The sequence below is a fragment of the Wyeomyia smithii genome, chromosome 3 (assembly GCF_029784165.1).
Source record: "Wyeomyia smithii strain HCP4-BCI-WySm-NY-G18 chromosome 3, ASM2978416v1, whole genome shotgun sequence".
In the NCBI taxonomy this organism is placed as follows: Eukaryota; Metazoa; Arthropoda; class Insecta; order Diptera; family Culicidae; genus Wyeomyia; species Wyeomyia smithii.
The window spans coordinates 118,489,537-119,022,747 of record NC_073696.1 but is presented as its reverse complement, the minus strand read 5'-3'; the positions used below and the strand labels follow the sequence as shown (position 1 = coordinate 119,022,747).

Here is a 533,211-nt window from a genome sequence, read left to right as displayed (position 1 = left end):
TTTCAGCATCTAAACGGTTTGTTTGATCGGTATAGTGTCTTCACCAAAGTTATAGAGAAGGATATACACAGTAGAAGAATTGAATAAAAAACTGTTTTTTGATAAACTTGATTTTCTTATTTATTATTTTTCCAAGCTCACATAAAGTATTTTGGTTAGTTTGTAATGCGTAGTTTTTGTTGAAAAAAAAAAATCAGATTCATGAGAAGTGAATTTTTAGAGACATTTTACCTCTGATCATTTTTTGTGTTTTTCTTTTTAAAAAATTCTTATTGTCTCACTACACCGTGAGAATTTTTTCTGGAAGGACAAATTTAATGTTATTAACTTTGCTGAAGACGTTAAACCAATCAAACCAAACGTTCTGGCTTATTTTTTCCCTTTTTATTCAACATTTTTAAAGTTTTGACTTTTTTGTTTTTCATTTCTCCAGGATGGGAGAGCCAAAAAAATTAGCATCTTAAAGCCTAAAAAATTTTGTTTAGAGCGTATACTTTTTTCAGAAAGCCAAAATTATTATCTGCAACTTCACAGAAGATATCACACCGATATAACAAACCGTTTTCGCTCTAAAAGTATTTGTAAACATCACCTTTTTTACATAGGTACCATTCCTACATATCTTTTCAAAAATAAATGGCGAATCAAAAAAAAAAAAATAGCCAATAGCACAAAACGTCATCTTTTGCCCTTAGAAACATCTATACAAAGTCTCAGCCCAATTAAAAATGACGGTTGCAAAAAATATTAGAACTGGTGACATTTTTTGTGGAATAAGGCAATTCACGGGTCATTGCTTCTACGTTGTTTTCCAAGTTGCAAAACCAAAACACAGCCTTTTAGAGTTGGAAAATAAATTTAAAGTGGTATTCTATTATTGTTCAAAGGATTGCCCCACGTATTACTAGAGCAACCGATCGGACAACTTTTGTTTTTCACGCTTTTCGATCCGGATTGCATCCAAGTTGCGACCGTTCGTACAAACCTGAAGCTGTCAAAAGTTTAAAACAAACTGAAATCAGCTGATCGCAACTGTATCGTGGATTGCCTTATTGCTCGAAGGATCTGCTTGATTGTTTGGAATTGGCGAGTCTTAGTGAAAACTAATTTTTAGTATTTTCACTGAAATCGCTATTTATTACAACACTAAGTCATTTTTCAACATTTGATAGAACAGGACATGTTGAATAACAAATATAATAGAAACATTTTTTTTTGGATACACATTTTCGCTCAACTATTTTACAGTAAACATAACTTCAATGTCATTAAAACAGTGGTTCATCAGGAAAAATAATTTGTGATATAGTCAAAACTCTGTTGCTAGAATTAAGACGCAGCCATTTGAAATCTAGCTTACGAAGGTACTCCCCGAACATGTTCTCCATTGGATTAACTTAACTAGTACCATACGTTTCCGTTTCAAAAAGACCGAAATGGGGGTTACGCTTGAAGCGAGGGGTTAACGTACATAAACTTCTTTTCACAGCACGTGAACAGGCGCGATATGCATTCTTCACAACGGATTCAGTTGTTGCCCCAGCCTGCACATGTAGGTTTTCTCACTTGATAACATAGGCCCTGCAGAAGAACTAAGCATTCGTTTGCAGCTCTGGCTCCTGCAGCTCCACAGTCCTCACTGGATTGGTATGGATCGTCAATTCTCCTGCTTGCATGCATCATGTTTGTGCACAGTGCCTATATGATGATTATGCGGATAATAATGATGCCTCTCTGACTCGCCCGAGCTTTGCTGATGGGGCTCGGAAGAACTAGTGCAACTGGAGAGTAATTAATCGCCTCCGGCGGCACTCTTAGCCTTCAGGCAAAACTCAGTGCGCATCCATTCGAGGCATAGGCGCGTGCTTTATGAGCGGAAAGCAAAACGGGCATAAACGAAAAATTATTAATTATTCTCTCTATTGCATTTCAAATATTTAAAATTTTAGAGCAACTCATAAAGCCCTTTTCACTGCAGTCTGGATGATCATTCGGTATCGCGGGTGGCAGGATAGAGGAAGGGTAGGAATTGCAACTATATCTAGTGTTAATGATGCACCTGCTGCCAGCAAAGATAAACATACATAAGCAGATAGAGGTTGTTTAATACCGTTCGCTAACCACGATGGCGTGCAGAATTTTTAATTCTGACTCTCTAATCACCGGTTCCAAGCATTAAACCCAACCGGGGCAATGATTATCTAAAAGCTCGCGGAAAATAATAATTCATCAATTAGTGCTGTGGCGCACGAACAGCTAAGGATCAAGATCGATCAAGCATTACTGACATTTTCCTACCGACTTCACTGAGAAGAGGCTTTTCAAGTCCATTTTTTACTATAAATTAAATTTCAAATTTTGGTAGTAATTGATTTGAAATGAATGTTTTTAGAAATTTGACAAATCGTACCGTCAACGTTATGAAAAAATAAAATCGTACCGTCAATTCACTTTGCCTGGACCGACTTGTAAAGTGTCCATGACTCCATGTAGACTGATAAAAACTAGGAAAATCGGTATATCAGAAATGACAACGAAGTAATAAAAGTTTGAAAAACAAATATTTAAAGTCTAAATAATATACACTAAAGTCGCTTTTTACTTCACGCTCCGGAATCCGCGTAAAAAAACCACGTAAACTACGGAATGCGCGTAAAAAAACGCGTAAATTCCGGAATCCGCGTGAATTCCGCAATCCGAGTAAAAAAATTACGGAATCCGCGTAAGGAAAAAAAAGCGTAACATCTGGAATCCGCGTAAAAATGAAACCCGCGTTAAAAGCGACCTTAGTGTATATTATTTTGACTTTAAATATTTGTTTTTCAAACTTTCATTAGTTAACAGGTTTTTGGGGGAGGCAGACCGTTCACACTTCTTTTCTGTCCACAGCTCTTGCTTACACTATTAGTTTGATGCCAACTTCTCTAGATTGTCTGTCGCTCTATTATGATTTGAGATAGTGCACTGTTGATGGCATTCCAATAGTTCTCGTCTTCACACATTTGTGCTACTATGCTTAGCACTTCAAATCGTGGGCATTAAAAAAACCCTAATTAATTCACCTAGCGGTTAGACCCAGCCTTTCTCATTCAAACTTATTATATATTAAAATAGATTTACTCAATTTAAGAGAAAAAATACTCCATGAAAATTTCTGCTGGTTTTATTTTTCACTCTAAATATGGAATTTCTGATAGCCAACAGCATAACTATACCGAACATTCAAAACCTAACAACACACATACGAGCATACATTAAAACATTTATATGCAAATACCATGAAATAAATATGTTTCAAAACATCACGCGAAAAATCCAGATGACTACTTCTGGTTGTCGGAATTCATCCTAAAATGGCCAAATTTTGCCTAATCCGGGTGTTTCGATGGCGAAGATGCCGACTTTCAGTTTCTGGAAAACAACTTAAGATGACCAAACATCATCCGTTATGAGTATTGCGGAAGCGTTACACCCAAAGGCCAGAAATCAACTTAGGACGTTATTTTAAATTTCTAGATACATAGTAGCTTCCGATTTCTGGAAAACAACCTTAAAGGGACAAAGATTTCCCGGTGTTTTTCAAGAAGATTATCCAGGGCTCGCAAGCCAGAAGTAAATGCCATATTTCACTTTGAAACCAGATTTTGCAAATCAAATACAATACAATGAAGGTATATCCACTCTTTGGGTACTAGAATATTGATGTTATATATAAAGTAATAATTTGTGATGTTTGACGTAATACTTGTACTAAAGAAAAGTGTGAAAAGTTCAACTTCAATCCCGAGCAAGGCCGCAAAAATTGAAATAGTACAATATCAAATTTAAATGATGTTGAGGCAACATATTTTGATCGTAGTTATAGTTGTAAACAGTCTCCGGGTTACGTTTCTTTCTATAATTTTCAAACCACATGTTTAAACATTATGAAATTCATTGTTCAAGGGTTTAAAAGCCCATCAACTATGTTCATAGCTTCTGATATATAAGAGCGATTTTCACATTTTGACGCAGCGCCAAAACTAAAAGTTTGCTAAAATGAAATTCAATAGTAACCTAAGCGGCAAATAAAAGGTGCACATACACACGTACACACCCACACACACACATATATATACACCTATACATACATACATGCAGGAAATGCTCGATTCGTCGAACTGAGTCGAGTAGTATATGACATTTGGCCATTTGGATCACTTTTCTAACTTTTAATTAGCCAGTGATCGTTAGGAGAAAGTCAATATGTTTATTTTCATTATGTGATTTCACATTTTTATGAACAACGGACAAAGTTACAATCCGATTACAATGAAATTCAAAAGCAACCTATGGAGCAACTAGACCTTTCATTTGACACTAATTTTGTGAAAATCGGTTCAGCCATCTCTGAGAAAAATGAGTAAGTTTAAAAAACCTCAGGATAACTTTTCTTCACATAACTTTTGAACCATATGTTCAATCATAACGAAATTTGAAAGTTAAGGGTTCTGGAGACAGCCCGATCATTTGAAATCAGTTTTATTGAAATCGGTTATGTGGTTTCTGAGATATTGATGTTTCGTGATTTTTACATTTTGATACATAACCTCTAAACTAAAAATCCGATTACAGTGAAATTCAATAGCAACCTATGGCGCAACTAGACCTTTCATTTGCAATCAATTTCATGAAAATCGGTCGAGCCATCTCTGAGAAAAGTGAGGTGTGAAAAAAAACTTGCGCATACACACACACACATACACACACACATACACACAAACATACATACATACAGAAAATGCTCAGTTCGTCGAAAGGGGTCGAGTGGTATATGACATTCGGCCATTGGGACCACTTTTATACCTTTGGTTTTTCCAGTGATTGCGATACCTTTCTAGGAGAAAGGCAAAACATAATGCACGAAAGAGCATCCTCGCATGCCCAATAGGGTGGGACAAAAAATAAATGTTAGCTCCCATGCACTTTTCGTGTAGTATTCCTCATGGGTCCCGTAACAACTGTGTAACTTTTCAGATCGATCGGTGGAACTATATTTTTGCGCCCGATTTTTAAAGTTTCCATACGTTTTTGCCTTACTCCTAGAAAGGTATAGCAAGCACTGGAAAAACCAAAGGTATAAAAGTGCTCCGAAGGGTCGAATCTCGTATATCAATCGACTTAGTTTGACGAGCTGAGCATTTTCTGTATGTGTGTGTGTATGTGTGTGTGTGTAACGCTCTCCCAATCTCTCTCGATTTTCTCAGAGATGGCTGGACCGATCTTCATGAAATTGATTGCAAATGAGAGGTCTAGTTGCCCCATAAGACCCTATTGAATTTCATTGCAATCGGATCTTTAGTTTATAGGTTATGTTTAAAAATGTGAAAATCACGAAACCTCATTATCTCAGGAACTGCTCAACCGATTTTAACAAAATTGGTTTTATGTGAACGAACTACTTAAAAAACCTTTAACTTTTGAGTTTCATGAAGATTGAACGTGTGCTTCAGAAGTTATTTAAAGAAACGCGTTCTGGAGAGTGTTTAATCTCACTCATGTTTCTCAGAGATGGCTGAACCGATTTCCAAAAAATCAGTGTCATTTGGAAGGTCTAATTACCCCATAAGACCTTATTGATTTTTTTTTGCAATCGGTCTATTATTTTGCCTGTTATGTTTAAAAATGTGAAATCCAGCTTTGAAAAGAAACATATTCCGAAGACTACTTAAGCTTACTCACTTTTCTCAGAGATGGCTGAACCGATTTCCACGAAATCAGTGTCAAATGAAAGGTCTAGCTGCCTCATAACACCCTATTGAATTTCAATGTAATCAGTCTGTTACTTTGTCTGTAATGTATCAAAATATGAAAATCATGAAACTTCATTATCTCAGAAAGTACACAACCGATTTGAACAATATTGGTATCAAATGAACGGGCTAGTTAAAGGTTAATTGTTGAATTTTATAGTGATTAAACACGTGGTTTAAAAATTGTGAAAAGAAACATGTTCCGGTGACTTTTCAAATTCACGCGTTTTCCCCAAATTGGCTGGACTAAATTCAACAATCTTAGTGTAATGAAAAGTTTGGCTTTCCTATAGGTTCCCATTTCATTTCACTATAATCGTATTTTTATTCCAACCGTTATGTATTAAATTATAAAAACAACGAAAGTCTATTATCTCAAAGATCACACGACTTATTTGAACATATCTAGTGTCATTTGAACGGGTTGTCTCTCAAACTCTCAAGTAAGAAATTTCATAGCAATTTGATAGGGTATCGAACGTCTTCGTCAGTGGTTTTCTTCGGCCCCCTTCTGCATAAGATTGCTGCAGAAAAACTGCCGAAGAAAACCACTCACGAAGACGTTCGATACCCTATGTGGTTCAAAAGTTATGAAAAGAAACGAAATTCAAAGACTATTTAAAACTGTAACTGCTTTGATCAAAACATATGGCCTTAACAAAATTTAAATTTGGTATTGTGCTATTCGTACGTTCCCGGTATTGCTCGTGATTGAAGTATACGAAATTCAAAGTCATTTCTTTTATTTCGCTATTTCTTCAGCACGAATATTTTACTCCGAATTAATAATTTTTTTAACTTTTTGCATTTCTCCTAGAAAGGTATAGCAATCACTAAAAAAACCGAAGATATGAAAGTGCTCCAAAGGGCCGAATGGCATATATCACTCGACGAGCTGAGCATTTTCTGTATGTATGTATGTGTGTGTGTGTGTGTGTGTGCGGATTTTTATTTTCACTCACTTTTCTCAAAGATGACTGATAATTGCAAATGAAAGTTCTAGTTGCCCCATAAGACCCTATTAAATTTCATTGTAATTGGATTTTTATTCCAGAGGTTATGTTTAAAAATGTAAAAATCACGAAACATCAATATCACAGAAACCACACAACCGATTTCAATAAAATTGGTATCAAATGAACTGGCTATCTTAAAAACCCTCAACTTTTGAATTTTATATGGATTGAACATGTTTTTTAGTTTCAAAATAGTTTATTTGACACGGCACGATACAATTTATGTTTAACTGAGCCAAGTACATTTTTTTTAAATTCTAAATTAGCAGGGAAAAGAGGGAGGCACATTTTTTATATCTCGCGGCCGACTACGAGCTAGTGGGGATTTAAGGTGAGAGGAGGGGAGTTACAATTTTCATTTTAACTATATTAAGTTATAAAATTTATTTATTTGTAGATGGCTAGCAGTGATGTTTTATTCGAGCAGTTTTGTCTGAGGTGTCTGCGTGAACATAAAGATGCCGAGTCTTCGTCTTAGTTTCTCCAGCATGGTGTGTCATTTTCTTTCAGTTTGTGACGGGAATTGTAATCTAACAAATAGATAAAAAATTCAAATTTTAATGTCAGCATTTTTTATAAACCCTTATAGCTGTGTCATGTACTGGAGATCACCGGTTCCCAGAATGTCTCTAACGGGTACGTTCGGTTGTTTTCCTCGGGCCCGAAGGGAATCTATAAGCTCGGACCTAACATCACAGAATTCGGCACACGACCAAACAACATGCTCGATGTCTTGGTAGCCATCGCCACAAACGCAGTGATTACTGTCTACAAGCCCTATACGAAAGAGATGCGTGTTTAACGTGTAGTGATTGGACATAAGTCTGGACATCACGCGAATGAAGTCCCGACCTACATCCAACCCCTTGAACCATGCTTTCGTCGATACCTTAGGAAAAATGGAATGTAGCCACCGTCCCAGTTCATCTGAATTCCATGATGATTGCCAACTATTGAGTGTTCTCTGACGAAAAATGCTATAAAATTCATCATAAGCAATTGGTCTATTATAAATATCGCCATCAATAGCACCAGTAGTCACCAGCATGTGTGCAATAGACGTCGGGCTGGTTGATGGAAATCCACTGAATGTTCAATGGCTACAAACCGCTGAGACAATCAAAATACTCGGCGTATTTTTCACCAATTCGATTCGGGAAATGGTTAAAACTAACTGGGACGTGCTCGTGTCAAAATTTGCCCAGCATTTGTGGCTGCTTTCGCTGAGGAGCCTAAACCTTCAGCAGAAGGTAATACTGCTGAATACTTTTGCGACGTCCAAGATTTGGTATGTGGCATCAATTCTTCCACCGTACTGCGTCCACACGTCAAGAATAATTGCATCCATGGGGTCCTTCTTGTGGTGTGGACTACCGGCGCGCGTTCCAATGGAGCAGCTTGCGCGTGACATAGAATCCGGAGGGTTGAAGCTCCAACTACCTTCTATAAAATGCAAAGCGCTGCTGTTAAATCGGCACATGCAGGCGAGTGGCTCCCTCCCCTTCTATCAATCCCTACTGAACCAGAACATCCCTCCCCCCACAGACCTCCCATGCCTCAAGTTTATTTCACAGCAAATTCCCCTTCTTCCCCCACTTGTTCGAGCAAATCCCTCGAGCGAACAGATACACCGTCTGTTCCTCGAACGGACTGAAACGCCCCGTGTTGAGCGAAAATATCCAGGTGAAAATTGGAGACGAATATGGACCAACATAGCGAACAAACGAATGTCGTCAAACCTGCGTAGCAACCTTTACCTGTTCGTAAATGAGAAGACGGGGCACAGACGGTTGATGCGAATCATCCAACGAGCTGACGGTGAGAACTGTCTTCACTGTAATGCGACGGTTGAATCGCTGGAGCATAAATTCAGTGCCTGCGCTCGTGTAGCACACGCATGGGCGTGGGTGCAACAACAGATATCCTCTATACTTGGTGGGTGGCGGCGACTCTCATTCGACGATCTTATGCGGCCTGCCTTGGTAAATGTACGCCTAATAAAACATAGACAGTTATTGAAACTCTTCATAATATACATCACCTACGTTAATGAAGTTAACGGTAGGATCGATGTTGGCGAGCTTGAGTTTTACATAAGATGTGCATTTAGGGCGGTTCGATTTGTAGGGGATCAAAAAATCGCTTAGGCACATATGATTTTCGGATTCTAGGGATCAAAATAAGATACTTTGCTCAAAAAACCATACCTCTAAAATGAATTCTGATGTCCCTTGTACTAACGTGTAGGTACCCAAAAGGTAAAATTTCAAAAAATCCTGTTTTGACCCATTTAGAGTGCCCCAATCAAGTCCAAATGTATGACCGACCCCCACTAACTTTGGAGGGCCGACCCACCCATGCTAGTGTTACCCCCCTGGGACCCCCCTAGGGGGTCTCCCATACAAAAATATCAAAAAATATAAAAAAATCACCATTTTTGGCACTTTATATGACAAAAATCAGTGAAATGGCTATTATTTTTCCGTACAAATGAAGTTTCTAGGAAAAAAATGTTTTTTTTTTGTTTTTGGATTTTTGTTTTCTCCTGCTTCGCATGGGATTCGGTCCTGAGTCTTCAGCGCATACATACACAATTACACATATTTCTGAGCCATTCTCATTGCAGATGGCGTTTGCAGTTGGCGTCCTTTTGAACATAAAATCGTATATCACTCTGTTACATCATATGTAATATTTTTATTTCGACCAGTCAGGCGAGCACCGCTGGTATGCTACCACAACGGCTACCACGCACGGACGCTCCGTTTCCACTGTTCCCACGCACACTGTAGAACCAGAGTGAATAAATAGAGTGACGCAGAGTCTGAAACCAGAAAAACCAAACGAACACTGCAAAGTCGGGTGTTTTCGTCAATGAAATAGTCTGCTGGGAGGCAACAAAAATCCATCCACTGTTTCCTCACAATCGGATTCTTCGGGAACCGAAAAAAACTCACATTCCTTACTGTTTTTTGTTATTACACAAAACGCACTTCATTTTATCTATCTCTATCAAACTTTATCAAACGAACTTGTTTTAAATTTAAATACAATAACTATCTTTTCACTCTGACAATAACAACACTCCGTTGAAGTCAACTGGAACTTGAGCGAAAGGGGCTGCCAGAAAAATATTTTGGTGGATACATAAAAAAACCGTGTTGCTGTTTTGACTGAATTTCTCTCTGCGTCACTCTATCTATTCACTCTGTGTAGAACTAGTGTAGGTTTCGTATAGTATAGAAACGTCAACATAAATCATTCTACATCGTCCGCCAAAGAGTCAACACCTAAAATAAAAACCTGAAAGTGAAAGTGAAAATTGTTAAAGTCAAAATATATTTTTTTTAGTTTACAATGAACCCGCAAGATGAAATAGCAACAACATCATCAGCTATCGAAAACCCAATGAGTCATATACCCAAGCCTGATGTTGCTGTTTTTGGTGTGTCTTCTGATTTGAATGATATTAATTTACCAACCGATCTGGATATCTTGAGATATTATTTTTACTTAAGCGAACGTGCAAAAACAGAACAAAAAAAGTTTTCTTATAAACAATTCTCTAATCACGTAACAGATAGGTTGGTTGGAATTTGGGAAAAACTTGGTATGGAAATAATTTCAAAAAAATATGTTGCTGTTAAATTGAATAGATTGGTTGACAAATACCAAGCCGAAATTAAGAAGACGAATAGAGACCTTCTAGTGTTTACCGGTACTCTGAACGAAATTTTTTATATTGGAGCATGTAAATGCGATTTCACGGCAGCTCAATGTAACTGCGGTTTGGTTCCAGAACGCCTCAAAGAGTTTATGCACGATCAACATAAACAGAGAAGACTAACAATTGATGCATTTCTGATGGAAATTGAAGAGCAAGGGACATCGTCATCAATGCCAACAATGCCAACATACGAAGATCCCGATGATACAACATACGTAGACGTACCGATGACGGTTGATGAAGATGTTATGAATAGAAGCACAAGTTCGCAATACACAGAAAGATACGATTGTTTTAACTTTGCCTTGATGTGTGACAGATTTGGTGTGTCTGATAGAGTAGCGTCAGCATTGGCAACCAGTCTTTTCAAAGATTTTGAAATGAAAGATCAGCATGGCGAACCTCTCATCATGGATAAATTGAAAGTTCGTAGAGAAAGAGAGAAATGCAGACGAATAGTGCTCCGCAAAAGGTTTGATGATTCCAGTTTAATAGCGTTTTCATTCGACGGCAGAAAAGATGATACTTATACGAGAGAAAAAATTGATGGTAAGTATCATAGTAGGATGGTAAAAGAACCTCACCTTGTTATTTTGAGAGAACCGAATTCTCGATTGATTGGTTACGCAAGACTGGTAGAGGAAAGTGCTGAATACAAAACAACAAAATTGAATGAATTTTTCAACGATAAAAACATATCTCTGGATGCATTGATTGGCATATGCACTGACGGTGAGCCAACAAATACTGGCACACACGGTGGAATTATACGAAGATTCGAATTGCTGCTAAAAAGACCATTGCATTGGTTTGTTTGCCTTCTACACTTCAACGAACTTCCGTTTCGACATTTGTTTGGGGTTTTGGATAAATCATCCACCACTGGACCAACATCAACAACCGGGAAACTAAGCAAGCAAATTGAAAATTCTGAAGCTCTTCCGGTAAGTCATTGCTATCACTCATTTATTATAATTTTCTAACATTTTGAATGGTGAAATCATAATAAATTTATTTAATTATTATATATTTTTAGGTGGTGAGCGACTTTCAGAGAATTGCGTTGGAAAATATGCCTCCTGTTGCAGAACAGCACGAATATTCCACCGATTCGCAGTACTTATACGACATGGCACATGCAATTTATAATGGCGTGGTTTCTGTGGATCTGGCTAACATAAAACCAGGGAAAATTGTACATTCTCGCTGGCTCACCAAGGCTGCTAGATTATTACGATTATATGTGACAATGAAAAAACCACTTAAAAATTTAAGAATTCTGGTTGAATTTATAATTAAGGTTTATGTGCCAATGTATTTTAATATCAAGTATTACAGCTCTGTCGTGTACGGTAGTGTATTATTTTTCAAGTACATTACTTGGGCACAATTTCTGGAGCCAAATTTACGCACTGTTGTCAATCATGTAATTAAAAATAATCCATATTTTGCACATTCGGAAAATATCTTGCTATCAATGTTGTTTGATGATAGGAAAGAGGTGCGCGACTCTGCTATCAAGAAAATTTTACGATATCGAGACAATGTTGAAGACCCATCGGAACTTAGAGAATATAAAAAACCAGATATAAACTTCCATTGCTTCGATTACACGACAATGATCGATTTGACTGATAAAAATAACGTATTTGAACCACCATTCACGCGAATCATTCCGTATGAAACATTGATAGCATATTTAAATTAAGATGATTCACCATTTACTGATCCGCATATTCCATTACATATACAAGGAACGGAACAACACGTCCAACTGCTAGCTAGCGTTTCCAAACGAGTAATATCGGAAAATGTAGAGGCTGTTATGGAGGCGACATTAGAGAGCCGTGCGAAATTGCCCAGAAAAGACTTCAAACAATATGTTTTCAGTTTCTTTCCTATGTTCTGATCGAATAAATTTTTAAAGAGAAAACAAAAATCCAAAAACAAAAAAAAAACATTTTTTTTCCTAGAAACTTCAATTGTGCGGAAAAATAATAGCCATTTCACAGATTTTTGTCATATAAAGTGCCAAAAACGGTGATTTTTTGATATTTTTTTATATTTTTGTATGGGAGACCCCCTAGGGGGGTTCCAGGGGGGTAACACTAGCATGGGTGGGTCGGCCCTCCAAAGTTAGTGGGGGTCGGTCATACATTTGGACTCGATTGGGTCACTCTAAATGGGTCAAAACAGGATTTTTTGAAATTTGACCTTTTGGGTACCTACACGTTAGTACAAGGGACATCAGAATTCATTTTAGAGGTATGGTTTTTTGAGAAAAGTATCTTATTTTGATCCCTAAAATCCGAAAATCATATGTGCCTAAGCGATTTTTAAATCGACCCACCCTAATGTGCATTTGAATAATATGTAAATATTTTTTTTGAAACAATAAACAATACTTTTTTACACAAAAAAAAAAAAAATAGCACCAACTTTAGCTAAAGCGTCAGCCTTTTCATTGCCCGGAATGGAACAATGAGAAGGGACCCACGCTAAGGTAACCCGGTAATTTTTATCTGTTAAAGCACTTAAAAACCGCCGTAATTTCCCCAGGAAATACGGAGTGTGCTTCACAGTCTTCATTGATCGCAGAGCCTCAATGGCACTGAGACTGTCTGTGAAGATGAAGTAGTGTTCTATGGGTAGGGTTTCGATGATCCCAAGGGAGTACTGAATAGCAGCTAGTTCTGCGACGTACACGGAAGCAGGAGCATCGAGTTTGTAGGAGGCGGTAAAATTTTCGTGAAAAACACCGAAGACAGTGGACTCATCTAGATTAGATCCGTCAGTGTAAAACATTTTATCACAACTAACATGTTTGAACTTATTGGAAAAAATCTTAGGGATCTCTTGCGGTCGCAATTGATCCGGGATACCAATAATATCTTCTTTCATGGTGGTGTCGAAGAATATAGCATTATTAGAGGTATCTAAAAGTGCGACATTGGAGGAATCGTATGAAGAAGGATTAATATCTTGAGCCATATAGTCAAAATATAAAGTCATAAATTTGGATTGAGATTGAAGGTCGACCAACCTCTCGAAATTTTCAATTACTAATGGGTTCATAACTGTGCATCGAATCAGCAATCGGTAAGAGAGATTCCAAAAGCGATGTTTCAACAGAAGAATGCCCGCTAGCACTTCAAGACTCGTATGGGTCGACTGCATGCAGCCCGAGGCGTATGGGTCGACTGCATGCAGCAAGAAGCAATACGCAAACAACGATATTGTATTCTCTCTAGTTTCATAATGTGCGTGTTCGCGGCGGAGCGAAAGCAGAAACAGCCGTACTCAAGAACTGACAATATCGTTGTTTGGTATAACGTTCGAAGGTCTCCTGGGTGGGCACCCCACCAGGTTCCGGTAATCGTACGAAGAAAATTAATCCTCTGTTGGCATTTTTGTGTCAGATACCTAATATGACAAGCCCAGGTGCATTTAGAGTCGAACCAGACCCCGAGATATTTAGCGACTAAAACCTGAGTGATCGTTTTACCCGTTAGTGGGAGCTGCAGCTGAGCTGGGTTATGCTTTCTAGAAAAAAACGACAAGCTCAGTTTTCTCCGGAGAGAATTCGATACCCAGCTTACGAGCCCATTCAGACAAATTGTCTAAGGTATCTTGCAATGGTCCTTGCAGATCGTAAGCCTCGCTTCCAGTAATGGATACAACGCTATCGTCTGCAAGTTGCCGTAGCGTGCATGAATTTGCAAGACATTCACCGATGTCATTGACGTAAAAATTATATAAGAGAGGGCTTAAACATGAGCCCTGGGAAGCCCCATGTAACTAATTCGGGATGTTGTCCAATCACCATGTGAGAAATACATATGCTTTTCTGACAACAAATTGAGCAAAAAATTATTCAAATTTGGTGAAAGTCCCTGCGAATGAAGTTTCGCGCTTAAAACTTCTACAGAGACAGAGTCAAAAGCCCGCTTAATATCCAAGAACGCAGAAGCCATTTGCTCTTTTCGAGCAAATGCGTGTTGAATTTCAGTAGAAAGCAACGCTAGGCAATCGTTCGTTCCTTTGCCCCGGCGGAAGCCAAATTGAGTATCTGAAAGTAAACCATTTGTTTCGACCCATTTGTCTAACCGTGAGAGGATCATTTTCTCCATTAATTTCCGGAGACAAGAGAGCATAGCTATAAGAATTGTGATCAGAGGCAGGTTTTCCGGGTTTTCGAATAGCAATGACTTTTACCTCCCTCCAGTCGTGCGGAACAATGTTTTGCTCAAGAAACTTGTTGAACAAATTCAACAAGCGTCTTTCTGCAGAGTCGGGTAGATTCTTCAACTAGTTGAATTTAATTCTTTCCAACCCTGGAGCTTTATTGTTGCACGAGAGGAGAGCCATTGAAAATTCCAACATCGAAAATGGAGGCTCTTCTGTAGCTACTAAAAACGCGTCGCGAAAGGTCTTCTGTTCGGGGACAGAGTCCGGGCAGACCTTTTTGGCGAAATCGAGTATCCAGCGATCTGAATACTCCTCGGACTCATTCGAAACGTTACGATTCCGCATGCGTCTGGAGGTATCCCAAAGAGTGCTCATCGGTGTTTCCCTCGACAACGCGTTCACAAACCGCCGCCAGTATCCGCGTTTTTTTGCTTTTATCAAGCTCTTCATTTGTCTATCCAGTACATCGTACTTTCGGAGCAAATCGATAATGCCTTGTTCTCGGAAGGCCAAATACACCGAGGACCTCCGCGCGTACAGGTCTGAGGACTCTTTGTCCCACCACTTGGAGGGAGGGCGCCGTCTAATCGTTACCCCGGGTATCGGTTTCGTCTAAGCTTGAGTCGCGGCGTAGATGATCAAGCCAGAAAGGAACGCGTATTCTTCCTTCGGAGGAAGTTCCACGTCGGACTCGATTCTTTGCGATATTATGGTCTCATAAGACTTCCAATCAATGTTACGTGTGGGGTCATACGCAATATTGATTGGATCCGTTGGAGTTGACCCATTAGCAATTGAGATAACGATTGGTAGGTGATCACTACCGTGGGGATCATTGATTACTTTCCACTGGCAATCTAACGCTAGTGATGTCGAGCAAAGGGATAGGTCAAGCACGCTTTCACGTGCTGGAGGATTAGGTACACGTGTCGCTTCCCCAGTATTCAAAAGTGTCATATTGAAGTCGTCGATTAAGTTACAGATTAAAGAAGATCGGTTGTCGTCGTACAGCGACCCCCATTGCGAACAGTGAGAGTTAAAATCTCCCATTATCAAAAACGGTGCGGGAAGCAACTCTGCTATATCAGTGAGATGCCTCTGTTCAATCCGCGCGGATGGAGGTATATATAATGAAACAAGGCAAAGATCTTTTCCATTCATATTGGTTTGAATGGCAACGACTTCAATACTCGAGATCGAGGGGAGGTTGATTCTGAAGAAGGAATAGCACTTTTTGATCCCTAAAAGTACCCCTCCACCTGTGAGTCTCGATCTCGACGAATAATGTTAAAATCGTGGAAATTGAGTTGATCGTTTGAATTGAGAAAGGTTTCACAAAGCGCAAATGCGTCACAACTGTATGTATTTATCCCAAGTGGGGCCAAGTTGCTGCTAGTTGCTTCAAAAATGTTTTCACTGCAAGAAGAAGGGCAAGAAGAATATTTTGTAGGGGATCTGGTATGTTGAATGTTTTAAATATCCAGTCCACAATATCAGAAAATTTTATGAACCCTGTTTCTTTTTTATCTTCTGATCGAGAAACGGGTGCACGAGGGGTTTTTGGTGCCCCAGGAAGCGGTGGGTACTCCTGGTTTGATTTAAAATTAAAACCGGGAGGTACTTGCTTCGGTTTTTCTTCACCGCTTCCTTTTTGTGTTGGCTTATTGGTCATTCCGCTAAGGGTTATCTTGCGGCCTTTGCGAGAAAGATTAGGAGAGTTGATCATTCTCCTCTTCCTAGATACTTCTGGCATGGCATAAGAACACCCTTCGACGGGATCGTCAGAGGTACCCTCATCGGTTGGCAAAAAGGAAAAATGTTTCCTGTCGAGGGTGGCTCAGCCCTCTTAAGCATTTCTGCAAAAGAGCGCTTTGATCGTTCCTTGAGGGAACGCTTAATTTTTTCCTCGCGCTGTTTGTACGCGGGACACGCCGAAAGGTCATGCCGAGTTCTCTCGCGGTAAAGACACTTTTCAGTATCCTCACTGCAAGCGGTTTCAGCATGATTGCCTCCGCACTTGCTGCAGCGTGCCTTGTTGCAGCAGTAGGTGGCTGTATGACCTAACTGCTTGCAGTTTTGGCAATGCATGACCCGCGGTACGAACAGGCGTACAGGCAGACGAACCCTGTCCAAAGAGATGTAGTTCGGCAGTGCAGATCCGGCGAATGTTACACGGAAGGAATTTCTTCTTCCCTTCTTCGATGGTTACTGAATGCAATTGCTTGACATCCAGTATCTTTACATCTTGAATCAGCCAACCCCGTGACGCAAAATGTCATCGACCGTGAGGCTTCCTTCGGTAACCACACCGTCGATCTCCACGTCCTTGGCAGGGATGTACACGCGGTACTCTCTCGTGAAGAGCTCGTAGCTGGCAATTGCGTTTGCTTGCTTCAAGCTACTCACGACAACTCGCAGTTTGTTCGGTCTAACCTTTGTAATTTCGGTTACGTCCGAAAACTGTTTTGCCAGGTCCTTGCCTATTTGTATAATAATAAGAGGCTTCTTTATGGGCCTAAAAAAACTATGAACGGACCTTTCGAAGCATCTGGGTAAGCTTTCACCCATGTTGCCGGTACCCTTGGTACGGGGCTAGGTAGCGGGGAATTGATGGGGGAGATCTCAATCTCTTCCCCATTTGTTTCCACATCCAGGAATAGTTGCACCTGCATGTCGTCCATTTTGCGGGAGCGTTACGCTCTACCGCACACAAACGATAAATATTCGAATGTGGGGGGGGTCAAGTAGTTGCTATTAAATTATAAAAACAATTTTTCAAACTACAATGGATCAAAATAAAAAAAAAAGACAGTAATACTAATACTAATAACAATAGTAATAATAGTAATAATAATAATAATAATAATAATAATAATAATAATAATAATAATAATTATAATAATAATAACAATAATAATAATAATAATAATAATAATAATAATAATAATAATAATAATAATAATAATAATAATAATAATAATAATAATAATAATAATAATAATAATAATAATAATAATAATAATAATAATAATAATAATAATAATAATAATAATAATAATAATAATAATAATAATAATAATAATAATAATAATAATAATAATAATAATAATAATAATAATAATAATAATAATAATAATAATAATAATAATAATAATAATAATAATAATAATAATAATAATAATAATAATAATAATAATAATAATAATAATAATAATAATAATAATAATAATAATAATAATAATAATAATAATAATAATAATAATAATAATAATAATAATAATAATAATAATAATAATAATAATAATAATAATAATAATAATAATAATAATAATAATAATAATAATAATAATAATAATAAAAATAATAATAATAATAATAATAATAATAATAATAATAATAATAATAATAATAATAACAATAATAATAATAATAATAATAATAATAATATTGATAATAATAATATTAATAATAATGATAAAAATTCTAAAGTGAATACTTCACCGAACGTCTATGTCACGACCTCACGGCTGATAGTAGGATCAATCGAGTGTCTCCGCAGATCAAACAATGCCGATCCAGCTTCGTGTTGTGACACAGTGGCCGTATCTTACACGCGACCTTGTAGATGCCACTTGTAGTTGACTTCCACTCGCTCGATCGTATGGTAGTCCGTGCTGCTAGCGGGGTAACAGCGGTGCGGGAGAATTATTCTTGCTGATATATCAGCTGCGTATCAGATCACTGGCGGGGTAGCCTTTTGTTTTTTTTTTTTTTTTAAAGGTGGCGGGGAAATCTGCAAACAGACACCTGAGAAGAGAACTCAGGGTGTGGGGATGAGACTAGGGGAGAGATGCTGGGGTTGTTACACTCGCCCAGACACCTACTGATCCCTGTCCCGACCCACTAAAACCCCTCCAGTCTCCAGCCCTGGTCTTCCCGGAACGACGGTTAAGTATTACGTCGGGGAGTGGCTTTTGTGCGTGATGCACCCTCTTTACTCTTATAACCTCCTAGCTAACTACCTGGAGACTGGTAATTAGCTACCACTGGCGTGTTGGTGGTTGACCCGCCACACACGTTGCAGCTCCAGAACAATCTGAGAGGCAGCCGCACAGACCGCGTTCCAGATGTCCGGGTCGTCGCACATCCTCCGGACTAGATTGTCCGGAGTAGTGCCAGGCCCGCTCACAGCCATCATGTTGCTCCTCGGTCTTGCGAAACGGGGGCATACGAAGAAGACATGTTCAGCAGTCTCCTCCTCCTCCACGCACTCGGGACACATGGGGGACACCGCGTGTCCGAACCTGTGCAGATATTGCCTGAAACAACCATGGCCTGACAGGATTTGTGTCAGGTGGAAGTTCATTTCACCATGTCGTCTCCCGACCCAGCCGGATATCTCCGGTATGAGTCGGTGCGTCCATCTGCCCTTTGTGGAGTTGGACCATTCCCGCTGCCAGCGGAGCATCGAGAATGACCTTCTGGTACCTCGTATGCCCCTTGTGTCACGTTGGTCGAAACACTCTCTGTCCTCCTTGATGGCGATGCTGATAGGCATCATGCCGGACAAGACACAGATTGCATCGTATGACACCGTACGATACGCACTCGCAACTCTCAGGCACATGAGCCTGTAGGTACTTTCCAGTTTACCACGGTAACTGTTAGTACCTAGCGCTCTGGACCACACTGGCCCACCATACCTAAGTATGGACGAAACCACGCTGGCAAGAAGTCTTCGCTTGCCGCCATAAACCGCTGAGCTATTGGACATCATACGAGATAGTGCTGCAATAGCCGATGAGGCCCTCTTACAGGCATAGTCGACGTGACTCCCGAACGTGAGCTTGTCGTCCACCATAACCCCCAAGAGCTTCAGGGATCGCTTCGAGGTGATGGTGCAGTCTCCGACTCTGACCACCGCCTGTTGCTCCGATTTACGGTTGTTCACAACCGTGACCTCCGTCTTATGATGCGCGAGCTCCAGTTTCCTGGAGCGCATCCAGTCCTCGACCTTGCGTATACAGTGCGCGGCCGTCAACTCGACCTCCTCGATAGACTCGCCGTAAACCTCCAGCGTTATGTCGTCTGCAAAGCCGACGATCACAACCCCTACAGGGAACTTGAGTTTCAACACTCCGTCATACATGACATTCCACAACACCGGGCCCAGGATAGAACCTTGCGGAACCCCTGCGGTAATTGGGACGCACTTCTGACCCTCCTCCGTGTCGTAAACAAGTACTCGATTCTGGAAATAATTTTCCAGAATCTTGTACAGCGACACCGGTACATGGATGCTCCTGAGCGCGAGCGCTATGGAGTCCCAACTGGCACTATTGAACGCATTCTTCACGTCGAGCGTGACGATTGCGCAGTAGCGTATTCCCCTTCTCTTGCGCTGGATTGCTACCTTCGCCGTCTTGATGACGGAAGAGATTGCGTCCAGCGTGGACCTGCCCTTCCGGAAGCCGAACTGGTTACTTGCCAGACCGTGTACACCCTCCGTGTACCTCACCAGTCTGTTGAGGATGATCCTCTCAAGCACCTTGCCCGCGGTGTCCAGCAGGCAGATAGGCCTATATGCCGATGGGTCCCCTGGCGGTTTCCCAGCCTTCGGCAATAAGACCAGTCTCTGCCGCTTCCACCTGTCCGGAAAGAGACAGTCATCCAGGCACCTCTGCATGACTGCCCTGAACAGCCCGGGGGCCGTTTTTATCGCCAGCCTGATTTCCAGGTTAGGGATACCATCCGGTCCCGGTGCCTTGCTCACCTTTAGGGATTTGGCGATCACGATGAGTTCCTCATTCGTAACCCTTGCCTCCTCCCCTGCCTCGACACGGCTGTCGTCGCTCACGGATTGGATGCTCGGCAGGTTGGCCGACCATCTCTGGTCTATGTCTGAGATACTGGAACGTCGGACGTGAGACTCGACTGCCGGAGGCCAAGGACTTGGCTCGTGGCGTGGAAAGAGTCCCTCGATGATACGCTCCAGCATCGCTGGTGATCGCTCTGCAGGCGCCAGCGCGCCTTTAGTCTTGGCCATTACGATCCTGTAGGCGTCACCCCACGGATTTGTATTGGCACTCGCACATAGCCTATCGAAGCAGGCCCTCTTGCTGGCCTTTATCGCACTCTTTAGCATCGATCTTGCCGAACTGAATGCTGCGCGGCGCTCTGTCCTCTCTTCTTCGTTTCGCGCACGCTGCATCCTCCGTCTTGCACGGAGGCACGCACTGCGAAGGTCGGCAATCGCGTCCGTCCACCAGTAAACCGGTGGCTTTCCATTCCTAGGTTGCCGAGTCCTAGGCATGGTGGCGTCGCACGCCTGCGATAGCATAGCAACTAGTTGGTCAGCAGTCGGGCGGATCCAACTGCCCCCCTCGCGCTCCCTTCTCATTGCCTCTTCGAATACCTCGGCATCAAAGTGCGATGTCTTCCACCCGCGAACGGTCGGAGTGTTGGCTCTACCCGTCGCTTGCCGCCTCTCGTTGTTGTCTACATTATAACAGACCGCCTGGTGGTCGCTATTAGTGTAGCCATCGTCTACCCTCCAGTTCTTGATCAGTCCTGGGCTGGAGAACGTCACGTCGATGATCGACTCCGCACCATTTCTGCTAAATGTACTTTTGTTCCCAACGTTGGCCAGATCTAGGTTGAGCTTTGCAAAAGCCCCCAACAGGATCTGGCCCCTCTGGTTCGTGAAGCGACTTCCCCACTCAACAGCCCAAGCGTTGAAGTCGCCCGCCACCACCAACGGCGTTAGGCCCGTTAGCTCCATGGATAGGAGGTCGACCATCTGGGTGAACCTTTCGGTAGACCAACGTGGCGGAGCATAGCAACTGCAGTAGAACACTCCGTTTACCTTAGCAACTACGTACCCTTCTTCTGAGGTTGAGACAACCTCCTGAACCGGGAACTTGCTCGTCGTACATATGGCCGCCAAACTGGACTTATCCGCAACCCAGTTACCATTTCCGGGAGGGATGCGGTAGGGATCCGATATGACGGCGATGTCCGACAACGACTCAGTGGCTGCTTGGTGTAGCAGCTGCTGAGCCGCGAAGCAATGGTTCAGGTTCAGTTGCGTCACCCTTACGCCCGTGGTTTCGCAGCCGGCTTACCGGCTGGGCACCTGGGGCCTCCCATAAAGTGTTTGGCGTCCCGTTTCGCGGAACATACCATGCACTTGGGAGACTCCACACAGTCCTTTGCTTTATGGCCTGCACCTCCACATCGCCTGCACAGCTGGCTCCTATCGGGCCCCTTGCAGGTCCAGGACTTATGTCCGCCCTCAAAGCACCGAAAGCAAATGTCTGGTTGCTGTAGTATGCCCAGAGGACATACAGACCAGCCGACCTTCAACTTGCCCTCTTTCAGGGCCAGGTTAGCGTCCGCCGACGGTAGTCGGAAGGTAGCTATCTGGGTCCCCGCCGGACCTTTGCGGAGGCGGATTGACTCCTTAGCCACCTCCACCCCGCACTTCGCTTTTAGGGCTTGTGCAATGTCGCACCCCTCAGTGATTTCGTCCAGGTTTTTAAGCTGGAGAGTCACTTCTGAGGTGAGTGCCCGCACTTGCACCTCCTTCCCTAGGACCTTTTCAGCTACCGTTTTGTAGGTAGCCCCCTTGTTCTTGGCGTCCTTCCGGAGCTCAAGTATCATCTCGCCAGTGCGAGATCGGCGGATACTCCGCACATCCGCCCCCAGATCCTTGAGCTAGGTTTCCCCCCTCATCTTCTTCAAGACTTCTGAGTACTTCGACCCATCCGTCTTGAGTATGAGGGCATCACCCCTACTCCGCGCCTTTTTGACCTTTTTTGGTCCTCTGGCCGCTCCGCCATCATGTCGCGTCGCAGCTTCCCGACGCTTTCTACCCTCTACGGTAGTCCAAGGGTTGCCCGTAGCCTCCACCTGTGCCTTTTCCGCGGTGGACCTTGAACCAGTTGGCGTGTGTTCCCGTGGGAGTAGCACGACCAATCGTTTCTTGGTGTTCCCGGGGGCCGTTTCCCCCGGGGACTGCCTCGTTCGCTTAGCGACCTGCCCCGTGGAGCAGACCGACGCGAACGAGGGGGCGTCTGTCTGCACCTCTTTAGATGCAGTCGCCCTCCCGGTCCTGGCCGCTTTCTCGGCCGCCTTCACCCGAGCTACGAGTTCTTCGTGCTCCTTTCTGGCTTCATCAATGGTGCTCCGAAGCAGGAGGAGGCTCTGCTTCAGGTCGCCAGCGATGTTTCGCCTGTTCGCCAAGAACTTGATTATGGCATCGAGTTGTTCAGACAGCGCCGCCACTCTTGGCCGCGTGTCCATACACCTTTCGACGGCCTTGACTAGCAAGGGACCGTCTACCGAGATGTCTGTGGACACCGACGGACTCGCCGTTTTTCCACCTCCAGACTTCGCCGCATCCGTCTCCGCCTTCTTCTGCGGAGACCGCTGGATGCCACCTCGTGCGAAGGGATTTGGTAACCCCTCCGCACCCGTCTCTTTTGTTTTTGAGTTCAACATTTTTGTTTATTGGGTCCCCCTACCAGCCGTTCCTTATCCATAATGGAGTAGTCGCCTAAATGGTCCCAAGGTAGTCTATGCCGGAGCAGTGAGGCCATGGCTAGGGGCGGCTGCCATAGCGCCTTATGGGCAACTATGACACCCCCGACCGGCGCAAGTCAGGAAAAGACATCTGATCCTACTCCTGCCGGGTTCCCACCCTGCAATGGACTCGGAACGTACTGGAAGGCCTGCCAGGTTTTACGAGACGGAGACCCCTGCACTGGTTGTAATCTCGCCGTTTCAAGCCGTTATCACACGACATTACTAAGGGAGCTCGGCGCAGGTGCCAGCCCAAAATCATGGTACGAAAACGAAATCCGACTCTTATCCTATAGTGATGCGACCAGTTGCCGTAATTGGGAACATTACTGGCATCAGTCCCAATGGGCGGTATAGTGCATTTGGGTGGTGGGAGCGGCACTACTCGCTCCGTCGGAGCTGCTTCCGGCCAGTGTGGCTTTTGCGAGAATTCAGCGGCCCAGTGCCTGAATCTCGCCACGACCTAGGCTAGCTCCCTGGCGGGGTAGCCTGCCCCTACCAGTGTGCAGTAGATGTTTCTGCTGATAAACTGCAGGCTATTGTTATCGCACAGCACAAGAACTAATCGAAAAAAAAACACCCGTACGATAACTCGTGTATTGTTATTTTGCGATCCAAACGGAGATAAACAATTTGCGTCTAATCGAGACGAAAGCAAAACAACGAATCATATTGAACATGTGGTTCAAAAGTCATGAAAAGAAACGTCTTCTGAAGACTGTTTAATTTCACTCATGTTTCTCAGAGATGGCTGGACCGATTTCCACAAAATCAGTGTCATATGAAAGGTCTAGTTACCCCATAAGACTCTATTGATTTTTTTGCAATCGGACTATCACTTTGCCTGTTATGTTTAAAAATGTGAAATCTAGCTATGAAAAGAAACATATTTCGAAGAATACATAAACTCACTCACTTTTCTCAGAGATGGCTGAACCGATTTTCACGAAATCAGTGTCAACTGAAAGGTCTAGCTGACTCATAACACCCTATTGAATTTTACTTTAATCGAACTGTAACTTCGTCTGTAATGTACCGAATTGTAAAAATCACGAAACTTCATTATATCAGAAAGTACACAACCAATTTGATCAATAGTATTATCAGATGAACGGGCTAGCTAAGGGTTTACTGATGAATTATGATTAAACACGTGGTTTCAAAGTTTGGCTGCCCTATACGTTCCCATTGCATTTGATTATAATCGAACTAAGCAACCGTTATGTATTTAATTGTTAATAAAACAACGAAAGTTTATTATCTCAAAGATCACACGACTTATTTGAACATAACTAGTGTCATACGAACGAGTCATCTCTCAAACTTACATATAACAAACTTCATAACAATTTGATATGTGGTTCAAAAGTTATGGAAAGAAAAGAAATTCAAAGGCTATTTAAAACTATTCCTGCTTTGATCAATATATGTGGCCTCAATATAATAGAAATGTGGTATCGTACCATTTGAATGTTCCCGGTATCGCTCGTGATTGAATTGTTCAAAATTAAGAGTCTCTTTTATTTCGCTATTTCTTGAGCATTTACATTACGTCAAATTTCATATTTTATACTTCAATTACAATATGATTATTTTAGAACCCAAGAAGTGAATACACATTTATTGGATTGAAGCGTTCATGTAAATCTATTTTTACAAAAAATAAGTTTGAATGAGAAAGGCTGGGTCTGACCGCTAGGTGGATTAATTTAGGTTTATATGAGAAAATCAACTTTTTCAAAACATATTCTCTAGAGATGTCTAGTTTCTTATCACATGGTTGAATTTGCAACAGCAGTATGCTACAGCAGTATTGCTAGAGAAATTCAATTGTGAGCCGTTCGTCAGATATTCAATCAGTCTGAGGTGATTAACTTTTTTCACAAGTATCGTAGCGCCTTGTGGTCTCCAGAAGAGTTTTTTTCTAGGAAAATTTCCTACAAGTATCATGTATCGATATGTTTTCAGGAATCAACTGGACATCTCTAGAGAATTAGTTTTGAAAAAGTGGATTTTACCATATAAAATCGTATGGAAACTTTAAAAATGGGGCGCAAACATATAGTTCCACCGATCGATCTAAAAATTTACACAGTTGTAGAAACCATAAGGAACACGAAAAGTGCATGGAAACGAAAAAATAACACCATCGCTTTTTCCCATATAACCGTGTCTGCGTTTGCGGCAATTTGACAGTTAGCCCATACATTTTCTGTCAAATTAACGTCAACCCAACGCAAACGTATCCATTGTGCTTGGGCCTTAATGCAGGTAATGCCGGAAGCAACCGTGACCGGACAGAAACTGTGTCAGGTAAAAGATCGCCTCACTATGCTTTCTACTAATCCAGATTGAATGATCTGGAATGCGTCGCATACCAATCTCATTGTCATTTGGACTCTGGTCTTATCATCTTCCGAACTCCTTTGGTGTTTCTATGATGGAAACACTCACTGTTCTCGGTCAGGGCAATATCAATTGGTATCATCGTACCTATGACACGTACTGATGAGATTGTTTGGTACGCACTCACAGCTCGTATGGCCATTTACCTGGACGCAATGCTCAGTTTTACCTGATTCTTTTTTCTTTTCTTTTTTTTTAATATTTATTCAGAATTTTTAGTGTGTGTTCTGTCACAAACGGTGACATATCAACACTATTACATATATTTTGAGCTTTATTTCATTAAAGGATTGTAATAGCTTCCGCAGTTAAGTGTACCTGATTCTTATTAGTCTTCAATTCTCCAAGTCAGTGGCGTACCGTGACCGGGTGACACCCGGGGCGGAAAATTTGAGTGTCACTCCTTTTCCCCTGAGTGTCACTCCCATCAGGTAGCAATGAAATCATTTTGTTATTAAAAATTGTGAGAGTTATTGCACTTAATCTACCCATTTTTGAAAAAATGGTTAAGATTATACTCTTAGGAGCAACTTCATATAATTTTCGAGGGTTTCACCGCGACTTTTGCCTAATTGATAGTTAATCTCACATACAAATGAACATGCAAATGAAAATTTATGAAAAAACCGCCCCCACCACGCTACGCCAGTACTCCAAGTCTATACAACGACTCGGCGATGGGCTCCCAGCTAGCACTGTTCCGCTTCTGCTTGGGCGACTTCTATAGTTTATACGACTAAAAACAGAAGGCTACGGTGAGCTGGACATGTCGCAAGGATGTTGGACGAATGTACCGTTATAATGGTTCTGGATAACTACCCAAGAGCGTCGTGACGTGCAACGCGCAGTAGATCGACCAAGTGTAAGGAGATCCTTTTTGAACAAAATACGCAATCCAACGAATCTGCCTCAATCGAAGATTTCTTTGGGGCTTTGAGTTCCTTGGTGTATAAAAATAACTAGAGAGCAACGAACTGCAAACAGATAGAACCAAGAGATGTCTTCGAAAAGTCTACGTGAAGGCCAAGCACTGCTCGTTGGAAATCCGATTATGGACTTTTCTCAAATGTTCATTGATTTTTTTTATTAATAAGGGATGTATCTTCATGAGAAAAAAATCAGTTTTTCTTTAAGTTTCCCTTTTTTGACAGCAGTAGACGAAATGGTGGAGCAAAGAGTAGAGAAAAAAAGTAGTACCCGTTGTCATCCGTTATTTAAAAAATGCAAGCGTTAGAATAAGTTGTCAAGAGATAGCTTTTAGGAATTTGTTTGAATTTTTATTTGAAAAAAATATTGAAAACCTAAATTTGAGATTCTGTGGATGTACATTAAACAGTGTACATTTTATGAAATAATTGCTAGCCTGATGCCGCAGTTTTAAGAAGACGCATGGTCGTTTGGAAGCAAATACGGTTATAATTGTTGGACATGGTAAAGTTTTTGTTAGAGAAAGTTTTATTTCTTAAAAGTGATCATTTTGCAATGTTCAAACGTGTTTTGGGCAACTAAAATAACTTTCTGACAAGTAGTACAAGTTGTACTAATCTCTATTGAAGTTGTGGCAGTGACATCCAACATCGTGTCTAGAGTTTAAAAAGGTCAAACACACTAATACTATACGATAATATAAATGGTAAAAGCTAGAGCATTCCGTTGTACACTGATACAGTTAGTAGCTTAGATAAAATCCACTGTATGAATTTTCAGGTCTAAGCAAGGATGTTGAACGGCTGGAATAACTACACAAGTTTGTCTGGACTTGATTGTTAAACATAATATAGCGGTATATTCGAGCATTACGGGTGAGATGCCTTCGATCACAGACTTACAAAGGTTTGTCCATCCTATTTTACCTGTTCTAAGGAATAACTTGTTGCGATACTGATCGAAGCTTATGGTAAACGATGCGAGTAATAACCTTTTCCTCCGCATGTTTCCTCACAATCTGAATTGTCTATCTGGGGCATTTCCTACAACCCTAATTCGACTTCCCAACGGCGGCACCGCCCGTCCGGCCCGGTCGGTTGCAGTGTAAAATGGGTAGCCAAGCAGAAATGCAGTTATCAGTGCACGGGTGCACGTCGGCTTAGCAAAACACCTCCCCCATCGGTGCAAATAAGTAGGATACATACATACCTATGCTCAATTTTTTGTCTGCACGAAAACATATCATACCGGAGCCCGATACCCGCATAAGAGTAGGTTAGAAGCGAAAAATTAACATAAAAAATCATAAGCCACGCCACGATGCGCTTCCATATGGCTCTAGCGCACACGAGCCGCAAGCACTTCGAGTGAATGCGCGCGCGCGGATCAATGGAAAAGTGCACCAAGCGCTACGCTAGCGGCCTTCCAGATCAGTGTTTTATCGCGCTGAACATCATCGGAGTAAAGCCTTCGAAACATAACGCCCATCATTGCAGTCTAATTAATAGAAGAGGAAAAGCAGTAAACGTAATTTTCATGTTATAAAAATAATAAGCGAAACGGATTCAGTTGACCTGCGAAAAGATCAGTGCGTTTTTCCTTCTTCGTGGTGGCATTAGGCCGAAGGAAAAATGCACATTTACCGATATTCCTGCAAACTAAGCGTTGACTTAGCTGGTTGTACTCTGGCCTCGAACGTTAGGTGAATTGTTTCTGTTCAGATAACATGCTTAGAGTGCTATTGATTACTTCTATCAACTCCTTGTTGTAATATTTTTTCCCTGGACAAATATTTCATGAATATTAATGAAAAACAAATAATAATGATATAAATTTTACTAAAAAAGGAATCGTTTGAAAATCCATTCTGTCCAAAATTTTATCTGAATTAGTCAGCAATTCAATCTGCGAGGCATGAAAAATTATTTCAGATTTTTTAAATGAAGAGCTATTGAAGAGCAATTTTTCGAGCCTCAGTTTTATAGATGGACAATTAAGTCACCTCAAACTCTTTTCTGGTCATTATTTAACTTCTTATAACGTCTACAGGGCGCACGTGAGTTAACAAGCAAAAAAAGTGTGATTATTTGTGGTCATAAAAAAGTTCTTGTTAGTATTTTTTTTTTCTTTAAGAGTGACCATTTTGGAACGTTCAAAAGAGATTTAGGTAGGTAATAGATTTGTCTTTTATTCGAAGAAAACGGAGATGACCGTTTTTCCTAAAGTCACATTGCGTTTCTACCATCATCTTTTTACAGTGTAGGATATCGAATTCAATTTTTCAAATATGTCTGACTAATATTCCTAAGAGTTAATCCTTGTCGACTTTTCTCTATTTCATTTCCTTATTCAGATATATCTATTCATGATAAAATGCTCAAAAACACCAGATCTCTACAAATGTCAGTCTAGATAAGTTTTCGAAAAAATGCAGGCAAAGTTGCTTAATTTAGTTAGGCCTACACATCCAGAATGTTTCATTGAATTATACTTAGTCGAGTTGGTGCCGTCTACATAATTTGTTCACAAAACTCTTTTTAATTACGTTGTATTATTTTTCGATTGAAAATATGTTTAAGGTTCTTTATTATATTATTTCAGAATCAAAAATTGCTACATAAATTTGAGCGATAAAGCATCACTGTGTGTACTCTCTAAACGAATAGGTACAGTTTATTATTTAAAAAAATTCCATTTTCAAAACATACTGATTTTTTTAGTATTCAGTATACAACTTTCAACATCCAACATCCAATATGCTATACATATTACCCAAATCAAACTTTCTCAGAACATTGAATCTTTATTCAGCTGATTTCAGTAGCTCAAATCAGTAAATACAGTGAATTTTGAAACATATCTGGAAAATATAAGAAGCGCTGTCAATCTAATGCAATATTTTGGAGATTCAAAAACCCAAATTAATCCACTTAGCGGTGAAACCCAGCCTTTCTCATTCGAACATATTATTTGTTAAAATAGATTTAGACGAACACTTCAATCCAATAAAGGTATATTCACTTTCTCTTCACACACACACACACACACACACACACACACACACACACACACACACACACACACACACACACACATTTAAAAATTATATTCAAAACTAAGTAAAACTCAAAAAAAATTAAAATAATAAAAGTATATAAAAAAAAAATTGAAGAAAAAATAGTTTATGTCTAAAGTTTAAAATAAACAAATTATTACACTGATAAAAAAAAATTGTTTTGCGTTTGACTGCATTTACATAAAAAATAACTACACGACATAGTTACATTTTTTGGAAGAAAATGTGGCGACATTCTGTTTCTGAACAACAGCCTGAAGTGGCCAAATGTCATCAAATATCAGTATTTGTGAAACCGTATGATACCCAGAGGCCAGTAATCAACAATACCCAATACCCAATTTGAATTATGTTAATGTCAGATATTTTGAACATAATCTTTTTCGTTTCTTTGCTTAGCTTTAAACCACATATCAAACTATAATGAAATTTATTACTTGTAAGTAACAGTCCGTAGTTATGTTCAAATATGTCGTGTAATCTTTGAGATAATAGACTTACGTTGTTTCTACAATTTAATAAATAACGGTTGAAATAAAAGTCCGATTATAATCAAATGAAATGGGAACCTTTAGGACAGCCATGAAAGGTTTGGCAATAAGATTGTTGAAATTGGTTCAGCCGTCTTTGAGAAAACGAGTGAATTTGAAAAATCATCGGAACGCGTTTCTTTCCAAAACTTTTGAACCACGTGCTCAATCAGTTAACTCTCAACTAGCCCGTTCATTTGATATCATTATTGTTCAAATTGGTTGTGTAGTTTCTGAGATAATGAAGTTTCGTGATTTTCACATTTTGATACGTTACAGACAAAGTTACTGACCGATTACAATAAAATTCAATAGGGTGTTATGAGGCAGCTAGACACTAATTTGACACTAATTTTGTGAAAATCGGTTCAGCCATCTCTGAGAAAAGTGAGTGAGAGAAGGTAGTCTTCAAAATGTGTTTCTTTTCATAGCTGGATTTCACATTTTTAAACATAACAGGCAAAGTAATAATCCGTTTGCAAGAAAAATCAATAGGGTGTTATGGGGCAACAAGACCTTCCATTTGAGACTGATTTTATGAAAATCGATCCAGCCATTTCTGAGAAACATGAGTGAGATTAAACAGTCTCCAGAACACATTTCTTTGCATAACTTTTGAACCACACATTTAATCTTCGAAAATTCAAAAGTTTAAGGGTTTTTAGGCAGCCCGTTTATTTGAAATTTATTAATTATTTAATTTAAAATTAATTGTTCAATTTTTTGAACTGAATTTCTATTTTTAACAACGGCTTTTTCCCGTCAACACGCAAGTTCATTAAGCAGACAGTATGTGAAGTAGAGAAAGAACGAAAAATAAGCGAACTGGAAATATGATATAGATTTGGAAAAATATTGGGATTGGGAGAGCGTTACACACACACACACACACATACACACACACAAACATACAGAAAATGCTCAGCTCGTCGAACTGAGTCGAGTGATATACGACATTCGGCCCTTTGGAGCACTTTTATACCATTAGTTTTTTCAGTGATTGCTATACCTTTCTAGGAGAAAGGCAAAAATACTGTAATAAAACTTTTTTATAATGCTTTCATCAAAGCCTTGCATTGTTTTAACCGTTGTGTGTTCGACGAAAAAATAGAAGGTTATATCTGACGCACGGCCGCATTATTGACGTAGCACAACGCCGAGCTATTGTCTATAACACAGTGGGCAGGAGGATAGAAAAATAAATTTACCACATCTTGGATTTTTACTTACTAAAGTCATTGATTTCAATTTTTTCACCGCTTTATTTTCATTAGGTCTCATTGCAACGACTTATCAAGCACATGACTTCCCCCAACCCCTACCCCGCGAACGATAATACTAACTCGATCTTGTCTCGTTATGTCATTCAACTCTCCATTGAAAAAAGTGGTGGCGCTGAAAGGGACCGGTTAACTTTATGATCTGGCTCTGAAAAGGGCTATTTGAGTTTTCAAGTAGCTGAAAAAAAAATTAGGTAGGTAGAAATATAGTTGAGTAGAAGTTTAGTAGTTTCTATTGGTTTCTTACACTCACACCTGTAACCTGCGCCTGCACCTGCGACATCGCGATCAATAAACACGCTCACGCACTATGGAAGCTAAATTAGGAATAAATGAGTTTGCTGCTATTGCAAGTGATTTACATTACAAGTGATATTTTCGGATGCGGAAGCTTACGCAACCAGGCTTCGGAAAAAGACTGCGGTGTGACACTATACTGACGAAAAACATTCTATTTCTACTCTAACAGCCTCATGAATAGCTCAGGCATTGCGTGTATGTGCTGTCCTTCGTCGCTGTCGGACTGTTTACCGAACGTATAGGGAGCAGGGAAAGCTGTGCAATACATTGAGAGCCGAATTAGTTTAAAATTTGCTGTCACGCAAATACAGTCAAGTTCGGAAACCTGTATACAACGAAGTGAATGGAATAAATAACAAACAGGGCGGAACTTCTCAATACGGAAACGTCACAGCATTGCTGTCCGCTGCACAGTGGTCTGGAACTGCATAAAGTCGGAAAAAAGTCAATTTTTCAGCCTAATGCATCGAGCAAGCCCTATTCGGGAATCACTTCTTCAGAGTTTAAGCTAGTGAAAAATCATCAGAATGTTGGATTATTGATGTTGTCATACATTTAACTTAGTTAAGAAAGTTGGCTTCTTGTGCACTCACGACTTGTCTATTTTTACGTTGTTTACTCAGGTGACTCAGGTGGACTCTCCCAGCTGGTCCCGAGGTACGATGCTGGCTTAACAAGCCAGTTGTCGTATGTTCGAGTCTCGGCTCGGGAGAGACTGTTAGTGTCAGTAGGATCGTAGCGCTAGCCCCGCAATTGTCCTGTACACTCAACAGTTGGCTGCGAAGTCTGTGTATAATAAACAGAAGGTCTAGTTCCGATACGGAATGTAGCACCAAGGCTTTGCTTTGCTTACTCAGGTGATTTATTACAGAATGCAGAAGTAGTAATGAATGTTACAATAGTGTCAAATTGATTATATGGCCTTACTCTAGCATTCTTACAACTTCAGTTATCTTTTTTTAGAGTTGTTTCATGGGAATAAGCTCTCCACAAAATAAGTATAAAATAATACTTGGCACTCCAACTTTGTGTAGAGTTTCAAATGGTATCCCCGCCGATACCCGCACTCATTCAAAGACTATAATGTTAGGGATACCATCTAATCGAAGTTAGAAATCAGGATACCTTTTTTTCTGTACAAATTTGAGCTAAGCTGTTCTTCGAAGTTTAAAATAATTTACCACGTTAAATGTGATTTGCACCTCAAAAACACCAAAATACTTCTTTACTTGTTCAACATAATTCTCAAACGATCCAATATTATTACGCAGCTTTGTATTTATAGGCAGATGTTCAGCACATTTAAACTGTTTCAAATGAAAATGGTAGTGTGTAGAAGCCACCACGTGGTCGGCTACGATTTTTCAGTGCCACTAGACTCGGGAAAAGTTAATGCGTTATCTACGAAAACACTTTCTGATGTTTTCGTCGCCATAACACAATGATGATATGTTTTCACAAGTGACGTATTAGCTATTACTGAGTGGTAAGCATTTGAAAATTCGAAGTTGACCACGTGGTGGCTCGAAGTCGGCCATTTATGGGTTCAACACACTTCCACCTTAAACTAACCGTTTAGAGGGGACTAACTAGAAAGTCTAAACAAAAAAATATTTTTCTGGATGTTTAGGGTAAAGTGAGGTGTTTGGGTATTTTGATTATTGACTAAGGTATGTTTGAAGATGTATTTTGTGTGTCATAGGTGCAAATATAGTGAGTATTACGCTATTGGCCGCGTTTTTCGCGAAACCATGGTTTTTTAACTTGTGGTAAGTTCTCTTTCATGTAAAAATGGATTATCTTACTTTTGGCCGTTTAGGATTAGCCGTTTTTTAATATTTGATTTTTTATGATTAATGATTTTTTTAAGTGTTTTTTTTATGAAAAAAGCTAATTTTTTACTAAAATGGCGCCATTTTGTCAATTTTTTGAAATTTTAAAAACGGCTATGTAACAAGTTAGATAACCCATTCTTACATGCTTTTTCGAAAACGTAAATACAAAGTTCATAAGTTTATTAACCTCCAATTTATGCCACACAAATTTTACAATACAATACAATCATCTCTTAGAGTTTTGTTCTTCGAATTTGCAATGTAAATGGAAGGTGCTTTTATGAAGTACATATGTAAACGAAGGCAAAAGCGAGTTTTTCCAAGGACACATTGATCATTGTAATCTATCATGTGGTTACACAAGTATCACCGTTTAAAATCTTTCATTCCTACGTCACACTTTGCTTTAACGTAGTGCTACGTCAATAAATTCAATTCAAAATTTATAAATAATTTTTTTCTTAAAATGAAATTGACAAAAACTTATATTTAGTTTCGAGTTCGTTGAAATTATCGAACTGCTCTAGAATATATTTCTTATTATGTATTACCGAGAATACCTTTCGAATGAGTTAAATAGCATTTGGTAGTCATACACAGAGAGAGAGAGAGAGAGAGAGAGAGAGAGCGAGAGAGAAAGAGAGAGTGAGAGAGAGAGAGAGCCTCTTGATTGCGGAGCGTCAATAATGCCTAGTAAGTTGAATGTTGTAGTAGTGTATGGTTATCAATTAGGCCGTTACAAATTTTATTTTCATTTTATGTCACCCCCCCCTCCCCTTCGAAAATCTTGAATATTGGAAGGGGAAGAAAAAAAAGCTCAAACCGTTTTGTTCATTTCATTGGTCTTCCGACAGCATAAATGCTTAATTTAGCAACAAGCACGTCAGGTGACAGCGAGAGTGTCGTCGAAAGGCAAGCGAAATAAATAATAATAATTAACGTGTTATTTTTCAACGTGTTTTTGAGTGCAAGTTACAAACGTCATAACTTGCACACAAACTTTGATCAAAGATATTTCTTTTTTTTCGTCTCGGTGCTATTTATTTTTTGCCACCCCCTCTGCTAACTTTGATAACCTTGGACATAAAAAGAATTCGAAATTTGTATCAGCCTTAATAACTAAAATAAGAATAAGAAATAGGAAGAGAAAAAAAGGTTCGAAAAATAAAATACAAAGAATTAGTAAGAGAAAAAGAGAGAAAGAGGGAAAGAGAGAAAGAAAGGAGGAGTGAAAGAAAGGAGGAGAGAAAGAAAGGAAGAGAGAAAGAGAGAAAGAGAGAAAGAAAGAAAGAGAGAAAGAGGGAAAGAGAGAAAGAAAAGAGGAGAGAAAGAGAGAAAGAGAGAAGAAGAAAAGGAGAGGAAGAGAGAAAGTGAGGAAGAGAAAAAGAGAAAGAGAGAGTGAGTGAGTGAGTGTGTAAGTGTGTGTCTGTGAGGGAGAGAGAGAGAGATTCGAAGGTGTTACGAAATTTCAAGCGATTTCCAACATATTTTTCAGGGAGCTTCGTAGCCGCAAGCTCACAGAGTCCTCTTTGATTAGCGAGTGCACAGTGGTCCAATAAGGCAAAAAATGGAACATAATTCCATAGCGCCTTTCACCTTCATTCTAGCTTGAAAGTGTCTTCGGAACAATTATTTGCATGAATGACCCGCATAATCGCAAATTGTCAAAAAAAAAAGAAAAGTTTACTATGTATACTAAAAATAAAAAAAATTAACTTTTTTGTGTTAAGAGATAAAAGAATAGTTTATTCAGCAAAATTGTAAACTCAAAAATATGAAACTTTGTTGAACAAATGAAAGTCCTATCTTTTTTCGGTATAAAGTTATAAAGTATATTACATGGAACTTACTTAAAAGTTAGTTTTTTGTACTTAACTTTTGTTAGTTGCATTTTACACGAAAGTGTTGTTCGGAGGAATTGTTAGGACCCACAAAACACGTATTTTTGCCAAAGACCATAAATCTCCAGGACTTTTCCTTACAAAGTTATATCATATTTTGGCTTATTTTTTCGATAATTTCAACAACGTATAGGTTAAAAAGGGGCAAGTGGAATCATGATGTCAATACTTTTGCTTGAAGTTAAGCTGAAGTACTATAAACTCCTTTAGGTTCCATTTGTCCCAATTCACCCATATAAGAGTACGGCGAGCATATGTTACAGTAGGTTTTCATATATCAAAAATACTAACTTTTTTGTGTTAAGAGATAGAGGAATAATTTATTCGGCAAAGTTTTAGAACGTGAAACAATATGAAACTTTGCTGAACAAATGAAAATCCTATCTTTTTTCAGTACAGAGGTACAGAGTATTTTCTGTAAAAGTTACTTAAGAGTTAATTTTTTGCACTTAACTTTTATTGGTTACATTTTACAAGAAAATGTTTTTCTAGAGAAGCATTTGGAGATATAAAACACACCTTTTTGTTAAGGGGCCACACATCTCCAGGACTTTTCCTTACAAAGTTATAGCATGTTTTAGCTTATTTTTTCGATATCTTTAAGAACGTATAAAGTAAAAGGGGCTATCAGAATCATGATGTCAATACTTTTTCTCGAAGTTTAGCTTGAGTGCTCAAAACTGTTATAAGTTCCATCCGTCCTAATCCACCTAATCTTTATTCTTACGTTGTTAAAGCTATCGAAAAAATATGCTGAAATGTGCTACAACTTTGTGAGGATAAGTTCTGGAGATGTGTGGCCCTCGACAAAAACGTGTGTTTTGTATTCCAAATGCTTCTCTAGAATAACGTTTTCTTGTAAAATGCAACTAACAAAAGTTGAGTGCAAAAAATCAACTTTCAAGTAACTTTTATAGAATATATTCTGTAACTCTGTACTGAAAAAAGATAGGATTATCATTTGTTCAGCAAAGTTTCATATTGTGAATTGGGACAAAAGGAACCTAAAGGAGTTTATAGTACTTCAGTTTAACTTTAAGGAAAAGTATTGACAACATTATTCGACTTGCCCCTTTTTAACCTATACGTTGTTGAAATTATCGAAAAAATAAGCTTTGTAAGGAAAAGTCCTGGAGATTTATGGTCTTTGGCAGAAATACGTGTTTTGTGGGTCCTAACAATTCCTCCGAACAACACTTTCGTGTAAAATGCAACTAACAAAAGTTAAGTACAAAAAACTAAGTTTTAAGTAAGTTCAATGTAATACATTTTATAACTTTGTACCGAAAAAAGATAGGATTTTCATTTGTTCAACAAAGTTTCATATTTTTGAATTTTCTACAACTTTTCTGAACAAATTATTCTTCTATCTCTCAACACAAAAAAGTTAATTTTTTTATTTTTAGTATAGTAACTTTTTAAAACTTTTTGACAATTTGCGATTATGCGGGTCATTCATACAAATAATTGTGTTGAAGACACTTTTAAGCTAGGATGAAGGTAAAAGGCGCTATGGAATTAAGTTCCACTTTTTGTCTTTTTTTTTGTTCACACAACATTTATTTGACACGGCACAATACAAATTAATGTTTTACGGAGCCAATCAAATCTAATGCCTTATGTTCTAAAATATCTTATAAGCTAAAGGCAAATTCTTTACCCTCGCTGCCGACTACGAGCTGAAACTAAATCTAATACTAAAACTAACATGGTTTTTTTTTAGAAGACTTTTTGCCTTATTGGACCACTGTGGAGTGGTCGTGGGTTCGAATATTAGTAGAATCAGGCCATTAGGTTGTCAAAGGACTTCAACATGGGTTCATTCTCAGGCTCTCCACAACATACCCTTCCTTCAAGCTAAATTCTATAGTACCCCTGCTAACTTTCATTCTAACAAAAAAAGTCCCTCTTATAATAAAACTGTTCTGAGTAACGTATAATAGTTCTCTTCAGGGAATTGTAATTATGGCGCGGTCTTGGCTGGAGCAACGAGGCTTCGATAAGACTTCTTCCTCTTGACAAAATATAAGTCCTACTTATAATAAAACTGACCAGAGGTGAAGCATTGAGCGCCTCTTCAGGGAACTGTGATTGTGACGCGGTGTTGGTAGGAGGAACGAGGTTTCGATAAGACTCCTTCCTCTTGACATAATAAATCCCTCTTAGAATTAACCTGGCCAGAGAGGAACGTTTGGTGTAGCCTTAGTTCAGGGAATTGTAATTTGGCGATATTGGTAGGATAGAAAGAGACTCGGTATAGTAGAGCATTAAGCTTGAAAACAAAAAGGTAAATTCCCACACACAAGCACGGATATAAATGAAAAGCGTATCATTCACTTCAACAGTGATACTGCCAATTTGAGCTAAAGATGTAATTATGTGCTATTATTGATATTTGTTATTAGTAATAATTTTTGAGAAGGGTTTATGTAAAATGATATAGATAACTATTTAATATTTTCAGAATCAGAACGGTTCGTTTGATCGGTGTGACGTCGTCGGCAAAGTTGTGGATAGTAGTTTTGTCCTTTCAAAAAAAGAAAAATAAGCGCAAGAGATTTGGTTTTAAAACAAACCGAATAAAAAAGGCAGTTTTAATTTGTTTAATTTTTCAAAAATTGTAACTTTTCTCCAATTTATCCATACTTTTACAACTAATAATGCTTTAGTTTTCACAAAAATATGATTTTCAAAAAATAAGTTTTAATAAAGCCTACCTAATGATTTTCAATTTTTAAAATTTTTTGCTTACAAAACTCAAAATAATTGTTGTTTTGCCGCTGATCAAACAAGCCGTTCTGGCTCTAAAAATTATTGTAATCATAAATACTATTTTTATATAAGCCTTTCTCAAAAATTAGTTGTGATTCAAGAAAAATATATTAATAGCACAACATGAAATGATTAGCCCTTAGGAACAATGTTTCATCCAGCTCAAAATAGTCGATTAAAAAGGTTATTTCGTTTTACATAGATTTGCACTAAATTGGAAAGAAATAGTGTTAACAAAGCAACGCCCAAGATGTGTGTCTCAAAATAAACTGCTGCGATTGAACGGCATTATCCAAGAGCCAATCGTTTGCACATCCCCAGCACTGTCTGGCGGGGATCGGGCGAACGTTCAAAGATCGGAATTCGACCTCTCGACTTTTGGCCGCTGTTAGTGTGATAGTGTGCTATTTTTCGCTCTGTCAGCGCAAGCAACCACACGATCGAGAATCGGTAGCGCAATACGGATTCGAAACGCCGCCTCTTGTGCACTACTGGTTGGTCGGGTGTGCGCAAATGTAGGCATCAAACCTGATCCACTTATGGTAGAACCTGCTTAATCATTTGATTGAGCTGAATCACCTTTCGGGTAGGCCACACGAGCCGCGTTGCGGGTCCATGGGAGCATATTTGGAAATATCGCTTCGAATTGGGTCGATTCTGGTTTGAGTATGGTTTGCGAAAAGAACTCAGATTGACACGGTACGTTCTGGATATGTGGCCGAAAAAGATTGTACAGCGATTAAACAGACCTTTCGAAACTGGTCCTGAATGAGAACATTCTAATTAAAAGGTCAGAGTCGCGAATAACTCGATTTCCTGGTTTCTGTGTCGTGCGATTCTGTTGAAATATTGGATTGGTAACGCCATTTATATATTTATGGGTACAACGACAAAAAAGTTCTGTTACTATACATCACGTGAATGAAAACAATGATGAAAATGTTGGGGATTTTGATTGGTATGATTTGCACCTGAACTAGTTATTAAAAACCCAATCGTTGGTAATTAATCACTAACTTTCAAAATGGCACTAACGAATAACGACTTTCAATAATGACGTGGATGTCGACCATTTTTGATTTGAACTTGCATACTATTTGACTTAGCAAGCTGAATATTTTTTGCGATTGGAAAATTTTCAATACTCAAGAGTAATTTTCTAAAAGGGTGTAAGCATGTTGGCACAGGCTTGATTGTAGCTCAGAAACCTTCGGTTGTGCAGAAAAACTTATAATCATTAACTAAATGAATCTATTTTCAAATTGTAGAAAAACCACTGAATTTTATATTTATACAAAAAACAGTTGAATTTTCCCTTGAATATGTTTTTTGTTGAAACCCGATATCACGGTGTTACAAATACCTTAATTATAAAATAAAATACGCAACATGTTTTTCATTCGATTCTGCTCCTGTTTCTAAAACGAAGTTCGTGCATTGTTCGAAAAAACATTGCTATTTCCCAAATATATCCACGAATATACATAACAAATAATATTGATAGATTTACCACAGACGAACAGATATATCTCTCCGAAAAAAACCTTGAGAATCCTCGTCCTCGTTCGCAACGTTATACTAATGCTCCACCATGTGAGCTTACCGCCTACTGAGAAATTTTCGTAAAAACGGATTGGACAAAGAAATTATTTTTGAGTGACACGTCTGTTTATCTGTGGATTCACTATAGACCTTTTTAAGAACTGACAGGTGTCACCGAACCTGCTGATGTTGATGTTGCTTTTAGGTGCGGTACGTAGCTTTGAAATTTCAGTAAACTTACGATCAACCGTCATTTCATTCCGCGTCGAACACTCGACAGAAACGGACGTGCAAAGTGGTCGTTCTATTACAATCCGGTCCGTGTGTACGAATAGCCAAACAAAAGAGTGTATTATTCGCGCTAAAGGCCAACTAGATTGTGAGTTGTGTCGATACGTTCTGTACCCGGCTCACAACTTTGGCTGTATTGGTGCAAAATACCAGCTGCAGTTTTGATCTGTGCACCGTGAATAGATCTTTTTAATCCAAGCCCATCAGTTGACAGTCGAGTCCGTGTCGCTGTGCTGAGTGATCTCACACCCGGCTCACTGCTGGTGGCTGTATTGGTGCTGCTGTACTGGTGCTGCTGGCTGCTTTGGGTGCAGCTTCGAACGATCGGACAACCACTGCTGGAAGGAAGAAGTAAAGAGGTACGTGTTCTTGTCGGCGCTAGTGCGCTAGTGCGCTACATTTAGCGCAATGGATATAGATCCCTCGCCTCCCGTGCCACCATCCCCGAACCCCCCTGACCCTGACCCTTCTGTTACCCCCTCCCCTGTTCATTCTCCAGTCCCCCCTCGCCCCAGGCTTTACCCGGACGGATCTCAACAGGGCAGCTATACTGTTTATTTTCGTCCAAAGGCAGGAGTGAATTCAAAGCGTTTAAACATACTGCAAATAGCTAAGGACCTGACGAAGGGGTACAAGGCCGTGACCGAAATTTCCAAGGTCCGACCTAACAAGCTCCGTGTCGTGGTCAGTGATCTGGCACAGGCCAATGCTATCGCTTGCTCTGAGCTCTTCACACGCGAGTATCGCGTCTACATACCCGCACGAGACGTGGAGATCGACGGTGTCATAACCGATTCGAGTCTGTCTGTCGAGTGTATCCTAAAAAGCGCAACCGGTTGCTTCAAAAATACCGAAACACAGGCGAAGATTTTGGATTGTAAGCAATTGCGGTCCATGTCTCTCGTCGGCGGTAAAAAAGTTTACACTCCGTCAGACTCGTTTCGCGTTACGTTTGCCGGATCTGCACTCCCTAGCCACGTCTCGATCGACCGGGTTCGTCTGCCTGTGCGATTGTATGTACCCCGTGTTATGAATTGCACCAATTGCAAGCAGTTAGGCCACACAGCCGCCTACTGCTGCAATAAGGCACGATGTAGCAAGTGTGGGGAGACTCATGCGGAAGATTCTTGCAGTGTTAATGCTGAAAAATGTATTCACTGTGGGGAAAACCAGCATGAGCTCTCCACATGCCCGGTGTACATGCAGCGCAGAGATAAAATCAAGCGGTCACTTAAGGAGCGTTCAAAGCGTTCTTACGCTGAGATGCTGAAGAAGACCGTGACCACTTCTACCATAACATCGAACCCCTTTGATCTGTTGTCCTCTGATGAAACCGATTCTGACGATTTATCAGCGGGAACATCTTATGCCAATCCTGGGGAGTCTGGGAAGAGGAAAAATGTTTCTTCTCCTAAACTTCCCCGTAAAGGTCCTGAGATTTCCCAAAGTGTAATGAAAAGTACGAACAAACCAAACAGTGCTGCGGAAAAACCGAAGCAAACTCCTCCTGGGCTTGCAAATTTAAAGTCCCAGAAGGAGTTCCCAGCACTGCCAGGAACATCTAAAACCCCAGTTGTTCCTTTTGCACATCCAGTTGATGAAACAAACTCTGGATTAGTGAAATTTTCTGACATTGTGGACTGGATTTTTGAAAATTTCAATGTACCCGATCCAATTAAAATTTTTCTTACAGCATTCCTCCCAACAGTTAGATCATTTTTGAAGCAATTGACTGCCCAATGGCCCCTCCTTGCAGCTATTGTATCCTTCGATGCCTAATTCAACTGCGTATATGAAGGATTCTATCTCTGTCTTACAGTGGAATTGTAGAAGTATTTTACCAAAAATTGATTCGTTTAAAGTTTTGATAAATAAAAACAAATGCGATGCATTTTCCCTTTGTGAAACTTGGCTTACTTCAAATATTGATTGATCTCAACTTCCATGATTTTAATATTATTCGCCTTGATCGAGACACCCCATATGGAGGAGTACTTTTAGGGATTAAAAAGTGCTATTCTTTCTATCGTATTAACCTCCCCTCGATTCCAGGCATCGAAGTTGTCGCATGTCAAATGACAATACAAGGTAAAGAGCTTTGTATTGCCTCAATATATATTCCTCCCAGAGCACAGGTTGGGCAACGGCTGCTCTTTGATTTAATAGAACTTCTTCCCTCGCCACGTTTGATTTTGGGAGACTTCAACTCTCATGGCGTGGCTTGGGGTTCCCCATACAATGATAACCGCTCCTCTTTAATCTATAACCTTTGCGATGACTTCGACATGACTATTTTAAACAACGATGAAATGACACGTATCCCGAAACCTCCAGCGCGCCCAAGCGCTTTGGATCTATCCTTATGTTCGACGTCGCTACGGTTGGATTGCACATGGAAGGTAATCCTTGATCCTCACGGTAGCGACCATTTGCCTATTCTTATTTCAATTAATAACGGGTCAACTCGCATGCGACCAATTGACATTCCGTATGACCTCACACGGAATGTCGATTGGAAGTTATACGAGGAAATGATTTCAAAAGCGGTCGAGTCGATTCAACATCATCCACCACTTGAAGAATACAACCTCCTCGCGGGCTAGATTCTCGACGCCGCGTTGCAAGCCCAAACAAAGAAATATCCCGGCGTAACGATCAAAGAACGGCCTCCCACTCCGTGGTGGGACCAAGAGTGCTCCGATGTCTACACGCAAAGATCCGACGCGTATCTGACCTTCCGGGATACAGACGATGCCGACGACTTTAAACGTTATTCGGAGCTTGATACCAAGTTTAAAAGCTTGACTAAGGCAAAGAAACGCGGATATTGGCGTCGGTTCGTAAACGAGACGTCGAGGGAGACATCAATGAGCACTCTTTGGAACACAGCCCGAAGAATGCGGAATCGCGTAACGGTCAACGAAAGCGAGGAGTCTTCAAGTAGGTGGATATTTGATTTTGCCAGGAAAGTATGTCCGGACTCTGTTCCTGAGCAAAACATTGTTCGCGATGCGTCTCCGGGCCACGACGCGATTGAATCACCTTTTACGATGGCAGAATTTTCAGTTGCCCTCCTGTCCTGTAACAATAACGCGCCTGGGTTAGATAGAATCAAATTCAACTTGTTGAAGAATCTACCCGGCAATGCCAAGAGGCGCTTGTTGAACTTGTTCAATAAGTTCCTGGAGCAAAATATTGTACCGCAGGATTGGAGGCAAGTGAAGGTGATCGCCATCCAAAAACCAGGGAAACCAGCTTCTGATCACAACTCTTATAGGCCGATTGCAATGCTATCCTGTATCCGGAAATTGATGGAAAAAATGATACTCCGTCGTTTAGACCATTGGGTCGAATCAAATGGTCTACTATCAGATACTCAATTTGGCTTCCGCCGTGCCAAAGGGACGAATGATTGTCTTGCGTTGCTTTCAACAGATATTCAGCTGGCGTATGCTCGCAAAGAACAAATGGCGTCTGCGTTCTTGGACATTAAGGGGGCTTTTGATTCCGTTTCTATTGACATTCTTTCGGGTAAACTTCACCGACAAGGATTTTCTCCAATTTTGAACAATTTTTTGCAAAATTTGTTGTCCGAAAAGCACATGCATTTTACGCACGGCGATTTGGCAACTTTTCGCATTAGCTACATGGGTCTTCCCCAGGGCTCATGTTTAAGCCCCCTTCTTTACAACTTTTATGTAAATGACATCGACGAATGTCTGGCAAACTCATGCACGATAAGACAACTTGCAGACGACAGTGTAATCTCTGTTACAGGAGCCAAAGCTGCCGATTTGCAAGGACCATGGCAAGATACCTTGGACAATTTGTCTGCTTGGGCTTTACAGCTAGGTATCGAATTCTCTCCGGAGAAGACTGAGATAGTAGTTTTTTCTAGGAAGCATGAACCTGCTCAGCTTCAAACACAATTAATGGGTAAAACGATTTCTCAGGTTTTGGTACACAAATATCTTGGTGTCTGGTTCGACTCTAAAGGCACCTGGGGTTGTCACGTGAGGTATCTGATGAAAAAATGTCAACAAAGAGTGAATTTTCTTCGTACAATAACCGGACAATAGTGGGGAGCCCACCCAGGAGACCTTATAAGGCTTTACCAAACAACGATACTGTCTGTTATTGAGTACGGGTGTTTCTGCTTCCGCTCCGCAGCAAACACACATTTGATCAAACTGGAGCGAATACAATATCGTTGTTTGCGTATCGCCTTGGGTTGCATGCAATCGACCCATACGATGAGTTTGGAGATCTTAGCTGGAGTATTACCATTGAAAAACCGCTTTTGGAGCCTGTCTTCTCGTATTCTTATCAAATGTGAGGTCTTGAACCGTCCCGTGATTGAAAATTTTGAAAGGTTAATCGAACTTAATTCTCAAACCCGTTTTATGACATTGTATTTCAATCACATGTCCCAAAATATTAACCCTTCTTCGAATATTCCAAATCGTGTCGACTTATCAAATACTTCTGATTCCACTGTGTTTTTCGACACATCCATGATAGAAGAAACTCGTGGAATCCCGGATCATTTACGCGTGCAGCAGATCCCTAAAATTTTTTCCAATAAATATCGAAACATCAACTGCAACAATATGTTCTACACTGACGGATCACTTCTTGATGGGTCCACTGGCTTCGGTATCTTCAATAACAATTTAACCGTCTCCCATAAGCTCGATAATCCTGCTTCTGTTTACGTCGCAGAATTAGCTGCAATTCAGTACACCCTAGGGATTATCGAAAAAATGCCCACGGACCATTATTTCATCTTTATGGACAGTCTCAGTTCCATTGAGGCTCTCCGATCGATGAAAGATGTTAAGCACTCTCCGTATTTCCTGGGGAAGATACGGGAACATCTGAGTGCTTTATCCGAAAAATCTACTCAGATTACCTTAGCGTGGGTCCCTTCTCACTGCTCGATACCGGGTAATGAGAAAGCGGACTTTTTGGCTAAGGTGGGCGCAACAAACGGTGATATTTATGAAAGACCAATTGCCTTTAATGAATTTTTCGCATTTGTACGTCAGAATACGATCATCAGTTGGCAAAATTCTTGGACCAAGGGGGAACTGGGAAGGTGGTTACATTCCATAATCCCCAAGGTATCGACGAACCCGTGGTTCAAGGGGTTGGATGTAGGTCGGGATTTCATTTGCGTGATGTCCCGGCTTATGTCCAATCACTATAGATTTGACGCGCATCTCCGTCGTGTTGGGCTCGGGGAGAGTGGTATCTGTGCCTGTGGTGAAGGTTATCACGACATAGAGCACGTGGTTTGGTCATGCCCTGTACACCGTGACGCCAGGTCTAGATTAATAGCTTCCCTGCAGGCCGAAGGTAGGCAGCCGGCTGTTCCTGTCCGTGATGTCTTGGCGAGCCGTGACCTATCCTACATGTCCCTTATATACGTTTTCCTGAAATCCATCCACGCCCCAGTTTAGTCCTATCCCCTTCCGCCTACATCCAACCAAACGACAAGAACACGTTAAGACCCCGGATCCGGAAACAGCAACTAGACCCGCACGATACTCTCAGGCCCCGAGGGAACAACCCAATATGCCAGTCCGTAATATCTTGGCCCAGCAGCGGAACATATTCAATATGCTGCTTACCTATGGCGATGGAAAACCATCAAACAACTATTCAGTGCTTTTCATGCAAAACATTCTAGCTTAAGTTAGATTTAGTTTCAGCTCGTAGTCGGCAGCGAGGATAAAAAATTTGCTTTTAGTTATTAAGATACTTTAGAAAGTAAGCTACCAGATATAATTGGCGCCGTTAAACATTGAATTGTATTTGTGCCGTGTCAAATAAACTATAGATGAGGAAAAAAAACCGTCATTTCAAATAACGTGCAGTATTCAACCAAACGTTGGCTTTTTTCTAACATTTAGTGCGAAATTTTGAAAATGTGTGGCCATTCTCCCGAGCAAAGAAAGCGAATTGTGCACAAATGGGGCACCGTGAGTGGTCTTTCTATAAGAAAATTAGCTAGAGAAGAAGGTATAAGTGTCGGAGCAGTTCAAACTGCATTGCGGAAGTATTGTGAAGAATGCACATTTACTGATGCTCCAAGACGTGGTAGAAAACCCGGGCCTGTTGATCCCACAATGGACAAAAAGGTTAAGGATTATTACAAGCGGCATCCTTCAGTATCAGTACGAGATGTGGCGAGAAAGCTTGGAACCTCGGCGAGTAACGTTATACGTGCCAAAGGGAAGAATGGGTCTGCAGACCCGTCGGAAGCAGAAGCAGCCAAAATGAAATCCAAAACAAGCTGAATCTGTGAAACCGAGAGCTCGGAAGCTTTATGACAAACTTCTGACCAAAAAAATGGGGTGTGTTATCATGGATGACGAAACCTACATAAAACTGGACTATAAGACTCTGCCAGGACCGCAATTTTATACATCACCGAAGGGAAAGGATGTCCCTGGACCAGTGAAAGCCATTTTCACCGAAAAATTCGGCAAGAAGGTAGTGGTTTGGCTGGCCATTTGTGAATGTGGGAAAATATCTCGTCCATTCATTACGAATGACACAATGAATGGTAAAATTTACGTGAAAGAGTGTTTGCAGAAAAGGTTGTTACCCATGGTTAAGCAGCATAACAATCCTCCAATCTTTTGGCCCGATCTTTCTTCCTGCCATTACTCTAAGGATGCACTAGGGTGGTATAAAACAAATAATGTCACATGTGTGCCAAAGGAGATGAATCCTCCAAACTGCTTTGGAATTCGCCCTATTGAAACTTTTTGGGCTTTGACCAAGGCAAAGCTGAGGAAATATGTCAAACCAGCGGACAATGTTGAAAAATTTAAAAAAGATTGGCTTAAAGTGGTAAAAATGGTCGAGAGATCACACTGTGCAAAAGCTTATGAGTAGGTTTAAGAGAAAAGTTAGAGAACTCGCGTCCCGTCGGGATGCGGTATATTTTTCCAAATCTGTATCATATTTCCAGTTCGCTTATTTTTCGTTCTTTCTCTACTCACATACTGTCTGCTTAATGAACTCGCGTATCCTACGAAAAATAATCCCAACTTGAATTGAAACTGGAAAGAAAACACTTTTTATCTATATTTCAGAATAAAATGACCCGAAAAAACCTGTATTTTTTGTTTTATTCAAGAAAGAAGATGTATTTATAATTTTCGGAACAGTCTATAAAGATTTAAAAGGGCTTAACTCAAAAATTAGTCCAACGATGATTTTCAAATTTGGTTCAGAGGTGCAGGGCAGTGCTACAAACCAACTGACATTAACAGTTTCGATGGCGTATTTAATTTTATAATAACGGTTTTTGGAACACCGTGGATATCATTCCAAAATTTTCACTCAGCCCGGCAGGCCCGGATTTAAGGGCCGGCAAGGGCGGTAAATACCCCGAGCCTTCCGACACGAGGGCCTCCCTAGTCCTGGGTGAGACGTGACACGACAGAGTGGAGACCTTTTTTTGCTCGTAATCTTCCAACTAAGCGTTGAATCAATTCAAAATTTGAAGAAACTTTTAAGAAAAGAGGGCTCCACGAAAATATCTGCCCCTGGGTCCCAGCACCTTAATCCGGCCCTGCTCTTGAGTCTGAAAAATTCCTCCACATGTAAAAGAGTACTTGCTTCATTAAAATCGAAAATGTCCATCACTTAACACCTGAGACGAACGAACAATTAAAACAATTCAGTTTATTCTGAATAGCAATATATAACACCATCTCAAGAAAACGGAAACAAATCTATTCGCTGGATAAATCATGGCATCGTTTTTTCGGGATGAATGTGCGAGACGTTAAGTCAGTAATGTCGTTCACAAGTACTTAACTAAACTGTTAAATGGAAAAAGCTCGACTGTTTTCAAAAGTTAGCCTGGATTGATTCGAGATTTGATCAAAATTTCACGAATATAATATAAAAATATTAATATTAATAGTAAATTGTAGCAAATATTTGATCCCCCTCATCCGACAATTCATACCAAGCAAATTCTGATTTGGATTCTCGATCTCGTGAGTGTCGCAATCGAAATGTCGTGGTCGTGTTGTGTTGTGGCGTGGATCGACGGCCAAGTGACGGCGACGGTAACGCTGACGACGTCAACCGCGATCGCGTATGTGTATTTGGATATCGGTGCTCCACCGCCGCAGAACCCTGCTGCTGCTGAGAGTGCAGATTGTAGAACACGTCGGACTGAGAAGGAAATGGAAAGAGGAAGAGAGCAAAAGTCACAACAACCTGAACTATGTACGAGATTTCGCAAGAAGTGGGCAAGATAGCGACAGAGTAAGCAGAAGAATTTTTCCTTCCTTCCTGCCTTTTATCCTATGCTCGGTTATTTGCGCACACCCCACAGAGAAGCGGTGTTTGGGTGTTCATGTAAATTTGCAGAATAAAGTGGCTCCTGTACAGCCTAACATCATGACTTGATCATGTAAGTGGCATCGTTGACTTGATCAGCGTCAACGGCGATCGATGAAACGTGCAATTTACATGTATGTACAGGAAACCAGTTACCTAATTTTTCGTTGTGATTGAATCATTTGCAAGCAAAATGTTGATCGAAGGTAGAAGTGAAGGTCCCAAGAGTTCCTGCCCACGTTGATTCTTGTGGTCACGATCTCTTAGCGGATCAGTTGACATTTGACGGTGGAGATCGATTGCGCTCTCTACTTCTCGTAGTCAAATCTCGATTCTCGGACGCAACTTACTCTCAGCTTCGCGTTAGCGGAGAGTGAGAGTAAGTGGGTGGCAAGAAAAAGAGACGATGTTTTTATTTTGCTCTGGAGGGTGATCATCGATACTCCATTCCTTCGGTGTCGGTATTGGTTGAGGGGGGTTCACAACCTACTGATAGCAGCCGCATAACATCACCAGCTCACATCACCATTAGTTCACCGGGTTCGAACCAGTGCAAAGGCCAGTCTGGGCCGCGCTACTTGTAGCAGTAGAAGCGAGATAGACTGCTTTGGGGATTGGGACTTGCGATGGGCAAATAATAAATAAACACGAAAACGTGACGCGCACACACTGGTATTTTGTTTGTTAGAATTAAATTCAGAGTTTCAGTGGGCAAGTGTTGACTTCTCTGTAATCTATAATCTTTAATGAAAATATCTAAAATTATTGACTAATTGATCGTTCAGTGTACATTTTTCGAATGAAACCAGAACAACACTTTGACAAAAACTTGACTTGTAGAGAAATATCCTACTTGAAACCGGGAAAAGAGGGTACCCGTAAGAACGCGATTGAGCCGATAGATGAATTGATCTAAGCGTTCTAAGTTTGCGTCGTATTGTGGCACTGCTGTGATACCTTGCGGTACGCGGTCGCGACCTGGCCCCAGTGGAGTCACCACCATCACACAGCGAGTTACCAACTTACCAGTCGCGTAGGACTAAAGAGAGAAGAGGAGAGTGAGAGTGATGGAGCAAATTGTGCTGACTGGAAGCGCGTAACCAAAAGAGCGCAAACTACCGGTTGATTGTGTGAGAGAGGGCGATAAAGAACTCGATGAGAGTCGGAGTGCCTCTGCAGGTATAGACGGCTGACGGGAAAACATTGTTGTTTTAGCATTTTCACCGAATCAAGTGAATCAGTCAGCTTTCAAAGTTGGTGGTGTGCGCTACATCGTTTTGGGATATTCGTCGGGCGCAGCAGCAATCGTGATGACAATTGCCGCCGGCAGCCGGTATCAGTCAGGTTTGACATTGCGCGCAAACAGCTGAGTTTTTGGATAGGAAGTGTGTCTCCCGTCGGACGGACGATAGTGATTAATCATTTTTGTTTTTGTTCCGTGAACATCGGGCGGATAAGCGAATGTGGGTGGTCAGCAGGCGTTCCGGGCACCTACACAGAAATTCACAATTAAACTTCTCACTGGATGGATTATGGCTCCCGGTGGCACTCGTGTCAATATAGTAGTGAAGAAGACTGTTGCGCTGTGACCTTTTCGTGAATCACACGTGTTCTGTGCGCGTCTGAGAACGAACCAAGCAGGAAGGCGGAGCGAGTGAGTGTCTCTGCGCACGCCGGAGAGTGAAGTGACGCTGCGCGGCGGTGTTATATTTACGAGTTGAAATATTTATAATGACAATTATTACTGCCCGTAACGAATATGGATTAAGTTGTGTTCTGGCCGACAAGTTCAGAATTCACAGCGGTGGAGTGTTTGTGTATTTCAAACGTACATAGGAAGGAGGAAAAAAGCTTCGAATGAAGAAGAAAACAAATAGTGAACAACTGAGCGAGTTTTGTGAATGTTTGTGCCAGTGTGTCTATTTACTCGCGAGTTGTGTGATGGAAGAGTAAAAAAAAACAGCACGGTGACATTTTGACTTCAGTCACTTGAAATGTCAAACCATTTATAAGTTTAAATGTTACATCGTTTGGCTTTCGTTGAATTAGCTGAGTGGCCTACTGCGGTTGGTAGTGTGTTGTGTGCTGTGTTGTGTTTTATACCAACCCAGACAACAGTGATGACGGTGATGATGATGGCACTTCAAGTGTCAGGTACTCTGAGCTAATGAGAACAGTGCACTACTTGGAGGAAACGCGACGGTTGGAGGTTGAAATTAATATCTGTAGATCTTTGATTGAATGATCGACCGACACGAAAAAGTACGGGAGCTGACGCACCACCAGTGACATATCCGACGTTGAAGGGCAGTACCAAATAACAACAGAACACCAGCAATCAGTAGAACAAATTCTAGTGGCTTAGTGATAAAATTGTTAATTGCTTTCCATAATCAATCTGGACTGCTGTATAATTGAGCCGGTGCAATTGGAAAATGTTATATTTCTTCAATGTACAGTTCGTGACAGGACAATTTTTAAGGTGAGGCAGAGTATATCAACTAAAGTTTGCGATAGACGTTGAAACTCGAATTTGCGTTTACATTGTTATACGGTTTGCAAGCTTGAAAATCGCAACGGTGATTACTATTTATAACATGTTAGAGTCCATTATCATACAGCTTTTATTTATGAGTTACATCCTATAGTCTGTGCTTTATGACTTGTGATAAAGCAAACCTGAAGGTCTTGAAACGAACAATATTATTAAAAATATTTTAATCATCTGTGGTTTTTCCACAATTTATCATTTTGCTTTTGAAAATTTATGGCTGAGAAAAGTCATGTTTTAAAAACTTGTTTTTCGAATATAAAAAAAGCTTATACAACAAAAAATTAGACTGAACTGGAGAAAATAAAAAAAAAACAAATTAAAGATATAGTAGAATGTAATACAGTGCTTATTCGATTTTATCACGGTAAAAAACAGCATCGAGAATTTTTCGAAACCGTGGTGTGATAAAACTTGTTTATTTTTGTGATGTATTCAATTGAAATTTATGATATTCTGAGTAAAGTGATGCACTTTCTTGGTTCAATGAAATATGAGGTGAAGATACAAATGAATTGAAAATAAAAGTTAGTTCATAATATTTTTCTCCATACCATTTTTGCAAACTTTCTCACGGGATTATAATGCAATATCTGTATGATTTCTACTGCCCATTCTTTAGCATAGCTAGAAGAGTCTAATGCTTGTTCATGTGAAATTGTGGAACCGCTATATTTTATAATTTTTAAATCCACGCTATATGAACTACAAACTGTAAAGCTATTTGAACTGTTGACAGATCTCCTTTCTCAACTGCTCGAATAATACGTAAGTTTTGCTTCAAAGGCGATGAAATACGCATTTCACAGTTCATTTTTCCCAAAGTTATGATACAAAAAAAATTGTAACAGTTGTGACAGTTCGTTGCCCCAGAAAATTGATCAAATAAATTAGGATCATGAAACTATACACATGCAAGGAGACAAGACACAAGTGAAAATGATGTTTCAAACACACTTTCTACAACTGGAAGTACATAATACTGAGTGTGATGAAATCGAAAAAAAGCGTGAATTTGGCGAGTAGTGATAAAAACGACTGTTGGTAAAATCGAAAAAGCACTATACAACAGAAAATCGGGGTAAAAATATGAAAAACAAAAATTTTATTATTTGATTTGAATTGTTTTTGAATACATATTTCTGAAATTCGCCTTTTAAGTTATGTTTTGAAATGATCAACATATTTATATCAAACAAATTCAACTTGATAGGGTGAGACCACCTCAAACTCCAACATTTCAAATAAATAAAATTTTTTGGAGACGCGATGATTCTGTCTCGTAGCCTAAGCGAGATTTTTATATTTTGACCGGTCCTTGCCAGGAATGCAACCTTCTCCCCGAAAAGGGGAAGGATCATAATAATTTTGTTGTTATTGTATCTCTGAGTATCGCTTACACTCTTCATATTACATTAAACAGATTTCAAATAAGTTAATCCTACGCCGAGATAACCCAATTTCAGTATTGTAGGGGGATTGGGACAAACTTAACATGTTTCTGACATTGTACGAGGATTAGATACCAGCCAATCGGTTTTGGAAACTGTTCTACTCAATATAAGACATAATTTGACTGCCACATTTAGATATTAGCGGATCCATTAATGCTCTACATATAATTAGCTGAGACTGGACGGTGGGTTTTTTCAATAGGGCTTGAATTGCCACTCTATGCATAGGTCAGCGGTGCAAACAATCGATCAAAATTTCACACACGTAATTTTAATGATTTTCGAGAAAAAATGAAATGAAAAAACACACACACATACCGAAAATGCTCAGCTCGTCGAACTGAGTCGAGTGGTATATGCCATTCGGCCCTTTTGAGCATTTTTATACCTTCGGTTTTTGCCAGTGATTGCTGATTGCAGTGATGGAGAAAGGCAAAAATCGTATGGAAACCAAAAAAATCGGGTGCGAAAATATATTTCCTCCGTCGGTCTGAAAAGTTACACAGTTATTATAGAACTCTTAAGGAACAAGAAAATTCCTCCCCAGTTGGTCTCGAGGTATGATGCTGGCCTGACAAGCCAGTCGTCGTAGGTTCGAGTCTCAACTCGGGAGAGACTGCTAGTGTTAGTAGGATCGTAGCGCCAGCCCCCAATTGTCCTGTAGACTTAACGGTTGGCTGCGTAGTTTGTGTATAGTAAACGGAAGGTCAAGTTCCGAATCGGAATGTAGCACCAAGGCTTTGCTTTGCTTTTTAAGGAACAAGAAAAATGCATGGGAGCTAACATTATATTTTGTCCCACCCTAATGTGTATGTAAGCTCTCTCTCCTTTTTATGCCAATATTTTTTGTTTTGTTCATGCATGCCCGGTTCTGTTCAAAATGGCGTTGAAACAAGGAACATTCCACATGTTTATTGTACAGATCGTTATGAACTGCACAGCAATTTTGGTTAAAGTTCACGGCAAAACATTTTGAAAGCGAAAATCTTCCGGTTTTGACTATTTATACAATTCGCCAGGAAAGTAGTGGAAGACCGGCCAGAGTATTGGACAAAAAAGGTTTTTTTCTTTTTTGTCTAAATCATGGTTCAAGCTTAGCGGTATTTAATTCTTCGATATCGTTTTTGTGAAAAATTACTTGCATATTGATTCATTTTTTCCTCAAATTATTTTCGTGGCGCCTGTTAGCCTGTACTTTCCATTCACTTTGAACCTGTTTGAGTCTATTATGTACATAACTGGTGGTAACTAAAAATTTTAAATCAACAACAAATACGCTCAGAGAGGAATGAGAGAATATAGATGTTAGCTCTCTCTCTCTCTTTTCTTTATGGCAGTATTTTTGTTTTGTTAATGTAAACTGTTCTGTTCAAAATGGCATCGAGACAAGAAGCATTGCGCAAACACACTGCACAGTTCTATATACAGCACAAAAATCGACTTAATGTTTACGGTGAACCATTTTGAAAGCGAAAATCTTCCGGTTTCGACCGTGTCTAATATTAAGCACACCTTATCTATAATTCGCAAAAAAGGTTGCGGAAGATTTTCTTTTTATCGCGACTCAAACTACAAGAATTCAATGTGCCAACGTATTACTGCTGTTCGAATTCAAGTGTATCCAACTGTACATCGGAAATACGTTGAAAAGTATTGGGATGAATCACCGAAAGCAGTCAAGGGCACAGGAAAACTCTAAAGACGACTTTTGTGCGCAGAGCAGAACACAGCCTACGTTCGAACCCGCAAAGCTTCTAAAGGATCCCTAATTCGAATTCCTTAGAGGATGGATTACCTTCTAGTTTGTTTTTGTCAAATAGTGAAGCGTCCACGAATAGCAGTAAATGCGTCCTGTTTGCCAAGTATTTTGCAGATGTTTTCAATATTGAGTGCGCATTTTCGGACGAGATTGCTGCAGCTATGGCTCCTGTTCCGGGTGATGCATTTAGCGCTTATATCTTTACAATTTCAAACGATGAAGCCATTTGCAACCTGAAACAATCTTTCTCTCCAGGACCCGATGTTTTTTTTTTATTCTTGCTGATTTTTCGTCCGTCTAGTTTCGCCACTGTTGTTTGTGCTAATCACCGACGCCCGGGAAGGCAACTCCACCCAGGACTCTGTAGCCGTAGTATTTATTAAAAATTTCGAAGTCAACATAAGTACTGGCGCCAATCGTCAACTTGGTTTAATATTTAAAATTGGAAAAAAGCTTCATGATCCTGGCATTTTGCACACACTCTACTGCTCTCTGATACGCTCAGTTTTAAAAACTGCCTGCGTTGTTTGGGATCCGTACTACGATTTTTGGATACAGCAAATCGAACCCAATCAAAAGCTCTTCATCCTAAGGATTTGTCGCAGATTGTCATGGAGGAACCCTGATCATTTGCTAACATACGAAAGCCTTCACCTGCTGGTTGGGATAAAACTCCTTGAAGAGCGTCATAAGCACATACCAGCCAAAACAGTTCACAAAATCCTCACTGGTCAAGGTGGCTTTTCCCAGCCCATATATACTTACTTATTCATTAAGACTGCTAGTCGGGTGGATTCCATTTAATAACTAAATAGGTTAATGAATAAATAATTTCAACGCAATAAAATATGGATAGAACCTTTATTTATCTTTAAAAATTTTGTCAGAACTTTTTAGAACGTTTTTCATGAGGTTTCTCCACTGAAAACTTGTCAATTATAATATCAACACTCAATTCCTTCAGTATTCGCATCATCACAATGAAATTTTTTTTTTTATTTTCTAGAAATGTTGACAAACTTTTTTTTAATCAGTTCATCTTCGAAAAAGACAGTTTCCCCAGTTGCGTTCAAAAGTATTAGGCCTCTGCCATGGTGAACGCGAACGCGAGCGATGGGGCGAGCAAATTGCCGTAGGCAAATGAACAGCCGTAAAGAGAGTTGCTTATTTACCTACGGCAAGTTTCTCGCCCAATCGCTCGCGTTCGCGTTCACCATGGCAGAGGCCTTAGACTTAAATAAATACGCTATAAAATTTTAATGTTTAGAATATATTTTGCATATTGTTGATCAAAATCAAACTGTAAAAATGCAATTCAAAGGAAAACTTCTCTAAACTCTGAAACTGTTTAGCAAGCGAGTTTTCTTATTGGGTATGAAAGACTTCTGATTTTTTTCCCGAATAACTGATTTTTTCTTGATTTGTGGGGCCCTTAAAATGTGGGGGGCCGGGTCACATGCTGTCAGTGTTGCACGAAGCCGGCGATATCAATATACTGCAAACGATAAATTCTAAAGGTGATTTTTTAAGATGCGTTCGGATTAGCTAGTTTATGTTAATATCCAGAAAGTCTTTATTTGTAGTGTACTAGTTGAAAAAAAAAATGTCGAAGATGTCATCTCTCATCTATCTCAATCTATAGATAATGATACTTGATTTATACTTTTCTTTGATTTGTCTGATGTCATTGATTTCCCCAAAACATGTGTTTGCAGTGCTGGAGATAACATTTGACGTTCAAAGATCGTTGTATTCAAGCTCAACACCAAACAAAATATGCAATGAATGAAACATGACAGCGTGTGAGTGTTTGGCTACATTTTTTTTTATCAGCGGAATATCAATCCGAAGAAGGTCCGGTAATGAGCGTTTGAGAAATCAACCTCTTCTCAGTAACAAATAAATCGTTTGAATGATATTAAACAAGTAATTCGAAATAAGCGAATATATAATTAAACGGTAGTATTATGAAAAAGCAGACTGAACGAAATGATTAATTGACAAAAACTTATTTACATGTTTCTGAAGCTAGTTTTTGCTCTCAATTAAGGCGATTGTGATATCCCATTCACAATAAAAGTATGTTTCTATATTGAAAATTAGTAGTATATTCCGAATAGAAGCAACTACTAATATTCACCCCTTATAAAAATCGATTCTACAAATTTTCTGTTAATAATCATAGATTTTAATCAAATGTGACAATTTTAAATAAAGTATAGAAGAACAAAAAAAATGGTCACATCCGGTATTACGCGTTCGATCGAACACGGCGGCCAACAAAGAGCTGCGCGATTCGTCTGAGAGCACATGACATTCTGCTGGCTCCCGGCCTATCGCTGTGTAGAGGCGTACCTACACAGAGCGAGCCCGATTCAACCCGATTCACCTCTGCGCCCTATCAGGTGACATTAGAGTGCAAATAATTGTAACAATACAGATGCCTGCTTTTTCTTCACGCTCACTCATATTACCGATGTTCATTGCCTATCTGACCGATCCGGTTCGAAGCAGCACACGAGCGGCACTGGTAGATTACCTGGAGGTACACAATAAGTCAGAATGTTGCTAAGAAAAAAAAAAGTAAAAATGAAAAAACAGCACCCGCCGACAATTGCGCCGCGACACGGGGTTGGCAGTAGCGCGAGATATCACGAGGTAGAGCAATCCAGCCAACATTTGAGCACTAGTAGAACCCATCATCCATAGATTCCATCGTTGCGGCTAGCCAATGCGCAGTTCGTCGCAAGTCTTTGTTAGTTCCGAGAATCTTCGAGTCGCCGACCGGCCACCAAATCGCACTGCACAGGCCACGGCGGGTTCAATTTTGTTGACTCATGAACTTTGTGCTGTATTCTCTTTTCCACACAGGATGGATGGTGTACACATGGTGCATGCCTTTCGAAGTCTCTGCTGTCATATTGTAATAATAACAATAACAACAGTGACTGATGAGAGACCTCTGTCTTGAGAGGTTCTGCTGCTGCTTTCCCGGTCACACACATCCGGTCAGTGGTGTCAATTCACTGCCGTCGCCTGCTCATGCGGCACACACCCATTCTTCAACCCGCATCCTATCCACCCAACTCCTCCCATGACACTGCTTTATTGTGTACCACCACCCAACTTGGAGCATGGTACGCTTCGATGTTTGGGAGGCGAACGTTTTTCGTCAGAAATTAATTTTTGTATTTACCGCGCGAGTCGGTGTAATTGAACTCTACCGATGCGCGATGGCTGAATCTTCTATCGAACGCACTAAACCACATGCACCCATACTGAGGGAACAGGCAGGCCAGCAAGCACATACACTTACTAGTCCGTTAGCGGTGTGTCGCGAGGATCGAAAATATCGCGTATTTCTTTTCCATTTATTGTGTATAATGGGATGTTGATAAATAAGGAATCGCTGCGATCGCGGGACCAGTAATGGAACGCGTGCGAGTAACGTCATCCAGTCTTGCTACCGAAGATGTGATGTGGCCATCATTGACGCCTTTTGACAGTTTTACTTGATGTGTCACTTTAAAAGTCGTTTTGAGGTTTGGGTTTTTAATTTCACTTGTTCTTGCAGCTGCGATCCGACGAGGGTCATCGTCTCACCGCAGCCGCCATCGTGTCAGGTGGTGATGGTAGTAAGCCGGCATAAAGTGCATCACCGTACGACGATAATTGTTATAGTCGACACTTAACGTCGCCAAGTGGCAGCACGGCAGTTATTTGGGCACGCAGGGTGACGAAGATTTACGGAAAATGTGATTATTTAAAAATAAAACAAAATTCCATGGATCAAGCCGGAACAGCTCCACGAAAGAAATGTGTTTGGATGGCGAAAGAGGACACGAGATGATCGAAAGTGATAAGCAGTATTTGGACGGTGCATCGTTTTAGTGAGCCGCAATGAGCAATTTACACAGAAGTGTTGGCTCGTTTGGTATCTTGGATATTAAAATATCGATGAATTCGTTTTGATGAACAATTCAGATATTTTACACTACGACGTTGCAATCATTACTTTTTCCTTTTCCTCAATTACTGGATTGTTGAACAAATCGCATAGTAAAATTGCGTGTCATTTTAGTAAATAACAAACATTTCTTTCCATGCTCATACTTACATAATCTTATGTTTTTAAACATAACGCTATTAAATAGTTTTGGAAAATGTCTTCACAAAAACTAGAAGAAAACACCATGATAAAAATCATAAAATGTAATTTTTCTAGAACAATGTCGCTGACATTCCGTCTTTCTCATGAAAGCTCGATTTATTTACTGAAATCCAGTAAAATGTTATTTAAGGAAAATTCTTTTTGCTTGAATTTTATTTCATTTTTAAGTGGAATAACTCCAAAATCAAATCCAACATGGCATTTGTTGCGAATTCATGATATATTGTATCGACAATTATTTTCAAAAATGTTCCTTTAATGATCAGCATAGAAAATAAATTCATGGATATGGAGGCTTTACGAATGCATTAAATTTGCTTCAAGGAGGAATACCACCTTAGAAGGCTTCTTGTTAGAGTTTTTTACAGTTTTATTAATCATAAACACATAATACACAAAATCTATGTAATTAGAATATTACTTTAAATTGACTTTAAATTGACATCCCTGTTGGGTATATTAAGGAAAAAGTTGGTTTCTTTAAAATGTAGAGTTAAACGGCGTGTAACATAGCTTTGCCCTTGAGCATTTTCTGTGAGCATTTTCTGTGTGTGTGTGTGTGTGTGTGTGTGTGTGTGTGTGTGTATGTGTGCGTGTGTGTATGTGTGTGTGTGTTCGTGTGTGTGTGTGTGTGTGTGTGTGTGTGTGTGTGTCTTTGTGTGTGTGTGTCTGTGTGTGTATGTGTGTGTGTGTGTGTGTGTGTGTGTGTGTGTGTCTGCAACTTTTCTTGTTGCCCCGTAGAACCCTTTTAAATTTTATTGTAATCGGATTTTAAGTTTTTAAGTTAGGCTGATACAAATTTCGAATTCTTTTTATGTCCAAGGTTATCAAAGTTAGCAAAGGGGGTGGCAAAAAATAAATAACACCGAGACGAGAAAAAAAAAGAAATATCTTTGATCAAAGTTTGTGTGCAAGTTATGACGTTTGTAACTTGCACTCAAAATTTATTTGAGTTGAGTTGAAAAATAACACTTTATTATTATTATTATTTATTTCGCTTGCCTTTTGACGACCCTCTCGCTGTCACTGGACTTGGTTGTTGCTAAATAAAGCATTTATGCGGTCGGCTTTTTTTTCTTCCCCTTTCAATATTCAAGATTTTCGAAGGGGGGGGGGGGGGGGGGTTTTGACATAAAATGAAAAAAAAAATTGTAACGGCCTTATTTATCGAAAACTTAAAGTTTGATATATCGCAAGCAATGTTTCGCTACCGTTTTTAATCTAACCTGTGTCTCTGGAAGGGTACTTACACCAAGGTTCCCCTCGATAAATCCCAAACAACGGAAAATTTCGAAATGTTCTCTACTGTGCCAAAAACTATGATAAATTTGTGATCTTTTGAAAAAGGCTCGATCAAAATCGGTTCAGATCTTGCGGAATGGCAGCTGAAGAATTTTCATTTTTTTTGACTCCGGAGGGGTCGGGTACGCAAGTGTTAACGCATGACATAAATAGTAAGGTGCCAATGGAAATGGTTTTTCCGAATTTTGTTTCCCCCTTGGCTACACCACTGGTCCCTGGTAATTATATTGCGCATTACTAACAGTTAGAACTGTTTGATACCCTTGACAGCAAACGGCAAAAAATATTTCGTTGTTTTTTTTATGCGTGTTTGAGACATCTGTCGTAAAGAAAAATGTTTGTTTGTCTAAGTTGGTGATTATCTCGTAATAGATTTTGTTTGATGGTGACATTAGTACATATAATGGAATCATTGAAAATCTTAACACAAGATGGGGTCTATTTCTGAATCATGTTGAGGAAAAAACAATGTTGTTTACTCAAAATGAAGGTCGGTTATTGAACTATAGAGGAATAATATTGAAAAAAATATTCCAATTTGGTATCGATTATATTTCGAACTTTTCTCCGAAAACCATTCATCATATTTTGGGCTCTCTGTTGGCTAACCTGAGCGACCATTTTATACCACCTTCTCCGCGTTACGGAGACAGATCAAAAACATCTTCGGATTTTCAATTTTATTATTAGTTACGATGAACGACACGGTTTGCCCCTCAAAATCATGAAGTGTTTTTTTTAATAACGTTCGCATTTAAAAAGGACTTTTTTCGGATGGTGATAATAAACTAAGACAGATTGAGTTTGATAAATTTCCCATTGGAGGTAATTATATTAGCTTACTTGCAAAAAAATTCTACGCCCTTGCGAGCGGCAGTTAACCTGAACATTCGCCATGACGAACAGAAACATGTGTGTCGGCATGTTTTTGAGTTCTTTTTTCGTTTTATTTATCAATATTTATCAATCAATTTCGCGACAAGATTGTTGGAGTAGATCTTACTTTTTGGGTTTGCCCAGAAATTCCCGATGGAACACAGCTGGGTACCACATCGATATTCAGCCGAACCATTTCCTCCAGCGATCGCTTCGAAAAGTGGGCCTACACCATATCCGGCCAGAACACCACGTCTTTGCCCTTATGGTATTTCTTGATGAACGACGCAAGTACTTCGTACTGTAAATTTTCCTGTTCACGGCCAGTCTAGAGCAAGAGGAGATCTCCTTCTCGCTGATGGTCAGCTGGTCAGCTACAGCAGCACCTTCTTGGGAAACTTGGTGTGTGAAAAGAGCTTTCCCTTCGTGGAGGAAGTAGAATACGAAGCGCCCTGCCAGTCATTGCCATACAGGATGAAATAAGTCTCGTCGTCCATTACCACCGCCACGTCGCGATACGCCAGGAAAATTGACTTGACCATCTTATTCAGCTGTTGGGGTTTTAACGCGCACACTCCAGAATGGAGTAGCTTCACTGTTAGAGTTCGACTAATAGAGTTGTCAAATTTTGCCTGCTGACTCATGGGTTACTAATATTGATGCTGCATAAAGCTATGTCCGTTTAGAACCCGGAATATCAAAATCATCTGTATCTCGTTAACGGTTTGACGTGCAGGAGGTTGACACTTCAAAATAAACTGTACTTTACGAAATAAATATTAATACAAATTCTAATTTATTACTCTCATCAAATGCTGCACACCTCCGGAGACAACTTCCTCGACACATTTGTTCCACATTCTGGTCATCTGAGTCGCGTTCCGAGTCGTTTTTCCACTTTTCTAAAGCTTCCGTTTCTTTATTGCCGAAATCTCTCGATGAGCTGGAGCTGCGGACAGTTGAGTGGATTTATGTTTTTATCGATGAAATCTATGTTATTACTGCGGTACCGCTGGATGACTTCCCGGCTGAAGTGGCAACTCGCCAAATCTAGCCAAAACTTGATGGGACCTTCATGGGCTTTAATGAAGAGTAGTACGCGATTTTTGAGACATCCTTCCTTGTGCAGCTTCGAGTCCATTGTCTCATTCGACACAAACACTTTGGTCTTTGCTCTGGCAAATTTGACCTTCGCAGGAACATCTCCTCGTACCGTCGCCATGTAGAATTTTTGGCCAGTAAGCTGTACGAATTCCATTTTGACGTAGGTTACATTGTCGATGAGCAGGCATTCTTGGTACTTCGTCAAGTTTTCATTATCTGATAGTCCAGGGTTTGCTCTGATGGTTCTTAACACCTTTTAGTTCAGCTTGCGGTCATATGTTCCGCTACGACGCTTACCTTGAGGCACTCGATCCATGCTCTTTCGCTCCCTGAAACATGTGAGCACATCATACATGGTTGATTTGGTGATTTTCTCCGTTTATGTGATTTTTATTGCGGATTATAGACTGTTCTGAAAATTATAAATACATCTTCTTTCTTGAATAAAACAAAAAATACAGGATTTTTCGGGCCATTTTATTCTGAAATATAGATAATTAAGTGTTTTCTTTCCAGTTTCAATTCAAGTTGGGATTATTTTTCGTAGGATATGCGAGTTCTCTAACTTTTCTCTTAACACTACTCATAAGCTTTTGCACAGTGTGTTCTCCGACCATTTTTACCACTTTGAGCCAACCTTTTTTAAATTTTTCAACATTGTCCGCTGGTTTGACATATTTCTTCAGCTCTGCCTCGGTCAAAGCCCAAAAAGTTTCAATAGGGCGAATTTCAGGGCAGTTTGGAGAATTCATCTCCTTTGGGACACATGTGACATTATTTGTTTTATACCACCCTAGTGCATCCTTAGAGTAATGGCAGGAAGCAAGATCGGGCCAAAAGATTGGAGGATTGTTATGCTGCTTAACCATGGGTAACAACCTTTTCTGCAAACACTCTTTCACGTAACTTTTACCATTCATTGTGTCATTCGTAATGAATGGACGAGATATTTTCCCACATTCACAAATGGCCTGCCAAACCATTACCTTCTTGCCGATTTTTTCGGTGTAAATGGCTTTCACTGGTCCAGGGACATCCTTTCACTTCGGTGATGTATAAAATTGCGGTCCTGACAGAGTCTTATAGTCCAGTTTTATGTAGGTTTCGTCATCCATGATAACACACCCCACACCCCACGGTTTCACAGATTCAGCTTGTTTTGGATTTCGTTTTGGCTGCTTCTGCTTCCGACGGGTCTGCAGACCCATTCTTCCCTTGGCACGCATTACGTTACTCACCGAGGTTCCAAGCTTTCTCGCCACATCTCGTACTGATACTGAGGGATGTCGCTTGTAGTATTCCTTAACCTTTTTGTCCATTGTGGGATCAACAGGCCCGGGTTTTCTACCACGTCTTGGGGCACCAGTAAATGTGCACTCTTCACAATACTTCCGCAATGCGGTTTGAACTGCTCCGACACTTATACCTTCTTCTCTGGCTAATTTTCTTATAGAAAGACCACTCACGATGCCCCATTTGTGCACAATTCGCTTTCTTTGCTCGGGAGAAAGGCCACGCTTTTTCAAAATTTCGCACTAAATGTTAGAAAAAATGACAGCATCTGTTTCTTTTGGATGTAAACAACAGGACGCAGCCAACGTTTGGTTGAATACTGCACGTTATTTGAAATGACGGTTGATCGTAAGTGTATTTATAATTATCGGAACGGTCTATACGTTGGATTATTATCAACGTTGGTGTGCAGAGTTTTTTCTCTTCTCTCGGCTTACATCTGGAATAACTTTTGACTCACTGCACGAAACACCGTGAATTTTATACCACAGAAAGCGGGCGCCTAGGTCTCAACAAACCACTGTAAAAGAATTCTTGCAGCGGTCAATTTCACAATATCCTCACACAATAAGTGATTCCGGATTCTAACTGGACAGTACTTTATGTAGTTTCTCCAATCCGTTTGAAGGTAAGCACATGAAAAATCGGCAATTTTTGTCCATTTTATAATGCAAATGTTATCAACAAGGGCCACTCATATATTACGTAGACAGATTTTTGACGATGTTTTACCCCTTTTCCTCCGTGGACAACCGCATACATTATTTTTTGAAATTTTACATGGGCCGTGGGCATTTAATCCTTCTCCACCCCCTCACCTCAAAGCTGTCCACGTGACTCCTAGCTGTGAGTTTGTATCTATCCGTCGTAGCAAACATCCACAGACTACAACAGTAGGACTTTCAATACCATATTTTTGTGCAGTTTTAATTTAAATTTGTTTAGTTTAAATTTGTTAGTTTAATTTATTTTTTGGCTTCAAAACTTGCTGGGAGTTACCTGTTCTTAGGCAATTTTATGGAAATCATCTACATTTAACATAAACATCAACAAACTCTATCTGATCCTAATGATTATGTCTGCGTGATTAAATACTCCAAGTCCTAGTGCGAGAAAGATGGCAGTCGAGACTAGTAGATAAACTTTTGAAAGCACGTCCGAGGGAGCTCCGTTTGTCCCTGAGTTTGTGGGACGGAAAGGGATTCGCAGAAAGGAATTGTTTTGAACGACTCGGGAATGTACATTACAGGTAATTATCTGCATAGTTTCAACAGATTACTTCTTCGTGCTTATTTATTTTGATAGGTTTTACAAAATCGAGTTTTCTACAATGCACAAAGTCGTTATAAATTTGAAAATATTACTTTGAAGTTGTGGTAAACTGTTGCAAAATAACAAAAAAAGTAATGACCCGTACGAGTGAGGCGAGATTGAATTTTAAAATGTGTAATTATTAAGATCATTAATATTTATTACATTTCATTGGTTAGATTGTTGATCAAGTTGTAGTTGTCAGCCGTTGTGTTTGGGGTGAAACGGATTCGCCTTTGAGGAAAATCGGCTCAGAATATTCTAGATTCAAGATTTGCTGTGAGCAATCGAAAACTCGGAATGACAACTGGTAATACTCAATTAGTATCAGCTCTTCTTTGTTGCAAGAGTCAACTGCTGACCTCCCGCTTACCGACCTGCTCGCTGCTGTTGATGATGATAATGTTCTCTCAAAAGGCAAGCCAGCCGCCGGAGTTCGTTCGATTCGTTCAGTTATAAATAGAACTGTTCTGGCCAAGCCAACGAACCGAGCAACGTGGACGATGACGGCAGTGAGTTGACCTCTGATCGTTCACCCTCCGGATGCTGCCGATGCGCAGCTGCGATGCCCCATTGATCCCACTAACCTTTCCCGGTGCATTGAAATGTGCAGTGCCTCAGCGTACAGCGCTGAGCTCGAGTAGTGCAAGAGCCGTTTCGTCGGTTCTCCGGCTACTGATGCTTAGCCAGCAGATCTCAGTGAGTTCACCCGTGGCCAGCAAAATGAAAAAAATAACCGTTCTGATATTTTCACACACTACCATGCATGCCCTCAGTTGCTCTCGGCATGCGCAGGAGCGAAATCTGCATGCTCCTCTCTGTCGATCTTGACCATGTGTTCCGGTTCTGTTTTGTTTGGTTTGATATTTTTCGTAGTTATACCTGCCACGACGATAGTCGCGACGCGCTTTGCTGACATTTCGTAAATAAAAGAGCAAACAGATCAACCTTTCCTCTTATAAACCGAACGGGTTTCGAATCTTATGGGTCGGTACAAATAGCTGTATAGCTATTAACAAGCTATGTGAGTATGTGTGCCTAAAGATTACTGGTGATGCTTTCGAATTGAAAAGTCGTCGAAACCTTCCTATGCTTTGACGTTATGGCGTTAAAACGCTGTTTGGTTTTTTTCACATGTTGAACTCGGGGACTGTCTGATGGTTCGAATTTCAAGATAACAAGTTTAATTACTGTAGTGGGAGAGCTACTCACACTGCTAGGATTAACAAAATATCAGCTTAGATCTAAGCGATTAAGTTCTGATTTTCACTATTAAATAGAAGTGGTAAATCCAACGCAACCTTTAAGTGCAGCCACGAGCGTCCAGCCCTTGTACTCAAGCGCAACCGTCGACTCGCTTGTCGACTCCGAGCTGCGAATGGGCTTTACTACACATGACACAGGCGACCGCGCCGCCGCAATGACGGCGGTAATGGCCATGTGATAAGAGACATAGTGCACTGTATTTGGTTAGTGTGTGGGGCTACAGTGCACGAGTCATATATGAGGTAACGAGGTCACTTTATCTCTCCGCGGCGTACACGAGCAAGCTCATCGCGCACGTACGGTATTCCAGGCGGCAAAACAAGAAGAGGCAGAAGAAGAAGATTCCCTTTATGTCCCTCTCTGACCCGTTGGAAAACAGTTCATTTGTCATTCATCATTGACTGAGTATCGTCGTCATGATCAGCGGCTAGCTTAGATTATTTGATGTTTATTATCTGCAGTGTCGAAAGCGGATATTTCTTGTGCTAGAAAAAGTAGGTGAGAACCGTCATCGACAGGTCTAGTTTATATTTCATTGGTACAATACAACATTTTTTATGCATGTAGGACGCTACCCAGCTTTTCAATAATGTTAATGGTGTATAGTGGACGCAGCCCATTTTGACGTTTAATGAACGTCAGGTAATTATCACTCGCAGTAACAGAGTGATAAATATACCTAAAACCGTAACATGCCATTATCACCCAAAAGTTTGATAATCTGTGTAATGTCCACGGTCCATACAAAATTTTTAGAATTTATAAAGCGACCCCATTAAAAACAGACTGTGGTTCACCCTACAACAACCTGAATAAAAGCAGGGAGAATTTACCGCGTATTTTTGATCACCCGTTAAAATACAAACATCATCTAAATAAGATTGACTTCTGCTTGGTAGTCAACATGATGAACAGTTTCTTTTAAATGCTGTATCTACGGTAATAACAACGGTTGATAGTTGTGAAAATCATCACTTTGCCTTAATTCTTACAGCAGATCGCGCTTTCTGTGCTGTACAAAAAAAGGTGCAATCTGCTGGAAGCTAACCTTTGCTCCAATTGATGATCCTCTGATGATCTCCGAGTTTTGAAAACAAGACACGTTTTTCCTCTCGTTATGTAAATGATGCGCTCGCTTTAACTCATTCGATCCACACTTTAAATGCATACTTTGTCTCCATCTTTCTTTTCAGAATTCACGCGATTCCAGTGCTAACACGTACTGCCTCCGAAACTAGGAAAATCTTTGCCTGCGTGTGAACTGAATGAACTACGACGATAAATGTGTGTCTATTCAAATACTGATAAGAGTTTCACCTTCTCGGTGTCACAAGCTTACTTCTGCTATCGAATAGGGCTCCGTGTAAGTTCGTTAGTGTGCCCTCGGATGCTAACGCTGTTCCTGTCGTTCTACTGGAACAAGTAGCGACATCCGTAAACTATTCCGCAGTGGAAGCCCGAAGTCACGTACCTGTTTAGTGGCAACCATCGATTTCAGTGTAGAACCTTGCCGTGTGTGTATATGTTAGTGAAAGGGTACAAGGTCCTTATCACGTTGGTACAATCGGTTATCACTTCTGCTTCTGGTACTTATTAAGTGAGGGGAAATTTGCACGTTTGAAGCCTGCGAACCCACAAGGAAGGAACACAAAGAAAGAGAGACTTTACGGATGACCGCCGCTGTCGGTAGGCCGATTCGCGAACAGTTCCGATGAGATCATGAGGGAAGTGAACTCATCGGAAACGTCGGTAGTATGGCCAGCTTGGTGTTATTCAGGTGAGTGAATGTTTATGACGAGATTCGGGAAACCGCCGATTGTAGAAGAAAGTCGCGTTCCCTTTTGCAAGGTGTAGGATAAAGAACTGAGTAAAAAAACATGGATAACAGCATGGCTTATTCACATCTTGTTGTTATTTGGTTAGACAAATCCGTTCTCTTTATTGGTGCCATAAATAAGCTAACTTGATGTTTTATGGCTGTCGGGTCTTAGCTAATAAGGCTAATGGCTCTTAGTTAATTTGTTTTGGGTGAACCAATCTTGACTAGGGTGATTCATCTGTTTTCCATTAGGCATGATCATTTAACATATTTTGACATTGAAACAGAAAAGAAAAATGAAAGCATAAATATGAATCAAAGAAGCTGTAACATGAAAACAATTTTTATGTAAGACTAGCTGACTCGGCAAACTTCGTTCTGCCCATTTTTTTTCTTTATTTAATTAATTTTAAATATTCAAATTGATTACACATACTTTCGAAGATTGACCTTGCGGTTTATTTATAGTCTATAAATGCATGATGAATCGGATATTGGATACGTTCAAACTCAAAAGACAAAGCGAGAACAAATAGCTCAAATAATCGCATATTGCTGACAATTGAATTATTTATTCAAAGGAGGAATGCCACCTACAAAGACTATCTAAAAGAATGTTTTCTGGTTGTTTCTCTAATTCAAAAACAAACAATTTCTTGTTGTTAATAAGTATAATCGTAGGGTCAGAAAGGGTTGTGTATATAGACGCAAGTTTGACGTAGAGTTAAATAAGACTGTTTGTTACATCGAACGTACTGTAGCATTCGAGAATTATCTGAAATCATTAGTTCGAAACTAACTTCACCTTTTTAATAATTCTTTGCAATCTATTTGACACTAATAAAATAACTCTCTGAAACATCTGGGCTTAATTTTTTATTTCTGTCCATCATCCCTATTACGGAAATAGTCATATTTGGTGGTATTCGGCAATTTCAGGTTGTTTTCCAGAAATCCGAAGTCGTTAATTTGGTGCATAATCCTTATTACGGAAATATCCGTGTTTAGTATTATTGTACTGTTTTCCAGAGAGCGGATGTCGCCATCTTAGAATTCAAAATGGAATGTGAGGCCAATTTTTGGCATCTAGGTATTATTATAATCCTGGGAATACAGATACTGAATGGTATTCAGTAATTCTGAGCTGTTTTTCAGAAACCGGAAGTCGTCACCTTGGCTTTCAAAATGGCATGTGGAGTCAATTTCTGAGTCTGAGTCAAGTTGTGCCTTCTGTGCATCATCTCATTGTGCATTATTTTGAGCTGTATTCCGAAAAAAAAAACCGGTTGAAAAGCACTCCGCTTTATCTTCAGCAAACTGAAAGTAGTGAATACTCCAGGATCTTCACCAGCGATGATTCAGCGAACTTAAGCAAAGTTTTACAGAAGGGAATTACATTATTTAGGCCGAACGATATAAAAACCCTGAAATCTACTCTTCTGCTAACATTTGAGACAAAAATCGATCATGAATTTCTAGTATGAACTTGAATAAGTTTTGTTTTTTAGCTCGTTTTTCATGCGAATTAATAATGAAAATGGGAACGATTGTTTGATACCTTTCATTAATAAAATTTATTCAAAATCTCATTTTTGCTTAGGTTTTCTTACCATTCCCGGTTCCCGGGAATTCCCGGGAAATGAGATTTTTTATTCCCGTTTCCCGGGAAATCAATTTCCGGGAATATTGCAAACCCTACTTCTACAGGACGTGGGGATATCAAACTACCATAGAAACATGGGCTTCCGTAAACCATCACACGCCAAGTTTGGTTCAATTTGCTTGATTAATTCTCGAGTTATACAGATATTTGTGTTTCGTTTGTATGCGAGTCCTTCCTTCTAAAACAGGAAGGGAGTCAAATTGTCATTGAAATATTTTTTGCTTCCAAATACCTCCACATGCAATAATTAGTTCTTGAGTTATGCAGAAATTAGTATAGACCTTTTGCTCCCCTTCCAGAGTAGGGAGGGGTTTCATATCATCATGGACACATATCTTGTTCCCAAAAACAGCCACATGTCAAATTTGGTTCCATTTACTTGATTAGTTCTCTAGTTATGCAAAAATTCGTGTTACATTTGTATGGGAACCCTCCCTTCTACAGTAGGGAGGAGTATCAATTTACCAAAGAAATGTTTCTTGCTCCCATAAACCATTATACGCCAAACTTGGTTCAATTTGCTTGATTAAGTCTCGAGTTATACAGATATTTGTGTTTCGTCTTATGGAAGCTCTCCCTTCTAGAGCAGGGAGGGGTGTCAAACTGCCATGGAAATATTTATTGCTTCTGAAAACATTCACATACCAAATTTGGTTCCATTTGCTTGATCAATTCTCGAGTTAGGCAGAAATTCGTGTTTCATCTGTATGGGAGCCCTCCCTTTCAGAGAAGGGAGGGATCTTGAACTATCATAAGAACCTTCCCCTGTCTCAAGAACTGCTATATACAAATTTTCACGCCGATCGGTTCAGTCATTTCTAAGTCTATATGGACAGACAGACAGACAGAACTTCATTTTTATGTATATAGTTGAAGTAGTGTTGGTCAGAGGCGTCAGAGTCTTACGAAGACATTTTCAATTAACAATCGTGATAATGACTGTCAACAGTTGCTTTCAATTGAAAAACATATTTGTTCAATTTTCGAGCACTCTCTGAAATACATGAAAACTGCTCGAATGCTCTTGCATTGAGTTTGACAGAAGAAGTGCTTTTCAATTGAAAGGAGGGATACTAGATGTGCAGACTTGTCTGCAAAACGCAGATTTTAGAGTCCGTGTGCAGATTCTTATTGATTCGCAGATATTTGCAGGTTTACCATAGCTTTCTTCAGATATCAAGCAGATTGTTCCGGTTTTCCGAGCAGTTGCAGATATTTTTCAAAAACATCTGGCATTTCGAATGGGAAGCGAAAGTAAACTGCGTTACTATTTTTTGACGATTGTCAATTAAAAACGTTTTCGAGCGCTGACGAGAACGGAGGCTTCCATAAAATACTTCACACATATAGAGGAAAGAGGAACTAAAGAAAATCGAGATATTACGTGCCGTAGGAAGGAAGTGGAGAGGGGTGTTGTAAAATTGTGCAACATCACATGAAATATGCAAGATACAAAAAAAATCATTGGAAAAATTGTATTTTGTTTAATCCCTTTCTGCGAAAGAGATTTTTGCCAATGCCAATAACAGTGTTGGCTACGGGGCGCCAGTGATCAACAGCAAAAATAACAAAAATATTTTCCAAAATATTGATCAGAACCTGAATGACGTACCTAATGGATTTCCACTGACATGCTGAAAGAAAGGGTAGGACCATAATTTGCGTCAGGCTCTCTGTCAGTTGAAACAGTCATCAGTTTCATTTGAAAGGAACCAATGGACGCCTGACGGGAAGGAAAAAAACATGAGTTTAAAGAAATTTGACAAGATAGTTCTTGCAAATCAAACTATATTTTGTAAAATTAAATTCTTTTCAGTGTATATTTTCAAATGAAAATTCATTTGATAACGTTATTTTGCTCTAGTCATTATTAGGATACAGTCTCCCGGATGGTCTTGAGGTTTTGAGGTCGAGTTCCGAATCGAAATGTAGCACCAATACTTTGCTTTTTTTATTAGTAAGATACAAAGCACAATGGTCCAGAAACCAAATTTAGGGGGAAAGCTCTCTAGCAATTTTTAAGAGAAAAACTTTCTTTTACAAAGTTGCTACAAATGATAAAACGCTTATTGAAAAATTCTCAAAAATTAAGGTGACTCAAATTTTCGAGAGAATCAAGTATCTACTTTTTTAGTTTTGTAGATAGAAGAAAAATTTATTCTACAATGTTAAAGCTCTTTTAATTTTAAGCCTAACTTTGTCAAAAAGTTCTTTTCAATCATTGCAAATAACCGATTTATATCAATAAACACATTTTTAGCTCTAACTTGTTTATTTCAATATTCACCTCTAAACTGTCTTTGAACAACTTTCAGGACTTTTCAGTAGAAACAATTTGCAATACTTACATCGTGAGTATCTCAATTCTACTCAAAGTTAATAATGTTTTTCATAAAAAAATATGCGTTTTTCATTTGTTTGCCATTCTTGTTGGGGCAAACAAAAAAATATATCTCTAAGTCTTAATTTAAAGGGCACATTTGACTCTATATTTGAAGACATCTTTAAAAATATGTTATTATTTATATTTGAGCAAACTCAATTTAAAAACACGACAAAAATTCAATTATTTTTATATTATACATGTAAATGCACACAGATTCAGTTTTTGGTATTTTTTCTTGAAACTAGAAGTATTCATTTTGATTCACAAAGATCGACAATCGATTAACTGATTCAAAAGTAATTAATTTTTGAAAATTGAAAGCCCTTTTTTATGGTCACCCCATTTTGGAATTAGTAACGAGTCAACGCAAAAACACGGGGTTGTTGTTGTTTTTTTTTTTTTTAAACAAAGATCCATCTCTGCAATTTTGAGCACAGTTGAAGCACTTTCGTGACTAATTCCGAAATAGGGTGACCATAAAAACGACTTTTTTCGATATATTTTATTTTAGAAAATTCATAACTTTTAAACCAGTTGATCGATATCCGGTCTTTTTGAATAAATTTAAAGGTAATTATTTCCAGTTTCAAGGAAAAATGAGAATGAAAATATGGATGAGAAAATATATAGTTGAGTTGGTTTTAAGCTATATTCGACTGCTCTGTAATTTGATTCTCAAAAGAACACATTTCGCAAATCAAGCTCAACAAAGAGTATCGCGAGGCTTTGTTTGCATTTATTCATTATCTTGTTGGCTCATTTTACGTTTTTAGCAGTTTTTGGTGAGATGTAATCCACTTACCCCTTTTCATGAATTTGAGACTATGCGAAACATTGCTTTATTATATAGATAAACAAACTCTGAAAGTTTCAGTGCGATCGGAGATCCTTGATACAACCTCTCTTGTAAAGATGATTGCTGTTCTTGCGAACTTGCTCTTGAAGTGTATTCGAACCTATTGATCTCTCTGTAACTACGAAAATTGCTATGTCCTCCCTTGTGGAAAGTTATGAAATAGGTATTTTGATAAAGATTTTACTGTACGTGATAAAAACAAGAAATTCCGACGAAGCTGTTATGACTTTTATTTTCAAAAAAAAAAAAACCTAAATTAATCCACCTAGCGGTCAGACCCAGCCTTTCTCATTCAAACTTTTATTTGTAAAAATAGATTTACATGAACGCTTCAATCCAATAAATGTTCGTATATTCACTTTAAAAAAATATTGATGTTGTAATCTATACATATAAAAATGCAATCCGGTCTGTCTGTCTGTCTGATCCATATAGGCTCGAAAATTACCGAACCGATCGGCGTGAAAATTTGTATGTAGGGGTTTTTGGTGCCGATAAGGTTCCCATGATCCCATACAAATGAAACATAAATTTCTGCACAACTCAAGAACAAACCAAGCAAATGAAACCGAATTGGACATGTAGATATTTTAAGGGGTTAAAAATATGTCCATAATGTTTTGACACCTCTCCTTCTTTTGGAAGGGAGGGATGCCATTCAAATGAAACACAAATTTCTGCACATCTCGAGAGCTAACCAACTAAATGGAACCAAATTTGGCAGGTGAATGTTTTAGTGGTAAAAAATATGTTCCATAATCGACCTTAGGCAACATTTTGGATTGTAAGATAGCAACTTCCGGTTCCTGGAAATCAGCCTAAAATGGACGATTCCCATTAAATATGAGTATTTCCGGAAACAGAAAGATGCACAGAAGCTAAAAATTGATCACAGACACAATACGTGATAAAAACAAGAAATTCCGACGAAGCTGTTATGACTTTTATTTTCAAAAAAAAAAAACCTAAATTAATCCACCTAGCGGTCAGACCCAGCCTTTCTCGTTCAAACTTTTATTTGTAAAAATAGATTTACATGAACGCTTCAATCCAATAAATGTAGGTATATTCACTCTTAAAAAATATTGATGTTGTAATCTATACATATAAAAATGCAATCCGGTCTGTCTGTCTGTCTGATCCATATAGGCTCGAAAATTACCGAACCGATCGGCGTGAAAATTTGTATGTAGGGGTTTTTGGTGCCGATAAAGGTTCCCATGGTCCCATACAAATGAAACATAAATTTCTGCACAACTCAAGAACAAACCAAGGAAATGAAACCGAATTGGACATGTAGATATTTTAAGGGGTTAAAAATATGTCCATAATGTTTTGACACCCCTCCTTCTTTTGGAAGGGAGGGATGCCATTCAAATGAAACACAAATTTCTGCACATCTCGAGAGCTAACCAACTAAATGGAACCAAATTTGGCAGGTGAATGTTTTAGTGGTAAACAAATATGTTCCATAATCGACCTTAGGCAACATTTTGGATTGTAAGATAGCAACTTCCGGTTCCTGGAAATCAGCCTAAAATGGACGATTCCCATTAAATATGAGTATTTCCGGAAACAGAAAGATGCACAGAAGCTAAAAATTGATCACAGACACAATCTTGAATTTTAAGATGGTGACTTCCGGTGTCTGGCAAACAGCCGGAAATGACCAAATACCATTCAATATGAATGTTTTCGGAACCAGAGTTACGCCCAGATGACAGAAATTGATTTCACAGCAATTTCAAAGTTCAAAATGACGACTTTTGGTTTCTGAAAAACAGCCCAAAGTGACCAAATACCACCCATTATGAGTATCTCCGGAGCCAGAATGTTGCAAGAACACCACCATGAATTGTAGGATGGCAACTTCTGGTTCCTGGAAAACAGCCAAAAATGGCCGATTTCCGTCTGACATGAGTATCTCCGGATCTAGAATGATACACAGCAGCTGAAATCGACCACACATCCCTTTTTGGATTCTAGGTTGGCGACTTCCGGTTCCTGGGAAACAGCCGAAAATGATCGAATAACACCCAATATGGGTGTTTCTTCAACCAGAATGACACTTAGAGGCTAGAAATCATCTCAAATACTATTTTGAAATCCAGAAGCCAGAAGTCGAGGATATTGTCATTTCGCTAAACCCAATCATTTCAAACGATTTGTTATTTGACTTTGATCTTATCCTATAGCCGATTCGTCGTGCATTTGCAGACTTTTAACACATCGCAAGGAATCAATTAAATTGGAACGTTCAAATAGTACGATACCACATTTAAATTATGTTGAGGCCACATATATCGATCAAAGCAGGTATAGTTTTAAATAGTCTTTGAATTTCTTCGCTTTCCATAACTTTTGAGCCACATATCAAATTGTTATGAAGTTTGTTATTTGTAAGTTCGAGAGATGACTCGTTCGTATGACACTAGTTATGTTCAAATAAGTCATGTAATCTTTAAGATAATAGACTTCCGTTGTTTTATTAACAATTTAATACATAACGGTTGCTTAAGTTCGATTATAATTAAGTGAAATGGGAACGTATAGGGCAGCCAAACTTTTAAACCACGTATTCAATCATAATTCATCAGTTACCCCTTAACTAGCTCGTTCATTTCATATCGATATTGTTCAAATCGGTTGTGTGGTTTCTGAGATAATGAAGTTTCGTGATTTTCACATTTCGATACATTACAGACGAAGTTACAGTCCGATTACAGTAAAATTCAATAGGGTGTTATGAGGCAGCTATACATTTCATTTGACACTAATTTTGTGGAAATCGGGTCAGCCATCTTTGAGAAAAGTGAGTGAGTCCAAGTAGTCTTCGGAATATGTTCCTTTTCATAGCCTGATTTCACATTTTTAAACATAACAGGCAAAGTAATAGTCCGATTGCAAAACAAATCAATAGGGTCTTATGAGGCAACTAGACCTTCCATTTGACACTGATTTTATGAAAATCGGTCCAGCCATCTCTGAGAAACATGAGTGAGATTAAACAGTCTTAAGAACACGTTTCTTTTCATAACTTTGCAACCACAAGTTCAATATTTATGAAATTCAAAACTTAAGGGTTTTCTAGATAGCCCGTTCTTTTGAGACCAATTTTATTGAAATCGGTTGTGTAGTTTCTGAGATATTGATGTTTCATGATTTTCACATTTTTAAACATAACCTCTAAACTAAAAATCCGATTACAATAAAATTCAATAGGGTTTTATAGGGCAACAAGACCTTTCATTTGCAATTAATTTCATGAAAATCGGTCCAGCTATCTCTGAGAAAAGTGAGTGAGAATAAAAATCTGCACATACACACACACATACACACACACACACACACACACACACACATACAGAAAATGCTCAGCTCGTCGAGCTGAGTCGAGTGATATATGCCATTCGGCCCTTTGGAGCACTTTTATACTTTCGGTTTTGCAAGTGATTGCTATACCTTTCTAGGAGAAAGGCAAAAAGATTATTCTGAATCTCAAAATAAAAATTAAGCTTGTCCAGGCTGCCTATTTTGTCTGTTTGCCCTGTTTGTCTTTTCTGACTGTTTGTCCACTCCAGTTGGTTTTCAAGTCGAACAAAACTTTAACCAAGTAGAAAAATTCATTGTCTGCTCTGAATTGAACTTCTAGGGCAAAACTAATGGCGTTTGAGGCAATCAGTTATTCTGTTGAAGATTGCTGCAGAAAACTCCTCTTGATTGGGTTAGTTCTGTTTCGTAGTGAAACTGTGAACTGTGAAACGACTATATTTCATCGATCGTTAAATTTTCCTGACTTGCCACTTTCTACTCATCTACCACAATCCACAATGGTAACAAATTGGCTTGATAATTATCGGAAAAGCAATGGTAATGCTCTAAAGCTGACAGCAACACCTTTTCAATCGACACTTAGTTTTACTGTTTGATTCAACATTGATGGTTTTTTGCTTAGTTGTAAGACACTAATTTCAGTTGAACAAAATGTAAAATAGAGTTGACGGGATAATGAAAGAAGTAATTATGTTTTTGAATGTTTTTTTTTCTGTTCGCTTGTTACCTTTACCAAGTTTGTAGGTGTTGCCATAAATGAGTGCACGATGGTAAAACGAAGAAAAGTAGAGCAATTCATATACATAGACATAAATAGAAATATCAATTGATGAATCGAAAAATAAAGCGAAATAAGAGGTATGCTCTGTTAAAACAAAGCTAGAAGCTGTATTGATATCAACAAGTTTTATAGATAACTAAATAGCAAACAGCTTCAAACTGAATTTCGTAAGAGGCTTCCCGAGCGTACACGATCCGCCAATCTCATAACTTTGAATAAATTCTCGGAAATTTACTTCTGCGTGGCGATGACATCGGCTACACAACACAGACCAATCACAACAGCAATCAACGCTGAAAAAATAAAATTCACAACATTCCGACGACCCCGCGGTTCAACAGATGCCAAAGGTTAACTCACACCCTACTGGCGAACCGATCGTGCCGCAGACGCTCTGCTGTCAGTCGTTCTGCTGTCTGTCGTTGCGTTGCGTGAAGTGCGATTCTTCACTATCACATAGGAGAAGAGAGACACTGCTAGAGTCAGCGACAGCGGTGGTAAAACGCAAATCATTCACCTATTCCTCTACACGACCTACGTGTTAAATATTAATAGAATCAAGCCCGGTTGAACCGGCAGGGAGAAACATGACCTCTTCTCTAATTAGACATGTCTTGGACTAAACCTTTCGTGATGTCTGGCAATATTTAGTACACATTTTGAATTGGCCATGTACAGCAAATTAAACTGTGAGAGATTTTGAGAGTAAGTTTCTTAGTAAGAACGGTATTTAGCTGAATAGCTAAATTTCGGTGTTAATCGGTTGGATGGTAGAGTACACAACTTGAATACCACAGGAACAACAGAGAGTTTATCAATGGAAGTTATTAAAATTTAACCCTCTAGTGAGCAAGATTGCCTTTAGACGGGCTTCAGTAGAATCCTTATTAATCTTTAATAAATACTTCAACAATGTTGAAATAGACTTATTATAATAAACCTACCGAAGCCCGTCTAAAGGCGGGCTTGGGCACTAGAGAGCTAAATATTATTGGTAACAAATCTCAAACGGTCTAAAACAAACTTCAAGGACTTCAAACTTACTGTGATATTATTTTTATTTTTATAATATCGCACTGAAAATAATTAAATTTTAGTTGGACAACAACAGTTGAAAAATAGCTTGATGTGTTTCTATTTCTTGAGCAAAATAAATTGCACCTGATGAAGCGTCAAAAGTTTCTATTTCTAAGACATTCCGGCTCCAAAAATTAGAAATTAATAGTATGCTTACACTTATAAATTTTCGGATTTCATTTTACATTCTTTTTCGGAAATCTGTGGACCATACACTTTTTCCGTTGGAATTACTGAACAAATTTGGCAATTCTCTTGGCTAAAGCAAATCAAGTTCCCATCGATATCGAGTGCGCTAGCTTGATGCCATCTCTTTGTCCCATCGTAATCATCGTGGCCCAATAATAGCCACGAAACGTTATACCACCACCACCACCACCGGTTCGTGGATATCTCTAACGCTAGAAGCTTACCGACGATGATGGGCATCAACATCCGAATACGAACCTCCGGTTCCTCACTCAATCGCGCTTCGATCCCAGTGGCAATCGGAACCAGAAGCATACAGCGCCTAGAAGAGCGAATTACCTCCGCACAACAAAAGAAATCGCATCTGTGCGCGCTTCTAGAAACAGAAAACAGAAAAAATAAACGGTCTACCGGCGGTGGTGCTACGCGAAGAGGCAGAAGGAACCACCAGAAGAGGGTAAAAATTACACCTGTTTACCGCGGGAATTCGCGCAACAACTGATCGCTCGGTCGGTCGGTAGACAATCGACCTGTTAGCCAACGATTGGAGCTTTTGGGATTCGGTAGGACCGGCAAGGAGAGCGGGGCGGGGAGGATTAGCTAAAGATGCGGGGAAAGCAACGAAAATCGGCAAACAAACTTAACGCGCGGGTAAAACAAATTGAATAAATCGAAGAAATTGAGCGCGCAATTCAAAAATCGAGAGGGCTCGAACATCGAGAGTCGAGAGTCGAGCAGCTTTCCATAGGCTGATGCGTAATAGCGATGGAAGGGCTATTGTTGGATTGGTATAGAGACTCGAAGAGTGAAATATAAAATTCATTTTATAATTAAATTGTTCAGCTCTCGCATTAGGGTATTAAGTATTCCGATACGGTTCGATATAACTGTTTTCGGTTTCCTCGTGGTCTCCCTTTCGTGGCGTTACCTTGCGTCTGCGATTGGCGATCGTCGTTTCGATACGATGGTGAAAAGTGATGGCTTAAATGCTGCGGCGCGGAAAGAGAGGAAAAGAAATTGATCGCTTACCCGGCTGCCGACCCCGAAAATATGGTCAGGTGTTTTGGAAAGATTACCGCCGGGCCCGTGCAGCGCTCCTCGCCTTGTGGCTTATTGGTATTCTACCGGTTGAGCGTTGGAGCTGGAATTTCGGTTTCTGTGCGAAATTTTTTCACGATGTAGTCAGTGCGTTGACTGGGAAAACAACGGACCCGGCTGCCGGCCTTTACCTGTGCTGGCTAGGGCGAGGCAGCTCACCCCGAGTGAACAATAAAGTTTATCTCGGCTAATTGTGCGTCAATACGATTTATTTGGCGTTTCAAGAGCAGTAAGTGCAAAGTAATATTTTCTTTCAAAATAGCTTCATTAATTGATTGTTAGCATTCTTTAGAATTATTTATATTATTTAATTCTTATAAAAAAAAATAAAAACTTTCCCGAGTATTAAAAAAAACATAACAGCCGCTTCAAAAATGCTTCACACTGTTCATGATTGATCTAGGGTAGGAAACATATTCTAAGCAGCTTTAGGAACCGCCTGTGTATCGAGACGAAATACTCGAAATGTGTTGGTTGAAATTCAAACAGAAGTATATCAATCTGTTCTCTAACTTTTTCTCTGTCAGAACTTGTTTTCAGATTGTAAAACTAAGTTAGCAACCTTTAACAATAATCAATTAATGTTACCAATCGAGGGACACTATTCCAACCACCCCAAACCTATTTTTAGCAGTTTCCATCTGTTTTGCAGGCGTTTTTTTGCAGCACCCGAAGTGGCTCCTGAATGGCTGCAATATAGGTCGATTTTTTTCGAATAGTGATTGTTCACAGATTTTTTTGTGATTAACGGTATTTCTTATTTTCGTAAGACAGCTAGACAATCAACGTTTTCGTTTCCATCATTGAAATTGTCGATATTGATCAAAATTCAGGAGTTAAGGCCTGCTTTCTTCGACTGATTTAAATAGGCGCCACTGCTTAAGCCGTTCCCTACCCTACTTAATCAACTAAAAATCGAACATTCTTTAATGCTTTTAGCATTCATCGTTTTGATGGTATCTTTTTTCATGATAACGGTCTGTGGGAGCACCGTGACTTCATTTCACTTGTATGGCGATAGGTCGTTGATGACCCACTATCCAATGCGTACCCACGTCACTCGATCTTGGTCTAGTCTCCTACAATCGGTCCTCATACTCGCTGATCGGGTTTCCTTCATCCAATCTACACATTCAATGAGTCATCTCAATACCACAGAGTCATCGAACTCTGTCGGTCTCTCTGCTGAATATTATCTTCGCTGGTCGCTCCTCCTCCGACATTCGTGTCACGTGGACAGCCTACTGTAGCATTTCATAATTAATAGCTGGATGATATTCACATGTTGATATGTTTGGTATAGCTCGTAGTTCATACGCCTACAACACACCCAACAGAACACTTGAGAAAAACCTAGTTGCTAAAGATTTTAAAGAAGTACAAAGAATGCTTGCTAATGGGCGAGAAATTGGAACGAACTAGCCGCTGAGGTAAACCCGGTGAGTATGCAGAAAATAATGGCGGAAATTCCAAAGAAAATTCGCGATGTCATCCGACTCAACAAATTTCCTAAGGCAACCCAACTCCGAGATAGAGATAATTCATTTGTTCCGAATTTTAAATGAAGTAAGCTTCATTGTACAAAAGACCTTATTTTATCGAAGATTACAACAAAAATTGTCATGAATTCATTTGCAATAATATTTTTTTTCGCTGTAGATGAGTTGAGTGTTATGAACTAATACCTCGTTCGTTTTCCACGTAAATAGCTTACCCGGCAAACTTCGTCCCGCCCATATTTTTTCTTTCTTTAATTATTTTTTAATATTCAATTTTGTAATCAACAGACTTTCAAAGATTGATCTTGCAGGTAATTAATAGCGTGTATATGCATGACGGACCGGATATTGGATACCTTCAAACTTAAAAGACAAAGCAAAATCAAAAAGCTCAAATAATCACATATCCCTGACTATTGAATTATTTATTCAAAGAGGGAATACCGCCTTTAAAGAATATCTAAAAAAGAGTTTTCTGGTTGTTTCTCTATTTCAAAACAAACAATTGTTGTTGTTTATGAGTATAAATCGTATGATCAGAAAGGGTTGTGTACAAAGCCAGACCGCAAAGGCGTAGAACTACATAAAACTGTTAGTTACATCAAACGCATTGCTGCATTCGAGCGTGATCTCGAGTCAGTCGGGACCCGGAAGTCGTCATCTCGGGTTTCGAAGTGGCATGTGGAATCAATGACCTCTGGGTATCATTCAGGTTCCGGAAATACCTAATTAGGACATTTTAAGTTGTTTTCCAGAAACCAGAATTATAAACAAGCGTCCGGAGTCGATTTTTGGTCGATTTCTGTGCATCATCCCGTACATTTTAAGCTGTATTCCGAAAAAAAAAACAAAACGGTTGAAATATGTGTTTCATTTGTGTGGGATCACCCCCCCTCCTGAGTCGAAAGGGGTTTCGAACCATCACTGAAATGTATCCCCCCTAGAAATGCAATTTTATTCCATTTGTCTGATTAATTCTCGAGTTATGCAAAAATTTGTGTTTCATTTGTACAGAAACCCTCCATTACAGAGAAGGAAGGGGTGTCAAACCACCATTGAAGTATTTTTTGCTTCCAAAAACCTCCACATGCCAAATTTTGTTCCATTTGATTGATTACTTCTTAAGATATGCAAAAATTTTATATTTCATTTGTATGGGAACCCTACCTTCTACAGAAGGAAGGGGTATAAATGTACCATAGAAATTATTCTGATTCCCGTAAACCACTGCACGCCAAATTGGGTTCCATTCTCTTGATTAAATTTCAGATTATACAGATATTTGTGCTTCGTTTGGGAGCCCTTCTGGGAGCACTCCTTTCTAGAGCAAGGAAGGATGTCAAACTGCCATAGAAATATTTATTGCTTCTTAGAATATTCACATACCAAATTTGGTTCATTTTGCTTGATTAGTTTTAGAGTTATGCAGTTATGCAATTCGTGTCCCATTTGTATGGGAGCTCTCCCTTCCAGAGGAGGGAGAGGTCTCAAACTATTATAAAAACCTTCCCCGGTGCCAAAATCCCCTACATACAAATTTTCACGCCGATCGTTTCAGTCATTTACAAGTCTATTAGGATCAGACAGACAGACAGACAGACAGGCAGAACTCCATTTTTAAATGTATAGATTTTACAACTCGAGTAAATTACGAAAAGCAAGTCGCCTAGAAGTATGCAAATACTTTCGGGTGTATTGTAGCCGATATAATGATTATTCGTATAGAAAATTTAATTGCCTAAAACTGTTCTTAACATTCCAAAATGAGCAGGGGTAAAAAAATTTTCTAACAAAAACTTCTTCATGATGGGTACCTACGTGAAGTCCATCTTTGTATCGAGCACAAGTAAAGTTAAGCAGTAAAGTCTCAGAAGTAAGCCGATCAGGATGCAAAACAGGTCTGCGCATTCCACCAATAATTTCAACTTTAAAGCATATAATATTTCGCACAAGAAGTGTTCCTGCATGCAATTTAGATGTTCTAAAAGAATTGTACTAGAAAAAAAATTTGCTCGGAAACCGATCATGTTCTAGAACTTTTTTACTAATAGTATTAATAAAAAAATCTCAATGGAACATTTCGAACACCATCAGGAGAAGTTGTTTGATGATACCGGTAAATATTTGAAATGACTTTTTGTTGAAGTCGCAGATGATAAATTGTTCCAATCATTTCATGCCTTGTGCAGCGCACAATGTTTTGTCTACTGGCTATAAAAAAAAGTAAACTATTTTTTAAACGTGAGCCAATCTATGTTGGATAATTGCTCGCCGGGTTCGTCATTTCTACGTTTGCTTACGGGAAAACTTCAATTGGGCCCCAAAGTTTTACACCGTCTTCTGATTTTCATATATCAGCTGAATGAGCGCAATTTACTGGGCAAAACGTGATTTTGAAAATATGTTTATCGCTGTCATTTTATCCCATATACTGTACATGGGCGAACTGTCATGTTAGAGATTTCGAGCAGTTTTCATTCTTCATCTGCAAGTCGAAGGAAAACGATAAACATTATTTAAAAATCACGTTTTTCTCAGTCCCCTATTAAAAAAAACTTTTTTCTCAGAAAACGCGGCTTTTGAAATGATATTTAAAAACTGGTATAGTTTCAGGACCCAATTAAGTCTCTGTGAACTTCGCGCTCTTCCGAGCAGGCTTAAGACACCAAAATTCACAGGAACGGCTAAAAAGCTATAATTTTTCCTTTTTTTTTCAGTTTGAGCTCTAGGTCAAACTAACACAATGGTCGACACAAGCAAAATAAAATCTTCTGAACTCAAACTGGAATTTTATGCAAGATTATAAAGTTTTACCTTTTTCCGTGAATTTTGGTACTCCCAGCCAAGTCGAAAGTGCGTATAGTCTCCAAAGACTTAATTGATTTTTACCTGTTGGACCTGCAACACTAACTAGGGGTTTGTAAAATGAACCAGACCAACCAAAACCATAATTATTGTATGTTTTAAACTTAATAGCTAATCATTTTTGAGCTTTGAGCATATTTTCACAGTCTAGGATTTGCCATTTTTCCTATAATGTTCAAAGTTTTTTTCAATTTTGCTGAGTTGAGTCGAGCCTAATTTGATAAAATTTTGATAGTTGGAATTCACTTTGAGTCCTTAGTAAGTTTTTTGTAGCAAAAAGTTATTCAAACAGTCTTCATCCACATTTGAATCGCAATTAGTTGTAATAGACTGGTGTAACACATTTGAAGAAACAGACCGCGACCGCGAATATTCCTCGTATTTTCCTGAATATTCGAATTCTTTATCTGTCAATCAAATATCTGAATTCGAAATTCAGAACGCACTTAAAAATTTAGACGCTACGAAAGGTTCTGGACCTGACAGAATAGCTTCAATTTTTCTCAAAAACTTGGCAGAAGAACTATCTACACCTTTACTACACCTCTTTAATATGTCTCTGAAGAATGGAATTTATCCAGAACTCTGGAAAACCTCGTATTTAGTGCCAATTTTCAAATCTGGCGCTAAATCTGACATTCGTAATTATCGTGGGATTGCCATTATTTCATGCATTCCAAAATTATTTGAATCAATAATTAATGAAAAAATCTTTCAGCAAGTAAAAATCCAAATTACAACTCAACAACACGGCTTTTATAAAGGCCGATCAACTACCACAAATCTTTTGGAATTCATAACTTTCACTTTGACTGCAATGGATAACGGCAACCACGTAGAAGCTCTTTATACGGACTTTAGCAAGTTATTTGACAGAATCGACATACCTTTATTGCTCTTCAAGCTCGAAAAATACGGAATGGAAACAAAATTTTTGGAATGGCTGCAGTCATACTTAACAAAACGAACACAAATAGTCCGCTTTCAAATCTTTTTTTCAAACCCAATAGAAGTAACTTCTGGGGTTCCTCAAGGTTCTAATCTGGGCCCTCTTCTTTTTTTATTATACGTGAATGACATTTTCTTTCTTCTTAAATCAATACATGTGCTTGTATATGCTGTCGACATGAAGCTCTTTATAGAAATAATCAATGCAGAAGACTTCGAAATATTCCAGAGTGAAATTAAGGTACTCTACACTTGGTGCAACAAAAGTCTATTGCAACTCAACATTAAGAAATGTAACTCAATAGCCTTCAGCAGAAAAACAACACCAACAGACATTTTCTTAGGAAACCAACCAGTAGAAAAATGCAAAATCGTAAGGGACCTAGGCGTAGTCTTAGACTCCAAACTTACATTCATAGAACATTATAACACAATAATCAACAAAGCAAATAGTATGCTGGGCTTTATAAAACGCTTCGGCCATAATTTTCAAGACCCATATACAATCAAACTATTATATATTACATACGTCCGACCAATTCTGGAATACGGTAGCATTGTATAGAATGCTTATATTGTAACACATGAAGAACGCATTGAATCTGTCCAAAAACAATTTCTTTTGTACGCGCTTCGTAAGCTAAATTGGACAGCATTTCCCTTACCATCATATGAAGCACGCTGCATGCTCATAGACATACAAGCACTTAAAGAACGCCGCGAACTTTCAATGCTTTACTTTATCAATGACATTATTTCTCAAAGCCTGCAATCTTCTAAATTATTATCGCAACTAAATTTCTATGCACCCAGTCGTCAATTAAGAAATCGTAAAATATTTTCGGAAAACTCTCACAGAACTAACTACTCAAAAAATGGCCCAATAAATCGCATGATGCGTCACTATAATCAGCACTGTGAAAATATCGACATCACTATGGGCAGAAATCAAATCAAAAAACGACTAACTACTGGAAATAATGTATAGAATATAAGAAAACATTGTATTATTATAACTGTAGTCTACATTTGCTTGACGAAATAAATAAGTAAATAAATGAATATTTAGAAGATTGATGAGTGATATAATTTTCTTGTAACTTTGCTTGCTGATTTACAAAAACCTATTATTACAAAACATGTGTAAACTTAATAAACTTTGTTATATGCGTTATTAATTAAAGTCGCCATACATTATAGCATTAAAATTATAAAAAGTACTTCAAAAGCAATGAGTTTTGTTTTATGCCGTTGCTGTTTTACTTTCAAAACAACCAAATATTCAAATCAGATGATCACATCAACGGAAGTAGTCGGAAATAGCTCGTCTACATAACGTGAACTAATATATGTGAGCAACTTCTCGACGCAACATTCTTCTGCGAGAATTCTCCAAGCCACTTCTCCGATTCAAGCTGCAAAATCGAGCATGATTTTGTATAGAAACCTAGTAGACTAGGTATAACTATATCATCACCGAAAAGATTGGCAATCGACTTCCGAATACCGTACAATATCTTGTCGACCGTTAAATCTAAAATTATCGCAGATGATATCGGTTATAACATGATTATTTCGAATTGATACTTTGATTGCAAACTAGCAGGAGAGAAACAAGAAAAAAACGCCGATCATACCTATTCCCGCTCGCAGACAGAAGCATCGACATACCCACTGGATTAGCCGGATAAACTGCGGTATTTACGATTATTAATAACAGCGAACGGCACCGGAGCAAAATAAGAAAACAAAAATCAATTCAATCGTCCCTGTCGACTGCGTACCTGCAAATGTGTCTGCCGCTGTGTGTGTGTGTGCCTGTGCTCGTATGAATGATCATCGAAATGGAAATGAACGATCTAGTGGTACCGATCATCAACCGACCGATCATCAGGAGAGGAGATCGTTGAACACGCAAGCGCGCTTCGGATGGGATATTGAACGGATAAGTGCGTATCGAGAAGACTTCTGGACGAACAACGGAAGAGCTACGAGAGCAATTTTTCAGAGACCAAAGACCGTCAAGTGGAACATTCAACGGATACCGTCGTTGGTCCGTTCGCACCATTAGGGTCCGATGGGGTGATCCAATATTTCCAATCGATTTTCTTCAGACCTGAACGATCATCATCATGCCTCGCGCAAACCGTCGTCTATTAGTACCAACACTTCCCCAATGATCGCACTTATTCACAGCTCCATGCGCACCATCCAAAAGCAGAAAAACTCGAAATTGATAAATCTTGACGTTTGTTTTGATTGTCTATTTATCGATTGTTTGGCTTCCACTTGCTACTGCGCAAGCTGCTAGAGGGGCGGAAAAGCTCCACCTGCTTTGGCTGGCCAGATACACTTCGCTTTCAAACTCTGACGATCCGCAAGCATCATTATCATCGTGGCTGGCGCTTTCAAATTAGAGCTCTTATGCCTTTGTCCAGCACACAGCTTGCGCTTCCGCGGAACAACGCACGACATGTGCGAAGATTAGGCTTTAGAATAATGCGTAACCGCTCTGATTTCACTTACTAACGGCTTAGCGAACGGGGATTCTGTGTTCGCGTTTCAAAATCTTGAGTAATGTAATGTAATGCTCGTTGAATTCAAAGTTAGGAAAATAAGGTTTATACTCTGGACAGTTTTCAAGAAAGTAAGGTTAGCTAAAGCTTTCGCATCAACTAACATCATCATCAGCATTTAGTAGCAATAATGGTCGCTCGTCATTCTAAACTGCTCACACGTTATGAACATGGCAGACAAAAGCAAAAAAAAACCCAACGACCCTTCATAACACCTTAACAATTTTACAGCTTAATGTGAATGACCAAGATAGGTGATTAAAAATCTACAATGTTAGTGCACAGCAGTATATATCGTTCAACTTTTCATGAAATGTCGTAAAACTAAGAACTTCATGGTTCTATTTATCGATTTTAGCTGTAGCAAATTGCCACGCTGAATCGCAGTTGTTGAGTGTTTTTGTTACTACAATAGAATCTATCGATTATCCTTAGTGTCCTAATAAACCAACGTTTCGAGACTGATCATGACTGAGTTTTTTTACAGATCCCATTCAAAAAAAGGTGCTGCTGAATAAATTTTAAGATACTAGAAAAATGGTTATCTTGATTGATGTCTTCGGTAATATTGTAAATAAAAATGAAGTGGATTAGCAAAAAGTACAGACACTGAGAAAAAAAGAATGACACTGAAAAAAATGTCTTAACAAGCCTTAATAGTTGAATATCTCGTAAAGTGCTTTTCACTGCTTTTTTTCGTTTAACCACATTATAAAAAATGCTTATAACGTTTTCATTTTTAATGCAACCAGCATCATATAAACAGATGGTGTGTCTGCAAAATTTGTTGTTTATACTGTAGTGTCAAAAATTAAAATATTTAAAAGCGCATATTTTAGGATATTGAATATTTTTGCATTTTTGGATTTTTTCATCAGCGTAAAGCTCTTTTTTCAGTTTCGCTACATTTTTATAACCTTGCCATAGACACCATTTTTAACAAATAAACCGTTTTTCCAATATTTCAGGTTAATTTTCAGGTAGGACTTTTTAAAAATGCAGATGTTATTTTTATTATAAACAACGAATATCATTGAACGACATCTTGGAGTAAAATAAACATCCTGTGCAAACGGTCTAGGTTGATTTGCGAATATGCGTGGAATGTATCAATTCAATTTTTTAGCGACGAACTCGGTATCTTTCAAATTCAGTATGTATCTTTTATGTGTTCTGATTTTTCCACTTTTAATTGTTACTATTGCTGTACAGTATATTGTCTTTGAACTACAACAGGTCTGCAATATGAATTCTCGATTTTTCTGAAAATTTATTGCTTGTGTAATTTTAATGCAATCTAAGCTTGATTTTTTCTTGTTTACTGTTGGAGCAAAAACAATAATTTATATTTATTGTCATATATTCATCGGCCTCAAAGCGTCTTAATGAATTGTTAAGGTTAGTTATGTAGGTAAAACTTGATTAGCAGAAGCAATATGTTGGCGGTACACATAGGATGACGGATCATCGAAGCTAAAAGCGAGTTTGCAGCATATAAACTCTCGTGAGTATATAGGATCCAATCTGCGACAGACGATCTGGTGCATCATACTAGTTGGTCAGCAATTTGAAAATAAAAAGGATGAAAAGGACCAGTTTGCGTTGCACGCTTTCGAGCCTATTTGTTCATATTACCTCATGGGGACACCAAACAACACTTGCAAATCTCAGTAGCAAGCAAAAAGCAAAGCTTAGCGCTATATTCCGTATCGGAACTCGACCTTCTGTCTATTATACACAGACTTCGCAGTCAACTATCTAATGTACAGGACAATTTCGGGGCTAGTGCTACGATCCTATTGACACTAACAGTCTCTCCCGAGCCAGGACTCGAACCTACGACGACTGGATTGTTAGGCCAGCATCGTACCTCCAGAACAGCTGGAGGAGAATTTCAGAAGCACACAGTGCTTTAAAGCAGAGAGAGTCGGTGAACTAACTTGCTATCTTGAAAATGAATCCCAGATTTTGATTTGCTTTATTGATTGTAGTCGAAATGTGACACTTCAGAGTTAGCTTCTCGTCAAGTATAATTCCTAAATCTTTTATTTGGTTACGATTTCCAGTTTTATTCGAGGAATTTCGTATTTGAAGCGGATCACATCTCTGGTTCGATAGTTGCTGATGACACAGCTCATACACTCAGAAACAATTTTTTTTTCATACACCAGCTACCAAACAAATTTAGAAAATGCTGTAATTCTCTGCATTTCTTAATACATCTAATCACAAAGTAGAATTTAAAGTCATCCGCAAAAAACTGTCTTCCACCTGGATTGAGTAGTATCGCTGCGTTTACATACAAACTGATTAGCAATGGTCCGAGATTACTTCTCTGAGAATAGTTATTTACAAATTGGCTAGAACGGCAGTTACCAAGCTGTACGGATAATTTCCTGTCCACAAGGTATGTCTCCAACCATTAATTAAATTGCGTGGTAAAACCGAACTTGTCCAACCTTTTCAATAGAATAGTTGACTGACAGAATCATAAGCTGCTCTCAGATCCGTTAATATTGTATCGACTTGAGCTTTTTCACCCATTTTTGTCGTGTAAAAAGATACGAAATCTACCAAGTTAGTTTCTACGGAACGCGTCGGGAAAAACGTAAATAATTCATACCTGATAATTGTCTCGAACACTTTAGACTTGGCACACAAGGAGGTTATGCCTCTATAATGCGCTACGTTGAACTTATCACCTTTTTCAAAAACTAGAAACATCGCTTCTTGAAGCTGGGTTTCAGTGAACGCAGTATTACTAAAAACGTTAGAAAAATAATTCGCAATTAAATTACAATTTTCTCTTTTGCATAGATCTCATTGAGAAAGACTAATGACGGAAGCCCGGTCTCTTTCCACTTCGTATTGACAAACGGCTAAAACTGTTTAGGGTCCTGCAGGAGCCGATGAACGTAATGGTTGTACAATTGAACTCCATAAATCTCGATCTAGACCTGCTTCTTTCCAGACGTCCCTTAAACCCGCAGTTCGGGCACACATCCAACGCGTGCGGGGTCTGCACGAAAATTTCCCCCTCTCTCCGGGTTTCTATTGATTACTATAATTACTGGTCGCTCATCCGTCATACGTGTTACGTGGCAGTCCACTGTAACCTGCCATGTTTCACCAGCTTGACAATATTAGCGGGTTTATATACTTTGTACAGCTCGTGATTTATGCGCCTGTACTACATCCCATTTTCTTGTTTGCCACTGAGTGTTGATCGCAGGATTCTACGTTCGACGACCCCAAGCGTTTGACGATCGGCCTGCTTCCACGTCCACGATTCATATCCGTAGAGCGCCAGCGGAAGAATCAGCCCCGGAAGAGCACAAATTTCGTGCGAATCTGTAGGCTGTGAGACCTAAGCTGGCTATGTTTGCTACCGTTACCCTTGCGAGCTCACCTAATTGTCACACGTTACAAGTGTACTAAAATGAACAAAGTCATCAACCACTTCGAAAGTATCCCCATCCCCACTGAAATACCAACGCCCGTAGGACTACCACGCTCTCTGCCAGCTACCATGAACTTTGTTTCGGCAGTGTATATGGTGAGTCCAGTGCAGCCTTCTGAGAGCCTAGTTCGCAAAGCCTAGAAGCATGTGAATCTTGATGATGATGGTGCCACTCCTATACACACCTGCTCTCCATACAGCACAGCCCAAGGCTATGTTGAACAGCAAGTTCGAGAGCCCGTTTCTTTGCCTAGAATCTTCCTACGTCACATACGCATCTAAAATTTTATACGCTGTCCTGACGCTTGTTGGGAAGCCGCTAACAGTATCAACTTAATAAGTTTTGTTGGGAAACCATCTTCAAGCAATATATATTACAATTTGTTGCGTTTCACTTAATCGTACGCCGCCTCTCTAAGTCTACAAACAGATGATGTATCTGCAAGTTATGTTTTCAAAACTTTTCGAGGATTTGTCTTAAGGTGCACATCTGGTCTGTTGATCATCCCGCTCGAAAACCACCGTGAAAGTGATATACTGTATTTACGGCATAGAAGTAAAACACATGAATATTTTTTTTCTATTATTCTTTTTTATTCATTCATTCTTTTATTTATTCATTAATTCATTTATTTAACATCAACTGACATAGTATTAATGAAGTAACTAATGGGAAAAGCCGACTTGAGTGGATAAAATCATAACCATTCTCAAATCGGCATAAAACCCATTTTTGAGCTCGGTATTAGCGGCGGTTAGCTTTCGAACTAATGCTTGAGTAATGATTCTTAAAGGGAAGCTTAGAACCCAGTACCACTCCCAGATCTTTAACCACATCAACTCTTTCGAGAGGAGTATCTTCGATTTCATAGCTATACATGATTGGAGTTGTACGTCAAGTGAGGCTTCTAATTGAGCATTTGGAAACATTTATGGTCAGGTTATTCAGACGGCACCATTCTGCAAACCGGTTGATAAGGGTCTGTAGTTTCTTGCAGGCTTCTTGACACCGTACTACAAGGAATATTTTTAGATCGTCCACATATAGTAGTTTATATACATGTGGAATTACGAAACAACCATCATTAGAAACAATTAGAAAAAGCGATGGACCTAGATGCTTCCCTGTGGGACATACTCCAAGATGCTGCGAACCAAAGAACAGTAGAGTGTTTTCAGGGCGTAGATGTCTTCGAAATCCGAGGTGTTCCTTCGAATGATACCAAGTATGGCGTATGCTTAAGACGAAACGGTGGTGATATGCTCGTCGAATCGTAGCTTACTGTCAATCGAGACTCCAAGATCTTTTATAGAGTCACATCGATTCATTTTTTTTCGTTTATTCTGTACGTAAAATGTTGTGGGATACGAAGCCTGCTAAACGAAATGATGTAACATTTGACCGTGTTCACTTCCATGCCGTTCACAAGGCACCAATGCAATATGCTGTCTACATCACGCTGCAGGGCATTGTCGTCAAAAACAGATGCTGTAGTGCTAGAGATTTTAAGATCATCGGCATACAATATTTTTTCGGAGGCGATGGAGTCGAAGATGCCATTCGCAAAGAGTACGAAGATAAGCGGTCCCAATATGCTACCTTGGGGTACTCCAGAAGGTATGAGAAAACAGTAGGAATGGCTCCCTAGGACATGAACGGAGGCTGTTCGACCCGTAACCCTATATTTTTCCAAGATTTTGGGAATTTATTTTTAAGACCCGCTTTGGTGTCGTCTTCGCTGAAGTTAATTGAGTCTAGCTCAAATACATTTTTGGGTACATTACACATGGCACCATCATTTGCGAATCAGAAACTATGGTAGAACTAAAAACACTTGCAAAATGCCCCACTAACAGGTCCCTGGTAGTTTGTAGTGCTGGGACTTTTAACCGGATATATTCGTGATCCGGTTATCCGAAGCTCGGATCACGGATGTGTAAACGAATATTATTCGGATGTCCGGATATCCGGATACGGACAATCGAATAGTCGGATATCCGGATATACTATCCGGATATCCGGTTTTTTTCTGTCTTTTAGGCTCGTTCGAATAAAATGTAACGCGAAAAATGGCTTTTTCCACAATCTCCCATCCCCTCGTAAGTAATTACTTACATAATTCTCTTCAAACTATGTCCGGATACAATATCCGGATATCCGGATATCCGACTATCCAAAAATCCGGATATCCTGTCAGATAATATCCGGAAATCCGGTTGATCCGGATTTTGGATATTTGTCGGATATCCGAGACAACAGTTCCTCCAGAAATATATTGGATGGCAGTTCACTTTGATAACGCTCCTCGTTGACGAATGACTAAAACCAGCATGGTAGAGTAGTAAAGTTTTAGTAGGATTAGTTCAGTTGAAATCTTTCGCTTTTGCATTTGATGACGGCCTACAAAAGCTTTGTAGAATTATCACAAGCCGCATGCATGGTTTCGATCGGTATTTCAAGCAAGATCTTCACCAAACGGTTTTTAAAAGTGTCCAAAGCCATATGTTTTACTTCACACGGCTTGCCTAGCATGTATCCCCAAACGGTGAGGTCCAATGCATTCAAATCGGGAGAGGGGCCATTCAGAGGTGTTGATAAAATACGTTTAGTTTTCCTTGCACCACTTCCGAACAAGCAACGACGTCTGCGTCTTCAGTAGCAATCGAGATCTGGCAACCCTGTTGGCAATATTTCGAAGAGGTAATCCGTGACTCTTTTGTTTCATTAGAGTCCATTTTTTTATGATTTTATGCATAGTGTTATAACTCATGTTCATTTCACAAGCCATTTTTCTCTCCGACCAGTTCGCATACTCCGTTTTTTACCCGGTTTTTTCTTGGGGACAATCGTACCAGTTTCATTGAATCGTTTGATGCTCCTGTACACTAATTATCTGTTTGAATTTAGATGTGAAAGCTTCATTCTGATTTGTATGTTGTACTAGAAAAATTGAAAAACCGAGAAAATTTCCAAAACGAAAACAAAACAATTCACTAACCTTAGTGTGCGTTTGATAAACATTAATAATATCAGTTGTTTTTTTTTTCTTTTACGTTGAAACGCCGCTGGATTAATGCTACATCTAAAGGCTCAAAATGTATAAAAATGAAATTTTAGCATAAGATTATTTCTGTATGGAATCATCACTGCGAGCAAAAACATTGATCTTTTGATATCACATGGCGTTTGCTTTTTTCCGCACTTCTATAATTAGCTGTTGAGAGTAAGTGACATGATTATAATTCTTGCTTCTGTGTATGCTTTTCCACCTTTTTTGAATGCTTACTACTCCAAACTTCGTTACCTACTGCCAAGATTAGCGCCAATCACAATTCTCTGGCAAGTTTTATCGCTAGAGGGACTTATTTTTGTCCACAGGTAAGGTCGACGGATTTGAACCCACGGCCACCCACTTGTCTAGGCGTACTATGTAACCTTGTTACTACGAAGCCATAACTCGAGAACTAATAAAGTAAATTGAACTATATTATTCTTGACGAGGTTTTGGGGGTCCAGAAATGTTTCCATGGTACTTTGAAACCTCTCACCTTCTGCATAAAAATAAAAAAAAAAATTCTGCATAACTCTAGAACTCATCCAACACAAAAATTGGTATGTGAACTTTTGTTTGGTGTGAGAAGTATTTCTTTGATGGGTTGATCTACTTCACTACTCGAAAACACGTGGTTCTCATACAAACAAAAACACAAATGTATGCATAACTCGAGAGTGAATAGAGCAAATGGCCCCATAATTCCTCTTTTGGAAGGAGGAGGAGGCCTTCCCTCATAGAAATGAAATACATTTTTCAGCCAGCTTTCGCTGGATTGAGATGCTGCGAAGAAGCCAAAAATCGATCCCAGACGCCATTTTTAAGGTGGCAAATTCTGACGTCCTGGAAACAGCAAAAAATGGCCGCATACAGCTCAATATGAGCTCTTCAGAACCAGAATGATGCCCATAAGTCGAAAATTGACTCCACGCCTTTTAAAACCCTAGATTGCGAATTCCGGTTTCTAGAAAATTATATAAAATGACCAAGCACTACTCAATATGAATATTTCCACAACTAGGATGATGCACAGAAACCAACAATCGACTCAAAATTTAAAAAATTGAATGTAACCCAATATGGGTGTTTCCGTAATTGGAATGAAGCACAGAAACTAAAAATTTACCCTAAACACTATCTATCAGTGGTAAATGAAAGTTATAGACATAAACACTTTGATATAACATAGGAATGGTTAAAAAGCTATCATCTCTTATTTTCTCCAGTTTAGGCTTTAGGGAAAAACTTTTGTTTACCAGTGCAATTCAAAGAATTCTCGAAGAGGAGGTGTTTGCTTCGAACTCACCATTTGCGACCATTCTCGAATGTAACAAATCCATTTATTATAACAAAGAGCCTTATGCAGCTTTAAGTCATCCTTGGGGCCGTGGCTTTGCCCACTGATCCTTTTTTGGTAATAACTATAGAAATTTCCCTAAACAATTGTTAGCGATTGGCAAGGGAGAAGTACCCGAAATATTTTTGCCGCCTAATATAAACGAAAGAGAAACTAATTACGAATTTGTTTCCGAATACCGTCCAGAATCCAATGTAGTATCCGGAACTGTGTGTTCAAAATGTGTACAAAAAAAAAATAGTTGGGATGAAGTGTGACGAGTCAGATGGTGTTTTGTAGGAATGTAATTTATATGAAATTAATTTCTATTTTCTATGAATTTTACCATAACAGAAATAATGTATGTTGAATTATAATACTACGCCATGATGGAAAAACTGTATAACAGATTATGTTCATATTTGGTCAATATCCTTCATTAGATATTCAACCATACTGTATAAAGTCTATACTTTAGGTTTTCGAATTATGCCTGCTCTGGATTTTAATCCAATTAGTACAATCTGAGAGCCTGTTTTCAACCAAACGGAACTAGAATTGTCTTTCTCCTCCATTTTCGAACACAAAAAAATACTGTTAACTCAAACTAGTATACCGCTTAACCCCTTTTCACTCTCGAAGATTGTTTTTCTGTCAGGCACGTCAATAAAACCATAACTTCAATAATTTATAAGTCATCTCAATGTGGTCCCATGCTATCTATACTGACTAGGGCATACACAGCCAGAATGAATACAGTCTTAATTACCAGCCTGCACGCAGGTTGCGGAGATTAAACGTCGCAAACCAGTCCAGTCAGTCGCGCGTAATCCCGTTCGGTCGTAAATATTTAGTCCGGGTACGGGTAGCAATCGCAACCGACACTCACGGACATTCTTTCGCGCCCGGATCCGCATCGACGGGAGTGAAAGGGCAGTTACAAACTAAAGCAACCTGTAATCAGTCCGAGCCACATGTGCCGCTTGTACTTTGGTTTGGATTCCGGAGAGAAAAAAAAAAAGAAAACACCCCTCGTCATTTTTCGAATAACACTTTTAAAAGTCGGCATAATCATTTGTGAACAACTGTGAAAATTTCCAAACGAGATCAAAACCTCATCAGAAATAATAAGAGATATCGTAAAATTCAGTTTTATCACAATCTGTCGACGGGAGTCTCTTGTCGATCGCAGGTTGCCGGATGCCGTGGGAAAGAGGGGAAACGACGGACAAACATTTTGAACTACAAGAAAATTGAAATGAACTGCCCGACACGCCAATCCCGCGACCGAACGGAATCGGATTGATTCGTGGGGCCGAACACAAAAAAGCTCTCGCGAATGGGCCCGGGTGTGGCGGTCGGAGTTCAGCAATCCTGCGCGGTAGTGTATCAATAAAACGCAACAGTCTTGACAACGATAGCGTTAAGAATTCGAATTGAGATTTCCAGCTTTTTTATGTTTTCATTTTGTCGTCCGAAGGCGTTTATGACCTGGCACGGTTCGGTGTTTTCGTTGTTGCCTTCTTTTCAGCGTTCTTTTGCAGAACTGAATAACCAGTCGTGTTTAAGATCAGGAGCACTCGCGACTAGAACTCCAAGTGAGGACTTTATTTCGGTTAGAGTTTGATGGTTTCCCCCCCTTCGGTTTTGATTCTCGACAGTGTTGCCGGATTTAAATCGTGACCGTCGAAGATTGTGTCAACGATCTCGATGTTGTGCGTGCTGTGGGTACCTTTGATCCGTTGTACGTTGTATTTGACCGTGAACTTTCATAACCGTTCGAGTTTACACCGCCTCTCCTTCCATCAGTCTTCCAGCGCCGTCACAACTTCCACTAATTGATATTGAACTTGTTTCCGTGCTCCGCGATTCACGACCAGGGGTCGCAGGCGGCAGAAGTTTTGAAGATTGGTTTCATTTTACGGCTGAATTTGAATATGAAACAGATTTTATGACTCTGGGCCAACGTTTTGGAGCTGGTTTGGGATTGTTCTCAAATGTATCGTTGGGGTGCCTTAATTTCGTCGAACGACGATCACCTGCTTTGCATACTCTTTGAGCTTCCTATTGAGCAGTGTCGGTAAGCATTTTACGATTGTCCTTATTGGCTACGGATCGATTTGATACAATCTAAATGTTCCTAACGGACACGCACTATTGGACTATACCGATATGCTTCGAGCATAACCGCGGGGGTGCGTTTGGGGTTCAAGAAGAGGCGAAAGACGAAAAACGCTGCTGATGAGAGAGTTGAGAAAACACTAAACTGGAGTTAATTAAATTATACGCGCCAATGTCACGACATGCAAAACTTATAAAAGCACCTACAGGTGAAAATTAATTTAACGCAGTTTTCAAAAATTGTAGAAATAGTGATGTACTGAGAAAAATAAAAAAGTTGCTTGGTTTGAAAGTAACGTGCTAATATCCTCGAACTCATCAGCGAGATTGAATTTTTATTGTAAGAATTTTAAAATTCATTTTACAAAAAGCTCACTTTTCTATTATTCTGAAACTCTGAATTACTCTTTAAAGTTTAAATTATTTAATCGAGATGCTTAAAGAACAATCTTTTTAAATGGGTTTGCAGTGCGCTGAAAGCAGTCGTTATTTTTTCTGGATCGAAGATGTGTTGAAGTTCACACTTCTTATTTGGTTTGCTCGGACAAAACCTGAGTTTCTGAAATTCGTAGCCTATGAAATTTTCTGGAAAGAATGAGGAAAAATAGAGACGAATCATTCTAAATTGGGACGATGATAAAATATGTTCTGATTGGAGGAAACGATACCTGGAGGACGCTAACAAATAATAAAATATTTTCTTGAATGGATACGAAAACTCGATAAAAATACAGGTTTTTGGTATATCCCCCTCCCTCAACAAAACAATGCGTCCGGCTGGGGGAAACATTTGCTTCTGAGCTCTCGGAATACGTTGAAAAAGTAGAAGTATCAAAAAGCTTGACGCCTGTCTAGCACGCATGAAAAACTCGCAATTCGAGAATAAGACAATTCACTTAACACTATTTCGGAATGTGACCTTTGCACGCATCGGTGAAACTCAAGCGGGTTTTGAAGCTAGATTAGTCCTAAAACCTTTTTCTTTTTAGTTTGCCGCTTTTACTTAAACATACGTATATAGCAATATATCCATCCTGTGGAACAAGGAAGTTTCTTCCTGCCCCCAAACACGCATCCAACTTTCACTAACGCCGCAACATTTATATTAACTAGCTTCCTTTACTTTCCTAGCAAAGTGTTTTGGATTATTCGTGGAACCATGTGGAATTCACGGAAAGATCAATAAATAACGCAGCGCCTGATGATATCCGATATTCGGCGGGTGAATAGTGCATTAGTTCTGCTCGAATTACAGTGAAACAGATAACGTTGTATGGTTGTATGTCACAATCGGTACACCGAAACAAAACGCGCTTCCGGTTATTACCGTTCGGTGCTATCGTCTCGTGAAACTAAGATCGAGAATTGGCACTCGCAGTACGTCAGTCGGTATATAATTATTCGACACATTTCTGTGTCGCTTCCCGAAACTAGAGTACGCTATCCAATCATCCGTGATTACCGCTGACACACTGAAGCCCGCTATGAGCCATCTGACAATGCGTGCTCTCCTTATCCTGCGTGCCTCACGCGGCCACCATGGAAAAAACGGTCTCTTCAATCAGTTTCCCCTAAATTGAAAAATTTAAATCACAGGTGCGATCTAGCCCAATTACCAATTGAGCCAGCTTCCAATTGACACCTGCCCCTTGCATTGGTGCGCCCCTTTCGAAAACAATCGGAAAAAAGCAGCATGTACGGGTTTGGGTACTCTGTTCAAAGAAAACAAAAACGAAACACTGATTGTGCTGTTGGATTTTTGTACATTACCGAAATTTGTGGCGGCCTCGCAAATGCACTCATTTAGTCAACGGATTATAATTGTGCTGAGGCCACACATATATGCATTGCGTTATCAACCAGATCAGGCCAATGCGCATGAGGTGAACAAACGCCGAACAAGAGTGCGGGGGAAAATCATCCGGCGGGGTTTTTCACTCTTCCGAACAGCGTCACTGCCGCGGAACGGTCCAGTCCAGTCAGTGCCGGAGCTCTCGGTCCACGAAATCGTGACTTCGATTGATTTGTTAATTGTTTTTCAGCAGATTTGGATTTTCTTTTTAGCACTTTGCCCCATGCCTACGTGAGTGCTGTTGCTGCTTGGTACTGTTTTTGTTGTTGTTTGCCATTAAATCGAACCTATATAGGCATTTGCGCACCATCGGATAATTTGCTAACTAGCTAACAACATTTAGTAAACACTTTCGTTCAGGGCCGCGCGGCCAGCAGCATCAAAATGAATATTCGCGTTTTTTTTCTGCATTAAATGACCAAAAACGCGAAATCATAGCTGCATTTATGAAATCAAATCATTCGCATCGGCGTGTATTCTTTCACTCGAAAGGTGATGGAGAGGGGGGGCATAACAACCGCAACGCAACACGGGTTATGGAACAATGGTGCGATGCTGGGCAAAACGGTATTTTGGGGATGGTTGAAGGCGGAAGGTGTTTGCACGTAGAAATGCTCTTGAAATGTTTTCTTTCCAGTAAATCAAGCCATTCTGTTCCAGTGAAGTACTAAAAATCTCAATGATATTTATTGGTAATTTAGTACGAATAGCTTTTTGGGAGTTGTTTGCGATCATAGTTATTCGAAATGTTCGATTATTAAAAATTTCCAAAGTTTGTCTAACATTTAAGAGTTAATTTGAAACATACATTCGGTTAACCCAACACTTACGTAAGCGCAAAATAATTGCTTTCAATCGATCCTTTTAGGTACGAATTTGCAATTTGCAATGAAAAACCTGACAGGAGTTCTCACGATCGTAAAGAACGTTAATTTGCAAATTTTGAGCATTCTTGCTCTGTAATTAATGGGAAAAACGCTGAACAGCTGATCGAAAGACAGTAATTGTTTTCCACTGATTGGTTATTATTTCAGGCTTTTGGCATTGGAAATCCAGAAGTGGTGATTGCTAGTATCGAAATCGTCATGAAAGTGCGGATGATGGGAAATCTTTCTATCTGTTTATGATATTTTGTTTTTAGTGTCTCAAAATGTCTCAAACCGAAATGACATCTCTAGTTTCAATTCACTTTGTTGAGGCACGCGGAAAAAAAGGTGTCAGGATTTTACTCATATATACTTCAAACGGCGATGTAATGGAGTACGTTTCCTTGCAAATAATACCAAAAAATTAGACTACTACTTTATTACTTCTGACGACCTTATATGCCCTAGAAACTGTGAAATTAATTTCTACAATTGACTTTAGAAGCTCTGTTTTTCTTTTCGCATGTTTTCTTTATGAAAAAATTAGATGCATAACGTTTTACCTTTATTCTGTCCAGGGCGTCGATTCACTACGCCAAACTTACTCTGCAATAGTTTTCCAATATGAATGGAATTGTTCGTGGAAAAAGATATCAACCCATCAGGCTGTAGTTTCAAGAAGAAAGGTACAGTTTTAAGAAGTAAGATACAATAATCCGAGACAGGCAGAGGCAGAGTTCAAAAAGAAATGGTCTACTGCGTCCATGAAATGCATATACCACTGTACAGAATTTGATGGAAGGCGTCGCATCTAAGATGCGAGCTTACATTCAATATCTAAATATATTTTATCGGAAGTAGTTTTCATAGTGAACATCTACAGAAGATGTTTTGGAATAGCCTCTCTCTTAGTTAGCTTCACCAACTTCCATAACACCAACAGCACATGGATTGGGTGGAACGACCAAAAAGTGCTAAGACAAAATAACGTTTAGAGTATGTTTATTCTCAATTTAAATATTCATGTTTTTTTCCTTTTTCAAGTTCATACCTTACACTGATAAAAGAAACTTGGTTAGTTCTGCGGCGAAAAAACGAACGCTCGGGCATTTTTTTTTTCACATGCTGTATCAGATTTTGTACAGTCGATTTGCCGACCATCTCAACTGCTACATGCAAGTTCGCCTTGTATTGCTGCTCGCTCCCGACGACTTTTTTTGTCTTCCGTAAGTTCCGCTTTACGATGGCTTAGTATTGTTCGATCGGGCGAAGCTCTGAAGTGTTGAACGAGTTCTGCTGCAGGAATGGCAGGAGTCGTTTTTGGAGCCACTCGTTGTCGTTAGCTTCCTGGTTGATGGTGCCCGTTGTTACAAAAATACTTGTTTTTTCTCTACACGAGCATATCGCCTGCCAAAATCCTCGTTTTGGCCGATTTGTTTTACTTTTCGTCGCGGTTTGGGGTTTTTACCTTTTTGTAAGTTGATAGCCCAGCTCTTTTCTTGGCACGTTGTACCGTGGTGTGGGATACTCCGACTTTATCCCAACATCCCGGATCGATAAATTTGTATCTTCGTGTATGTCCTCTTCACCGCTTTGGATGTCTGTTCGACCGTCGGGATGTGGTGTCCTTCACTTCAAGGCTTCCGAGTTGTGGTCAACCTCTCCACAAATACTCTAATAACTTTAGACTCCGTCGTTTGAGGCAAATTGAGTTTTTTCGCTTACTGATTATGCGAAAAAAGAGGAAATTCTTGGTGCGCGTGCAGAATTTTTTAACGTCATTCCTCTTGCGTGGAGGCCATTTTGACAACTGAAGAGTGTGCGCCGAAAACAAAGTAAGCACATCATTTTACAAACCTGTTCCAACAAAAATGGGGATTTATAATTACCAATTATGGAATTGATGCTTTGTTGAAGTTAAGCACTTTTTGGTCGTTCCACCCTAAGTATTCCATCATAGACTTTTGTGGATAACCAGATAAAAAATCCATTGGGTTCGGATCTGGGAGCTTGGTGGCCGTTCATTTGTAACCGAAAAAATCCGTCAAATTGTCCCTACACTAGCCTTGTACCAAGTTTTCGCAGAGTACGCTGGTGCACCGTCTTGTTGGAAAACATAGTAGGGGAACTGCTCCATTATTCATCTCAGCCCATATATTCATCTCATACAACATAAAAACACAATTGAAAATAGGAAAAAAAACGCATATTTTCTTCTTAAACCAATCTGCTAATCCATGGATTGGATTCTTCTTAGTTTACTTTAGATTTCTCATGAAGTAGAATCCTCAAAAACTCACCTAAATTTTTAAATTTGATATTATAGTCGGGCATCTGCACTCGAAAACTCATTTAATTCAATCACCTACCTCAGAAAACAAAATCCGCGCAGTTTCTTATACGGCTAAAACGAGACTCGTTCAGCAACCAACCAATGCTTTTTTCATCACTAGTGGATCATTTGTTATTTTAATCACTGAACAAAATCACTCACTACAGTAAGAATTCCTTAATCTTTGAATTGTTCACCTCAAATTTCCAAGAACAAGCTTGAATTAGCAGAAATATATGAGATAAATATATACAATTCCTAAATTTCAACTGTATGTATTTTCATCTATTTTCACTGCATTGAAGAAAATCAAAAGTTGCCAAATCAGTTTCTGTTAATACGAAAGAATCATACTGAAAATGTTAAATTATTCCAACATAATTGACATAAATCTACAGCACTGCAGTGGTTACCTAGGTTACCAATTTTGCACGTAAACAACTACAGCGGATATCTTAATAACCTACTGCGACGGGCTGCAGCTACGTTCATTCATGATAATGTGATTCATTCATGATTAACGGTGTGCTGAATATGGGGGCGTCGTGAGATGAATAATTGCAGTGATTCAAGTTTTGAGATGGATATGGAAGCATTGTGGAAAATGTTTTGTTTTACAAAATTCAGGATAAATCTAGCTCAGTTCACTAAATATACAATGCTGAACGATTCTATAAGAGCACGTGAGCGTATTTTGTTTTTTTGTTCAATGATTTCGTGAAAATTTGGTGTTAATCCGTGCATTCTTCGTGAATATCGGCTTAATGAGATGAATAATGGAGCAGTTCCCCTATTCACCTCCGGAGAGTGTTCGAACACTTGGGAAACATTTTACTCCAAAACATTCGTTTTATAATGAACAGCATAGGCGTCAATTTGTTGGTGAAAACCAGTGGAAGCTTTGCTCGCTTGTAAACTGTCCCCCAAATCTTCACTAAAGCTGCACTCTGGAACACTTCTTTGGGACTCCGGAATATTGTCTCTTGCTGCTGCCCGATCGATCATAGTGTGGCTGTTCGATCATAGTGTGGCTGTTCCAGAAGCGTGGGGCTTATTTTGAAACCTAAATTAATCCACCTAGCGGTCAGACTAAGCCTTTCTAATTCAAACTTATTATTTGTAAAAATAAATTTACATGAATGCTTGAATCCAATAAAGGTACAGTTGAATCGCTTTATAGCGACATCGCAAGGGATCGTCGTTATAGAGAAATGTCGCAATAAAACGAATATTTTTTATGAATATTGAGCAGAAGGGATCATTGAGAATGTCGCTATAGAGAGATTTGTCGCTATATAAATTGTCGTAATAGAGGGATTCGACTGTATATTCACTCTTCGGGTTCTAAAATATTGATGTTGTAATTGAAGTATGAAATATGAAATTCGACGTAATGTTAGTGCTTGAGAAATAGCGAAATAAAAGAAATGACTCTAAATTTCGATCAATTTAATCACGAGCGATACCAGGAACGTTCAAATAGTACGATACCACATTTAAATCATGTTGAGACCATATATATTGATCAAAGCAGGTATAGTTTTGAATAGTCTTTGAATTTCATTTCTTTCCAAAACTTTTGAATCACATATCAAATTGTTATGAAGTTTGATATTTGTAAGTTTGAGAGATGACTCGTTTGTATGACACTACATAGTTATGTTCAAATAAGTCGTGTAATACTTGAGATAGTAGACTTTCGTTGTTTCAACAATTTAATATATAACGGTGGTTTAAGTTCGATTATAATCAAAAGAAAGGGAAGTGAACACGTAGTTTCGGCTGCCCTATACTACGCGTTCAATTATAATTCATCAGTTAACCCTTATCTAGCCCGCTCAACTGATATCAATATTGTTCAAATCGGTTGTGTAGTTTCTAAGATAATGAAGTTTCGTGATTTTCATATTTCGATACATTACAGACGAAGTTACAGTCCGATTACAGCGAAATTCAATAGGGTGTTATGAGGCAGCTAGACCTTTCATTTGAAACTAATTTTGTGGAAATCGGTTCAACCATCTCTGAGTCGCAATATGTTTCTCATCATAACTGGATTTCACATTTTTAAACATAACAGGCGAAGTAATAATCCGTTTGCAAGAAAAAAAAAGGGTCTTATGGGGCAACAAGACCTTCCATATGACACTGATTTTATGAAAATCGGTCCAGCCATCTCTGAGAAACATGAGTGAGATTAAAAAAATAAATCGGTTGAGTAGTTTCTGAGAATTCAATGTTTCGTGATTTTTACATTTTGATACATAACTAGAAATCTGATTACAATAAAATTCAATAGGGTCTTATGGGGCAACTAGACCTTTCATTATTTTTTTTTCAATTAATTTTATTTAAATCGGTTCAGCCATCTCTGAGAAAATCGAGTGAGATTGGGAGAGCGTTACACACACATACACACACACATACAAAAAATGCTCAGCTCGTCGAACTGTGTCGAGTGATATACGACAGTCGGCCCTTTTGAGCACTTTTATACCTTTAGTTTTTGCAGTGATTGCTATACCTTTCTAGGAGAAAAGCAAAAAGTGAAATGATAGAAATGACTTTTAATTTCAACTTCAATCCAGAGCAAGGCCGCAAACATTGAAATAGTACAATATCAAATTTAAATGATGTTGAGGCCACATATTTTGATCGTAGCTATAGATTGAAACAGTCTGCGGGTTACGTTTCTTTCTATAACTTTTTGAAATTCATTGTTTAAGGGTTTAAAAGCCCAATAATTTGAATTCAACTATGTTCATAGCTTCAGAGATATAAGAGTGATTTTTACATTCTGACGCAGCGCGGCAAAACTAAAAGTTTGATTACAATGAAATTCAATAGCAACCTAAGCGGCAAATAGACCCTTCATTTGACACCAAGATAGAAAGAATCGGTCAGACCATCTCTGAGAAAAGTGAGTGCGAAAAAAAAGGTGCACATACACACGTACACACCCCAGAGGAGGGTCAGAAGTGCGTTCCAATCACCGAGGAGGTTCCGCAAGGTTCCATCCTGGGTCCGGTGTTGTGGAACGTCATGTATGACGGGGTGTTGAAACTAAAGTTTCCTGTAGGGGTTGTGATCGTCGGCTTTGCAGACGACATAACACTAGAGGTTTACGGCGAGTCGATCGAAGAGGTCGAGTTGACGGCTGCGCATTGCATAAGGGAGGTCGAGGACTGGATGCGCTCCAGGAAACTGTAGCTCGCGCACCATAAGACGGAGGTCACGGTTGTGAACAACAGGCGGTGGTCAGAGTCGGAGACTGCACCATCACCTCAAAGCGATCGTTGAAGCTCTAGGGGGTTATGGTCGACGACAAGCTCACGTTCGGGAGCCACGTCGACTATGCCTGTAAGAGGGCCTCATCGGCTATTGCAGCACTATCTCGTATGATGTCCAATAGCTAAACGGTCTATGGCAGCAAGCGAAGACTTCTTGCCAGCGTGGTTTCGTCCATTCTTAGGTATGGTGGGCCAGTATGGTCTAGGTACTAACAGTTACCGCGGTAAACTGGAAATTACCTACAGGCTCATGTGCCTGAGAGTTGTGCGTGCGTATCGTATGGTGTCATACGATGCAATCTGTGTCTTGTCCGGCATGATGCCTATCAGCACCCCATCAAGGAGGACAGAGAGTGTTTCGACCAACGTGACACAAGGGGCATACGAGGCACCAGAAGGTCATTCTCGATGCTCCGTTGGCAGAGGGAATGGTCTAGTTCCACAAAGGGCAGGTGGACCCACCGACTTATACCGGAGATATCCGGCTGGGTCGGGAGGCGACATGGCGAGGTGAACTTCCACCTGACACAGATCCTGTCAGGCCATGGTTGCTTCAGGCAATATCTGCACAGGTTCGGGCACGCGGGGTCCCCCATGTGTCCCGAGTGCGTGGAAGAGGAGGAGACTGCAGAGCATGTCTTCTTCGTATGCCCCCGTTTCGTAAGAGCGAGGAGCAACATGATGGCTGTGAGCGGGCCTGGCACTACTCCGGACAATCTTGTCCGGAGGATGTGCGACGACCCGGACATCTGGAACGCGGCCTGTGAGGCCGCCTCCCAGATTGTCCTGGAGCTACAACGTGTGTGGCGGGTCAATCACCAACACGCCAGTGGTAGATAACTACCAGTCTCCAGGTAGTTAGCTAGGAGGTTATACGAGTAGAGAGGGTGCATCACGCATAAAAGCTACTTCCCGACGTAATACTTAACCATCGTTCCGGGAAGACCAGGGCTGGAGACTGGAGGGGTTTTAGTTGGTCGGGACAGGGATCAGTAGGTGTCTGGGGGAGTGTAACTACCCCAGCATCTCTCCCCTAGTCTTATCCCCACACCCTGAGTTCTCTTCTCAGGTGTCTGTTTGCAGATTTCCCCGCCACCTTAAAAAAAACACACACACACACAAACATATACACCTATACATGCATATATATGCAGAAAATGCTCGATTCGTCGAACTGAGTCGAGTAGTATATGACATTCGGCCATTTGGATCACTTTTCTACCTTTTAATTGGCCAGTGATCGTTAGGAGAAAGTTAATATGTTTACTTTCATTATGTGATTTCACATTTTTATGAACAACGGACAATCCCATTACAATGAAGTTAAACAGCAACCTATGGGGCAACTAAACCTTTCATTTGACACTAATTTTGTGAAAATTGGTTCAGCCATATCTGAGAAAAATGAGTGAGTTTGAACAACCTCAGAATAACTTTTCTTCACATAACTTTTGAACCACATGTTTAATCATAACGAAATTTAAAAGCTAAGGGTTTTGGAGGCAGCCCGATCATTTGAAACCAGCTGTATTGAAATCGGTTATGTGGTTTCTGAAATATTGATGTTTCGTGATTTTTACATTTTGATACATAACCTTCAAACTAAAAATCCGATTAAAATGAAATTCAATAGCAACCTGTGGCGCAACTAGACCTTGCATTTGCAATTAATTTTATGAAAGTCGGTCCAGCCATCTCTGAGAAAAGTGAGTGAGAATAAAAAGTTGCACATACACACACACACACACATACATACATACATACATACATACATAGAGAAAATGCTCAGTACGTCGAAGGGGGTCGAGTGGTATATGACATTCAGCCATTGGGACCACTTTGATTCCTTTGGTTTTTCCAGTGATTGCTATAACTCTCTAGGAGAAAGGCAAAAATGTCCACGGGACCTGTTCTCTCAGGCAAAAAGTCCAAAGGGCCTCAAGATCAAATTTAAAACGAAAACAAATTTGAAACAAAACTTATGCCTATACAACTAAACACGTGATTTTGTCCGTTTTGCGTTAAATTCAACCGTTTTTGAGATATTCGCAATTTCAGTGTACACTCTTGCAATGTCGAAGTATGTGATTATAAGGAAATGCACAAGGTGCCTGTAGAAGTGAACACGCTATGCCCTCTAATTTTTTTTTACAATAGACGTTATTGTTCCTCCGAAAAGAAACTAAGACACGTCAAATTCTTGAAATGTACTAGCTTCCTAAGATTAAATACAAGCAATACAATTTTTAAAAAATCTAGAAAATTGAACATCAAATCTGCCTATTTGGATATATGTTCAAAAATATGGATGATCTAGATAATACCTGGCTACCTGGCAATGCTTGTAGAGTACACAGGTATAAAACACGGTATCAATCTACCGGGTCAAAACGCCTCAATATAGAAGACCAATGGCAAAGATGAGATAACAAGATACACAAGTGTCAGATCTTCTCATATACTTTGCGAACTTCAAGTAATGTGGCGCCTCCGAACGACTCCCAGAAACATTAGTGATGAATGTGTTTGTGTAATTTGCATAAACTATCAAATGCGAGCTTGACAAAAACAACTATTGAAATATCTTGTCAAGCGTGACAAACCGATAACACGCATACAGACACAGTTGATGTTTCTAGGACGCGATGAGGGCGTTTTGACCTTGTTTACAGTCACATGCAAGAAGCTGTGCGTCTTGTTATTGCTCGTCTTAGCTAATGGGGAGCTTCGTAGCCGCAAAGTTACAGAGTCCGCTTTGACAAGCGGGTGGTCATGCGTTCAAATCTCAGTAGAATCAGGCTATTCGCTAACAAAGGACCTTAGCATGGGTTTATTCCTAGGCCATACGAAATCTTCTCTCCAGATTGAAAAATTTCTATCTAAATCTTTGGAAATTTATCTGAGTTATTATACCTTCCAATAGTTTGCTTTGCGCGATGTCGATAAAGAAGAAATAAGAATAGTAAGTCTGGGGGATTGACCGGGGATGATCGATAAAGAAGAAATAAGATTAGTAAGTCTGGGGAATGGCTCCCGGGCCCCTACATTTTGGGGCCCTTCACTAAATTTCACTTCCAACAAAAAAATTAGTGGCACTTAAAAAAAATTTAATCCAGACGAGACTAACACAATCCTTCTATAACTTTTCCTTAACTTTTATATTTGTATGAATAGAAACATATAACATAACATATTACTTGGCCCCCGGGCCCCCAAGACTCTTAATCCGGGCCTGTTGATAGGTGTTCCCAGGATCCTGACTCCTGATAGGCGTTCCAGGGAGTTTTATTTTGGTAAAACGCAGTCACACTTAATTTGCCATTGGAAATTTTAGTAGGAAATCTTGCGTTACTTTTTCTCTAGTGTATTTGTGTTTGAGCTTCCAGTTTTTTCATTTAAAAACTGTCTTAAATGGTGTGGAATGTGAAGTTTTTCTTCTCACAAATTCGTTTATTTCCACATTGCGTAAATAATTTTAATATAATTTTGTAAGTAGAGAAGCTTTTAAAACGCTCGACTTGTTGAACTGTTGCGAAAACCCCGATCAGAACAATGACAGCTGTGTTGCCACAAAAATTGTTAAGAGTTAGGTTGAGAGAGTTTGCCTCCAGTCAACAGATTATGAGAGCCATGTCCAGGTATTTAATATGCCTTCGATCTGCTTAAAAACTCAATGAGATGTTTAATCGTCGTCTAATACTTTTAATTCGCTGTTTCAACAATAGAAATATTTTCAACTTGAAGGGTTAAAATTCAAGCAAACACAAAAATAGTTCCCAAAGCTCAGGTTTCCATCCGTATATCGTCGAATTTACAGGGTGTAAAAAGAAACAATTAAAGTTGATTTTGCCATTATTGATGTATTCTTTATCACCTTTATATCCAAATGCCCGTAAGTTGGCCCTAAGGTAAGGCGTCGTACACAAATTACGTAACGCTAAAAACCTAGATTTCAGACCCTCTCCCCCCTATGTAAAGATAAGTAACGTTAGATATGACTACACCCCCCCCTCCCCCTAAATCTCGGTTCACCTAACTGAAATTTCGGCACAAAATATCCGAAATCTCGGTAGTGATAGCTCGGTAATATTACCAACTGGCTAGTTCGCTCATGTGCGCTATATATCATTCTACGAATTTCGAGCAGTTGTTTATGCTCATGAAGCACAAAAAATGTCCCAGTTTTAAGACCCCCTTTTGGCGGGCTTCAGTCGAAGTTCTGAAAAGCTTCAATAAATATTTAAAAAGTGTTTATAACGGTTCATAGTGATTTTACCGAAGCCCGTCTAGAAATTAACTTCGGCTCTAGAGGGTTAGTATTTTTTTTAAATTGTCATTTTTGATTTGGCTGAAACTTTGCATATATGTTTCTGTAGGCAAGGGATGCCATTTTGTGCTATTTGTTTGATTTTCTGGAACACGGCTCATTTTTGAAAAGCTATAGGAAAATGCTATTTTGGGAAGGTATTGAATATTTTTAGGGCTAAAACTGTTTGTTTGATCATTATGACATGTTCGGCAAAGTTGTAGATAATAATTTTGTCTTTCTGAAAAAATTATATACGCTAAAAAAATTTATGTTTTTTGTGAAAAAAAGTTAAAATAAAAATTAAAAATTAATTAATTAAAAACTCTTTTTTCTAAAAATCTAATGTTTTTAAATAAAAACTACAAAAGATTACCTAAACAATGCAACCGGTCGAATCATGGGGAAATCAAGGGAAAAAGGTTATAAATTTTTGAAAAAACTTTTGATTTTTTTTCACAGAGTATATTTTTCACAGAAGGACAAAATTATTATCTACAACTTTGTCAAAGACATTATGCCAATCAAACAAACCGTTTTGGCTGTAAAAATATTTTTAATTCCCCTATAGGAAATTGAAAATATTTTTACTTTTCTTCTATAGGAAATTGAAAATATTTTTACAGCCAAAACGGTTTGTTTGATTGACATAGTGTCTTTGGCAAAATTGTAGATAACAAGAAAAAGAGATTAAAAAAAATATTTTCTTACAAAAGAGTATAACTTTTTTTTTCTTAATTTCATCATGATCGGACTGGTTGCATTGTTTGGGTAATCTTTTGAAGTTTTCATATAAACCCAACCCAATTACAATTCTCTGGCCAGAATTCTTATAGAAGTGATTTATCTCATGAAACGAAGTGTATTGCAGAATCCAGTGTCAAGAAAGAGCGTCGGGTTAGTCGTCTTCAAGTGGTGTTTTTAAAGTTATACATTTTTTCTGATATTTAGATATTTATAACAACATTTTTATAACAACATTTTCAACTCGATTTTATATGGAAAAATGAGTGAAAGGTCGTAATTCTAAGTAGTTACCATTGATAAACATAGTAAATAATGGTTAAATTGTTTGTGTATTTCTAGCCAAAAATCAACGAAGGCCCTTTCGATTACCGAATAACACAGTTTTCATACAAACAAATTCGCAGTTTGAACTTTTTTTGGTTTTGTTATGATATTATTTATCATGAATCAATCTCGATTCGGTGCAAACTTAGATAAAATAGAGATAGTTTTGAATGAATTTACTAAAGAAAGGCGGGATCTCGAACAATTCGTTCCAATCATTTCAACACTTACGGATCCCGATTGCAACGAAACGATCCCCTCTCAAAACATCCCGCACCTAATTGAAGTTCCAACCTGTTACGGATTATACCGCAGATTATTAAGTGATAAAATTGGGAGACAAAATCATTACCAATGGGGCAAGCGAAACGTAAAGCGCACACGTACACGTCGGTATGCACATCGGCGGGTTTAAGCGCATATATTACGATCCCAAAATCCACCAAATCCAGCAGCGCACTGCGTGTCAACAAGAGTTGACAACCAATTAAGTGTTCGATTGGCGGCGGCGGCGATGCAGATTCTGTTGCTACAGTCGATCCGCGATGGTCACACTAATAATGGCAGGCGCGCGAATCAGCAATGAATGGTTGCTTTCATGTGTCCGGATCGGTACGCGATCGTGGATGGCCAAACGATGGCGTCCACCACCGTCCTGCATATTCTCAGGTATTGGACATTCTCCGTCGTTGATGCGCTTCTCGCTCCCGTGCCTGATTCTGCATTCAACCTGTTTGTGTTGCCTTTCTTCGGAGGCATGCATGGATCGGTCTTTCGCTATAGCATCTCGTAGCAGAAAGTCGTAAAATTCACAATTTATTGTCTTTCGAGTCAGCTTTGTTACGGTTTCAATTCTCCGTTCGTCGCCAGGGCCTTACTCCTTTCTACTTCTGTAACTCTTCGCAAGTCGAACCTGCTGATAAACAGTTTATTATAAGAGGTAATCATTGACATCAAGAAACTGTCGCTGCAGTCGAAGTGGTGAGGTGTGTAGCCTTGGTGGAGGTGCTTTTAGCAAATAGAGGGATCGAAATGGGCCGGTGAGGCGGTCCCGGGAGGTCATAATAAGAAAGTGATCGTTGTTCGGGTCTGTTACAGTTACTTTCGGAATCCGGAGAGCCTTTCACATCTGGAGTAGCTGCTGGTTACCACTGGCCTGGGTTATTCGGGGCCAAACTGTAACAGGGCGCGAATGTTGTTTTTGTTTCACTTCTCTCTCTCTCATGGCGATCGCGATATTATTTGTTTCTTTGGCCCTCCGCGTACTCAGAACTGGAGCTCGGTGATTGGTGATGGTACACGGCTTCTTTGCACTGCGCCGAAACCTAACATTCACTTTTGCCCTTCGTAATTACGCGCGTCAGGTTGAAAAGTAAAAGGCGTCTTCAGCAGCGGTACAGGGACTCGTAAAAAATCAAAGGGTAAGCAAGTGCAGAAGGGAGAGGTCCTGATTTCGTCAATTAAAACAAATTTAATCCGCTCGAATTGTATCAGCGGCAGTGCTGAACTGCAGGTGAACACCTTTCATAAACTTTAAGAAAGGTTCCTTTCCAAAATGACGCAACGTGCGTCCTGTCGCTTTCTGCTTTTGCGTGCGAAATTTTGACAGCAAAATTGCACTGTCAATCAAGAAGATTTTCACATATTGACTGATCGATTTGGGAGGTCAATTTGGGATGAAGACTTACAAATGTTACCTTAGCTTTCAAGTTTTGTAACAAGTAGTGAACATGTTTTCTTTACTGCGGTTGACTATAGTACAGACTTGCTCGATACGATTGACATTTCGAACGCTTATTGATGGCCCTTCCAGTTAACCTCCGGTGGCCATGAATTCCGCTCGCCATAGGTCACGATTTGCAAAGCAATTACAATTACTCGCCACCTTTTTCTTTCTGTGCTGTACCGCGAAACCGACCGAAGCGACGCGACGCGACGAAAGGAAGGTGGCAACTTCCACAGCGACACACTCGTCGCGTCGATAGATCGGCCTGCATCGGCGTTGTGCCCTTTTGCTTCTCTGCCCCATTCAATTGTCGGCGATGTTTGCGGTGTATCACTTTGTTGAGTTCTGGAACCCGTTGCTACCGGAGTTGATGAATCATTTGTCTTTCTTTCTAAGTAATTTTTATGTGATTATTTGTGGAGAGGATGCAATCGATGCAATTGGTTTTTTATTCGTTAACAATGCATCAGGCCAAATTGGGTGGTCGAACATTTTTCAATAACATTCACTATTATGTTTGAACCGTAATCAGAATTTTATGACGATTTTCAACCTGGGTTTAGTGTATTTTACCCTGATTAAAAATTCTATTTCTTCGAAAAGCAGATTTTGTTTTAAAGTTAGTGTTTTTGGTGACCTATAATCATAAAAATCAATAAGCGGCCCGAAAGAGGAACTGGAAACAGAATAAATGTATAATTTAACATCAATTTTATGCTATACCAGATTTCTTCAAACAGAATCGGTCTAGTATTGAATAGCAAAAAACTATGATATGAGAATAGATTAACAAGTTTACACTCGATTAATTATTTTTTTCCTATTACTCAAGGCGTGCCCATCCCATGTATGCTTTTTGGTAGAAAAACTTCCGCGGCGAAAAGCAATACGGATTCTTGGTTAAGTTATGTTCTTCGTCGGCAAAAAAAGTATGGGCGATCAAAATGACTGTTCGACTGACAGCTGGCGCTGCAGTAAAAATGATGATGATGATTTGTAGGCAGCATTTTCACCTATCAAGATTCCATTTGCAGTGAGTTTTCACAAGTTTACGTAGCGGGAAACTTGAAAAATTTAGATTTTATTAACTAAATGGTAGATTTAAACTCAGAAAATACAATTCCAACACGCTGTGTACCTGCCAATTCCTGTAAAAACATAATCTCAAATTAGGAACCAAGCCGAATCTCATATATTTGCAATTTCATATGTATTTTCTTGACAGTAAGCAGTCTATTAGATGCTGCTGGAAGTTTCTAACCAGCTGTATTCATCTTGACGCCAAGAACATCCATTTTACGCAAATACCATACGAAAAACAGTCTCCTGTGTATATCATCCTTGGCGAAAAATTTAATCTATCATCAATTTCCTAGTTCTGAAGTCCAAATCCAGAACTCGCACGGTCATTTTTAGTTATGCGTTGAATCGCCAATAGTTAATGTACAATTTGATTTCAGATAATGGACTACTGTCGAAAACAACTGGTGACTGTCAACTTATGAGAACATGACATACGGTACGGTAGTTCGTGTTGCTCCCATATGCCAGCGGATGTCTTTCACAATTAACATATCAGAACTAAAGCCATTTTTGTAAAAGTATATTAAGAGGTTCCTATAGTTCGAAATGAAAATTTTGTTCAACTGGATCCAGCTCTTCTTAGTCCCAGGGCTCAGTTAGCTTGGTGCTTTCGCCCGAACGCTAGCACTTCGTTACCTCGTGAACCCCATGTCGTGCCATCCGCTACGCTTCCGACTGCGCAAAAGTTCGATTATTTTCTTTTTCCATGACCGGTGGGGATCGGCCGATCTTGGCCGACCCGGGCCGGGGTGTGCTGCGGTTCATGTGCCACCGGCTCGCGGATGAGGCGGAATTAATTGAAAATTTGATTAAAATATTATCCGTCATCTTCACGTGAGGTGAGCGGCGGTGTAACAACTACAACTGTAGCGTACCGATTTGATGCCGCGCCTGCTGCTCGGTACGCTATGGGAAAACAGTGAGCTGAATTTGATCGGAAGCTCCCACCAAAGTCCGGAGGAAATGATTTGCTACGGTTTTTTTGGCTTGCGGCTCTCCCAACTAGAAGGGAAATCGAATTAACTGTTATTTGTGGGTATAATTTCGGAAAGTTCAACCGCGGAAATTGGATGGCTCATTAGACGGGATGCTGAAATTTATCCGATTTTTCCTAACAGATTAACCCTTATTTCGTCCGACTAAGCACCGATCACCGTTGGTGAGGCAAAAAGATGAACCTATTAGAGTGCCGTGCTTAGGCGAAATTTCAATTATTTATTTAATATGCGCAATTGGCCTTGATTCCCATAGAACGCTCCTCTCCAAAACATGAACGGTCGAGTAATTTTTCTTCATAACCGAACTGAACGGAACCACATTTAGATATTTATCTATTTTTTTTTCGAACGTAAGTACATTTTTGGTTTTGTAGTCGAAAGCTTATGTCAAAACTTTTTAACGGATTGTCACATAGTTTAACTATATTCTACCCTTGCGTTCGTAACATGAGACGGGCTGATATTTGAGCTAAGCACGCAGGCATGCTACTTCTGCACCTTTGCGCATAAATCTCTTCAGCCTTCCTCTCGAACCCGACTTTACCCGCAAACTCGCCCTTCAGCAGAAAGCATGCACTGAGAATGATAACAAGCCTCTCGAAAGGTCAATAATTCCACCTTTCCCTACCGTATTTATCGTTAATTGCGTTTTGCTGAATCAGCAATTAATCAAAATTATTTCAATTCAAGCCACCGGTCGTCCATTCTGACGTTAGGTTTCCTTCCTTCGCGAGTGAAGAAGATAACCACCGATGAAGGTACGGCACAGCTCAGCTTAGCTTGGCGAAGTAGCCTTGGCAATAGGTTTAAACGCGGCCATGTGCTCGAACACGCCCACCCGCTCGTCCGATTCGCATTGCTGGAAAGCGAGGGTAAAGGTGCAGCATGATCAAAAGATCAACTGCCTGTTGCCTTCTGCTTTTCAGCTGACCCTTCCGTTGGCGGTGGCCGGTTCCGTTCGGTAAGGTGTCATAAATTGTGAGCTCTACTTGAGAGTTGCCACGAATTCCAGACATGACAGAATTGTTTTACTGCACCTAGCAGCAGTAAAAGAAGACATATCCTTTGTCGGGTGGATCGCTATGGGTGACAAAGTTAGATCTTTGATCAATGTTTCCACTGTTTTTTTTTTCATTCTAGAGGCCTTAAATCGTGTAAGATATCATTGGGATCACGCTCAGTACCATGGTCATGAGGTTATTCACTGATAATTTCATGCTTGGGCTGTTAGTTCAAAATAAAAAGTTAAAGAGGTTGTGTATAAGACACGACCGAAAGTTAACGTAGAAATAATTATGTCAATGTATTTATTACAATAGGTTAGGGAATACACTCGATTGGGTTTAATCGATTCGATGGTCTGAAGCGGTATATTTCAGTAATATTTTTTTTTCATTTTCCTTTTTTTTCAATGACGTAAACATGGCATATATCGAGATTGACTTATATTACCTCGCGGTAATAGTTGTTCCTTATGTGAAAATTTCCAAGAAACACGATGAAATTATCAAATTTAAAATCAAAATGGCTGCATTTGCTGAAAAATGTAAATTTAGTTTTAAAATACAAAAATAATTTACCTGGCATTACTTCCTGCTGAAAATTATATTTTTTCTGGATTCCATGGGTCATTTACTTTGAAAATCATCTCTCACTATTTTTCGGACCCTCTAAGCTGGTGTCGAGGTACGATGCTGACCTAACAAACCAGTCCTCATACGTTCGATTCCCGGCTCGGTAGAGATTGTTAGTGTCAGTAGGATCGTATCGCAAGCCTCGAAATTGTTCTGTACACTTAACAGTTGGCTGCGAAATCTGTGTATAATAAACAGAACGTTGAGTTCTGAATCGAAATGTAGCACCAAGGCTCTGCTTTTTATCTTTATTTTCGGACATCTTACGTCTATGAATTGTACGAAAAAGAAAAAAAATATTTTACCAAAAAATGCATTATTTCTTAACAAAGAGGTAGATCCCACAGAGCAGGGGGTACTCCAATCGACACCAAAATAGAGATTTTTCCAAAATGAATGAATTACCCATATACTTCCAGAAGAATATTTATTTAAAATAATATATCATGATTGGAACAATTTACACTATTTTCATGGTACATAGATTTTCATGTCACATTTGCACCATTAATATCACATGAAATCATAAATAAATTACGTTAATAAAAACAATATATCTGTCCAGTTTACAGAAACAATAATTTATAGCCAATCCGACAAGAATTAAATCATATATATCGTTTTATCTGATTATAGAATTTGTATCATGATTGGAACAAAAAATGTATCATAAACGGACCATCCATTTCATTACAATTTCATTTGAAGTTAAGTGGATATTTTCAAATAGACATTTTAATTGCCTAAAACTATTTTTAACATTTCAAAATAGGCACTTTCCAAAAAAAAATTCTCAAACAAAAACTTTTCCATTACTTGGGTCCTAAAGCTATACCAGTTTTTATATATCATTTGAAAAAGCCGCGTTTTCTGAGCAAAACGTGATTTAAAAAAAATGTTTATCGTTTTCCTTGGATTTTCAAATGAAGAATAAAAAAACTGCTCGAAAGGTCTTAGATGGCGTTTTGCCCATGTACAGCCATTTAAGGCATTTCGAGCAGTTTTTTGTTTTTTATTTAGAAATCGAAAGAAAACGATAAACATATTTTAAAAATCACGTTTTGCTCAGAGAACTGCACTCTTTCAGTTGATATAATAAAATCAGAAAACCTTGGAAAACTTTAGGCGACATCCATAAATGACGTAACACAAAAACCCAATTTTTGAACCCCCGCATCCCCATGTGTAACGAAACGTATCGCCAACACCTACCCCTCCCCCCATTAAAATTACGTAACAATGTAGAAGAATTCGCTGGATAAAAATGCTCGTTTTTGGAGAGTCTCCAGAGATTTTTTGTTACGTGACGCTGCTCTTAGGGGGAGCCCTCTCCCCTATGTAACAAATCGTAACGCTCAAGGATACTCCCTCTCCCCCCTATGAGCGTTACGTAAATTATGGATGCTGCCTTAGGACCCAATTGTACCTGCATGGAATTCATCATTATATCAAGCACAGACAAATTGAAGCGGTGAAGTCTCAGAAGTAAGCTGTTCGAATGATTTAATATTGTTCCCTTTATGATACAAGACAGGGTTTCGCATTTCCAACTTGAAAGCAAATTTTTCACTCGGGAAGCGTTCCTTCATGAAATTTAGATATTATAGAAGCATTTTACTGAAAAACATACTGGATTTTCCAAATATTCGATGTCATTATCACTGCTTAATATAAATTACTAATATTAGTGCTCAAAAGTAGTAGTGTAGTAGTAGTGCTTAATATTAATTATTAATATTAGTGCTCAAAAGTCTCAATTAAACTTTTTGAACATCATCAGGAGAAGTTGTATGGAGATACCAGTAAATATTTTAAATAGGTACATTTTCGTTAAATAATGGAGCATATGAAAAAATGTTCCAATCATGATACAACACCCTATGTGGTTTCATTCAGTTCCACTTGAAGTTTGCAGTCAAAACAAAGTAAACACAGTTCGAGAAAGTTCAATTTTCCAACTATAATTATGTGTTACTACAAGACCAACAATTTATCTTTATCCATACTGCCGGTACTCGCATAACTGTCCCATACTGATTTTGGTCACTTTTGAGTTATCATCGGGAATCGACTTAATTGTTATTATATTTTTTGGAAAGAAATTAAAATTGATACTTTTGTATGGAAAAACATGTAAAAAATACCAAGTTGTACAGTCCCACTGCATACTGGTACAAACTGCAAACATGTAATTTTGCTACAGATTAGTATACATCGGATTATTTAGACAAATAGAAGTATGTCATTTAATTAACTAGACTAATGTTGTTTTTCTGTAGTACAATCTACGTTGCCAATGATACTGCTGGTTGCTGTTTGAATTTATATGTGATGTGACGAAATATGCGAGTACTTTTGAAATGTACCCGCATATTTTGTCCCATTTCGTCTCTTTTTTCAGGTTATATAACGTAAAACCAATTCCATCCATGGTTTTTTGTTCTCAAGGATAAACTTGTGGTGCCATGAAATTGTTATGGTCATTGGTTCTGGATGTAATTGCTGGAAATCCGAAAATTCATGGATAATATTAAATCGCCGTTTTCTCAACATGTTGTTTTTCATTATGGGACAGTTATCCGGGTACCGGCAGCATAGCACTAAAAAAGGATATTTTTTCTTCACATGTAATTGAATTTTATTATAATCTACTTATTTCATGGTTAATCTTTCACTTATCTTCTAAAGTTTTAATGTATAGTAAACCCAAGTAGGTGCAATGAAAATGGAAAGATTAAATTTTTCGTGAAAATGGAAATGCGTTCAAGCCTCATAAAACTTTCTTCTGTTCATAGCAAAAATGTTTGTTATTGATAGAATTGAGATTCTTAGTAAAAAATAACGATAATTAACGACGGTTCTCAAAAGGACGGTTGATTCAAGTTTTTACGTTGCTGTGAATTAATCGAGTTATTTCTTAGTTCTTGCTTTCTACGGGAGCAAAACAGCTTGAATTTTCGTCACAACACTTCCCTATAGGCAATAGTTATACCGGATTAAAGCTTGTTCAATTCCTAGTCATGGCGAATTGCCGCGAGATAATTCTCGTTTCATTTTTTTTATAGCATCCAATTCCGACACTGCTGCAGCAAGATACTCTATGACAGCTGCCAGATCGACCGGTACTCCAGCACCAACGCGCGTAGTTTTCATTATGCAGCAGACAATGCATCTTGTGCTAGGTTTAAATTTGTCCTATCGCGAATTAAAACCCAGCACAAGATTACCGGGAATTTGTCATCTCCTATACTTTGCTACGACCAGACAATGTAACTTGCAAATTCCATGACGATGAGACGATGAACTAAATTGCTAACTGGTTGATAGAAAACCCGCGTAACTGTCTTAAACACCTACGAAGAGTAGTAACGCAACAAGCGTTAGTTGTTTGTAGATTTCTACCTAAGACAAGACGTGACAGCTGGTCACCGTTACATTCAACCAATTTGAACCGACTGCTGATTGGCTGAATTCGATTACGCAATCGTCACGTAGAAAATACAACGGGGTTACTTTTCACTGTAAAGCAGTGATGCTGGAGAGTCATAATTTAGCTATTATAATTGTTCATAAATAATGATGCAAAAGTATGCAAGGTACATGATATTACCGAGTAATGTATTTCACTGTTATAACTTTAAAAATGCATTGATTAATCGTTTATTACTATTTCGGTTGAAGTCCAAGAAACTAAGAAAGAAAAAATTTGGGTACCAAGAAACTTAGGAAGAAAAAATTTGATAATAGAAGTATGCTTCATTGAACATAAAATAATAAATAAGAATTGAGCATTATTCGCCTATATATTGCAATTTTAATTTGTTTTATTTTCATTGACCTGCAGCAGTTGTTAAAAATAATCATTCTGGCATCAACGGTATGGAACGTTCAAAAATATTTCGACGGGAATGACGGCCGTTACGGAAAGAAAAATAAGAAGCCAGCTGTCGTGTCTTGTCTTAGATTTCTACAAACAATGTGCAGCGCAGGCCATCTTATTTTCGGAGTCCTTCATTCTATCTACGCCGCGCCACCTGCTTGTTGCGTTGTGCGTGAAAGTACATTAGTTTATCATCAACTGTATCCAGCTTCTACGCACCATAATGGCGAACGCCGTAATACCAATTTCGTAATAATTTATTCACCTATTTGACAACTCTACTCACGTCAGTTTGAAGTCTTCATATATTTTATCAAAATGAATATAAATTGTTCAGAAATCCAAAACCTAACGCAGAGAGGTTAACGCATTACGAACACCCATAATAGTGGCCGCCATTATGGTGCATGAAAAGCTGTATCAGTGCTGATAAAAGTCATTTTCCCCAGCAAAATTCTTCGAAAATTACAGCCAATTATTTTCAATTTTCACTTCCAATTATCGCAGCACTCTCTCAGATACACTTGATTTTCGTCCTAGTAACGTGCTGTTATACTCAGATGAAATAGATCGCACGCATTTTTCATGGTTACGGAATAAAATTTGACGACAAATCCAAACAAATGATCTTCATTTCAAAGCGAAAAAGAAAAACAAACAGTCCACTCAACCAAAATAAATCTCACCGAAACACGGGACATCGGAAATAACTCGAAATCGTGCAGTTACCGGTGAGTTGTGTGATTAAACGGTACTACGAAACTGTGAGCATCGAACGGAAGGAGAAATGCGGTCAGAATGGAGTTTCAATTAGTGATCATGATCAAAAGCGTGTTGTAAGCAGAGCCTGACAAAGTCATTTTCAACTGATAATTATCAGGTTGTAATGACGCTTTGACCCGTCGTCTTCAATTGAAAAGCATTTGTATCTTTTTCGAGCACCTCGTGAGTCACATGACACCCAGTCGAAAGCTCTTGCTGTGATCCTGACAACTGAGAGCTTGAAATTGATACAAATGCTTCGCAATTGAAAGCGAAGATTATCACCATCACTCTCACATGACGATTCTCAATTGAAAATAACTATGAGCGCTGACGGAGACATAAGGCTTCCATACAGTACTTCACGCATATATATAGAGGAAATATTGATCGGAACTTGCGTAACGTATTTATTGCGCTGCTTCTCTTGCTTCGATGCCATTTTAAAATTAGGAGTGTTCAGATTTTTTTTGATACACGATAAAAATAATACGGCAAATTGAAGACGACCAATTTTCGAACGTAAAACCCTTTATAAGCGATTCCCGTTAAAACTGGTCCACTATTTACGTGATGGTGTTAAAAACTATACAAGTTATGTTTGTTTAAAATTCTATGCTGAATATGTAATGAAATTTCATTTGGTTGATTAAATGGATGAACCGTTAACTGGAACACTTCTTCTAGACCCTTCGTCTTTCGTCAAAACTTTGCTCACCAAAATTGCTCTAGATCTTGAATATCTCCATATTTTTACTTAAACTAGCATATCATTAGAAAGAAGAAAGATAGGGCCTGCTTTTGGAAACCCTAAAGTTGATGGTCGCCATATTGAAATTGGAATTTTGTATAAACAACTTATGTCGGTTTTTGTATTATGCATACCAGTCCAGCGGGAGGCGCCGTAATAAACTCATTATTTGCCTATTTTGAATAGAGTTGAAAAAGAATTGCGAAGCTCAATGAGGTGAGATAGCTCGATCAGGAGAGTATAACTAAAAGAATACAAAATTCTATCAAATAACATATTTTGATACGATTTTGTATTTCCCCATTTGCTTTTGATAACAAAATTGAATCTGAATGAGTTAGATTAACAAATCCTGAAACGAAGTTGTTCTGAAACAAATCTAACAAATTTTTCGTCTCTATCATAACCTGTTGTTTATAACAATGGTTGTTATTATACTGTTCTATGTGCTATCTAATTTTGTCAGAAAGCTGATACGTTAGTAACAAAGTTTGATATGGGTTTGATATTAGTAGAATATTTTTTGTTATGATTTCTGTTATTTTAACACCTAACGAGGTCAAAATTAAAACACAACCTGAAAGGTTTTTCACATAACAAACTAACAGCCTTTGTTACATTTTTGTTTTGTCTTTCTGATCGGGAGGTGACGTGCAACAGGAAGCATTTTTTGCGGCGATTCATGACAATAAACGAAACATAAATAGATCCAGAACACTCCTGAGTCAAATTAGCAGCCAACAGAGTGACCTTTGCCTGGTAAAAATCGGCTAAAGCGCTCGAAAACGCAACAATAAGGCGATAAAGTATCCAGTATTTTTTTTTGGAATTCTCAAGGCATAATATTCATTGACCTTCAAGGTGGTGGTAAAACAATCAACAAACGATATTATTGTATATTATTAGATTGATTGGACGTTAAAATCGAGTCGAAACAGCCGCATATGGCGAAGAAAAAAGTGCTCTGTCACCAAGACAACGCTCCTACCCAATCAGCTTGCGATACGACCGATAAATTGAAAGAATTGCGCTACAAACTGATTTCCCATATCCTGTAATTGCCAGATTTGACCCCGAGAGCCTATTTGTTGTTTCCTTGGTTGAAGATGTGGCTTTCTGGCAACTTTACTCGAGTGAAGAGTTAGAGTAGGAAACAAACGGCTCTTTTGAATAACTTCTGTATGTATTCGTAATTTTCAATTGATAAGCTTCGTAATAGAAATCATATCCATTTAGTTCTACTATTTGATTCATATGTGAAAAGTAAACGGAAAACTGTCACTCCTCTTTCTCTTGTGCAGGAAAATAGACTATCTAAAGAATATGTCGTTTCATTATTGATAAAAATATGATTGAAATTAGTTTCTTTTACAATCGATATCGATGTGTGCTTTAGTCCCGCTAGAGACACCAGAGTTGTTGGAAACTGTCTTCCATCACACCGTATCATATACTTACACTGTTTCCTTTTGGACATACAATATCACATTACACCCCAGCCAGATGAGCCATAAAGTTGCTTCGTTCATAACCCGCGGCAAACGAACGTAGGGAAAGGAAGAGCTCTAATATTTTCCATTCATAATCACGCGAACGGTCGGCTCTGAACGACTCGCAGTTTGCACCATTACGTTGACTGCGGGCGGTGGCTCTGGCCGGTCGGTGGGTGGCTCCCTAGAATTTTTCATCTGCGCTTCGGTTTCACGTCACGCCTTTCTGCGCAATGACGCGCACCACGGCCGTATGCTGATAGTGAGTCCACGCGGCCAGTAAGCGTCGGATTTTGGGGGCGTGTTCATTGGTTCAGTGCTCCACCAGAAGCCACCTGGGGTGTGTTGAGGTACCACACCACATGGCATAGCAAAGTGATATACAACAGCATACTGACAACTGGCTACCGTTTGCACTATTCTGTGTGTTAATGTCATAGAATAAAATATCTTTGTTTGTTTTCACTGTGCAATGCCAGAAGGTAATCTCACCGATACGCGTTATTGTCGTAGCGCACCAACCTTTCTGAGATGAACAATGGAACCTTGCGGGGATTGGCTTTTATCTGAAAGATGTTAGGTCATAACGGAGGCCAATATTCAGCATTGCAATAACTGCGAGAGGAGGCGTCTTAATTCGCTGCGTCTTGTTTTATATGTATAGAGCTTCGTAAGACCGCACCGACCAGTAGTGATTGGTGATTGCTTCCAGTTTCCAGTAGAAGGGCGGGGAATTCATACCCCGACACTGGTTGATGATAGATGAATAATAGATGAATAGAGTCGTTGTCCAGCAGCGGTTGATGAGGTGAAAAAGCCGTAGTTCTACTGACGAACGGTAGTAGTGATTGTGTCGAATATACTCCGCCTCCCGTTGTTGGCCAAAGGTCATTGTAGTTCAGAGCCTGGGGATGAAGTTTTATTGCCTTTAATATAGATAGCAAATCAGTCAGTAATCATAAGATTTGACAGTGTCGACCTTCTTGAGGATAATCATAATTCAAAATACGTATCATTGGCTGAAAAACATGAAATAATGCAACTAGTTTTAAGCAAACTAGAGACCAAACGAGACATGTTTTATCTATGTGATTAACTTCAATCTGATTACGGGGTAAACCGATGTAACCTATCTCTCTCGTGCCATCGTAAAATTTTACAGCTTGAACTAAAGGCTAGTCATAAAAGATAATCCAGCGTCTCAGAGGGGACCACCTGATTCTGACGGCCAGGTCACAGTCGCTGTCTAGCTAGCAGAGCTTTCCGAAGCACTCGACGCTGGCATCTTTCTCGCGAGTCATCACATCGCTTCTGTCCTACCGATGGTGAATCAAGAGAAAGAGCGAGAAAGATTGAGCGAAGTAAAAAGCATCCGAAAAAAAAATCCGCTAACGTGTTTCGGAAGGAGCTATAAATGTATAAGCGTACATAAATGGTCGAATAAGATGATGAATAGGGGCTGTGCCGCAAAGTGAAGCAGCTAGCAGCAGCAGCAGAGTGGGGAATCGTCGAAGGGTGAGATGGAGAAAATCAGATGAAAACAAACAAATTGGGCTGCTCGGTTTCAGCTCCGCGTATCGAGCTTTGGACAGGCGCATAATGTATGTGTTGACCAGATGATTATATGATGAATATGAATATATCGCATTAATTTCCAGATCAATTTCTTAGCGGTTTCTGCCTTAATCATACATTTCCTGTTGGTTTGTTTGGGTTTATTTCATGAAATTACGGCATGATTTGTATGTATCACGAACAGTATCAAATGCCAATATCCTATCACCATTATAAGATTACGCACATCTTCATTCGTCTTTCTATCAGCTGGAGTGAATTTATTAGGCTGTTGATCGTCATCTCTGAGACTCTTGCACCAGTGTTGCTAACATGCGGAGAGTAAGTTAGCCATATCATGAACAAAATTCATTTTTCATAACGGCTTCGAAAACCCATTGCATGTTGTGAATTAATACTAGAATACGTCGCTGCGGCACAAAATGATGCTTTACGCGATGTTTTATGTCGTCTGTATGCAAATAACTCGGATACTGATAGCCTTGAGAAGTCCCACAATCTTAAGCTTAAGCTCTATGTTATTTCTTAAGCTAATACTTCTGCTTTCAGCAATTCAGGTTGCAGCTATATACCCAATATACCCAGACGCTGAATTCGGATGTGCGAATTTTCGTCGAAGCCAATTTCTCTACATGTCGCGTGTAAAATTAGCATAATCATCCTCGAGTGTTTCCGAATATAGTTCACGAGGAATATTTGAATGTCCAGAAATAGGTTAACTATTTATAAGCACACCTATTGCAAAAACCGGTTATCTCGAGTTGGATGCAGTACACCGAGGAACACACAAGTAGTAAAAGCTTTAAATCGACATCATTGATAGGATATCGACGCAATCAAAACTTATCGGAGGACTGTAAAATAGCAATAATCCCAGATTACTCGAGAAACTTCACTGGTTTTGATTTCTGAACTTTGCTTTGAGTAATAATATCAAAACAACGATGTTCAGATGTTTTGTAGTATTTCAGTTTTGATGCAACGCACTGTTTCAATTAACGGTAGCACAAAGTAATTCTTGATTCTTTATTCGACTTGACTGGTTCATTTGCATTCGGGATTACTGACATTCACAAATAAAATGATGCAACGATTTGACATTTTAGTCAACATCAACATCAAAATTTGTTGCCAGACGGAATTGTGTTTTAATTGCAGCTGAAAGTGAAGTTGGTCGCGCTGCAAGCAATCTGAACCAAGCGCCACAATAATTGTTTTGAGTAATTGGCATACAAAGTTCAACCACTTCGTGTATTTTCTGCAACCTTTCTTCCCACGTTCACTGGTGCTATTGATGGCTCCTGTTTCGGTTTAGTTTCATCCTGATAATTAAAACTAAAACTCGGAGTAGCTTTCGCATGAAAACACTGTTTTTGCACATGTTATAATAAAAGCGTATACATTTAATTTGAATTAAAATATACAAAATCAATGATTTTTTTGAATCTGATTGCAAACAGCCTGAATAAGACACGTTTTATCTGAAAAAAAAAATTAGCTTTTTTTAGATGGCGATTTCAGTTTAACAAAAGAAGTAAGAAACCAAGCTTAATTACTAAAAACATTAATAATCAAATTGTTATTTTTCTTGACAATTGGATCCATTCGAAATAATTTTAAATATTATAAAATAATACTTGCAATGATTAGCAGTGTGCTGGTTAAAATAAGATCTTAATATTTAAGAGATAACCGTTTCTGTTTTCAAATATTAATATACAATTATTTTCTAATAATTTATTTTTTATTTTCAGGTACTGACAACATGGATAAATTTAAAAGTTTATAAGTAGGTACTTTATTTATATTTCAATTTTATTTTTTTATTCAAATTTCTAGTATATTGCTTAACCTCAGTGGCAAAGCCAAGAAAGGGGGGTTGCGGTTCACCTCTCCCCACAAAACCTTTGATCTTCAATATTTTTTTTTAATATTGGGGTTCTGCATTACTGTTCATAAGGGAGCCAATGGAATGTATGAGAAAAATTTGACCTTCGAATTTCGTTTAGCGGTATGGCACCAAAGCTTTTTCTAATCGAATAAAATTTAGTTTCACAAAATTTTGTCTTGGATTTTCTTTTTGCGCGATTGATGCGTGCGCGCAAAAAAAAAAAAGAATCGCGTAAAAAATCGCGCAATTTGGAACAAATCGTGTAAATCTTTCGCTATGTGGTAAGTGTGTGTGTGTGTGTGTGTTTGTGTGTGTGTGTGTTTGTGTGTGTTTGTGTGTGTGTGGATGTATGCGTGTATTTGTGTATCCGTGTGTGTATGCGTGTGTGTATGTGTGCATATGTTTGCTTATGTGTATGTGTGTATGTATGTGAGTATGTATGTGTGTGTTATATGTTGGTTCATATACAAATGTTTATCATGTCACAAATGGCGTAATTTCAAATAGTAGGAGGGTGGTATTCAAGACACGACCGCATGACGTTGACGTTGACGTCTTATATTCCATTAAAACAAATAGTAGAGGGAATTGCAACGCTTCTTTTACAAAACTTCGAGGCACCAAAAGGTGCCAGTTGCCGATTATTCTCGTTTACTGGTTAGTCCGTCCAGAATTCCAGCCATTTTAGTATTTTGCAGTAGCCATGTACTACTAACAGCCACCAGCATTACGGGTGAAACCGGCACGAGATGACCAGTACTATTTTGTCTTTCCTCCTTTCAGCTGCTAAGCTGCTGCTTAGTCAACGTCAAAAAATCGCGTAATTACGAGAAAATCGCGTAAAAAATCGTGTAAAATGAAATCTCGTAAAAAATAGTCGCATAAAATAGAACGTAGATTTTTCAAAAAGAATTTACTCATTACCATCGCTCAAAAACGCGAAACTTTAACCGCTTCCGGAAGCCCGATTACAAAGGCTGAGCCAATTTTTTAGACCTTTGCCAGGGCCTGTAATACACAATTCCTTGTATAAGAGGAGAAAATGACGATCGCCGGAAATCAATTCTATCGATATATTGATTCTATGAAACAAATTCTACTTAAACCCAATCTACTGAAACATCGGAGAGAAATAACTCTCTTCTCTGATTTTTCTCGTTGTCCTTTCCTCGCTTTCCGATTTTTGTCCCGGTCACCAATAGTTACCAAAAAAAGAAAACTTTATGGCTACTCTTTTTTTGTTACCTACATATTACGCAGTCATGTGGCCGTCGTTGTTTCTTTCACGGGAAACAAGGTGTCTAGTATCAGCTCTTTATTTCGGTGACGGAATATAGGGAAAATAAACTATTTCACAATATGCAACGGAAGATTGCATCGAATGGCTCTCTGGTTGCAAGAATGAATTTTTTTTACTACACCTGAAACTGGGAAGAGGCTGCTACACTTCTGCATGGAGACTTTTCTCGAGAAGATAAAATTTTTGAGCCAAACCGCTGAACGAAATTAAAAAAGTCTATTTCCATTGGCATCCTACTATTTACGTTGTGCGATAAACAACAACTCGAGTATTGTTCTCGACTTGAACATTGAATGAACTACGCAACGGTTCATTCAAACAGCACGTGCGTTGCACGGTAAACGGTATCGCTAATGGTAGCAGGAAAACATGTCATCTCTTAGGGACGATCCATTAATGATGTCACGCATAATTTGGAAAAAATTAACTCCCTCCCCTCCCCCTTGTCACAAATTGTCACAACTTCCTTGACCCCCCCCTTAATTACGTCACGTTTTTATATCCCCCTCCCCCTTCTTTGGTGATAATTGATTGAAAATCGAGAAATTTGTTAGAAATGTATTTTTTCTTAATAAGAACGATTTTACTGAAAGAAAAACTGAAACTAAAAGAGAAAAAAGATTATAGAAGATAACTAGAAAAGGCGTTTAGTTCATAGTCCAAGGATGCTGCTGATGGAGTCGCATATCGACGACATAGAAAGCCGAGACATTAACTGCAGCATCATTGCTGATTTTTGAAAAACCAACAATATTTAGTTCCTCTTCTTCAATCAATTCGCAATCCAGATCTTCTCCACATGTTACAATTACCAAAAATTTTTATTCACGTTTTGTCACAATTTTTGTATTGATTGGATTGATAGACACTAAAAACTAATGGAATTGCGCTGTCATTCATAAATGAACATGCACGGTAAAACAGAATTAAAGAACATTATGCTTTTTTAGCGAAAAAAAAATTGTCATTTATAATCTTAAGCAAAAAAAGGGATCGTAGAACTATAAATGAATAATGCCAATATTATAAATAGTTCTGAGTTGATCTCTGTGGTTAGGTATATGACTTTTTTATTAATTTTTTTTTAGTTGAAATGTGATGTCACACTCAAGCTAACCCCCCCTCCCCCATATGTCACAAAATGTCACAATAATTGAAACCCCCTCCCCCCCAAAATGATTGACATCATTAATGAATGGTCCCTTACGTGATTCTCTCCTATTCTATCTTTGTAATATTCTGCGGCACTGTGAAACCTATGGTTATAATCAAATTGAAATATCTCAAAAACATAAAACACATAATAAAACATAAAACACATAATAATACATAAAACACATAATGAAACATAAAACACAAACACATCATCAAAATTTCAGAAAATAAAGATTTTTCGATGGACATTTTGTAGAACAAATAATGGTTTGCTAATACTTACTAACCGATGAGATTAATTCACAAAATTGTGTACCTTTTAAAAGTTTGTATCATTTTCTCACTTAAGTACTTAAAATACTTCTGTACTCGGAAGAAAACGACGTAATTATTCCACATATCGAGAAAAAATTGTAAGAAATTAATTTGAGCGAACTCATAAATTTATCACAACAAAACGTGTAATTCAGACAAATTTTATAAAATCTCGTTAATCTTTAAAACTTGGAGGGATAGAAATTTGAAATATTCTGTAAAAGTTCATAGAATTAAGAGATTTACAACTTTGTTGAAAACCGCAAAGCTCCAGCGTATAAGGAAAAGAAGTTGGCATCGCAACGCCATCCTCGCGGTGAAATTCCGAACTAATTCAAACATCCAGATTGAAGCCTCCAACTATACCAAGCCATTGGTCGACGAAGGCGAAAAAGTTCTGCTTTGAAGTTCAGAATAGTTACCCTAGATAGATTATAGGTTTTCAACTATTCTTGTGAAATTTGGTGCCTCTAGCCAGAGTAGAAACTTACGCCAAAGTGTCGCACAGTAATTGCTCCTCGGGTTCGTCGCTTCAATGTTATGTTCACGAGAAAACTCTTTCAAGTCCCTGAAAAACTGTTGGTGGCAAGGGGCGTCAAAATTCACAGAAATGGTTAAAAACTATAATCTTCCATTTTTTCCAGTTTCAGATTTAAGGCCACACCTGTGTGGCTCGGATTATCATTGATTTAGGATAGTCTTTCTCAACCTGCTTCTCTTTTCAATATTCTCAAAATTTTTATTAAAAAGAAGGAACCTTCACACTGCATGAGTTGTTTTCAAACTCAATCACAATAGTTGTTGTTATAGTCATTGTCGTCTTCGGAACCATTTGCATCAAATTTGGAATCAATTTTTGCTTCTGTTCGGTTGGTGCGCTTCTCGCAGACTAACGTAAGCGCCAAAGTGGTCGATTTGTGTTATTTGCGATTAAACGATAGAACACACCAAATTAAACCTATAGGCGCCGGATTAAACCTATAAGCGCAGCACAGCTCACCTTTTATTTACTTTCTTTTGTATTACCGTGTGCGTGGCCCCGCCCACTTGTCACGTTAGTCCTCTTCCAAGGTATTTAAGACAATCGCACGAGTTTATTTCATCACATCATCATTTATTCGACCACTGACGGTTCCAGTTCACATTTATTCTGTGAGTTTCTCGTGATCACGTGGGTGGTAAACATAGAAAAAGGCGCATAGCCAGCCCTAAGGCTGCTAACGCAACGAACAGTACCCGTAAATTATGCTCTGGAAGTGCTGGAACTTGTCGGGAAACGCTGCTATTGATTGCTAGAATAAGAATTATCCTGCAAGTGGCAATTCGCAATGACGGAAACTGGTCGAGCTTCTATCCGGCGTCACTAATTGCCCAGGGAAATGTTCTTCCAAATATCATTATTTATTCGATTGCCTCCCAGCTTCGTAGAAAATTAACCGAACCGTCCTTTTAGGGGTAATCACTTGCCTTCAATTAAAGAAGTTAATGAGTTTTTCTATTCTACGTCAGTTATGCGGTTATATGTATCTTGGATACAACCTCCTACTATTTTAGATTTTGGTTACTATTTAAATTTTTGGTTAGTTTCAACTGCATTTGAAATCATTTTCTTTGTTGGCCTCTGAAAGCATTCTTACTTTTTTCGAGTAAATTTGATTCATCTTTCGGCCGTCTTTTCTCTTCTTCGTTTTTTTTTCTGACGTCTGGAACAATTTTAAACTGAACTTGTTTTGTTTTTTATTTTGTTTTTCTGTCTTCTGTCTATAAGCGTAAATATTTCCAGCTTTTATTCAGACTACCTCTTTTTTGGTTGGTTTGGATTTTAAAAGTAATTTCAATTTATTTAGACTTTATTTAATTTTTCTTTGCTTTTTAAAGTGTTTTCATGCTTTCAAAGCCTGAGAAAAATAAGTCCATTTCCTTCTGATTTGTTGTGGCCTTTGGGAACATTTAAGCATTTTGGATTTAACTGGATGCAGGTGGAATTTATTTCGTCCATGTTATTGTTATCTGTGCTCGGGAAGCAAGCCAATAACGAGGGAAAGATATGGGAAAGCTTGACCTTGGAACTTTTCACCTTTTTCCACCATTAAGCAGTGAAGCAACAATGTTGAACATTATATCAAACAATTGTTACACATTTTATCTATCCACCGACATATAAATGACTGAGATCATTAAGTCGTTCGCTCGCTATAATCGTTTGAAATCTGACGCAACATTTGCCAGTTTTATTTTCAATTTCACAAAGTATAATCTAGTATAGAAAACAAAGACGTAGTCCTACGTCAAAAAAAAATTTACTAAAAGATCTGAGTGTACCATTCGATTTGTTATGATGTCCTGAATATTTGGTCAAGATTTCAAAATCGTCGTACGGTACATTTTCAAGGAAAGCCCTATTTAGAGTTCCAAGCGAAGTGAAATTCTCATACAAAATGTTCATTTTTTCACGCGCGTAAAAAATGCAACCTGCGAAAAATTCACTCCGCTAGGAGCTGTAAACAAATTGGATATAGCAAAATCGAACGATAAGGATCATATCTTTTTCACTTGGGCTTACTTTCTTCACGCTTGCACACACTTGTGAAAAAATAAGTGGCTAGCGAAAGCTTGACGTTCTGTCAGTTTCGGCCAATTTTTACTTAGCTTAGAGTGTAAACTCGTGAATTTCGCTTCGCTTGAACTGTAAGCTGCAGGCTGGTTAAATACCTGTGTCTTCTACAACCGAGTTTTCACGATAGAGATTTACGCTGTTTTACACTTCACTTGGAACTGTAAACTATGATTAATGCCTTTTTGAAGGTTGTAAAGTACAAAAAAGTGATGTAAAAACGAAGAAATACTTATCGGAAAGCACGTTTTTTAATCACCATTTCATGAAATAACTCCCAAAATGTTTTCTACACATCCCAAGTATTATATTTCATAATATTTAGAATTGATGAAAAGATTTATCTGAAAATCTCATAGTGCACAGTGGTGGTCTAAACTCAAAAAATCGGGATCGTTTTAGATTTGACTGCGAAAAACTGAATCTATGTACACAGTGTCTTCAGCAAGATTGTTTCATACAACAAAACCATGCTTTTGTCGTCTTTGGTTTTTCGATCAATCCCTCTAACAGTTAGATATACAATTTTTTCTAATTCTCAATATACTTGATTGCTTTCTTCAGCAAAGTTGTAGAAAAATTTAATGGAAAAAAATAACTGAATACTGTGGTCTTCTATCTGTACGTTGGACACAACATAATAGAGCTTTTCGTGGAACATTCTTCCTTTAAATTTTTTTTTTATTTGTGTATAACTTTTTCTGTGATTGTAAAAACAATATAATTTACAAAATTGCGAGAGAGGCTTAGCTGAATGAATAAAATATTAGCTCATTTTAAATTATTTTGATCATCACAGAAAAAAATAAAGACAAAAAAACTGGTTTTGGGGAAAAACTCCACGAAAAACTCTATTTTGGGTATTCAACTTACAGGTAGAGGATCGCAGTATTCAGTTTTTTCCTTTTCTAAGTTTTGTTTCAACTTTGCAGAAGAAATTTGGTATATTTGGTAGTATATCTCATTGTAGGATTGATTAAAAAATTTAAGACGTCGAAAGTAAGGTTTTGTTTTATAAAACAATCTTGATGAAAACACTTGGTACATAAAATTATTTTTTTACAATCTAATCAAAAACGATCACGGTTCTAGCTTAGACCACTGTGCACTGTGAGCCGAGAATAGGCCGAAAATACCAGTACGCCGAAATAACCCCCTCCTACCCTAATAATTGAGATGTAAGAAAACATTTTGGAAATGATTTCATGAAATGGCGGTTGAAAACCTCGTTTATTTCGTTGTTTTTATATCACTTTTTGTACTTACGACCTTCAAAGGGATTTTACTCAAAAATGTATCGTACGCCGATTTTGAAATTCGGTAAGAAATTTGGGGCGGCATTAAGAATCGTATGGTGTACACAGATCTTTTGGTGCTTTTTTTTCTAATAATGATCTATGGGTGCACCGTGTAAGTATAACATATGTTCGAAATTGGATCTAAACTTTACGGCGGGATACGCGAGCTTAACAATTTAAAAACATTCTGGTAAAAGCACCGAATCCAAAAAACTTATTTTCGACAAACCGCTTGAATGGGAATCGAAATTGGAAATTTTCAGAATTTTAGTTCACTTGTCTTGTTAACACATATTTTTAATGTGAAAACTTCACCTTAGCGTAGCTTAGCTTAGGTAGACTGCTCTCGGTTGCACTCCGTGATTGGTCGAACCAACAAAATTGCATAATGAACCAGACTAGCGTTACATTCTCATTGTGCAATTTACATTGTTTACATATTTTTGGAGTGAACACTTGATCTTTCGCTAGAAATTCATTTTGACCAGGTTGTTCCAGCACCAGTTTGCGAAATAATTAGCAGTTATGTATGGTCCTATTTCGGAAAGTCATAAATGATTTTCTCCAGAAGAGTAGCATGTCTGAAATGCTTCCCCTGGAAAGTGAGCTAGCCAATAATTCGCCTACCCGTGCTATCCGGGTGTTTGCACTGCCTCTGGAATCAATAGTTCCCACCGATTAACGTTGCTCCGAAACTTCCTCCAGCGGAGCTATGCTATCTGCACATAATAACAAATTTATCATAATTATCGCACCGGTGCGTACGTGCGTCTGTGTGACGGTGTTGATATCGGTATTCGCGGGAAGCATAGGAAGTCATTACAGAAGCCATCCCTCAAGAGTTCAACGTTCACCCAGCGGCGGCGAACCCAGCGAACAGCTGATGGTATTTATTTGTTTCTGCCATACCGTGAAGCGGGATAAAATCTTCGGATCGCGCGCCTTCTTTAGCGCTCGACTACCGACTACTCCCTTCCTAGCTATACTGAGAGCTGATGCTGTGCTGTGGCTGCCTGAGGCAGATGGGGAGCGCACCGTGGCTTCAAGAGAAAACCTATCGAAATGGTTCGTTTTCGCTTGTTTTTCCACCCCGTTGCGATCGTATGCTGCGCTTGGCTTCGTAAAGGGTATGGTGGAAAAGTGGGTGGTACAGCATTGGCCACTCGGTACCGTTCCGAGGTACTCGATTGCTGGTGGTTGTAGACACCACTTAGACAATCGAAAATTCCACAAATTGTATTTGGCAAATCTTAGTTGCTCTCGGTGTGCTGCATTGTCCATGGGCGAGAGGGATGGGGGCGTGTGGTGGCTGAGATAAGGAGGCAAACAGTGTCCAGCGCTTTTGTGCTCCCTTTCTAACTCATACCCACATGGATGCTTGAAATTCCCGAAAAACTCTCCGCAATAAGTGACTTTCGAATGGCTGGTCAAGCTGCAATGTGAATGCTTGGAATAGTTTCTTCCGCACTGGAGAGGAATAGTTTCATAGTGGATTTTGCGGTGATTGATGGAAGAGGGACGTGGCAAAGTGAGAGGATACTGGTTGGCAGCCCAAACATGTGCTCTTAGCGCTACGTTTTTAATGGGCTGTTATGTTTCTTGAGTTTGCTGGTGGGGCCAAACATATAGGCAAACACCTGTCAAGTTTTCAAACATTCGTTGGTTGTAGAGGAAAAAAAAAGTTGTGACGGGTGCTTTGGCCGCCCAGAAGACCTATCGGCACAGCAAATTATTCTTCTTCCCGTCTGGCCCCAGCTGAGTGCAGAACAGAACACGCCGAGTGTAAGAAATTTCTTCTTCCGGGAGTATTTATGCGCAAACTGCAATACGGTTTTACTTCTAGCCAGTTTCAAAGTGCTTTGCGGTGGCTTCTTCGTTTAGGAATTCCAGTTGTTTGGGGAATGTATCGAACGTGTACGACTGTAATGTGCCGCCCTAGGTGCGAAAATTTCTTCTGCAAAGTCGACGAACTGGCTTTTTTTCGAGTCGAGCGTGGGAACTATAAACTGCCGGAAATCTCCGTTCGCTCGACTAAACCAAACTTTTCCCAACAATCAATTATTTCGAGCAACTGTTGTCCAGCTGCGACAGCATAAGTGGAACTTTTTCAAATATTTTTCCACTTCTGCAAATATGGATTCAACAAACCAATAGCGTTAATTTATGTGCCATGAGCCATAAGCCACCATGACAAGCGATCATCTTCGCAGGTAGCAGCTTACGGTAATGACGTATTCCTGTTTGGATATGTTGAACGTTTTATTTTGTTTCTTTCACAAAAGCAAACCAATCGGCATCGTACGCCACTATTGTCGTGTATCCAATATGTCATGCCACACCGCCGAGAATCAGTCGGTCAAATAGGTCACACTGTGGGCTGCGCGGTGTCTAGAGTTGATAGTTTTTGTTCAATTTTTTGAAATTTGTTTCTAAAATGCCCTCAACAGTCAACATTTTAACGATTCAGTAGACGACGACTGGTGTATTAATATTAATTATTCCAGAATTCACGAGGTCACTCAGCACATTCCTGATTTTTGACGCTGCATTTTTTATCAATATTGAGCAATATGATGTAATCGCCATCCTTAGTTGTGTGAGACTTACTTTACAGGAATAATGTTATTATAATAACAAAAACCAGTGAAATTCGCGATTGGTTTTATTATTTTGTTGAAGTTTGCGTCTGCATCGAAATGGTTGTTTCCGGCGGTTTGAAGTATGTATTACAGTTTGTCATAGCAGTACGCGTATTTGCCACTAGGAGTCGCGAACGCATAATTTGAATGTTTATTTTGGGTGTTTTGTTGATTTAATGCAATTCAAATTCAAGTTTCTCATGTTTGTTTATTGATGTTGTTTGTTAAGATTGAACTATTTTGTAATAGTGTGTTTTAAGCCTAGATTTTGATTACTAATAATCTTTAAATGTTAGGTCGGTTTCTACTGAATTTCTTCACCATGTTCTATTTATTTATAAAAAATCGCAATCATTTTTTTTGTGTGTAATGAAGTAGGAACAAAATCTATTGAGCATATTCTTCTGTAAATCACGTATATTCGATTAGTCATCGATTGAACTTTCGACAAAAGTTCCTAGATAAGCCTTATTCGTAAACGATTTTCACAAAAGATCACTATCGATCAAAAATATCTCGCAACTCGAACATCGCGACGTCTGTCACCAAACCCTGCTCACCCCGTCGCTGAACCACCTTCCCGATTGACTCCACCATATGCTCCTGGTCGTGCCCTGCAAAGGCGATAGGTTAATAATTTATTCTAAAATTGATCGGTCATTCAGGCGGGTACGTGACGCTATGCGGTTCGCTTGTGTACGACGTTCGCTAGCCGTACTTTGCGACGAATGCGGTCATAGCAGTTCCTGGCATTTTCAACCGTTTGCGCGAGCGTTTCATGAGTATACACAATCGCGAGACCTTTTCAGACTGATTCACACATTCAAGATCGTGGAGGGCCCTGCGTCTTAGTATGAAATTTAGATGGTTAGGTACCTATAAGATAAGTGTATTGAGATTCTGTCATTTGTTCCATTTGCAGCTCAATACAGATTAATTTTTATTTTCGTAATTCGAAGGGCGAGAAAAGGTTCAGTTCTACTATTATTCGAGTTGCTAATGCGCACCGACACTTTTTGACCTTCTCAGTTATTTAGTATTTATGTTATTATTATTATTATTATGTATTTATGTTTATGTAGGCACAGATTCTCCAATCGTAAGGTGATAATGATATTTGTCAACTTATTAATAATGTACAGGGAAAAACGGAATAACATCTACACTCTTAACTCAGTTGGTTTGTTTCCATGAAATATTGCTTGAATTGATCTGCTTTTCCGAGTGCCTCGCGCGAAAAAAGAGCATGAATCACTGTACAAAGATTTCCAAAATATTTTCAGCTCTCGTTTCTTAGTCGCGTTGCTCAGCTCAGCTCAAGTTCGGGTTCTTAAGCGATAATCACCGGGCGAGCAGTAATGTCAAATAACGACAGGTCGATTGCCAGCTCAGCCTGCTCTGACGTGAGTTTAAAGTTAATGGACGCGTATAAACTCAGCATTCGATACACGTCGCAAACAGTTGAAGCGGCCCTGTGACGATGTTTTGTGACTTCGCTTCACTGCGGCTATAGCTGTGGTAAAACATTTGGTTTAGCTGTGACCCGATGAATGGTGGTTTCCAATTGTAAACAATTCAGTGATCCAATGAAGTATTAACTTCCGGTTTCTCATAAAACGAATTACATAAATCAATTACCGGTCTTGGTAATTGTTCGATTTCCGTATAAGAAAAATTAATCCTGATTTTTACTATGGAATAAAAACTTTACAAGTTTTTAATATCATTGCTTTGAATAAATAAAATTTCTTGAAATACTGTTCAACCTGCTACTAGTTCAATATGTTAACTGTGAAATTTTTTGTGTCTAACTCTTCGCACAATTTGTGTGAAAAATAAGATCAAATTATTTGTTTAATTCAAAGGACACAATAGTTGATCAGGATTTTAAAATTTGCGTGTATAAATAAAAAACTAAGAAGTGGGTTTTATACAACTATATGTCGAGAAAATGTAGAAATTTTCGCAGTATGTTTGAAGCTATCAAATCATTTATTCAGAGTGTCAGTACAATTATTATAATTCAACTCCAGAATGTTCATTAAATTTATCTAACTTTTTTATTACTTTCGAACGTGTTTAGCAGACATGGCTACAAACTATTTAACACTTGTTTTCTATGCAGAATTCATGATTGACGCGGTTTTTACGTGGACTTCGGAATCTACGTGTTCTTACGCGCAACGTATCTCCGCGTACAAAGTGACTAGACTTCAAATAATAATCCAGGTAGAGCTCTCCGTAACTTTCGTATTAATGTAATGACTTGCGATAAATTTAATCTTTTTGGTTAATTTTGTGTGAAACATTTTTATGCTCGAAGACTCCAGACGCCATAGAGCACCGCCGGGAGAATCAGCGTCTTGGAGAGTGCAAATATGGTGCGGATAGGTAGGCTGTGAGACCTAAGATGGCGACGCAAACCGTAATAAGCCCCGTTCGCTCCGTCTTCACTTCGCGGTTCATCTCGTTATCACACGTTATAAGTGTACCAAGGTAAACCAATTCATCAGCGGTGGTACGCTTTTTGATGCGATATGTGCAGACATTAAAGCTGGTTTTGACATGAACCATGAAGTATAGGATGCCAAATTTCGACGTCTCGGCTTTTTGGGTAGACTTTGTAATTGGCTGAAATTTTACTTGACAAACCGAAAGCTATACGTAAAGATAGGGTCGGCTAAATCGGCAGCATTCAGTCCGCAGTGTGAGGTCCCAAGAAAGTAATTTAGGACCCATTTTATTCGCTCTTTTTTCAACGATGTCTGTTCGATTCTACCAAACGGGCTGATTTATTTGGATGATTTGAAAACTTACCTCGTCACCCGCAAGTTAGACGATTGTTACCATTTAAAAGATATGCTCGACAACTTCACCAAATGGTGTCAATTTCATCATCTTGTGGTTTGTATAGCGATGTGATCATACCAGCGTTTGATGATTCCTGTTCTGTTCAAATATTACATTGACGAAATTGTTTTGAATCGAGTCGACTGGATTGAGGATTTGGGTGTTCTGTTAGATTACCAACTGACTTTCAAAATGCACTATTCATCTATCGTGGAGAAGGCCAATCGCCAACTTCGCTTAATTTCAAAAGTTGCTGCTGACTTCTTCGATCAACTTTGCTTATGCGCTTTTACTATGCTTTAGTAAGAAATGGCAGTGTTTATGATGAGTCCAATTCTTGCAGCTGCTCTTCCGGGAGCCGTAGAAGCCAGTATCACGATTAACACCGACCTTAGGTGAATGAATCCTGACCCCCTTTGAATATTGTCACACTTCATTCTCACATGTTCAGTCATGTTCAAAATGGCGTCGAAACAAGAGAAACTGCGCACCCCCGTTGTAAAATTCTTCCAAGCAAACAAAGATCGTGGAAAAAAGTACACAGTGGGCCAGAGTGAAAATGTACCGGTATCGACAGTATACCGTATCCTGGCTCTCTTCCTGACGGAAGAGAGGTAGTAGCCGTTCAACGAAAACTTGAAGTCTTGAAGAAGAGAATAGTGTGTAAAAAGAAAGTCAGACCCTCAGTGTACACTGACGATCAAATCTAAACCGTGAGACCCCAATGCCGCTGTATGACTCGAAAGTCTTTCATTCTGAATGATAAAAGCTTCTTTCGTCTTGCGAAGTTTTAAATGCCCGGAAACGACTAGAGACAAATCTTCAAAAGTGACGTTTATGGTGAGTCCGATGCTAGCAGCTTCCTTTCTAAGAGCAGTAAAGGCCTCCTCCCAAGTTTTGAGATTAACACGAGTGATTTTGATGTCGCCCGTAGAGTCTAAAAGCATGTGTGACTTCATTATATGGTGCCGCTCCTCTGCACACATACCCTTCATATGTCACCTTCCAAGACTTTGTTGAACTGCAAGTTTGACAGCCCGTCCCCTTACTTTAGACTATTACTCGTTGTCCTGATGCTTGATGTGAAACCAAGAGTCGCACTTTTCAGCTAACTCAGTTTTGTTGGGAAACCATTGAGCATAAACTGCCATAACTCATTGTGTTCCACTGAATCGTACGCAGTCTTAACTATTATATGGTTCACTATTGATCATCCTGTTCGAAGGATGCGGAAGAGATTTTGATATGCGGAATTGAGGAAGGTTATGCCTCGATAGTTGCTACAGTCGAGTCTATGTCCCTTTTTATAGTCGCTCGCTCCCAAATTCGAAAAGTTCGGCCGCTAAATCATTCAGCTCCCTGCAAGCTTTTTTGACCTTGTCCAAGGTTGGTGGATCCACAGATTGACCATCCTCCACAATTTTTATCCTGTTTCCCTCGACGATATTTCCTTCATAGTGTACCCCAAGATAGTGATCTGAATCGGTGATTGGTCCCCCCGAATTGGACACCTGAAAAGTGCCCGCATGTGCATGTGTTCGATCTGGGACCAGACCTCTTCATTGGGGTGTCTCCAGGTGCACTTTCGAATACTCAGACGTGAAAATTGGTACTACAGATGGCCATTCCTATGACCGTGATGAAGTTAACCAGCCTCAAGATATTCTCATTGGGGGTAGATTGAAGACTCTTCTCACATCTAACTCGTGCGTCCATATCTCCGATGACGATCTTTATACCGTGTTGTGGGCACTCTGCATATATTTTCTCAAGGAACTATTAAAAATCTTCATCTACGTTGTCGGTTTTATCGTTTTTTGGTGCGTACACGTTGATAATGCTGTATTCGAAGAATCTGTCCTTTATCCTCCATATGCATAAACCTTATTAATAGGCCTCTACTAGCGTTGCCATGCCGGATTCGTCGATATCTGGAAAAACCGAAAAAATGGCAGTTTGCTCGTATCACAGCCGGTACCACGTGGAGGTAGGGACAGAAATTGCTGGGCAATATACTGCCAATATTTGCTTCTCGGTTTTGCGGACGATATCGACATCATTGGTATCAACCGTAGAGCTGCGGAAGAGACCTTCGGACCTCTCAGGAGGGAAGCTACGAGAATAGGGCTTGTCATAAACTCTGCCAAAACGAAATACATTGTGGCTGTCAGAGTGCGTGGTAGTCCGTTGGAGGTTGGTGCTGCGGTGGTGCTAGATGGGGAAACATTTAAAGTAGTCGACGAATTTATTTACCTGGGAACATTAGTGACATGTGACAACGAGGTTAGCCGTGAGATAAAGAGGCGGATAGCAGCCGCAAACAGGGCTTTTTACGAAATACGTAACCAGCTAAGGTCCCGCAGTCTGCAAATTCGTACTAAACTTGCACTCTATAAAACACTGATTCTTCCGGTGGCTCTCTACGGCCATGAATCATGGACGCTGAAAGAGGCTGATCGGCGAGCTCTTGGTGTTTTTGAGCGTAGGATTTTGCGTTCAATTCTTGGCGGCAAACTTGAAAATGGTGTTTGGCGCAGACGCATGAACCATGAAGTGTACCAGGCATACAAATTGGCGGATATAGCAAAGCGGATAAAACACGGCAGGTTTCAGTGGGCTGGGCATGTAGCGATAATGCCGGATGAGCGTCAAGCGAAGGCTATATTTAGCAGGAATCCCGATAGAGGTCGTCGACTTCAGGGTAGACCCCGCACTCGCTGGATGTGTGTTGTCGACAAGGATGCACGCGAAATAGGTGTTAGGGGCGATTGGAGGATAGCAGCCCAAGACCGAGGGACATGGCGACGTATTCTGGATTCGTCACTGGTTCGATAATCGGTCTGTCGCCTTAAAAGTAAAGTAAAGTAAAGTAACTGGATGGAATCCCTAACTTGGCTATCAGGGTGGCAATAAAAGCGCCCCTTAGGCTGTTCCGGGCAGCCATGCAGAAGTGCCTGGATGACTACCTCTTCCGGGATAGGTGGAAGCGATAGATATTGGCCTAATCGTTGAAGGCTGGGAAGCCGTCAGGGCATATAGGTCTATCTGTCTGCTGGATCATCCTCAACACACTGGTGAAGTACACGGAGGATGTAAACGGTCTAGCAAGCAACCGGTTCGGTTACCTGAAGAGTAGATTCACTCTGGATGCTATTATTTCCGTCACCATGACGGCTGAGGTAGCACCCCAGCATAAGAGAAGGGGCATCCGCTATTGGGCAATCACCTCATGTTAAAGGCCCATGCGATGCAATTGGTGGCATATTAAAACGAATGGCAGGAAATGCAAGTTTAGTTAAAGAACATGAACATCCCATTACAAGCGCAAAAGAATTGTATGATTGGTCTAATCAGAAAAGTGATAAAAATTAATCAAAAATGTCATTTAGTTGGGTATATGAAGAATATGAACAAGGAGTAACAGAATGGAGCAATATTTTCAAAAATCTATAATAATAGCTGCCACCCAAAAGTATTACTCTTTTGTTCCGATTTCAGAAAATAAGATACAAACGAAGCTGTTTTCAAAAGATGACGAATCATTTACTTATGATGTATATAAAATATAAGGTGAAACTAGTTCTGTAAAGTATCTATGTCATAAAAAATATGTTCCTAAGAGAATAAAACTCGAAAATAAAAATTTGATTCTTATATATATTTATATCACTTAGAACATTTTGTTGTCAAAGAAAGAATTGTATATTTTTGATCAAGCATTCCAATGAATGTATGGTTTTTGCTGGAGAACCATGGACAAATTATGAAAAACGTGTATTTTCCTAAATAATTATAATTTTTCGAGCTGAAATAACTCGAAAACCAATGCCTTTAGAATGTTTACTACTAAGAGCTTTTTGATTCAAAATGACTCTCTGCATCTTTTAAAATTATCAGAATAAAAATATTTTGAAAAATGTTTGAATTAGAATTTTTATAAAAAAAATAATCGACCATAAAAAAATTATTTTTCATTTCTCCATCCTGGACTTTTTTTTAAAAGTTGCGTATTAACGTAGTTTCTTTGAAAAAAAAAATTAAAAAAAATTCAACTCTGTTTTTTTAAATTGAAATTTAATGTATATTTTTAATTTTTTTTGGTCAAAAAAAAATTTTTTTTGTACAGTGTATATTTTTTATGATGCATTTTTAATTCCCTTCAACTCATTCTCAAACAGTTTTTCTTTACAACCAACGGTTTCTGGGCTACAATGCTCCGAATAAAACCTGTGCCAAAAGGCATACGCCCTTTTAGAATGTAATTCATGGGTGTAAAAAATCTCTCCACCTGTGAAAAATGCTCAGTTTGCTAAGCCAAATACGTGTGCAAAGTTTCATTCAAATAAAAAATGGTCGATTAAATTTTCGCGTATTTCCAGGCGATTTGAAATGATTTTGCTCTTAAGTTGTTTCGGGAAGGTAAGGGCTGTAGACTAGAGGAATTTTAGACCTCACTCCCTAGCTACCCGGACGAACACATACGATTCGCATAGATTCTCTAGGATTCCTCACATTGGATTCCTGAGCGTCCTTGAAAAGAATACCTGAAAAAGAATCCTCAGGAATGCCCTGTATATGGCTTTAGGATTCTTGAAATAAGAATCGTGAGTGGGAATCCTCCGGATCGTGTTTGCGATTCCTTTCACGATTCCGTCACCGAGTTATAGGTATCCTGGGGATGGATTCTCTGCGTGTTAGTAAGGGTATCTTCTCAGGTGTTTGTAAGCAGATTTCCCAGTTGTATCGCACAAGAAATGCTTACTAGGGTCTATTTTATGCCAACAAATACGGATTGTACTGCTGGTATGCACTGCCAAGCACGTTGATAAATATTTTGTTGATTTTTAGCAAAATGTCCATGATGTTTTTGCTGTTTCTAATAAAAATAGTTGTTCTTTTAAGATTTGTTTTAATTAAGTTTGTAATTTTTATGGTGATATTTTATGACTTATCGGTGGTGCTGCTGGGGATTAACAACTCCTAAAATTCAAAATGCTTGCTTAGCAACAAGCTCATTTACATGACATTTACATCAATTAACAATGTCTTACTGCATGACATACATAAGAATTGTAAGATAGCCAATAGCGAATATTGCAGACCGATTTCCTAGAACCCGAAGTCGCCATCTTGGATTTTCAAACAGCATTTGGGGTTAATTTTTGAACTTCGAAACCTTGGCTCGGAAAATACTTATACTGCTCGGATTTTGACCATTCTGTACTGTTTTTCAAGAAGCAGAATTCAAAATGGCGCCTGATGTAGAATTCTGGTTTTTAGGTGTCGGCAATACTCATATTGGGCAGTGTTTGGCCTCGATAAGTTTGAAAAAAAAAAACCGTCTGAACGAGCGAATTTTTTTCTAAATCTCGATAAGTTTATTTATAGAAACCGGAGGACTTTACCTTGGAGTTAAAAATGGCATCTGAAGTTGGGGACATCATTCGGTTTCGGAATTAAACATATTGGATCGTATTTGGCAATTTCTGGCTGTTTGGTTGACTGATAATCGTCAATTAGCATTAATATACTTGTTGTGTCGTTGAACTTATTATTAGAATCGCAATGTCTAACTATACTTGCAAAAGTTGAATGGTACGAAATCACACCAATGTAGAGTGTAATTTGCGCAGGTTTTGATTAGGTTTGAAACCTGGATAACGATAATGTGATTTTTTATTAATTCGAATATTTTCGAAGAAAAACTTTACATACATACATGCAGACTTCAATCCACTGGTACAGCCAGGTCAGTAAGCGCCCTTTACCCAGTCTGTTGTGGATTTCGTGGTTAGCTATGTACAGTTTGTTTACTCTGCTGTGTGGCCCATGATTGCCACAGACAGGTAAATACATGTGTTCTGCTTATGGGTTTCCTATGTTTGCCATCGGCTGACCACGCAGATGCGATCGTTGCCGGAATCAGATCGGCGAATTGCCGAGACTGCGGTGAGGAATAGTGAAACGAGCGATCCGGTACGCCGTGGTGCAGTTGTAAACTATTTTGCATTCTTTTTCAGTTCACAACGAGAGATTATCAGGTCGTAAAATACACCACCTCGGAGGTGCTCGAATGCAAGTTCCGGATTTTTTTTTGTCGGTAGCCTTACGGTGTCGTAGTAAAAAGCGAGAAACCTGGCCTCTAAAATAGTCAACAATTGGGCATGCAATTATGGTCGGAGTAAAACCGTCATGTTCAGCCAAGCAGACATCAGCGCGAAGCATATGGATCCGCCAAGATCAATCTCCGGAACTAGGGCTTACAGATCGACACGAAACATCACCTCCACTTTGCTGGTAGGCCATCATCAGGTGTCGATTTTCTTTGGATCTCAGCAGGTTTAGCTGCTGATTACACCTGAAACACGACGGGAGAACCCAAAACAGTTACTTCCCCCTCAAATTCCACATCATCATCATCATCAACATCGCCATCATTTGACATTCAGCGGTATAGTGTTCTTTCAGTCTGGGGAAAATTCCTATTTAATCTTCAACCAAATCCCGCGCAGGGATTACCAGATCACCTTCCACCAATTTCCGCGAGCCCGATTAGCCCAGAAGAGTCCGGCGGTAGGCGCAGAATCGGCAGAGCAAAAAGAGAGAAATAACGTGTACTTAAATCTCTTCATTATCACCCATGAATAAATTGGATCTTTATCGAAAATTAAAAGGTGTGAGAAAGTAATTTCCTGCTCCGATGCTGCAACGAAACAACCGTAAATCACAAAATTGCCTGCCCGGGCAGCTTGGCGTTCGGGACCCTACCGAAAGACCACATCGGAGAAATAACAAACCAAGATGCAACAAAAAAAGCGCGATTTCGGAAGCAATCTCAATTTCATTTAATATTCCATAACCATATACTTTTTTTTCCTATTTACACACGGCCTGTCTTTTCCATCATACGTTAGTTTGAGAGACGGGACAGACGCTAGTGGTGGCAGCTGCGTTTAAGCAGCGGAATTACTACGGATCGAACCTCTGGTTTCCCCATAAAGAGGTAGATTCGGCAAGTCATTTCACGTCATAATGGGCATTTTTTCCCCGCATTGGAAGCGCTACGCTGGCTGTCATGTAGCGTCTGGTCCGGGCCAAGTATGAAATTCGAACAATTTCAGGCAGCCGTGAAGTTCCGCCTTCATTGGGAGAAATATTCATCAGAACTTCAACTATTTTAAGCTGGTTCTCGAGAACCACGTGAACTATTGAACCTTTTTCGCTGCGCTGGTGGGTTAATGCGTTGGATGGAAGCCCACAGAGCTTTCGGAAGATGTGCCGATTCACCCGGAGGCAACAGCCCAGCCGGCAATAATTACTTGCTGTTGTTGCACAAAATCTGGCCATTATATGTAAATAGTTTTGTTTGCTTCTATTATGTTTTTTTTTGGTTTATGTTGTGATGCGTCAATGTGCAGAATATTGGTATCGTTAATCGCTGAAATGCATTCGGAAGCACAAAACCATTATGTGAACTAAAAATCCAGATAATAGAAATGACACGATCACAAAACACTGTTACAAAATAAAAAAATTGTATGTTTTAATGACATACAAGGACGCAATCAATTGAAGCTTTGTTGTAACTAGAATGTGTCCTTCTTGTATTCTAATTTTAAAATGTTTGGCGAAATTCACTTCACAATAACATGTGCATTATTTTCAGTGTACCCATTAGGGGAATATCATTTTAGGAAGTTCTTCATTTTTACATGTCCGGTAGACGAAACCAGAAGGGGTGCTTCAAGCGGTAGAAATGGTTACTGCCAATACCAGTGTGTCTTACACGCAAGTGAGCTATATTGGTTTTAAAAGGTATTTGCTAAAAGGGAGTATGCATTTTGGCATTTCTCTTCTAATAAAAATAAGTTGCTGGCCGTATGTCACGATTTAATTCCAGAACTGATCAGCGGATCGACGTGAAAATTTATATGTAGATGTTTCTGAGACTAAGGAAGGTTGATATTATGGTTTGAGACCCCTCTCTCCTCTGAAAGGGAGGGCTCCCATACAAATAAAACCCGAATTATGCATAACTTGACAAATTCTGCCTAACTACCGCGCTGGATCGAAACCCGTACAGTATCGAAATCCGTACACCTTGATGTTTTTCTTCAGTTTTAAGCATTATATGAGTGAAAATTCATATGATAGTTACATGTACATATCCGTTGAGTTGTTGGCCTTCTGTTAAATTAAACTATGCGCCAGTAGGCCATGAAATAAAAATATTAAAAATGAAAAATCAATCGTGTTTCGGTTTCAGTTGTCATTTCGTTGTATCGTTAGAGAATTTACTAAGGAAACGTTCTTCAGATAAAAACGATTTTCAAGTGGGATATAAGTGTTTTACTCTGTGAAGCTTTTTAAAATTGATGGAAAAGGTAAGTCTTTGTCATTTTCGAGCTGTATATTGTCTAATAAATAGAGTAAGTTGTATTTATTCAACAAAAACTCTGCCGTATGGATTTTGATTCTTTTTATTTGCTTGAATCGAAATCCGTACAGCGTGTGTATCATGCATATATTGTTGAACTTTCTTCTTGTTTTCAGCATATAATGGAAGAAAACAAGTATAAATCTACGGCAAACAATTTTAAACGAGCTGTGACTGAGGTGCGCAAGGGAAAGTCGTAACGGGAAGCTTCGAGAGGTTCCGGCGTTCCGGTTACTACGAAACGCTACGAAAATTGCACTTTTTCAGCTGATATCAAAAATTAGAAAACCGTGTGAAACTTTATGTGCCAGTTGATCCTCAAAATATACTTATTCGGTAATTTAAAGATAAATTATAAATAAAAGATGTTCATTTTTGTACTTCTTCATCTATACGGAGCTTGATTTATTGTTGTATGGACTTTGATCCAGTCTATATCGCGTGTGTGCGGATTTCGATTCAAAAGTGTACGGGTTTTGATTCATACAAAAAACTGTGTACGGATTTCGATTCAAAACATGTTCTATTTAAACATGATTTTTTCGAGTTTCGGAGTGATTTCAATCATTTTGCTGGAAAATAGTGGTAAGATATAAGTAGACCTATAACTAAACATGTCAGTTTAAAGCAATATGTGATTTCTTGATTTTATATTGACCGTCGAAGAATCTCATGTGCTTAGGTGTACGGATTTCGATCCAGCACGGTATACAAGCAAATGAAACCAAATTTGGCATGTGGCGGTTTACAAATATTTCCATGGTGATTCGACACCCTTCCGTGGTTTGTAAGGAAAGGCTCCCATATGGATGAAACACAAATTTTTTGCATAACTCGAGAGCTAATTGAGCAAATTAACGTTAGGAAGTTTTTGGGGGCAAGACATGTTTATATGGTGGATTGATACCCCTCTCTCTTTTGAAGGGGGGGGGGGGGCTTCCATACAAAAAAAACACAACTGTTTGGATGATTCGAGAACTAATCAAGCAAATGGAACCTAATTTGTAAAGCGAGAATTTAAAAGTACAAGAAATATTTTTATGACGGTTTGACCCCCCCTCCCTCCTAAGCCAGAAGAAGGGAGGAGAGTATTGCGGGGTCAGCTAGTTCTAAATAAACATTTAATTTTAATTTGATGTTCCTAATTTTCATATTCCAATGAGCTTAAATAATTTTAGGAGTGTTTTCCATCAAAAATCGTATGCTAATTAACGAAATATTTCCAAGAACGTTTTCCGTTAGTGTCTGATTTTTAAATTTTCTGACACTTTTATCACAAGGGCATATCTAACAGTTAGGCAGATATTGGCAGCTGCTTTCAGTTTCATTGTGTTCGGTTATTCATTTTCTCCACAAGTATATATTTACCATTCTGGAATAGAAGAGGGATTTTTAATATTTTTTCGAAAATTTTATGCCAATTAACATTGGTTTCAACTTTGTAGAACATTTGAATAATGATAAAATTGAAATATAAAAGTAATCGCGTAAAAATACATTTTAACGGTGTTCTTTACTTCGCTTAACGCTGAAATCATGCGTATCTTCACAAACACCGAGGTCCCACTATATTTGATTTCGTCACACTGTGCGCCGCTGAAGCTCATTCCACAATTAGGCCGTTACAAATTTTATTTTAATTTGATGTGTCTCTCCAATCCCTTTAGAAATGTTAAAAACTAGAAGGGAATGAGAAAACATTCAATTCGTTTTGTTGATAAAAGGAGTTGCGGTCGAAAATTGTTTGTCGTATTATTTTTATCGTGTATTGGAAAAACATGAACACCTCTCATTTCAAAGATGGATGTGATTTTGACATTTGCTTTTCAGTTGGGAAAATGGCTCGCGCATTGCGAAAATCCGAACTACTCGCACGCTAAGTTGGCAAAATTGTTGAATGTGGACAAATCAACTGTCACGAATGTAATGAAAGTGCTTGGAGAACGTTGGTCGACTGCAGGAAAACTGAAAACTTCTTTCTCCACTGGTCCCGATGGAATTTCGGCTGTACTTTAATGCCATTGTGCAGAGACTCTGGCTACACCAGTTTGCTGCATATTCAATCAATCGTGGTGCAAGGAAACTTTCTAAGATTTGGAAACACTCCTATATGTTTGGGGCCATCCACATATCACGTGGACGACTTGGGGAAGGGGGGGGGGGGTTGTGTGATGTCCACGGTCCTTACATAAAAACATAAAAAAAAGAATTTATATGGGCATTTGTCCACGGAGGGGGGAGGGGGGGGGTTGGAAATCGTTAAAAATCTGTCCACGTGGTATGTGGATGGCCCCTTTCCAGTCTTCAAGAATGGTGATAGGCGAAATATAAAAATTTACCGTGGAATTGCTAATTTGTGTGCGGTATCTCAGTTGTTCGAAATTATTGTGGGCACTGTTACCCCGAGCTGCACGAAAAATTACATTTACTCCGGTTAGCATGGATTTATACCTAGCCGTTCCATAGCAGCTTTTGATCGCATCGACCATCGTAATGCTCAAGAAATTATCGCGATTAGAAACTTTGTGACGTTTCGTCACATGGTTGAAATCATTCCTGTGTGAATGAACGATGCTGGTTAAGGTCGACTGTACTGTCTCTACTTCCTTCACGAACAAATCTGGTGTACCACAAGGCAGTAATCTTGGGCCACTATTTTTCATAATCTTTTTCAACGAGGCGGCTAGTGCTCTAGGAATCGGTTGAAGACTTGTTTATGCCGATGATTTGAAAATTTATTTGACGATTAGTTGTATCGGAGATTGTTACCGTTTACAGTCCCTTCTGAACTGCTTTTTGACGTGGTGTAAACTAAATGTCTTGACACTGAACACAGCAAAATGCAGAGTGATTACATTTCACCGGATTCAATCACAGAAAACTTTTATGTACGCCATTGGCGGAATGGTGCTAAACAGAGTCGATCACGTAAACGATCTTGGCATTATCCTGGATTTAAAGCCAACAGTCAGCTTGGTTTCATCGAAAAAAACTGGACGTGCTTTCAAGGATCTCCATTGCTTGGAAGCGTTGTTTTGCTCTTTGGTGCACCTCATACTGGGAAAAGCAAGCGTGGTTTGGACCCCGCATCAGCTGTCCTGGAATTTGAGATTAGAACGTGTGCAGAGATTTGCCCGTTTGGCTGTGAGGGACTTACCGTGACGTGATCTAGTCAATCTCTTACCGTATCCGGATCGCTGTCGTTTGTGGGGGCTCGATACGCTTGAGTGTCGCCGCAAGATACATTACGCATTATTCGTTGCAAAGATATTAAATGGCGAAATAGACTCACCGAAATTATTATCCACGATGAATTTTCAAACATCACAACGCATGTTGAGATCTTGTTCGATGCTATAAAGTACATTCCACTGCAAGAACTCCGGTTACTACGAGCCTGCAGCATACATGATTAGAATTTTCGCAAATGTTGAACACCTTTTCAACTATGGTGAATCTGCGCATATTTTTAAACAGAAAATTGATATACTACAGTTTTTTAACTGTCAATTCATTGAGTCAACTGTCAGATGATGCTATAAACAAATGAACAGAAAACTTACATCAAGCCAGACTTTAAAAAGCTTCCTGGACAGGAATATTTAACGGCAATTGGAAGAGGAAAGTCGGCAGAGATTTTCAAACACATTATGCTGTCGAAGTTTGCAAAGAAATTTCTCGTGTGGCAGGTCATCAGTTCCTGTGGTTTGAAGAGCAATATTTTCATCGCGAAAGGTTCCATCAACCAAGAAATTTATGTGCAGGATTGCCTGCAAAAACTTCTGTTGCTTTTCTTCAAGAAACACAGTTGTTCCGTTCTGTTTTGACCGGATTTGGCATTTTGCAATACGGAAAATGGGCCATAAAGTGGTAGGCCGTGAACAATGTTCAAGTGGTGCCAAAGGACATGAACGCTCCCAACACACCAAGGCTTAGCCCTACAGAAAAATAAAGGGTTATCGTATAACAGGGGGCACCTTGTACACACTCAAATTTGCCCGGAGGGCGACCAACTACCTCTACTGACTAGAACACATAAATGGAAAACAAACAAAATAAACAAAACTTATCCGCGTTTATTTCGTTTTCCTCCAGCTGTGGGTTGTGGTGACAGCACTCCTGGGGTGGTTGTTGTTCAAGCTACTCCGGCAGGTCACGGCAGCGGCAGTATCCAACCACTTCTGCTTCAACGGTCCTTGGGGGGGCTGTGTTCCGCTGCTCCTTGTTAATTAGCCGGGGACAGCCATTAGCTCTACTAACCCAATCCGGCGAGCGAACACAAACGATAGCTCTCGATCCATGGGAGAAACCTTCGTTGGACATACACAAAAAGCGGAACAAACTACGTTTTCACACGACACAACCGAGGTTGAGGCTAAAGTCTCGCGATGGCTGCCTCCGCTGCCGACCAAAATAAAACCGCCGCGACCGAGTTCAGCACCACTTTTTCACAGCTAGAGGATAATTCCGGCGAAATTGAACGAAAATAAACAATTTTTTGTGAACGATATTCAGCGTAAGTGGGGAGACTTGTCATGTTGGGTACACGCTCTTACGGGACTATCCAAATGCGGGTAGTTTTTACATATACACTCTCTCGCAGAAGTACCCAAAATTAGGGAAATTTCTACTCGATGCTAAAATTACAACCGCACAGGTTACAATCGTCAAGCGGAACCTCAAGAAGACACAAAAGACAGTTGTCAACGTGATGCAGCTCAAGGCTAACAGTTCTGCTGCCAGCAAAGTGACCAAGAAGGCTGATCAAAACTTGATGGAAGGAGCCAAGAGAAAGATCCGGCAATTCGCATTTGCTAAGAAGAAAGCTTGTGGCTTTATTTTCCTTTATTCTGTACTAATTGAACTTGACAATGAATCATGATTTGATTTTTGAATAAAAAATGGCCGATTTACACACATTTGTGGTTGACCAATTTTTTGTTCCTTTACTGTTTGTTTTCTGGTAAGATGTAATAAAAATAATTTTATTTTTCAGCATTCATTTGCATGCAAAGTATGTACAAACACAGAAAAAAGTTCTCCTCGGTGTTATTTATAAATAAGTTTTGGATTAAATCGAGACTCGACTGGACACTCTTAAAATTTGTTAGGCTGTAGTGTGCTGTAATTTATTGTAAATTGGGTTTTGTTACACCACGCAAAACTTTTTTGAGTCAATTCGTGATGAGGTTAATAAAATGCGGATAGATTAAAACGCGTGGTTTTGTATGAGACGATTGATTAGCGATTGTTAGAGGTTCAGAATTAATTATTTACAGTTAGGTTTTGAAGTAGAATACTTCTCTCAGGAAGTTCGGCTACATAGGGATGTGAAATGAAAATCTAAAACCGAAAAAAGTGAGAGATATGTCCAATTTCAAATGCTAATAAATCAGTTTGTATTCGATGGATTTCCTTCGTTCTTGCAGAGATAGTTTGGAAAATCTTCTAAGATTCTTCCAAAAAGAAGATAATTGTAATTTTATTATTCACACTATTGTACTATTGAAAATAGTCAAGCCTTGTCAAAACGAAAAATTCGACCTCTGATTGGTTGTTATATGATTGCTGTTTATGCCGAAGCCGCTCATAATAGTTCTAGGCAGCTACAACAGCAGTCGTCCTCCCTTAGCAGCAGCACTAGCAGTGCAGTGGATACCAGCGATGGCGGAAAGCGGCCACAGCTGTGGCGTAGCAATGGATAGCGCACTAGTTGCAGCGGATTCCAGCAACGATAGCAGCTGGGCCAGCAGGGACAGTGGATACCAATGGCAGCGTATAGCGGCCACAACTTAGTTATAAAATTTACTTCATTTCCGTGTCTCAAAACGTACTGAATTATCTTTTCCTTCAGCCATGAGCACGACATCCGAAAAAATTTCATCTCAAAATTTAAAAATTGTCAAACCCCAACCATGACAAGCAACTTACTATATTATTGAAAATGGTCAATCCTTGTTGAAGCGCGAAATACGATTGATCTGATTAGTCAACGTTTATTTATTAGAAAAAATGACTGACACGCAAGCAGCCGGGTTATCTTTCTTGTAAAAGTATTCTACTTCAACCTTGCGGTTGTGGCTTTGCACACAACCCTCCTGTTATTTTTTGTATAAAATTGCGAAAAAGACTAAATTGAGTTGAAAAAATGACGTAGAAAACTATCCTAAAACGCTTGAACTTTGGTTCAATATAAAAAACTTTTGTCCTAAAACGGAAAACGTGATTGGAATGAGGTCAATATCTCGTACTATAACTCAAAAACGGAGTTATTGCAGAAAGCAACCCGCGTTAAAAGAAACCTGACTCTATTTCGATTTCCTTGCAAACCGGTAATGTGATTGTGGCACGTTTTCAAATTTAATGTCTCCCGGTGGCTGGTTACCCAGAGACCGCGAAGTAGCTGGATCCAAATCAGTACCATTCTACAGACACTAGCCCCTTCTTTCGATACTTGTGGATGAAACTAGCATTCCTAGAATCTCCTTCTCAATTGGGCGTGACCAGCTACGTTATTGATCATTTAAAAGAGCGGTTCACTGCATCCAGGTTCTTTGTGCAATTTCAGCTTATTATGAGCAATCGCGGGTAAACACTCGTGTGATCAAATATGGTATGGTTATGGTATGCTACCGCACACCACGTTTATGAATCAATGTGCTTAGAAAATGCATAAAATATGGATGTAAGATGATCTACACGCTCATTATTTGTTACTCTAAAGTGAGTTAGATATGACCCATTTTTGAAAAAAGTGGAGGTACCCTAATTTGAGTACTTTTACTGTTACTCACTTCTGAGTAAGGGCGTCATACGTCAAAAACTGATTAGAATTTACTCTGTTTATGCAAACCAGGAATTAACGAAAATGAGTACAAGTTACCCAGTTTGCCTAAATTTGGAAATTTGATGATTTCTGGTTTTTGTAAATCTTACTCAATAAATAGAATAAATTCAGAACAATCAAAATCATAGATTTATTTTTCATCGAAACATTATAAAAGTTTTAAATCATTCACGTGTCTTTATATAATGCGGCAACCAACCGGTTCACAGTTGCCCGTGAACTGTGGCTCATGTTTTTGTACAGTACGCACACCAGAAAATCCGTCATCATCCGTCACCAAACACTGCGAAGGATTTAAATTGTATCGATTGCATGTATTGGGCACTGTACATCGATACAAATGTTCCCGTTCATTATCACGAATAAAAGCCCGACTTAAAACGGCATCGCAGGACACACAACATGCGGTTAATCATTTTGAAGAGATGTTTTTTATGTTTTCAAATCCTCTGCAATAATGATGTTGGGCTGAAATTGTTATGGAATATTGTTACATGTTGTTTGTAACGCAATTGACTAGGAAATTATTGATTTGATGAAAGATCAAATACTTACTGCTAGCAAACGAATAAAAAGCGACACCAATTGTTCTTCGGAAACAGATAATATCGCTTTTAAAACTTTTAATAAATACATATACTCAGGGGTGAGTAAACATCATGGATAATAACTCAAAACTGAGTAAACATGGTAATTATGAAAATTTGGGTAAATGTTACTCAATTATCCAGTTCCCGATAACTCACTTTTTGACATTTTGCATAAGAATACCAAACTGAGTAGATCCTAATCAAATTAGAGTTAAAATAAAGCAGCGTGTATTGTGTAAATAAAGAACCCAAAGTTAGATAAGAAAAAACACAATTATCTTTTGAGAGGAACAAATAAACAATAAAAATCCTCATGATCACGCCTAACAGATTCCCCCATTTCTGATTCATCGATAATTAAAATATTGTGTTAAGAATCATGTACAGTCATATTTGCTTGAGCTTTTGTTCATGTGTGTCCTCTCCTGTTGGCTTTACTTCAAAAATTAAATTGGTGTAAAGTATTACTTCATGTTTAGTGTAATGCAAATGCTCTAAACCGCGAAATCTACTCCCATTCTTAACCCTTAAAGGCACACGACGTTAGAAAATCATCTTCTAAAAATATAAAATCTTTGTTTAACAGGTTCACTGCTCTAAAACTAACCATTATGCATAAAAAAATTGAAAGATTTACTTTTTAATGTGAAAATATTACCATGTTGTTTTTAAACAACACTGTGACTTTATCGCAGAATAAAGTCTAAACAATTACTTTTGTTAACAGTAACTTTAAAATTGACCTTTTGTTAGTATAATTACTGATAATTCAGACATTTTCACTAACCACTTACCTTATTTTAAAATTTATTTCCAAAGACTGTCAGTACCAGTCAGGAACCTCGCCATGTTTTTTTTTCGTTTCCGAGATTTTGACAGCAAAAATAAAAAAAAAATTTAAATACAGTTCTTCCAGCTGTTATGTTTTCTTCGTTCGAGTCTAGAGAGCTGTTCTAATGAATTATAGTTCTAAAAAATACTAAAATACGTATATTTTAAAACGTTTTAGTAGTGTTGTTTTAAAACAACATTGAGCATTTAAGGGTTAATTACCGAATCCTAGCAACCTATTTACAATAGTCACACGGTGCGAACTGTTTACATATCAGAGCGCCCCAAAGAAGCCAATTAAGTGGTTAAACTCCTTCTTCGCCGGCTTGCCAGCCATCAACAAACGAATAAACGCTATGATTGACATTTTCAAATTCAATAAAAGTTCATCGCGTGTTGCCGCCTTATATCATATTCAAAATTGGCTACGTTTGTTTTCCTCGGAGCCAGGCAGCCACCGCCGCTGACGGACGTGGCTTGCCAGTGCGAGGGCAGCCTAGAAGAGCCCCAAGATTATTACTATGTAAACACTGCTGGTAGGTTGCTTCTTTTGTGGTGAGAAGAAGAGTATGGTGAGTAACGAGCGAGCGGGAGAAAGAGCACCCAAGTCGCTACCGATGAAAACCGGCGCGATCGCTCATGCTGTTGCTGCTATCGGGTCCCTCTGCCGAAGCACCACCACCGAGCCGACATCGAGCGAGGTGAGAATGACAGACTTGCGGTACGCGCTAAAGGCTCGACGGAAACAAAAAACATAACCGCGCAAAATAGAATCATCCGATGATGTTGTGTGTGCACACAGACTATTAGATATCTGATGATATTATTTGACCTTTTGGAATGCAGACTCGCGGTCGTCGGAGCAGGGCTGAGGCATCCTTTCCGATGAAGGGTTCAGGTTGGTAAAGCTATCTGTGGTGGAGCAGGATTGTGCACAAAAAGACCTTTACGAAGGGGGATGTGAGGGGACATACGGTTTGTCGCCGTTGTTGGTTAAGTGACTGCTTGAAATTGTGCAGTGCTGTGGTTAGGATAAACAAGAAAGAAGAAATCGAGTAAACTAGAGCGAAGCTGGAAAAATTTGTGCAGTTTTTGTTTAGCTTTGCATTCTACTCGTTTCGGTATTAACCAACATCGGTTAATAAAACCTGAGCACACCCGTGGTGAAAGTGAAGAACTGTGACCGGAGCACGACCCGTTCCACTAGTTGATGCTGTTTTGGTCCACCAACCTGCTAAGTGGACAGGAAAAGAGCAGATGCGACGCGATCCCAATGAACGAAGCTAACATAATAAACAGCACATTAACAGAGAGTGACTTTTCTGTATCACCCGGCGGATCCCAACGGTCTCTCGCAGGGGTCCCAGGGGTCAAGTTTGAGGAGCTCTATCTGGTTGTCCGCCGACTTTTATTTCTACTTCAATTCTTCCAGTTATTCTGAGAGTGACTTTTTTATTCCAGTTCATAGTTTCGTATATTATCTATCTCGTTTCTGCGCCTTTACCCGTCGATGCCTAGGTGATTCCGTCCAATCGGTTTCCCACGCGCATTTCTGGGTTCATTTGGGGCTTTGTGGTTTCTGCTTTATTATATATATTTATACAGACACATAAGATGGTGAGGACAAGATTCTTGTATCGTCGCTGGACGGTGGACCTCTTCCCGTCATTGGAAACGAGAGATAATTCCGTTCTGTTCCATTTCTAGACCGGCCATGTTGCGGTCAAGATCGGTGCGAAAATGTCGCGACTTGATCCGGTCATTGCCAGCAAAGTCGAACCGGAAAGCGTGTGACCATGTGCTGCTGCTTTCTCCTGGTCGCGGGGCAATCATTAGAGCAATCAAACATCAAAGATAGCATAACCAAATAAAAACATACACGGTGCGCGATTACGGTGCAGCACAAATTTACAGCTCTATTCCAATGCACGTGCGCTCAGTCTGCTGCAATTTACATACAGATTGCAGCAACTACAACTCAATACGACACTGCCTTAATCCACACGCGAGCGGGATGCGTTGCCGAGCCATTTTGCGGTTCTATTTTGCATACATATGGATGAGATGGTGGAATCTAGCGTGGTGGAATAAAATACAGAAGGTTAGAAAGGCCAAAACCCGCCACTAACGATGCACCAATGTACACTGTCAGCTCTTAGTCGAGATTAAATTTCACGATAATGCTAATTCCAGTCGCCCGATTCTTTTCTTTCGTGCCGCTGCTGCTGCTGTATTGTGTAACCGCGGATTGCATTGGTTCAAATTATATTAGAAGTAAGCTGTATTCCCTCGATTATAATTTCATTGATTTTTGCATCGAATATTTACAAAAAATAGATAATTATTTTAACTTTAAATTTGGAGTAAATTATGGGTTTCAGGTGTTTAAAATTGTTAGAACTTCAGATTATAGTATTTCTAGTTTTATGGATAGAAGTTTTGGATCGTTTTTGGGTTTTGGGCCTTCAGGTTTTAGAGTTTTATATTTTAGGTCGAACCATTAAAGTTTCAAGTTTCGAAATGAAACATCTAATTAATATGCTAATTGATACTACTTTGATGTTAGTTTAATTTTTCAGATAATATAGAAGTTATAAGCCCAAAAAAAAAATTAATATATTTCTAACTTTCTCGAATCATTGGATCCAGGTGTTAACATAAACTGCAGTAAACCGCGCGAAAAATACATCCAAATCGACATTGTTTTTGATAACATCTGTATGACAAATGATCGGGGATACACATCCGAGAGACGGACGAATCGTAAATACTTTTTGTGCCTACTAACAATTTACTCGTTTTATTTATTCTAATTCAATCATTTTCATAACATCGAAAAAAAAACGGAATTTAATGATCCCATCACAAACTGGATCCTGACACTTGGTTGAACTTTCCGCACCAACTGGTTTCGAACCAGTTTCATTACGAAGGAGCTGCAAAAAATAAGTGTCTCAAGATTAGAGTGGCATAATATTATAATCTATTTTTTACAGCGAAAAAGTTTGAAGCTTCGGGCTACCCGCACAACGGGAATAGAGACAAATCGTGACCCCCAAACTCGAGAAGCGGTCAATATATTGGTGCATAAATTAAATTAGTTATGCGTTCATTATGTATTAAGCTGATCAGAGCATCTTTGAAACTAGTCCCATTTTTTTCTGTCAAAAATTTCTGCTAGTCGAAATCGTCGAGGTGCGAATTAGCGGTCGTGGCGAAAATTACTTAAACTGCCGAAACCGCAAAGAAAAATCATTGATTTTTAAAGTCGCGCGGCTGAAAATAGTAGAAGTCACAACATCGACCTTGTTCTTCGCAAACGCGATTAGTGAATATTCAACTCTCTCGGTGGCTTGCGTAGGAACACAGGTTCTGCTCCAAAAATTCATTTAATCCTCACATTGCTTTTAACTCGTATATTTTTAACTTCGAATTTTTTGTTATAATATAAGACAACTAAAATTCCCGACGTGACAAACTCAAAGTCGGAAACCAGACACCAGTACTATCATAAGTCAAGTCAACCCACACGAAGTTAGCCACAACTTACAGCGTGGCCCACTCCCCACCTTGATCGATTGATGAGGGAAATCCCATTTCCACTAGAGGTATTTTTCCGCTGACTTCACTTTGCAACCACCAGAAAAGTCAGTGTCCCCCGGCACTCTCGCCGTGGTGTGTCACTTTTTCCACACATTCGTTTATCTGTTCCACAATAACCACTTTAGAAAGACACATAAAAACATAAATCGATCTAATTTGGAATTTTTCTTTTCTCTTTCTCGCAGGAGAAACGGTTAATGAAGATTTACCACAAGCAACCTCCGTGGCAGCACGATCGCCTTCATTGGCTTTACCTCAACAGCAGCAGCAGCAGCAGCAGCAGCAACAACAGCAGCAACGGTTTCAACTCCAGCAGCAATCGTCATCAAATCAATCACAGTCATCATCGGCGTCCTCGTCGCCATCGTCAGCACATTCGACCCAAGGTGCTGCTGGTAAGACGCTGCTCTCTGCAAATCGTGGCAAAAGAAAATCAATCACTTCAACCTCTGCCGGGACACCGTCGTCGTCGCCATCGCAATCAGCTCTGACGGCCGCATTGGGTGCAAGTTCAGTGGCAGCGCTGGCGACGGCAGCGGCAGCAGCCGCGGCGGCGGCTTTTCAAGCCTCGCCAAGAAGATCCACTCCTCCCACCGGTGGATCCCTGCAGCTGGCTCTGCCGGAAAACGGAAACGGCTGCCGAAGTTCGCCGTCGCATCACGCTTCCCTCCATGGCGATGATGGTCATTATTCGGCGCTAAATAACAACAACAACAACAATAATAATAATAACAGCAGTAGTAGTAACTTCAACAGCCAAGTGGCGGCTTTGCAATCGTTTGACAAAATGTTGAGCGAGCGAATCTACGATCGAAAAAAGTATCTCAACTCTCCGACGGGGAGTGCTGCGGCGGCGGCAGCAGCAGCAGCAGCGGCTGCAAGTTCATTCTACGAAAAGTTCCGAAACGGAGCGGCTGCTGCAGTGGCCGCCTCTGCCGGTGAGGTGCAATTAAACCTAATCAAGAACGGCCAATCGCCGCTGGCCGCCAGTGATCTTAGTGCAATCAGTGGCAGTACTAACGGTAGTGGGTTAGTGGCCGCCAATGGCGAAATCGGCGGTAGTGTGGGGGGCTCTGTGCTCGATGGCAGTGGCAATAGTTTGAGTAATAGTACCAACCAAATCAGTAATAGTAATATAAATAATAATAATCATAATAACAGTAGCATCATCAACACGAGCAGTAGCAGCAGCACCGGCAGCACCAACAATAGCAATAACAATAGTATTAAGAGCGAGCGGTTCAGCCCGAACAACAACGACGTGCAATCGACAGCTTCCAGGTGAGAATGTTTACCGCTGCGTTGACAGCTGAGCATTTAGTGTTGTGAAATAAGTTGCACAAAAAAAAACATTTCTATTTACGCACTAAACCAGTTGTGTGATAATACTAATTGAACCGATATCACAAGTATATGACGTAACTTTTTCATGCGAGATTGAAATAAAATGAGCAATCAGAAACTCCATTGAGTTTTGACCGGATACCGAATTTCTTGTTATGAATAATATTTTCTTATTGGGCGAAAAAACTACTTTGGAGTTAAAAAAATTTACTATATCTCATTTCACCTTGGAAATACATAAAGCTTTTTCTAAGAATTGTGTAAATATAGTGTTAACCACATTTCACCAATGTTGCAATTGTTAACAAAATTATTAAGGAATTTCGGAATTTTTTCCAAGAAAGAGCAATTTCATAAAAATATCCCGAGCTGAAACTTTGCACAAATGTTACTATGGGCTAAAATGTCATTTTGTCCTATAATAATAATAGGAAAAAAAATTCAATATTCGACAATAGGTTCTTTAGCGTGGAAACGCTCAACACTATTTTTACGTAAACCTTTTTCAAAAATTAGTAGTGATTCAAAAAAAAAATACTAATAGCACAAAATGGCATCTTTAACCCCAAAGGAAAGTTGCATATCAAGTTTGGGGTGGCATTTCAATTCATTTGGCCGCGTGCCGATAGCTCGCTCCACAAGTACAGTTTTGTAACATGCTGTACGATAAACTTGCAGTCCTTAAGTGATCCCCCAAGTTTGTTGAAGAAAGCAATGCTCTAACTCTTAGGCCTGAAGTGTGAGTGCCCATATGCAGTGGGATATTCAGCCAATTTTCGCGGTGAATATTATAATATGGGATCTCACGCTTTCGCCATAAGAATTAGAGCATTGCACTGTTCGACAAAGTTATAGTAGGTACTACTTAGAGACTACAAGTTTGTCATACATCGTTTCTCTAAATTGCACTGGTGGAGCGAGCTACCGGCACGCGGTGAAAAAGCACCCTAAAATTGAGTATGCAATCTTGCCCATTAGAACATCTGTGCAAAGTTTCAATAATAGTCGACAGATGTTTCTATGGGCTAAAGGTATGATTTTGTGCTATTATTTTTTTTTGAATTATGACTAATTTTTGAAAAAGTTTTATGTAAAAATTGTGTTGAGGGTTTGCATGCTAAATGACCTATTGTAGAACATTGATTTTTTTTTATTTGAATAGCATGAATTTGCAAATTTAGTACTTCCCACGGGTGGACAAATTTTTCAAACTCAAGAGTATTTTTCTAGAATGGCTTAAGGACTTTGGCCTAGGGTTGTCTATGATTGTACAATAGCAATATGTCTATGATTGTACAAAAAAAATAATCTAAAAATGAATTGTGAGGAACCAATACTTAAAAAAATAAACACCGGGAAAAATGGAGTTTTTTTCTGCCTAATCCATATTTCTTCTGCCTAATCCATATAGACCTGGAAATGATTGAACCGATCGATGTGAAAATTTGTATGTAGGGGTTTTAAGGGCGGAAGGGAAAAAGTTACGTAATAGTTTTTTTTTTTTTTTTAAGGGGGGATTTGTTAGTAGCTTAAGTATTTATGATAAATATTAGTAAATAATGAGTATGTGTGTCCAATCACAAATGGTGACTTCTCAACACTGTTAGAAATTTGTAATTTTAATTGTTAGGATTTGTTTGCTTTCGCAATTAGGACTTATCATTCGTAGGGATTTAAACCTACTTGTCAGAAAAGGGGAAGTAAACTTACAACTAACTTAATTGCTAACTTATTGGCTATAAAGAGAGCTTATCGTAGCAATTGAGGATTGCAACGATTTTTGTCGAAAATTGTTAATAATTTTATTTGACATAGCTTCTAATGGTTCAACACCAGTAAGTCTATGTAATTCGAGTGTACCAAACCAAGGAGGACGCTTCAAAATCATTTTCAGAATTTTATTCTGAATCCTTTGGAGCGTTTTCTTCCTTGTTGAACAGCAACTTGACCAGATCGGTACAGCATAAAGCATTGCTGGTCTAAAAATTTGTTTGTAAATCAAAAGTTTGTTCTTTAAACAAAGTTTAGAATTCCTGTTAATGAGAGGATATAAACATCTCGTATATTTGATGCACTTGGCTTGTATACTCTCAATGTGCTCTTTGAAAATAAGTTTTTTATCATAAATTAGTCCCAAGTACTTAACCTTGTCGGACCAACTTAAAATAACCCCATTCATCTTGACAACGTGATTATTGTTTGGCTTGAGGAAAGAAGCCCTAGGCTTATGCGGAAAAATTATCATTTGAGTTTTAGAAGCATTGGGAGAGATTTTCCACTTTTGCAAGTAGGAAGAAAAAATATCTAAACTTTTCTGCAATCGACTGCATATGACACGAAGACTTTTTCCTTTTACGGAAATGCTTGTGTCATCGCAGAACAATGACTTTGTGCATCCTGGAGGCAAATCAGGAAGATCTGAAGTGAATATGTTGTACAGGACTGGACCCAAGACTGAACCTTGAGGTACACCTGCTCTGACAGGAAATCTATCAGATTTTGAATTCTGATAGACAACCTGCAGAGTTCGATCAGTAAGATAATTTTTTAAAATTTTGATTAGGAAAATTGGAAAATTAAAAGTTTGCAATTTCGCAATCAAACCTTTATGCCAAACACTGTCGAATGCTTTTTCTATGTCTAAAAGAGCAGCTCCAGTGGAATAACCTTCAGATTTGTTAGCTCGTATCATATTAGTAACTCTGAGCAATTGATGAGTTGTGGAATGCCCATGGCGAAATCCAAACTGTTCATTTGCAAAAATTGAATTTTCGTTGATGTGTGACATCATTCTGTTAAGAATAATTCTCTCAAACAGTTTACTTATTGAAGAAAGCAAACTGATTGGTCGATAACTGGAAACTTCAGCTGGGTTCTTATCCGGTTTTAAAATTGGAGTAATTTTTGCATTTTTCCATAATTTGGGAAAATATGCAATTTTGAAGCAGCAATTGAAAATTTTCACTAAAAATTCCATTGTGCTCTCAGGGAGATGTTTGATTAGTATATTAAAGATTCCATCGTCACCAGGTGCTTTCATATTTTTGAAATTTTTAATAATTGATTTAATCTCATTCAAGTTAGTTTCAATTATTTCTGCAGGTAAAAAATTCTGGGAAGAAATTAAATCAAATTGACGTGTGACTTCATTTTCAATTGGACTCACAAAATTCGAATTTGAGTTATGAACACTCTCAAACTGCTGAGCAAGTCTTTGAGCCTTTTGTTCATTGGATACAAGAAAATGTTCACCATCTTTTAAAACTGGAATAGGCTTTGAAGGTTTCTTAAGAATCTTCGACAGCTTCCAAAATGGTTTTGAATATGGTTTCAATTTTCAACTTTAGTCTCAAAATTTTGATTTCTCAGAAGAGTAAATCTATGTTTAATCTCTTTCTGTAAATCTTTATAAATAGTTTTAAAAACAGGGTCACGAGAACGTTGATATTGACGTCTGCGGACATTTTTCAAACGAATTAGAAGTTGAAGATTTTCGTCAATTATTGGTGAATCAAATTTCACTTGAGCCTTTGGAACAGAATAATTCCTGGCATCAACAATTGCACATTTTAATGCGTCCAAAGCGGAATCAATATTCACTTCGTTTTGCAAATCAAGCTCATTATTGAAATTTCTCTCAATATGAGTTTTGTATCTTTCCCAATTAGCCTTGTTATAATTAAAAACAGAGCTCATAGGGTTGAAAACTGCTTCATGTGATAAAGAAAAAGTTATTGGAAGATGGTCAGAATCAAAGTCAGCATGTGTGATCAAATCACTACATACATGACTTTGATCTGTCAGCACCAAATCAATTGTTGAAGGGTTTCTTACAGAAGAAAAGCATGTAGGACTATTCGGAGACAAAATAGAATAGTATCCTGAAGAACAATCGTTGAATAAAATTTTGCCATTGGAATTACTTTGAGAATTATTCCATGAACGATGTTTAGCGTTAAAATCGCCGATTATGAAAAATTTCGAACGATTTCTGGTGAGTTTTTGTAAATCACCTTTAAAATAATTTTTGAGCTCGCGTGTGCATTGAAATGGTAAATATGCTGCGGCAATAAAAAAAATACCAAGTTCAGTTTGAACTTCAATTCCCAAAGTTTCAATAACTTTCGTCTCAAGATGGGGAAGAGCACGATGTTTGATTCGGCGATGAATAACAATTGCAACTCCACCGCCGGAACCCTGAATCCTATCATATCTATGAACCACGTAATTGGGATCATATTTTAACTTTATGTTAGGTTTCAAAAATGTTTCAGTAATAATTGCAATATGCACATTATTTACTGTTAAAAAATTAAAAAGCTCATTCTCATTGGCCTTCAATGAGCGAGCATTCCAATTTAATATTTTAATTGCTTTATTTGAAATCATTGCTAAATTTTAAATTAGAAACAATTTTAATTGTAAAATTTGTGCTTATTTGAATGGCTTCAAACATTGATTTTGCCTGCAACATGGCGTTCATAAGATCGAACATTGCCTGTTGCAAAAAAGAAAGTTTACCTGCCGTAATAGGCCCCAGGCAGTCGACATTAGAAAAAATATTTTCGGCAGCAAAATTAGCTGGAGTAATAGGTGTACAATTATTTTCTAGCGTGTTTTGCTTACCCATATTAATGGTCATTTTCGAACTACCAACACTAGGCGGTATAATGTTCGAACTACCTGTAACCTGTGCATAAGTTAAACGGGTATGCAAAGGAGTAGGTAAACTATGCGTCACTGGTACGCTTGGAGAATTTTGTTTTGAAGTTGGTTTTAATTGAGAAATTGAATTTTGTTTACCTTGCCTTGCCTTAACAATTGCTAAACGGACTGGGCATTGATAAAAATTTGACATATGGTTGCCGTTACAATTCGCACAGCGAAAATTTTTACTCTCTTTCACAGGACATGTGTCCTTTTTGTGAGAAGAGTCTCCACAATTAAGACATTTTTGGTCCATGTTACAGAATTTGGAACCATGGCCATAACGTTGGCAAGTACGGCATTGGGTGATATGCTTTTCACCTCCGCCATACTTCCTATAAATTTCCCACTTTACACGCACATTATACAGAGCATGTGCTTTTTCAAAAAAATTTTAAGTTGTTAACCTCATTGCGGTTAAAATGAATTAAATAATTAACAAGGGAAATTCCAGTTCTTTGACTGTTTTCGCCTCGTGATTTTTGTTTCATTAGAATTACTTGGGTAGGGGCTATGCCAAGCAATTCTGTTAAAGTAAGTTTGATCTCATCAACGGTTTGATCGTTGGTGAGACCTTTCAAGACAACCTTGAACGGCTTGGTGTTCTTGGTGTCATATGTAAAAAATTTGTACATCTTGTCAGTTAAATACTGAACAAGACGATCACGACCCTTTACTGAGTCGGCTAATAAGCGGCATTCACCTCTACGGCCAATTTGATAGGTAACTTTAACGTCAGAAACAAACGTTGAAAGTTCCTTTTTGAATATATTAAATTCAGAAGAAATAGTTACCACAATAGGTGGAACTTTCTCCTTTTTTAAAAAATTTATATTTTGTATAGTTTCATTATTAATAACTTCCATTTCACCAGCTTCTTGCTCAGGCAAAATATCAAAAGGATTGTCACTACAGACACTCGATGTGTCAGAAAGAGATGCCTCTCTTTTCCTCCCCGCAGCGATGCGAGGTTTCTTTTTCCGTCCAGCCATTTCAGGTGATACGAAAAAAGTTAAAACAAATGTTAAATTCAAAAGTAGGTAGTCTTGAGAAAGACTGATGGGAAATAACTTTCAGGTAATCTTTAAAAGACACACTGACAAAACACAAACTTTGAAGCTATAGGCAGTCAAAGACCAGTCCACAAGCAACCGAAAAAACGTCTGATCTGTAGGACAGTTCAAGACGCACTGAAGTTACGTAATAGTTTTTCTGAGAAAGGGAGGGCTCCTACAAAATGAAACACAAATTTCTGCATAAGTCGGGAACTAATCAAGTAATTGGAACCAATTTTGGCATGTGGCGGTTTTTGGGAGCAATGAATGTTTCTACGATGATATGACATTATGGAAGGGAGGGGGTCCATAATTTTTTTTGAATAACTCGATAATTGATCAAGCAAGTGGAATCAAATTTGGAAAGTGAGTATTATAGACTACAAGAAACGTTTCTCCGATGGTTTGCCACGCCTCTCGACTTAGGAGAAAGGCGGAGGTGGTCCCACACAACTGAAACAGATATTTCAACCAACTTTCCCGGAGAACAGCCGAAAATGGCCTAATACCACCCAGTATCGATATTTTCGGAACCATAATGATGAACCATAATAATGAGTCAGAAATTCTTCATTCCATTTTGAATTCTAAAATGGTAACGTCCAACATCTCTCTGGAAATAGTACAAAACGACCGAATACGATGCACAGAAGCCTAAAATGGACTCCGGAAACAATTTTGGTTTCTATGATGGCGGTTTCTTCCGGTAACATTACCTAATATCACCTAATATGGGTATTTCCAGAATAAGAAGAGGCTAGAATTTTAATCGTGGAATTACTGTGAAATTTGGTGCCCCCTGCTACTATTTTTTTTTTCAGAGACCCGGCAATGAACCCGGCGAGCAATTACTATGCGAAGTCTCACGTAAGTTGACGCGTTTTGGTAATGGGTAGGAGCATCAAAATTCATAGGAATGGTTAAAAAGCTATAATATCTCTAGGGCAGCTATTTCGAGCTTCAGGGCAGCACTTTTTTCGGTTTTGTCGACCAGTGTTATTAACCTCCCAGAATTTGTTTGAAAGATATTTTGAACTTAAGTCTAAAGAGTTAGAAAATAACACTTCGTTATGAATACAAAAAAAGAGTTGAATTTTTCCTTGAAATTTACTGTTTGTAGAAACTTGGTATCAGTCTAGAACTTTCGGTAAAGAGTTCAAGATGGAGAACTGTAAGTAGAAGTTTGAAGATTTTTTTCAATTTAAAATTGTAGAAGAAAAATGAAATTCCAATTATGCAATACTATTCTAACAGTAATTTCAAAACATGGAGCTATATCTCAAAAATGGATGCATTTACATCTAACTTCCTAAATGCATCCGTTTTTGAGATATTTCAAAATTAAGTTTGGAAATTAAACTTTTTATGAAAATACGCCTTTTTCGTTAGTTATTCGTGGTTTTTCAGCAAAAATCATAGGTTCACTAAAATGTATGAGTTTTGTAACACAATTTATTCTCTGACAGCAAAGTGATTGGGTGAGTAATTTTGAAGTTATATCCGGCCTTGCAATTACACTGGTCGACAAAAGCTAAAAAAATTGCCGTAAAACTCAAACTGGAAAAAATTAAGGATTATAGTTAATCAACCATTCCTGTGAATTTTGGTGTAATCAGCATATGCAGAAGTGCGTCGAAAGTATTCGTCGCTTCTACGTTTGCTTACGGCGAAACTCATTCAAGTCTCTGAAGAAGCTAGAGGTACCAATATCCACAAATTGATTTTAATTTTTCCTTGTTTATTTTATCATCAAAAAACAAAGTATTGGTGCTAAATTCCGAATTGGAACTCGACTGTCTGTTTCATACACAAACTTCGCGGTCAACTGTTTAATGTACGAGACAATTATGAGACTAGCGCCACAATCCTACTGACACCAGCAGTTTCTTCCTAGCCGAGACTCGAACCTACGAATGCTGGCTTGTGAGGTCAGCATCGAGACCAGCTGGAAGGTCAAAATTGGGTGTTCAATATTTAACAGAAATTATTACAAATTATTATATTTCACCATATTACACCTATCATAGGAACGATTCACTCCTCTGCTTTAGTTTCGTTAGAACCAGGTTTGTCGTTTCTTTTCAGAGAATCACTAGTGTAGGAAAATATCTTTCACTGCGGAAACCACTGCTATCACACACTGGTGAGAAAAGCTACGCACTATGCACGTGTATCTGAAAATCTTGCAAAAAATCATCCCGGTGAAGTCTGAAATATTTCTATAGAGAGATAATAAACTGGTGTGAGCTTTCTTACAGAAGTTACGCTCAATAACTACACAACAGAGCTCACTAAAGTGCTTTTACTGTGTATCTCTTAAGCATATTTAAAATGCGGGGAGCAACTAGGTAGGAAAGCAGATTGCGTTGTTTGCTTTGCATCTCGAAATTAAAATAAATAAATCAAGCCGCCCGTCACGCATGGTTGCTATTCGAATGCAATCGATTTTATCTCAGCAGGGCACACCGTCGCATACTTCTGTGTTTTCACACTAGAGTGTGTTTCACTCAGCTGTGGTGTAGTTTTTCTGTGAGCAACAGAAACACAGCACAAAAGTGAAAGTGTAGTGCAAAAAATTACTACACGCAGCGCTCATGCTGGACAAAAAGTAAAGAATTAGTATTCACCCTGCTCTTGTCGCATATTGAGGAGAATACCAAGCCTAGCTAGAGTAATGATCTAAATTTTTTCAAGAAATCTATCAAGTCTAACTTGAGTTTATGCAGTTTAGTGATTTCTTCCAAAAATGTTTACTCCAAATTGTGTGTCTCCTGAAAAGGCAGACAGTCATCGTAAGATAGAGTGATTATCAAAATTTTCAACAAAATCCATTAAGTCTAGTCGGAAGTATTGTGGTTTTAGTGATTTTGACGGTTTCTGAAAAAAAAACGGCGCATTTGGCATACACACGAAATTGAGGCTCTTGCGTTACTCTAAAGTACGCGCTATTCAGATTTTTTTTCTAGCGATGTTAAGAAGAGTTGGAAGAACCTGAAAATTGACGATTTTTAAAATGAAAATGAGTTTTTGTCTTCATGTTATCTCTTTGTCATATACAGCGACCGTGAGTTTTGAAGTTGTATCAGTGTAGAATAATAATATAATTTTTTAGAAAAACCCATCATGTCTAGCAAGAGATATTGTACTTTTCGTGATGTGGACGTTTTCGGACATTTTTTCTTTAAGGGTCGTTTTACCCCACTTAACTCCAATGAAAAAAATTAAAATTTTGCAAAAACTGCCTGCCTTGACAACAATAAAATGAATATTCGCTTTTAATATCTGATTTCGGATACTATTTTTTATATTATATTTGTTTTGTTTAAGCACTTTCACATATATTTTTAAGTATATTTTTCTTCAGAAAAATATTTATCAGTGTCATTTTTGAAAAAAGAATGGCCTCCATCGCTGATGATAGAAAATTCCATAATATTTCACGAAAATTTAAATAATATTGCACAGAATTTTTCAAACAAAATCGTGGTTTACGTCAGAAGCAACTAGAATTTGAATAAGAAAATATTTTACGTGACATGTAAAATTCAGAATTCTTCGCTGTGTACAAGTTTATTAGAGTTTCACAAGCTTCCTTTTCCTTAAAATATTAAATTTCACAATCATTAGAACTACCTGATGTGTGTGAAATCTTGATAAACCTGTTCCAATTTTTATTAACCATCTATCTGAAATGCATCATTATTTAATTGAATTCTTCTATTCGGAGAGTTAAAGTCCAACCAATATCTCACTGAACTCAGTGCTACTCTGTGGCAGTTCAGTTCTGAACTTGGAGCCAAAAACTAATAGGTGGTAATGCAGCTGTGTGAGTTGTAAAGACAGTCACCTAGTGGAATTTAAGTTAAGTGATCACATCAAAAATGTTGAGGAAAAACCACAGAATAACTTTGGATAATCGTCGAGACAGCATTGCATATTGATTCAAATTTTGGACCAATTGTCGTACAGATTCATGGCCATCGCCGAATATTTAGTTCACCACTTTACGCTCTAAACGAAAGAAAAATCGAAACAATGGACTGAACTGGGATAATTGCTTCAGAAAAAGATTGTTTCACTCACTGGAAAGGCTATGGCATCGGTTTTCTGGAATGTGCGCGAGATAATTTTCATCTATTATCAGAACTGTCAACTACAAGTACAATGTGAACTTACTGAAATATTAAAATCATAAAACACTTTTTTTACTACTATCATACTCAGAATCGCTATAGCTGTTTTATTATCGAAAAATCCGTTTGTTTTGTTTGGCCTTTGAGGTGATATTTATTGTCACAGGGTTGCCAAAAGTTCGGGTTTTTTTTTTCAAAAACTTCAAATCTTAAAACCGTTTTTTGTCGTTTTGAGAGATTTGAAACTCTATCGTATGATATTTTATTTTCGGATTCCTCAGAAAAATTTTGCATAAAATATGAAATATTGAGGGGGTCGTATTTTTGCATTTTTTAAGATAGAATCTTTCAATCTATAATGTCCATTATAACCACCATGCGTCTCCATTAAAAAAATTACTATTGCAATGCAAAAATATAGAGCAGGGAACCTATTTTAAGCAGTAATGCAGCCTACTGTGTATTGAGATGAAAGAGTTGAAATGTGTAGAATGAAATTAGAGACGTATGTACCAAACTGCAACAAATTTGAGCACTTAACAACTATGATGTAACTTCTTGCACTAAAAAATCAACGGAAAATGAACTTTCTCGTCGATCTTAATGGTATAGCATATAGTTGTTTTATTTTCTTAATTTTTGTTGCAATTAAGTGCTATTTTTTTGCATGTTTTGTATATGAAAACACCGAGAATTCAAAATTCGTCTTTGATTCAAATTCCGAACACTTGAACGTAATCGCCAAGAGATAGATAGGCAGACTGACTGTCACTTTTTTTAACGCCTGCTGATTCCCTGGAAGTGGGCCTACAGTAAAGAGTTATTATTCATTGGGTAAAGGACATTCCAAGGAACGAAATGGTATATGATACCTAATCATATTTTTTATTACACTAGCTATAATTATCCGATGTTTATTCCGAAGTGTTCGTAGTTTGAGACTGTTTGAAGTTTGAATCAAAACGGTATATCAACTTGTTCACTATCTTTTGCTTAATCAGGACTTGTTTTCAGATTTCAAAACTGATAAAGCAAACTTTAATAATAACCAATTGAAATTCTCAATCGAAGGACACTATTTCAATTACCCTGAACCTAGTTGGACAGTTTTCATCTGTTTTGCAGAAGATTTTTTTTCAGCATCTTAATTGCGCCTGAATGTTGACAATTTAGGTTCAACTTTTTCGATTGATATTTATTCACAGATTTCTCTGTGATTAGTGGGATTTTATGTATTCGTGAGTCATTTAGATAATTTTCTAATCAACGTTTTCGTTTCCGTTTTTGAAATTAACGATATTGACCAAAATTTTAGAATTTGAGGCCCGTTTTCTTCGCCTGATTAGAAGAAGCGCCCTTTAATCTGTTCCTCACTAATAAGTAAAATTTAAAATTTTGAAGTTGCACCTATTCATTTGAATTGAAAAAAAATTATTGAAACAAATCCATTTAATAACCGAGCTTTCGTCACTGATTTCACTTCTTCACCTTGGGCAACGGGGCGCTCAGATAATAGTTCCTTAGACGAATATATAATTGGTCTTATTGGTTTATAAAATTGCTAATATTTTAACGAAAAAATGCCATTTTCTGTTCTTTTTTTACAAATTTATTTTTAGTCAAAATATCAGTTATGGACTGAAGTTGAAGCACGTTGATACGTATGAAAATAAAAAGGATACAATTCAGTGGTTGCGGATTGCGTACAACAAATGGATCTTATGAAAGTATTCAGTCTCAAACTCATTGCTCAAAGTAATTTCGTCGCTTAATTTTCTCTCCATAAGCCTACTTTCCGCTTGATTCGTAACACAGTTAAATTCCAGAAACAAATTACCCTGGTCTGGGAATGGCGCATTGGCAAGTGTCATTGTAAATCCCATCTATCTCCATTTTCACTTAACTTTCATTCATGAATTCCCATTTTAAAAAACCCGAAGCTAATGGCCCAGGAAATGGCGAGCAAACGTGTCATCAATCTTTCGTAGGACTCCATTCGTAACTTGCTCGCGATCTGTCGCACTTGCGTATGGAAGCTCGAGCGACGACACTGCAGCTCCGGTACCTACCTGTTGCTTGCGCGTCGAAAAGCCATTCGACCGTTTCCTAACGATCTACGGCCGACCGTGTAGGTACCGCGGACACTTTGAACCCTGGTTCATTTCCATCAGTCGGTCCTAATTAGGCTATGCAACGGAAAGATAAATCAAATAATACAAAACTTAAAGACAGCACTGCGACGGCGGACGCGCGCGTGTGTGTGTGTATGAGTATGCGCGAGAGTGTGGAAAAGACCACAACATCACCATCGAATCTCGTCATCATTTACAGTCATCAAACCTGGCTGCCATAGTAGACCTGGCTCCGCTTCCAAATGGTTCAAGTCGAAATGACGCGAACAACTTAAACCGGGAAGTCGCTAAAGACTAAGCGGGCGGAAGACAGACGCGGACGGGTCGGGGTTGTTTCACGCATGTCCGTGTCAAACTTGTAAATCAAATTAGTCGTAAATTTAACACAGTCAGCAGAGCAGTGTATAGTTATACCCTCTATTATAATGCTGCTGCTGACTTGGTACCTACTCTGGATATGATCCAAAGCTCAGTTTATTGCTGCTGGCTAAGGCTCTCGCGTCTAACTTCAACGGTGGCGTTAGTAGGGTCCGGCTGAGGTCAATCCAACAGTAATTACAATTCAGGTATTATTATTTTCACAATTCGTCTTTTTAATGTACGCTATAAAATCGAACAAACAAAAGCAACCACAATTTAAAAGACAGGAGCTGGAACTGGAACTGGAAAAACTGGTGGCGGCCCGACAACAACTTGATTCGCAAAGCTCTCCACCGTAGGGACGACGTGAGCATTCCAAGCTTTGATTAGTAGGGGTCGGACCACTTTCTTAAGTTTCAGCGTGATTAGGAAGGGAGCACCGGCGGCCATGCTCAACAGCGCCAGCGTGAGTAGAATAATCGCGAAGAGCTGTGCGAGTAGAAATTATTGTTTCAGGTAATGACTGCGAATAAAATGTTTTAGAAAAATCGAAGTTGCTATTTACCTTCATTGCGTGTCACTTTAGTATTGGGTAACAATACGTTGTTAATAGAAGATGACTGCAGGTGAACTGTTAGAAGATATTGCTTGGACGAACTTTATATAGGTTGCTCAATTTCAGTGCCATGCTATGTATATCATGCCTTCAGGGTTTGAACGTTTATTTGCTTATTTCACTTTGCGCCACCTGCGACAAACCTGTTGAAGCATTTGCTATAGGCAATTTTCCTAACACTCTATAGTCAAGGTTGCACAATTTTAGATTTATGATTACAATTTGCAATGTCAGTGTGTGCAAGTAGAAGATGGACAGACTAGATCAATGTTCTAAAATGCATGCATTCTGCACAACCAAAAATGTTGATTGAATAACAAAACTATCGTATACAATTGACCACCATGCAGAGGAATGCTTAATAATGTTCAATTACTAAAAAGGTTCCGTATATATATATAGCGGTCATATAATGATTGTGTAAATTAAAAACTTTTATTTTATGATTTTGCGATGCAGATAAAATACAGAAGGAATAAAATGCTACTGGAGCTAAGAGTATACTCATTACTCATGTAAGAACACACTATTTTTAAACAACAGTCACGTTCTTGAAGTAAGAATAAGAAATGTAAACTTTCTCGAATGATTTTGATCTATTCTCTACCATTCTAAACAGTCGTTTTTATTTAAATTGTTATCTTTTTTTTTTATTTTCGCTTATTTTCCGTCGGTCTAGTTCCGCCACTGTTGTGGCCAATCACCGACGCCCAGGGAGACGACTCCACACCCAGGACCCTAACTCACGACCCGTTTATTAACGGACCGGCGCCAACGGCTTTACTTCCTCATGCGATGGAAGGCGTGATCCCAGAGATTATTCGCCTCAGAAAATCTCCCGGTGTCGGCTAGGATTGAATCTAGACCAGTTGGGTTGGTTGTGAGTGGATCACGCCACCTCACAACCATCGACACCTATGTCGGCGGTGGGATTCGAACCCAGGCGTCGAGCGTGGTTGGCGGAGACGTTACCAACCACACTAGGCCCCCGCTAAATTGTTATCTTCTTTTAGTAAAAAGTCGCTTATTTTTGTTGCATTATTTCTGCCATTTTTTCCTACTGTCAATTAAATCCGTGCGCGGCCGAATTTATTTTCACGCCGATAGTACCTAATTGTGCATGCTGGATTCTTTCCTAATCCCAGAATTATCAGGAATCTTAACCGAGCTTTATCAATTTTTGAATATTTGATTCAGTATTTGACATCATGAGTCAAAATTTAAAACAAACAATTAAGATGTTGTATTCTTATTTTCTTAAAGTTATTCGCAATTTAAAAATCTTCCGGAAACAATTGAAACATGAAGATTAAAATAATTGTCCTCTGTAAAATGCTTTTAAAGAATGGTGAAAATTTTAGTTCTCTTGCATAAAAAAATTGAATATTCAGAATAGGTAATATCTCCATTTGATTCTACTAGTTGAATGGAAACATTGCCTATTCTTAATATCTTATTTCATTTTATTAAGACGCTCAATAAGAAATTTATTCAAAATAGAATGGATTTTTTTTTGCAAAGATCATATCATATGTCCGGTAATATTGTGCTGAAACAGAAAATTTTAATTAAAGTGCTATTGGCCCTTCTTTCTGCCGAACTAAATTTTATGCTTATCAAAACAATCAAAACGGTTTTCAAGTAATATTTTTTTTTCAACAATAAGCAAATTAGTTTTGGAAATACGCCGTATTTTCAAAAGATCTACATGGGCCAAGCCTTGGCATAGAGATGTCACTACCAAGCAAAAATCTTTAGGAATGTCCGATTACATTTTGAGGTCACCAATCATAACAACAATGCTAGGATATTATTGACTCGTTCTTAATATTACTTTCAAATGTAAATAACACAGGCACAATCCAGTATTGGCTCGCTTGGCCGAAAAATATAAAAAAAAGTAAAATCGTCCTAAGTGACCGTAAACTCAAGTTGTGCGAGCTAATTGAGACCACATCAATTTTAAAGAAATGCGTTGTTTATACATGACGTGAAGAAGCTGTGGATCGTTTCTTAACAAACGGTCAAAAAGACTAACGTGTCAAACTTTCGATTACATGTCGCATAAGGTTTTTTTTGCGGCGATTAGAAACAATGGACAAAACATTGATTCACCACTATACTCCTGAATCTTATATGCAGTTAGTAGAGTACCTGGTGAGAATCGTCCGAAGTGCCCAAAAACATTACTAGTATTTTTAAGGATTTGGAAGGCATAATATACGCCGATAAGAAATGTAAAATAATTAATAAACAATAAACAATATTATTGTACATTTTTGGCTCGATTTTATGTTAAAATCAAGGCAAAATGGCCGCAAATAGTGAAGAAAAAGCCGCTCTTCCAGCAAGATGACGCTCTCGCTCATTTTACTCGCAATACAACTGCTAATTAGAAGTAATTGCGTTACGAGCTGGTTTCCCACTCTCCATGTTTACTAGATTTAGCCCAGAGCCTTTTTTCTGATTCTCCATTTGATAATCTTGCTCTCTGACGAGCGATTCAACTTGAACACAGAGGTAGATTTGGGAACAAAAGACTATTTTAAAGAACTTGACGCGCAGTACTACAAAACTGGCATCGAAATGTTAAAGGACTCTAATATTTTTTTTAAAAAGAAGTACACAACAATCTAGGTTAATTACCCGACGTTTCGGCCGTTTTGGCCCGTGAAAAGGGCCACCAAAACTGCCGAAACTTCGGGCAATTAACCTATATTGTCGTGTTTTTCCTTTTAAAAAAAGTCTGAGAAAGCCAAAATAAAAAACATCCGCATAACTACCAGCAGTCGTTAAAATTAAAATATATTTTATTATTTATTTATGCTAACTTTCACGTAAATGAAAAAACTTTTCGGTCCTCTATAATATCTGCTCAACATCTCCCCAATTTCAATTCTAGGGTAAATTAACATATAGTGAACCACCCGTCAAAGTACCTCAATTTCTCTCAACATTAATCGGAATTTTTAACTGTTTGTGATGCAGATTGGATGAATGAGATGTATTCCGATGAAAGTATCCTGAAAATCCCTTTTTTTGAATTTTTTGCATATATTCAGTTAATCTGGCGGGTGGTCCACCATAGGTTATTTTACTCTATATCATCATTATATACGACTAATAATATGCCGCGCCACAATTTATCTTCTCATCAATACACTAAGGCCGCTTTTTACGCGGTTTTTTTACACGGGTTTTTTTTTATGCGGATTCCGGAATTTACGCGGTTTTTTCACGCGGATTTCGGAATTTACGCGGTTTTTTTACGTGGATTCTGGAATTAACGCGGTTTTGTTTTACGCGGTTTCCGGAACTTACGCGGTTTCCGGAATTCACGCGGTTTTTTTTTACGCGAATTCCGGAATTTACGCGGTTTTTTACGCGGATTCCGGAATTTACGCGGTTTTTTTTACGCGGCACGTATCCCCCGCGTGAAAAACGACTTGAATGTATTATTTTTCTGTCAATGAGAAAGGAAAAAAATTCTAATAAAAATATACTTGTTCCCCACCACAGTTTCTATTCTCATCAATATTTATCAATATCTAATGAAACTATACTTCATCAAAGGCAAATCAACCTATAGTGGACTCTTTTATTTTACTAACACATCATGGACAACCCGTCCAGATTAACTCCATTTCTCTCAACATAAATCAATCGAAACACGAATATGCGAATAAAAATGTTGACCGGGCTTAGCGTCTATCATTCAAAAAATTATTGTAACTAAAGGAGAAATTTGCTTCGAACTTATCACTTGCGTTCACTCTGGAACAAAACAATGCAAGTATTGTACCAAAGAGTTGTATGTAGTTGTACGTCAAATTTGCGGTCGTAGCTTTGCAAACAACCCTTGTAATTTTTGGTTTTTCTGAAAAATAGATCAACGATACTCAAATGGCAAAATGCTTAACTTATTACCTACTTTTACATAAGATTGACTGAAATACCGAAAAATTTAAATTTTTTTTTGATTTCGGCAAATTTTGATTTAAAATGGGGGTGGTGTTTTTGCACTCATCAGTGTTTGTTTGCACGAATAGTACCTAATAAAAAAATCGAATTTTGCGATTCACCGATAAAATGAAGTTTTCATATCCTTTATATAATACTACGAAAAACTCATGCGAGCCACAATTGGATAGTTTAATCGCGAATTTGTATTATTTTTTGACAATAATGAACAAAATGTTTTTTAGTTGGTCAAAACAGTATAATGCGATTTAACTGATGAGTATAGCGAATCAAATCATTCGAATCCGTGCAAAAGAATGTCTTGTTTGGTACTGATTGAATACTACTCGCAGCATCATGAAGCTACACGTTCAAAAAAATTACTGGAACAGATAAAATGTATAACTGCGATCTGTGTCGCAAAAACAATTGAAAATTTTTACTATGCATTAGTTTGAAGTTCAAAATAACTTCTTAAAATTTAATATTACACTCTTGTCAAGTAATGTAATGTTTACAGAACTGATTTACTAAGTCCTCCTGATTTCTGACACTCGCTACTACACCATACCGCATCGATAGCCACGCTGATGAAACACCAGAAGAGAAGCACAAGTGAGATGTGGCGAAGCCGATATCTCTCCGCTCCGAAGCCAAACTGCTTACCCACTACCAGGGCTAGTTCGTGTTCGTCACCGGCGGAAAGCCGAAGCCAATCCCGAGCTTCTAACAACGGAGCGGAGCAATCACTGATCTATCCATGCTGCCTTCCGTGACTGCTCTGCTTTATGTGCGCTGGTGGTGTTGCGATGATGATCGGAGTTCCTCGCTTGGCGCTTTCTGGTCGGCGGGTTACCTTCCATTTACGAATGTGAGGTGCGCGTCTTCGCTTCGCCTTGGCCTGCCTCACTTTGGTACAATTGGCTATTAAAGTGAACTGACATATTGCAACCGGTAGCTATACGGACAGATGAAAGTTTTAGGGCCACTTGTTGTCAACTTGAAGGAGTCTTTATGCTTGGTAATGATGGACGACGGAAAATGATAGCGTGATGATTACTTGCAAAATCGTTTGTATGCTAATCATCGAATAAAAGCTTTATTTGGTTAAAAAAATGATTGTTGGGAAAATAAAACATATTCGGCCTTGAAAAAAATAAACAGTTTTGAAACTATAGAACAATATATCGAATATAAAATTAATGTGCTTGTGCACAGGCTTTCTTGCGTAACATAAAACTCTAACTAAACTAAATGTTCGCCAACCAGAACAGTAGTAAATCAGCTTGATCGAAAGCTCTCAACCCGGAAGATCAACCAGGCTAGATGACCGCCGCAGCGACCGGGGTGGTGGATCGCAGTGATGTGACGGTGCAATCGGTAGCGTCAACCGTAGCATGTTAATGAACTTTACGCGGCAGGAGAGAAAGAGAGAGAGAGAGAGACACGCAGAGATAGAGAGGTCTGTCACTGTACCGCTGTACCTGTCATCCACATACTCAACCGAAACTTGCCCTCGCGGGGTGGTGACAATGACGGCGGCGGCTCGAGCTTCGCCTTGGCTCGAATAAACTTGGACCGCACGCTCCGCTCGAACTGTTTGTTTTCTTTCGCTTGTGCTGGTGACTACGGTGACTGCCTACAATAGGAGCAAATTGTCCCCCAAAGGCTATGGTCGATGGTCGTGTTACCACCGCGTTTAGACTTCTTCCTTCCCGTGCTATCAGTTGAGCCGTGAGCGCAGCTGTTTGTCCAACGCCGCTGCCGCCGTGGAGGAATTTCTGATGATGACCATAACAGCAACGCTCGCCAGTTGCCGCTAGCTAATTAAGGCCCTTTTGTCAAGTTTAGAGAGATGCTAAATCAGTCAAAAATAAAAGCTGACCGATCGATTCAGTAAGCATCATCGCTAACTTTATTACGGTCCAACCAAGCGGCGACGAACTGGCGTTGGCCTTTGCACGGGACTATTCGGCCCGGGTGACCATTTTCACTTCCCGCTGGCTATGCTTGGCGGTGGTCTATTTAAAGTGGATCAAGCCACCGGTCGATCATTTCACACCAAACGGTTCTCTGCGTCCTGTCTCACTTGACCACATCACAATAGAACCGGAACGGGTTTTCGGTTATTGAACCGTCTGCTAAGCTTCATTTGTTTTGGAGCTGCGGCTATGAAGTGGTGCTGTACCAGTTGGAACCGTCGAACACGTTTGTTTGATCAAATGAAAATATGCTGCATGTGGGTATTGGAAATGGTTTGTGTTGTTTTTTGGGCACCCCGGTGTTTACTTAAGAAAAAACTGTTAGATTTATTGTAATACATTTTCAACCTTATTATTCAATTTGAAAATTTAGTAAAAACCTAATTATTTTCAAAATATTGCGGACTTTAGGTCAGGAGTTACTTGGCGATCCAGTTAAATGGGGTCCATCATCGATTTAAAGACTAGTGTTTTTTTCTCCTACAGATAGAAACCGAAGAACAATTCTTTGCAAAATGGTTTGTTTTACAAAACAGTTATGGTTAACCATGAGTATCTCAAATGGTTACATAATTTTAAAAGATTGCCTATGTACCATATTGTGCAATATTGCATAGTAAAAAAAATTCTCGTTATCTATAAATTTTTTATTAAAAAAAAATATCAAAATTAGTTAAATACTAAATTACATGTCTTGATATTTTTCTAAAAAAGGCAATACGCTGCTAATCTGATAAAAAGGCAATACGCTGCTAATCTGAATAAATGGTGGCAGAGTAATATTCAAAAACGAAATTCCCAGCTTAGAGAGAGAGCCGAAATAGCTAAATTCTCATGTAGGAAGCATGCCACCTTAAAGGGCTATTTGTAACAGATTTTTGAGAGATTTGTTTCTTTATCAAAAACAAATAGTAGGTACACTATTTTTGGTAGTTTATGAAAGACGAACCGAACTATTTCGGCAACAGTTTCCTTTGGAATGTTTTCTACAGCAGTCTGATGCAAAAACTTTTTCGCTACCGAACTAATAAAGTTCTTGATGGGATCTTACGTACATGTGTTTAGTATATAAAAATAATGCTTGATTGGAAAAATATTGTGTCGAAAAACACGTATCGAACGGTTTTGGAGTACCTACCTATATAGTAAAATGAAGCGATTTATAAAGAACCAGCAAAAAGAACATAAATAGAGTGCCAATCAGTTGTACGGGAAAAAGTGACCAGAAAATTTAAATACTACAAGGCATACAGACTTAGGGGTTATATGAAATGCTGACGTAGAACTAAACACTGTCACTAGAGGGATTTTTCCTAACAAAGTTTACAGAGTCCGCAGTATTTTTATTCTCAGAAAAAAGGCTGAATAAAATCTTTTTTTGAAATATATTTAAAAACACTCGAAAAAATTTCTTTTACATCTGGCGATATTGTGCCTGTTTTCGGTCAAACAACATTTATTTGATACGGCACAAGCGTATCGTTGTTATCGAACCAATTATTACTCTTAAAGCGCCTGAACCAGAATTAATTCTATTTCTTCAAAAACCAAATCCAACCAAATTTCTTAAATCCAACAATACTTACGTTATCATAATGAATGGTTTTGTCTTATTGAGCTCTGATTGAATCGAAAATAATTATATGAATCTTACTACGAAAATAATTTTGAAGCCATACATAGGCTCACTAATAAGGGAACATTGGAAGATATGTCAAATAAAATAATCAACAAGTACCAGCAAAAAATTGTAGCAATCAACAATTACAACGAAGTTGAGGTTCAAAATGATTTTTTTTTGTTTGTTTGTTTGACAAGTTTTTTTTTCATTTGCCAACAAATAATTTCACTGTAATACGAATACAGCTAATATACGTATATCAGAGGGGTGGGTTTAGGGTTAGGATGAAAAATTACTTTCTGTCTTCCAGTTCGAAAACCTATACATGCTGATTCGACGATCCATCCATTTCTAAGACATTCGGCATAAGCAACTTATTCGAAATCAAAAATTTAAGGCTTTTTATCAGCCAAATAGGTAAAGCTTTTCCCGCTTTGGGGCACGGCTTCCGGAAGTCCGATTGCGAAGGCTGAGTAAATTTTTGTTCGCGTACCCCCTGAAGGCTTTCGAGTTCCCCCAGAGGTATGCAATATAGCATTCTTCGTACGTGCGGAGAAAATGAAGACCACCCGGATTCATGTCTACTGCTAGATTGATTTTATTGAACAATTTATACTCTAACCACCGAGAGAAACAATTTTCTTTTTGAAATTTTCCGCATTTCTTTTTCTAGGCCTTTTTTGGCTTTAAAAACTTTATCGCTAATTTTTGTTGTTGCCTACTCATTGTTTCTCCCGTGGAAAACAAGGTGTCTAACATCAGCACTCTTTCCTGGCGGAGAAATGTCGGTAAAATATACTATTTTACAGAAGGTTACATCAAATGTATGTACGTGGGAATTGAATTATGTGACTGTACCTCTGGGAAAGAGGGAGCTGCACAATTGAGTTGGAATCATGCATGTGGAATTTTTCCGAGAAGACAAAATTTCTGAAACCAACTGCTAAACGAAATTCCAAAAACTGTTTTGGAATTGATCGTTAACTGAACTACGCAACGGTTACTTTCAAACAGCACGTGCGTTGCACGGTAAGAGGCATCGCTTATGATAGCAGAAAAACACTTCATTTCCTAAGTTGTTCTCTTATATTATCTCTCTTCAATATTCTCTCGCAGTCTTTTCTCTATTGCAACGCGAACCGTATTGAAAGTGAGTGATGTGAGCGTGCCAAACCACTGTTTTTCTAATGCCGTTTTGTAGTTTGAAGGTAATTGATTTAGGTAACTCCCTAGCATAGCATAGCATATAGCATAGCATATTTGATCGCCCGTGTGTTGCCCGCGATTGACCAGAATCAGCTGAAATTGCACAAAGAACCGTCAAAATGGTGCTTAGGAGTAGCAAGCCATTTTCAGTGTAAAATTCCTGGTGATCTTTCTTTTCACTGATCAATAACGTGGCTGGCCTCGCCCAATGCAGATCAATCGAGGAAGGGATATCGGGAATGTTAGTTTAATACTTGTTGCTACTAGAGACCGAGGAAGCCTCTGCATCATCCACAAGTATCAAAGGAAGGAATTAGTGTTAGTGGAAAGGAATTGATCTGGATCCATCGAGGTTGATGGTGCGATCTTTCCTACACAAATTCGCGCACGATATGGTTATTTCTCGGTCTCTGGGCAACCGGCCACCAGGAGACGATATAAATAGAACCACGCCACGATCGCTGCATCGGCATACAGGAGAATTGAAGTTTCTAGTTATCTTCGGCAACCTACCAATCGTTAACAGTTTGTATCACACTAAACTTCGCGTTTCATCCTGTGAGCTTTTTAAATTTACCTTGAAACGAATGGATTTCGTAAAACGCAACAACCGCACGCCAAACGCAAACTAAGCAAACTACTGGTACCAGTGAAAAATATCATACCGCGTTGTTTCGTGACATGATGGATAAGCGCTCAAATAACCGATAAAGCGAGTAAGGGGGAAAAGTCTCTGACCAAAGAGCCAATACGAGGCACACCCGAGCGTTGTACGATGTAAGATCATTGATGCGTGGTTATTGGACTTCGAAACCGATGTATGAGGATAGTCACACTGAGCGCGGTCAAAATACCGCGCGCAAATCCTAATGTAAAACTAGGTTACTCATGCACCATTCTTGTCTTGAGTAATAATGCGGTTCGGGGAAGAAAACCGACCAGGGTTACCGGCTAAGAATATTTGCCTAAAAACGTGGACTTCGCGGAAAATTTTATATAAACTATAATACCTACTGAGTATAAAAACTGGCAGAGTTGCATGCCTTCAAAGCAAGAAAACTTAGAAAAATGCCAATATGCATATCAAACAAAACAGAGTTAGAAGTTCATTTACAAAATGCCAAAACAATCGCTATCAACATTCAGTCGCATGGTATGATGTTATATCGACCAACGAGATTTTCAAAATAGATTTAAAAAATGTTGTTCAGGTTTTGCAACATTCGTCCAAAAGCTAGTTAAATCATAAAATTGGAGCGTACCATCGAATAAAATACCCGTAAAGACTTGGAATGGATCAGATAGCTTGAATTTGAGCTTGATCTACTGAGCTTGAGCTACTGATCAGAATCAGTCGCAATTGTACATCAGATAATAATTTATTCGCGCCTGCATGCTAATCAATACTGACACCTGGCGGTCAAATAAAGGAAGCAAATGTTAGATCAATGCTAGTTACTACTAGTTACTACAAGTTTATAAAAAGGCAAATATGGATACGAAACAAAGTAGAGTTTTAAGTTTATTTGCAAAATACCAAACTGATCACAATTGAAATGCGGTTATCATGGACGGCGTGTTGTATGTTTCCAACTTAACTATTCAAAAAAGTGTATATGTACAAATATTTTTTGACCGAACTAAGCAAAGCTTTTTGACAAAATGTTAAATTAATAACGATTAGTTGGTGTGGTCAGTGTGGACTCATGTTGGCCCGACTCACACGAATTGAACATAATCATCCAAGAGTACACTATTCGTTCAAAAGCTACGAAATCATAAATTGAATTTTAGTTTCAGGTTCATGAAAAATGAAAATAATGAGCAATCCTACTGCGCACGCATGCCGAGCAAATTGTTGAAAACACGGCAACACTTCGCATCGACTTCATCATGTTTCGACACACACACACACACACACACACACACAAGCAAACTTCAATTCAAGCAACCATCATCTCTCTTCACGCCTCACACGCAGCCAACACAAATGTACACGAATGCACTAATCACCACGCAGCACAAAAGGCAGAAAAAAACAAATTCTCTCTCGCTATGCTGTTCAAATCGAATGGAAGAAAAGTTGTGTGCGTTAACATAGGTAGTCAGGCCTGAAACACGTCGAACGCCAAAGCGAGCGATCGGGCGAGACTCCCGCCGCAGCTCAATAAAGGGCTATTCCCACTGCTTCCGTTCCGGGACCGGGCTCGTCCGGGACTTTTCATGCATTCACACTGCGCCGTGCTTGAACCGTGCCTGCGCTGCGCTCTGGCTGAGAAATGTTGATGTGTGTATGTGAAAGAACGTCTTTCTCTTTTTTTCATACCGCAGCTCACTCCGCGCGAAATATGTCACTACAACATACACGCATCCACCCGAGTGCCTTCCGTGCCTTCTCCGGCCAACACAAAGTATCGTCGGCAACGATAGTTTTTCCCTCGCACTGCGGCAGCACGACGGCAACTCAACGTTGTCCCGGCTTGGGCACGGCGCGTTGGTGTGAATGCGTTCATAAGAACGCATGCAATCAATCTCAAACGAGCTCGGACGACACGCGGAACAGCCACGGCCCGGTCCCGGCCCGGTCCCGGAGCGGAAGCAGTGGGAATACCCCTTAAACAGCCGTAAGTAGATCTGTTCACCAACCTACGGCAAGAATCCTACCGGACCGCCCGCGCCGGCGTCCAACATGTTTCAGGCCTCACAGTTTCACTGTAAATGTAAAATATTATCAACACCAATACTTAGCTTCTGATTCCTGTCTCTCCAGTTGCATTTTACGAGCCAGCTGAAGCAAAAAGGTTTGCTCTTTGCTGCGTGCAATAGTGATGGGAAACTTATCGATACTTATCGATAATATCGATAAGTGCTTGACATCGATATTATCGTTAATTTTTTGACGTTAACGATAATTATCGATATTATAAGGGTGAGCACAAGTCAGTGCGGCTGGTTACTGGAGGAGACCCAAAAGAAGGAGACCTCACCTACCCTTCCCCAGGAGTTGCTTTTGCCGCTGGGTATTTGTTGCTATTCGACAAGATTTAGCATTGTTTGGAGTGGTGTAAAGGTTCCCCCCGGATGTCACTGAGTTTCTGAGAAATAATGGTAACTAAAAAGGTATTTATAGTTTTTAGTTTCCTATGAACAGATGAATTCGACAACTCAGTACTGGAGAACTTTAAAAAAATATCCAATCTTTTCGCACCAGCTCATAAAAAGCAATGACACGAAATTGTAATAAAATGCATTTTCTTTGGCTTGCCAACTCTTATAATATGATGGACATGCATAGCGGCAGTCTATTGGTAATTCTCTGGTAATTGTTTAGTTTAACTTGGAACTGTTTAAGTTTAAAGTATCTGTTACCCAATAAACAATTTTTAGTTCAACTAAAAATCCAAATCAACGAAATTGTTGCGGCAAAAAAAGTATCCTGATTTATACAGGGGGTGGAAAAAATAATTGAGATAAAAAAAATTCTCTCGAATTTTAAATGGCCAGAACTTTACGAAAAATGAATCAATTTTGATAACCAGTTTCATTCCACTGGCAAACAGTATTATATTAGTATTACTTGGGAACTTGGTGTGACCATCCTACACCGAAAATGTGTCGGATTTCAAGGGTGTGTGTCAAAGTGTACATTTTTGCAACGCATAGAACGTTTTAGGCAACTAAATTGTCTATCTAAAATACTTCATTTAAAGAAATCTGAGATCACCGATATTTTCTAAAATCATTTTTTGTTTTTAAAATTATATTTTTTTCAGAGTAGGATCTTAAACTCATTTTTTTATATTTTTGAAGTAGGCTGACCAGATTTTCTCGGGATAAAAACGGGACAAACGGGTTCAAAAAACGGTACACATGTTAACATTTATTCTTGAAATTTTTTTCCAACCAAAGCATGCAAACAATTGGGACTGCTTCGATGAACTTACCCCATCCTGAAGAGTGCAATTTTCAGCAATGAGTTCCTGAAATTTGTCACATGATGATCGAAATTTGACTAACAATTATCATGGTCTCAACTTTCAATCTGACCTTTTCAAATGTTAATCCAGATAAATTTTCAAACGCAAGTTTGCAAAGTTGCTTGGTTTAATAAGACCTACACACCCACAATGTTCGATTGAATTCTGCTAGAGTGCTGCAAGCTCAAAGAAAATTAGTACCCAACAGGGAAAAAACCGCCAAAATCAACACCCATACTTAATAAATTCATACCTCGATGATTCCTTGGCGAATTTTCAATCTTTGGCTACCAATGAACCTGAAATAAATTCTGATCGATGTGGTACCGAAGTCGGTGAATCCGCCCAATGTCCCCCTCCTGCTTCCCATCGAGAATTTCTGGGCAAACTTGAAGCGCAAGATCTATTCCAACAATTTTGTCGCGAAAACGGAGGAGGAAAATAAAAAAAAAACGAAGAAAGGGCTTAAAAACATGGCTACACGCATGTTTTCGTCCGCCATGGCAAATGTTACGGTTAACTGCCGGAAGGCCGCACGCAAGGACGTAATATTTTTTTGCGAGGAAGCTAACATGATAACCTTGCATGGGAAATTCATCCAACTCAATTATCTGTCATAGTTTCTTTTTCATCACCATCTGAAATAGTTTTTTTTTTCATCATCTGAAAAAAATTTTTTTTACCGCAAACGTTAGCTGTCAAATTATCGATACTTATCGATAATATCGATAAAACCCCCGGAATTATCGATTGTTATCGATGTACGTTTTGGGCGATATTTCCCATCACTAGCGTGCAAAGCTCAATGGGGGATAAAAAGAAATAAACAAACACAATCCTATAATCGATGTCAGGAGAGGACGTATGATAGAGCCCATTTCTTCACAATTTACGGCTTCCACTTCACTCTCAATTCACTAACACTACCGTTCACTTGGTAGAAATGAAAGCGTACACGAATGGCGAGCGAACTATATCTTCTGTGCCAATTTATACTGCATAATCAATTCCATTTTTGATCTTCTAATTTTCACTCCACTATAATTAATTTGTATCTTACACACGCCACACTCCATAAACTTGAGATTTTTCAACTTTTTATAACTTCCAGAGCGAAAATAAAAGTGAATTTTATGAAAAATTTACGGACCGATTTAATGTGCGTTTGTTTTGTTAGCCATGTTGCCAGTCTCCTCATCCTGCCTTTCTCTTCAATACTCTAAATTCAATTTTTCATTTTTTTCTTCAATATTCACACATTCACACATAAGCAGAATCTCACTGGTCAACCTCAAATGTCTTATTAGAAAAATCACTGTTTCGTTCTCCACGGTCGACCTGAAAATGAAAAATAACCAGAGTTGCCAGAGATGCGTATATAGAATTTCTAGATGGGTACGAGTTGTGTATCATCGAACAGATCTGAATGCGTTTCCATGAAGCGATGATTGTGTGTTTTCAACATAGCTTGCATCCGCTAGCTAGCAAGTAAATTCTTGTGTTTTCCTCAAACGTAGTTTCCAGAACGTGGTATGATTTTAAGACACACATGAAGCCTTTGAAATCATCAGCGTTTGCTTACTGTATGACGGAGCAAAAATGGTACTTGGCAGCTTTTGTCATATTTTTTTCTTTCTCCGTATGCGTATGACGAATTAACTAATACACGAACACCAGATGAGTTGGAGATGGAAGAAACTAGCAACGTGTGCAAAATATGCGATAGTATGTGTTGTTACTTGACTGGAGAAGAATGTTATTACTCTTTACGTAACAAATCTATTACAAAAGGGAGATCTTTTAGTTATTGCTTTTAAAGTGACAAGGAGAAATTTCGCATGCACGAAGCTGCTGATATTTGTTTGTTTAATTTTAAAAATCGATATAAGAGATTATGTAAGTGGGAACAGTTTTTAAAGTCTCTTTAGGCGTCATCTCTTAATCCTCTAGTGCCCAAAGTAATTTTCAGAAGGGCTTCGAAAAAATCAATACGAATCTTTATAAACATTTTTAAGTATTGATTGAAGATTTTAAAGAGGTTTAACAGAAGACCATCTGTAGGCGACACTGGGCACTAGAGGGTTTAATTGGAACTAATGACTTTTTTCGAAATTCTCAATTCCGCTTCCCCCATAATAAAGCTTAGTAAGATTTTGCATCACCCCCTCTCTCCCACAAACCTCATGTCAGATTTTCTTTTTAAGGAAAAATTAGTTTTTGAAACAAAAATAAACAAAATAAATTAACCAATTCAATTAGCAGCACGTTAAATTAATTAAAACTGAAAACTAAGTAAACGAAGTGAAATACATAATCATTCAGCTAAGGGGAATTACTTGCTTTGATTCAACTAGTGTTTTTTTAGTTTGAGTTTCGAGCTGAGCATTCGTAAAAAATCTGGATCCCCCCTACCGCTAAACCCTTACGTAATTTGTGGATGACGACCCCTTGAAGTTTGTAGTCGTGAAAAACTGCACAACAGGGTTCACTGCAGTACTTTTACAGTAAGTCTGTTTTTTTAAATGAGGGGAGCATTTAGGTGGGAGAGTAAATTGCGTTTTTTGTGCGGTGTGGTTACAAACGATTTATATTTGGAAGTACACTCCACATATTTTTGGAAACAAATCATTCATAATAAATTACACCAAATATTTCGAGTAAATTAAATATATTTCAAATTGGAAATCTAAAAAGTATCACCAGGGTGGCGAAAAAATTTCCAAGATGAAATTCCCTGATTTTTCCTGATATTCCCTGAAAATTAATTTCCCTGATATATTTCAGCATTCCGCACAAAAAAGTGCAACGTGCATCGCGGTGTATTTCTCTGTATTCCCATTAGAGTGATATATTATTTTTGATTCACTCAGCTTTGGTGTGAGCAGTAAGTGTGTTTTATTTTTTTTGCGAGCGGCAAAAGCACAGCATGCAGCAGAAGGAAAAAGTTGGATCAGGGATAATCAGGGTAATTTACTCCGAAAAAAATGTAGTGATGACCTTTTTTTGTTCTCACCTTTTGCGAGATGACGCGGATAAAATCTGGCTCTTTCTAAAATATTTGAAAGATTCTGTTCTTCGTTTATTTGTCTGATGCGCAACCAAAAATCTATCAAAAAAGCACTCATGCTGGACAAAAAAAGCGCGGTGAATTTTAACTACGCTCTTTCCACATAATAACTAGCCTGCGAGTACTCTTCAACAAATTTAGTACCGTCAGCCGGAGTGAGATTGTGCCAGTGGGGGTGTGGTTGTGCCTTTCAATTCGTGACTTATCAGCCAACTCTTCAGGGTCAGAAGATTAGTCTTTCTTGATCAAGTATTCGAAGAAACTTATTCAAGACAGGCTTCGGAAAAAGACTGTGGTGTGTCACTCATACTGACGACTGTTCTCTCTTCCTACTCTAACAGTCTCATGCTATAAGTTATTCATGAGTGCTCGCGTACAGCTAAAGCTTACAGAGGCAACGAAGCTGTCTTGTGTTGCACACGACAGCTCAATCTTGCGCATGTATTTTGTTAGTTCAGACATGACAGCCTAGTTTTGTTCATTTTGAGGATGTCCTATACTGCCTATAATCGCATATCAGTCCTATCTGGAAAATCATCGAATTGAGAAAACAGCGCTTAAAGATATTTTTCTTGTTTTGCGTATTTCACCTGTTTGAGGTGGGTTATTCTAATTTTTTCGTTATAATGTAATGGAATAGACCTCAATCATAACTTCTTTATTAAAAAAACTGCCTTTATCGCGAAAATTATAATGAAAAATAAGGAAGAGACTGGTATGCGATTATTTAGGCCATCGAGTAGCAAAATAATCCCATACCAGTCTCACTTTCAACCGCTCGGTGTAGGAGTAGTCATATTTTTCTCAAGTTTTTTTGAATATGGGCAGACGTTTATGGCCGCAGACAGCTTCTGAATATGCTGCATGGAGAATGGCAGAGACGTCCACCCATTACTTACCCCGACTTTAAGGTCTACGTTGAAAAGCAAAATATAAGGTTGAAGTTTTGGATATGCTACTGAATAAATTCCTATCTTACGTCTTCAGTGTTTCACAATACGTGCTGAATAAAATTATTCCGCATTAGGCCGTGCATTTAGCATATTGGAAAAGTGGTATTGAGAAAGGGAAGTTTCCGATTTCATTACAACAGTGACGGAACAGTGACTTGACGGAAGACGACTGAGATGAAAAGAGGTACAAACTGTTTTTAGCTAAGCAACTAAAAACGATTTCTTCTGAGTTCTGAAAGTTTCAACTTGAATGATCATTAGAAGTGAGCAGAACCTCCACAGGAAATTACCCGTTACATAAAGCAGCTTTGCTCAAGGCTATTATCCCTCTGATTGACAAAATCAATAACCTTTCGGGGACGAACTTTCAAAAAAAGCTGTAGTTTCAGTGCCTGTTTAAAATTTACTTGAGTGTGGAATTTTTTGAAATAACCTTGGATTTATTAATTATTTGAAGATTTTTTAAAAGCAAAAACCCTGAAAAATAGCACAAAGTATTGATTACACAAAAAATATGGCCATACTCAGGAAAAACATTTGGTGGGACTGATTTGGTTTAAAGTTAGTTTATTTGACACGGCACGATACATTTTCTGTTTTACTGAGCCAAGTACAATTCGTATTAATTCTACGTTAGCAAGGAAAAGAGGGAGGCCTTTTTTTCATTCTCGCGACCGACTACGAGCTAGTGGGGATTTAGGGTGAGAGGAGGGGAGATACAATTTTGACTTAAAACTATTTTGGAACTTTGTTTTTCAACTGGTAGAGCAATTGTATTCTTGTTTGTTGTGGGTTCAAAATATTTGTGTAAGCATAGATGCGGGCTCTTCGTTTCCGTGTCTTCAGCATAGCATATTTGTATCCTTAGTCTGACAAATAGACAAAGAAAATTTTAAATTTTAATGTCAGCGTTTTTCAGAAAGCAGTATAGCTGTGTCATGTACTGGAGATCACCGCTTCCCAGAATGTCTCTAACGGGTACGTTCGGTTGTTTTCCTCGGGCCCGAAGGGAATCTTTAAGCTCGGACCTAACACCACAGTATTCGGTACACGACCAAACAACATGCTCGATGTCATGGTAGCCATCGCCACAAACGCAGTGATTACTGTCTACAAGCTTTATACGAAAGAGATGCGTGTTTAACGTGTAGTGATTGGACATAAGTCTGGACATCACGCGAATGAAGTCCCGACCGACATCCAACCCCTTGAACCATGCTTTCGTCGATACCTTAGGAAAAATGGAATGTAGCCACAGTCCCAGTTCATCTGAGTTCCATGATGATTGCCAACTGTTGAGTGTTCTCTGACGCAAAATGCTATAAAATTCATCATAAGCAATTGGTCTTTCATAAATATCGCCATCAATAGCACCCACCTTAGCTAAAGAGTCAGCCTTTTCATTACCCGGAATCGAGCGATGAGAAGGGACCCACGCTAAGGTAACCCGGTAATTTTTATCTGTTAAAGCACTTAAAAACCGTCGTATTTTCCCTAGGAAATACGGGGTGTGCTTCACAGGCTTCATCGATCGCAGAGCCTCAATGGCAATGAGACTATCTGTGAAGATGAAGTAGTGGTCTATGGGTAGGGTTTCGATGATTCCAAGAGAGTACTGAATAGCAGCAAGTTCTGCGACGTACACGGAAGCAGAAGCATCGAGTTTGTAGGAGGCGGTAAAATTTTCGTGGAAAACACCGAAGCCAGTGGACTCATCTAGATTAGATCCGTCAGTGTAAAACCTTTTATCATAACTAACATGTTTAAACTTATTGGAAAAAATCTTAGGGATCTCTTGGGGTCGCAATTGATCCGGGATACCAGAAATGTCTTGTTTCATGGTGGTGTCGAAGAATATAGCATTATTAGAAGTATCTAAAAGTGCGACATTGGAGGAATCGTATGAAGAAGGATTAATATCTTGAGCCATAAAGTCAAAATATAAAGGCATAAATCTGGATTGAGATTGAAGGTCGACCAACCTCTCGAAATTTTCAATTACTAATGGGTTCATAACTGTGCATCGAATTAGCAACCGGTAAGAGAGATTCCAAAAACGATGTTTCAACGGAAGAATACCCGCTAACACTTCAAGACTCATCGTATGGGTCGACTGCATGCAACACAAGGCAATACGCAAACAACGATATTGTATTCTCTTTAATTTTATAATGTGCGTGTTCGCGGCGGAGCGAAAGCAGAAACAGCCGTACTCAAGAACTGACAATATCGTTGTTTGGTAAAGCCTTAGAAGGTCTCCTGGGTGGGCTCCCCACCAGGTTCCGGTAATCGTACGAAGAAAATTAATCCTCTGTTGGCATTTTTGTGTCAGATACCTAATATGACAAGCCCAGGTGCATTTAGAGTCGAACCAGACCCCGAGATATTTAGCGACTAAAACCTGAGAGATCGTTTTACCCGTTAGTAGGAGCTGCAGCTGAGCTGGGTTATGCTTCCTAGAAAAAACTACCTACTCAGTTTTCTCCGGAGAGAATTCGATACCCAGCTTAAGAGCCCATTCAGACAAGTTGTCTAAGGTACCTTGCAATGGTCCTTGCAGATCGCTAGTCTCGCTACCAGTAATGGATACAACGCTATCGTCTGCAAGCTGCCATAGCGTGCATGAATTTGCAAGACATTCATCGATGTCATTGACGTAAAAATTATATAAAGAGGACTTAAACATGAGCCCTGGGGAAGGCCCATGTAACTAATTCGGGAAGTTGTCGAATCGCCATGTGAGAAATACATATGCTTTTCTGACAACAAATTGAGCAAAAAGCTATTCAAATTTTGTGAAAGTCCCTGCAAATGAAGTTTCGCGCTTAAAACTTCTACAGAGACAGAGTCAAAAGCCCCCTTAATATCCAAGAACGCAGAAGCCATTTGCTCTTTTCGAGCAAATGCGTGTTGAATTTCAGTAGAAAGCAACGCTAGGCAATCGTTCGTCCCTTTGCCCCGGCGAAAGCCAAATTGAGTATCTGAAAGTAAACCGTTTGTTTCGACCCGCTTGTCTAACCGTAAGAGGATCATTTTTTCCATTAATTTCCGGAGGCAAGAGAGCATCGCAATCGGCCTATACGAATTGTGATCAGAGGCAGGTTTCCCGGGTTTCCTAATAGCAATGACTTTTACCTCCCTCCAGTCATGCGGAACAATATTTAGCTCAAGAAACTTGTTGAACAAATTCAACCAGCGTCTTTTTGCAGAGTCGGGTAGATTCTTCAACAGGTTGAATTTTATTCTATCTAACCCTGGAGCCTTATTGTTGCACGACAGGAGAGCCATTGAAAATTCCAACATCGAAAAAGGAGGCTCTTCCGTAGTTACTAAAAACGCGTCGCGAAAGGTTTTCTGTTCCGGTACAGAGTCCGGACAGACCTTTTTGGCAAAATCGAGTATCCAGCGATCTGAATACTCCTCACTTTCATTTGAAACGTCACGGTTCCGCATGCGCCTGGCGGTATCCCAAAGAGTGCTCATCGCTGTTTTCCTCGACAATGCGTTTACGAACCGCCGCCAGTACCCGCGTTTTTTCGCCTTTACTAAGCTTTTCGTCTGCCTGCCCAGTGCCTCGTACTTTCGAAGCAGGTTGACAGTGCCGTGCTCCCGGTAGTCCTTATACGCCGCGGACCTTCGCGCGTACAGCTCAGAGCACTCTTTGTCCCACCATTTGTTGGGAGGGCGCTGTCTAATCGTTACCCCGGGTATCGGTTTCGTCTGAGCTTGAGTCGCGGCGTCGATTATCAAGCCAGCTAAGAACGCGTATTCTTCCTCCGGAGGAAGTTCCTCGTGAGTCTTGATAGATTCCGCTATAAAAGACTCATAACGCTTCCAATCAATATTACGTGTAAGGTCGTAGGAAATATTGATTGGGTTCGGGGGAGTTGAACCATTAGCAATTGATATAACGATTGGAAGATGATCGCTACCGTGGGGATCGTTGATTACTTTCCACTGGCAATCTAACGCTAGTGATGTCGAGCAGAGGGATAGGTCAAGCACGCTTTCACGTGCTGGGGGATTAGGTACACGTGTCGCTTCCCGTTGAAGTCGTCGATCAAGTTACAAATTGAAGAAGATCGGTCACCGTCGTACAGCGACCCCCATAGCGAACAGTGAGAGTTAAAATCTCCCAAAATCAAAAAAGGTGCGGGAAGCAATTCTGCTATATCAAGGAGTTGCTTCTGTTCAATCCGCGCGGATGGGGGAATATATAACGAAACAAGGCAAAGGTCTTTTCCATTCATATTCGTTTGAATGGCAACAACTTCAATATTCGAGATCGAGGGGAGGTCGATTCTGAAAAAAGAATAGCACTCTTTGATCCCTAAAAGTACCCCTCCACCGTGTGAGTCGCGATCTCGTCGAATGATGTTAAAATCGTGGAAATCGAGTTGGTCATTTGAATTGAGAAAAGTTTCACAGAGCGCGAACGCATCACAATTGTATGTGTTTATCAAATGTGAAAATAAATCAAATTTGGGGATGTTACTTCTGCAGTTCCACTGTAACACAGTGACAAAATTCCCAACCTCTTTCGACGTATTAGTCATCGTAAGATACGATAGCTGAAATGAGGGGCCAAGTTGCTGTGAGTTGCTTCAAAAAGGTTTTCACTGTAGGGAGAAGGGCAAGAAGAATGTTTTGAAGGGGATCTGGTATGTTGAATGTTTTAAATATCCAGTCCACAATATCAGAGAATTTTATGAACCCTGTTTCTTTTATGTCTTCTGATCGAGGAATGGGTGCACGAGGGGTTTTTGGTGCCCCAGGAAGCGGTGGGTACTCCTGGTTTGATTTGAAATTAAAACCGGGGGGTACTTGCTTCGGTTTTTCTTCACCACTTCCTTTTTGTGTTGTCTTATTGGTCATTCTGCTAGGGGTTATCTTACGACCTTTGCGAGAAAGATTAGGAGAGTTGAGCATTCTCCTCTTCCTAGATCCCTCTGGCAAGGCATAGGAACACCCTTCGACGGGATCGTCAGATGTACCCTCATCAGTTGGCAGGAAGGAAAAGATGTTTCCTGTCGAGGGTGGCTCAGCCCTCTTAAGCATTTCTGCAAAAGAGCGCTTTGATCGTTCCTTAAGGGAACGCTCAATTTTTTCCTCGCGCTGTTTGTACGCGGGACATGCCGGAAGCTCATGCCGAGTTCCCTCGCAATAACGACACTTTTCAGTATCCCCACTGCAAGCGTTCTCAGCATGATTGCCTCCGCACTTGCTACAGCGTGCCTTGTTGCAGCAGTAGGTGGCTGTGTGACCTAACTGCTTATAGTTTTGGCAATGCATGACCCGCGGTACGAACAGGCGTATAGGTAGACGAACCCTGTCCAAGCGGACGTAGTTCGGCAGCGCGGATCCGGCGAATGTTACTTGGAAGGAATCCGAAAGGAGGAATTTCTTCTTCCCTTCTTCGATGGATACTGAATGCAATTGCTTGCAATTCAGTATCTTTACACTTTGCATCATGGGGTTTTTAAAACAGCCAACTCCATGACGCAAAATGTCATCGACATTGAGATTCCCCTCGGTAACCACACCGTCGATTTCTACATCCTTGGCAGGGATGTACACGCGTTACTCTCTCGTGAAGAGCTCGTAGCCAGCAATTTCGTTTGCTTGCTTCAAGCTACTCACGACAACTCGCAGTTTGTTCGGCCTCACCTTCGTAATCTCGGTTACGGCCGAAAAATGTTTTGCCAGGTCTTTGCTAATTTGAATAATATTCAATGGCTTCTTTATGGGCCGAAAAAAAACAACGTAGGGACCGCCAGCGGCATCTGGGTAAGCATTTACCCGTACTTCCGGTACTCTTGGTACATGACTTGGCAAAGGGGAGGGCACAGGGGAAGGTAGGGGTGAGCTGATGGGAGAAATTTCAATTTCTTCCCCGTTTGTTTCCACATCCAGGAAAAGTTGCACCTGCATGTCGTCCATTTTGCGGGAGCGTTACGCTCTACCGCACACAAACGATAAATATTCGAATATGGGAGGGGAGGGGGGATCAAGTAGTTGATATTAAATTATAAAAACAATTTTTCAATCTACAATGGATCAAATAAAAAAAAGACAGTAATACTAATACTTATAACAATAGTAATAATAATAATAATAATAATATTTATAGTAATAATAATAATAACAACAATAATAATAATATCAATAATAATATTAATAATAATATTATAACATAGTAATAATATTGATAATAATAGTAAAAATTCTAAAAATTCTTCACCGAACGCCTAAGTCACGACCTCACGGCTGCTAGTAGGATCAATCTGGAAGAGTGTCTCCGCAGAACAAACAATGACGATCCAGCTTCGTGTTGTGACACAGTGGCCGTATCTTACACGCGACCTTGTAGATGCCACTTGTAGTTGACTTCCACTCGCTCGATCGTATGGTGGTCCGTGCTGCTAGCGGGGTAACAGCGGTGCGGGAGAATTATTCTTGCTGATATATCAGCTGCGTATCGAATCACTGGCTGGGTAGCCTGCCCCTACCAGTGTGCAGATGTTTCTGCCGATATACAGCAGGCTATTGTTATCGCGCAGCACAAGAACTAATCGACAAAAAACACCCGTACGATAACTCGTGTATTGTTATTTTGCGAACTCATACGGAGATAAACAATTTGCGTCTAATCGAGACGAAAGCAAAACAACGAATGGGTGGTGTGACTGATATGCGATTTTTTTTAAGATGGTACAATTTGACTTCTCATTTTTTCTGACTTTTTCAAACAAAACATACTTTTTTATTTCCTTAATCGATAGTAGAGCAAGAAATAGATAGAATCTGATATTTAACTCAAAAACAATGAAAATCCGTATGGGACTGGTATGCGATTATAGGCAGTATAGATGTGACCGGCGCTGTTGATAGCCTGCTGATCGGTTGCGGCTGTCATCGATGATATTGGACTCGCACTCCTTCGTTTCTCCCTTTTCTTAGGCCAACACGAAGCAAACTGTTTTATATATATTCCTATTTTTGATATTATTCCTCACCCAAGGAAAAATGTGTTACGCACTATCTCGCTTGCATTATAGTATCGGCATTACTCTCGTGAATCACCTGACCTGACAGCCCGCTCGGATTTGTGCCGAAGGATTTCGCGCTGTATGACAGCGACAGCTTAGAAGAACCAACAGACATAAGGAGATGAAAAATAACAGAATGAGATAAAAAATAACAAAAGGAGCTGTGCAATACAATGAGAGCCGAAACAGTTCAAAACTTGGTGTCACTGTCTTATAGCAATTTTCAGAAGCCTAACTGTAACACGTGTCAAATACGTACCAACCGTGGTCCCAAGCCGTGATGTGGTCTTTGCTGTACGTAAGAGTCGTCTTCATTCCACTCAGTCCATGCCTGCAATTCGCCAGCTCTGTAGTCTCCGTAGGGTCCGTAGGTCGTCTACCGCCTGATCGATCCACCTTGCCCGTTGCGCAGCTCTCAGTCTCGTCACTGGCGGGTTGGTTTCAAGAACCATCTTTACCATTCTCACGACATACCCAGCCCAGATGGCTTCCCAAGCAGCTCCTGCAGTTCGTTGTTCATTCGTCTTCTCCACGTTTCGTTCTCCATCTGCAGTTCACCGAAGATGGTACGCAGCACCTTCCGCCCGAAGACCGGTTACCCACAAGTATAGTCCATGGCTCATGGTCGTAGAGGACTACCAGTCTGATCAGAGCACTTCAGATGGTCTACTTTGTGCGGTGTCGAATTTTACCTCGGACCATCCTCCAGAGACCAAAGTATGCGTGATTACTTGTCATAATGCGACGAATTTCAAGAAAGTTTGATCTTGTGATCGCCATAAGATGACTGACAATGGGTTTGTATGGCACAATCTCACCCCCACTGCACTGGCACAACCTCATGGTATCAATAAGCCTTATACATTATTTTGAGACAATATATTGGAAAACATTGATTAATTTCGCTTCATAAATTTTATTTCAACAGCATTAAAATATTTCAAGTAGCGGGGGCCTAGTGTGGTTGGTAGCGTCTCCGCCAACCACGCTCGACGCCTGGGTTCAAATCCCACCGCCGACATAGGTGTCGATGGTTGTGAGGTGGCGTGATCCACTCACAACCAACCCAACTGGTCTAGATTCAATCCTAGGCGACACCGGGAGATTTTCTGAGGCGAAAAATCTCTGGGATCACGCCTTCCATCGCATGAGGAAGTAAAGCCGTTGGCGCCGGTCCGTTAATAAAACGGGTCGTGAGTTAGGGACCTGGGTGTGGAGTCGCCTCCCTGGGCGTCAGTAATTGGCCACAACAGTGGCGGAAATAGACCGACGGAAAAAAAGCGAGAATAAAAAAAAAAATTCAAGTATTGCTTCAAAGTCTAATAAATAAATAATATTACAGAAATTTATATATGTACGTCTTTTGAGTATGGAAATTAGCAGCAGATCATTATCGTTGTAATCTTATTGATATATTATTTTCATAAGTATTTAGCCTAAATAGTTTTTAGTTATAAATCAACATTATTCTTTTCTGAAGCTCTAAAAACCTGACTGTCATAGAATTCTACAGAAATGTAAAAGTTTCGATTCAAACCGGTTATACATTTTTTTTTCTTTTCATGATACAAAATTTTGTTTATGTTTAACAATGTAAAACTAACTTTTGTTTGATATTATTTTTATTTTATTTTTAAACTTTTGTACGATATTATACTCTCACATGCAAAGGCAAATATCGTAGTTTGATGTTTTTTTTGTATGTTTTTTGACTCTAACTTCAAAAAGTTCGAAAGAATCTTTGTATTTTTAATATATTATGCTTTTCTTTAAGCATTCGAAATTTCATAATTGAAGAAATGAAAGACTGTAATAACAATCTCTTTTGTTGATATCCATACATTCAAAAGTTGATTTTTATCATGTTATTTAACAATTAGTTAGTTCCAGTACCAACACAGTTTAACCGATTGTCGCCTATACTCAATTCACAGATCGCGAAGTGTGACACCTTCGTCGTTTTCCGGTACCCCGCCGCAGACAATGCACGGCACCGATGTTGCCTTTCCTAGCAGTATTCCGACCAGTGGATTGCTACCGTCCCCCAACTCGGCGATGTCCGTTGCGGGCGGTGGCCGACCTGAATTTCAGGCCCGCAACTATTCCGATTTCATGCGCAGTCTGGCCGCCAAGTACAATAACAATAATAACAACATTAGCGGCAGTGGCAGCGGCGAGTAAGTTAACGGTGAAACGTTGGTCCGACGGAGTCAATCTAATTAATTCTCTCATAATTGCAGCCAATCGAGTGTAAAAAATCCCTTTCTAGAGCCAAAAATGCGAATAAATCAACCAAAATCGTTCATAGAAAATTCCCTAGTATGCAATAAGAAAAGCAGTCCAATTACCTCCGCTCAAGTGAGTTTTTACAAGTTAGAGAATTCACAACCGTAAACATTAATTGGATTAATCTTTATCCCCTTATGACAGGTACCTAATGCAAGTATTATGTCTTCGCTGTTTCCGGGCCTTCCATTTCAGTCGGCGGTGTTTCCTCCGCTGATTGACATGAGCAGCACTCAGGCACTGGTCGCACTGGTAAGTGAAATGCGACCAATTTAGGCAATTGCTTTACTTTACAACGTTTTTCCTGTTCATCGCCAGGCTCGCGCCGCCAAAGAATCGGGCATCCAAAATCTCCTCAAGCCGGAAGACGGTGGGCTGAAAAAGCTGTCGGCTGCTTCGCGAGGTTCGTCGCCACCGCCACGTTCCTCAATGACAAGCCAATTCCCATCGCCTTTCCCACCAAGATACCTACCGGGTCTATTGCCAAATCATTTGGCTGCCAGCTATCCAGCTCAACCACCTGCGGCGCCAGTTCCTGCGATCTCACCTCTGAAGTCTCCCACTAGGCCAACCGAGGGTCTTTCTACATTCCCGCTGGACCTTAGTTCGGCACCGTCGACAGCAAAAAGAATAAAACTGTCACCAACACCCAGTCGGAATCGGGAAACATCACCTGCCCCCAGCTCGACAAATAGCCAGCCCTCGGATTCTCCGTTGGGTTTGGTTGCTCCGCGAAAATGTCACGCTCGTATCGAAGAAATCAGCTCCTGGACGGTGGATCATGTGTGCGACTTTGTCGGCAGTATCGACATCTGCGCGGAGTACGTACAGGTAAGTCAAGTAATCATTTTGTTCTGCTCATTATCTGGATGATGAAGCCATAAACGTGCGATGTAGTTCGATACCTTGCAACACACATTGTGAGATTAGACGGATACACGAAACGGTTAATGACATCGCTCAACTGAAGAGCATTTTATGGTGGAGATTTTACGCTTTTCTCTCTTTATCTCTCTCGATGGAAGGGTTATAAACCGACGAGCATCTCTCATGGCATGTACCATGATGACGAGCATCGATTGGTACAAATGTGACCTCTTCTGTCTGATGGCTGCTAGCTTTGGTGTCCCGCGTGGTCAGTCAGTAACTTCCAAATTGAACGTGTAAATAAAAACGTTTTGACCGGTTCGCTGCTCGGATAGGTGCTAAAAGGTTGATGATGATAATATTATTTGGTGCGTTGCGATGATGGCGGCGGATTTATGATCTAGCTTGAAACCGATTTCGGAATGTTAATATTCTACGTTATTTCGTTTTTCTTATGTTTACTATCTTTTGTGTGCTACAACATTCACTGTTTCGTGGAAAATTGAGTTAGATTACATTCTTGCTTGTCACAACTTTGTGCGATAATTCATCTTATAAATTGTTAGTTACAGTACCGCAGCATACAGTACACTAGTCGTAGAACCCTTATTGTAAAGTGTTGCATCTAGAAAAACACCTACACACACGCTTCGCTAGTTCGCTAATGGCATCGCACGAATCTGGGCCACCTTGGGCCACAAATCTCTGTTTACACTTCGATCGCCCAGCTAACTCCCAGAGGCCGGCTGTCGTCGGAGTGGTGCGGGAGTAATTGCCGCATCTTCAATGGGACAGGGAAATCGTGATTCAAACAGCATAAAAAATAGCGCTTTTCAGTCGTTGTTTTTTCAATATACATCCTCCGGTGCTAGTGCCAGCGTGTCTGTTGTTGACTCAAATTTACCAAGAACGCAACTTTGCTTAGTCAGCATGATCAATTTCGTCGTTTGAATAGATGTTATTTGCCGGTGACGTGAAAAAGGCAATCAAATACCAACTATAGGCAGTAAAGAAATTACAAATGAGCAGGCAATATTTCCCCAAATCTAAACAATTTTTTTAACATAAACTGGCGAACATGGATTAGTGCATCTATAAAATCTATTGATTCTATAAAATCTATAAAATCTATAAAATCTATGATATCTATAAAATCTATAAAATCTATGAAATCTATAAAATATATAAAATCTATAAAATCTATAAAATCTATAAAATCTATTAAATCTATAAAATCTATAAAATCTATAAAATCTATAATATCTATAAAATCTATAAAATCTATAAAATCTATAAAATCTATAAAATCTATAAAATCTATAAAATCTATAGAATCTATAAAATCTATAAAACCTATAAAACCTATAAAATCTATAAAATCTATAAAATCTATAAAATCTATAAAATCTATAAAATCTATAAAATCTATAAAATCTATGATATCTATAAAATCTATAAAATCTATGAAATCTATAAAATCTATAGAATCTATTAAATCTATGAATTCTATAAAATCTATAAAATCTATAAAATCTATAAAATCTATAAAATCTATTAAATCTATGAAATCTATAAAATCTATAAAATCTATAAAATCTGTAAAATCTATGAAATCTATAAAATCTATAAAATCAATAAAATCTATAAAATCTATAAAATCTATAAAATCTATACAATCTATAAAATCTATAAAGTCTATAAAATCTATAAAGTCTATAAAATCTATAAAATCTATAAAATCTATAAAATCTATAAAATCTATAAAATCTATAAAATCTATAAAATCTATAAAATCTATAAAATCTATAAAATCTATAAAATCTATAAAATCTATAAAATCTATAATATCTATAAAATCTATAAAATCTATAAAATCTATAAAATCTATAAAATCTATAAAATCTATAAAATCTATAAAATCTATAAAATCTATAAAATCTATAAAATCTATAAAATCTATAAAATCTATAAAATCTATAGAATCTATAAAATCCATAAAATCTATAAAATCCATAAAATCTATAAAATCTATAAAATCTATAAAATCTATAAAATCTATAAAATCTATAAAATCCATAAAATCTATGAAATCTATAAAATCTATAAAATCAATGAAATCTATGAAATCGAGCGTGTTAAATTGGCTCCGTAAAACATTAATTTGTATTGTGCCGTGTCAAATAAATGTTGTGAAAAAAAATCTATGAAATCTATAAAATCTATAAAATCTATAAAATAAATTACTGTAGGGGTATCGCTGCGGTTTTGGCAGGTCCCATGACTCCACTAGAATGTCGAGTGGGACTAGCGTTTGCGGCGTCTCTTTAGCTGTTGTTTTTTGAGGCCTTGGCCCAGAGCCAGAGATCTCTAGAGTTGTAGCCGATTTCTTTACCTCCCTGCTTGCGGTTGTACTGGCCGTCTTGCTTGGAGTGATCTGCTTTGTGAAATGCAGTTGACAATCTGAGCAGACCGAGCAAAGTTCGTATAGTTTTTCCAAGCATTATTTCGGCAGGCGATTTCTCTTCGGAAGCGTTTCAGCAGGACGTAGAGCGGTAGCATATCAGGAGCATGTAGAGTTCGCTTAAAAGTGTCAACAAACCTTTCTGCTAGTCCATCGGATTGTAGGTGAAAATGTGGCGTCTTCAAATGTAACATTCCGTGTAGAGCCCTTCGAACTGCCCACTGATGATCTGGCGTCCGTAGTCAGGGAAGATGCCTTCTAGAATTTCTATGGCTGTAGGCGATGTCGTTTGACGAATGCGGACTACCTCCGGCCATTTCAAGTATCCATCAACCAGGATGAGGTAGTACCAATGGTCCTTGCACAACAACTTCTTCTTCTGACCTTCTTCTGGTACTTCGACGGAATGACCAGCCGCTCACCGTAGGCAAAGCAGTTGGAAATGACCGACAGTCCGTCTTCGCGAAGGTAGAATAGCTGACATGAGTCGATGACGTCGGTCTTTTGGGTCGGCCAGCCTTGCTTGTCGTGTTAGAAGACCTTCTTGAAGACCAGGATACGCTCTGGTTTCTACCTGAATCGACTTACATGTGAGTGGTTAAACTTCCAGCGATTGAAGGACGACATCCTAGAATGTAGTGTTCAGCTCGATCGATGCTCATTAGGCCGAATTTGGATGTTAATTAGCCTCGACAGAAGATCTACGTAGCCAAAACTATCAGTCGAATGGAGAAGTCTTATAGGAGAAAAGCCTAATGCTGCAACCTGTTGGTGGAATAAGCGTTGATTCCTCTTTTAGATCCGGATATGGCCAACAACGGTTTGTTATCTGTCTCCAACCTGAAGTGTCTTCCGAATAGCATTCGATGAGAGCGAGTTACACCGAAAATAAGGTCAACCCCTTCTTTTCGATCTGGCTGTAACTAGTTTCGGCCGGGGTAAGGCTTTTCGAGGAGTGACAGATAGCTTTTACGGTACCGTCGGGGAACCGTTGCCAGACACCTCGATGTCGAGCAGGGGTTAGTAGTGGGTCAAGCGAAAACATAAGCAGTTCCCTAAAGTGATTGAAGAAGTTTTGACACACCATGTTCCATTCCCACTTGGTTCCGGCTTCTAAGAGTTGATTCATGGGATACTGCGGCTTCCGCCTTTCAGGAACGTACTTGCCATAGTACACAATGACAAAAAAGTTCGGTCACACTTTTTTGGGGTCGCCTGTAGCCTACACGTTGCATCTCTCTGGTGCCATCTATATGTCAAATGAAAGGGTTAACTTTGCTGCCCAAAGTGGCAGAGTTTCGTTTCTGTGCAGTTTGTTTACATTGAGTTGTGAGCCATGGCAGAGTTAAGAGCAGCTGTTATCGCTGAATATGTGAAAGGGTACAAACCATGACACATATTCAAACACCTAAAACCACTCGGAATCAACCGGAAATTCGTGTACCGGACCATATATCGGTACCCAAAGACCGGAGGCACCGAGGACAAGGAACGATCTTGACGACCAGGGTCTGTGAGAACTCCAAGGCTGAAAAAGATAATACGAGACCGGATTCGCCGGAATCCCGCCCAATCTGCACGGAAGCTGGCCAGGAACCTTAAAATGAACCGAGAATCAATCCGCCTGCTTCTGCGCAAGGATTTAAAACTTATACCGTACAAAAAACAGGTGGTTCATGGGGTTACCAAAGCTACAAAGGACAAGAGGTACCAACGGTTGCGGGAGTTGCTCGGTTGGCACGCAGATGACGAGATTATTTTTTCGGACGAGAAGCTGTTCGTTTTGGAGCAAACAGCCAATCGCCAAAATGATCGAGTTTGGAGTGTGAGCCTCCAGCAAGCTCCTGCGGACAAGCTGAACGTTTCTCGGTTCCAAAATAAGACGTCAGTGATGGTTTGGGGAGCCATTTGCAAGAGAGGTAAACTGCCTTTTATTTTTATCGATAAAGGGGTCAAAATCAACGCAGCGTGCTACCTGGACACGGTTTTGAATAAAAATGTTCTGCCTCAAGCTGAACTATTGTTTGAAGACGATTACTACTGCTTCCAGCAAGATGGCGCCCCATCCCACACCGCAAAGGTTGTTTAGGCGTGGCGCGAGGAAAACTTGACCGATTTCATTTCGAAGAATGAATGGCCTCCGTCGTCTCCGGATCTGAATCCACTGGATTATTTCGTGTGGGGATACATGATGTCGAAGCTGAACGACTATAAAATAACAAATTTGGAGCAATTCAAGCGAGTTATCACGAAAATCTGGGACGAGAAGCCGATGAAGCACGTGCGCGCCGCTTGCGACGACTTTCCGAGACGTCTGAAGCTGGTTCGATCAGAGAAAGGTGGTGTAATTCCGAGATATCGTCTGTGAAGTATCTTTAGGAGTTACTGAATAAAGCTATGAAAGCCAGATTCAGATTTTCTTCTTATTCTTTGAAATATTGAGATTTTCCTGTGTGACCGGACTTTTTTGTCACCCTGTAGTTTACGGCTCCTAAATACGATCAGAATAATGGCAGATCAGCTGGTGGTGGCAATGGATCCGGTCGGATGCCTTGACTATCCAGGATTTCTAGATTCGTACGGTGAATCCATACTACGATTGCTCTTGTCCACCCACCAAGAATTCGTCTAGGTAATCACTGATCCTTTTGAGTCCAGCATTGCGTCTACCTGTTGCTGATGTCATTGCAGATGGCTGAAGCACAGACACCCTAACATCTTTGCGAAAATATCTTCAGGCGGCGGATAATGGTTCGGCCAGAGTACGTCGTTCAAATATGTAGAGAAATCCGCCAAGATGCGGATCCGCCCGTTTGGCCTCCGGACGACCACTATTGACGCCACCCAGTCGGAGTGATCGACCTGTTTGAGCACTCCACGTTGACGCAGACGTTGGAGTTCCTCTGCGACGGCTCCCTTCATGTTGTAGGACTCGGAACGTTTCGGAATATCGGCCAAGGATGGTGAAGACATCAGTAAACATCGATTGTATCGCCCCTGCGGTTACTTGTGAGTGATTTGGATGCATAACGAGTTTATTGGATCGTCCCGCAGGCCGAATATGTCCATCCAATCGGCACCTAGAACTGACAGAGAATTCTCGGAACCATGATATGACACAAACCTCATTTAGAGACACCGTTTATTGATACGTCACACTAAAACTCGGATGCGATGTTGAGTGGTTCTCTGGATGCTGTCACCGTGTGGCATGAAGGCAGAACTGTTTCTAGTTCTCCTGACTTCTTCCACATTTCGGTGGTGATTATGCTGATGTCCGATGCTGAATCAACTTGCAGGCGGACCGGAACATGGTTTATCCGCAAATTTCCTTCCACGGTTGACTGTGTTTACGGAGACCACTTTGGATGATTTCTGGCTCCATGTATTACTCTTCGTGCTACTGGATGATGATTTTCCGGTGAAGCAGATGCAGTAACCCTCTTTGTGCATATTCTTTCCGCACTCTCGACATTGATGATCCTGCAACAATATTTCGAAAAGTGCATTTCTCTATACGATAATCACGGAGAACACAGTTGATCTGCTCTGCTTCCACTCTCCGCAGCAACCGATGAAAGATGTAATAGGTTTTTTGGTGATGTGCCTCACAGCTCAGACGGTTTCTACCAGCACGGTGTCGTTCTTGAGGTTTTTCAGAGCTCTGAAGTCCTCCACGATCTTCACCAACGTTATCTCCGATCGCTTCGCGATTAGTCACATTCGAATGTCGAAGTCCTTCGTGGACTTGAGGCTACAGACAAAAATTGAGCACTTTAATTGCAGGAGTATGACACGATGTCCTCAGTATCATCTTCGATGGCCTGCAAGTATCAATACTACTGATGAAAGATCGAGACGCTAGATTCGAAAAGCCATTTCATTTTCTCGGTAGTTTTGGCGAAGCTAAACTTCTGAACAGCTTTGGGAGAATGAAGCTTGTGTACCGCTCGTGTGCCGCTGGGTCGAGTTCCTCATAAGGAGTTGTACATTGACGGAGTTGTCTAGATTACTGGCGTCCGCATCGAATAGCCCTTCATAACGTGAATATTATGAATCAAACTTGCATCCTTTGTCCGGGGCGTATCGAAGTTCGATGATGTTGCCTTATGCATTGTTGGGTTGCTGACATTTCTTGGGACAGATGACCGACCAGCTACTGTTATCGAGGGTTTTTGGCTTGGCGGTCGTTTAATTTGGAACAAATTATTTGTTTCTGTCCAACGTTTCAACACCAGTTGGTGTCTTCGTCAGAAAAACTATATTGTTTTAAAAGAGTTAGATTTTTTACAATTTTCCTTTTTTTTACAGACATTATCTGCTTACGAATGCCACTATTGTTCCTCATCTTATGGCTTTTTAAAGCTTATAACTGTGTGTTTGGTGTAGTTATGTGGTGTTGAAATTGATGGTTTTTGGCTGTAATCATCATTAAAATTTAAATATAATATCTAATTATTTTTTATAAAATAGGAGATAGCAGTGGAGTTTATTCAAGTGAAAAAATTACCTCTCCCAGCTGGTCTCGAGAAACGCTGGTGGTCTAACAAGCCAGTTGTCGTAGGTTCGAGTCTCGACTCGGGAGAGACTGTTAGTGACAGTAGGATCGTAGTGCTAGCCCCGCAATTGTCCTGTACACTTAGGAGTTGGCTGCGAAGTCTGTGTATAATAAACAGAAGGTCAAGTTCCCAATCGGAATGTAGCACCAAGGCTTTGCTTTTGAGTGAAAACATTATTCTAGATTTTCCAAAGTTTTATACGGACAAAAAGGTTTGAAGCTACTCCGGACTTAGATTAGAGTTCAAAAATTATAAGTTGTTACTAAAAAAATGTGCGCACAAGTTCGATGAATTTTCGATTTTCGATTTCGAGAAATCACACGCCCTCACTAGTGACAGTAGGTATTCTGCTGAAAACTGTGAGAAAAATCAAAATTATATGTTGTTGTTGCAAAATGTTGGAGTGTACATCATGACGAAAGTTGAGTAATCAAGATGAGCTCTTCAAAACTTTATAGCCTAATACACATCGTAATGAGAATGAAGTGATGATGTTCGATTTCATTGTCGCCCTCGGTTGTCCCGCGAGAAAGCGATCCGTAAGGGAGCTCTTGCATAAATAACTAATCATCAGATTTGCCCGACCGATGATGAGCAGTAGAAAAGCATGGAGCTGGTTTCGAACCGACCACGACTGACTGAGCCGAGGGCAGAGCTTGCATTTAATGTAGTTTATTGGCCCCCGAGCCGTTGGATGCTTCTCTTTCCCACCCGTCTTCCTTCCTAACAGAATCATTCGAAATGACTTTGAGTAAACATTTTACGACCTTATTATTGTGCTATTATTTCCCACTTGCCATTTGATGAGCCGTGTAAAGCAATATTTCCAATAACCAGCACAGTAACGGCCGGTAGAACCCGTTCTGCCTCGCCCGCTGAACCCGGGACACAATTAGAGGCGCTGCGCTTCAATCTCTCAATTTAATTCGTATTTTATTGTAATTTTCTGCTTCATATTAAAATGGAATCGATTATTGGACGCATTCAGTTTACAGTGGAAGCGGTCGCCGCGGAAGGGAGCAAGGGGGGTTTGATGTTTTGTTTTTTAAGCTTCATTCTCGTCAGCATCATCTGATCGGAATAGGGCTATGGGAAAATTTTCCCACTGCTTACGCTACCAATCAGAGTAACTTCTTCATTTCGATCTTACCAGGTTGAAGTGGTTTGCTAATTGCTGGCATCAGGTGTTTTCTATTTTATTGTTGTATGTGAGCAAACTCGAACCAAACCACAATTGTTCATTATGTCTTGCTATGTAATAATTTTTAGTATTTCTGAACTTGTTGTTAAGTCCTAGAGTTCTTCAGTTCCATTGTTAAGAAGAAGAGGCAAATCAATACGTCTGTACCTGTACAGTTGAAATCAGTGTTAAATCATAAAACGACACCTCCTAGCGTATACCAATTTGTTACTACAAGTGTTTAACCGGCCATCAACAAGGTAATAAACTCATCCAATAGAAGAAGCTTCTCCTCGGTATCCGGCAAGCGGCAAACCGGCGACGGCTTTTGGCAACACAATGGGTCTCGCTGTCAGAGTGGTATTAATGCAAATTTGCCGTGAACGGCGTGTCTTAGCAGTAGTAAAGGGAATTAAATTATTTTCTTTTAATTTTCCGGACATTAATTCTATTTTGCGCACTTTTTGCGTCAAGAACTTCCCTTCTGCACGGTTCTACTGGTGATGATTTGTACTCTGTTTAAGAACCTTCTTCATGGACTTGCGTGATGTAAACCGTTTTATTTCGTTCTCTTGACGTAGAACTACGTTTTACTTTAGCATATCACACAGGGATGCAAACTGAAAAACTGGGCCGAAATTTGTCCCTTTTCAAATGCTTATAGGTCGGTTGGTTTTCAACCGCTTTACTTCATTCTTGCAGCAATCGATTGGAAAATTATACACGCACCTGCCCAAATGCAGAAAAATGTTGTTTGAATCTACGAACTATTGCACTATTGAAAATTGTCAAGCCTTTTTGAAATAAAAATAACGTCTTCTGATTGGTCGCTTGCTTGCTGTGTGTGTATGATGTGTGTATGATATGGTGTGATGTGTGTATGTGTGTATGATATGGTATGATGTGTGTATGATATGATGATATGGTATGATGTGTGTATGATATGATGATATGGTATGATGTGTGTGTGTGTGTATGATATGATATGATGTGTGTGTGTGTGTCTGTATGATATGGTATGATGTGTGTGTGTCTATGATATGGTATGATTTGTGTGTGTGCTGTGTATGGTTTTTAACTCGGCACGTTCTGCTTACTGCTGAATCCGGTTCACGAAATTCACAACCCTTCATTAGTAGACATTATAACTCATTACCCAAGTAAAAATATTATCAAAGTTTTATAGCGCTCAATACAGCCAAAAAAGCGCTATGAAACTTTGATAAAACCAGTTGTGTTACTAGGGTAATGAAACACTCAATGCATTTGTTAATAGTGTACGTAGTTCTACGTCATTTATGCGGTCGTGTCTTGGATACAACCTCCTACTTTTTTTTTGCTGTACACGTGTTTGAGAGAGGTGTGCACGCGACTCTGCCGGAGCAAACAGGAAATTGGAATGCTAAAGAAACAAACTCTACATTTCTGCCAGGATTACGTTCTGCGCATTGCATTGCATGCCGTCCATGACACGAGCGTAGTCTCACTTCTGATGGTATAATTGTTCTTTAACGAATGCTTATTTGGATAGTGAAATAAGAAAAAATGATATATCATTATTTTCATGAGGCAACAAAAGAGTGTTCTACTAAGTGAAATTAAAGTACTTTAAATCACATCCTGGATGTATTTAAAAATATTTAAATATTCTAAATGATTCTAAAAAACAGGAGAGCATTATAAAAACATAAATCATCCGAGTGCTAATGAGCGGCCCTCAGATAGAGGCATCCTGTGAAAAACATTAGTACTGACACGCATGGATAATCTTATGAATTTCAATGCCACTTCTCGCTTATGAAATGATCGGTCAGAATAGTCGACGAGACACCAGAACTGGTTTCCGCTTCGGTTTGCAATTGCAGTAGCAACAACTTTGCACGATTCTGTGCATACCTTCGCGCACAGGATAAACTGGCGGTTGGTTGTTGGTCCCGCTGTCCGTTTCGAATGTCATTTGCAAGAAGCTGGCGGTCGGAGCGTTAATTTCCTGTTGCCACTGTGGTTGTTAGGTACACTCGCTAGACGATAGGCAAGCTTATGTGTCGATCTACAAACGGTGAACATGCTCCCATACAAGCCGATCAGCGCTGCAATTAGTGTAAGTAACTAGTGAAAGACGCTTGGCGCAAGTGAATTTGTTTCTCTGTGTGGGACAATATGCGCAAAATAGTGAATTAAAAAGATACTTAATGATCGAACGTTGAAACCATTGCGAAATCTCTATTAATTAATAATAATGACAGTTTCCATAATGTTGACAATGACATTCATTAATAGGGTCATTTTTTCAGATTCCTTCACATTCCGCGAAAAATCGTCTTTACGAGCCTTTTTCGACCCTAAATGGTTGGTTCAGAGAGGCCGAAGGCTGGAAAAATAACCGGTAAACTGTCAAGCAAAAAAAAAAATCATAATCACAATTCACTAGAGATACTCAAAAAGAGAGAGATAAGCGATGAAAAAACCGCCGATTTGGCAACTAGGTTTCACATGTCAGAGTAGCCAGATCTCTTTTCAAAGCGCAATGTTGACTAACTTTTTCATTCGACTCGTACAACTGATGATGACGGTGGAAGTCCTGGGAAATTATAAAATGCATCACAACAACCGTGAAGGTGTTAAGTTTGATGTTTATGTTTAATTTTATATACTTTCGCCATAATTGATCATAATTTTGTTGACTACACAAAAGGTTTGTGAGCCACCAGATAAAAATCACTGTTGTAAAGCTTTTTTGAAGCATCGTCAATTTATTGTTTAGCAATAGAACATGAAATACGAGCGAAAATAAATATATTCTTTATTGTACCTGATTGCAATACCACTCAACGTAATGTTACCTTTCTTGTTCGTTTGGCTCACAACATTCTCTCCGCATATCTCTCCCTCTGAGTATTGCTATAGTCTTCACCACAGGTTAAATGTCCTAGTGTCTTTGAATTGAAGTCATGTCTTCCAATTTGGTATGGCTTCACTGATTCTGACATTTGTCCTGATTTTCATGACATTTAGTTTTGTTGAATAATTTATTATCGTGTTATTTCGTTATTGAGGTCGATTTTTCTCATAGTTGTTTGAAATTTTGCGAGCGTGTAAAAATGACAGTTTTATCAGTTTTCGTTTCGCTTGCGCTGGTGTTTGTTTTGTCTTGAAATTTTAAGCCGATTTATTTTTTAATAAGGCCGTTACAAATTTTATTTTCATTTTATGTCAACCCCCCCCCCCCCCCTTAAAAAATCTTAAACCGTTTTGTTTATTTCATTGGTTTTCCGACAGCATAAATGCTTAATTTAGCAACAAACAAGTCAGGTGACAGCGAGAGTGTCGTCGAAAGGCAAGCGAAATAAATAATAATAATAATAATAATAAAGTGTTATTTTTCAACGTGTTGAGTGCAAGTTACAAACGTCGTAACTTGCACACAAACTTTGATCAAAGATATTTCTTTTTTTTCGTTTCGGTGTTATTTAATTTTTGCACCCCCTCTGCTAACTTCTATAACCTTGGACATAAAAAGAATTCGAAATTTATATCAGCCTAAATAAAACGGAGGTGTCATTTTAGAATTGAATTTCTCTGACAGTACTGTTGTTTTTCAGAAGAACGTAATGATTGTTAGGCAAAATTCTGTATATGTGATTCATACGTGTCGGAGGCTAATAGCCCTATTTATGTTGCCTGATTTGAAATTGCAGTTTGAAGTACACCACGAAATATTACAGGAAAAACTGATTTGGAAAAACATTCCAAAACGGAATGTATGTTCGCTTTTACTCCCAAACCCAAGTGTGAAATTTTGATCCTTATTATCGTTCAATGGGTACTGCAAATGTTTGACTCAAATCTATAACAGTCTCAAATTTCGAACACTTCGGAATAAAAATCACATTGTTATTAGAGTAATCAAAGGTATGATTATTTTTTTTTAACCTTTATTTCATATATAAATTAGCCATCGTTCCATTAGATACAATTAGGCCGATCGTCAACTGTTACAATAATTCAAATATGTCGGCATCCTTAACCTAACCTTATTCTACGGTTAGCGTGGGGTACCAATTACCCGCGGTATTCTCGGGGTTAATCAATTCCAACCACACTCCCATTTATACTCCCGCACGCTCATCCACTCATTCTCACTTTTACGCTTTTATAATAGACACAATAGAATAAGGAAAAGGGGGCTTGCACTAACTTAAATCAGAAGTTAGTAGACGAAACCGAATATCCGCGGTTTTCTCGGGGTTATATACATGTATAATAATTATTTAAATTTGTTATCGTCTTGTTTTAAAGCTGCATTCCAATGAGTAGCGTTGCAATAGTGCTCGATCTCATCAGCAATTGGATATTTATGGTATCTGGGATCAGTATGATTATTATATATCATTTCGTTCCATGGAATGTCCTTTACCCAGTGATGTATAGCTCTTCACTGTAGGACCACTTCCAGAGAACCAGCAGGCGTTGACAAAAGTGACAGTCAGTGTTGAGACGGTTTGCCTATCTATTTCTTGGTGATTACATTGAAGTGTTCGGAATTTGAATCAAAGCCGAGTTCTAAATTCTCGTTTATTTCATAAACAAAACATGTTTGAATCTATATAAATAGCACTTAATGGCAACAAAAATAAAATAACCAACATGTTAAACCTTTAAGATCGACGGTAAAATTCATTTTTCGTTGATTTTCTAGTGCATGACGTTACATCAAAGCTTAAGTGTTTGAAATTTGATGCAGTACGGTACCTTGCGTTAAAATCATACACTCTGAAAAAAATGCACGTAAAATTTACCGGGAAAAGTGACTGATTCTCATCCACCTTCTTTTCACGTAACTTTTGGCGTTTTCTCGAAAGCCGTTCATGTGTTAGTGTGTTAGTGTCAACTTCAGTGTCAATCGTCTACGTGTTGGTCAGGTAATTATAACCTGAAACCTGAATGATGTAAATCTTATACATGCTTTTACTCAATGATGGTCTTTTGACAAAAGGTCAACATTGAGTAGTTTGAATCCAATATTGGATGAAAAATCAAACTGGTTGAATATTCATAATCCGCGTGATGAAATTAATTTCGCGAAAGTGGCAGAGATTTCATTGATATTGGTAGTTTTGGTTTTAAATGTGTGATTTTAAGTGACGAACGTGCTCTTGTGCTTCTGTTTTTAAATAAGAGCCGCCAATTAGGAAGAAGATTAAAATTGCATTGTGAGAATAGAGCTACATGCAAAAGTTGGAGTCTTGTACAATCATTGTGTCTTCCCAATTCGCACAAATGTTGCACAGAAATAGCACAATAAATGTGTGAAACGCATAACGCAACAGTTGTACTGCGAATACATTGACATAGAATGAAATCAGAATATGTATCATATACCTACACTTTATTTCTCACGTCGAGTGTATTAGTGACTGCTCCTTCTCTCTTGCTCGTAGATTTTCCATGTACGTGCGACGAGACTAGATACGTCACATATAATTTGCAGGTTGCTCTTTCGCTTCTTTTTCGGTTCGGATTGCGACGCGCAAGATGATGTCTCGTCGCTTTACGAAATGAGCGAGACACCCGTGCTGTACATACTTGATGCCAGTGTTGTTAGTCACTCATACTGTCGGTGCGTGCTTGCTGCTACTCAGGGGAAAGCATGTGTGCAAAAGACTTGGGAAGCGTAGCATATGTCTCGTTCTCAAGCAGAAAGGAGGAGAAACGTTTTGCTTCTCGCTCGCTTTGCAATGCTGCTTGATACCAGCTGAAACTGTTTAGGTGTAGTAGTTTGGAGCTGACAAATACGTTGAAAAAGCATTAATTGCGTTATGCCCAACACGCAATCATTGTACTGGTTACAAACCACATCAATAATTGCGCTAAAAACGCACAATTTTGTTCTGGTTTCGCACCATCCAACTTTTGCGTGTAGAAACGGAGGCACTTAAAGGGGAAATTATTGAAGCCAGTTACACCAAATTAGAAGGTACGTGAGTAGTTTTTGAGATAGATTTTATAGATTTTTTTTTCAATGATCCGCTTTTTTCAACTAATAATAATTCAATCGAATGAAATTAACTGAAATCTACCCAAGGCATAGTTTAAAAGATTGAACTAAACTTTGGGTATTTTTGACTTATTATTTCTCTTAGTGCTATATACCTTCTATTGAATTAATCTACAACCACTCAAAATTGGCTTCCTGCTTGGAACGACGCCGTTGAGTGAAATCGAGATGAAAATGGGTACTTTTCGTTTTCCAATATAGAATAAGCTGGAGCAGCTCAGGAGGTCTTTGTACGCCATATTGTCTTTTTTTGCATACTAAAAATTCACGTAAATTCCGTTGTCGGAAACGTCACACCACAGTCGCACTAACACTAACAAAATCAAAACACACAAATACCAATGCGCTTAAACTATTAACATTATAATTTGACCGATTTACGTGAATTGACAGTGAATCGTGCGTGAAATTTAGGTGAAAGTTACTAATGTCACGTAAAGTGGCAGATTTTTTGAAGGTCAGTCACTTACGTGATTTTTCAGGGGGATTTTACGTACCTATTTTTAGAGTGTATTTTCTGTCCAAGGCCAGCCGCCTAATTCACACTTTCTGCAACGATCAATTCGCGCTGACGGAGTTACGGTGCTGCCACCTTTAATTTGTTTACTCTATGAGTGCAGAGAATAGGAATTTTTTCAAGGGTGGATGTGATAGCAACCGCATACGGGCATAAAATTCGCATACGGGCAGTTCAATGTGTGTGAAAGAGATGATTTAATTCCATCATGGTGAATTGAGTGAGTGTAACCTGGTATTTACGTTTTCTCTAATGTCATGTCGCTATTCCGCGAAAAGTTTGAATTTATTGAGAGGGAGGACAACACCGCAGTAGAGGTACTAGAAAAATTTGATGAAGTGCGTGATTCTCTTAGTGAAAGAATCAGTACCTACCTACTAAGTTTCTACCTCTAACAATCAACCGGTCAAGTTTCAGAATGAAGCCAAAGAACGAAAATACTTGCTGAAACAGGCAGAACCTCTGGGATTGACCCAAAAAAATGAACATTTGTTGTAATTGCTCACAAGTATTTCAATGATCTGATTCCAAAACTGCGTCGATTTATTTAGGCGAAAACAACCAAGAATGTTGTCAATTGTAGCATCGCGCTAAAACTTTACAGTAGTTTCATTCTTTCTCGCGTTACATTATTACTTTCCGCGGTTTTAATTCCTCTGCAGTTCTTCGCTCCTGAACTGTGCAACCCATGTGCTTTCTTGTTGGCTTCTGCATCTTTTTGCTGCGGTTCAATTTGGATGCGACTTGGGCAGTACAGCCTGGGGCACCCGGCGAAGTGGCATCCACAGGAAGCAATCTTCCCCGTAATATCAAATGAAGGCGATTTACCCTCCATAAACATTGGCTTAGTATCCCTTCCTCTCCAAGCTAGACCACGCCGAAGTCAATTGTAATGAGCCTTAATGCTGAGGCCAATCGCTCGTTAATTTTTCCCCGACGACCATCGCAGGCTCCGCAACAAAATTTGCACACTCGCACAATGGTTGCGCGCGGCGCAAAAATAGCCAAGATCGATTGATATGGGCCAGCAGCCCAGGTCGAGCGCGCGCCTTTTTCCGGTGGGTCTCACTCGGTTGCACTCAGCTGAATAGCACACCGCACCGCCATGATAACAAATCAATACATATTTTAGCGGCAAGCGAAATGTTGCAACCGACCTCCGCTCGAGCGGCATAAAAACGTTTTACTGGTACTATTTTACTTTGAAACAAAACCTGATTCCGTGGATTGAACCTGGCAAGTAGGCACCTGGCCAAGCAGCAGGGCGAGAAGCTTCCTAACGGGAGCACAATCATCGGTAGCTAGGTCGGAGCAATCCTGCCCCCACAAGATCTGCCCCGATCAGCCGTGGTCGTGTCCGGCCGGTTGAGCACGCGGTATAGAGACGTTGCGTTGCAGCGGTTCTGCCAGTTCAACAGACAGCCATTGCTACACTCGTCCTATCCGGAGGGTGTCAGTCAATATCGAATCGCTACAATCTTCATATATTTATTACACGACCCTAATCATCTAGTTAGAGTCCGGCGGCGAACAATATATAAAAGTGCCGAGTGGGCGAAGCTAAACTTGGTTGGGTGGAACACGCACTCTGTGCCGTACTAGATTTATGAAATTATGATTGCGTAAAAAATCTTGTAAGGATGCAAATTTTATTACTTGCTGCAAATCCTGATGCTCTAGTACAGAGCTCTGTAAAAATGGTGTAATCAAGCATTGATCGTCCAGGCGTTAGTCACAGTGTGCTGACAGGAGCGAGCAACACATAAATCTGGGGCTGCTTACCTTTCTCATCGAAAGTTATTAACAATCAATGTGGAATATTTCGGTATTTCAGAAAAGGTATAAAATTTCGTTTTAACGTTTTTTACAACTGTTATTTTTGAAGTAGAATACTTCTCTCAGGAAGTTCGGCTACATAGGGATGTGAAATGAAAATCTAAAACCGAAAAAAGTGAAAAGTATGTCCAATTTCAAATGCTAATAAATCGGTTAGTATTCGATGGATTTTCTTCGTTCTTGTAGCAATAGATTGGAAAATCTTCTAACATTCTTCCCAAAATAAGATAATTGTAATTTTATTATTCACACTATTGTACTATTGAAAATAGTCAAGCCTTGTCAAAACGAAATATTGGACCTCTGATTGGTCGTTATATGCTTGCTTCGCAAGAACGGTCGACAGGATCATATTCCTTGCAATTGAAAACATGCTATTTGGCCTATATAAGAGCCTGTTTCAGTCGGAGCCGCTCATAATAGTTCTAGACAGCGACAACAGCAGTCGTCCTTCCTTAGCAGCAGCACTAGCCCTGTGGCTGGTCACCACGTTTCAGGAGCAGCGCGGTTTTTCTCAGCGTGTGTCGCCAGACAGCCATTACTTTCCCCGTATGGGGCAGCATGAAGATTACCATCAGGAAATCCAATTTTGAACATCAAAATGCCTTTTCCAAGGCAAATAAACAAGTCATTGAAAGTTAATGATTTTTGTCAACGCAAGCAAGCATTCTGTGTTGCATCCTAGCAATTTAAATTTGTCGCACCTGTCTAATTTACTGAATGTGAAATAGCTTCCACAGTGCATGTTGTCCGTGTATCTTAATTCCCCCAATGTTAGGACAGCTCAAAGGTTGCGATCAACATAACCGACATTGAATAATAAACTGCCCTGTTAGAACGCATTCACAAAAGCAGTTAGTTCGACTATGCAGAGCAAATATGAAGTCGATTCAATCAATCAGCATAAACAGAATTTCGTCGTCTCCCAGCTGCCAAGTTGCAACATGATGCAACACGCAACAGCGAGCAAACGAAATCGCTTGATGTTACAAACCGCAATAAGTTACGGGTTAAAAGCGTTGCGTGTGTGAGAGCACCATCGGTGTTTATTCGCTGGATACAAAAATCAAATGCGAATTGTGGAATAATTTGTCTTAAGAACATTAGGGAATGGAACAACTGAACTGATAGGGCGTGGCCTATATACGCTATAAAAGAGTGTTTCTGGGAAAACTAGCTACATTCATTAGTCGGAAGGTGAGCTGGATGGACCGTCCACAACGTTGACAGCAGCAGCAGCAGATATCAGCACTCAGCGGTAACAGAATATATCAGCGGGTTGCGCCTATGGCTGCCTTCAAATTAAACAAATCACTTGCCCTGTGGTTGGTCATCACGTCTCAGGCCTCTGCCTGAGAACGAACACCAACGCGAGCGATCGGGCGAGATTTTTGCCGTACATCAGCCGGCACTTCCTCTAATGGAAAAGTTGGATCATTTTGTTCAGAAGAATATTACTGTCAGTTAAATTACAGAGCTGCGATTGCATTATAGCCGATATGGAATTGAACAATTGTTCTTTTGAGGACAAATAAAACACTTAATTTGAAGAGATAATAGTTTTGGGTACCAGTAGCAGTATGGTAACAGCCTCAGCGGTAGGTGCAGCCGGTACTTCCATGAGGCGGATGTTATAAGGAAGTAAATGGAAGCGGCATGGCGAAACAGTTCGGGTGTGCTTAGACGCGCGTCATTTTTCGTTGTTGATATTATTCCCCACATGAAACGAAGCGCTTTCGTGCGATAGCGGCGGTATTAGCGGTAGATGCATTTGCCAACACTTACTCCAGTGAAGCCGTGTCTAATTTTCGATGTGAAAACACCTTTCTATTGTGTTGGCCGTGCACATTAGGCCTCTGCCAGGCTAAACGCGAAAAGCGGCGTGAACCGTTTCGCCCGGCCGTAGGTTAATGTGCAGCCATAAGTAGAGCTGTGTAAAAGTATTCTACTTCAACCTCGCGGTCGTGGCTTTGCACACAACCCTCCTGTGATTTTTTGTTGGACAAAACGTTGCTTCAAGTAAAATACTTGCGGGTTGATTCCACTCTTTTTTTTTTCATTTTATGCACTTAAGGAAATTCGGTGACAGAGTATAAAAAACGAATAAATTGTATAAAAATCAATATTTCATGATTTTATGGTAAAATGAATAATTCAAAATATATTAAAAAATAATTATGACGTGGATTGAAATCCATTAAATATTTAAAAAAAATTATACACATTTCAATGACGAAAAACAAAAATGTTATATTTTATGAAAAAAAAGAACAATCATTATTTTTTGTTTCGGAGAAATTCTCTCACTTCACCATTGATACCTCTGATCAATTGGCGCACACTTTCTTCTGTCACAGTTTTGGCAAGCCGGTTCCACCAATTCTTCATCTGCAGAACATCGTACCATTCATTTTTAGTTTTCGCTTCATTGCATTGCCCAAACTTCTCTATTTGGAGGAATTGGGGACAGTTGGAAGGATCTCACTCATTTGGAATGAATAAAACGGGGGGATGAAGCAAAATCCGCGTCATAAACCCCTTATAAAAAACTGGTTTTCTAATAGGAATCTTGACGAATAAACGTGAGGTGATCGTAAGCTGGAAGCAACACTACAATGAACACCTCAATGGCGCAGAGCCAGAGAGCCAAGACAGCAGGAGGAACGACTCCAACATCCGCCAACCACTCAGGTAGCCTGGGTTCGAAACCCAACGCCAACACAGGTGTCGATGGTTGTGGAGTAGATTTAATCATAGCTGACACCAAGAGATTTTATGAGGTGAAAAATCTCTGGGATCACGTCTTTCATCGCATGAAGAAGATAAACCGTTGGCACCGGACCGTTAATCAATGGGTCGTAAGTGAGGGTCCTGAATGGAGTCGCCTCCTCGGTGATTGGCACAACAATACTGGCGGATGGTGTACACTGCTGTGTGAAGATTTCGGGGAGTTATCAAACGCGTTTGAAACAAACACGCAAGGGACTTACAAAAGGCGACGGTCTTTTCTGAAAGTGTTATGAAACGTGTGGCCTACAACATGCGGGGCACGATCTCTCATTTAATCCAGTCAGTTCATCTGCTTCGCCAACGACGTGGGCCTTGTCGGAAGAACGTTTCAGGCGGTCGCTGACACGAAGTCGAAAAGGTTTGATTGAAGGTGAATACGTCGAATACCAAGTGTCTGCTGGCAAGGAAAGCGCAGTCGATCCATCGCACCAGCTGTGCACCTCTCTGCCTCGTCCCTGAAGGATTGGTTTCAAAAACTATCTTTATCGGGCTGTCGTTAGTAACCCTGACACCCAGCCCACCGTAAACCTCTAATTATAGTGGCGTAGACGATAGATGGCTCCCCAAGCAGATCGTAGTTCATTCACCTTCTCCATCATCCGTTCTCCATCTGCAGTCCATCGAAGAGAGTACGCAACACCTACCGCTCGGCGACCGCAGGGGCGCGTTGGTCCTTCAGAAGCATCGTTTATGTCTCATCACCGTAGAGGACTATCGGTCTGATCAGTTTCCTGTAGATGGTCAACTTAATGCGACGGCGAGTTCTTCTCGATCGGAGCATCCTTCGGTGATAAAAGTATTTCGCGATTTCCTGCAATATTGTACCGTTGAATGTCTCTACTGGTATCGTTTTCGGCAGGAGCCCAGGTATACTAATTCGTCAATCACCTCGATATCATCACCACCAACTTGAACTCGAGGTCGGCAGTTAGCCCAATCTTTTCTTGAACTGCTTCTTTCACTTTTCTGTACTACTTCGTCTTCGATGACCAATTCAATACGTTCTGCTTCGGTCTTCCGATGTCCGATGTACGTATCCACCATCTTTACAAAGGTCCGAGCAACGATGTTGAGTCGTCTGCGAAACCAAACAGTTGAAACGACTTTTGGAATATCGTGCCACTCGTGGAATCCCCACTCTTCTAATCACAGGTTCCAGAGCAATATTAATGGGTAGGCACAAGAGACCATCACATTGCCATAAACCCTTTCAAGTTTCGAATCGACTCGAGAGTGATCCTAATACTCGAACTACACATGTCACTCGATCTATCGTCGCTTTGACCAGTTCGTCAGTAAATCCGTTGTTGTTCATAATCTATCATAGCTGTCCTCAGCTACAGCCTACTTACTTATTTAAATGGCCGTACGTCCCAAGACATGGCCTGCATAACGTAGTTCCGACAATTTAATCGGTCCTGCCTCCAATTCCGTGGGCATTCGGAACTCTGCAGATAGTATTCTAGCTACATGCCCTACCCAGCGTATCCTTTCAGCTTTAGCCGCTTTCTGAATAATGGGTTCGCCGCCTCTTCGGCAAGCTTGTGGTTCATCCTATACCTACAGTCTCCGTTCTCCTGCACACCGCCAAAGATGGTTCTTAGCACCAGACGTTCTAAAACTCTGAGCGCTCGCAAGTCCTCTCCGAGCATCGTCCATGTCTCATGCCCGTGGATCGGGCTTTTGTACAGAATACACTTGGTGTGAAGACTAGGACCGACTTCCTCCGATAATACGCCTCCTAATCTCCCGGCTGGTATTGTTGTTCTCAGTTACCAGAGAGCCGAGGTACACAAACTACCTCAAACTTATCCCCGTCGATTGTTACTGTATTGTTATTGTACTGCAAGGTCGTGTCCTGTCTTGAATTTTCTACCGACAATATCCACGTCATCCGCAAAGCAGATAAATAGGCCTGATCTATTGAAAATCGAGCCCCGCGTGTTAAACCCCGCCCATCTCCTAACACCCTCCAGCGAGACGTTAAATATTAGACAGCCCCCTGTAGAACTCGAAGAAGTCCGACGTTCCACCCGAATTCTTCACACAACACTTCACATTCTTCATCGTAGCCTTAAGGGTCCGTTCCTAAACCACGTGGTCATATTTTGATCACTTTTTCGTGGTCTCTTTCGTGGTCTTTTGGACAGCACACCCCCCCCCCCTTGCGACCAAGTGTTTTTTTATTTGTCAAGTGCCAGAAATTCGCTTGAAATATTTAAATTTTTATTATTAAACTTTCTATATTTCTAAACACATACATTCTATATTTCTAAAAGGCAAAAGCTTCATTATTGACTTGGTGACAACAATAAATAATAAAAAAAAAGACTACGTGGTAATTTCGTTAACCCCCCAACCCCCGTGCGTGGTCTCTCTTGGTCTTCTGACAAACCCCCCGTCGTTTAGGAACGGCTCCTAATCAGTCTTGTTAGCTACCCCGGAGACAAAACCCCGTTCTCGTCAAGGATTTAACAGACTTCTTTTTGGTTTATTGTGTCGTATGCGTATGCGTATGGTGTGTTGGGACTCTAAACTCGCGACATTTTTAGACGATCTGCCGCAGTGTAAAGATTTGGTCAGTCGTAGACCGTTTTTCCATGAAGCCGGCCTGCTAACTTCCTACAGATATGCTGGCTAATGGTGACAGGTGTTGTAAAATGACCTGAGAGAACGCTTCGTAGGCGGCATTTAGGACTGTGATCGCTAGATAGTTCTCGCAATCTAGTTTGTCGCCCTTCTTGTAGATGGGACAACTAACCTCTTCTTTCCACTTCTCTGGTAGCTGTTCAGTCTCCCAGATCTCGACGATCAACCGATGCTCATGTTTATAAGTCGGCTTGGATGCCGTCCTTTCCGGCTGATTTGTTATACTGAAGCTGCCGGATCGCATCCTTAACTTCACTTATTGTTGGGGGTGGCACATCTTCGTTGTTTATTACACCAACCTCGTCTTGCTCCTTCGTCTTTCGTTGCACCAACCACGTCTCGTTCCTCCGCTCTTGTTGGGGTCTCCTGTTTGCGCGCCGTTCCGGTGTTCATCGTAATACTGCTTTCACCTTCCGATCCCCTCACGATCATCTGTCAATATTCCTCCTACCCTATTCCTACACAATTCGGTTCGTGGGACGTGGACATTCCGTAGAGGGGATGCGTTGAGTTTTTGGTAGAACCATTGTGCTTCGTGTGTTCGGTGTAGATTCGCATTCCTCCTAGCAGCCTTTCCTGGAAGAGTTGGACTTACTGCCTCCGTTTCAGTTTCAGTTCCACATTCTGACGGGTGGCTCTACGAAACATTGTTGCTCACGCTGCGTTCTTTTCGTCTAATATCTGCCGGCATTCTTCGTCAAACCACTCGTTACGTTTTAACGGCGTTCCAACTCTTTTCTGGCAGTTCAGGTTCAAGCGATGACGCGTACTGTGCTGCAACGTCGGGTTGCTTCAGTTGCGCGAGATTGTACTGTGGCGGTCCACGGATATGCCATTTACAACGGATAGTTTTTGGTGTGTCTTAACCATCACTAGGTAGTGGTCCGAATCTATGTTAGCGCCTCGATGTGCTCTGACGTCGATAATGTCCAAGAAGTTCCGACCATCTATCAAAATGTGGTTGATTTGTGTTTCTGTTCTATTTGGTGATCTCCAGGTTAATCTATAGGGGAGGCTATGCTGGAAGAAGGTGCTATGTATGGCCATGTTCTTGGAGGAGGCAAAGTCGATCAGTTTAAGGTCATTTGCATTCGTCAGTTGGTGTGCACTGAAACGTCATTACATTATTGCGTTCGTTTCTGTTGTTCTTCAACGGTGCGAGCTTGCAAGGCCAGCGACCAAATCCACTATGTCGCAGGAGGAACATCGTAGTGCCATTGTTTAAACCCCTGGGTGCTATCAGGACTTGGGATGAGCACTGCGTTACTTAAAACGGTACTGTCGGTGTCGATCCGAGGAAAGAAGTTCTGCCCCCTCTCAGCATTTGACCAGCAGTCCCACCGGGGTTGCTTACTCCGTCTTTCCAAGTTACTCACACTTATCATTTGGTACCGCGAGGAGGGCTCGGTAGTAGGAAGGCTGAGGTTCAGTAGTTGAAACTGTTTTGCGGTTTTGGCCCAGTCATTTACCATCAGCTAACAAATATATCTTCATGAAGCTAACTGCAAAACAATCAACTGCTTGAGATTCTTGATGTTTGCTCTCATACGATACAGAAATTTTCAGTTTCGAATCGAAATGAAATAGAGTTAAAAATATTATTAAATAACGGCAAAATCAGAAAAAATATGAAACCTGAAACTGTTCACTTTCGTAATTCTAAAGACAACAGAACATGACATAACGGGAGGAGCATAGCTTCATAAACGCATATGACTCAAATAATTGGTGTTCTTTATTAAAAGATTAAAATGCTGAAAATTACATCAGAAGTGCAAAACCCACGTTTAAGACAGACGACGCTTATCAAGCTTGCATGCAATCTTATATGAAAGTAGAGATGTTCAGGTTGGTTGATTAATCATTGCTGTAGAAATGTTGGAAGAGTATACATTTTCATTTGGGTTGCACATGATATTATTCACAAAGAATTGTTACTAAATCAGGTTACGCCGCCAAATTGGATTGTTGTGCATCTTAGTAATATAGCTTCCTCAGGAGTACGCATAAATTCTTTTGTGGCCCTGTCGTCATCTGCTCGTGGTTGAAAATGGGTGACAACTAAAAATTTATAATTTTTCTAAGGTTCTCTTACTCCACACCAAACAATCTCGGAGAGAAATGATGTAGTATGTATATGTAAGTTTTTTCTCTTGATGTTAGTTTTTTTTGTGCATGCTCAGTTGCGTTCATAATGGCGTCGAATCAAGAAGCATTACGCAAGCGCTTTAAATAGTTTTCTGAACTGCACAAACATCACGGAAAATGTTCACGGTAACCAACTCCAGAAGCGAAATGACAATGAGCGCTGACGGAGACAGGGGTCTTCCATACAGTACTTCACGCAGAGCCTGACAAAGTCATTTTCAATTGACAATTATCAGGTTATAGTGACGCTTTGACCCGTCGCTTTCAATTGAAAACCTTTTGTATCATCTTCGAGCACTTCGTGAGCCACATGACACCCAGTCGAAAGCTCTCGCTGTGATTCTGAAAACTGAAGGGCTTGAAATTGATACAAACGCTTTTCAATTGAAAGCGATGATTATCACCATCACTCTCACATGACGATACTCAATTGAAAATGACAATAAGCGCTGACGGAGACCGAAGGCTTCCATACAGTACTTCACGCATATATATGGTCGGCGTGCGACCAGACCGAACCAAGCGCCATTTTTTTTTTAAAATGAGTTTTTAATACTAGGTGATGTTGAAATTGATAATCTATCTTTTATGAAAAAACGAAATCATTAGAACAGTTTATAATGGTATTACAACAAAATTTCCCTGCAGCAGCTTGCAGGAAACATACGGAGTGGTAAAACTTTGATCACCGATTACTCGAAATAATATTTTTGGCGCTTGGTTCGGTCTGGTCGCACGTCGACCATATATAGGAAAGAAGAAGGAAATATTGATCGGAACTTGCATAGCGTATTTATTGGATGCCATTGCACAGTGGTAGAATAAAGCAAAAAGTGGAGCTTAATTACTTCCGGTTCCTACTATCTAAAATACACTCAAAAACCTCAAAAACAATTCGCAAGGAAGGCCTACGTTCTCAAGCGTATCGAAAAAATAAGCTAAAACATGCTATAACTTTATAAGGAAAAGTCCTGGAGATGTGTGGTCTTCAACAAAAACGTGTGTTTTGTATGCCCAAAAGCTTCTTTAGCACAACGTTTTCTTGTAAAATGTAACTAACAAAAGTTATGTGCAAAAAATTAACTTTTAAGTAACTTTTACAGAAAATACTCTATAACTCTATACCCATTGAAGATACGAATTTGGTTTGTTCATCAAACATTCATATTTTTGCACGTTCTAAAACTTTGCCGAATAAACCATTCCTCCATCTCTTAACACAAAAAAGTTAGTATTTTGGATATATGAAAACCTACTGTAACATATGCTCGCCGTACTCTAATATAGGTGGATTGGGACAAATGAGACCTAAAGGAGTTTATAGTACTTCAGCTTAACTTCAAGGAAAAGTATTGCCATCATGATTCCACTTGCCCCTTTTAAACCTATACGTTCTTGAAGTTTTCGAAAAACTAAGCTAAAATATGATATAACTTCGTAAGGAAAAGTCCTGGAGATATATGACCTTTGGCAAAAATGTGTGTTTTGTGTACCCTAACAATTCCTCCGAACAATACTTTCATGTAAAATGCAACTAACGAAAGTTTAGTACAAAAACTAACTTTTAAGTAAGTTCCATGTCATATACTTTATAACTTTGTAACGAAAGAAGATAGGATTTTCATTTGTTCAACAAAGTTTCATATTTTTAAATCTTCTACAATTTTGCTGAACAAACTATTCTTCTATTTCTTAATACAAAAAAGTTTATATTTTTTTTAGTATAGTAAACTTTCGATACTTTTTGACAATTTGCGATTATGCGGGTCATTCATACAAACAATTGTTCCGAAGACACTTTTAAGCTAGGATGAAAGTAAGAGGCGCTATGGAATTTAGTTCCACTTTTTGCCTTATTACCACTGTGCATTGCCGTTCTAACTACGGCTTGCGGTATTAGAAAACTACCATCAAACGACGCGATGCGGTGCTGATTTCAATAGAGACGCTGAAGGAAAGGAAAGAGTCTCTCTTTCCGTCACTTTCTCCGTCGATTGAAATATAGACTGTTCCGAAAATTTTAAATACATCTTCTTTCTTGAATAAATAAAAAAATACAGGATTTTTCTGGTCATTTTATTCTGAAATATAGATAATAAGTGTTTTCTTTCCAGTTTCAATTCAAGTTGGGATTATTTTTCGTAGGATACGCGAGCTCTCTAACTTTTCTCTTAGCACTACTCATAAATTTTTGCACAGTGTGTTCTCCGACCATTTTTACCACTTTAAGCCAATCTTTTTTAAATTTTTCAACATTGTCCGCTGGTTCAACATATTTCCTCAGCTTTGCCTTGGTCAAAGCCCAAAAAGTTTCAATAGGGCGAATTTCAGGGCAGTTTAGAGGATTCATCTCCTTTGGGACACATGTGACATTATTTGTTTTATACCACCTCAGTGCATCCTTTGAGTAATGGCAGGAAGCAAGATCGGGCCAAAAGATTGGAGGATTGTTATGCTGCTTAACCATGGGTAACAACCTTTCTGCAAACACTCTTTCACATAAAATTGACCATTCAATGTGTCATTCGTTATGAATGGACGAGATATTTTCCCATATTTACAAATGGCCTGCCAAACCATTACCTTCTTGCCGAATTTTTCGGTGTAAATGGCTTTCACTGGTCCAGGGACATCCTTTCCCTTCGGTGATACTTAAAATTGTGGTCCTGGCAGAGTCTTATAGTCCAGTTTTATCTAGGTTTCGTCATCCATGATAACACACCCCATTTTTTCGGTCAGAAGTTTGTCATAAAGCTTCCGAGCTCTTGGTTTCACAGATTCAGCTTGTTTTGGATTTCGTTTTGGCTGCTTCTGCTTCCGACGGGTCTGCAGACCCATTCTTCCCCTGGCACGCATAACTTTACTCGCCGAGGTTCCAAGCTTTCTCGCCACATCTCGTACTAATACTGAAGGATGCCGCTTGTAGTATTCCTTAACCTTTTTGTCCATTGTGGGATCAACAGGCCCGGGTTTTCTACCACGTCTTGGGGCATCAGTAAATGTGCACTCTTCACAATACTTCCGCAATGCGGTTTGAACTGCTCCGACACTTATACCTTCTTCTCTGGCTAATTTTCTTATAGAAAGACCACTCACGTTGCCCCATTTGTGCACAATTCGTTTTCTTTGCTCGGGAGGAAGGCCACGCATTTTCAAAATTTCGCACTAAATGTTAGAAAAAATGACAGCACCTGTTTCTTTTGGATGTAAACAACAGGACGCAGCCAACGTTTGGTTGAATACTGCACGTGATTTGAAATGACGGTTGATCGTAAGTGTATTTATAATTATCGGAACAGTCTATAGTCATTATTTTCATTTGAGATGATCCGGAAAAGGAAAGAGGAAAAGAGAGAAAGAAGTGATTCGTTGACAGTAGCCGAAAGGAATCAAGTGAAAATGAAACTGTTCGTATCGAAATGACAGCGCGAGTATATCTCTTTCATTGTCTTGTTTCGAAAATGTAGAGCCCTGACTTCACGTGTATATTAGGAAGACGGAGAAAAAAAGGTGACGCTACAAAACGGAGAACGCTAACACTAGTTTCACAACCCGAAATGGCAACGGGACGCTAGTGATCAACAGCAAAATATCTCCAAAATATTGATGGGAACTTTCGTGATGTATTTATTGGATGCCATTGTTTGCAGGGAATTATGATTCCATATAATTTTTTTGTTCATTTTATTTGTCATTAGTTAAATAATTTTACATTTATAATGGAAATATCTTCATGATAAATCAAGCAGTTTTTCTTTAAGTCCTTTTTTCTTTTATTGACAGCAGAAGAAACAAATTCTAAATGTTTAGTTGTCACCCGTTACGTGATTATGAATAATACCTACTATTTTAGGATCTGTTCGATGGAATTATTTACTGAAGTCTCCACAGAGAGTCTCCTTTGGCATGAACGAACGTAAATTGTGCTTCGGTTGACTGATGCATGGATCGATTGTTACCTACCCTAATCATCCACGCAAGAGTTTTATCACATAACCGGCAGATCGAATGAACATTAAGTGCGTCATCTCCTGTAAGGGGTGTTACACTGGAATAAGCCATAGATTAGCACAGGATTGCGGCAGAAACACTTCTCGGGAGTGTCCGTGATCAGTAGATGACCTTTGCCGCAGGCCGGTGGCAGTATGCTGAGAGTTCTTGGAACGGCTCTCGGTTAATGGAATGGCCCGTTCGAGGGAATTCGCCAAGCTGATCAATCGATTCAGCTTGATTCGCTGCTCCCGGCTGCTCGACTCCCCACGAATCGATCAAGCTGATGATGATTATGCGAAACGTAATAGTTTTCTGTAATGCCTTTTGTATGTGCCGCGTGGTCGTACTTCTCCACTGAGCGCTGATGAGATGGGTATATTGGCAGCACTTTCCCGATGTGATATGGGCTCCATTCAGGCGGTTGGTAAATTTCATTCATAAACATTCATTGGCGAATCAACGGGAGAGGGCAGAGGTAAATAATCAGTTCTTTTACGAGAAAATTGTTGCGGTGTCAAAGCTTGCAATTGGAGGGTATTGGTATGCAAATTTTTGTCCTATTTTTACAAATGAATCATATAATAAGGCATTTCCACATTTTATCTTCCCATGGCATTTTGTTTGGTTACCAATCCTTGCTAAATACTTAGTCAGTATTTTTTGGTGACATTCGAAGATGATAAAAATATTTCGAATAGTATTATAACCTAATCTACTACAAAGTTGGCGATCGTAACGCTACATGCTTCAATGGCTACCTGAAGTTACTAAAACCTAATGACTAATAAAACATCACACCAAATGCGTGAAAACTATCCCGAATTTTTGCTACTATTTCAAACGTTCCCCGGATGCCATCTGCAAAATGCGTGACCATTTGTCTTCTTTTTCTATTTTATTTAATTCACTATTACGTTACTGTGGTCCACACAGCAGCCGGTTGGAGTGTCGCAAACAAAAAAAAATCCCAGGAGGTGGGCAAACAACAAGATCAAAGCTCTAGCTGCCGTTATTGTCGTGCCCTGTTCACTCCAAGATCGTTCTATCGGCCATGTCTGCATGCACTGCCACCGATGCTGTGCTCTATTTTTAGTCAGTAACGACAAAAGGCAGCAGAGTGGAGCAGAAAGGAGGATACGCGATTTCCTTCCACCTTCAACAGGTCTCCCCGGCTCATTGCTTCTAGTTCTTCAGCATTTCTGCACATAACCTACTCCTCAACAAACAGATTGAGGGTACGAACGGGTTCGATCTCTATCAAAGCCCGATCTTTCCCCGCTCGAGCGACGGTTCGTGGGGACATCGAGAATCACAGATCGGAGATCAATGACATCTATCGTGACATCGAGTTCGAACCTCTCTATGATCTTAAGTTTGCCTATTTGTCTTCAGCGCTCTTCGCGAAGTTCAAATCATTCTAACTTCTTCTTTGGTGATCTTACTCGGTACGTATTGGGAACTAATTTTAAGTCTTTGGAAAAAAAAACATCAAATGAGTTTACATGCCAAGTCCTAGAGGCAGATCAATCGGCAAGTTCGTCTATTCTGTGGGTTCTTTTGTCCTCAACTGGATCGTTTTGACCTTTTGCTAGCGACAGAAGATTGTTACAGATTTTTTGCCTCTTTTCACCCGTTTCAGCTAGCCGCTGGCTTGGAGTATCATAAGTAAAGAAATGCTTATCGAATTCCTAGAGAAAACTTGTTTTCAAGCATATATTTAACCGGCTGCTTCAAGCGATTGGTGGTATCTCGGCACCCGACAGCAAAGCAGTTCACGGAGGCGGTCGTGCAGGTTCGGTTTTTTTTATTCTCGCCCTGTTGAACTGTCGGTTTGGCTCGGAGCTGGAACAAGGAAGAAACATGCTTACGTGTGTGATCCTACCTCTGTGCCCTGGTTGTGGCGCGGGGTCTTTCGATAGAGGCTGAAGGTGAAGGTAGCCGTGAACCAAATGAACCCACCTAGAGCAAGTTGGCGAGCGGTGCTGGCAAGCGTAAACGTTAGAGCGGGGTTGGTTGATTTATTTTTTGCATAATTTGAACATTTCCCTCTAGCTGGCCATGGAAAATCCTAATATTCAAGAGAACTTTAGTTTGTTGGTCCATTCGAATGAATAGTTGTGCGACAATTTGGAATTCAAATTAGGCTGCCGGACTGAGTTGCATTTGACGTTGCGGTCTTTAGGAGATATTTTTGCTATAGATCTCTTGTATCTTGTGTTACACAAAAGGAACACATTTGAATAGAGGTTTCGATTAGGATTACAGCACAGTATTATTTTTCTTCAACATTTAAATCATAACATTTTGTCTGTTATTGAATAATCTTATTATGAGTCCATTAATGTGACGTTCATAAAAGAAATAACACATTCAAAGCAACATTCACATTTGGGATAAAACATATATTGATTATTATTTGTTTTATATATATTCAAATTCAGTAATATGTACAATTATTGTGGCTGTTCCACATAATAGTCCATTATTTTTGTTAGTTCAAATCATGAGTGTTTTGATACTGATTGGCTAGCAAAGCCGCTGTTCGAATTTGATCTTTCGTTTATTGGACACATACTTTACAAACTAACTATTACTCTACAGGATAATTTCGGGGTTAGTGTTTTGACCCTTATGATACTAAATTTCAATCAAATATTTTTTATTTGAATGAAAATTTGCACATGTAAACACGGCGAGGTCATTTTTTCGTAACATTCATTCTAAAGTAAATCAATGAATCTCAATACTAATTGCAAACTAGCCAACTTATTTCGCAATGTCGCTCCGGCCAACGATGTGACCTTTACATCCACCATTTTTATTTTCAACGCCAATCATTCCCATCAAAAGTGACGGCGACCTACTCAAATCCTAGCTTTGCTTCGCAACGACGAGCTTGGGTGAGAAGGTGGTCCCGACGCGAGAATGCTCGCGCGATAAAAAGCCAACACTAATTGTGAGTGACAGGATTAATTGAAGTCTTAATCGCTTCCATCGTGGGGATACAGCAAATCTAGCCCCGGTGACGGTCGGTTGATGTAAAATTTCCGCCGCGCGACGATTGGATTGCCACCGACCGACCGCGATATAGGAGAGCACGAGAGCTGAAAGGAGGCGATTTTCGTGTCATTTGCAGCAATCGGCATCGCGAAATAGTCGTGATTCGTCCCGTACTCCTTGCTGCGCATAGTGTCCTCTCCTATCAAGCGGTTTGTCACTCGCGCGCATGTTAAAGTTTGGTGCGCTATTTGTCAAGCTGAAACGACGGCAGTTGTGCAGAATCGAGTGCACGCTGATGGATATGTTGCAATTTTCAACAGCACAATTGCTTGCTTTATAGGTAGTACCAGGAATTGCTCAGAAAAAATGCCTCATCTACAAAGTTGCGTTTAGCACAAAACGGTAGAACTAGTTCCGAAAACATGCATGTGTATGTGCGAGAGCGATCAAAACCTTTAGATATTGAAGTGCGAAGCACACAACATTTGCCACGACCGGATCAAGCAAGCGAGCAACCAGCAAACCAACCGGTAGTACTAGAGTAGACAAATCAGGTTCAATGAATGCCCTACGGTAGTGCCGGTCAACGTAACGGCTTGCACTTCCCACGAGTTCGCGGTCAATGCCGCGTTGATGCAGTTCATTCCGATGTTGATGCCAAAGTAGCGCGACATCACACACCAAAGGAGACGGCAAAAGAGAGAAGGGAAAAAACCGCACACCCATAGTCCAAGAGTCAAGTTCCACCCGTCCGATGCCTTACATAGAGAACTTGATTTATGGGAAATCGATTTAAGGAAATTAATAATAAAAAAGTCACCAGACGAGCCCACCACTGTGGACTACTGCAATTGCAAGATAGATCGCTTGATCTGCAGTAGATACCCCGCGCCTACACGTGTGACCCCACCGTCCCTTATGCCCCCATAAATCATAGCATTGCCAACCTCTCCAGTGCACTGTTGCACAGATGACGACCGAGACCCGAGCAAGGGCTCTACACAGGAGCCACTCTTGCACGCCAGGTTGGCATGTCTCTATTTGTCTGCGGGCTAAAATAATATACAAATGACCTTGTGCAGATTAAACAGCATTACTGATGGGTTCGCTTGCTGCCTATATCCCGACCGCGAGCACCAAGCTGGGAAGCCTGCTCAGCCTGGTCGACCGGTAACTGTAACTAATTATTATGACCGATCTGCATCTGCTCCACCAAGGGCGGTGGGGGATGATCCGTAGTGCTTGCACGCATATATATATACCTTGTACGGGGTTATGCGCCGCCAATCGTGGGGCACAAAAAGCAACTCCTTTGACCGTGTTGAGATGACTGGACTTGCGAATTGCATTCGCACAGTACAGTAAGAGCGGTTTTGCTGCGGATATCAAGGCTGTTTCACAGCGAGTATGGTGAGTAATTAATAATTAATACATCAAATTGTTACTCGATTTCATACAATAAAATTTTTAAAGCGTTGCTTATCTAAAACAGGACTTCTTTACAGTGTACCAACATGTTTAACCAGCGCATTAACGTGTACAGCTGTATTTCATTGAGAAATTACTGTCTAATGAAATGGCCATTATAAAGTTTGATATAATTAATTACGTTGCATATGCGCTCCTGTCAACTGCGTCAAAATCGTTAATAAATGGCTAAATCTTGTAATCCCACAAGAATTTATTCCAGTAGGTTGTAGGTGATTTTCTTTACAAAATGATGACTGTTTTGAATATGATGGCACAACCAGTGAAGACACAAATCATTTTCACTAGGGAGAATCTCCGAAAATTACAACAAATCTTTTTCAACTTTCACCTCCAAGATCCACTACGCACTCGTGAAAAATACCTCCAAAAAGTGCAAGATTTGACGCATTTTCGCAAAAAGTGGATCAACTCTGTACCAATAAAACCAAGCATCCTAAAAACTGAGTGATTTTAACACATTTTTTTAGTACAGTATTACTCAGTTTTAAGTTCAATTAATACTCAGATTTTGGGCTCTGAATTAAAATGTTATCAATTTCTCAAGTTTATATAAAATACAATTAAAAATAATATGGTTTTGTCACATTTCATGTATTGTTGTAAGATTGTATGATACCTCAACAACTACATGTTTTTGGATTCGGCACAAGGGAAACTTCGACGAACGTTTGAACAACTCTGTTGAAAACTTACACACTGGCTGTAGGGAATCGCATTTTCAATACCGAGCTTGCCAAAACATTGTGAAAACAAAAGATAGGGTTAGGAACGGCTTAAGCAGTGGCGCCTATTTAAATCAGTCGAAGGAAACGGGCCTCAAACTTCTGAATATTGATGTGATTTTTATCAACACCGACAGTTTCAATGGCGAGAACAAATACATTGAATAACTAGTTGTCTTAGAAATATATACAATACCGTTCAACACAAACCAATCTTTGAAAAAACATTAATTGAAATCAACCAAAATTGCAGCTATTCAGACGCCATTCCGGTACTGAAAATATCCACTGCAAACTTGATGCAAACTGCTTGAAATAGGTTCTGGGTGATTGAAATAGTGTCCCCTGATTGGAAGCTTTAATTTATTACTTTTAAAGTTAACTTAATCCGTTTTACAGTCTGAAAACAAGCGCTGACAGAGAGGAATGTAGTAAACAAATTGATATGTTTGTGTATGTACATCACCTTACACATTTCGAGTATTTCGTCTCAATACTATATAAGCTGTAAAGCTAGGAAAGCTCAACAAAATCAAATTCAACTGAAACCTTGTTCTATGACGCCACTCAAAATCAAGCTATGCGGAAGAAACCTGAAAGAGAGTAAAAGTTACTCAGAACTTTTGCTTATTTTTTGACAATCACAAACATCTTCTAAGTTGAGTCAAAGTTGCTCAGTTCTTGAGTTACTATTTACGAGCGTGAGAGATTTTCATCGATTTAAAGAGCTGTCACACTCTGATGACATGATTGACGAGCACTGTTCACGGTTAAGCTCTGTTTAGAGTTCCGAGCGAAGTGAAAATCTCATACAAAACGTTTGTTTTTTCACGCGCGTAAAAAATGTAACCTGCAAAAATTTCACTTCACTTGGAACTGTAAACGAATTCGATCCTGTCAAAACAAAGGTTGTGGATCTCATCTTTTAAATTTGGACTTAACACATGCATACACTAATGAAAAAAGAAGCAGCGAGCGAAAAGTTGACTGAAAAAGCTCCTGACAATTTTTACTCTGCTCGAAGTATCAACTCGTGAACTTTGCTTCGCATAAACTGGTGTTCCACAACCAGGTTTTCACCACAAATTTCGCAAGCCAAAATTTTACATTATTGAATAGTCGTGATCTCTTAATATGCGCCCAATACATATGACAGTTTGTAATGTTACTTGAATGGGGATGAAAATTTTTACTTTTCAAGTAACAAATTTGGTGCAAAAGGGAGAATTTTCCGTAATTACTTTAAAAGTAACAAGCAAAAATCTTGCATTTAAATGTAATTTAGCTCGATAAGAGGAAAAATAAGTTTAAATCGAGAAAACTTATTTGAATGTTCAAAAAGTTGCGTTCTAGGGTTTCAGCAGAAAATGGATGGAGATTTTGTACAGTAATTTCTAGTTCTCAATCTGTTCCATACTGCTTTCCACCTCGGTATACATGTCCTGCGAGGATTCCCCAGAGGTTCTCTACGGGGTTTAATTGTTGCATTATCTTGCTGAGTATGTAGTTTGTTGGCATATAATTCTCGATAAATGAAACCAGAGCGTCATCCAGCAGTCTTGCATACATTTCCCAGATCATCCTGGTTGAATGTGTCTTTTCGTGATGTGAAAAATCATCCCAAACCATGAGTGTTCTTACTCCAAAGTTTCGGCTCTCGGGTTTCTTCCTTGAATTATGCCAGTAGGGTAAACATGTATGAAACGGCCCCCCCCCCCCCCTCCGGGGCATAATGCCCCAGTCCATTTATTCGGAAACACACAAAAAATAAGAAATGAGACTATTGGGAATCCGTAGCGGGTCACAGGACCAACCTTCTGTGCAAGTTTGATAATTGTCACTAGCAGCAAAAAATAAACAAAAATCAATTTTGATTTGAGCTGCTTCAGATCTAATTTCTTGCAGCATTTCCGTAACGTTTTTTCTCTAATGTATAAAGTTTATTACTTGTTTTTTTTTTGTACTTATGTATCTCAAATTAACCTCTAAGCAGCTGTATCTAGTGAAGAAACGATAAAAATTGTATTATTTGCTTGAGTATTTAATGCTTTCTGCTGCAATACAGCTCGCGGGCAATATGCCCCACTGCTGGCCCGGCTGATTTGTTCATTGCTTTAGCGTTTGCTTCTGAGACTTTAAGCACTGTTTCATTTCGCATGCTGAGCTGGCATATGAAGCTACTGCATGGGGCATATTATACTGCATCTGGGGCGTTTTGCCCCGGTAGATTGGAAAGCTTGCAATTTAGTCAAATTTTTTAATAAAATAATGGCGTTTTTGTGTAACAGTAATCACAAAACAAAGTAATAGTAGTGCATTATCAACTAAATAGTGTATCCAACTGCATGAAAGATTTGTTGTTTGTGATAACATAGCTACAATATTGACGATGTTCCTCAGGGGGGGCGTTTATACCTGTTTACCCTATTACCCGTAACAATCAGGGCCATCTAGATTTAATTTTTTCACATCTAAAAATATCACGAGACTCCATTCATTTCGCCATGTCATGTACTTTTTTAGGAAATCCACTTTCATCTGCTTGTGACGTTGTGTTAGATTTAGTTTCTAAAACTAAATCTACGGTCAAAATTTACTCAAACAAAGATGTGCATAAATCGATCGTTTTTTAATAAAAATAAAATCATGTTTCTTTGTCAAGTTTGTTTTATACTGAATGATCGAAAAATATTGACTCAAGCTTCCTTTGTAGCGAATGTGATTTGCCGTACCTTTCTTTTGACTCCTATCTGGTTTTTGTACAGCCATGTTGGTCACTTTGTTCGCCGCACCAGTTATTCTTGAACTGCATCACGTTGACAACTATCTTCCTTGCCTTCTTGAGGTTCCGCTTGACGATAGCTCAGTATTTTTATATAGGGCGAAACTCTGGTGTGTTGAGAGAGTTCCTGTCCTTTGACACCACCTGAATATTGTTCGCAGCATACATCTTCATGTCCTTTTTTTCCGTAATGGCAAGATGACAAGTCCGGCCAGAACAGAACGGAACAACTGTGATGCTTGAGAAAAGGCAACGGCCGTTTTTTTTCTCAGGCACTTCTGCACTTAAATTTCTTGGTTGACGGAACTTTCTGCGATGAAGATGTTTCTCTTTGAACCACAGGAACAGATGGCCTGTCACACGAGGTATTTCTTTGTAAACTTCGACGACTCGATGTGTTTGAAAATCTTTGCCACTTCCTCCTCCTGTTATCGTATAATATTCCAGGAAGCTGTGTCAAGTCTGCCTTGACGTAATTTCCATCATCCTGTACCACGCAATCAAACTTCACCAGCATCTTCACGTACAGCTTTCGCGATCGTTGTCTGGCCATCTTGTTTTACTTATCGTCACGATTTAAAAGTTATAAATTTATTTGTAAGTCGACAGTCCAGCTTGATTTTTAGTTCAATTCACAGTTGTAGGCGACACTCCTAGCTTGCTTGCGATATCTCGAGCGGAAAGGTTGATATTCCGCTTGAACCTGCTGGCCACTCTTTTCGTTGTTTCTGTGGCCTTCGGACTACGATTTCCCCCGATCCTGTTTTCCTGGCGGTCAACGTTATAAATTTATTTGTAAGTCGACAGTCCAGCTTGATTTTTAGTTCAATTCACAGTTGTAGGCGACACTCCTAGCTTGCTTGCGATATCTCGAGCGGAAAGGTTGATATTCCGCTTGAACCTGCTGGCCACTCTTTTCGTTGTTTCTGTGGCCTTCGGACTACGATTTCCCCCGATCCTGTTTTCCTGGCGGTCAACAAACGTTCGAACACTTTTATTGCGTTGGTGACGGTTGATTTGGCCACATTCACCACACATTGATGCGTTGCTTCTCTTACTTTGACGACATTTTCACAACTGAAGAGCAAATGTCAAAACCAAACATGAGGCATGATACTACACACTCACATCTATAAACTAAGGGATGTTCAGGTTTCAGGAAAATCATACGAATCGAATGCCTGCACAAAATGTTCAGTTTCATTTTCTTGCTTCAAAAGCGTGGAGCCCTGATTAAGAATATCTTAAAAAAAATCAAGTTTATCGCTCCTATATTCATCTCAACGCCTATATTCATTTAATCATTCTCATTTGTTTATATTAATGTCAAATTTTCTTAAATTTTCAAGGTAAATGTTTCGATTTCTTGATTTAGTCGAGTAGTTATTTAGAAATATGGTAAAATTTGACGAGTGATGAGATGAGTATAGATGTTAAGATAAATGTAGAAGTGATTACCCTATATCAATCATTAAAATATTGAAAGTACGCGTTGACGATAGGATCTTTTACCTATCAATCAAAGCATCTCTGATAAAATGCAATTTTTAGTACACATTTTCAATATTTGTGTCAAAATTGTATATTTTCCGGAATTTCAAAGCCTCATAAGAATCTAGCTGAGGTGTTAAGTAATCCATTAATCGAGTTGGCTTTTCCGATTAGTGAACTGTTTGAGAGAATTACACTGGTCGACAAAATGAAAAAAAAAAAGAACTTCAAAAGCTCAAACCGTAAACAAATGACAGATTATAGCCATTCAACCATTTCTATGAATTTTGGTGCCCCTAGCCATTACCAAAAACGCATTAACTTACGTGAAAGTTCGCATAATAATTGCTCGCCGGGTTCGTTGCTCAAACGTTATGTTTACGAGACATTTAAAAAAAATAAACTTATTTCCAAAGAGCACATTAGGAGTATACAAGCAAAGTGCATCAAATATACGAGATGCCTATATCCTCTTATTAACAGAAATTCTATACATTGTTTAAAGAATAAACTACTGATTTATAAAAAAAAATTAGACCTGCAATGCTTTATGCTGTACCGACTTGGTAAAGTTGTTGTTTAATAAGGAAGAAAACACTTCAAAGGATTCAGAATAAAATTCTGAAAATGATTTTGAAGCGTTCTTCTTTGTTTTGTACACTCGAATTACATCGACTTACTGGTAATAGTGAAACATTAGAAGCTATGTCAAATAAAATTATTAACAATTTTCGACAAAAATCGTTGCAATCCTCAATTGCTACGAAAAGCTCTCTTTATAGCCAATAAGTCAGCAATTAAGTTAGTTGTAAGTAAACTTCCCCTCTTTTGACAAGTAGGTTTAAATCCCTATGAATGATAAGTCCTAATTGCAAAAGCAAACAAATCCTAACGATTAAAATTACAAATTTCTAACAGTGTTGAGCAGGCACCATTTGTGATTGGACACACATACTCATTATTTATTAATATTTATCAAGAAATAAAAATCTCTGAAAAAAAGTTAGTGATTAGGGACACCAAAATTCCAATTTTTTTTCCAGTTTGAGCTTCTGGAGTGCACCTGTGTATCAAGTCATTGTTATTCTTCACAGGAAGTGAAAATGTAACTAATTTTTAGAGATGATCAATTTGAATTCTGCCACGGGCGTTCCAGGGCTCATCGATGGCTCAAATAGGCAAAATGACTATCTTGCACCGTTGTGAACCGACTCATATGAATGCCTCATGGTTTACATTGATTTGTGTGCAAGGTTGACAAATCGTTACGTTCCGGTTAACTTCGGCTACTGACGAATCGGACAAATATAGTTTTGGTTTGATCAAAGAACCCTTAACCAATAAATGAATCATGCATTTTTGTGAAAGTTTTATAATTATTTGATTACAAGTGGTTTATTTGTTCCATAATCTAGCGAAATAAAATTAGGATTAGACATAATTGATCGTCTACTTATAGACTCAAAAGAAGCGCTGAAGTACTTGTTTGTTCTCAGACGCATCTATTGAATGATCATTTTCATTTGTTTTGCGATTTATTTTACACTGTCAGTTGCTAAAAATCCCTCAACACTTACTGACTACCTTGGAGTACGCAATCACGGTTGTCTGTAGGCTGCTACAAATCGAGCCTGGAACAGAACTGGAAACCCTCTTAAATTATTGGTTGCTTCTTGTGATTAGCAGAAGATGTAGACTGACGAGTCGGAAATGAGGTCTTGAACAGTTTTAGTATCTTATATTTTTGTTGGCATAAACTGCCCAGAAAGATGTCATGATTATTAATAGCTACTTAACCTACATGCCGACATCCAGTAACTCATGAATTTTGACTCAATTAGTTTAACGCACAAATTTATAAACCACGTGGAATGGCCATAGTCTTGGAGCTGCAATAGAACAGTGGTACCCTCCTACTCAACATATAAAGATTCTTCTTTTGTTGCGTTGAAAGGGAGAATGGGGCAAACAATAATAACAGAACAAATTTGAACGGTATGCGTCTACCTGGGGGGAAAACACCTGTCTCTGGGTTTCGTTTGAATCGTCTGGCGCTGCCGGGAAGGTTCTTCCGAAAGCCAAAATTTTGGTTTATTGAACTTTCACCACCAGCCGGTGCAGACGGAATGTAGTCTCAATAGGTCAATCGGAGTTCAATCGGATGGGAAACTGTACACGCGCGCGGTACGTTACAGTTACGGACTTTTCATTGAAAATTTGTATTTAACTTACTGTTCCGATCTGCAGCCGCCACCAGCTGCCCTTTGGTACCTGATAGAGTCAGAGTCAGCTGGTGGCACCAACGGTAGGGGATAATTTTCTACTCGCAAATAACAGCCAATGTCATGGTTGCTGAGCATAGGCTTGTCCGCGCCAACAAGCTGAGCACGGAACAATTTTCTTATCAAACCACTTGTCAGCCTTGGGGAATGTTTTACGTTGTTTTTTTTTACGCCATGCGGTATACAATCCTTGCAGTCGGAACTTCAGAAGCAGACTGTGTAAATACTATACCACAAACATAAATACCCGAGAGCGACTATTTCGAACGAACGAGATAATATGATAACTATTGTACAATAGTTTTCCTAACGGCGAAAGGAAATTCTATTATATCCCCACTGGTCATTGGAAATCCTATGATTAATAAAAAATCGGTTACAACAAAACGCTACCAGATATAAATTGGTAATAGATTGACATAATTCACGTTATTTTTTAAGTCCTGTAGCAAAATTGTGGGACTGGGCAACATTAATAATAAATTTAATAAAATTTAATAATTTAATAATATTAATAAAATAAGGTTTTCCTAGAAATTTCGGAACAAATTAACTGCTGCTAAAAAGCTGTTTATAGATATTGATTAGCGGAATTTCCGCTAATCGCTGCGAAGATTTTTACAAGAAATTTTCATTATTAGAATCGCTATTTTCAAGCTTCAAGTTTAACAATGTATCAATACAGCAAAGTATTGTGTTTCGGTAATACATTCCAACTACAACACGCAAAAATTCAATTCATGAACGGAACTATTTGAACAATGAAGTTGCTAATTAGACGAATAACGTAGGCAGCTCAAAAGAGTTATAAGAACATTAAAAACACCAGAGAGCGTTCTACATTTTAGGTTTTACAATCGCTGAAACCCAATTCGAGATATAATTAATTATCTACTTATTTCAGACTCAATAATTACGGCTTTTTGACAAAAAGAGATGCAATGGTGCTTATTACGGGAGTTACTTCACGGTGAAATCAGAGTGAAGTGAACAAAATCCTGTAACGGGACTCACGTAAGTGAGAAAAACGTTGCAAAGTGACATCTGCCGTGGAATCTGGGTTATTATGAGTGTCATATCAGTGAAGTGAGAACGGAAAAAGCGACATTTCGCGTGGAATTATTTCACGACCATTTTGAACGGTGGAATGATTCCACGAAGATGCCATAAGTCTTAAAGTTGATTGATTTGTGATCTAATGGTAAATATTGGATTTATTGTTTAGTAACGAAGCATATCAAAATTTGATCCGTGCCTTAAAGCGGTCAAATTTTCATTTTTTTGCCCCATGAAAAAATGCAAACTAGTTCAGGAAATTTGCGATACCGAAAAAAACATTTTTTTTGATGCCGAATGTCTTAGAAATGCAGAACACGTCAAGATCTGGTGTTATCTAGAAAAACGGGAAAAAACGACTTTCTGGGACTTGGACATTTTTGAGCTGGGAAACAATCTCATTTCACTTGTCCTATTCTCAATTTCACTTCACTGTCAATCTCACTCTACGGAGGTGATTTTTGTCACCTCACTTGAGGTGGAATCGGAAATAGGTCTAAAAAAGTGAAGTGAGCGTGAGAGTGAAATATATTTCACCGTGAAGTGACTCCCGTAATAAGCACCAATGTATATGTATTGGCGCATCTTGGAAAGATGTTCTCAATTTATGGTCTTGTGATTTTTCAAATCGGTTGGATGTGGAAAATTATCTTATTAATTTTTATTAACAGAATCGGAGAAAAAAATCGAAATTGCAACATTAAATAGCATTTTCCTGAAGAATAGCGAAACATTAGGCACAGACTAACAGACGTTACACTGAAGCTTAGCTCCATCGCCATAAAAAAACGATAATTTCAAATTTCCAATCGAATAACAGTCATCACACGACAATACCGTCTGGGGCGCTGTCATGCAATCTCATATATATTTTGCGGTTCCTAATTTGACATATGCACGTACACGAGCGCTCATGTCGGAATACAGGACGCAGCGCGAACACGGCAGCAGATGGAAATTTGGTGTCGTTAATTAACGATTTGAGGAATTAACACAATGATGCTCACTACTGATAAGCAGATTAAAACAATTAATAGTGAGCATTATTATTTGACTTGGTGAAGAAATCTGATATCATCAACATTACGTTTTATATCTTTCTCTCTAACGTATCAAATACCTACATTGAATATTGTGTTATTTCCAACTGTCACTTCGCAATCTTTGCCTCATTGATTGAGAATAGAGAAAGATTATCGAGTATTCTGTCAAGTAAGTCAAAACTCTGTTACATTAAAAAACAAATAGAACACCCTTTCTAATCGTCGGTTTTACTCTCTACTGAGAAACCACGTGCAGGACCCAAACCGAAGGAGCCTGAATCGAGTTAACTGTTAATGAGTTCACATCATCGCATCGCATCGTTTCGAGCTGAGAAGTCAATTACCGAAATGTTCGCGGACAGTAAACAAGTGTTTACTATCACTTTAATTAAGCAACAACTCGTCACATCCGAGACTTTTGTTTTATATTTACAGTCTCTTTAGGTCCCTTCCCAGCGCCGATGGGAGCTGGCTGAGGAAAAACCGTTCACTTTGCTCGGGAGGGGCGTCGTAATTGAAAGAACCACCGCTTGTACTGGTTTCGTGTTGTTGCGTGGAGGGAACGGTAGACGCGTGCATTTTCTTGGTTGGGTCGAGTCGGGTCGGGTTCAAACGGTTTGCTTGGCTGGCTGGCTGTCGTAAAAGGCGAAAGAAGATTGTTTTATTGGAAGATTTCGACCATTCAGTCGCGGTCCACTGGATTCGAATCCAGACCAGCAGTTTGCGACGACAGCACAGACGTCTGGTGCTTTGCAAAAATTTTGATGAGCTAATTTCGGACTCATCCCTTTAAGAGTAGAGTTTCTTGAAACCTAACATCAGTTTAATTAAAATGACCTGAGGCTGTATTAATATACATAGCGAAGAATTACTTGATCAGTGTTTCTCGTAATGTTTGCAGAAATTACATGAGAATTTTGCTGGAAGCCAAAGGGCGAATCATTAACGAAAAATGCCGAGCATTGCAATAAAAGTGCTCCAGATATTTGAGAGCGAAACTGACGGTTGTGGACCAAGCATGATACTAAAATGAAAAGTAAAAGGAAAAACTCCTCTCCATTGCAAAAGCTTGATGCACCTTTTCTTGGCACTTAATAAAACGCCAGAGGCCACAATAATCAGAAGCTGCCGAACGGCCGCTCGAGTCTCGAAGGTATACGTAACAGGATTGCTCACTCATGTTATCTGCATTGAAACACGAGCACTCGAATTGCTGAGACGAGAAGAAACGACCAAGAAAACAATCACCACTCGGTTCACGTTTTTGGAAAGGACCTCTCAACCGACCTCGCTGATGCCTGTTATCCCGTCCTGAAGGCGCTGCGACCAGTGGCCCTTCACCAAAATTGAAGCGTTATTTGATCGAACAGAGGAGGACGGCTGTGTTCACCGGTACGAGGTTCCGCATAATTTTACCTTGGAACCGGGGCTGCGTTCGGTAGCCCTCGGGCCAAAGGTCTCGTCTGCGGGCTTCTTCGTTGCGTTTTCGCAAGTTTGCTTCTAATCGGCGAATGGAATCAGAATGCGCAAGTTGGAGAACAGTTTGACGCGAGTGATCAATTCAGCTAAAAGCTTTGATTACACTGTGAAATAAAAAAGGATGCAACAATCCTGATTCTTAACTGCGTTTTCTTACATTTTTTCGTACAAACTGTTTTCATTCTGCTTTTTTGTAATTGATACGTGGAATTTGCTTTCACTTTCTTGTACTCTGTGAGCCAAGTTTGAAATGTTTTCAAAAAATATTGTTTTCAGATTATTTCTATGTCAACTAAAACAAGTTCAAATAGTTTGGTTTTGTTTCTTAAGTGTCAGTTTAAATCTTGGAATGTCCACGTTTTCTTTCTTTTTTCACTTTCTTTTAAATTTTGTACCGCTTGCTGTTATATTTCTTGTGATTTGTTTTACGTGGTTTACTTTCTGTTTTCTGTTTCGTTTTGTTCTCTGTTTCTTTTTTATTTTGTTTTCTTTCTTCTGTTCATTTCTAATCTGTTTTTCTGATTTTAATGGTGCTATTCAATGTATATTTCTTAACATGGGCTCTCCATTACAACGGTAGGACATAATATATCTGAATAAATGTGTCGATTCGAGTTTCGGTTGTCAAATTTTAATTAGTAGATAACGAATTCTTGCTACCTGAGTTTTGATTTTTTGAATGCCGATTGTCCTATTTTGAACAACGAATGTTAGATTTCGGAATGTCACTTTTCTTGTACCTCGACTTTTAAACTTTTTTGAATTCGCATCTCACGGTTCTTACTAAGTTGTCATAATTCGGACGTTAAATAGATATTATCAGAATCCGGATTCCCAAATTCGTGTGATGGGTATCGCGTATCGTAACTTGATTGTCGAATGTTTTTATTAGCATTTTCAAAGTCATATTGTAGGACACGGATTTCAAACAACAGGTTCAACTACCAAATCTTGAACAAAAAGGTCGAATTTTGCTCTTCTAATTAGTTAATTTTTGTCTCGGTTGATGTTTCGTTTCTGATCTCGCTCGAAAAAGTTTACACTTGAGTGCATTCCGAGTCCGAGTAGAGAACAGTGATCGCACCATATACAGCAAAGGTCACATTAAGTTATGCACCAGTTGCCACCGCGATCAACAGATACAAAGAAGTAGAAACCTGCAGCCAAGCCCGAGCTAAACACCGAATGCATCAACTGAAAGTGGGTTGGTTGCTTGAAATGGTTGATGCTGCACTACATCCGCAGTGCATTGGCAAATATTTTTTTCTAGAGGCCGCAGGGATCAATTATTTCACCTCTTGCAGCAGCAGCAGCAGCAGCGGTTCACCGTTTCGCGCCGGGAAGCCCGATACGAGTCTGCAGCGCACTGGCAAGTCCCAATCTGCAAAAAGCAAAAACCGCGAGGCAAAGAGCAAACGCATTGAGGATCGCGCACCGCACGTCATATAATAATTTAGCGAGAAACAGAAGCCTGTTCAGAGGCAGCTGAACTGTTAGTGTTCTGGGCTCTGAGACCAGAATCTGGTATTAATAAGACTGCAATGTGGTCCTGACATAGGTCGAAGAAGACAATCCAAATGCGGAGGGTTGATTCAAGTACTAAAAAGATTTTTTATGTGAAAAAAAAAACAAAAAAACAAACTTTGATTGCCATTTCAGGTCGTAATTTGATGTGTTTGGATGAGTTCACATAAAAAGTATATAAAGTGTATATTAATATTTCAATGTAGATACTTTAGTCAAAAATTGATGGGATATTTTATGTTATCCTAAGCTTTTTTAAGTATCAATGAAACTTGACAAAAGAAGTCGAAGTGCCTCGGTGGTAGGAGCGAGAACCTAAAAACAATGCTGCTGCTGTGCGACCAATGTGAAACTCGATAACAAGAAAATTGAGAAATCGTTATGATTATAATTAGAGATGAAGCGTAAATTATGTCAGTCAATAAATTGAAACAGTCGAAAACAGATATTTTCACGAATTTGAGTGTGAGTATCAGTTGATATATTTATTTAGTTTTGCCTCGGAAGTGAGAGCCTGGAGTAAACTACCGCATGTCTAACGAAATATGTATCTATTCTGTTGTTAGAAATTATTTATGGTAAGTACAATCTTGTTCCAACCGTGCGTAGGCAAGGAAAATACAAAGTTCTGCTCGTGTGAATGGAAAAGTAGAATCTAATTTGATTTCCCTCATCAAATTTTTCGTTTTGCTTAAGTTTTGCTTAAAATTAAAACAAATTTTACAAAATCTCGTATGTCCCTGAAATGGAAATATTCTTAGCACGAAAATTTTAAGGAATACTTACTCAAAAACCAACATGAAACTGCATCACGAAAAAAAAACGCTGTAGAAAATTATCTAGTTGACCGATCCTTTTCAAACTTCCAGACAATAAAATATTTATTTCATTCAATAACCGTGCGCTCGCATATTACGCTTAACTTCACTTATTAGGTTTTGTACAACATCTTCCTGCTGCTTTTTCTGTACGGAAGCCCTCTTCAGGTTAGACCTTTCTGGGATGCTTTCGTAATGCCTGTTTCATGTTAGCTCACTATTTTTCGATAGACTTTAGTTCAGGTGCGTTTAGGGGGTTTATCTTTTTGGATGCGAAAGTGATCCCGTTGGCTTCGTACTACACGAGGACATAACTTGAATAGTGGCACGAAGCTAGATCCGGCCAGAAGATCGTAGGTCCCTCGTTTGGTTTCAACAAAAGAAGCAGACGCTTCTGTAGGCACTCCTTGATGTAGATCTCCTTGTTTACAGTCCCGGTAGTCACGAACAGCGTACTTTTTTGCCACATGAGCAGATCGCTTGTCAAACCAGGTATTTGTTGGTAAACTTTGAAAGTTTCTGCTTCCTTACTTCCTTCGGAACATCAAACTTGTGGTAGGCAATAAAGAACAGTAGCCCTGGAAACTGCAAGTGTGCGACTTTTCCACCGTATTTTGCAGTTCATCACGATTTAGAGCCTTTTGCACTTTGTACGTATGCGGAGCCTCCCGGTTCTTGGCTCTCTAAATCATCAACTTGAACAAATTCAACTTTTTGGACCGAAGCTTTGGGATTCCGCGTGAACGCTTCCACAACACGCTTGTGATCCTGATCACTAACGGACATTCTGACCACATTTCTCCTATCGTTCGATGCACAGAGTTTCATAGTAACGTTTAACCACACCACTCACCGTTGACTACACGGTTCAGAGTTGTTTTCCGAAGTCCTGATGAGAGCATCGTCCATTTTCCAGGTGCTTGCGCAAAATCAATTCGCGGCGTAAGAAAGTTTATACAGGAAAAAACCGCATTGTTTTGCAATTTAAAAAAAACTAACGGCGATATAAATACAATGTATACTATACACTCCAAACTATTTCTACCCAAATTTTTAAGACAAAATACCCAACTGGTAATTTTCTACAGCCTTTTTCTCATGATGCAATTTGTTGTGGGACACCATACATTTGCGGCCACAGGCCGATTATCGATCTAGTGCCGAATCTAGAATATGTCGCCATATCACTTGGTCTTGGACTGCTTTCTTTAAGTCGCCTCCAACACCTATTAAGTGGGCATCCTCGTCGACACCACACATCCAACGAGTGAGTATAGCGCAGAGCCCTCTGTAAACGCTACAAAAAAGGTTATTAAGGAAACAGCCAGAAAAGTTTTCCCAGCTAGAATTTTCATCATAGTGCCCTTATCATTGAGCAATAAATGTGCGCTATCGGTACTATTTATCAGTTGCGATCGAGAAAGTCTCTCTGTGGGAGCTTTATGCGCCTACTCTTTACAATAAAAGCTTTCAGATGTTGCGTATTTTGCTTTCTTCACACAGTGTGCATTTGCTTTTAGCGCGCGAAAAAAATAATCAACTCATCCATTCAGTGTTCTGTGCAAATTATATGAGCCTCTTTGTTACACACGATGAGTATGCCAAGACTGCTAATACAAATACTACAAATGATTCCCCATCTATCGCCACCGCAGCACCAATATTCTCATGCTCTCTATCAGCCACCATTTACCTCGTTTTAGTAGAGTTTATGACAAGCCCGATTCTCGCAGCTTCCCTTTTGAGAGGTCCAAACGCCTTTTCCGCCACGGTTAATACCAATGATGTCGATATCTTACGCAAGACCTACGAGCATGTGAGACTTCGTCATGATGGCGCCACTTCTCTGCACGTCAGCCCTTCGTGCAACACCTCCCAATACTTACTTACTTTACTTTGTTGGCTAACGGACCGTTCACCCGCTAGGGCCGAACGAATTAGAGATGTCCAGCTTCTTCTGTCTTGGGCAGCCGCTCTCCAGTCTCCTCGTACACCAACACATCGTGCATTCTCTTCCACCGCGCACATCCACCGCGTACGAGGCCTACCACGGAGTCGACGGCCTCTTCCTAGTTCTCTACTGAAGATAGTTTTGGCAGCTCTCCTGTCAGGCATTTTGGCTACATGTCCAGTCCACTGAAACCTGCCCCGCTGTATTACCTTCACTATATCAGCATGTTTGTATACTTGGTACAACTCGTGATTCAAGCGTCTGCGCTACACTCCATCTTCCAGTTTACCGCCAAGTATCGATAGCAGAACTTTACGCTCGAAAACTCCAAGCACTCGTCGATCAGCTTCCTTCAGCGTCCATGCTTCATGTCCGTAGAGGGCCACCGGGAGTATCAGCGTCCTATACAGCGCTAGTTTTGTGCGAGTTTGCAGACTACGGGACCTTAGCTGGTTACGTAGTCCGTAGAAGGCCCTGTTCGCAGCTGCAACTCATCGTTTCAATTCACGTTGTCACATGTTACAAGCGTACCAAGATAAACGAATTCGTCAACCACTTCAAATCGTTCCCCATTTGAGCCGTTGAGAGCAAAAGTGGTACATGTGCCATTAAGTAAATTTTTCAGGAGACGCTATAAACGAAAACACTCAAATAGTAAATTTTTTTCAACATTTTTTTCCAACATAACTGCACTAAATCATTGCTGGAAAGGTTTCAAAAGACGGTACATGAAAGTATAACGAGTTCTGGTTGAAAAACTTACACAAACTTCAATGGAAAAACATGTACCACTTTTGTTCTATGGGAAAAATAATGACAACCAGAAAATGTTGAGAGCAAAAGTACATGCCCAGTCTGAGCATGAAGGATGCATTATAGCTCGCTAATCTTAGGACATAGAACATTCATGTCTTCAGCAGAGTTGTCCAAGTGATTGAGTACTATAGAATGATGATCCGTTTGTTAAAGAACTCCGTCACTTCGTGGCGCTAGTGTATATGTGTTTGGTAACAGAAGAAATTTTACATAATCTAGATCGACTGGGGCTAATTCAAAAGAAAACACCCTGGAATCTTTAGGATTGTTATTTGGCCGATAGTAACCACACGATGGACCCAGGTTTAATGGGTTAATGAACAGGTCCTAGTAGATCTTCTGGAAGGTTATCGGTGGCCTGCCCAAAGCCAGGTGTGTAAATATATATCTATATCAAAGACATCAGAGTGTTATCTTCTAAATCGGCCACAGCATGCGAGTTGATACTGAAATAAGTGAAATTCTTTCTGTTACAAAATAGTTGCGGGTACACTAGCGCCACGTAATGAAAAAATTCCAAAGCAGACAGATCTTCATCTGAAAGTACTCAATCACTTGACCAACTTTGCTGAAGACATGATTGTTTTATATCCTAAGATCCTCGACTTACAATTCATCTTACATGCATAGACTGGACATGTACCACTTTTGCTCTCAACGAAATGGAGATTTTGGTAATTACCAAAAATTGTTTTGGCTATAACTTTGGTTCAGGTTATCAGGTCTCGGTTTTTCTTGGATATTCTAGTACGTTATTGCGTTCTGCATCAATTTATGCAAAAAACCCAAAAAGTGTGAAAATGGCACATGTACCACTTTTGTTCTCAACGGCTCATTTATCTCCACCCAATACGAGGTTGAACAATTAGTTTGACAGCCCGCCACCCTGCTTCTAACCATCTAACGTCACGAAAGAGTCTGATAACTCATCGGTGACCTGACGCATGATGTGGTACCGTCAAGCGTGGCACGAATCAGTCTAATTAGTTTTGTTGGAAATCATGTTCGAGCATGCCATAACTCATTTCTCTTAACTGAATCGTACGCTGACCTGCAATCTTTGAACAGATGGCGAGTCTGCAAGTTGAATTTTCTGAGTTTATCGTGAATTTGTCGCAAGGTGAACACTTGATGTGTAGTGAAGTGTTCCTTTCGAAGACTACATTGGTTTTCGCTAATACGGGTAGAAAATCGTTGCGGCCTCAGTCTGTGGAACGTGATGCGGGAGAGAGTTTTGTACACGGTATTGAGAAGAGTTATGTCCCGATAATTGCTACAGTCCAGGCGGTGTCCTTTTTGTAGATCGGGCATATGAGATCCTCTAACCAGTCCGAGGGCAATACTTCAGCAGCAGATCGCACTTTCAGTACCCCTCTTGACCATCCTGCTCCTTTCGACACCTCTGTCTTCCACGCAGCTCAACAGTACAATAGAATGTAGTTTCCAGTTCTTTGTCGTTGCATATGACAGAGGCAGGCACGTTTCGGTTTCTGATTCCGGTAATCTTTTTGTAAAAGCTCCTCGCATCGTGCCTACAGAAGCAGCGCTTCGCCTCCGCAGGAACATGCTTCCAATGCTGATGTTTCTTGCGGCGATGAAGTCTTTTTCATCGGCTCTAGCTGCTCGATATTTTCTTCGCTCTGACGTGTCACAGCTATAACCGACATGTAACTTTGGCGCGGTTCTTCTCATCCATCGCTCGTTCAGCATCAAACCACTCATTGGTTGCCGCAGCTGTTCCCAACGCACACGCGCTCTGGTACTGATTGTACTTATTTACTTTGTTGACCTACAGACCGTTTACCGGTCTAAGGCCCAACGAATTAGTGATGTCTGGCTTCTTCTGTCTTGGGCAGCCGTTCTCCAGTCACCTCGAATACCAGCAGATCCTGCATCTTCTTTCACCGCGCACATCCACCGAGTGCGAGGCCTACCACGGAGTCAACGGTCTCTTCCTCGTTATCTGCTTTGGCGGCTTCATGTCCAGCCACACTGTTTTACCTTCACTATATCAGCATGTTTGTATACCTGGTACAACTCGTGATGCATGCGCCTGCGTCACACTCTATCTTCCAATTTACCGCCAAGCATCGATCACAGTACTTTACGCTCAAAAACTACGAGCACTCATCGTTCAGCTTTCTTCAGCGTCCACGCTTCATGTTCCTTGCCAGCTACTATGTACTTTATTTTGACAGAGTTAATGCTGAGTCCCAAGCTTGCCGCTTCCTTCTTGAAGGCCTAAAGGCATAATAAATCAAAAAATTCTTCTTGAGGGTCTTAGCAGAATGGAATTGAATATTGAGAATAGGCTATGTTTCCAATTGATTCTACTACCAAACTGAAGGCCTCCTCCATGGCCCTATGGTTGATATTGATGATAACAACGTCGTCCGCAAAACCAAGGAGCTTGTGGGATTTCGCGATGATCGTACCGTTTCTATCCACATTTGCCCTTCGTTCTGCACCTTCAAGGGAGATGTTGAAAAGTAATTTGAAGAGCGTATCCCCCTGCTTCAGCTCAATTTAACGTTACGAGAGCGACTGATGTCTCGCCAGCTATCCACAAGCATGATCTAGATCCATCCAGTGTCATACGACTCAGCTCAATCAGTTTCTTCGGGAAACCGTGGTCCAGCACTACCTGCCACAGCTCGTTTCTTTTTCACTGAGTCGTATAGTGCCTAAAAATCTACAAACAGATTTTGAGTCTGCAAGTTATACTCCCGGAACTTATCGAGGGTTTGTCGCAGGATGAAAATTATCAATTTAAAAAACAGGATAAGGGAGAGCACTTTGTAAGCGGTGTTGAGCAACGTAATGCCTCGATAGTTGCAACAATCTAGTCGATGGCCTCTCTTGTAGATTGGGCATATAAGGCCTTCCAAATGGGTTGTTCGGCATTTGTTCATCCACCCAGATCCTCAGTGTGGTCTAGTGGATCGCATAGTATAGCCGCTCGCTGATTGTACTTATTGTATTGTGGATATATCTCCACTGTTCGTTCAGGTCTCCTCCACTTGGTCACCGATTTGCTCATCAACTTTCTGCGAGTACTCTGCAGCCTCTCCGCCAGTTGATAATCGCTGGATATTCCACCGTTTTTTTCTCGTTGTCTTCAATTTTAATACATTGAACAACCTGGCCAGATCTTTCAATAGTGATCCGAGTCAATGTTTGGTCCTCTGAAAGACGTTAAGGAGGGTTTATCATTGGTCGGTGCGTACACACTAATTAGGCTGTTATAGAAAAATTTGTCCTTATCTCTGCACACGCTAATATGGTGACTGGTCGGCCTCCATATAGTGACACGTTTTATGTGTTTCTCATTTAGCACAAAACTGACTCCTCTTCCCGCTTTCACGTTAACACCGTAGTATTAAAGCGAAACCTTGGTGCTATATTCCGATTCGGAACATGACCTCCTGTTTATTATATACAGACTTCGCAGCCACCTGTTTAGTGTACAGGACAATTGCGGGGCTAGCGCTACGATCCTACTGACACTAACAGTCTCTCCCGAGCCGAGACTCGAACCTACGACGACTGGCTTTTCAACCACTGTAGTATTTATGGTACTTAAACGAAGTTTCCGCAATAGGATCTATTGCCCGGAATTCATGTTCCACCGTTTGCGGCCTCCGCATTCATCTTTCCTACTGCGAAAGTAGAGTAGAGCAGAGTTCGAGTAGAGTTCTGAAATTCCAATCACCAAGTTTCCAATCATTACACCTTTCAATTTCTGGTTAGGACCGCGATGCCTAGTCACGCGACGGGAGTGCCATCTCGGATATAGCTAACGAAACACCGCATTTCATACTTCATTCGTTGAAAGAAAGTTATTCCTAAAATTGACTAGATTGATTAACTCTAATCGAATGTATTCGCTAACGTACTACAAGAAAGATATTGACTTAAGACTGATCCATTATCTCTTTATCCTTTTCATGCTCAACACTGTTTCGTGAACATGAAAAGTTAATTTTCAGAAATAACTTTTTTTTCTTAATAATGCCAATTTCGGAATTTAGGGTTCTAGACAACTAAAATGTCTATCTTGAAAACTCAAATTCAAGTAAATCTAAAAAAAATATTTAGACGTAGGACTACGTCTTACCATAAGGGGTCCATTCTGAGATTTCACTTGCCTCTCATTAAACATTTATATGTGAAATCTACACATATGTTTATGGTTTATGCATCATCCTATTCCTGTATTTTATAAGATGTGGACCTGATTTGGCTTGTTAGCATAAACAGTACGACATAATATGTTATGATAGTTATTATTTAAAAAAAAAATCAGCAAGTCCAAATTTCATTCAAATCCAATTTCACTCAACCAACCACGTGCACGTTTTCCATACACAAATGTACCAAAAATTGCCTTTACACCGCGCATCTTCATCGCAACCACGTGATTGGTCGTTCCATCAATCTGTTCCCGTGAAAGAGATGGTCTCATTTTCATGCATAAAAGCTACATCGGCATATGGCTCGCATACGGCTCATTTCAAATCTGGCTTTTGAAACAGAAGTGCAAATGAAGCACATACAACTATACAACTTTTCCAAGTTTCGTCATTCTCGCTTCTGCGTTTACGAAGCTGGTCGTTTTTTTTCTCTGCATTATATGTAAAGCAATGAGAACGGTGCTTCTGTTTCAGAAGCCATGATATCAACGCGCGCCGCATATCTGTACACCTTTTATGCATGTAAAGAATCTTGAACCAACAACATATCAATCAAAAGAAAAAGTAAGCGTTAGATTTCAACTGTGGGGGATCAAGGTGTAGAGGGTTGAAGAAGCGATAGGCAACGGGATCAGATTGTACCTGATTTTTTCGGGTAAATTCCTGTGCAGTAGAATTAACTTCCAACCGAAACGAAATTCGGTTTATGTGGGCAATTGTTCCAATACAAACACTATTCTTCTCAGGACCAAAAAATCTGCAATTGTAAAGTTAATAAATTTTCTTTTTTGGTTATACACATAGTGGTAGGTATAGACCAAATTAACACAAGCTCGTAGAAATATTCTTTCTTTCGTGCTGGTAATAACTCGAGCACAGGAACACTATTTCTACAAGGCAAATAGGATTGGGAATTAAATAGTTGATTTACTCCTTGTTATAATCTATGCCGTTAGAACCAATATGCAGAAATGCTCGCAAGCTTGAAGGGAACTCTAATCTATGGTGGTTACTCTACGGGATAAAACTAAATTAATGACGTAACGAGACATGAACGATGCCAACATTTCCGTGCAACGTGAAGCGGTAGGGGGAAGTTAAGTGCTGAGCATATCCTTACTATAAGACCTAATAATCTTAAAGCGGTAATTGAATTGCAACCAATGACTTTGGCAAGTAACAATTGAGGACGTGGTAATTTTGGTTTTCTACCCTCTTGCTCACTGTGTTGTGTGTAAATGAGTGATAGCTTCTCGTCAATAATGCGGTTATGTGTATGATATAACTTTCTACTTTTTTTAATCAATTAACGTTTCTAAAATCAAAGTATTTCAATGTCGAAAATCAAAATACTTTTTTATATTTTAATATTAAAGTTCAGACAATTGTTCGAAAGTCACCCCTTGACAATCTTTCTCTAACTCATGACATGATTTAGCCATGTCGATTGATAATAAAAAGTTAAAAAACTTCAGACCATTTCATTTGTTACTTTTGATAAATTTTTGAACAAAAAGTATGTAAAGTTGTTTTATTTAGCATTAAAACCCATAAAGATTCATTGAATTCTGAGAGGGTGTTGCCAACACCTATCGAATTGGCATAAAATTCATGTGATTGCTATTTTTTGTTGTTTTGTTTTGATCAAATCGATGATATCTTTATGTCTGAACAAACAGCGTTCGAGCTTTTTCAAGTTGTTTTGAAAAATAATTGACTCTCGCGAAGTAGGAAATATAACAAAACACAACAAAAATATAATATGCCCACGTGTTTTATACAGCAATTATTACCAGGTCACTTTAATGGTTTGATAAATGTCCGATTTCCTCGATGCCAAAAGCCAAGAATGTCATTTACTGCATTGTTCGTCATGATCTGCATTACCTGCACACATTACGTTCGATTGACTCGTATCGAAAACGAAACAAAAGGTAGTCCCGTCATTTCAATAAGTGAGTGGATTAAAACAGGTTTTTTACGGCACGATCAATTTAGACGTTCAATCTAACCTCTGTCAGCGACCTCTGTCTGTCTGCCCTCGGTTGGCAGCACCCGAACTGCTTGCGCATTTTCGCACAGACTGCCAGCCATCCAGAACAGAACCGCTGGCATTCTTGCACAGTGTACAAAAACGAATTAAAAATGTGCCCCTGGCATGCAATCTTCCAATGATGATATGCGATCGTTCCGTACGGGTTGTGTACGGTGGTGCTGCAAAGTTCCGTCTTTGGAATCGGCTGCGCGACACTGCAAGGTCAAGAAGAAAACCACTGTCTGCTGCTCCGAAGATGGCCGGCAGTGCCCGGGGGATCCCGAAGAAGCGATACCTAGGTACTTGTTTGCAGGAGAAATATTACTTTTTGCTTCTGCTTTGCTTCCACATCGGGCCCCAGCGTTAGCATCATAAGGACCCCTGAAACCTATTACGGTTGCTGTATTCTGTAATTAGCTAACGAAGTTACTTCTCACCACCAGCAAATTTAATAGGGACTGTGCTATTCTTGCATAATTACCTGAGCCCAATCAACTATGCAACGCATAAACCGATGATGACGGTTCTAATATCTGCTGCTTTCATACGCTATCCATCAGTAATCTAACGATCGTTCAAGCCATCAGAATCACGATCCTCAAAACAACCCACTGCCCGCCATGCACTTGCGCTATAATTTCGCGCTCGTGCTGATGCTTAATGTCTGACCGAGTGCTCATTTGGCGAAAATCTCGTGCACATTCCGGCGAAACCAACAGCAGCGCCGGCACTATATTATCATTTTCATCGTCCTGCCACGCAGTGCATCCCAAACGGTAGTAGTCGCAGTAGCGGCAGCAGGAGCAGAAGTCCGGGTCGCGTTATGCTGCCCGCCGTAAATTTGCTGCCATCAGTCGACATAGCTCGTAATACTCACGCGCATAAAATCTGCCTAACGAGCGGAGGCAGCACTTCAAGTGGACGATTTATGCGCTCGACTAGTGAGTGTATCGTATGCTTGTTTTGACGCTTCTTTCTTCATAAGGCAAGATTTATGACGGCAGATTTGTATATGCTGCTGCTATTTTTTTCTGCCTTCAAGTTTATTGTTCACTTTTCGGATGTTAGAAAACGAACTTCTGCTTTTCGATGTTTGTAATCTCGGCACTCAGTTAACGATTGATATTGCTCATTTATACGTTTTCCAAATTTTCGAATTGGTTTGAAGCGACCTTATTTTTTTAAAATACCATCGATGCCACGAAGACTATTTATTGAAAATAAATTGGATTGGATTGAAGTTGCAAAATCCGTCACTAGATAACTGGCGCATCTCATAATTAACGCTAGCATGTTCCCAATTTGTTAACGATGCTGCCTGAAGTGCCTATCGCCCACGGCAGTCCAGTTGCTCTGCGCTAATAGGGTAGGCGGGAGCGTGTCTCCTGCTGGATTGCCTTCCACTATTTCATTCGGCCGCTCGTGTATTCGAGCCGTTCGGACATGAGTAAACATTAGTCAGCTGGCAGTCAGTCGTGCTGCAACCTGCAACTGTCTTCCTTCTGTGCCTCCCCAGCAGCAGACGATTGAACTTCTTCGGTTTTTTCCAAGAGCCATGTAAACGAAACTAGGCGCAACTTGGAAGCACGCGCGCGTTCCAAAACATTGGCTTCGGTTGCAGCCCCGAGAGCGCTCATCAGTCAGAAACAATTTCTTATGCTGATTGTATGCACACAGTAATTATGCTCCCTCTCTTCGGGTGGCTTACCGCGTGCCGTTCCATGTCGACTAGAGTAGAGGATTTTTTTTCTTTCCCCACAGGGGGAAAAGCGTGCGCACCACAAATTACTGAATAGAAACAGACTGCCAGGGAAATGGTACTTTTTTTACTACGGCGGGTTTCACCAGGCGCTGACCGGAGCTTCAACTCGCCTTGTATTCGCATATATCATTCCAGTAGTATACAGATATAACAGCTAGGAGTGAAATTCACCACTCTAGACGTAATTGGTCCAATCATTGGTCTGGTCGGATGATTCGGACGTGAGTTATTGTCAATTTGCGGGTTTGTCGCTTAGCAAGCATTGAAAGTGAAGGCAACAAACAAATTGTTCGTTCAGTCTTGTAAAGGATTTATTGTTTGCTTTGCTCTTAGAAAAGCATAACGCAAAAGGAAACAAATCTCTAACGCAGCTAGTACTCATGTATTTTTACACATTCTTTTCAGAGATAAAAGTTAATGTTTAGTGTAAGTCATGATTTTCTATCAGATCAACATTCAACATTTCAAAACAACTTTCAAAAGCGTAACCCCATTTTCTGAGAGACTTCGACTCCGATACTTTCAGCTTAAATATTTTTAGTTATTAGATTTTTAGATCAGTTTGAGTAGAGTAAGCATGGTACATAATTTAGAAGATACTGACAAATGTAAACAGAGTTTTTAATTTCTAATTTGTATTCTCAATCATATTGTTACCAATTTGATGTCTTTTCATTCATGTTGCTTTCAAATAGATGATACTAAGGCAGAGTTCTGTTTTCCTATATGTCTTAATTCAGTGCTTATAGTAATTGTTTTGTTTCGCAGAAACATATAGTCATACCATATTCGGGCTTTGACCGACAACAATCACTGCAATAACGAAATGATTATGTGTATTAAAATTAGTAAATGATTTGGAAAAAAACTGCCAAATCTGACTCAGGCTAGCTTAATGAACTTGCGGGGTTGGGTTAAGCTAGTTTGTGTTTCGGCAAAATCAAATTGAAAGTTGTGCCAATTAGAGAAATACAATCATTGCTAAGACTCAAGATAATCGAGCATAATCGAGACAACTGGACGTCTGAGACTAAAAGTCTCATTTAGATTTTCGATTTTTGCCATAATTTCCACAACTTTCTCCTAGAAACGGGCAAAAATTACACCTAATTTATTGTAGTTACGCAACATCTTTAATTTATGAGTAGTTAGTGATGCACTATTGGAAACATCTACCGATAAGAGTTGCTACCACGTTGGCTCCGTTTACTTCAACCAACGATCTGAAATAGTTCAGCTATATATTCATAACTTTTTAATTCTGATGCCATAGAAAAAGAAAATCATTCGTTATCAATAGGTGACCATATTGGCATGGGATTCTGCTATAACACTCTATAATCTAGCTTACAGAAAATGGGATACACTGGAGTCGCTTCTTACGCGGGTTGTTTTTATGCGTTTTCTCAAATGGGATATTATTACAATAACGCGGATTATTTTTACTCGATTCGGAAGATTATTTGTACGCGGTATAAAATAAGTTTAGTGTAAATATATCTAATCTAATCTTTTAATTGCGGCACAACCAATCGCGTAAAAAGCGACCCCAGTGTATTTATGAAATAGTGCATTTTCACCAGAGCCTGAATAAGTCATTTTCAATTGACGATTGTTAGGTCATCGCAACGCTTTAACCGTCGCTTTCAATTGAGTTGTAAAGCTGTATCAGTTTTTATATATCATTTGAAAAAGATGCGTTTTCTAAGCAAAACGTAATTTTTCAAAAATGTTTATCATTATTCTTCGATTTTCAAATGAAAAATAAAAAAACTACTCGAAACCCGTTGAATGACAGTTCGCCCAAGTACCATCCAGAAGATTTTACTTTTTTTGACGTAGAATTAAGTATCTCAGGGAGTTCGGCTGCAAAAGGGTTGCAATGGATTACCTTTGTTTTTGCAGCAATCGATTGGACAATCTTCGATGCATCCGCCCAAGTGCAGAAAATTGTAGTTTGATTATTCTATTGCACTATGGAAAATTGTCAAGCCTTGTTAAAACGCGGAATTCAACCTCTAATTGGTTGTTAAATGCTTACTTTCCCAAGCACGGTTGACAGAATTATTGTGTCGCAAGCATAGCAAGTCAGTCCCACTTGCATTTTCAGGAAGTCGAGCAAAACGTGTTTTTATATAATTTCACTAAACATATGCTTTGCGCGGCAGTCGGGAATGTATTATTTGGCCTATATAAGAGCCTGATTCAGTCTAAATTAGTCATATCAGTTCTGGACCGCGACTAGGACAATCCTTACTTAGCAGCAGCAGCAGTGGCAGCGGGTATCAGCAGTGATAGGGGCAGGGCCAGCTGGTGCAGCGACACTTCCTTTAGTAAAAAGCTGCCTTTGTGCGGTAGCGAGCTGTATCAGTAGTCGGTAAACCAGCCGGCACTTCATCCAATGAAAAGTTGCCTTATTCTGACAACACACAAACGTTCTGGGATGCTAGCAATCAGAATTTCTGCCAGCTATCTGATTTTCACGGTAAAAACAGCCTTCAACTTTGTTATCAGACTGCTCAATTGGATGAACATAAACTTGAACTTGAATTTTATCTTGAACTAGAGCTTGAACTTGCATATGAACATAAACATGAACATAAACATAAACATAAACATAAACATAAACATAAACATAAACATAAACATAAACATAAACATAAACATAAACATAAACATAAACATAAACATAAACATAAACATAAACATAAACATAAACATAAACATAAACATAAACATAAACATAAACATAAACATAAACATAAACATAAACATAAACATAAACATAAACATAAACATAAACATAAACATAAACATAAACATAAACATAAACATAAACATAAACATAAACATAAACATAAACATAAACATAAACATAAACATAAACATAAACATAAACATAAACATAAACATAAACATAAACATAAACATAAACATAAACATAAACATAAACATAAACATAAACATAAACATAAACATAAACATAAACATAAACATAAACATAAACATAAACATAAACATAAACATAAACATAAACATAAACATAAACATAAACATAAACATAAACATAAACATAAACATAAACATAAACATAAACATAAACATAAACATAAACATAAACATAAACATAAACATAAACATAAACATAAACATAAACATAAACATAAACATAAACATAAACATAAACATAAACATAAACATAAACATAAACATAAACATAAACATAAACATAAACATAAACATAAACATAAACATAAACATAAACATAAACATAAACATAAACATAAACATAAACATAAACATAAACATAAACATAAACATAAACATAAACATAAACATAAACATAAACATAAACATAAACATAAACATAAACATAACATTTATTTGACACGGATGAATATGAACTTGAAAAAAACATGAACACGAACATGAACGCGATCCTGAACATGAATAACAACACGTACGTGAACTTGAACATGAATGAACACGAATATGAACGTTAACGTGGACTTGAACTTGAACATGACGTTAAACTGTACATGAACGTACACTTGAATATGAACAGCTTTACGATTTGAAATTTTTTGTAGGACCATATTGCATCATGAGCAAAATTACGCCAAATGATCTGGAAACACACAAAAATTCAAACGACCATTTTTTGTTTTGATAAGTTTTTTCATACGGGTATCTTTCAAAGATGGAGAAATTTTTTGATTGGAGTGTTTTTTTTAAATTTTCAAAGGGAATAATCATAAATGACGTAGCATTCAAGCCAAGCTACGTAGCAAATATGAAACTAAGAAAACATCAATGGAAATGGATTTTTTTTCTTATTGTTCTTTTTTATCACTGTTTTGTCTGTTTGGGGTCATTTTTATTACGTCCTTGTCTTTTCTTGTTCATTTATGACACAAGGTATGTTTTGATAGTAAAACTTGCAAAAATTTTTCATGAGCGGGGGCCTAGTGTGGTTGGTAACGTCTCCGCCAACCACGCTCGACGCCTGGGTCCGCCGACATAGGTGTCTATGGTTGTGAGGTGGCGTGATCCACTCACAACCAACCCAACTGGTCTAGATTCAATCCTAGCCGACACCGGGAGATTTTCTGAGGCGAATAATCTCTGGGATCACGCCTTCCATCGCATGAGGAAGTAAAGCCGTTGGCGCCGATCCGTTAATGAAACGGGTCGTGAGTTAGGGTCCTGGGTGTGGAGTCGTCTCCCTGGGCGTCGGTGATTGGCCACAACAGTGGCGGAACTAGACCGACGGAAAATAAGCGAGAATAAAAAAAAATTTCATGTGTGGGGGGGTGTTATCAAGCTACGTAATAATTTAGGAGGGAGGGGGGGTTCCTGACTTTGTGAAGAAATTCTAAAATGGAAGAGGGGGGGGGGTAAAAAAACCATAAAAAATCCTACGTCATTTATGGATATTCCCAAAAGACTTTTAAACTATTAATCCAATCTTTTTGAAGTCGAAGAATAAAATGTATTATGTCAATTGTATATTTCAATAAATCTATGTTTGATGCCGATGAACTACAAATAACTCGTAAATGCGTATTTACAAAATAACTGAAATTTTTGAAATATGGCGTCATCCACAATTTACGTGAAGACTTTCTTTCAAAAATTCGACCCACATTATTGAGCTCAGTAAGATTTTGCATAATCCACTTGGAAACGGATGCATTTACGAAGTTAATTATTGTAAGCATTTTGATTCGAAATGATTATTTTAGCTATTTTAAATCATTAGAATACAAGTATTTGTAAAAATGTCGGGATTAAAAATGTCATTACTTCGAGTTTTTTAAAAAAAAGCATTCAAAAAAGTCAACTTTTTTTTCAAAATCCGAATTAAGTGTTAATTTTTAGTTGGTTTTAGTAAAAAAAGTTGTGGTGTAAATTTTACTAGTCATAATTTTCTACAACTCGTTCTTAGGCAGGTTTTCTATATACCTAAAGTGAATGCCCGTGTCAAACATCATACACCCTTTAGAAAACAACTACCTGATTTAAAAAAAAAATCATCTATGCAAAACTACTCAGTTTGCTATGTCAAATACGTGTACAATGTTCCATTAAAAAAAAAATATGACTGATATAGCTTCCCATTTACTTCTGAGACTTCATTTTACTTCTAAGACTTCAGGCGCTTTTTCACTTTTTACCATACTGCATTATTACATATTAAAAAAATGAAATTGAAAAAAATCTCCGAAACCTAACTTTTAAGCAAAAAATTATCCTACATTTCTCCATTCAGAACTGATTTTGATTAAATGTATAATGAAATGTTCATTTTCTAATTTCCTCAATTTAAATTCAAAATAACTCGAAACCCGATATATTTAGAATGTTGACCACCAAGAGCTTTTCGATTTAAAATGACTATCTAAAACTTTCAAAATCAGTAGGTTGCAAATATTTTGAACCAAAAAGCATTGAAATTAAAATTTTTCCCGAAATAAATAATTTTCAATAAAAAAAATATTTTTCATTTCTCCATCCTAGACTTTTTAATAAAAGTTGCGTTATAACTTCAAATTTCATTAAAAAGTAAAGTTAAAAGCAATTGATTTGTTTTTATTTAAAATTTAGTATTGAGCAAGATCGCGCCAAATGACCTATGGTCGAATATCGACCATTTTGGATTTGAATGAAACTTTGCACACGTATTTGGCTTAGCAAACTGAGCATTTTTCACAGATGGAGAGATTTTTTACACCCATGAGTTACATTCTAAAAGGGCGTATGCCTTTTGGCATAGGTTTTATTCGAAGCATTGTAGCCCAGAAACCGTTGGTTGTATAGAAAAACTGTCTGAGAACGAGTTGTAGGGAATTAAAAATGCACCATAAAAAAATATACACTGTACAAAAATATTTTCTTTGACCAAAATAAAATTAAAAATAAACATTTAATTTCAATTTAGAAAAAAAAGAGTAGAATTTTAATTTAATTTTTTTTTAAGAAACTTGGCGTTAATACGCAACTTTTAATAAAAAGTTCAGGATGGAGAAATTTTATGGTAGATTAATTATTTATAAAAATTCTAATTCAAACATTTTTTAAAATATTTGTATTCTGATGATTTTAAAAGATGTAGAGAGTCATTTTGAATCAAAAAGCTCTTGGTAGTAAACATTCTAAAGGCATTGGCAAATCAAAAATGGTCGATTAAATTTTCGCGTATTTCCAGGCGATTTGAAATGATTTTTGCTCTATTACCTTCCATTTATATTTGTTAAATTTTTTTATACGGTATATATTTTCATACAAGGCATTATTCATTTTCTACTAGTAATTTTAGGCAGTTATTTCATGCAGTCAACGGTTTTTGAGCTGATTTCAATAAAACCTATGTCAAAATACATCATACCTACTTTTAGAAATAAGAAATGGGTCAAACAAATTTCTCCATCGGTAGAAAATACTTCATTCAACACTTTTCATTATATATGAAGAAAAAAAAAACACTTTTCACTAGAAGCTTCAACATGAAAATATTTTCAAGGGAAAATTCAACTCTTAACCTGTTCAATTCAACTTGTTGTAGGGTTTTTGATTCTGGTTCGAGCCAGTTTCAGTGTTTTTCATGATACACTCGGATCAATCTTAGCGTTTCGGATAATTGATGACAGTTATTTACGAAACTGATTTTCAATGTGAAAATACACTTATAACGATTATACTGTAGTACTCAAAAGTGCATTTCAATGCCTGAATGATTTACTTTTTCATATTTAATGACAGAGGAATAATGATCCTGGTTCGAACCAAGCTGATTGTAGTTCGAACTATTTATTGTCCTAATTCGACTGATTAATTCGTGCGAATTTTTTTTACTCCTACAAATATGCAATTTACTTACAATGACTCAATGAAATACTGAACGGATATGGATAACCCCTGATAGCAAATTATTTAACAACATGTATTGGCTCTGACATAGGGTGCTGCCACCTTCAATTTGTGTTCCTATTCTCTCCACTCATAGTGCAGAGGATAGGAATTTCTTCAAGGGTGAATGTGATAGCAACCATTTCGGTAATTTTCCTTAAAATTCGCATACGATGTGTGTGAAGATGATGATTCACTTCCGTCAGGGCGAATTGAATATTTGGACTGCTTTGACTGACACAGAGTAAGGTCTTTTTTCACACGAGGGATGTGTTCCAAATTTTTAAAAAAAGACTTTTTAGAGTTGCAAATACAACGAAGAAAACCGCTTTAAAATGTTTGAAACTTGTTTGAATATGATAGTGGTCAATCTAAAGGCCAAAATTCAATATTTTAAATTTTTAGTATTTACACCAAAAATTATGAATGTTTTTTTGAAAACTGATATATGGTACCTAGGGGCCTGGAAAGGGAAACGTGATTGAAATGAGGTCGATATCTTGTACCGTTTTTGAGTAATTGAAAAAAGCAACTCGCGTAAAAAAACGTGTAAAAAAAGATCTTACTGTATAAACAAATGCGTAACGACTCTAGCGGTGATATGAGGGAGCTGGCTAGTTTGAACCACAGAGAACATACGTTCATTTTATTTTCATAGGATGTGTAAAAACTTGCAACAAAACAACCACTGACATCGATAAATCGATACAGCAATATTTATGCAGTGCAACTGGAGCACTACAAGACAGATGTCGTTAGTGTATTAAAGTATTTTGATTCAAATTTTCACGCACGGGTTTCAAACTTTTTTATATGAACATGAATGTCTGTTCTCTGTGTTCGAACCACGATCATCGGCATGTCGAAGTAGGATAAAAAATACAGTTATATTTTTGTTTTCATCCAAGCAAGAAAGGGCAAGGGGGCAAATGCTTTTCGATACGAGGGCCCCTCTAGTCCTGGGCCAGACGTGAAGACCTTTTTTTTGCTCGTCAGCGTTCAGCGGAGCGTTAAGTGATTTCACAAAATAAAAAATTTTCTTACCACGAAAAGGGGGCCCCCCGAAAAAATTTGCCCCGGCCCTCCCCGTACCTAAATACGGCCTTGTATTTTTTTTCTTCATCTATAATTTATTTGACACGGCACGAAATACGGCCTTGTAGCTGAGACACAATTGTTATTCGGAATTAAAACTTAATCGAAAGCTGCGCTATTCTCGAACAATCTTGATGTGGTTTGCGTGTGGAATGTGCACACTTAAAATTTGTTGCTCGGTTTAAAAAAGGATGACAGTTATCACATTTTTTCGTTAATCTCGGTTCAACTTAACTGAAATACCGAGCTATCACTACCGAGATTATGGATATTTTGTGCCGAAATTTCAGTTGGGTAAACCGAAATTCACGAAAAAATGTGACACCTGTAATTATTTTTTTAATCGAGCACTCAGTGGTGCCGTTCTTGGAAAAAATTACCGAGATCCGGCAACAAATTTTAAGTGTGTGTATCACAGGAATGTCATATCCTTTCTACAACTTATTGGGTCCAAGTAGACGTTCGTATTAGGCTGAGCATGTGTTCAGAGTTTTCGTAATTTAACAGATGTCTACACACATTCGATTCAGGTTATATTTATCAACACGCCAAACACCAGTCATACCAGTGCAACTCGCAAACGACATGTGTAAAAATTATCTGCTGTATTAAAATAAAAACATGCAAATATCAAACTCAACCCGTCAAAACCAGTAGAAAACTGCCGTCGAAGTTGAATGTTTGTAGTTCTTGCATAATTACCGATACTGAAGGGGCTGCTTGAAGATACGATAAGAACTGCTTTTAAAAAACCCTAACCCTACCTAATCACGGAAGTTACCATCACTGCTTGCTGAAAATAAAACGTTCGAGAAGTCCGGCAAGCCTAATAACCCACCTAGTCGAATCGAACCCACCCGTGGCATGATACTCCACTAGATCCCGCACTCGCCAATGAATGCCGAGTGTAATTTAAGGTTTTACCACCGCCGCTACTCGAAGCAATTTGGGCTCGAATGCGGCCAGCCGCACGCCATCTTCTATGCAATTGCTAGTGCAGCGTAGCGGGAGAGAGATTTTCACCCGAAGACCTAAAAAGGAGCGCACGCGCGAGGCAAAACGGTTAAGCAAGCCACTCTGCCGCGCTGTCAGTGGCGCTTGACAGTCAAAATAAATGCACTCAACTGCGCCTGCATTCCGGCAGCCATCAGTGCGGCTTTGTGGGGGCTTGCGCGCTTGCTTGCAGCGCAATTTGTAATTGAATGGCTGTTGCGTCTTGGCACAGTACCTGCCTGCCTAGTACGGCTACCAAACTATTCAATGAAATAACGGCCGACAGGGAGGAATCCTGATGTGGAGACGGGGAAGGGGGAACGATCAAGGGTTTGACCAGTCAGTGATGCCATAGGTTCAACTCATTGTAATAAATCTCCTTACCTCCCTCCCGAAGAATGTGTTGGGCTGAGTTGAGTAGTTGGTTCGTTCGCTCGGTCAGCGGTTGATGGGCTTCCGAACCGAGTGTGCACTAATAGTATACCACATCGGCAACGAAAAGGATGCCTGCATGCCAGCGTGGTCTGTTCAGCCAGAGGAGAGGCAGAAGGAGAGCAAACTAACAACAGCGTAGGATTTACTATTTCAGTTTCAATCAGGCAGCGAGCGACGGACGGAGAGAAAGATAAGCGCCAATTATCTTAATAATAATATTCAATTTTAACTGTTTGTCTTGATGAGTGTAATAATCCGTTTGCTGGTTTCGATCCTTTTCATCATGGGGTGTTGTGCACCTAGAGAGTGGGACGGGGTGGAAATTTTGCTACCAGCGAGCCACCATCGATTGAAATATTTATTTTTCCTGTTTTCCCCCCTGATGAATGAGGGAAGCTTGACTAGCGCGCAATTAGTGCGGAGGTGGAGTTGGCGGTCGAAGTGGCTACGCAAAATAGATGAAGCAAGTGTAGTTTTGCTGCGCTTAGCCAAGCTAAGCTAGTCACTCGAGCACACCAGGATTGCCAACTGGGCATCAACAATGTTGAAATGTTGGTTGTAACTCGCAACGAGCGCCTCGAAGCCATACAGTTTACGGTTTCATTATGGTTTTTGTCTTTTGGACATATCTAACCACCAGCAGGATCTTAGCCTCCGCTGCACATGTTTTCAGGATGAAGAGAAAACAACTATTAAATTTAATGATTACTCGATAGCGCGATTAGCGAGCGATTAAAACTTTCCATTGTTTCGAGTTGAAACTTCGCAAACCGTCTGTAACCCGGGGCGAATATTTGGAGCAGCGATCAACAGCAGTTGATTTCTCCGAAATCAATTTTTCCTCAAAACTCAAGGTCGAAGCTCACAGGAACAGAAGAAAGAAATACTGGAAACGATTGAAACGGTACAAAGAAAAAGCAGAATCCGAGAACCCTTCCGCCACAGAATGCGATGAAGATAAGCCGCCAATCCAAGCCTGGAAGTTAACAAATGCACCCTGTTATTACGGACGCTTAATAGTAGGATCGTGACGATGTTGGCCCGAGGCGCGTGCCGCAAATCCTTCTTTCCCGGCTGCGGCTGCTGCTGCTGCTGCCACTGAGATCATAGCTGCTGTTATATTTATGTACTATGGACTTACTGTGCTGTCTTGAATTTTACACACACACACATTTTGCATGCGCTTGCGTAAAAAAACAGAGAGGTTGGGCGATGGTTTAAGAAAAATGCTACATCGCTGATCTGCATATTGCATTGCGAAGTAGATTGCAGCGCATTCAGAACATGCGGAGCGACCATGCAGATGCCGCAGAGTTTTATGGTTTTACCATAGAAGATGGGGGATATTTTTCTCTCGCAAACTGGTCCAAGCTACGTGTTTCATCAAACCGCTCTGCCCTGATTTCCTGATGATTGTGGTGGTGTTATTTAGAGTCCGCTATTAAACCTCTGCAGCGGTTTCATGTTTTATGGTACGCTACATTGTGGTTTATAATCTAACTGCATACAGAATTCCTTGCGGGTGGAGTCGCCGATCGACGGAACATGTAATAACTAAAAGTGTTTAGTGAAACACCGCATATGTCGTTTTTTTTATCAAATATCGAATATAAGCGAACCTCACAAGTCTTCCGAAATTGCCGTCGCAAGAAACGTGATTTTAATACTAACTAATTTTGCAACTTAGTTTACGATTGTGATTTTTTTTTTCATACATATCAGCCTCTAAGCCATTTTAGACTGAATCTCCACCGCTTCTTTTTGTTCTCTCCATTTACAGAACTTTCGTGACCAGAGCATCGACGGTGCCGGGCTGCCGCTGCTGACCGAGGAACACCTGACCAATTCGCTCGGTATGAAGCTAGGTCCAGCCCTGAAGCTGAAATCGATGCTGGCGAAAAAGCTGGGCGGTCCGTGTCCGTGCGCGCTGTGTGTCGCGCCGACTCCGTCCAGAAGTAGCACCAAGGGCGACACGACGCCCACCAATCGACCGCCTAGTAACGGTTCCGTCGGGCAGGATTAGAACTCATGGCAAGCGGCGGGCACCAGCAGAACCAGACCAGTGACTATGATTTCCAGCCTAGCGACGTTTACATTTTTTTTTTGAGAGGGAAAGCACGCTGAGCTGCCTTTCCGCGAAACGTACTTACAGTATATTGGGACACTCACATCGAAGGATAAATAAATAAATAAGAAAAAGCGACTTCCAATCCGCCGGGACATGTACAATATTACGTTTTAATCGTTACACCCTAGAGACTAAGTCACACATTGTTATGCCCGATCGTTAGGCGATCACTTTGGTAGAGCTTAGAAAGTTAGAGTTGATAGTTCACCTAGTACTGCATGTTTTGTTAAAAACGTTCGTATCTCCACCGACGAACAAAAGTCGGTAACGAAAGTGTTGTTAGTATTCCGATTACATAGCAAACGAACGTAATTATTTATTTTCCCTTTTAGCCGATAGGAGCAATGCAACTTATCACACGAAAGACTTAAGTGAAAAAAGAGAAGAAAAAAAAAATCAAGTAGAAAGTACCTAATGTAACATTCGGCAGAATCGAAATCGTTCGTAGTGTTTGTGTTTGGTTTTTACCGATTCAAGTGAATTCTTCATTCTTGAACAGTTTTATCTCGTCAAATTTTGTCTAAATTCATAAACTATAGATACTATTTTACTTTAAATGTTATCAACTAGAACTAAGATCACATTATTATCAGTATTTATCATTGAAAAGTTGATTTAAAAAACAGTTATACTGTACTTATGTTAGTATCCCTATTACGCATGTGAAGTAAAATAAAAGAAACGCATGTTTTGAAAACGACAGTGATTTATTGTGTGAAACATATGAAACATATGTCGGCTACTGATAGCCCACCAAATATCACAGAGCGAATGTATACTCATTTGGGTTATCAAATTGTTTAAAATTGAAAACGTTCGTTTTGTCAAGAGCTTCTGGCAGCACGGTTGGTATTGCGCGCGTATCAGCAGCATTTCTTATGTAAAATTGGTCAACAAATCGATTGGTGATGGTTTCATTTTGCGAAGGCTCGACTGTCGGAAATAATGGAAATGTTCTAGTAGGGAATGTGTTAAATCACTTCATACGCTGGGTTGTAATAATCAAATAAACTTATATTGAGTTCCTGGTCACTGTGAAATCGATGGAAACGGAAGAGCCGATGAACTGACAAGAATTGGATCGTCTCATCAGCTAATTCGGGTTATTCGCGTTGAAAGAGATTTCGAAGGATGTTCGCACCTACGTGAACTCTCATATGCAATTGTCAAAATGTGCGTGATGACAAAAGCAAAAATATTTCCTTCCTTCTTTTTCGCATGCAAAAACCAAACAAATATCAGCAATAGGACCAAAACATTTCTACGGCCTATCCGCTCCTTCCCTCAGAATGGAACTAAATACATACATGGAAAATTTTGAAGGTGGAATCCAGCTGCTGGACAGACACATTGATTGGTAGGCAGTCGCGGTGACTCATCAAACCAAACGTTTCTATAACTCGCAAAATATTAGAACTCTCAATGAAAGATCTGAGAACATACACTGGTCTAATAACAGAGCATTGTCCGAGATGGTCAGTTGAAGCAGGCTTGTCTTTTCTCCTCAGAAAATCTCTAGAGTTCAAGAGAATATCTTGCATTCAGAGCTCGGAAAAAGTGACAGAACAGTGTGAAGGCGAATAATAAGAGCATTCAGAGTACAATATTCCCAGCTATTTCATTCAATTCTATTCCTCATACAGCATGCTCTGAAAAAAACTTTTTAACGTGCCGATAGTGTTGTGAATCTCTCGCTCGTTCAAAAATCAATTACTTTGCGCTTGCTTGACTGAAGTCTCTGTTCAAAATTCGCTTAAAATAAGTTAACTGTGGCGAAGAATGTATACAGTTACTTCTGCAAATAAATTCCGACGACTTTAGGACCACCCTAATTTTCATTTGCACATAAATAAAGGACTAGCTATAAGAAACAACTTCTTAGAAAAAACTATGTTATACGAACAATATTTCGGCATGCTATCAACCATCCTTAACACAACAATGAAATACCACTTTTGATTTTTTTTGCGGACATTAAGATTTTGTGTTCGGTTCTGTTTTGGGTTTGAGGCAGAGCTGCCAGATTCTATTTTGAAAAATCAGACGCCGACATAGGTGTCGATGGTTGTGGGGTGGCGTGATCTCGCTGTGATCTCGCTGTCGGTCTGTCTTCCTTCGCGTCTCGATCTCAACTCAACAATCCCTTCTCTATGCGCACACAATCATTCCCACGCTCTCTGATATGTTCTCTCACTAACACTAAATCCAGGTCTTTCTCTATCACGCAGTGCCCGTCACTGAACACCTGTCATAACGTAACTAACCATCGTTACATCCCTCCTTTTTTTAGATCAATAATATGGCACCAATGAATTGATTTCATTTCGAATGAAACGTCCTAAGTGATTTATTTGGAGTATGGTAAGGTTTATTATTCAGTAAAACCTGTTTGAGTTTTAATAGAGTTTTAAAACCGTTATCAGGTTTATTAACAGTTAAAGTATGTAATCTTTATACTTATCTGGTTGTTTGCGAATTCTGTGGTGCCGTGCATTGGTGCTGATCTCCCCCGAACTCTCATTTGGAATGTCAGCAGTTTCCGGGACTGGCTCGTCTGGCTCCTCGCTGTTAGTGCTGGTTCCCTGCCCAGACGCTCGTGGACCATTGCTTAGTTTTTTTAGATGTGTGCTGTTTCTTACATATACTTTGCCGGATTCCTTTGATTGCACTTTTATTGCTCCGTTATTCACATCCATGACTACAAATTCTTCCTCGTGAAAGTTAGGTTGGGTAGAGCCCAATTGCAAATTTCTCATTTGTACTGTATCTCCCCTTCCCAAATCATGTTCTTTCGTGTGTCTTTGTTGGTTTACTCGTTGTGCGTGATATTCCTTTTTGCTCATGTCTTTATCCCTTGCTGCTTCCCATCTCAAACTGGGTGGATTTTGAATGGATGGAATTCTGCTCCTGAGTTCTCGATTGAACATCATTTGACTGGGTGATAATCCAGTAGCCTCTTGTGGTGTCGTATGGTATAAAACTAGGTATTCGTACAAATCCGTTTTCCAATTTGTTTCCTGAATCAGGCTGATTTTAATACGCCTTCCAAGTGTACGCATTTGCCTTTCAACGGCCCCGTTTTGTTCGGGCCAATACGGAGTAGTTAAATTCAAGTGGATTCCATAACTGACACAAAAATTTTGGAATTCGGCCGCCCGAAATTGCGGTCCATTGTCGGATGTCAATGATCTAGGGATCCCGAAAGCGCTAAACATCTTGAGGAATGCCATAATGACATGCTGAGCAGTGGCTGGTTTCATTGGTTCAATTTGAATAAATCGAGTAACGACAACTAATAGTGACACATCGTCAGGAAATCCTTCTTTAAAATCAATGGCCAGATCTTGCCATGGCTCCGTCGGAATTCGACGGTGAATTGGATTCGGTTTGTCTGGTAGAGCTGTCATTTTACACGGTTTACAGCTGCGAACAAATGTATCGACCATTTTATCCATTGATGGAAACCATACTTTAGCTCGCAACAAGGCTTTCATTGACGTACATCCTTGATGTCCAGTATGGGCAAGGTTTACTACTTTTTCTCTCAAGCTCTTTGGTATTATGATCCTGTCACCTCGTAGGATAATATCACCGTAGGTCGTTAAATCAGTTTTGATTGTTGCTATTTTATACTCATTAGGAACATTTTCCCAAACACCCGAGTACAATGCCTCTTTCACAGATTGTAGTTCGTCGTCTGAAAGTGTCTCTTTTTCTATTTCTTCAATAGAGATTGCTACAGGTCTAACTTCTTCGGACAGCCAGGCAATTATGTCTGCTTCTCCGGCGTTGATGGACTTACTCAGGGATAGTCTCGATAAGGCATCAGCTAAATTCTGGTCTCCAGGTTCGTACCTCACTGAGAAGTCAAAGCTCTGTAGACACAACACCCAACGTTCCATCCTTGCTGATGGTTTTGACTGTACCCGGTTGAACAGGTATTCTAGCGGTTTGCAATCCATTATCAAGGTGAAACGAAGACCATATAGGTATACAAACAACTTCTCCATAGCCCATACTATTGCGTAACACTCCTTCTCGGTTTGGCAGTATTTTTTCTCGTGATCCACCAAACTTTTGGAAATACAACAGATAGTTCGCGATTCTCCATTTTTAACCTGTATTAAAATCGCTCCCAATCCAAATGGGCTTGCATCCGTTACTAATAATGTTTCATCTTGAGGGTTAAAAAACCCGATAGTGTCAACTTTTGAGAGGATCGCTTTTAATTTGTCCAATTCGGCCGAATGTTTATCATTCCATTTGAATGGGCAGTCTTTGATGAGAAGTGTACGCATATTGAAAGTTAAGGCTACTAAGTTAGGAAGAAACTTTCCGAGGAAGTTTAGTAAACCTAGCAAAGATCGTAATTCTGATACATTTGCCGGCGGTTGGAGATCCATGATAGCTTGAATTTTCTCATCTGTAGGATGAATACCGTCAGTGCTGATACGATACCCTAGGAAAATGACTTCTTTGACGGACAATACTGATTTGGCTCTGTTTATTTTCATGTTGACTGATGCCAATCTATCTAGTACATCTTGGAGGGCCTTGTCATGTTCTTCTTCTGTGGCGCCATGGATTAAAACGTCATCCATGTATACCACCAAACCTTTTATCCCACGGAAAAGATGTTCCATTTCTCTCTGGAACAATTCCGGAGCGGATTTGATCCCGAACATCAACCTACAAAACCGATAAACGCCACTCCGAGCCACAAAAGTAGTTATATTTCGATTAGCAGAATCCAACTCCAAATGGTAATAAGCGGACTCCAAATCAATTTTTGATAATTTTGCAACCTTCGAGAAGCAGCAAAAAACATAAAGTAACTATTTAGCATATTTATTTACGATTATAAACATGTTGCATATCTTACCTTCGTGATTGAGATCATAGCGTCGTCAATATTCGGCATTGGGTAGTTCTCTCTCTTGACCGCCTCATTAGCAGCTCGCATGTCGACGCAAAGTCGAATCTTACCATCCGCTTTCCGCACTGGTACTAACGGTGACACCCAGGTTAGTGGTCCTTCTGCTCGTTCGATGATGTTCTTCTCCAGTAATTCCAGAATCGTCTCCTCTACGTCGGCCTCCATTGTCACTGGAAGTCTCCGCGCGACTTGAACGACTGGTTGAACATATGTATCGATCTGGATTTTGAGACACACTCCAGGAACCTTCGGAAAATCTGTCCCTTTCTCTGTTGCTATTTCCTGTGATACATGATTGACTGCATATCCGATCTTTAGCACTCCTAGGGCAAAAGCTGTGCTTTTACTCAAAAGGTTGGTCTGTCCCTTAGGGGCTACCAAGATATGAGTCCATATCTTCTCCGGGAACTTTGACTTCTGTCTCGAAAACAGTATCGAACATTATTTCTTGGTTTGACGCAAAAGACTTGAGATTTATTTTGTTATCAGGCATTCTTTCATTGATCATCTTCGCTCGTTGCTGCTTAAGATGTTCGAAAGTAGCACTGTTGATAATATTGGCCGGAGAGCCCGAATCTATCAAGAAGTCGATAGTGATTCCTCCAATGTCCAAAGCTAAAACTTTATCGAGTTCTCGATTAGTTCCAACAAAGAAAACGGTTCTGTCAGTCAATTCTTCAGACGATATCGCATAGACCCTCTCCGGCAGCGGCTCTCCCTGTGATGTAGATGTTTCTCTCTTCCGTTTTCGGCAGCACTTGATAAAATGACCTTTAGATTTGCATCCATGACAAATCACATTTTTCGCTGCACATTTTTCGGTGTCTCGTGCTATGTGTCCGGTTTGGTTACAATAGTAGCATCGACGGCCTGTGTTTGCTTTATTTACTGAATTTGAGTTTGAAGTTTGCTTTGACATAAATTTACCGTTCACTCGGTGTACTATACTTTCTGTATACGACGAGGAAGGTTTTTCGTAAACTTTTGATTGCTTTTGAACCTCTTCGAGTGTTTTCCCTAGCGTAATCATTTCGTTTAAAGAGAGATCATTCGTGAGGAGTTTTTTTCGCAGCTCCTCTGATCGACAGCTTTCAATTACTTGGTCTACCATTACGTCGTCCATGTCAGCAAACATGCACCGGGTTGCCTGGGCCTGTAGTCTGAAAATGTACTCTTCGAATATTTCATTTTCGTTTTGTATGATTCCGCGGAAAACATGTCGTTCGAATCTTTTGTTGCCTTGTGGTGCGAAGTACTGATCCAGAGAGAGAATCGCAGATTCATATTGAAGAACAACACTTGGAACGACGTTCCCTTCTGCATCGTTCCGTGCAGGTTAAATAACTTGCCATTTCGAGATCTTGTCATAATTCGCTTGTAAATCAAGTCCCCCGACAACCAGAAGTAGATCCAATTTTTCTCCATCTTCGTGTGTTTTGTTTACCTTCAAATATAGTTCGAAAGCGCGTTTCCATCTTATCCAATCGTTTCGAGGATCCGTACCGACTTTAAAGGGAGGCATAACAGCCGCATCTAAATAAATAAAAAAATGTAACAACCAGAAAAAAAAACAGTCCATTTACTAATCTGCTTAAGGACGTAACAAATAATCGTCTTTTTTGTATTATTTATTCTGTTTTCCAAGACTTGTACCGAACCAATATCCATTTTTTTTAAAAAACAAAAGTTCCTGCACGAAATGAACTATCTTTTAACCGAATTATATGTCAATAAATCTAGCATTCATCATACCATAGGTAAAAAAAAAACTTTACGGAAACTATATGAAACAGATTGCCATTGACTAAACAATCGATCCTCGCACAAAACAGACTACAATTGCACGAAGCAAACTATCCTCGCACAAAGCCGACTTATGATTTCGCGTAGCGCACTTATTTATGCACGAAGCAAACTCTATTTGCGCGAAGTCAACCTAATTACACGTAGTCAACTTAATCTTGCACAAAGCGGACACATCATGGCACGAAGCGGATACATCATTGCACGAAGCCAACTCAATTTCTAGCAGCCAGCTTACTATTGCACGTAGCAAACTCCAATTGCACGAAGCCAACTTATTTGCACGTAGCAAACTGGTTATTGCACGGAGCAGACTCATCATTGCCGGAGCATCTCCGATTGCACGCAGCAATCATTCGTCACTTGAACGCACCTGTCACATAAACGGACTTTGATTGCACGAAATACGTTTCCAGTTCCATTTAGCACTTCTTTCCACCTCTGGATGACAAACCTTAAGTAGAATATACATTTTTGTTTCCCCAGCATGGATAAGAAGACAAAAAAATGCATTGCTGATTTTTTCTCTACACAATCGAGAAACTTATTCATCACCAAACTCTACTGAATAGCAGCCAAATCAAGTTCAAACAAACCTTCTTTTTTTTCACCCGATTCTAACTATATGGTTTCTCTTACGAATCCGCCATGTTATTTTGCTAGCGTTCCGCCACGCAGAATTTTTTTCTCAAGCAGAAGGCTTTTTTTTCTACGATTCGCCACCATTTCGCTGAATTTCCCATAAAAATTCACTCTTTGCTGTACTGCACGCTTAATTTGTATCCACTTTTTAGTTGCTCACAATAGTTTTCCATTTTCCGATTTCACAATTTTCACTTACCGATTTTCATCGTCGCCATTGTGATAGGCCAGTTAGCAGCTGTGATCTCGCTGTCGGTCTGTCTTCCTTCGCGTCTCGATCTCAACTCAACAATCCCTTCTTTATGCGCACACAATCATTCCCACGTTCTCTGATATGTTCTCTCACTCACACTAAATCCAGATCTTTCTCTATCACGCAGTGCCCGTCACTGAACACCTGTCATAACGTAACGAACCATCGTTACACACCCACAACCAATCCAACTGGTCTAGGTTTAGTTCTAGCCGACACCGGGAGATTTTCTGAGGCGAAAAATCTCTGGGATCACGCATTCCATCGCATGAGGAAGTAAAGCCGTTGGCGCCGGTCCGTTGAACAACGGGTCGTAAGTTAGGTTCCTGGGTGGAGTCGCCTTCACCAGTGGCGGAACCAGATCGACGGAAAATAAGCAAGAATAAAAAAATCGATTGTTAAAATTCTGTACAAATCTGTATTAAAAACCAAAATTCTGTATGAATTCTGTATTCTGTATCATATCTGTATGGGGCCATCCACATACCACGTGGACAGCTTTGGGGGGGGGGGGGGTTGGGTAACGTCCACGGTCCATACATTTTTTATTTATATGGGCAGTTGTACACGAAGGGGGAGGGGGGTGGTTTCAAAATCGTTAAAAATCTGTCCACGTGGTATGTGGATGGCCCCTATCGTGGTCATACATGAGCGAACTTCATTCTCATTATAAAATTCACAATAATATGTGCTTTTTTTTCAGTGTACCCATTTGGGTAATATTATTGTCAAAAGTTATTCATTTTTGAATGTCCTGTAGAACAAAATTAGATGTGGCGCTTCTAGCGGTCGAAAAGGTGACTAGCGCTTCTGTCATTTTCAATATGTCTTCATGATTTCACGTAAGTGAACTATATTGGTATTATAAGATTTTTTATTTTTGTACAGTATTGTTCTTGAAAACAACTGAATTCGGCAGGATTAAGTGTTTTTGAGTAAAACAAGTATTTTTCTGGTTTTATTATTATGCATAGAATATAGAGAGAGTTCGACAATTGAATTTTATAAAGCGGTAGCAAAATTTTGTCTTTTCGAAAAAAATACCTATGTAAAATTTAAGCTCAATCCGGTTTCGTGAGGTGTTCCTTCGAAGCGATCAAAGTAAGTCAAATGAATCCTTAGAAAAAATTCAAACAAATTTTATATTGTCTCAGAAAGCTCCCGTATTTCAACACTAAACATCATGTTTTGAATATAGACAAATGTTTATGAAAAAATTAATAAATTTTGAGCTGACACCACAGCTCTTCTAAGACTCTATCAAAAAGCATACAATTCAAACGAAAAAGTAACCATCTTTGGCCGTTTCCCATTGACTAAGATGCAGATATATATGCAGCTGGAACCTTTAACAAATCTCTTTTTAGACCTAAATCATTCGTGTAGTGGTGGTTTCGTGATAGTATTTCGTGCAGAACATATTTGAAAGCTTACATAAATACACAGTGCAACAAAAAATGGCTTTTTTCTGCCTTGGCTTCTATATATAATTTTTTTGTGTATTTTTATGCAAAACTAAATTTCCTCGAGTTTGAACAGTTTAACTTATGGGGCAACAATGCCGCCATTTTGAATTTGCAATTTTGTTTCGGAATTTTGTTTTCGCAATTTTGGTTTTGAGGCCAAATATCAAAATTCTAAGAGTTTGTCCACATATTAGCATCTTTTTACCCTTTTTTTTGAAAAAAAAAAAAAACAGATCTTAAATCGGACAAAAACTGAGCTCAAAACGGTGATTCTACGAAACCGGGTTTGGCATAGTTTTAGTATATTTCACAAAGCAAAATAATATCGATTATTTCTGAGCATTAATGGTAATTCGCTAATATCTTAAAGTAGTAGTCAAATTATATCTTATTTTGAGTAAAAAAGTCTCAGAAATCGAATGGTAGTTGTCTGATCTACGTAAAATGTCAGCAGATATACCTATTTTTGTATTGTAGGGGAATTGGGCACCAAAAGCAAAGCAAAGCCTTGGTGCTACATTCCGATTCGGAACTTGTCCTTCTGTTTGTTATACACAGACTTCGCAGCCAACTGTTTAGTGTACAGGGCAATTGTGGGGCTAGCGCTACGATCCTACTGACACTAGCAGTCTCTCCCGAGCCGAGAAATCGTACCTCGAGATCATCTGGGAGATGAAAATAACACCGTAATAGCCAAATATACCTGTTTTCTGAAGGTTCATACACATAAATAAGCAGATAATGCAGTTGAATTTGTTCTATAGCGGATATATAAACAATGTGGAATACACGTACTCCTTTAGCTAACTTCACGAAATAGGCTAACAAAAATAGTTTTTCTTCATTCTCAGGTTCATAATCGATCCAATGAATCGGTACTAACCAGAAAACAAAACAAAAATTCTACTTTTGGCCTATGGGCGAACCACTGTGCGTACAATTTTACCCATTTCACATTTTTAAATTTACCCATTTTTTTGACAGCCGCATATGGCAGAAAAAAATGGGAACAACAATACCCATTAATGGGTTTTCGACTCTTACCGTGTAGTTAGAATTGATTCTTTAGTTTTTATTTTCGTTCGTTTATAACACTAAAGTGCAAAATTTCTCGAAATCTTGGGTTTCTCGAACTTTATCGAAATTGAGAACACGTTTAATAAATTAGTGAAAACCAATGATTTTTCAACCAGTTTTTCTGCTGTAATAAGCTCTTTTGGTCTGTAGTTGCTTCAAAGGTTTAGGCTTCATGAAATATAAAAAAATCTAGAGTTTACTATATTTTCACTAATCTCCGGAATTATCTTAAACATTTTTCGCTTAAGTAAACTTTAAATATCTCTAAACCTCTTTTTTGATTATAAATCAACGAAAAAGTATGCTAAAATTCATAAATTTTAGTTATGTTATGAAGAATTTCGAGAAAAATTTCGTTCAGCTCCGGAAACCTCGAAATTTCGCGAAATTTTGCACAGCCTTAAACACTTTATCGAAATCCCAACTTCGTTGACCCAAAAGTTGTTCTTATAATTTTGCGCACTCTTTGACAACCCATTTTTAATGAGTCCAGCCACACAAGCTTCTGGAGCAACGGATAATGTGGTTGTGGCATATTAATTTTGCGAACGATATTTCGATATTAAATATTCACGGATTTCTGGTATTTATATATCAGCTAAAAGAGTGTAATTTTCAAAACAAACGTGATTTTATATCATTGTCCTTCAATTTTTCAATGAAGAATTGAAATCGCACTAAATCGTATGAATAACAGTTGGTACATGGGCGAACTGTTATTGTAGCGATTTCGAGCAGATTTCGAACTGTTTTAAATCGGAATTTTAAAACCGATGGATAACGATAGAAAATTTTTAAAAAATCTTAATTTTATTTGAATGTGTGAATGAACCGGTTCTTAGAAAAGAGCGAAAGAATGAACGGCTCACGAAAAAGAGCTACGGTTTTTTGAGCGCACCAAAACTGATGGATTCGCGCACACCCGAAGTTTACCGAGAAAATACGAACTTTCAACGCTCGTGAATCATTGTGAACTATGAGCCGTTCATATGAGTCTGTTCGGAACGGTGAGTGAGCGGTTCAGAGCCGCTTTTGCAAAAGAGCCGTTTCGCACACCACTATGTGAAGTCTTGCTCTTCGGCCTAAATAACACAGTTATACATTTTGCCAAAGCCCGTCGACATGTTGAGCAGGAGTGCAGGAGAGCAGGTCGTTTCACACCTCCTGTTTTACTGGTCTTATTTCGAAAAATGCACACGAAAAAGCAGGTCTTCTTCACACAGAGTTCTATTCCACAAAATCAATATGCGTCGAAGCGAAACTAATTTAGAACACTTTTATGTTAAATTGAAATAAGTCTTAGAATGATCTTTCACATTATGTGGATGTAACCAATATCTTCTTTTCAATGATAGTACAAAGGATTTAGCAAATAGGATATGCAATCTCTCTGGTGCAGCGATACTATGTAAATCGCAGATTCTAAAGCAAAGCAAAGCCTTGCTACTACATTCTAAATCGGAACTCGACATTCTGTCATACACCGACTTCGCATCCAACTGTTTGAGTGTACATGACAATTGCGGGGCTAGCACTACGATCCTACTGACAGTGTCAGTCTGACACTAACAGTCTCTTCCGAGCCGAGACTCGAACCTACGACAACTTGCTTGGTAGGCTAGCATCGTACCTCGAGACCATCTGGGACGGTTCGAGATCGCAGATTCTATAACCATTCGAATCCTAATCACTTTTCGTGACGGACGCAATTTAAATATTCCTTTCATCCCCGTACCTTTCAGTAATAAAAATTTGCAAATTTCTAGATCAATTATATTATTCGTACTCATACGTCAAAAGTGTAATATAAAACATCTTTCAAATGCTTGTGATAACCATTATTGCTGGGAAACTTGAGAGAATTTCAAAGTAATAATATAGAATAAACACATAGCCGCATTATAAGAGTGCACCTGTAGTGTTTTCGCATGGCAGATTTATACCAGTGTGTATGACAGATTTCAATAAAAGAAGTATAAATTCTATTTATTTTCCGTGTAAAATGCGTTCTTTCCACCACAAGGGAGCGCTGCAAAATTCACTGAGCACTCAGCAGTTTTCGAATCACAGATGACCTTCCGTTCTGTGGTCCAGCCTTAGATGCGGTCAACTGGACTCTCATCATAGATAGCAGAAATTCAGTGAAACCAACTGAAAATCAGCATAACAGTTTGAAAACTCGTTATGTTTTGAAAACTTCCGCCATAAACACGTTTTTATTTACCTAACAACTGTCATGACAACGACGCCACTACAGCTTCAATTTGTTGTTTCTTATCATAGTGATCTGATGGTTTTCTTACAGTTTATTTTTGTTTTTTAACCCTGGAAAGATTATTATATTTTAATGTGCGTATAAGGATAATCTTGCGTCAAATAGACTTCCGATTTTTAAATAATTGAAAATGCAAAATTTTTCTTCATAAATTATCAATGAATGGTCATTACGGTATTAACACAACAATAAATACAAACACCAGAACAAAACAAAACGAACATAAATGACTATTTAGATGAAGGAAAAAAAACATAAATGACTCATTCCAATCTGTTACGGGAACTTATTTTTATTTATTATTAAAAATGAGATTGTAAAGAAAAAAAAACATGGAAATAGATAGTATTAAGACAATTGTAAAGCTTAATGATCAACTATAATGTACTATTTTTCTTCCATTGCCTCTATATGCACTATTTTTCCACATACCCAAATTAAACGCTCTTGCTGGGTGAGAACACCGTGAAACATCGAAGACGCATGAAACTGAATTTGGCTCAGTGTACTGTTTGCATTGAAAAGCAAACTTTCGAGCTTTTCAAAAGCTCTCGCTCTATTTCGCTACGCTTTTTCGTTTGGTTTCAGTCTTTCAGTCCTTTCAGCTTTAACACGAAACGTTATCATATGGATAGTCTTACTTTTGTAATTTGCGCCTGCAAGCATATGTAACGGTGATATTAGACTTTGATATTTTGACGTAGAGTTACGTAGAGTTCTCAGGAAACTTGGCTATTATGGGGGTGTAAAATGAAAATCTAAAAACAGAAAAAGGGAAAAATATGTCCAATTTCAAATTCTCAACTAAAAAGACGGTAATTCCAGTACGGTCGCCTGAATTATATGCCTGGTAAACCGGGAATGCACCCTGTTGGCTATATAAGAATCTGCTGCTGCTCAATCCAATCAGTTCACTAGTTAACGGCCATCAGGTCGGTCCTAACTGAGCAGCAACGGGTAGCAGAAGTAACGGTGCATTGTTGCGTTCGGACGTTATAGCGAATTCTTTAATTGATATAAGTGACGATTACGACAGACTATCTTCCCATAATAAGTAACTTTTAAAAATTTTAAATGGTAACTGGGATCGATTTATGGCTTATTCGTATCATCCCGGTTCCTATAATTATCATATAAGCTGGTATTCAGCCATCTTTGTCTATTTTCCAGGAACGTTGTTTCCAGAGAGTTATTTCATTAGTACAGTCAGGTTTTTTTTTACGCGGGGGATACGTACCTCGTAAAAAAACGGCGATAATTCGAAAATCCGCGTAAAAAACCGCGCTAATTCAAAAATCCGCGTAAGAAAAACGCGTTAATTCAAAAATCCGCGTAAAAAAACCACGTTTTTTTTTAAATCCGCGTAAAGCAGTCCAGCAAGAAGGGCTTTAGAAAAAACCAGAGACGTTCTAGAACCAGGATTTAAAATTGTCCTCTTTGACGGTCATTCCGGATCTTTCGGTGAGCGGAAGGTATTTATTGGACTAAGTCTTTTAGTAGATAAACACTTAAACGTTTCTGGTTCGAAACCCACGTTAATTCGGAAATTCCAAAAAAAATTTTTGAATTAGCGCGGTATCGCGTAAAAAAAACGCGTTAATGCAAAAATCCGCGTAAAAAAAACTGCGTTAATTCAAAAATCCGCGTAAAAAAACCGCGTTAATTCAAAAATCCGCGTAAAAAAACCTCGTATAAAAAATCCGCGTATAAAAAAACCGCGTAAAAAACCTGACTGTAAGTTGTTGTGATTGATCACTCTCGAATACTACAATGAAAGTAATATAATAAACAACCTTATGTAGTTCAGCGTCAATCTTGCGATCGTGGCTTTGCATACAACTTTTTTGTTATTTTTCTCTCACGACGCCTGTCAACAGGTGAAACGTTTCTTCCGTACAAAGTCAAAAAGTAAATTGTGACAATAGACCATTTTACGAGACGTTTCAAAACTTTACTCATTAATGCAATTTTGACAGGTAGCACTGAACTGCTGACATAACGCACGTAGAAGCAACATGAACATTAGCGTTGAAGTAACGTAGATGAAATAACTATTGTTTACGTCAAATAGGTAATCAGAATATCGAACGATTCAACAAGAGTTTCTGTACTCTGTTGAGATAGTTTGATAAATTTGATAACTTTTTATTTCAATCATAAAATGCTACGGGCGGGCGTTATAAATTGCTCACAGCATTGCGGATTTCCACAATCTCGGGAACATTACCAAAATCGAAACTGATAGGAACTTTTGGAACAACCAAATTTAATTTAATTTTGGATTGAAATTGAAATAAGAGGTAAATCCAATTAGTAAGATTATGGTTCGTTCCGGTTGAAATTTCTCGTAATAAAATAACGGGCAAATCGATTGACAGTCATTCGAGCGGTTTCAGGAATTAACTCGATTTTATTGATGATTGCTAACAAAAATATTTGTTTATTTTCTCTCTTCAAGATTATTACAGCGTAACCGAACGTTGATTATTGACGTTGAATGGTTCAATTGCATTGTCTCGCAGTATTTTTAGTATATGTATGTATACAAATGATTTCTGTACAGAGAAAACAAGTCTTCCTAGATGTACTCTTGCTCAAAGAGAAACGGCAATTAGTCTTCGGGTACCATTCACTTGCAATGCTCGATTTGTTTTGTTTGTGTTTAACAGTAGTTAAGCTGCGCTTAACAGCGTATGTTGGATTATGTTCTACTTGTTAGAGAAGATCGTACATTGAAGGTGTTGGTCTTTCGTTGATCCTCCGCGGCAACCTGGCTTTTTGTTTTATGTTTTTTCTTCATGGGGCTTATTTTTGTAAATAATGATGTACAGAAAACAGCTTCTTTTTCTCAGTTTGTGGTTGTAGACGGAATACGACTAGTTCTAACGGGTTCAACAATCGAAAGTGGAATGAGGAGCTCCAAACAAATGGTTTACTTTTTGAAGCAGGAGATTGGGTTGAAGTAACACTGACGATACCGGATTTGACGTTTCATTTCCGGAGCCCGGTACAGCTGGTCCCAGCCACCTCCATTGCCGATGGCACTGTGAAAAGGATATTCAATTACAACGTTGTTACAGCTTCGAAGTGAGGTGTGAAGAATGCTTACTTGTTTTGTGCGTACTGGGCCAGCAGCTGAAGCTGTAACCGGTCCAGTCCGTAGTCATCCAGTTGATTAGTAGATATATAGGGGTTGTAGTTTGCGTACAATTTTCGCAGCTCGCTCATGTTCATCTCGGGAGCATCCTGAAATAAGAGTAAAGCGAAAGTTTGTTTGATTAACAAACAATAATAAGTCAAGACTGCTTCTCAATAACAAAAGTTGTTTTGCGCGCTTCTGGGTAGTTCAGAAATAGCAAAATAAACTCAATGTTTGCCAATGGAACTACCGTGCTGGATCGAAACCCGTACAGTATCGAAATCCGTACACCTTGAGGTTTTTCTTCAATTTTAAGCATTATAAGAAAAAAAATTCATATGATAGTTACATGTGCATGTCCGTTGAACTGTTGGCTCTTTGTTAAATTAAACTATGCGTCAGTAGGCCATGAAATAAAAATAATAAAAACAAAAAATCAATCGTGTATCGGTTTCAGTTGTCATTTCGTTGTATCGTTAGAGAATTTACTAAGAAAACGTTCTTCAGATGAAAACGTTTTTCAAGTGGGATATACGTGTTTTACTCTGTGAATCTTCTTGAAATTGATGGAAAAGGTAAGTCTTCGTCATTTTCGAGCTGTAAGTTGTCTGGTGAATAGTGTAAATTGTATTTATTCAACAAAAACTGTGCCGTACGGATTTTGATTCTTGTTAATTGCTTGAATCGAAATCCGTACAGCGTGTGTATCATGCATATATTGTTGAACTTTCTTCTTGTTTTCAGCATATAATGGAAGAAAACAAGTATAAATATACGGCAAACAATTTCGAAGGAGCTGTGACTGAGGTGCGCTAGGGAAAGTCGTACCGGGAAGCTTCGAAAGGTTCCGGCGTTCCGGTTGCTACAATAAGGGGTGCCGCAACGAAACGCTACGAAGAATTGCACTATTTCAGCTGATATAAAAAATTAAGAAAACCGTGTGAAACTTTAGGAACAAATTGATCCTCAAAATATATTTATTCGTAAATTTAAAGATAAATTATAAATAAAAGATGTTCATTTATGTACTTCTATATCCATACGGATTTTGATTTATTTCTGTATGGACTCTAATCCAGTCTATATCGCGTGTGTGCGGATTTCGATTCAAAAGTGTACGGGTTTTGATTCAGACAAAAAACTGTGTACGGATTTCGATTCAAAACATGTTCTATTAAAACATGATTTTTTCGAGTTTCAGAGTGATTTTACTCATTTTGCTAGAAAATAGTGATAAAATATAAGTAGACTTATATGTAAACATGTCAGTTTAAAGCAATATGTGATTTCTTGATTTCATATTGAGCGTCGAAGATTATCATGTGCTTAGATGTACGGATTTCGGTCCAGCACGGTACGCGTTCCCCTGAAAGTGATTATTACAGACTATAAACAATAACTTGTTGACGAGGTAACCGGTTTTTTTTTATATTGGGAGGCAAAATAAAATATACCTACGCAAATTTTTCTGCAAATATAATGAGTACGCTTGTTATTCGCGGGCACTAACATAAGTGATATTCATGTTACCCAGCTGACTTAAATGTGCTATGTTTATTGAAAAACTGCCAGCACAACTAAATGAACATAATTAGATTAATTAGCTTCTAACAGTTTCCAGCGTTATGATTTACCGGTGCTTCCTAAACGTCAGGTTGGCTTATACAGTAACATCGTAACATGCGAATAAAAACTAAAATGGATGATTCGTAAGCTGTGAGCAATAATAATCTCAATATTGCAGCTGATTTAGGTGCCAACAATGAATACTTTAGTAAAGTCCTTATTAACTTGGTCAATCTTAACTAGTTAAAAAAACACTACTCTAGGAGTTACAATACTTGACAAAGTTAAACAATTTAAAAATTAAAAAAAATCTCTACTAAATTACCGATTAACAGGTTTTCAAAATATATCGAAAATCATCACAAAAATATTGAAAATGAACTCTCTATGAAAAAACAGAGGTTCATTGAAAAGGGAACGATATATTATTTCTAAAATGAATCAAAAAATGTATGTACCATGTTATAGAAGCAACAGGTAAGTCATTTAAAATACTCGGATGAAAGTTAACTAGTCATTGAAAATTTTCTGAAATAAATTCTTTGGCATACCTATATCATATAGGGCTATATAGGCTATATGACTTTTCGAAAATGCCAAATGGGCTTAGTTCTAATGTCAAAGAAAAGATGAAATTGAAACATACAACATGTTGGGACTTACGCATTAAACTGGGACCCGGTTAGATGTGTTGCGCGGTTAAAAGTGATGGAATAATTTCCTCTATCTAATGCTGTGTAAATTTTCAGATCGATCGGTGGAACTATAATTTTGCGCCAATTTTTATTAAGTGTTCAAACGGTTTTATATGGGAAAATCCACCTTTCAAAACGTGTTCTTTAGTGATATTTATTCATTTCGTCAATCATATGTAGACTGGTTACATTGTTTTATTAAAAATTCATAAACACAATACAAATTAATTTTGTATTTTCAGCCTCAAGGACTTGAAATACTGTTTCAGTTCATACCGGGACATCGTAAAGTCAATGGCTTTGCAGTGTTGATTATAACAAATCATCATACTATTTATAGGTCAATTTCCATATGATGATGGTGAAGAGCAAATTACCTACGGCGTCGAAGTTGTCGAATGGGTACATAAAAGTTTCATTGAGAAAGTAGTACTGCTGAGTCAACGTGTTGCGAAACGATATCGTTTACAAATGAAGCCATCGCGTACTCTTGCCGTTCTTTTAATGTTTGAATGTCAATCAATATGCAGCGAGCTTCATTTGACGGAAAACGATGTGAGGTCCAACCTAGCTAACGAAGAGCATATAGTATAAATTGCTTTTGTACTGATTTTTTTTTTCATGTATGCCAGGACGAGGAGACCACACAATGCTACAATATTCCAGTATTGACCTCACATACGCAATATACAAAGTTTTGATAGTGTATACAGGTCTTGAAAACTATAGCGAAGCGTTTGATAAACCCTAAGGGAACATTCATAAATGACGTAGCATTTGAGGGAGGAGGAGGGGGTTTGCAGTTTTGTGACGAAATGTGACGAGGGGGAGGGTAGGAGGTCAAACTAAGCTACGTAGCAAATATGAAACTTAGGAAAAAATGTTTCTTTTCTAATTGTTCTAATTTATCTCTGTTTTGTCTGTTTAGGGTTATTTTTATTACTTTCTTGTTTTTCTTGTTCATTTATGTGTTTTTGGTGTGCTACAAAGCTACGTAATTGTCTAGAGGAAGTCTTGACTTTGTGTCGAAATGCTACGATGGGGGAGAGGGGAGTCAAAAAACTTAAAAAAAGGCTACATCATTCATGGATGTTCCCTAACATGTTATTTGCCTTGTGTATGAGAGTGTTACAGTGGTCGATGAAACTAACTTTGGAATCTATGATTAGTCCTAAATCCCTAACTTTTTCACATTTTTCTACATTATGATTTCCTAATGCTATTACAATTTCGGGCGTTGTTCATTTTCTGCTAAATGATGTTGCATATCATTTTTTCACGTTTAATTCCAGTAGGGCTTTCCTACACCAGCGATGTGTAATGTGTGGATTTCATTCGGAAATACATTGAGATTTTCGTGATTTTTTTATTTCCAAAAACAGCTTCATGTAGTCGGCATATAATAGTTCTTCAATATTTTTGAGGATGAAGGAAATGTCGTACAAAATAAAAAGAAATGATCCTGAGTGGGAGCCTTGGGGAACACCTGAAGTGAATGGGGTTTGACTTCTTTCCATTCAATTTTATTATTTGTTGCCTAAATATGATTCTAGTCGCTCCAGGAGACCAGACTCAATTCTAATTTTTTGTAGTTTAGCATTGCTATGTCAATACTATTAAATGCTATGCTGATGACCGTTTAACTCTTAAAAATATACTAATGCGCTACATTGCAGGTAATTTTGATAAGATAAATTCTTCTGAAGACTGTAAGACGCTGCGATGCTTGTAAGTAGAAAAAGTTATTTACCTCAAACTGATTGAATATCTGATGATCGGCTTAACATTAATTTTTTCACTAACACTGCTGCAGTATGCTGCTGTTGCAAACTCACTTCACGTAACATACTGTACGGATGCACTCTGTTTCCGTCAGCGCTCAAAGTCATTTTCAGTTGAGAGTGAAAGTTAACAGTGTCATTATCGCTTGATAATTCTATATTGAGCATGACTGGTTATAACTGTAGAAAAGGCTCCATAATACATTACATCAATCACTATTACATTAATCATTGAAAAGTCATCGAAAACCAATCAAAGTGGAGGAAACTGCATACCGACGGTCACGAGGAATCCAAACCTATCGATTCGGGATTTGACAGATAAAATCGGAATACTCCCACACCACGGTGCAACGAGCCAAGAAAAGAGCTGGACTGTCAACGTACAAAAAGGTAAAGACCCCAAACCGCGACGAAATGTAAACAAATCGGCCAAAACGAGAACACGGTAGTTGTATGGGACGATGTTGACCAAATCTGTCTTTATCATTATGGATGACGAGACATACGTCGAAACCGACTATAACCAGTTTCCGTGACAAGAATTCTACACGGCGACAGAAGGGGCAAGGTGGTAGAGACATTTAAAACATTAAATTGCCGAAATTCTCAGGCGATATACTCGTGTGGAGAGAAGAGCAGCATTTTTGTATCAACCGTAACCATCAAGCAGGAAGTTTACGTCAGCGAGTGCCTCCAAAAACGACTTCTGCCAATCCTGCAACAGCACACGGGTTCTGTGCTGTTTTGGCCGGATTTGGCCTTAGGCTACTACGACAAAAAGGCCCTGGAGTGGTATGCGGCCAACAAGGTCCAATTCATGCCTAAGAATAAGAACCCGCCCAACACCTCAGAGCTGCGCCCGATCGAGCAATACTGAGCCATCGTAAAGCAGAAAGGGATTTGGTAAAAAAAAGTTGTCGGGAGCAAGCAGCAATTCAAGGCGAACTGTCGTGTAGCAGCTGAGAAGGTCAACAAATCGAGTGTACAAAATCTGATGCAGTATGTGAAAAGGCCCGAGCATTCGTTTTTCACCGCAGAAGAACTAACCATTTTTTTGAAATAAAAAGTAATGTATGAACTTCAAAAAGAAAAAAAAAGAATTTTTAAGTTAAGAATAAACATACTCTAAAAGTTATATTACCTTAGAGCTTTTTGGTCGTTCCACCCTGGTTAAAACAAACCATGTTTCTGAATCAAAAGCATTTTTTGTATAGAAAACCTATTAGAGTTATAGGAATTCTTAACATTGCTTATTTCAAAGGGAGGCAGGGAATCAAAAATTTCAGAAGAAAAACCGTTACAAAATTTATGGATAATCCTTAAAAAGGAACGATGAAACAAGAAATATACGCATTCCATAGAAGTCACCAAAAAGTATATTTTAGACTCAAAAATACTGCAATAAACCCAAATTATCCAAATTATTTTTCTTATGCCAGTGGATAAATGCTTAGGATTAAATAGGCTGCGATTTTTACCGGCTGTTAAAAGTGGTATTAAATTCCACATCTTGGCGGATTTGTTTTGGTCGGCAGTGAAGGCAGCCATCAATTCGTTTAGTCTTGATTTAGGTACGGGACACACGTTTTGTTTTGTTTTAATTTTTTCTCGTGTGCGTGTTTGTCTTTTTTTGTTCTTACAGTTTGTGTCACGTGTACTTTGCAGTGAAGGTTCTCCACTGACTCGTGCAGCGATTGTGAACTTTTAGTGTTCGCTCGCCTGTAAGGGTAAGCAAAGAAAACAGGAAGCAGGAAGACATTACCCGCCGAGAACTGTTGGAGCCGGAGTTGATGAATATAGCTAAATGAGAAGATGCGACGCAATCATACTTCGGCGATAAATAAATAAATAAATAAATAAACAATAAATAAATAAATAAATAAATAAATCGCTCTTCTCTTCAGGATACGATTGGATAAGCTACATTCATGCAACTTAGAAGTCGTAGAGCGCGTGATAGGGTGGCAGCCGATCATTGCGAGAAATTGCAAATGTGGATAAAGAGTTGGTTCTTCAACTACAGCATCATCAACGTGCACTGTCCACATGAAGGTAGACCCAACGACGAGAAGGAAGCGTTCTACGTGTAGCTAGAGCAGGTCCACAATATCTGCACATGACGGGACGTGAAAGTCATCATATAGATTCGTGCGAACATAGATTCGGACCACTACCTAGCAGAGATGGTCGGGTACGGGTATTTTTACCCGATACCCGTACCCGACCCGTACCCGACGGGTTCGGGTCGGGTTTCGGGTAACGCCAAAAAATATTTTTCGGGTTCGGGTCGGGTACGGGTAATTCAAAAACCAAGACTTCGGGCTCGGGTCGGGTACGGGTTTGAAAAATTCTCAACTGGTCGGGTACGAGTAATTCGATTTTCGTGCATTATGAGAATTTTATTATTAACTTTTCTAGCCTAGGTGTTTTAGCATAGTCTTGGTCTGGGAGGGAGAAACGGATACGAAGCAGCACGAAGTTGCATCGGTAACGGTATCATTGATTTCTATAGAAGAATGATTGCATTTTGCTCGACCGTGGACTTATTCAAAAAATACTTATTATGATACTATAACTTCATCATAAGTAAAGCAAATAGTATGCTGGGCTTTGCTAAGCGGTTCAGCCACAATTTTCAAGACCCGTATACTATCAAACTATTGTATATTACATATGTTAGACCTATTGTAGAATATTGTAATCTCATATGGATCAGTCCAAAATAATTCCTTCTTTACGCGCTTCGCAACTTGAGTTGGACTGCATTTCCGCTGTCATCGTACGAAGCACGTTGCATGCTCATTATTCTGCAAATACTTAAACAACGCCACGAATTTGCAATGCTATTCTTCGTCAATGACATTATTTCAATTCGTATAGACTCATCTGCATTACTATCACAACTCAGCTTTAATACACCTTCACGGCATCTTAGAACGAGAAAACTTTTTTCAGAAAAACATTGCAGAACTAAATATGCAAAAAATGGTCCCATAAATCGAATGATGTGTCAGTATAATCTACATTGTAAAACCATTGGCATAACAATGTCAAAAAAAAAAAGAAATTAAAAACTGTCTGAATTACACTAGAAATATTTAGCTCGTAACAAGAACATTGTAAACACTATAAATAATAACTGTATGAAATATTTATGTAATCTACATTTGCTTGACGAAATAAATAAACAATTAAAAATAAAAAAATAACATCCACACAAGCAATGAAATTAACAATATTTTCTGAAACATAATATTTCTGTCCTTTGGTAAGCTACGAGTTTTGAAAGTTTGCCGATTTTTTCAAAAGCATTTTTGTTGTTTAAACGTGTAAGCAATGTTTGCAAATAAACTCTTTTCGGCAGATCTCCTACGTGATTATTACTCGGGTATAAAAAAAAGTCGTTCGGTAACAGTTTCTAACTATACACTTCATCACGGTTGAGTCTTGATTTTCGTTTCACAAAATAGTGAGGTATGGGTTGTAAAATTATTGCAACTCTGCGCAAGTCCACGTAAATATAAATAAACTCAAAAATCTGAAGAAACTGACTCGAAAAATCTGTGTTTTGCATACAAATTTGCACATTTAGTATTCGTGATGTTCGAGTCATACTCGGGTTACAGCAGGAAAATAGTTGCACGCTATCAAAAAACGACGAATGTGCGTGTCATCTGTTTCGATAATTTTTTAGTGTAGTATTCGTTTCTCCCTCCCAGGTCTTGATTTGCCCTGTGACCAGGGATGCCGCATGTACAGAAATATCTGTGTTATACCGAATTTTAGATTCCTGATTGCTACGATGTGCACATAGAACTCGTCGCTTAATTTAAACTCTACCAGATATGCATTTTTCACCATTGTTGTGCGAGTTGTGCTAGTAGGGTAAATTAACAAAATAAAAATTTTCAGCAGTTTATATGAATCATACGTATGCATACAAAGTAAATAATTGAAATCCCTGATCAATTTTAATATGAGGTAACTAACGGAACCCAAATTATCCGTACACTGTTATGAATAGATATTTTGCTGCGTGATAAAAATGATCAAATTTTTCAACATCAGACGAGCGGACGTTCTCAGTGACAGATGCTACGCTGGATTCTGGGAGCACCAATACATCGCCTGGAGCTCTGGTTCATCGACATTCGTTCACATGAACTCTCGGGCTTAGCCCAACTCTTGCCATCATCTCGAGAAACCACATATGACAATCAGTGCATAAAATGTACGAGGTAATCAGGTATTTAAAAAAAAATAAAAAAAAAAATCCAGGACGGGTCGGGTACCTGTAATTACGGGTTATTTTTCTTTCGGGTACGGGTAGTTGGAAACAAACTTTTTCGGGTTCGGGTCGGGTACGGGTATTTCAAACAAACCCGACTTCGGGTTCGGGTCGGGTACGGGTTTGAAAATTCTCGATGAGTCGAGTACGGGTCGGGTACGGGTAACAAATTTCCCATACCCGACCATCTCTACTACCTAGTAGCTGCTCGCATATGCTCAAGACTCTCGACGGTGTATAATACCCGCTAAAGTCGAACGCCGTGACTAAATATTGAGCCACTGCGGTACGCCGGGATTGCTCAGGAAGAGGGGGGGGGGGGGTAAGCACTACCCACGGAAGAGCAGCTTGGCGCAGCTACTCTTGAGGATGGCTGGAGAAGCATTCGATCCGCCTTAGGTAGCACTGCTGCTGTAGCGCTACTAGATACAAGGGCTCCGAATTAAAGGAACGACTGGTTTGCCGGCGAAGGTTGCAACACCATACGAGAGCGAACGTGGAACGATACCGACGGGCAAGCGCCAACAAGAGGAACGAGATGGCGTAGCGATGAAAAAGCTGTTTCAAGTTAACGACACTCAGAAGTTCTACTGAAGAGCTGAAGAGCTCCCGCAAAGGCTACGTGACGCAAGCCGATATGTGCAGGAGCTTGAATGGCAACCTTCTTTCGAACGAGTGTGAGAGTATCGAAAGGTGGAAACAGCACTTCGATGAGCGGCTGAAAGGCGATGCAGTAGAGCGCAAGGACGGTAACGCAATTGATCTTGGTGCACGAGCAGAAGACAACAGCATTCCAGCCCTGAGCTCCTGGAGATGGAGAAGGTTATTGGCTGGTTAAAAACAATATAACAGCTTCCTCGCGAGTTATTGAAATACGGTGGAGAAACACTGAACGCTGAACGCCGCCTACAAGGTACTCGGTTCGGCAGGTTATACAGCAATACGCAAATTATGCACGACTACGGATTTCCGGGTATGTGTGTAGTTTGAGTATCAGCGGTACTCTCGAGCCCCTTCGAAACTCGAAGAGGCTTGAGACAAGATGATGGGCTCTCGTGCCTGCTGTTCAATATTGCCCTTACTTACCTTACCACTCAGACAAAGGTCTGTGTGGCCTTTGCTGTATCTAAGAGCCGACGCCATCGTACTCGATCCATGGGTGCTCGTGGCCAGTCTTGCAGGCTTCGGAGGTCTTCTTCCACTTGATCGATCCACCGTGCACGTTGGGTTTTCCTAGCAACTGATGCAACTCGTGGGTCATTCGTCGTCTCCATGATTCATCTTTCATCTACACCCCACCGTAGATCGTACGCAGCACCTTCCGTTCGAAAACCCCAAGGGAACGCTGTTCCTCCACGAGCAAGGTCCATGTTTCGTGGCCGTAGAGGACTACCGGTCTAATAAGTGTTTTGTAGATGGTCAACTTCGTGGAGCGGCGAATTTTGTTCGATCGAAGCGTTTTTCGAAGTCCAAAGTAAGCGCGATTTCCAGCCATAATGCGTCTTTTTATCTCTCTGCTAGTGTCGTTGTCGGCGGTCACCAGTGAGCCAAAATACACAAACTCAACTACCACCTCGATTTCATCACCGTCAATTAGAATCCGTGGTGGGAGACTAACAGAGTCTTCCCTCGAGCCTCTACTTCTCATGTATTTTATCTTCGAAGTGCTTATGACTAGTCCGACCTGATCGGCCTCTGCCTTGAGTGTTCATACGTTTCCGTTAGCGTCTCAAAGTTGCGTGCCATAAGGTCAATGTCGTCGGCGAGGCCAAGTAACTGACCGGACTTCCTGAAAATCGTACCACCCGTGTCTATTCCCGCACTTTCAATAACACCCTCCATGACAATGTTGAACAGCAGGTATGAAAGCCCACCACAACCCTCTTCGAGATTCGAAAGAACTCGAGAGCGTTCCCGAAACTCGCACTGTACACATCTCTCTGTCCATCGTCGCTCTGACTAATCTCGTAAGTTTGTCCGAGAACCCGTGTTCGTGCATAATTCGCCATAGTTGATCTCGTTCGATTGTGTCATACGCTGCACAGTGGTTTAAAACGCGAAAAACGTGATCGTCAGCCTTTTGAGTATAAGAATGGCATTTAAATGCTACAGTATATTCGACAAAGTTTTTGTAGATGTTAAGGGGCATCTTTTGATGTAAATAAAATTTCGATTAATTCGCCGAAAAGTGAGATAAAAATTTTATTTTTTTATTCACTCATCAAATCAAAACGAAGTCTTCAGCAAAGTTGTACATAATCTTATGTAGAAAAACTTTGCTTTGGTTTTGGTTTTATCTCTTGAAAATCGACCACATACAGGTAGTTTTATACACAGACATCCTAAAAGTTTCTAAAAATCGAAAAATACCAAATAACTTTTTCCGAAGTGATTTTAGAGGCCTACTATGTTCTAGACATTTTTTCATATTTAAAAAATACATCATTTGGCCGAACATACCTCCATACGGAAGTACCTAATCCATACCAAAATACCTCCGTATGTCCAAATTAAAAAAATAAATAAGGGTATCTGTTTCTGAGCTGACATTTCCTTTTCAGAATTCAAGCATTGGAAAAACGTCAAAGAATGTTGCTGATTTTGTTAAAAAAAAACTTGGCATTTGCATACACTAGTGACATAACAATTATTTTCGGAAAAAATCAATTTTTTCTATATATTATGTTTTCCAAATAATGCACGGAGCCGTAAATATAAATGCTATTCGTACTTTTCAATGAAAAATCAAAAATCGTTTCGATTTTGTACATCTTTTAAGGAAAAAACATGAAAAAACGCCGAAAAACAAAAGAAAACTATTTTTTTCACCCACGCCCAAGTCTTTAAGAGACTGCAAGAACCTAGTGAAACCACCTGGGGAAGCCAATACTAATATCCGTCTTCCAAGTGAACTCGTCGACTGTTGTTTTTGCAGCTTTTTGCCGCTTTTCGAGAAATTTTATTTTGAAAAAGTGCATTTTTTTATCTAAAATGTCCCTATGAAACCCTATTAAAAAGTTGGAAATTTTCCCAAGGTATGTTCGGCCGAATGATGTATTTTTTAAATATGAAAAAATGTCTAGAACATAGTAGGCCTCTAAAATCACTTCGGAAAAAGTTATTTGGTATTTTTCGATTTTCAGAAACTTTTAGGATGTCTGTGTATAAAACTACCTGTATGTGGTCGATTTTCAAGAGATAGAACCAAAGTGTCTTCAGCATAGTTTTTCTACATAAGATTATGTACAACTTTGCCGAAGACTTTGTTTTGATTTGATAAGTAAATAAAAAAATAAAATTTTTATCTCACTTTCAGGTGAATTAATCGAAATTTCATTTACATCAAAAGATGCCCCTTAACATCTACAAAAAACTTTGTCGAATACACTGTAGCATTTAAATGGCATTTTTATACTCAAAAGGCTGACGATCACGTTTTTCGCGTTTTAAACCACTGTGCGCTGCTTTGAAGTCGAAGTCGATATGTGGTGCGTGGTTACGCAGTACTCGCGGTATTTCTGGAGTACTTGCCGCAGTGCAAATATCTGGTCCGTGGTGGCGCGGGCCTCAATTAATCCCGCCTGGTACTGCCCCACGAATTCCTTTGCAATAAGAGATAGGCGACGGCATAGGAGTTCGGAGAGTACCTTGTAGGCAGCACTTAGCAGCGCGATTGCACGATAATTACTACATTCCAGCTTGTCGTCTTTTTCATAAATGGGAAACACGACTCCGCTAACGTCCCATCCTCCCAAATCGGTGGACTGGAGATGAAGAACGGAACTTGAAGAAGGCGAATGAACCACCATTGCTTGAGGAGCGATCGTTCAAGGACCGGCGAATTTAATAACGAAAATTTAAAAAAAAAGATGAAGGAAATCGGTTCAGTAGTTTTTCCGCAATCAGGATCACGGCAAAGTCATTTTTCGGAAAACACTATTCCGAGATAATCGCGTGTAAAGTTTCAAGTTAAGCTTATGCGGCCGTGGCGAGGCGCGCTGCAAATCGCTCTAACTTTCTTCCTATTGCCCAGATCTTTATGAAAATTTGTGGAAATGTTCTCAAGATGTTGTATTTGAAGATAATACAATAAAAAAAATTTCGGTTTTTTGAAAACTGAAAAGGTATATAACCCCTTAAAAAACGCGTCACCTCGAGGTTCCACTGTTTTGGTTAAGTTCTGTGGTCAATTAATAGGACCATAACTAGTACAATATTATTTCCCGTTCGATCATCGTTCTTCTCTACGTTTCAATACCGTAACTAATTTTTTGCTGGTGCATATCAAACATAGCACTTTCTATTTAATTTCATACAAACGTTCACTCCCATACAGCAGTAACTATACCAATACGAGTTAACGACACTTACCTGGCTGTCGATTGCGTTTTGCGGTCGCCCTGAAGTTAATTTGACCACACACAGAAGCAGCGCTAGAGCCAGCAGAATTTGCCTCGAGGTCACACTCGTAGAGTTCATCCTGTCGGATTTTGTTTCTTGTTTCCGGGTTATGATAGGTTGCCTACGCGGAAAGCCGCCAATAGCGAGCGAAGACAATTTTTCCGAATAAAAAACAAAACCTTTACGCAAAAATCCGGTACTGAATCTGAAAGCAGACGATTTCAAGCGAAAGGAAAAACCATCAGTCCTGGTAACGTGCTGCTGAACGATGCAGTAGACAAGAAAGGAAATGCAATTAATTTTGCGGTTGTACTATATTTCCTTCGTGTCTCTGTGCTTGTTGGTAGTCTTAGCCGCTGAATTGAGACATAAATTTCTTAGTTATTGAGATCGTTATATAACATATGATAAAGACAATGCTTTGGACCTAGGGGCTTCGGAAATCATAGGCTATAACAGAAGCGATGCTAGGTGTAGCAAACCGATGGTTCGCCAAACACACGGCCATGAAACGTGTGATAATGGAGGATTGGTTTTTACTATAAAGATTAATATTTATCAAGTGGTGTCATCTCTTGGAACGATAAACGTTGATAGTCTAGCTATGGTTGTTCATGAATTGAAAAGATAATAAATGCAGAGTTGATAGCAATCGTGGGTCCAGTGCTATTTGGTTCCCGCCAACTGGAAAAATAAAGTCATAACCTACCAGCCCTAATAAGAGCGACGCACGATACCAGATAATGTAGGCTTCCCCGTCAAATGAGCCTCGTAATAGTGTGAAAATATGTTCTCCTCTTGTTTCGCGTCGGGCGTGCTTCCGTTTGTTGGCGTAAATTTACTCATTATTCAAGACCACATTGCGGAAGACGGTTTGGTTCCTTTTCATCGGTAAAACGATAAGACGTGAGGTTTAACTTTCAGAACGGATGTCACCGAATGACGAAGATCTTCGGGCCCCTTATGGATTCACATAGATCTTACTGCAGAAATTAGCTCATAAATTTACGTCTGCCTAGGTCAGATCGTGATTTGAATCGAAAGTAGTTCGGCTGTTGGCCGAAATTTGCTCGATTTAAGCAGATATTGATTCTTTGCTAGAACATGTGCTTGTTCACTATTTAGTAATGTCAACCGAGGAACAAATCCGATTTTTTAAAGTCAAATATGCACATTAATTAAAACTGTTGAAAAGAAAAATTCATAGTCAGTTTTGTGTAGTTTATCAAAATACTTGAGTGATATCTATTGAAATTGTTTATCGTCGAAACCGGCTTTATCGATGGAGATATTTAAAAAGAAAACACCGTCTGATATAATATAATAAACTAGATAAATAATAAATATAAATAAATTTGAAATGTTACATATGAAATTCATAGTGAAATTCTACTCGATACACCTACACATTGAGTAAATGGATCCATTTCTAATTTGATACCCCTTTTCCGTAAATTGATTTTAATTGAATACACCGTAAACGGGTTAACGAAGTCTAGTTCAACAGACATTGGATTGGAGTGCTGTTTATCGTAAACCTTTGTAAACAGTTGTTCTAGGAAAAACCTGCTCTATTTCCACCTTCCTTCGTAGGCTAATGACAGTTTGATAGTGAAAGCTTGTAAAACATGAGGCGGAGGAGTGGACTAGGCTGCACGCATTTTTTCGCCCAACTTCACTGCGTAACGCTTTAATGTGAGTTTACGCTAGGAAAATTTGAATTTGCCACAAACGCTAGGTGTTAGTACTGTCGGAGCAAGAAATGAACAGTAATGTAATAGATAGGGGCTCATTGCATAAATTTTAGCAATGCCGGTCAAGAATTGCGGATCACTTTTTTGGCAATTTTTTATCCTACCAGTAATATGTTTCAGTGTTTACCATCTATAACGTCAAATAAGCACGAACTTTGGAAAGGTAATGATGAGAACGAGTGGGGCCTTCCAACCTGCAGCTTTTTAGCGGCCATATCAATACCCATATGAATAAGACAAGTTTTATAAGCCAGTTAAAAAATGAATAAAGTATGTAAAAGTTGTTTGCAAAATTTTTTAGTCAATTTCTAAACCTGACGCACTCTATTAATTCAAAGCACTGTACTAGAAAAAAGCCATGCAGAAGACGAACAAGAAATAACAGAAGAATGAAGATATCGATCAAGAATATACAACGTTTTTTCAACATCGTTTTATAGCGCTTACTACATCACTGTCTTTCGGACTACGGGACATGTTTTCGAGGATAATCTGGTCAGCACACTCGGGTCTGATTTTTACAGCGCTACACTTACGAGACTTCAAACAAAAACTATACCACTGCAAATGACTTTCACTTTTACCTATCAAAGTAGAATAACCGGACGACGGTAAAACAAGCAAGGGTAAAACTGTCAAGTGTAATAAATGTGCCGAATCCAGGATGTACATATTCTCTTACTGACAAAAATAATATTATTCTTCCATGTCTATCCCAACGGAAAATGACTTGCATGGCCCCGGGGAAAAGCTTTTGATGTGGCGCGAATGTATCACATGGCAGCCAATTATCCTTTTGAAATAAAACCAACCATTTTCTTGAATGGACAAATTCAATGGTTTATTCAGGACTGCTAGAGTATTTTTATACACATTAACAACTTGGGGCCATTTCATTTTATGATGAAATTAAATTCAGTAGTACTGTGATAATGAGGTTGATTGCATTGAAAAAGACCTTAGTTGTTTCAATTTCTTCCAATTACGCTCAATCAAAAAATTTAAATTCCAGCCACTTAATTGAATAAGTGACTTGGAATGCTGCAGTTATAAAGAGATCGTTGAATAAAATGGCGGTCAACAGAGAGTCCGAACTTCGAAGAACGGCAACTGAAGAAAACCACGAAAATTCATCAAAATTGTAATTGTAAAATTTTTTGTTTTTTGAACAAAGAAATAAAATATCTGCATATGTATATGTATACATATGAACCCATCTTTTGGACTTAAATACCGAGATGTATCAACTGGTTTTGTGAATCCGGATTCCGGATGAATTAAGCTGTATTCTACGCAAGTTCCAGAGAACCGGCTTTGCCAGCAGATGGCGCCACCTTCGCCTTCTCGAGAGGTTGTTGGCCACGTTCGGTTTGTTGTTTTGATTATTTCGATTTGCAGTTTTCGTTTAAAAGAACAAACACTAACCTCATCATCTGCTGCGTGATGCTCTTTTCCCACGCTTTTATGAGTATTCTTCTTCAAGCTCCTATGAACATAGTTTTATATCAAGAAACACCTATGCCAAGTTTAGTAAACACGGGCCTAGCTGTTACCGGGTAATGATGAAACAGAAAGATCGTACTGGAAAAAAACCGTAATAGATTCTTTTTGTAAATCTTTTTAAACATTGGTTTTAAATTAACGAGGTTTTGGATGAAACTTGATAAGAGCGTAATGTTTACATGTGTAAGACTTCGTCATAATATGTCATGTGGTTATCGGCTTTTAGGCGAGACAAAATTTTATGGACGAGGTTGTGGAAAGTTCAGGCCAGTCCCACTGTTGGATTGTGGTTCAGACCTCGTGAATGTTAGAAAAACTAGGGATTATTTCATGCGCAACCAGAGCCTTTCGTGTCAGAACGTAGCCAAGAAAGTCAATGCTTCTATCTGGTGCGTCCAGCATACAATGCAGAGCTGGATTAGATTCTTTTTGTAAATCTAGTTTTCAAGGCAAGGAAGCCGCCTAACCAGACCGATAAACAGAATACAGTGACCGATTCCCGCGTCAGGCAGCTGTACCACAAGTAATTGGTTCAGCCGAAATGCATCGTAATAAACAACGGGACGACACCTGGAGACACCCTAATGGAGAGGCCTGCTCCTAGATTGACCAGCTGCAGTTCGACAGTCGGCGCTTTGCATGATAAAGTCGGGATTGAACCATGTGAAACCCGAGCTCGAACTTGGATAATATCAGATGCTTCCATCTTATTCGATCGATATTCTTGATCAAAATTTCACTTGTAGAAATTCAGCTTCAGCAACTTTTATAAACGTATTTTTAATCCAAAACGTTAGATTGGACTCTTCACCATCAAATTATGCAAAAAATATGTCATGAAACGAGGTTTTATTATCTATCCAGATAAATTTGTTTATATGACGACTGAAACGGTTAGTTCAATGGGTTTATCGGCTTAATCAGTCCGTGTATACTAGCAAAAACGATTTGTTTTTTCTTATTCCGACAGTTTCGGTGACTTCATTTCACCTTTTTCAAGGAGTAGAAAGGATAATCGTTCTATTGTTAAGTGTGTTGGTGTCCAACATCGGTTGTCTGGTGTGTATTACAAATGGCGTCCCACTTTGGTGCATGTGTACCTATTTTTGTGTGCTAGACTGTATAAGCTTCTGAAGCTTTTTTTAGCACTTACTTTTTTCAAACACTTTTATGGCAATTTCACTTTAATCGGGTAATAAATATTCTAAGCTGTTGGTTTTGCGTCTTCCTCTATAGCATGAGCATGAGCATGATTGACCGCCCGCGGTTGCTACTCCGTTATTGCCAGATCAGCTGTAATTACACAGAGAACCAATGGGTGATGTTTGGGACTAACATTCATCCTCAATGTGTAAAAACTGGTGATCTTATCTTTATGTTAGGCAATACCAGCGCCGGCCGCATCCGAATGCAGGTCAAAGAAGGAGTGTGTATGGGAATATGTTGACGTGATACTCGCTTTATTGGAAGCCGAGAACACCTCTGCACTTCCACGAGAAATCACTGGGATGTTGGAGAAAAGGGTAGGGTTTGCAGCAGATTTCGTTTTGGTAAACGATGCGCTGAATTCGGGTACCGGGTTCATAGCAAATATCGCGCCTACAAGTTCATATTAACCTCCGCGAAAATTATTACGCGATTCGAACTCGTTCTGTTTGATATACCACCGAAAAAAGGGCACGCGAGAATACCGGAACTGCGATTAAATTAATACAGACTAAAATATTCGAACATTCCCTCAAGAAATCATCATGCAACTACCGAAGAGAGTCTCCCATTGGTGTATCTCAGCCGACTACACAATGTTACGAGAGCTACGAAAGTTCTATCCACGTTAACGTCTCGACACTTCTATTGTTTCCTCCAAGAGGTTATACCGAAAACTACATCGCGTTGATAATCTATCTGTAGAAAACACGAACTCATGGAAGGTATCGACGTGACATTCGGACATCTGTTTATGAAGTCCTTATACAACTACCGAAACGTATCTCCCATTGATTTATCTCAGCTGACTACACGATTTTACGAAAACTACTGGAGTTGAGTCCACGTTAACGTCTCGCCACTTCTATCGTTTCTTCGTGAAGGACCCTCTTTATACTGAAAATTATAACGGTAGATATTCGGTCACCCGGAGATATGGCTTTCTGCTTAACAGGTCGACTAACGACATTCGTCTGTTCTTAAAAAGCGATTTCCTGACTTTAAGGCAGAACCGAAGCATCATGCACGAACGCTCTATTCCTTTCTACCGATGTGGACGCGTATGGACGCGGCGTTTCACGTCGATTTTTTTTTGTTTGTCTACGCAAGAGTCGCCTTTCAAAAACAAAAATTGGCGAAATTCCATGCATCCAAAGCCCTAATAATTTGAAAAATGCAGGTACACATATTTGCCAAAACGTAGTCTCAAATTTGCGAACAAAACGCCAAACTAGCCATAATTATAAAATAATATTCAAAACGACTATTCAAAAGCTAGAAAAATCGAAAAATAATTAGCATCGATTCTGGTTAGTAGCAAAACTTGCATTTCAAACTCTCATAATCCATGTGCATGTTTACCAAAACAACTTTAGCTATTTTGTTTAGTCACTGTTAACAAATTATGATCCAATGGGGGTCTCTATCACTAACGCTATTTTGTGTAGAACAATACGCGTGAAGCCGGGTATTCAAACTCTACTTCTAACCGTGGTTTAGTTTCGACTCCATGAATTTTATCCCAAAATGGCTACTTCTAAATATTAAATGCACGCGAACACGAATAGACTGCTTGTTCACTATCCCATTGATAGAATCCTCCAGCATTTAAAGAAAAATATAATAAAATATAAAAGGAACGCTCTCACCTATGTCATCCGGATCAGATTGGGAATAAGTCTAGGCTGTTGCCTGTCCTTACTTTTTCTCACACAATATTTAACCGACACTGTGGTTGATTAGGCGGAAGTTTCACAACCGATCTCAACTTCTAACAAACAGTTGAATTGAGCTGGCTCCTGGCTGCAGCTGAAATTGAGGCCGCACCAAAAAGCACCCTTGTCCAGCGCACTAAACTCGACACCATTACATAACATACACAATTTTCTTCCTCTTTCCTGGTGCTGTTAGACCAGAATTGTCACAGTTAGTTGCTTATTAGTCACTCTAAGTCTGAATTCACAATTTCCGGGCTGATTTTTGCTCGACTAGCAACTTTACCTTTAAATTGATTCAGTTTACGATTACATTTATGAAACACTATCCGAGAACAATAAATTTAAGTATATTCAACGAGCAAATTGTGACACAGCGAAAAATTGCGTCCGTTCGCGTTCTGTTGGTTTTGCGTCTTCCTCTATAGTCTACTAATTCTTGATGAAAAACCAGATAAAAACCGAATGTCTCGACTAGCGACAATCTATTTTCTCTTATGCCGTACATTATGTTTATGTTCTCGGTATTTAAGATAGGCAACAAACGAAATGTGAAAAATTATCGTGGAGTTTCTTGTTTTTGTGCCTGCTCGAAAGTTTTCGAATCTATTGTTCATCAATCTTATGTTCAGCGTGAAAAGTTACATTTCTACTGCGCAGCACGGTTTTTATCCTGGCAGATCTGTATCTAAGAGCTTACTGGTTTACTTTATTTTGTCTTCGTTGCATGAAGCAGAGTCTTGATGCAGTCTATACGGACTTGAAAGCTGCTTACGATCGAGTGGATCATGGGTTACTTTGTGCCTAATGTTATAAGCTCGGAGCCGCTACTGGGATGGTAGAATGGATACACTCATATCTACGTCATCGTAAGATTGCTGTTAAGCTGAGTACGTCGCGATCCATCTGGTTTACTAACAGTTCAAGGCAGCATACTTAGGGCCGCTACTTTTTTCAATAATGATGTCACTAGAGTTTTACTACCTGGCTCACTATTGCTATACGTGAATGATACCAACATTTTTGACGTAGGACTACGTCTAACCGCACTATATCGAGATACATTCCGTGAAAACTAAAACCAAGATGTAACGTCGGAATGAAAGATTCCAAACGGTTATACTGATGTAACCACATGATGGATCACAATAGTAAATATGTCGTTTAATTGATAAAATGATGGACAATTTTGTGATTCTTCAATTTTCATTATCACTTCATTGTTAAACAGTGAAAATTGAATAAAAGTTTCAAGGTCGAATTTTCACCAACAATGTACTAATCATATGCGAGCACGCATGGCACAGACTTAATGAATGGACTCCAACTGCCTGATGAGATATCCTGTATAGCAGTGGCAAAAAAAATTGACGGAATCTCCTCGTCCCAATAGGACAACTACTGTTAGTTTCCATGAGCCTAGACTGTTTTGATGTCTTGAAGGTGAAGCTTTTTCGAAAAGTTCGTTACCACCTCCACTATCAGACAGTATTACGTTCTGCTGTCAATATATATGTTAATGTTAATAAAACTGATGTCTTGAAGGAGAATATGCAACAGTACTGAACCGAGCAATACATGAACAGAGCGCTGGCGCTGATTACTCATCGTCTATCGGTGCAGAAAAACTCGAAATTCATTTTCGTGCAGTCAAGCCAAGTGAAAACTACATTGCCGCTGTGTGCGTCAACACAATCGAATTGCCGTTTGAATTGTCTTCTTCTTCTTCTTCTTATTTCGTATAGCAGCAAATATCAGAATTCAATATGATTTTTAATTTTTGAACTCTACACTCTGCTTTTTTCAGATTTTTTAAATAACTGAATATAGGGTATTAAAAAGACAATAGAAAACCAAAATGCTCCGTACAGACCTTTGAATCGGTACACCCAACGCAAACGGGGAACATTTTATTACTTTAGGGCAATTTTTTATTACTTATTGTGTCTTATGACTGCGCATTATACACAAATAGTAATAACCGAAAAGTAACAAAAATTATGACGGGCACACGCTTGTATAAGTTTCTGCAGGAGAACATACAGCCAAGCACCGCAGTGCATGTGTTAGCAAGACTTCACTCGCTGCATTTGTATTGATGCAACGATCAGATTCATTTTTGCTTCCCTTCATCCACACATAATGAGAATCTCGTCCCCCAGTGTTTACATGAAATGAAAATATGTTATACTGTCTGAACAGAGTTGCTGAAGTTGCGAATATTGTTCTGGATGGGCACGAGTTTTGTATTTTCAAACAGGTGCAAATGAGTTTCCATGAACCAATGAGTATGTGCTGTAAATAGCTTGCAAGAAAGCGAATGTTTTTGTTTTTCTCTAACGCAGTTTACAGATCGTGATGTCATTTAAAGACGCATTTCAAGTCTTTGAAATCATCAACGTTTGCATACTCTATGACGGGGAAAATGCTGCTTGGCAGCTCTTGTCATATTCTTCCTCTACTCCGTATGCATACAACGAGCGAACTAATACACGCTCACCGGATGAATTGGAGATTGAAGAAACTTGTAACATGTGCAACATATGCGACGGTGTGTGATTTTTTTTTAACTTGAGATGGAAAGGGAGCAGTTTATGACAGAAAAAATCTTGCATGTGGTTGCACGACCATTATTAGATGGTCGTACTCCCGTAACACGTGCTAAATATATGACAGTATGTGTTGTTACTTGACTGGGGAAGAATTTTATTGCCTTTTTAGTAATAGGTTTGTTACCTTAAAGGCAATTTTGCGCTATTGCTTCTAAGGTAATAAGGAAAAGTTTTGCGTGTAGTTAAACGAGCTTTACTGATGATTATATTTTACTAGCTAAATGAATTTAGTCCAATATGACAATACTAGTTGCATCCCGCGGTGGCGGTATAGAGGAAAACCAAATTCATTTCATCTTGATATTAGAGTTCCGACAATAGTATGTGTATTTTTCAATTTAATTTTTTTTTGAATTAGCATTTGCAAGAAAATATTACTTTTCATTACCTTACTTGTAATTGAACAACTCTATGTGAACATTAATTGCCGAGGCTAATGTTGTGCATCACTCTAGCCCAGTTTATTTTCGAAGATAACGGACATATAACTTTCAAATATGGTATCTTCGTTGTTCTTTGGTATCTTGAAACTGATCAAGTTTTTTCTGATTGATTCTGTATACTGATGAAATGTTTAAATTGACCTGACTTGAATGTTAACATGTTCATAAAATTCTATGTCAATTTCAAATTTTCTATGAATATTCATTTTCTACCAAAACTGAACTTCGTTATCGATATTTTTTCCACGAGCTTGTATTTTTTTTTTATTCTTATCAACAATAATAATAGAAGGCCCAGACGCAGAAATCATAACGGGGCCAAAAACTCTGTTCGAGTAGGGAAAAGCCTGCTTGAGTAGAATCTATATGGCTAATCCTCCTCAAATATGCTTAAAAATCCTCTCATCTTTATAAACAAATAAATACAATTTTAGATATATAACAAATCAAAATTTAAAACTAGGATATGAAATTGATCTTTAAGAATCCTTTATAATTTTTGCAGTTTCTACAGTCCGAGAAAAATTCTGGTGCGTCTTAATGTTTATTTCAGTATATATATACTCAATCTGAAAAGAAAAACAAAAAATGTACTAAATAGGCACATCAATGGATTAAAGGAAGGAATACAGGAGATACATGTAGGGAAAATCAAAATTAGCTAAGATATCACGAACTGGAACATTTAGTTGTTTATTTCGAGCTTTAAGAGAATTTTCGAAAATGAATCTAGCTTCGCGTTTCAAGGGGCATGACCAAACAACATGTTCAATATCATGGTAACCCTCACCACAGGCACAGAGGTTATCCTCTGTGAGCCCTATACGACGAAGGTGAGCATTGAACCAATAATGATTGGACATAAGCTGAGACATCACACAAATGAAATCCCGACTTACGTCCAATTTTTTAAACCAAGGTCTCAAAGAAACTTTAGGAATGATAGAATGTAACCATCTTCCTAAATCTCTATTATCCCAACCGTTTTTCCAGTTAGTTAGGGACTGCTGACGTATAGTACCAAAAAATTCATGGAATTCAAGAACGTAGCCGCAGCCCGTCGTACTAGGTTACCTAGATATCCGCTGTAGTTGTTTACGTGCAAAATTGGTAACCTAGGTAACCATTGCAGTGCTGTCGATTTATGTCAATTATATCGGAATGAGTCAACATTTTCAGTATGATTTTTTCGTATTAACAGAAACTGATTTGGCAACTTTAGATTTTATTCAACGCAGTGAAAACAGATCAAAAGACACACAGTTGAAATTTAGCAATTGTAGAAATTCATCTCATATATTTCTGCTAATTCAAGCTCGTTTTTGGATATTTGAGGTGAACATTTCAAAGATTAAAGTAATCTTAGTGTAGTGAGTCATTTTGTTTAGTGATTAAAATAAGAAGTGGTCCGCTAGTGATGAAAAAAACTTCGTTTGGTTGCTGAGCGAGTCCCGTTGTAGCCGTACAGAGCAATGCGCGGATTTTGTTTTCTGAGGTAGATGATTGAATTAAACGAGTTTTCGAGTGCAGATGCCCGACTATAACAAATTTAGAGCTTTTAAGTGAGTTGTTGAATATTCTACTTCATGAAAAATCTAAAGTGAACTAAGAAGAATCCATTCCATGAATTAGCAGATCGGTTTAGTAAGAAAATATACGTTTTTTCCCTGTTTTCAATTGTGTTTTCATGTTGTAAGAGATGAATATATGGACTGGAAATGAATAATGGAGCAGTTCCTCTATGTGTTCATTATGTGTAGTTGTGTTATTTATTAACGTGAATATAGGCTGAATGAGATGAATAATGGAGCAGTTCCCCTATATGAGAACAATCGATTGCTGCTAGTCGAGGACTTCGGATTTCAAGTGGATCGACAATAAGTCATGGCGGTTTAAAAAAAATATAGATCGAATAATCGATCAAAGAAGATTGGACGTTCTGAAATGCATCTCTATAAACATTTATACGAAAGTCTAAAAATCGCCGAAAATAGCAACATCACCTGCTCTGATACTCATTGTCATAGTCACCGAAAGAAAAAAAAGCCGTTGTTTTTTATTAATTACAGAATACCGAAAAATGTTGGTTACCCTAAATAGAAACCGAAATCATTCTCAATATGTAAAGCCGAAGAAAATTACCTTTTTCTAATATCTGGCCATAGACCCAGTTCTGAAAAACACTTAAGTCGCTTCTCACGCGGGGGATATCAGAAAATAAAAAATCAGAAAAGAGAATCAGAAAATATAATAAGTCAGCTCAAATCAATGAGTATTCGGTAATTTGATTAAGGAAACTCTCTGAGGCGAATGACCACCGGTTAAAACCTCAATAAAAATAAATAAATAAAAAATGAAACTCTGAAGACATTCTGAATAAAGGATTTGAAAATGAAAAACACAATAGAAACATACACCATAAAAACGACTGGGGACCACGTGAAACCACGTAAATTCTGAAATCCACATAAAATACCACGTAAGCTTCGAAATCCGCGTGAAAAATTTGGGAAGTATTTGAGCATATTAGTCAATTTTACCAAGATTTCTGGAAAATGTCGTCGAACATCATGTTTTCAGTCTTTGGATATCAATTTCCGGCCTCCAGGTATAATCGAGAAACTGGAAATCATCGAATTAAAAAAAAATCACGAAAAGTCCTGACTTTCTTATTGATAAGATCCCATCCTTCTTCAGCCTCCACCCATTCAATATTTCTAGGTTCACCTTTCTTATACAAAAAATACTACAAAGTATACAGCCCTATGGTTGTATGAAATTGTGACGTGGGACTAAACACTGTAATTACAGAAACAATAAATTCGTTTGTTCAGTGATTTACGTATTTTAATTCTCAGCCTTCCCTTCATTTTTTCAGAAATATATTTAATTACACTCGAAAGAACTTCATTTACGCTTGGTGATGTTGTGCCTGTGTGTTTTTTTTTGTGCAAACAACATTGAATAATTACAATGAAGTCAAAGTTTAAAAAGATTCATTTTTGTTTTTTGCTTCACAAGTTTGTTTATTTTGCCAACAATTACATTCACTGTATTACGAAGACAGCTAATATGAGTATGTATATTATTTTATTTGTAAAGTAAAAAATTTAAAAAAATAATGTTTAATTCAAAAAAAAAAGATACTAAATAGATCTTAATAAATGAACAAAAAAATCATAAGCATTCTCCGGCTCTTACTCTTCTATAAATTGATATTTTTAGGAACTTACACGTTCGATATTAAGTCGGTCACGATTATTTAGTGATTATCAATGAAAAAAAATGAATAAAAATAACTTATAACCGTTGCAAAAATTTTCAATTCTTGTTGAGAGCAGAATCATTACAAATCGCCTGGAAATACGCGAAAATTTAATCGACCATTTTTGATTTAAACGAAACTTTGCACACGTCTTTGGCTTAGCAAACTGAGCATTTTTCACGGGTGGAGAGATGAGTTACATTCTAAAAGGGCGTATGCCTTTTGGCATAGGTTTTATTCGAAGCATTGTAGCCCAGAAACCGTTGGTTGTATAGAAAAACTGTCTGAGAATGAGTTGTAGCAAACCAAAAATGCATCATAAAAAATATACAACGTACGAAAAAAAAATTTTTAAACAAAAAAAATTAAAAATAACCATACAATTTTAATTTAAAAAAAAAGTTGAATTTTTTTTTTTTTTTTTTTGAAGAAACTTGACGTTAATACGCAACTTTTTAAAAAAGTCCAGGATGGAGAAATGAAAAATATTTTTTTTTATGATAGATTATTTTTTTTATGAAAATTCTAATTCAAAAATTTTTCAAAATAGTTGTATTCTGATGATTTTAAAAGATGCAGAAAGTCATTTTGAATCAAAAAGCTCTTGGAAGTTAACATTCTGAAGGCATCGGTTTTCGAGTTATTTCTAATTTAAGCTCGAAAAATTATAATTATTAAGGAAAATACACGTTTTTCTTAATTTGTCTATAGTTCTCCAGCAAAAACCATACGTTTATTGGAATGCTTGATCAAAAATATACAATTCATTCTTTGACAACAAAACGATTGGGCGAACGGTTTTTAAGAAAAGAGTTAAATGTTCTAAGTGATAATATATAAGAATCAAATATTTATTTTCGAGATTTATTATCTTAGGAACATATTTTTTTATGACATAGATACTTTACAGAACTAGTTTCACCTTATATTTTATATACATCATAAGTAAATGATTCGTCATCTTTTGAAAACAGCTGCGTTTGTATGTTATTTTCTGAAATCGGAACAAAAGAGTAATACTTTTGTGTGGCAGCTATTATTATAGATTTTTTGAAAATATTGCTCCATTCTGTTACTCTTTGTTCATATTTTTCACATGATACTCAATTAAATGACATTCTTGATGAATTTTTATTACTTTTCTGATTAGACCAATCATACAATTCTTTTGCGCTTGTAATGGGATGTTCATGTTCTCTAGCTAAACTTGCATTTTCTGCCATTCGTTTTAATATGCCACCAATTGCATCGCATGGGCCTTTAACATGAGAAGTCTCAAAAAAATGCCACTCTGCATCGACGTTTTATTTTGTTTTGATCTTGCAAAGACTTGCAAAGTTTTTTCTATTTTTATATTGTGAGGCAGCTCCATCAGACATTAATAACGCTTTTTTCAACTCTATTGTTGTTTTCAAAAAAACTCATTAATTTGGCAATGAACACCTGAACCGCAACAGTATCATGATGGAGTACTTCCGATATTATGATGAAGCTGATATTCTTAAGTGTTCCAGATTCTGAATAGTAAACAACGAAGGGATGAATGGTGGCTTGACTATCATTCCAATAACTACACGAATCACAAATTGATAAAGACGTATTAAAATGAGCTTGGCTGTTCAATATTTTTAATTTTGCAATAACGTTTTCGTTTAATTTGCGTAAGCTTGATGAGCACCGATGATCAGGAAAGGGTTTATAGCATTTGGGCTTGGTGTATTCCATTTTCACTTTATTCATCTTCACAAAATGCAAACTGTTACTAACACATCTGGAGTAGTGCAATCGTATTTATGTACGAAAACAGATATTTTAGGTAACCCAGTAGTTATTGGTTGCGTACTTTACAAACAGTTATTATTAGTAAACAAGTAGGTAGTGTTGCACGACAAACATATTTTTTATAAAACATTCGGCAAGGGGGAACGTGTAGGTAGGCTAAGGTTTAGCGCTTGACTTATTTATCCAATCGTTTTGTTGTCAAAGAATGAATTGTATATTTTTGATCAAGCATTCCAATGAACGTATGGTTTTTGCTGGAGAACCATGGACAAATTAAGAAAAACATGTATTTTCCGAAATATTAATAATTTTTCGAGCTTAAATTAAAAATAACTCGAAAACCGATGACTTTGGGACCGTTCCTAAACCACGTGGTCATAAAGAGGGGGACGGGGGGGTTTGTCAAAAGACCACAAAAGACCACGCATGGGGGTGGGGGGTTAACGAAATGCTCACGTGGTCTTTTTTTCTGACTTATAATTTATTGTTGCCACCAAGTCAAGAGCAAAAGCTTTTGCACTAGACAAATGAAAAGACCACGTGGTTAAAGTCGCAAGGGGGGAGGGGGGTTGGCCAAAAAACCACGAAAGACCACGGGGGGGGGGTAGGGGGGGTATAAAAAGGGATCAAAATGTTGTTTAGGAACGGCCCCTTTAGAATGTTAACTACCAAGAGCTTTTTGATTCAAAATGACTCTCTGCATCTTTTAAAATCATCAGAATACAAATATTTTGAAAAATGTTTAAATTAGAATTTTTATAAAAAAATTATTCTACCATAAAAAAAATATTTTTCATTTCTCCATCCTGGAATTTTTTTTAAAGTTGCGTATTGACGTCAAGTTTCTTAAAAAAAAAGTAAAAATTCAACTCTGTTTTTTTTGAATTGAAATATAATGGATATTTTTAATTTTTGTTGGTCAAAAATTTTTTTTTTGTACAGTGTATATTTTTTTTATGGTGCATTTTTTATTCCCTACAACTCATTATCAGCTGGTTTTTCTATTCAACCAACGGTTTCTGGGCTACAATGCTTCGAATAAAACCTATGCCAAAAGGCATACGCCCTTTTAAAATGTTACTCATGGGTGTAAAAAATCTCTCCATCTGTGAAAAATGCTCAGTTTGCTAAGCCAAATACGTGTGCAAAGTTTCATTCAAATCAAAAATGGTCGATATTCGACCATAGGTCATTTGGCGCGATCTGGCTTTTGAGTCATTTATGGTTGTTATTGTAACTATATTCATGAAATAAACTTTCAATCATTATCAGTAGCAGCATTGCAGTTTTAATTGCACGCGAATAGAAGTCGTACGCGCCGCAATGTTAGACGACGAGAAACTATCGGCGCTCTGCTCCACATATACTCTACGGTACTGTTGCTTTAACCAGCATGTTTTTTTTTTTTTTTCAAGACATCAGTTTCTATTACGCTCTAACAGCAGGTTTAGAAATTGTTCAAGTAAAGGGGTTATTTCAAACTTTTCGAAAAACCTTCACCTACGAGACATCAAATTAGTCTAGGGTCATGGAAGCGAACAAAAATTGATCTATTGGAACGGGGAGACTCTGTCTTTTATTTTAGATATTGATGCAGAGAATATCACAGGGAATGGTTGGTGTCTATTCATGTCGTCTGTGCTAGGAATGCTCGCATGTGATTGGTTTATTGTTTATTGTTGTATATTGTTTATTGTCCTTGACATTTTTTATCGATTTTTACCGCTTTGCATTGAAAATATAATCATAACTAGCGTATTACAAAATTGCTCAACATTTTATTTATCCAACAACAAATTGGTTATTGTTATTGTGCCGTTATTACCGTTTGAAATCTGACGCAACATTTGCCAGTTTTATTTCCAATTTTACAGAATGCATACCAGTATAGAAAACAAAGACGTAGTCCCACGTCAAAAACACGTAGGGTATCGAACTCCTATGGTAACGACTTTCATTGGTAGGTTTGGTTGTAGAAAACCTACCGAAGAAATCTGCTACAGAAGTAGTTCGATGCCGTATGCTCGCATGATTGTTGAAAATCAGCTCAATCATTCAAGAGTTATGCATATTTAAAGACTAATCTATACTTATATATAAAAGGGCTGCGGAGGATATCAAATAAAATCTATAAGTTATAACAATGTATTTAAGTTATATTTCATATTCATATCATGCGCTAGGGAATCATTTTAAGATCCTCTTTTATTGTTTTATCTTTAGTTTTTTCTCAGAATCTTTTATCTTACTTTGTGTACCTATATCGAACCCACGGTTGATATGAGAAAAAAAAATCGAACCCACGGGTTTAATTAGATTTATAACAACGTAGGGTTTTAATAGAATGTATACGTAAACCACTCCGCTCTAAAGGTCATCAATTGGAAATTTTCTGCTTGTATGAATGAACTCAAAGGAGGTGAAACTTTATTACCAATAACAATAACAAATGATTACTGTTTCCAATTCGCTTTCTGTTGCCCGACAGCAATTTAAGTAGTAACTTACTGTAAATTGATGTGTTTTCCCACGTTTCGGTTACGGGCTCAATTTAGTTAGCCGCGTGGGAAGAAAACATCAAATTCAACAGAACAATTCCCACGACCGTTTTTCTCTATTGCCACTACAATATCACGAATAACTGTTCTTCATAGATGCAAATACGGATGCAACAGGTTGCAGATTTGCTTCGGCTTCTTCTGCTTGTCACCCTTTTACGTTCGGAAGGAATGAGATCTGAGAAAAGGTGAAACGTGTAGCCGCATTACTCTTTCTCGCCTAACTTGGAAATAAAGCTCTAGGGAATTCTCCAAAGTCTACGAGCTGTGTCTACGAGGTGGAAAACACAAGCAAATACTTTACTGTTTGTGTGTTGTAGCTTTTTGCGGTGCCAATTCGGCTATGAAGGAGGCTGAGAATGAAAATCATTGTGGGCGAGCACTGTTTAATCATAAAAAGTTGTCAGTTGAGATAGATTAAACTGTAAGTTTGGTTGACGTATCCTAAATTAGCAATAGGGTACATTCAGTACCAGCTGCTAACGGGTTATTGCAGCTAGTTACCTATGTATTAAACTTTTGTTAAAACTATCATTGTTCAATTAAGTCCAGAAATAATTGAATTGGTTGAGTATTTTTTGTGTGTGGCCATTTTATATTTTTTATCTTGCCATAAAACAAGAATAACAAGAATAAGATAATTAACGGGGATAATGTGTGCTGCATGCATTATTAAACGTCCATATCCAATAACATATATTATTGAGTAGTAACCAACAGCAGTAGTGATTATCATTATAAATAAATTGCTTCGACTTAATTGGTCGGCGTGCGGCAAGACTAAACCAAGTGCCAAGTTCCCGTACGGTTTCTACAAGCCGCTACAAAGAGTTTTTGTTATAATATTAATATGAACTATTCAAATGATTTAGTTTTTTCATGAAAAATAGATTAAGATCAATGGTTGAATGGTTGAATAGCTATTATCTTTCATTTTTCCGGTTTGAGCTTTTGAAATGCACTGTTTTTCATTTGGTCGAGTGTTATTTAGTCTCACATCCACTGGTGTTTAAAACCCAAAATTTAAAAAAAAAATGGTTCGGTCTGGTCGCATGCTGACCAATTGTAATATTCATGATCGTGTTCAAACAACAAACAACAAACCTTAGCTTACTGGATTTAATTTCTCTTTAAATATTTAAGTCGAAATTGAATTGCGTCAGCAACAACTTTAACGCATCAAAGAGCGAAAAATATAATAGAATATTTTGCGGCGAACTTCAACATCCGAATGTGCTAAATTTTACCAAAATTAATATTAATCCTAGACGTGGGCAGCTGTATGATTAAAACGTGAGCATTTCCACGGTTACTCCAGATGTGCTTTCGCTTGACCCAAATCAAGAAGACGCCGAATAAATCCTCTGTTATACACACTAAATGTTTGTTTTGATTGGGAAACCAATTTTCGAACTCCAGAAGCACTTTTTGTTGTCCTAGTTTTATGACTGCCTGTAGCAGTACACAGTTCGCACGTTCCGGATTACTCGTCGGCGAATCAATCATGGTGAAGAAATCGAGGGCAACCGATTGCTTTACGACTTCCCGTAATTACTTCAATTTCAGCCACTAACATGTAAAAATACTTCTGATCAGTGTCCATTTCCGCACCCTAGCGTAACAGAATCGGGCGTTCGTCGATTTGCGGTGGCTCATGCTAGAGGGTTGCAAGCGCGTTGTCCAATAGTGCACGAGGGAAATTTATTGACTCTGGTTTGCTCTAGAGCTTGCTGGGGGCGACCGAACACTAAGTTGGTAAACTAGTTGTTGTTTGTTTGCTGATTGCTTATCATAAATATCAGCGAGTTGTGGTTGTGCAGAACGGCTTAGAACTGTTATCTATCGAAATATTTTGGCTACTGGGTCAAAGTATTAGACATCATGTTATTAAATCATAACAGATATTGTGATTGCATTCGGGAACAAATTTTGTTATACTCATCACTTGTACTCAACTCAATTAGATAAATTTACCAAGCGACTCCAGCACATAAGAAATTATGGAGGCGCATGATAAGCTGTAAATTATTATTTCTATAGCGAGCGGCAACGAGTCACATATTTACTTTGTTCGACTTTAGATAAATCAGTTAATTACGTACAAAGCACAAGTAGATTTGATGTTTAACGCTCAAATTTATGTTTAGAGATATCGAGTTTTAATTACAGGAATAGAAAAAAACATGTAAAAATTAACTTAGGTTCAACGGTTGCTACAAAACTGACTAAATCAAAACAAATATTTACTTTGCATTTGTAAAGTTTCATCACAACATACTGTCAAATATCTCAACGTTTAAGTTTATGTCAAGGGATTACTTATAAACTGTTGAAACTTTCTTGCGTCAATTCGAGCAATTGCATACTCCAAAGTTTTGAAATCAGATATTAATCAGGTCTTCACACATTTTCAAGACTCTTTGAAACCCTCAAACACAAAGCTTAAAATTTTGTACAATTTCTATGCTGGAGTTAAAGGCTTCGTCACGACACATAAGTTTTAGTGCATTTCTGCCAGACTACTTTATTATATTATTACAAATGTTTATTTTAAAGGAACACTGACTAAAATATGAACTGTAATCTTCAGTCATACCATGACAGTAATAAAAAGAACATATATATCATATGCAATACAAAAGAAAAAAAAATTCTGTGAATCCATACCATAATTTTAATATTGACAGTTTGATTAAAATAACGTTAGAGACAAAGTTGTAGATTGTTTTAGGTAAAAAAGACCTACAAATATTATTTCGAACACCCAAAATTCGAAATCCAGAAGATTTGGTAGGACTAAGGTTGCCGAAATAGTTTTTTATATGCAAATATATTGCTTATATTCATCAACAAATATATTTACCTCAAAACAAAGCGAAGCCTTGGTACTGCATTCCGATTCGGAACTTGATATTTTGTTTATTATACGCAGACTTCGCAGCCAACTGTCAACTGCCAAGTGTACAGGACATTTTCAATAACAGTCTTCTCCCAAGCCGAGACTCAAACATACTTGTTAAGTCAGCATCGTACCTCGAGACCAACTGGGAGGGTTATATATTTATTTTAACAAATCATAAATATTTCAAGTTATTTTTAAAAATTAAATCAATAGCTCACTTGATTTTATATATTTTATAAGTTATGGTAAATTTTCGCATTAAAAATAAAATAAATCGCACAAGATTTATTTAAGAAAATTCATTGCTTTTGTTATTAGATTTATGTCGCACTCACAGAAGTTAAACCTTGGTTTTAAACTATTCTTGTTGTGAAACTCAGGTATGTATCCAACATTAGTTTTTTCAGATAACTAACAAGTTCTTCAAAGTTCTCGAATGAGACTGAGTTTTTTCTTTCATTAGAAATCCAACCTTCTTATAATAAACGTTTCCTCCTTTGATAAGGTTAAAAACTGGAACTTTAACATTCGAAAAATGTATCAAGGCATTAGTAGTGTATGTAATTTGCGGTTTCCGCTTTTTATGCAAAACTTAAAAAAACTCATAACAGACTCAAAACAATGTTCTACACCAAGAAATTGATTTTTTGATTTGATTGCTTGATTCGAATTTCTGTCGCATCGAAAAAAAAAAATATGTACAAGATTTTATCAAATTGTACACTTCTTCGCAAAATCGAGACAAACATAGTTGTTGTTCCGAATGACTAAAATATTTTAAAATAAGCACCATTTTTCAAAATAAATACATAAGATATGATGAAAGTTACAAGACGGTCAAGATGAGTTGTTCACCGTTCTTTGAGTTTTATTTTCATAGTCAGCGGCGTTGTCCGTCTCAAACAGATCTGATTAATATGTCAACAAGTTACCAATGTGAGGTTTTGAGGAAACATGAGATTTTTCAATGAAAAGTAATGGATTTTCTCAAACAAAAAAGTGACATTTTTGTCAGGTGACCAATAATGTGGTTAAAATGAAAAGTCGCGACAATCATGAACCAGTTGTTGTAGATAATAATGATTGTTCAACAATTTCGATAAATCGTTTTGCTGGTTTTGAACATATCGTGAATTGGAGAAATCATACTGATCAAATTGAAATGTTACAAGATAATTCAGTTTTTACATGTTGTGCGCTGCGAATAAAGCCGTTTCTCCGAATTCATGAAATAGCGCGCTCTAAACTGCATTTTTGTTTATTCTATGTTTGAAATTTTACTGGAAAGTATTTTTCGTGTACTTTTAAGATTTTTAGCTCATGTCTTCACCAGGACATAAATTTGTATTGGTATTTATACTTGATTTATACGTTTTTCAGAAGCTATCCTATCAAATTCTAAACACTTTCTACACATTTTGTTATTTACACGATGACTGAAACTAGTTCCTAAAATACTCGGAATCATTTGAAAAACTTGCACAAGCGTTAAAAACCGCTTACGCATATGTAAACTCAAACTCATTTTGGCACTTATCACGTAATTTCGCTCGAAATTACCTATTATCCAAACACCAACACCCTGTGCTACTCAATTAAGTTTCAATTATCAACACCGGCCACTAGCGAACGGCAAGGATTGTGGAAAAGTGAACTCACTCTCCCACTGTAACGCAAACTAACCTGTTGATCAACTGCCAAAAGCTTATTCCGTAAGGCTGTCGTCAAACGGTGGCTGAATGTCAGTTAGCCGGAAGCGCAAACCTCAAAATCGATTTCACGGGCACCCTCGAAAAGTACACGCTGCAATTCACCGTCAACAGCGCCGTTTAAGGGGGTACTGCTCTGACAAGATGCTTCTAACCACTAACTCGTTAACTGCTGGATCAACAGGAACGGGAATCAGCCGCGCTTTCACTGGGACAAGGTTAGTTGTATTATGAGCGTCTGGTGAAGAAAGCAACAATATTTATACTGTGCTGTGGGAGCGGAAAATCCTCTTGCCACTGCTGAAAACAGTTGGCGGGTTGGCTGCGGCAAAGTCAAATCAACCCTCGCACGCATGTTCCTCCCGATAGTAGCTACTGATAGAGAAAAGGGTGTTGTATAGGTACGAGCCATTTCTTCGCGTCTTCCGATGATGCTAACGCGCGATGATGATGAAAAAGCGCATTCAGCTATCGTGCTGTGGATAAAAAAAAGAACGGAAATCCCTGATAGGACTGACCTGGCTGCGAGTGAGATATGCTAGAAGAAAACATTTACGCGTCACTGTAGTGTGTTGCGATAGTGAATCGGTTCTGTATTCGTTATCGTTTTTTTGGAACGATATTTTTTGAAGACTTTAAACACAATAAGAAACATCAATTCGGTCTCAGAAGAGTTAAATCGAACCAATTTTCATACAAAGCTTTTGTAGCTGTTATCCTCCTAATTCTTATTATATCATACTAAACAAAAATTAATTAATTACCATTTTCATTTTGGAAAATATTTATAAACGTCTCTAGCAGTGGTAGGCACGCTACTTAGCGACCACTGACAGCACAGTGAAGCAACTCCACACAAAATGGCCATACTAATATATCGCCAAAATTTAAGACGAGTTTGATACTATTTTTGCATAGAAATGTGTGTTATTAGTAATTGAAGGCAATGTAAAAGGAAAACTGACTTTAGAGTGCAATGAAACTAAATACATCATACCTGGAAGATTTTCAAATGCCAAAAAACAATGTTCTGTGTTGAAAAACTAATGAGTTGTTTTCCTTTAACTGACTATTTTACATTGCCTCTTCCTCTTCTTAGTATTCTTTCTCTCCGCCTTCTTCATTGGGATTGTTATGCGTTAACGCGGAAACAGTTTGTTTTCAATAAAGTAACAATTTATTCAAAGAAATTTTTCAAATCCCTCACCTCATCATAATTATTTATTATTAGGCGAATAATTATGTTATGGTTTGTGTTTACACGATTATTTTCACGCAGGAAAACTCTTTGGTGACTTCAATACCTTTAGTACTCTTGTCATTCTACCTAACGGTAAAATTATTGTTCGAATAGTAGTAAGCCATGAATTGAAAGTGTGAGGTTTGTAGCCGGTGTTTAATACCACAGTCACAGCTCAATATAGTGTATTGGTCCAGACAACCTATCTATGAAATCTGAGCAACGAATCGCAACCATTATGCTCCGGAGCATTTTAACAATTTCAAATTAGGGCCCATAATTTGGCAGCTAGACTCTGGAGTTCTTCTCTTTTTCAATCCTCCTTGCATCGAGCGGCTGGTAGCAAACAGAACCTGTATATGGTATAAGACACATTTAAAAGAGGCTTTTGGTAATCAGTTCTGATGCTCCATAACATAAATCGTGACCAGTTTTCGACACTGCGGTTACTATTAAAATATGGATAAATTTAACCGAAAAATATAAGAAAGGGTGAGTTATAATAATTATATTGATATATGTTTGAAAATGTTGTTATTGTGAAACTCACAAAAACCATTTGCTGTTTTGTTGACGTTGTACTGTGTGCAATGCAAATTTCTAAAATAAGATTCCTATGTGTGCCTACGGGTCGTCTCCCACTGCCTTCCACCATGTGGTTTTTTCATTTCACCAAAAATGCCATCTCCATAACAGGTACAGAATACTGCTTTGTTATTAAACTTATAATATATTCTTCATACAGGCCATGTACGATTTTGGCAACACGTTCAAATTGAAATTTTTCATGATGCCTACCGTGCTGAAGCGAAAATTCAATTCAACGCTTGAATGATTGCTGGTGACAACACGTCCAAAGTTTTTGTGTCACCAAAATTAAACCGTGCCAAAAACGAAACGTGCCAAAATCGACCGAGGTCTGTATCTATAAAAAATCGGTTTAGGGACGCCATTGAAATTTCTGTTCAAACGGTGTGAACAATGAAAAATCACCTAATTAAAATTTTGTTCGTATGCTGGCTGATTTTTTTTTTTTTTTTTTTTTTGATCATGATTTTTCGCCTTGAGCATAAATCTGTGAATGTTCGCCTTGAGTGTATGTCAAAAAGAGTTTCGAAAGCCGTAACTGAATTTTCTTTGAGCAAATACACACATAAAAACCAATGATTATAAGCTTTATCTCACTGTGCATTGATTAACGATTTTTGTTTATTATTATTTATTATTGTTTATCTTGATTGTTTTCCAACAGCCTATGATTTATGTCACTTGTTTGCAAATCATCGACGGTGATTCCACCCAAAGCCTAGAGCTACGATCATTTACTCCATCGTAGGATAGGAGGCTTCCAATAGTTTTTTGGCTAGAAACTCTTCCGGCGTCAGCTATGATTGAAAATAGAATGCCAGTTGAATTGTGAGAAGATTGTTCCACAACCTTCGACATCTCGTAAAATCGTAGAGGACTCGTTCACGGGAGTTGAGAAATGTTAGTATATTGAAAAACCTACCAGGTAGATGTTTATATGGATTGTATTACTGGTTCAATTTTGATATTCCGTATTGAACTGTAAATCATTGGTTTATTTATTTGCCATACAGATTTAACTCTGCTGTGTTGATTTAAGAACTTAACCGTTCTATTATTTAATAATAGCAGGAAAACAAATAATTAATTTGTTTTTCTCCGATACATTTATTTTGGAATTGTTCAATATTCGCTTTTTTATTATGGCGATTATTTGTACATATTTTGCTAAACATAGCAGTGTTTAGGACGGCATACTCTGTATAACTAACATTTTCTTTATTAACCTGGAATTGTTTACATGCCGTAGCATCAGCAGCATTGAGATAATTTTCACATGTAAATTTTTTTGATGATAAGCAATAATATGAAATTTTTTACATGATATGAAGCAATAATGATAAAAAAAATTTTTTTAAATGTAGTTAAGCTCAATTTGTTCAATTTCCTATTTAATATTGATGTTTCCAGCTACGATATTAATATGACATTTCTTCATATCACAAACAAAGTGTATCGATAATTTATACTAAAACCCATACCAAATCAAAAAGATCTTAAATAGTCACAACACGTGTTACCACATGGTTATTCAATTTGATAATTAATACATGAATTTCGGTCTTACTGTAACAAATTTTCATTAAAGCCTTACGACGACCTGTATTTCAACTCTCATGGCATAAAACGTGACTTAATATTTTATGACGAAGCATGACGTGGTATGTGCTGCGAAAAACCATTTTAACTAGCCAAGCAATCTTTTTCAATAAACGCAGCAACATCTCCGTAACTAGCTGTCACTCTTCGATGCAATATTTCAAGCGCAAAAATGAACTTTGCTTGAATGTGAAATATTTCCTTGCCATGGTAAAAAGAAAAGACAACGTTCAAAGCAGTAGGTATTACACTTATCCTCCCTCATTCTTCTAGTAAAGCTACTGAGAAAGAGCGAAGCTTATTAAAAATTAGATGAAGCGGTTGTTTATAAGATAAGATAGCAAATTTAACGTAGAATTACGACAGCCTGTCTTATGTCATTATATTTGTTGCAATAGGTTTGAAAATACAATCGATATGTTCCTATGTTGATCCCAGTTCAGGTGCGTTCGGGGGCTACAGATGCTTCGGAACGAAATTGACTTCCTCAGTCTCGTACTACTCCAGAGCATCTTTCAAGCAATGACACGAGGCTAAATCCAGCAAGAAAGTTGTAGGACCATTGTGTGACCTCAGAAGCGAAAACACTTTTGGAGGCATTTCTTCAAATATATCTGCCCATTGACCGTCCCGGTTGTCACAAATGGGGTGCTCCGCTTTCCACACGAGCAAATTGCTTGCAAAACCATGTACTTTTTGACAAACTTCGACACCTTCTGCTTTCTAGCGTCCTCAGGAACTTTGGATTTATGACGGACAGCGAAATGCTGGACCCTTGGAATCTTATCATCCATGGCATCTCTTGTCATACATAACGAGGTAATGTGGTTTCGTCAACATCTGGGTGTAGAGCTTCCGTGCACGTGTTTCCGCCATCGTATTCTGCCGTTTATTGCGATTGCGCGCTTTCTGAACTTTGTAAGTGTGTAATCCTTCACGTTTTTCGCATCTTGAACGAAAGTTTTACTCAAATGCAGTTTTTAGTCACATCTGTAACTGAACTGTTCGGGTTCCTTTTGAAAACTTGAATTATGCGCTTATGATCCTTTACACTATACGGAGATCCTTTTGGCCACCCTTTTCTTTCATGTCGATGGTCAAACGCTCGTTGAACAGATTTTAAATGCGTGTTATCATAGATTGAACCATTTCCAGCCTTATGCTGATTGCGCGATGAGAAAGATTTGGATTTTCAAGATATGTGCGCAAAATTTCTTTACGCCTCTTCCGTACTTCTGACTCCATCTTCGCAGCGATTGTACTAGCAGCTGAGTGCAACTTACATAAAGTCAACAATACACATTGAGCAAATTTCACCTTAATGTTCAATAGAAAATACTCAATAACTAAAAGGTTACAGCCATTTGAAAATTATGCAATTTGGTTCGGTACACCCTATAGTAACAGTTAATGGTTTCAGTATTGTTGCTTGTAGGGAAGCGTTGTCGTTTTGCGAAGATATGGTCGGAATCCTCGATCAGATACATGATTACGGAAAATGTTCGTAATTCAGAGCCTTCAAGAAGGCAGAGCTTCACCGGAGGAAGGCCAGAGGCCTCAACCGGTGAACATGCCCCTATTGCAGTGTCCGAACCCTACGTTGACTGGCAATTTGCAATACAGAGAAAATAGTTTAGCAACTGATAAAGTTCTAAAAATGGTAGAAAATGTAGCCGAGATAACAACAGAACAAACAGTGAATTTCTTCAGATATTTGGCCTTATTTTCAGCTCTGATTGGTCGAGATATGCGTTTAGCAAGGCTCTTTACTTTACTTTACTTTACTTTGTTGGCTAACGGACCGTTCGCCGGTCTAGGGCCGTACGAATTAGGGATGTTCAGCTTCTTCTGTCTTGGGCAGCCGTTCTCCAGTCTCCTCGTACAACAGCAGATCGTGCATCTTCTTCCACCGCGCACATTCACCGCGTGCGAGGCCTACCACGGAGTCGACGGCCTCTTCCTGGTTCTCTACTGAAGATAGTTTTGGCGGCTTCCTCGGCAGGCATTCTGGCTACATGTCCAGCCCACTGAAGCCTGCCCCGCTGTATTACCTTCACTATATCAGCATGTTTGTATACCTGGTACAACTCGTGGTTCATGCGTCTGCGCCACACTCCATCTTCTAGTTTACCGCCAAGTAGCGATCGCAGAACTTTACACTCAAAAACTCCGAGCACTCGTCGATCAGCTTCGTTCAGTGTCCATGCTCCATGTCCGTAAAGGGCCACCAGGAGGATCAGCGTCCTATACAGCGCTAGTTTTGTGCGAGTTTGCAAACTACGAGACCTTAGCTGGTTACGCCAGCTATACGCACGCACGATTTCGACCCCTCCAGCGTCTTACGACTCAGCCTAATTAGTTTCGTAGGGAAACCGTGTTCCAGCATGATCTGCCACAGCTCGTTTCTTTTCACTGAGTCGTATGCCGCCCTGAAATCCACAAACAGATGGTGAGTTGGTAAGTTGTACTTCCGAAACTTATCGAGGATCTGTCGCAGGGTGAAGATTTGATCCGTCGTGTAACGCCCCTATTGAAAAACAGCCTGGTATTCGCCAACTAAGGATTCCGTTAACGGTCTCAATCTGAAGAACAGGATACGGGAGAGCACTTCATATGCGGAGTTAAGCAACGTTATGCCTCGATAGTTGCCACAATCCAATCGATGACCCTTCTTATAGATAGAGCATATAAGGCCTTCCAACCAGTCGTTCAGCATTTGTTCATCCGCCCAAATCCTTTGTATTATCTGGTATATCGCATAGTACAGCCGCTCGCTTCCCGCTTTTAGAAATCCGGCCGGGATACGGTCCTTCCCAGCGGCCTTGCCGTTTTTCAGCTCACAAATCGCCTTTTTCAACTCCTCCTGTGCACAGGGTAATTCCTACTTCTGACTCTGTTGACAGTTTTCTAGAATCTCCGCACGTCGTTTTGAGCATAGCTGTCCTCTGCGCTGGCGAGCACCTGCTCCTCGTACTCGCGCTTCTTCCGACGGTGGGTTCTATTTTCGGCAGCTTTTGCCACCCTGTACCTCTCTCTGTTCTGACGCGTAGCTGCAGTGAGCATGCGGCTCCTGGCACGGTTCTTCTCATCTGTCGCTCTCTGGCACTCGGCATCGAACCAGCCATTAGGCTGTCTTCCACGCGGCGTACCTACCACCTCTCTTGCAGTTGTTTCGATGGCACCGTGGATACTGCTCTACAGCCCATTTATGCCTTCCACTCCTTCCTACTGCTGTTCTGCGATCCGTTGATCCAGCTCTCTGGCGTATTCTGCTGCCACGCCATCAGTTTTCAACCGCTGAATGTTGAAAAGCGTTGTCCTCTCTGTGCGAGATTTCAGCACGTTCGACCGTGCGCGGATCTTACAAACGACGAGATAATGGTCAGAGTCAATGTTTGTCAATGACCGTCAATCAATACGTGATCAATCTGGGAGCAGGCTTCTCCATTTGGATGCCTCCAGGTGTGCTTCCGAATATTCAAACGTGGGAAATTGGAGCTACATATGGCCGTTCCTCTGGCCACGGTAAAGTTTATCAGCCTCAGGCCGTTTTCATTAATTAACGAGTGGAGGCTATGCCTTTCAATGACCGAACGGAAGAATTCCTCCCTCCTAGCCTGTGCGTTTGCGTCTCCGATGACGACTTTCACGTCGTGTTTTGGGCACTCGTCATAGATTCGCTCAAGCTTGTCATCTTTGACTTCATCGGATTTGTCGTTTGTCGGTGCATAGGTGTTGATTAAACTGTAGTTGAAGAATTTGCCCTTAATCCTCAACACGCATATACGGTCATCTACGGGCCTCCATCGGATGATTCTTGTTTTTTGATTTCCCAGCACTACGAAACCGACGCCCCGTTCCGCTGCTTTACCGCCACTGAAGTTGATGTGCCAAGCCTCCGGAGTCGCTGCGTTTTCGACTCGCTGCCGCTGTAGTTCTCGAGCAAGCAAGCCAGCCCGCTCCGGTTTATTTGAGAGATCGGACGTTCCAAGTACCCAATTTCCAATCCAAAGATTAAGGTAAACTAATCTTTTTCCGTGTTCGTAGCCTAGGTCTTTACCGATTGATCCGTTCCGTATTTCTAAATTCGTTGTTCGTGGTTGAAGATAGGTTTCGGTATGCTACCTTACCAGGGTCGCGATACCTACATCCTGCTAATGGGGCTGGCATCTTAGGTGTTTCATAATTCAGCCGCCCGCTCCGGGTCAGACGCTGTTGTACGCCGCCCCTAATATGGAGATACAGCCGCGTACGACCCCCTTCCCAGTCTGCATACGACCATAGTTTCCACCGGGGGTTGGTTACCCGATCTCCGCTGAGGTTACTCGTATTCCTGTCGGCACCACGTGGAGGTTGGGATAGGAGTTGCTGGACAGAGGTGAATGGCCACATCAGGGTCTCAAGTAGCCATTTTTTTGTTCACACAACATTTATTTGACACGGCACAATACAAATTAATGTTTTACGGAGCCAATTAAATCTAATGCCTTATGGTCTAAGATATCTTATAAGCTAAAGGCAAATTCTTTACCCTCACTGCCGACTACGAGCTGAAATTAAATCTAATACTAAAACTAACATGGTTTTTTTTTATCCGAGATTCGTTTCGCTGTTAAATTGGCACCTTGATGCTCTTTAAGTAGCTATAAACATGTAGCATGTATGGCAAGTTTCGCTGAGCGAGGATATCACGAACTGGCACATAGGGCTGTTTTCCTCGGGCCCTGAGGGTATCCAAAAGTAGAGATCTGGTGCCGCAGAATTCAACACACACTCAAACCACGTGTTCAATGTCTTGATACCCCAATCCACAAACGCAATGATTACTGCTCGCCAGCCCAATACGCAAGAGATGTGCATCCAAGTAGCCATTTGCCAACCTTAGCAAGGCTCCACATTTTTCAATGGTACAATAGTAAGCATGAAATAATCACAATTTTCCGCATTTTAGTTTTCCAATCAAATGCTGTAAGTTTGAAGTATTTGAAAGCGGACAATATCGTGACGCTCTCGATGTTTTCTGTTTTTCAATTTGTGCCTCTATGTTGCGTAAGACGCAATTCTACGTCAAAAAAAAAACGAAAGTCGAACAAATTTAGCATCTAAAAATTACGTAACGAACTTGGGGTTTGGTGGGATACCCTCTAGCGCTACAGATTGTTACATACGGAAGGGAGAAAGATAAGATCAAAGTTACGTAATGAAATAAAATCTCTCGCAACTGAGTAAAAGTACGTGTATCTGTTGCAAAAATTAACCCATGCCATTTTTCTAGCAAACGTTTCGTAAATTTCAACAGACTTGGCTGGAAGCGAAACTCTGATTACTGCACGCAAAACTTTTCCTTATTACTTCAGAAGCAATAGCGCAAAATTACCTTTTAGGTAACAAATCCATTACTTAAAAAGCAACAAAATTCTTCCCCAGTCAAGTAACAACACATACTGTCATATATTTAGCACGTGTTATGAGAGTACGACTATCTAATAATGGTCGTTTCAACCACATGCAACGTTTTTTCTGTCGAAAAATGCTTCCTTTCCACCTCAAGTCAAAAAAAATCACACACCGTTATATAACTTGAAAAAAAAAGACAAAATGGGACTAAATATGCGGGTACATTTCAAAAGTACTCGCATATTTTGTCCCATCGCATACAAATTCAACCAGCGACCGGCAGTATCATTGGCAACGTAGATTGTACTACAGAAAAACAACATTAGTTTAGTTAATTATATGACATACTTCTATATGCCTAAAATAATCCGATATACACTAATCTGGACCAAAATTATATGTTTGCAGTTTGTACCACTATGCAGTGGGATTGTAATGTGGGTACTTTCAATATGGGACAAAAACAACTTGGTATTTTTTCCATGTTTTTCCATACAAAAGTATCAATTTTAATTTTTTTCCAGAAAATATGATAACAATTAAGTCGATTCCCGATGATAACTCAAAAGTGACCAAAATCAGTATGGGACAGTTATGCGGGTACCGGCAGTATAATCGTAGGGCAAACAACGAACAGACCATTGGAGCTCGGATCAAGTGGCCAACGTTGAACCGGTAATTTCTTTTTTATTAATCATTTGTCAGGAATTCGGTAGTGAAACCCTCGAAAGTTGTGACTGCCACTGACCGACGTAATTCATCTTTGCTTTAATTTATAGGATTGCCGTTTAACAGTCAACAATCAAGTACCAATTTCTTAAAATAAATATTATTTTTATAATAAATTCTTGTATCCTTTATAAAAAGCACCTCAATTTGTTTTCATGTACATATCATATGAAAGAAACAGTCCCTTTAGTGAAGTTATTTCTATAGGATAATAACACGAAATGTATGAGATTTTCCTATGAAATTGTTATTATATGCCAAGATATAAATTATGGCATTTCCAATGAGTCTAATGAATTAATTGTTCTTTAGTTTTTAAAGGATTTTCTTATCTATTTCAAAAGATGGTAGTAATGAGAGTCTATCAGACGATCCTATGAAGAATGCATGACACATTTCCGATCACATCGTTTTGATTGGAAGTTCTAATAGTGCAAATTTATAACACTCCCATATAATATGAATAGGTGAGATTATTTCAGTGTACATCTAGAGCCAACATGGGTTCAATGCACAATACTTCCTCAACACATTGGAGACGACATCCTCACGTACCAACTGAGCAGTAAGTTGATGTGATTTCTTGATTGGGTTGGTTTGCCTGGGACGTTTTTGGATAACGTTATTCGCGCATATTTTTCACTCTGTACTTTGAAACATTATTTTAAGCGAAACAGTTCACTGATATTATCTATATTCCATTTGAAGTTGTGAATAAATATGTCATATTTTGTAAAGTATTGAATTTGAGGTATTAGGTTCTATGGTTATTTGACGTCTCCATAAGTGCAACAGTGTAAGAAGACGCACGGTTAACATTTGCGATGGAGTAGTTGGGTTCTTTTGACGCGTTTTGAAATTGCTAAGGGGACCAAAATTTGAGGGAATGGTGAAATAGCTATAATTTTTCAGTTTTTCTGTTAGCACTTCTGTTAGCACTTGTTTTCAGAATATAAAACTGATTCAGCACTCTTGACCGATAACACTTGTCGACAAAAGAGGAAAAAAATGCGGACCTAAAACTCAAACTGAAAAAAAAAAAACAGAAAAATTATAGCTATTTCACCAAGATAGTGAATAAGTTGATTCAAAGTATTTCGTTCCAATACACAGGAGGCTGCATAACTGCTTAAAATAGGTATTCTATCCTATAATCACCATTGAATTTTATAACAAATTGATTTAAAAGTTACATGCTAAAATCTGGAACTAATACTGCCACGAAATTTGGAAGATTGGGTTGATTGTGCTCAATGAAATTCAATTTAATTAGCGTGATGAACGCATTTGGCATAGGTTTTATTCGATGCATTGTAGCCCAGAAACCGTTGGTTGTATTGCAATGAACGTATGGTTTTTGCTGGAGAACCATGGACAAATTAAGAAAAACGTGTATTTTCCTGAATAATTATAATTTTTCGAGCTTAAATTAGAAATAACTCGAAAACCAATGCCTTTAGAATGTTTACTACCAAGAGCTTTTTGATTCAAAATGACTCTCTGCATCTTTTAAAATCATCAGAACACAAATATTTTGTAAAATGTTTGAATTAAAATTTTCATAAAAAAATTAATCTACCATAAAAAATTATTTTTCATTTCTCCATCCTGGATTTTTTTTTTAAAGTTGCGTATTAACGTCAAGTTTCTTTAAAAAAAAAATAAAAAAAAATTCAACTCTTTTTTTTTTAAATTAAAATTTTAAGTTTATTTTTAATATTTTTTGGTCAAAAAAATTTTTTTTCTTTGTACAGTGGATATATTTTTTTATGATGCATTTTCAATTCGCTACAACTCATTCTCAGACAGTTTTTCTATACAACCAACGGTTTCTGGGCTACAATGCTTCGAATAAAACCCTATGCCAAAAGGCATAGGGCCTTTTAGAATGTAACCCATGGGTGTAAAAAATCTCTCCACCTGTGAAAAATGCTCAGTTTGCTAAGCCAAATACGTGTGCAAAGTTTCATTCAAATCAGAAATGGTCGATTAAATTTTCGCGTATTTCCAGGCGATTTGAAATGATTTTGCTCACGTTTGATTTGAGATTATTTTAATAAACTTGATTTATCGTCTTCTCTGTGATTCTTAATTTTTTATTGCGACTTTGGGAACAAATTCGTTATCACTACCCGCTGAAAATTATTCATCAATCGACTTGTCTGAGAAACGACAAATTTCTTCATTTGATACATTTTCCATCCGACTTGATATTTCAACGAAATTAAAAAATGCCTTCGAAATAGTGTTAGAAATAACTCTACGCGTGTAAACGAAAAAAACTACGAATCATGGAAAATCATATCCATGAAAACCGCGCTACAGTATCACGAGTCGAAAACGACCCAGTCTAACCGAAAAGTCCTAAAATCAAATACCACTACTGTCATCTAGCGAAAATATTTGGAGGTATTTTTTTCTTCGATGTCTCAACGTTCTAGCAACATAGAAAAGAATTTTTAGTCTAATATCCCATTCGGTTTCGGAAATATCGATTGAAAAAAAACGATACGAATAAGGCCGTCTCTATGTTTACGCCTTGTATATTCACTTTGACGTATTCCTCATACAGCTAATAAAATTCCAATACGTCAGGTTGCAAGTGCTGCTGGAGTCAAACCGATGTCTCATGGTGTTAAAATGTTTAGTCAAGCAAATTGATTTGGCTTTGTGCATTGCACGGAAAAAGTATTTGTCCTTCATCGATTTGGACGCAACAAGTGTGTTGGTTCGCACTCAGCTTCGAACGATGCGATTTCCAACTGATACAACAACAAAAATTTCCCAACATTTCATAGACTGGCACATAAAGGAAAGTGGGTAAGATTGGAACCAAATAGAATAATCAAGTATTCACGACAAAATGAATACTTTGAGCTGTGGAATGAGGTAATACTTTTGTACAAAAAGTAACTTGACAAAATCAGTATAATAATTTGATAATTGCGACATTATTATTAAATCTCGGTTTAGCTCCTTTGAAATATATGAAAAAAAATTAAAACAAAATTCGTTCATTGCCACCCTTTTTCCTCCTCTATATGTTATACTCTGCTTTCTTGCAGTGGGCGCATATGAAACTAGCGGAGGATGGAAAAACCAATATTGCAGGTATATGTTTATTATTCATACCACCTGTTGAAAGCACTATCATTTGTGCACATTACCTGCCGTAGTACCTTTTGAAGAAAACGTGTGGGAGAGAACGGGGTAAGGTGAAACATTTTTGAAAATAATTTCCTATATTAAATTATAAGCACTTATACTCAGTTACGCTGGAAACACACTTTTCTACGTGACAAATGTCAATCTTAAAAAATTAAGCATTTAACAATCTTGCAATTTCTCCTTACTCTCCCATAATTGTCAACATTTTTACATGACGGAGGCTGCAAAAAACTGACTAAAGACATAATTCTGCTTGTCAGACACCAGTGACGGATATTTTACAACATAAAGGATCATCGTGTGTACGTATAAATTTATTCATGAATGTTTCCACGTCGCGTATTTGAGCATATCTATCATCCATTCCTGCAACCAGTAGTCTCCGGAAACGAAACTGCACAGCTCTATTTAACGTTGACGACGTGCACGCGCTCCAGCAAACTTTATAACTCATTCCAGCGCTGGCATAACAAGCTTTGCTTATTTATTGTCTCCTAAATTAGTTCTAATTTTATCAGCCTACCTGGAAGATGAACTCGACAGTGGGCGAACGATCAATGACGCCATTGCTTCTCAATTTACATGTTCACTATAGAATAATCAAAACAGTTTTTTTTTGCAAATCATTTGACGGTTTAAGCATCATCTTTTCAACGCTAGTGGGTTGAACGTTTTGCCGGGCTAGAAAATATCCAAGCAGTCACTTCACAGTTTCATTTTGTTCGCAGTTCAGTTGGTAGATTCAATGCTAATTCGAGTGCGTATGATAGCGTATGCCACGTACATATTTACATCATTAGCTCAGATTAAAAGACATTATCGATCGCTTGCGATACGTACAGATCACAGCTCTGCCTCCCTACCGGAGCATCGACTATATGAATCAGCATTAATATCTTACTTCTAACCAATGCGTCACCGTATCTTTTGTTACCAGTTCAGTTTGTTGGTAACTTTCTTGGAAAGGGGAAACCGGGGTACTGGAGAAAGCTTCAATGAATCTTCAAGTAGACGCCGCGCCGATGTTGCATTTTGTCAAAGATCGCTTAACACGTACTGCATTATCATGGTGTCTATAATCAATAAACATTACGACCGTAGCAAATGAGCAAATATAAATTTAATGGCGTCGTTACTGCCATCGACAACTGTTTTACTAATTGATTTGTTGATTAATTGATTCATCAGAAACATTTCGATTGTAATTATTATACTTTATGGTGGCTTGAAACTGTGGAAATCCGCCCATTTTGATTGTGGCAACTGCAGTTTTTTTACAGACTGATCAAATGAAATCTAACACTTCGATCCAAAACATAGTAATAAACATTAACATGTTATATAGCTTCATTAAAGAAGGAAAAGAAGCAGCTGGGTGAAGATGAACAGAAAACAGTGTAACTTAACGATGGAGAAAATCCCAATAACATATTTTATAGAATCTTAAATGTGTGAATAAATATCTCAACATATGTTGCATAATAGTTACAATCATCTTAACTAATAGTACATCACTGATAAAAATTTAGAATCCAAAGCTTATCCTTTGAAAATAAAAAAAGATTTTTTGTAAAAAGTTTAATCAAAACTTTCTATTTCTCTTTTTTCCCTTGTTCTGTCTCTTTTTCTTCTCTCTCTTTCTCTTTCGTTCTTCGTCCTCATGCAGTAAATGCAGTATAAAACTTCATTTCGGAGTGATTTTAAATAGAGATAATAAAATTGTACTGCGCTTGAAATTTAAATACGCTCTATACATTATTATTTAACTATACAAATTTATACATAGAAATTAGTCCGAAATTAGGCTCAACAGAAAAAAGCGCTACCACGATTATGTTTCAAATTCACAAAAAAAATCATCTTTGGAGTAAGGAATCGCAAAAATTATTCCAAGCGATTAACATTTCCATACGTTACAGGTCACAACGTTTCTAGCACCTTGAAAGGCGAAAAAGAAAATTCCGCTGTTCAAACGAGCGTGAGAAAACCGTACTGGAAAGCAGACTGTTATCGGCTAAACGTGTAGGATGGTTGGTATCATGACAGACCAACAGGAACAGTCACGGGCTAATATTGATCAATTTGGTCGTGTAACCTTATAGCAGTCTAGCTTTTGCCTATCGATAGTTGGCAGCCCCCCTAATGGAGATTCCAGTCAGATTAACATCCAGCCAAACTGATAATACATATGTTGAACTCGTTCGCATAATTAATGCTGATACATTTATGGGCTGTATTTTTCTATGAATGGATAGATTTATACACGACCTCCAGTGAACGTCGTAGACACTTACCGTGAATGGAGTCGTATCAAACATAATGTAACGACTGTTTACCAACCTGTTTGATTTTGTCGGCTTGGCTTGTAATCCGTACGTCACCATTATTTGGGTTTTCTGGAGTGTAAATCATTACAGTAATAATGAAAACTTTCCTTCAGGTGGGTGCCTCGTATGAAATTCATCGTTTGAAACCGACAGAAAACGGTTGATGATGGGGTGAACCCATCATCGAATGCAGTGCGACAATTCATCGGATGTGAGACTCTCGGCAGCTGTAGTAACCGAGGTGGAGATGTGTTCTGTTAATTATTGTAATCTAATCTTTGATCGCCGAGCGTGAAAAAGCAGCTCCATTCGTATTATGCAAGGCAATTTCGCGCTGACTCATATTTCTTGGGAGTTTTCCAAATGTCATTTCTCCGAATGCGCATCGTTGACTTTCGGTTTGTGTATGAACGCGTTGGCGTAGAAGAATATATTAATGAGATTTATGATGTCAGAAAATATAGTTACAAAGCAACCGGTTACTTGTAGTTCATGTACTGCATGCTGTATCTTGATAGTATGCTGTAATAATATGTTCGGATTGTGTGTGAAAAATGATTAAAATAATCCATCAACCATTTTTAAAAATCATAGATTTATTTCCGTCGGTGGGTTTCATCTTTCGAACAAAAAGATGCAAAATCTTTGTAACCAAACGCTGCTCATATCCGCGACGCTGAAATTCTCATTTACTTTGCTTCATGGTGACGTTTAAAATAAAACATCAAGAATTGTTAACGTCAATTAACGATTAGATAACTGTTCTACTGGTTGACCGACAGATAAAATGCTAATCGTCAAATTACGCAAGATTAACAGCGGAAATGTTCATATTCAAGCGATTATCACAGCAAATCTCTACAAGTAGATAACTGTTGTATCATAACTCTTAACGCCGCTTGGTCATTACAAGAGTAGGGCAGGTTTGTAACTGAAGACATCCTAGCAGAGTATCCTTCGCTGACGCAACTTTGGTGGTGCTACACACTCACTCTTGCAACTCAATAAAAGTCGGTCATCATGAGGTGTAGCAGAAGATGCATAACACTTGCCGCTGGATAAATTCATGTAACGAGATATCATAAACCATCCTACTTTTTCTAAAGAAACCAGCAGCCAAAGCATAGGTTGTGGAGCCTTATGTTATGGATGCTGGTTGGCGAGTAACGTCACTCCGGCTTCCGTTGCTCGTCGATTGACTGTTGTTTGTTTTCGTTTCGAGGTGATAATAAAAATCATAATCTTGTAATTGAATTTTATGCGTTTTACCACTTCGACTGTTTGGATCTCTTTTGCAGGGGAAAATGTGTGTCATCGCATATACACCCGATGCGATGGCTTGCGTTGAAATATAAAGAGCCGCTGGATGCATCTGTTTCTAGTCATTTTTGCAGGCTCTTTGTAAGCGGAATGTTTCATCACTCCGTCGAAGAATATGATATTACCAGCCCCTCATTACACTTTAACTTTGAATATGAAACAAAAGATTCTATTTATTATAGAAAACTATGCACCAACCTTTATAATACCCCGTTTAGAGATTTAGAGAGAAAAGCCGAGTACGTTAATGTGTAGAATGCGTTAATTATTCAGTGAACGTATTATTCAAATGATGTTTTCATAGCAACGTATGTTTTACCTACTGAACATTACATGAGAGGCACCAATGAATCATTTTTCGCATTACCACAATCAGATTTAGATCAATTGGAATCGTAACTAACTTCGGATTAAGTTCACTTTAACGGTTCAGTTAGTATTATCAAAACAAATCAAATTCCGTTAGAAATTATTCGATATTGAGCCCCGCGCACTTGTAATCAAAACCAAGATAAATCTAATAAATTTCAAACTTGAACTTGAGATCGATGTCTTTTTATAAAAGAATAAAGTATACGAATAGTGGAAGTTGGCATTTTCCTACCGACCCGCACAGTTGTGTGCATCAAATGGTATATGAGCAGCTTCGTAAATGTTGAATAACGTGAAATTTATCGATTTTTTTTATCAATGTTATAGCTACAACAATTCGTAATCCCATCCGTAGTCCTAGCGATACTAGATTTCAAACGTTAATAACAGCATAACCACATGATGGATAACAATAACCGATATGTTGTTGGATAGATAAAATATATAACAATTTTGTAAAATGCTAGTTATCACTCTAATTTCATTACTAAGCGGTAAAATTGATGAAAAGTTTCAATAGCAAATTTACGCGAATAATGAACCAATTACATGCGAGCATTCCTAGCACAGACGACGTGAATGGACACCATATCGCATGTTGAGTTCAATACTGGCATACTCAAAATTTTGCAGTTTTGAGCTATTGATGGCAAACGATGCCAAATACTATAAATTTCATCTCACAAAGACCCGTTTCAAAATTCACAATATTTCCAGGAATATAAGTAGATGTGCCTTTATTGCCCAAATCTAAAATATCCCTAAAAAACAGAAAAATGAGGTTAGAATTCTTATAACATGCTTATTACATGCACATGATAGACCCAAACAAGTTTAATAAAAATGAGAAGTCTTAAAATTGGAATTTCTCACGAAAATGAAAAAAGAAATTTTTGACGCAAATTTTCAAAGGCGTTTTTCTCGAAACTATGAATTTTGGGTTGTGCCAGTATTGAATTCAACTGACGATATATTCCCTGTGATATTCTCTGTATCGATATCGAAATAAAAATTGACAGAGTCTCCCCGTCCCAATAGGTCAATTTATTTTTGTTTCCATGAGCTTAGACTAATATGATGTCTCGAAGGTAAACGTTTTCCGAAAAGTTTGAAACAAACCCCCATCTTTGAACAATTTCTATACCTGTTTTCAGAACCTAATAAAAATTGATGTCTTGAAAGAAAACATGCCGGTAGCAGCAACAGTACCAGTGGAGTGAAGAGCTGCAGGTCTCTCGTCGTCTATGATTGCAGCGGTACTCTTCTATTCGTACATTTCAGCGGTACACTTCTATTCGTACTGCAGCGCTATTATTCGTACTGCAGCGGTACTATTTGTATTGCAGTGGTACACTTTTTTTCGTACATTTCTATTCGTGTGCAATCGAGGAAAAACTGCAATGCAGCTGTTGATGGTGATTGAAAGTTTATCTCATAAATATGATTACCATAAATTACTCAACAAGAATTGCGAGATTTTGCAACGGATCTTAATTTTATTTTATCTTCGACATTCACTAAATAATCGTGACAGGATAGTATCGAAAGAGTAAATTCCCAAATATACACATTTACAGAAGAATAAGAGCCTACGAATGCTTGTGAATTTTTGGATTATTTACTAAGATTCATTCAGAATCTCTTTTTACATTTCAAAATTGTTAGATGATATATTATTATTCTACGCTCTACCATAATAAACGTATATTAGCTATTTTCGTAATACAGCGAATGAAGTTGTAGGCAAATGAAAAAAATGTCAAGCAAAAAACAAAAATGGAATTGTTGATTGCTACGATTTTTTGCTGAAACTTGTTAATAATTTTGTTTAAGAGGCCATACACATGCCACGTGGACAGATTTTTAACAGTTTTTTACGTGGTTTTTTATACGCGGATTTTTGAATTAACGCGGTTTTTTTACGCGATACCGCGCTAATTCCAAAAAAACGTTTATGTGTTTATTTAGTAAAAGACTTAGTCCAAAAATTACCCTCGTTTTTTTTACGCGGATTTTCAAATTAACGCGGTTTTTTTTACGCGGTTTTTTTTACGAGGTACGTATCCCCCGCGTAAAAAAACCTGACTGTATATAGTTTATTCAGTATTTTGTGTCTTCATGCCCCTCGGTTGTTGGGTTTAAATCGAACTCCACTTGAATCTTAATAACTTCGAGTACTCCAGATTTTATATCTAGTGATTATAATCATCATTAGTAAAAAAATCAAAACAACGATGCATTGTTTCTTCCACTCTTCTTATTTACATACAATATTACAGAGCAATATATGTATTAATAATAAATTAAGCAGCATTTTTAAAACTAAAAATCAAAACAAAATCTGTTTAAGTCTTCAGTTTATACCTCCAGTTTTCGCCAACTTTTTATTTTAAATTCTTCCAGTATTTTTTTCAAAAGATTGGCATCGCTGCAGAGTCCCAAACCTTTGGTAATGTACTCAAGCATAGAAAATACTGTTTTTCTTTGTTTCTGAGGGTATTCAAAATTATGGGAATATTGCACCACAGGCATACAAGATTTCTTAATGAAATGAATTTAGAAAAAGAAATTAAATGAAATGAATGTAATAAATATCCAAATTAGATAGGAATTGAATGTGCACCATTAGTTAAATACGTGTGGTTATTGTACATAAACTTGTTCGAAGTAACAGGACTTAGCAGAGTTTAAAAATCTAAATCTCATCCAATGTGTTAGAAGCTTAGCAAAAATACTACGACAACGTCGATGTTTTAAGTTTTGCCTGCCCTCCGGACAAATTTTATAAGAAAGTATAGAATGCGCAATCGACACGAACTCAAAAATGAAAAATAAATGTAAGATATTTGTTTCATTATTCATCACATTAGGCCGATGTTCGTGAAGAAATGAACATCAAATTTTCACGATATCATTGAAAAAGTAAACAGTTTAGTGTTTAAAGTCACTTTTTACGTAAAAAAAAACGCGTAAATTGCGGGATCCGTGTAAAAAAACCGCGTAAACTCCGGGATCCGCGTAAAATAAACCGCGTGAATTCCGGAATTCGCGTAAAAAACGTTAAAAAGCGTTAATTCTGCAATCCGAGTGAAGAGAAAACGAAATCCGCGCAAAAAAAAAATACCGCGTAAACTCCGGAATCCGCATGAAAAAAACCGCATAAAAAGCGACCTTAGTGTACGCTACATAATTTTTTCGTGTTGATAAAAACTAATTTGGTAGCTTTTAATTATCTTCAACGCAGTAAAAACGTATGCGAATTAGTTCAGTTGTGGTTTTTAGATTTGTAAAAATTAATCATATCTACCATTTAGATTTTTTTTCAAGAATGTGAGATGAGTACTTCGAAGATTATATTATTATTAGTGTAGTAAGGGGAGCGGGGGCCTAGTGTGGTTGGTAACGTCTCCGCCAACCACGCTCGACGCCTGGGTTCGAATCCCACCGCCGACATAGGTGGGTGTCGATGGTTGTGGGGTGGCGTGATCCACTCACAACCAACCCAACTGGTCTAGATTCAATCCTAGCCGACACCGGGAGATTTTCTGAGGCGAAAAATCTCTGGGATCACGCCTTCCATCGCATGAGGAAGTAAAGCCGTTGGCGCCGGTCCGTTAATAAACGGGTCGTGAGTTAGGGACCTGGGTGTGGAGTCGCCTCCCTGGGCGTCGGTAATTGGCCACAACAGTGGCGGAAATAGACCGACGGAAAATAAGCGAGAATAAAAAAAAAAAAATAATAGTGTAGTAAGCGATAGTGTGGAATAAATAAAGTGCACAGTAGCTTGTTATTAAACGAAAAACTTTGATCGGTTATCAAACGAATAAGGTAGTAGCTATACGAAACAGTGCGCTGAATCTGCTCTCTGAGGTAGGCTATTGGAATAAATGAATTATTGAGGTTGAATGCCCGAAAATTCTATTAAAATAAAGAGCTTTTAAGTTACAGAAGACTGAGCGAATTTTTATTCAGGGATTAGTAGAATAATTTAGTTAGAAAATATAGTTTTCATCTAAGCGTCAATATTTCATAAAATGAATATAAAGGCTGAGATGAATAAAGTAACAAATCCCCAAAATACTTACTATTTATATATTTCAACGATATCTACATTTGACTTGACTCCTATTATTTTTACATATTTATATATACCTACTTGTTCTATTTAGATTGACGCTGCTGCTGCTTCCTATAACTGTTATACTAGCCAAAGTGAAGCTTTAATGTGTACACGATGAAAGCTTTTTGACGATACATTGGGATGTCTGAGCTTTTCTCTAAGCGAGTGACAGCACAGCAAGTCTTATAGGTTTATCCTATTTTAACGCATAGGGGTAAACAGGGTAAGACCGCCCTGCGGGGTAAGACCGCCCACTGTAGTTTTACTACCAAGTTATAAAATAATTGAAACATTTCTTTAACGTGTCTATCACAGTATAATTACATAACATTTTGCACGTTTTTCTGTTTTGATAGTGCGCGAACGGTCGCAGAAATAATCAAAAACAACCTTCCAGCTGGCAACCAGTCAATGCGCTATTGTTTTGCGGCAACGTGACTTAAGGTTTTTCAGTCTAAAAATCTATTGTTTTGTTCGTGAATATACGTTTAATCGCTTGCCTGAATCTTATCTACTTCTTTCGGGAATATCGAAGGCCGTGAGTAATTTTGTAATTTTGGCTACTTTTTCGGTCAAATATGAAAATGTTCCACTGGGGGTAAAGTCGCCCACTATACAAGGGTTAAAACCGCCATTTTCGATTTGGTTGAAGCTTTTCTAGTAATATATTTTAACAAGACTTATTTTTGAAAAAAGTAAACCTGTGTGAAAATGGTGTTAATGAACCAAAATAATTTTAGAGGACGGTTTGTTTGATTGGTATGACGTCTCCGGCAGAACTGAAAATAGTAGTTTTTTACTTCCGAAAAAAGTACACACTCTAAAAAAATTTAGAGAAAAGATATAAAAAAAGAATTTAAAATCTATTTTTTTTTTTTCAAATTTATTTGAAAAAACATGTTTTTGCCTGTAAAATCTACAAATGGTAAGCTAAAATTTTATGGTTGTTGGATCATGGAGTAAAAGAAATATTAATAGCTCAGTTTTTGTGAAGAATTTTTTTTTTGACGGTTTGTTTGGTGTATAGAGTCGTTGATAATTTTGTTCTTCAAAAAAAAAAAACATTGAAAATTGAAAATATATATAAAAGAAATAATAATTATTAGTATTTTTCTATACATAATAAGTCTTCAAAAGAATCATACAGACAGGTTTAATGAAATTTAATTTTTAGCTTAAAGATAGGTATATTATGAATTCAATATCTTGAAAACCCCCAATTCTGAAAAATCTATTTATTTTGAAAACCAAAAAAGTTACCTAAACATTGATCTGAACTTTAATAATCAGAAAACAAAATAAGTTGAGACTTATAACAATTTTTTTTTCAGATTTTTCACAGTGTATATTTTATTTAAAAAGAAAAAAAATACCATCTACAACTTTGTCAGAGATACAATGCCGATAAAATTAACCGTTTCGGCCCTAAAAATATTGTTTATCCTTAAAAAATGGTGGGCGATCTTACCCCGCTGGTGGGCGGGCTTACCCCGCATGAAAAAGATCTGCACATTTTCAATGAATTTTTAAAAAATAAAAAAAAAGCTGGAAAATAAACCAGAATTATTCAGTTCTTATTTTTTAAATGCGGGTATTGAATAGAAGAACCTCTTAGCGAAGAAAAAATGAAATTGCAGCCGCAACTTTTTTTTCTATAAACAGAATTGCTTAAGGGGGCGGTCTTACCCCGCTTACCCCTACATCATTCCAGCAACCAGTTTCAAAAGCTTCGATAAAATGACGGTCATAGGAATTATTGGAAAAGAATATTTCCGGTAAAGTTTTTAGGTGTTCGAATCAATCTGATATTCCGACATTCTGGAAGCTGGAGTTTGCGGAAAACATACGAATTTAATTTCTATTTTCCATGAAACATAAAAACTAAAACCATCTTATCTGCTCAACGAAAACATAGTCAACTTGGCGAAAATTATCCGATATTATGTGAAATAATCCATTTTAATCACTGCTTCAATATTCAACTCTAAATGTTCTATTTTTTTTCCTGTGTGGACACATCACTGCGACCAGAGATTAGATCTATTGTGATATTGCCTAGGTGTTTTCTGTACTCCGCACTTCATATTATTGGCGGTATCACTATTGCAGTAAGTGATACGTTTATCATTCATATCCGTGCTTGTGTGTAAGTTCTACCATTCGTTTCAAGCTTACTGCTCTACTATACCGAGCCTCTGTCCATCCTGGAGAGAACTTTCATACGTTACTCACACCAGTTATATTATAATAAAGCAGAATCATTTCAAATCGCCTGGAAATTCGCGAAAATTCAATCGACCATTTTTGATTTGAATGAAAAACTGTCTGAGAATGAGTTTATTTTTATTTTTTTTAAATAGTTTATTTGACACGGCACGATACAATTTATGTTTAACTGAGCCAAGTACATTTTTTTTTAAATTCTAAATTAGCAGGGAAAAGAGGGAGGCCTTTTCTTTATTCTCAAGGCAGACTACGAGCTAGTGGGGATTTAAGGTGAGAGGAGGGGTGTTACAATTTTGTTTTTAACTATTTTATATTACAGAATGTATTCATTTGTACGTGGCTAACCAGTGATGTTCTATTTGAGCAGTTTTGGTCTGAGGTGTCTGCGTGAACATAGAGATGCCGAGTCTTCGTTTTAGTGTCTCCAGCCGGGTGTATCATTCTCTTTCAGTTTGTGACAGAAATTGTATTCTAGCAAATAGATAAAAGAAATCAAATTTTAATGCCAGCATTTTTTATAAACCCGTATAGCTGTGTCATGTACTGGAGATCACCGCTTCCCAGAATGTCTCTAACGGGTACGTTCGGTTGTTTTCCTCGGGCCCGAAGGGAATCTATAAGCTCAGACCTAACACCACAGTATTCGGTACACGACCAAACAACATGCTCGATGTCATGGTAGCCATCGCCACAAACGCAGTGATTATTGTCTACAAGCCCTATACGAAAGAGATGCGTGTTTAACGTGTAGTGATTGGACATAAGTCTGGACATCACGCGAATGAAGTCCCGACCTACATCCAACACCTTGAACCATGCTTTCGTCGATACCTTAGGAAAAATGGAATGTAGCCACCGTCCCAGTTCATCTGAGTTCCATGATGATTGCCAACTGTTGAGTGTTCTCTGACGCAAAATGCTATAAAATTCATCATAAGCAATTGGTCTTTCATAAATATCGCCATCAATAGCACCCACCTTAGCTAAAGAGTCAGCCTTTTCGTTACCCGGAATCGAGCAATGAGAAGGGACCCACGCTAAGGTAACCCGGTAATTTTTATCTGTTAAAGCACTTAAAAACCGCCGTATTTTCCCCAGGAAATACGGGGTGTGCTTCACAGGCTTCATTGATCGCAGAGCCTCAATGGCACTGAGACTATCTGTGAAGATGAAGTAGTGGTCTATGGGTAGGGTTTCGATGATTCCAAGAGAGTACTGAATAGCAGCAAGCTCTGCGACGTACACGGAAGCAGGAGCACCGAGTTTGTAGGAGGCGGTAAAATTTTCGTGGAAAACACCGAAGCCAGTGGACTCATCTAGATAAGATCCGTCAGTGTAAAACCTTTTATCATAACTAACATGTTTAAACTTATTGGAAAAAATCTCAGGGATCTTTTGGGGTCGCAATTGATCCGGGATACCAGAAATGTCTTGTTTCATGGTGGTGTCGAAGAATATAGCATTATTAGAAGTATCTAAAAGTGCGACATTGGAGGAATCGTATGAAGAAGGATTAATATCTTAAGCCATAAAGTCAAAATATAAAGTCATAAATCTGGATTGAGATTGAAGGTCGACCAACCTCTCGAAATTTTCAATTACTAATGGGTTCATAACTGTGCATCGAATTAGCAACCGGTAAGAGAGATTCCAAAAACGATGTTTCAACGGAAGAATACCCGCTAACACTTCAAGACTCATCGTATGGGTCGACTGCATGCAACCCAAGGCAATACGCAAACAACGATATTGTATTCTCTCTAATTTTATAATGTGTGTGTTCGCGACGGAGCGAAAGCAGAAACAGCCGTACTCAAGAACTGACAATATCGTTGTTTGGTATAACCTTAGAAGGTCTCCTGGGTGAGCACCCAACCAAGTTCCGGTAATCGTACGAAGAAAATTAATCCTCTGTTGGCATTTTTGTGTCAGATACCTAATATGACAAGCCCAGGTGCATTTAGAGTCGAACCAGACCCCGAAATATTTAGCGACTAAAACCTGAGAGACCGTTTTACCCGTTAGTAGAAGCTGCAGCTGAGCTCAGTTTTCTCCGGAGAGAATTCGCTACCCAGCTTAAGAGCCCATTCAGACAAATTGTCTAAGGTATCTTGCAATGGTCCTTGCAGATCGCTAGCCTCGCTACCAGTGATGGATACAACGCTATCGTCTGCAAGTTGCCTTAGCATGCATGAATTTGCAAGACATTCATCGATGTCATTGACGTGAAAATTATATAAGAGAGGACTTAAACATGAGCCCTGGGGGAGGCCCATGTAACTAATTCGGGAAGTTGTCGAATCGCCATGTGAGAAATACATATGCTTTTCTGACAACAAATTGAGCAAAAAGTTATTCAAATTTGGTGAAAGTCCCTGCGAATGAAGTTTCGCGCTTAAAACTTCTACAGAGACAGAGTCAAAAGCCCCCTTAATATCCATGAACGCAGAAGCCATTTGCTGTTTTCGAGCACAGGCTAGTTGAATTTCAGTAGAAAGCAACGCTAGGCAATCGTTCGTCTCTTTGCCCCGGCGAAAGCCAAATTGAGTATCTGAAAGTAACCCGTTTGTTTCGACCCATTTGTCTAGCCGTAAGAGGATCATTTTCTCCATTAATTTCCGGAGGCAAGAGAGCATCGCAATCGGCCTATATGAATTGTGATCAGAGGCAGGTTTCCCGGGTTTCCGAATAGCAATGACTTTTACCTCCCTCCAGTCATGCGGAACAATATTTAGCTCAAGAAACTTGTTGAACAAACTCAACAAGCGTCTTTTTGCAGAGTCGGGTAGATTTTTCAACAGGTTGAATTTTATTCTATCTAACCCTGGAGCCTTATTGTTGCACGACAGGAGAGCCATTGAAAATTCCAACATCGAAAATGGAGGCTCTTCCGTAGTTACTAATAACGCGTCGCGAAAGGTTTTCTGTTCCGGTACAGAGTCCGGACAGACCTTTTTGGCAAAATCGAGTATCCAGCGATCTGAATACTCCTCACTTTCATTCGAAACGTCACGGTTCCGCATGCGCCTGGCGGTATCACAAAGAGTGCCCATCGCTGTTTCCCTCGACAACGCGTTTACGAACCGCCGCCAGTACCCGCGTTTTTCCGCCTTTACTAAGCTCTTCATCTGCCTGCCCAGTGCCTCGTACTTTCGAAGCAGGTTGACAGTGCCGTACTCCCGGTAGTCCTTATACGCCGCGGACCTTCGCGCGTACAGCTCAGAGCACTCTTTGTCCCACCATTTGTTGGGAGGGCGCTGTCTAATCGTCACCCCGGGTATCGGTTTCGTCTGAGCTTGAGTCGCGGCGTCGATTATCAAGCCAGCTAAGAACGCGTATTCTTCCTCCGGAGGAAGTTCCTCGTGAGTCTCGATAGATTGCGTTATAATAGACTCAATTTCTTCTTCCCTTCTTCGATGGATACTGAATGCAATTGCTTGACATCCAGTATCTTTACATCTTGAATCAGGGGGTTCTTGAAGCAGCCAACCCCGTGACGCAAAATGTCATCGACAGTGAGGCTTCCTTCGGTAACCACACCGTCGATCTCCACGTCCTTGGCAGGGATGTACACGCGGTACTCTCTCGTGAAGAGCTCGTAGCTAGCAATTGCGTTTGCTTGCTTCAAGCTACTCACAACAACTCGCAGTTTGTTCGGTCTAACCTTTGTAATTTCGGTTACGTCCGAAAACTGTTTTGCCAGGTCCTTGCCGATATGAATAATATTTAGAGGCTTCCTTATGGGCCTGAAGTAAACTACGAACGGACCTTTCGAAGCATCTGGGTAAGCTTTCACCCGTGTTGCCGGTACCCTTGGTACGGGGCTGGGTAGCGGGGAAGGTAGAGGGGAATTGATGGGGGAGATCTCAATCTCTTCCCCATTTGTTTCCACATCCAGGAATAGTTGCACCTGCATGTCGTCCATTTTGCGGGAGCGTTACGCTCTACCGCACACAAACGATAAATATTCGAATGTGGGGGGGGGGGTCAAGTAGTTGCTATTAAATTTTAAAAACAATTTTTCAAACTACAATGGATCAAAATAAAAAAAAAGGCAGTAATACTAATACTAATAACAATAGTAATAATAATAATAATAATAATAATAATAATAATAATAATAATAATAACAATAATAATAATAATAATAATAATAATAATGATAATAATAATAATAATAATAATAATAATAATAATAATAATTATAATAATAACAATAATAATAATACTATTAATAATAATGATAAAAATTCTAAAGTGAATACTTCACCGAACGTCTAAGTCACGACCTCACGGCTGATAGTAGGATTAATCGAGCGTCTCCGCAGAACAAACAATGACGAACCAGCTTCGTGTTGTGACACAGTGGCCGTATCCTACACGCGACCTTGTAGATGCCACTTGTAGTTGACTTCCACTCGCTCGATCGTATGGTGGTCCGTGCTGCTAGCGGGGTAACAGCGGTGCGGGAGAATTATTCTTGCTGATATATCAGCTGCGTATCAGATCACTGGCGGGGTAGCCTGCCCCTACCAGTGTGCAGAAGATGTTTCTGCCGATAAACTGCCGGCTTTTGTTATCGCGCAGCACAAGAACTAATCGACAAAAAAAAACACCCGTACGATAACTCGTGTATTGTTATTTTGCGAACTCAAACGGAGATGAACAATTTGCGTCTAATCGAGACGAAAGCAAAACAACGAATGAGAGAATGGGTTGTAGCGAATCGAAAATGCATCATAAAAAAATATACACTGTACAAAAAAATTTTTTTTGACCAGAAAATATTAAAAATAAACATTAAACTTTAACATAAGTAACAACTTGACTAACACTTCTTCGCTTCTTCGACAGAATGCGACTGAAATTCTTATCTACTGTCAGAATTTCAATCGCATGAAAAGCCCAAGCAAAATGAAAGAAATTCAACAAAATCTATTGTCTTCATCTTTTAAAATAATTTTAGGAACTGAAAGTAGCTGGGACGAAAGCGTAAGAAGCGAAGAAGTATTTGGAAACAATTATAATGTATTCCGGCACGATCGGAATTTGTCTACCAGTCAAAAAAAGTCAGGCGGTGGAGTCCTCGTTGCCATTAATGTAGACTTTACTTCTGAAGGAATAATATCCGACAAATATAAAGAATTTGAACACGTATGGGTCAAAGCATTTATTGCTGGCGAAGAACATATCTTCTGTTCCGTGTACTTCCCACCGGAACATGCTCATAAACATTCGTATAAATTTTTTTTTTGAAAACTCTAGAATCTATTATGTGTAATATGAAACCAGAAGTAAAACTGCATGTCTATGGCGACTTCAACCAACGTAATGCAGACTTTATTGTAGACATTTAAAATGAATCTATCTTACTCCCAGTCGTAGGCGAAAACGAAACACTGCAGTATCTTTTTGGCAAATCCTCAGAACTCGGTCTATATCAAATCAATCATGTCAAAAACAAACAAAATGCATATTTAGACCTATTATTCACGAACTGCACTGAAGACTTCTGTGTAGATGCATCATTGACTCCCATCTGGAAAAATGAAGCATTTTACACAGCAATTGAATATTCAATAGTAATGAATAACACTTCGTACCCTAGCGACTGCGAGTACGAGGATGTACCGGAATACCACAAAACTGACTTCGAACAAGTCAAACGTAGACTTCGCATAATAAATTGGCGTAGTATAATTTGAAAAGAAGGAAATGTCAACGAAGAAGTACCAAAATTTGGTGAAATAATTAATCAAATTATATCAGAAAATGTACCACTAAAAAAAAGAAGACGAACGAACACCAACAAATATCCAGTGTGGTTTAATCCACAATTGAAGAACCTAAAAAATAGAAAACAAAAAGCACATAAAATATACAAAAAAGACAACAATAGCGAAAATCTTCAAAATTACCAAGAAATTTGCTGTCAACTTGACGCAGCCATTAAAATTGCACATGAAGAACATAATCGTAAAATAGACATCAAATCAAGTCTTGCCATAAGAACTTCTTCAATTACGTAAAAACCAAACTAAAAAGTAACAACTTTCCATCACGAATGCATCTTGACAGTAATGTAGGACAAACTCGTAATGAAATATGTAGTCTTTTTGCCACTTTTTTTCAAGAAATATACACCACATATGAAGAAACAGATCGCGACCGCGAATACTTCTCGTATTTTCCCGAATTTTCGAATTCTTTATCTGTCAATCAAATATCTGAATTCGAAATTCAGAACGCACTTAAAAATTTAGACGCTACGAAAGGTCCTGGACCTGACAGAATAGCTCCAATTTTTCTCAAAAACTTGGCAGAAGAACTATCTACACCATTACAACACCTCTTTAATGTGTCCCTGAAGAATGGAATTTTCCCAGAACTCTGGAAAACTTCATATTTAGTGCCAATTTTCAAATCTGGCGCTAAATCTGACATTCGTAATTATCGTGGAATTGCCATTATTTCATGCATTCCAAAATTTTTTGAATCAATAATTAATGAAAAAATCTTTCAGCAAGTAAAACACCAAATTACAACTCAACAGCACGGCTTTTACAAAGGCCGATCAACTACCACAAATCTTTTGGAATTCATAACTTTCACTTTGACTGTAATGGACAACGGCAACCACGTAGAAGCTCTTTAAACGGACTTAAGCAAGGCATTTGACAGAATCGACATACCTTTATTGCTCTTCAAGCTCGAAAAATACGGAACTGAAACAAAATTTTTGGAATGGCTGCAGTCATACTTATCAAATCGAACACAAATAGTCCGCTTTCAAAATTCCTTTTCAAACCCAATAGAAGTAACTTCTGGGGTTCCTCAAGGTTCTCACCTGGGCCCTCTTCTTTTTATATTATACGTAAATGACATTTCCTCTCTTTTTTTTTTTTTAATTTTTTTTAAAGGGGGGATTTGTTAGTAGCTTAAGTATTTATGATAAATATGAGTAAATAATGAGTATGTGTGTCCAATCACAAATGGTGACTTCTCAACACTGTTAGAAATTTGTAATTTTAATTGTTAGGATTTGTTTGCTTTCGCAATTAGGACTTATCATTCGTAGGGATTTAAACCTACTTGTCAGAAAAGGGGAAGTAAACTTACAACTAACTTAATTGCTAACTTATTGGCTATAAAGAGAGCTTATCGTAGCAATTGAGGATTGCAACGATTTTTGTCGAAAATTGTTAATAATTTTATTTGACATAGCTTCTAATGGTTCAACACCAGTAAGTCTATGTAATTCGAGTGTACCAAACCAAGGAGGACGCTTCAAAATCATTTTCAGAATTTTATTCTGAATCCTTTGGAGCGTTTTCTTCCTTGTTGAACAGCAACTTGACCAGATCGGTACAGCATAAAGCATTGCTGGTCTAAAAATTTGTTTGTAAATCAAAAGTTTGTTCTTTAAACAAAGTTTAGAATTCCTGTTAATGAGAGGATATAAACATCTCGTATATTTGATGCACTTGGCTTGTATACTCTCAATGTGCTCTTTGAAAATAAGTTTTTTATCATAAATTAGTCCCAAGTACTTAACCTTGTCGGACCAACTTAAAATAACCCCATTCATCTTGACAACGTGATTATTGTTTGGCTTGAGGAAAGAAGCCCTAGGCTTATGCGGAAAAATTATCATTTGAGTTTTAGAAGCATTGGGAGAGATTTTCCACTTTTGCAAGTAGGAAGAAAAAATATCTAAACTTTTCTGCAATCGACTGCATATGACACGAAGACTTTTTCCTTTTACGGAAATGCTTGTGTCATCGCAGAACAATGACTTTGTGCATCCTGGAGGCAAATCAGGAAGATCTGAAGTGAATATGTTGTACAGGACTGAACCCAAGACTGAACCTTGAGGTACACCTGCTCTGACAGATTTTGAATTCTGATAGACAACCTGCAGAGTTCGATCAGTAAGATAATTTTTTAAAATTTTGATTAGGAAAATTGGAAAATTAAAAGTTTGCAATTTCGCAATCAAACCTTTGTGCCAAACACTGTCGAATGCTTTTTCTTTGTCTAAAAGAGCAGCTCCAGTGGAATAACCTTCAGATTTGTTAGCTCGTATCATATTAGTAACTCTGAGCAATTGATGAGTTGTGGAATGCCCATGGCGAAATCCAAACTGTTCATTTGCAAAAATTGAATTTTCGTTGATGTGTGACATCATTCTGTTAAGAATAACTCTCTCAAACAGTTTACTTATTGAAGAAAGCAAACTGATTGGTCGATAACTTTAAACTTCAGCTGGGTTCTTATCCGGTTTTAAAATGGGAGTAATTTTTGCATTTTTCCATAATTTGGGAAAATATGCAATTTTGAAGCAGCAATTGAAAATTTTTACTAAAAATTCCATTGTGCTCTCAGGGAGATGTTTGATTAGTATATTGAAGATTCCATCGTCACCAGGTGCTTTCATATTTTTGAAATTTTTAATAATTGATTTAATCTCATTCAAGTTAGTTTCAATTATTTCTGCAGGTAAAAAATTCTGGGAAGAAATTAAATCAAATTGACGTGTGACTTCATTTTCAATTGGACTCACAAAATTCAAATTTGAGTTATGAACACTCTCAAACTGCTGAGCAAGTCTTTGAGCCTTTTGTTCATTGGATACAAGAAAACGTTCACCATCTTTTAAAACTGGAATAGGCTTTGAAGGTTTCTTAAGAATCTTCGACAGCTTCCAAAATGGTTTTGAATATGGTTTCAATTTTTCAACTTTAGTCTCAAAATTTTGATTTCTCAGAAGAGTAAATCTATGTTTAATCTCTTTCTGTAAATCTTTATAAATAGTTTTAAAAAGAGGGTCACGAGAACGTTGATATTGACGTCTGTGGACATTTTTCAAACGAATTAGAAGTTGAAGATTTTCGTCAATTATTGGTGAATCAAATTTCACTTGAGCCTTTGGAACAGAATAATTCCTGGCATCAACAATTGCACATTTTAATGCGACCAAAGCGGAATCAATATTCACTTCGTTTTGCGAATCAAGCTCATTATTGAAATTTCTCTCAATATGAGTTTTGTATCTTTCCCAATTAGCCTTGTTATAATTGAAAACAGAGCTCATAGGGTTTAAAACTGATTCATGTGATAAAGAAAAAGTTATTGGAAGATGATCAGAATCAAAGTCAGCATGTGTGATCAAATCACTACATACATGACTTTGATCTGTAAGCACCAAATCAATTGTTGAAGGGTTTCTTACAGAAGAAAAGCATGTAGGACTATTCGGAGACAAAATAGAATAGAATCCTGAAGAACAATCGTTGAATAAAATTTTGCCATTGGAATTACTTTGAGAATTATTCCATGAACGATGTTTAGCGTTAAAATCGCCGATTATAAAAAATTTCGAACGATTTCTGGTGAGTTTTTGTAAATCACCTTTAAAATAATTTTTGAGCTCGCGTGTGCATTGAAATGGTAAATATGCTGCGGCAATAAATAAAATCCCAAGTTCAGTTTGAACTTCAATTCCCAAAGTTTCAATAACTTTCGTCTCAAGATGGGGAAGAGCACGATGTTTGATTCGGCGATGAATAACAATTGCAACTCCACCGCCGGAACCCTGAATCCTATCATATCTATGAACCACGTTATTGGGATCATATTTTAATTTTATTTTAGGTTTCAAAAATGTTTCAGTAATAACTGCAATATGCACATTATTTACTGTTAAAAAATTAAAAAGCTCATTCTCATTGGCCTTCAATGAGCGAGCATTCCAATTTAATATTTTAATTGTTTTATTTAAAATCATTGCTAAATTTTAAATTAGAAACAATTTTAATAGTAAAATTTATGCCTATTTGAATGGCTTCAAACATTGATTTTGCCTGCAACATGGCGTTCATAAGATCGAACATTGCCTGTTGCAAAAAAGAAAGTTTACCTGCCGTAATAGGCCCCAGGCAGTTGACATTAGAAAAAATATTTTCGGCAGCAATATTAGCTGGAGTGATAGGTGTACAATTATTTTCTAGCCTGTTTTGCTTACCCATATTAACGGTCATTTTCGAACTACCAACACTAGGCGGTATAATGTTCGAACTACCTGTAACCTGTGCATAAGTTAAACGGGTATGCAAAGGAGTAGGTAAACTATGCGTCACTGGTACGCTTGGAGAATTTTGTTTTGAAGTTGGTTTTAATTGAGAAATTGAATTTTGTTTACCTTGCCTTGCCTTAACAATTGCTAAACGGACTGGGCATTGATAAAAATTTGACATATGGTTGCCGTTACAATTCGCACAGCGAAAATTTTTACTCTCTTTCACAGGACATGTGTCCTTTTTGTGAGAAGAGTCTCCACAATTAAGACATTTTTGGTCCATGTTACAGAATTTGGAACCATGGCCATAACGTTGGCAAGTACGGCATTGGGTGATATGCTTTTCACCTCCGCCATACTTCCTATAAATTTCCCACTTTACACGCACATTATACAAAGCATGTGCTTTTTCAAAAAGTTTTAAGTTGTTAACCTCATTGCGGTTAAAATGAATTAAATAATTAACAAGGGAAATTCCAGTTCTCTGACTGTTTTCGCCTCGTGATTTTTGTTTCATTAGAATTACTTGGGTAGAGGCTATGCCAAGTAATTCTGTTAAAGTAAGTTTGATCTCATCAACGGTTTGATCGTTGGTGAGACCTTTCAAGACAACCTTGAACGGCTTGGTGTTCTTGGTGTCATATGTAAAAAATTTGTACATCTTGTCAGTTAAATACTGAACAAGACGATCACGACCCTTTACTGAGTCGGCTAATAAGCGGCATTCACCTCTACGGCCAATTTGATAGGTAACTTTAACGTCAGAAACAAACGTTGAAAGTTCCTTTTTGAATATATTAAATTCAGAAGAAATAGTTACCACAATAGGTGGAACTTTCTCCTTTTTTAAAGTACATTTCCTCTTTTCTTAAGTCAATACATGTGCTTGTATATGCTGACGACATGAAGCTCTTTATAGAAATAACCAATGCAGAAGACTTCGAAATATTCCAGAATGAAATTAATGTATTCTACACTTGGTGCAACAAAAGTCTATTACAACTCAACATTAAAAAATGTAATTCAATAGCCTTCAGCAGAAAAACATTAACACCACATACAAACATTTTCTTAGGAAACCAACAAGTAGAAAAATGCAAAATCGTAAGGGACCTAGGCGTAGTCTTAGACTCCAAACTTACATTCATAGAACATTATAACACAATAATAAACAAAGAAAATAGTATGCTGGGCTTTATAAAACGCTTCGGCCACAATTTTCAAGACCGATATACAATCAAACTATTGTATATTACATACGTCCGACCAATTCTGGAATATTGTAGCATTGTATGGAATCCATATATTGTCACACATGAAGAACGCATTGAATCTGTCCAAAAACAATTTCTTTTGTACGCGCTTCGTAAGCTAAATTGGACAGCATTTCCCTTACCATCATATGAAGCACGCTGCATGCTTATAGACATACAAGCACTTAAAGGACGCCGCGAACTTTCAATGCTTTATTTTATCAATGACATTATTTCTCAACGCGTGCAATCTACTAAATTATTATCACAACTAAATTTTTATGCATCCAGTCCTCAATTAAGAAATCGTAAAATATTTTCGGAAAACTCTCACAGAACTAACTACTCAAAAAATGGCCCAGTTAATCGCATGATGCGTAACTATAATCAGCACTGCGAAAATATCGACATCACCACGGGCAGAAATCAAATAAAAAACGACTAACTACTGGAAATAATGTATAGAATATAAGAAAACATTGTATTGTTATAGCTGTAGTCTACATTTGTTTGACGAAATAAATAAATAAATAAATAAATAAATTTTAATTTAAAAAATAAAGAGTTGAATTTTTTTTTATTTTTTTTTTAAGAAACTTGACGTTAATACGCAACTTTTAAAATAAAGTCCAGGATGGAGAAATAAAAAATTTTTTTTCATGGTAGATTATTTTTTTTATGAAAATTCTAATTCAAACATTTTTCAAAATATTTGTGTTTTGCTAGAGAACCATGGACAAATTAAGAAAAACGTGTATTTTCCGAAATATTAATAATTTTTCGAGCTTAAATTAAAAACAACTCGAAAACCGATGCCTTTAGAATGTTTACTACCAAGAGCTTTTTGAATCAAAATGGCTCTCTGCATCTTTTAAAATCATCAAAATGCAAATATTTTGAAAAATGTTACAATTAGAATTTTTATAAAAAAATTAATCTACCATAAAAAAAATATTTTTCATTTCTCCATCCAGGACTTTCTTTAAAAGTTGCGTATTAACGTCAAGCTTCTTTAAAAAAAATTAAAAAAAAATCAACTCTTTTTTTGAAATTGAAATTTAATTTTTATTTTTAAATTTTTTTGGTCAAAAATTTTTTTTTTGTACAGTGTACATTTTTTTATGATGTATTTTCGATTCGCTATAACTCATTCTCAGACAGTTTTTCTATACAACCAACGGTTTCTGGGCTACAATGCTTCGAATAAAACCTATGCCGAAAGGCATACGCCCTTTTAGAATGTAACTCATGGGTGTAAAAAATCTCTCCACCTGTGAAAAATGCTCAGTTTGCTAAGCCAAATACAGTGATAGGCATTAATAAAAGCCCACCTTGAGTATTTAGAAACATTTCTCGATTTCTGGACTTTTATATAAAAATCTGCATCCGTCATTCGATACGATTGTTTGTTTGTTTTTTTTTTCTTCATCTATAGTTTATTTGACACGGCACAAATACAATTCTTAAAATACAATGTTTAACGGCGCCAATTATATCTGGTAGCTTACTTTCTAAAGTATCTTAATAACTAAAAGCAAATTTTTTATCCTCGCTGCCGACTACGAGCTGAAACTAAATCTAACTTAAAGCTAGAATATTTTGCATTAAAAGCACAGGTTTGCTGTTTGATGATTTTCATTGCCATAGGTAAGCAGCATATTAAATTTGTTCCGCTGCTGGGCCAAGATATTACGGACTGGCATATTGGGTTGTTTCCATCGGGCCTTGAGAGAATCGTGCGGGTCTGATTGCTGTTTCCGGATCCGGGGTCTTAACGTGTTCTTGTCGTTTGGTTGGATGTAGGCGGAAGGGGATAAGACTAAACTGGGGCGTGGATGGATTTCAGGAAAACGTTTATAAGGGACATGTAGGATAGGTCACGGCTCGCCAAGACATCACGAACAGGAACAGCCGGCTGCCTACCTTCGGCCTGCAGGGAAGCTATTAATCTAGACCTGGCGTCACGGTGTACAAGGCATGACCAAACAACGTGCTCTATGTCGTGATAACCTTCACCACAGGCACAGATACCACTTTCCCCGAGCCCAACATGACGGAGATGCGCGTCAAATCTATAGTGATTGGACATAAGCCGGGACATCACGCAAATGAAATCCCGACCTACATCCAACCCCTTGAACCACGGGTTCGTCGACACCTTGGGGATTATGGAATGTAACCACCTTCCCAGTTCCCCCTTGGTCCAAGAATTTTGCCAACTGATGATCGTATTCTGACGTACAAATGCGAAAAATTCATTAAAGGCAATTGGTCTTACATAAATATCACCGTTTGTTGCGCCCACCTTAGCCAAAGAGTCCGCTTTCTCATTACCCGGTATTGAGCAGTTAGAAGGGACCCACGCTAAGGTAATCTGAGTAGATTTTTCGGATAGAGCACTCAGATGTTCCCGTTTTTTCCCCAGGAAATACGGAGAGTGCTTAACATCTTTCATCGATCGGAGAGCCTCAATGGAACTCAGACTGTCCGTAAAGATGAAATAATGGTCCGTGGGCATTTTTTCGATAATCCCTAGGGTGTACTGAATTGCAGCTAATTCTGCGACGTAAACAGAAGCAGGATTATCGAGCTTATGGGAGACGGTTAAATTGTTATTGAAGATACCGAAGCTAGTGGACCCATCAAGAAGTGATCCGTCAGTATAGTACATATTGTCGCAGTTGATGTTTCGATATTTATTGGAAAAATTTTTAGGGATCTGCTGCACGCGTAAATGATCCGGGATTCCACGAGTTTCTTTTATCATGGATGTATCGAAAAACACAGTAGAATCAGAAGTATTTGATAAGTCGACACGATTTGGAATATTCGAAGAAGGGTTAATATTTTGGGACATGTGATTGAAATACAATGTCATGAAACGGGTTTGAGAATTAAGTTCGATTACCCTTTCAAAATTTTCAATCACGGGACGGTTCAAGACCTCACATTTGATTAGAATACGAGAAGACAGGCTCCAGAAGCGGTTTTTCAATGGTAGTACTCCAGCTAAGATCTCCAAACTCATCGTATGGGTCGATTGCATGCAACCCAAGGCGATACGCAAACAACGATATTGTATTCGCTCCAGTTTGATCAAATGTGTGTTTGCTGCGGAGGGGAAGCAGAAACACCCGTACTCAATAACAGACAGTATCGTTGTTTGGTAAAGCCTTATAAGGTCTCCTGGGTGGGCTCCCCACCATTGTCCGGTTATTGTACGAAGAAAATTCACTCTTTGTTGACATTTTTTCATCAGATACCTCACGTGACAACCCCAGGTGCCTTTAGAGTCGAACCAGACACCAAGATATTTGTGTACCAAAACCTGAGAAATCGTTTTACCCATTAATTGTGTTTGAAGCTGAGCAGGTTCATGCTTTCTAGAAAAAACTACTATCTCAGCCTTCTCCGTAGAGAATTCGATACCTAGCTGTAAAGCCCAAGCAGACAAATTGTCCAAGGTATCTTGCAATGGTCCTTGCAAATCGGCAGCTTTGGCTCCTGTAACAGAGATTACACTGTCGTCTGCAAGTTGTCTTATCGTGCATGAATTTGCCAGACATTCGTCGATGTCATTTACATAAAAGTTGTAAAGAAGGGGGCTTAAACATGAGCCCTGGGGAAGACCCATGTAGCTAATGCGAAAAGTTGCCAGATCGCCGTGCGTAAAATGCATGTGCTTTTCGGACAACAAATTGTGCAAAAAATTGTTCAAAATTGGAGAAAATCCTTGTCGCTGAAGTTTACCCGAAAGAATGTCAATAGAAACGGAATCAAAAGCCCCCTTAATGTCCAAGAACGCAGACGCCATTTGTTCTTTGCGAGCATACGCCAGCTGAATATCTGTTGAAAGCAACGCAAGACAATCATTCGTCCCTTTGGCGCGGCGGAAGCCAAATTGAGTATATGATAGTAGACCATTTGATTCGACCCAATGGTCTAAACGACGGAGTATCATTTTTTCCATCAATTTCCGGATACAGGATAGCATTGCAATCGGCCTATAAGAGTTGTGATCAGAAGCTGGTCTGCCGTGAGATGACATTGTGACGTAGATCCAAGTGATCAGTTTTTCAGTACGGCCCAAAAACAAAAGAATTCTTCGTCACTTTTGTATGGAAATGTGTGCCAACGTCACTTTGTTTTTTTTTGATTTTATGCAACGTACGAATAAGTAACAACGAAAAGGAAGATACCAAAAGATAGATCTTCAAATAATGAATAAATTGGCATGAAATACTCATATTCGAGAAAGTGGCACTTACGTCACTTTGTCATCTCACGGCAGTGGTTTCCCTGGTTTTTGGATGGCGATCACCTTCACTTGCCTCCAATCCTGCGGTACAATGTTTTGCTCCAGGAACTTATTGAACAAGTTCAACAAGCGCCTCTTGGCATTGCCGGGTAGATTCTTCAACAAGTTGAATTTGATTCTATCTAACCCAGGCGCGTTACTGTTACAGGACAGGAGGGCAACTGAAAATTCTGCCATCGTAAAAGGTGATTCTATCGCGTCGTGACCCGGAGACGTATCGCGAACAAAGTTTTGCGCAGGAACAGAGTCCGGACATACTTTCCTGGCAAAATCAAATATCCACCGACTTGAAGACTCCTCGCTTTCGTTGACCGTTACGCGATTCCGCATTCTTCGGGCTGTGTTCCAAAGAGTGCTCATCGATGTCTCCCTCGACGTCTCGTTCACGAACCGACGCCAATATCCGCGTTTCTTTGCTTTAGCCAGGCTTTTAAGCTTGGTATTAAGCTCCGAATACCGTATATAGTCGTCGGGTATACCTCCCTTCTGGAAGGCCAAGAACGCGTCGGATCTTTGCGTGTAGACATCGGAGCACTCTTGGTCCCACCACGGAGTGGGAGGCCGTTCTTTGATCGTTACGACGGGATATTTCTTCGTTTGGGCTTGCGACGCGGCGTCGAGAATCAAGCCCGCGAGGAGGTTGTATTCTTCCAGTGGTGGATGATGTCATGTCGAAGTCATCGCAAAGGTTATAGATTAAAGAGGAGCGGTTATCATTGTAAGGGGAACCCCAAGCCACACCATGAGAGTTGAAGTCTCCCAAAATCAAACGTGGCGAGGGAAGAAGTTCTATTAAATCAAAGAGCAGCCGTTGCCCAACCTGTACTCTGGGAGGAATATATATTGAGGCAATACAAAGCTCTTTACCTTGTATTGTCATTTGACATGCGACAACTTCGATGCCTGGAATCGAGGGGAGGTTAATACGATAGAAAGAATAGCACTGACAGTTTCTGATAAAAAGCGTTGCTTCAATTCGAGGAAGCTGTCAGTGAAATGCGATTATAGCACTGCCAAGTTAGCTCTCGCGCTATAAATTTATAAAATATCTCACAACGTAGGGTACACAGCGGCTAGAAATTAAAATACGGTCTCTTTCCCCTTGAGACGCGAAGCGGTTCGGATCTCAAATAAAAGTTGTTCTCAGTGATCGTTAGTTTGATTTAAATCCTGTGTGGTGCTTAACGAGAACAAAGCCGAAAACCCGATTCTGCTCTGAACAAGCACTTTTTAATCGCATTTGTTTTTATTTATCAAAACTTTAAACGAATCAATTTTTGGTAAAATACTTCTACAATTCCACTGTAAGACAGAGATAGAATCCTTCATATACGCGGTTGAATTAGGCATCGAAGGATACAATCGCTGCAAGGAGGGGCCATTGGGCAGTCAACTGCTTCAAAAATGATCTAACTGTTGGGAGGAATGCTGCAAGAAAAATTTTAATTGGATCGGGTACATTGAAATTTTCAAAAATCCAGTCCACAATGTCAGAAAATTTCACTAATCCAGAGTTTGTTTCATCAACTGGATGTGCAAAAGGAACAACTGGGGTTTTAGATGTTCCTGGCAGTGCTGGGTACTCCTCCTGGGACTTTAAATTTGCAAGCCCAGGAGGAGTTTGCTTCGGTTTTTCCGCAGCACTGTTTGGTTTGTTCTTACTTTTCATTACACTTTGGGAAATCTTAGGACCTTTACGGGGAAGTTTAGGAGAAGAAACATTTTTCCTCTTCCTAGACTCCCCAGGATTGGCATAAGATGTTCCCGCTGATGAATCGTCGGAATCGGTTTCATCAGAGGATAACAGATCAAAGGGGTTCGATGTTATGGTAGAAGTGGTCACGGTCTTCTTCAGCATCTCAGCGTAAGAACGCTTTGAACGCTCCTTAAGTGACCGCTTGATTTTATCTCTGCGCTGCATGTACACCGGGCATGTGGAGAGCTCATGCTGGTTTTCCCCACAGTGAATACATTTTTCAGCATTAACACTGCAAGAATCTTCCGCATGAGTCTCCCCACACTTGCTACATCGTGCCTTATTGCAGCAGTAGGCGGCTGTGTGGCCTAACTGCTTGCAATTGGTGCAATTCATAACACGGGGTACATACAATCGCACAGGCAGACGAACCCGGTCGATCGAGACGTGGCTAGGGAGTGCAGATCCGGCAAACGTAACGCGAAACGAGTCTGACGGAGTGTAAACTTTTTTACCGCCGACGAGAAACATGGACCGCAATTGCTTACAATCCAAAATCTTCGCCTGTGTTTCGGTATTTTTGAAGCAACCGGTTGCGCTTTTTAGGATACACTCGACAGACAGACTCGAATCGGTTATGACACCGTCGATCTCCACGTCTCGTGCGGGTATGTAAACGCGATACTCGCGTGTGAAGAGCTCAGAGCAAGCGATAGCATTGGCCTGTGCCAGATCACTGACCACGACACGGAGCTTGTTAGGTCGGACCTTGGAAATTTCGGTCACGGCCTTGTACCCCTTCGTCAGGTCTTTAGAAATTTGCAGTATGTTTAATCGCTTTGAATTCACTCCTGCCTTTGGACGAAAATAAACAGTATAGCTGCCCTGTTGAGATCCGTCCGGGTAAAGCCTGGGGCGAGGGGGGACTGGAGAATGAACAGGGGAGGGGGTAACAGAAGGGTCAGGGTCAGGGGGGTTCGGGGATGGTGGCTCGGGAGGCGAGGGATCTATATCCATCGCGCTAAATGTAGCGCACTAGCGCACTAGCGCCGACAAGAACACGTACCTATTTACTTCTTCCTTCCAGCAGTGGTTGTCCGATCGTTCGAAGCTGCACCCAAAGCAGCCAGCAGCACCAGTACAGCAGCACCAATACAGCCAGCAGCAGTGAGCCGGCTGTGAGATCACTCAGCACACTCGACTGTCAACTGATGGCCTTGAATTAGAAAGATCTATTCACTGTGCACAGATCAAAACTGCAGCTGGTATTTTGCACCAATACAGCCAAAGTTGCGAGCCGGGTACAGAACGTAGCGACACAACTCACAATCTAGTTGGCATTCAGCGCGAATAATACACTTTTTTGTTTGGCTATTCGTACACACGGACCGGATTGTAATAGAACGACCACTTTGCACGTCCGTTTCTGTCGAGTGTTCGAAGCGGAATGATTGTTTGTTATTTATCACTTTTTCAGGTAATTAACGAGTTTTGTCATTTTTGTTGGATTTTGTTTACTCCATTACATGACTTCTTGAATGTGTGCAAAAATGCGTTGACTAAAATAAAAGCCCACTCCCAAAAATTTATATGGAAATCATTGGAAATCTTTGAGTAACACGTCGTTTTCACATGTTATGACAGCCAGGGCTGTGCGATATTATTTACAATCAATCAGTTGTTCAGTTGACGCGATATAAACAAAGTGTTGTTCACATTGGCACATTAAAGTCGATTTTTGTTGTTTGCACAGAGTTTTCATCGAAATTAAAATGGGTGGGAAAAAAATCAGTATGCAAGTCCGAAATCTAGTTGTTCACGATCATTAAAGCAGATTTCGCAGCGGAAGATCGCAGAGAAGTTCGGAATAACCCGGGGAGCAGTCCGTGAAATTGTGCAGAAGCAAAATACTTACGGCCCGCTTGCTGACAGATCCCGAAGAGGCTGTCGTCGGAAGACCGATAGCCGGACGGATCAACGAATCATCCGGGAAGTGAAGAAAAACAAATAACGTTCCGCAATCCTTCATCATTCTATCGCCACAATCTTTCATGCCGCTTCCTGTTGAAAAGCTCAAATTTCGATTCATCAGTCCAAAGTACTTTTTTCCAAAAGTCTTTGGTTTTGTTCACATGTTTCCGCGAGGTTTTCCTGAATCACTTTGACCGATATTTTTGAAGATTTCTTCACTTCCTGGATGATTCGTTGATCCGTCCGGCTATCGGTCTTCCGACGACAGCCTCTTCGGGATCTGTCAGCAAGCGAACCGTTAGTATTATGCTTCTGCACAATTTTACAGACTGATCCCCGGATTATTCCAAACTTCTCTGCAATCTTCCGCTGCGAAATGATCGTGATCTACTAGATTTTGGACTTGCATGCTGATTTTTTTCCCACCCATTTTAATTTTGATGAAAACTCTTTGTGCAAACAACAAAAATCGACTTTAATATGCCAATGTGAACAACACTTTGTTTATATCGCGTCAACTGAACCACTGAATGATTGTAAATAATATCACACAGCCCTAGCTGTCATAACATGTGAAAACGACAAGTTACTCAAAGGTTTCCAATGATTTCCATATAATTTTTGGGGGTGGGCTTTTATTTTTGTCAACGCATTTTTGCACACATTCAAGAAGTCATGTAGTGGAGTAAACAAAATCCAACAAAAATGACAAAACTCGTTAATTATCTGAAAAAGCGATAAATAACAAACAATCGTATAAAATGACGGCTGCAGATTTTTATATGAAAGTCCAGAAGTCGAGAAATCTTTCTAAATACTCAAGGTGGGCTTTTATTTATGCCTATCACTGTACTTGTGCAAAGTTTCATTCAAATCAAAAATGGTCGATATTCGACCATAGGTCATTTGGTGCGATCTTGCTCAATAGAGATTTATTTTTGTTAGAAGGAGAGTCAACAGAGGTACTTTAGAATTCAGATTTAAGGAAGGGTACGTGGTGAGAAGCCCGAGAATAAACCCATGCTAAAGTCCTTTGACAACCAAATGGTCTAATCTACTAAGATTCGAACCCACGACCACTCGCTTACCAAAGCGGAATCTGTAACCTAGCGGCTACGGAGCTCTAACATTCTAACGTTTTGCAATGTTTCTCAAAAAAATCGCATAACTTTGTCAGGTTGCCCATGTTGTTCACTAGGTACTGCAATACTGTCAAATTCAAAATTAGTATAAGCATGCATAAAACGCCCTAGTCCATTTTTCGGAAACATGCAAAAAATAAGATATGAGACCATTGGGAATCCGTAGCGGTTCATGGGACCAACCTTCTGAGCAAGTTTGATAATTGTCACTAGCAGCAAAAATTAAACTTAAATAAATTTTGATTTGAGCTTCAAATCTAATTACTTGCAGCGTTTCTGTAAGGTTTTTTTTTGCTAGTGTATGAAGTTTATTAGGGGAGCTGTTCCATTATTCATCTCAGCCCATATATTCATCTTGAACAATATGAAAACTCAATTGAAAACTAGAAAAAAGAGGTGTAATAAGAGCCTTGATTTGAATGATTAGTTTCGTTCGTGATTTGGCCACAGAGATGGCGCTTCGACATTTTTTTCTATTACACGCTAGAGTTTTGTAATTTTCGACAAAGTTGTAGATCACAGAATTTCAAAAAGTTCTATAAAAGACACCAAATTTTTATCTCTTCAAGTTTTGGAAATATAACGAGTTGTTGCCAAATTTGTTTTTCTTATCACTATTGTGTAGTTTACCAATAACGAAAAATATCCGCGTAAAACGGTTCAGGTTTTTTTTTCAAAAACTTGAAAAAACTTCTATACTCGACAAACTTTTATACTTGGCAGAAAAAGATGGATATATTTCATTAGTGTCTAGAGAAAATCGAAGAAATAACCAAACGTTAAAAAATCTGTCAAGTGACAAGAAAATCAAATTCTACATAAACTCGTGTGTTTCCTAAACTAAAAAAAAAATCTTGCGTCTTATACAAAATTTCTTGAAGTTTTATGATCTTCAACATTATCGAAAACGACGAAGCTTTAGCGTGTAAAGGCTGTATTACACTCTTTGACCAAGCGTTAAATATTAGTCACTTTTTGACAGATTAAATTTTGGTTAAAGTTAATTCACAGACAAACAGACGTGCCACTCGATGACGATTTCATCGACCAGAAAATTAACGATTATTTTGAAATTTTGCTTAGTGGGCAACTGGGAGGGAGAAACGAATACTACACTCAAAACAGAGAACACGCACATGGGTCGTTTTTTGATAGCGTGTAACTATCTTCCCTTTAAATTTTAAATTTTAGTGCAACGTAAGAACTCGCGAATAAATATTAAACAGGACACAAACACTTATGGTTCTTACAATGTAAAAATTACCTTTTTTACCGACCGGTTTCGGGTAAGCTGTTACCCATCTACGGGGCGATGTCCAACTCTTGGTTGGATTAGACATCGCCCCGTAGATGGGTAACAGCTTACCCGAAACCGGTCGGTAAAAAAGGTAATTTTTACATTGTAAGAACCATAAGTGTTTGTGTCCCGTTTAATATTTATGTAACTATCTTCTTGCTGTAACGCATGCATGACTCAACCGAAGTTTTAAGTAACATCAGGAATACAGAATTTGCAATTTTGCAGACACAAATTTTTCAAGTCTATTTTTTTTCAATTTGCGTTGTATAAAAGTTTCTTCGGAATTTTGAGTTTATATATATTTGCGCACGCAGATTTTCTAAAAATGTGTGCGAGAGCATAACCTGTGAGGCAGATTTTTCGGGGTTTCGTGCAGTTGCAAAAATTTTACAATCCTGCATCTCACTATTTTGTGAACGAGAATCAACATTCGACCGTGATGAAGTGTGTTCGAAATTGTAACCAAAGTCTTCCAGAAAAGTAAATTTCCAGTAAATCCAGAAAGGCGCAAGATTAATAATCGAAGTACGCTAACATGATTATTGCTGAAAGCTTATGAAACTTATTATTTTACGTGAAAATAAACCAAAATGTTCTGTAAAACGACAATGAATACAAAAATCGTTTGCGAGGAATATTTTTACCTTTCAGTTATAACAATACTAATAACAAAAAAATTCTTTTTTCCCTTGGTTCAAATTGACAGTCAATGACAGCTCATTCTGGTTCATTTTGACACTCACACAACTTCGTATCCGTTCCTCCTCCCAGGTTGGCAATAATGCCGCCTAGTGTCGCTATAAACAAACGTGGACATTCGTTATCAAAGACAAAAACCGCCAACAATGCTGCTGGTATTAATTTAAGCAAGCGTGCACACCCATTAGCAAAGACAAAAACCGTCTTACGAAAATAAGTTAGTAGGCAGTAAGCTCACATTGTGACGCATGAGTGTAACGTTTCGAATAAGGACGAATATACTTCAGGATTTTTCTTCGAAGTGGCACGTCTGTTTGTCTGTGGTTGATTGTTTGTCACTCTCCAATTTTTAAATGTGGCAAACACGGACAAATCACAATCATGATGTCAAATAAATTTAGCCATTATGTCAAAAGGTCAAATATTTGACCATTGGTCAGAGAGTGTAATACAGGCTTAAAAGAAAAGAGTTGGTGTCGAGATGCCATCTCTGCGGAAAATTGTGAACTAAAATAGACGTCAAACTGAGTTCTGAATAAAGATTTGTTTATGGACAATTTTCAAAAAAGATTGTGGTTAATACTTGCTAATTATCTTAGTTAAAGTTTAAAGTTTTAAACCGTACTTGTGAATTTTGGTGTGCCTACCCATGTCGGAAGTGCGTAAAGTCTTCGTCAAGTTTTGCCTTTCTCCTAGAAAGGTATAGCAATCACTTGCAAAACCGAAAGTATATAAGTGCTCCAAAGGATCGAATGACATATATCACTCGACTCAGCTCGACGAGCTGAGCATTTTCTGTATGTGTGTGTATGTGTATGTGTGTGTGTATGTGCAGATTTTTATTCTCACATACTTTTCTCAGAGATGGCTGGACCGATATTCATGAAATTAATTGCAAATAAAAGTTCTAGTTGCCCATGAGTCCCTATTAAATTTCATTGTAATCGGATTCTTAGTTTAGAGGTTAAGTATCAAAATATAAAAATCATGAAACATCATTATCTCAATAACTACACAACCGATTTGAACAAAATTGGTTTCAAATGAACGGGCTACCTGAAAAACCCTTAACTTTCGAATTTTATAAAAATTGAACTTGTGGTTCAAAAGTTATGAAAAGAAACGTGTTCTGAAGACTGTTTGATCTCACTCATGTTTCTCAGAGATGGCTGAACCGATTTTCATAAAATCAGTGTCAAATGGAAGGTCTAGTTGCCCCATAAGACCCTATTGATTTGTTTTGCAGTCGGACTATTACTTTTCCTGTTATGTTCAAAAATGTGAAATCCAGCTATGAAAAGGAACATATTCCGAAGACTACTTGGACTCACTCACTTTTCTCAGAGAGGGCTGACCCGATTTCCACAAAATTAGTGTCAAATAATAAGTCTAGCTGCCTTATAACACCCTATTGAATTTTACTTTAATCGAACTGTAACTTCGTCTGTAATGTACCGAAATGTGGAAATCACGAAACTTCATTATCTCAGAAACTACACAACCGATTTGATCAATATTATTATCAGATGAGCGGGCTAGTTAAGGGTTAACTGATGAATTATGATTGAACACGTGGTTTCAAAATTTGGCTGCCCTATACTGATCAATACTTTGATCATAAAGAATTGCTATAAATGTATATGTAAATAGTTAATGATTGTAAAATTGTAAATTTGTAAATAGTGTGCATGATAAATTGTTAAAACTTAGATTATTCTTACGAGCTAGTATTAGATCTAAATTTAGGCTAAACATACTTAACTTATAACGTAACGCAAGACTACTAAACGCACTCTGTAGAGTTTATTCTCTGATAAGAGAGATGTAGCGAGAGGAGAATGTGATAGTCAGATACCGATACCAATTGATCCTAGCTCTGTACAAACCGTTCATTTAGAAATTAAATCCCCAATCGAACCACACGGATTAATTGTTTCACTCGATCAGGAGTCCGAATTCCAATTTGGTAGCCTTTTGTTCTGGTGTGCTATCCGACTTCGAAGTGAAGTTTTTTTCTTAACTCCGCTATTCTCGTGCGCCAAGTAACCCGTTGCCATCAGCGTGACCGGCACGGTGAATTTTGTTACGGCTAAAGTGGTGACCAGCGATTAATTCACGCCAGAAGGTGAAGCGGTAGATCGTCGATATTTCCTCTCCAGTGAATTTTGGTACCGTTCTGAGTTAACGGGAAGCAACACCTCCAAAGTCCGGCATTACAGCATACACGGCTCGATCATTGGTCCTTCGAGCCGGATCTGGAGGACAAATCCAAGCCAAATTCTCGACGCACGAGGTAGTAACCCGCCATTGCGGTAAGTGGTCAATAGAATTCGACCACACAAAGGTAGGCCATACAATTGCTCTCTAAGAAACATATCGTGTGCCGTTTTTTGATTTCGGCCATTGCCATAATTCGTTGCCAGTACTATTATAGAAAAATGGTAAAATTGCATGTTTGGCATAAAAGGGCGAAAGTGTGACATCAGGTTGATAAAACTGATCACATCTGAAATTTGTTAGCTGCTGCATCACAAGTAAATGAGCATTGCACACCGTACGCATGAATAGTGGTGCGCATTGATGCTAGCACACTTTGCAACCATAATTATTAGGCTTAACGATTTCTGGTGGCGTTATTTAGCGGATCGAATTTACGTGTCTTTTTTCGGTCGATCGATTGCGTTCGCGTAGAAACATCACGACGCGACGGGAAGGATAAATTTCGAACGATTATTCGTGGTGTTTCCGTCATTCCGGTTCGCGTAGGAGCAGCATAGCGCGTCGGGAAGGATTATAATCGATCGAATTTTGTGTTGCTCTCGTAACCGTTACACAAAAGGTGTCACGTGTCGCGGCGGGAAGGATAAAGCGTATCGAATTAAACGAGACGCTTCGGTCAAACTGTGAGTTGAGTGGTGAGTGATGACTAGCAAGGCGGATAAAAAGTTGATCGAGAACATGTTGGTTCGAAAGCGAGTGTGCGTAGTTCGAGACGTGATAGAGAAGTTTAAAGAGGGATACAATGCAGATAGGGATGCAAATCAAATTCAGGTGAGGCTAGATACTCTTGAAAGATGCAACAGAGAATTTCTTGAGGCACAAGCGGAAATCGAAATGCTTGACAAAGCCGATGCGTTTGAACATCATCTCCAAATACGGGCTGATTTCGAAAATCGTTTTTGTGCGCTGAAAGGGTTTCTGATGTCCAAACTGGAGGTCCCGCAGCAGATCCTAAATTCAACAATGGCGAACTTTAGCCACCAGCCAACATCCGTTAGCTTTTCATCATCGTCTGCCGAAAATTGATCTGCCGAAGTTTAATGGGGATGAGTCGCGTTGGATTTCTTTTCGAGACAATTTTCTATCCATGATCAATTTCAACGATGATATCCCATTGGTGAATAAATTGCAATATTTGATTCAAGCTTTAGAAGGGGATGCCAAGAAACCATTCGAAACCGTTGACATTCAAGCGGATAATTATGCGTCGACTTGGGACGCTCTGTTGAAGCGATTTGATAACAAACGGTTCTTGAAAAAGGAATTATTCAGAGGTTTTTACGAGTTGCCATCGATAAGGCGCGAATCTGCTCAGGACTTAAACACGCTTGTTGACGATTACCAACGCCACGTGAAAGCTTTGGGAAAGCTAGGAGAACCTGTTGCGTCGTGGAATACACCGTTAGTATACATTCTTACGAGTAAACTTGATCCCGCCACTGTTCGCGCTTGGGAGCAGGAAACCCGCCAGAAGGATGATGTCACTTACGAAGAACTTGTTGACTTTCTCGTGCAGCATGTACGAATGCTTAAATCTGTGTCGAGTGATTTGCAGCACCGTTCACAACCAGCTACTGTCAAGGTGGCCGGATTTGTTCCGAAGAAACCCTATCATGGTAAATTCGTAGCCAACGCTGCTACATCCGACACCAAAGTTAACAACCCTCAATGCCCGGCTTGCCCCGAAAGACATCTTCTGTATCAATGCCCAAGGTTCACCAAGCTCTCTGTTTCTGAACGTCGAGAATAAGTTAGTCAGCGAAGCCTGTGTTGGAATTGCTTTCGTACGAACCATCAAGCGCGAGCTTGTAAATCCAAGTTTTCATGCAGAACCTGCCATGCAAAACATCACTCGCTGTTGCACGACCAAGTTGCACCCTCTAAAATATCGACGACACCTGCTGTTACAACCGAACACAATGCAAAGCAACCTACCGCGACCACGTCAGCGAACGTAAGAAGTTCTGAATCTGCAAATCCACCCGAAATAAGTCTCTCCATCCAATCAAACCACAGCACGGTGTTACTAGAGACGGTTGCTATTCACGTAGTTGATAAATATGGAAAGTTAACACCAGTCAGAGCTCTCCTCGATTCCGGATCGATGTCTAATTTTATCACCAAGAAGTTAGCCAACGCCCTCGCCATCCGCCCCCGCACAGTAGACGTCGCTGTAGCCGGAATAGGTGATTCGGTTAAGCAACTAAAACGCCAAATATCAGCTACAATCAAATCAAGAACGAACAAATTTTCCACTACCCTCGAGTTCCTTGTAATGAAGAAACCTACTGCCAATTTGCCAACGATACCGCTTAGCACAACCTCATGGAAAATTCCGAAGATCCAACTCGCGGATCCACATTTTAACGAACCGGGACTAATCGACATCATCATCGGTGGTGAATGCTATCACGAAATTCACACTGGGAAGCGCATACCAATCGGCAGTGGTCTGCCGCTGCTTAGTGAAACAGTCTTTGGGTGGACAGTTTCTGGAAAGGTACCCATCAAATCAACCTATGCTCCACCCACCTGCTACATTTCGAATGTCGATAGATCGTTGGATACCGCTCTCCAACGATTCTGGGAGCTAGAATCGGCAATCAAGGTCCGTTATATTCCGCTGAAGAAAGAAGATGTGAAGAAATTTATGCTAGCACCACCACTCGAACTCAATCCGGGAGGTTCGTCGTTCGCCTTCCTCGGTCTGAAGATCCGCAAGTCACCCTTGGCGATTCGCGCGCGATTGCCATTCGCCGATTTTATAGCCTCGAAAGACGCCTCGAAAGAGATGCCACTGTCAGAACCGCCTACCTCAAGTTTATGGAGGAATATGCCAGCCTCCACCATATGCGAAAAATCGATCCAGTACCCGACAATAAGCCTCACTGTTATTTGCCACATCATCCAGTGTTCAAAGAGTCGAGCACTACCATAAAGGTACGCGTGGTGTTCGACGCCTCCTGCAAGACAAGTTCTGGATTTTCGCTGAATAATACACTACTAGTTGGACCAGTAGTTCAACAAGACCTACTCTCGATTGTGATACGATTCCGGTTCCACGCTGTAGCCCTTGTCGCTGACATCGAAAAGATGTATCGACAAATTGAAGTACACCCAGACGATCAACCACTACCCATCCGATCCACTCGATACCTATGAACTTGGCACAGTTACGTACGGAACTGCGTCCGCTCCGTTCCTAGCAACTCGCACCCTTCAATATTTAGCACAAGTAGAGGGGCACGCCTACCCAGCGGCAGCTGATGCCGTTAATAACGATTTTTACGTTGACGATCTGTTGACCGGTGCTGATGATCCACAAGCTGCTATAGCTATCCGTCAGCAAGTAGCAGCAATGCTTAAGACTGCAGGGTTTGTGATTAAGAAGTGGGCATCAAACGTTCCGGAAGTATTAACTGATGTACCTGTGACAGATTTAGCCATTCAATCCCTACACGATTTGCAAGACGACCAATCTATTTCAACACTAGGTTTGGTTTGGGATTTAAAATGTGATATGTTTCGCTTCAACGTCCAGTTACCTCTCCCAGCTGCCGTTCTCACGAAGAGGAAGGTGATATCGTATATAGCCAAAATATTTGACCCATTAGGCCTTGTGGGTCCCATCATAGCTGCCGCCAAGATGTTCATGCAGCGATTGTGGAGATTGAAAACAAAAGATAAAAAACCATACGATTGGGACAGACCACTCCCACCAAGGTCACAGGATACTTGGAGGCAATTTCATGCAACGCTTCACGTTCTGGATCAATTGAGGATTCCCCGCTTTGTTGCTGTGCCAATGGCATCGAATATTGAACTTCACATTTTCTGCGACGCGTCAGAGTCCGCTTATGGAGCATGTTGTTTTGTGCGTTCAGAGAACTCCGAAGGTGTTAACGTACAGCTGCTAACCTCAAAGTCTAAAGTGGCGCCCATCTCTACTAAACACACTATAGCGAGACTTGAATTGTGTGCTGCAGAACTTGCAGCGAAGGTATACCAGAAGGTTACGCAAGCCATAAAGATTTCTACTAACACCACGTTCTGGTCAGATTCAACCACAGTGCTTCAGTGGTTGAGATCGCCACCAAACCGATGGAGAACCTTTGTGGCGAATCGTGTATCATTCATCCAAACGTCTACTGAGGGCACCAATTGGAGACATGTGCCAGGTGTAGAAAATCCTGCCGATGAACTCTCACGTGGTTTGCAACCCACAGAAATACTAACACAAACCAGATGGTGGAATGGTCCAGTCTGGTTAGCTCTCCCGCCAAGCAGTTGGCCGCATTCAGTGGTCCCAAATCAAGAAACTATTTATGTCGAAGAAGAAACCCGTACGGTAGCACTGATATCAACCACCCTGGTTGAATCACAATTTGCTGATCACCTGTTTGCCAGATATTCGTCCTATACAAAACTTCGACACGTCATGGGCTACTGTCTCAAGTTTGTTCGTCTAGCTCAAAAGAAAACTCCGAAAGTATCCCCCAATGCATCTCGGATGCTATCCACAATAGATCTTAAAGCAGCAGATCACGCGCTTGCACGTGCAGCTCAAGCCCAGCTCTACCCAGATGAGCTTGCTCTGTTGAACTGTTCAACGAGATGTGAGAAAGACCTCAAGTCATCGCCACTCAAATGGTTAAAACCGTTCATGTGTGAAAACGGTCTGATTCGAGTTGGAGGTCGCCTGTCTAACTCTGATCTTCCCGAAGGCACGAAGCATCCAATTGTCGTCTCCGCAAATCATCCGTTGGCAGAAATAATCGTAACTTACTACCATAAATTGCTCTTGCATGCTGGTCCCCAGCTAATGCTCTCAACTATTCGTCAAAAATACTGGATAATTGGAGCACGAAACCTAGTCCGCCGTGTTTATCATCGATGTATCAAATGTTTTAGGCAAAAACCAATTTTGATCCAGCAAGCCACAGCAGACTTGCCGAAATCCCGAGTGTCACCATCCCGACCGTTCTCAGTTAGTGGCGTCGATTATTGCGGTCCCGTATATTTGAAATCCGCAGTCCATAGACACGGACCAGTCAAGGCATACATTGCTATCTTTGTCTGCTTCGCAACGAAGGCCGTTCATATTGAACTAGTCTCTGACCTGTCAACACCAGCTTTCCTATCAGCCCTCCGGCGGTTCATAGCCCGTCGTGGTCGTATCCGTGAACTACATTCCGACAATGGAACCGCATTTAAAGGGGCAGCCAACCACCTACGTCACGTTTTTGAAATGCTAAAATCGAATGGAACCGAACGAGATCGAATTGTCGCCTGGTGTGTCGACAACGAGATTGAGTGGAAATTCTCGCCACCTCGAGCCCCCCATTTCGGAGGGTTGTGGGAGGCCGCAGTAAAATCTGCCAAGTACCACCTTCTGCGAGGAATAGGCCACACAAGTATCAGCCAGGAGGACATGATTACTCTGCTAGCACAGATTGAAATGTGCTTAAACTCGAGACCTTTAACACCGATTCCTGGTGAACCCACTGACCTCGAAGTGTTAACACCAGGCCATTTCCTGGTCGGCTCAAACATGCAAGCAGTTCCCGAGCCAAGTCTCATTCACACTTCGGAGTCCCATTTAAATCATTGGCAACGAACGCAGAAAATCTTCCAGCGCATTTGGGCACGCTGGTATCCGGAATACCTAGCCCAACTACAATCCCGTGCGACAAAAGGTTGCAAGCGTCCTGTTCCAATTGAAAGGGGACGCATAGTCGTTATCAAAGATGATAATTTACCACCTGCGACATGGCCCTTAGGCAAAATCGTTAAACTCCACCCAGGGAAAGACGGCGTGACTCGCGTCGTTACCATCAAGACAGCGGTAGCAGAAAATGTCGTTAGACCGATAGCGAGAATCGCTATACTGCCATTACCAACAGATGCTGAAGCCATCGATGAATGCTGAAACTACAAAGATCGGTAGAGTAGTCCGAAACTATCTCAATGCGTATCTGGAAAGCAATCAGGTGATTAGCGTTCCATTTAATTTAAAAAACCCGTTCGTTCTACCGGGTCTTTTGTTGTTTACAGATGAAAACGAAGTGAAGAAGGCTACCCAACCGAAGATCAACCCTTTCCCTAATGGAGGCAAACAAACGATGTTCCAAGGAGGCGAATGAACATGCTACCATCGTCGAGTTTCATTCACTGGAGCTGTCATCGTGAAAACTTAATGAATGATGAAAGAAATCTGAAGGTTGAAATTACATTTCAAGGTGGCCGGAATGATCAATACTTTGATCATAAAGAATTGCTATAAATGTATATGTAAATAGTTAATGATTGTAAAATTGTAAATTTGTAAATAGTGTGCATGATAAATTGTTAAAACTTAGATTATTCTTACGAGCTAGTATTAGATCTAAATTTAGGCTAAACATACTTAACTTATAACGTAACGCAAGACTACTAAACGCACTCTGTAGAGTTTATTCTCTGATAAGAGAGATGTAGCGAGAGGAGAATGTGATAGTCAGATACCGATACCAATTGATCCTAGCTCTGTACAAACCGTTCATTTAGAAATTAAATCCCCAATCGAACCACACGGATTAATTGTTTCACTCGATCAGGAGTCCGAATTCCAATTTGGTAGCCTTTTGTTCTGGTGTGCTATCCGACTTCGAAGTGAAGTTTTTTTTTTAACTCCGCTATTCTCGTGCGCCAAGTAACCCGTTGCCATCAGCGTGACCGGCACGGTGAATTTTGTTACGGCTAAAGTGGTGACCAGCGATTAATTCACGCCAAAAGGTGAAGCGGTAGATCGTCGATATTTCCTCTCCAGTGAATTTTGATACCGTTCTGAGTTAACGGGAAGCAACACCTCCAAAGTCCGGCATTACAGCATACACGGCTCGATCATATACGTTTCCATTTCATTTGATTTTAATCGAACTTAAGCAACCGTTATGTATTATATTGTTAATAAAACAACGAAAGTCAATTATCTCAAAGATTACATGACTTATTTGAACATAACTAGTGTCCTACGAACGAGTCAACTCTCAAACTTACAAATAACAAACTTCATAACAATTTGATATGTGGCTCAAAAGTTATGGAAAGAAAAGAAATTCAAAGACTATTTAAAACGATACTTGCTTTGATCGATATATGTGGCCTCAAGATAATTTAAATGTGGTATCGTACGTTTCAAATTCATTGATTCCTTGCGATGTGTTTAAAATCTGCAAATGCACGACGAATCGGCCATAAGATATAATCAAAGTCAAATAACAAATCGTTTAAAATGATTGGTTCTATCGAAATGACAACATTCTCGACTTTAGGCTTCTGTACATCACCTTAATTCTGAATATATTCATATTGGGTGGTATTCGGTCATTTTAAGCAGTTTTTCTGGCATCAATCTGACACCGGAAATACCAATATTGGAAGGTATTTAGTTATTTTGGTTGTTTTCCAGAAACTAAAAGTGGTCGTCTTTAAATTCAAAATGGTGTCCAAGGTCAATGTTTAGTTTCTATGCATCATCTCGATTACAGAAATATCCATATTGAGCATTATTCGGTCATTTTCGACTGTTTCCTAGAAGTTGCAATCTAGCAATTTCAAATGGTGCCTGAGGTCAATTGTTAGCTACATGCATCATTCTGGTTCCAGAGATACTCATATTGGATAGTATTTGTTTATTTTAGGCTGTTTTTCCCAAACCGATAGTCGCCATCTTGGATTTCAAAATGGTATTTAAGATAATTTCTGGCATCTGAGCGTCATTCTGGTTGACGAAAAACCCATTTTGGGTGTTATTCGATCATTTTCGGCTGTTTTCCAGAAACCGGAAGTCGCCAACCTAGATTACAAAATGGGGCCTGTGGTCGATTTCAGCTGCTGTGTATCATTCTATCCAGAGATACTCATGTTAGACGGAAATCCTACAATTCATAATGGTGTCTGAGGTCAATTTCTAGCTTCTTGCAACATTCTGGCTCCGGAGATACTCATATTGGGTGGTATTTGGTCACTTAGGCTGTTTTTCAGAAACCGAAAGTCGTCATTTTGGACTTTAAAATTGCCTGTGAAATCAATTGCTGTCATCTGGGCGTAATTCTGGTTCTGAAAACATTCATATTGAATGGTATTTGTTCATTTCCGGCTGTTTGCCAGACACCGGAAGTCACCATCTTAAAATTCAAGATTGTGTCTGTGATCAATTTTCAGCTTCTGTCCATCTTTCTGGTTCCGGAGATACTCATATTTAATGGGAATCGTCCATTTCAGACCGTTTTCCAGAAACCGGAAGTTGGCATCTTCCAATTCAAAATGTTGTCTGAAGTCGATTTGTGGCTCCAGTGCATCATTACGGTTCCGGAAATACCCATATTGGGATCGATTGTAGCTCCTGTGTAGGGTTCTAGATCCGGTTATTATTATATTGGGTGGAAATCGGCCATTTCTGGCTGTTTTCCAGAAACCGGAAGTTGCCATCTTACAATCCAAAATGTTGCCTGAGGTCGATTATGGAACAAATTTGTTACCACTAAAACATTCACTTGCCAAATATGGTTCTATTTAGTTGGTTAGTTCTTGAGTTGTGCAGAAATTTATGTTTCATTTGTATGGGACCCCTCTCTTCCAGAAGAGGGAGGGGTTTCAAACTATCATAGGAACCTTTATCGGCAACAAAAACCCCTACATACAAATTTTCACGTCGATCGGTTCGGTAGTTAGACAGACAGACAGACAGACAGACAGACAGACAGACAGACAGACCGAACTGCATTTTTATATGTATAGATTACAACATCAATATTTTAGAACCTTAAGAGTGAATATACATTTATTGGATTGAAGCGTTCATGTAAATCTATTGAAATAAATAAAAATTTGAATGAGAAAGGTTGGGTCTGACCGCTAGGTGGATTAATTTAGGTTTTTTCCGTAAGCGACGAACCCGATGAGCAATTACTCTGCGCCCTTTTTTATATGAAACATTGCCTGTTTTCAATATCTGAAAAGATCTGATTCCATTCTACTAAGCCGCTCAATAAAAATTTATTAAACACCGATACAGACAACTGCAATAACGACGGTGTCTAGTCCAGCCCGATCCAATATTGGCTGGGTTATTATGAGTGTCATATCACTGAAATGAAAACGGAACAAGCGACGTTTTGCGTGGAATTATTTTACGACCATTTTGAAAGGTGAAACGATTCAACGGAATTGAGATAAGTAAAAAAGCTGGTTGATTTGTGATCTAACGATAAATATTGGTTTTTTTTCAGTAAAAAACATCAAAATTCGATTCGTGTCTCAAAGCGGTCAAAATTTTAACTTTTTGACCGATGAAAAAATTGCACAGGTAGGTAGTAGTTTATCAAAATGGCCGAAATCGAAATTTTTTCTGATGTCAAATGTCTTAGAAATGCAAAAAACGTTGAGATCTGATGTTATCTCGAAAAAGGAAAGTTTGAAAACTTAATCGATTTTCTGGGATTTACACAGCCACCATTACGAAATAAAAAACATTAACACAATATGTAAACAAAAATATATTTTATCAGCATAAATAAATAAAGCTATAATAAAAGCGATGGATGTTTGTTAGTTTTTTTCTTGAAATTTCCAATATCTGTATTTTTTCTATGGCATTCATGTAGAATTTAGTCTACAACATTGGCTTCTTCGTATGTGTTTCCCAATTTATAAAATCGACTCGGTTAGACTTTTACTCGAAGATGGATTACGGTTAATCAGCAGCTAATAAATAATCGTCTCTCCTACATTCAATAGAACTTATCTATATACAAACAGGTGTTATAGCAACAAAAAAGAAACATTTGAAAACATTATTCCGTTTTAAGTGACATAGTGTATAATTTTATTATACAACGAGTTAAAGTGTTATAGTTATTGTTTGAAATTCAGTTCTTTCTTGCCCTCTTGATCTTTCTACTTCAATGTGTGTGCCCGTAGTAGAAAGCAATGTTCTGATTGTGCATATGTTGAAATGTGTACACGATAAAGCCTAGTAAATTTAAACTAACACCTCGGATCAGCGACGACTAATCCGTGTTTTCCAGTGTTATCCTACTTTTCAGAAGCAACTGACGGCGTTGAAGTAACACTTCCAATACCGGCCCTTTTTCGTTTTGTCCTCAGTGCCCCTCGTCTGAATGTCCATCTAAAATATATAAGAGATTCGTATGATTACACTGTTCACCTAATTGTTAGATATTCTATCACACCAATATAAATCGTTTTTTACCATTTCGTCCAAAAACTCCTTCCGATTTTCAAGTTCTTCCAGCTCATCGGGAATCGCGTTGTCCACTTCCGCGTCGTCTGCCTCTGCCTCTAGAATCAATCAAAGTTTAATGCTCAGTACTAAGCAGAAAGTTTCAGCATCGTTCTGCAAAATGTAAGTTTCAATGCAACTTACCGGCATAGTAAGACTTCATCAGTTGCTCTGTTTTACTCGGTGGAACCGGTGGTGGGGCCGGCTGTTGCCTAACCATACCGTTCGTAACGGGACGCCCTCCGTACTTAGCATCCCGGTATACCTTGTTGATGGGCCGACCTGTGGCGTCCTCGCCTTCGCCTTTCTCCAAGGCATGGTGGAGGGCAACCATCAGCCGATCCAGCAACATTGCGGCTCGTTTAGGTACTACCATCTGTAACAGACATTATAGTAAATGGTAGTTTGATTTTTCAGTTATTGTTCTGATATGAAATCTAGCAAAAGTTTTTCACTGAGACAAAGAAACTTAGAACATTAATCAGTTACAACTGAAGAACAGAGTTATGTGATACATAAGTTTGCGTGAACTAGTACTACTTGCTAGTTTAATTATCTATTTTTTTCTGAGATACGACGATAGTCTATAAGTTAGTGCAGCCTTTTTTCGTTATAACGTAACTTTTTTTCTTCAACTCACGAGAATAGAAAATTAAGAATAGTTTATGTCTCCAATTAATTTTACAACCAAAAGATCTCTTATACCGTCCGCAGATACGTACGTATTTCTAGCAACTACACGGTAAAAAATGGGCACGTTTATTTCAAAGGATTCTGCATTTAACTCAATTTGTATTGATTTCAAGTGATGCACATTTTGCAGTGAAATGATCCTTAGTTGAAACTTATACAAATGATTGTGCATTTGTATTGTTTTGCACGCTATAAATGTCAAAACAAAACGAAGATGGCGAACCAAATAAACACGCTTCAAACGCAGACAAATATTTTTCCGGATGAAGCCATACCTATTCTAGAGCGTAAGTATGGAATAATTACAATAGTATTTTAAATAATAAACAGCTTGTTTTCAGAACACGGAACTGATCCGACGGACACGACAGCGGCAATAAACTTATTAACCGAACTCAATATTGCTTCCATCCAAGAATCTGACGAGGAGATTGTGGTCATTTTTAACCCGTCGAAAACATTAGAGTCTTGTGTAATTCAAATGGATGACAAGGCTCTGGCCGATGCTGATCTAAAGGTACTGTATAACTTTCTGATGAAGATTATTTGTAGTTATAAGGTTTAATGAAATAATAAAGGTAACATAATGAAGACCAGAATTTGAAAAAATCTTTATTTTTCGAAATCCATAGTTCATCAGTTGAGATTTCATGCGATAGCAAGTCGATACCAATGTTATGAGCATTCCAAATTCAAATCGCAGCATATTACTAACTACATGAAAACTAATTGAAAATGAAGTGCTTTGCTATTGATATCCTTGTACTTTGTATTCATCCGATTCAAGCGAACGACATTTCAAATTGAAATGTATGTCATGTAGTGAAAGTTCAACAGCAAATCACTTTATATCAATGTGTAGGTTTGTTTCATCTAATTCAATGGATCGACATTTCAAATTGAAATTTTAGGCAAGTAGTGAAAATTCAACAGCAAATCACTTGATATCAACGTGTAGATTTTTTACGGTGTAGCATCATCAATGCTTATGTGGACTGCAGCATTCTACTAGGACGCTCAAGAAGAAACTTTTTCACGAGAATAGGTTTCAGAGAAATTTTTGAACAGCAGACTGTATGTTCTAGAATTTATTGTTTAAAAACTGCTTTTCGCCGACTTTTTGCAGAATAAAACACTTGCAAACACAATAATAGTAAAACACACTTTGTTGCTATTGGAGCCATCCTTGTAAAATTTCAATGTTGGAACACCACCTCATTGTAATTTTATCGTAAAATTATTAATAAAAAGTGATAAAATTCATTTGTGAGTTAAACTTATGATTCATTAGGTGAATGTCACCGGAGTACGAAAATGATAGAAAATGAAGCTGTCAGTTTCTGCATGAATCAGTATACTCTTTTCCATCAACGTTCACCAAAAGTCATAATGAAGGTTGCTTGTGCCATAAATTTACATCGACGATTTTCAAAGATTGAAACCTTATCGTGTTTTTATATTGAAAGTTAAGCAATGTTTATGGATACCCAAGCATAGAGAGATATCTAGTATCTATGCAGCTTATATGACTAGGGCTGGCACTTACAATTGATGGATTGTTGTACAGACAATAATCATCATTTACCTACTCAGTTCAGTGGATTTCGTGCACATAACCAAAACATTCAACTACAGGGTGTTCAATAAGTTCCAATACAACGATCGTTGTTATGGTGCGCACCGTGTACATTCTGTGTATTGGTATTGGTGTCAGCTTTACCCTTATATATAGGCTAACCGACGTGCATGGTGTCGACTTGCTGACATTTGTAGTATGTTTACCGCGCACGATGAAAGAATACCGCAACGTCGTATTGAATCACCATCACGCCTCCTATTTTGTATGGAGAAGGCGTCATCACACCGTGTGTGTAACTGGGCCTTAAAGTTGTTTGCGGCACGCAAGTCAGGCTCAGTTTTCTGATGAGAAGCTCCTTGTCTTGCAACAGCCGCACACATACAAAATGATCAGCTGTGGGTACCGATGTTGGCCAGCGTCCCTCCGTCCCACAGAGACATCCCGCGGTTCCAGAGCGCCGCATCGGTGATGGTTTAGGGGCCGTATCCTGGTGTGGGAAGCTCCAATTGGTTTTTTTTGTTCATCTATAATTTATTTGACACGGCACAAATACAATTTAATGTTTAACGGCGCCAATTATATCTGGTAGCTTACTTTCTAAAGTATCTTAATAACTAAAAGCAAATTTTTTATCCTCGCTGCCGACTACGAGCTGAAACTAAATGTAACTTAAAGCTATAATATTTTGCATTAAAAGCACTGGTTTACTGTATGATGGTTTTCATTGCCATAGGTAAGCACATGTTCCGCTGCTGGGCCAAGATATTACGGACTGGCATATTGGATTGTCTCCCTCGGGACCTGAGAGTATCGTGCGGGTCTAGTTGCTGTTTCCGGATACGGGGTCTTAACGTGTTCTTGTCGTTTGGTTGGATGTAGGCGGAAGGGAATAGGATTAAACTGGGGCGTGGATGGATTTCAGGAAAACGTATATAAGGGACATGTAGGATAGGTCACGGCTCGTCAAGACATCACGAACAGGAACAGCCGGCTGCCTACTTTCGGCCTGCAGGGAAGCTATTAATCTAGACCTGGCGTCACGGTGTACAGGGCATGACCAAACAACGTGCTCTATGTCGTGATAACCTTCACCACAGGCACAGATACCACTTTCCCCGAGCCCAACACGACGGAGATGCGCGTCAAATCTATAGTAATTGGACATAAGCTGGGACATCACGCAAATGAAATCCCGACCTACATCCAACCCCTTGAACCACGGGTTCGTCGACACCTTGGGGATTATGGAATGTAACCACCTTCCCAGTTCCCCTCTGGTCCAAGCATTTTGCCAACTGATGATCGTATTCTGACGTACAAATGAGAAAAATTCATTAAAGGCAATTGGTCTTTCATAAATTCCACCGTTTGTTGCGCCCACCTTAGCCAAAGAGTCCGCTTTCTCATTGCCCGGTATCGAGCAGTGAGAAGGGACCCACACTAAGGTAATCTGATACGATTTTTCGGATAAAGCACTCAGATGTTCCCGTATTTTCCCCAGGAAATACGGAGAGTGCTTAACATCTTTCATCGATCGGAGAGCCTCAATGGAACTGAGACTGTCCGTAAAGATGAAATAATGGTCCGTGGGCATTTTTTCGATAATCTCTAGGGTGTACTGAATTGCAGCCAATTCTGCGACGTAAACAGAAGCAGGATTATCAAGCTTATGGGAGACGGTGAAATTGTTATTGATAATACCGAAGCCAGTGGACCCATCAAGAAGTGATCCGTCAGTGTAGAACATATTGTCGCAGTTGATGTTTCGATATTTATTGGAAAAAATTTTGGGGATCTGCTGCACGCGTAAACGATCCGGGATTCCACGAGTTTCTTCTATCATGGATGTATCGAAAAACACAGTAGAATCAGAAGTATTTGATAAGTCGACACGATTTGGAATATTCGAAGAAGGGTTAATATTTTGGGACATGTGATTGAAATACAATGTCATAAAACGGGTTTGAGAATTAAGTTCGATTAACCTTTCAAAATTTTCAATCACAGGACGGTTCAAGACCTCACATTTGATAAGAATGCGAGAAGACAGGCTCCAGAAGCGGTTTTTCAATGGTAGTACTCCAGCTAAGACCTCCAAGCTCATCGTATGGGTCGACTGCATGCAACCCAAGGCGATACGCAAACAACGATATTGTATTCGCTCCAGTTTGATCAAATGTGTGTTTGCTGCGGAGCGGAAGCAGAAACACCCGTACTCAATGACAGACAATATCGTTGTTTGGTAAAGCCTTATAAGGTCTCCTGGGTGGGCTCCCCACCATTGTCCGGTTATTGTATGAAGAAAATTCACTCTTTGTTGACATTTTTTCATCAGATACCTCACGTGACAACCCCAGGTGCCTTTAGAGTCGAACCAGACACCAAGATATTTGTGTACCAAAACCTGAGAAATCGTTTTACCCATTAATTGTGTTCGAAGCTGAGCAGGTTCAAGCTTCATAGAAAAAACTACTATCTCAGTCTTCTCCGGAGAGAATTCGATACCTAGCTGTAAAGCCCAAGCAGACAAATTGTCCAAGGTATCTTGCAATGGTCCTTGCAAATCGGCACTTTTGGCTCCTGTAACAGAGATTACACTGTCGTCTGCAAGTTGTCTTATCGTGCATGAATTTGCTAGACATTCGTCGATGTCATTTACATAAAAGTTGTAAAGAAGGGGGCTTAAACATGAGCCCTGGGGAAGACCCATGTAGCTAATGCGAAAAGTTGCCAAATCGCCGTGCGTAAAATGCATGTGCTTTTCGGACAGCAAATTGTGCAAAAAATTGTTCAAGAGGAGAAAATCCTTGTCGGTGAAGTTTACCCGAAAGAATGTCAATAGAAACGGAATCAAAAGCCCCCTTAATGTCCAAGAACGCAGACGCCATTTGTTCTTTGTGAGCATACGCCAGCTGAATATCTGTTAAAAGCAACGCAAGACAATCATTCGTCCCTTTGGCACGGCGGAAGCCAAATTGAGTATCTGATAGTAGACCATTTGATTCGACCCAATGGTCTAAACGACGGAGTATCATTTTTTCCATCAATTTCCGGATACAAGATAGCATTGCAATCGGCCTATAAGAGTTGTGATCAGAAGCTGGTTTCCCTGGTTTTTGGATGGCGATCACCTTCACTTGCCTCCAATCCTGCGGTACAATGTTTTGCTCCAGGAACTTATTGAACAAGTTCAACAAGCGCCTCTTGGCATTGCCGGGTAGATTCTTCAACAAGTTAGATTCTCTGCTAAATTTTCATTACTCTGCATGTAGGCTATAGGCCATCGCATCAAATCTTTTAAACCCCACTTTTTTGACAGGTACTGATAAGGGGCCATCCACATACCACGTGGACAGATTTTTAACGATTATTAACCACCCCCCGTGGACAAATGCCCATAAAAATTCTTTTTTTTGTAAGGACCGTGGACATTCCACAACCCCCCTTCCCCCTTAAGCTGTCCACGTGGTATATGGATGGCCCCTAACTTTGTTGACGATTTGAACTTTGTGCTTTTTTCTGGTGAAGCAACCTTTGCGTAGTGGTAATGCTGCACAATTTATAAATGTTCTTAGTGAACTGGCACGTCCAACATAACGTTAAAAGGGCACTTTAGTCGCAATTGAAATGATCTGCCTAAATCGAGAACAAAACCACATCCCTCGAAGGTAAAAAAAATTACCAGTGTTTGTCAAACTCAAATGCGTGACGTCACCGTGCGATGGTCTAGAGAGGATTGAGCATTGACGACCGTACATATCGTAGTTGCATTTCCGTGATTGACCTGAGCTAGCGTGCGATGGTCTATGGAGGATTGTTACTAAATTGATACAATCTATACAGATCTCAAGGCTGCGTTCGATTGTGTTGACCATCCAACATAACTAAATGAAATTTAGCGTTTGGGTGTCAATTAACACTCCATATGATGCCTGAGATTCTATTTGGTTAACCGTGAACTAAACATCAAACTTGGATAAACTCTTTCCTACATCTCTAGATACGGCATCATCAAATCAGCAGAGGTAGGCTACCCGATACCTCAGACGGTAAAGTCCATAGGATTCAGATCCGGTGAACTCGCCGGTAGTTTCAGAGATCAACCCTCTGCAGGGGTTGTCTATTGCAGTTTCGTGTGCAACGTAATAATGAGTGTTGGAGTAATGCAACAGTTTAATTGCCGGACTCTGCAAAACTTTCAGAACTTTAACTGGGGTCTGGGGTTCCGTTTGCTTCAAAAAAGTTAAAGGGCCTGTGCTTGAGTGCACAAACGTGATCTTGCCGTGGGACTACGGTGGGTGTAAAGATTCAATTCTGCCATAGTAATTTGTACCCCAAACGTACAAATACCATACACAATAATCCATGAACATTTCACAAAAAAAAACACATACACTTGTCATAAACCACAGCATACAATTACCAATACCCACTTGAACTGCCCATAAATGCACAACAGTTCCATGTAATTTCTCATCACTTTTTGCTTAAACCTCAAAAACTTATTCTCATACCCGGTGCTCTCAGAAAATCGTAAGAAAAAACTTTTTGTTGTTAAATTGATTAGAAAAATATGAATTTTGGTCAGTCCCAGGCATGTCTAAACCCACCACACCACCGCGTGTGTGTTTCAAGCGGTGCCACGGAGGGTATTTGAATTGCCCTTCAGTGCGTATACAAAACGAAAAACCCATAGTGTTCTAGATAGAACAGCCCTTCGAAAGATTAGGCAAACACAGGCCCGAGTGTTCTTGACTTCGTGAGCCCTCTGGAGCCCGCATGCCTACACGTGTTTTCTCAAACGCTTCTCTCCTTCAAAAGTACATATGAAAAAAAACGCACACACACAGACACAGACGCACACACTTACACACACACACTACTCACACACACACATACTACTCACACACACATACTACTCACACCCACACTACTCACACACAGACACACACACTTACACACACACACTACTCACGCACACACACTACTCACACACACACATACTACTCACACGCACACACTACTCACACACACACTACTTACACACATACACTACTCACACACACACACACACACACACACACTACTCACACACACACACTCACACACTATTCACACAGACACACACACTACTCACACACACACTACTCTCACACACACACACACACACACAAACACATACGTTACTTACAAATACACACACATACACGTACACGCCACTCACACATAGTGTGAAAAATGTTTGTGGATATTCGACCTTCAAACTTTTCTGCAATTTTCACTAAGTAATAAGAAAATGGTAACTGAAATTATCATGTTATACAAATCTTGTATATTTTAGCTTTCCAACGGTATATTAACTATTGAAATCGGAATAGTTGTTTAAGTGCTATTAGCATCTAAAATCTTCCATTCCGCCAACCAAAAACGTTACATGTTCAATCCAGTTTTCACAGAATGTTCCTTAGTATAGTGAAGAAAGACGTAGTCCCACGTCAAAAAGTAATGGTATGGAAACTTTAAAGCGATATCTGGCGGCAACCTGGGATGAAAATACCAAATGAGCACTTGCGAGCCACGTGCGATGCTTTTCTCGATTGTCTGCAGTGTTTCGGTCACCTTAAGTGGTTCGCCCTGAAACTTGACCAGTGAATTTTTAAAAACGATGTTTGCAAGTGAAATTGAATGAATTTGAAATAAAATGTTATTTTTGATAATTAATCTGTTTGTTTCAATGTAGAACTTCAATTGCCGGACCCTGTATTCCAGCTATCGTTTAGAGTCCTACACTGTAAAAAATCGACACGTTACTGCGAAGTGGGTTCCACTTACATCTATAGTAATAGATGAAACATTTCATATCTACGCGGAATAGACCTGCGGTTCAGTTACAGCACAAAATCAAGTGTTTTACATTTCGGTTTGCTTTGCAATGCATACCGAAATCAATCTCCTTACACTCGGATTTCAATCCTAAATCACGTCAAATGCCAAAACACGTCAAAATACCGTGGATTCCACTAAAAAACGATATGGGTCGACACGATAGAATTATTGGGTTCGTTGATTGGCATTCATATGCAACAAGCATTTGGGATGAATGTGCATCATCAAAGCTAACACAGACTTAGGTTCCATCACTAGAGCTGCCAAAGGTCACATATAAAGTAAGTACCACAGCTTCAGTATCCCCAAGCTACGGTAAAAATGGGCATTAGTCTGCATTCTATCAAATACACCATGCTTATACTACGCTTCCTTGGAGTAGCCCAACGCGCTCCTCGCGAACCTGTACCCTTAGGATAATTGGTCGAATTGTATAACGTAGATGTATTCCGTACTCCTCGGTTTGAACAAGGTAAATATCTTCCACATTGTAACTTTGCCACCCAGCTGATCTAAAGGTACGATGCTCGTCTAACAAACCAGTCGTCGTATGTTCGAATTCCGGCTTGGGAGAATAATTGTTTTGTATACTTAACAGTTGGCTGTGGGGTCTGTGTCGAATAAACAGAACAGTGCGAGCCATCTCGGCTCTAATTCTGGATAAGAGAAGATTGCAACTTTGTAAAGATGACTAGAACAAAATACCTGACTCTTGCAGAATTCATCGGACATGATTGTCGCTGCGCGTGAGCGAAATTCGAACTAATTTATACACTGTTAATATGATGTATACTTAACGTCAAAATCAACTGACGACAAGGGCAAGACATGACTGCTGAAAGGTGAAACAATTTTTTCAGTATCCATGTGGACTACTGTATGGTGCTACCATCCGAAAAATGATAATAATGTGTACGAATGTTTAGTTCTCAAACATGAAACTTTCCGGAAGAATCAAGAATTATCGGCGCATCATTTAAAATTAAGCGTACCATCAGAACTACCTGATAACCGCTATGAGCACGTTCTACAGCCAAGTTTTCCACTCTTGCCGAGGTTAATAATGCAAAAATCGGGTGGCCAGATAAACCTGCCCAAATGCACAATAGTTCTGAAACCTGGATTGCGATATATCAAACTTTAAGTTTTGGTAGAAAATAAATATAACCCCTCAATATAAACTCCCCCTCTGGCAGACAATTTCACACTTTGCTTTCTTACTTTGAAGAGCAAACAATATCATTAATCTGCATGTCATCTTATGCGTCGAGATAACCAAACTGCCAACCTTTTTCATATACAATCTTGAATAGCTCAACGATCGGTGGCGGACTGTGCACGATAAATCGGTTTTGCTCATAGTGACCCGTTTATGAGAATTTAAGTCATAAGATGGCAGCACTAACCGTCGGAAATCGGTCGGGTTCAAAATGTATGAAAAATATGGGAGTTAGGTATCTTGTCCTAGTTATCTTTGAACTTTGTCAAACGTTCCGATGCTTTTTCAAGGAACGACAGTATGAGTATTAGTTATAGTCTATAGTAATTACAGGTCATATGATCGATTTCTGCTCTCAAAGTACATTTTTCGAGAGCAAGTGAACATTATAAAGAAAATTCTGGAGTACTTTGTGATACCGAACAATAATCTGTCAGAAAGGTAGTGGAAGACCGGCTAGTGTAGTGGACAGAAAAAACTTTTTTCCTTCTTGTCTAAATCATGGCTCAAGCCCACATCCCTGTCACGAATGTCATTTTCATACATTTCGCTTGAAACCGTTTTTCTCTGGCTCTCTGGCTCGATTATACGTCAAGAGGCTGTCAGTGCTTTCGAAATAGCCAAATAAGCTCCGTTTCTGCGAGATAAGCTGTTGCTGCAAGCAATGTGTAAAAATGCAACAAGCGAAGAACGGTTGTTTTGCTTTGTAAATGTTATGAATTTTGTGCACACCATAAATTGTCACGTTTAGACAAGTTTCAACACGTTTTGGATAACCTTAAATTTAATAGAATGAGAAGCACATAACAAATCCGTGTTACCACCTATGCGGCACAGTGAATGGAGCTTAGGACCAGGTTTTCAAAACTAGCGCCATCATGCTCGGTGGCGGCTTCATGTTACCGATGGAATCGGAACAATAAACTTGTAACACATGCATGCTATACGTTTTGTGAGTTTTTCTGTAGATTATTGTTAAATGTTACTTTTTGTTAGTGTAGATAAATAAAGGCTCCCAAAATTATTATCTAAGTTGGTTTAGAATTAACCCTAAATTTTGCATCAGTGTAAATAGTCACCCAGCCCAAATGTTTATTGTCAAAGACTGTGCATGAAGTCGATCATAAATTTCATTTATATTGTACAGACCATAAAAAAGACGGCAAAGAACCGCATAAAATTATTCAACCCTGCAAACCAATGACTACTAATATCTCGAAGCAGTTTCAGTGCAGTGGGCTGGTGAACATACGCTCGAGCACGACTGTATCCTGTTCTCTAGCGAAAAGGGGGAGGAGGACGGAAAATGAGAGGTTGAGAGGAGAACGATAGGAACCGATCGGGGAGTGAGAAGTAAACCGTCATGGAGTAAGGATCGTTGTCACCTGCTCCGGCGTGGATAGTACGATTTTGCGAAAAAAGTGAAGTGCAAGTGGAGACGAACGTTGCCTTGACGGTCTGGAAATCACTAGAAAACCGCGACACTGGTGCGGAAACACGGCGAAACCCGACTGCCGAAGGAAAATCGCTATACTGGTGCGGAGAAGTGGTCATTGGGACGAAAGACCAACGGAGCCACGTGGAATTGCCGAATCAGCAGGCGGTTTGACGTCGTACGTCGTCGTTGAGAGGCGTTGGGAGTCACCAGAATTTGGTCATCCCTGGCGGAGGTGCTGGTGTCCGGCGAGTCACGCTATCGTCGCGTCACAAGTAGGCGAAGGGTGGAACGAACGTTCGTGAGGAGAAGGCCCGAAGAGGTCCGGTTGAGCCTGGCCCCCGCTCTTTGAGGCCCAAACCGATGGGTTACCCCCTTGTCTGCGAGTACGGTGGATGGAGCGAAAGCTACCCAATCAACGAGGCGACGGCCATTGTTTAATAGCTCTGTTCACCACTTTTGAATCCGCTGAAGGTATGTTCTTCCGTGTCACTCTCCCTCTCTCTCGCGTCTGCATGTTTCAGTCATCAGTTCCTGACGGCCGCAACGTCACACTCTAATCTGAATACCGGTTAAATATAAGTAATTAAAATGATTTGCATTGTATACTTTTTCTACCTCTGAGCCTTGTATGTTTTGCATGTGATTCGGTTTTGTCCACTCTGTGAGCAGGTGAGTTATCGGTCGTAAGTCCTCCTCAAATAGCGGTGGAAAGCCGACCCTAGGGTCCATGTAACCCCTGAGCTAGTCGTTTGTTTCATTCAGGAAACAGTCGTCTTGACATGGGTCTGCTCAAGTCTAGTGGATTGGCGATCAATTAAGATGTATACCAGAACAAAGGTTTAAACAAAATTTTATTTCAATTTTTACCAAAACACCATACCGATGAAAGGTATTGACCAGATAAAATGTCATTACATTACGTCAGAGAAACTCAAACGTTCCTGAACAACCACTCGACTCCGTTTGTACCCCAAATACGCAACCTAACAAATCTACCCACGACGCACAGTGGTCTGAAATTGCATAAAGTCGGAAAAAAGTCAATTTTTCAACTTGATGCATCGAGCAAGTTCTTTTCGGGAATCATTTTCGCAGGGTTTAGGCTAGTGAAAAATCATCACAATGTTTGGATAATTAATGTTGTCATACATTTAACTGAGTTGAGAAAGTAGGCTTCTTCTGCACTCACGACTTCTCCATTTTCAAGTTTTTTACCCAGGTGATTTATTACAGAATGCAGAAGTAGTAATGAATGGTACAGTAGTGTCGAAATGATTATATGGCCTTACTCTAGTATTCTAACAACTTCAGATATCCTTTTTATAGTTGCTTCATGGAAATAATCTCTCCACAAAATATGTATAATAAAATACTTGTCACTCCAACTTTATGTAGATTTTTAAATGGTATCCCCGCCTTTACCCGCGCTCATTCAAAATCTAACATGTTCCCTCGTGTTCATGGAGACAGGAACAACAAAGTTTTCTGGGCAATTTTCGCCGAAACGTTCACAATATCAAAAACTAAAAAGCGACCGTGCGACGCGCAAGCAGCCATTTTTCAAGTTAGCTTGGGGCGCCACTCATAAAATTAAAACTTAAACTACCTACACATTAATAGCCGTTACGCATACCTTAACTTTTTTTGATATATCTGGCTCGTAAAATTCGAGATTTTTCGGGGTTTTCTTCTTCGACATGCTATAGGTAGCCGTAAATCATGTTTTTTTAAGATTAATTGCTAAATTACTCAAAAAATACATCATGTACTAATTTCATTTTTTTTTTCTACATCTATAGTTTATTTGACACGGCACAAATACAATTCAATGTTTAACGGCGCCAATTATATCTGGTAGCTTACTTTCTAAAGTATCTTAATAACTAAAAGCAAATTTTTTATCCTCGCTGCCGACTACGAGCTGAAACTAAATCTAACTTAAAGCTAGAATATTTTGCATTAAAAGCACAGGTTTGCTGTTTGATGGTTTTCATTGCCATGGGTAAGCAGCATATTAAATTTGTTCCGCTGCTGGGCCAAGATATTACGGACTGGCATATTGGGTTGTTTCCATCGGGCCTTGAGAGTATCGTGCGGGTCTGATTGCTGTTTCCGGATCCGGGGTCTTAACGTGTTCTTGTCGTTTGGTTGGATGTAGGCGGAAGGGGATAGGACTAAACTGGGGCGTGGATGGATTTCAGGAAAACGTATATAAGGGACATGTAGGATAGGTCACGGCTCGCCAAGACATCACGAACAGGAACAGCCGGCTGCCTACCTTCGGCCTGCAGGGAAGCTATTAATCTAGACCTGGCGTCATGGTGTACAGGGCATGACCAAACAACGTGCTCTATGTCGTGATAACCTTCACCACAGGCACAGATACCACTCTCCCCGAGCCCAACACGACGGAGATGCGCGTCAAATCTATAGTGATTGGACATAAGCCGGGACATCACGCAAATGAAATCCCGACCTACATCCAACCCCTTGAACCACGGGTTCGTCGATACCTTGGGGATTATGGAATGTAACCACCTTCCCAGTTCCCCCTTGGTCCAAGAATTTTGCCAACTGATGATCGTATTCTGACGTACAAATGCGAAAAATTCATTAAAGGCAATTGGTCTTACATAAATATCACCGTTTGTTGCGCCCACCTTAGCCAAAGAGTCCGCTTTCTCATTACCCGGTATCGAGCAGTGAGAAGGGACCCACGCTAAGGTAATCTGAGTAGATTTTTCGGATAAAGCACTCAGATGTTCCCGTATTTTCCCCAGGAAATACGGAGAGTGCTTAACATCTTTCATCGATCGGAGAGCCTCAATGGAACTGAGACTGTCCGTAAAGATGAAATAATGGTCCGTGGGCATTTTTTCGATAATCCCTAGGGTGTACTGAATTGCAGCTAATTCTGCGACGTAAACAGAAGCAGGATTATCGAGCTTATGGGAGACGGTTAAATTGTTATTGAAGATACCGAAGCCAGTGGACCCATCAAGAAGTGATCCGTCAGTGTAGTACATATTGTCGCAGTTGATGTTTCGATATTTATTGGAAAAATTTTTAGGGATCTGCTGCACGCGTAAATAATCCGGGATTCCACGAGTTTCTTCTATCATGGCTGTATCGAAAAACACAGTAGAATCAGAAGTATTTGATAAGTCGACACGATTTGGAATATTCGAAGAAGGGTTAATATTTTGGGACATGTGATTGAAATACAATGTCATAAAACGGGTTTGAGAATTAAGTTCGATTAACCTTTCAAAATTTTCAATCACGGGACGGTTCAAGGCCTCACATTTTATTAGAATACGAGAAGACAGGCTCCAGAAGCGGTTTTTCAATGGTAGTACTCCAGCTAAGATCTCCAAACTCATCGTATGGGTCGATTGCATGCAACCCAAGGCGATACGCAAACAACGATATTGTATTCGCTCCAGTTTGATTAAATGTGTGTTTGCTGCGGAGCGGAAGCAGAAACACCCGTACTCAATAACAGACAGTATTGTTGTTTGGTAAAGCCTTATAAGGTCTCCTGGGTGGGCTCCCCACCATTGTCCGGTTATTGTACGAAGAAAATTCACTCTTTGTTGACATTTTTTCATCAGATACCTCACGTGACAACCCCAGGTGCCTTTCGAGTCGAACCAGACACCAAGATATTTGTGTACCAAAACCTGAGAAATCGTTTTACCCATTAATTGTGTTTGAAGCTGAGCAGGTTCATGCTTCCTAGAAAAAACTACTATCTCAGTCTTCTCCGGAGAGAATTCGATACCTAGCTGTAAAGCCCAAGCAGACAAATTGTCCAAGGTATCTTGCAATGGTCCTTGCAAATCGGCAGCTTTGGCTCCTGTAACAGAGATTACACTGTCGTCTGCAAGTTGTCTTATCGTGCATGAATTTGCCAGACATTCGTCGATGTCATTTACATAAAAGTTGTAAAAAAGGGGGCTTAAACATGAGCCCTGGGGAAGACCCATGTAGCTAATGCGAAAAGTTGCCAAATCGCCGTGCGTAAAATGCATGTGCTTTTCGGACAACAAATTGTGCAAAAAATTGTTCAAAATTGGAGAAAATCCTTGTCGGTGAAGTTTACCCGAAAGAATGTCAATAGAAACGGAATCAAAAGCCCCCTTAATGTCCAAGAACGCAGACGCCATTTGTTCTTTGCGAGCATACGCCAGCTGAATATCTGTTGAAAGCAACGCAAGACAATCATTCGTCCCTTTGGCACGGCGGAAGCCAAATTGAGTATCTGATAGTAGACCATTTGATTCGACCCAATGGTCTAAACGACGGAGTATCATTTTTTCCATCAATTTCCGGATACAGGATAGCATTGCAATCGGCCTATAAGAGTTGTGATCAGAAGCTGGTTTCCCTGGTTTTTGGATGGCGATCACCTTCACTTGCCTCCAATCCTGCGATACAATGTTTTGCTCCAGGAACTTATTGAACAAGTTCAACAAGCGCCTCTTGGCATTGCCGGGTAGATTCTTCAACAAGTTGAATTTGATTCTATCTAACCCAGGCGCGTTATTGTTACAGGACAGGAGGGCAACTGAAAATTCTGCCATCGTAAAAGGTGATTCTATCGCGTCGTGGCCCGGAGACGCATCGCGAACAATGTTTTGCTCAGGAACAGAGTCCGGACATACTTTCCTGGCAAAATCAAATATCCACCGACTTTAAGACTCCTCGCTTACGTTGACCGTTACGCGATTCCGCATTCTTCGGGCTGTGTTCCAAAGAGTGCTCATCGATGTCTCCCTCGACGTCTCGTTCACGAACCGACGCCAATATCCGCGTTTCTTTGCTTTAGCCAAGCTTTTAACCTTGGTATTAGGCTCCGAATACCGTATATAGTCGCCAGGTATACCTTTCTTCTGATAGGCCAAAAACGCGTCGGATCTTTGCGTGTAGACATCGGAGCACTCTTGGTCCCACCAGGGAGTGGGAGGCCGTTCTTTGATCGTTACGCCGGGATATTTCTTCGTTTGGGCTTGCAACGCGGCGTCGAGAATCAAGCCCGCGAGGAGATTGTATTCTTCAAGTGGTGGATGATGTTGAATCGACTCGACCGCTTTTGAAATCATTTCCTCGTATAACTTCCAATCGACATTCCGTGTGAGGTCATACGGAATGTCAATTGCTGGCATGCGAGTTGACCCGTTATTAATTGAAATAAGAATAGGCAAATGGTCGCTACCGTGAGGATCGAGAATTACCTTCCATGTGCAATCCAACCGTAGCGACGTCGAACATAAGGATAGATCCAAAGCGCTTGGGCGCGCTGGAGGTTTCGGGATACGTGTCATTTCACCGTTGTTTAAAATAGTCATGTCGAAGTCATCGCAAAGGTTATAGATTAAAGAGGAGCGGTTATCATTGTAAGGGGAGCCCCAAGCCACACCATGAGAGTTGAAGTCTCCCAAAATCAAACGTGGCGAGGGAAGAAGTTCTATTAAATCAAAGAGCAACCGTTGCCCAGCCTGTGCTCTGGGAGGAATATATATTGAGGCAATACAAAACTCTTTACCTTGTATTGTCATTTGACATGCGACAACTTCGATGCCTGGAATCGAGGGGAGGTTAATACGATAGAAAGAATAGCACTTTTTAATCCCTAAAAGTACTCCTCCATATGGGGTGTCTCGATCAAGGCGAATAATATTAAAATCATGGAAGTTGAGATCAATATTTGAAGTAAGCCAAGTTTCACAAAGGGAAAATGCATCGCATTTGTTTTTATTTATCAAAACTTTAAACGAATCAATTTTTGGTAAAATACTTCTACAATTCCACTGTAAGACAGAGATAGAATCCTTCATATACGCAGTTGAATTAGGCATCGAAGGATACAATCGCTGCAAGGAGGGGCCATTGGGCAGTCAACTGCTTCAAAAATGATCTAACTGTTGGGAGGAATGCTGTAAGAAAAATTTTAATTGGATCGGGTACATTGAAATTTTCAAAAATCCAGTCCACAATGTCAGAAAATTTCACTAATCCAGAGTTTGTTTCATCAACTGGATGTGCAAAAGGAACAACTGGGGTTTTAGATGTTCCTGGCAGTGCTGGGAACTCCTTCTGGGACTTTAAATTTGCAAGCCCAGGAGGAGTTTGCTTCGGTTTTTCCGCAGCACTGTTTGGTTTGTTTGTACTTTTCATTACACTTTGGGAAATCTTAGGACCTTTACGGGGAAGTTTAGGAGAAGAAACATTTTTCCTCTTCCTAGACTCCCCAGGATTGGCATAAGATGTTCCCGCTGATGAATCGTCAGAATCGGTTTCATCAGAGGGCAACAGATCAAAGGGGTTCGATGTTATGGTAGAAGTGGTCAGGGTCTTCTTCAGCATCTCAGCGTAAGAACGCTTTGAACGCTCCTTAAGTGACCGCTTGATTTTATCTCTGCGCTGCATGTACACCGGGCATGTGGAGAGCTCATACTGGTTTTCCCCACAGTGAATACATTTTTCAGCATTAACACTGCAAGAATCTTCCGCATGAGTCTCCCCACACTTGCTACATCGTGCCTTATTGCAGCAGTAGGCGGCTGTGTGGCCTAACTGCTTGCAATTGGTGCAATTCATAACACGGGGTACATACAATCGCACAGGCAGACGAACCCGGTCGATCGAGACGTGGCTAGGGAGTGCAGATCCGGCAAACGTAACGCGAAACGAGTCTGACGGAGTGTAAACTTTTATACCGCAGACGAGAGACATGGACCGCAATTGCTTACAATCCAAAATCTTCGCCTGTGTTTCGGTATTTTTGAAGCAACCGGTTGCGCTTTTTAGGATACACTCGACAGACAGACTCGAATCGGTTATGACACCGTCGATCTCCACGTCTCGTGCGGGTATGTAAACGCGATACTCGCGTGTGAAGAGCTCAGAGCAAGCGATAGCATTGGCCTGTGCCAGATCACTGACCACGACACGGATCTTGTTAGGTCGGACCTTGGAAATTTCGGTCACGGCCTTGTACCCCTTCGTCAGGTCTTTAGAAATTTGCAGTATGTTTAATCGCTTTGAATTCACTCCGGCCTTTGGACGAAAATAAACAGTATAGCTGCCCTGTTGAGATCCGTCCGGGTAAAGCCTGGGGCGAGGGGGAACTGGAGAATGAACAGGGGAGGGGGTAACAGAAGGGTCAGGGTCAGGGGGGTTCGGGGATGGTGGCACGGGAGGCGAGGGATCTATATCCATCGCGCTAAATGTAGCGCACTAGCGCACTAGCGCCGACAAGAACACGTACCTCTTTACTTCTTCCTTCCAGCAGTGGTTGTCCGATCGTTCGAAGCTGCACCCAAAGCAGCCAGCAGCACCAGTACAGCAGCACCAATACAGCCACCAGCAGTGAGCCGGGTGTGAGATCACTCAGCACAGCGACACGGACTCGACTGTCAACTGATGGCCTTGAACTCGAAAGAATAATACACTCTTTTGTTTGGCTATTCGTACACACGGACCGGATTGTAATAGAACGACCACTTTGCACGTCCGTTTCTGTCGAGTGTTCGACGCGGAATGGTACTAATTTCATATCCCAGGAGGAGTTTTTCAAAATACTATTCTCTACATACTTTCTTTAGACATTATCCTTCTTTTTTGCTTCCTTGAGAAATTAGCGACAGCGCCGCCCTAGCGGTGGAATTTTGAACTACCTAGCCATTATCAAAAGTTGGTCAATAGTTTCAGGATCAATATTCGAGAAGACATCGTTCATCTAGGAGGCAACCCTAAGTAGTTATTAATTTCGCCCTGATTTCAGTCCTTTCCGACCACTGTGCCACGTGTCGTTCAACCGGAGATTTATTCGGGATTTCTACCACTTTTAAATGACAAACTCGTGGCTGTTCTGTTGCAAAATTGTGTTTCTGCAACGCAAAATTTCTGTACATGCATTGGAACAACTGTAAGGTTCTGACACCCTAATTCGATAGCTTTGCAATAAATTGAAGTATTTCCAGCATTTTTTTTGTTCAACACAACCGACGGCTTTTCATAAAACGGTATGGTACAAGTGGGGAAACTCGTACCGTCTGCTTTATCTCAAAATTTAAGGAGTCATCGTGTTTCTATGTTACCAGTATCGTATTGTACCGTCGTGCGGGTGTTTTTTAAATCTTCCAAGTTTTTCAATTTGGTGTAATTTCAATTCACAGTGTAGTAAATGAAATTAAATGATTTTCACTTATATTTAACACGGCTTCATTATTTTGAGTTGAATTCATTGTGAGATGAGAAAAAAGGTTCAGAATGCGGTCAAACATTTTTTGTAGGTTCCGACTGGGGGCTGCTTTTGACAGTTTGAAAAATCGAAAGATTTCTATACAAAAACATCAAGCTAAACTAATAAACTAAATTAAATTAAGTTTTAAACGATGTCCCTTGAATGTATGCCTGAAACTCGTATAATACCGAAAAAACTAGTATAATACCGGAAGTTATTGACCTTGCGGGTGGTACGTACCATACAAACACGAATATAACCTGGCAACACAAACTAACAGACTTTGAACGAATTTTTAATAAAATCATCGTCCGGATGATATCAGTACTTTACGATAGTAACCTTAGCACCACCTACTGCAGTGATTGCGCTGCGTCTTGTATTTCGACATCAGCGCCAGCGTACGGCATGCGTCTAATTGGAAACCACCAAATATGTATGAGATTGCATGACAGCGCCCCAAACCGTGTTGACGCGATGAATGTCATTCGATTTAAAATTAAAAATGATCATTCTTTGTGGCGATGGAGCTTGGTTAGTGTTACGTCTGTTAGTCTGTTCATGCAATATGGTTGGCAAAAATGGAAGGCTTCCAACATTTTGCAAAAATAACAATCTGTAACTCAAATCGAATAAAACTAATTATCGAATACTAGATTATTTTAAAAACGGCTTATACAAATTGGATTTAAAAAAAAAATTTTTTTTTTTAAACTAATTATCGAATACTAGATTATTTTAAAAACGGCTTATACAAATTGGATTTAAAAAAAAATTTTTTTTTTTCTAAAACATGATTAAACTTAAGTGTCAAAAGTAGCACCGCATACCAAAACAAGCCCCGCACAATGGTAATAGGTTTTTATGATTTTTGTAACTGTGCAGTTCCACAAAAAACAGGCAACCATTTTAAGGAACCATTTTTGTTCTGGCTAGAACTTTACACAGATGTTCCTGTGCCACTGTATAAAATCGACATATCACGTGGAATACATTTGCGTTTCAGTTCACAGCATGAAATCAAGAGTTTTACACTTCAATTTATTATATCATGCATACTCTGAGTTAAGAAGATTGATTTCGGTATGCATGATATAATAAATTGAAGTGTAAAACTCTTGATTCAATGCTTACACAAGTCAAATGCCAAAACACATTAAATACCGGGGATTCCAATAAAAATCGATATGGATCGACATATTAGAATGATTAGTTTCGATTATTGACATTCATTTTCTAAAAAATAATTTCTAAAAATTATACACTGTTGAATTGAATTGATTTTTTTAAATTTTTTCATTTCACTAAGTTCAGTTAACTATTATTGTTTAGTTTACAGTGAGAAGTTTTTGTGGAAAAAAATCAGACTTTATAAAAGAGGGTTTTTTAGTTATTTGATTAATATTTAATTTTGTTTTTTTTTCTACATTTTTTTAGAAGGAAAGAATTGTTGCCTACAACTTCGCCGAACATGCCTTTAAGGCTTTTTTTGGTTTTTTTGAAATTTCCTGCATTTTTGTTCTTTATTTCACCATGAATAGACAACTATTAATGTTTAGCAAATTTTTTGAACTTTTCGTGAGAAAAATTATTTTTTGAATGAGTTGAGTTTTTTGAGATAATTAATTTTTTATTCAGTTTTTGATTTTTATTGTGAGAAACGTTTTTTTAACGGTGTACATTTTTTTCGAGAAGACAAAATTTTTACATACAACTTTGTCAAAAACGTCACACCGATTAAAACAAACTATTTTGGCTTTAAAAATATTTGTAACTATCAATACCCTCTTTACCTAAAATTAAACCTTCACAAATTAGTCGTGATTAAAAACAGCATAGCATAACATATTAGAACAATTGTCCAAGGTTTTTAGCCAAATCAAAATTGGCAATTGAACAATTGATTTTAGGTGAAGCTTTTACTTAAAAATGAAACATGAAAAATTGATTTCGGAAAATTTACAGATACCCCAGTCCAAACTTATAAGCGAAGAAAAATCCACCTCGACTGCCAAAATATTTTTGATCTCTAGAAAGCCATCGTTTTGGTTAAAATCACAAAGCATCGGTTGAATCGAATCACAGAGTAGCTGTGATAGGTATGATATTTTAAAACATCCATCACCACGTTATGTATCAGATAATCCACGCAATCTGAAGACTCACCGGATAGTCATCATACTGCACTTCTAGAATTTTTGGAATTTCCAACGTTTTCGATCTAGAATCCGATTTTCCGTCGATCGCTTTGCTAAACACAACATTCGACTTCAGTAGCACCAGCCATAAAGTTATTTGCAGTATTGCTCTTTTCATCGTGATCAAATTTTTAAAAACCACCATCCAGCAGGAAATATTCTACGAAAACGATATCCGAAACCGCTACTACACACGGCGCGATGCACAATTACCGTTCAACGATGGCATCAATTATTAACCCGTTCATTTATCATCTTTATCACTACTGTCCACTGGCTGTCAGTGAATCAACTAACTGTAGATTGCAACAGAAAGATATATCCGTTGGAAAGAAATCAGTCTCCTGGAAAACTATCCTGAATTGTATGTGCAGCACATGAACAGGCGCGCGCGATTGAGTTGAGTCTGTTGTGCGAGCACGTTGTCGCCGGCAGTCTAAACTGTTTCCACGAGCTTTCGTGCTCTTTTATAGAGTGTGGAAAACTCGAAGTTGCCAGAAAAAAAAACGATAGAAAAGCGTGGGCTTGCTGTTGCTCGATTTTGTCGCCAATTCTACGAGCTAGCGAAAGGGCATACTTATCATTACCTTGTTAGGGTGATTCATCCATTCCTTTCGGGATCCGACGACAGTGTTTTATTTAATCTACAAGATGTGCAAACTATGGCTTTTTCGGCCGGCCTATCTGATATAAGATTTGCAGTAACAAGTTTTTAGGTTTGTTTTGGATTCTGGTCAGTTTCTATACTGAATAGCATTTGTAGCGATTAAAATTATATTATCAATAAAATACATTTTAAAGAACAGCGTACAAGAATACTGCTGTTATCGTTTGCTGTGAAACACAAGTAGTTGTAAATCTAAACTATTGATTTTTTTGCATTTGATGTAGGTAATATTCAAGCTCAAATTAAGAAGAGATACTATTCCAATGTTTTCAAACGTTCAATACTTAAACTGTGTACTTCAGTTTGTTTGGGTAAAACCCATTGACATTGTTTCTAAATGTGTTACATATTTGTTTAACATTTGAGACAACTATTTCAATTACAGAATAATCCTTTGTTGAATTCAGTTTTATTTATTAAAATATGTCCAAACAACTCGAATCTTTCTGTTTATTTTTTAATATGTTATTTTCTTTCGATCTGTCAAAAACATAGAAAATACAGGTTTTACTACTTTTTTTACTATATCGTCGGTTTCGTGCAACACTGGCACAACTCAAAAAACATAGTTTCGAGAAAAACGCGTTTGAAAATTTACGTCGAAAATTTATTCTTCGATTTTCAAGAAAACTTTGAAGATTGAGATTATCAATCCTTATTTAACACCTTTAGTTCTATTATGCACATATTATGAGCACGTTGTCCAAGTTGAAACTTTATTTTTACTAATTTTATGGAGAAATTTCGATTTGTGCAGCAAAGGCACTTCTGCTCATGACTCTGGAATTTTAGTGATTTTCGAAATGGGATTTCGTGTGATGAAACTTAACAGTATTTAGCATCGTTTGCCATCAAAAACTAAAAAAGCGATTCCGCTAATTTTTGAGATGGTTAGCGAAACTGTTAGCGTCGCTAAAATCTTGGTCTTCGAAACGCTAATCGCTAATTCGCTAAATTTTGTAGAGAAGCGACAATAAAACTATTTAGAAAACCTGGAAATGCTGATGGCGTACGTAAATTGCTTCGAAAGATGAAAATATTTTACTGCGAAAGTTACTTTTGAAACGTTTGTTGCATTCAAACAACGTTCAATTGTTTTAATTGTCTAGAGTTTCTCTCTCAACGACACAAGTGCAAGTCAGTCTTTTTACCCTGAAATGGAGTTTCAGTTATCGTACAAGCCACAGGAGCATTTTGCACGGTGCTCCCACAGACCGTTATTATAAAAAAAGCACCAACGATTCCAGAATCTCTGGTGAAAATTTCAAAATCATCCCATATAAACAGATTACATTTTGTTACGTAAGTTTTGAACAAACTTTCTTATCAAAACGATATTTTCCTTAAACTAACAAGACTCTAAGCTCTTTTAAACGCGACGCGAGAAAATCGAGATATATTGGTCGTAAGAAAAAAATAAACACACATACACATACTTCCGCACACATACATTCCTTATCCGATGTTCGAAACATCAATATTTGGTACCTATAGCTTCAGGTATGTAAGCACTCAATGAAAAAAAATATTTTTGAGGCAAAATCAGTTGTTTCTTGTCCAAAACAAATTGAATTGTTGTATGTGTGGAAAACCACACACCAGGGTAGACAACGTAAGTTTTTATATCTCATCAACCAAAACAATTTTTACTTTGGAAAAAATGTATTTTGTGTTAATTTGATGATTCAGGAATTGTCCAGTAATTTCATCAAAATCGATCGAGAAGATTTCGCAAAAAATCGAGACAAAATTCATTTGTTTGGTTTTTCACACAAGGGTAGGATGAAGGTTAAATATGAATTGAAACTAAACTGGATTTTGAGCTACTTTTATGCATTTTCTGTTCAAGCAAGTACAAAACAACAAGCTGCGATAAGTAAAGTTTTCAATTTTTGTTCCATACTAGTTCTAAAGATAAAAAATGACAATACAATCTTCATTAATATTACTGCATTTTTTCCTCATGAGTCTTGGATATTTGCCTACAGTAACTGTTAATGTGATTGGCCTCCAACTTGCTTCTCATAGTTATAAACTCATTCAGGTCGGTTTAGACTATTCAAATTTGTTCAAGCAGCAAAGTTTCACTCCTAACTCATCAAACCATACTCAAAAACAGCAGAATTGTTACAAAACTTTTGAAGTAGTGGCTGGATCTTGCTCGATGCAGTTCTCACTTTAAAAATATCAAACAATTTTGCATTAGGTATTATCTGTGACACTTTGACACACTTCTGCATACACTAGGGGCTCCAACATTCCCAGGAATGGTTAAAATGCTTCACGGCAACATTTTTTTCACTTTTGTCGATCAGTGTTATTAGCGTTTTTTCGTTCACGCTCATTATTTGTTACTCTAAAGTGAGTTAGATGTGACCCATTTTTGAAAAAAGTGGAGGTACCCTAATTTGAGTACTTTTACGGTTACTCACTTCTGAGTAAGGGCGTCATACACGCTGCTTTATTTTAACTCTATTCTGATTAGGATCTACTCAGTTTGGTATTCTTACGCAAAATGTCAAAAAGTGAGTAATCGAGTACTGGACAATTGAGTAACATTAACCCAAGTTTTCATAATTACCATGTTTACTCAGTTCTGAGTTATTATCCATGATGTTTACTCACCCTGAGTATATGTATATGTCAAAAGTTTTCAACAGCAATGTTATCGGTTTCCGAAGAACAATTGGTGTCGCTTTTTTATCGTTGGCTAGCAGTAAGTATCTGATCTTTCATCAAATCAATAATTTCTTAATCAATTACATTACAAACAACGTATAATATTCCATAATAAATTCAGCCCAACATCAGTATTGCAGAGGATTTGAAAACACCTAAAAGATCTCTTCAAAATGAACAACCGCATGTTGTGTGTTCTACGATGCCGTTCAAAGCCGGACTTTTATTCGTGATAACAAACGGAAACATTTGTATTGATGTACAGTGCTCAACAATCGATGCAATTTAAATCCTTCGCAGTATTAGGTGACGAATGATGACGGATTATCTGGCACAAAAATGTAAATCACAGTTCACGGGCAGCTGTCAACCGGTTGGAGGCCGAATTCAATGAAGACACGGGAATGATTTAGTAATTTTTCTAATGTTTCGATTAAAAATAAATCTGTGTTTTTTATTGTTCTGAATTTATTTTATTTATTGAGTCAGATTTACAAAAACCAGAAATCATTAAATTTCCGTATTTAGGCAAACTGGGTAACTTGTACTCATTTTCGTTAATTTCTGGTTTGCATGAACAGAGTAGATTCTACTCAGTTTTTGACGTATGATGCCCTTACTCAGAAGTTAGTAACCGTAAAAGTACCCTAATTAGGGTACCTCCACTTTTTTCAAAAGTGGGTGATATATAACTCACTTTAGAGTAAAAAAATGTGCGTGTAGACGTCAAAAACTGATTAGGATCTACTCCGTTTATGCAAACCAGGAATTAACGAAAATGAGTACAAGTTACCCAGTTTGCCTAAATTTGGAAATTTGATGATTTCTGGTTTTTGTAAATCTTACTCAATAAATAAAATAAATTCAGAACAATCAAAATCATAGATTTATTTTTCATCGAAACATTATAAAAGTTTTAAATCATTCACGTGTCTTTATATAATGCGGCAACCAACCGGTTCACAGTTGCCCGTAAACTGTGGCTCATGTTTTTGTACAGTATCATCATCCGTCACCAAACACTGCGAAGGATTTAAATTGTATCGATTGCATGTATTGGGCACTGTACATCGATACGAACGTTTCGGTTCATTATCACGAATAAAAGCCCGACTTAAAACGGCAACGCAGGACACACAACATGCGGTTGTTCATTTTGAAGAGATGTTTTTTATGTTTTCAAATCCTCTGCAATAATGATGTTGGGCTGAAATTGTTATGGAATATTGTTACATGTTGTTTGTAATGTAATTGATTAGGAAATTATTGATTTGATGAAAGATCAAATACTTACTGCTAGCAAACGAATAAAAAGCGACACCAATTGTTCTTCGGAAACAGATAATATCGCTGTTGAAAACTTTTGACATATACATATACTCAGGGGTGAGTAAACATCATGGATTATAACTCAAAACTGAGTAAACATGGTATTCATGAAAATTTGGGTAAATGTTACTCAATTATCCAGCACCCGATAACTCACTTTTGACATTTTGCATAAGAATACCAAACTGAGTAGATCCTAATCAAATAAGAGTTAAAATAAAGCAGCGTGTTAGTTGCATTTTGCATCATTTTATTTCCCGTTGCGCAGCTAAAATTACAAATTGATTTTCCTCTGAGCAAGAGATGCTATTTTGTGCAATTGTTTTTCGTCTTAAATAGTGCTATGTAATGGATGTCCCACATCAAATTGCATCACGGGAAAAACGCTGTAAAAATAAAATTAGTCATTTGGTATTTTGTCTTGAAAATTTGTGTAGAAGTAGTTTGGAGTGTATTGTTTAAGCTGTACTTTTATTGCCGTCAGTTTCTCGAAAATTGGAAAAAATGTCGTTACCCAAAGGCAACGTCACGAATTGATTTTGCGCAAGTACCTGAAAAATCTGTAGCGCTCTCATCGGGATATCGGAAAACAGCTCGGATTCGTGCAGTCAACGGTGAGTCGTGTAATTAAACGTTACTACGAAACTCTGAGCATCGAACGGAAGAAGAAGTACAGTCAGAATGGATGTTCTATCAAGTCTATCATCCCGTGATCTTGATCTCAAGCGTGTTGTGAAAGCGTTGACGCGAAATCCCAATGCTTTGGTCAGGGATGTGGCCAAAGAGTTGAATTTGTCCGAGTCTCCCGTTCAGAGAGCCAAGGACTGGAAGAAACTGCATACGTACAAAGTACAGAAGACTCCAAATCGTAACGAATGGCAAAATACGGTAGGAAAATTGCAGAATTCATCGGACATGACTGTCGCTGCGCGTGAGCAAAAGTCGAACTAATTTATAGTTCTGAAACCTGGCTTGCGACATATCAAACTTTAAGTTCTGGTAGAATGGGACCTGAACATAAATATAACCCCTCAATATAAACCTCCACTTTGACAGTCAATTCCACACTTTTCTTTCGTACTTTGAAGTGCAAAAAATATGAGAATAGCATTACGTGCAAAAAATGACAATATCATCGATCTGCATGTTATCTTAAAGCCTCGAGCTGCCCAAACTGCTATACCTTTTTCATATACAATCTTGATCAACTCAACGATCGATGACGGACTCTGCACGATAAATCGGTTTTGCTCATAGCGACAATTTTATTAATTCTTACAGGGTCATAAGATGACACCACTAACCGTCGGAAATCGATCGTGTTCAAAATGTATGAAAAATATGGAAGTTAGGAATCTTGTTCTAGTTATCTTTGCTTGTTGTCTCATCATGGGTGATTTTTGAGTGGATTCCTGCAGCCTCCGGCGTTACTGTTCTTAACTACCCAGCACAAGTTTGATGTTTCGGAGGAAGTAAGGGAGCAGAAACTTTTAAAGTTTGTCAAGAATGTGGCAAATGGAGTGTGCCATTTGTGACTACCGGGACTGTCTACCGGAGAGATCTACCTCAAGAAGTGTCTACAAAAGTTTCTGCTTCCTTTGTTGAAGCAATACGACGTACCTACAATCGTCTGACCGCATCTTGCTTCGTGCCACTCTTCAAATTATGTCCTGGAGTAATAAAAAGTCAACGCGGTCACTCTCGTACCCAAAGACATGTTTGTTTGATCGGTATAGTGTCTTCGGAAAAGTTGTAGATAATAATTTGGTCCATCCAAAAAAATGTGAATTCTGGAAAAGTTCTACTAAAAATTCTTGATTAGCTTATAGTGTGTAGTATTTGCAGGAAAAATTCAGATTCATAAAAAGTGAGTTCAATTGATATATTTAATTTATAATTATAAAAAAAATCTTTCACGGTGTATATTTTTCGCGGAAGAACAAAACTACTGTCTATTACTTTGCTGAAGACGTCATACAAATCAAACTGATTTGGCTTTAATTTTTTTTTCGTTCTTCTGAAAAATTTCAACTTATTCGTTTCTTTTTTCTTCATGATTATGTCAGCTTTGCAAGAACTTCAAATGCAGTCGCAAGAAAAAAATTAAAATTAGTTTGTAACCGACTGACTTCCCAACACTTACGGCTGGCAAATTCTGCGGCAGAGCAGGCCCTACTGCTGGTATCGCAGTGTCGGCTAGCTACCGGGTAATCAAGGATATCGCGAATCAAAGGACAAGAACCATGAACTTTCACTTTTCTCATTTTATTTCGTGTAATTGTGGCGTTTTGGTGTGTAATCACAAATGATGGTGTGGCATGTAACGTTTACTCACTACTTTTGCAGCTTATGCTGCACAGGAGTCCTCTCGACTGCGCAACCCGATTCCGAACCGGTACGGAGCGGCAAGCGGATGGCAGGATAGCGGGAACTAAATTATCTCGGACCTTGAGCTCGAATGCTGCAGGCGTCTTCCCTCCTTGACGCGATCGGCCTGACCGCGGCTGACCGCAATAGCCAGAACCGAGAGGGGACCCTCCTTGACGGTTAGGACACATTGTTCGAGGGTGTCGATGATCCTTTACGGGGTAGGCGCGGAACCTTTCCAGGTTCGCGGGCCGAACCGTGTACTGCGCAGTTCCTTCGTAGCTGCGGACTAATCTGCCAGCGCACTACCAATAGCCCCACAGAGGGGGGGGAGGTCCAATCCTAGGTTTCACTCACTGCACAGCACACAGACGCCTGGTGTATATAAAAAAGCTCGCGAGTCTTCCAGTCTGCTCCCTTTTATAGCTTCAGAAAGTAGTATTCTCTTAAATAGTTTTGCGCTTCATTTGAATCTTCATTTTTGAAACAATTTGCGCCATGCTGAGTCCAGCCACATCGACCAAACAACAATTCGTTTCGTTGCAGCGGTATTTTACTCTAACTAGTGTGTGAATGTTCTGTATCAGGGAGAAACGTGAAGGCTCGAAACATGCAAACAAATAATTAGGTACATAAAAAACTTAGAATTGTAGCCAATGGTTACAAGTTCGTAAAACACACATAGAAAGGAAATCAGTCCCGTCGTGGCTCTCCAGACAGCGTACCGTGAAATACGATACAAATAGTCCCAATTACCTAGTGTGGTTGGTAACGTCTCCGCCAACCACGCTCGACGCCTGGGTTCGAATCCCACCGCCGACATAGGTGTCGATGGTTGTGAGGTGGCGTGATCCACTCACAACCAACCCAACTGGTCTAGATTCAATCCTAGCCGACACCGGGAGATTTTCTGAGGCGAAAAATCTCTGGGATCACGCTTTCCATCGCATGAGGAAGTAAAGCCGTTGGCGCCGGTCCGTTAATAAACGGGTCGTGAGTTAGGGTCCTGGGTGTGGAGTCGCCTCCCTGGGCGTCGGTGATTGGCCACAACAGTGGCGGAACTGGACCTACGGAAAATAAGCGAGAATAAAAAAAAAAAATTTCTTCCGATCAGAGCGATCGGTAGAGATATAGCCAGATTTAGGGGGGGGTCATGAGAAGCCCCACAAAAGATCACTTCTCCTGACTTATGCCTAATACAAAAAAATGAAAATCCAAGAAATTTCGTTGCATTTCAGAATAACTAAAATTCTAATAAAACCAGCACAATCCTTTTATACCCTTTGTTTAGCTTATATTTTTGTACCACATATCCCTTTGTTAAAATTTTAATAACTGAAAAGGAGGCCTCAGGAGATACTTGACCTCGGACCCTCGCAATCCCCAATCCGGCTCTGGGTAAAAAAACAAAACAATATCGCACGCAAGCCTGGAGGGGCTTATGCGGTCTCGATGCGGGTAAAGACCAAGCAAAACCAGGATACTCGGTTCATGGAAGCTCGCGTGTCCAATGGAACCTGTGGAAAATGAACAAGTAAGCCCTGCAGGAGGCTCAATGAGCTAGAGAAATCTTTGAAGATCCTCTCGCAAGAACACTATAGGGACCGTATGCGTATAATGGACCTTGTGCGTATAGTGGACCCCTCTGGTATATTTTTGCATTTGTTTCTTGTCATTATCATATTCATGCCATTATTATTATCCTTCACGAATAACTATAACATGCTATAGATAAGAATGATATGAATTTTCCGAATTTCTGCAAGAAAATAGGAAAAATAACTAATTTTTATTCAGCACAGCATAACATAGCGGTTTGTAAGCCATTTTGTAAGCAGAGACAAATGATACTTTATTGTTTTCTAAGCGAATTGTGTGTTACAAATATGATCTTAAACATGTTAATACCAAGCACTAATACTAAATTTTACTTTGAAAACCTTGAAAACGAAAAAAAAATTAAATAACACTTATTCACTGAGGGTCCATTAAAGGCATAATTCAAGTTATTATGTTGCGTATTTGACAACCCTTCATTCCTGTTCATTTATAAACAAAATCTGTCGTTCGTGTGTGCTTTGAAGTGGATATTCGTGAGCGTGGAAACGGGGAAAACCAATAATTGTGATTGTAATTACACGAAATTAGATGTGCAACAGTGTATTTTAGCGATCCAGAATCACGTTCCGATAAAAGAGGCATATAGGCTGCATGAGCTCCCACGTTCAACCGTTAAGTATCGCCTTGAAACTTGGACTGGAAAAACATGGAAGGGCCCTCCAACTAAGCTAAAACCTTGGGTGCTACATTCCGCTATCGGAACTCGATCTTCTGTTTAGTATACACAAGCTTCACGGCTAACTGTTAGTGTACACAACAATTGCGGGGTTAGCGCAACAATTCTACCGACACTAACAGTCAAAACCGAGCCGGGATTCCAACATACGACGACAGGCTCGTTAAATAAGCATCGTGGCCCAGCGCGCCCCAAAGCTGTTTGAAATTCAAGCAAACAAAACCGTTGTCTATGAATTCAATAATTTTGGCCTCCAAAACCGTTTTCTGCTTTAACTCTTTTGACTATTTTTTAAGTTAAACCATCGAAATCCATTCAAAAAAACCTTTGAAAAATGTGTGAAGTTATTTGAAATTGGGGTTCTCAGAATTTATTTGGGATGAAGACTAATAAAAGTTGGTACTAATGAAAGAAATCAACATTTCATGACTAAATATTATAATATGCGTATTATGGACCCGGGTCCATTATACGCATAGTGAGCCCGGGTCCATAATAGGAAAAAGGGTCCATTATGCGCACATTAAAATCGGTAGTAGTTATTGATATTTGGCAATAAAAATGGAACTTGACCAAAGAATTTTTCATTAGACTAGGTAAAAGACTTCATATTTTAACCAAATATAAGAATACTGCTTCGAAAATAGAAAGAATTGGAGCCGTTTACATCTAAATTATGCAATACATCTACTAGGGGGTCCATTACTAGCATATTAACCCTATATGTAGATCGTCATCGGGGATTCTTTCATTCTGTTGTTGATAGAGACAGCTGAGAATGGTCTGAGTTATGTAAATTTTACCTACAGCTATCTCTGACCCCTTTAAAACCGATTCTAGTTAACTGTTGGAATTTCTCAGAACTCATTCCTCGAAGCTGAAACGCCTTACTGATTCAAGTATACAAACAGAATTCAATCTAGAAGAAAAAGCAACGCTTTTGTGCTACATTCCGATTCGGAACTCGCCCTTCTGTTAAATCATACACAGTCGTAGCCAACTGTTTTAGTGCACAGGACAACTGTGGGGCTAGTGCTACGATCCTACTGCCAGTGACAGTCTTTCCTGAGCGGAGACTCAAAACCTACGACCACTGACTTGTTAGGCCAGCATCGTACGCGTACCTCGCTACCGGCTATCGTTCATCGAGGAGTGTTTCCGATACGTTAGATATGAAAGTTTACGTAGGTGCTAACAGGCTTTAAATAATCGTTTAGCTTCGTCAAAACATCGTTTAACTTCGTCAAAGCGAATGAGGTGTTTTCATAGTGGGACATCCGAACATATGTGCAATGCTAAGAGATGGCACTGCAGTGGTAGAGGTAGTTTCCACGAGCATTTCTCTTAATAAGGGGAAAAACAGCTATTAGTTACCCTGTTGTTATATTATTCTAAAGTTCTAGTACCTACTTTTACTATATACAATCTATGTTTATCAAAAAACTTGATTTTCATACACAACTTCATTGAGTCGAAGGAGTTGTGTAGGAAAATCAAGTTTAAGCCAATAAAGGATTGGAGCCAAATTTTAAAATTCTAAGAGTTAGTCTACATATTAGCATTTTCTTACCCATCTTTAAAGAAAAACAGATCTTAAAACGGACATAATCTGAGCTCAAAACGGTGATTCTACGAAAACGGTTTTCGCATGGTTTTAGGATATTTCCCAAATCGAAATACTATCGAGTATGTAATGGTTAGCTCATGCTTTTTGACACTCGATATTATTTCGCTTTGCGAAATATACTAAAACCATACGAAAACCGTTTTCGTAGAATCACCGGTTTAAGCTCAGTTTATGTCCGATTTAAGATCTGTTTTTTTTTAAAGATGGATTTGAAAGAGCTAATATGTGGACAACTTTTTAGAATTTTTGATTTTTAGATTTAAAACAAAATGGCGTCGAAAAAAACATCGAAGATTTCCGATCAAATCCAAAATGGCGCCACTGTTGACCCTTAAGGTAAAATGTGTTAAAACTCGGAGGAATTTGGTTTCGCGTCAAAATACATGAAAAAATCATATATAGAAACCAAGGCAGAAAAAAAAGTTAATTTTTGTTGCACTGTGAAATCTGTTAATTAAATTCAAGGCAGAGCGCAATTAAGTCAAGCGCAACGAGCTGTTGTAAATTTTGCTTAGACTGTGTCTAACAAAACTGATTAAGTTGATACGTTTCTCTCTTGACGGCCTGCGCAATTTCAGACCTGTTTGTGGCAATAAAAAATCTTGCTTCGTGATGACGGACTATCGAATTTATTTTCCAAAAATTATTCGTGTATCCGTAGTCAAGATTACCCTATAGAACTATGTGAGCAATCATGTAAATCATTTGAACTTAACTCAAGAACGATTTGACAGAAAATTGTCCCGACGTTTGATTTATATCAGCATAAAGCCCGGGACATCAAGTTTTGGGATTATTTCCCTTGCCGAGTGCCTATTAAAGATAAAAAATGAAAACAAAATTCCGTAGAACGCTGATACTCTCGATGCTGCTTCGTAGGCATGAAGCTTGATCGATAAGGAAGGTTATTTGACAAACACTTGGTTGGGACATATAGTGAATTCCCTAGTGGGTCGGTGACTGACCACAACAGTAAAGCGAAATAAACATAGTTTTATCAACAAAAGAATTTCGTTGTTTATTTCTAAATAAACAGCGTATTCCGCAAGTTTAACATTCAAAATAGATTAAACATATCAAAACTTGTTTCGATGTTTTTTTATCATTATGATTATATTTTCAAACCATTTTAGAAGTATTTTGCGACATACTAATAAGCAATTTTAATTTTATTTCCAAGTAATCAGTAATTCTGAAATTGTATGAAATTATCGCTTAAAATGTTTTCGAACCACCCTAACTTCAAACATCGGGTATCTAACAATGGTAAAATTTATTATTCATGGCAAAAACCAAACTGAACAAAGTTTTCCCCGATTTGTATTTGAAAGATTTGATTTTTAAAACATAAAAGGTATAGTTTGTTAGGACATGAGAAATAAAGCAACACATCAGAACGCCATTGAGTGAGCATCAATCCAACATTCAACTAAAAAAAAAGTTCATGAATCTTTTGCATTGTATCATTAATATGTGAGTCAATGTCAGCCATCGACGCGAATAGGAATCAAGCTGCTCTTCTAATTAGGTCGTTTACACATTCAACTTCACCGATAATAGGACTGAAATGGCAAATCTACAGGAACAAACAGCATCCACATCCAGAAAGCAAAGGCAGAAAATGTTTCGAAATGCACAATCAATGTTTGAATGAAACCAAAAATCATCACCAAGAGCATCCCATTTCACCGTCTTGGGATCACACGCACCAGAATGTACGAGTACACCCCAAGATGGCGACGACGACTTTCTCCCTTGGTGGTTTTTGCAGAACAAAGCTCTCACTAGTCTCAACAGGGTGCCGCAGTGTAGTACTTACATTCGTGGGTGGCTACTTTCGTTGTACACCGTGTTGGTCCTGTTCAATCGATTTTGTTCATGTTTCCTATATCGAGGCAAATCGTATATGGTTTTAACGTGTGAAACCGAACGGCCGTTAAGCACCAGGCGACTTTATTTCGCAAACCAATCAGTGCATCAAATTCTTCATAGTTCGCACTGGTGACTTTTCCAAATCAGACTAAAAATTTTATTCCTTAGTCTATCCCCAATGCAAGCGTAAATGAAAACGAAGCATGTCACGTTGTTGTGATGCTGTAGGTGTCGAACAAGAATGTATAACTAAGTGAAAACTATAATCATCCTCCAAAGCATGTTCTGTTCTCTTGATGAGTGCTACAACTGTTGGCGCAGGAAAATACTAGTATAGTACAAAATGACGATACAACAGGTCGTAAACTTATTGACACGTGTGTTTCGATGATTGACTACGGCAGAGCAGAAGATTATTAGTATCTAATGTTACAGATCCGATTTGTAAAAGGTTTTCTAAAGTTGATGAATCATGCGGCGACAAAATCCATCAAGCAAAAAGCTATTGGTCTGAATAGTCAATCAATGTTTATCGAGCACATATTTTTGAAGATTTTTCTCCCTACGACATGACTAGGCGCAATATGATGAATTTGTGCCACATGCTCTTATGGGCGGGATTTTACCATCTTAAATTGCATGGAGACTTTAGAGCTACTTTAATATCAAGCATTTGTTTTTTTTTCTGATAAATTGAAAAAAGAAATATACACACAGATGGAAATGTCAACCTTGTACAAAGTTGATTTGAACTTGAAACGTACCTATCGTAAACTCGACACATTTAATATAAGCACCCGGTAAACTAACTATAATTGTTTTCACGTGGCTTGCAATGAAATTGTTTGTAGAAAGTTCATCACAAAAAGTATTAACATCAAGCTCCGATAAACCGCACATGGTGTAATTTAAACTTACAGAAAAAAGTCTGTGATTGGTTGAGCTAGTATTAGAATGCATTTTTACTCTGCATTTTTTATTTTCATTATTATCACATTCTTTTTAACAATTGTTTGTTTTATTCTGTTGTTTTTTTTCCAACTTTATTCTATGTTATTTTCATACCTTTTATCTTGGACTAATTTTTTATTTCTCCGTTCTCTTTTATCTCTGTTTCTTTCCTCCTTGATTTCATATCCTACTGTATTATGTTAGCTGTTATATTTTAATTATGTAAAATATGTGTATCTAATATCTAGTATAGAACTATCAAATATTTCGCACCAAATTAACGTTTATATTTAACGCACAATTTTTCACTTTGTCAAAAACATGGTTCAATATGTTTGGGTAGGAAAATTTGAATTGGAACTTGAACATTGAATCTGAAATACGAAAGCATTAGATAATGAATAGATTTAATGTTAACAAATATATAATTCCATTAAATCCAAACTTTAAACGTACAGTTATTAAGGTCAAAAAAATTTAAAGTTCCACAATATCGCATAGAAAAGCTTCCATTTATCATAATACCCATAGAGAAAAATATAAATTTCCAATAAACAAAAATAGTCCCAGCACATGCATCCGACATTTTCTGATAAATAGTTCGTACTGAAACATGAACTGGTATCCAGCTTTTTACGCGCCATAATGGTGGACGCTCCCAGATGGACTCAAGGTACGATGCTGGCCTAACAAGCCAGTCGTCGCAGGTTCGAGTCTCGGTCTGGGAGAGACTGTTAGTGTCAATAGGATCGTAACGCTAGCCCCGCAATTGTCCTGTACACTAAACAATCGGCTGCGAAGTCTGTGTATAAAAAAACAGAAGGTCAAATTCCGAATCGGAATGTAGCACCAAGGCTTCGCTTTGCTTTAATGGTGGACGCTATAATGCAAAGTTCGTAATAAATCACCGACCGTTTTGACAACTCTGCTTACGTCAGTTTTAAGTCTTCATGTATTTTATCAAAAGAAAAATATATCTGGCCACATTTGAGTTGCCAAATTTTCAGAAATCTCAAATCTGACGTAAATAGAGAGGTTCGCATATTACGAACACGCATTATAGCGCCATTATGGTGCCATTATGGTGCGTAAAAAGCTGGATAGTGAAAAGTTCGTAATAAATTACCCACCTTTTTGACAACTCTGTTTACGTCAGTTTGAAGTCTCCATGTATTCTATCCACTTCCCCGGCACGTTCGTAACCTACGCACTTGTATATGCGTGGATGAAATTGCATGTTACACTGCTGTGCTTCATACTGCCATGAACAGTGATCGGCGGATTAAGCACCACTTTACAGAAGTGAAAAGCACGTCAACTGCCTTCCCTTTGCGGCCATTGATGTTTAGGCATCGAGAGGTTCGTCGTACTGGGTTCACTATTAAATCACAGACAAACAGAGGTGCCTTTTCGAAGAAAAGTTCTGAAAAATCTTCGTCCTTATACGAAACGTTACACTCGTGCGCCACCATGTGAACTACTAACTTATTTTCGTAAAACGGTTTTTATCTTTGCTCCTGGGTGTGCGCACTTGCTTAAATTAACACCAGCGGCATTACTGATGATTTTTCTTTGATAATGAATGTGCACGCTTGCTTATAGCGGCACTAGCGGCATTATTGCCCACTAAGCAAAATTACAAAATAATCGCTGTTTTTCTGGTCGATGAAATCGTCATCGAGTGGTATGCCTGTTTGTCTGTGGTTAAACTATACACGGTAAACAAAATCTACCCAACCGGAGGGTACAAACTATCTGAAATGATTTAAATCTTATCCAGCTTATTACGCGCCATAATGGCGGACGCTATAATGCAAAGTTCGTAATCAATTACCCACCCTTTTGACAACTCTGCTTACGTCAGATTGCAGTCTTCATATATTTTATTAAAAAAATATATCTGGCAACATTTGTGTTGCCAATTTTACAGAAATCGCAAATCTGACGTAAGCAAAGAGGTTCGCATATTACGAACACGCATTATAGCGACCGCCATTATAGTGCGTAAAAAGCTGGATACAACTTACGTGTTGGGTAGTTTTGCAATGCTATCGCTGAGTCATTTCAACTTAATCTATTTTAAACATGCTTTTACTCAATCATGGCGTTTTGATAAAAAGTGAACATTGAGTAGTTTGAACCCGATATTGGATGAAAAATCAAACTGGTTGAAAAATCATAACCCGCGTGATGAAATTGATTTCGCGAAAGTGGCAGAGATTTCTCTGATATTGGTAGTTTTAGTTTTAAATATGTGACTTTAAGTGACGAACCGTGCTTCTGTGCTTCTGTTTTTGAATAATAGTCGCCAATTAGGAAGAAGGTTAAAACATTGCATTGTAAGAATGGAGTCAGGAACGGAGGCACTTAAAAGGGAAATTAATAAAACCAGTTACAACAAATTAGAAAGTGCGTGAGTAGGTTTTGAAGTAGATTTTATAGATTTTATTCAATGATCCACTATTTTCAACTAATATTAATTCAATCGAATGAAATTGACTGAAAACTACCCAAGGCATAGTTTAAAAGATTGAACCGCAATACAAGCTGAGTTTCAAACATGTGTAAAGTTTTTTGTAGTAGCAATACGTAACCAGATAGCGCTACCAGTACCGCCAGCCTCGAACACCAGCGAAAAAAATGTATTGTAGCGATAAGGTCACCAGGCGGCACTAGCGTACAAGTGATTTATAACGTAATTTACTTTGAAAATTTACACGGAAATTTTGATCAATGTTGTTCTTGCTTGGACGTCTGTTTGTGATTGAACTAAACGTTGGGTATTTTTAACGTATTTTTACTCTCAGTGCTATATACCTTCTATTGAATTAATCTACAACTACTTAAAATTGGCTTCCTGCACAGAACGATGCCGTTGAGCGAAATCGACATGAAAATGGGTACTTTTGGTTTTCCGTGTAGGTAACAGGATTACGTACACTGAAAAAACTGCGCTAGCTCCATCCAAGTGTTTCATCAAATGGATATAAGAATGACTCTGCATTGTTATTTGAAGAATTTTTTGATCGAATTCAATCATTTTTCACTTTCGTTTCATGTCCTGCCATGGTCGCCATTTAATAACTTTTTGAATTATAAAATCTTGGTGCGGAACAACCGGCGGAACTTTGGGACGTTTCTCTAATAGCGGTGACGGAGTCGACGGAAGTCAACCAGTTCGCAAGACCTCTTTGTTCTTATAACTTTTCCGGTGAGACGAACTGGAGTAGACCAGTCGCTGCGGAATGCTAATCAATTAATCTATTTCTTTATTAAAATCGATTCACAATTGCCGAAAATGTTCAATTCTATGTGTGTATTTACATGTATGGCCAACTTGGGCTTCTACTGGAAACAGCTGTAGTGACGAGTATCAAAATTGCAACGCAGCATTTTGCGTGCTGTATGAATCGAGCACCAAGCGTTGCAGTACACTCAGCAAGGCATGGTAGCGAGTGTGCTGTAACGCTTAGGCATAAGGCGTTCAGAATGTAACGGAACTTACTTGCGCGGGTCAATGATTTAATTCGAAATTTGTTTGTTTATGATTAACGGTGCCGTACAAAAGAGTTAGTATACGACAGTCACACACATCAACTTACATCTATAAGTCGCACTTCATTTACGTATGATTCCAACATCCCTTTCAAGTGAACTGCACATAAATCTGCCCCACTGTTTCATCCCAGTGATTATCATGTGCGAAACACTTGCAGTTAATTTATTTTGTTTTTATATGTCAAATGAAGTGCCGTTTGTGCTGAAAAGTAGAAAAGTGGCGACAGATGAAAAGTCAGCGAGTGTCATACGGCTTAGACGCTCGACGATTTTCCGGGACTTTTTGCAAGGTAAGTGATTTGTGTCACTTAAAATAATCAAATTCTAATCTGATTTCGAGCTTTCATCACAAGATTACAGAAATTCTGATGAAAGCATCTTTACGCTAGAGGCGAGTATTTGATTACTAAAACATCAATTAATTAAATTAAATTAATTCTAGAGAAACATTTCAAAAGGTCCTATCTGCTTTGATAGATTTTTTGATCGATCACTTTCATTAAATCATCACAACTTATTTAACACCTTTTATGACAAGTTATTTGCACAAGTTGATAGCGGAGGGTTCACTTTAGCCTTCTGAACGAAAACCACAGTTGGGAGAGTTACTAAAGCTGAATCATTACCAAAATGAAAAGACGCTCCGGAAAAACGAGAAAAGCAGAATGGACCTTTAGAAATGTTTATCTAGAATTAAATTCTTTGTTTGCTTTACAGGTTTTTTCAACAGAGAAGGAAAATTTATACTTGGTGATGAATTATTACACTAAAATTAAAATTTTAAATTTTATAAATAAAACAAAGTTTAAATTTAATGTAAGTTTGCAATCATTTCCACGTAAAACTGTTTCCATTTTAAAATCGAATAAAAATCATTCGAAGTTCAGTAAACATTCATTCGAGATTCAAAATCCAAACACTTTATGTGTATAGGGTAAGGGGGGGCATGATGGGTCACCTAAGCCAAATTTTCAATATCACGTAACTGAAAATAGCTTCGGTCTACCTTTCAGATGATTATTTTGAAGTTATGTATATTTTATTAAATTACGCTAAAAAATAACAAAAATTAAGTGTTGGTTCGCTTTTACAGAATTTTTAGAAAAGGTTGTTTTTTTTGCCATGTAAAATAGGCGGGGCAAGGTGAGTCATTTGGAGGGGCAAGATGGGTCACCCTCTCAAACAGCACAAAATTATGATTAAATCTCAATGAACTTTCTACGAATAGCAAGAAAAATGCCTTCTCTTCATATATAACAAAAATATGGGGTCATCTCGTCCGTGTTATACCGCCGAAGGGGTTAAATTTTCCTCGACGATTGCTTTCTGCAGCATTTTGTAGAACTTCTCTACTGTCGGCTTATTGAAACAATGAAAAATTTTTCCGGAGTGACAACACCGTTTACGTCGAATCTAGCCTTAAAACTGAAACGTTAACATTGAAAAATCAGCTGTCGATGCAAACTGTACTGCCTCGTCTTTGGTGACCCATGCTGCCCCAATCATTAATTTAGTTCACGATTGTGATAACAATATCGCACGCTAGCTAGCTGAGGGCTAATGCGGTCTCGATTAACTTGATTAGTTGAGAGAATTCGTTATCGATATTGTTTTCGGCACATTTTGCATGTTGTAGGATAAGTACAACGATACACCGTGCCCCAGTGCTGAGTCGAGAAAATTTCCAGCTCGAAAAGATCCTCGACCTGATCGGGAATCGAGCCCGATATCACAACCGTGTGGGAGAGCTAGCCGACCGACATCGCTAACCACAGAACCACGGGGACCACACGATTGTGATATTCATGATTATTTTACATTTATTTATGCTAAAAAGCATATGATTTAGTACATCATGAGCAAATCTCATTCTGTGCCGAACACGCATCAGCATCGGTTGTGCTTCGAAATCGCTCCGATAAATTTCAATACGTGTGTGCAAGTGGTGGCATTTTTTGACCGGTCCCGGTGTCTTTTGTCTAGATTGCTGTGTCGCAAGGTCAAGCGCCTTTGTGTTACTGTGTCGCTTTGTAGCTGCCTGCTGTCGAACGATTTGGTGGTGCAGTGTACTCCTGTGGACGTTTATCCAACACGAAGGAGAGAAGGAAAGGAAGGTACGTGCTTCTTGTCTGTCTCATCGGCGCGCTAGTTTTAGCGCGATGGATGTAGATCCCCCACCTCCCGCAACTCCATCCTCGAATCCCCCCGACCCTGTCCCTCCTGCCCCCCTCCTAATATTAATTCCTCAGCTCCCTCACGTGTCAGATTGTATCCAGATGGATCGACTCTTCCGGTGGCAGTTTACCTCAGGCCTAAGGCGGGGCCGAAATCGAAATCTTTAAACATTCTACAGATTTCGAAAGACCTGACGTCACACTTTAAAGCTGTGACTGAAATTTTAAAAATCAGGCCGAACAAGCTCCGTGTCGTGGTCAATGACCTTAAAGAGGCCAACGATAAAGCTTGCTCCGAGCTCTTTACACGGGAATACCGTGTCTATGTACCCGCTAGAGATGTGGAGATCGACGGTGTCGTGACCGATTCGAGTCTTTCCGTGGAGTGTATATTGAAAAGTGCTAAAGCGTGCTTCAAGAACAGCACATGTCCCGATGCGAAGGTGCTCGGCTGCAAGCAATTGTGGTCGGTATCGCTCGTCGGTGACAAAAAAGTTTACACTCCGTCAGACTCGTTTCGAGTTACGTTCGCCGGGTCTGCACTACCAAGCCACATCTCGATCCACCGGGTTCGTCTCCCTGTGGGGCTCTACGTGCCCCGCGTCATGAACTGCCTGAATTGCAAGCAGTTAGACCATACAGCCGCCTACTGCTGCAATAAGGCACGTTGTGGCAAGTTTGGGGAGTCTCATGCGGAAGATTCTTGCAGTGTTAACGCTGAAAAGTGTATTCACTGCGGGGAAAATCTGCATGAGCTCTCGACATGTGCGGTGTACATGCAGCGCAGGGATAAAATAAAACGGTCTCTCAAAGAGCGTTCAAAGCGTTCCTACGCTGACATGCTGAAGAAGACCGTTATCACTTCTCCCGTTACTTCGAACCCCTTCGATCTGTTGTCCTCTGATGAAACCGATTCTGACGATTCACCAGCGGGAACATCCTATGCCAATCCTGGGGAGTCTAGAAAGAGGAAAAATAATTTCTCTCCTAAACTTCCCCGAAAAGGTCCAAAGATTTCCCAAAGTGAAATGAATGGTACAAACAAACCTAAAAGTGAAGCGGCAAAACCGAAGCAAACTCCTCCTGGGCTTGCAAAATTAAAGTCCCAGAAGGAGTTCCCAGCACTTCTTGGAACATCTAAAACCCCAGTTGTTCCTTTTGCACATCCAGTGGAAAAATCAAATGCTGGACTGGTGAAATTTTCTGACATTGTGGACTGGATTTTTGAAACTTTCAATGTACCCGATCCAATGAAAGTTTTTCTTACAGCATTCCTCCCAACAGTTAAAACATTTTTGAAGCAGTTGACTGCTCAATGGCCCCTCCTTGCAGCGATCGTATCCTTCGATGCCTACTTCATCTGCTAATCTGAAGGATTCTATCTCTGTCTTACAGTGGAATTGTAGAAGTATTTTACCAAAAATTGATTCGTTTAAAGTTTCGATAAATAAAAACAAATGCGATGCATTTTCCCTTTGTGAAACTTGGCTTACTTCAAATATTGATCTCAACTTCCATGATTTTAATATTATTCGCCTTGATCGAGACACCCCATATGTACTCCTCCATAGGGATCCATTTAGGGATTAAGAAGTGCTATTCTTTCTATCGTGTTAACCTCCCCTCGATTCCAGGCATCGAAGTTGTCGCATGTCAAATGACAATACAAGGTAAAGAGCTTTGTATTGCCTCAATATATATTCCTCCCAGAGCACAGATTGGGCAACGGCTGCTCTTTGATTTAATAGAACTTCTTCCCTCGCCACGTTTGATTTTGGGAGACTTCAACTCTCATGGTGTGGCTTGGGGTTCCCCTTACAATGATAACCGCTCCTCTTTAATCTATAACCTTTGCGATGACTTCGACATGACTATTTTAAACAACGGTGAAATGACATGTATCCCGAAACCTCCAGCTCGCCCAAGCGCTTTGGATCTATCCTATGTCTATGTTCGACGTCGCTACGGTTGGATTGCACATGGAAGGTAATCCTCGATCCTCACGGTAGCGACCATTTGCCTATTCTTATTTCAATTACTAACGGATCAACTCGCATGCGACCAATTGACATTCCGTATGACCTCACACGGAATGTCGATTGGAAGTTATACGAGGAAATGATTTCAAAAGCGGTCGATTCGATTCAACATCATCCACCACTTGAAGAATACAACCTCCTCGCGGGCTTGATTCTCGATGCCGCGTTGCAAGCCCAAACGAAGAAATATCCCGGCGTAACGATCAAAGAACGGCCTCCAACTCCGTGGTGGGACAAAGAGTGCTCCGATGTCTACACGCAAAGATCCGACGCGTTTTTGGCCTTCCAGAAGGGAGGTATACCTGGCGACTATATACGGTATTCGGAGCTTAATACCGAGCTTAAAAGCTTGGCTAAAGCAAAGAAACGCGGATATTGGCGTCGGTTCGTGAACGAGACGTCGAGGGAGACATCGATGAGCACTCTTTGGAACACAGCCCGAAGAATGCGGAATCGCGTAACGGTCAACGAAAGCGAGGAGTCTTAAAGTCGGTGGATATTTGATTTTGCCAGGAAAGTATGTCCGAACTATGTTCCTGAGCAAAATATTGTTCGCGATGCGTCTCCGGGCCACGACGCGATAGAATCACCTTCTACGATGGCAGAATTTTCAGTTGCCCTCCTGTCCTGTAACAATAACACGCCTGAGTTAGATAAAATCAAATTCAACTTGTTGAAGAATCTACCCGGCAATGCCAAGAGGCGCTTGTTGAACTTGTTCAATAAGTTCCTGGAGCAAAACATTGTACCGCAGGATTGGAGGCAAGTGAAGGTGATCGCCATCCAAAAACCGGGGAAACCAGCTTCTGATCACAACTCTTATAGGCCGATTGCAATGCTATCCTGTATCCGGAAATTGATGGAAAAAATGATACTCCGTCATTTAGACCACTGGGTCGAATCAAATGGTCTACTATCAGATACTCAATTTGGCTTCCGCCGTGCCAAAGGGACGAATGATTGTCTTGCGTTGCTTTCAACAGATATTCAGCTGGCGTATGCTCGCAAAGAACAAATGGCGTCTGCGTTCTTGGACATTAAGGGGGCTTTTGATTCCGTTTCTATTGACATTCTTTCGGGTAAACTTCACCGACAAGGATTTTCTCCAATTTTGAACAATTTTTTGCACAATTTGTTGTCCGAAAAGCATATGCATTTTACGCATGGCGATTTGGCAACTTTTCGAATTAGCTACTTGGGTCTTCCCCAGGGCTCATGTTTAAGCCCCCTTCTTTACAATTTTTATGTTAATGACATTGACGAATGTCTGGCAAATTCATGCACGATAAGACAACTTGCAGACGACAGTGTAATCTCTGTTACAGGAGCCAAAGCTGCCGATTTTCAAGGACCTTGGGCTTTACAGCTAGGTATCGAATTCTCTCCGGAGAAGACTGAGATAGTAGTTTTTTTCTAGGAAGCATGAACCTGCTCAGCTTCAAACACAATTAATGGGTAAAACGATTTCTCAGGTTTTGGTAGACAAATATCTTGTTGTCTGGTTCGACTCTAAAGGCACCTGGGGTTGTCACGTGAGGTATCTGATGAAAAAATGTCAACAAAGAGTGAATTTTCTTCGTACAATAACCGGACAATGGTGGGGAGCCCATCCAGGAGACCTTATAAGACTTTACCAAACAACGATATTGTCTGTTATTGAATACGGGTGTTTCTGCTTCCGCTCCGCAGCAAACACACATTTGATTAAACTGGAGCGAATACAATATCGTTGTTTGCGTATCGCCTTAGGTTGCATGCAGTCGACCCATACGATGAGTTTGGAAGTCTTAGCTGGAGTACTACCATTGAAAAACCGCTTCTGGAGCCTGTCTTCTCGTATTCTTATCAAATGTGAGGTCTTGAACCGTCCAGTGATTGAAAATTTTGAAAGGTTAATCGAACTTAATTCGCAAACCCGTTTTATGACATTGTATTTCAATCACATGTCCCAAAATATTAACCCTTCTTCGAATATTCCAAATCGTGTCAACTTATTAAATACTTCTGATTCTACTGTGTTTTTCGATACATCCATGATAGAAGAAACTCGTGGAATCCCGGATCATTTACGCGTGCAGCAGATCCCCAAATTTTTTTCCAATAAATATCGAAATATCAACTGCAACAATATGTTCTACACTGACGGATCACTTCTTGATGGGTCCACTGGCTTCGGTATCTTTAATAACAATTTAACCGTCTCCCATAAACTCGATAATCCTGCTTCTGTTTACGTCGCAGAATTAGCTGCAATTCAGTACACCCTAGGGATTATCGAAAACATGCCCACGGACCATTATTTCATCTTTACGGATAGTCTCAGTTCCATTGAGGCTCTCCGATCGATGAAAGATGTTAAGCACTCTCCGTATTTCCTGGGGACAATACGGGAACATCTGAGTGCTTTATCCGAAAAATCTTCTCAGATTACCTTAGTGTGGGTCCCTTCTCACTGCTCGATACCGGGCAATGAGAAAGCGGACTCTTTGGCTAAGGTGGGCGCAACAAACGGTGAATTTTATGAAAGACCAATTACTTTTAATGAATTTTTCGCATTTGTACGTCAGAATACGATCATCAGTTGGCAAAATTCTTGGACCAGAGGGGAACTGGGAAGGTGGTTACATTCCATTATACCCAAGGTATCGACGAATCCGTGGTTCAAGGGGTTGGATGTAGGTCGAGATTTCATTTGCGTGATGTCTCGGCTTATGTCCAATCACTATAGATTTGATGCGCATCTCCGTCGTATTGGGCTCGGGGAAAGTGGTATCTGTGCCTGTGGTGAAGGTTATCACGACATAGAGCACGTTGTTTGGTCATGCCCTGTCCACCGTGACGCCAGGTCTAAATAAGTAGCTTCCCTTGAGGCCGGAGGTAGACGACCAGCTGTACCTGTTCGTGATGTCTTGGCGAGCCGTGACATACCCTACATGACCCTTATATACGTTTTCCTAAAATCCATTAATGCCCCAGTCTAGTCCCGTTCCCCTCCGTCTACACCCAACAAAACGACAAGAACACGTTTGAACCTTAAGCACAGATTTTGGAATCAGCAACTGCACCCCACTCGAATTCGCCACCCGAGGCCTTCAGTGATATCTTGGCTCAGCGGCACATACCATATGGCCGCTTGAACACTAGCGAACAACAACAACGAACCATAACCAGCAACTAGACCCCGCACAATACCTCCAGGACCCGAGGATACTGCCCCAGCTCATGACATCGGCCATTCGAAGAGCACCAGACGACCATTCAACAACAAAACACTGATTGAAAAATTCATGCTAGTTTTAAGTTAGAATTAATTTCAGCTCGTAGTCGGCAGCGAGGATAAAAAATTTGCTTTTAGTTTTTAAGTCACTAGATATAATTGGCGCCGTTAAACATTAAATTGTATTTGTGCCGTGTCAAATAAATGATATATATGGAAAAAAAAATAAATCATGAGCAAATCTGCTGCTGCAACAAAGGTTCTGTTCAGCAAAATGAAATTTGCTGATTGTTCAGTAATGCTCAATTGCATAAAAGTGACAGATCGTTTGCTGCATGTTCAGTAAAACAAAATACAACTTGCTGGTTGTCAGCTATGACAATTTGCTGTACATTCAGCAAAGCATAAATCAATTTGCTGGTTAACCAGTTGGTTCGAGGGAACCATGTTTCCCTCAGGCACAAGCATCCATCCGCCTATCGGATAATAGCCAAATTACTGTTGAACTAGAGATATATGATTATCATTTCAACTTATAAGTTCATCTAGCCCAACAGTGACTTGGCTATGGTCCCATATCCGCTATCAGGAGCTTAGCGATGATCCCGTACCAGCTGCACAGCGATTTGGCGCGTTTTACTAATGACAGCTTGACGTAAAATTTTTTGACATATCAATTCTTTCGCTGGATTCCAGCAAACATTCATTTACTGTTTTCTGTTCAGCAAATAGTTTTGCTGTATTTTCGCGAATCACTGAATCGATTACTGGTTTTCAGTAAATTTATCAATGAAATACTGGTTTACAGCAAAAATAAAATTGCTGAGCGAAATTCAGTAAATTGTAGAACTGTATTACAGTGAACTTTTGAAAAAAAATACTGTGATTCAGTAAACAAGTGGTTTGCTAATACACTTTCAGCAATGTACTTTGCTGAATCATAAAGAGAAATTTTGGTGTGTAATAATTAATAATGATAATAATGTGATATTTTTCAACCCACGTCGTAACTCGCACACAATTTTTTATGAAAGCTATTTTTCTTTTCAGTGTTATTTATTTTTTGCCCTCCCCTTAGCTAAGTTTGATAACCGTGGACATAAAAACTATTCAAAATTTGTATCAGCATTTTTTAATGTGAATTATTAGTGCATCGAATATTTCATATGACTTTTTTAATTTCACCCGTCTGATACTTCTGAATAATAAATTCTCTAATAAGGACTCGATGATTCCGTTCAGTGTAACGACGTTTGACCAGCGACGCCAGCGACATTACTTATCTAGGGACTAAATAATGTTATGTGTTTTCCATTTGAAAATGAGGTGATGCACGATAAATAATTCTAAAGTGTTTCGCATAAGAATTCTGCATGTTTTGACCACAAATAATGTCGTGTCGATTTCTTTCAGAGTAGAGTGTCTAACAGATAATTTCTATATCTGGTATCATTACTGTTGTCAATTGGGTTGTTTAGCTACTCATGGTTTTCAGATTTTTATATATCAGGGAAAAGAGTGTAATTTTTTTAGCAAAACGTGATTTTTTTTAAATTTTATATCATTGCCCTTCGATTTTTAAATGAAAAATAAAAATCACTCCAAATCGCCACAATGACAGTTGGTATATGGGCGAAATGCCATTGTAGCGATTTCGAGCAGTTTTAATTCGTGATTTAAAAATTGAAGGACAGCGATGAAAAATTTCTGAAAATCATGTTTTGCTTAGAAAATGGAGCTCTTTCAGATGACATAAAAACTTGATATAGCTATACAACCCAATTCTTCAGAAATTTCTGAACTGAACTGAACCCGCATATAAAGAACACGCATTTCAGCGAACGTCATGAACGTGAGTAAAAAGCTGGTTTAATAGTTCATGCATATTTAGTTTGCATGGAGTTTTTCTGTTAAACCATTACATTATTTCCTCTTTACTAATCTAAGTCATGTTTTGATTATATTGTTACATATAAAAGAGGATTCCTGTCCACAAATTTCAAATGCTCAAATGATGTTTTTGATTTTTGGAAGCAGCACTTTCTCAAAGTCGCGACATTGACTACGATGCCACGTTTCACCAGCGAGCTAACTGCTAGTTGGAGGTTTTTATACATTCATTTCTTGTAACCGTATAGCTAGTGAAATGTCATTAGGATCGAATTTAGACCACAATTTGATTATTTTTCTCAAATAACACTTACTGGAAACCAAAATGAAACATTTAGAAGAGTATATTTTACCTCATCGCGTCAATTAACAAAAACTTTTATTTGTGATAAAAATCTGGCTCCATATGGCTTTTCATTACAGCTCGCGTTAGCTCATGCTCATATGGAATAAGATTTAGAGAAATAAATAAAAAAATCACCTAAATCAAAAGTTCGTAAAAGAGAAAAATTCATGTAACTCAGTACTCAATTTAAAATCGTATTATTTTAATCACCTCTGCCTATTTCATTCTCTTCGAATGCTGCTGTGAAAGCCCCTCGTTGCCAGCTGTCGGAACGTCAAAATAATCAAAATGCTTATAATTGCAACGCGTTGATTCGTCTCCATTTTTCTTCGTACTCAAGTTGAAGTAGTAAAAAATTTGACTGTGAATTCTTTACAAAAAATATCTGGTGAAAACCGCAAGATTTCGGCTAATTTTTATATAAATTTATCACTTAGGCTGTGATAATCAATAGTAACTAGTTTTTAAGTTATGTGAAGTGTTAATCGTGTTAAAAAATCAAGTTTTCATCGCCCTAAAAGTTACTCCGCGTTTTGAGCATCAGCAAAGGAAGAAAACTTCTATAATGGGTCGTAAAAAGAAGAAGGCATCGAAGCCCTGGTGCTGGTATCCTTTTGTGTTAAAAATACTGTTTTGTTTTGCTTATTTTCCCAGTTCAATTATATAGTTATGTACATTACGTAACCAAAACAAGGATTTTTTTCCTTAGCACTCTGCCCTCCTGCGCTCCCCCGCTTCCTCTTTCCATAGGTATTGCAATCGCGAGTTTGACGACGAGAAGATTCTGGTGCAACATCAAAAGGCAAAGCACTTTAAATGCCACATTTGTCATAAAAAGCTGTACACCGGACCGGGTCTGTCGATACATTGCATGCAGGTACACAAGGAGTCGATCGATAAAGTTCCGAATTCGCTACCTAATCGGTCCAACATCGAGATCGAAATATACGGCATGGAAGGAATTCCACCGGAGGACATTCGGGAGCACGAGAAGCAGAAAAACGGTGGTGGTGGTGGCCGCTCTGACTCCGACGACGATGAGCCCGCTGTGAAGAAAACGAAACCGGACGGTAAGTTTCTCTAAATGTGTTTCGATTTCGAAAGATCAATCAGCAATATAAACTAACTCGGTATTTTTTTGCTTGCTTCATACTTACATACCAGTGGTTTGTCAAACTCAAATCACAATTCAAGTGAACTTTACCAATTATTGAAAATTGAGTTTTGGCAAGTTTATTTTTACGAAAATTTCAGTTTATTGATTTAGTAGTCGTTACATGACATAGTATGATTCAATAAGGGTTATGTACGTAGCGCTCGTGAACAAATACCCAGTCGTGAGCTTTGTATCTTATATTACACGCAAATGGAGTATTTTTGAGCTGAATGGAACAGGCTGTTACAAAGTGAACTGTCATTCAGTTTAAAAGATTGATAAAATTCAAAAAAGGCCATTTTTTGCATTCAATAATAGGTAAAATGGGGGTCAGTTAAACTGGTTAGATGGATGATTATGTCAAGCAGCACTAAACTATGTTTGAATCTTAATAAATATTGTACGGATATTAAGAAAAATATCTTCTCTTCGTTATCAGCAATAAAAACTGCTCCGCAATAAAAGTTGAACTTATATATTATTAATTATTAGAACACGTTTTTCGACATCAGCTAAAGAAAATCATTTTATTTATTTAACTTAAAAAATGTCAATATGAATCCATAAAAATACGTTACGCATTATTCAATATAACTTTCATCACATAAGAATTCGTGCTCGAAAACAGAACTGACTCATCTTGCCATACTTCATTCTACAACAGCAAAACTGCTTAAGACAACGCTTCATATAAAATGTGAATTTCCAGCTCAAACGGAAGCTTACAAAGCGTAGAAAGTTGAATGAAAGCTAAATTGAAGTAGTAAAATCAATTCTTTCATGCAATTTTTAATTTGAGAACAAAAATACGTGAAGATCATTGCGGGATTTTTTGACGCTTCTGCCAAACGATTATGAGATGGTGTGGCATGTACTGATAATTTTGGCTAGAAAAATTCATTAGAAAAAAATCTAGGTTCTAGAACAATTTTTCTTAAATTATTCCCATCATGTTTTCGCTATAACGTTGCGAACAGAATAATAACTTTTGACTATGATTTATATACATTCAACTGTTGATTAACCGGTCGCATTATACCAACGAAAAACTAAATGTAGGAAGCGAACGGCTTCGGCAGTTTTCTACAGCAATCTTATAGAGAAACCTGCCGAAGCCGTTCGCTATCTTTCTATTGGTAAAATAATTTTCATTCACTTGAACCACTTTAACAGTTCCAGTTTCTCAAGGGTTGATGATGCAAAATATGATGCCACCGCATATGCAGCCGTACGGTATGAATCCGATGATGGCGACAATGGGACACATGCCCTATATGGTTCCACCCGGTATGCCCATGATGCCTCCTATGCTCGGAGGTCATCCCAGGCCACTATTCCCAGCAGCGGCGTCGTCAACGACGATGGCGGCAAACCCGGCGATCAACAAGGCGACTTTCCCCGCTTACAGGTAAGTAAGAAATAAAAACATCATTGACTCTTGGTGGCGAACCAGCCTGTGGCTGAAAGCCACCTTAATAAAGTAATAAAAAAAATCTCTGACTGTCCTGCAAGAACTGCAACAATTGCTATTTTGACAAAACTCCTGCTTGGTTTCATTACATATTTTTTATTCGTTTAATCAGGGCTGCAAGTTGGTCACTTTTTAGTGACTTGGTCACTTTTTTTTAACTGGTCACTCAAAAGTCACTTTTTTCATCAAAAAGTCACTAAAGTTACTTTTTTCCTAAAAATAGTCACTAAAGTCACTTTTTTACCAACTTGACCAGCCCTCATCAGCCCTGCTTTTTGAATGAAATTTTTGATGCCAAATATCTTAGATATGCATGATACGTCGAGATCTGTTCTCTCAAAAAATTTTTTTTGGAAATAACCGAAAATTTTCGAAACGGGAGAGTGAATTGAATTTAACATAAAAGATTTGAATGCAATTTCTAATACGGCCAAATACCGATCGCCAATAGTGTTGTTTTGCAAAAACTTCATGTTTGATATGTCGCAAGCAAGGTTTCGCTACCATTTTTATTCTAGCCTGTGTCTCTGGAAGGGTACTTACTACTTCTACTGTCCTAAAAACTATGATAAATTTGTGATCTTTTAAAAAAAGTTCGATCAAAATTGGTTCAAATCTTGCGGAATGGCAGGTAAAAGAATTTTCATTTTTTCGGCTCCGGAGGGGTCGGGTGTTAAAGTGCTCGATATCGGAACGAAAAGTTATGTCTGGATGATTGAAAATCGGAGCGAGCCTGGTCCTCGTGGTTCTGTGGTTACCGATGTCGGTCGGCTAGCTCTCTCACACGGTTGTGATGTCGGGTTCGATCCCGATCAGGTCGAGGAAATTTCTCAACTCAGCACTGGGGCACGGTGTATCGTTGTGCTTATCCTAGAACATGCAAAATGTGCCAAAAACAATATCGATAACAAATTCTCTCAACTAATAATCTAGTTGATCGAGACCGCATTAGCCCTCCAGGCTAGCGTGCGATATTGTTTATTGTTCTGTTGCGGTCCGTTTAGGGTGCAGTTCGTTTGGTTTCGTTCCGGTTCGGCTCCAAGTCCGGTACGGTCTGTAGTTTGGGAACGAATGTTGCCAATGATTTCAATAAAACGTTATTTTAGTGAAAGAATCAATCATAAATTCATATAAGCATATTACAAACTGTTTGATTAAAAAAGATCAATTCAAAACTAGTTTCACTATTTATTTTACTATTTATAACTATTTTTAATATGATGTATTTTTCGATTAAACAAATTGAGGACTAAATAGTGACACACATTTCATGCTGCATTTCAGAGGCGTGGTTAAGGAAAGCGGTCGCAAACTTTATTCATTTTCAAACTGCTGAATCAATCACCACTGAATCTTGTACATTAGAGCTCTAAAGTAGCTTGTGCTGAGTGATTTCAATTTTCATCCATTTCATTAGAGTGCGCAAGGATCATTGACTTTGTTCTTTTTAAACATCCAGTTGGGATCACCGTGCCGATTCGTATACAAGGATACTCATACAAGGGGAATGTTTCTGTGATTTTGATATTGCTTTTGAGCAATTACTAGCAACATAGGAAAATTTTAATATTTTTTCAATTGTCATTTTTGACCGGCTGGAACTTTGCACAGATGTTCCTATAGGCTAAACATGTTATTCTGCGGTATAATTTTTTTTGAGTCACGACTAACTTTTGAAAAGAACTTTTGTAAAATTGGTAAATGGTAATAGATGATTAAAAATATTTTAAAAGCCACAACGGTTTTGGCTAAGGCGGCATCCATAAATTACGTAACGCACATAGGAGGAGGGGGGTATCCTTGAGCGTTACGATTTGTTGCACAGGGGAGGGGGGGAGGTGAGTTCAGTGTTACGTAACAAAAAATCTCTGGAGAGACTCTCCAAAAACGAGCATTTTTATCATGCAAATCCTTCTATAGCGTTACGTAATTTTTATGGGCGGGTAGGTGTTGGCGTTACGTTTCGTTACGTATGGGGGGGTGGGGGTCCAAAAATTGGCTTTTTTGCGTTACGTAATTTATGGATTCCACCTTAGCTGTAGATAAGATTTTTTTTTCTTCAAAAAAAAAACAAAAAAAAATGACTGCAAATACGCCTCAGTTGAAGTCGTGTCGCATTCCAAACGTAATGTTCAAGCTGTACGGAAAATGTTGACTGTTTGCATTTGCAAAAAACTTATTTTTGTAATTTTCAACCCAAAGGACCACCGCGGAGAAAAATGAGGGAATCGTTTCAAAGAAATATCACACATCAACCCTTATATGCGCAATGTTGTTTTAAAACAACAGTACTAAAAACGTTCCAAAATATACATTTTTCAGTATTTTTTAGAAATATAATTCATTAGAACAGCTCTCTAGACGCTAACGAAGAAAACTTAACAGCTGGAAGTACTGTATTTGAATGTTTTGTTTTTATTTTTGCTGTCAAAATCTCGGAAACGAAAATAACATGGCGAGATTCCCGACTAGTGCTGACTGTCTTTGAAAATAAATTTTAAAATAAGGTTACTGGTTAGTGAAAACGGCTGAAATCATGAATTATACTAACAAAAGGTCAATTTTAAAGTTACTGTTAACAAAAGTAATTGTTTCGACTTTATTCTGCGATAAAGTCACAGTGTTGTTTAAAAACAACATGCAATATTTGCACATTAATAAATAAATCTTTCAATTTTTTTATGCATTTTGGTTAGTTTTAGAGCAGTAAACCTGTTAAACAAAGATTTTATGTCGTGCGCATTCAAGGATTGATAACGTCCTACGACGATATAGGCCAGCGGTTCTCAACCTTTTTTTTGTTCGCGTACCCCTTGGCGATATTTTTCATATCGATTGTACTTTTTTTTATTAGGGAGTATAATTTACATAGTTCGTTATAAATGAGTTAACAAATATTAAGTAGATTTCCAAACTAAATTCTAAAAATTTTCCTATTATTCCATCTCAATTCCCGTAATTCTTTTTTGAAACTTTGGAATTGCTTGGAATGTTTTCGCAATGTGGAGAACAGTGGTAGATCATGTTGTGGTAGTCTTTAATAGGTTCCAAATTGAACTATGGTTTGTTTGATTGCTACAGTCATGTTTGAAGAGCAAGATTGAAAAACAAATGATGTGTTTTAGAGAAAAATTGCTTTGTTCGCCATTACTGAATTTTCTTTCGCGTACCCCCTGAAGGCTTTCGAGTACCCTCAGGGGTACGCGTACCCCAGGCTGAGAACCAACCAATGATTTTATGCTATTGACTTTAATATCTCAATCAAATTTAATAATGGTTCATTATGTACAATAAGTTAGCCATCATGATAAAATTTTAAATTTTAAATGTGTTATTTTAAATGGGTGTCATCAGGGAGAATAATTAAACTCGTAAACTCAGGTTTTGTTCAAAATTGTAAAAAATGAAAGATTCAAGCTTTTCAACCATTCCTTTGAATTTTGATGCTCCTAGCAAAGATAACTTTTTCAGAGATTTTAATAAGTTTTCCCGTAAGCAACGAATGTAGAAGCGACGAACCCGGTGCGCAATTATTCTGCGGCGTTTTGACGCTCTTCTACATTTACTAGGGGTCTCAAAACTCTTAGGAACGACCAGAGGACTGCCTAGAACAAAAAGCTGGCCAAAATAAGAAAAAAGTTTTTTTAGGCTTTTTGGTGCCGCTATATTTTTTCTGCAGCTTGAATAAATGCTTTACGAAATGCAATCACTCGATTAAGTTTTAACTGCATTTTCATATGCTGAGAGTGCTGTAAACATTGACAAATTTTCAAGCTTCTTTTTTGGGAATCGAATCATTTATACTAACAACTTTTGCCAGGCGTCAAAAAAAATACATTTGATCAATATTTTGCAGTAAATGAGTTCTCTATGTTCAATTTTAGTTAACCGGTTGATAGAAATTCCGGCTCTAAAAAATTATAACTACTCTTAGAAACTTTTCGAAATTTGTGATTTTTCTGTATTTTCAAGCGTTTTCGATATCAAAAAAAGGTAAAAATTCCGTGGAATCCTATCATATAATCTTCGGAGGAATGAAAGTTCTATCATCACGAGCATATTCTTGTTAATATCTCATCCGGAAACGTCCGGATTGACATTTGCGACCCGTTTGAAAAATGCTGTTTTTAACAAATTTTGACGTTAAGAGCTTACGCGTACATGGGAAATAGAAAAAAATAAAATACCTAATGGGTCTCTGCCTCATGCTCCAAACAGAGTTTCAGCTCAACAATGAATAAGTAAAATCGAATTTATTTTCGCTTCACAATCAAATATTACCCAAAATATTGTTAAATAGCAGCGAAAATAATTTTGGCCTGGTTTTCACTCGAGTTACTCCTCTGTAGAACGGTTGAAAAATTTATAATTTTTCATTTTTCCAGTTAAAGTTTAAAGAAGATTTTCTTCGCTTCTGTCGACCAGTGCAGTGCTATCAATTACCAATTGTCAATTGAAAACGACCGTGCTTACTCTACTGATTTTGATGATGTTAACGGACAATTTGCTGTTGCTAAGCCAAGACGTGTTAAAATCGGCTAAACCATGAATTTGTATTAAACTGAATAAATGCTGTTATTCCCTTCCAGATGTTCTTGAGCTACGATGCTGGCCTAACAAGCCAGTCGTCGCAGGTTCGAATCCCGGTTCGGGTGAGAATATTAATGTCAGTAGGATCGTAGCGCTAGCCCCGCAATCGTCCTGTGTACTAAACCATATTCAAAAACAAACATTAGAGATGAAAATCGACTTTCCGAAGTAAAAAATTTTCATCAAAATGTCGAAATAAATTTTTTTATGCTAAATGTCTTGCATTAAAATAAAAAAATTATTAAAATGTCTATGAGTTGTTTTTTTGAACAAAATCGACTTTCTGGGAACTTTTTAGCTGAGGCCAATGGAATGTCTGAAAAAAATATAGTCCTTCGAGTTTCGTTTAGCGGTAGGGCTAAAAGTTTCGTGTTCTCACCTTTGGATGCAAAATTTCAGCTCAATTGGATTTTTTCGCGCTCGTAGTGATCAAAGTTTTATTTTTTTGACCGATGAAAAAAATCGAAGCTCAATTCGTTCCTATACATTCCATTGGCACCGTAATCGATCGGCTGCATCATAGAGAGTTGGTTGTATGTGCAAGTTTATGCAAGTGTAGGGCTAAAAGTTTCGTGTTCTCACCTTTGGATGCAAAATTTCAGCTCAATTGGATTTTTTCGCGCTCGTAGTGATCAAAGTTTTATTTTTTTGACCGATGAAAAAAATCGAAGCTCAATTCGTTCCTATACATTCCATTGGCACCGTAATCGATCGGCTGCATCATAGAGAGTTGGTTGTATGTGCAAGTTTATGCAAGTGTAGGGCTAAAAGTTTCGTGTTCTCACCTTTGGATGCAAAATTTCAGCTCAATTGGATTTTTTCGCGCTCGTAGTGATCAAAGTTTTATTTTTTTGACCGATGAAAAAAATCGAAGCTCAATTCGTTTCTATACATTCCATTGGCACCGTAATCGATCGGCTGCATCATAGAGAGTTGGTTGTATGTGCAAGTTTATGCAAGTGTTAGCTTTGCAATTTCCCCATTCAATGTTTTACAGGGTTAGGGTCTTTAGAATACATTAGAAAATCTGAAAGGTGTTCATTACTCAAGAAAAAAATATTTTTTTCTCATGAAACAATAAGTAACTCATCGGAAAACAGTATAAAACTACCCTTTAGCGGATATTTTCTGATTTGATTGGGAGGGCAAAAACAGCTTTTTCCTCTGTGTTGGATTCGATTCTCTTTGTTTTAAATTGGAAATGCCCTATAGTGTCTTTTATTTCTGCTTTTTTGAACTGAGAGGCCTCCTGAATTGTTGAATTGTCATAGTCGCTCTTAGCTTTATCGGTTTATCAACGTTTTTTGTATTTTAGTGTAATTTTCTGTTATCAAATTTTTCTTTTAATTTCTTGAAAAATCTCACATGATTTCTGGAAAAAAAACTGTTCCCTTTTGAACGATTTATGCAAGACAATAAGAAAAAGCCTGGTCACTTTTTTTCAAGTTTTAAGTCACTTTTTGGTCACTTTTTTGAAGGTTTGAAGTCACTTTTTGGTCACTTTTTTCGAAATTTTGGTCACTAAAGTCACTTTTTCTGACCAGTTTGACCACTTTCAGCCCTGGTTTAATAGAATGTGTAATTGGGTAATTTGAACAGTAGTAAAAAAGAAGCAGATGATTTGAAAATGAAAAACCATTAAAAAATACAAAATTTTTTGGGAGAACCGGATGAATTCCGCAAAGCATATAAAATGCGATTCAGAGTGTATTCCAGCTTTTGATTTAATCTACAAAACGCCGTGTCTTCCCACTCACTTCCGTTTAGTGAAATAATGTAAAACTAGTAACCGGAACTGAACAGGAACACGTATAACACTTATCCTATTACAACTTCCAGTAGTGCCACGATCAGTGCACCACCAACAACTAACACGGCCAATGCTGCCAGTGCGGCATCTGGGGATGCGTCCAAATCTTCCACTGTGATACCCGCTACGGGAACAACCTCCAAAATCGTTCACCCGCCGGAGGATCTCAGTTTGGAGGAAATTCGGGCACGTAAACCGCAGTACCACAAAAAGATTAGTCTCGCAACGCAGCAGTTGCTGCAGCAGAAACAACAAGAGAAACAACAGCAACATGCAGCAGCAGCCGTCGCTGCAGCAACGGCAGCCGTGCAGCAACAGCAACAGCAGCAGGTACAAGCACAGCTCAAGGCCTACTCATCTGCGGCTGCCGTGAGTGGGACGACAACAATGGTAACCAGTCATCCTGGGAAGGACAGCCGGCTGCTATCTCCACACGAGGTAAGTACACTGTCAACCTATTTCTTTTGTTTCATTCCATAGTAGCACAGAACAAGGGAACGATTAACAATTATCATCACTTGTTAAAAAATCTTGTAGCTAACGTCATACGTTTAAATGTCATATTGTGTTATTTTTTGTTCATTTTTGTTAATTTGTTTGCTTAGATTATTTGTAAAATTGGTGGGCTCAAAAAACCTAGTCTTTTGTATTTACAGTTGAGACTTGCGCAAATTGAATAGAGGTAAAGTTGTATTATTTCATAACTAATCACATCACGACATAGAGTTTGAGCCTTTTTGAAATGGTATATTTTACACATTTTAGTGCATGGGTGTGGGTCGTTTTAATAGTCTGCGGATTAGCCTGTTCTTTCGGTAAGTTTTTTATCTATATTTTTTACGCTGGCTGACCATTTAAATTGGATTCCAACTTTCCAACATAACGAACCACATGGCGCGATTCCCGAGTACCTTAAAATAGAAACGACGGTATTCCTTAGCCAGCAAAGTTTCAATCTTAAACTTTTTTTCTTCAATGCACTAATTTGAGATACGATAAATCGTATCCGTATCCAGTGTTTGTTTTTGGATATTTTTTTAAGAACCCAAAATGTTATGTAACGTGACTTTTTTGTCACTCAGTAATATATTGCAAACATGCGTTTTAGAACAATGAAGTATTAACATAACGCAATCTGCTCTATCGGACGATTGAAATGTTAATTCCATGTCTCAGGACAAATATTAATATGGGTACCGAAATATGTCAGTTACTGTTTTACATGGAAGAATTTCTAAATTGAGATGATTTTGTTAAACTTTTTGTTGTTGTTATAAATTTGGTTTACTTCGTTTAATGGTTCCCTTCTGTTCTCCAACACGCACACAATTTGTCTTAAAGCTCCAAATTTTCCATTTGCATCTACAACTCATGCCAATTATATATTTGCTGTATCGATACGAAGAATTTTCCTATTTTGTCTCTCGCCTTTCTGTTTCTACCAGCAAGCAGCTGTCATAGCACACGCTCAGGCTGCCGCCGCAAACCACCACCAAAAGCAGCTCGAGGAACTGAATCGGGCGGCGATGATTCAACGGTTTCAGGCAGCGAATGCAGCAGCCGCTTCCGCTGCGGCGTCTAGACCTGGAGTACCACTTGGAATGGTCAGTTTTAGTATATGAGTATGTTATTATTAGTCGTAGAAATAGGCAATCTATAGCATGCTACTAGCAGCTTCGTGTGTGATTAGTTCAGCTTACCATTTTGATTAATAAAACTTCAGCAACTTATTTTAAACCTAGCGCTACTAATGAGTATATAAGTTTGTAATGAATGAGATGCATAATTTTTTTGCTTTGTTTTGTGTTTCAGGTACCAGTGTCGCTGAATCCTCAAATGCAACTTATGCCACCTATGATGCGGCAAGGCCTTACCATTGGTCCACCTGGAGCAGCTTTATTAGGCGGTAACATGCTCCGCCCTGGTCCCCCTCAAATGGGCCTTGGTCCAGGTAGGTACAACCAATACTATCGAAGATAGATTACAATCTCCGCCACACATACATACAAGACAAAAATCCACGCGCGAATGGAGCTCGACTACAAAAAAAACGCACAATCTCTAGATTATACTAAAAGTTATTAAAATATTTTACATCTATTGTTTTTTTAACATTTTTCCTCTCTAAAGTGTAACGTGACAAAAGACATGAAAATATAATCATATACAAGTAGGATTTGTAATATAGACCAATGAACGCGCCAGACCAGCTCAATTTTTATTAGCAGGCAATTGCCATACCATCATACCCAAATCCATTTGCGACACCCAATATCCATCTGTGTGTAGAATCCGCATTTTTTAAGGAATGACAGCAAAACACTATTTCACGCAATTTAGAATACATTCATAAAACTCGAGCACTTGTTTGTGGTTTGATCATTGTTTTTGTGAGTTTGGCACATCTCTCGAAGTGCATTTTTTTCTTCAAAAGTATAATTTGTCCGAGCATTTCAAAATCAGCTACATTATGGTTTTCATCATGTTATTTAGAACTGCGTTATGCCATAGTGATGTAAAGACAATTGTTTTTGCAATGATTTCAATCACAATTTTATTTAGGAGTGAGTCACAGTGTTGCGCGTTTGATGGTTATAACCTGCTTCTATTTTGCGTTTATTATTCCATGTACTGCCAGCTTAATCACCCGATAGCTTTCTAGTGATTGTTGTACTCTTATACATATCTAAATAATTCTCTAATAAGAAAGAAAATCAATCGAATACATCCGCAGTTTGCCGTTAACACACCTTAGAACAGTGGCTTTTTCTTTTGTTGCTTGAATTCGAACGGTCCCAAATAGATCGTCACCCATGTTGTTAGTTCTGCTCTGGATTGGATAATCGGTAATACTCACGACAGTGTAGCGTATCAGTTCTATCGGTACACATTACGTTCGGTTGCATCTTATTTTTATATATTTTCTATATTTCATGGAGAACTGATGACATTTAAAAAAAAACGCTAACTTTGCGTAATAGGGAAACTTTTTCCAACTCATGAAATTTAAATTTATCAAAGTTAAAATTAGGAAACAAATTTCTGGTTCGTTTCCTAGGAAAAATATATCGCAATGGATTTCGTCCATGCTTGTCCAATTATTTATCAATATATCCTGCTACATGCGGTAACAAAAATCTAATTCGAGTTCATGATCGTAACTTTTTGATTATTCGAATTTTACGTAAAAATAAATTTAATATGCAAAAAAAAATAAAAAAAGCAACGCTTTGCTTCACAAAATTAACGACAATTTTGTATCGAATTGGTTTAGGTGTTGAACGACTTCTAAGATCATTTAATAGCTGCATGATTTAAAACAAGGTGGCTTAGGATGGCGAGCATTCCACGCGTCAAAGGTGCCGATAAATGGAACCTCATTCGCTTTTATCGTTAAAATGTTCTAACTGTCGTTAGATACACGCAAACAGTACTCAAATCACTTTTCTACCTTTTGCTTGTTTACTTCTTAGGCATTATTTGAATAAATCTCCTGCTCTACCTTGCAAACTGTAAACGAGGATGCTGCAGAATTTTCGTTTGTTCACTTCATAAAAACAAAACCAAAAAAAGAAACGTTCGCATAGATAAACCAATCAGAACGCATGTTCCACGTTCCGCAGCAGATTTTCCATTTTGTGTTCCAACCACACATACGTAAAGAGAGGGAAATCTGCAACCGATATACGACTCCCATTTGTTGCAGCCATGTGAGTGAATATCTCAGTAACTTGAATTCCTATTTAAGCATTTTGCGACACCATGTTTACCCTAACATCCCGTTTTACTAGTTTTCTAATTTTGTGAGTGTGTGTGTTTGATTTGTTAGAGTTTATTTCACACTTCAGAAATCGTTCACGTACGTATTTTTAGATCGTATTCCCTAGTTGTGAATGCTTCATGGATAAAATTCAATGTGCATTTTTTTCAATAATTTCGAGATTTACGTAAGGGTTACTGGTGTGTGCGTGTTCACGTGGGGCTTTAACAAAAGCTATCGGAATTGATAACTCCAAGGAACTGGTTCGTTGACCTCAGTGCTTCTTAATGTAAGTTGGGCTTTATAAGGAAACTTTCCTAGAAACGCTACATCACTCTGGCATAATCACGTTTTTTAAAGTTAAGGTACAAATTCAGTCCATTTCCTTTAGAATAAGATGCATGTGATTTCTTTTACTGCCTTTCGCGTATATCTTACACTAGTTTGTAAATATATCTTGAAAATTAAGTATACAAATCTGCGAGTGCTGACCATTATTGCTCTTATTATAAATCCGAGGTATGATTATTTTTCATAACATAGCTTATATCTATTATACTCATTACAGGAAATGTAAAAGTGTAAAAATATTTTAAATTTGGTATTTATACATGAATATATTGCTAATGGTTACAGTTAAGTTATTCGTAAAAATTGTGAAATACATACACCGTTGCATCAATGCTAGCTTCGTTCCAATTTAGTGCTAGTGTTTTATATAATCTTACATGTGCGTGTAAATTCACTATAGAACCCTGTTTGAACGCATGCTACTATAGGCAGTCGTTGAAAATGTACCGTTATTGTGCAGAATCGAGTGTTTTGCTTTTTTCGTTCACATATTTGGTACCCTTCAAAACAAAACAATTGAAGCAAATATCCCTTCCTTCGCAAATAGTTTCAAAAAGGATCGACATATTATTTTATTAACAACCCGTTTAAATGTTTGGAAAGTGAAAGCGTTGTTTGGAAGTTTTGCACACGATTTGTATACTTATTCAGTGACTGTATTTGAGCAAACGGGACTCTGTAAAAATGTATTTACAATAGATTATTAATTAGAAATGTCACATTTGCATTTTACAAAAAAATTGTATGATCGATTTGAAATGAAACTTCAAAGGTTTAATAAAATCTGTTTTCAAACTAAATTTCATGTAGCAGTAGGGCACTTCATTTACATCCTTTGCATTGGTTCCGTATAGGATCCGTTCTCCACTCAAGTGTCTAAGTTGTTTTTTTTTCTATATCTAGAATAAGCTCTCACAAAAAGCTCGACATTCTAAAAATTTCGGTGCTTATTACGGGAGTCACTCACGGTGCAATCAAACTGAAGTGAATATAGCCCTTTTACGAGATCCACCTGAGTAAAAAAAAAACGCCGCAAAGTGACATCTGCCGTGAAATCTGGGTCATTATGAGTGTCATATCACTGAAATGAAAACGGAGTAAGCGACGTTTCGCTCAGAATTATTCCACGATAATTTTGAACGATGAAATTATTTCACGAAGATGGGATAAGTTTTGAAAATTGATTGATTTGTATCTAATTATAAATACTTCCTTTTATGGCGACAGATCCTTGAGGTCCTATACCGAATCCAGAATACGTCCCCACCAAACTCGGTCTTTGGTTGCTCCTCTCCAGTCTGATCTGACATCCTCTTCGACAGCGTCGACAGCTGATCTGGCATCCTCGTCGACAGCACACATCCAGCGCGTACGAGGTTTGCCACGAAGTTGTCTGCCTCTATCCGGCTCTCTGCTAAGTATTATTTTCGCCGGTCGCTCATCCGCCATTCGTGCTACGTGGCCAGCCCACTGTAACTTGCCGTGTTTCATCTGCTTGACAATATCAGAGTGTTTATATACTTCGTACAGCTCGTGATTCATGCGCCTGCGCCACAAGCCCATTTTTTAGTTTGATATCGAGTTTTGATCTCAGGATTAACGCTCGAAGACCCAAAGCGCCCGTCGTTCGGCCTCCTTCCACGTCCACGATTCATGTCCGTAGAGGGCCACTGAGGCGATCAGAGTCCTATAGAGCGCAAATTTCGTACGGATCTGTAGGCTACTGGACCTAAGGTAGCTACGCAATCCGTAATTAGCCCTATTTGCTGCTGTAATCCGTCTCTTCATCTCGCGGTTCACCTTGTTGTCACATGTCACGAGAGTACCAAGATAAGCAAATTCGTGGAGCACCAACACCCACGCTCTATGCCAGCCACCATATACTTCGCTTGGGCAGTGTTTATGGGGAGTCAAATTCTCGCAGCTTCCCTTTTTAGAGCCGTAAAGCCCTCCTCAACTGCTCTACGGTTAACAACATATTAATGTCGTCCGCGAAGCCTAGAAGCATGTGAGACTTCGTGATGATGGTGCCGCTTCTCTGCACACCTGTCCTTCGCGTTGCACCTTCGTTGTTCGTTGCGTTTCACTGTATCGTACGCCGCCTTAAAGTCTAAACAGATGATGTGTCTACAAGTTGTAATCTCGAAACTTGCCGAGGATCTGTCTCAAGGTAAACACCTGGTCTGTTGTAGATCGCCCCGCTCGAAAATCGCATTGGCATTTTTCAACAAATGCTTCCTGCAACGGCCTCAGTCGCTGGAACAGGATACGGGAGAGAATTTTATAAGCAGAGTTGAGTCTATGTCCCTTCTTGTTGATAGGGCATATGAGTCTTTCTAACCAGTCCTTGTTCCTCAGACCATACCCTTAGGATAATCTGGTGAATTGAACACACCCTCTCGTTCCCGACTTTGAAAAGTTCGGCCGGTAAGCCGTCCTTCCCAGTGGTTTTGTGGTTCTTTAGCTCTTAGCAATCATTTTTCACCTCGCCAATGTTGGTGGGTCCACAGCTTGTCCGTCCTCCCCAATTTCTATTCTGTTCCCCTCGACGACTCTCCTACCTTCCTCACCGTTCAACACCACTTCAAAATGTTGCTTCCAACGCCTGGCCACCTGCGATTTATCAGTAATCAGGATCCCCACCCTGTCATTACACATGGTAGGTACCAGGGCTCTACATTTTCGAAACAAAAAAATTAAACTGATCTGCTCGCGCTGTCATTTCGATTCGAACAGTTTTATTTTCACTTGATTCCTTTCGGCTACTGTCAACGAATCACTTCTTTCTTTCTTTCCCTCTTTCTTCTTCCGGATCATTTCAAATGAAACTAATGACTATTTCAATCCACGGAGGAGAAAGAGACTCTTTCCTTTCCTTTAGCGTCTCAATTGAAATCAGCACCGCATCGCGTCGTTTGTTGTAGTTATCTAATACCGCAAGCCGTAGTTAGAACGGCAATGGCATTCAATAAACACGTTACGCAAGTTTCGATCAATATTTCCTCCCTCTTTCCTATATATATATATGCGTGAAGTACTGTATGGAAGCCTTCTGTCTCCGTCAGCGCTCATTGTCATTTTCAATTGAGATTCGTCATGTGAGAGTGATGGTGATAATCTCCGTTTTCAATTGCAAAGCGCTTGTATCGTTTCAAGCCCTTCAGTTGTCAGAATCACAGCAAGAGCTTTCGACTGGGTGTCATGTAACTCACGAAGTGCTCGAAAATGATACAAAAACTTTTCAATTGTCAATTGAAAACGACTTTGTCAGGCTCTGGTAGGTACTGACACGGTCCGGTTCCTGATTCCGTTAATCGTTCTTTAGAAGCTCCTCGTGTCGTGCCTGGTGAAGCAATTCTCCAGCGGTTCTTCTCTTCCGTCACCCCTAGACACTCAGCATCAAATCAGTCACTACGCATGGTTCCTGTTGTCATGCCTATCACTTCTCGCGCTGTTTCGCTGACCGCATCATGGATGTGTTTCCACTGTTCGTTCAGGTCCCCTTCAGCTGGTTCACCGATCCGTCTATCAACTTTGGCCTTCGAAAGGACCGCACATCTATGACGTTTGAAAAGTGCTGGCCGTCGATCGGCATGTGATCGATCTGGGAGCAGTCCTCTCCATTGGGATGTCTCCAGGTGTGCTTTCGAATGTTCAGACGTGCAAAATGGGTACTACAGATGGCCATTCCCCTGGCCGCGGCCTAGTTCACTAGCCTCAGGCCGTTGTCCTTGCTGGTAGAGTGAATGCTTTTCCCACCAATAACGGGACGAAAGAACTCCTCTCGTCCGATTTGTGCGTTCGTATCTCCGATGACGATCTTTATGTCGTGTTGTGGGACTCTCCATACGTTTTCTCGAGAAGCTCATCGAACTCCTCCTTTACGTCACCGGTTTTATCGTTTGTCGGCGCGTACACGTCGATAAGGCTGTAATTGAAGAATCTGCCCTTGATCCTCAATACGCATAGACGGTCATTAATAGGCCTCCACATAATGACGTGCTTCATTTGGTTTCCGAGTAGCACCAAACCGACACTCCGTTCCGCTGTCGCCGCCACTGTAGTAGATGTGGTACTTGAAACAAGTGCCCGCAGTCGGATCAACCGCCCGGAATTCACGATCTCCGGTTTCAAGCCACCGCACTTCACGGAGCTAATTTTTGTCACCACACTTTAGGTGGAATCGGATTTAGATCTCAAAAAGTGAAGTGAGCGTGAGAGTAAAATATATTTCACCGTGAGGTGACTTTACGCCCGTGGTAATTACCAGTGACACAGATCGCAATTTCAGCTTCCGGTAAAGTGGTTTTTCTCGCCGCTATTCATGATGTTTTTTAACCGAAATTTAGTTGAAAAGGGAATATGAGAGCTACTTGAATCATTCATTGGGAAACGATATGTTTTACAAGACGGGAAGACGGGATATGGCCATTTTGATAGGCTTGTATACGAACAGTCAATTTCACCTATTATGATTTTGTTTCTATTTTTTATTTAGTTACTATCTATGGTGAGTACACACATAAATACTATACTGCAGTATTGGTCTGGTAAAAGTTAAACTGTCACTCGTTATAACATGCATTGCAATTCATGGCAAGTCTGTCTCAATTGCATTTTAGCCAAAACACAGAAAAACGCTCCAAAATATGAACTTAACAGACAAACTTCCAAACACTTTTTCATTCCATAAGCCGTAATGTTATAAAACAAGCTTAAACATGTTGGCTTACTGATTTGCGCTACGGGACAGATTCGCCATGATCAGCAGGCTACAGTCAGCGAAAGTTACTAAATTTAAATTGGTAATATTTGCACTTATTTCCATTTAATACAAATGCATATAATTGTAGCTCACTTAATTTCTCACACTTATATTAGGGATTGTATCTTGGGGGTACCTTATGATTTATGTTTACCTATTTTTATTTTATGTTGTTCATTTTTTCTCTATATTTTTTTCTCCACATACCGGCACTACAACGAAACAGGTTAAAGAGTAATTACTCTTTCCGACCCGGATCCAATGCCGGATCGACTCGGTCAGTGCTTCTTTATTGTCCTACTAAATTAGATCCTTAGTTGCGTCTTATATCGATTGGAGAGGCACGGTCCTGTTCTTTTAACATTTCATTCCTTTAATTGTGTCAATCTATAACATCAGCTAAATAATATGAAACTACAATACATAGGTGTGATGGCTTAGAATCAATGGTGGTTAATTCGTCTTTAATTGATGAGTTGTAGTGTGCGTACATGCTTGGAAAACCTATTGCAACCAATGCACTCACTCACATAGTTTTGATTGTTTACTGTGCGTAACTACTAATCTTCCGATGAAACGCTTGCTATATGTACGTTCATTATCACGCCTTATAAATTAAAACCAAGACACGTATATGATGTTTCCTTTTTCCTTCATAATTTTAGTAAATTCCAGCAATATTTCATCTGAATTCACACGAGTTTTTCACCAAATGTTCTAACAAATGTAGTACTAATAACATAAATCGAATTCGGTACCAATGCATCTCTGCCAAATATGTGTCTGTGTCGCCTGCCCTGGCAGTTACTTTAGTTCCACGATGCTGTAACGAACAATGAACAATAACAAATTTTAAGTTTATTCACAAGTGCTATCGTTTGCGTTCAATATGATCACAAGAAGGTGACAATTCTGTCAATTGATGAAAAAAAATCAACAATACCCTACAAAAACGTAGAGCAAATCAATAAACCTACAAACAGTCACTTGCCCCATAAACCAAGGTTAGTTGACGATATCATTTCCAATTTTACTTTCGCGGTGTGCTCTCAACGTAAGTCGCTTTTATATTTATTATAATTATTCTTATTATTTACATTTACTCATTTAGTTTTTGTTTATTCTATTGGTATTTTGTATCTTTGCGGTTCAGTTTAATTGGTTCTTATTGACTACTTCGATCTGTACTAGCGTTTTCTCCTTTATTCTTTATATGTATCGGTAAGCGTAGCTCCTTTTAGAATAAAATCCATGTGTAAGCGTTGTTGGTCAACTCAAATGTGTTTATGCTTTTTCAGAACAATATACACTGTGTGCTCCGAAACTATGTGCAAAATTATTCTATCAAAAAAAAATATTTTTGGTTAGCCATTTCCCCCAAGTCTTTCTAGCTGCTTATCAACACTATAACACTATAACTATCAACTAAAACTTGCACATGGTTCCGATGAGGTCATTTATAACTTTTCTATTCCAGAATAATATTGTAAATTTTGGAATACGCCCAAAATAGAAAAAGTTGCATACGACAGAAATGGACTACGGTCGCAAGCGAAAATTACTACAAAATTTATCCCTGTTACTGTCGTGTGTGACATTCGGGTATACATAAAACACTTTTTTCTATTACTAAGGTTCAGGTGTACTCATACAGCTTTAGCACGGCATGAATTATGTATTTAAAAGACAAAGCGTGGTTTACATCCTGCTGTTTTGTTCACATTATTTTGTTTTATTTACTATCCTAACTGTGTTGTGTGATTTCACCTATTATTAACCCCACGTTTTTATTAAGTAGTAATTCAATTTATTCCTTCACTATTTTATTACCACATGTGATTCGAGTTCCGTTTTCAACTACTTACATTTTAGTGTTGTTACTTTTCCTGTCGATTTCTAATCAGTGCATTGTTAGTTTACCTCATTTTTTCAAGTACCATTATCGTTGTTATCGGATATTCACATAAGAGTAAGAAGTATACCCAAGGATAATGATTTGTTGAAATGCCAAGCAGTCCAATTTTACAGTTTATATTACAAGAAATATATTTATTTAGTATTGAATTGATTGAAACAAATAAAACACATTGGTTTGCTTTGTCGCCACATGTGCAACCCATCAGCCAACGGTACTAATTATCATCATTGATCTGCTTTTTCTTCCATTTCTTCGTCTTCTTCGCTGGTTCTATTCCCGCTCGTTCTGTCGATCAGGCGGGTTGATAACGCAGATTCCCGGCATGCCAGCTATGAGTATGATGTTTCCTGGGCCTCCGATGCTTCCGATGTTACCACCCCGCTTCCGGTGATCAGTTGAGGGTCCAACAGCGCTGTTGCTACCAGCCAACGATTCTTCCCTGCTCAGCCTAGCTCTGCCGATTTTATTTCCGTAGAAGTTGAGCAGGATGTCAACTAATCACACTGTGAACAGTTATGTATTCAGCAGGAGCAACAGATGTGAATGCAAAACGCATCGAGGAGCAGCAGCGATTCTTATATGAAAGCAAGTGGCAATTTTTCTCTATTTATGCAATTGTATATCTTATCACTTACATAGCGATTAGCGATAAATAATATTTATAAGGCCTTTCACAAATGTCTCTGTAGAGCGTGCGGTGTTATAAGTTTTGCTAGAAGTTCTAATCTGAAAATTATAGGTATATGATGAAATGTTTGCTAAGATATCAGATATTTTCGATAAGTGAGCTGGTTGCAATAGAACAGGGATAGCTTGTAACAATTAACTTGTCTATTAGTGTTAGGATAACAAAGACGACACAGTCGAGGAAATTTTCTTCGACGATCGTATTTTTTTTATGATGGGTTAGTATGATAGTATCATGGAACAGTGTAATCTCGAATTCCCACTGTCTCAACGCCAGCATAATTTCGAAAGCAATTTCAGGAGAATCCTTTTAAGTGGGCTAAAATCAAAGAAGTTGGTCATTTGTATGCAGTCGTTTAGACAACGATAAGTTTGATATGCGCTAATGGTACTAATTATTGCAGCCCGTTGAAAAGTTTCTAACTTTTTCTAAAATCGATATTTATACCAATCTCGAAAATTAAGCTGACAGAATTTATATTCTTATTATAATTACGCCATAGTTACTCCACGTATTCACAAAGGCTGTTTTAACGCATATATATTCGACAGGTTCTTTGCTTCTGTTCCGGTTTCTAGGTTACGCTTTCGATCAATAGAATCGATGCTATTAGCCTACACACTACACAAGTTATGAGATCCCGTTCTTCGTTCAAAGGGTATGTCACTTGTAGCATTTTTATACATTTTCTTATACCGGTAGAAACCTTCGCGATACTTTGCTTAGAACAGCCGCCAGTAAAATAAGATACTTTGAGGTTTTTTTATTTATGAAAACACGAAGAAAAATATGGCTCTTTTGAACACAAATTGCTTAAACACATGGCCATATGTCAGTGCAACCCATACTTCTCTACGTGTGTTCAAGAAAATTAGTTTGGTCGGCGACTTTATATTCAAAGGCTAATTGACGAAAGTCAGAGTTTTTCGATAGAGCAATCAAAAATCATCCAAACTCACATAATTTTCTAGACTCACCAAATAACCAGCGTTTCAATCACACACAGTACTAACAGTTTTTTAGAAGTAAGCAACTATCGATATAGCCCAACAATAATCGTATTTATCCTGTACGTTTCGTTTGAACAGAGTTTTCTCATAAAACACGAATAATATCGCTAACGATACACCTCCGCCAAGCGCCCTTACAAAGTAGGTACACGTATGAATCACTATGCGCTATACATAGCTATACGATTCGTTAGACGCAAGGTAAGGGGTTAAATTTAATCGTTTACAACGCCAGTAAAGACAAATTTAAAGATAGCAAGACCGAAAAATCATCGCACTCTTGTTTTCGATGTTGTCCGCACGTAGGACAGACGAAGGATGTGTCCCCTCTAGATACCAGTCCCTGCAAGTATGCGCATAATTTTCATGTCATTTTTACTTTTCATTCTTTTCATCAATTGATTTTGCGGAAACTGGCGTCTTTTCTAACGCCTTCTGTATAGGTTTATAAGAAAGGCGAAGAAAAATGACGTAGAATTTTCACATGCTAACCTAATTTTACGAAGGGATGTAACTGATCAATTTTCTCCATTCGATGGTGAAGGCTTTCATTGTGCGTGTGCGTGTTTTTCTTTATACGTCTGCGATCATTATTTGCTGGATGAAACTTTTTTTAAATATGTACTGCCTATACACTTTTTTCTTTTTTTTCCTACACTTTCTTGTAATGTGTTTTTGTTCATCAATATTTTTGCTATGCTGTGTTGGAAAACTTTGTATTTCGGAAAATAATTTACCTTCTTAGAAAAGACATCAATTTAGTTTTGCAAACGCATCGCTTTTGTGGTGTAAAAATAATTGGTAGTAAGGCGAAAAAAACTACATCGGGTTTTGTATTCGTTTCATCTTGTAGGCTCATCTTTTATGTTTTAAATCATATTTTTATTTCATTTTGACATTATTGTACTGTTTATGTTTATCAATCAAAAACGCATATTTTGAACGCGTAAGTACACACTTCTTTTCCATACATTTTTATTGTTTGATTTTTTAACAAACTCGAATCATCCATATCTATCCATGTTCATCGCTGCAGGCAAGTAAAAATTATTGGTAGTAGATATTATAGTTGTAATCGTTTTTGAAATCGTATAGTACAAGTGGTTGGATGACTACAAATGTGCAATGAAAGCAATATTCAATTCTAAATTTAAATCGATACTTGAAGTTGGCTCTGTCTCGAGTTTTCTAAATTTTTCACATTTATTTCATACCGATTATAGTTCCTATCGAATCAAAATTCCTTCATGAAAATAGACCAAATCAGGTTCAAGAGTTCAAATATTATTGATAATTATAGATATTGTTTTGATGTTGTTTTGCCAATGTTACAGTGAAAATTGTATTGGTCTTTTAATCAAATCTGCTAGCTCTATTTCTACCTTATCAATTTAAATGATCTTTGAGTTTTTGAGTTGTCACCTGGGCCTGGTTGTAATGCTTGCCTTTCAAAGTTTCTTATTGACAAAAAATCTGCGATTTAGTCGCTATTGAAACATTCAGGAGTATTTTTAAAGGATTTACGTAAATAGCATTAGTTGCGGGAATTTGCTTCCAAAAAAAAATTATGTTTCTTCCGCAACATGGAGGCATACGGTTGCAGTTATAATTTATAAACTCACTAGATGCCACTAGTTCATCCAACCGCTTGGCCAGGTTCTAGCAATAGTCATGTTTTGGTATGCCATCATCCTCCAGTTCTTAGAGTTGCCGATAGTAACTCTTGTAAGACCCAAGACTCACTTCAACTACTTTTGCTTTGTTTCTTTATTCTTCAAGATTCTCAAGCGAACGTTCGCTCTCAAGCCCCTTAGAACCCGAAACCAATTCTCAAGATTATGAAATGCCGGACCTGATCGAAGAACTGATAAGTACCTCCAGAACTTTACCTCATTTTATTATTTTCATCATTTAATCCCAATAATATGTGAACATTTGCAACAATCTTATCCGAGCTCAGAAGCTAAACGATCCCAGGCAGGTGATGGCCGATTGCTTCCTTTTTTGGGGGCTTTTCGGAATCACAAATTTGATGTTGGATATTGGTTTATCCCTTGTCGAAAGTAGTTCGTTGAAGACCGTTCTTCATAGCTTCGGTCGAATCTTCAACCAACTTTTATCGACAGGCGACACATCGACGGGAGAAGAGTTGAGGCAATGGTTGCAATCTCGCAGCTCGGTCAATAAAAATATCCCAGCTTCAAGTCTTCCCCCGGAAAAACCTTGTGTCACATCAATTCTGTTGAGTGGGAAGTCCCTTGTTGGTTTTTCACACCTTATGAGTTGAATTGCAGGCGTGGTCCAACTAACAGGCGAAATTTCGGTTATCGAAATATCACAGCTTCAAGTTAGTAATTATTTCAGTGTAACGGAGAAGGTTTCTATTTATTTACATTTAAACAATTATTCTATGTACTTTATTGCATATACATGCTACAATAGGCATTATATTAATCACAGAGGCTGTTGGACTTTTCACCCCCTGCCTGGGTACGTTAACGTCGTTGAACCGGTTTATGCTACTACAAATGTTTTACTCTACCTAGGTTTACAAACTGAACGAAGTATGCTGCTTAACCTGAGGTTTTTTCCAACAACTATGAACTTACTCACCTATTCTGTGACATAAATTTCTATGTGATCACACTAGAAACACTCTTCGAATTTATGATGAAAGTAATATTTTGGTTAGACGTTTTCTTTTCCTTTGTAGCAGAATAATTTATCCTTCGTAATATCCAAGTTATCGCATCATGTTCGCTAACTGTGGTTTAATCGATTAAACAAAACAAAACCTGTGCATAAATTTAACATATAAGTTCGAAGAATCATAATCCAATAAATTTGCAGAACACGAGTTTTGAATAGCATAACCTATCCACAGAATGGTGATAGCTTAGAAACTAAATGCGAACGTGATTTCAAATTTGTAGAACAGTGTTAGTCACCTATTCATGCTTCAATGTATGAGAAAATAGATTTTTCGCACATTTTCGATATATTCATGCTTTGGACAATTAACGAAAGGTTTTGTATGGAAAGAATAACTCTATCCGAGTATCATGCTCGGTTAATAAAGTAGTATCGATTTTGTATATGGTTCATCAAGCATTTATGCTACGAAATGATAGATTCCCGTGGTTTACCTGTATATTCCTTTCCCATACCCTAAGCATCGAATCCAAATCTTTCGCTAACTCATTCGCACCAAGTGTCAGTTTTCCCAGGCTGTGTAACGTGTAAAGTATTTTCTCATTTTATCGCTTATCCATTGTGAAACTCACACCCAGTAATTGCTCATCATTAACAGCATAAAATAAATCAATCTATTTTCGGTAAGGGGTAGAACGTAGAGGCATTCTTCGAAACTTTTTGGCTACATTTCATTACGACAGCAATGATTTGCAATTACAAACCAACAGAAAAAATATTAAGTATAACTAACTACCAGAAAAATAAGTAGCTGTTATGCATACTCGTAAGATTAATTGAAGTTGTTGATGATTAAAAATAAAAGTGATCGCTGAACTAGTGAAAATTTGCAGCAAAGAATAAGCAATGCCGTCGGTTCGTTTCAACGCTTCGGTTGAATCGTGCACTTTTACCATACAATAGCATAAAAATATTAATATAATAATCTTATTTTGCTTGAAAAACGAACCCATCTGTAGTGCAACTTTATTGAACGCAAAAAGTCTTCGAGATAAAATAAAAATCAATAAAATATTAAATAGTGGAAACAAATTCGTATGACTTTTGATGACAGCTATACAACAGCAAGCCCTCAAAAAGTTAATTTGCAGAGTCGCCTTGCTCTACCTTGATGCTACATTCCGTATCGGAACCTGCTGTTTGTTATACACTAAAGTCTTTTTTAACGCGGGGATGCGTTCCAAATTTGTATGAGCCCGCGGAAAAATCGACTTTTTTGAACGAAGTAACGAAGAAAACCGTCCTAAATCGTTAAAACCTCGTTTGAATATGATGGTGGCCAATCTAGAGACCAAAATTCAATATTCTAAATTTTGAGTATATACACCAAAAATTGTGAATTTTTTTGAAAACTGGCATATGATCGCTCGTGGCCTAAAACGGAAAACGTGATTGAAATGAGGTCGATATCTTGTACCGTTTTTGAGTAATGGAGGAAAGCAACCCGCGTAAAAAGCGACCTTACTGTACACAGATTTCACACCCAACTCTTAGTGTATGGGACAGTTGTGGGGCTAGCGATACGATCCTACTGAACACTGACAGTCTTTCTCGAGCTGGGACTCTAACATACGACGATTGGCTTATTTCCATGATGCCGGAACAGTGTACAGGCCTCCATGCGACTCTAGTTATTTTATTACACGAAGGAACTAGACATCTCTTGGAATCTTCGATTGGACGATACTAAGGCAGACTCGTTGGGTTACGTATTTCGGCTACAAATAGGGTCGAGTAGTTGTTCAGAAACGTTTGTGATTTTTTGGCATAGTATTATGATGCTTTTTTTCTGGTGTTTTTGGAGGAATGGAATTAAAATTTTCTTCAAATACTCGTTCTGGTACACATCTTGATTGCTAGTCAAACCTGTGGCTTTAGGTATCAATCAACCAGCCAGCCATGATAATGTGTCACAAAATATCAAAAAATTGGTCGCAGTGACGAAAATACCCAACACGGGAAAAAATCAATGACTCCCGGTAACCGCAAGTCAGCCCCAAGAAAACAGCTTCGAAAGATATTTTATTCACGCTCAGTTATTACTTAATTAAGATGAATTATTTTGATAATATTCATGCTAAAATAAAGTTTGCATACCAACCTGCACTAATTACGTTGCAAAAACCACTGAAATCATTGATTTCATGATAAAAACCTTGAGTGTGACTGACTTGCCGTTACATTCTACACCGAAGAGAAAAGTAACCGCGAGTCAGTCACATTGTCATGTTGATGCTATAGTACGTGTTGACGTGTTGTTATTCGTTGCCGTGAACAACCATCAATCCTTCGGAGTTCGGAAGTTTATGTCAATGAGAACAGTTTAAAAAATGTCGGCGTTGGAAAATCTCATGATGTACGGAACCGATAAAAGCTCAACCGGGGAGGATTCGGATGAAGAAACTGAAGCCGGAAGGGACACCAGTTGGTTCATCCGACAACAAATGTCAAGATGATCAAAATCCATTTTAGGATCGAGCATCATCTTTAGAGATATCTTGGAACGATTCCCTGGATTCTGATGGAAGTGTTATCGATACCGTAAACTGGGGTGACTTTGATCACTTTTTTGATTGTATCTCAAATATTTTCAGAATATACTGAAAACAATATTCTTTGATATTTTTAAAATAAGTACTGGCATGCATTGAAAAAGATTCAGTCACTACTTCAAAAGTTTAGCAAAAATTTTGCTGTTTTTAAATATGCTCTAAAAATTTTACACCAATAATCATTCCGGGGTGACTTTGATCACTTCATTGTTTTGCTGAATTTGGAGTAACACTTTGCTAATTTCACTAAATTGAACAGCCTTAAACGACTTAAACGAGTTATAAATATGGAAAGCAATTTGGGGGCCATTCACATTCTACGTGAACAGTTTATAATGGCGAATGTCCAAGATTCATGAAAAATTTTTAGAATATATATGAATGATTATTCACTGAGACAGAAGGTGGTCTAAAGTCAAAAACTAGTCCACGAGGAATATGACTTATGAAATTGTCCAAATTTGCATGTTACTTCACGTCTTGGATTTTTGTTAAGAAGAAATATGTAATACGCTGTGGAGAAAAATTGGGTCTCAACATTGCCTTCGAGGAAAAACTTGCAAAAATAACAATAAAATGTATTGTTATAATATTTGTTCATCTTAAGAACTAATCTGGGAACAAAATAAAAACACTTTACGTATTGCAACTTGTTGTTTTGAATCTGCTTGAACCGATTGTTTGTATGCAACAAAAATCGCCAAGAATACACTTCATTTTCAAATAAAATTTAGCATGAAAAACACTCTTTAAATAGCTGGAAATGCATGAATAGTAGCAATGCGAACATATATCCACACAATCAGTGAAGATTACGACAAATCCCAAGCAATACGAGCGCTTTTTTACCACATTTTCAGAAAAGAGGTATAGTGATCAAAGTCACCCCGGTGATCAAAGTCACCCCAGTTTACGGTACTGAAGATTTTCCAGATAGATCCACGAAGAAGCGAACCAAGAAGAAATATGGACTTGCATTCGTATTAGCAGGAAATTGCTGCACATGAATTTATCACGAATTCAAACTAAAAAATAATCTCAGTAACTGATAATTCCTACTAGATAACTTATTTTTATATAAAAGGTCATATCAAACTTCTTTTGTTTACTCCCCATCCATTTTATTGTATTATGTATGTTCTTTTGGGAATTGGGACTGACTTTCGGTTGTTTTTCCTCTGGGACTGACTTGCGGTTACTTTTCACAATTCGATTTGGTATTAATTTCCACTTTTATTGAAGAATCCACTATTTTTTACCGGTACATCTGAAAATACACTCAAAGATAGGCAAAAATCCGATGCTAACTCAAAATTGACAAAATTACAGATGGTACTGACCTGCGGTTACCGACAGTAAACTCGGAATAAATTCTAGTTTATTGGAAACATATAAATCTAAAATAAAAAACAAGATGTAAAAAGTTCTACGCGTTGCAAGAATGCACATTTTCACACACATTCCTAAAATCCGGAATATTTCTCAAAATTTTCAGATGCTAATAGTTCTCAAACAACTGTACCGATTTCAATAATTCATATACCGTTGGATAGCTAAAATATACAAGATTTGTATAACAAGATATTCTACTTACCATTTCTTTATTTCTTCGCGAAAGTTAAGGAGAAGTTCCAAGGTTGAATGTCCAAATAAATTTTTCCTAACGCAGACTTTAAAAATATAGACGAAATGGTTTCAAGCATTCAGTCATTGGCTAGCAATGCCAGCCAATTGGCATTGCATTCTTCACCCGACGTAAGCGACTTGGGTAGGAATCAGAGATGCTTCCACGTGATTGATTCTTTCACAATCACCCAATCCATACTGAGCGACGCTATAATAGGTCTATGTACTGGGAGTGAAGCTCATTCAGGGACGAATGACCGTTTGGGGTTAAGGTCCCTTCAAGAGAAATCAATCAAGAGAAGCTCACTCCCTGGTTGACCGTCAAGGCGAACAGTTTGGTTCCTTTCGATCTGAGTAGAACCCCACCAGTGGTACTTTAGTTCAGATATCGTTGTTGGAATACAACCCGGAACTGGACGTGATCGGCACTGGGGACCATTGAAAGCGATTGGAAGGGGCCATTGGAAGACTAGGAAGCCGTTTGGATGCTGCCGATAGTCATTTGTGTAGGTATGGTGGGTGATATAAAGTGCGTGTGTGTATAGTGCGCGGATGTGTGTATAGCATATGTGTGTGAGTAGCGTGTGTGTATGTATGTGTGAGTACCGTGTGTGTGTATGTGTGTGTGAGTAGCGTTTGTATGTGTGTGAATAGCACGTGTGTGTATGTGTGTATGAGTAGCGTGTGTGTATGTGGGTGTGTGTGGTGTGTGTGTGTGTGTGTGTGTGTGTGTGTGTGTAGCATGTGTATGTGAGAGAGAAGCGTGTGTGTGTGAGCGAGAGAGAGAGAGAGTAGTGTGTGTGTGTGAGTTTCGTGTGAATGTGTGTGTATGAGTTGCGTGTGTGTGTGTGAGTTTCGTGTGTGTGTGTGAGTTTCGTGTGTGTGAGTTTCGTGTGTGTGTGTGTATGTGTGTGTGTGTGTGTGTGTGTGTGTGTGTGTGTGTGTGTGTGTGTGTGTGAGTAGCATGTGTGTTTGTGTATGTGTGTGTAAAAAGCCTATGTGAATGTGTGTAAAGCGCAGTAAGTATAACGTGTGTATGTATAGCGTGTGTATGCATAGCGTGTGTGTAAAAAATGTATTCTCCGGAGTAAATATATGTATATATATATATATATATATATATATATATATATATATATATATATATATATATATATATATATATATATATATATATATATATATATATATATATATATATATATATATATATATATATATATATATATATATATATATATATATATATATATATATATATATATATATATATATATATATATATATATATATATATATATATATATATATATATATATATATACAGGTCGGACTCGATTATCCGGAAACTCGATTATCCGGAATTCGATTATCCGGAATTTTATTTTTTGGTGTTCTTTTTTAATGTTGATTTCGAAATTTTGCCTTTACCATCCCTTCTGGTATATTTGTTACCATTTAGGTCACTTCCGGCATGTTTGGGACAAGTTCGAATTGAGTGAAAATAATCAATGTCCAATTTATTTTATTTGCTTCTTAAGATTTTACCCCCTTTCGCCTCAGAAGTAACTTCGGGTTACGCCACTGCATCATACAAGTAAAATAAAAAAAAGAAATATTTATTTTATGTTCGTTAATCGCAAAATTTCAGTATTTTTTGTGTGATTCGATTATCCGGAAAACTCGATTATCCGGAATGAAATTTTTTTTGATGTTCCAGATAATCGAGTCCGACCTGTATATATATATATGGCATTTGTTTAATGGTTTAATTGTTATTTGTACACTTTAATTGCTCTTCCAATAATAGTGACTATAATTTTACAGTACTTATTTTCAGCTCTGAGCCTGTTTTACGTCTATTTGTAAAATGGGACTGACCAAAAATTATATTTTTTCATCAATTCAGCAACAAACATAGCTTTTTCTAGCGGTTTTTGAGAGCACCAGGTATGTGAAATAGTTTTTGAGGTTTATTTCAGAAGAGATGAGAAATTACATGGGACTGTTATGCATTTACGGGCAGTTTATGTGGGGATTGGTTTTTGTATGGTATGGTTTATAACAGGTGAATATGGTTTTTTGTGATATTTTCATGGCTTGTTTTGTATGATATTTGTACGTTATTGGTATAAATGTGCATGATACGTGTGTTTGTATGGTATAGTGTATGGTACTCGTATGGTATGTGTTGTATTGTATGACTATGGCAGAACTAAATCTTTACACCCACCATAGTCCCACGTCAAGCCTTCGTTTGTGCACTTAGGCACATGCCCTTTAACTTAACTGTGAATTGTGTACGGGTCTTTCAGATAGGTCTTTTTTCCAATGTATGCCTGAAGGGCACTGGGTACTGAAATGCCACTGCGACAGTCTTACTGATTGTCTTTTGTGGCTGGCCCCGATTGCTGTGCACAGGTTACGGATTGCTCGTACTCATTGATGGAGTAGAACTATTTTGTTGTAAACCTGTACCCCAATTAAGTACAACATAGTTGATGAAACTAATGACCTGCTTGGGATTAGAGCTCCATACTTGGTATGGAGTTAAAAGGAAACTTCCTAAGAAGTTGTACCTAGAGGAAGCAAAAGCTCCGCAAGAGCAAAGTAAATGCTCTGAACTCTCTGGTTCAGATTTGCAGAATCGGCAGGTGTCGTTCAACACTACACCTATTTTCTTTAAATGATAAAAAGCGGGACAGTTTCCGGTAAGGAGTCCCGTGATTATCCGTAGTTTGTTACGATTTAGACTAAGTAACTTTCTGGCGGTTCCGGGGTTCGGATAGATTAACTTTTTAGCTTGTCTACAACCCTGTACCTGTTGCCATTGGGATGCTATTTCTAGCCTTTCCCAGGTTAGCGGTTCGCTTTTGATAGCGGAATTTGACATACCCAGAAACGGCTACCCTCGTCTCCGCAATGTCCGGGCACACAAAACAGAAAAACTGAATTCTGCCGGGAGAGTTCCCGTAGAGTTTCAATGCATTCTCAAACAAGTTTGGAAGCGCATTCGACGGACTTAAGCGCTAGTAGTGCTGCTTGACTATCCGAGAATATACCGATTTTCGTATGCCTGTAGTTGTGTTGCAGACATATTTTTGCGCAGATATATATGGCATATACCTCTGCTTGAAAAACGGTGGGCCATTTGCCCACCGAAAATGTTTTCCTGATACCGGGTCCGTATATACCGGATCCCGTTAGGGATCCCATTTTCGAGCCATCCGTATAAAAACTGACGATGCCAGGTAGAAGATTAGGGCCTGCATTGTTCCACATAGAGCGGTTTGTTTCCATCACTCTATACGGAATATCCATGTTGGTCCTATCGTCCATCCAGTCGGAGACTGTATTTAATAGCGGAGTTAGTTTGAACTCTCTAAGTATGCGAAGGTGGCCGATTTGGCCCCCCTCGAGTATAGTTATCCTCCTTTGCAACCTTAGAGCGCCAAGCTCTGCTTCCTTTTTCACCTGAAGATGTAGAGGCAGTAGGCAGAGCATTGCTTCCATGGCTGCAGTTGGAGTTGTTCGCATAGCGCTGGTAACCGAAAGACATGCAAGTCTTTGAACTTTTTTGAGTTTGGCTTGCGCAGTCTTTTCGTTCACCTTGGGCCACCACACAAGGGCAGCATAGGTGATTCTTGGTCGGGCAATGGTCTTGACTTGTGCCAAGTCTGGTTTCAGTCCCCAGGTCTTACCGAACAGAGTTCTGCAAGCCCAGATCGCCGAGATCACTTTCTTAGCTGCATGATACAGTTGTGCAGACCAATTCAGTTTCTTATCCAGAATAATTCCGAGGTATTTGACTTCATTGCTGAAGCCCAGTCTGACTTCATTCAGTGTTGGAGGAGTGATGGAGATCTTCCTTCGTCTACTGAATGGAATTAGGACTGTTTTTAAGGGGTTTATGTTTAGACCCTGTAGACACCATAACGTGGTGGCATCCAGAACCGCTTTCATTCGGCTCGACAGAGTTGCGTCATCTTTACCTCTGACGATGAGGACGATGTCATCAGCGTATCCAATGACCTCGTATCCAAGCTGTGAATGCTTATTGAGAAGTGCGTCGACAACTAGTGACCATAACAAGGGCGAGAGAACTCCTCCTTGCGGGCATCCCTTAATCACTGACATTGTTACAGACGAATCTCCCAAGGTTGCTGTGATCACTCTGCTAGAGAGCATTGCGTGTATCCAGCTCCTTGAAGTGTGGTCGATTCCCTTATTGGAGAGAGCCGTATTAATTGATGCAAAGGACGTGTTATCGAAGGCCCCTTCAATATCAAGAAAGGCACAAAGCGCCGTCTCCTGATAACTCAGGGACTTTTCAATCAACGTCACTAAGATGTGAAGAGCAGTTTCTGTTGACTTGCCGCTTTGATAGGCATGTTGGTTCCTATTCAGCGGGGAGTCTTTAAGAAACTCATCACGGATATATTTATCCATTATTTTCTCCGTCAACTTGAAGAGTGATAAAGTCAGACTTGTGGGTCTGAAAGTCTTAGGTTAACTTTGGGGATAAACACTACCTTCACCTTCAGCCAGTTATCCGGAATATGGCCCAGGAGATGGGTCATACTGTTGGCTTTATTGATTATCGTATTTAAATGATTAATAAATGTTAACTCAGAATCCAAATCACACCTAAATTCAAAAAGAAAATAGCAAAACTATGCACTATCAGATAGTTGCAACATAAGTATTTCACTATTTCCGAACTAAAAACGTTCAGCTATAGGTATAGAACGGTGTATCACAGTATACTTTTAAGTTTCGTTGAGAGGTGAAAATCGTCACATAAACACGACGTAAACAAACGCAGTCAATGCTAACTTGTTTAAAATATTCCTCTCTGCAAGCACTTGTTTTCAAATTATAAAACTGTTTGAGCAAACTTTAACAATACATATTGCCAATTCTTATTAATTATTAATTTCCTGGAGAAGATCAATATTCCTCTAGTCAGTTTAACTATGAGAAGGACTTATTTTATCAAGAGGAAGAAGTCTTATCGTCCATTAACTAAAAATATGACGATAGATTTCAATAGATACAACTGATGTTTTCGTTTCATTCAAATGGTGAATTCTGCTTATGTTTTTAATAAAGTCTTAAGACGTGTATTGTGATGTTATCTCTAGGCTATAAAGTTCGCAATTCAAAACGTTCGGAAATCGGGTTGAGTGTTTTCAAGAGTATAAATATCTTTCTATTCGTGTTAGAGAAGGCAAATGTATTCAATTGAGTATAGGTCGAAAGAAAAGCAAAGCATTCGGGTGCTACATTCCGATTTGGAACTTGATCTTCTGTTTTTTATATACAGACTTCGCAGCCAGCTTTTTAGAGTACAGGACAATTGCGCTATGACTGACACTAACAGTCTCTCCCGAACCTAGACTCGAACTTACGACAACTGGCTTCTTGGGCCAGCATCGTACCTCAAGATCAGACATTGTCGAGGTATATGTCGATGGCAAAGGTGATTCAAAGGCGGATTCCTGGTTTCGAGAAACTACTTTCATAATTTTGAACTTCGAAAAGTATCTGCAGCCCTTTAGAATAACAGAGTTTCACAGAACACACTAAACACTCAGCTTTCTGTATTCAGTAATTTGCCTTACTTATTTTGTAATTTGACAAACTAGGTCCGATACTGAATGTGAAAACGTATTTTGTATCTTTTTGAGCCTGCCTCAACTCATTGATCATTTCTCCGTTCCCGAATGTCGCGTTACTTGTACTCAGTGTTACATTTCATTAAAATAGCGTATCCAACAAACAGCAGCAGCGTTGGCGTGCCCATGGGAGAAATACTTGGCATATTGATAAGGAGCACTGTGTGTGACGATGGAAGAAGGAAAGGGCAACTCGAAAAACAAAATACTTTCCATTCCACTGATTTCATTCGTCGTCTTGCTCTCTCCGCGAACAGATCATCATTTGGCCCTGGTTGCAGGGCCTTTAATACATGATAATAAAAATACAAAAACACGCATTTCAAATTTATTGTTTAAAAGCCCGCGGGATCTACTAGTTGTATGGTTACCCATTTGTAAACAAAGGTGTTCATGTTCTGTTGTACTTCGGTTGGTGTGAAATACCTAGTTTCCCTTCACGGGCTAGCATCGGCGTTAAGTGTAGGTAGTGCATTATAACGGTGTAATGCGACATAAGGTACAACAAACCAGTTAACATAAAGAGTGATTGTTTGAACAGTTGTAAATATATTGCCGCTCGAAGTGGAGTGCATAATCCATCAGTGTTGGTGTGTGCATTTTTAGTTTGTTTAGTGTTATTCAGCATCGTACGGCAAGCGATTCTCTTCGGACGGGCAGAGCAAAGCCGCGTTCATCGGCCCATCCAAGTCTGCAGTCACGCTGCGTTCGTTCCCAAGCCAGCCAGACTGGCAGGTATGTAGGTGATAAGTGGAAAACCCATGAATTCAAAACAGAATAATGGCAATGCATCGTGGAGAAATTAGTCGGCATCGACAAATACGTTTGTCGCTTAGATCGTTCCACTGCAATCGAGAGTATTTAGCAAGATTGTTCAAGGAAAGTTTATAGATTAGGCAATTTGTGCCCTTTATTTAAATGCCCATTTTCCTTTCAATTCTATCATATTTAACATTTCACTAAAAACTTCCTTCAGTGCTTATGTGGACTGTCGATGATAGAATTGAAAGGAAGGTAAGAATTTAAATTGAAGTGTGTTAGATTCAGTCAATAGCTTGGGAAAGCTTATCAAATTTTAAAAATGGTAATAAGGTGCCGGCTCTATTATCGTCTGGTTTGTCCAATTATCGTGCAGGGAGTATATAAAGTCATAGAAGACCAATCTTTTTCAATAAGATGCTCTGCATTGTAAAGAACCATCATCAAGAAACTATTGCTCTTGAACACCATTTCCCCCTACGACAATAGGTAAAATCTGACGATAATAGAGCTGATACCCATTAATTTATGCAGTTTCTACAATAAACCATATCGAATTTCATTCAATTGAGTAAGGGGCCATCCACATACCACGTGGACAGATTTTTAACTATTTTGACTCCCCCCCCCATTTTAATTTTGTATGGACCGTGGACAAAAAGCTGTCCACGTGGTATGTGGATGGCCCCTAAGAACTCTATTCCATTCTAAACAAAAAGGTGAAAGGACCACTTAATTTTAGCCAATATGCTCCCTATTTTTACAGCATGAAAAACTAAAAACAAAAGTTTGAAAACATTCCGCTCTTCTAAACTCACACTTTGCGTGTTGTTGCTGGTGTGTCTCGTGCCGTGTTAAGAAGTTATCTACATTCTACCTACTCGATTTTGGGCTGTTCATTGCCAGGATCCCAAGCGTCTCTGCACTCGCGAGTCGCCTTCAATCTGATCGAACCATCGTGCACGCTGTGCTACTCTATTATTGTTGCTAGAATGATTGCTGGATAGAAGCCAATCAACCTGGTTGTCGTTCGGCATCCTTGAATAGCTTGATGCTTTTTGCTTGTCCGAAATTAGCCAGATACCTGAAAAAAGAGTGGTTTTCTCGGGTTTAATAATTTCCAAGATATATAAAATATGGACATTTATTCTCAATGTTATGCATAGTAAAATACCAAAAACTAGCTCGTGTAGCAAAATTTTCAATAATATGAGTTGCATGGAAACTCTGAGCAAGGTGAATCACTGATCAGCCTAAGTTTGATAGCATTATTACGAGTACCTACAGAGTACAAAATACAAATAAAACATCCTCCTGCAATCAGAGTAGGTACCGAGTTTTGGCCTCAAAACGCCAGTTTGCCTCAAATGGTTTCTCGTTTCCGACTGTTCCTCGCATTATTTTGGGTGACCTTTCCATTAATGATGGAATGCCAAATCAAGTCAAAACAGCACGGAACAAGTTTGTTGCTTCAGGTTCGTGTACATTTTGTTGATTGACAGTTGTTTAAACCACCGGTTAAGAGAGCCTTCCAAATCAAATGTTTTTTGGCGAAATCTGACAACTTCATAAGATTGTAACCTCTTCCTTACAGATTGTCATCCAGCCTCTCAGAGACAATGTATTCGAAACCATATACTTTGCATCCGCATCATGCATCTCGAGATATTAAGCGGATGTTGAACGTTCCTATTTGAACATCTCACTATTATATCCTGTGCTCATTCAATGTCGAAGCTGTTGTACTGAAGTAGTCATACTGGGTACAATAATAATAGCGCGCACGACATCGACATCACGGTGAATTGGCCACTAGGAGAGTAAACTAGAATGTGGTTGAGCTAACTAGAACGTTTTGGCTAAGACACCTACTAAATATGTCATGTTTTTCTTATTTCAAGGATAATTAAATTTTTTAATCATACTGGTCAACTGACCAGATAACAGAAAAAAACGTTGATTAAACTAGCCGCTACGCTGGTTGTTACTTTCAACGCATATATTTGGAGGAACATAAAAAACTCAGAGATTGTGAAGAATTTAAGAAATTCAGACATATATATGACCAAAGTTATCGTGAATTCGTGCCTCTCACCAATCGACTATTATGTGGCATTTTCCTGTTCAAGATTTTTACGTTTGTAACCAGTTTTGCTAATTATTCGCTCACAAATTAAAATTTTTAAATTACTTGCTTGTGACGAATTTCGCGCCAATCCCGATCAACAAGGCAAAACAAAGCTGTAAAAGAAGCTGTTAGTTAGTTTTGCAAAAAATCTTTCAGGTTGTGTATTCAATTTGATCCCGTTAGGTGTTAAAAAAGCAGAAAATATAACAAAAATTATAAAAATAAGATAGCAAACAAAACAGGTTGATAACAAACATTGTCAGTAACAACACGCTTTGATAGAGACGAAATATTTGAAAGATCTGGTTCAAAACAACTTCGTTTCAGAAGAACTTTGTTATCAAAAGCCTATGGAAAAATACAAAATCGTGTCAAATTATGTTTTTTTGTATCTCGTATAGATAGAACATTGAAATTATTTTATTATGCTCTTCTGATCGGGACTGGACCAAATAATGGCAGCAATCTTTTCGAAATCAATAAAACATTGTGTGTGTGCATTACTGATCTAAGCAAATTTCAATATGGGTCATTCCATACGAAGTGACCACGAAAAAGCACAAACTTGGACACGACCATCACAGATTCTGCTCAAAGTTGGGAGAATTATTCATCTACTGTCACTTTGGAAAAATCCCAAATTTGGTGTCGTTTGGAATACCCCCAGCTCTGTGGGACCCCCCTGTTTATTGCAAAGCCACGCATTTTTTGTTACAAATCTCTTTTTTCTTTTCCTTACAATTCATAGACGTAAGATGTCCGAAAAATACTGATAGATAATTTTTGGAGAAAATAAACCGAGGAATCCAGAAAAAACATAAGTTTCGACCGGAAGTGTTGCCAGATAAATTATTATTTCGTATTTGAAAACAAACTTTACATTTTTTGGCAAATGCAGCCATTTTGATTTTAAATTTCATAATCTTGTCGTGTTCCTTGGAAAATTTCACATAAGAAACAACTATCATCCCGAGGTAATATGAGCCAATCACGAGATATAACATTTTTACGAAAAAAGTTGTAAACTTCGTAAATGAGCAATTCTCGCTGAAACCGTCCCACTGGTGACATGAGGTCGTTAAAAACGATATTTTTGTGTTTGAATGATTGAAAATAGTGAAAAAATGAGAAAACCACTTTGGTTAGTTCATATTGATGGACCCCTCGAGCACAAATCGGTTAAACGGTTTTTACAAAACTTGATTTTTGAGCAATTCTTGATCTTTTTATTGATTTATTTCTCTTGATTTTGTGGTTGAACCCCCTGCAACCAAAACATCGTTTTCAAGAGGAATGATAGAGCTTTTATTTGAAGTAGAAAAATATTGGCCGCCATCTTGGATCTTGCCGCCATCTTGAATTTTATCAGAAAAACGTGTTTTTGAGCAAGTTCGCAACCACCGATTTTAAATTCGACATCACCATTGGAAAGCTGAGAAAAAATGCTTTAAGATACAATCGAAACATTAGATGAGCATTGAGGTTAGCTCGTCATTCTGGTCACTTTTCAAAATCGAGCTTCTAACAGTTTAACGCATGACGCGCGGCCAATATCAAATCAACGTAATATGCTGAGCCTGTGGCGTGCGTATGATGTGGACAGTCAGTACTCCTAGTTCACAGGTAGTAAGTGCACCCACGCACCGTAAATTTTGAATAGCCTTTAATCAATTGGCTGAATTTCGTTAGGTAGCAAACGTACCCTTTTCGTCGATAAGCATTAGCTAGGGATCAGAAAAGTGATGATTCTACTCTTACTTTATTTACGCTGACACACGCAAAGCTTCTCCAGATTAATCGGGATATACTTGATTCATACTATACCTTGGTTTACCATACCTAAGTTTATTGATAGTAGTTTAATGCATGACAACAACAGTACATAACAGTAGTAAAGACAACATCTAACATAATTTGTTTAAATACTAAACACGCGAAAACTATCCTCCTTCCGGGGAACCAAACTTTGTTTTAGCAGAAAAAACTTAGAGAAGCTTGATCACAAATTACGTTACACTCAAGGAGGAGCGAGGGAGTGATAAAATAAATTGTTTATTTGAGAATGTAATGAATGCAGTAAAAAGGAGCAAAGATACGATTTTTTGCTTTACGTAATTTGTGAACAGACCCAAAGTCACAGAGCCATCCACATTCCACGTGGACAACTTTAAGGAGGGAAAGGGGTGTGATGTCCACGGTCCATACAAAATTTTGAGAATTTATATGAGCAGTTGTGGGGGAGGGGAAGGGTGGGGGGCTAACAAAATCCTTAAAAATCTGTCCAAGTGGAACATGGATGGCCCCTTATATACACTACACACAGACACACACCACAGGCTCAGCATATTGCGTTGATTTGATATTGGCCGCGCGTCATGCGTTAAACTGTTTGAAGCTCGATTTTGAAAAGTGACCGAAATGACAAGCTATCCTCATTGCTCACCTAATGTTTTGAATGTATCTTAAAGCATTTTTTCTCAGCTTTTCAATGGTGTCAAATTTAATGTCAAATTTAAAATCGGTGGTTGCGAACTTGCTCAAAAACACGTTTTTCTGATGAAATTCGAGATGGCGGTGAGATCCAAGATGGCGGCCAATTTTTTTCTGCTTCAAATGAAAGCTCTATCATTCCTCTTGAAAACGATGTGTTGGTTGCAGGGGGTTCAACGACAAATTCAAGAGAAATAAATCAATAAAAAGATCAAGAATTGCTCAAAAACCAATTTTTGTAAAAACCGTTTAACCGATTTGTGCCCGAGGGGTCCATCAATATGAACTAAACAAAGTGTTTTTCTCATTTTTTCACTACTTTCAATCATTTAGACACAAAAATATCCTTTTTGAAAGACCTCATGTAACCAGTAGAACGGTTTCAGCGAGAATTGCTCAAATATTTTTTTTTTACAATTTATAGACGTAAGACACCCGAAAGATAGTGATAGGTGAATTTTTAAGGAAACAAACCAAGGAATCCAGATTAAATATTATTTTTGACCGGAAGTGTTGCCAGATAGATTATTTTTGTATTTTAAAATTAATTTACATTTTTCGGCAAATGCAGCCATTTTTATTTTAAATTTGATAATTTCATCGTGTTCCTTGGAAAATTATACATAAGAAACAACTATCATCCCGAGGTAATATGAGCCAATTACGAGATATAGCATTTTTACTAAAATAGTTCTGAATTTTGTAATTGTCAGGGGATTAACTTTATCGATATCTGCAGAGAATCTAATTTTTTATTAAAAATAAATTGGAACTTTTTAGATAAGAATTAAATTACCTTTTCAATCTGTTTAATAAACTAATAACCTAATAGTCATCTGAATATTTGTCCGATTCTGGTTAATCATAAAATTCACCGGTAACGAATCATCAAACTTTCCAGTGTGAAGCACCGCAAGCGACGAACTCATCTTTCGCTTTCATCCGAAAAAAAGCTCAGCCAAGTCAGACGTTCCGCCAACCGTGCGCTTCCTTCAGCTGTGGTTTGTGTGGTTCATGGCTGGTGAATGCATCGGTTTGCAATTAACGATCGAAATTCCGTCCAATCACTTCTGATACGAAGCACCTAGCTAACCTCGGATGCAGTCATATTTTCACGAACTCTCAACATAGCTTGAGTTGCCAACTGTTTTCAATGACTGCGACTAGAGCGCGCCACGCCGCCAGTCGACGAAACCTGTTTCTCTCCCTGGCGAAACCCGTTCGATCGGACTGAATTTGAGATTTAAATTTAAGTCGGCTGTCATCATATGGATGGCCAAGCTATGTCTGCGGTAGGGTTTGCTGGTGTCTATCGAGCCGCAGTAATAGTGTTATAGTTCGTCCGAAATGCAACGTTCGATTTTCGCTTTCGAATGAACAAATTCTGATTCCAACATAATAGTTTGAGTAAAATTGCTTTTTTGTTGATTTGATACCAAAATAATTAAAGTAAATTTTTCAGATGAATATTTTATTTCACGTAGAAACATATCGGCCTTAAAACAGTTTCATGTTAATTTTACTACCAAAAATGATAAATTATGTACAATCGTTAAACAATTGAGAGTAATAGATACAGAGCTAGGTCATGGGCAAACAACGTTTGGGGCGATGCATGATAGATACGCATTGTGACTATAGAACGCGTGGTCTAAATGGTTGCGTTTGTGCTGTACACTGAATAATTAATGTGCCCAGCCTATCTTGAACTTGAAAAGTTTTTTTTTAATGGGGTCGTTGAATAGAACAGTATGTTGCAAGAATAGCTATTTATTATTAGCTATTTTCCGTTTGTTCTATATTTGTAGCATACACCAAAGCAAAGTATATTAAATTAGATCATGAAAATGCATGCAGTGTACTTCTAAAAAAACTAAACTACTTAATTGGCATCGGTATTCCGATTCGATAACTTAAGGCTAAGTTGTGTATTTTTTAGTTGTTAGTTGTTTGAGCTTCAGTAGAGTATTACTAGTACTGTATTGCGAGTACTGTATTACTCACATTTTCAAAACAATTTCATAGAAAGTGCTAATGATCTAAAAAAAATACAACTGAATGACTCAACTGAAAGAACGACTGAAAGTGGTAAGTCACTGTGCATCATTAAATGACCCAATTTTAGACCAACCACGGTGCCGACCACGTTCTTACAGTCATGTGGGGATATCGCCGGTTTCGTGCAACACCCGCACAACTCAAAATGTTTTCATGTTGAAATTTTGATGTCAAACAATGCCAAAAGCGGTTATGTTTTATCTCACAAAGACTCGTTTCAAAATTCACACAAAATCCAGAGTTAAAAGTATGTGTGTGTTTTTAATTCAAGTTGAAAACATTTTTCTAAAACCTGTAGGAAATAAATTTTAAGTGGTATAACTTGCATAACTACATAATAGATTCAAACAGGTTGGAGCGATTTTCCTTCCAATTGGTCTTGTGATGATAAAACACAGAACTAGTGAAGAGAACAGTTTCACTTGTTATGGAAAAAGTTGTAGTTGATGCCAATTCAATTGTAGACGGATTTCTAATAGAAAAAAATATGAAGGGCCATTAGGAAATAGAACTGAATAAAATCCAGCCGAGCAATCGTTGAACAATTTTTTTCTACTGGAATTGTTTAGAGCAGTATTCCAAGAACGACGGTTTTGTTTCAAGACCTCCGATAGTCAAAAATTTGTGAGTTTCTCTCGCTTGACATGATTCTGTCGCTCACCAGTGCATTGAAAAGACAAATAAACCCTAACTATAAATAAAATAACAGTAGCATATGAACAGCCTGATTGATATCCTTCGTGAGAGAAAAGTCACCACAAATCATACATTTTGCTGCCATATGGCATTACGAGTTTACGATGACCATAGGATTGGCAATTCCGACATTGCTTTAGGTGATAGATTCCTCCATTTTACTCGAAATTATACAATTTATTCGCACGTTGTTTTTTTTACTTACCTCACAGACCAGACGGAAGCCTCTGGGGCCTTTGCTATATCTAAGAGCCGATGTACTCGATTCTTGGCTGCTTATCGCCACACTTGCTGACTGCGTAGGCAACGAAGATCTCCTGCTCTTTATCGATATGCCGAGCACTGTGCGCACCACGAAGCAGCGTTCCTGTTGGGTCGTTATCCAGAACCATTTTGACTGGGCTTTCGTCCAACATCCATACGACATGTCCAGTCCGCCATAGCCTTCCGATTTTAGCCTATAGACTATAGTGAATTCCTCCAACAACTGGTGCAACTCGTGGCTCATTCGTCGTCTTCATGTACCATCTTCCATCTGCACCCCACCGTAGATCGTAAGCAGCACCTTCCGTTAGAAAATCCCAAAGGCACGATGGTCATCCACAAGCAAGTTTCCTAGGCGTCTCGATACTCGCAGATCCGCTTTAAGCCACATATCACGTTGGGCTCCACTGTTTCTGGTGCCGGTGGCGTCCTTGAGAAGAACCGATTTTACCGCACTGTCGTCCGGCATCCTCGCGACATGTCCAGCCCACAGCCTCCCAACCTTCGTCAGGTGCATGATGAGAATATCTCCAAGTAATGACTGCAGCTCATGATTCATACGCCTCTGCGCTATCCGCTTTCAGTTTAGACTCTACCAAATATTGTCAACAGCACCTGCCGTTCAAATACGGCCAGTGCGCGTATGTCCTCTGTGAGCAGAGTCACGGTTTAAAGTCCATAGAGAACTATTGGCAGGGTGGCCACCCAACCGGGAATTGTTTAGAACCGGGAAAAAAACCGGGAATTCCACTGAATATCGCCAAGAGAACACAATACTGCTGGGTAAGGCTTGTACTCGAAAAAACGCACCAGACAAGTGTTCGTCGAAAATTTATTTAATTCGGATTTTCTTGTAACTTTCAGGGAATGAACTAATAGATATAAATTGTGTTCCGGCATAATTACTTTATTTAATTTCCTTCCCTTCGCTGAAATCTCGCACCATTTCCTTAAGACCCCTTATAACCTTTTGCGCAACAGTGGAGCCGACATTTTTAGTCACATTCATCCATTTTTATCTCAACCCAAACTCGGTCTTAAATACCTTGGACGATTTTCGAGCTTTGGCTTTCATTATGAAATTGGGGGGTGGCTTTTGGTACAAAAAATACGTTATTGGCTCTATAGCAATCCAACATCGATCGCGCCTAATGGCATGATGCCAGGATCGGCCAAAATAATGCCTCGCCTTCGTGGGACCGCAGAAAGGGTAATAGACGCTTCTGGAGGCACTCGGTGCGGTACATTTCGCTGTTGATGGTACCCGTTGTGATGTACGATGTACGGTTTACTCAGTTTACCACCAGAGCATGCATTTTTTGGCGAATTTGTCCACTTTCTTCTTCCTTATGTCTCCTGGAACATCAAACTGTGATTTGGCAACGTAGAATTCCAGCCCCAGTATCTGCTTTGCGTCTGTCCCGATGTTGGTTTCGTTATCGTTAACCACTCTGTTTTGTTGATCACGCCGGTTCGGTGCCTTCCAAACCTTAATATACGAAGCCCAGCTCGTTTCATTATTTGCTAAACGAACTAGGCGGAACACTTTGCCTTCAGAGCCGCGCCGCGAATCGAAAGGTTCGGAATACGCTTGAAATAATTCAACATCTTTCGGACCTTCACAGGGTCCGCTGTCTTCGATTTTCTTCCACTTCCAGCCCGCCGCTCGGTCGTCTGGGACTCCTCAAGGGGTTATATACCTTCTCGGTCGAGAAAAATGAGGGAAGTTTGAATTTATTTTTAAGTGCATATCACAATTTTCATTGTATCAAAGTGGTATTTTTTTGAAAGTACAGTTTATCAACAACAAAAAAATACGTTTGATTTTGAGATATACCAATTATTACTGGAGTAATGGCCGTTTCCCCGAAACACCATTTTTTTGCGGAGGCTTGCGGTGATCCTGATAGAGACTCAGCGAGTCAACCGAAATCAAAAAACTCATATTATTTCATTAGTTTACAAGTGTGCCGGGTCCTTGAATGATCGCTTTTATGAGTATTTTGTTTTCAGTGCAAACGGGAATGTTTTTTCCAAAAAATGCACGTTTTGAGCGCTAAAAATTGCATTAAAAATTTTTTTGCGACAAAATGTAACTGTATGTTTCAAAAAGCGATCGTTCAAGGACCGGCGAATTTAATAACGAAAATTTAAAAAAGAGATGAAGGAAATCGGTTCAGTAATTTTCCCGCAGTCAGGATCACGGCAAAGTCATTTTTCGGAAAATACTATTCCGAGATAATCGCGTGTAAAGTTTCAAGTTTAGCTTATGCGGCCGTGGCGAGGCGCGCTGCAAATCGCTCTAACTTTCTTTCTATTGCTCAGATCTTTATGAAAATTTGTGAAAATGTTCTCACAATGTTGTATTTGCAGATAATGCCATAAATTTTTTTTCGGTTTTTTTAAAACCAAAAAGGTATATAACCCCTTAAACGACTTTACCAGCCAAGACACAGTTGTATGGGTGATGCTCAGTTGTCTTCCGATCAATCTTATGGCAGTCGGATTTTCCATGACGGCGTGCAAAATGGTGCATTTGTTTCGATGAAGACATTACTGATTTCCTACCACCGTAGCGAGAAGCGCTTTAATAGTTTTTGGAGAGATCTGATGGCCGGTTCAGGCAAGAAACTTACTGACTTGACCATGTTTATTAAGAAGACTTTGATTATATCCCTTGGCAATGCCACATGGATTAGGAAAGCCTCGTAGAACAGCGCTTTGTGTACGATGCAGTACAGGATGCCGGTGAAGTGTACGAAATTGATATCACCAAGTCGTTGATTTTAAATTGATGAAGACAAAGCAGAAGGAGCAGTCAAATCAAGATGAAGAAGCCCGGAAAAAAATGTCAGTGCCATTAAAACGATAGAAGCCAAAAAGGCAAAATTTCTCGCGGACATCCATAAAAAGGCAGCACTGATGAATGAAGAGATGCGTGCGCTTTTGAAGTAATATGTTTAAAGTGTTTTGAAAATCTGATTGGCCTGATTTAATTGAAGTTTGTTTTGCAAGAAATGTATAACATAATTCTTTTATATATTGATTCTTATATGGTTGAGGTAAGAGTGGTTCCTTCAAACTTAATTTGGCCTTGGAGTCCCCGGTAATGAGTATTATATGCGTTGTTTAAAAAATACTCGTAGACAAGATCTTCTCTCGAAAAAGATGAGTCCGTCACATTTCTCGAATTTTTGCTATTTGATTTTTAAATTCAATAAGGCGTAACACGTTTAAGTAGTGACGTTGAGCATATTAAGATGTGCTTATGTGAGGAAAAAAAAAATATTAAGATGTAAATCGAAAGTCACGTCTTTTTATTCCTTAACTTGTGGAAAGCTACAGAATTCAGAAGTACAATTAATCAGGCAAAAAATTTGAACGAACCGGAAAAACCGGGAAAAAAACTGGGAATTTCATTTTGGGTTTTGAGTGGCTCAGATCATTTGAGATATACCTTTCAAACGTTTATGGCAGCATATAAATAAAATTTAATTATTTATTTACTCAAATACTGTATTAAATTTGCAATGGTTATCACAATATATAAAACTTTGACCTTATTTACAACAGCATTATAATCAGAGTATAAGCTATAAATTCATGAAAAATTTGTTTCACTTCCACTTCACTTCAGATTTCACTCAAATGTCAGCAGAGATATGTCAAAAAAAATTGACCCGTTTTCATTTACCCAAAAAACGTTGCCCGTGGTGGCTCGTGCTGTATCAAGAAGTTGTCGCCATGTTGCTCGGTTTTGGGATATGTTTCACCAGTTCCCCAGGTGAATCATCATCCGCAAGTCTTCTTCGATGTGGTCGTGCTATCGTGCACGCTGCAGAGCAGGGTTCTTGCTGAAAATATGTGATTTCCGGCGTTGTCGTCCGGCATCCTTGCAACGTGACCGGCCCACCGCAACCTATTGACTATCGCCTGGTGTGAAATGGGGTTCTCTCCAAGCAGCACGTGCAGCTCATGGTTCATGCACCTTCATCAGTCTCCGTCGTCTCTTTGTATTCCACCGTGGATAGTCCGCAGCACCTTCCGTTCGAAAACTCCAAGAGCGTTAAGGTCCTCCGCGAGAAGTGTTGTTGTCTCGATTCCGTAGAGGACTACCGGTCTTATCAGGGTTTTGTACAACGTCAATTTCGCTTCTGGCGTTCCTGGTTAAAAGTGACACATAGTGGCATAAAGCTTCTGCGAGACTGGTTTACTTTCTCATAGAGCCTCCGCGTATCACTGGCACGGTCCATCTATTCCAGCTTCTCATGTTCACGATTCTCTTGCTGGCGCTTCTTTCGCCTGAGAATCGTGGTCATGTCGTTCCGTGCCCTTTTGTAATTGACCTTGTTCTCTCTCGTTGACCTGCCCAGATATATCGCCAGATTCAGTTCTTCTTATTTACCGGTGCCTCGCTCGCACTCTTCGTCATACCATTTGTTTCTGCCACTCACTGCTTCCACTCCTAGTGTCGCCGTTGCGGTCTTCCCGATAGCTGTGCGAATGCTGCACCAGCCGTCCTCGACAGGCGATGCACCAAGCCCCTCCGCCATGGGTAGTACCGCTTCGAGCTGTTGTGCGTATTTCTTCGCAGCCTAGGAGGACTCCTAGCTGCTTAATGTTGAGCCGCGGGGTTCGGCGCTGTCACGCGTGGTATACGTTCGACAGTTTTAAGCGCAAAGATACCGCAATTAGGCAGTAGTCCGAGCCAATATCCGCACCACGCTTGGTGCGTACGTTTGTGACGTCTGAAAAGAACCAGTCTTCGATGAGAACATGGTCAACTTGGTTTGCTGTTAATCAGGTGATTTACAGGTGGTTTTGCGGATATCCTTTCGGGGAAAAAGGGTACTTCGGACTGCCAGTCCTCGGGGAGCTGCGAAGCTGACACATCGCTGGCCGTTGTCGTTCGTCACGGTGTGCAGGCTGTGCGGGCTTGTATATGTCTTTTTCTACCAATCTGAGCGTTCATTACCCCGATGACGATCTTGATGTCTCTACGCGAGCAACTATCGCAGAGTGGAATCCTTTTTTCTCTACATAAGTTCTTCCTTCGTGAGGGTAGTGCACATTAAGGATAGTCTAGTTGTAGAACCGGCCTTTTATTCTCAACAAGCACAACATGTCGCCGATCGCCTGCAACTTGATCACACGGCTCTGCATCTCATTGGTTGCGCCACCGCTGTAGTAGTACTGTGCTCTGCGGTCACAAATCCTCCGTATCTTCTCTCCTTTCCGGCAAAGCTCCTGGGGCGCAACGATGTCGGAATGGTGGGGATCTAGCTGATCCAACAGAATGCGGTCGCCACATGGGGCGTTCAGCGATCTTTAGTTTCATGTACCGAGCTTCCAATCGTACATCTTGTTTCAATATTGTACTTGTGGAGCGAGTTATCGTGGCCAAATAAATTGAATTGACGCCCCAAAATTGAATATGCACCCTTGCTTCCAATCGTCATCTTCATTTTGTCACCTAGGTCGTTGCCAATTGTTCCGATTCAATTCTTAATTGTTCCCGAATTTGTTTTTTTTTCTGATTTATCGATACCAGACTTGTTGTAGCGAAAAAAGTGTTTTTCTGATTTGTGCCGAATCAAAAGTTATAAAAAAACTGCTATTGTTTAGAATCGAATCAATTACGTTGCGATATTCATATCTAGCTTTTCAAAGCTGCAGACGCAAAATGGAAATTATTAATAAAAAAATAAAAATACACTAAAGTGGTTTTTTTAAACGTAACGTAACGCCAACATCATGCAACCTGCCAAACAGTGGGAAAGTACCTGGCAAACATGAGCATACATGTTAGGAGCGGAAGTCCCGTCCATTGATATCGGAGCAGCAGATGACGCAGCGACTGCGGCTTAATAAGACAGGCAAGTCGATTTTCCTGGCAAACCGCGAGGTGGCGATGATGATGAACGATGAGACCTTTCTCACCCTGAATGGCAACGACTGGTAGGGCACTTCGTATTTGACTTCCCCCACAAAGGAAGTTAGCTCCGAGTTGAAGTTCATTTCACACACCAAGTTCCCCAAAAAGGTACTGCTGTGGCTGACAATCAGCGAGAAAGGGATGTCAAATCCGCTCATCTTTCACTCCGTACTGGCCGTGAACGGTAAATTTATAGTACGAAGTGCCTGCTGGAATTTACGTCGTTCATCAAGAAATACCATAAGGGCGACGACGGACGCGGTGTTCTGGTCGGATCTGGCGTCGGCACACTACTCGAAACAATTGTTGGAGGAGATGGAGCGGCTGAAATTCGATGTGGTACTCAGGTCGGCCAAACTGCCCAACGTCTCCCAGCTGCGTCACATCCAGAATTTCTAAGCAAACCAGATGCGTAAGACCTACTCCAACAATTTTGTTGCGAAAGTTGAGGAAGAATTGATAAATAAAGCGAATAAAGAACTCAAAAGCATGCTTACACGTATGTTTTCGTCCACCATGGTGAATGTTCCGGTAAACTTCCGGAAGGCCACTTGCAAGAGCGTGGAATTTATTTTTTTGCTAGTGAGGTGTTATAATTTCCTTCCATGGGAAACTCATTAAACTAAATTATCTATCTTAGTTTTTTTCTATCATCATCCGAAAAAAGTCCATTTTTTCAATGCAAACAGTACCACTGAACCAAATTCGAAAATATTTTCGAAAATTTATCTTATACATTCATTTTACATTGGCACCCTGTTGTTAATGTACTGTCGATTTTTCGAAAAATTATGTTTAGGTATCAGAAGGTCACACCCTCCCCCCTCTCCGGTTACGCCTCACTCGGGAAAATAATGTGACGCTGGCCCTGACTGTGCCCTCAGATACTGATGAAGCATTATCTAATCATGGATGATGAGACTTACGTAAAGGCGGACTTCCGGCAGATTCCGGGGCTACTGTTCTTCACTGCTCAGCACAAGTTGGATGTTCTGAAAGAAGTGAGAAAGCAGAAACTTTCAAAGTTTGCCACGAAATCCATGATTTCGCAAGCGATCTGCTTATGTGGCAAACAGAGTGCGCCATTCGTGACTACCATGGAACGGGGTGAAATCGATCAATTTTTATAATATTTTCCAACTAACTAGTTTCATGTGCATTTTTATCGTAATAGTATATATTTAAAACAAGTACTGGTATGTGCTCTAGAAAACGTCTATGAGTATTGGTAAAATTTTATCGTCTACTTCATGTAATAAATTCGAGAATTCTATAAGGTACTATAAGATAAATCGAGGTGAAATTGATCACCCTTGAAATCCATACACTCTATTAAATGTGCTTTTTTTCGAGATGATCATGATAAATAATGATTTCTGAACTGAAAAAAATCAATCACAGCTAGTTTGGAAACGAAAATAACGGTATTTCAGGTTAAAATTCATTCATTTTGGTTCACAAGCTGCAGTTTGCTAAATTTGCTCTCATTTGATCATCGTTAGATCGATTTCAATTCGGTTTGTTACAAAAACTCAAAAACTAACTCTGAAATTAAAATCTTAGTGGTTTCCTGCGAATTCATCAGTATTACTTCGATGGTATGGAACACTCATTGTTGAAAATTATATTTTTTGAGCTTTTAGCCAACTTTACCTACTTCTCCAAATTTAACGTAATTAACCCTTAATTTAGATTACTTTAAGTAAATTCAATACTTTTTTTGTTATTTGGAAACTTGTTTGATTAAATTTGATTGAGTTTTGACTAAGTTAGAAGAATTTATCCGAAAATATGTAAAATTGCAAGGGGCATGCAAAGGTTAACTTTGACAGGCATTTAAATTTTTGAAAAGTTGCATTTTAGGACACGTAAACATTACCTAGTGTTGTGAGATCAGTATCTTTTAATTAGTATTTTTTATCACGAATTTTCAGGAGATCAATTCCACAACACGAAAGCCCTACATTCTTCTGGTCGGATCTAGCTTCGTGCCATTATGTCCTGGAGTGGTATGAAAACACACCCAGAACCTAATAAGTGGAACAGAACCTAATAAGTGGAATTAAGCATTAAGATTTATGTTTTTAAAAGCAAAAGTATTTAATTATACTGAATACTTGTTCATAGCATTAAACAATAAAGTTATGGGTATTGGTATCTGACATGCGTTCAAAAAATAACGTAAATAATAAATCTATCTATCTATCTATCTATATATATATATATATATATATATATATATATATATATATATATATATATATATATATATATATATATATATATATATATATATATATATATATATATATATATATATATATATATATATATATATATATATATATATATATATATATATATATTCTTTTTTTTTGTAACAATTCAGTTCAAATATAGATTTCTTATTGACGTTATTCTCAAATCGTATGTCATATACCAATACTCATAACTTTGACGTTCAATTTTATTAAAAAGTATCCAACAACTGTATAACATGCGGCAGTGTTATGAACCATTCCTCGTTGTGAAACAAGTTTTAATCTCAACTTGAGTACAGCGATTTGTCACTGCTTACGATGACATCATTTCGAAATCACCGTGTGTCATTGAACACCTTATCTAGTAACATTGTATTTACATTTAATTTAAAACACTAATTTAATTATTCAATTAAACGAATCGAAGAAATATTCATCATTGTCCAAAAAAATACTGCTAGCTAGACATCATTGGTAAAATAACTAATAATTGACAAAAAAAAGGTTCCGCATGGTGTCTCGTAGCGCTGAAATGTGTCATTGGTGAGTAGTTGAGACCTATTAAAACCTGTTTGAATGTTGCTGGATTGTGTTGCCTGTTGATTGTGTAGATGTTAGCCAAAAATCCCGTATTTCGATTTACGTCATAATATTTCGCTTTCATAATACGGGTCTCTATCATTTATCTTTCAAGTTACTTTCTAAACCGTGCCATCATTGAATCGCGAGTACTATTGAACCATCTAACCACCAAAACAATCGGTACTCACACCAATCGTAAGACTTTCAGTGTCAACAATCACTTAAAAAATGATGTTCTCAAATTGCGCAAACCTCGCACATGTTAAAGCCAAGGTGGCAAAGAATAAACCACATTCACTCCTGCTTGTAATAGCCAGTTCAATCATTGTTCGATATTGTATTCGATGATTGCTCTAGAGTTTGACAGGAAACTCTACAAATTGTTGGTGAGAGCACGGCATGTTGGTAGAGTAAGTTTGTTTGCACGCGAGGTGAAGTATTAATCATTGGTTTACTGAATCCACCCTACAGTTGCAGGAAAGATTTTGATTTTGATATTAAAATGCATAAAGCAATGTTATATACACCAATCGATTTTGTTCCAAAAACGGAGGATCCTTATGCAAATGTTGTGGGTAAAACTTGACTAATTTTCTCAGTAGCGGCTGAACCAATTTAAGCTCTTGCATTCAAAACATTACCAAGTTTGTCAAGTGGTAAAACTAGCATTTCTCTGCGCAATCTAATTTAGAAGTTTTGCTATTTGCTTGAAGTTCAATTTGCTCGACGAGAAAGGCATTGCCAAATCGGTTTAGATTTCTCTAAGATGCAGCGCACCTTAAAACTTAAACTTATTTGATCAACAATATGTTTATCTGTTGCAATCCAAGCTTATTCTTCTATTGTTATGATATATGTATTTCCCAACAATTCCAAAATTTGTATATATACTACCCACCAGCCTTATCTGATAGTATAAAAACAACAGCTCGAATAGCTCGATTCAACGATCATTCTTTGCCATACGTAACGTAAAGAGAACTGTGAAAACAGCCGCGAAACCCCAAAACATGAACCAGTGACTAGCAGATAAAAGCGGTTAACCTTATGCATACACTTTTTGTTCCTTTCTTCCTCCAGCCACGGCGACTCCAACCTGTGAAGCGCAGAAATCCATCCACACTAAAAACTACGCGAGAGTAGTTGAACCGTTGCCTCCAGCCGCCGCCAGTACCATTAACCGTCACCATTGCTGCCGCCGCCGCTGCCAACACAGCCAAATAGCACCGGATAACGCGCGCGTGTTTGGTATTCTAGGCACAGCCATCTACAGTGCCGAGCCACTCGATCGATCGATCGACCGTCCCACATCTTTCAACTCAATCAGCCTCTACCAGTGTTCGAGTAGCGTTAGTCTTTCCCAGTGCCTCTCGGTGTGAACATCGGTCGATCCGTTCGTCCGAAAAATTGTACGCCGCCACTTATTCGCGTAGGTTAGCGCGTAGATCTTCCTGTCCAGGTTCGAATGCCATCCGTTACCACAGTGCGGTGTGTGGGAATTGACGAAGAAAAGTGCTCATTACGCAAGCTCAATTAGCGTCTGGCTGTACCTGTTACTGCAGTCAATTGTGGTCAAGTCTAGGCTCAACCCCGGTATAAGCCATCGCAGTGAACGTGTGTGAAACAACCATAATTAGGGCCGAAGGTGCAGTCACTGCTACGGTGACCTAATGCATTCGGTACAAGTTATTTGAATGCCAATTTAGCCCCGTGAATAAAAGCATAAGAAGTTCGAAAAAGAAATCAATTTGTGAAGTCTCAAAAATGAGTGTAATTCGCCTCCGCCCGGCTGTGCTTTTGTTCGGCGCGTTACTTACCAGCGGGTGGTTGCGATCCGTAATCGGCAACGATAACCTACGAGTTGCTTACCAGTGGAACCAGATCGACTTCGAATTTCCCAGCGCCGCAGAACGGACGGAAGCGCTCCGCACGGGATCCTTCGTTCCCGAGAACGTGATTCCAGTCGGTCTAGAAGTTTACAAGAAGCGCCTGTTTGTGACGTTGCCACGGTGGAAAACGGGAATACCGGCTTCGCTGGCCTACATTAACATCAACGGTGAGTGGGATTTTGATCTCTTCTTGTATGAACACCGCTTTGAATCATCGAAACGATTGTGGTTTACCGACAGCGGGGTAATCACGCGGAAGTTTAGTTGAATCATTCAAATTGGACTTATAAGCACAGAAAAAAAATGCCCACGCTAATTATATGCAAAAACTCTATTCGGATGGATTTGAATTTCGCAACAGTAAGCGATGAATTTGTGAATTATTTTTCAGTTCATGCAAAGAATAAAATAAACTGCAATTGATAATTTGAATCGAATATATATAGAAATTAATTGCTCAAATTTAACGATTTACTCTGTGCTTTATTTGTAAATGGTACAATCCAAAAGATTCTACATATGACGTCTGAAAAACAATGACTAGCTTCACCTTCCAATAGAAATGTTTTCCAGCGGTGAAGCTGGTTGAGCTTGGTGCTTTGATTTCATTTTTATAACTAATTAGACCTCCTATTTCATGGTCTTTATTAGGTAATTGAAATTTGGTCTATTTGATGTTTGAATCATTTCATGTAATTTTTGTTTATTTGTCGTGATTGATAGTTTAAATTTGGACTGTACCTTATTTTAATATGAGTCGCATTTTTTTTCAAATATTTAATAATAATTTATTTACGTATTATCATGAAGACACACTGGTAGTGACCTAGGACGACGCGTGACAATACTACCTACAAACAATATAAAATTAAGAAAAATAGATATCTGGGGTTTTCAAGTTCTGGATTTTAATTGTATTGTAACACTGGTTGACAAAAGCAAACGTCAACCAGTCGCAATATTTTAGAGAAAAACTTTCTTCTACAAAGTTGTTACATATGATAAAGCGCTTATTGAAAAAATATGAAAAATTAGGGTGGCCAATATTTTCTATGCAATCAAGTATCTAACTTTTTTATCTTTGGAGATAGAAGAAAAACTTGTTCTACAATGTTATAGCTCCATCAATTTTAAGTAACTTTGTAAAAAAAGTTTTTCTCTATCATTGAAAACAACCGATCTATATAGAAAAAACACATTTTGCGCTCTAACTTTTTTATTTCAAGTTTCACTTCAAAACTGTCTTTAAATTCTACTCAAGGTTATTAATGTTTTTCATCAAAAAATTTGCGTTTTTCATTTGCTTGTCATTTTTTTTGGGGCAAACATAAAAAATATCTCCTGGTCTCATTTTGAAGGGCATACTTTATTCTATAAATGGAAGAATTTGAAAAAATATTTTATTTTTTAAATTTCAGTAAATTCAATTTAAAAAATTACATAGATTTCAAAAAGATTATATTCTATGCTCGCAAAAGCACGCAGATTTATTTTTTTGGTATTTTTTCCTATAACCAGAAGTAATTACCTTTAATTTGATTCAAGAAGATATTTAAAATAATGGAGCTATGACATTGTAGAACAAGTTTTTCTTCTATCTACAAAGATAAAAAAGTTAGATACTTGATTGCATAAACAATTTTGGTCACCCTAATTTTTGAAATTTTTAAAAAAGTTTTTTATCACATGTAACATTTTTGTAGAAGAAAGTTTTTCTCTGAAATATTGCTACAGTGCTATAGACCCAAATTTCCCCCTAAATTTGGTTTCTGAACCATTGTGCACTGGTTCAAAGCTTCGATAGGGTGGCGAAAACCTGGAAAAAACCTGGAAAATAAGGGAATGTCAGGACATTTATTTTTCCATTAGAGAAATCAGGGATTTTCCTCAGGGAAAGCTTAAAAATAATCAGGGAAATTTTTTCACCGATACGCGATTCATTTTTAAACATTGCTCAAGAGCAAAAACTGATTTTTAGCATAAAAAGCGAATTCCGGATCGCTACTGTTCGGTTTCATATCTGATCGAATACTTTTTTCACTGGGATTTCAGAGTTGCGTTCATCTATGCTGCACTTTTTTTTGTGGAATACTGAAAACTATAAATTTATGTTATATTTCAGGGAATATCTGGTAATCTGACTTTGAAAACTTTTTCGCCAGCCTGCTCGATAATATCATATACTATAGTACGTTACACGCTGTAAGAGTGATAAATGTGGCCATACAAACATAAAAACCGTTCGTTACATAATACGAAGTAGTATAAGACTCGATTCCGGGTGGTTGTTATTTTATCCTCACGCACGAGGATTTACTTAGCTTTTTCAATCGGACTCAAATGCCTTAAAGGTCTTAGAAATGCGGCGATCTGGTGTTGTATCTAATTTTTTGTTCTTTCAGATTGACTTTCTGGCCGTCAGAAAATTTTCGATCTGAAAGACTCTCCCAGAAAATCAATATTTCTGAAACACCAGTTTTTTTATGAACAACTACTGATCTCGAAGCTTTTACATTACATTTGGTATCAAAAATCGACTTCAACAATTTCATGAACTGCTATCTGTGTATAACCCCAATAAATAGTAATGTGCAACCATAAAATTGAAAAAAAAAAAATATCAAAGGCTTTGGGCGGGGGTTGAATTTCAATTCCACCTTGACTACGCTACTTCCCAGTTGCCTTAGGTACTATCCTAACCTAAATTCTACACGTTTGACAGTCACCCACATATTGGGGATTTATTTGAAGTACAGTCCCGAGCAGATGCCCAGCAGAAAGCCCATATATCTACCACCTTAGTCAGGAAGATACTTCACTCCTTTTAAATAGAGAGACATAGCATGTCAGAGGGGCCAGATCGCCTCTCAAAGCAAGGAATGTTTGTAATGATTTATTTATGTACTAATATCTATTCAGAATTAATATTGTGTGTTCTGCCACAAATGGTGACATTTCAACACCATTATATATATTTGTACGCTTTTTATATAATTGAATGTTATTAGCTTTCGCAGTAAAGTAAATGTAAATAAACTTAAAACTTTCTTACTGACTATAAAGTAAGCTAATCGTTGCAATTGAGGATTGCAACGATTTTTGTCGGAATTTGTTGATAATTTGGCTTGACATATTTTCTAATGTTTCTACATTAGTGATCCTATGTAGCTCGTTCGTGCTAAACCAGGGAGGATGCTTTAAAATCATATTCAAAAGTTTATTCTGAATCCTTTGAAGTGTCTTCTTCCTGGTTGCACAACAACTTGTCCAGATGGGAACTGCATATAACATTGGTGGCCTAAAAATTTGTTTGTAAATTAACAGTTTATTCTTGAGACAAAGTCTAAAATTCCTGTTGATAAGAGGATATAAACATTTGATATACTTATTGCACTTTGACTGGATATTTTCAATGTGCTCCTTGAAAGTAAGATTCTTATCATAAATTAGCCCAAATTTTTTAACATGATCAGACCAATTTAAGACCACACCGTTCATTTTAATAACGTGGTTATTGGTGGGTTTGAGAAATGAAACTCTTGGCTTATGAGGGAAAATAATTAACTGTGTTTTAGAAGCATTTCTGCAAGTATGAAGAAAATATATCTAAACTTTTTTTGAAACCGACTGCATATAACACGAAGGCTTTTTCCTTTTGCGAAAATGCTTGTATCGTCACAAAACAGAGATTTCTCACAACCTGGTGGTAAATCAGAAAGATCAGAAGTAAAAATGTTATATAAAATTGGGCCCAAGATACTCCCCTGAGGCACACCAGCTCTAACAGGCAATCTATTAGATTTACCATTTAGATAGTTAACCTGAAGAGTGCGGTCAGTTAAATAACTTTGTATCATTTTTGTCAGGTGAAGCGGAAAACTGAAATTTTACATTTTAGCTATTAAACCTTTATTCCAAACACTGTCGAATGCCTTTTCTATATCTAGAAGAGCAGCTCTAGTCGAATAGCTTTCAGATTTATTAGTTCGAATCATATTTGCTACTCTAAGTAACTGATGAGTAGTGGAATGCCCATGGCGAAAACCAAACTGCTCATTTGCAAAAATTGAGTTCTCATTATCATTCTTGTTATCTTTCTATTAAGAATTATTCTTTCAAAAAGTTTGCTAATAGAGGAAAGTAAACTAATTGGTCGATTACTTGATGCCTCAGCTGGATTCTTTTCGGGTTTTAAAATTGGAGTGACTTTGGCATTTTTCCATTTCGTAGGATAATGTGCTAGTGGAAAGCATCTGTTAAAAATTTTTACCAACAAATTTAAAGATTTTTCGGGAAGTCTTTTGATGAGGATATTTTTTTTGTTTGTTAGGGAATTAGAATTACGTTGTCCATTAATGTGAACTTTTGTAATATATATCCCAGTCAATTGCTATACGTGTCCCCTTGCAAAATACAATGACCACTATTGTTGAGTGATCAGGTACCTGCACCGACACGCTCCCAGTCAGGTGAAATATGGTTTATGAAGCCAATCCTAGGATTCAAAGACCAAATCTCTTTGGGCTGTAAACAGCCACTGCCAAGAAACCTTGATCTGCGTTTAAATAATGCACCACAACTGCACAGCAGATGTTCCGATGTCTCGCTTTCCATATTACAAAAGCGACAGATATCATCCTGAACCCGGCCTATGTTCTTTGAATGATATCTACTCGGACAGTGCCCCGTTACTAGGCCGACGTATGTACAAAGAGCTCTTTTGTTGAGCTCTAGGAGCTTTTTCGAATGATTCTCGTTTGGTGTGATAAATCTTTTAGATTGGGAACACTTTTTGACATCAAACCAATTGGTGATCACCTTTTGTTCCTCCCAGCGTTTAAGCTCCATTTTCACTGCACAGTTTGATATACCGCAGAAAGGTTCTGGGCCGATAAACTGTGAGTTAGATCCTTGTTTTGCAAGTTCGTCTGCCTTTTCATTCCCACCAATGCCACAATGTCCTGGAACCCAATACAAATTTACTGAGTTTGTTTGACATAGCTGTCGCAATGTGAGAATACATTCCCAGACAATCTTGGATGTACATTTATAAGCATCAAGTGCTTTCAGTGCTGCTTGACTGTCAGAGAAAATACAAATATTTGCATGTATGTATTTCCTAGTCAGACATACATTCGCACATTGAAGGATTGCAAAAATCTCTGCTTGAAACACTGTTAGCCAGTGTCCCATTGCCACTGAAATATTAATTCCATGGCCAAAGATTCCTGCACCAGTTTTGGTACCTATTTTTGAGCCATCTGTGAAAAATATCGTTGAACCGGGACGGACATCAGGAACTCCGACTTCCCAGTCTGCACGTGACGTTTCGCATACCTTGTAGGGAATATCATGGATATCCTGAGGTGCCATCCAGTCTCCATTCATACTCATCACTGGCCCTCTTTTGAAAATGTCCAGTATTGTCAGGTGACCCACAAGATCACCTGACAATATAGTTTTTGTTCTTTTTAGCTTCAAGGCACTCTTTTCTGCTTCTAGTTGCACGTATTCGTACAACGGCAGCAGATGAAGAATTGCATCAAGAGCTTTTGACGGGGTGCTTTTCATTGCTCCTGTTATAGCAATGCACGCAAGTCGTTGAACTTTATCTAGCTTTGTTCTAGCGGTGGACTCTTTGGTTTTTGGCCACCACACTAACACAGCGTAGGTCAGTTTTGGACGTATAATAGATGTGAATATCCACATCACCATTTTCGGTCTCAAGCCCCACTTTCTCCCAACGGTTTTGGAGCACAACCATAATGCACTGACCGCCCTGTTGATCGCATAGTCAAGATGTGCATTTCAGTTAAGCTTGGCATCAAGGATAACTCCTAAGTATTTAACCTGTTCACTGAACGGAATTTCTACTCCTCCAAGCTTGAGAGTTTTTAGATTGAATTTTCTCTTTCTAGTGAAAGGTACGATTACAGCTTTTGTCGGATTAATGCTGAGACCCTCCTTTATACACCAAGACTGGGTATACTCCAGAGCCTCCTGCATTCTTTCCGAAACTATGTTGTCGAACTTTCCTCTTACCAAGATGACTATGTCATCTGCAAAGCCCACAACTTCGAAACCTTTTGCTTCTAAGCTTTTGAGAAGATCGTCCACCGCCAAAGACCACATAAGTGGCGAAAGAACACCTCCTTGCGGACATCCTTTCGTTGCCCTTACCGTAATAGACTAACCTCCTAACTCAGAAGTGATTTCTCTTTTTGCAAGCATGGTATGAATCCAGTTAACAATGCTCGTGTGAAATCCTTTGTTCTTCATTGCACTAGACATTGAAAAATAGGACGCATTATCAAAAGCACCTTCAATATCCAAGAAAGAGCACAGAGCAATTTCTTTAGCTGAAAGTGACTTTTAAATTTTCATGACCAGCGTATGAAGCGCTGTTATAGTGGATTTTCCAGTTTGATAGGCAAACTGGAACTTTGAAAGCGGTTTTGTTTGCATGTAAGATGTATGAATGAAATCATTCAGCACTTTTTCCATTGTCTTCAACAAAACCGAAGAAAGACTAATGGGTCTGAATGATTTAGGATGCGTCTTATCACGCTTCCTAGTTTTAGGTATAAAGATTACTCTTACTACCCTCCATTTTGATGGAATATGATTCAACCTTAAACTGGCCTTGAAAATCTCAATGAGAGAAGGAATTAGTATTGCTTCACCTTTTTGAAGCAATGCTGGAAATATTCCATCTACACTTGCAGACTTAAAAGGCTCAAAGGATCTCATAGCACTTTCCACCCTGGTTCTCGTAAAAATTTCATCCGCCACATCTGATACAGTATTTTCCGTTCTAGCAGACCAAGAGCTAGTCTGCGTAGAACAAATTTCAACTAAATCAGAGATGGCTGAATCCGTTTTTTCAATAGAACAAGGAAAATGCGTTTCCATCATCAGATTTAAGGTATCACGAGGACCACTAGTATAGATTCCGTCGTGACGCTTTAGATTGCCAAGCTCAACGGTATGATCTTTGGCAAGAGTCTTTTGTAATCTAGAAACAACTGGAGTTTTTTCTATCGATTCACACATTTGAACCCAAGACCTCCTTTTAGATTTCCGGATTTCATTGCTATATTCAGTTAGGGCTCTTCTATATTGAGCCCAGTCTGAAGTACGTTTTGCTTTATTAAAAAGTTTCCGACTATTTTTTCGAAGACTTTCAAGCTTCTTGTTCCACCATGGCACGTCCCTACTTGAGGACGATTGTTTGGCGGGACAACTTTTATTGTATGCATTTATCACCATTTCATTTAGCTGAATTGTCATAGATTCCAATTCTGAAACTGTTTCAATTCTGCTACAATGTAAAGGTGAATCTTTTCGCAAATATTGTGCATATTGATCCCAGTCTGTTTTTTTTAGGATCTCTGTAAGTAACAGATGATGGTTTCCCACCAATCCATTCAAACAAAATGTGCTTGTGATCAGATAGTGAGGTTTCATCCGATACATGCCAGTTAGCATTTTTTTCAGAAATTGCTGAACTGCATAGCGTCAGATCCAAAACTTCACCTCTGATAGCGTTTGTAAATGTTGGTTTGTTACCTTTATTGCATATAGAAAACCCCATCATCTCCTGGTGCTTTCATATTTTTGAATTTTTCGAGAATAGTTCGCACCTCATTCAAGTTTGTTTCCAATATCTCTTCAGAGAGAAATTCTTGGGTGGTGATCTGATCATACTTTTGGTTTACTTTATTTTCAGTAGGACTTACTACGTTCAAAATGGAGTTATGAACACTCTCAAACTGCTGAGCAAGTTTTTGAGATTTTTGTTCATTCGTTAGAAAAATTCAATCACCATCTTTAAGGACTGGAATGGGCTTTGAAGGTTTCTTAAGAACCTTCGAAAGCTTCCAGAAAGGTTTTGAGTAAGGTTTTAGTTGTTCAACTTCTCTCATGAAATTCTCATTTCGCAAGAGAGCGAATCTTTGTTCAATTTCCTTTTGTAATTCTTGAAAAATAATTTCCAAAGCAGGTTCACGAGATCTTTGGTATTGTCGTCTCCGTATGTTCTTCAAACGTATAAGAAGTTGAAGTTCACTGTCAATAATTGGTGCATTAAATTTCACTCGAGCCTTAGGAACTGATAAATTCCGGGCATTGAGAATTAAGCTGCTAAAATTATCTAATGCTCTGTCAATGTCAGCACTATTTTGTAAAATAATAGAAAATGTTATGGGAAGATGATCAGAATCAAAGTCAGCATGAGTTAATAAATCACTGCATGAATGACTTTGATTTGTTAGTACCAAATCAATTGTAGATGGATTCCTAATAGAATAATAACATGTAGGACCATTTGGAAATTAAACAATATTTTTCCATTGGAATTGCTTTGAGCCGTATTCCAAGATCGATGTTTCGCATTAAAATCACCGATGATTAAAAATTTAGATTTATTTCTTGTGAGTTTTTGCAAATCTCCTTTAAAATATTTTTTTCGCTCTCCAGTGCATTGAAAAGGCAAATACACTGCAGCTATAAATAAAATGCCAATACTTGTTTCAATTTCAATTTCCAAACTCTCGATAACTTTGGTTTCAAGATGGGGTAAAACACTAACTATTGCAACTCCACCACCGGCAACATCATTTCTATCAAACCTATGAACCATATAATTTGGGTTCTTTTTTAGTTTAATATTTGGCTCTAAAAGCGTTTTAGTCACAATTGCAATATGCACATCGTGGACTGTTAAAAAATTGAAAAATATATCCTCTTTCGCTTTTAAAGAGCGAGCATTCCAATTTAGAAAATTTACAGCATTACAGTCAGGTTTTTTTTACGCGGGGGATACGTACCTCGTAAAAAAACCGCGTAAAAAAACCGCGTTAATTCTGAAATCCGCGTAAAAAACCCGCGCTAATTCAAAAATCCGCGTAGAAAAAACCGCGTTAATTCAAAAATCCGCGTAAAAAAACACTTTTTTTTAAATCCGCGTAAAGGAGTCCAGCAAGAAGGGCTTCAGAAAAAACCCGAGACACTCTAAAACCAGTATTTATAACAGTATTTAACTGTTCTCTTTGACGGTCATTCCGGATCTTTCGGTGGGCGGAGAGTATTTTTTGGACTATGTCTTTTACTAGATAAACACTTAATCGTTTCTGGTTCCAAACCCACGTTAATTCGGAAATTCGTGAAAAATTTTTGAATTAGCGCGGTATCGCGTAAAAAAACCGCGTTAATTCAAAAATCCGCGTAAAAAACGCGTTAATTCAAAAATCCGCGTAAAAAAACCTCGTAAAAAAACCGCGCATAAAAAAACGCGTAAAAAAAACCTGACTGTATTTAAAATCATTGCTGAATTTCAATTTCATAACAATATTAGCTGTAAATTTCATACCTACTTGAACAACCTCATACATCGAGTTACAGTTCATCAAAGCGGACATTAACTGCAGCATGGATTGTTGTAGGTAATCAATCTTTTCGGGTGTTGGAATACCTAAATCAATACTGGCTGACTTTTCAGCACCAAACACGGATGGTTTGTTACTGTTTGAATATGAAATATTACCTGAAAGGACACTGGCATATGAACAGCCTGGTGTTGCCAGAACAGGATTATTTGTCTGAAATTTGTTATCTGAATTTCAATTATTACCTACAGTCACACCTTCTAATGAAATGCTGGTGATGCCTGAACAGTATTGAAAGTCTTTTGATTACCCACATTGACAACAGGTTGTTTAGAATTTCTACGTTGTCTGGAAGCAATAATTTTTGACCTTACAGGACAATTAAAGAAATTAGATTTGTGATTTCCCTCACAATTTCCACTTTGAAACTCTTAGTGGTCTCTTTCACGGGGCAGATATCTTTCGTTTGACTAGTGTCACCACAAATAATACATTTTGCTGCCATGTGGCAGTTTCGAGTTCCATGACCATAGGCTTGACAATTTCGACATTGCGTAAGATTATGGATTCCTCCATGTCTCTTGAAATTTTCCCATTTTATTCGCACGTTAAATAAACACGTGCTTTTTCCAAACATTTCAAATTATGTACTTTGGTACGATCAAAATGTACTAAGTAATTTTCCTGGTGTATTCCAGTTTGATTAATTTTGGCATTTGCCTTTCGTTTCATCAAAATTACTTGGTTGAGGGCAAAACCAAGTGATTCTGACAAACAATCTTTAATTTCATCAATAGTTTGATCATTTGAAAGACCTTTCAAAACAGCCTTAAACGGTCTCTCGTTTTTGGCATCAAAAGAATAAAATTTATACTTTTTTCAGTCAAATACTGTAAAAGATGTTTATGGCCATCAAAAGATTCGGCTAAAATACGTATTTCGCCTTGACGGCCAATTTGAAAATTAACTTTCACATCCGACAGAAATGATGAAAGTTCTGATCGAGATGCTTTAAAATTTGCTACAAATACCACAATAGGTGGAACTTTAACTTTCTTCATACCGGCTTTATGCTCAGTATGAGAAGTTTGAAATTCTTGATCCCCAACGGAAGAAAGAATATCATACCTGTTAGTCGAAATTTCAGTGTCATTTGAAGGAGATGCCTCACGTTTTCTTGAAGCCGCATCAAAGCGAGCTTTTTTATTTTTTCCAGGCATAACTGGAAAACTTCACTACACTTTCACTTCACTATAGAATTTAAGTAGAAGTATCTCAAACCAAATTTACTCACTAAACACTCGTTAACGTTAAAAACAAATTTATTACTTTGCGTTTCAACAGGTAGTCTTTTTAAAAGATTGCCTGTTGAAAGCGAAAAACAAAATTTCAATATCTCTCGGTAGTCTAAGACAGTTCAAGTCGATCTGAAAGCACAATGTTGATTAGCTTTTTCATTCGACTCGTATAATCAGTGGTGACGATGAAAGTCCTAGGGAATAACAATGTGCATCGCCACAATTCACCACAATTGATCATAATTTTGTTAATCATGCAATTTCGAAGCATTCTTAATTCATTGTTTAGCAATAGAACAAGAATAACGTAGAAAAAAACACGACTTTTATTGTACCTGATTGCAATACCTCTGAATGTGTTGTTACCTTCCTTGTTCATTTGGCTCAGATTTTGACAGTTCGTTTGACTCACAAGATTCTCTCCGTAATCTACCTCTGAGTATTGCCAACAGTGCTGATAAAAGTCATTTTCCCCAGCAAAATTCTTTGAAAATTACAGCCAATCATTTTCAATTTTCACTTCCAATGATCGCAGCACTCTTTCAGATACACTAGATTTTCGTCCTAGTAACGTGCTGTTATACTCAGACGAAATAGATCGCGCGCATCGTTCACGGTTACGGAATAAAATTTGACGAGAAATCCAACCAAACGATCTTCACTTCAAAGCGAAAAAGACAAACAAACAGTCCACTCAACCAAAATGAACCTCACCGGAACACTTTTCCACTGACACTGACCGATGCCTTGACAATCTTCGTTAACTGATAAACTGATTTTGTTGTCTTGCTTCCATCGCATGAAATATAATGAGGTGTTTTGACAGTTCACTTCCATGCAAAAAGCGGGAAGGGAGAACTCTGAAAGGATTGTAAAAATATAACGTTAATGGATGCTTTTTTCATTTTCACTCAAGTGCGTCAACAAATATCAACCCTTTGCCAATGAATACCGGATATTAATAACTCATATTTTAGACACTGAATGCTTAGTTTCATTTGGCCAAAATGCACTTCCCATGTTCGGTTGATTCACGAAATTGGTAACAAATCTATAGATTAATAAAAAAAAATGGTTACAATCCAGATATAATTAAACAAAAAATAAAAAAACTCACGAGAAACAGAAACAATCTATATGTAACATTAAGCTACTGAAATATGATCAAAACTAAAAATACTCAGAATTTATGTTTGTGCTTGCTTGTTTAGAAGTAGTTGAATAGTTAAGTTCTAAATAGAATTCCAAATCAATCTAATCGCTCACCTTAAAGGGCATCAAAACGTTCAAACCATATTTAATTGTCGAACGGTTGGACCGCTGCGGCCATGACAAATATTTGAATGTGGCATTCCATCTAACGTATTGGAAATTAAACCGGTTGAACAAGCATTTATAAACAATGGCACGACTTTGCTTTGCTATTGGTGTGCGCAAATTTAGTTCCGGCAGGGGAAACCTTCGCTGCAACGCGGCAGCGGGCTCCACCTATTGTAATATTCAAAAACAAATAACAAATCAATCAACCGGTTTCCGCCGCCCAATAGCACCGTTCAGCGACAAAAGGTTAAGTGTCATTCATCGTCTGGTTCGCCGTTCATTGCTGGTTTCGTTCGTAGAAATAATTCATTTCCCTCTCTAGTTTAGATAGGGAATGTTGGGTATTAAGAGAAATTTTATACAATTAAAAAAGTTCAAAGTAATCTTACCTTCATCGTCGTCCTTATTTTGAAAAAAGGAAAATTCCGCGGTACCAGGTGTTCTCCGCCTCTCCCATTTCCATTCTATTTCACGAAAAAACCATGCACAATAAAAACCATGTTTAGAAGCAGGTTTTATCTAACGTTTGGTGCTGATTGATCAGCTTAGATAGTGCAAACTATTAAAACTACCTGTGTCCGGAAATAAACCAGAGCAATACCTGTTTTTTTTTTCGATTTCACATCGAGGTTAACCCGGTGGCGGTTGATCAATCCGGAAGAATTTATAAGCCACCAGGTGTTGTTGATCCTCGGAAATGCAGTTTCTAATTTATACTGTGTGCAGCAGAAGACAGAGAAGTGGTAAAGTAAGGCATTAGTTGACAAGCAATCCTGTGTGCTTTTGTATATGCATCCGGGGTATAGGCTAAATCGGATCGGCTAACACCGGCTCGATTTCATCAATTGCCAACGATGACGAGGAGATGTAAATAGTCTCAAGTCACTATATCTCAATTAGACCTTAATCTCTCACGCCTTTCAATTTCATACGTATTCACACGAGCCAAAGCGAATTCATTTGTTTTAATCTTTTTCGCGTTTGATCTCTTTTCGCGCTTACGATGCTCGAAACATGAAGGAATCACGTCAGACTGACGTTGAAAATTGACATTTATTCTATCGAATCTCTCGTTCACGCTCGTAAATAATAACTCTAAAATGAGTAACATTTGACGCATTTTCGTAAAAAGTGAAACAACTCTTAAATTGAGTAACTCCACAAATACTCGAAACTGAGTAACACTAGGCGTCTTTAAAATGAGTCATTATTTCTCAAAATTTGAGTACGACATTACTCATTTTTTGGGTACAGTTCAGTTTCATTACTGGCTAGAAATCCGCCACGGCCAATAAACGACATCACATGTTCATCAATAATTACCTTGTAATAAAAGTAAACAGTTATAATGCCTTCTGAGGCGCACACAATTAAAAAGCATATGTCACAAACTGAAGCACATCGTAATCATCTTTCAAAATGGACGTCGTTATATGCGACGTTACTCAGAAAGAAGTTATATGAAGGGAACCCAAAAAGTGAGTCAAAGTTACTCAAAATCAAAAAGGACTTCTACTCTTTTTTTGACGTCTACGAACATCGTTCTAAACTGAGTCAGAGTTGCTCAGTTCATGAGTTATTATTTACGAGCGTGAATTGAATATATGGTTTACCGATACGTCAAAAAGCAAATTCTGTCACCTAAAAAAAGAAATTGTCATGTCATAAGTTTTGCTAGTTGATCAACAATATTAGGTTATAATTGGCTCCGTAAAACATTAATGTGCTGTGATAAATACTAAAACTTTACTTCCAATGAATTGATAAAATAACTAACGTAATAGATTAACAATGGCTAAGAACCGGTATAGGCAAAGGTTCACGTGACCGTGTAAAGGGCCGCCAAAGATTAATCGATGTGGTCAATTCATTTTCTCTAATTGGTACCGCCAGTTTTCGATCCCGTTGAACCGGTTCCACGGAAAGTGAGAGTGCGCAACTTCAGCGCCGGCCGAAGTCTTCGGTCGATCGAAAATATTTAGAGTAGGTAGTCGCACTTGTGCAGCGTGCTGAACACGGTCAAGTGCTTGCACCGGTCAGTCGATGCCAAGCTGATGTAATCGAGTGGTGATGGTAGGACAAATACTATGCAAAATTTTTAAGCACGGCATGTATAATGTTGGTGTGCAAATATAAGCAAATTTTACTAATATTGTCATAACAGCCAGCAAGGGAAGCGACATCGCTACGGGATTGAAGTAGTACGGAACTAGCTTTTTGGCAATACTCTTTACTTCCTACCATCTCCTCTTCCGGTTTTCGTTTATCTTTTTTCATAACCGTCACTGTTGCTAGTTAAAGGTGGCATAAAAATCGCAAACTCTAATCGGCAATTGCGGCGAGTTAAACCTTGAACCACGCTATAGGCATTCAACGCTACTAAGGAACGGTCGTCGCACGGCTAACGAATTGGTTCCGCTTCAAGCGGATTTGGTGTAATGAACCGAATGAGAATGTGTTGAGATTGAGTGGAACCGAGTCTTAGTCGCTTGCCTTTCAGTGTCGATTCTTTTGCTTTTATTACGACCCTAAGTGCCGTTCTCTAGTAGCTATAAAGATTATGTCTTTTTATTTTAAAATTATTTAATGGTACGGAAGTTACAAAATATCAAATTTCATAAAAAGATTTTACTTTCACTGAGGAAATTTCCCAGCAAACTTTTTTTTACACCGCTTCGATGCCTAGTGTGACTATCGCTCAAGCATTTCAAAAGGCACTCAACAACCGTGAAGCTTTTAATCGTGGGAAACAAGTAAATCGACTTACGCGGAGGTTTGTTTTGTTTTGTTTAAGAGTGCGTATGTTCACAGTGAATCATTAAGGTGCCAGAGCTATTTTACCGCTTGGGTAAATTGTTTAGACAACAAATTAGGCGTTGTTACACTGCAATCATTTGACACGAAAGTTATTTGTTTTGATGCCACATGCCACATTGTATTTTGCTTTCCGCCAACTATGAGATTCTAGCAATCGCGCCCTTTTTTCCCATAAATTAGCATGAAATGATTTTTAATGGTGTCACTGTGAAACGATTGGCATCTACCGGTAATCTTGTCGAGACCTCAATTAGTTTTTTTTACCAGTGATAATTAATTCGTTTAGAGTAGGGTAAATGTACCCTTAGTGGAGGTAGTACCTATAGTGGAGGTAGTACCTATAGTGGAGGTAGTGCGATACAGAGAGTTTTTTCTTTTATTTTGAGTAAGACTGGCAAAAAAAGTATAATGCAACGTTTTTCCAAATCACTAGCTGAATACCGCTTGATTTTTAGTGTTTTCTTAAGCTGCATTCGATTTTATTTAAGGGATATTTATTAAGTTAAAACAAAGTCTCATATAATTTTTAGTACTTATTGTGTAGAAAACTCATCAATTAAAAGATTCATTAGCACTTAAATCGTTTTTGTTTGATTTAACCCCGTTTTTTCAACTGCGCCATTATTGGTACACAGAAACACCGTTGCTCCCATAGTGGAGGCATCCGAATGTTTACAAGTGTCAAACGAAAACAAATCGTTTACAGTTCAGAGTTTTGAATATTCAGCGCATTTACAGTGTTTGCGCAGCGAACAGGTTTTGAGCTATATCGTTACATCATCGCTGCAGGACAATGCCCTTCCTATTCACTACTTCTAAGCTACGAATAAAAACAACATTTCAAAGGACATTTCATTGTCACTTGCACTGGAACAAAGGCCATTCAGCAGTCTATTCCACCAAGTTCATTCAACCGCATGGAAGGTGAAAAAAGAGCCGAGAACTTTCTGCGACGCTATTAAACCGACATAAATACGGCACATTTGCGCAAGTTAGTTTTCATTCTGTTTTCAACCGTTTTCGAGTGTACATCCTCAGTTACAAATAATTAAAGAAGTGTTTCAAAGTGAAAAATTAGTCAATGAACTCAGTGATGTTTCATTAATTTAAAACAATTTGCTTGGGTCCGCCAGAAGTGCGTATTGGACCTCAGCTCACCAGTGTGTCCATTCGCGCCTCGCCGTGTGTGCGATTGTCGCATCTTTTGCTTGCTTCGTCCTTCGCTTTGTGCCGTGTTACACTCCGAACGCAAAACGATCAGCGACGATCCTATTGGCCGTTTTTTTTAGAGATACCACTCGCTTACCCGCCCCTACGCGTTGACGAAGGCGTCCACATATAGGTAAAAACTCTAGAATTCTTGTACCAAAAAAACGTTTTAGCTTCAAAACTCATTACAGAATGGATTCTGCAGCGAAAAAAACACAAACACGATGAAGGAGTTATCACCCGCTGCATGGAGTTGGTCCTCTCTAACAAAAAGTCACTGTACGCAGCATGCAAAGCTTATGGCATCCCTCAGTCTACCGTTCGTTACCGACTTAGTGGCAAGTGGACCAGAAAAGCCCGGAAAGGGCCACCTACTGTTCTAACAGGAGACGAAGAACAGAAACTCGTGCAATATTTGAAAACGATGGAGAAGAAAGGATTTCCGGTAGTTAAGGAATTACTTCTGCATAAAGTGAAGACATTCTTCGGAACGAATCCTCGACCCAATCCGTTCATGAACAATGTCCCAGGTTTGTATTCATTATAATAAAAAATCAGTCAAAAAATTGTTAACATCTTATCGATTATAGGTCGGAAATGGCTGGAAGGATTCCTTCGCCGGCATCGTGAAATCACTTTCCGCACGCCAGAAACTGTGTCTTCCGCAAGTTCCAAAGTAAAAGAGGCAGACATTCGCGGATGGTTCACGAACATAACATCATATCTCGAGGAAAACAACCTTATGTCAGCCGCATCGGATGCAACCCGCATATACAACGGCGATGAAACGTCATTCTACCTACACCCACAAACGAAAGCCGTGCTAGCTGGCCGTGGCAATAAGAATGTGTATGAATGCGAGCATGCAGACGGGCACAAAAACATAACAGTAATGTTTACCTTCGGAGCAGACGGATCAGTTGTACCTACAGGAGTTGTTCTTCCTATGCAGCGCCTATCTGTGGAAGTATTGCAGAAGTTCCCCGGAGAGTGGGGTATTGGCAAAAGCGCAAAGGGGTGGATGGATACCGCCAACTTTTCAGGAACGTTTTTTACCCTCATCTTCAAAGGAAAAAAGTGCAGTTCCCAGTGCTGTATTTCGTGGATGGTCACTCTTCACACACGACTGCGGAGGTGGCCGATCTGTGCTTGAATTTGGTTATTGTGCTGATTGCTTTATATCCAAACACTACGAGAATAACTCAGCCAGCAGACGTCGCCATTTTTAAACCATTGAAAAGTGCCTGGAAGACTGCCGTATCGGAGTGGCGGCTGGAAAACGGAGGTGAAAATCTATTGCTGAAACACTTTCCTGACGTACTGCAAAAGGCTATGAACAAAGGAATCAAAACGGCCAGTGTTAAGAACGGGTTCAGAGTTTGCGGATTATTCCCTTTTGGTCCTGAAAATGTGGATTACGACAAATGTATTGCCAAGCCAACTAGCGAAAACCCTAATAAACCAGTAGCTCAAGAAACAGACAAGGAATTTTCCACCTTCAATTCAGTAGAGGTCAATCCTGAATTGAATGAGGAAAAAGAAGGACAAGATGTAATTATTGAAGATTCGGTTATCATTCCAACTTCAATAATCAAAGCTGCTATAGATTGCATTGGTAGGGAGCGCATTAACAGCTTTAGTAGCGGTTCTGTCTCATCTGCAGAAGGAGAAATCATCCGGCAGCTATATGAGATGTTGTTGATGCCTATTGATTCGCAGTTATTGAGCAGTACGACTCCAGAGATGACTGTGTCAAGTGACTACATATCTGAGGATAATCCAACATTCATTGAGGAGGTAGGTGACGATAGTTTCATATCAGATGACAGTATTCCACTCAGTGTCATGAAAGAGAAGACTGGACACAGCATTCCGAGCCGTAAAATAAGCATAACCGAATTGCTTCAAACTACGCCAACTCCTCGTCGGAGCAACATTCACAGGAATTATAAAAGAAAATTCCACCCGGTACTGACGGCCTCAGAGCGGCTTGAAGAAATCCGACGACTTGAACAAGAAAAAGAAAATGATGCAGCCAGGAAAAAAGCCAGAGTAGAGGAAAGAGAGCTTGCTAAAATAAAAAAAGAACAACTGAAGAAAGAAAAAACAAAAATACGTGAGCGAAAACAAGAGGAAGCTGAGCAACGTAAGAATAAAAGAGAAGAACTTCGAAAAAAGAAACAGAAAAAAGCTGAACTACGAAAAAAGGAGAGAGAGGAGAAAAAACGTAAGAAGCTAATTGAAAATAATCGAGAAAAAAAGCAAAAGATCGAGTTACTCGAGGCACTGAAGCTAAAACGTCAGAGATAATTCTCGTCTGATGAATTTTTTCAGGTTATTTTTTTTTGTTATATCATTTTAACGGACTTTTAATATAAGCTATCTTTTGAATACATTGACTTTGTATTCAATGCATTTGAAATGCTCCATGGTTACTGGGTAATAAATCCCTTATTTTCATTAAATGTTGTTAATTTTCAATTGCATAGGAAATGAGCGAAAATGAAAATGAAACCAGTCAACTCGATTTTCTAGTTTGAATTATCTACAACCTATTATAATATTACCAAAATTTCACAGATTCTTCTTAGTTTCATTCACAATTCTAAATAAAATGTTCAGCAGAGTTATAGACGGTGGACTGTAGATTATATAGAAAATGACGGACTTATGTCCCATTTTTTGTGTAATAAAATATTCACATTGATTTCCATATTTATTTTAAACTCATCGTTTTTTGTTTTCTATACTTGTGACTGTTCAACAAACTTCAAAATGTACAATTTCATCCATTTAATTTATAGAAATTTCAAGTTTTCAAAACTACCTCCACTATAGGTACATGGTACCACCATTATGGGAACAGTACCTCCACTAAAGGTACAAAAGCTATGATAACAATTGTTGATTTTTTTTCAAACTCCTTAATTTTTAATAATGCACAACGAGTTATTTATCAGCAAAACAACTAAATTGTCTATCAAATCATATGTTCTTACATCCAAAGTTAACTAAGTCTCAATTGGATTCGTTAGAATTTCTCAGAAGTAGCTACTATTTGCGCCACTATTGGTACATTTACCCTATCATCAATTTTATCATTTTACCAAAACTACCGTCGTGCGGGGCTTCTTTTGACACTTTTTTCAAGTTTTTCAACTTGAGGTAATTGTTACTCCCATGATAGTGAATAGAAATCAATGATTTTTACTTATATTCAACGCGGATATGTAGGCAACAGTCGCGACTTATTTTATTTGAATTCGTTGAGAAATATAAAAATTGTTTATATAGCTATTGAAAAGTTTTTTGTTGCTTCCTACTGGGGGCTACTTCGGACAATTCAATAAATCAATAGGACTCTGTACAAAAATGCATTTTAAAACTAAATTATATTTCTTTTTGAAGTTATAAAAGAAGGACAAATTCTTTGGTTTTCTTTGGTGTGAATTGGAGAGTTTGGAGTGTTTTGGAGATAGTCTGCCGCCACATTTAAGCTGTTTTGCAACGTGCGCGATGGACATGTCTCCGGTTTTGACTTTATTGAGACATTCCCGTGAATGTTATTTCAAAGAGATGGCCTTTGAATACATGCCTGAAACTTCTATAGTATATTTCCGGAAATCATTGCACAATGGTCTAGAAACCAAATTTAGGGGGAAATTTGGGTCTAGAGCTCTATAGTAACATTTTAGAGAAAAACTTTCTTCTACAAAGTTGTTACATATGATAAAGCGCTCATAGAAAAATTATCAAAAATTAGGGTGACCAACATTTTCGATGCTATCAAGTATCTAACTTTTTTATCTTTGTAGATAGAAGAAAAATTTATACAATGTTATAGCTCGATTATATTTAAGTAACTTTGTCAAAAAAAGTTTTTCTCTATCTTTGAAAACAGCCGATTTATATTGAAAAAACATGTTTTACGCTCTAACTTTTTTATTTCAAGTTGTTACTGCTCAGCCTGAAGGGCTTTTGCCATAGCCCCTAGTCCCTGGTCGTTCCTCTGGGGACTGTTTGGGGTTGGGTTCCCAAGACCTCTTTTCTTTACTCCCTGTCGGCCGTGAGAGACTCGAAGGTCCTCAGGGTCGGCTCCGGGTCTACTTCGGAACCAAGAATTCAACTAATTTATATTTTTACTAGGTTTTATTTTAAACAACCACTCACTCTGCTTGTCCGAATGTGGGGGAGGCACGTGGCCTGCGCTGGTGGTTCTAGCGGTACCGCTGCTGCTCTGCATGATGCTCACCGCGATGTTCGTCGCAATGCTCGTCGCGATGCCGTTGGTGGGGGGGACAACAGCCCGTCGTAGTCCCTGTCCAGGATGACTACGACCTCAAAAGCTGCGTCAAACCGGGGATCCGGTCGGTTGCTCTTCCGCGTGGATTCAGCCAGACTATGGTAACGGGTCCTGACTTATTTTTCTTAACCGGCTCACTAATTTTTTGGTGCTAAATTTCACTTCAATGGCACGAAATGGCCTTCCTTCGTATAGAATTGGTTCTCGTTTGTGGGGTCTTCACCCAGTAATCACGTCTGCACTCGTCGCCGGTCAGGTCAAGAAGACAGTATCCGGCTCCCAAGCTTCTCTACCACCTATCAGCATCTTTATCTGCAACTCTCTCCGTGCATAGTGCAGCAGATTTCGTGCGGTGCATCAGCAGGGTTGTATTTTCAGTTTTTAGTACAGATTAGTTTTTAATTATTTATTTCGTTATTGTCCACTGGAGTTCTATTATTTATTCTAGTCCCTATATTCAATTTTCTTAAACGCTTTGATTTAATTTACATTTAATCGACAGTTACTTTAACATACAAAATATAGTTACAAATAAACGCATGCCCAACCTAAACATAAACAAAAATACAACAAGATCGTATCTACTACACTATACTACTTATTCCCTTGCTTGCACTTTCCTACATGGGCATTGTAGGGCAAGAGTTGCGCAACGGTGACAAAGTTTCATCTCAAAACTGTCTTTAAACGACTTTTAGAGCTTTTTAAGAGAAACAATTTGCAACGCTGACATCCCAAATATCTTAATTTTACTCAAAGTTATAAATATTTTTCATCAAAAAATATGCGTTTTTCATTTGTATGTCATTCTTTTTGGGGCAACCATAAAAAATATCTCTTGGTCTCATTTTGAAGGGCATACTTGACTCATAAAATGGAGGAACTTTTAGAAATTTGTTATTTTTTAAATTTGAGTAAATTCAGTTTAAAAACAAGCCGAAAATTTCAATAATTTTATACATTATGCATATAAAAGCACCCAGATTTATTTTTCGGTATTTTTTCTTACAACTAGACGTAATTACCTTTAATTTGACCCAAAAATATCGAAAATCGATCAACTGATTCAAAAGTTATGAATTTTTTTAAAGTCGTTTTTTTATGGTCACCCTATTTCGAAGCTGGTCACGCAAAGTGCTTCAATTGTGCTCAAAATCGCAGGGATGCATCTATGTTGAAAATAATCAAACCCGTATTGTTTCGTTGGGTTCTTAAGGGGACTAGCTCCGAAATAGGGTGACCATAAAAAACGGCTATATTCGATGTATTTTATTTAAAAAAATTCATAACTTTTGATCCAGTTGATCGATTTTCGATCTTTTTGGGTCAAATTAAAGGTAATTACGTCTAGTTATAATAAAAAATACCAAAAAATAAATCTGGATGATTTTATATGCATAATGTATAAAATTATTGAAATTTTCGTCTTGTTTTTAAATTGAATTTACTCAAATTTAAAAAATAATATATTTCTAAAAGTTCCTCCATTTATAGAGTCAAGTATGTCCTTCAAAATGAGACTAAGAGATATTTTTTATGTTTGCCCCAAAACGAATGACATACATATGGAAAACGCATATTTTTTGATGAAAAATAATAACTTTGAGTAAAATTAAGATATTTAGGATGTCAGCATTGCAAATTGTTTCTCTTAAAAAACTCTAAAAGTCGTTCAAAGACAGTTTTGAGATAACACTTGAAATAAAAAAAATTAGAGCGTAAAATATGTTTTTTCAATATAAATCGGTTGTTTTCAAAGATAGAGAAAAACTTTTTATTACAAAGTTACTTAAAATTAATGGAGCTATAACATTGTAGAACAAATTTTTCTTCTATCTACAAAGATAAAAAAGTTAGATACTTGATTGCATCGAAAATGTTGGTCACCTTAATTTTTGATAATTTTGCAATGAGCGCTTTATCATATGTAACAACTTTGTAGAAGAAAGTTTTTCTCTAAAATGTTGCTATAGAGCTCTAGACCCAAATTTTCCCCTAAATTCGGTTTCTGGACCATTGTGCATTGGCCCTTCGGTAAGATTGTACCATACAAACACAAACATAACCTTGCAAAATGGCTGACAAAAAAATCGCCGCGTCCAATATTCTAAAACAAATAACAATGTTTACTAAAATATAATAAACCTGATAGCCAAATATGAAAAACGAATAGTTTTTTTTGATAAAATCATCGGCTTATCAAAATTAATGGTCATCAAGAACATCGATTTTGGAATAGAAGTTTCAGCAACTATAATTTACATTCGCATGGCTGTTGAAGGTTAGTCGAGTTCTGACATACACAAACGAGTGTTTTTTGAGAACAGTTTATGAAAAACGGTGAAAAATACATTGTAATACCCCGCACGACGGTAACGGAAACGGATTTTCAAAGATCACTAGCAGTTGATAGGTACTTTTGTTAGCCGTGAAGCAATATTCTAACTAATCTAGATAGAGTCGTTTACAGAATCCTGAAAACTTATAACACCTATTGAATGATTATTATTATTTCATTTAAAAAATTGATTCCCTCTAAATTTCAATTCATAAATCAATATTTGTGAACGATGAAATAATATCAAACGTAATCAGTTTTTGGGAAAAGATCGCTTCATACCAAAAATCATTTTGACGAACATTTCGCAGCGAAACTACCAAGACCCGCTAGCAAAAAAACAAGTTCCCGTAACCGCCTACATATTTATGTAAATTTTAAGCAAACACGTTCCTTCAAACACGCGTCTCACATCAACATCAAGCACCAAACATGCAGTGATGATGATATCGCCTCTTAGATATTGTTAATAATACATAAAGAATCACTCAACACAGGCTCAACCCTTTCATACCCTGCGATTCATAATTTGAATTGAGCTGTGCTGTGATTTCGTAGAAATGTCAAAATATTTGCAAAATTTTGTTAACGCTAGAAGTAAAATAATTTCCCATTACAAATTATTTTATTCATGGTGAATGAAATTTGGATCCAATAGGTTAGTAAGCAGCTGGATACTGGAATGCGGTAACTTCGTTTGACAGTAACCTTCAAGCATGATTTTAGTATCAAGATTCAAGGGACAAGTTTTACATCTAATAGTTTATTTATAGCTGGAGAACAAAAGAACGGAAGTAGCGGGGGCCTAGTGTGGTTGGTAACGTCTCCGCCAACCACGCTCGACGCCTGGGTTCGAATCCCACCGCCGACATAGGTGTCGATGGTTGTGAGGTAGCGTGATCCACTCACAACCAACCCAACTGGTCTAGATTCAATCCTAGCCGACACCGGGAGATTTTCTGAGGCGAAAAATCTCTGGGATCACGCCTTCCATCGCATGAGGTAGTAAATCCGTTGGCGCCGGTCCGTTAATAAACGGGTCGTGAGTTAGGGTCCTGGGTGTGGAGTCGCCTCCCTGGGCGTCGGTGATTGGCCACAACAGTGGCGGAACTAGACCGACGGAAAATAAGCGAGAATAAAAAAAAAAAAGAACGGAAGTCGTAAAAGTGAATACATGAATTTGCATATGAACGAATTCATTCCAATTCATTCCAATTCATTCTTTTGTCTGACATTATTTTGAAATTTGTAGTCATCAAAGTTTTTGATATGGCTTCATAGGAATATTCGGTTTTTGTTGTAAACAACAAATACATTACGCTTAAAAATATTATTCTTTTGAGAAATAAAATAAAATAACTCACGCTGTTTTAACTGATGGTGCTTGTAACTAAAACTTATTGACTTATTGCTGATAAAACTAGTGGCAAATATCGTCAAAATATTTAGTTTGGAACAAGTGATGCAATCACAATTGACAAGATTATTTAGGATATTTGGCGGCTTCCTCAGAGAGTATGTATTATCTACCTGGTTCAGTTTGATGTGCTCTTCCGATCTAATTTTACTGATATAATTTATCTTACCTTAAGTTCTGAGGTTTTGTCTTTCGCATGAAAAAATAGTTCGAAAATGCATTACAACTTCAAGTCATTCAGATATTTTACACTGCTGAAGGAAACGATCGCGCTAATTTTTTTCTTAAAATAACATTTGCATTGAAATAATAAACTGTTTCGGGAAGGTGATAAAAAAATTAAGGCAGATAATTAAGTTTAATAAATTTCCCATAAAATTATATTAGTTTACTTGCAAAAAAAATCTACGCCCTCGCGAGCGTTGGGCAAGTTTGCCTTCTTGGGCACTACATCGATATTCAGCCGCTCTAACAATCGTATCGAGTAGTGTGCCGACGCCAGATCCGGCCAGAACACCGCGTCTTCGCTTTATGGTCTTTCTTGATGAACTTCTCAACTTCCGACAGGCACTTTGTACTATAAATTTCCCCGTTCACGACCAGTCCGGGGCGAAAGAAGAGAGGCTTTGACATCCCTTTCTTGCTGATTGTTAGCCACAGCAGCACTTTCTTGGAGAACTTGGTGTGCGGAATGAACTTCACCTCGGAACTGACTTGCTTCGTAAGAGAAGTAAAATACTAAATGCCCTGCCAGTCGTTGCCATCTAGGATGAGATGGATCTCGTCGTCCATCAGCACCGCCACATCGCGATTCGCCGACAAATCGACTTGAACATCTTATTCAGCTGCTGATGATGCGTTACTGCCTGCAGCTTAGTGACCAGTGGACGGAACTGCCGCTTCTTGATGTGCGTGTCCATATTTGCCAGGTACTTTTTCACTGTTTGACCGGTTGCATCGACCTCCCGGCCAAGCACACGATGTAGTCACTTTTCTCTCGATCTTCCTCATCAGCATCATTGGAAGCTTCTTGTCGCTGTATTTAGAAATTTTGTTCCAAAAACCTCTACAAATGGCATTATGTATTTAACATCTGGGGCTTCTTATCAGAGTGTTCAAAATTTTGGCCGCCATTTTGAATTTAACCAGAAAAACGCATTGCTGGGGCTTTCTTATCAGAGTGTTCAAAATTTTGGCCACCATCTTGACTTTAATCAAAAAAATGCATTGAACAAGATAGCAAATACCGATTTTATTTCGTAGCCGGCATTGGAAAGCTGACAAAATACTACAAGGTATATAACCCTAGGGTTGTATGAAATGGTGACGTGGGACTAAACACCGTAAATAGGGGATTTTTTATTACAAAAATGTAGACAGAATCAAAGTGTTTGCTCAGCGACTGTACGTATTTTTATTTTCAGCCTCCCCTGGAAATCAATTTTTTGAAATATATTCAACAACACTCGAAAGAATATCGTTTATATTTGGCGATACATAATATCGTAGTATTATTTGTGCAAACAACATTTAGAAATTGTTAGGGCACAAGCATATCATTCTTGTTGAAGAAGCACCAAAAATTTATCGTAATGCGTCAAAGTCAGAATTACCTTTATATCCTCAAAAACCAAATCCAATAATACTTACGTTATCATAATGAATGGTTTTGTCTTATTTAACTCTGATTAATTCAAATCTATAACATGGATCTTACTTTCAAAATAATACGGAAGCCCTCACAAAGGTTCATTAATTGGCAAACATAAGAAGATATGTCAAACAAAATTATTAACAAGTTCCAGTAAAAAATCGTAGCAATCAACAACTCCATTTTTGTTTTATGCTTGACAACTTTTTTCATTTGCCTATAACAAGGTACATTCGCTGTATTACGAAGACAGCTAATATACATACGTTTATTATGGTAATGCTTTGATAAATAATATCTCATCTAACAATTTTGAAATGAAAAAAGAGTTTCTGATGAATCTTAATAAAAAAAAAACCAAAAATTCACAAGCATTCGCAGGCTCTTACTCTTCTATAAATGTGTATATGTGGAATTTACTCTTCGATACTATTCGGTCACGATTATTTATAGCGAATTTCTTTATTCCACCAGCTCACCTCGTTTTGACCTGAAAGCGCACTAAGGCGGCATCCATAAATTACGTAACGCTCTTAGGGGGGAGGGGGGTATCCTTGAGCGTTACGATTTGTTACACAGGGGAGGGGGGGAGGTGAGTTAAACGTTACGTAACAAAAAATCTCTGGAGAGATTCTCCAAAAACGAGCATTTTTATCAAGGAAATCCTTCTGCAGCGTTACGTAATTTTTATGGGGGGGTAGGTGTTGGCGTTACGTTTCGTTACATATGGGGGGGTGGGGGTCCAAAAATCGGGTTTTTTGCGTTACGTAATTTATGGATGTCGCCTAACTTGTGTCAAAACCCTTCTTTATTCGCTCGATTTTGACCCAGTTTGGACCTGCCGTGCTGCCTGAAGCGCACTGTAAAATTTGTCATCTTCAACCCACCACCGCACGTACTAAGTTCGTAAACAATTATCTGGCATCTCTTTCTTACTTGCGTCTTAAATGGCGATGACGTTTCATTTTTCCTCGGCAGTTTTGCCCGCACACAGTGGAATAGAGAAATTCGCTATTAGTGAACATCGAAGATAAAATGGAATAAATATCCGTTGCAAAAATATTTTTCCTCGATTGCACACGGGGAACGGGGTGAAATTGATCAATTTTTATAAAAATTTCCAATTAACTAGCGTCATGTACATTTTTCCCTAAATAGTATAATTTTAAAACAAGTACTGGTATGTGCTCTAGTAAACCTCTATGGCTATTGGTGAAATTTCTATCGTCTACTTCGTGAAATAAATTCGATAATTCTATATGGTACTATAAGGTAAATTGGGGTGAAATTAATCACCATTGAAATCGACATATTATTTTGTCAATGTGCTTTTTTCGATATGCTAAAGATTAATGATGATTTCTGTACTGAAAAATATCATTCACAGCTAGTTTGTAAACGAAAATAACGAAATATTTCAGGTTAAAATTTGTTTATTTTGGTTCATGAGCTGCTTGTTGCTAAGTTTGCTCTTATTTGATCGTCGTTAGACCGATTTCAATTCGGTTTGTTGCAAAAGCTCAAAAACTAGCTCTGAAATTCAGATCTTTGTGGTTTCCTGCGAATTCATCAGTATTTCTTTAATGGTACGGAATGATCATTGTTGAAAATTACATTTTTTGAGCTTTTATCAAACTTCACTCACTTCTCCAAATTTAACGTAACTAACCCTCAACTAAGATTACTTTAAGTAAATTCAATACTTTTTTTTTGTTATTTGGAAACTAGTTTGATCAGATTTGATTGAGTTTTGACTGAGTTAGAAGAATTTTTCGAAAATATGAAAAATTGCACCGGGCATGCAAGGGTTAACTTTGACAGGTATGTGAATCATGCAAAAGTTGCGTTTAAGGACACGTTAACATTGCCTAGTGGTGAAAGAGCAATATCTTTTGATTAGTATTTTTGATCACGAATTTTCAGGTGATCAATTTCACCCCACTGATCAATTTCACCCCATTCCACGGTACCGCTGCAATCATAGACGACGAGAGATCTGCGGTTCTTTACTCCACTGGTACTGTTGCTTTTACCGGCGTGTTTTCTTTCAAGACATCAGTTTCTTTTAGGTTCTGAAAGCAGGTTTAGAAATTGTTCAAGAATGGGGATTGTTTAAAACTTTTCGGAAAACTTTTACCTTCAAGACATCATATTAGTCTAAGCTCGCGGAAGCAAAAATGAATTGACCTATTGGGACGGGGAGACTCTGTCAATTTTTATTTCGATATTGATACAGAGAATATCACAGGGAACGGATGGTGTCCATTCCCGTCGTCTGTGCTAGGAATACTCGCATGTAATTGGTTCATTATTCACGTAAATATGTTATTGAAACTTTTTATCAATTTTACCGCTTAGCAATGAAATTAGAGTGAGAACTAGCACATTACAAAATTGTTATACATTTTATCTATCCATCAACATATTGGTTATTGTTATCCATCATTTGATTATGCTGTTATTAACGTTTAAAATCTGACGCAACATTTGCCAGTTTCATTTCTAATTTTACAGAATGCATCCCAGTATAGTAAACAAAGACGTAGTCCCACGTCAAAAATAAATGCTGAGCGAAGATTGTTTCAGATGGTGTTGTTGTTCATGTTAAACAAAGATTTTATTGGAAAGTTGTTTGAAATGTTATGTTTGTTAGCCTGTGGTTAATATGGGTCATTCGAAGTGACCACGAAAAAGCACAAACTTGGACACGACCATCACAGATTTTGCTCAAAGTTGGAAGAATTATTCATCCACTGTCACTTGGAATACCCCCCGCACTGTGGGACCCCCCTGTTTATTGCAAAGTCACGCATTTTTTGTTCAAAATCTCTTTTTTCTTTTTCTTACAATTCATAGATGTAAGATGTCCGAAACATACTGATAGATGATTTTTGAAGAAAATAAACCAAGGAATCCAGAAACAATATTATTTTTGACCGGAAGTGTTGCCAGATAGATTATTTTTGTATTTGAAAACTAAATTTGCATTTTTCGGCAAATGCAGCTATTCTTATTTGAAATTTGATGGTTTCATCGTATTTCTCGGAAAATTCTACGTAAGAAACACTTATCATCCCGTGGTAATATGAACCAATCTCGAGATATAGCATTTTTACGAAAATAGTCCTGAATTTCTTAATTAATTTTTCGAAAAAATGTTATATCTCAAGGAGTGGTAAGTGCTTCTTACGTAAAATTTTCTGAGAAACACGATGAAACCATCAAATTTAAAATAAAATTAGCTGCATTGGCCGAAAAATGCAAATTTAATTTTAAAATACAAAAATAATTTATCTGGCAGCACTTCCGGGCAAAAACAATATTTTTTCTGGATTCCTTGGTTAATTTTCCTCAAAATTCACCTATCACTGTTTTTCGGGTGTTTTACGTCTATAAATTATAAAATAAAATAATTACGGAATTTACAACTTTTTTCATAAAAATGTTATATCTCGAGATTGGCTCATACTACCTCGGGATGATAGTTGTTTCTTATGTGAAATTTTCCAAGGAACACGATGAAATTATCAAATTTAAATTAAAAAGGCTGCATTTGCCGAAAAATGTAAATTTAGTTTTCACATACAAAAATAATTTATCTGGCAACACTTCCGGTCAAAACTTATATTTTTCTGGATTCCTTGGTTTATTGTCTTCAAAAATCATCTATCAGTATGTTTCGGACATCTTACGTCTATGAAATGTAAGAAAAAGAAAAAAGAGATTTTTGACAAAAATTGCGCGACTTTGCAATAAAGAGGGGGATCCTGGAGAGCGGGGGGGATTCCAATCGACACCAAAATTGGGATTTTTCCAAAGAGACAGTAGATGAATAATTCCCCCAACTTTGATAAAATCTGTGATGGCCATGGACATGGACACTGTGGCATGTACACTTCGTATGGAATGACCCATATGTTACATGATGAAAAGCCGCGTCATAAAACATGTGGCTTTTTTATATATTCCGAAGACGACAGTAATTGTTTCACCTTTCGGGCTATAAAGCCTCAGTTCAATCCTAAACATAATGCTTTTAAAACAGCATTTGCCATTCTTTCAACTGCACTTTCTGTTGCAGAGATGCCTACTAGATTTCTCCATCTTTCAATAAAACATTTTTAGCAAGCTCATCTTGCAAGTTACTGGGAAGTATAACCGTGTTCTGGTCGACGAAATCTTCGAATTCGTTCAGACTATAGTTTTTTAGAACCTGTGAATCCTGAGTCCTTTGACATCAAGTGGTCTGATTCTACTAAGATTCGCTTCTGCACAGTGGCAACATCAACCGTATCGGCCATTTTATTCCACCACTTCACCATATCAGATGATGTTTTAATTGATTTGCCACACTTCTTCAATTTCCGCCTAATTTATCAGCGAAAACAAATTTGAACCGACCTGGAGCATTCCGCTTACGGTTAGCAAGGTAAAATTTCTAACCTGGGATTTGTCCAAAGTCAATTTCGACGTATGCTTCATCGTCCATCTAAATAAAGCCATTGTATTCTGTCAGGACTTGCTCGTATAACTTTCCTGCTCGGGTTTTGGCAACCAGGTTTTTTATCAGCGTCCTGTTGGGCTGTTTGCTGGCATGATACGACCGTAATTCTTCACGCATACAGATTCGACGAACTGTACTTTTCACCAAATCACATATTCCGTACTGTCCTGATGACCTTCGCTCGTAGTTTCCGGTCCAATGTTCCACTTCTACGTTTGGTTTGTTTAGCGCGATCCACCGTCAAAGTGTTTCGGTAACGTTCGAGCACGGTATTCACAGCCGATTTCGGTAATTTGAGAACCTTAGCGATCATTTCTCCTGACCACGTTGGGTTTTCAACGTAGGTGTGCACAATTTTTTCTCGTCTCTCACGTTCCATCTTGGATAACTTTTGCAATCCCCACGAAATAAACAAACCTTCCAGATCAAAACGCTGTCATTAGTTTTTCGGTATGACAACTAGAGGCACTGCTGTAAATAATGTATAATTTCATTGTAATATTCAAAAAAATTAGGCGAAATCAAAAAATTACGTATTTTTTGCATAAAACAGCGTTTAAAGTTTGGACGGCAGGGTTTGGCACTATCGGCACTAGTTTCAAAAGATTGCTTGGAAAAAATGCTTTCAAATGCATCTAGTCCGATCATGCGCAGAGTTGCGCAGAGTACCCTTCTTTTAAAGAGAAGCAACGAGTGTTCGGCACATATCGGATTTTTTAAATGTAAATTTAAATTGTACACTGCAAACCGTCAACAGAATAACAAATGGCTCGCATTAGTTTGTTAATAACAACGTTTTCAAACATGTTTCAGTATAATTGATCACACTATTTTCATATTTACAAGTTAAACCCTTCTATATTTCGTTTTTAACGAAGTATCAGAAACTAATCATTGTTTATGTTTTGGATCACCAGCACACTGAAAATATATTTTAGTTTATTCCACGAAAACGTGTGTATTATATACAAAGCCTTTTGTTGTTTTCTGCAACGATACCAATGCGTAATAAATATGAGGGTACTTTCGTCAGAACTGTTAAAGTAGGTATTCGTATACGTAACGAGAGATTTTAAAAATGAACGCAATCATTCGTACAAACAAACGCTGCATAATGTAAATAGTACGAAAAATTAGTAAGCCTACGCAATAACATATACATTTTACGAAAATTTTTGTTCATTGTTATCCACGTTCGTACGAAAGTACATCCGTGAATTGTACAAATTATGCGTAATGTTGCAATTCTCTTCGATAACTTGCAATACAAATATTCTATACAATCAACAAAAGTGCTGTACAATCTACGAATTCCATGTTTACGAAACGTGCGTGCAGAGAAAAACGAAAAAATATTTTCAGTGCACTGAGTACCAAAACCATGTTTTAAATTTGTATCATACCAGTCACATGTTAAAATAATCGTGTAAACCCAAACCAAGACATAACAAATCGCCTGCTTATTTCTACATTGCAAATAGTGAATTATTATTTTGATTTTAGAAACTGCATTTTGGAAACTTTTCTTGAATGTATTAAAACTGTATTGAAAATGAACACAAACATGAAGATGAAGGTGAAAGTGAATAAAAAGAAGAATGCGATAAAAAAAGCAAAGTAATATAGTCTCTTTAAAAAAAAAAAGATAAACATAAGTGATTTTCAACACAAAGCATATTTTTCAATTGATATTTTTTTTATTTTCTTTATAACTGAATGATATTTTTATGTTTTTTTTTATTGCATATGAAAGTCTTTCAAGCATCATGCATTTTATTCTGCAAAGCATTGGAACCGACGTAAAATTTTCCTCATATAATATATATATAAAAAACATTGAAATTCCACTAGCATCAAGAGTATGCATTTTCATGCAAAAATAATATCAAATTTGGACTCAGCGTCCCAAAATTACATAAAAAAATGTATTTTCCATGATTTAAAGACATTTTTTTGCTTGGCTAGCATTTGTATGGAGTCGCCTCACTGTGCTGTGCGTGCTACGACCAGTACACGATCTTTTACAGTGCAGTTTTTTTATTGTTATTCGTGTCAGTACTTGTCTTTCCCCCAGATTTACTTATTCTCTTGTTTTCTTTATCGGCCTTATTTTGAGCTATCTTGCAAGTAACTAGGAAGTATGACGTGTACTGGTCGAAGAAATTTGAAGACTATAGTTTTTAAATCTTGAGAAAAATCCTATGTGAAGAAGTGTGCGAACTATGCCTAAGTCTTCTGACATCGAGTGCCTTGATATTACTAAACTTCGAACTCACAGTCATTCGCTTATCAAAGTAGACTCTGTTCTCCTACGACTACGAACCTCCTTAATATTAAATTAAAATTCACACTGCTGTTTAGTTATCTTCTATAAAGTATATACATTTAAGTTTAAATCCCTTCATTCAAGTCTCTGCCATGTCAAGCCACTGTTTGATGTTAATCAAAGTTCAAAACTTGAACTTTGACATAATATGTAATGCCAAATTAAAGAAAAATTAATTAAATTAAATTAATTAAATTCAATTTCAAAACTAATATTTTTATATTACTACACAAGAGCATCACTTCATAAATTAAATAAAGCGATCAATTTTTCAGTTTAGAATATATTATGAAGCACTGTTCTGTTCATGCCAAAACAATAGCCAGATTCAACTTTTTCAAATTTCTCCCAATCAAGTTATTGTTGATAACAATAGGCAAGTAAGTAATTATAACTTCGATTACTACGTAAAAAGAGTTAAAAATTGATACCAAAACACAGTTCATAGAATACCCTATTTAATATCCCTCGACCGATTAACTCATTGACTGTTAGGTTAAGGTTGATCGTTACTCTAAACAGATCTAACGTATCAGCAATTTTTAACAGCAACAAAATTTAATTACGCGAAACGATGCACCGGTAACACCGGTTTATATCCCGCCTAGCAACAACCTTACGATAACTTATCATATAAAATATGCGAGAAGTTTATGTATCTAATGAGAATCAGTGGAACCGATTTAGCAAATGCACCGTAATGTCTGGCTTCAATAACCGCGACCCGTAGACCTCGCTTGTGCGCGCGAGCTTGAAACCTATCAATAAAGCAACCCTTTTAAATAACACTTAGATACGATCTGTTCTATGATCTTGCAATAAACAGAAAATATTAAACAAAAAACAACTGAAGCGAGATAGAACACTGCGGCGCCGACAAACCTGCCTGGTTACTCGTGCTCTTGACAACCATCAACCGTTCCTACCAGTTTAGCCATTCATAGCTGCGCCTTTTTTGTGAACGTAAGAAATCAATCTGCAGGTAATTGTGTGCCTTTCGATTTACTAACTAAGACCTTGCCTAGTGTACGGACTAGAGCAACAATTGCATCCAGCAAATCAAACTTAAAGTCAAGTTTGTTATAATCAAAATAGCTGCATGGTAAATTAAGAGTACAAGTACAATCAAGGTTTAAGCTTTAGGTATGGTTGAGATTTTCTTGGGTTTCTCACCTTTTTTCGACAACAATTTGTTATTGTAATTCTACAAATGACAATTACAATTACTGATTGCGAAAAAATCTATTACATTACTAACTACAATTATTCTCTTTCTATTGCAGAAACAAACTCAAAATCGCCAAAACTAAGGCCCTACCCGAGCTGGAATGCACATCGTCAGCTGAGTCCCGATGAAGCCCCGGAGATCGTGTCGCCTTTCCGGATACGAGCCGATCGCTGCGGTCGGCTATGGGTGCTCGATACCGGAGTATCCGACATTCTTGGAGATTTCAAAGTTGAAAGCCCAACATCGCTGTTGGTGTACGATCTACACAACGACAATCTGCTGAGGCGGTATAAATTTCCCCAAGACCACATTAAAGAGAGCTCTTTCTATGCGAATATTGCCGTCGAAGATACCGATTGTGACGATACTTACGCCTATGCGGCGGATCTCGGCGCCCCCGGATTAGTGGTGTATTCTTGGAAGGCGCAAGAATCGTGGCGTATTAAACATCACTTCTTCCATCCGGATCCGCTTGCCGGTAACTACACAATCACGGGAATCTCCTTCCAGTGGGATGATGGATTGTTTGGAATTGCTCTTTCTCGACCGCAGAACGACAACTTTTCCACGCTTTACTTTCACCCACTAAGCTCGACTAACGAATTTGCTGTGTCCACCAGAATACTTCGAAATCAAACTCTCGCTACTTCGAATAATATCTACCGTGAGTTTAAAGTGCTGGGATCACGTGGTCCCAATGGACAGGCCGGTGTCGCCTTTCTAGATAAAAAAACCGGCGTTATTTTTTACGCTTTACCAAACTTAAATGCAGTTACTTGTTGGAAAACATCCAACCGCGCTTATACTATCAAATCGCTCGGACGAGTTTACATGAGCGTAACGGACATGGTGTTCCCGAACGATGTGAAAGTGGATGACGAAAGCAATTTGTGGGTCCTGTCGGACCGGATGCACCAGTTTATGTACTCAAACCTCGATCCGAAAGACATCAACTTCCGCATACTAACGGCAACCGTAAAGGATGCTATCGAAAATACCGCCTGTGATACAAACATCAAACCGCTGCCCGACATCATTACCAATCTGGGAGATATTCTCCGACCGCCGACAACCGTGTCACCCAAGTCAAGCGCCTCAATTGCGCTAGTTTCCAATTTGCTTGTCGGAATTGTAATATTAGCAAAGCTATTTCTGTAAAACTAGATGATAGAGCAGCAATCCTATGAACAAGCGGTGCTCAGAAGAAAACTATTGTCTCAAGATACTGTCAATTTTGTCTTACCCATTCGACTATCAAGTGTTGTTAACAATTTCAAAATAAAACATATCCATTCCTATCGAGCACTGTCCAAAGTAAGGGTGCAAAACACGCAAAACAGTCACATAATTTTAAGATTAAAGGCTCTTATCTTCAGGATCCTAGGCTAAGCTAAAGACAGCTGTTGTAAATTATTTTCTTCTATAAGTATAAAAAGAACAAATATGCACTTAGTTTGAAACGTTACAATTGTAGAATATATATATATTGGAAGCAGACAGAAGTCATTGTGGAATTACCAGAAGTGCAGCAGGTTAACTAATCAGTATTGGAGACTGATAATCTCCTTTTTATCGATTTGTAGATTATGTCGGTTGGCAGGATTTTACCCAGAACAAATTTATCCTAGCGTTTAGAAAGCGTGAATTAGTTAAACGAAATGTGCTATAATAGCTTAAATGTTTGTAACTGTTTAAAGATAGTTTTCGAACAAGAAAAAATATTAAATTCAATTTATGTATACATGAATAAAGCCATCAATTTCATCATGACTTGTCTTTTAACTTTCAGGTCCCACGATAATCATCAGTATAGTGCTATTTATTCAATAGCCATCGGATATGATGTAGAGCAGCAGTTTTCAATAGATCGGGAATTCCTCTCCAAGAGGAAATAAGGAGAGACACAAAAAATTCACACGTATTTCGCTTTAGGCGTTTCCATGCCAAAGATCAGAAAATTTTTCAGGCTCAAGACTTTTTTCCTTAAAAGGAGTATACGTTTGGGCCCAAGTTTCATTCAAAGCATTGTAGCTCAGAAACCATTGGTTTTACATGGAAACCGTCTGAGAACCAACAGTGCTTTACAAAACAATATACACAATGGAAAAAGAAACTTTTTCGATAAACGAAAATCAAAGGGTATGTGCCCAAGTGCACAAACGTTGGCTCGACGTGGGACTAAAGTGGGTGTAATTGGCTTGTATACGATACTTTGGTGGTAGAAGAAATGCTACGCTAACCTGAACGTCTGTTCACCAAGATCGTGCGGCTCAAAACAGCGTCTGACTTCCGAGTTAGAAGCGGCCTATCAACGCCCAGGATGCGCCAACGCATGGTGGGGTGGCAGCCGATCAATGCAAGGATGTGCAAGTTGAGGATAAAGGGCCGGTTCTTCAACTACAGCACCATCAAAGTGTACCAAATGAAAGAAGACCCGACGACGAGAAGGAAGTGCAGCTGAAGCAGATCCACGATAGCTGCCTGTGACGGGACGTGAAAGTCGTCATTGGGGACATGGATGCTCAGGTAGAACGGGAGGCCATCGGTGCATGAACTTTGCTGTCTCCCGTGGTATGGTACTTCTTCCTCCTTAACAAAGATATCCACAAATCCACATGGAGATCACCCCATCAACAACAGAGAATCGAATCAATCGTATGCTAATCAACGGCAGGTTCTTCTTCGAAATCATCAACGTTCGCACCTACCGCAGAACGAATATAGATTCGGACTACTACCTAGTAGCTGTGTGCGAGCGCTCAAAAAACACTTGACGGTGTATAACACCCGCCAAAGTCGAACGCCGCGATCAAATATCGAGCAACTGCGGGACGCACGGAAGATCAGCTTGGCGCAGCTACTATAACGTACAAGCGCTCCGAATCATGGAATTGACTTGTTTGATGACGAATGCAAACAGTAAGCCAAGGAGAGGAATGCAACACGGGCTAGAATACTGCAGCACCGTACGAGAGCGAACATGAATCGATACCAACAGGCACGCAACAGCAAAAACTCAGTCCTCCGAAGGAAAAGTAAAAGGATCGAGATCGCGTAGCGATGAAGGGCTATACCAAGCAAATGACAATCGGAGATTCTACGAGAAGCATAGAGTGCATGGACAGCAACCTCCTTACGGACGAGTGTGAGGTGATCGAAAGGTAGAAGTAGCTCTTCGATGAGCATCTGAACAGCGATGCAGTAGAGCACCAGAATGACATGACAATTGATCTTGGTGCACGAGCACCAAGAGGATTCCAGTCCCCGATCTACTGGAGGTGAAGGGAGATATTGGCCCGCTGAACAACGATAGAGCTACTGGAGTGGACCAGCTTCCCAGCGAGCTGTTGAAATACGGTGGAGAAACACTGGCTAGAGCCGTGCACTGGGTCATTCTCAAGATTTTAGAGGAAGAACGAGTACCAGAGGAGTAGCTGGAAGATATTCTGATCTCATCTACAAAAAAGACATTAAGCTATAGTGCTACAATTATCGAGAAATCACTCTGCTAAATGGTGCCTACAAGGTACTCTCTCAAATACTCTGCACTAGCAGGAGGGATTCATAGGTTTCCGCAACAGACAGCAACCTTGTTGGCCGACAGACCGTTTACCTGTCTAAGGCCGAACAAATTAGAAATGTCCAGTTCTTCTATCTTGAGCAGCCGTTCTCCAGTCACCTCGTACACCAACGGATCGTGCATCTTCTTCCACCGTGCACATTCATCGAGTGCGAGGCCCACCACGGAATCAATGCCCTCTTCCTAGTTCTCTGCTGAAGATAGTTTTGGCGGCTTTATCGTTAAGTGTTCTGGCTACATGTCCAGCTCACTGAAGTGTGTCATGCTGTATGTATTACCTTCACTATATCAGCATGTTTGTATACCTGATACAACTCATGATTTATGCGTTACACTCCTTACACGTTACACTCTTACACTCTTTACACGTTACACTCTTCAACTTTACCGCCAAGTATCGATCGCAGGATTTTACGCTAAATAACTCCGAGCACTAGTCGATCAGTTCTCTTCAGTGTCCATACTACAGCCCGTGAAGGGTCACCGAGATGATCCGCGTCCTATACAACGCTAGTTTTGTGCGAGCTTTAATTACGGGACCTGCACTGGTTACGTAGTCCGTGGGAGACCCTGTTCGCAGCTGAAGCTCGTCGTTTACCTTCACGGTTCATATCGTTCTCTCATATCTCAAGCACAAGGATAAACGAATTCATCAAACACTGCAAATCGTTAAACATTAATCTCCACTTCAACACCAAGACTTACGGAACTCCCACGCTCCCTGCCATTAGCAAGTACTTTGTTTTGGTAGAGTTAATGTTGAGCACCAACCTAGCGGCTTTCTGAAGGCCTCCTCCACGACCCTACGGTCGATACCGACGATATCAATGCCGCCCACAAAATCAAATAGCATTTGTTCATCCACCCAGATTCTCTGTATGATCTGGTGAATCGCATAGTATAACCGCTCGCTTCCAGCTTTTAAAAGTTTGACCGGGATACCATCCTTCCCAGCGGCCGTGACGTTTTTCAGCTCACTAATCGCCTTTTGAAGTAGAATACTTCTCTCAGGAAGTTCGGCTACATAGGGATGTGAAAAGAAAATCTAAAACCGAAAAAAGTGAAAAATATGTCCAATTTCAAATGCTAATAAATCGGTTAGTATTCGATGGATTTCCTTCGTTCTTGCAGCAATAGATTGGAAAATCTTCTAAGATTCTTCCCAAAAGAAGATAATTGTAGTTTTATTATTCACACTATTGTACTATTGAAAATAGTCAAGCCTTGTCAAAACGAAAAATTCGACTTCTGATTGGTCGTTATATGATTGCTTCCCAAGCACGGTCGACAGAATCATATACCTTGCAAATGAAAACATGCTATTTGGCCTATATAAGAGCCTGTTTCAGCTGAAGCCGCTCATAATAATTCTAGACAGCTACAACAGCAGTCGTCCTTCCTTAGCAGCAGCACTAGCCCTGTGGTTGGTCGCCACGTCTCGGGAGCAACGCGGTTCTTCTCAGCGTGTGTCGCCAGACTGTCTTATTCCCCCCGTGTTGGGGTAGCATGAAGATTGCCATCAGGAAATCCAATTTTGAACATCAAAATGCCTTTTTCAAGTCAAATAAACAAGTCATTGAAAGTTAATAATTTTTGACAACGCAAGCAAGCATTTTGTGTTGCATCCTAGCAATTTACTGAATGTGAAATAGCTTCCACAGTGCATGTTGCCCGTGTATCTTAATTCCCCCATTGTTAGGGCAGCTCAAAGGTTGTGATCAGCAACCGATTTTGAACCGCAAAATGCCTTTTTCAAGGCAAATAAACAAATAATTGAAGGTTAATAATTTTCTGGCATCAACACAAGCAGGATGCAATCAAATTCTGTTGTAGTTGTCTAATTTTCACTTTATTTAGTAAACCCCCCACTGTAGGGGCAGCGCAAAGGCTGCGATCAGCATAACCGAAGTAGTTAGTTCGACTATGCAGAGCTAATATGAAGGCGACTCAATCAATCAGCATGAACATAATATCGTCGTCTTCCTGCTGCCAAGTTGCAACATGATGCAACACGCAACAGCGAGCAAACGAAATCGCTTGATGTTACAAACCGCAATACCGTTAGGGGTAAAACCGTTGCGTGTGTGAGAGCACTATCGGTGTTTACTAGCTGGATACGAAAATCAAATGCGAATTGTGGAATAATTCGTCTAAAGAATATTAGAAAATGGTAAAACTGAACATAAAGGCGTGGCCTATTTCGTAGCACCCTTCGGCTATAAAAGAGTGTTTCTGGGAAAACTAGCTACATTCATTAGTCGGATGGTGAGCTGGATGGACCGTCCACAACGTTGACAGCGGTAGCAGCAGATATCAGCACTCACCAGTAACAGAGGATAGCAGCGGGTTGCGCCTGTGGCTGCCTTCAAATTAAACAAATCACTTGCCCTGTGGTTGGTCACCACGTCTCAGGTCCCTGCCAGGCTGAACGCCAACGCGAGCGATCGGGTCAGATTTTTGCCGTACATCAGCCGGCACTTCCTCTAATAGAAAAGTTGGATCATTTTGTTCAGAAGAATATTACTGTCGGTAATATTACAGAGTTGCGATTGCATTATATCCGATATAGAATTGAGCAATTGTTCTTTTGAGGACAAATAAAACACTTAATTTGAAAAGTTAATAGCTTTGGGTACCAGTAGCAGTATTGTAACAGCCTCAGCGGTAGGTGCAGCCGGTACTTCCCTGAGGCCGATGTTATAAGGAAGTAAATGGAAGCGGCACGGCGAAACAGTTCGGGTGTGCTTAGATGCGCGTCATTTTTCGTTGTTGATATTATTCCCCACATGAAACGATGCGCTTTCGTACGATAGCGGCGGTATTAGCGGTAGATGCATTTGCTAACACTTACTCCAGTAAATCCGTGTCTAATTTTCAATGTGAAAACACCTTTCTATTGTGTTGGCCGTGCGCATTAGGCCTCTGCCAGGTTAAACGCGAAAAGCAGCGCGAACCGATTCGCCCGGCCGTAGGTTAATGTACAGCCGTAAGTAGAGCTGTCTAAAAGTATTCTACTTCAATCTTGCGGTCGTGGCTTTGCACACAACCCTCCTGTGATTTTTTTAACCTCCTTTTATGTTCACCCCCACCTTATTCGCCGCTCATAATCCTCATCCTGTTCCTGTTTTCCTCATTTCGCACTTCGCCTTCAACAGCGCCAGAAAGTGCTCCTTCCACCTGGCTGCAACCGCCGGTTTATGCGTAAGCAGGGGTGACTGCGCATTTCGTTTCGAGTAATTCTAACAAAATGGGCGTTATATGTTTCGTTTTTCGTATTTTTCTCCGATTTTGCGGGTTAGATGAGCCGAAGGACAAATGACAAGACAGCTCCTTTTGTACTCAAAGCAAAACTGACAGTAACAGATGTGCTCGAAAATAGCGAAAATCTTTCGAATCGAGCTGCACAATGCAACCCCAGGTTGTCGTCTTTGTCATTGCACATGGCCGCAACAAGAAAATTCCTGCTTTTGACTCTGTTGACTCTCTGTCCTCTACGCTGCCGGGCACCTGCTCCTCGTGCTCGCGATTCTTCCGACGCTGGACCCTATTTTCGGCAGCTCTTTCCTTCCGCTGTTCTGCGATCCGTTAATCCAGCTCTGCAGCTGTATGTTGAAACGCACCGTCCTCTCTGTGCGAGATTTCAGCACGTTCGACAACCGTGCGCGGATCTTACAAACGACGAGATAATGGTCAGAGGCAATGTTTGGCCCCTTTAAAGACCTAATATCAGTAACATCCGAAAAGTGCCGACCAACAATCAGTACGTGATCGATTTGGAAGCAGGCTTCTCCATTTGGATGCCTTCAGGTGTGTTTCCGTATATTTAAACGTGGAGAATCGGAGCTACTTATGGCCATTCCTGTAGCCGCGGCAAAGTTTGTCAGCCTCAGGCCGTTATCATTGGTTGACGAGTGGAGGCTATGTCTTCCAATGACCGGACGGAAGAATTTCTCGCTTCCAACCTGCCAGTTTGCATATCCGATGTCGACCTTCACATCGTGTTTAGGCACTTGGTATCGGTTTGTTCTAGCTTTTCATAGAACTCATCTTTGACATCATTGGATTTGTCGTTTGTCGGTGAGTAGGTGCTGATTAAACTGTAGTTGAAGAATTTGTCCAACACGCGTATACGGTCATCTATGAGTCTCCACTGGATGACTCTTGTTTCTCTGATTTCTCATCACTACGAAACCGACGCCCTCTTCTGCTAGATGATGTTGTAATTGAAAAAGTGTGTGCAATAGGGTCTACTGCACGGAATTTCCTTTCTCTGGAATTTGGCCACCGAACCTCTTGAATCACTGCGATTTCGTCTTTCTGCCGCTGTAGTTCTCGAGCAAGCCGGTTCGCATCGGTTCACTGAGAGATCGGACACTCCAAGTACCCAATCCAATCGTTTACTGTTTTCTGTTCCCGTGTTCGAAGCCTGGGTCTTTGCCGATTGATCCGTTCCGTATTTCTAGTTTCGTTGTTCGTGCCTACACTCAAAAGTTGAAGTCTTGTACAATCAGTGTGTCTTCCCGATTCGCACAAATGTTGCACAGAAATCGCACAATAAATGTGTGAAACGCATAACGCAACAGTTGTACTACGAATACATTGACAAAGAATGAAATCAGAATATGTATCATATACCGACACTTTATTTCTCACGTCGAGTGTATTAGTGACTAATACTCATGGAGCAGTGCAAGCAGCAAACAACCAATTGTGAACTCACTAGATTTAAATAGCTATAATACTCGATCGATTTATCTCGATGGATTTGGTCATTAAATACCATTGAATGATTTGCAAAAAAAAAAAACGAAACAAAATTCTGTTCACAACATTTTGTAATCAACGCTAGCTTCACCGCAAAACTAGCAAAACCCTCCATTCCACAAAGCCACAAAAGCGTTGCTGATTTTTTATGGCAACACTTGTAAATTGTGAATAATTATTATTTGGCATTTTGCTCGCGCTTTTTTCTCAAGCGACGAGAGAAGTTTCTCTCTCGCTCGTAGACTTTCCATTTACGTGCGACAAGACTAGACACGTCACATACAATTTGCTGGTTGCTCTTTCGCTTCTCTTTCAGTTCGTATTGCGACGCGCAAGGTCTCGTCGCTTTACGAAATGAGCAAGATATCCGTGCTGTACATACTTGATACCAGTGTTGTTTGTGTCACTCATACTGGCGGTGCGTGCTTGCTGCGGGGAATGCATGAAAAAGAAAGAGTATCTCGAAAGCGTGTGTGCAAAAGACTTGAGAAGCGTAGCATATGTCTCGTTCTCAAGCAAAAATGAGGAGAAAGGTTTTGCTTCTCGCTCGCTTTGCAATGCTGCTTGATACCAGTTGAAACTGATTGAGTGTAGTAGTTAGGAGCTGCCAAATACATTGAAAAAACGCTAGAGCAGTAATTGCGTTATGCCCAACACGCAATCATTGTACTGGTTCCAAATTACATCAACTTTTGCGCTGAAAACGCACAATTTTGTACTGGTTTCACACCAACCAACTTTTGCGTGTAGGAGAGGTTTCAGTATGCTATCTTACCGGCGTCGCGATACCTACAGCATTGATTCAGTCGCCCGCTCCGAGTCAAACACTGTTGTACGCCGCCCCTTACATAGGGATACAGTCAAGTACGACCCCTCTTCTCAGTAGGCATAGAACCAAATTTTCCACCGGGAGTTTGGGTACTCCATTTCATTGCCTACGCCATTGTATTAATCCTCTCTGTAGGCATTTAAGTCAATCCCACGGATTTTCGTTATACATGCAGTAGTTTTGTTCGTCACATCGCTATTCCGTTCAACCGAATTTGCAAGTTAGAATGTCTAGTCGTCACAAAGGAGGCAAAATTAAAGGAAAGACAAATTACTGTGCATCGAATTCCTCGTCTGCTTCGTAATGAAAAATGTGCTGCAGGAATGGTGGAACTGACAGGGAACGCTGCTTGAGATAACAAAACGAGAATCACCTGCAGTTGGCAATCCGCAATGATGAGGAATTGAACAAGTTTTTATCTGGCGTCTCTTTTGTCCAGGAAGTATTCTACCGAACAGCAGAGCTGATCTGCTCCCGAAGGAAACGGGAAGAAAAGCATAATTCGATCAATTCTCGACTACTTTGTGATAAGGTCGTATGTCTAAACGTAAACAAAACGATTGAGAGATGATTTGTGCTTGTGAAGTACAAGGAATATAACTCTCACTCGTTTTGTTTACGTTTAGACATACGACCTTATCACAAAGTAGTCGAGAATTCCTAGCTTTGTAAAAAAGTGAAATCATTCGCCCTGCAAAGGACGACTATATACTTCAAACCATCAAAATAATTAACTCCAATGAAGTGTTTTCCCAAACTTTTAGCAAGAAATACATTGACATAATCCTTCAAACATCCTTTTGAGCTTTAGGGCAACATTTTTTTCGCTTTTGTCGACCAGTGTCGTTTTCTTTGGTTAAACTATGAATTTAATGTGTGTGTAATACTGTTGATTTTGCTTGTAATTTTTGCATGTTACTGCATTTTACAAGACGTTACCGGTTACATTACCATATGAAGTGTTTCTCGCGAAAATCGATTAACGAAATTGGACACTCAGTCCGATACGGTTACTGATCCCATTATCCCCTTGTTTCCACCAACACTTCAATTGATAATATAGAAAAAACTTGCAAAAAAATTGAACAACCTTAAGGTATTAAATTATTACAATCAAGTGAAATCATAGCGAGTAATTTATTGCCTTAGACTGTTTATCCTAAATGCATATAAATCATTATCGATTAAAAAAGATATTCGTTGATCGAACTACCGTGAGCAAGAATTAAGAGGTGTAACTTTCACGCCGTTATTCACAACCCGATACGGATTAGACAAATATTATGAACTGATAAGCCAGGGAAAATTTATTGGCCATCACAAATCGTATTTTGTTGGATCTATCGATAATAATCAAACGTATAAATAGTGTACCCTGCCAGGGCATTGATTTCAATTGCTTGTGATAAAGTATAGTGCAGTGCAATGTTCGTTAAGCGCAATGTGAATCGTAATCAACAAATCCGGCCACAATGATCCGTGCCAAGTTAAAACAAGCGTTTTGGAACTTTCTCCACTTTTTGTGCTGTGATCCCAAACGATTGGTGAGAGCGATTGTTCTAAGTGTTTGCAGTGTGGTCGTTATTTTTCAGGTAGTTTTACTGCGAGGAATACCAAAGAACCAGATCATTCTAAAGTTCGTTTACTATCGATCAGCTTACCGAGTGCTTCCAGAAGCTCATTGGTCCCCCAATAACAACTCATTCGCGATTTGACTTGAACGACTCGATGCTGTATCCGGCTGTCACCTTTTGTCGTGATCCTCCGTACAAGCAGGAGGTGATGGAGCGGTACAATCTTACACAACATCCAAAGTATTCGAGTGCCTTCAATAATTTTAATTTCAACGAAAGTTCGTTAGCGGACTTGTTTCGTGAAGCCACCTACAATAAAAGTGAATTCTTCATTCAGTACGGCTTAAACGGATTAGCGGAAAGTAAAAGAAAAACATGATCTAATAAAAGCGTTCAATTTAATGTGAACCAACATTTCAGACGTTGAGGTTATCAGCAGCATGCATTTTGACATGGGCCAGTGTTTCACACTGAACCCATTGACCACGACGACACATTCCTGGAAAGAGGCGGGATTCTCGATTTTGTTATTGCACGATACAAGACCTGCGGAATACTTCCTCTCTGAAAATTTACCAGGATGGCATGTGTTCATTCACGACCAGGCGGAGGGTTTTGCAGGTTTGTGAACGTTTTCTGGGATACCTTTATGATTGCTGTACAGAATGACCATATGCTAACATTTATCGAAACATATTATATTTTGGTTTGTCATTTCCCAGCCCCTGAAAAATCTATCAATACTAGATTCTTTTAATAATATGAACATAGATATTCCACGTTTTTTTATCCAGCACTATCGAAAAATTTTGTCCAAATTTTTTGAAAAAAAAAACAAACAGTTCGTTCTTTTCGCAGCATTATACGGGGGAAGCAGGAAAATTTAATTATAGTTTTCCAGAAAAAAACATGTTTGGTTTAATTTCTTTCCATATGTCAAACATAGTTCAAGAGTAGCTTACCCGAAGAGCAGAATTACAGGGTGGCAACGTAAAAGTGATACACTTTATTTATGTCATAAAGCTCAAACCAGTTGTTATTTCCCTTCGAAATCGATTTCAATAACATCTATAAGTAGTAAAATTACAATGTACTTAGTTGAGCTCAAACCTTGTGTTTGACAACGGCGTCTACCGCTTTTCGAAGTCATTGCAAGCCGCACCCACAACTTCGTTCGGCATTTCGTCCCAAATCTTCACCAAACGTTTTTTGAATGTGTCGAAACTTAAATGCCAACTTTTCCCAGATACTGAAGTCTATCAGGTCAAACGATCAATCAATGTCTTATGCGCTGGTACTGAATCCTGTTGAGAGCAAAAACTGTCTCTCCCAAAAAGCATTTTAGCGCAAGAATGTAAATGGCCTTTGCTAACGTGTTGCAAGTAGTACTCCTTGTTTACCCTCATGCCCTTGTCAATGAATAGCAATGGTAATTTCTCTTTGGTCGCTAAATATCCCCAAACCATCACAGCTGACGCATTATAATATTGCTCGACTGCTTTTTCATCGGCTGGTTCATCACGAAGATATGCTCCATAAACACGGTCATTTTGCTTGTTCAAAGTTGCCTCCAGAGTAAACAACTTTTCTTCCGAAAAAATAATGTTGTGACCTGCGTGCGTCTTCAGCAGGATCCGAGATCTAGCAACCATGTCAGCAATATTTTTACGAGTTAATCCGTGAATTTTCTGCTTCTTAAAAGCTGAATATCCAAGGTCCCTTTTGATAACAATTTGCATGGAAGTTTGGCTCATGTTCATTTTACACACCATTTTTCTTGCCGAACGGGCTGGATACCGTCGAAAACGTTCCTTCACTGCTTTGATGACCGCTAGAGTCCGAACACTCAGTTTTTACCAGGTTTCTTCCTAGGAACAACCATGCCTGTGTCCTTGAAACGTTTGATGGTGCTGTAGACCAACGGTTCTCTACCTTTTTTTTGTTCGCGTACCCCTTGGCGATATTTTTCATATCAATTGGCTTGGAATGTTCTCGCAGAGTGGGATAGAGCAGCGGTAGATAATGTTGTGGTAGTCTAGCTCAGGTTTCAAATTGAATTATGGTTTGTTTGATTGTTGCAGTCCTATTTTAAGAGCAAGATTGAACAACAAATGAATTACTGTGTCTTTGTTCGCCATTACTGATTTTTCTTTAGCGTACTCCCTGAAGGCTTCCGAGTACTCCCAGGGGTACGCGTACCCCAAGTTGAGAACCGCTGCTGCAGACGAATAATCTGCTTAAATTTAGATGTGACAGCTGACAGCTTCGATGTACGTTTATCCTTGCAGGTGCAAGACCCTTATTTGTTCTCTATTTGAATTCATTGCAATTTTCTTGAGAGCGGAACTGAAAACTGACTGTATTTATTTCGAATAAATAGTAAACACGTAGTTCTTTCAAAACATGATCAGATGTTTGTCATACTGTGACAGAAAATACAACATGGGGCACTCGACTACGTGTATCACCTCTATTGTCGTTTTCGTTTTCGCGGTGTACTACATTCAAATGACACTTTTGACACCGAAAATGTTTTATTTGATTTTTCGTGTTACCCTTTTTCTGTCTCTCTCCCTACACTTTTTCTGTCACTGATGACACCCGAAAAAAGCAGAGTGTGCTGTAGGAAGTTACCAACACATTCACACGTATGTGTCAAAACTGGTTTGTTTTGGTTTTCGTTCCACGTGGTAGTGTCAGGTAAATTTTTTCTCAGCACATTTGCGAGATGGACATATGAAATGGAAACGAGACAAAATGACGAATGCGATTATGACCAAAACAAAACGAATTGACAGCTATCCCATTATTACGCATACCAATGCAATGACACTGAAAATGTTTGACGTAGGACTACGGCTTTGTTTTCTATACTAGATTACACTTTGTGAAAATGAAAATGAAACTGGCAAATGTTGCGTCAGATTTCAAACGATTATAGCAAGCTAACGACTTAATGCATCTTAGTCATTTATATGTCGGTGGATAGATAAAATGTGTAACAATTTTTTGATATTATGTTCAACATTGTTGCTTTACAGCCTAATGGTGGAAAAAGGTGAAAAGTTCCAAGGTCAAGCTTTCCCATACATTTCCCTTGTTCTTGGCTTGCTTCCCAAGCACAGATAACAATAACATGGACGAAATAAATTCCACTACCTACATATTTTGACTCAACAAAGTGTTTTGGTTTGTTTGTTTTTGTCTCAGCTGCGTGGCCACGCCTTAATGGTAAAAATCTACGCTGAACTCGATACAAAAGGCTGCGTGTGGAAAATTCAGCTTCAGTTTAGTTTGTTCCACAATAGCGAGTGCGGTGCAGCTGTTAAAGGTTCGCGACATTGAGAAACGAGAGCTGCATACGAGTCAATTTCCAGGCACCGCGGAGCATGTTACCTGTATTCTGCACACGGCAGCAACAGTTACCATCGTACGCTGCAGAATATTTTGCTGGCACAGCTGCTGGAGGGCACAGCGGAGAGCAAATTTTATACGCGGCCAACAAAATAATCGATGCTACCGGTGGTGGTGCGATCATCAGCATTCTGTAGCATACATTTCGAGCTGAAGATTATGAAATCGGTTCTTTTCAGAACTATAAGATGATGAAGATAAGAGTTATAAGAATTTTCACAACGACTACTAGTGTGAAATGTCCATCTATTCTAAATAATTTTTACAATAACGACCAGGACGCACCAAAGATAAACGGTAGTGTTGCCTATGAATAGTTATCACAACAAGACATAACCCTCATTTCAAGAATTTTCACTGCTAAATTGAGTGATTTTCCGGTTTAATTGTATGTTTGTGCCCACTCGAACACCGTTATCAGTCAAACATAAGAAACGAAAATTAGTTAATCTAAGAGCCAGAGTGATTTTCGCATCGGGAAAGCAAAAACTTTCTTTTGATGCTTATGAAAATCACTCAGTAGTATTGAAGATGTATTGGTTTGTTTCTCTTTCTTTCTATAAGCTACGTGGCCACGCCTTAATAGTAAAAATTTACGATGAACTCGATACAAAAGACTGCGTGTGGAAAATTCAGCTTCAGTTTAGTTTGTTCCACAATAGCGAGAGCGGTGCAGCTGTTAAAGCTTTGCGACATTGAGAAACGAGAGCTGCATACGAGTCAATTTCCAGGCACCGCGGAGCATGTTACCTGTATTCTGCACACGGCAGCAACAATAACCATTGTACGCTACAGGATATTTTGCTGGCACAGCTGCTGGAGGGCACAGCGGAGAGCAAATTTTATACGCGGCCAACAAAATAATCGATGCTACCGGTGGTGCTGTGATCATCAGCGTTCTATAGCATACATTTCGAGCTGAAGATTATCGAATCGGTTCTTTTTAGAACTATGAATGCTTGAAGATAAGAGTTATGAGAATTTTCACAACTATTCCTTGTGTGAAATGTTCATTCATTTCTCAATAATCATTTTTACAATAACGACCAGGGCGCACCAAAGATAAACGGTAGTGTTGCCTATGAATAGTTTATCACAACAAGATATAACCCTCATTTCAAGAATTTTCACTGCTAAATTGAGTGATTTTCCGGCTTAATTGTTTGTTTGTGTTCACTCGAACACCGTTATCAGTCAAATATTAGCAACGAAAATTAGTTAATCTAAGAACCAGAGTGATTTTCGCATCGGGAAAGCAAAAACTTTCTTTTGATGCTTATGAAAATCACTCAGTAGTATTGAAGATGTATTGGTTTGTTTCTCTTTCTTTCTTTAAGCTACGTGGCCACGCCTTAATGGTAAAAATCTACGCTGAACTCGATACAAAAGACTGCGTGTGGAAAATTCAGCTTCAGTATAGTTTGTTACACATGACCGAGAGCAGTGCAGCTGTTAAAGGTACGCGACATTGAGAAACGAGAGCTGCATACGAGTCAACTTCCAGGCACTGCGGAACATGTTACACCTTTATTTTGCATACGGCAGCAACAGTTACCATCGTACGCTGCAGAATATTTAGCTGGCACAGCTACTGGAGGGCACAGCGGCGAGCAAACTTTATTATGCGCGGTCAAGGAAAATATTCATGGTGCGATTATCAGCGTTCTGTAGCACGAATTTCTAACTGAATATTATGGAATGGGTTCTTTTCAGAACTATAGATGCTTGAAGATAAGAGTTATGAGAATTTCCGCAACTACTACTAGTGTAAAATTTTCATGTATTCATGCATCGTTAGTTTTAAAATAACGACTATTAAAAATAAACGGTAGTGTTGCCAATGAACAGTTTAGCGCAGCATATAATATCGTCAGTTGAATTCAATACTGCCACAACTAAAAATTCATAGTTTCGAGAAAAACGCGTTTGAAAATTTGCGCCGAAAATTTCTTTTTTCATTTTCGTGAAAAATTCCAATTTCAGGATTTCCTATTTTAATTGAACTTGTTCGGGTCTATGATGTGCATGTAATAAGCAAATGATAAGAGTTGGAACCTCATTTTTCCGGCTTTTTAGGAATATTTTAGCTTTGTGCAATAAAAGCACATCTACTTATATTTCTAGAAATATTGTGAATTTTGAAACGGGTCTTTGTGAGATGAAACTTTATGGTATTTGGCATCGTTTGCCATCAATAACTCATAACTGCAAAATTTTGAGTTGTGCCAGTGTTGAATTCAACTGACGATATATATTTAGTCCTACGTCACCATTTCATACAATCCCTAGGGCTGTATACCTTGTAGTATTATTTGAAGCTGCAAAGTATAGCACTAAAAATGTGTAGTACACCGCGAAAACGAAAACGACATATGTTGCCACCCAGTATTTGAGAAAAAGTTTCCTCTATGTAACTTTTAAAACATTCACAACATAAATCACAAGTTTGCCAACATTTCGCTTATATACTGGTGTTTAAAATTTGTGCAGTGATAGTGAGATTGTAAGCATTTAAAAACGACACGATTAAATCTGTTACAGCTACGAATGCGAACAGAAGAAAGAGGCTTTTCTAGATTATAAGCATTTGAATAGGGCAAATTATGATCTCGTTTCTGATTGTTTCAACTTCATGAAATTTGACAAATGACCGTGTACCGCTTGATCTTGAAAACCAAAGAAATAGTTTATGAAGTCGGACAACAAAGCTAAAGTTAAAAAAGTATTTGTGTAACAGACATTCAAAGTACAACTAAGGTAAGGTCTATTTTCATCACATGCGCTTACAAAATATCAAAACAATATTCAACACAACGCTTTTATAGAAGATTTCCGAAAGTAAAATTATTCCATATAATTTGAACAATGAAAAAAAAATTCAAACAAAATGTCATTTCTGATTGAAGCCCTAATCATTCCATGAGTAATTCTGAAGCATACACACTGGGCGTAATGAATATCATGTCTTTTACCCGCCTTGCACAGAAAATCGCATGCAATCTTCCGGGCGAGTCGAATATCTGTTTATGGAGGTAGACGAGGAAGTTGAAGTAAAACTAACCACACAGCACTTCCAAATGCTTCCCAGTTCGGAAAATGATTGCACGGAGGGATCGGAAATAAGTTCCACCAGGGTAGGATGCGCATATTTCATCGACAGGCAGTTTTAATATTTTATCGTTCGTTCACAGTGCAGTGAATTATGCCACTGGCGTCACGTGGTTGAGGCTGTTGGCTGCACCGGCCCTTGGATGCCGGACATCGAGGCCGAACAGTGCCATACTGCCAATGATACCCAACAGTTAATCAAGCACTATAAGGCAATGGAAGATATGGACAGCACGGTATGCGGATGTTTTCAGCCATGCTCGAGTACGATTTTCACCACCTACGTAATGAATCGTAAAAGCATCAATATTACGCTCCCTGCTGGGCAGTTTTGGTTATACTACACCTCGAAGATGGTTTCTGTAAGTTGATTAACAAACCATGAAAGTTAGCTAATGTTTAAACATTGCAGATTGTAGAGGAATTCCACAGTTACGATTTGACGCAGTTCGTGGCCGATTTGGGAGGATCACTGGGATTTCTCTTGGGGCTTTCGGTACTGGGGCTAATCGGACTGTTGGAAAAAATTGTCCAGCTGGTTTTCATCCGAAGTCTTATCGCCGAGAAAAGGAATAAACAGAAAATCGACGGGTGTTCCGAAACTAGTATCACTGATAAAAAGGGTGACGATTTCAGTCAGACCGATGCCTCCGATGCAACGCTGGCCGTTCAAAATATAAGCAAATAATTTCTTCAATCAATGAGGATTCGTAACGTGTCTTGAATATAATTGAGTTCGTGTTAATGATGGCCCCCAAAAGTAGAATAAGTGATTGATTTGATTTTACCAGAACTTTTCTTCAAATTTCGAAAGTGGCATGTTAATATATTTGTTGAAAACTGGTATAATTTAGGTGAACTTAACGGAGGTTGTTTTGCGCATCATTAAAGAGTTGTAAATTGTGAAGGAAATTGTTTATTGCAGTTTCTAACAAGGCGTCGTACCCGTCCTAGTGAAAATTTATGGATAAACCTAAGCATGTTGTTTCGAAGTGAAAAACCAGCCTTCAAAATAAATTCTTCATGTAGGTTGCTTTGCAACATCTTCTGTGTAGTATGTGAAGGAGAAAACAGTTGAGGCCCATTCATATAGAAGCCAAAAATAGAACTGTATATATAAACACAACAGACTAATCGGATTTAAAAGAGTGTTGTGTAGCAAAGCAGGGTTAGCATCGCATGCAGAGTAAAGTGTTGCTGCAATTTATTCACTATGGAACATTGAAAAGAAAAATATTTTATTTCAAAGCAATGCAGTATCCAGCGAACTTGTCCAAACAATATTTGGATAGAGATTATTTAAAATTTGCAGAATGTTGGTTTTCAACCTGGCTAAGGGAATCTGTCTTCATAAATTTTATGCCAAAACACAAAAACAGAAATTTAACAAATTCAGAGATTTCTCAAATTTTTTTTTAAGCAATTTTAATTCCCGAATATTCTATCAAATTTAAAGCTTTCACATAGTTTTCAAAGTATCTACTTTATGAGATATCCACAGTTTTTAGTTGAATGTAAATGTTCCGTCAGATGAATATACGACGGCTGACTTGCTAGACCAGAATCGAACCTTGAGACCAGCTATTTACACACTTAAAAATGATGCATATTACTGAGCTATCACGGTTTAACCTCAATTTACTCAAAATTCAGCAAAAAAAGAAAAACCATGATTCAATAAGTCTACCGAGTTTAAGAATATTTTGTTCACGAATAGTTTTTCGATGGCGACAAGTAGGTTGAAAGGCTGGAAAAAACGATTGACTTAAGATCCGAGCTTCACAGAACCAGTACGTCCATCAGGTGTCTCCAGAAGAACTGACATTTGTCATTTGAGGTTGACCGTGAAATTATGCTTATGTGTGAATAAAGGGGACAAAAATAATACAAATGCAGCGTGCAAAGTCTTGCTTACACATGCATTGCGGTTCTTGGTTGTATGTTCTCCTACAGAAACAAATACAAGCGTGTGGCCATTATATATTTTGTTACTTCTTGGTTATTACTTTTTGTGTCTCATGCACGGTCATAAGACACAAAAAGTAATAAAATTTCGCTCAAAAGTAACAAAATCTTTCCCGTTTGTGTTGGGTGCAGAATCACAAAAACACTAAATAAGGTAGAGATATTATTGTCTTACCATTGACACCTTGATGATATATTATAAATTACAGCTTTGTAGTTGCTAAATGAGTCGTTGCGGAACAGAGTGGTCTGAAAACCATTTTTTTAAAAGAGTTTTTGCATAGTGGCATCTACTCAAAAAGCTGAAGTTGGGCAATTAGAAAAATTTCGAGAAATCGAACTGTAAAGCTGATTTATACCATGTTGAAATTTCGTCCGAAACAGAATGGCCATGGCTATGTAAATAAATTGGCATAATACCACCATGTAACATGGAATCGCTTTACTGAGTATTGCAACACCCAGTTTGAATATTGCAACACTCCGAAAAGTTTGGCATCACTTGAAATGGACACATTTTTATAACTCTATCTTTTGATTATGGAAACCTAGAGAGTTGGGGTCTTCAGCAAAGTTGCTCAGGAGGGAAAGAGCTTGTATTTGAATGATTTGAGCGTGAGTTTTGAGCGTTTCGAACTCAGTTTAGCTCAATAATCCCACCATTTAGAGAGTTGCGATTTTCAGCAAAGTTACTTAGGAAGTCAAGGGCCTGTAATTGGCGGACAGTATAGTGCGGAATTCATCCACAACGCAGCGCAAGTGTGCATGTAGTTTTGAGTGTTACCTTATTTAGCTCAATAATCCCACCATTTAAAGAGTTGCGATTTTCAGCAAAATTACTGAGGAGGTCAAGAGTTTCTGGTTGGCTAATAGTTTAGTTCGTAATATTTCTTCAATATGCTGCTAGCGAGCATAAAGTTTTTAGTGTTTTCAGCTTACTCTATCGTAAACTCTGTTTAGAAAGTTGCAATATTCAGTAACTGAGCGACTATTCTGAAAATAAATTATGCAATTTGAATTATTAGTTTTTAATTTTTTTTTTATTAATTTATTTATAGTATTTTGATTTAAATTGTTTTATCAAAAACTAAATTTTTGATTCCTCGAAATACCCTCTGTTTGATTCAATTACTGCTCCGCAGACCCTGGGCATACGCCGAAAAAGGTTTTTCTTCTGCAATATTTCCTCAAGTCTTCTGTAAAAACTCTCACAAATGGTTCACGTTTTGAGGTCGCATCTTCTTCACTTGATGGTCCAGATCATCCCAAAGCAACTCAATTTGATTCAAGTCTAAACATTGAGCTGGCCACGGTTTTTTTTATTAGGTTTCCTTTCTTCTCGAGATTGTCCAAGCACCTACGACAGAGCTTTAAAGAGTGCTTTGGATCGTTGTCCTGTTGCAGAACGAAGTCTTTACCAACGAGATCCTAACCATTCGGGACAGCATTTACCTTCAAAATGTTTATGTATCTTTCCTTATTCAGGATACCTTTAACTGCTTCCTGGTTGCTCGCCCGCAACACGCACAAATTTGCACAAAAAATGGCGGCAACTCGTTCACGTGAATGACAGCTGTATTGCCGAAACACGGCACCGAGTAAAGATACCAGTAATGTTTTTGCTGACCTCAACAGTGTTTAACGATAAATTCGGCAAAAAGAAAGAGACGAGATACGTCAAGCATATTTTTTTGGTGAAGTCACCGGAAATGATCTGACGACATTCGGCAACCGGCATTTTTTTGCTGAAATATCAGTTTAATCCCAAGTTGCCGAATGAAATCGGATGTTTTTCAACCGAGCTCGAGATCCAGTTTTTGGTGTGTAGTTTGGAACACACATACGGCGTTATACTGTGTTTCGATATGCTTGACCACAACTGGTCGGCACTAGCCGAAGACCGCAACCGGAGTCGAAGTCTAAATACGAATAACTGCATGCACCCTAGCACCGCATACCATGAATTACCCAGTACTAAATTGTCTATCATGTAGAAGCCTTTAGCCTCCCGAACAAGTTTGCTGAGCTCCACAACTTTCTAGATTGTCAAAAACACGAGATATCCGCCTATTTCAGGTGATGCTAAACTTTTCGGGAGGTGTTGCAACACTTAGTGAAGCGATTCCAAACTTATGACGGGTAGTGTATAACATGTTAAATATTACACTCAATGTAACACGAAAAATGTAACATGTGAAATATCATGTAATATGTCACATGATGTGTTACATGTAATGTTACATTTTAAATGCTACGTCTATTATGCAACATGTGACACTAGCCTTTTTATACGAGTTACCACCATCTTCTTTGTCTTTTACTAGTCTTGTGTACATAGACCACTCTGTTTCGAAACGATTCCAGAATTCCAGTGTAATAAATATGAAGTCAGAGTGGTCTATGTACATTGGTAAGATAAAATCACTTATTTCGCAAAGAAACTGTCAATTTTATGTATTCCCATGTTAAAGTACTTCATAACCTTTATATTAGAACATTTTGTTTGAAAGAATTCATTGAACAAAATTTTATTCAGAGATTTTTCGAAAATTGCAAAATTGATCCGCAACGGCTCAAATAAATAATTGAAATGACTGTGTTTGTTTCGTTTTCAGAAACAGTTAGGTTAAAAGATTCACTGAAGAGTGTGACAGCTGTTACATTTTTAACCGTGCATTCAGTGGTGCCATTCT

The 533,211-nt window shown here is 38.8% G+C and overlaps 7 protein-coding genes and 1 long non-coding RNA gene across 19 annotated transcripts; 4 read left to right on the top strand and 4 right to left on the bottom strand.

Annotated features, from left to right (window-relative positions):
- The first annotated feature begins 49,757 nt into the window (after window positions 1-49,757).
- LOC129730962 (putative uncharacterized protein DDB_G0277255) lies at window positions 49,758-268,877 on the top strand. 2 transcript variants are annotated; one of them, XM_055690634.1, is made up of 8 exons: window positions 49,758-51,018; window positions 66,817-67,400; window positions 158,855-159,950; window positions 198,766-199,008; window positions 199,072-199,189; window positions 199,262-199,369; window positions 199,436-199,948; window positions 267,833-268,877. In XM_055690634.1, the coding sequence occupies exons 2-8, from the start codon at window positions 67,343-67,345 to the stop codon at window positions 268,073-268,075; spliced, it is 2,379 nt and encodes a 792-aa protein (XP_055546609.1). In that variant the 5' UTR covers window positions 49,758-51,018; window positions 66,817-67,342; the 3' UTR covers window positions 268,076-268,877. The 2 variants fall into 2 exon arrangements, with proteins under 2 accessions (XP_055546609.1, XP_055546610.1); XM_055690635.1 differs by lacking the exon at window positions 49,758-51,018 and adding an exon at window positions 64,279-64,295.
- LOC129730963 (uncharacterized) lies at window positions 172,610-173,119 on the bottom strand. The gene is made up of 2 exons (XR_008728943.1): window positions 172,966-173,119; window positions 172,610-172,889 (listed from the first exon to the last, which is right to left on the bottom strand). It is a non-coding gene; the product is annotated as an uncharacterized LOC129730963 (long non-coding RNA).
- Window positions 268,878-270,615: 1,738 nt separating the features above from the next.
- On the bottom strand, window positions 270,616-273,281 carry LOC129728514 (uncharacterized protein K02A2.6-like). The gene is made up of 2 exons (XM_055686959.1): window positions 273,063-273,281; window positions 270,616-272,985 (listed from the first exon to the last, which is right to left on the bottom strand). The coding sequence occupies exons 1-2, from the start codon at window positions 273,279-273,281 to the stop codon at window positions 270,616-270,618; spliced, it is 2,589 nt and encodes an 862-aa protein (XP_055542934.1).
- A 9,722-nt stretch (window positions 273,282-283,003) lies between these two features.
- Window positions 283,004-318,199, bottom strand: LOC129732157 (uncharacterized). Its single transcript, XM_055692717.1, has 4 exons — window positions 317,929-318,199; window positions 296,476-296,710; window positions 283,742-283,878; window positions 283,004-283,676 (listed from the first exon to the last, which is right to left on the bottom strand). Exons 2-4 carry the CDS (start codon window positions 296,581-296,583, stop codon window positions 283,565-283,567), a joined length of 357 nt encoding a protein of 118 aa, XP_055548692.1. The 5' UTR covers window positions 296,584-296,710; window positions 317,929-318,199; the 3' UTR covers window positions 283,004-283,564.
- Window positions 318,200-375,332: 57,133 nt separating this feature from the next.
- On the bottom strand, window positions 375,333-397,757 carry LOC129729661 (uncharacterized). Of its 2 annotated transcripts, none has more exons than XM_055688401.1 (4): window positions 397,295-397,757; window positions 376,207-376,438; window positions 376,033-376,121; window positions 375,333-375,948 (listed from the first exon to the last, which is right to left on the bottom strand). In XM_055688401.1, the coding sequence occupies exons 1-4, from the start codon at window positions 397,469-397,471 to the stop codon at window positions 375,862-375,864; spliced, it is 585 nt and encodes a 194-aa protein (XP_055544376.1). In that variant the 5' UTR covers window positions 397,472-397,757; the 3' UTR covers window positions 375,333-375,861. The 2 variants fall into 2 exon arrangements, with proteins under 2 accessions (XP_055544376.1, XP_055544377.1); XM_055688402.1 differs by having other exon boundaries at window positions 375,810-375,948; window positions 376,013-376,121.
- A 26,899-nt stretch (window positions 397,758-424,656) lies between these two features.
- On the top strand, window positions 424,657-449,601 carry LOC129732898 (BUB3-interacting and GLEBS motif-containing protein ZNF207). Of its 10 annotated transcripts, none has more exons than XR_008729380.1 (8): window positions 424,666-424,944; window positions 425,089-425,408; window positions 426,668-426,902; window positions 433,395-433,803; window positions 434,811-434,969; window positions 435,178-435,316; window positions 444,456-445,505; window positions 447,637-449,601. XR_008729380.1 is itself a non-coding variant. In XM_055694293.1 (7 exons), exons 1-7 carry the CDS (start codon window positions 424,904-424,906, stop codon window positions 444,548-444,550), a joined length of 1,398 nt encoding a protein of 465 aa, XP_055550268.1. In that variant the 5' UTR covers window positions 424,657-424,903; the 3' UTR covers window positions 444,551-449,601. The 10 variants fall into 10 exon arrangements, 4 of the variants coding, with proteins under 4 accessions (XP_055550268.1, XP_055550270.1, XP_055550271.1 ...); XR_008729378.1 differs by having other exon boundaries at window positions 445,936-449,601; XR_008729379.1 differs by having other exon boundaries at window positions 444,456-448,347; window positions 448,404-449,601.
- A 9,073-nt stretch (window positions 449,602-458,674) lies between these two features.
- LOC129731381 (protein yellow) lies at window positions 458,675-513,035 on the top strand. Its single transcript, XM_055691351.1, has 3 exons — window positions 458,675-459,160; window positions 476,679-477,654; window positions 511,340-513,035. Exons 2-3 carry the CDS (start codon window positions 477,363-477,365, stop codon window positions 512,440-512,442), a joined length of 1,395 nt encoding a protein of 464 aa, XP_055547326.1. The 5' UTR covers window positions 458,675-459,160; window positions 476,679-477,362; the 3' UTR covers window positions 512,443-513,035.
- An 8,848-nt stretch (window positions 513,036-521,883) lies between these two features.
- Window positions 521,884-531,383, top strand: LOC129731383 (uncharacterized). Its single transcript, XM_055691355.1, has 6 exons — window positions 521,884-522,049; window positions 522,114-522,393; window positions 522,452-522,652; window positions 528,431-528,579; window positions 528,637-528,915; window positions 528,966-531,383. The coding sequence occupies exons 1-6, from the start codon at window positions 521,930-521,932 to the stop codon at window positions 529,239-529,241; spliced, it is 1,305 nt and encodes a 434-aa protein (XP_055547330.1). The 5' UTR covers window positions 521,884-521,929; the 3' UTR covers window positions 529,242-531,383.
- The last annotated feature ends 1,828 nt before the right edge of the window (window positions 531,384-533,211 follow it).

Bases quoted from the DNA above. Each gene is read 5' to 3' on its own strand.
- LOC129730962 (XM_055690634.1), top strand. From the start codon at position 67,343: ATGAGGGAAGTGAACTCATCGGAAACGTCGGTAGTATGGCCAGCTTGG. The intron at 199,190-199,261 runs GTGAGTTTTTAC...CCCTTATGACAG, and splicing joins GTCCAATTACCTCCGCTCAA to GTACCTAATGCAAGTATTAT. The intron at 199,370-199,435 runs GTAAGTGAAATG...GTTCATCGCCAG, and splicing joins CTCAGGCACTGGTCGCACTG to GCTCGCGCCGCCAAAGAATC.
- LOC129728514 (XM_055686959.1), bottom strand. From the start codon at position 273,281: ATGGAGGCCGACGTAGAGGAGACGATTCTGGAATTACTGGAGAAGAAC. The intron at 272,986-273,062 runs GTAAGATATGCA...TGCTTCTCGAAG, and splicing joins CTATGATCTCAATCACGAAG to GTTGCAAAATTATCAAAAAT.
- LOC129732157 (XM_055692717.1), bottom strand. From the start codon at position 296,583: ATGAACTCTACGAGTGTGACCTCGAGGCAAATTCTGCTGGCTCTAGCG. The intron at 283,879-296,475 runs GTAAGTGTCGTT...CTCTTATTTCAG, and splicing joins AAAACGCAATCGACAGCCAG to GATGCTCCCGAGATGAACAT. The intron at 283,677-283,741 runs GTAAGCATTCTT...TCCTTTTCACAG, and splicing joins GCCCAGTACGCACAAAACAA to TGCCATCGGCAATGGAGGTG.
- LOC129729661 (XM_055688401.1), bottom strand. From the start codon at position 397,471: ATGGTGGTTTTTAAAAATTTGATCACGATGAAAAGAGCAATACTGCAA. The intron at 376,122-376,206 runs GTAAGTTGCATT...GATTGATTCTAG, and splicing joins GATGAAGTCTTACTATGCCG to AGGCAGAGGCAGACGACGCG. The intron at 375,949-376,032 runs GTAAAAAACGAT...TATATATTTTAG, and splicing joins AGGAGTTTTTGGACGAAATG to ATGGACATTCAGACGAGGGG.
- LOC129732898 (XM_055694293.1), top strand. From the start codon at position 424,904: ATGGGTCGTAAAAAGAAGAAGGCATCGAAGCCCTGGTGCTG. The intron at 425,409-426,667 runs GTAAGTTTCTCT...CCACTTTAACAG, and splicing joins GAAGAAAACGAAACCGGACG to TTCCAGTTTCTCAAGGGTTG. The intron at 435,317-444,455 runs GTAGGTACAACC...TCTGTCGATCAG, and splicing joins TCAAATGGGCCTTGGTCCAG to GCGGGTTGATAACGCAGATT.
- LOC129731381 (XM_055691351.1), top strand. From the start codon at position 477,363: ATGAGTGTAATTCGCCTCCGCCCGGCTGTGCTTTTGTTCGGCGCGTTA. The intron at 477,655-511,339 runs GTGAGTGGGATT...TTTCTATTGCAG, and splicing joins GGCCTACATTAACATCAACG to AAACAAACTCAAAATCGCCA.
- LOC129731383 (XM_055691355.1), top strand. From the start codon at position 521,930: ATGATCCGTGCCAAGTTAAAACAAGCGTTTTGGAACTTTCTCCACTTT. The intron at 522,394-522,451 runs GTAAAAGAAAAA...CCAACATTTCAG, and splicing joins CTTAAACGGATTAGCGGAAA to ACGTTGAGGTTATCAGCAGC. The intron at 522,653-528,430 runs GTTTGTGAACGT...CGCCTTGCACAG, and splicing joins CCAGGCGGAGGGTTTTGCAG to AAAATCGCATGCAATCTTCC.